The sequence below is a fragment of the Triturus cristatus genome, chromosome 11 (genome assembly GCF_964204655.1).
Source record: "Triturus cristatus chromosome 11, aTriCri1.1, whole genome shotgun sequence".
NCBI classification, from domain to species: Eukaryota; Metazoa; Chordata; class Amphibia; order Caudata; family Salamandridae; genus Triturus; species Triturus cristatus.
Window position 1 is genome coordinate 998,044,420 of NC_140594.1, and position 576,716 is coordinate 998,621,135.

Here is a 576,716-nt window from a genome sequence, read left to right on the forward strand (position 1 = left end):
GTGCTTACATGGGTTGACACCCTGAAGACACACCGTGCTGGTGCCTACCCCCACATCTTCTGTGCGATCCTGTGAATGTAGAAGAGATACAGAAAGGAATCACAAAATACTTTACACTCAACGCACTCCCCAAACCCTCCCTCCACACACTCTGGGATGGGTACAAAGCTACTATTGGGGACACAATCACTTCCATAGCCATTGCACGGGGGACAGGAGGCGCGGCTGATAGAGTCAAACCTATTTGCAGAGATTAAGCAACTGGAACACTTAGACAAAACTGCCCCTTCCCGCCGGACCAAGCAGCAGCTGGCTATCCTATGTGGCTAGCTGCGCACTCACCTGACAGGCAAGGAGGAGCGAGCACTCCGAGCCCTCAAACAGCAATATTACAGGTGGGGGTGGCGGGGGGGGGGGTGGAGACAAGATGGACAGACCATTGGCCAGCAGGCAGCGTCATATACAGGCCAAAACACACATTGCAAAGATTCAAGTAGGCGACACAGGATGGGCTATAGCCAACAGGAACAAACTGGAAGCCTTCCAGGCTTATTACTAACAGTTAATTGCCCAGGGCAACCCCTCCCCTAAGTAGCTTCATTCCTAACCAGCGGAGTGTGAGTAGGACTCCTTGCACCGGCAACACTCGGCCCTTTTAGAGTAACCGATCTCCTCCGATGAATGAAACGCTGCAGTCTGGGCCCTTCCCTGGGCAAAACACTCGGTCCTATTTTATCGTCTCTTTCTGCCCCACTTCCAGGACCACTTGCTGAGACTCTTCAACTCCTTCACACAGGACACGGGCCTCACTCCCACAATGGCAGCCACGGAGATATCTCTCATACTTAAAGCAAGCAAGGACTCAATCTTATGCTCCTCTTATCACCCCATAGCACTACTAAATACCGATGCTAAACATTTTACCAAAATATTGGTTACACAACTGGAACCATACCTACCGGCCTAATACACCCAGATCAAGTGGGCTTCATTTGCCAATGTTCACCGCAAAGTACACATGGTAGAAAAATCACATTGATATGACATCCCGGCGTGCCTTCTCTCGTTTGGTGCGGAGAAGGCCTTCGACAGGATTAACTGGTCTTATTTATACACAGTGCTGAATAAGATAGGGCTAGGACAGGGCTTCATCACCAAAATGATAGCCTCATATGTGGCACCAATAGCCAGCGTCTGTGTTAATGGGTGAACTGCGGAACCTATATCCTTTCAGCGAGGTATGCAGCAGGGGTGCCCGTTATCACCTTTACTGTTCATCCTCGCGGTTGAACCCCTTGCTACCAAAATCCGCAATGCAGACACAGTGAAAGGCATATCTTTTGGCAGCAAAACACATAGGGTAAGCTTGTTTGTGGATGATCTCCTGCTTACACTGATGCAACCGAAGACATTTCTGCCATGGGCTGTGGAGTGCTTGCAGGCCTATAAGGTTGCGTCTGGTTTTAGGATCAATAAGGCCAAGTCGTCCGTGTTTATTTTCACTATCCCAGCCCGAGATGTGCTAACTCTGCAGACCCTAAAGCCCTTGCAATGGTCCTCGGACCCCATCAAATACCTAGACCTCAATATCACCCCCACACTCACATCTGGGTCTAGGGCCAATTGGTCCTCCCTCCGCGCCATCATGGCTGACTTTCAGAGGATGGAAGCCCCTTCATACCTCCTGGAGAGGGCATATCAATGTCATAAAAATGAATGCACTGCCATGGGACCTATACCTATTTCAAACATTGCCCACGTCAATCGCACAGGATGATATACTGCACCTGAAAAGGGACATCCACACTTTTATATGGAATGGGAAACAACCCCGAATTGCTCACTCCTTGCTGATGCTGCCACAAGACAGGGGCAGCTTGGCTTGCACCAACCTTCTAGAACATCATTGGGCGGCCCACCTGCGATATATCTCGGAATGGGTGGCACAGGACAGCAAGCACTGGTTCCACATTGACCGCGCAGTCGCATGCAGGCCTCTGTGGGACCTTGCTTGGCTGCCTAAACAAGCCCAGCTGTGCAGTGCGTATGCTGCCACGCCGACCAAGACGGTACTAGAGATCTGGGACCGGGTGGCTCTAAAGTGAAGACTGACTACCTTTCCATCCCCTCATACTTCCATCACCCATAATCCAGCCTTCCCTCTGGGACTATCACCCCTTTCCTTCCACAACTGGAGCGATGGGGATTATCGTGCTCTTCAGGACCTCTTTACTAGAGGCACCATGAAGTCGTTTAACAAATGAAGCACAGAATTCAAACCCCCTCCCCCCACCCACCCCCCGCACAGCTCCAATATCACCAGCTGCGGCGCTGGCTGTTACACCCTACGGTCTACCCGCCCCCACACTTTGTTTGAGAAGATAGTGCGACCCTTTGATGGTACACAAGGATGAATACCCAACACATACCAGGTGCTACAACCCATTTGTGTTAATTGTAGTTATTTTTTTTAAGTGATAGCTTTAAGGCTGTTGATACATGTATCAAAACAGATATACAGCAATCGGTTAGGGGCAATACTGAATTTAAATTTATATGACCTAATTACATAAGAACTATTTGCTATGCACAGACTTCGGCCCAACTAAGCAGTCTTCACATGTTCATGGAGCCAAATGGGACATTCTTGATTGCACACAACACGGAACTAATTGGCTCAAGAACAGTCAGACCTACTACCATGGGTCCTGAAATCATTCAAATCTGATGGATAACACTGGTTGGTTATTCAAGTAAATCTGGACCATGAGACACTGTTTTCATAGGCTCTGCAGGTCTGTCGTTCCGTGCATAAGACTTTCTTCTGACAACTACATAGTTTGCAGTTAGGTGTGGTATTTTACCGGATCGCCTTGATGAATAGTTCCTTTCACCAGAAGTATTACTTGAGCAAGCAGGAACTAGATTGCTCAAATCAAATTTGTGAAAAACCAGTCTGAAAATAAACAAAACTGAAAAATAACTATTTTAATCAAAAAGTGCTTTTTAAGAGGAAAAGCCAGATGGAATGACTTGAAGCAAATTAGCTTAACATGCATTGGCACATTGCAACAAGGTATCAAAGAGGGTAGGAACAGAGACAATGCAAATAAGAAGGGGTAGGGCGAAAGAAGACTATGCAGAAAGTGAGACATTGTACCAGAGGGTATACGGAATTGGGAGAACAGAAACTGAAAAATGAAAGATTTAAATAAATAAATTTTAAAAAAAGAGTGGTTGTTTTCAAAACATTTTTAACATAACAAAACGAGGCTGCAAATGTTTAACATAATAAATTACCATAGAAGAAAGAAGATAATGAAATCTTTGCAGTGGTCCTCACTTATCACGCCCAACAGTTCCAAAGTTGAACAATCCGTTGCAAAACTAGTTTCTTCAGCTCATCACTGTGCTTTCCAGGTAGTTGAACACCTTCTCCATTCCTCTAGGAAATGCTGGAAATTTGAGATTTACACTTGGAGGAATATACGGATCTCTTGTTTGTAGCTTGACCAGAAACATCTTCAAGTGACCCAGAAACTCAATGCACATACATTTTCTGTACAGCACTTACTTCTCCCCTCCCTCTAAGCTAGCTTCAAAAACTGGGATACAAAACGTTTAGCACCAGCTGACTTTGTACATGTAGTCTGGATTTGCAAAATGGCTTGTATCAAACAGTTGAAACAACACATTCACGGAGATTGTTATTCCTTGAGCTTCCTGGTGTGATGATTTAACAGAGGAAATGCAACATGGAACTTAAAACTATATCTTTGGTTACTGGATAATGTTTGTCAAGAACTGGATAGTAAATGCTACTATACAACACAAAGAAAATTGACAAGCATGACCAGGTAAACTGCATCACTTGAATATTCCATAAAGTAGTTTTTAGTTCAAATTTCAATTCCTGTGCAGTACAATAATCATGAAGTGGCTCGCAGTTTGCCAACAACTGAGCCTTAGCCTCCAGCCATTTGCCCACGTTTCAGTGTGTACAAACTGTTCTTCTGCCTGCTGAGATCACACATCTTGCATTTAGAATACCCTGCTCATCAAGCAAGATATTCCTGATTATCAGCGAAGAACCACGTCTAGAATAAAATTAATTCTTTGTGCAAGAATACAAGAAAGATCTATAGTTTACCTTTTCTTCCCTAACATGTATATCCATGAATTCAACCACAAACACATGGGAAGGCTTTATTTAATAAACTGTGCCATGCCCACTTCAGACTGCTTCATGTTGTCACTTGGGAGTCACAGTACAATATACCCAATATGTCCCTTACCACCACCCCCAAATGCTGACCTCAGGCATGCAACCAATAACGACATTAAAAACCGCAAGCACCTGAAGTACTCAAGGGATTAAAGAAATCCAAGTTAAAATTCGATGTAACTTCATTTCTAACACCCCACGGCCTGCCCAACATAAAATCATTACTTTTAAGGCTGACCAGCCCAGTTGTTAATGGCCAAGTCTTTGAAGTGGACACTCGTCCCATCTGGATGAGCAAAATAGCATAACATAAACCAAATCCTGACTGTACCGTTCTTGTTAGGCAGAAATAAATGCCCATTCCCCATAAAAATAATGAATCCTTCATGTTCTTTTTTATGAATAAACCAATTCACGTTATATATTCAAACAAAAACATGGAATGCACAAAGTATGGCCTACATAAGACAGTTTTAATTTCAAAGTATCTACACTGCATACAGAATACGATATATCCACATAAAACATGAATGTACATTTCATTGAATAAGTAGCTCCACTACTGCATGTCAACCTTTATTGCATTATACAAATGGTGCTTTTCAAGGCACTGTGGCAATGAATAAAAAACTTGGAATGACCTGTGAAGACACCTGGAATGACTTGTATGAAAGAGGCAATGAAACGAGTCACGAGATCGTGGACAGAGTCAGTCTGGGACAAGCTGTAATGCAGGATTACGTGTATAAACCAGGTTGGATACCAAACATCTTGAATAACAGTTCGTTACTTTTCACAGGAGAAAGGAAACATCTTAACGATCTGCTGCTTCACATGCCCATCCTGATACTTTGAATTATCTGGAAAATTGCTGCAAGGGAAAAGACAGACAAGCATTAGCCCACAAAGTAACATATTTTATGAATAGCTGTGTCATTCCAGTTTCGACCAAAGCTCTTCTAAAAAAAAAAAAAGTTTTAATCAAGTTAGATAAACCTAATCCTTAAACTTTAATTATAAGCAAATAATAAACCAGTTCAACGACAAAAACATACATAAATTCTAAAAATATTTTATGACCACATATTCCATGTAGTTAAATACATTTTTGATACAGCTGACCTCATGCACCACTAGCGTTACAACATGCTAGATAAGTACCTGTATTTTTCTGTGGCAAATGCAATTGTCTTTTAGCAAAAAGACTCGAATAAGAAACTCCAAACTTTTGATAACATACTTGTTTGTGATGAAATCCTCAGATGTACACCCGCATGCTTTCTGATCATATATTTTTTGTTCATGACCTCGAGAATCTCTACACCCACTGAGGATACTCCATCTTTCAAGAGACAGGGCCTCGTACTGCTGAAAGGGGGATTCGTTAAACGTGTACAACCAACCATACTGGGAAAAAACAGCCCTCTCTTCACAGTCCGTTAGGGTGGTGGCAGCCGATTACTCGCTTCTTTTGACACATGCAAGCCAAATCAACAAAATGAGTTAGTTAACAAGTACTGTAAATTACTTCTTCCTACAAGTTGGTAAACCTTGGGAAATCCAGGTTGTTTCACATTTTCTATTAATCCCTCCCCATCTCAAAGTCCGAGTCCAATTACCATACTCTGTGTACAAGCTAGGTCTATAAATTTTCACTCCGACAAAATCTATGTTGTCTCAAATTTCTGATTAACCCGTCCACCACATTTCTATGTAATCCAAATACTGATAATCTCTGTTGTAATGTAAAACTCCATGATACTGGCTGGTCTATGTGCGCTATATAAATGGGCCAAAAAATAAAAACAACAATCTAGTCTTGGTGATCCAGAGTGCCAAGAGGGACCACTGACTGCCACCAGGGAACCAAGAGAAAAAAATAAAATAAATAAAAACACACAATAGCCCTTAAAACTTAAAATGTGTGGGGACTACTGTTCCTCTGGTGAGGGCTGTCATCTGGTGAGGGCTGTCATCTGCTGTGACTTAACACTGCAAGGCTCAGCCCCGTTCAAACTCTGGCACCAAATGGATTTAGAACCAGTGGTGGAATAGTTAAGCAAGCATTTTACCTGTCAAATTTTAGGTTTTGTTTGCTAGGTACACCTCCTGGGGTGTGAATGTCAGGGGATTTAAGCACCCTGATAAAAGGTGAGGTGCTAAACTGTTCCTCCCCCTCATCCAAGCAGAGGCCATCTGCCCTGCAGTTGCGTACCAAATGGAAGAACGGACTTGGGGCCATTTTTGCATTCCAATGAAAATAGACTACTTTATGTAATTCTGCTCCGGGCTAAGTTTTTCACCCGCAGAAAGGATTAACATGTGCCTGGGGAAACTACAATTATTAGAAATGGGCGAATTCCTTTTTTTTCATAAGCAATTTTTATTGATTTCAAAATGGTGCATACATTTTTTTTTTTTTAAACCCCAATGACATCGCCAATACCCTTGCTCCCACTTTGACAGCCTGCAGAGGAATACATGCAGGGTGATCTATGTAAAGGCCCGCAGTTCAAAGTGCCAAAGTGTTCCAGCTATTACCCCATATTTATTCACGTTTACAAAGGCAGCCTCATGCCGTGTAGATGGGTTCCTCTTGCGCGCCACACCAGTCACACCCTTCTCTCAATTCAGCCATCGTGGGTGTGGTTGTCCGCCTCCATCGATGGGCAATGTCTCTTTTCACCACTATGGTAGCCATCCCAATTACATGTTGTCATCCTCCGCCCCCCCCCCCCCCCCCGTATTACCGAAATCATCCAGAACTCCCAGTAGGGCCTCTTTGGGTAACAGTGTGAGTGTATATCCGAGGAACAGAGAGAGGGAGGACATGGCTCACTTCCAGTAGTGAATGATTAGGAGACATAGCCTTGTCATGTGGAAGTAGTCTGAGCCACAGTAGCACAAGCAGGTGGGGGACTGTACCTTTCCTGCTCACCATATTTTTACCGGGATGATACAGGTACAGTGAAAGCAGTTTAGCTACATCAGCCTTAAACAGGAGGGTATGGTGGCTATCTGCGGGGGCAATACAGGCCAACTGTCAGTCAGTGTCATTCAGGAGACCGATCCAGGGTTCTCATTTCTTCCTCAAAGGAGTGAAGACATCAGGGGCGTTGTTAACATGATAAGGTAAATGCGCAATACTCAACCCTTCTCTAGTTTCCCCTATGTAGCTGGGCCTTCAGTGGGTTGTGTTCAGGTCTTTTGGGGACACAGCTAGAACGTGTCTAACTTGCACATATTTGAGAAACTGTGTCTCGGAGAGAGGGTGCATTGAGTCAAAGAACTGATATGGTTTCCTTTCCAGATGTTGCCTAGTGTCACTATGCCCATGTTGTCCCATGCTTGAAAGCCCTGAAGACTGGAAGGAACGTCTAAGGCAACAACAGTGCCATAGTGGGGTCTGTTGGGTAAGTGCATCATGCCACCTCGTGGCCTTCAGTGCCACCCGTCAAGTCAGGATGACCACACGGGTCACTTCAGGAAGGTGTGTAGAGATGAGAGCTCTGTAAAGTAGTCCCATTACTCCACTCAAGTTTACTAGAGCCAATTCAGCCAGAAAAGCGGGGTTGTTCCACTTACTGGTCATCCGTTCACCAGCAATTGTGTGACTTGATAGTACCTCTGGAGATCCGCCATCATACATCGATTGCCTACATTTATTCCACACAATGAGAGGTGGATGGCTGACCCATAAGAAGTTGCGGAGCAGAGGTGAGGTCTCTAAACCACAGGTCATGGATCAGCATACAGGCGAAATTTAAATTACCACCGATGTAGCTCAGGGAATTTACTAGGACGCATAAATCCCAAAACTACACCACATCATAATTATGCAACCCTTCGAAGCAAAATAATTGCTCTGGAATAACAAGATAAACCGGAATGCAAGAAACAGTTGTGGATGACAATTGGGTTTTTCAAACCTTTTTTTTTTAGCACAAATTAAGTCCTCGCATCAAAAGAAACATGACACAGGTGTGCATTTCAAGCTAAAATATAGTGCTAACTGACAGGTTTGTATTATTTAAGCACACATTTTGCAAAAGCCAATTACGAACATCCTTTGCATGTAATGTCAGCACACCGTCTATGTTCTGCACAGATGTAACCAAAGGTAACCAGCTAAATGTAAAGTAGTCAAAGACAAGGTGGCAACCGTCCTCACTTCAGACAAAGTCCTCTTTCTTATTTAGAAAGTTTACAATCACTTTAGTGTGCTACCTTCCTCCCTATGCAGACGGTTCCAACCAAAATCCATATACCAAAGATGGCTGGTTCAGCAGAATAAGAGCTGCAGAAATTCGGATGAAATATAGCAGATTCTCCCAGCAGAATGTATAGACACTGGAAAATTCAGTCTGGGATGAATTAAGGAAATTATACTAACCCAAATATGGTAGTCAAACCAAAAAATTTAAATGTTTTATTTAAAGTCAAGTGGACCACAACCAAAAATGGAACAAGAAGATTTACATACGGATTGTGTAAAGGTGCATTTTTTTTAAATTTTTTTTTAAACGAAGCAATGAAAAAAGCAACCGATCACATTGCAGCATCATTGCTATTAGGTGACATGAGATATCACTCACTAGAAATCCTTGAACTGGGTATATATAGAAGGGTCACACCAGAAAAAAACAAATATATAAAGGAAATACGTTACTTACCTGTAACTGTAGTTCTCAAGTTTTGGAATCTTTCATAGATTTGCATGCTTGAATCATTCCCCGTCGTCGAGATGGGAGTCCACAGAACTTTAGAAAAGTAATGTTACAGTAGACACATAGAAAGAGAGCCCTTAGACCTTTTGATTTAGTAAAATATTCTAGTCATTATTTAAAAAGGACCAAACTTAAAGAGTCAACGAATCAGATCATACCACCCTGTAGACCCTGCCTAAGAGAATCTCCAGTCCCTCAGTTTTTGCAAGCGCTGGTGCGCATACGTAGTACTGTACTGAGAGGAATAAAGGTAAGCTTCTCAGGAGAGGCAGGTGGGTCGCACTTGAATTTATGAAAGATTCTGAAACTGGAGAACTACAGTTACTGGGAAGTAACTTATTTTATCACTCAAGTATTGGAGCATTCATAGATTCACATGCTTTAAAACTGTGTAGAGAGCAGTAATAATCACATTTTGTATAAATACAACACATGATCTAGTGCAAAATATAATACATGCACACATAAGCAGTAAGCAAAATGTGCGTAACTGAGCAGAGGGTGGAAAAAAATATTGGCTCACTTTTATTTAAAAAGAGGCTTTAGGACTGCTTGTCCCACTGCAGCAACTCTGTGGGTTTCTTTTTTCAAGCAGTAAAGTCGCGTGAAAGTGTGTACCTTTTAGATTGCTGCTCTGCACATATCTGGTAACGACAACACCAGAAACCGCGCCATGGAAGTGGTCATGGCACCTTTGGAATGAGAACACACCTTTAAGTTCGAAGGCCGACCTGCTTCTGGTAACAGAATAGAATGGCGCTAGATATCCATCTAGAGATACTCGGTTTTGTTAGATGGAAGTCTTTGCTTGGTGAGCTGAAAGCTAGGAAGAGTTGGTTGGATTTGAGAATACTTTTAGTTCCATCCAAATAAAACTTTTTATATCCAGAGAGTGTAGCGCTCCTTCACCTGATGTCTGAGGGTTTGGAAAAAACGATTTAAGAATCACAGGCTCATTGAGATAGAAGTCCAATGGGACTTTTGGAATGAATTTAGGGTTTGTGGTGAGAATAATCATATGGTCTCTGAACTGGAGGAATGGTTCCTGGATGGTTAAAGCTTGAATCTCGCTTACTCTTCTTTACGATGGGAGGACGAGGAGGCGAGCCATCTTCCTGGAGAGAAATGTTAAATCCGCTTTATGGATAGGCTCGAAGGGATGTTTCATTAACTGTGAAAGTACTGTATTTAGCTGCCACAGCAAAGGAGGGAGACTCACCAGTGGAAATGTCCTGAATAATCTTTTGAGGAATTGCTGAAGAAGCCTAACACACCATAGAGATGGTGCTTTGGGTGATCTCCTGAAGCGAGAAATGGCTGCAAGACGTACCTTAATGGATGCTGGAAATAAACCTGACAGACTAAGGTGTAAAGGGAAAGGGAAAAATCTCTTCAGGTGAAGAGGAGATGGGATGTACTTTAGCTCTAACACCATATGCAAAACCTTTTCCACTTTAAGAGGTACGTTTTGTAAGTACTGTATGCCCTTGCCCTGGCTAGTATGTCCCTGCAATCCAAAAGTATGTTCAGACGTCCAAATTCTTGGAACTCAGGAGCCCAGCTGAAAACCCAAAGAGACTTGGGGTCTGGATGTAGAACTGGTCTCTGGCTCATCATCAGGAACAATGGGATTGTCTTGAGTTGAATGTGACACTGCACTGGAAGGATGAGAAGCTCTGTTAACCAATGCTGCACGGCAGGCTAGGGCTACGAGTATCGTCTTGCAGGGCTCTGCCTTCATCGTCCTGAGGAGTTTTGGAAGGAGAGGATTTGGAGGAAAGGCATAGGCAAATATGCCGTACCATGCAATCGAAAAAGCACCCACCCCCCACGACCCCAGATGAGGATGCGAACTTGCTAAGAACTGATGTTTTGCGCTGTGGGGGAGGGGTAGTGAAGAAGTCCAGATTGGATTTACCCCACTGGAGGAAGATTTGATCCAGCTTGTGTTGGTCCAGTTCCCATTCGTGGCAGGTTATGTTTTCAGTCTGCTCAAGGGGTCCACTATGGTGTTCTGGTTCCCGGTGTGTGTTCTGCAGACAAATGTATTTTCCAAGGATGGACAATTTCCAGATTAGCTGAGCTTTGTGACAGCAGGTGAGATCTGGTGCCACTGTGTTTATGTAGTGCATCATCATTGTATTGTCCGTCCGTCTGAGCACTGAGGACTTCTGAATCCTGGGGAGGAAGGTTTGAAAAGCAAGATGTACTGCCCTTAACTCAAGTAAATTGATGCGAAGGCCCCAATGGGAAGGTGACAATTTGCCACTGACCTGAAGCTCCTGGAGGTTAGCTCCCCACCCATCCAGGTAAGTGTCTGTTGTAATCACTAAAACAGGAGGCTTCAGTTAAGAATGGTAGACAGATTGCTGGGTTTACAGATTGTGTCCACCTGGTGAGCGGTTTGACCGTAGATGGAGTGACTCGTAGGATGTTGAAGGTTTCTGCAGCCTGGGCCATTGAATACCCAGTGCTTCATGAAGCGGACACATGTGCAGATGACAGTATGGTATTAGATGAAAACAGGAAGGCATTATACCCAGGAGAGATTTGTAAAGGAAAACGGAAAGTGATCTTTTTTGTACTTGTTTTACCAGAGTAATTAGCTTTCATTGCCTCTCCGTTGTGGGGTATGCTCAGTTTAGTGTTGTGTCCAGCACGGCTCCTAGGAATGTTATGCATTGCAAAGGTTGAAGGACTGATTTGTCCAGATGGAAACGGAGGCCTAGCTCATTGAATAGGTGTATGCAATCCATGGTAGACCCTAGCAGACTGGCTGGTGGAAGCTTTGACCAACCAGTCGAGATAGGAAACTAAGACATCAAGTCTTTCCCTAAGAAAGGCCACTACAGGTGCGAGGCATTTCGTAAAATGCGGAGGGGGAAAATTGGGATTGAAGGGTAGCACCCAGAACTGATAGTGGCTACCGTGAACCTGACTAAATTTCTTGTGTTTTAGATGAGAAACATCTATTACAACGCAGTGCCTTTACAATGCAGCCAGTACCACGACTGCGACGTTACCACGAGTTCCATTACCACGCAAGTCACTACAACAACTTGCTTTAGGGAATGCGGTGTTGGATTTTAAGTCCAACACCTTCCCTGCTGATACACCGACTGGAGTTGGAATAGTAATTTAAACTCTTCCAAAGTCCAGTGCTTCCTAAAGCAAGTCGTTTTAATGACTTGGGTTGTGATAGACCTCATGATAACGACACAGTTGTGGTATTGACTGTGTTGTTAAGCCATACATTGTTTTAGCATGAGTGGTAACAGATGCTATTTGTTTTAGATGGATGGGGACATGGAAATATAAATCTTGAAGATCTAGCGACATGTGATCCCCTCTATTGTGAAGTTGCAATATATCTTGCAATGTAACTATGTGGAATGACTGTCTTTAGAGGTATTTGATGAGGTTTTTAAATCCAGAATTGCTAGTCACTGCTCCAACGTCCTGTGGCTTAAGAAGAAACCTTTTCCTCTCTGAGAAATGGGTACTCTCTATAGCACCCTTCTTGAGCATGGATATACATCCCACCTGAGAAGATATAGATGGTTTTGGTTGGATGATTGAGAAGGGTGCGGGGGGGAGGGGGGGGGGGGGTTAAAGTGTTTGGATGAATTCCAAATTGTGTCTGAATTGAACATGATCTAAAATCCATTAGTCTGTGGTTATGAGTTTCCAATGGTGCAGATGGGTTGTTTTGTCTCCCTGCTACATTGGTTCGAAAAGTGAGGGAAGTAGCCGGCGCATGGACAAAGTAATCATTTGCGGCTAGTGTCCTTGCCTTGTGGTCCAGATTTTCCACTGGCAGGAGGTCTGTTATAGGCTGCTAACGATGGTTGTTGTTATTGGTATTGGGACCAAAATGGTTGATTCTTGAAGGAATATGTGGGATATAGGTATTGTTGGTATCCCCCTCTATAAGAAGGTTGGCATCGTTCACGGGTTCCACGAAAGAACAGCTTTTTGTATTGCAAGGTCCACAAAGACTTGGTAATGTCTGCGTCCGATTTCATTGCTTGAAGAGCATAGTCAATACATTCCCCAAACAAAGCTTCTCCATCATAAGGTAAATCTAATATTCCTGGATCTCCGCTGTGCCACCTGGGAAATTATGGAGTCTGGTTTAGGGTGACCCGTCAGGCAGGCTGGTGTGTCCTCTGGGGGCTTGTACTTTTTAGCAAGTTGTGGCAATACTGCTGGTACTGAGGCTGGGTTGCGCATAACCTTTAAGCCTTCCTCCAAGTGTAATCAGTGATGGCCATGGCCCTGACCTTTTCTCAAAAAGGTTCCTTAAAATCATAAAGGAAAAAGTAATTTTGTTTTGCAGGCACATGCAACGCAAAACACGTCACTGCTCTAAGAGGTTGTGAAAAACACAGTCATCCCACTCATCATGGCGGTGATGGAGTTCACCTTCAATTTCCTCATCAGAGGAGGTGGGGTCCTGCTGTTGCGATACTTGTGGAGAAAGTACTACTGTTGAAGGCAGAGGCAAATATTGGAGGAGTTGGTGGCTTAACAGGCACTGAAGCTGTGGTAGCTGGACTGTGCTGAATAGCAGTAGATGTTGGAGGAAGCCTTTTACTTTAATCTGAGAGAATGAATTGTAAGCCTGATACAAGTTCTGAAGGATGGCATACCATGTCTTCTTGGTATTGTTGAGGGTATTGGTAATGCTCCTGGGGGGCAGAATACTCTTGCACCAAAGAGGCTATAATCTTAATAGTCTTAATCATCCAGTAGCTGGGAAGGCAGCAGTGCAGACCGCTTACTTGGAGCTGTACGAGCCGGTAAGATCCATTTTTGAGCTAGTCTCTGCTTAAATACAATTTTTTCTGTAGGCGTCGAGGTTATCGATGATGTTAGAGTCCATGTGAGCTACGGTTTCTGTATTATCATCGACGATGAAATTGCCGTCGACAGGGTAGGCATTGTCAACTGTGGTTTTGTCAAGGACAGGAGCGTCGTTGACAGGATCTTTGTCATCCAAGGGAGCGTTAAGGAGGTAATCCGTATAGTCAACAATATAAGTCTCATGCTGGTCGACAAGAAGACGCAGCCGTCGACTCTGTGATAGTGTTGGCAGTAGATGCCGCTGATTCTGCTGTGACAGTTCTTGTCATTGACTATGATTTTCTCACCACCAGAGATGCTGTCAACAAGTCATCCATCGGTGGAGCAGAAGCAGGTTTTTTGAATGTGTGTTTTGCCTGAGGGGGATGTGTTGGTGGCTCAGAAGTTTATTTTTAAGGCCCCTTAGAGTAGAACTTTGACACCTTTTTCTCCTTTCGTCCTGAAGAAAAGGAACTTTTTTGAGGAGACTTGGATGGGCTGCGATGTCTATAAGAGACCTGAGAAGACTTTTTAGACGTCCTTTGGTGGCTCGTGAGAAAAATGACCAGCAGAATTATCCCTAACTTTCTGGAGAGGTGTTTTGGAGAAAAACTCTCCTCATCCGAGACAGGATTTTCTCTGGAATTGAGACTTTGCTGCCATGGAAGGAGTCGTTCCTCAAAGGCCTTCAAAGTCTTAGAGGAAAACATGCGACATACTTTGCAGTCTTTTGCCTTATGCGCAGGATAAAAACAAGATATGCTATCCTGAGGAGGGTCATTAATGTATAGCCTCTTCTTCCTGCCAGAGCCACAGGGCCTGAAGACCCCCTTTTTAGGTGTGTCTGACACATTAAAAGTCAGTTTGAGACACCCAATCAACAGATACACAAAGTCTCAGAGTAGATCTGTAAATTTTGAAGAGAAAAATCTTCTAAAAAGCTCTGACAGGAAAACAGAGCAGAGTGCAGCGGAGAATCCCTACCACAAAGTGCGGTAGAAAACTTGAGGGACTGGAGATTCTCTCAGGGCGGTTCTACAGGGTGGTGCGACCTGATTGGTTGCCTTTTAAGTTTGGTCCTTTATTAAATAAGGACTACGATATGACACTTAATTAAAAGGCCTACTGGCCTAAGGCCTCTATTTCTATGTCTATCATGACATACTTTTCTAAGGTACTGGGGATAGCCATCTCGACGACGGGGAATGATTCAAGCATGCAAATCTATGAACGTTCCAATACTGGAATAAACACATTTTCAGATAGGTCATAAACATTCCTAAACCTTGCTAAATACTTGTGGCATGAAGGCACACAATCCACTGTGCCCTAAGTGTATACATATCCATTGGTTTTGGTGTACTAATATCATTCGTTAGCTGAGGGATGTGCAGTCTAATAGGTTTTCTGGCAATAGATGTTAAAGTCTCACTGTTTTGACATGACTTGCGTACATAACTGCATAAAAACCATTTAGACTTTAGAGGCCAGATTTGCTTTTCAAAAGCATAGAATATTGATATGTAAAACTTGATAACTACACTCTATCAAAGGAACTGCAACAGTAATAGCCCAGGGAAGTAAAACAAGGTACATTTTCGGAAATGCAGGCCACGTTCTACTCCAGGAATTCCAGAAAAAAAATTAAGAATTGTTTTGATCTACACTGATGACCGTAGTACTTTCTGAAAGTATGGCTCATTTCAAAACAGCCTTTCTTTATTAGTTTACAAGTTTCAGTGGAAAGGTTATTGTTCCGAATCTTTCCAGATTTACGTCCCATGAAAGATCTGGAAACAAAATAGCAAAAGAGAATCAAGCTCAATAGAACGAAAAACAAAGGGGGGCAGAGTTGAGCAGCAACAAACCCAAAAGTTAGACCATCCCTGTTACAATGTTTATCCTTACCACCAGGTACATTTGAGGAAATTGCTTTTTCTTCAGTTTATCTGTTGGTACACATACATTTAAATCACCAAAGCACTGCAATTAAACGTGGTGAAATCAGTGAAAGGGTTAGTTCACTGACAGAAAATCATTAAAAAATATACAGACGTGTGAGGATAAAAGGACAAAACTGATTTTTCAAAAACTGCACCAGGAATCAGCCTCCTGTCGGAATATAGAACCCCCTCCTTCGGTCTGGCGTTAGTCAAAACCTTTCGATATGACGAAAACGATGCGTATAATATATTTACAGGGGATTTTAGCCAGCACTCTTCACCTACTTGTCTGTTAATGTGTCATTCACATATTCCTTCTCCGCACTACAGCATGCGGCTGTAGGTCAACCCACTTCAGACTTGGCTAACTTCACTGAGAGGGACTGCATTCTGCCCTTTCACGATTAGCACATCCACTCACAAAGCAGTTCCCTTGAGTGTTAGGAACTACTAAGGCAACTTGTGCTTGGAGACCCAAAAAAATATTTTTACTTGTTGACAATTGATTGAAAAGGGCTCAGCAGCATACTAAAAAATCAAGTTTTGCAAAAAAACTGACAAAACAAAATAAGTTCTAACCAAGCCACAATTCCTGCCACCCAGCACCAGATATGCAGCTTTGCCAAAGCTGGTTTTAAATAGCTTCCTTCATTGCTCGCTTAATTTCTACCTGCATTATTCCACAAGTTTAATAGCATGCCATTAACGAATTCTTTGTTCTATAAAAAGGTTACTCTTTAAACGCATACCAAAGGTTTCAAGCTACTTCAACGTTGGAACTTTGTTGTTGCCAACGTCATTATCTTTTCATATTTAAGTAAAAATTATACCATGCCACATGAGAAGTGTTGTGCAATACAGAGAATACGATCACCATCAAAAACTGTAATTCACTGCACTTCCTTAAAAAGGTGTCTTCATAGGTCTGACTTAAAATGTAGTTTTTGTCGGTTTGGTTGATACAGTAAATTAAGAAGTCACAAATGGTATGCGCTCATGTTGCTCAGAAGGACTCTGCAATGCCTCTTCTCCGTGATACTGCAGCCAGCATTAGTTTGGGCACAAATGATGTTAAGCGGGTGCCCCTTGCAGAAACTAAGGACACTGACAGAATTATTTAGCATTGTTACTCTGTTATAAAGCTCCGCTTCTCCGCAATTTGTGTAATGCTTTCAATAATGGCCATCCGATCTTTTACAAATCTGCAATAAAAAATTAAGTAGAAAAAGCAGTAAAAAAATAATGATAATAAACCTTACCCATTCACGCAGCTGTACATATTTTAGTATATTAAGTGTGAGAAATGTCAAATAAAATACAGAAGGACACGCGATGAGGGTGCACATATGAACTGAGGAAATTGGGTTAGGAAAATTCCCTAGTGATCCTTCCTCTACTAGAGGGGTGTGCATCCTAGTGTGCTAGGAATTACGTTGAAAAGTACTTTTACACATGGTTAATGAGCAAGGCATGCAGTTTCTTTGAAAAACTCAAATTGTATGTAATGTGGGCCACCTCCTCGACCTTCAATGTCCCAACTATGAGGAGCCTGGCCTTTGCATTACTTTGACAACTAAAATCATTGGGATGACAAACTCCACTCTATTTTGTGTAGGCAATTTAACTGTGTTGCTGACCCATATTGCATATATCACCCATGATCAGAGATCCAATTATAATCACACTGCTTCTGCAAACTTTATGCTCAGATTCACCTAATGGTTGGAGGTGCACTATGAGAGGAGGACTTGTATATTCATTTTACTCTCTGGTTCAGAAATCTTACACTAGACTCAATGTTAAAAGACACATCAAACACCAAGGAGAGAATTTCAGACATTCAGAATGGCCCAAGGATTCTATTCGACCATTCTTACAGTTTATTGTACGATCCAGAGGTGACGGTTTACTGCACCTCAGATCTTGGCATTAGATAAACTATCACAGTGCATAATTCAAGACCAATACAGAGTCTACTACTTTGTTTTCTTCGATGTTGAAGCCTTCAAACCATGAACTTGCAAGATGCATCTCTCAGGAGACGGGAATAACAAAATTGTTAGTGCTTTCACTCGCCAACTGGTGTGTAGCATTTTAGATTTCAAAATGTACAGGTGTGTTTATTCTGTCATCTGACATACAAAATACATTTTTTGTTGGGCCCCAATATGTTACATTACATCTGGGCTGCACAAATGCAACACAAGACTGGGCGACACTCTGAACTGCATGGTAGCTAAACTGTTGTTGTGGAGGACAGACATTCTGCCAACAAAGCCACGAAAGTATAGTCCTTTTTATTAGGTCTCGCCTGGCGTAGGCTGCGCGCATGCGCAGTCTCGCTGGCGAGATTTAATGTTTACGGGTATTTTCTGTAAGGGGCTTTAAGCCCCGCCCCCCTTTTCCATTGGCTGGCGTCACAGTTTATGGTAAACGGTGGCCAGCCATTGGAACAGAGCTGTGCATGACGTATTTGCTCGGCTTTTTGAGCCGTCCCACTTGGACGGGCTCGCCTGAATTACGTTCGTCGCAAAAAGGTTTCTTATCTTTATGGGGCCAAACATATGACCCCATAAAGACAAGAAACCTTTTAGCAGGCGAGGCCGTCCAAGTGGGACTGCAGAACAAATACGTCTTGGCGAGCACATGTTACATCTCTGCCTCGTGCATGTGTTTGTTTCTCTTGCTGGAAATGATGATGTGCTGGCGTTTTACTGTTGTACTAGCCACCAGCAGGTGGCGTCATAGCTGCTGATCATGAACTAGTGGACTCGCATAGGTTCCCAGAAGTGTATAAATGTGCGAAGTCCTACACACAAGACCCATTAGACTGGCTTCCAGCGATACACAGCAAGGGTGTGAATGAAGCCGGATGCGTGCCGAGAGCAGCTGCGAGCCCTGTACTGGGAGCGAGGATAACAAGGATTAAAGGTCCCGTAGCCGGGAGTGGGGAAGCTACGCGGTAGCGGGCGGTACAGTGTCTTTCCAGAAGGATGCGAACTCTCCTTCCACACATTCTACACGGGTGCGGACCCTCTCCCATCAGCCACGGCGCCCCACCTTTGCTGGCATCTAAAGGAGGAGGTCCCCATTCACTCCCCCACCCTCGGTGTACTAAAAGGGGTTTCCATGGGGACCCCTTGAATGCTGGTAAGTGTGTGCCACCTCGGCCGCTGCTGTGTGACTCATGCTGGGGATGCTGCAGCTCCCGGGGCAGCAGAGGGGCGTCAGTGGGCACGGCAGACACCTCCCGCGGTGTTCAGAAATGTACAAGTATACCTTTAGATTTATTTACTGAGAGTACGAGAGATTTCGTGATGGGCAGGCTCCGCTCTCAACACGATGGGTGGCACGGTGCCAGTTGTGAAGGTTACGTGTGAAGAGGCTGTGCCCTAACGGCCAGAGCTGCCGTCTTTAGAGCGAGGGAACGAAGTTCGAGTCTCGGCATCAGCTCAATACCCTGTGATTCTGGGCAAATCACGTACTCTATCTCCCTGTTTCTACAAAAATAATGAATGTGTATGTAATATATAACTGGTGCTCATGTAAGACACTCTAACACCTACTGGGCTAAATCGCGTTATATAAACCTGCCATGAACACAGGCCGGTAAATGTTATTCCTTCTACAGTTGCGCGCCCCGTTTACTCACACTCAGGACGGGGGGAGTGACTTAACAGCTCAAACTGGCGTTGCGTTGAGTATCAGCAACGCCCAGCATGCAGAATCTGAGCAAAGCTAAAGGCTGTCACCTATGATATACCGTTATGTATTTAAAAAGACATGCACAAAATATTTTCTCTGGCTTCTCAATAATTCACGTACATGACGCCAGGCCTGTGAACTTCAGGTTTTGAGTCATCCGCTGTCTGAACAATAACAGGCACAATTGTAAAACAAAGAGATACAAATATGTGACTACAAGAGTGAAAGGAAAAACGTGTATTTGTACTTATGCGTCCTGTATTGTGTTCAAGGCTGCAATCTTCCGACAACAGTGTATTTTATTGGGGGCTGTTTGTGCGTATATAAACACGCCTTTATTGGCTGCTGCTGCACATATGAGATAAACAGGATATATCCAGTCACATAAACTGAACTTAAAACAGGCAGGATGTGATTGTTAGCAAACTCAGCAATATTAATAACAAAACGGACCTTTGTATTCTCGACATCTTTCTCTAAGAAAATGTGGTTTATTTTACCATATGCCTTTAGAAGGATACCTATATTCATGCAGTCGCAGTTTACGCTGTCGTGTTCATGAAAGCGGCTCCTAACACCCTTGGAGCGCACCGATATCCTGTCACCTTCCTCCCTGATATCCGTGTTGTTTACTCTGCATGTCCCTCTGCTGCTAGACTTGAGCACACCTCACTGGCGACGAGTCTGCAAGGGATCACACCGGTGGTACCAGTCATGATCTGTCTCTCTCTAGGGGAGCACATCACTTGCCTGTCTACGCTAATGTGGCCCAGCCAGCCGCCACCACACCTCGTGCACCACCAGTGAGCTTGCCAGGCCCCAATCAGACTCTCGGAGATGTCGTCACCTACGCGGGGGCCAGCTGTAGGCAGACTCGGCTGTGAATGGAGGATACAAGCCACATCAGAGCTGGAGCTCCTTTTCAAGCTCTGGGACCATCCCAGAGAGGGTAAGAAACAGCAACAACCATCATGAGCTCACACGAGAACCGAAGATCCGGCTTTTCCCAAACGCTGGACCCACCCGAACCCAAGCTCCCCCACTGAGCGGTTTGGAAAGGTGACTTGTGGTCCTAACCTCTCAATCCCTTGCTTACAACCACAAGCCTGCGCCGCAGGTCTGGAGAGCACACTCTCCAGACCTCAAGCACCACCCCACAATTCAACACCAACATGTGTGGCCACTGGCAACCCCCTTCTCCCATCCATGCACTGCAGATGTAGTAACCAGATAGCCGACTGCCAGGAAGCGCTTTGGGACCCAAACAAAAGGTAGGAAAGCAGCATAGAAATTCTACAATACAATGCATAATATGAGGAATCATTATTGCACAGCAAGAAACACTCCCAGGATGCACCACAAGAAGGGGGGGGGGGGGCGAATGAAAAAGTCAGTATTGTATCTCCCAGCAGTACCCAGAAGTTTACATGATAGAAGAAACAGAGAGCTGCAAATTCCATGATGTCATCCTTAATAGGAGCCGGTACAAAAGGTGTGTGTGTGTGTATATATATATATATATATGGGCTTAATGGTCTGAACGCACTGCCTCATCTAGATGTTGCATTTAGGCAACATACCAAAATCAATTATTTTTCCAAAAATAATTTAACAACTAACTACAGTTGACCTATTTTGAAAACATGACAATGTTTAATTTAAGTTTTCATTTTTTTGTTCTTTACGAGAGTCAACTATTAGCTTTTCACTTACCTTAAGAACTCTTCTATGTCCTTTACTAACCTTGTGTCGCCAAGGCAACCACTTGTGCTTGATATGAGTGTTGAAAACTGAGATAGGACCGCAATTGAGTAAAATTAGGCGAGTGAGCAAGGCGGACTCGTCCGCCGAAACGCGTCTTGGTGTTGGAGCGTTGTTGATGGAATAAACATCTTTGAAAGTATCCCAAGGTGTCCGTGCCTGTTCTTAACGAAGACAAGCAGGATTGGACTCTATATATATATATATATATATAGTACTATTTGTGTCCTGCAAACCTAGACTAAAAGGCAGCGGAGTGCTGCACAGAGATAAAGCCAAAGATGTATGTATGAGGTATGGTCAGTGGTCCAAGGCTGAGAGCATGAGCAGGTCCCCCTTTACATATTGTGTCCCGGTAGAGAAATACAGGTCATTAAATGACCCCCATATACCTGCATGCCATTGTTTATCAAACAGGTCATCTTCGCTTTGCACCTAGTTGACGAGTCCTTGCTCCTAGACATCAGTATATCCCACCCTCGAAAACTGACTGCAGGGCTGGGCACTTTTAGGTTAATTGAGCTCCATGCTGGGATTACATTTTTTTTTTTTTAAGTTCTTATAGCACAAAACGGTAATCAAAGTGCTTTACGGAGATCAGCTGCACAAGAATAAGATACAGTGAAAACTAGGTAGAGACATTTATTTACACAAATGTCAATTAATAAGAGAGTATAAATGAAAAGTACATTTTATCTTCCGACAAATAACGAGGAGACTGACTACCCTATGGTTTAATACAGGATAAAGGTCAGACATTAAGAGGATATAGGAAAGAGATGTCTATCAATCAAGAGGCATACCTGGTCTTGTGTGAAAACAGCATGTGAGGGAGACACCATAACTGGAAAAGTCCCACAGTCTGGAAAAAACAGCGCCAGTGATCGTGCATGCCATACCCAGCATCTCCAGAAGTGTCAGAACTCTGCAATTTCTGAAGACCCCAGAGATGATGTGTTTCTGGGAAAGAGTGCATTCTGCTGTGCTCCAAGAAAGAGGCTTTGGCACAATCGAGGACCAGTGCTCAATATAACTAGTGAATTTGTTCAATATGGAGATTCGCCAATCTTTGCGTAAATTTCGATTAGGCCAAACATGCATATGACGTAGATGGTTCCCGGTATGGTAGTCAACATCTCGAGGGTCAGTGATACAACATCGATACTAGCCAAAGCATCAGCACGCTGCTCTGAACTCTTATGCAGAACATGGCAGCCTGCCCTCCTTGGACAGTATTCTCTAGAGAGGTCTTGTGTGTAATCTCTGAGCCAACACGCTCTCCTATAAAAGGTTGGGAGGTTACAGCGTTACTCTTAACCTCTCCAATGACTCCCTCTACAACTCAGGCAATCACCCTCACTGCCTCAATTCAGGAAGGACCTCAAGACCTGGCTGTTCGACTGAACTACAGATCCCACCCCCAGCACCATGAGACCCGAACGGGTTAAGAACCCTGATTGATTGAAAGACAAGTCCTTTTCTTTGTGACTGTACAGCACTCTATTTCAGCAGAAAGATGCCTCCATGCCCTGCAGGAGTTTGTAATAACAAGCATTTGCAATGCAATAGGTCTTGCATTTACGTGAGTTTAAGCTATTGGCATTGTAAATGACAATGCCTTTTATTTTATGCTTTAAAAACCAAAACATAAATAAAAGGCATTGTCATTTACAATGCCAATAGCTCAAACTCGCGTAAATGCGAGACCTATTGCATTGCAAATGCTTGTTACACTATAGTACAAAGTTAATGAAACCGACTCAGTGCACTGAACTGCTGCAGTAAATTTTATTTAAGTGACTGCTGAAAGACAGCTCTCCTGTACGCATTATGATACCAATAAACTTCTTACTTTGTATGCCATAACACGTAAGCAGTTAAGGGGTCATATGCCACTTAAGAATGTGTGTTCATCACTCAAGGCAACCTCTTTTATGAGTATAGCAAGCTTGTCATCCATGCATTTGATGGTAGTCAGGCCTATAGATACGTACAACTAATACATCACCTGCAATCTAGAATGTAGATGTTTTATACAGGCCCCTCCTATAAACCTAACCTTAAGACTGTAATGACCACTGCAGGAGTGAGATGAAGGTGGCAACATGGTATACTGCGGCCAGGGAAGCCATTCCTGTTACATAGTGCAAATTATGAGAAAAACGGAAACAATAACTGATGGATTAACAGAGGAGCAGGTGCACCAGACTAGCGAGTAGGGCGTGTCACAGTTACATAGGTAAATTAATCCAGTTAAAATACTTGCACAGGCTGTACGATGCACCACTCAGGTTGATCAAAATCCAATACCTGCAAAGGAAAATCTCAGATGACTGCAAGTTATGGGGGCCTTGGTGCACATGGATTTGGGTTAAGTTTAAGGAAAGATAATTGGGTTCACTAACTGCACTTATGAGGCACTCTGGCCAACTGTATACGAAGACCGATTCAGAAGAGCGGCACAGGCGATACTACTTTGAAATTTGAGCAGATAGCTTTTTTCTGGCCAAGCACTCTGGACTGGGGTAAATGTGTTATTAGGCACTCCTGGTCTTGTTATGGGAAAGGGGTTTGTTATTAAGGATGCGCAATGAGCATCAGGCCAAATCAACTACTATCGTGGATTGGTGAAGAGATGTTCATGATAAATGGAACACTCTTCTTTAGACGAATGTGTAATGAGCCTTTTACGGCCTGTGATTGAACGTCCACTTATCACACACACGTTTCTTGCATCCTAAATCTCATGGTGGCTTGGGGTGGGTGTAACTCACGTAATTGCATGTAGTGACATTGATTTACCTCAAAATTCCACTGAATTAGGCGACAAGAGTAATTATGTAGCTATCATTTTCTTAGTGTAAAAAAGTCCTCCAGCATCCAAAATGGATGAGAAGATGCATTTTAAACTAAGATATAGGGCTAAATGCAATAAAAGTGCAAACAGCTGCTCACACTTGCTAAATGAGTACTTGGGTTAGGATTTTCCTCAACTTACTTCTGGCCTTTAGCACTAGTTTCTAGCACAAAAATGCACCCTTGAATCCAAATTGGACACAAAGATGCATTTTGCGCTTAGAAAATAGCGCATAGCAGCCAAGCACTTGTTACATACTCTCTTGTAAAAGGATTTTTTTGCCTCCAAATTATTTGTGCCGGCATAATCATGTTATTATTGGTAACTCTACATCAAAGAATAATGCAGAATTATCAAAATTACTCAGATTACTCTGGTGTAATTACAATTTCTCTAAAGCATAATTGTGACTGATGGTGGAAATTTCTCTGCGTATAAGGTTATTTGTTGTTTATTTAAAACGCTAATAAACGGGATTTAAGAAACAAAAATCCAACTTCAGGTAGGTAGGACCTAAACATCATGGAAGGTTTCTAAAAAGAAGCAAATTAAAAGCTGTGAAATACTACAGTTAAGTTCCTGAACAATCTCAAAAGCTTTGTCTGATGAAACTTCGACATACTTCAGGAATTTGCCTTCTTATTGGATGCACTAATAAGAAGGTAAAATACAGCTAGACCATCAAAACTGCTGCCCAGTGGATAAATATGAATGATATACACTGTGTCTAGTGACTAATTTAGCAAGTGGAACACAAATCATTCTGGAGCTTTTCATGGGAGGGGGGGGGGGGCATTACGCTGAGTGCTTTATGGTCCTTTTCAGATCAGCCACGCTGCTATACAGCATGGCTACAAATGTGTGCCAAAGTTGGCAATGCTCATGTACAGCATGAACAAAAAGACAATGGCAGAGCCAATAGTCTGGAATTGCAAGACCTTTTTGCTTGGCCAATGCTTGTTAAGTCTCTGCACAACACCCATGTGATTCTAAGCAAATCAGTCACCACATATGTAAAAGTGACAAAAATGACATGACAACAACAACAAAAGCAATAGTGCCTAGGTCTTAGTAAAAATACATTTAGAGGCAGATAACATATGTTGTCACAATAAACATTCATTTCAAAGAAGAAAGGGGCTTCTTTGAGGTGTATGTGTGCGGCATAGTAAAACAGCTTCAGATGGCAAGAAAATCAACAAAGACGACAGAGCAGAAGAAATAATAAAAATAGTATGTCGTTCATAAGGAGAGAGAGAGAGAGACAGAGAGAGACACAGACACAGAGAGAGACACAGAGAGAGAGACACAGAGAGAGAGACACACAGAGAGAGACACACAGAGAGAGACACACAGAGAGAGACACACAGAGAGAGACACACAGAGAGAGACACACAGAGAGAGACACACAGAGAGAGACACACAGAGAGAGACACACAGAGAGAGACACACAGAGAGAGACACACAGAGAGAGACACACAGAGAGAGACACACAGAGAGAGACACACAGAGAGAGACACACAGAGAGAGACACACAGAGAGCGAGACACACAGAGAGCGAGACACACAGAGAGCGAGACACACAGAGAGCGAGACAGAGAGCGAGACAGAGAGAGAAAGAGACACAGACCATCTAGCGAGAAAGAGAGAATCTAGCCTGTCCACTTAGTATGCTACTCATGTAAATCATTCCAATTTTTTTCTCCTCCCCATCTTCCTCAGGGTTAACAGCACTGGTCACACCTACTGGAAGGCTTGCTTTGCATATTCAGCAATAGGTGACGGTGGCTTGAAATAGATTCCACATCTAACGTTTAACCTGGAGAATGTTGTCTAGCACTTGAAAGGGCTTAAAATGCAGTTTTAGACCATGAAGCCACCCTGAACTGCTGTTCACTCAAAAATGCAACGAAATGGGGAAAAACGTCTTCAGACAAGCCCTTTCCGAATTATGCCCCTTGCAATTGCTGTGGGCTGAAGGGTTTGAACTCCACAAGCAAACGCACAAACAGAGGAGTAATCACAATTGTGTGGTAGTTTTAAATATAATCTAACTACGCACAGAACACATTACAAGAGCAGAGAAGAACTTGAGTGATTTGATACCAAGCACAGAGAGGGAGGGGTACAGAATGGTAGAATTTGGTAACATCAGCCACAAACAATCACGAAATGGAGACTAAGCACAATCAAAGCAATTGCACCTCCATCAGCACTGAAGGATCAATGACAAAATAAATTAATTGAACAAAATTCACTTCTAGCCAGACAACAAGTAGTCACTACAAACAAATGAAGAACGTGCGAGCACAAAATAAAATTCCTTCTGGAGAGGACGGGAGGAGGGGCTGATGGAAGAATAAACATTATAGTAATTAAAAAAACACGAGAGGTAAATTTTATGTTGCTAAACAACGGATACAGTGACAGCGTGTATGCCCACTGTAATAAACAAAAAACATAAGCGCATCCAATGAATCGAAATAAAAATGGCAAAAGATTTATTGGGGTAAGCCAGTTAGGTCGCAACAAAAAAAGAAAACAAAAATAATTTCAATGAAAATCAGTCTGTTTTAAAGTAGGTCATTTCTATTTTTCCCAAAACCCACTTCCAAGGCAGCACAGAAAAAAACTTAAAATATATCAGTGCATGCTACGTTTACAATCGAACATCAGATCTTTATTTCCCAAATGAAAAAAATCCTAAAGTGTAAACACATTAACCCTGTAGGTTACATATCACTGCTCAAATTAACTTGAATCAATAATTGATACTACGTCACAAAAAAATCGGAAATCGTGCATTTTATTCTTCGCGTTGTATTCTAATGTATGCTGTTTCGGGCGTATGTATTGTTCATAAATACTAACATCTACCACGAGGTTTATAGACGGAAAAGCAGAAACCAAACAAACACTTTCCAGATGAAGACCGCACCATATGTTTTATGGAAGTAGAAGCCATACCTCTGCATATGCCACCTCTCAAGCCAACATATGCTATGTTCCCACTCTAAAACAGACAATATTTAAAATCACAAAAGTGACTCGCGGAGCTAACATCTCCTTCGTATAGATTCTGTTACAAGTTTTTGTGAGAGAAAAATCTAATTTTAGCTCGCCATTTATGTATGTAAATAAACTTGCTCCACAGCATGGTCCATAATCTGCAAACAAAAACCACCAAGGACCTTAACAGCAATAGTTACGACTAACTAGTTTGTTGCGTTTTCTGCCATGCGTTTCTCTGTATGAAAGGGATGATCATATATGAAACGTGATGCTTTTGGTCACACCATCTATTCTACACCAAGCCAGCCACAGATCTGTTTCATCCACATGGTAATACTGCGACAGCATCTAAATTGGCATGAAGATTTTAATTAAATATAGTAGGTGTCTCTAGGCAGCATGTTGGGATTAAAATGCCTCTCACGGGAAAACGTGTTCAACACCTGCGCCGTACGGAATATCACAACATGTGGAGAGGCGGGCACCAAGAAAATACCTGCCAGGTGCGCACATCTCTCGTAAAGACATACCATAACTCCATCGAGTTTTGAGAGTACTTGCGAAGAATGCCAGGGTTACATAAAAAGGAGAATAAACCAAGTCCAGGGACCAGTAAAGAGAAGCATATTTATAGATAAGGTGAATCCGCCACGTAAAGGGGATAACTGTATCCCGTGGAACAACATATGTTAAATTGACTTCAATTAGGGTGTGGCCAGACGGATATATTCACAACCCTGAACAAAACACACTATCAACTCCATGAAATAACAAAGGTCTGGCCATTCGTTCGCCCAGCGGAACAACATATGGCAAGGTTCATAATCTGGTAAATGAGCGCGAATATGGACCCCGCGACAGAAAACGTACGCCGAGATACAGATAGAATGAAACCACTGAACTGAATGCCTGATACTCACGGAACGACATTTATTTAATACAGCATTGAAGTAAGCAACGTTCTCTGAGCTGACATGCAGAGTAAAAGGACGGCCACGTCCCTACAGGCAGAGCCAGATGTTTAAGAACATCTCTGTTTTGTATTCCTTTAATGCTGTTTACACATCAATAAACACCACAGAACTCACCTGAGCCGCAGACCACGAAAATGAAGAGCGCCAGGAGCCAGGGTCCCACCGAGGACTTCTCCTCCTGTGCATTTCTCTGACAGAGGAGAAAGAGTGGTTAGTACATGGACTACACCGGACCGAAAAAGCCACACAGTATCTGCATAGGGGGCACACTTTTACTAGAGACGGGTATTAGGAGGGGGTACATTTAGGCTCAAAGTGGAAAGTGGAGTGTCTAGTAGTGTATCCATAAGGAGGGAGTTCCCTGCCTCAGGAACAGACATCGGACAGTATACGGAACTGCACTTGGGCTTACTGACAAGAATACGCAAGCAAAATGAGCATCGCTTGACCCACAGGATCTGAAAGTGACATTTAATGAAAAGGGATACACCCCATGCCATATTAAGAGGGGTTCAGTACAATGAAGTGTCACACCTGAGAGAGAAGGTTCAGAGCAGAGGCTGCCCCTAGATGGATGGATCCCCCCAGCCCCTTACCCCTGCAAATCATAGGGGGAATTTAACAGCTTCACGGGCTACGTCACCAAAGGGGCAAGTAAGGAGAGTCAGACAGGTGAGCGCTCACCGTGGTCTTAGCTACATTGCCGCGTTGGGTGATGTTCTTGCTGTGCTTCTCGTTAGCCATCCGTATCCTCTGCTTAGCCACCATCGTGTCGCGTCACCAGTAGAAGGAGACTGTGCTGCAGGGTAAGTGGGCGCTGCTGGCAGGACGTGAACTGCTGCCGCCGCAGGGAGCACCGGTTAGAAAATAAGGAACGGAGCCGAGAGGCAGTTGCCAGCGTCAGCAACTGGGCAAAGCAGCCCCGCCTCTCGATCCGGAAGTACACAATGCTCGTCTGCTCTACCATAAGCAGAATAGACCTGTCATTGATACAGAAGACGGACAAGCGCGGCTCTTCAGTCCCCTCGGCAAAACAATGTCCACCACTTCAAAGGCTGAAGAAGCGATCAGCGACACATATTTTGTATGGTGGAGCATGCATACAGTACAGCTTTGTTTTAAACTCTAAAAAGCCAGAACACCAAATTATTTTTTTTATATGGGAAAAAAGATACATCCGTTTGTATTCCGAGCATTGAGTAGCGTTTACTATTGCGGGTCTCCAGTAATAGCTACTATAAAAAATGTACATTTAAAAAAGGAGATTTTGAATTTTGCTTTGGTTATTTGAGAATTTTAATTGTAGTGCCTGTTATCTTGTACTGTTTCAAGATGGCAGAAACATTCATGCAAATCACTTTGAAGACAAGACTCAAATGACAACTGGACACGTCACAAGCAGCGGATGAATTTATTGGATAGCACACCTCACGCTCACAGCAGGATGTCGAATACTGCCACGGCTACACTCTACCTGTTAAGGCTGACAGAATTCTCATAAGCAACCTAGTTATTACTGTCTCCTTACTTGCTTATATTTTGAGACACAAATGTTCATTTTTCTATTTTTTTTATGTTTTGTAATTTTACATTTTAGAATGAAATTCACTCTCCTGAGAAATATGGCGCTTGGGACTAATGTTTTCAAATTTTGCCATTAATGTTTTTGTTCAATATTTTTTATTGTGTTTTTAGGAAAAAAATATCATACCGAAATAAGCACGTTTCTGGGCAATACTGTGGGTGCTCTTTATAGGGGAAGAGTAGGTGCGACATAGTTTCTTTTAAGAATCAATTTATTTGCGTTTTCAGTTTAAGGATTTAAGACTGTAGCATCCTATCCAGCCCGGATACATGCGAAGAATCGCGCCACACATGTCTTTATTCATCAGTGTGTCACCTTTAACTGAAAATTCTGTGTCATGAATTCTATCACCCATGCACTTACGTCACAGTTTTATGGAGTCCGTCAGGAACCAAGAGGGTCTCGTCATCTCTAACTCACAAGACACTACATCTATCCCTCTATTAAAAAAAAGTACAATTAATACATATATTCATTTCAACTCTTCAATAAGTCTTTTAGGTGCTCAAATCAATCACCCAGCTTTAGTCAAGTGAGGTTGCGGAGATACAGAAGTGTACATGGCGGACACGGGTGTCAGAGACACTGTTACAATTATTAGCTTCTCCAGATTCTCAGTTGCATAAGTCTCAGTTCTGACATTTGGAGCTGGTGAAGGCAGAGACAGGTGCTTGAAATGCAAACAATCTTGCGTAATGGACTTTCAAGGACAGTGAGCAGTCACCCCGTGCCCTTTACTAGTCACAACCCTCAGTTGATCAGCATCAAAAGAAACATCAGTTTTGCACTTCCATTTTTGCCTGCTGATAATCTGGTGTCTTTTGAACACAGTGCTCCGAGCACAACGGTGTCTAGTCACATAGGTTTATATTTGGCGTTTGTGAGGCGAGTCAGTAGTGCGAAGTCTACCAATGTCACTAGATCTCTCATTAGTCCATTGTGGCAACTTGTACCTATCACTTTCTCAAACATTAAGGTGGCAGGGCTTTCACCCATGGTAGAATGGGGAGGATGACCTGTATGCACAAAGCGTAGACTACAGAACTGATTTGAGTTCAAGTTTTTCCAGCGCAGCATGCTAAATGATCTTCTTGGGGGTGATGGAGCAAGGACTCGTATAAAAGAGACTTGCTCGGAAGCAATCCTCTCAAATAACTCATAATACCGTAATAATTGTGTTCGTAAATATTAGTAAGGCACCAGAAAATTCACACCTAAAAATCTAGGGGAAGCTTTTATATGTGTATTGCTAACAAGTAACCCGTGTGTCTCTAAAATGGCCGCTAAACGCGGGATTCTGCATTGCGCATGCGTCTACCGCACCTACACAGTATGACATACTATCGCTTGGAGGGAAAACTTTGCAGCTGTGCAGTTGCTCTTAAAATGGCCACTTGAAACTCACCTGATAATACGCATGCTTTGCTGAAACTAAACCATTTAAGTTCACTAAAATGCTAATGCGTAAGATTTATATAAGTAAATGGGAATAGAGTAGAGATAGGTGGTATACAGTGAAATCATTTATTTTTTTATTTCAATACTCTTTGTCCTTTACCTCTCTATTAGTTCGTATTTGGGCCTCCGTGCAGGACTGAAACTGGGCATCACATGATCACTCTGCATGTGCAGTCGAAATGACCCAGGAGCCATGGTGCAAAGCCTTGAACGTCATCTAAAAGTAGAGAAAAGAAACGTGTCCTGAGAACAAGCATGATGTCCTGAGAACGGAAGAAATTTTAATAAAACTGTGTACATTGTATTGATTAACTTGTGAATACGGGTGGGAAATAAAGCATGGGAAAGTAAATTAAGCGGAGGGAACATAGAACAATGATCTTAAAGAAAAGTATTAAACTTAGCATGGTGTGATGATCATCTCCCCTTTCCTTGTCCAATCATAGTTAGGAGTTTCGTAAATTCGAAACATTCAGGGGTGGTACATGCCATTAGAAAGGTATGTTAGAGGTAGTTTAGTTAGATTAGTACCACAGAGAGACGGAGAATGCTGAGAGACTGAGATGCTGTCCATAAATCTGAGAAAATACTGAGGAAGATTCAAATCCAGACTTAGAACTTTTGAGGCAATCAATCAGAGAACATCGCGGAAGAATCGAGGAGGCTCCCAATTAGAAAACATCGCGGAAGAATCGAGGAGGCACATATTAGAGAACATCGTGGAAGAATCGAGGAAAAAATAGCATCAGAGAGGGGTGCGGCGCAGGCGCCGTATCTAGAAGAGGTCATCTGTCCTGTCCTGAGCTTTGGTCGCCTGATCTGTCCCAGGTGGGGCTCATCCCAATTCCTTAGCCAAGGGGTTGGTTTCCACACCATACTAGGTAAATATAACTCTGTGTAGTATGTCAATGTATTGCTCTCTCTTTTTCTCCCTACACAGGTTCTGTCATTGTAATAATTTTGTTTAACTATTATTCTGATTGAGTTAATTTTCTCTTCCTCTACTTGTCAAAGACGGTGTTCTAACTGTATTATGGTTCTTGGCTCACATGAATTTACTAGATAAACATTTTAAACTCTCCCGAGTCTGTGGTTATTCAATAAAGGTTATTATATGTAATGTTTCACCTAGTCAGCTAACTAAATGGTCCATTGACCAGAGGAAAATACATTGGATCAAGAGGTTTGGTAAGATATCATCAAATAAAAGTCATCTTACAGGTATTAGCACAATAAATTTACCCCAGCGGTATTTACTAGCCTACATGAATGAGTGTGTTTATGGGCCCAAGTGAATGTATAGTAAGTAAGTACCTGAGGTTGGTGACACGCTGGATCAGGGGTGCCCATAAATCTCTTGACCACACCATTTGCTTGTGGCCAGACTGGTATGCTTTTCTGACGCTTGACATTTAGATGAATGATAAAATCTTTCAATTCTCGACTATTGAAAGGCAGGCTATTGTCAGATTTCAAATTCGGAGGAGCATCTCATGTAGAAAAAACGTTCTAATCTTTTAGTGACTCTGTCATGAGTAGTTAATGACAGATCTTTCACAAGGGTAAAATGGGAATGTTCATCAACAATTACTAGTAGAAGATGTCTGTTGTCAAGGGGTCCAGGGAAATCAATTGCAATCTTCTCCCATTTATGCTTTGGAAGATCAGACATGTTTAACAGATGTGGGGTTGTCTTGGATGACCAGCAGTTCACAAATGAAATGCCTTTAACTCCTTTTCAACTCTATCAAGACAAGGGAACCACACTTGGGCGCATTAGAATTCGTTTAGTAGCAACAACTCCATGATGTCCCTGAGTAACCAGTTCAATAACTTGTTGTCTCAGACTCGGGGGTATCACGATTCTCTACCCTTATAAGATGATGCCTTCTAAGGTAACTGAAAATTCTTCCAGCACATTTTTGAATTTCTGATACTCTAGGTCATCATGAAGAGGTTGAGTATGTTTTAGCCACAATTGATGTGTGATCATGTCTTTGAGTATCATCAAATCTCTTTCAATGCTCTTGGCAGCAATGATTTGTTGCACCGATAAGGCAGCTGGGGTGCTGGATTTCGCATGGCAGTTAACATAAGCATCAGACTCTCTAGAAGCAGTGCCATGGCCCTATTCGCACATGTGTGAAGTAGTTAGGAGGGTTTTGATCTTTTCCTCGACGATGCACAATAGTATAATCATGCTAGTGCCATCGCAATCCCCACCTCTCAGTGTGAGAGGGACTCTTGGATTCAGGATTGCCGAAAATTATGAGCAATACTTAGTGATCAATGGCAACAGTGAAATGCTTTCCATGCAGGAACACGTGAAAATGTTCACAGGCCCACACCACAGTGAGGCTCTCTTTTTCAGGTCATGAATAAGCATGTTCCATTGTTCCATTGATGACAAACTTCAGCCAGCATAAGCCACATTGTGCCTCGGGGCATTGGGATGTCCAGTGTGCTGGGCAAGGATGGCACCCAACCCCAATGGGCGTGCATCAACTACAACTTCTGCCCTGCCTGTAATCTTGGATCAAAGTATGCAATTTCAGTGGCATTCTCAATTGAATGCTTGATTTTCTTGAAGCTTTGCTCACATTCTCTTGACCATCGAAATGGGACCCTTCGTTTTGTTAAGTCTCTCAATGGGGCACTTCCAGTGGCAAAGTCACTTATGTACCTTGAATAGTAACTGGCCATACCAAGGAAGGATCGCAGCATAGTTACATCTAGTGGTGGAGAAGTGGATGACAAGGCTTATACTTTATTTAGATCCGGACTCATTCCCCCATCAGAAAAAATATGGCCTAAGAACTTGAGTTTGATTTTATGAAACTCACACTTTGCCACATTTAAAGTGAGACCTGCATCGGCAAGTATACAACACACTTCTGTAAGAGCTTTATAATTTTATGGCATGACATGGAGGCCAACATTATGCAAATCTCCTTTATTGCCACAGCTCAGCAGTAGCAATGAAGAGAATATAGAACTCAAACAACATTCCAATATAGTATATAGGGCATGAGCACACATCCATCTTCCTTCTTTGTTGCTGCTGCTCAACAAGATCAGTACCCTCATTACATTTGTGTTATACAGTTTATTTCTTTAACTGCTTGTACTCTTTTTTCACATAACTGGGTCCTATTGATCCTACTATGTGATATCTCCTCTCTAAAATATGTTTTCTTTGCATGTCATTTTATTTTAAAACTTAGACTGTTTGTGTATTTCACCATTCTTCTAACCTTCCCCTGCTGTGCTTTTATTTCCCTTACGCGGCACTCATAACTGCTGCAGATGCTTAATTTATTAATTTCCATATTTGTCAAATCGACTTTCTTTCCCACACGCGTCCTTTGAAAGACGCGTTCGCTTACCGTTGCCTGGCAGCACTCTGAGCGCGAGCCAGGCCTGCAAGGTGTAACGCGTCTGTTTCTTCTCCGTTTCCTTCTCCGCTGCCCTGACCTTCGCGGTCATGCTGTTTTGTTTCTTCCGGCGGCTGCGGCCTTAGCACACTTCCCTCATCTCCCCGCTCCTCGTAGCATGTCTTTTCTCCCCCACCCCGGTGCGCATTTCAATCGCGCATCGCGGGGGAAAACGGATTAAATGAAAGGCTGTAAGGAGCAACGCTTGGCAGTTGCTGCTGTTGATTCAACGCGACACGACCGGCTTCTCCTCCTTTTTTTCTCGACCACAAACCAAAATTTAACCCCTTCCCACCTAGTTTATCTTTATACTGATTTAATCACAAAAAAACTGTTTTCTATTTAATACTTTTGACCACTTATTTAAAAAAAAAAAAAGATTAATATAGAGATAAGGTAGATTATTTTTATTTCATTACCATACTGATTTCCATTCCCCTACAATGTCTCTTAACCCAGACTCCAACCTTGAAGGTAAGCTTGAATCAATGGTATCTAAGGCCATGGACAAAGCTATGGACTCTTTTAACAAGACAATCAATAAAAAGTTTAAAATGCTGACAAAGGCATGGCCCTCTACCAGTCCTGCACATTCTTTTGGCGCAAAAGAAGGGGCAGTTAAGGTCCCAAAGAAAAGAGCTGCAACAGAACTTCCTGCAGATGCGACTAAAAAGTCTAAAAAAAGTGGGAAAACACATGATTCACGCTTCTTAGGCGGTGACGAGATCAATGCCTCGGGCATCTCAGAAGGGTGGCAGACAAACTCTGAACCCCCTTTTCACATTGACAGTGACGAGAACGATGAAGCAGAAATTGATCTCTCCTGCTCATCAAATTTTGATTTAGCCGATGAGAATCTAGGAGACAAAGCATTGGGAAGCTCTGAAGAGGCAAGTAAGGCCTCAGGATCAAAAATGGGCTTTACTGACCGCTTCCGGGAGAATATGTTCGACCCCTTGCTTATCAAACACCCTTTAACCCCAGAATGGTTCCCTTCCCAACATGTAGCGGACTATATCAGCTTCTGGCTGAGAAGAAAATTCCCTAAGAAAGTCAGATCAAGACTGAGGTCTGAGTGCCCGCGTCCATCCCATCCTGATAAAATCGCTAAGACCCCTGAACTTGACCCTAAGGGTGTGCCCTTTAAAGCCAAGGGTGCCAAAGACCCTAGGAAAGGGATTGACAAAAGCCTAAGATCGTGTCAAGATCGCCTCTTGAACACAATTGGCCCATTAACCAAAATGTTTGAACTAGCAGAAAATGCCTACGTTGGTGGGACACCTGTCGACCCGAAAGAGTTACGCCAATGGGTCCAGAGGACCATCTGCCTGATTGGCAACGCTAATGCTGCTATTTCTAATGAACGGAGAAAACAAATTCTCCTAAAAATTGACCCAAAACTAATTGAACTAGCGAATAAAGATGGAGGCCCCTCTTCTCAAGGACTCCTCTTTAGAGAGGATTTTATTCGGGATATGGCTAAATACGTCGGGGCCTTCAGCTCTATCCAAAAGTCGCAGTACGACATAAAGAAAGTATTTTTTCAAGACAATATTTTTGAAAGGGCCTGGTGAATGCGGGGTCGGTTTCTCGGCCGCGGACACTCATCCTCAAGACCCTTTCTGGGACGAGCCTCTAAATTCCAGCAGACATCCTTTTATGGAGGCCAATCTTTCTTCCCGCAAAGGCAAAGAAGCCGTACAAGACCATTCCGGGGAGAGAGAAGAAACAGAGGTTTCTCCACAGGTAAGAATCTTGAAAGACCCTTTAGATACCCCTATAAAGGTGGGAGGGAGACTTCCCTTTTCTTTGGGAATTGGACTATGATAACTCAAGACCCGTGGGTTCTAGATGCAGTCAAGGCTTATAAAATAGAGTTTGTCGATACCTCCATCCAAACCAAAACACCTTGAGAAATAACCTTTTCTCAGGAACAGAGGAAATTAGTCTCCCAGGAAGTGAAAGAACTGTTAGCCAAAGGGGCAATAAAAGAGACCTCGCAAAGAGGCTTTGTAAGCAACATATTTCTGGTAGAAAAGAAAGACAAAAGACAGAGACCTGTCATAAATCTGAAAAACTTAAACGAATGGGTAACATACCACCACTTCAAAATGGAGGGAATACACCTACTAAGGGATGTTTTGAGAAAGGGAGACTGGTTAACTCGTCTAGATTTAAAGGATGCCTACCTGACCATCCCGATTTGGCAGCCACACAGGTAATTCCTCCAATTCACATGGGAAGGAAAACTTTGGGAATTTTGCACCCTCCCTTTCGGCCTTTCTTCAGCCCCTTGGTGTTTCACCAAGATACTTCGTCTGGTAGTAGCATGGCTAAGGGAAAGGGGCGTAAGGTTAATTGTTTATCTGGACGATATCCTTATAATGGGTCAGTCCAAATCAACGGTAGTTCGTCATATGGATCTTACTATCCACCTACTTCAACATTTAGGCTTCGTAATAAACACAAAGAAATCTTGTATAATACCAAGCAAAGAAACACAATTTCTGGGTTTCATGGTCAACACTCTGAATGCGGAATTGAAATTACCAAGGTAAAAGATAAAGAAACTTCGGAGAGAGCTCAGAAAGATGCTATAAATGGAATTTTTTCCATTGAAACTTTTGGCAAGAATCCTGGGTCTTCTTTCTTCAACCATCCAGGCAATTTTTCCTGGACCTCTACATTACAGGGCTCTTCAGAGACTGAAAGCAAAAGCTCTCAAGACCAATCTCTCCTACTCACAATTGATTTGCCTAGATCAGGACTCCAAGAAGGAACTGACTTGGTGGCTCAAGAACGCGGAAGCCTGGAATGGCAGGGCCATCTTTGGGGAAGCCCCAGAGTTAGTAATAGAATCAGATGCGAGCCTAGAAGGATGGGGTGCCACATGTGGCAACACATCAATAGGGGGTTGTTGGACACAACTCGAGAAGGATCTTCATATCAACTGCTTGGAACTCCTGGCGGGTTCTTTTGCGGTTCGAAGCTTCACTCAGAATTCAGTGAAATGCTGCATTATGCTGCGCATGGACAAGATGGGGGGACCACACTCCAAGGGTCTTACAGAAATAGCTAAAGGGTTCTGGAGCTATTGTTTGAACAAGGGACTCTGTTACAGCAGAGCACATTCCTAGTTTCAACAATGGCGTAGCTGATTGGTTCTCAAGGAATTTCAAGGATTCCAGCAACTGGAAACTAGACAGAAGAGTATTTATAGTAATTCAAGACAGATGGGGTCCGATCAGGACAGATCTTTTCGCGGACAGGTTGAACACTCAGTTGAAGAGCTTCTTCAGCTGGAAGCCGGATCCTCAAGCATCGGGGGTTGATGCCTTCCTCCAGGACTGGTGAGGCTTAATGCCATTTGCCTTCCCGCCGTTTGTCATGCTTCCATGCCTTCTCTTGCATGCCCGTCGTTACATGCAGAACATGGTAGTGATAACCCCTCTTTGGATGTCGCAAGCATGGTTCCCAGTCATTCGAGAGATGTCTGTAGACTTCCCAATTCTCATACCGCCTTTCAGGGAAACACTTCTGGGTCCAGAGGGCGAATCTCATCCTCTCATAGACCAAGGCCTATTGCTTTTGACGGCATGGAAGATTTCAGGTGACAATGGAACATCCCAGGACTTTCCCAAGATGCTTTCCAGCTCATATCTGAGTCTTGGGCATCTGGAACAAGAAAGGCATATTGACTGGCATGGAATAAATGGGTTCGCTGGTGTATTCAACAACATTACGATCCCGTTTTAACTGATTTAGTTCACTTACTTAATTTTCTATCAGAGCTCTTCGCCTCTGGCCTATCTTACAGAACAGTTAATGTCTATAGATCAGCAATAGCTGCGGGTCATTCCTTAGTTGATGGTGTCTCGGTGGGACAGAACCTTCTGACAAAGAAAATTATGAGAAGTATTAGGGTGCTTAATCCTCCAACTCCTAAATATATGCCCTTATGGGACGTAAGAAATGTTTTACAAATTTTATCCTCTTGGGGTGACAATATTAACCTTTCTCTTAAACGTATCTCTTATAAGTTTAGCGCCTTACTTTGTTTAGTTTCTTTTAGACGAACATCTGATGTTAAGGCTTTAGACGTTACTAGCAGAGCTTATCAACCTGAAGGAGTTTGTTTTTATCTTCAAAAAAGAACAAAAACTATGTCATCTTCAATCTTCTACCCTTCCTTCTCTTTGAATGAAAGTCTATGTGTTGTTAAGTGCCTAAAAGAGTATGAAAAAAGGACTGCCCCTTTGAGAGGTATTGAAATTCAATTTCTGATCTCTCACAGATCCCCTCATAAAGCAGTCTCATCTCCCACGCTTGCAAGATGGGTGAAAGAAGTGATGAATGAGAGTGGTGTGGATGTGTCTATCTTCGGTTCACACTCCCTCAGAGGTGCTTCGGCTTCTAAAGCCTTTATGTTAGGTGGAGGGCTCCAAGATATTCTTAGAGCCGCTGACTGGTCAAATGAAAGTATGTTTAAAAAATGTTATTTTAGACCAATCAATAATGTGATTGATAATGTGCTTAATTCACTTTAAACTTGCATAATGTTGTCCTCCATGTCATGCCATAAAATTTAGATTTTTCACAGCCTGGTGGGCGGAAAATCTGGATTTTATTAAGGAAACAGAGGCTAAGATTATCCCACCTCTTATTAACCCTCCCTGGGTTTATTCCTTTTGACCTATTGTGTCTCCTTGTCTTTCATAATAAGTCACCTTTGGATTGCGATTGTTTTAAGAACATTCTTCACGTCATTTTGAAGTTATGTTCCTTGTTCGCAGCACTGGTCTAAGACAAAGAAGGAAGATGGATGTGGGCTCATGCCCTATATACTATATTGGAATGTTGTTTGAGTTCTATATTCTCTTCATAGTTACTGCTGAGCTGTGGCAATAAAGGAGATTTGCATAATCTTAGCCTCTGTGTCCTTAATAAAATCCAGATTTTCTGCCCACCAGGCTGTGAAAAATCTAAGTTTTCCTTTAGTGTGGCCACAAAAACTAGTATGTCATCACGGCAATTGAAAGCATTTGTGACAGGCTGTATTATGCAACAAATGACATCCTGGAAGAATTCTGCAACCGATGGCACGCCGAAACTTAGCCTTTTATATCTAAATAAACCAACATGAGTTGAAAAAGTGGTAATGGACATGCAATTTTCTTTCATTTTGAGGTGGTGATACACTTTATTCAAATCAAGACGGGAAACGACGTTAACTCCATTCAGCTGCATAATCATGTCAGCAATGTGCAGACTTGGATGTCGCTCTCTTTCAATCGCTTTGTTTAGCTTGGCACATATCAACGCAGATGTGCACGGCTCCTCTACTATTATTTTTACACACTACCACTATGGTCGATACCCATGGCATCGGACTAGTGAATCGCTCAATGATGTAATTCTTTAAGAGTGTCTCAAGTTCTTTCTCAACAGCCTCTTTTAAATGAAATGCAATTCGACGATATCACTGAGCAACAGGATGAATGTCCTCATTTATGTGAAGTTTCACTTATTTGGTCTCAAGTCTTCCTAGCAAACACAAGAAGATGATGGACGGAGCGCCTAAACTTTTCAGACACTCGCCCCCAGTCACAGATCTGGGTTGAATCCATCATCATTCTTTAGCTCACTTCGCAACCCCAGTTCAGACCCAGCTATATGCAAATCAGTCTTGACCTTGTGCCTCATGGGAATAGTTCAGACCTAACTGCCAAACCAGGTCATCATCTCCTTGTGTTTGCTTAAGTCTTCCTAGCCCATGAAACAAGCATGGAAACATATTCACTATCTCATGATAGGCATTCACATTGTAGTTTACAGAAATCCGCCCCATGTCAGCAGCAGTATTGAAAATGAGGAAACATGCACTCGATGAATTGCCTGCAAGACATGAATCGGTGCTTGTACTTTCGTATTGTTTTGCTTTGCAGTCACCATGAATGATTCTTGACTTTGCAGTGGCGTTGATGCAGCCCATGTATACACTTTGGTTTTCAACGGGGTTAAATGGGGCACTGGAGACAGTTCATTGTTCTTTTCTGCTGGCACACCACTGTCTATGATAAAAGGTGTGAAGTACCCATTCACTTTCAGTGTGATCTTGGCACAGTGTCCAAATTACTTTTGCACTTTCACTGCTCAACATAGTTTTGATCGATATTCTTCCTTTCACGAAGCTAATTCTACATGTGCATGTCATCCAACAGTCAACATTATGATCGCGCACCCATCTTCCTCACTGTTGCTTGACAATAACAGTGACAAACCTTTAGACAAGGAATGGAATCTGACGACAAACAACGTAGTTCAGTTACTACTTGACTCAACTGGTGTGGTCACTGTGCCTTGTGGGCGAGCATAGAACATCATGTCTGGAACGTTCTAGCATCCATTTTGTTTTCTCGCTGTGACGCACTTGATTTTCCCCCCATTTTGTCTTTTTGAGTTGATGCACTTGATCTTTCCCTCGCTTTGCAAACTGTTCTATAATGGTTCTCTTTCCTGCAACCTTTGCATATTTATCCAATAGCAGGACATTTACCGTCACGTGGAAAGGAAAATCCACATGTAAACCAATACTTCTTTTCCTTTAGAGACATTACTTTATGGCCTTCTATGTTGTATCTCGACTTGCTCAGCGCTGATTCCTGTTGGGCCGTTCCGGCCTCCATGTTATTCTGTCAGCTCTTTCTTCTGCTCTGGCAGCAATGAGTACTCGCTCCAAGCTGTGTGTCTCTTTCAACATTTGTCATCTGAAGGACTCGAAGAGACAACCATCTATTACTCTGAGAATCATGACCCCTTCATCATTGAACTCGTTGAACTTGCAATGTTTGATGAGCGAATCAACTCTTTCTATAAACTCATCCATTGTTTCACCTGCTCTCTGCCTTTCCTGATTGAAAATTGTTACAATCCAAAAGAAGTCCAAAGTTAGCCATGAGGTAGGTTGTAGGTAAGAGGTTTATTTAAGCTCAGTTACAGGTCAGGTTTAGATGGTAAGTAGAAGATATGAAGTTAAGCCCCACCAGGAGCAGCACCCTTGCTGCTCAGCCCACACTCTCCAACTGTCTATCTTTCCACTTCACCAGGCACTCCAACATTCCACTCCCTCATCAAGTATTCTAACATTCCACATACATATCACATTCATACTGCCTGAGCAGCAGGGAATGGGTAACCAGGGAAAGGATGCATTTGTAGGAAATCAAGGTATAACAAAAATGTACCTTTCATAGTAGACATTCGGCATTGGATTGAACTTGGTGCTTATCAGCTCTTTGATTTGAAGGTGCGTCACTTCATCACTGGGTTGTATTTTCTTTATCATTTCTTTTACTCCTTCATTCTCCAAATTCTTCAGCTATTTAATTATCTTTTTGGCATTTACTTCTTCCAGCACATTAATGAAATCGTCAAAGGTTTTGATCCAGGCAGTCCATCTGTTGCCAATGTTTTGCTTTTTGGCGGTATTGAAGGAAGGCAATGGTTTCAAGAAGGTGCTTGCTCTTTTGGCAGCCATTGAAAATTTCACTATTCCCACCTCCGCTTGACGGCCTTTCAGTTGGTCTGACGTGATTCATCAGCCTTCTGAGCACAGCCCCGGCTTCAGTTTGGGTTATGGCGCCAGGTGCTGAGGTTAGATGGCTCTTTTTACTTAAGTTCTGGTATACGTGATCATATTCTCTATCTGTATATATCTGATTATCATCACCTCAATGTTTCTCTACATTTATCTGCTTCTAGTCACAGCATTCTCTTGCACCTGGCTGTTGCTGCTCGTTGCAGTTTCCGTATCTGGTTGTTACTGCGTTTACCATTTCTTTTCATAAGAAGTGTTTCCGCTTTTAGCGCTTCCTTGCTCTCAGCTATCACTGTCTTTAGCACTTCTCTTTACCTGGTTGTCGCTACCTTTAGCATTGTTGTACTGTATAAATGAAGGCTTTGTGTTAGGCTTTGGCATAGTATCTCTTGTCTCAATTTTACCAGCAAAATGTTGCAGACCACAAACAAACTTTCCGTAAGGCCTTCACTTTCGTCACAGGCCTTTCACTGGCTGGAGTCAAGCTTTGATTCCACATATGGCAACTGTCGATTTTCACTTTGACTGAGGCACACATGGCACACACAAACAGATTGCTGGACCACAGCACAATGTTTGGGAGAGCACTCTTGGTTCTTCGGGATGCAGGGTTTACGTAATATCCTATTTCGTCACCAGTTGTAGCGTCCGTCCCAGCCTGGATACATGTAAATGATCACGCCACAAATGGAGCTTGGTATTACACGTCTTTATTCCTGTGTGTAACCATTAACTGAACATTCTATATCATTAATTCAGTGACCCACACACTTAGATCACTGTTCTATGGAGTCCATCAGGAACTAAAAGTGTCCCGTCATCTCTTGCTCACAAGATACCACCGAGACTATAGAGATAGGATAAAAAAAATGAAACTGCCAAAAGCTAAGATGGGAAGACAAAGACAAGACATAACAGTACCCCATAGTAATGGCATATAATACACAGAGAGGATATGGATTTGTATGGTGGTCCATGTACAGGCAAACCTATGTACTGGATAGTTGTGTTAATGTTTAGAGAAATGTAAAATTATAGAGGGTCAGCTCCTCATAGGTTGGCGAGCAAAGCCCACCATTTGTGAATTGATATGTTTTGATGATTTTCGCTAGGGAAGGTTTAACTCCTTGGCTACGGTGAGCAGAAGATAAAGGTCTGATGTCTGGTTCCAGTAGCAGAGGTCAGAAGGGGTCCGTGAAAATACAAAGAGTTGCTGTAACAAAACAAAGATCTAGGGATACAATGAATATATCATATATATGCATGAAGATTCCATCCCATTATTCAACATTTCAAGAACATGTATACGAAATTACCCAAATTTCTCCCCAGTCCCAACAATTGTTCGTTGCCTTGAGAAAATCTAACCAGTGTCCTTGTAGGTTCTGTGAAAGGAATACGGTGTACATTGGGCTGAGGCAGGAAAAAATGTGTTTGCGGGCTTTGGCAGATATTAATGCCCATGTCTCCTCTGAGAATGGGGATCTGTTAAGATATTACAAATTAGTATTTCATTTGATCTGCAGAGGCGAGGGCAATTTGGTGATTTGAGTCTCAAAGTAGTTTATAGATTTTTGGCATCCAATGTCCTGTACTACTTAGCTTCATAAGAACGTTTGCTAAATTGGGAGTTCAAAGGGGATTCAGTTTAGAGATTTATGTTTTCTGTCGCAAGAATTGGTAGAATTCACTGTTTGTGAGTGCTTGATTGTATTTCTGTGAAGGAAAGGCATTTTGTCATGGTTTCTGGATCCAGGACTATGGATATGCCTTAACTAGCTTACAGCAATAAGTGGATGGTATTATTGATGGTCCTCATTTTTAGGTCTCGCTGAGCCAGCGCACGCGCTGCACTGCGAGACATTTAGTATCGGAGTTTTCAAAGTGCTGCCACAGGCTTTTGGTTGCCTAGCGCTTGTGTTCATGCGAGCGTGCACAAGCGCAGCCGCCATCTGCCTCCCTTCCAGCATGATCACTTTCACTTTTTTGTGCTGCTGTGCGCACGCGTGCGCATCACTAGCGTGTTTTTTTTTTTTACATTACTTACAAGCTTCCCGCGTCACGAGGCCAATGCTTGTTTTCTTACTCTTTCCTTCTTACCGTTAATATTATCATAAGTTACTTTAATGTCCCTCCATCCTTGTTTAACTCAGTTACACTGTTTTTCCTTCCTATATTTTCTTTGCCTTACTTAGTCTTTTTTCCATGTGATCTCCAATCTTAAAATAAACTCCACTAAACCCTTGGGATATTCCCCGGAGGTGATTAGAGGATTTCTGTCTTTCATAAACCATCTCACCGCAGCCATCCATTCCACCCTATCCTCCCTCTCCTCCACCCTGTCCCTGCGGAGTTGTCTTTCTTCAGTGAGGGTTGATGCTCTGTGCAGGTTAGAATCGACCGCTCTCCCTCCCTCCCTCCCTTCCTTGTGTTGAGTCTATGCTGAAAAACCTGGCATCCTCTCCCAGAGCATCGCCCTGAGGTGACAACAGGAGCTGTGCTTCTGCGGAGCTGTTGCGCCTCTTCTCGGCCCGAGGGCAGTCTGTTGTCACTGGATGTAATGCTGTCCTGCGGGGTTGTTGCTGCTCCCTCCCCTTGCTCTATCTAGGTGCCACTGGGCGTGGCTCGGGAGGCAGCCACCCTTTTACCTGTCTTGTTTTCTAATCTCTTCCCAGCTTGACGTCGGAGAGGGGTGCGTGTGGAGGTCCAGGTTTGACGGCTGTAGGTCCACTCCATCCAGAAACATGAAAAACAATCGAGGGGGTTCCAAGGTGCAGTAGCTCACGGTGAGTACGCTTCAAGTGTCCGGCGTCCTATAATGCCCATTTATCAAAGAGCCGCAGCAGAATCAATCATCACCACTTGTGACGCTGAGGGGCAATACATTCTCCAATTCATTACACTACAGAGTTTATATTTGTTGACAGTGAGGTGCATCAGAGGGCACCCGGAGCGCAACCTGATACATCTTTTCACACAGAAACTTCATACGTTGGTGTGCGTCGGTGTTTAAGCGATCAGACTTTTAGAATAAATAGACACATATTGACACTTTAAAATAGACATAGCTGACGGGCTGTGCACTACTGAGTGTGACATTTCTATTTTTTTATTTCAAAGTATTTTATTAATTTAAGAGAAAAGGCATACAATCAGACGATATTGCGATACAATCAAAGATTACACATGAAAGGCCATTGGTTTACATAAAGCATTTGTTACAAAGAGAATGACCATTGAATATATGAGAACCATCCAGGTCCAGAACTAAACCGTGCCTGCAGTATATCTAGAAAGGAATGCAAGCTATAGGCACAAAGGTATTGTAACTTTTCTGAACAGGATTTAATAGGTAAATTCTGTTCCAAAGAATATGACATCATATGTATTGCCTTTATACCAATAAACGCCAAACATGACAAGCACTGGCATAGCCAATAGGTCTCACCTTTGGGACCTTATAAGTGTTTAGCCATGCAACAGTTGATGTTGTTGCATCAAGGATATTGTGCTGCATAACTAAATACTTATAAGGTTCCAAAAGCAAGACCTATTGGCTATGCTTGTCTGTTAAGCCACAAAGCTAAAAGATTGGAATTGGCAATATAATTGCGAAGTGTTTTTATGTAGTAGAGTAGCACTTGGGTGGTATCTTGTAAAATTACTTTAGAATAACTTCCCATAATCAAATTCATGGTAAAGGCAACAAGCATATGAAATGGGTGAACTAAGCCCCCCTCCATGCTGGGTAAAAGGGGCAAGGGCCTTGGAAGGCCTCCTGCATGATTCTCTGTGCATATTCTCTTTGGTGAAACTCTTTTTTTGGTGCTAAACAAATTATTTATATGAGTTTGTCTATGGAAACTTTGGGCAAAATCGAATTGGCCCCATGTTTGGCAGAAAGTTTACAATTGGTGTGATCATCGTATTAAACAATTCCAACCTACCCTTCCAAGAAATGTGTGTGGGAGACCAGGTATCCAGCAATATTTTGATTTTGTTGAGGGGGACTTCTTCATTGTGTGGTTGGTCGAGTCTTGCAAGTCAATGGAGAACAATATTCCTAGTAGTACACCTTTTCTGTGTGGTCACCCCGTATTGTTCACATTTTGCTGGACCCTATATTTTGTCTGGCCTCAAAACTCTGGGGAACAGTTTGCAAAAACAATTCTTGTGTACCCACTCTCTGGTTGCTGGAAATACCTACTGTTTTTCTACAAGACTTCTATCTCTGGATTCTTACATATTGGTACACTTGAAAAGACGGGAAATAGGATGCCAAAACAAATCTTGTGTGTATACTGTCTAGTTGCTGGAAAGCCAATATTTTGTTCTACCAGGCTTCTGTCTCTGGGTTTATTTTGCATACAGATACTGCCCCAAACTGGATCTTAGTGTTAGATGTGAGAGGATACTAGAATTACCGTAGTGCACTCCCCCCACACACCCGCTGCCCTCAGAGCCCAAGTTTAGTGTGGCTGAAGACTTCCATCATCCGTAATATGCTCAAAGTGGGTAGGGTTGGCCTTGGGTACTTCTACCTCCTTTACTTAGGGTAAGCTCAGGAGTCATTTGCACCCATTAGCTTGCACCAGGCATAAATGTGGCATCTTCAGACACCCACTTCAGAACAATCCTAAACCGAAGAAAGCTCAAAAGAGGACTGAACCTACTGTCTGTGACATTGAAAGAGCCCTTAAGGACTGGGCCTGCTCTCTCTTGTACCCCGGACAAAGAAGTGGACTTCAAGGGTCATAAGGCTGACCTCCTGTTCATGCTACAAGGACACCACAAGCTACCATGGCCTTTCCTGCAACTCCCCAGCTGATCAGTGCCAAGTGGACCTGTGCTGGCCTCTGCCTGACGCCTTGTGAATGTGATAAAATATATATATATATAAAAAATAAATGCACATATGAAGGGAATATTTTGTTGAGATATCTGCAAGTTTTGCTTTAAGGAAATATTTGCCTTTCCCATTCACTCCAGAGGTTTAATAGATTAGTTATAGTGCAACATGAACCTCTGATACACTCGAGGTACATGGAAGGGGGGCATAAGATAGAGGAGAAGGTGCTAGGGAATCTTGATGACCAGAGTTTCAACCCAGTGAATTTACCAGGCTCCTTCGGCCTCTCTTCCCTGAGGTTCAATTTAGACTTTGACTGTGCTGGGTATCTTTCGACCTATGGGACGTTTGGAACTTAAATTGTGGCCCATTTCACTCCTGTGAAATGGGTCAGGTAAGAGCCTGATACTGATTGGGGTTTTATCATTCTGGTGTCATTTTGTTAATTAAATTTGACTCTATGTTTATGTTTTTTATTACCAAATTTTATTGGATTTTGAGAAAAAGTTACAGATGTGATAAAAAGAAAAGAAGAAGGAAAAAGAAGCAAAAAAACCAGCAGCATAAGTAGATCATAAAATGAATGCAAAGCATATTATCACAGAATTATTTGCATAATTTCGGGGGTTAGATTACTCTGATCATGTTTATCCACCCACATTTTTCAGAACCTTCTTCCCTTGGTTAAGCTCGTAGGCCCAGCCACTTCCCCCACATTCAGCCATGCTTGGCAGGGCAGCCTCTCGCTTTGTATATGGGCTTTTCTTGGGCCCCACACCAGTCCACTCCTCTACGCCCTTTAGTGATGCTAGGAGAGATAGAGCCCTTCCAGGTCACTACTATGTCTCGCTTGGTCACTATGGCTGCCGTCCCAAGAAAGATTTTTTCTGTCCGGATCCCCTCTACTCCGTCCATAACACCCAGGAGTGGGGCCAATGGGCTAAGCAGGACCTCCCAACCCAGGACCTCGCTCAGCTCGGACACTATTTTCCCCCAGTACTCGTTGAGGGGGCCGCAGGCCCATACCATGTGATAGAAGTCTGCAGGTTGTATCTGACATCGCTGGCACATTTGGGCGGCCCAGAGTCCTATCCAGTGCAGAAGGACCGGGGTCAGGTAAGCGCAATGCAGGGATAGAGCTGGATTAACCTGAGTTTAGCACTCATGGTGGCCGTGCGGGGGACCATCAAGGCGTCTCTCCAGTCTTCCTCCTCCAGTGGGCCCAGCCAGGGAGTGATGGCATGTTGGAGTTGCAGATATTTGTAGAACTGGGTGGGATGCAGTGTGTGCGAATTCTGTAAGTCTAGGAAGGAGCACATATGACTCCCTTTTCATATGTTTCCCAGCTGCGAAATCCCAACCAAGTCCCACTTGCAAAAACCCTGCAGTGCCCCCACCCCACCAAACCAGGTACCATGCTACAGAGGTGTCCGCAATGTCAGTTTGTTGTCCCATTGTGTGTAGCGTAGCGCAGAGCGCCAGGCGATCAAGACCGTTCTAGTAATTGCGGGGAGTGCATGGGAATTGGGGCTCCTTAAAGCATGGCTTGGATCTGGAAGAATCCAAGGCCCTCTAGTTCGAGTCGATATGCCGGGTCCGACCAGCCACCAGCAAACCATTCGTGTATCACCAGGAGGCGGGTGACCAAGTAGTATTGAAACAAATTGGTCATGCCCATTACACCATCGTATGGGGCTTTTTGAGAGGAGGCGAGTGCCATGTGTGGTCTCGAGGAGTGATTGGAACCAACCACGGGAGAGGTGTAGTGAAAGGTTCTGAAGTATGTATAGGTATCTGGGGAGCACCTTCATTTTAAATAAAGCAACCCTTTCCATCAGGTTAAGAGGAAGGGATTGCCATTAGTGCAGGTTAGTTTTTGTTTTTTAGAGTGGGGGAGTGACGTTGAGCGACCAGCTGAGCTCTGGGTGTAATGCCACCCGAGGCCCAGGTATTTAAAGGAGTGGCGTTTTCTAGGGATATTCATCTGCCAGTCTATGTATTCCCTAGACACGTGCAGTTGGATTAGGGTCGACTTGGCAGTATTTAGACATAAGCACGAGGTAGCCTCAAAGATGCGGAGGAGCTGGAGGCATCTGGGGCCTGAGTGGGCCGGGTGCGCCAAGAAAAGGAGGACGTCTTCCGAATGGAGAGCAATACAGTCCTCGTGCCCTCTCCGCCAGTGCCATATGCAGATCTGGGTATCAGCACGGATATGGCATGCTAGAGGCTCAATGGCCAAAGCAAAAAGGAGGGGTGATGGAGGGCACCCCTGCCTCGTGTCCGGTCAGATCAGGAAGGCGTCTGAGAGGGCTCTGTTTATGAGCACTCAGTCCGATGGGTTCGAGTATAGTGCAGTGCCCTGTGTTCACCACCACTAGCACCGCCTCCAGGTATTGTCAATCGACTGTTTCAAAGGCTTTTTCCAAATCAAGCAATAAATGGGCGAGGTAAGTGGTGAGAAGATGTCGGTGGGCCAGTGCCAAATGAAGACGTCTTATGCAGTCCCTAGTGCTGCGGCGAGGCACAAATCCACATTGGTCAGGGTAGATTAGGCTGTTGATAACTGATTTAAGGCATGTGGCTAGGACATTTGCGTACATTTTAACTTCGGTATTGATGAGAGAGATTGGGCGGGTGAATGAAATTGGGTCTTTGGTATGACCATTATTGTTGCCATTTCTTTCTTGAACTGGAAGGCCCCCATATCAACTACTTTTTCATAAAGCACGTGCAGGTATGGAATGAGGGTGTTTTGGCATGCTGTGTAATTTTCTGCTGGGAATCCTTCAGGCCCAGGTGTCTTTCCAGCAGCAGCTAAGGAGATGGCCTCTTCTATTTCCTCTTTCGTGATAGGTTGATCTAGTATGGTCAGTTCGGGCTCTGTGAGATGGGGGAGGAGAGTGAGGACCAGCACCTCGAGCTCAAGGCCGTGGGGCCGGTCTCCCGCTTAGAGCTGGGAATAGTATTTAGCAAAGGCTTGGGCGATGGAGGCAGGCGCATGATGAGCTTCACCTTGTTGGTCACCAATTTCCAGGACTATCCGGTTCGCCAAAGGTCGGGAGGCCAACCAGTGGAGCATTTTTCCATTTTTGTCTCCTCTTCCATAGACACGAGAGACAGAGGACCTCCACAGGAGCTTCGCAGAATGGAGCACTATTTGTTTTATTTCTTCCCTTAGAAGCTTGAGTTGTCGGGTGTCTCGTTCTGCCCTGGCCTTGGTCACTGTGAGTTCCAGACGGGTGGCCTGGGCCTCTAGGAAGGAGAGCAGCTTTTCTTGGCCCTTCTCGTAGCTTTGAGAGGACCCCTGGCAAGTCCACAAATCATGGCCTTGCTTGCCTCCCATAACGTGCCCAGACCCATACAGCTACTCGCACACCCACTTATTCACCCATACAGCTTCTTAGACAACCAATTATTCACCCATTCAACCACACACACAGCCGCTTACACACTCAAACAGTCACTCACACATCCCCTCACACATGGATGCACACAGTCACACAGCCACTCACATAATATATGTTGAAAAATTGAATCACTCATTAGTAGTACACAAAGTAAACTAATTGAACTTTTGTGGTACATTAGCAGATATATATTTTTAACACTCAGCAACATTTAGAAAACACTCACAATTACTAGATGATGTCTTAAATGATGTCATTTGAGATGCCATCAGTGATGTTACTGTCAGAGAGACGGGCGGAAACAGAAGCGAGGAGACCGTATGGATGCTATAATGAGAGTTTTATTGATGGCATGTATCAACCCCAAGGCCAGAACAGAGAGCAAGCGAGAGTGGCTCTTCTGTCACTCTAGCACAGCACAGTCTCGACCGAGTCTGAGAAAGGTCCCGTAGGTCTGCGCCCCTTCACAAAGGCTGTCTGGTCGGGTCCAGAGGTTCAGCTCCAAAAACAAACAAAAAAGAAATCAAAAGCAGCGATCAGTACTCGTGTTCAACTTGGCACACAGAGCTACCACCACACCTCATGAGGGATTGGCCAAAGGAATGAGGAAAAAGGGAAACCAAAAAGAAAGAAGAAAGCACTCAAGAAACAAAAGAAAGGTGCCCAATGGGTGTTCCCAACAAGGTGACCGTAAGTACCCCCGGCTATGCAGCACCACTGGTTGGGAATGGTACTTGGCCAGGCAAGTCGGGATGTGGGGGGTTCGTTGGGAGTCACTGTGAAAGAACCCCTTCCCTCTGTCCCTCCCCCTTCTGTTGTCCCTTCACCCGGGTTATGTACCGCTCTCTGCCGCAACTCGCCTGAGTTGAGGCGGCTCATGCGCCTCCTCTGGGATCCGCCAGTCTTCGGTCCACTCCTCGGGATTCTCGGGGTCTCTGTCTCCGTTGTCCTCCAGTCTCGCCTCCGCGATGTTCTCCAGTCTCGCCTCTGCGATGTTCACCGGTCCACCTCTGCTGCCTCTTCAAACACTGCGCCGCCTGTCAGGACTCCCTCCTCTTTTATCGTCCAATCCCGGGTTCTCTCTTGTCTGCTAGATTGGCTGTCTTGCAGTTCCGTTCGGCCCCTCCACGGAGCGACCACTTCCGGGTGGCTTTCTCCAGGCTGTGCGGAGAAGGGAAAGTCCTTCGTTACTGTCGAGGACTCTTCCAGGGTTTCGCTGTTTTCTTCCTGACTGTGCCGGTAAGGGGCCCATAAGGGGATTACAGGGGTGATAGCGGGTGTAACGATGGTCTTTAAGGGTGCTTCCTCACATCCTCCTTCAATAGCTTTCTTGTTTGAAAGAAAAGGGCTCATGGGGTATCTTGACAAAAAATCTACATTGGCCTGATCTTTCCCTTTTCGGTGGTGAACAGTGTACCGGAAGGGTTGAAGTGTGAGAAACCATCATAACATCCTCTGATTGTGTCCATTGTTTCAGGATAGCCACTCAAGAGGGGCATGATCGGTGTAAAGGAGAAAATCCCTGCCATCAAGATAATAGTGTAGAGCTTCAATAGCCCATTTGATAGCCAGTGCTTCTTTCTTTATTGTTGCATATCTGGTTTCCCTGGGGAACAATTTGCGGCTAATATATAGGATGGGTCGCTCTTGTTGGTTGTCGTCTTTTTGAGACAACACAGCTCCAATACCACTGTCGGATGCATCTGTCTGCAGAAGAAAAGGTTTCTCATAGTCCGGACTCAGTAAAAAAGGGTTTGGAGGTAATGAGTTGTTACAGGTGCTGAAAAGCCCGTACTGCAGGAGGGGAAGGGTTTCTGTGACATCTCACCATTTGCATATTCTTTTTTAATAAATCGGTTAGGGGGTGGCGATTTGAGAAAAATGGGGGATGAACCGCCTCTAATATCCAAGAAAGCCTAAAAAGGCCCTGAGATCTTTTCGGGTCTTTGGAAAGGGGGCTTGGGCTATCGCTGCTACTTTCTCCTCTTGGGGTTTTATACAGCCTTCTACCAAGAGGTACTCCAGATACTTCACGGATTTGGCTGCCAAGTGGCTTTTGGCTGGATTGATTGTTAGACCGCCCTCCCCTAGGGTTTGGATGACTTGTCTCAGATGGTGGAGGTGTTCTTCCCAAGTGGAGCTGTCGATGATTATGTCATCTGTGTAAGCTGCCGAGTAGTCTCTGTGGGGTTGTAAAATGATATTCATAAGTCTATGGAAGATCACTGGTGCTCCGTGTAACCCGAAAGGCAACACCTTAAAGTGAAATAACCCCTTTGGGGTGCAGAAGGCCGTCTTCTCTCTATCCTGGACTCTCAGAGGCACCTGCCAGTAGCCTTTGCAGAGATCCAGAGTACTGATGGATTGGGCCTTTCCTAGCCTTTCTATCATCTCATCAACTCTAGGGAGGGGGTAAACGTCAAACTGGGGTATCTTATTCACATCCCTAAAGTCGAGGCAGAAGCGTATAGACCCATCGGGTTTGGGTACCATCACTATTGGCGAGCACCATTCACTCTTAGAGGGCTCCATGACCCCTAGTTTCAACATCTGGAGAAACTCTTTATCGATGGCTTCTCGTTTTGCCTCTGAAATAAAGTAGGGACGTAAACGAACCATCTTTCCTGGGGTTGTGTGTATTTCATGTTCAACAAGAGTGGTTTTGACAGGCACCAAGGAGAACATCTCTTGGACCTGTAGCAGGGCTTCCTTCAGTTCTTGTCTCAATGGGCCTGGCAGTTCCCAATCTATGCTTTGTTTGGCTAGTGGTTCGGGATTCATTCCCACCAGAACAGGGAGTGGACCCTCCCATTTCTTTAGAAGGTTAATGTGGTATATTTGGGTGTGGTCTCCCGAGGGGCTCATTTCTATCTTGTAGGTGGCGGGAGTTACTTTTTCCAGTACCTTAAAGGGGCCTTGCCATTGGCTCAACAATTTATGTTCCGAGGTTGGTTTTAGGATTAATACCATGTCACCTATTTGTAGTGACCTGTCTTTAGCGGTTTTATCATATTGAACCTTCTGATTGATTTGTGCTTGTTCCAAGTTGGCCTTTACAATGGCTCGCACTTGGTTGAGCTGAGTTTTCATGCCGGCCACATAATCCAATAGGGGCGTGGCTGTTTCTTTTTCCTCCTCCCATTCTTCTCTTGCCATGTCCATAAGGGTACGTGGTGGCCTCCCGTACAGCAGCTCAAAGGGGGAATACCCTAGGCTTTTTTGTTGTCCACATCGTATGGAAAACAAAGCCCTCCATTTTCGGGCTTCTAAGTTCAGCAGTTTCCTTAACAAGACTTTCAAGGTGGCGTTGCATCGCTCTACAAGGCAGTCCGTCTGGGGGTGGTAGGAGGCAGTGCGGATCTGCTTAATATTCAGTTGCTGACACACCTGTCTCATGAGTTTTGATGTGAAGGGTGTACCCTGATCTGTAAGGATTTTCTTTGGAAAACCCACCCGTGAGAAGATGTTGATCATGGCTTTGGCCACTTGAGTAGTGTTGGACTGTCTAAGGGCTACAGCTTCGGGAAACCGGGCTGCATGGTCTACCAAAACTGAAACGTAACTGCAACCACTACATGAAGGGAGAAGAGGGCCAAGGATATCCATTCCTACCCTAGAGAAGGGAACGTCAATCAGAGGCAGGGGTTTTAGGGGTACCCGGGGCGGAGTAGAGCGACTGGTTTTTTAGCAGATCGAACATTCTCTGCAATATTTCCTAACTTGCTGATAAATACCCGGCCTATAAAACCATTTCAATATGGCTTTCTCGGTCTTCTCTCCCCCGAAATGCCCTCCCAACAGATGGCTATGTGCTAGGTATAGAACCTTGTCCCTGAAAGGAAGAGGTACCAATAACTGTACAGGTATGGTTTTCCCCTATCTTCTATATAACAACCCCTTTTGGACAAAGAACTGGGGACCTACTTGTAGAGGGTCCTCTTGTTCGGTTGCTTGTCTCCAGGCTTCTTGTAGGGTGTTATCTTCTTGTTGAGCCAAGCGGATATTCCTGTCATGTTCCCACATAGGGGTGTTTGTATGGGTTAGGAAGGCCGGATTTCAATCTTCTTTTCTTGCCTCCTTTGTTGTCTACTCTTCCTATCTTTTCCCCTGTTCCAACCAGGATCTGCTATTTGGGAAAAAGGAGCCTCTTTTCTCCACTCGGCCCCTTCTTTATGTGAGTATAGTCTGTTCCTAATACCACGGGTTCGGGTAGGTGAGGTATGCGGCCCACCGTCATTTTCATAGGGGTTTGGGTTGGCTGGTGTGTCAGTCATGGGATAGGTTTGCTGTCTCCATGTGTGCACTGAATGGTGACTAACCCCCGTGGTAGGGGGGACCCCCCTGGGACAACCTAAGGTCTCATGACGCTCTGGCGACATCCCGTGTCAACCAGGGCGTCTCTCTGCTTACCGTTAATGGCCACTGGTTGATGAAACAGATGGGTTTTCTCCCCTGGGGAGCAATACAAGGCCCGAGTGTATCCAACCTCCATTGGGTCTTCCTTCTGGGGACACACTCGGGCAATATGCCCAAAAGTACCACAATGAAAACATTGGGGTCCTGAGGGTACAGGAAGCAGAGGAGCTGGGGTTGTAGGGTTTGTTACTATGGTCACTGTCTCTGGTCTTCGGGGGTAAGGGGGAGGTCTGGGTGTTCTCGTGGGGTGGCTTCCAACTCCCTTCTTCTTTGCCCTTCTGCAGCTCTTGAGCCCTAAAGAATGCTGCCGCAATCTCTACGGCTTTAACCAATGACAGGTCAGCGTGCTGGTGAACCCACCGTTGTATCGGAGGGTGCAGTGAAGTGAGAAACTGTTCGAGATAGATTTTCTCTAGTATGGCTTCTTTGGAAGAGGTCAATGGTTTTAGCCATCTGTCGGCGACATCCTTTATTCTCTAGCATAGGGCTCTGGGGTTCTCTTGTGGCCCTTCTCGGATGTGCCATAGCTTCATGCGATAGGTCTCCTCATCAATGCCCATGCGTTCAAGAATACACCTTTTAATGTCCGAATAGCGAGTATTCCCAAGGGGATTAGCGGCCAGATAGGCTGACTGGAGGTCTCCTGAGAGTAGTGGACCTAAGTACAGTCCCTACCGGTCTTCTGGCCCTAGGACGGCTCTGGCTATTCTCTCAAAGTTTGAGAGGAAGAAATCCAGGTCCTCTCCTTGCACATACTTCTGGACAGCACCACAGAAGGTGGTGCTGTGAACCCTCTGGGTTGTCTGAGCACCTCTGCCAGCTTCCCAATGGTGGTCTCCTGCATTTGGCCCTGTCCCGTAAGGGTCCTGTGCAGGGCTTCCCTCTCTGTCTCTGCTGTCTCTAGGAACCTGGCCATAATCTTCACGAGCCTCTCCTGTCCCTGCTCCATCTTGCTAACCACGGCCCCCATTTCCCCCAATCCCACTTCTGACACCACGTGTCTGAGGTACGGGTGGAAACAGAAGCGAGGAGGCCGTATGGATGCTATAATGAGAGTTTTATTGACGGCATGTATCAACCCCAAGGCCAGAACGGGGAGCAACAAGAGTGGCTCTTCCATCACGCTAGCACAGCACAGTCCAAAGCACAGTCTTGACCGAGTCTGAGAAAGGTCCCGTAGGTCTGCCTCTCCCCAGTGTCTTCACCCCTTCGCGGAGGTTGTCTGGTCGGGTGCCGAGGTTCAGCTCCAAAAACAAAAATAAAAGAAATCAAAAGCAGCGGTCAGTACTCGTGATCAACTTGGCACACAGAGCTACCACCACACCTCGTGAGGGATTGGCCAAAGGAGTGAGGAAAAAGGTAAACCAAAAAGAAAGAGGAAAGCACTCAAGAAACAAAAGAAAGGTGCCCAATCGGTGTTCCCAACAAGGTGACCGTAAGTACCTCCGGCTATACAGTACCACTGGTTGGGAATAGTTCTTGGCCAGGCAAGTTGGAATGTGAGGGGGTTCATTGGGAGTCACTGTAAAAGAACCCCTTCTCTCTGTCCCTCCCCCTTCTGTTGTTCCTTCGCCCGGGTTACGTACCGCTTTCTGCCGCAACTCTCCTGTGTTGCGGCGGCTCATGCGCCTCCTCCGGGATCCACCAGTCTTTGGTCCACACCTCAGGATTCTCGGGGTCTCCGTCTCCATTGTCTTCCGGTCTCGCCTCCGCGTTGTCCTCTGGTCTCACCTCCGCGATGTTCATCGGTCTGCCTCTGCTGCCTCTTCTCTCTCGCTCTCTTCGTCTTTCAATCACCGCACCGCCTGTCAGGACTTCCTCCTCTTTTATCATCCAATCCCAGGTTCTCTCTTGTCTGCCTGATTGGCTGTCTTGCAGTTCCGTTCCACCCCTCCATGGAGCGACTGCTTCCGGGTTGCTTTCTCCAGGCTGTGAGGAGAAGGGAAAGTCGTTTGTTACTGTCGAGAACTCTTCCAGGGTTTCGCTGTCTTCTTCCCGATTGTACCGATAAGGGGCCCATAAGGGGGTTACAGGGGTGATAGCGGGTGTAACGATGGTCTTAAAGGGTGCTTCCTCACAATCACTGACCATGTTAAGGGTGATGTAATATGTGAGCTCATAAGCAGTGTATTGCCGGGGGTGTAAGTTATACTTAGCTCAAGTAACTGTAACTGCTGAATTTCACTAGTTTTGTATGTGTGAAATCTGAGCCTAATCATAACATCCTGGTAACCCTTGTTTTTTTCAGTGATTTCTAAGGTGTTTTTAATTCTATTTCCTAACTATAACGTCCCTGTAACCGTTGTTTTTTTCAGTGAATATCTATGGGTTTTTTAATGTTTATTTCTAACTATAACATCAGTTTAAGTCCAAGTTAGAGTACAAAGGTGTACCCACACCTGACAGCAACGTTATCAATAAAAAAACACTCAGATTGATTTTGGATTCCTCCCCAGAGGGAAGGATATGTGTCCGGACACAACCTCTCCACACCCTGCGGTTTTGATGGTCTCATGGGCCGACATCAATGCCTACAAACTAAGTCCAGTGTCTTTTGTGGGTTTTGCTCCTGGTTTAGCTTTACCGGCTGTAGAAGGTCCTCCTGTAGTGGACGATCCCTATTTTTTGCTGATAGAGTAAGGCTAAAGATGCACTTCAGAAGACAGTGCCAAGAACCCTGTTGTGTGGCCACAAACCCAGAATTCTGCAAGGTGGAAGCAGAGTTGTCCAATATCCCCTCTGGCCACCTCGGTGATGGAGTGTTGGTGTATGTGAAGTAGGCCCATGAGGCATGTATTGCCAGAAGCTTATCCTTGGTGGTTGAGAAACATCAGGACCGAATGAGCTAGAAGGAAGCAATTGGCAAAAGAGTTGCCCATGTGTGCTCAAAACTAATGTTTGAAGATAGCGGTCAGCCTTCCAACTTAAACGTCTCTGTGATTTCTCAATTCCTATTGTATCCTATCTCTCTTTAAAATGATGTCACTTCAGAGATTCTTTGCATGGCTTAGAAGGACCCCAACATGGTTCTCTGCAGATTGTACTCAATCAAAAGTTGCAAAGAATTCCCACCCACCTTGAATCTGGCAGGAAGCATGCCTCACAGCAAAGCCAATTACCAAAAGGATGGGTTAATTGCAAAAGTGGTCATCTGTTCCACCATTGTTGTCTACACAGCAGAGACTTGTCATTGCCAGGTGCCATTCATATAGTGCATCACCCTTTAGAGAACCAAGTCCTGTGTGCAGGAGAGCAGACCTCTCTAGGCTAGCTACATGAATAGCTGCCTTTTCAGTTCCTCTCTGTGTGAAGTTCATCTGTTTATTGCAGGTTTTCTGGTACACGATGACACAGCCTGGATGCTTGATGTGGGAATGCTCTGCCTCCTTCACTTGTCAGGCGCACTTTCGGGGAACCATGAGTTGTTTGCTGCTTCACCCAACTTCTGTCACAAGGCAGTAGAGAGATAAAGACGTTTTTAGTATTTGGGTGACTGGCCATAAATGGGTTTGTGGGATAAAGTTAGAACTTTAAACCGTTTCCTCTCCGCAACCGGGTCCAATGAATGGACAACTCGGCCTGTTACCAGACTCGACTCCCCTTATGTACACTGTTCCATATCATCCCCAGGGGGCTTTGAATTTGCCAGCACCGGCGACACCCTAAAATGCAGCCTCCTCAACGTAAGCTCCGTACACAAACACGCCATGGAAATCTGGAACCTACTCGACTCTCTCTCGCCCGACATCACCTTCTTCACAGAGACCTGGACCAACTAATCCTCCGCCCCCGACATCAGCACCGCCATCCCAGACGGATACAAGATCCAGAGGAAAGACCGCCCCAACCACCCAGGAAGGGGCCTCACCATTGCCCACAAGAGCACCCTCTGCCTCACCACCTCCAGTGAAACCTTCTCCTCCGCCGAACACCTGCACTTCCAGGTCCAGACCACCCCCAAAGCCACACTCCAAGGAACCCTTGTCTACAGAACCCCCGGCCCACAAACACCCTTTGCCACCACCATCACCGACTTCATCGCACCCCACGCCATCGCCTCAACAAACTACATACTCATTGGAGACCTGAACTTCCACCTCGACAACGCCAGTGACCCCAACTCCACTATCCTTCGTGACAACCTCGCCAGCATCTGACTTAAACAACTCATCAACACACCGACCCACAGAGCAGGACACACCCTCGACCCCATCTTCGCGGCAGGAAACAGCGTTCAATTTAGCCACACAAACGCAGCCGCCATGGACCGACCACCACTGCATACACTTCGCCATCAACAAACCCAAGGCACTCAAACCAGCCCCACACCCACCACGAAGGAACTGGAGCAAGGTTACAGACGAGCAACTTAACTCCACCCTCACCTGAGACAACCACACCTGGGCACCAGATGCAAATGACACAGTCAGAAAACTCCACACCTGGATCTCCAACTGCGCAGATGAGCTTGCCCCGCTACGCAACCCCGACAGACAATGCCCCAGGAAAGCCGCCTGGTTTACAACCGCTCTCCAAGAAGCCAGACGCACCTGCAGACACCTGGAGAAGAACTGGAGAAACCCCAAGACAACCGAAAACCACACCACCTACAAGGACGCCATGACGGATTACCACAACCAGATCAGAGCCACCAAGAGGAACATCATCCACAACAAAATCCTGGCCAACTCCACCAACTCCAAGGAACTTTTCAGTGTCATTCAAAAATTCACCAACCCACGCAGGGAAGTCACAGACATCACCCCATCCCAAGACCTCTGCGACAAGCTTGGAACCTATTTCCACCTCAAGATCAAAAATCTCTACGACAACTTCATCGACCATCCACCAGGTGCCACAGACGGCCCCCCGCCCCCTAGAGACACCAGTCAGCCCACCATCTCCAACTGGACACCGATTACGGCCGAAGATACCGCCTCGGCCATGAAAAGCATCCACTCGGGGGCCCCCACCGACCCCTGCCCCTCTCACATCTACCACAGAGCCATGGCCACCATTGCACCCGAACTACAACGCACCATCAACACCACCTTCAAAACCGGCACCTTCCGAGATGACTGGAAGCGCCCAGAAGTCATACCCCTGCTCAAGAAGCCCACAGCTGACCCCACCGACCTCAAGAACTATCGGCCCATCTCGCTCCTCCCCTACGCAGCCAAAGTTGCAGAGAAAACAGTCAACAGGAAACTGAGACGATTCATTGATGAGAACGCCATCCTCGACCCGTCCCAATCCGGATTCCGAAGCAACCACAGCACATAGACCGCCCTACTCGCTGCCACAGATGACGTCCGCACCCTCCTGGATCAAGGCCACTCCGCAGCCCTCATCCTACTCGATCTATCAGTGGCCTTCGACACCGTCTTCCACCACACACGAGTCGCCAGACTACACGACGCAGGCATTCAAGGAACAGCCCTGGACTGGATCCGATCATTCCTCACCGGAAGAAGCCAAAGGATCAGACTCCCACCCTTCCTCTCCGACCCCACGAAAATCACCTGCCGATCCCCACAGGATTCATCCCTGAGCGCCACCCTCTTCAACATCTATATGGCCCCCATCGCAGCCATCATTCGACAACACGGCCTAAACATGGTATCCTACGCCGACGACACCCAGCTCATCCTCTCCCTCACCAAAGACCCCACCACTGCCAAACTCAGCTTCCAGAAAGGAATGCAAGACGTCGCAGTCTGGATGACCAACAGCTGCCTGAAGCTCAACGCCGAGAAGACAGAAGTCCTCTTCCTCGGTACCACCCCTCCTGCATGGGGCAGCACCTGGTGGTCGACTGCCCTCGGAAGCCCACCTACACCCTCAGACCATCCCAAGAACCTCGGCATCGTACTCGACTCATCACTCACCATGAACCGACAAGTTAATGCCCTCACCTCCAGCTGCTTCAACACCCTCTCATCCTCTGCAAAACCTTCAAGTGGATAGCCCCTGAGTCAAGGAAGAAAGTCACCCACGCACTCATCACCAGCAGACTGGACTATGGAAACGCACTCTACGCCGGCATCAACAAGTCCCTACTCCGCAAACTCCAGACAATATAGAACACCGCCACCAGACTCGTCCTCGGCATCCCCCGACACGAACACATCAGCCAACACCTACGAAGTCTCCACTGGCTCCCCGTGGAGAAAAGAATCACTTTCAGAATCCTCACTCACGCCTACAAATGCCTACACAACAACAGACCCAAATACCTCAATGACAGAATCAACTTCCACGTACCCAAAAGAAACCTACGATCTTCCAACCTCGCACTGGCCGAAACCCCGCGCATCCACAGGGCTAGAGCAGGCAGAAGATGCTTCTCTCACGTTGCAGACAAGACCCCCCCCCCCCCCCCCCCGAGTGCCTTGAGACCCTCATGGGTGAGTAGCATGCTTACAATTCCCTGATTGTTTGATTGATTGAATTCTAGGCCACGAGAGTCACTCACACTTTCTATATGGAGCTCTCCAGGCTCAGTAGAGGGATTTGAAGATACCATAGAAGATCCCACTGTATTAAGCTAAGGAGGGACGACAACTACTATATTTTGTATTATGTAGCAAATCCATTCTACATTGGCCTACCTGCACATTTACTTCCCTGACAATAACAGATGAGATATGAGAGAAGTAACACCAGAGTCGCCTCTAAGGGACGTCCTTTATAGTACCCGTTATTAGTGCACTCAGCCCTGCATAAGGCATTATTTGTAATGGACCTTTTATGCCTGTCCGAAGCTTACCATATCAGCATATTTGCACAGCTGTCCTTTACTGCATGAGTTCTCTTCTGCCAGTTTACTATATGGGTTTACCCCAAATTCTTGCCCTTAATGGTGGGTACATGAGTTGCTTACCTGCACGAGGCTTTGAAAAAAAGTTTCGTGAAGGTTTAATGCACTGGATTCTGTTGTTGGCCAGCTGATAAGGGAATTGCTTATTTTCACAAGGCAGTGACGAAATTTGCTCTCACTTTTAATATGTTGGTAATGCAATTTTGTGTTAGTTTAGAATTATAGTCAGCGATTGTATTCATCTCACATAAATTGATTTTTAAATGTAATCCTGTGTTAGATTACATTTTGTCCGGCGCTGCCGGTCAGCTGTCACCAACCCCAAACCCCAAATATTAAAGCAAACCTTTAGCATGGCCAACATGAAATGACACAGGCTGTTCATTGTCCGAGTGTGCACCACAACTTGATCCGATCAAATGCATCTGATCAGCTGTAATTTGAAACGTTGTGCTATAAATGTTTTATTGCATAGTTTACATTTGGAAAGCTGAAACAATTTGTGAGCTGTAATAAAAACCTAGCCTGTATGACATGCTCTCTGGAGTCAGTGTTGGCCACCACCCTTGGTGCTGTTTGACCACATTCCTGTTAGATGTTCCAGCCAATAGCACATTTCCCCTGTGAGTGAGCTAGCTACCTTTGGTCTCCTTGTTATGGCTGCCACTGAGGTCACCAGGCTGTCCAGAGACAGCCATCCTTCAAATACTCTGCCCAAGATCTTAGCTTTGTGTTTTTACTGGGCTTGAAATATCATAGCCTCAGATGACTGTATAGGTTTCCTGGGCTGTCTTCATCATATGGCCTGAGTCCAGCAAAGGGGGACCAGTCTTCTCTGTGTTTGGAGTCAATTTCGAGTCTTCTATTCGTGTATATTGTGAAACCCGTCATTAATGCTTTCCTGCTCTTCCAGAAGTTGCCTGCAATAGGGGGGTTGGCGTGGGTGTCTTCTGCATAATTGGGACATGTCATACCCAGGGAGAAGAGCAATATAAGGAAGAGGGTGGATATACATTAAACAAAAAGAGAGCGAAGTATGAATCATCCTATGTGTCATATTCCACTTAGCCTCTGCTACCGGACTTACATTTCCATTGGACAGCAGTTGAGGAGGTACAGAGTTGAGGAGATGTGGGGAACAATCATTTTGTACGACTAGCCATGTCAGTAAATGCATTTGCACAGAAATTGCAGATACAAGGGGGGGGGGGAGTGAAGGAATCCTGTTATGGGCACTCTATGTGCCTAGGTGTGCAGGTAAAAAAAAGAAAACTGTATTATTAACTGGTTCTCACTGCTACCAACCATCAGCCTCTCACCGGAGGAGGCACCCTCCTCGTTTACTGTTACGCAAACACTTTTTGCTATCCCCTGTACAACCACAGTCATTTAATCAAGAAAATAAAAAATGGGACATCATGGAGAAACGTGTCTCGTCTCCACCTCCTCTTCCTCGAACATAAACTCTGTAGTTCTACCTCTCCTACAGATATGTGCGAGGGTGCATGTGAGACCTTACCGAGGACAGGGTATTTTACTTAGCAGTGGGCAAGCCACGCTTGCAGGACAAGGAGCAAACTAACAAGTTGCATCATCGTGGAAGGAAGGATGATGCAAGACTTGACGCATAGAAGGAGTACATTCAGTTTATCATTGTGTCAGAACTGTTTGGTAGAAGATGAATTGGTCTGCAGCTGGTCTGTGACATCATTGTACTTTAGGGTAGGTATGTTTTCTGCTTGGATTGCTGGTATGTATGTTCAGATCTTTACATTTTGACCGGGATCTATCTGAGTGAGTTCTCTGTGTGCTTTCACTCGAGGTAATAACTGAAGGCTTGCCAGAAGCTGCTGAACGTCTGTGATGTCCTCACAATTATTGCGGCCAGAGTAAATTCAATGGTACCTAGACTAGACTACGGAAACGTGCTCTATCTGGGTGCGAAAAAAGAAGTGCTTCATAAACTTCAAGTAGTCCAGAATTCTGCGGCCAGGCTTCTCTGCCAACTTCCCAGAATCGCTCCTACCTCTGGTGCACTTCGTGAACTTCATTGGCTGAGAATTGAGAACCGCACCAAATTCAAAGCCCTATGCTACATGCATAGAATTAATACGGGCCTAGCTCCCAACTACCTTAGAATCTTGGTCCAACACTATCGGCCCTCTCGGTCACTACGCTCCTCCAATCAATTAAAATTCCAGGTGCCCAGAATCAGACGTGCCAGAATGGGGGGACGTTCTTTTGCCTTCCTAGCTCCTTCTCTCTGGAATTCTCTTCCTTCTTACCTACGTCACGAATGGGTGTTCATTAGATTTCGTAAGGAGCTTAAGACATGGCTCTTTAATCAGTAATCTTCCAGGTTGATCTCCTGATCCTGCCTTGTCTTGCATTGTCCTAGGCGCCGGGAAACCTCCGGGTAGCTGTGCGCTATATAAATCCAATAAATAAATAAATAAATAAATACCTATGAGAAAAATCTGAATTATGCTGAAAAATAGAAAAAGCTGCATGCAAGGTCTCCCAGGGAGCTTCTATCTCAGGGTAGCATTTTCATTTTAGAGTCTTATCTAGGGCTCCTTTTGTGCAAATTCATGCAGGGGTTCCAGGCTTCTTAAATTTGACCTGAGGTGAGATGAGCCAATCCCTTACAATAATGTTGCTCTCTTTGATGATAGGTTGAATTGTTGATCACGTGTGAACTATCAGCATCTCACATTAAGTGACGTTAATAGACAGTATATTCCCAGTGACACTGGCCGAATAAATGAATGTGGGAATGAATAAACATAATCTCGGTGTTTTTGGAAAAGCGTGTTGTTTCTAATTCATTATTGTGAGCCAAGAGAGGTCTATTATGCAGAGGGGAACAGAGGGCCTGATTCACAGAAGTAATTTGAGACGAAAGTCTACCTTTACGACTTTCGGTATTCACAAAGGGCATTTACGAGTAGTAAAGTTAGACTTTTGGTCTAAGCTTAGACCAAAAGTCTAACTTTACTACTACTAAAGTTAGATTTTTGGTCTAAATTAGACTTTTGGTCTAAACTTAGGTAAAAAAAAAGTCTAACTTTACTGCTCCTAAATGCAGCTCAATGCAGATATAATGTGTAGGTCTGATAAAGACGCTTTTTAAAATGTTGGCTTAAATTCTCGGTTTTGAAGTAGTGGCTTATTAGAAAAATCAACCACTAAAGAGGAATGTTGTTTAGAAGCGACTTTCGCCAGTTAAGCTGAAGAGGTATTAACTTACAGGGAACCATGTTTACTGCAACAGGATGCCCATGGATTTTCAGTTGTTTCAGTACCTTGGTATTGAAACAGGGCTAATTTAGATGTGGCAGTTGGAATTGCTCTGTTTTTACGGTCAGTTAAATAGAATTTTATGATGAATTATGATATGAGGGGGTTGTTGGGTAGTAAGATGGGTAGTAAGACGGGACCATTTATTGATTTTAGTTGTCAATTGTGTTTTTAGAATCTTAATATGGACAATTGTCTACATAAACTTATTTTCTACCTTTCTACATACCTTGGTACTGACAAAGGACTGAGGGTAAATTACAATGTGGCAAATCTCTGAGGTCTTCAAATGAGTCAATAATTTAGGATACGTGTAAGAAACTATTTTCATTATTCTATAGTTTATTCCGAATTAGATATCTACTAAGAGTTTGTGCTGATGTAGTCAATCGGAAGAATCTCCGTTCGAACAATTATTCTTTTATGTGTATATTGTTCATTAACTCATTAAATAGTTTTACATTCACGACTGAAGGAGTAGACAGCATTTCCTTAACTTATTATGTAAATGTACATTCAGAGACCACGGATATTTTCTCTGTGTATTGACTGTTATGTGCTTTAAAAGATTATACAGAGGGGAGGCAGTGCACATTGTAACTGCATGTTTACTGAATGGGAAACCACATGTCCTGTGCATAGTACATGCATTCCCGGGGCACATTAGTGCAAGGGCTAAAGTCAACTTAGTCTTAGTAAACCGATAGGGGGACAGCCCATCTTCTGTTCAATGTTTTACCTCAAAAATGCACGAAAAACAAAGGGGAATCCATGTCAATGTTTATGCTGGTTGCTCTGTAGCTTCAACAGTAGAAAGGATATGTCAGTAGAAAAGGGAAGAATTCAGTACTAGATAAGAGTTGATGAGGTAATGGGTTCTTGTCTGTCTGGAGGCACTGCAATTGTATGATTGGCTGATCACATGTTCATGAAAGTGTATGACAGGAAAGTTCTAAGAGTTAGAGATAAATTGGTCTATGGGCAGAGCAGAGTGGTGGATGGGCGCTTCTTGTGAGACAGCACGGAGTAGGTCTTTACTCAGCCATGTCTAGCGTGGGTGACAGGGACTTTTTTCATCACCCCAGAATTGAGGGACACCCTGACCAGATGGAGTCCTTAAGCTTGACAGGGAAAACTGCAGTCTCCATTAAACTACATCATCAAAGGATTCAAAGGGACCCATGTGCTGGCAGGCAGTACACTAGACCTCATTGAGGCAACACTGGTTAGATTTTCCAAGGCCATCTTACCCAGATGGGGAGGCACAGAAGAAGGAGACAGAGATGATTTGCTGATCTTGGATATAAACAGAAGCCTGGAATCCACCCAGCTTGTAAGTATGTTCCGTTTGGAAGATGCACGATGGAGACTGTCTAGGCCCCCTAACCTGAACTGAAGCACTTGGATGTACACTGAAACGTGCCATCCCTATAGTATGTGAACCACAGCGTACCTGCTCCTATATCGGTAGTACCATTAGAAACAAGTAACGTAGTGCCACATGGTGGGATTGTAAAACACGTAATGGATAAACAGGTTGTGAGATGTGCATATTTTGACTAGAGACATGTTGAAGATGGTGTGAGATCTTTGTGAAGGCCATGTAGATGTTTTCCACTTTATTCAGTGCCAGGGGATACAGTTAGGGGAGTTTTGCTTTAAAGTGAGCTAGAATCCACAGTTAGGGCACAGATAAGACATGGTTTAGAGTAGAGTTGGCATACCGAGACACAATTGGTAGACACATTGGGGCATATATATCAAAGAATGGTTTTGCGATTCTCAAATAGCGATTTTTTGAGAATTGCTATTTAAGAATCGCAAAACGAGATGTAATTAAAAATTCGCAAATATTTTGCGATTCCCTGACATTCCTTAATTACGACTCGCAAATTGCGACTCGCAATTAAGGAATGGCTTCCCATTCATTTCTATGGGCCAAGAGGCCTAAAGGACACCCTGTTGCACGCCTAAAATGTGCATGTGTCATGTGTGCACATGTGGTGCACATACATGCCCTAAGGACATGTATGTGGGCCTCATGGCACTTTGAAAAATGCAAAAAAGTGCATTTTTCAAAGAAATCGCAAATTACCACCAACCTGAAGTTAGTGGTAATTTGCGATTCCTTAAGCTAAAATCACACAACTTGGGTGCTTCCTACATTGCATTTGAGGAATCGCAATTTGCGATATCTTAAATGCATTTGCAAAATAGAGAATCACAAATTTTGCGATTCCCTATTTTGGGGGGGCCTTTTGGGATGATACATCCCGAAAGGCTTTTTCCTGTTTGCAAATGGGCCGATTCTGAGAATTGGCCCATTTGCGAACGGGAATGGGCTTGATACATATGCCCCATTGTTTGAGGGCTTAATGGAGATTGTGCACACACATGTTTTAGATGGGTGACGTGTGTTAGAACTTTGTTTTTATCCAAGTCCCCCATGCTTTGTTTTGACATGCTAAGAGTGCAACTGTAGTGCACCTGATAGAGGTGCCCAAAGTGAAATTCTTATGCCCTGCAATCTCATGGTCTACTCTGCCATAAGGAACCTGCTGCCAAAACAAGTGAGGGAGCTGGTAATAGTGAGCAAGAGAGGCTGGCATGCTTAACTTGCTCCACGCCTGCACATCAGTACGCCTTTGTGGGCAGACAGCACAAGTGTAAAGTAGAAGCACGAATGGTAATTCCAAATTCTGGACTGAAAGGGTGATCCACTACCAAGCTGATGATGGAAAAGCAGATCACAGGGATTTTTCTATTGATGGGGTGGAAACAGGTTAAATTCCCCTGCTAGTATGTCTGGTGCCATTAATCTCGCAGAAAAGAGCACTGGACAGCAGGTGTTGGGGGTGTAATATAATCTGAACATGACACTGATGAACCCATACGCAGTATAATTGAAACAGCATAGGCTAGTTGCCAAGTAAGAGGACCAAATCATCACATCACATCAGTGCAGGAGGGAATTTTACCAGCATTAGCATGCTGTCGCTGCGTTGGTGTGAACTATCAGCATCTCACATTAAGTGACATTAATAGACAGTATAATCCCAGTGACACTGGCTGAATGAGTGAATGGAGGAATGAATAAACATAATCTCAGTGTTTTTGGAAAAGCCTGTTGTTTCGAATTCATTATTATGAGCCAAGAGAGGTCCATTATGCAGAGGAGAACAGAGGGCCCGATTCACAGAAGTAATTTGAGACAAAGGTCTACCTTTACGACTTTCGGTATTCACAAAGGGCATTTATGAGTAGTAAAGTTAGACTTTTGATCTAAGCTTAGACCAAAAGTCTAACTTTACTACTACTAAAGTTAGACTTTTGGTCTAAATCAGACTTTTGATCTAAACTTAGATAGAATTTTACCAGCATTAGCATGCTGTCGCTGCGTTGGTAAAGTGTGTGACTTTATAAGGGTTTGGCCATTAGTAGGCATTTGCAGTAGCGGCCGGCATGGCTCGCGGGTGGGGGGGCAGGCGCTGAGTCGCACGTGGAGGGGGGGGTCAATAATTTAAAAAACGTTTAAACCGACCTTTCTGCTGGCCCGGGTCCCACGTCTTCACTGCTCCTGCTCCCCTGCCTCCGACAGGAACAGGAAGCAGACAGCCTGCCTTCCCTCCCCTAAGCCAATCACAACGCTCAAGTAGAGGGTTGTGATTGGTTGGGACGCTGCCCAGCCAGGAGTTGTAGGGGATGGCATGTTCTCCATGTAGGCTGCAATACTGCCTGCATGGAGAAGTGCAGAGTGTGCATGATTGATTTGGGCAGCCCGAGAGGGCCGACCAAACAGTCTCTGTGTACTCAGGAGTGGACAAACCACTCCTGCCCTGCACAGGCAGCTCCGCCCACCCATCCGCCCACAATGTGCAAAGATCATAAAATGGCATTAACCAAAAGTTATTACCATTTTATGTTTTGGCTTTCTCGCACTGCGAGAAAGCAGTGGGGCAACGCTCCTTCACCCTAGTGGAGGAGCCGCCCCTGGTCATTTGTGCTCTTCTGTGGGCACCACTATTTGAAGCCAAGATGTTTTAGTAACACACATTAGTCTTTGTTTGACCCCCGGACCATGACGATTCGTACTGAGCAGAAAGAAACGACAGATTTCCTTGAGTCATTGCCACATTTTTAACATTTTACAGGAGGAAAGACCCATTATGGATAGACGAGTCCTGCCAAGGACCCAATGACTTAGTTTATGAGTTCCTTTAGGTCAACTGTCTAACTTGCACATGAATGCATAAGACATATAGACCCTGATTATGATAGGGGGCGGTCGGACCGCCGCCTGATATCTCGACAGTCAGGAGACCGCCCGACAAGCAGACGGTGGTCCAACCACCCAATTACTATAGAACCGTCCTGCTGGAAGTCGGAAAGCACTATATGTACCCTCTGGTCCACTTTGCAGTGGAAAAAGAACTATTGATGGACAGAATGCAGAACAATGTCATACATTCACCCCAGTACAGAGATCTGGGCCTAAATCCATCATTTTTTTGCTCACCATGCCGTTCCTGTTTGAACCCAGCCATATGCAAATCAGTCTTGACCCTGTGCCTCATGGGAACAGTCCAGCCTAAACTGCCAAGCCAGGTCCTCCCTGGACTGGAAACAAGCATCCTAGGACCGGTTTCGGGGTTTCACCCCTCTTCAGCCAGGATAGCTTGATTCCAGTGGCATGGAGAGCACGGGACTCACGTCTGAGCATACCCGTCCCACTCGGGGTGACAAATGCAAAAAAAACTATTGATGGACAGAATGCAGAACAATGTCATACGTTCACCCCAGTACAGAGATCTGGGCCTAAATCCATCGTTGTTTTGCTCACCATGCCGTTCCAGTTTGAACCCAGCCATCTGCAAATCAGTCTTGACCCTGTGCCTCATGGGAACAGTCCAGCCCGAACTGCCAAGCCAGGTCCTCCCTGGTCCTCCATGTCTGAACTGGGGTGGTGGAGTCAGCTAAAGAATGATGATGGATTAAACCCAGATCAGTTTACGGGGGGTGAGTGTTTGATTTGCTCAACAAGACTCTTTTTTGGCTTAAAGAAAATAGGCCTTTGCCTAAACCCTTGGAGGGACGGATCATCCACGTTAGGAGAGTTGGCTGGATCGGTTCTAAACAAAAAACAATAAATGGGGATTGTATTATTGTAAATTTTGATGACCCAAGGGTGGCTAGTTATGTATGTAGTGGGCCCCAGAGGGAGTATAGCCCAACCGCCAGTGGGGGTCAAATTGGCATCCATGACCTTAGCTACTTCAATCCCCCAAACTTGCCTGGGAAGACAGCCGGTTCCTCTGGGTGGGAGGAGAGAGGTGGCAGACAGTTCTGTGGACCCCTCCTCCACCCTAGCTTCTCTGATAAGCCTCCATACCTGCCACGAGATTGGCTTTTGCAACATTATTGACATACTGCCTGTCCAACATGGGTGACGCACATTGAGGCAACAGAGGAGTTATCAAGCAATAGTCTAATGACTGGTGCGGGATTGGTGAGGTCTCCCACCTGTATTCCATCCAATCTAAATTCCTCTAGGGAGCAATTGCAATCACCTTTGTCATGTCCTAAAACTCTTGTCCCGTCTCTCCCTATTAGGGCTGCACTGAAGGAGGTCATTGTATTTAAGGAGACCACGTCGTTGCCGTCCACCGAGGCGACTGCAACTACCGCTAGTGCCCCCCTTGTTAGTAATTTGGAACTAGGGTGGGATGGGGGTGGCAGTGTCCCATTGAAGGTTGTTAGTTGGAATATAGCAGGACTCGGACGAAATATAGGTATACCAGATTGGAATGCTATGATAGAATCATTTGGGATTTGTTTGTTCCAGGAGACTTGGTCCCTGGAACCTCAACACAAGATGGGCTACACCACCTATTCTGTCCCTGCTATACGTCCAAAGGGAGGGAAAGGTCGTCCCTCGGGAGGGCTGACAATCTGGGTGAATATCTCCCTGCGATATTCTATCAAATTTATAACTACGAAGTCACCTGATCTCCAAAGGCTAACAGTCAGAGGTCCCTGTGGAGGGAAAGTACTCGAAATTCTCAACATTTATGTTAGAGGAGCACGGGGGGGTTCATCTACGTTATCCTCAACTGGCATTGATGAGGAACTCAGAAACATTAAAACTGATGCCTTTATCATGCTAGCTGGGGATTTTAACTGTACGTATGAACCCCTTGCTGTGGACGATGTGCTGGGTAATAGAGAAGACGACATCAGGAGAGGCATCCCATCATTGCAAATTCCGCCAATCAGGAGATGGAATCAAGGCGCTATCGATTTCAATGCACTCTGTATGGAGTATGACCTTAGAGCCACTAATGGTAGATCCAAATCAGACCAAATGGGGGCCCACACGTTCAACAGAGTAGGGCATTCCTCACGGATTGAATACATTCTGCTGAACTATTGTTTGTGGCCTTACTTGTTGGATATGGCGGTTTTGCCGTCCACTGACAGTGACCATAATCCGTTGTCCTTATCCCTGTCCCCCTTTTGGTTGGGCCACTCCCCACTCCGAATCCCACACATGTGGAGAGCTACACATGAAGTATGCCCTTCAAATTGTGGCAGGCGCCTAAAATGGAACAATTTTGTTGCCAAGTAGTGTATGATTCAGGAGGTAAAATCAATAATGACAAACATCCCTCCACGCTTAGACTCTCCCTCAACTAGTGCACAGGAGATCTCATTATTGTTTGACCAAACCACGCACGCACTAGGTGAATTATTCTTAGTCCCCAATGTGGGAAAAAGACCTAATAAAAGAGGCGCCACAAAGGGCAATGTTGGGTGGTTTACCCCTGTCTGCCGAGATGCCAAAAGGGAATTAATTAAGGCGGTTAAATCCAAGAATAGAGCCTTGATTAGCGCCGCGAGGGGCAATCAAAGGAGAGTTATAAATGAGGCTAAAATAGCATGGGAGAATCAGTTTTGGCATGATCTAAAGGCTGCTAGCTCAAGGAAGGACTCCAAGGGTTTCTGGGACCTACTAAGAGCAAGGGATAAGCCCGTGGACTCATTAATAACATGCAACATACCAGAGGACGCATGGTTTGACCACTTCTCACAGCTCTATACTGTGGCCCCGGGTGTGGAGACATGTCTGACAGAATGCCACCCTATAGTATCCTGTGAACTCATTGAGGAGCAACTGTTCACAGCCAAGGAAGTGCTGGGGGCGATTACATGCCTTGTCCCCACAAAAGCTGCAGGCCCGGATGGCTTGCCAGGGGACTTGTTACGTATCAACCCAGTGGAGTGGGGGAAACTCATCGCTGCCCTACTGAACGCTAGCTTCAGTGGGGCAACTTTCCCGGGTTCATGGAAGGGTGCCGAAGTTGTTCCCATCTTCAAAAAAGGGAGTCGGACCGACCCCGCCAATTATCGCCCCATAAGTCTCTTGGACTCCTCCCAGAAAGTGGCAGGTAAAGTAGTCCTAGGCAGGATATTACAATGGGTTGAGGAAAAAGGCATTCTTTCTGATTTTCAGGCCGGTTTTAGATCAGGTATGGGGACGATAGAGCAATCTTTCCGGCTTTTGATGCTCTATTGGAAAGTAGTTGTACTGGGCAAAGGCAGTCTGTATCTTGCTTTTATAGATTTGCGGACTGCCTTTGACCTGGTTCCGCGCAACCAACTCTGGAGTGTGCTGAATGATCTGGGCATCCCTCCATACCTTCTAAGTTTACTGGTAAAGTTGCATGCTGACAACTTTGCGCAGATCAGGTGGGGTAATCAGGGTCAAAAAACAAATCGAATACCTGTAAATAGAGGAGTACGCCAGGGGTGTGTTTTAGCGCCCACTCTGTTTTCTCTGTATGTAAATGGAGTGGTGGAACACCTATCGGAAGTTCCATCAGATGCACCATCCCTGGCCGGTAGAAGAATACCTACTCTTCTATTTGCAGATGACAACCTCCTGATCTCTAAAACCCCGGCCTGCAGAGCCTGTTATCTAGCTTCAAATCCTTTTGTGATGAAAGGGGGCTAGTTATTAATACTGGGAAAACCAAGTATCTAGTTCTTAACCCTCCGAAAAAGACAGTCAAACCACCAACTCTAGATTCTGTTTCCCTAGAGAGGGTTACTGAGTTTGATTATCTCGGCATCCGCCTCTGTGACTCGATGAGTTGGAAATGTCATCTCCACAAGATGTTGTTGACTCATAAAAGGGTACTGGGTGTCCTTCTTAAGGAACAACGTGCCTCAACCCTAAAACCCATTGCACCAATTCTTGATATTTATAGGGCAAGGGGTGTTAATGCAGCATTATATGGGGCCGAACTCTGGGGGGTACAAAGGTAGAACAGTTATCTCGCTCTGAAAGCAAGTTTTTTAAAGATCTAATGGGGCTTCCCTATAGCACCCCAACCCTCCCACTGTTATTAGACATGGGGATAAGATCAATTAGTGACCAGGCTAGGCTCCGCCCTCTCCGTTTATGGGCGAGAATCTGGAGAGTCCCAGAGTTGTCTTGCTTTGCGGTTGGCCTAACTGACGTGCTGGAGTCACCAGGCTGGTCCAAGATTCAATGGCTGAGGGAAGTCAAGCGCCTTCTCCTCAACATAGGTCTCGGCAACGCCTGGGTCAACAGAACTGCCCCCCCCAAAATCTGTGTTAAAGAAATTATATTGGAATTGGGTAGCTGATGGCAGATCTAGTAATTCCAAACTGTGTAGGACTTCCTTGGATTTTCTATTAGTAAAAGATATGCCCCTTTGTGAACCATACCTGGACATCGTCACAAAGCGTTGGGATAGGGCATTGTATTTCCAATTTAGGATAGGCCTACTTCCTGTCGGGGAACTTACCTCTAGGTGGAAGGCCTCGGCCCAAACCATTCCTTTGTGCCCATTTTGTGAGTACAGGATAGAGTCAATCCCGCACCTGTTTTTTGAATGTCCGGCCTCTGTACTTCCCCGCAGTAGGTGGTTAAAACCACTCTGCAAAGAACTTGGGACAAGGCATTTTAAGGAGGCCTTACGTATTTTAAAAAATGACCCACGCCCACTTTTTGCCTGTGGTATAGCCAAGTTCCTGGGTTGGGCCTGGCGCATTAGATCAACTAGGCTTTTGTATCTTGTTTAATCTGTTTTTTTAAATGATTTTACTTAATTTATTGGGGTCATTTGTAATATGAATTGTATGACAACGCATTGGCTCCTTTTACTGTTTTATTGTTCTATGCTAAATGTACTGCTTTTTAAGATATTTCTTATATCGAAATAAAGCCTATGATGATGATGGATTTGCTCAAGCGCTCCGTCCATCATCCCCTTTGGTATCGCTTTGTCTGCCCTAAGTTGGCAGGGTATGCCCAGACGTGGGTCCCTTGCTCACTTTACCACTGGATTCAAGATAGCCTGGCTGACGAGGGTTATGAACCCGAAACCGGACCCAGGATGCTTGTTTCCGGTCCAGGGAAGACATGGCTTGGCAGTTCGGGCTGGACTGTTCCCATGAGGCACAGGGTCAGACTAATTTGCATATGGCCATGTCTGAACTGGGGTGGTGGAGTGAGCTAAAGAATGATGATGGGTTAAACCCAGATCAGTTGACTGAGGGTGAGTGTTTGATTTGCTCAAGCGCTCCGTCCATCATCCCCTTTGGTATCGCTTTGTCCGCCCTAAGTTGGCAGCTTATGCCCAGACGTGGGTCCCTTGCTCACTTTACCACTGGATTCAAGATAGCCCGGCTGACGAGGGTTATGAACCTGAAACCGGTCCCGGGATGCTTGTTTCCGGTCCAGGGAAGACATGGCTTGGCAGATTGGGCTGGACTGTTCCCATGAGGCACAGGGTCAGACTGATTTGAATACGGCCATGTCTGAACTGGGGTGGTGGAGTGAGCTAAAGAATGATGATGGATTAAACCCAGATCAGTTGACTGGGGGTGAGTGTTTGATTTGCTCAAGCGCTCCGTTCATCATCCCCTTTGGTACCACTTTGCAGTGGCCCATGGGGGAAGGGACCCTGTTTGGGTCCTCCAAAGTCAGTTCTTGGAAAAGGACATCGTAATCCCAATTGCGGTGCCTGCCTTGGCGCCGCCTCCATTCGGTATCACAATTCTGACCGCCGCCCCATTGAGATCTGTAGATCCTGTCGGAGGCAGTGGTCTGTCCGCCATCTGTCAATGGTATGGCCACCTGCATGGTAATACAGCGGTTGGACCGAAGGGCGTTCTGTCGGTGCAACTGCCACCACCACCCTGGCAATGGCAGTCCCACCGACATCATAATCAGACCCATAGTTTGCAGAATATAAATAAGAATAGCATGCTAACCTTGTATACAACATATGTAAGAAAATGGTAGCAAATATCAGAAGAATAATGATAATAGGAAGCATGACAAAAGTATACAGCATGACGAACCTAAGCATGTTATGCATTGGTAGATATATTTCCTACGCACTCTAGCCCCAATTGCTACTAGTTACGTTGTGCCGTCACAAGAAGTGGGTTGAGTTTTAACGGGGTGACCCATGTAAAACTACCAAACCTGGGTTTGTGTTGCAGTACAGTATAATAATGGTCATGGTAGCAAATTCTAATACAAATTAATAGCACAAAAGCATTCACCACTCATATTTTTATAATGCTCTAGTCATATTTAATTCCAAGGTTGACAAGCATTAAATGCGATATAACTTCAAACCAGTAAATGGCAACAGAGATGCTCCAAAAAATAGCAGTGAAATTGTTATTTACAGTGCTCTTAATGTGAGGGAAGAAGAAAAGGGGGTAGGATAGATGGTGGTGAGTCCGTGAGTGAAGGACAAGGAAAAGGTATGGTTACATATATACATCATTTACACATGGAGTAGAACCTAAAATAGGTAAACTGTTCCTGTGTATAGACATAGCTCAATTGTACATGTTATTCGTCACAGTTTATCCATTGAGCTTGTGATGAGGGTTGTATATTGTCTACGTTTCGACCCCTGGAGTTGAGGGTAACTTGTGTCCTCGCGTTGGGGTCTTCTTCAGGACAGGGCTGAGAAGAGCAGCTATGGGTAAGGGGAAAATGTGTGAGAGGAGCAATGCTATTTAAAAGAAGGGGTGAGTGCTATGGTAAGTGAGGTAACTACTACCTACTTGTAGAGGAGGCACGACGAGTGTGCGTTCAGGAAGGAATAGAGCTCATACGTAGCTTTATATAGGGAAAGGTGGTATGTGAGGTCATCAATCTCTCACAAAGGAGAATTAATCCAGACAAAATCTAATAAAAAGGAGAGAGAGGGTCATCAGAATGTGGCTCAAATTTCTGCCTAAACAAAGGATCTACCTAGACAAGGAAATGAACGGCTTGCAGCTGGTGGAATATCGCAGTGTGCGAAGGCAGTGGAATAACCATCGGATGACAGGAGGCTGAAGGTTTATGGAGGAAACAATTGTGATGTGGCAAAATTAATCGTAACAGTTGAAGTAGACAGAAAAACAGCGTAAAAATACTAGATATCGAGTAAGGGAGCCAGTGTTGGTCTGCCGGCTGGGTTCAAATTCAAATCCTAATGGTGACAAGCAAGCGTGACAGCATAAATTAAACGCTTGATAAGGATTGGCGTACCTACACTCTACGATTGCCAGCCTGTACAGAAAGGCATCCTAATGTGTTCAGGTATGCCAGACAATTTAAATTAAACGTTACAAAGAGGGGCAGACTAGCGTAACTACTCTCATCGACTGCAATACCAAAAACCAAATCGGTCATGGGCTAAGCATTAAAAAGGTAAGAGAGCTGCTTACCTCATCCACAGCCGCCCGGCTCGAGAATGGGCGCGGGTGTCAGGACGTGCGTTAAAAGAGGTGAAGCTGACAGGTGTACGTGCACCGCGTGGTGCAGCCGCTTAGTGCTGTGGGGGGGGCTCGTCATCCAGCGACCAATGGGGAAGGGGAGAGGTGTCATGGCCAGCTGGGCTGTCTTCTCCCTTGCGGAAGTGGCACAGTTATGTTGTTAAATGGAGAAATGCATGTAAGGTGTTCGGTGTGGCGATATAAGGGGACCTGTAAGGGGCTCTATGAATCGCACTCTCAATAGCAAATAGTGAGGCACATTAGTAAAATAAATCGGTCTACACAGAGGTGATTGACATAACGTCTAAAGAGTGTGTAAATCTCACATGTTCTATGACATAGATGCGTAGTTGTCAGACCAACGAGTTCATGATCTCAAAAATACAAAAGACATCATCATGTACAATCAGGGTCTAACCTGTGCATGAAAAATACACTCATTACATTAGCAATCAAGCGATATCAACTGTAGAGGGGTTACAGGACATTGAAAAGTATTAAAAAATATCTAACATCATAGCATGAGGTATCCTCATTACATTCGCGATAGGGTCCATTAAGACGTTGGAAGCAGCAGTGGGCTTGTTTCTGATGTGAGTAAGTATTGTGTGTATGGAACCCTAAAAAGATGGGTCTAGCCTGTATGTCATAGCTTTATTCAGTTGACAATCCTGCTAACTGGGCATTCGTGCCATCTTGTTCGTTAAGTCCATTGGTCACAGTGTCCACGAGGTACTTCCATTTACACTCCCTCAAGTTCAGGATAGGTCCCAGGTCACCACCCCGTTGACCCACAGATACTTTCTCGAGTACTAACCACTTAATGGATTCAGGTGTATGTGTGTGATTGGTAAAATGTTCAACAAGAGGGGCCCCTATTGTCTTACATAGGATTCTGCTGCAGTGTTGTAAGATCCGTGATTTGTTTTTTTGTCTTGTTTGTCCAACGTACAGCTGGTTGCACGGGCAGAGGATCGCATATATTACATCGCATGAACTGCAGTTGGTATGAGCTTTGAGATCTAAGGTATGATGTTTGTAGTGGAATGTTTTGGTTTCGATGGTCATCTTACACGCCTTACATTTGGTGCACGTAAAGTGTCCCACCACTTCGGATAGATTCCACAAACTTTGGATAGTCTGTTTGGGTGGCATGTCCAACAATGAGTGGACGACATGGTTTCTAACGTTTTTGGCCTTTTTGAAAGCATGCATTGGGGGTTCGTGGACTTCCAGGTCATCTGAAATTAATCCCCAATGGCCGATAATAATCTTCCTAATGTCATTGCTTCTGGTGCAGTATGTAGTGACACATATCATTCTGTTGTCTGTGGTTTGACGTTGTTTCGGTATCAACAGTGTCTCTCTGTTGTTGTACCATGCCCTCTTGCGTGCTCTTTTTACAAGTCTTTTAGGGTAGCCTCGTTCCAAGAGGCGTGCGATCAGGTTGTCCGATTCGCGAAAGAAATCATCCTTCAGTGAGCAGGTCCTCTGTATCCGGAGAAACTGGCCGAATGGTAGGTTATCGCGAAGTCCCCGGGTATGGTGGCTGGTATACCACAGCAGGGTATTGCTTTCAGCCGGTTTCCTATATAGGGTGGTGTATAGGTGGTCTCCCGATGTCTTAATGCTAATATCCAGGAAGTCGATGGAATGTCTATCCCAATGCATGGTGAATTTGATGTCACTGGAGCGGATGTTCAGCCAATCAAAGAAACTTGTCAGTTCCGTCTCATCTCATCTCCTGTCCAAATGAGAAGCACATCATCTATGTATCTTCTCCATTCAGTGATGTGACACATGAAAGTATTGGTTGTCGAGAAGATGTGGTTGTCTTCTAAATTGTCCATGAAGAGGATCGCTTTGAATGAAGAATTCATTTTGAAAAATAAAAAGTTCATCATCATAGCTACTTCCAACAATTCCACTATGAACTCAGTCGGGACATTGGTCGGTTGGGGTCTTCCTTCCAGGGCTAGTCTCATGGAGTCCAACGCTGGTCATTGGGGGATACTTGTGTAGAGTGAGACGATATCTAGTGTCACCAATAGTTGTTTGTTTAGGTCAAACTTCATTTCGTCCACCAGGTTAATCACCTGCATTGTATCTCGGAGGTAAGTCCTCGTGGTTTCAGCCAATGGCTTCAGGAAGAAGTCAACGTATTGGCATACCAGCTCCAAGAGTGAGCCACAGCCGGAAATGATAGGTCTACCTGGTGGTTATATATATAAAGAGCTACGTATGAGCTCTATTCCTTCCTGAACGCACACTCGTCGTGCCTCCTCTACAAGTAGGTAGTATTTACCTCACTAACCATAGCACTCACCCCTTCTTTTAAATATCATCGCTCCTCTCACACATTTTCCCCTTACCCATAGGTGCTCTTCTCAGCCCTGTCCTGAAAAAGACCCCAATGCGAGGACACAAGTTACCCTCAACTCCAGGGGTCGAAACGTAGACAACATACAACCCTCATCACAAGCTCAATGGATAAACTGTGATGAATAACATGTACAATTCAGCTATTTTAGGCTGGAAAGGTTCTACTCCATGTGTAAATGATGTATATATGTCACTATACCTTTTCCCTGTCCTTCACTCACTGACTCACCACCATCTATCCTACCCCCTTTTCTTCTTCCCTCACATCAAGAGCACTGTAAATAACAATTTCACTGCTATTTTATGGAGCAAATGTGTTGCCATTTAATGCTTTGAAGTTATATCGCATTTAATGCTTGTCAACCTTGGAATTAAATATGACTAGAGCATTATAAAAATATGAGTGGTGAATGCTTTTGTGCTATTAATTTGTATTAGAATTTGCTACCACGACCATTATTATACTGTACTGTCACAAGAAGTGGGACAGAGAGTTGCATACCTGAGTGAGAATAAATGCAGCCCTTGGCCAATACTGCCCAAAGATAAAACAAGGCTGTGTCTGGGAAAGATGCTATACATCGTTACATCATTAATGAGAAGGGGTTATTTTCTATGGTGATGTTTGGTGATAAAAGTAGGGTGAAACTTTGTAGTAAGAGTGTGCTTAAGTGATGGGCTCGGTACCCTAACACAATTGGTGCATAGTCCTTATAGTTCAATAGAGGCAGAACTGTGCATCCCTAATAGCTAAGAACATCCAACGTATTGTGTGTACCTGAAATATAAGTACATTATCATAAATATCAACAACTAATAATAGTGAACATAAATGTAGCAATGCAGTCTCATATAACCTTTATAAATAGCCTTATACAGAGGAGGTGAGGTCACACGAAGCACGATTATATGTCACAGGTCATTTAGGCCTCGCCCATTACAAATAATGGTGTATGTATGACAGTATTTACCAGGTGGTTAGTTTCTGTTGGGTAGGGAGGTCGTTTATTTTAAGGGTTATGGCTTTGGTTCCTTTCTGATTAACATGAGAGTACACCCTCTTTGGTGTTGATAGGAATATTGCTCCAGTGTTCAGCTGGTTTAATGGAGATGGTTTGCCTTCTGTTTTTTTTCTTTTTGCATTTATTTCTTTGCAGTCCAGTGTACCAGTGTATTGTGACTCTGGTGTGCCACTGCCACCTGATATTGCAGTTTTCTCATCTATGTAAGCAGAAGTTTAATTTCTAGTGCCTTTGAATGTGATACTGCTAGTTGTGAAGATGATATAGGTTTGGTGGGTGAGCCATTGCAGTTCTTTCAGCATTGATGTGAAGTGGTAGAACTATGTCATAAGCCATATTGCAGCACATAGGAGGTCTTTTGTGGGGCTATTACGGAGTTGGGGAGGTCACTGATTGGCTGCTACCTCTCTCAAAGGGTGGGAAACGCAGTTTTTCTGAAGTTGGTGTCCAGTTTCCCTTTTTTCAGGAGAGAGAGCTAATATCTTGCTGTCTTAGTTTTCCTAAAGTATACAAAAAAAGTGATGGATGGAATGCTTGAATTAATCTAAGCCACTTGTAAGTACTTGAGCCACATCCCAGTCCATCATTATTTTGCACACCTTTGCACCTCTGTTTGGATTGTTTGGACTCAGCCATATGCAAATCAGTCTTGACCCCTGCCCAGTGGGAACAGTCCAGCCCAAAGGGAAAGGCCATGTCCTCCCTGAACCCGAACACAAGCAACTCAGGAAAAACAATGGATTGGGATGCGGTTTGAGTGTTTGCCAGTGGCTGTGATTTAATTCAAGCATTCCATCAATCACCTTGTTTTTTGTTGTATTCGCTTTCCTGGCATAGTGATGTTTGATTAGAAGGACTGTGTGGAGGATTAATTTGACTGATTCTGCAGTGGCGATGACCTGAATGGTGAAGCCCCCAAAGGTTCATTTGACAGTCAGGCTTTAAACTATTGTTTTTTGACACTGTTTGGTGAGCATGAAGAACCCCCAGACTGGATTTGGGGTCTGTTTTGATTAGCTGAATGGTGTGGCCCTAGGATGTTGTGTGTCATCAGCTTCTTCATGGATTTTAATGATGTTAACAGGCTCTTATGTTCCAAGGGGATCCAGGTAGAGACTAAAAGTGACTGGAGTCAGAATACAACCCTTGGATACCCTGCAGGAGCTGGGGAGCTTCAGAAACTTCTGAGCTCTTGAGGACTATATATGGACTAGATGGTGAGGCAGGCATTGAATCCAGAGTGTGGATCAGTGCTTGGTAGTAAGTGTGTTGAAGCTATAGAGAGTTCAAGAATCAGGAGTAGGGTGTAATTTTGATCATTGATTAGGAGGGCATCATTGATTACCTGCATGATAGTAGGCTGTGTGTAGCAGCATGGTATAAAGCTAGATTGGTAGATTTGTAGGGGTTCATTCATGCTGATTTGATGATGTAGTTTAATGGAGACTGCTTTTAAGAAATATTTGAGAGAAGGGTCTGTAACTGGAAAGAATTTGAGAACAGAGTGAGCTTTTTTCAGCATGGGGAAGATTTTTTCTATTTTTGCTCATTTGGAGAAGATCCTCAGCTGAGGGTGGAGTTTACAATGTTGAAGAGGCATATGGTTACTGTTGTATGTGCAGGGCACCGGCTGACTTGTGTTCCTCCTGCCCAAATGATCCATCTTGTTGCAACTTCGGGTTAGTACAAAGATGATGAGTGCAATTCTGCAAATCTGATGGGAACTATTTACTGCCATACTGCAATCACTCCAATATAGATTTTCTATGTGGAAGTTTGTGAAGGGTGCAGTGGGATTCCACAGTGGTACCTTTAGACTGAGCATAAGAAATGATTGTGCAGCAGTTGTCCATGTACCCATTTTGTGTGTGTTTCGGAAGCTTACACTGTTACCACCCATGTTGTAACTTTTCTTTGTGTTTCTGTTTGAAGCCTGCTCTGCTGTGGGTGTACTGAAGGATAAATTATGCCTTGAACTCTGCATTCTCGTAGCATCCTCCCTTAACACAGTTACTCTCCTCCCAATTTGGACCATCATTTTATCTTTCATATTCTGAAAAATATTGACCATGCTTCACTATCATAGCATAAGTAGCAGCAGTGCATGATCCCCTGGGGATCATAAATAAACATCTACTACAGCTACTTATGTGCTAAACACAATGCTACACATGTACGGCCTCTTTTGGGTGAGACATTAGCATCAGTTGCTGATACTCATGTACTACCTGTTCCCGTAGTATGCTGCCCTCCCCTACCTCTCTGTGACTCCTGGATATCAGCATGGGGAAGCTGATGTGTGGCTGGTGAACACTCAAGAGTGCTGGGGCAAGACTGTCCCTTCCCCTGTCCTCCTTGAGCCCCTTTGCATCTCAGACGCTGGAGGTGCCCGGACCCAGAGAGAGACCGAGAGCTGCCCGACAAAGGGTCACAGCTGCATCTGGGCAGACTGCCGAAGCATGTGGGCAGGGCCTATGGGGGAGCAGGCAGTGTGCAGCAGCCAAGGATAGGCCCAGTGTCATCTCCCCTCGCGAAGCCTAGAGCAAGAGCCAGAGGGGTTGGTATCCAGATTGTGTGAAAGGCCATGATTATGCTATTGATTTGCCAGAGAGGGTAGAGACACTGAATAGCAGGGAATTTAATGGGCACAGTGATTTCACTGCCCACGTCGCCCTTTCAAATCAGTTCAACAAAGGACGGAGGTCCCGGCACCCACATATGGCTGGATACTCACCTGACCATATTCCTGAGACACCAACAGCTACGGTGAGGACTCCCATCCATCCCAAAGGAACACATGGACTGGCAGGGAGCCATGTATGCCCAGCAAAGAATTATGGGAGGTGAAGGCAGGGCAGGCTGTGGAGCAAAATAATAATATGCTGTACCTGACTTGCCCACCCCAGTTTCCTCTGATCCCCAAGGCCACAGGAAGGTCCTAGACTTGGGGTGCTGATGAATGTAGAGACCACAATCACACACCAGAAACAAGCACACAACTGAATGGTTGACTTTTGAGCTTTGCCTTGACCTCCCCTATGAATCACAAAAGACATAGGCCCCAGCTGTGGCCTCCTCCAAAAACATGAGAAAGATGTAAACTTGAAAGACATCCTTGCGAAAGCAGCAGTGAAAAAAATCCCAGGAAGGGGAGATGCAAAAGGTGACAGTAACAATAACATGAACCCTTCCGACACAGAATGATGTAGATAGTGATGGAGGTGCCCCACACACATACCTTCATGGAGGAACTTTTTGGCAAACTTTGCAGTGACATTGCTGCACTAAGAAAAGAAGTTGCCAAGGAAATCAAGGAGGAAAACCATAAACTGGGAGTCCTGGGCAGCGGGTCTCTACTCTAGAAATTGCAGGTGACTCTAGAGGGAAAGAACTTGAGGCCCTTCAAAGGGAAGTTATTGATTTCTACAACCAGAATACTGATCTGCAAGGGCACCAGGAGGACTTGGAAAATAGATCCCGCAGGACCATTATATGCATTAAGGGAATTCCTACCAAGGTGGAGGCAGGACTCCTGGAGGTTTATGCTAAACGCCTCTTCCACCACTTTCTGCCCGGCCTAGCTGAGGAAGACTTCCTCGCCCCAACCCAATGAATGATCACATTCATTGGGTTAGGAGGCCCACTGACTCCAGAACATGACTAGATGTGCTCACCTGTGTGCATAATTTCAGGCGAAAGGAGGGCATTATGACAGCAGACCACAAAGCAGGGGTCATCTCTTATGAGGGTGCCACATTGAACCTCTATCAGGACCTCTCCCTGATCACGTTACAGAGGAGGAGAAGACACCTCCGCACATTCACGGTCTACCTGACAGAGAAAGGAGTATATTACCGCAGGGGATTGCCATTTAGCATTACCTTCACCATATCTGGTATGACCCACTAGGTATGCATCCCATCGGCGGAACACATGATCCTGGATCTGTCAGGCTCACTGGGAGACCCCCCTCCTGGAGCCTCCACCCGGTGACCTGAGGGATGCAGGCAGGGGCGAAGGACCACAATCCCGATCAAACAATCCACACTCCTACCTCCCACAATGACTCCACATGAGCGAGAGAGATAGGCCATTCTTGACAAACTACAAGCCAACAAAACAGTAAAGGAGCACTGATAGGGATGATAATTCCCCAGTATTAGAGGATGAAATTAACCTATCTACACTGACAACGCTGGAGCCCAGGCCCGGTGCTGGACAGAGGGCTGGCATGGAAGTTGCAAAGACAGATGGATGGAGGGTGATGGGTGTGCAGTGAGAAGAGAAGTTGGCCTTCTTGACTGCAGAGGAACTTGGTATTGGACCTAATGAGCTGGGCCTACAGCTCTTACCCGCAAAATTGATATTCCAACGAGGAGGGAGTTTGAGTTATATATTGTTCAGTTGTTGGGGAGGGGAGCCTTGATTCAGACTTGATATAATGTTCTAATAGAAACTTGCAGTTGAAGACTCCACACTGGAGGGATAAACTCTATAGCGGGATGGCCTGGGATGTCATATATTCCAATTTTACCTTGCATGGTGAAAATATTGAGCTTTAACATTAAGGACCTTTATGCCCTGGCAAAGAGGCTCACTTTGCTCTCATTCCTGAAGGAGTTGGGCTACAACATCTGGCTCCTGCAAGAAACACATCTTCTCACACAGAACTGGACTAGTCTCTGATCCCGGACTCAACAAGTTTTCTCCTCCAGCCCTAAAAAGACTAGAGGCCATCTTATTTGCTAATAAATTCAGGGGGGAAATAATTGACAAGCTGCTAGAAAATCCATGTCATCTTCTGGTAGTTCGCATAACAAGAGGCACTAAACCTATTACCTTGGGCACTATATATGCTCCGAATGACAATCAAGAGACATTCCTTAAAACTGCTCTTTCACAGATCATGACATCTTCCAATCACAAAATCCTGATTGGCGTAGATCGTAATAAAGTGATGGAAACCATAAAGATCCGGTCCATGCAGCAGGTGGGAAAAACAGGTACCATCTCTAAGGGGAATTAGGACTAGATGAGAGAGCTGGGCCTGGTTGACATTCACAGGAATTATACCCTACACAGCAGGGCTACACCTTTTACACTGCATCTGACCAGACATATAGTGTAAATAAAAAGCTCCCCTGCAAATGGGTAAAGTTCCTCGGGGCAGGGAAAGAACAGAATGCAAACACCTAGGGCAACTCAAATAATTACAAAGTTGACATAATATAACTTTACATAAACATATAGGGACAACAACACCATGTTATAAACCAATACAAAAATAATTTCATTCAAACAACACCCTATAAAAAGTTATATAATTCACATCCACACATGAATCGTATCTACATTCATTCTGAAAATCATTCTACAGTATAAAAACAAGTACAAAAACAAGACAAACACAACACAATTATAATAAGCTGATCAATATCTCGTCTTTCATAAAGATCAATAGACATTGGTCTATAACACAAGAGATAATACAATTGAATGACAGACAATGGCTAGAACACAGATTCAGTTCTCTCCGTGTGTTTTGGCACAAACATGCCTTCATCAGGATAAAGCCACAAAACTCTTGCGTAGTACCTGTAAATATAAATATATATACATTATCTTCTGGCGGTCGCCAGTAGATAGTTATAGTTAGGACCGTGTTTCCATAGGAAATCTGAAAATTCTATTTTGAATAACTTTGGCGCCGGTTGACGGATCCTCACAAAATTTTCAAAACTAATGGGGCGCTCCGCTCAGCTCCTACCCTGGAAGTCTCGGGGTGATTCGTCAAGCGGGGGCTGAGAAAAAAGGGGGGTCCCAAAATGCGTTTTCCCCATGCATTTTCCCATAGGACCTTTAGTAGAAGGTACAGCCCGAACGGCTGAACAGAATTACTTGAAATTTGGCAAAGAGGTAGTCCTCAGGTCAGGGATGTGCCTTTTGCATATATGGTGTCAATCTGTTCAGTAGTTCCTGAGAAAATTGCAGTTAAAAGTACATAAATATCTATAGCCGCACACGGTGCGCGCACGGTGCGCGCACGGTGCCGTGCGCGAGCGTAATTCTGATTGGTGGTTACATGTCAGTCAACATTCGAATCGGTCGAAATCAGGAAGTGTCGTCCGCCATTTTGTGTGTGACAGTGAAAAAGAAAGGTGGAGAACGTGAAAAGGGGGCAAGGTACAGAGTTCCTGACCCCCTAGCTTTTGTCAGGGGGTCCCTGAAGGACCATGAAGGGTGAAAAAAACATTTTTTTTTTTTTTAATTGCGGGGAGCGCGCACCGTGCACGCGCGGGGTGCACGCGGAGTGCGCGCACGGCGGAAAAAAAATCATTAAAAAAATAGAATTAAAAATCAAATTTAAGTGTTTAGATGTTAGGTGGCTCTAAAAAGAGCCGTTGTGTTAATAGAGGGACAGAGGAACAGAAAAATGGCATAAATTATAGGGTGCCGCACGTGTGCTGCTGTATCTTGCTCTCTATTAGGGGAATGCTGGTGTCCCCATAAGAGAGAAGAGCATTGCACACATTGCACCGTATATGCACCCTCTTAAACAGAGGGTGTATATCAAGAGGAACAGAAGCAGGTGAAGCTGCCACCGCAGATGAAGTGCTCGGCTGAGCTGCCGATGATGTGCTCGGCTGAGCTGCTGCGGATGTGCTTGGCTGAGCTGCTGGAGGGTTTTCTCTAGCAGCTCGAGCATAAGCCACAGGATGTACATCTCTAATGTGCCTGATCATAGTGAAGATACTAAAAGAGTATTTCTTTTTAGGATCTCCTCTTGATAAGACACGATCACAAAGAGTGCAGGTGACTTTTGGAGCATTCACCTTCTTCTGCCCCACTGGAAATGTAAAAAATTGCCAAATAAAAGAGTCTTTCTGTTTCCTCTGTCTCTGTCTCACAAGGGTCTCCTGCTCACTCCCAGAAGATGACTGCTGCTCTGCCATTCTCAAGTACTGGAGTACTGGAAAAGCTGCTCAGCTCCTTCTCCCAGGGAATCAGAAGTAATAATGAGGGGAGTGGGTGTGGTGTTGGAAGTTTCTGGAACTGAAACTACTGTAAACCAATGAAAAGTGTTGTTTCTAAATCACATGACTTGCCGTGCGCGCACCGTGCGCGCACGGTCCGTGCACGGAGCACGCATGCATGCACGTACGGAGCACACGCGCATGCGTGTATGTGCACAGAGCACGCACACATGCGTGTACGGAGCATGCGCGCACGCGTACGGAGCAAGCGCGTAAGGAGCACGCGCGCATGCGGGTACGGAGCACGCGCGCATGCGCGTACAGAGCACGCGCGTACGGAGCACGCACGACGTATGCATGCGCACGTGGAGCACGTACGCATGCGCACACAGAGCACGTACGCATGCTTGCACCGTGCGCGTACCGTGCGCGCACGGACAAAAACCCTTAAAAAAAAAAAGTTTATAGAAGATATTAACTATGCTGTTCAACTCTATCCAAATAAAAAAAATAAAACAATTAGCCATTCCATATTACAGGATAAAGTTAATCTATAACTATATATATAGGTAGCTTATTGTAAAATAAATATTTAAAACATATAATAATACATTCATAAATTAGCATTTAAAAAACCTTGCAAATTCACTTAAAAAACCATAGGTTTCACACACGATATAGTTAGGAATTAGCATTTAAAAAACATTTGAAATTCACTAACAAAAATATAGGTTTCACACACGTTATAGTTAGGAATTAGCATTTAAAAAACCTTGCAAATTCACTGAAAAACCATAGGTTTCACACACGTTATAGTTAGGAATTAGCATTTAAAAAACCTTGCAAATACACTGAAAAAAACATAGGTTTCACACATGTTATAGTTAGCTGGACATTTCACTCGTAAAAAACCATTGAAATTCCCCCGTTATAGTTAGTTCAGCTAACTATAACTTGCGCGCCCGCAATCCACTGCTGATGATGTCACATATTACATCACTCATGACATGGTCAGTGACATCACTCATGACATCACTGATGACATCTCAAATTACATCACTGATGACATCACTGATGACGTCATCTATGTGATAAATTACCACATCTTCTCACACCCTAATATAACCTTTAATACACCGACACAAAATTTCAGAGATCCATTCTCAAAACCATACATACTGCAATACCAATAACTACATACCCACTTATTAACTGTTAGGTCTACATACACCTCCACTCATTCACCTGTACAGTCACTCATACTTACAGTCACTCCATACAAGACTATCATATGCATTTATACACCTATATAGACACTCACACACCACCAATCATCCATAGAGGTACTCTCACACCTAGTCAGTCATGCAAATAATTACACTCCCATTTACTCACCTATGCGGTTATACACACTCAAGTTCACTTAATCATAAAAATAGTACCACATTCTTACGCTCTTATAGAATCATTGATACAAGCACACACTCATCCATACAGTCACTCTCACAATCCCACACTCTCACATCTACCCACTTATATACTCTTACACGCATATATACTGCCTTTCACATATGTAGTTAGTCACAAATGTACCACTGAGATATGCATTCAATCCCTAACACACCCATACATACACTCACTCAACCATACAGTCCATCACAGATGCACTCATAAAACCATGCACCCATAGAATCACCCACTCACACATCTATGCATAGAGTCACACACACCCTACCCACACAAACACTCAGGAACCCATACAGACACTGAGACAAGCAATCAATAACTCATATAGACACTCATATAGGTGTTCACAAAACCATGCAGCCACTTATAAACCAACATACAGACACATACAGACATTTACACAGTTTAGTCACTAGTCTGCAGTAAGATACAATTAATGACTCACTTATAGAGTTAGTTACGCACCACAGAAAATCTTCCATTTACACACTTTTCACCCACTCATTCTTCAACAGGCCTTTCCCTATATATATTACACATATTAAAATTGTTCAGAAACACATACTCAATGGATGATGTCATCAGTGATGTCATTTGAGATGTCATCAGTGATGTAATGAGTGACGCACTGACCATGTCATGAGTGATGTAATATGTGACGTCATCATCAGTGGATTGCGGGCGCGCGAGTTATAGTTAGCTGAACTAACTATAACGGGGGAATTTCAATGGTTTTTTACGAGTGAAATGTCCAGCTAACTATAACATGTGTGAAACCTATGGTTTTTTCTGTGTATATATATATATATATATATACATCTATATATCCACGAACAAACCACTGCGTCAAACTCCTCGGTTAAGGGCGAAAGAACAAACACTGGAGCCGTGGCCTCAATTATAAAGTGTGTTTATTTTGAAAACACTAGGTCCGACGTGTTTCGGAGTTAATGGCACTCCTTTTTCACGGGCAACAGACTGTGTTACGTCAAAATATTTTAAAGTGCAAGTGCCGGTCACGTGCTCTAGACATAAAAGAAATACTACATAATGTTCATCATACTTTCCAATAAAGTTCTGACATTTCAACGTTACATTATGTGCAAAATACTTATTGGTTGTTCTAACGCATAATAATACCTTGTACTAATCATTTGCGGTAATGTGCGGAAACTCATTGTGCTCAGCCGCGGCTTAATAATTTGCATTGAAAACTCGTATGCTCAATAAAACTTGCCGTCTTAGATGTACAAAACACGTGTCATTTAAATAATATTGCCGATACCAAAACATTCATCAGTTCATGTTACTACAATTGTAGACGGGTACTATAGAGCTAAAAGCTTCATTGTATCTATTATTTGGCACATAAGATTGACAGTTGGTATTTCATTGTAAAATTCATGGTCATGCTACAGTGGGCTTAATCTCAAAATTTCTTATTCAAGGACGAAACAATCACTGTAATTATAACCACACTTGGTATGTAAACAACCCTTCAATATTGATAATGAGGAACAATCATTAATGATACTCTAGTAGGTTATGTTATGTTATGTTATGTTACAGAAATTTATAGAGCGCACGTATACCCGGGGGTGTCTTGGCGCTAAACATAACCGAGATGCAAGACTACTTTGCCCCTAATGCTGGAAAAGCCAAGTTTTCAATTGTTTCCTGAAAATCGTCAGGGAGCTAGCATTTCTGAGGTAGAAGGGAAGAGTGTTCCACAATTTAGACGCTCCATAAAAGAAGCTGCGTCCACCCCAGTGGGCTTTGAAAATTCTGGGAACAGCAAGTAATCGAGCTCCAGTGGATCGCAGCTGTCTGGTGGGACAATACCAAGAAAAATGATCCTGCAAGAATGATGGACCGATACCATGCAAAGCCTTAAAGACAATACACAGGGCTTTAAAATCAATACGCTGAGGTATTGGAAGCCAGTGAAGATAACGGATTTCATTGGAAACAGAGTGATGTCTAGGAATATCCAGTATGAGGCGAGCTGCAGAATTCTGGATCATCTGTAGTTTGTGCAGATGTTGCTTCTGGGCGTTCAGGAAAAGACCGTTGCAGTAGTCAAGCCTAGATGAGATAAGGCAGGAGACTACTGTTCTCTTGGTATGATTGGGGATGTAAGGAAAGATTTTCCTGATTTTTTTGATAAGAAAGTGTGATGCCGATACTACCGCATTTGTGTGTTGATGGAAAGTGAGTTTGGTGTCCATAAGCATGCCCAGGTTCTTTGCCTTAGCCACCGGGTTGGGCGGGGAGCCCAACTCGGCGGGCCACCACAGCTCATTCCAAGGGGGCTGAATGCTGCCGAAAATTAGGACTTCTGTTTTGCTGGAATTAAGTCTCAGGCAATGTGCTGTCATCCACTTATTAATTGCGCTCATGCAACTCCGGAGCCGGAGACTGTTGGGATTTGGAAGCAGACACCACAATCTGAGTGTCGTCGGCATAGGTGGTCAGGCTGAAACCAAAGTCCCGAATAAGGGGTGCTAGCTCAGAGACATATATGTTGAATAGTGTGGGGCTTAGAGAGCTCCCTTGTGGGACACCGCAGGGAAGTGTGTAACAAGTGTCTAATCGATATTATATAATTCCAATCAAGTTACAGCCAACATTCAAATCATAATAATAATGACGTGTTTAAAACACACTAGTATCATATGAGGCAGTTTCTAAAATTCCGTTCAAAAGAGTCTGCAATCAATTTTCTTAACCAACTTTGATATGACTAATCACATTCATGTTTTTCATTATGCCAATACGTCATCTGAAAAAAATCGGATAAAGAGATGTTGTTGTAAAACGTTAAAACCATAAAAAGTGCACAAACCAAATTAGTTAAACTTAACACATAATCTTAAAAGACAGAATCAGGAGAACAATACCTATAGTTAATGTATATTGTAACTTACAAGTGTACAGACATCTCCTCATCAAGTTTTAGACCCATAGGGGCCAGAGTGTTGAATTTTACAATCATTTTGTATTCCAACCTTCTGAGTTCCGCCGTCCTATTACCACCCCTTGGTCTGGATGGGATATAATCAAGAACAACAAATCTCAGAAGGTTGGGGTTCTGATTATGACACTCATTGAAATGTCGCACGATCGGGTAAGATCTATCATTTTTGTTGATAGCTCTGCGATGTTCTAACACTCTTATCTTGCTTTTATGGATAGTACTACCCACATAAAATTTATTGCAAGGACATCTTAGTGCATAGACTGCATATTCCGTGTCACAATTGACGTGTTTTTGTATGACAAAAGGAGCCTGATCACTGGATAGTTTAATCAATTTGCAATTGCTACTAAATTTGCATGCCTTACACTTGTTACATGTAAAAAATCCCTTGATATCACTTTTTTTAATACTATCAGATAACAGGTTTTTACATAAGATGTCTCAAAGTGATCTAGGTTTTTTAAAAGTGAGGGATGGATATTCACCTACATGTTCTTTTAGATCATCTTCATTTCTCAGTATGTCCCAAAACTTTTTGAGGCTTTTTCTTACTTCCCAAGACTGGTTATTAAAAGTAGTGATATACCTTAAAGGTTCTTTTTTCACATTATTCGTATTTGTTTCTCCAGGAAATAACAACTCATCTCTATTCAGTTTGTCAACCTTATCTGTAGCCTCTTTGATTAAAGTTTTTCCATATCCCCGTGCCAGGAATCTCTCAGTCATTAGCACTTTCTCAGCAAAGTAATTTTATCATTGCTGCAATTCCTCCTGGCCCTTAACAGTTCTCCAAAGGGGATACTGCGGATGAGATTTTTGGGATGGCAACTATTAGCATGCAACAAACTGTTACCGGATGTAGCCTTCCGGAACAGTTTGGTGCTAAGTTTCTTATCTTTGATTTCAAGTTGCAAATCAAGGAATTCAATGGTGTTGGTATCAATGGTACTGGTAAACTGTAAGTTAAGATCATTCTGATTGAGAACATCAACGAACTCCTGTGCTTGGTCCTTTGTACCTTTCCAGACACAAAAGATATTGTCTATGTATCTCAGCCAGAGGACGACGTGGTCATTGAATAGTCTGGTCTTATTGACTACCTGCTCCTCCCACCAGCCGAGGTACAATCCTGCAAAGCTGGGGGCGAAGCAGGTTCCCATCGCCGTTCCCTGGATTTGCTTGAACATTTTGTTATCAAAAAGGAAAAAATTGTTACTAAGGCATAGCTGAATCATATCTAATATCATCTCAGTATGAAAAAGAAATGATAAAGATCTATTTGTGAAAAAAGATCTGCAGGCCCGAATCCCTAATTCCTGTGGGATACAAGTATAGAGACTGCTAACATCCATACTCATCAATAAGTAGTTGTCGTCCCAATCAATGTTATTGATGAGTCTCCGAAAATCACTAGTATCCTTCACATGTGATGGAAGTGATTGAACTAGTGGCTGCAAAAAATAATCCACATATTTCGATGTGTTTTCTAAGAAACTGTCACGTGAGGACACTATAGGTCTCCCTGGTGGTTTCGTGGCATTCTTGTGGATTTTTGGGAGGAGGTAAAGGACAGGAATTTTGGGATTCTTACAGTGTAGAAATTTGAATTCATCATCACTTATCAACCCACTCTCCCTCCATTCCGTTCATTTGTTGACAGTTTCAATTACAGCCTTGTCGTATTCAGCTTTAGAAGAAATACTATATCTTGCTTTGTCGGACAGTTGTTGCCTGCCTTCTTCTAGATACATGGCAAGTGGCCAGATCACCACGTTCCCCCCTTTGTCGGATTTTTTGATGACTATGTTAGTATTAGCTTCAAGCTCACTTATGGCCAATGTTTGGGTTTTACTCAAATTGGACCTTGTATTGGATTTACGTCTAGCCAGTTTTTTTAACTCATTAATCATGCCCTTTTCAAAACAGTTTATTGCTTCATTATTAATTTGTGGTATGAACACAGACTTAGGTCTAAAGCCTGTGTTACCTCCCATTTCCAAATTAATATCAGTATTAGCTAGATTGACATATGGATATTCAGAGTAACCTGTCATCTCTGCTAGCTCATGAACTACCTGTAAGGTTTCAGCATCATTGATATTGAGCTTTGAACTGGAACTTGAATTTGTTTCTTGCTTTTGTTTATTGCAAACCATTTCTTAAGTTTCAATTTTCTAATAAAACCAAATAGATTGATGCGAGCTTCAGTATAGTCAAGATAAGATGTGGGGCAAAATGATAATCCTAAAGATAAAATATCAAATTGATCTTGAGTCAATACATAATCAGAAAGGTTTAACACTGTCATATTGTTCATTGTTTCTTGGCAAATCGACCTCTCGTACGTGTTCCCACAGGGCTGTCTGTCGGATTTGAAAATGTTGGTCTGCTTCCTCCTCTGCCGCCTCGACCACGATTTCTTCCTGGACTTGCGCTGTGTGCCTGTGTGTTTATTCTTTCTTTGGCCATCAGTGTATATTCCTTTAAAAAACGTGCTTTTACTGCATTTGGTTAATTCATCACCAAACTTTCAGTATCGTCAATATCAGGTATTATTTCAGTGTTTGATGTGGTTGCTCTTTGCTCTGTACTAATTACAGCTTTGGAGTGGGCGATTCGATATGTCCTTTATCAGACTCGCCATGTTCATTATTTTAATTCCGTAACAACTCAAATTTCTTGCCAAAAGTAAGTATCTGCCCTTTATTGTAATCAACCTCGTCTCGCTGAAATTTGCTTAGTTTTTTTAGTTTAATGTCATCTTCACTTTTTTTCCAATTTTTTGTCCATTTTAGCCATTTCTACCTCAAATTCCTCTTTGGTATGCATTTCTTTTAACTTTGCAATAATCTCCTCGCTTTCATCTGTCAATTTTCGACTTTGTTTTTCAGCATATTTAATCAGTATTTTGAGCATATTCATTGAGCATCTATGATTGTTTACCATCCACTCGTCAATCATATCGGGATCAGGTTGCTGTAAAGTAGGGATGATGAATATTCTAAGTCCCCTTGGTATCCTGTCACAGTCTACATATTGCTGCAGAGCTGTGGCGGTTGCTAGTAGGTAGTTATAGTTAGGACCTAGTTTCCATAGGAAAAGCGTTTTTTGTTTCCCTAATAACTTTGGCGCCGGATGACGAATCATCGCAAAATTTTCAAAACTAGTGCGGCGCTCCAGTCAGCTCCTGTCTTGAAAGTTTCGGGGTGATTTGGCAAGCAGGGGCCGAGAAAAAAGGGGGGTCCCAAAACGTGTTTTCTCCATTTTAATTCCCATAGGAGACTTTAGACACGGCTACAGCCCGAACTGCCGAACAGAATTACACCAAATTTGGCAAAAAGGTAGTGCTTGGTTGAGAAAGCTCCCTTTTTTTAAAATGTTGTAAATCCGTTCAGTAGTTGCGGAGAAAATCAAAAAATAGAGGTCAAAAATTAAATTTCCCATAGGAGACTTTAGACACGGCTACAGCCAAAACTGCTGAACGGAATTACACCAAATTTGGCAAAAATGTAGTGTTTGGGTCAGAAAGTGCCCTTTTGTTAAATGGTGTAAATCCGTTCAGTAGTTGCTGAGAAAATCCAAAAATAAAAGTTTTGATATCTATGGCCGCGGTGGATCCGCGCACCCTGCCGATCACGAGCTGCATTCTAATTGGCTGTCAACACTTCAAACCAGGAAGTGTTGGCAGCCATCTTGTGCCTTGGTAGAACTGAGGCACAAGAAAAAAGTAAAACAAACGCCCAAAACAAGAAAAGGGGGCAGGGTAGAAATCCCCTGACCCCCTAGGCCTGCTCAGGGGGTCCCACAAGGACCCCCAGGGCCAAAGAAAGTATTTTTATTTTTTTTAAATCGGCAATCCTGCCACGAAAATAAAAAAAACGAAGCGCGGACTGCCGCGCTTTGTTATTATTTAGCTCCCGGGTGGGCCAAGTCTCGGGGGCAGTGAAGAATTGAAGTAGCGGGGGCCCGGGCAGGCACCCGCAGCCCCGGGGACCGCCACCCCCGGGGCTTTCATTAAATATTTGCGGGGGTCTCATGGCACCCCCACAGCCCCGGGGACCGCCACCCCCGGGGCTTTTATTAATTATTTAGCGGGGGCACACGTCCCCCCTGCTGCCCCGGGGACCGCCATCCCCGGGGCTTTTAAAAAAAATAATAGACCTGTGTGGGGGGGCTCGAGCCCCTCCACATTCCCCAGGGACCACCACCTCCCCGGGGCACTAATATTTAAATGCGGGGGTCTGTAATGGACCCCCCCTTGCCGGGGACCACCAACTCCCCGGGGCTGTGCAATTGTTGGGAGGGGGGCCGCGCGGCCCCCCTCCTGGAGCCCTTCCTGGTCCTGGGGACCGCCACCCCCCAGGGCCGGCTCCTGCAGTGTCCCACCCCCGGGACACTGCTGTTTGCAATGACAGGGCGGGAGCCCCGCAGCTCCCGCCCTGTTATTGCAAACTCTGCTTTGTTTCATTGAAGCGAGAGCAGGGAAACCTGCTCTCGCTTCAATGAAGCAAAGCAGAATTGCTTTTCCATAAGGGGAGCTGCATGTCAGCAGCTCCCCTTGTGGAAAAGCAATGCCGGCTCCCACAGGACACAGGGAGCCGGCAGGACCGTGGGGGGATTGGGGACAACGTTTTAAGTTGGGGGATTAAGTACCCTTGAATCCTGAGGGTCCCTGGGGTCCAACTAGCCCACCAGGTGCTTCCAGTAAGCGCCACTGCGCTGCGTTGCAGAGAAGTGGTCCAGGTCATGCCCCTTTCTACACCTCTCTGCAACGCAGCTCTGTGGCGCTTACTGGAGGTACCTGGTGGGCTAGTTGGACCCCAGGGACCCTCAGGATTCAAGGGGACTTAATCCCACAACTTAAAATGCGACACGGGGCGCGTTTGCACAGTGATGAAGGGAGGGGGCGGGGCCTAAGGTGACATGTTTGCAAACACGCCCTGTGGTGCATTTTAAATTGGGAAATTAATTCCACTTCAATCGTGAGGGTCCCTGGGGGCCAACAACCCCACCAGGTACCTCCAGTAAGCGCCACTGCACTGCGTTGCAGAGAGGCGGCCCAGGCCACGCCCCTTTTTACACCTATCTGCAACACAGCTCTGTGGTGCTTACTGGAGGTACCTGGTTGGCTAGTTGGACCCCAGGGACCATCAGGATTCAAGGGTACGTAATCTCCCAACTTAAAACGGCCACAGGGCGTGTTTGCACACATGTCACCTCAGAACCCCCTCTCCCTTTACCACTGTGCAAACGTGCCCCGTAGCGCGTTTTAAGAGGTAGTTTTAATCCCCCTGCCCTATTATGTACTAGGGCCTTACAGAGGCGCCGGATGACGAATCATCGCAAAATTTTCAAAACTAGTGCGGCGCTCCAGTCAGCTCCTGTCTTGAAAGTTTCGGGGTGATTCGGCAAGCAGGGGCCGAGAAAAAAGGGGGGTCCCAAAACGTGTTTTCTCCATTTTAATTCCCATAGGAGACTTTAGACACGGCTACAGCCCGAACTGCCGAACAGAATTACACCAAATTTGGCAAAAAGGTAGTGCTTGGTTGAGAAAGCTCCCTTTTTTTAAAATGTTGTAAATCCGTTCAGTAGTTGCGGAGAAAATCAAAAAATAGAGGTCAAAAATTAAATTTCCCATAGGAGACTTTAGACACGGCTACAGCCAAAACTGCTGAACGGAATTACACCAAATTTGGCAAAAAGGTAGTGTTTGGTTCAGAAAGTGCCCTTTTGTTAAATGGTGTAAATCCGTTCAGTAGTTGCTGAGAAAATCCAAAAATAAAAGTTTTGATATCTATGGCCGCGGTGGATCCGTGCACCCTGCCGATCACGAGCTGCATTCTAATTGGCTGTCAACACTTCAAACCAGGAAGTGTTGGCAGCCATCTTGTGCCTTGGTAGAACTGAGGCACAAGAAAAAAGTAAAACAAACGCCCAAAACAAGAAAAGGGGGCAGGGTAGAAATCCCCTGACCCCCTAGGCCTGCTCAGGGGGTCCCACAAGGACCCCCAGGGCCAAAGAAAGTATTTTTATTTTTTTTAAATCGGCAATCCTGCCACGAAAATAAAAAAAACGAAGCGCGGACTGCCGCGCTTTGTTATTATTTAGCTCCCGGGTGGGCCAAGTCTCGGGGGCAGTGAAGAATTGAAGTAGCGGGGGCCCGGGCAGGCACCCGCAGCCCCGGGGACCGCCACCCCCGGGGCTTTCATTAAATATTTGCGGGGGTCTCATGGCACCCCCACAGCCCCGGGGACCGCCACCCCCGGGGCTTTTATTAATTATTTAGCGGGGGCACACGTCCCCCCTGCTGCCCCGGGGACCGCCACCCCCGGGGCTTTTAAAAAAAAATAATAGACCTGTGTGGGGGGGCTCGAGCCCCTCCACATTCCCCAGGGACCACCACCTCCCCGGGGCACTAATATTTAAATGCGGGGGTCTGTAATGGACCCCCCCTTGCCGGGGACCACCAACTCCCCGGGGCTGTGCAATTGTTGGGAGGGGGGCCGCGCGGCCCCCCTCCTGGAGCCCTTCCTGGTCCTGGGGACCGCCACCCCCCAGGGCCGGCTCCTGCAGTGTCCCACCCCCGGGACACTGCTGTTTGCAATGACAGGGCGGGAGCCCCGCAGCTCCCGCCCTGTTATTGCAAACTCTGCTTTGTTTCATTGAAGCGAGAGCAGGGAAACCTGCTCTCGCTTCAATGAAGCAAAGCAGAATTGCTTTTCCATAAGGGGAGCTGCATGTCAGCAGCTCCCCTTGTGGAAAAGCAATGCCGGCTCCCACAGGACACAGGGAGCCGGCAGGACCGTGGGGGGATTGGGGACAACGTTTTAAGTTGGGGGATTAAGTACCCTTGAATCCTGAGGGTCCCTGGGGTCCAACTAGCCCACCAGGTGCTTCCAGTAAGCGCCACTGCGCTGCGTTGCAGAGAAGTGGTCCAGGTCATGCCCCTTTCTACACCTCTCTGCAACGCAGCTCTGTGGCGCTTACTGGAGGTACCTGGTGGGCTAGTTGGACCCCAGGGACCCTCAGGATTCAAGGGGACTTAATCCCACAACTTAAAATGCGCCACGGGGCGCGTTTGCACAGTGATGAAGGGAGGGGGCGGGGCCTAAGGTGACATGTTTGCAAACACGCCCTGTGGTGCATTTTAAATTGGGAAATTAATTCCACTTCAATCGTGAGGGTCCCTGGGGGCCAACAACCCCACCAGGTACCTCCAGTAAGCGCCACTGCACTGCGTTGCAGAGAGGCGGCCCAGGCCACGCCCCTTTTTACACCTATCTGCAACACAGCTCTGTGGTGCTTACTGGAGGTACCTGGTTGGCTAGTTGGACCCCAGGGACCATCAGGATTCAAGGGTACGTAATCTCCCAACTTAAAACAGCCACAGGGCGTGTTTGCACACATGTCACCTCAGAACCCCCCCTCCCTTTACCACTGTGCAAACGTGCCCCGTAGCGCGTTTTAAGAGGTAGTTTTAATCCCCCTGCCCTATTATGTACTAGGGCCTTACAGAGGAGGTCATGTTAATCAGAGGGGTACCGCAAGGCATAGTGTTCCCTAGTGTATATAGGTGTTTTCACTGTATTCTAAGTGTCTTTTAGCATAACACTGGCTCTAGGCCTGGTTAGTCAGAGTCAGTTAACACCATTACCCATCTGAAAAAGTTGTGGGCACAGGATGATTTTGCAACAAGGCCTCTTTCTGCTCCTCTGTTGGTTCTTTCTGCACATGTCTTGCTTCTTCCTGCACTTTTCTTCGTCTTTGTGGACTTCTGTTGCTTCTTTCTTCATTTCTTTTGCTTCTTTCTGTGCGTTTTTTCTTCTTTCTTCACATGTCCTACCTCTGTAGGCATAGTTAGAAACTAGCATTTAAAAAACCTTTGAAATTCACTTAAAAAACCATAGGTTTCAGGCACGTTATGGTTAGAAATTAGCATTTAAAAAACTTTTGAAATTCACTGAAAAAACCATAGTTTTCAGGCACGTTATAGTTAGAAATTAGCATTTAAAAAACCTTAGAAATTCACTGAAAAAGCCATAGGTTTTAGGGAAAGTTATAGTTAGTTGGACATTTCACTCGTACAAAACCATAGAAATTCCCCCGTTATAGTTAGTACAACTAACTATAACTCGCGCCCCCGCAATGCACTTCGGGGGGGGCCCAACTATGATTCAAAGGATGAGAATAAGAAATGTGATGCTTTGTGCCATGAACTCGCTGGAAGTCAAGATACAGAAAAAATTTGAAAATACAGTAGATGAAGCCCAAATGTAGCAAAAGATTTCTAATACATAGAAATATATAACCCATATAACCAGGTCATATGTGTCAAATTGCATACATTGCAACGTGACCTTTAACATGGCCCAAAGAAATGTTTGTGCACTAAATACACAACAAGCCATGCAGGCCGACTTAAACATGCAGATATTTTTTACCAGGGTATGAGCTCCAAAAAGAAGATGAATCGATGGAAAATCTAATTATGATGCATATGAAGTTACCTATAATAAAACAGGGGGCGGAATCATATGCAAGTATGAATCAAAATTATAAATGAGTTAATTAATGAGAGATCATTACTTGCATAAGCGGGGTGTTCTGAAGCTGTTAAATTCTGTATTAGTTAAAAATGGCCCTCAAATGGGGGATATGACACAAACTCAAACAAATACTCAAGAACCACGAATATGCAGGTACCTGAAAATAAAATAAAAATAAAAAGGCTCACCTAATGGCAAAGCAAGTTTTGAAAAGGCAAGTCCATGTTACTTAAAAGGATGATATTCATAAATACACTCACCGTGTATAAAATGCGGAGTCCCGTTACCGATAATTATAGACATATACGTCAATACAACCGGACATATGCCAGACTAGATCACTTTATTGGCATTACTCACATGCTTGCAATGACTTAACACACCACCATTGAAACGTGCCCTCTCCAATCCCTTGCCTATTATGATCGACTTGCGGGACTCCCAACCTAACTCTCCCATGTGGACATGGAGGCTTAATAATAATTAGGGCTCCCAGTTTTATGTTATTTTCTTTTTGACATTTCCGTCTGTATTTATCCATTTATTTTTTTGTCATTTTTATCTGTATTCATCCATATTTATTATGGGGTTTTTTGTGAAAAAAATAAAGCTGTAACTGGTATATTTCCACATTTATTTAACCAATAAATATCCAGTAATGCCAGAATGCCTGCCAGCTTTCAGGGATATGAACACCTGCAGAAGATAAATCGATGCACTTAAATGGAAATATACACATTTCAGTATCAGCCTTGTGCATATCTACTTCTGTTTAAGCCTCTTTACTAAAATTCCTTTATTAACCCCCTTACCTATCAATCCATACAGTTACTGGCCTGGCAGTCATGGAAAAGTGTATTTAGAATCACTCAAAAAGCACCCAATTTCCGTTTTTATCCACATTTAAAAATAAATCCAGACAAGAAAATAAATGGTTTTCTGTCTGTATTTATCTGTAAAAATCAGTAAAAACGGAAAACAGGGAGCCTTAATAATGATCTACTGAAACATGATACAGTTATAGAGAAAGTCAAACTCACGATCACAGACTACTTACATACTAACAACTACACTCTTATGGCATGTGTTAAAAGCAGTGACACATGGAGAATGTATATCTCAGGCTGACTGCTTTAATAAAGAGTGGAGAGGGAGGAACTGGAAAATATGATCAAAGAATTAATAGGGTTGCATAAGCAGTCTGGGTCACACCACATATGGTATCAACTCACGTTAGCTAGACAAGAACTTAAGGCCCTAGATGTGGATAAGGCTGAGTTGAAACTCCTATGGTTTAAACAACAATACTATAAAGGAGGCAATAAGTTGGTGTTAGGCCTGGCATCCTCCTTGGTGTGAAAAACAAAGTCCTGGGCACATATCAGAATAATCATACAGTGAGATTGTATCAACACACTTTGAGAAAATTATTGAGCAAAGGTCAATTGTCCTGGTGAATAGAGAATGTATTTGTCTTTATTCCATTTTTCATTTGAGCAAAAAACGAGAACCAGCCAACACGTGTTTCGTCGCACATGGAAAATGTTTAAACAACAATAGTATAAAGGAGGCAAGGGGGCGTGGCCAAATCCCGGAGCGTAATTGCCGCTTAATCTAGGTGCTCCGTGCGCCCTTTCCTTCCCCCAGACATCCTGAGTACTAATTCTGAACCCCCGTAGTGAGAAAGCACACCCGATCGCGGGCGAAGGCTCTGTGGCTGACTCCCCCAGCCAACAACCTCTCAAGTCCGGAGTTATCTGTCCCGGTAGGTGGTGGGCCTGCACGAGCGGTGGAGCCGGGGAGTCGATTTCTGGGCATCGCCGCAGAGTGACGTTAGAGGCGCGGCCTAAGATCCCGGCGGGCACCAGATGCGCACATCCCTGTGGGCGGAGGCCCGGGGCGGAGGACTTCGTTGGTGACCCTGAGGCCGCGCTTGCCCAGCAGCCGACCTCACAGCGCCGCCTCGGCACTCGGTGACAGAGCGCGGACGTCGGCCCAACTGCTGCGCGCCGGGCGAGGCTTCCAGCGCCATCGGCCGGATACAGTGAAGACGGAAGGTGAGACGGATTCGGGGGGGGCCTGAAGTGTGGTGAAGGAGGTGTAGATCTGCTGCGGAAAGCCCCCCCAGCCACATAATCACTGAGGGAGCTCCGGAGCCCCTGTAGGGGCCCTGCAGGACTCGGAGGCAAGATCTCATCCTGCACAGTGTGCACACACCAGGTAGCGCACATTGAGGGGATGGAGCAAGGATAAGCTCCATCACTCTATAAGCCGGCCGGTGGGGACATAGACAGCCCTTTGCCTCGGGCCTCTCCCAGCCTACTGAGAGGTCATATCGACGTTGAGAGAGGGTGGCGTGACACCCAGCCTGGCCACCCGGCGGGGTCTGTGCCGGTGCCACTGGTGTGTACTGCACCTTAGTCCAGACCCATTTGGCGACAGACAGACAGAGTCTTGCTCCTTCTGATACAACACATGTGCTCGTCTACACTACCAGACGCTGGGGCACGTAATCTATGGAAATTTCAGCAAACTACCCAAATGCCAACAGAAAAGAATAAAGCGGCAGGCGCAAAGGGACGAAGGGCGGTGCAAACAAACAGACTAGACTGCTACACCCTCCCCAAAGATATGCTCCAGAATCGACAATCGGGGGGTGGCTCCACCGGCGAACAAGAAGGAGAGGACCAGGAACTATCCTTGAAAGACGTGATGAAGGCGATCACCACTGGTCAAACCGTGCTAAAGCATAAAATGGACACCATTGCCATTGAGGTCAACCTGATCCGTGCCGATCTCACCAAGCTGAATGGGAAAGTATAACAGGTGGAACTCACCAACGCCATTCTCGTTGATGACGTAGCCCAGCTCCAGGGTCAAGACATGCAAAATTTCCGTAAAACCACTGAACTCAAGCTAGATGACTATGAAGGTTGCCTACGCCGCAATAACCTGCACATTTTGGGTGTGCCGGAGAAAGCAGAGGGACAGGCCCCGGACCTCTTTGTTGAAGACCTCGTGTTACAGCACCTGAAGCCTAAGGGCCTCAGCAAGTTCTTTGTTATTGAGAGGGCGCACAGGGTCCCAGGGGGTCGTCCCAAGCCGGGAGCCCACCCACAACCGATGCTGGCGAGAGTTCTCAATTTCCAGGTCAGAGATGTGATCCTCCAAAACGCCAGGTTGGGAGCCCCACTTCGCTTCGAGAATGCGGATATCTCCTTTTTCCCCGACTTCACGCAACGGGTGCAGTGTCAAAGACGATCCTTCACGGTAGTGAAAAACTCAGGGACAAGGGCCTGAAGTATTCTATGTTGTTCCTAGCACGTCTCCGAGTGGAATCTGGCTGGAAAATCTGGTTTTTCGATCAACCGGAGGAAGCAGCTGACTGGCTTGAGTATCGAACGGAGCAAGCCCCACAAGATCGTAATACTGGGGATGAGGCCACCTCACAGGCCCATGTATGACAAGGATGACCTGGACATGAGACATCTCTTAGGCTGGCTAACTATTGGGTTTGGCTGGGCAGGTAACAGGTTGTGGAGGGATCTGGTCCCGGAGAAATTCCTCCCTATTCCAAGACTGACTTCTTGAACTTTGGTGTGTATCCTGCGTTGGGGACTCTCTATTTGCTACACTGGCGGGGGGGAATACGGGATGCTACGCCCTTACGTTTACTACTAATACTTCTTCTCCAGGGCAACAGGCACTCTGCAAGTTTCTAATGGGCAGTTTTGAGCCCAGAGTGCAGGGCAACAGGGTGGGGGCAGTTGGGCTATGGGGGAGGGGGGTAGTTGGGCTGGGGGGTTGTATTTAAACATCGTTACAGTTCGCACATCAGTGATTTACTTTCCTAATACTGCAGAGGCACTAGCTAAAAGAAACCTGAGTTATGAGCGACATGGGGGACAAAAATGTTAAGATTTTAAACTGGAATGTCAACGGCCTTGAGGATAAGATCAAGCGCAGTGTGGTTCTTCAGTATATCAAATGGCAAGCCCCAGATATCGTTCTCCTACAGGAGACGGACCTGGTTGGAAACCTCTGTAAAGCAATGAACAGGGGAGGGTACAAAATGGTCGCACACGCAGGCTTTACATCTGGCTCCAGGGGTGTCGGTATTATGATCAAAAACTCACTCCCACTTGAGGTGGGCTCTGTCTGGATGGATAAGAAAGGCAGATACACTGGGATTTCGGGCGCATGGGAGGGCCGTACGATCACGTTTATATCAATCTATGTACCTCCGGGTCTGCAGGGCTCCACCTTCACTGATCTGGGTTCATTTCTTCTCACAATACCAGACGGCCTCTTGGTCATCGGCGGTGATTTTAACGAAGTGGTTTCAGGCACACTAGACCGCTATCCTCCCAGGAAAATAGGGCCCTCTGCAAGCTGGTTACCTAAATTCCTTGACACTATGGGTTTGGTGGACGCTTGGAGGGTTTACCATCCAGATCAGATAAAACACACCTTTCGATCGGGCGCCCACCATAGTTTATCCCGTCTGGATTATTGCCTGGTCCCGGCAGCCCATATTGCTCACATACACGAAATTAGACATCTTGCCAGGGGCATCTCCGATCACTCCCCAGTATGGACACACATAGTACTCAGTCAAGCCACGGTGGGTAGGCTGGCTCCAATCAACCCCTGGTACCTTAAGGGTCCGAAACTTCGTACAAACCTTCTCAAGGCCATAGACAACTACTTCATCGAAAATGTGTGGTCGGTATCCTTGTCCCAGTACTTATGGTAAGCTTTTAAGACTGTGATCCGAGGTCAGGCTCTGTCCTTGATCACTGGGGCAAAGAAAGAAAAGCAAAAAGAAATCCTAGACATAGAGGCCAACATTTATCGGCTTGAGGGCGATCTAGAAACGGGCGTGACACCAGAGAAGCTACACCTCCCGAGCCTGAAACAGCACGATTATAAATCTCTCGTCACGGACAGAGACAAATTCCTGAGCAGAGAACGTCAAGGTAGGATATATGAACTGGGCGACAAAGCAGGGAAACTAATAGCCTGGTTAGATAAGAAGGACTGGGCGAGCAGACTAGTCCCTGAGCTCAAAGATGACGAAGGCTCGTCTCTCACTGAACCCCAAGACATAGTAGACAGATTCACCACCCACTTTCAACGGGTATATTTGACAGTGACTCCACACACTGAGGAAGACTCAAAAGACCTCCTACGCGACATTAGGCTCCCTTGCCTCCCCACAGCTGACCGCAATTTTATGGACAGTGATTTGACTACAGATGAAATTGCGCAACAAGTACGTGCCCTGAAACCGGGCAAAGCTCTTTGACCCAACGGCATTCCCATAGAGCTATATAAACTACAGACCGATAAACTCGCACCGCACCTGAAATCGATGTTTGAGGAGTCATTGGAACGCGGGGCCTTATCGAGGGTACAGAGGATTGCCACTATAGTCACTATACACAAAGAAGGGAAACCCCGGACTCTCTGTGCCTCATATAGACTGATTTCCCTTCTAAACGCTGAACCTAAGATCCTAGCCAAACTTCTGGCTCCCCGCCTGCTTAAGGTAATAGGCACCCTGGTGCACCTGGACCAATCTGGCTTTATGCCACACAGAAACACTGCCCTGAATTTACACAGGATTCACAGTGTGCTGGGCAGAGCCTCAACCCTTCAGGAGTCGGCCATGATAGTGTCCCTGGACGCGACCATGGCATTCGACACGGTTGAATGGCCCTACCTCTGGGCCGTACTGGCAAAACTGGGATTTGGGCCAAAATACACTCAGTGGGTGCGTCTTTTGTATCAAGAACCCCTGGCGCAGGTAGTGGTCAACAACAAGCTGTCAGCCACGTTTCCACTTAGCCGTGGAACCCGCCAGGGCTGCCCTCTCTCTCCCCTTTTGTTTTCCCTCTCCCTGGAGCCACTGGCTGCTTGGGTGGACCGCATTTCACTCTATGCGGATGACATTTTACTCTATCTGGCCTCCCCGTCGAAATCCCTGACAGTAGTTCTGGACATCCTGGCGGTGTTCGGTAGGTTCTCTGGATTTACGGTGAACTGGGGTAAATCCTTAGTGTTCTCCCTAAGGGTAGATCTGCCTACCCCCCCCGGAAATTGCCCAATCCAGATCAACATAGCGGGCTTTAAATACCTGGGCATTTTTATTTCTCATGACTCTTCAGTCCGGTATGCCCAAAATCTCCTCCCGCCCCTGCATAGACTAAAAAAATACATCAGAAGTTGGAAATCGCTTCCCCTCTCCCTATTGGGCAGAGCATCCCTGTTTAAAATGATGTCCCTGCCCCGCTTTCTCTATGTTCTGCAAAATGCTCATGACCCGGTACCCACACAATATTTTAAAGAAATAGAGGGCCTTCAGAGAGAATTACTTTAGGATGGTAAACCACGTATCGCCCTAAATAAATTGACCCTAAACTTATACGATGGTGGCATAAGCCTTCCGGATATTAAAAAATATTATTGGGCTGCACACTTGGCCGCCATAAACCATGGCACGTATGGACGAGGTGACGACCCAGGCTACGCCATGGACAAATGGCTCCTCCCCGGAGGTAATTATAACAGGGCGCTCTACCCGGGGCCCAACAAATATGTTTTGATGGGCCCCACCAAGCACTCAGTCCAGCTTTGGCATGACGCAGCCAATTCTCTTGGGTGGGGACGTAAACTGACATTGGCGACCCCCCTTTGGGACTCTGAATCTCTGGGCAGCCTATGGAGATCAAAAGGCTTCGACAGATGGGACCTCATCGGCATTGCGCGGATCAAGGACATTTGGGGGCAGGGGGTGTTAAATCCTTTAACACACTACAGGCCGAATATGACCTAGCAGCTACGGAATACTTCCGCTATGCCCAAATCCTGCACTCACTCCGAACGCTTTTACCAACAGGCATAACCCCTCCTGAAGCCTCACCTTTAGAGGACAGAATCCTAGACGGCCACCTTCCCGAAAAGACGATTTCCCTAATATATAAAAAACTGATAAACAATATGGCCAATCCCCTTTAGGCATTAAGGGAGAAGTGAACGGGAGACGGGATTGAGATAGATGATGAAGACTGGCAGGAGTCGTCCCCTAGAGTGTTCACCATACCGTCGCGCCTCAGATTGGTACAGCTAAAAATCCTTCACTGTGTGTACATTACCGGGCCACGCTTGATCCACATGGGGGTCACTGACAAAGGGGATTGCAGGAGAGGGTGCGGCAGCTAGGAACCTTTTACATATCATATGGGAATGCAAGTTCGTCAGCGCTTTTTGGCACGAGGTACATGAGGTAATATTCACTGTACTACACACCCGTCTTTCACCGGAGGCGAGATGCTGCCTCCTCAACATATGGGAACCCACAGATCTTAACACTCACCAGACACAATGGGCCACCCTGGGATTCTTAATAGCCAAACAAAACATCGCACAATTGTGGGGAGCTGCTAAGCCACCTGCGTTGAAGACCTGGGAGAGAGATCTTGACTGGTGTATGTTTAGGAAGAAGACGGTATATGTCGCTAGGAGTTGCCGTATCTGGAGCCCTTGGAATAGTTATCGGGGTGAAATATGTACACCGGCCGATTGCTTGGAATCGAACATCCCCCTTACCCCGTGATGTTCCCCTCTTATGTGGAAATGCAGTCCTCATCCTCCGTATGTTGCTATTATTTCTTCATTTTCTGTGCCCTCTGTATTGTTTATTTGAACCGATGCTTGTTTCAATAAAAATAATTATTTTTTAAAAAGGAGGCAGTAAGTTGGTGTTAGACCTGGCATCCTCCTTGGTGTGGATTCTCCCTAACTTTGTGCCTTCAGACCTGCTTTTGCTGACTTCATTTTGCTGGCGTTATGTTAGAAGCCTGAACACTTAAACAAGCACTAACCTGCTGTTCTGGGCCAGTGGGGGCGTTGTGTGATGTGGGCCCATCCACTCCAATTAGTGCTATGCCAGGAGGAACAGGTTGCACTGTTTGCCAAGAAGCAGACCCAAGGGAATGGGTGTGTGGCTAAAATAATAAAGACAGCCAAATGGTACTCTGTAATCTAATAGCTTCCCCAAGATGTGTCACTTGGATTCATCTCAAGGTAGTTGCTTGTGAATGGGACCGGTATGGCAGTGCCGCCTTCAGTCTGTACAGAAAGGAGATAGTGAAGATAGTGTTAATATGAGATTATGCAGTTGGCCTTCACACCCGCACTTACACACTCATACTTCATTAGCTCCTATCAGACTCACTCACATAAACAATATGGCTGGGTAGCTTGATCGCAGAATCAAGAAAGGAGTTACTGTAATCACTCTTCTTAGTGTGCTCAATATTTTAAAGGTTGATAATGATTCTCACTGACCCCTGATTTTTTTAACGTTCTTTATAGTTCAAGTTCCAAATGAATCTAGGCGCTCAAAGTTCCAATGCAATCATGTAAGTATGCATAAGTTCTAAGATCAAGAGATAAATCGCTCTCCAGACCTCTTATCATCTGAGATCAAGCGTAATTATTGTTTTAGTAGTCATGTTGCTATGCACGCACATGTGTTTGCTAGAAGACGCTTAGCTTAATGTTTTCTCTTCTCTTTCTTTGCAGGTTCCTTAGTGGAGATTGCAGTGGGTGGGTTGTGGCATATGTCGTGATGCAAAGCTGCAGGTCGGGATTCTCTGCATGGAGGAAGAGAGAGACGGATATGGTGAAAAGGAAGAGAGGGCTCGGAAACACTAAGTGGGTAAGTCAAATCAGCTCAGGAGGTCCGGATCACCGAAAGTCTAGGGAGACCAAGAACTATAGGACTGTCTCCTTGGAAGGCAAGATTGCCAAGCAATCAATGGACGTGGCTTTTCTGCCCACGCATCCAAGAAGGCTGCCGGGATTTTTATATCTTGCGTGACCTCATCTACAGATAGGAGGTTGCTGGGACATTCAGTTCAGAGTTCTATGTGGTTCATACTTCACCAATTATTGGCTTATTCTGCATCATGCATGAGCTTCAAGTCAAGCTCAACTCGCATGTCATTCATAATAGTGCACATCAAGCGCTACTTCTTGCAAGTCACCTACCACGGCGCACTGATTCATATCAACCACTCCTCCTGATATGTACATTGGCTTGACTAGTGATGATGAATGCATAGCCAGTTATGCACTTGGACAATAAAATAATGGGGCAGATGGACTCACCTTGAGTAGCGTGAGGTATGTATTTGTGAATACCCATGACAGTCCCCCCTCTTAATGACTGCCATCTCGGCTGTTGACCTGGTTTTGATGGGTGCTGATTATGAAATTGTCGTAAAACTGTGGGATAGTGGAGATTGAGGGCTGGCTCCCAGGATCTTTCCTCTGGCCAATCACCTTCCAGTCAATCAAATAGTACGCCTGTTCCGCATTCGTCTGGAATCTAATATTTATGTCACCTCATACTCTAACTCCTTCTCAATTTTGATTGGTTGAGGAGCATCCTTTATTCTAGTGGTAGGACGACAGGGACAAAGGAGGGACACATGGAACATGGGGTGTATATGCCATGTATAAGGTAAAGTTAGTTGCATTGCTACCGGATTTGTCACTTTGCGATACTGTAGGGGCCTATGTATTTCGGTTTTAACTTGCTGTTCCCCTTTAAGACCAAATTTCTTGTGGGTTACCAAAACTTTATCCTCCACTTGATAAGAGGGTTCGGTTGAGCACTTCTTGTCTGCATTATCATTTACTAGCTTGCTGAGCCTTTTCTAAGTGTCTTTTGGCATCCTTAAGGACACTACAGAGATGTTTGTGGTGATCCTGTATGGAGGGATGGTTGGATGTGGTAGGCCATTCAAAAGGAAGCATGTAAAAGGAAGAGCAGTCTAATGTAGTGTGGCCTGCATTATTGTAGGCGAACTCTGCCATCCACAAAAGTGTGCCCCAGCCTTCACCTGTTGTAGAGCTAGACATCTACGGTATTGCACTAATGTTTGATTTAAACACTCAATTTTCCGTCATCCTGTGGATGGTAACTGGTTGAGAACCTAACATCTATGTACATGGATTCACAAAGCTTTTGCCAAAAATGTGACATTAACTGTGAGCCCCGGTCAGTAAAAAGAACTGTGGGATGCCATGTAGCCTCACTATGTGGTGTAAAAATATGGGTGCCAGTTCAGCGGCTGTGACTATCTTTGGTGGAGCAATAAAGTGACCAATTTTCATCAGATGATCAATAACGACAAGGATTACTGTTTTTCCTTCAGTGGGGGGGGTATCTCTACAATGTCGTCCATGGAGACAGTGTGCCACGAACTTGGAAGAACCAGGATTGCTTGCAGTAATCTAGCAGGTTTCTTATGGTCAGCCTTTCCTCTGGCACAAATAGCACTTGTCTCCACATATTGTTTTGCGTCAAGATGTAGGGCTGGCTATGAGAAATGGCTTTCTATAGCTGTTATGGTTTTGTGGATGCCAATATGGCCTGAGGGCTGAGTCATTAATCCATTCCAGCACTTGCTGTTGTAAGGCAACACTGGGTATATACAAGGCGCTGTGTTGATTTTACAGACCTCTCTCCCAATCCCTGTTTTCTATATCCTCTTGTTTAACATCTGTATTTGTGTCTTAAGGGTGTCTAGGAAGTTGTCATTTTGCATGACCAGGCCCACATCATACCCTTCAGAGGCGACCCCTGAAAGGATGAAAGGAGGATCAACTGCGAGGCATTGGATTCCAGTACAAAGGGTTAGTTAACATATAGGTAGCGTAGAATAGGTGCTTGGGTGCAGAAAAGTTTTAGATCCTGAAATGCTCGTTCTGTTTCCTTAGTCCACACTATGCGAGTGTGCTTTCTCAGGAGATGAGTGATGGGTTGCACCATGCTAAAAAAGTATTTTATAAAACGTCTATAAAATTTGGCAAAGCGTATAAAGCTTTACAAGATTTTGATGTTTGTGGCAGATTTCCATTGGGTAATTGCTGCCACTTTCTTGCCATCCATCTTAATTCCTCATGGATTTATGATGTAGTCCAATAGCTCTATTTCGGTGGCATGACTCTGGTTTTTCTCAAATTTGGCATATAAACAATGTTATCTTAATCTGCCCAAAACAGCCAGTACATGAATCTCGTGTTCCTGTAGTGTCTCTGAATAAATTTAAATATCACCTATGTAGGCAATGCAAAAAATATCCAAGTATCTTCAAAGGATAGTGCCCATAAAATACTAAAACGCTTCCCGGGTATTGCGCAGACCAAAGGGCATGACCTGGTATTCGAACAGGCCAAACATGGTCCTGAACACAGTCTCCCACTCATTGCCCTTTTGTAAAGGAACCAGGTGATATGCAGCCTGGAGGTCCAGTTTTGTGAAAATCTTAGCTTCTTTCAGTTGGTCCAGTAGAACTGGAATATCTGTTCTTAACTGTGACCCTATTGATGGCCCTGTAATCGATGCAAGTTCTCAGCTCCCCGCCTTTCTTGGGCACAAACAATAGAAGTGAGGAAGCCGAAGACTATGAGGGATGGATGAATCCCGAGTCACAAGTAAGGGTGGGCGTAGTGGGCGTAGTGGGGCTACGTGAAGCAGCACGTAGTGTGCCCAAATCTACGCACACTACGCGCTTCGCGTAGCCCCACTACGCGCCACCCGCCACCCACCAACCCTACTTTTAAAAGATAAAATGAATTTGTAATAAAGCAAATTAAAGGCACTTACCTGACGTGCGGCGTCTCCCGGGGCTCCCTCTTCCTGTTTTTCAATTTTCCTGACAAATGCGCATGCGCGGACGCCCGCGCATGCGCATTTCTCGCAAGAAATGCGCATGCGCGGGCGTCCGCGCATGCGCATTTGTCAGGAAAATTGAAAAACAGGAAGAGGGAGCCCCGGGAGACGCCGCGCGTCAGGTAAGTGCCTAATTTGCTTTATTACAAATTTATTTTACCTTTTAAAAGTACGGCGGGCGGGAGGCGGGTGGTGGGCGGCAGGCAGCTACACTTCGCCCACGTAGTGTACGTAGGCGCTGCCTGCTTCGCCTACTTCGAAAACTGCGAAGCAGGCAGCGCTACGTACACTACGCGGGCGAAGCGTAGTGTCGCGCCCAGGGTTAGTCACAAGTTTCATCAATATATTCTCGCAGGTGTTGTGTTTCCGGCTCTGTTAAAGCATATATCCAGCTGCAGGGTATAGTTGCATCTGGGACCAAATCTATTTTGCAGTTATACTCTTTGTGAGGAGGTAGTTGACTTGCCTTTTGTTTGTCGAAGACTTATTGGTAGTCCAAGCAGGCGTTGGGTAATCTTACTGTACAACAAACCTGGGGGTCCAAACTGCCATAAGTAAAGAGTTTAGCAGGATTGTCGACCCTCTTCAGAGAAAATGCCCAGTTCTTGGTACAATGTTTATGACAGAATGCAGAGTCCATGATTACTGAGTGAGCTGCCCAGCAAACAGTGGGATCATGAGTAAGAGTAAGTAACACCATTCCCAGGAAGAGCCAGAATTATGGGGATCAATGAGATTGAATTGTACTGATTGAAAGTTCTCAGTACAGAACTTCATAACTACTGGATTTGGATAATATTGTATGGGTCATGAGGTTAAAACAGTATCATCCAGCTCCCTTGACAGGTTCTGGGGTCCTTTTGTTTGGTACACGCGATGTCCAATTCCTTAGCAAAGCTTTGGTTGAAGAAATTATCTGTGACCCCTGAGTCTAACAAAGCTGCGACCTCCTTTAGGTGCCCATCCAATAACCACAAAGTTACATGCACAATTATGTGCGCCACAGATGCTTGTAGTGTGTTGGCTATTACTGGTAAGATCTCAATTTTTTCTACTCCCAAACAAGGGACCTCGGTATTCTTCAGGGCAGTTAGTTTTCAAAATCTGTATCTTCCTTTAGGCCCTTATGGACCACCTCTTGACCTTTTTCCCAGTGTATACTTTGCCAGGGTTTTTGATCTGGCCAAGCAGTCTTGGAAGAAGTGTCGGCTTTTGCCACAATACATACAAAGCTTTTGTTTTCGTCTTTTTCCCCACTTTTCAGGGGTCAAGGGTCCTTGTACTCCATTCACTTGCATGGGTTCAACCCCATTGGTATTTCAAGCTTCTTCCTCATGTACAGTCTTTTGATGAACTGTGAGTTTAGCTTCCTCCATGCCTTGTCACTCCATCTCTCTTGTAATCTGTGATCTAATTGTACCATTAGTCCTATCAATTCCTCAAAGGAGGATGTAATGTTCACTACCTCGGCCAGCATGTCATTGAAGTCACTACATAGTCCCTGATAAAATAGTGAAGTCTGTTTCTCCACTGGCCACTTTGTTTCCATTACCAATCAGTTAAAAGTCCTGATATACATTAAAAGATCCTGAGAGCATTGCTTCAGATAATTCTCAACCTAATGAGAGGAGGTGGGTCTTTCAATCGAGCAACTTCCTCATCCTCCTGAAGAATGCCATCAAATTGTACTTTAAGGGGTCATCTCGTTCGAGTAATGGGATAGACCAACTGGCTGCATTCTCTCCCAGGTAGGATAAAACAAATGCATTTATGGTTTGTATATCAGGGAAGGATGCAGGTTTACACAAGAAGTCAAGCCTAAACTGATTATTAAAAATGCCAAATTGTTTGTGGTCTCCAAAGAATCGCTCCGGAGGGGCTAACGGTATCTGTGGGGCATGCACTTCATGAATAGATGAAGGGGATGGGGAAGAACCTGTAGAAACTTACTGAGCAAAATAAAACCCTGTGTCCTGTGCGCTAACCCCCACAGTAGATCGTATGGTTGTGTGATTAGACAAGGCCTCTGAAGCAACAAGGAATGGTGGTAATGTCCACATTTTTATATGTACCCACCTGGCTACCACTCTCTGTTTTTCCCTTGTGGGTCAGTCCTGACACCGCTAAATGAATGGACCCCAACTCCTTTCTTAATTCCTGACTCTCAGCTTGTGAGGCTTGCACCCCTACCTGTAAACTCGTGATTGTTTGTAAAATGTTGGCGAGTACATCATTAGAACTCATTGCTCGGGGTGGCTAACTACGTGGCTTGGCAATCTGTTTGAAGCCTGCACATTTAAACAAGCACTGACCTGGTGTTCTGCTGCATGGATTGGACCTATCGCAAAGACTTGCATCACCACTGCAGCCCGCATCGCCTACAGAACCGACACTGCAAGATGCATCCTGGGCGCACGCCCTGGCATCTCTCGATGATGGTAGCCTCGACGACGATCCTGAACTCCATATGGAAGCCTCACTGCTTTTCAGTACCGATGCATTGCCTCGACTGCGCACTGCATCCGGACTTCGGATTGAAAGTCCTCGTCGATGGGATCTTTGACGTCGACACAACAGGACCTCAGATTGCAGCCTTGCCACATCTCGGAACCGATGCATCGTCTTAGCTGTGCAACGCATCTTAAACTTGGATCTACGCAACACTCCACAAACCAGGATTTAAGGTACTCTGTTTAGCTGACTTATACTGGTCCCTGCAGCCGGCCTGCGTGCCTTTGTGGTCAGCCTGAACTTGTGACTTTATCTCGGTCTAGTGCGACAAGATGTCCACGGTTGGTGCTTCACGCCACCTGGCACTATTTTCTCTAAAACCTTTCAAATTCAATAACGCCGGTTCTACTAATTGGATTTTTGTCCTTTGGTTGTTTTATTTAATAAATTAAGCTCTATTTTTCTAACCTGGTGTGGGATATTTTTGTGCAGTGTTTTCACTGATTTACTATTTGAAGTGTTGCACAAAGACTTTGCACATTGCCTTAAGTTAAGCCTTACTGCTGTGTGCCAAGCCACCAGTGGGTTGAGCACAGGTTAATTTGGGGTTTGCTTGTGCCTTAGTCTGACTAGGATTGTGGTTGCTGCTTGACCTGGACTCACATCCCAGTCAAACAGCAACTCAATTTCTAACAGGGTCGCTGACTGCTGGCCTGCGAACTACGGGCCAAGCAGCAGAAAAACACAATCGATCCACTGGCTGTGCCTTCAGGGGACACAGTACAGGACAAAAAAACATAGCTGACACGCTTTGATGTTTCTATGCAGACTTGTACAAGGCAGGCACCCTGCCCCTTTTCAAACATACAGGCCCATTTATCAGCTGTTCCACTGCCATCTCTTGCACTGCGCTACGTCACAGCTTTGGAGGCAGACATATGAATAGTAGAAACGGTCTTTGCCCGTGCCTTGGGAGCATTCGGTGGCTTTATAGCTGCCTATTATTAAATGTTTTGCCCCCTACTGGCTCAGATTCTGATGCATCTCTGGAGCGAATTCGCAGAAAGGCACACTCACCCTCACTATGTGAGGCAATAGTAAGTGTCATACCCAAGCATGGGAAAGATCTCATTCAGTGTTTATCATATCGCCCTATCTCATTCTGAACATGGATGCAAAGATCTTCACAGGAATCCTAGCCCCATGCCTTGGTCTGTATAGGCAAAGTGGGTCTTGGACCTAGATTTGGGGCATGAATACTGAGTGGCTATACCTCCCCATTTGCTACAGTGAGGGGAAACGGACACCTCATGCACTCACTTGTAGTGAGTAGAGGAACAAGACGGTGATACCCCCTGATCCCTCTCCTGTTCGCACTTTATATGGAGCCACTGTCTGAGAAACTACGACTGAACATACATATTCAGGAAGTGCAGTTCTGGGATCATCAACATAAACTGGCCCTACACGCAAATGATGTGATGGTGTGGCTATTGGACCCGTCTTCAGCTTTGCTACACAGTAGAATGGCACTGCCCGACCACAGAGAAACACTGATGCTTCGTGGACCAAGCGGTCATGGGAATTCATATTTGGACGATCTCCTTGTTAGCCAAAACATGCAGGCCATGGGGTGTCTACACCTCTCCGGTTGTAAAATCAACATTGGAGGTGGGGGACAAGATCGCGATTACTAGGAGACTAATGACGATATCATCACCGATGACCCCTATATTATCTAATCCTGAATTTGCTCCGGCATTGACAGAATCAGACTATAAAAGTTGGCAACAGGTCAACTGCAAGAGAGAGGGGAATTTCTACAATGCAGAAGTTGTAGTATCCTTTGAGCAACTAATCCAGGACTGTGATATCCATGAAGCGGATCACTTACATTACCTACAGAAACAGCATTGGATCACTCATTCTGCAATACAAAAATCTGCTAGTAATCCCCTAACACCATTTGAAAAATGGCTAATTATGAAACATGATGACAAGCATGTCTTATCCAACATTTACAAATTTCTGAGAAGGCACATCAACTCTGGCAGATCACCCCTCCAGAAGCAGTGGGAAAAGTAACTAATACGTCCAATATGTAACAAAGAGTGGTGTTGGAAATGGCTCTTTTTGCAGAGTCGCCCAAAACTTTTTGCCTTCCTCTTCCTCCTTTTTCTGATCTCTTTTTGTTGGCTTTAGGATTCTCTCTGCACTTTTTCACTGCTAAACGGTGCTAAAAGGCTTGTGCTCTCTCCTTAAAATGTGGTAACATTGGCTTACCTACAATTGGCTTATTTAATGTGCTTATAAGTCCTTAGTAAAGTGCATTACATGTGCCCAGGGCCTGTAAATTAAATGATACTAGTGGGCCTGCGGTACAGAGAGATAACGTCACAGTGGGAAGCAATTATATACAGAGCAAAATTGGACACCACCATTAAGTCATTCCATAAATGGTTATGGGTTTATTACATCACAGTGTTCGATTGTATCAAATCTTATAAACAAAAATGTATTTCTCAATTAAACGTTTTGAAGAACAGGTGCTCAAGGGAAGGGTGGTGAGTGCATGAAGGGGATAGCAAATACACGACTGATAAATCATAACATAATATATTACATGCAGATCACAAATCTCTGTTATCTAATGTCTGAACATAAAAGGGAAAGTCGATGTTTCGACCCCTAAGCACAACAGCAAACTTTACGCCTTGGGAGTGGGGTCTTCATCAGGACTGGGGTGGAGGAAGTGAAGGCACCAGGCTGAGGATGACAACGTGCATGCAAGGCACGTCTGGTTTCAGACCGGACGTGCCTTGTTTGCATGTTGTGTCCCGGGCATAAAAGACTTGCTGGTTGCTGCTTCACGTTGTTAGCTGTCATGACGGAATTCTTCAACAGCCAGCAGCCAGAGGTTTCTGATCAACCTTGGCATCCTTTTCATTATCCACAAACAACTGTGAATACTCTGAGAGCCAACGAGGCCCAGATTATCAAATCCTCAGCCTGAAGTTTTCTTGCTGTCTTTCCTGGTGACGTTATCTTTCTGTACCGCAAACTATCCGGTTCCAGTGTCCTTTTGGCTTACCCCATTGTTGTATAACTAGTGGACCTGCAGCACTGACTGAGCCACCGATTCCAGTAGCCCTTTAAACATGTATCAGGCCCGCCATTGAAGAGCCTGTGTGTGCGGTTTTAAACTGCCATTTTGACCTTGCAAGTTAACCCTCTTGCCAGGCTTAAACCTTCCTTTTAAATCCATATAAATCATCCCTAAGGTAGGCCCTCGACAGCCCCAAGGGCAGAGTGCAGTGTATTTAAAAAGTTGGACCTGTAATTTTAAGTTTTATATGTCCAGGTAGTAAAAAGCTCTTGAATTCTTTTTTCACTACTATTTTGGCATCTCTGCACTAAACTTATGGTAAAGGTGCATTTTAAGTTTCAAGTCTGACAATTCCACCTTTAGAAAGTTGGCATTGTCTTACTTTAATCATTCTTTGCCCCTGCCTGTCTCTGAATACACATCTGGTTTGGGAGAAGCTGGTCTTTGTGCATTTCCTCTAGGTAGCCACAAACAGAGAACTTCTGTGTGCCTGATGGGCCATTCACACCCTGATAGGCTATCACCAGGCTGATGGGCCATCATGGGCAGGATGGGAGGAAGGAGCAGACACTTGCACCTGAATAGGGCTGTGCCTGTCCCCAAACAAAGAGCTGCATACTCCCTTGTAGTGAGTCTAGAGCCTGGGCAGGAAGGGCAGGGAGCATGGGCACTTCAAAGGCCTCTCTTTGAAGTCTCCCCCACTTCAAAAGCACAACTGGGTATAAGTACTGGACCCCTGACGACACCACCAAATCAGTAAACTTCTGGACCTGAGGACATTCCGCAAAAAGAAAGACTGTGGTGTTGCTGAAAGGACTATCAGTCTGCTGGACTTTGCTGGACTCCTGCATCTCTAGATCCCCAGAACCAAAGTGACTCTAAGGGATTGCTGGCTTGCCTCCTGTTCTGAGGTCTCAGAGACCTCAAAGATTTCCAACAACCCTGCTACAGCCTCTGGACTCTTACAACTGAGAATCCTGCCCTGCCAAGTGGTGCCAATCCAGTCCTGGGCCCTTGGAGGTGGGTTTTCTGGATGCCTTCTTCCAAAATCAACACATTGCCGTTGTTGAGACAGTCGGAATTGACACATCTTGCTTCGACGCCAACGAATCGCCGCTGCCGCCAAAGAGGAGGACATCGCATCGCTGGCTGCACAGCTTGACGATTATGCATCACCGTTATTGAGAGGGGTTTGACGACAGCACAACTCCGACTGTGCGGATCGGAACCAACACCTACATCCAGCCGCATCAACAATGCATCTCCTCCTCTGCTCCACGCATCGTGTCTTTGACAAGACACATCCTCCATCCAAAGGAAATTTTTCAACTGGATAAGGGTTGGTCTCTGTATCCGACCTGCGCTCCATCACGGTTGCTCTGAACGTTTGGATTTACCCCAGTCAAGCGCAGATAGCCCCAGTTTGCGCTTTATGTTTCTAAGCAATATATTTCAAGATATTCTTTAATAATTCATAACTCCAGGTCTACTTATTGGATTTTTGTCATTTTGGTGCTTTTTTGTTCATTAAATTAAGCTCTATTTTTCTAACCGGGTGTGGATTTCTTTGTGTGGTGTTTTCACTGTGTTAAGTATAGCTCAAATACTTTACACATTGCCTCTTAAGTTAAGCCTGACTGCTTTGTGCCAAGCTACCAGAAGGTGAACATAGATTAATTTAGGGTGTGTATCTGACTCACTCTGACTATAATTGTGGCCTCTACTTGGACAAGGTGCATACATCTGCCAACTAGAGATCCAATTTCCAACAAGTGGATAGTCATCTATACAAAGACAGGAATTTCTACAACTGGCAGCACAGCCAAAAAAGCCTTCATAAAAATGACGCATTACTGGTGCTTTACATTCAGACGAGTCCACATGTGGTGCCCAGCTAGACCCTGCAATAGCTGGTGGAATTGAGGAAGTGTGAGCATCCTGAATCACATAATATGGGACTGTCTTAAGTTACATCTACATGGGGGGAGGTTCTTAATATCATTAATTGTAAGGACATACTGAGGTTCCCTGCATACACCATACTAGGAATTCCCAAACTAGGAATTCCCAATTAACTCACATTCCCCTGCAACCGAATAGGGGCAAAGCCATAACTATGATGCTGTGTGCCGCTAGACAGCCAATATCAGTGTGCTAGTGTAGTGAATGGTTACCGGAGTATTTAGACTCAAGCAAGAAAAGTGAGAGAATAAATTAGTCATTGTCAGAAACCCTTTCAGAGGGCCACAGGGTAAGCACTGGGCCCAAACATGGGGGTTGTGGCCTTTTACTCCTGATACCCTGGGGCCTGACCCACTATGGGTCCTGAGTAACTGGGCCAAGTACTACGCCTTCAGCACTTGACTCTCAGTGGTAGCGCAAATCAAGCAGTCCAAGGCATCTTGGAATGGGAGGGAGATGCAAGATGTAAAAACTCACAACACGTTCAGCAACCCGAATACGCAAATGTCCAGCCAGATACTAGCTTTTATGAAAAGAGTAGTATTAATATATGAACATAAAGTAAGCTATGTCACATAACAAATAATATACACAGTCTTCATAAGGCTGCATTCTAGTGTTGTCCAGGCATGTCCATGAGTCCCATCTAAGGATGGTCGTTATTCCCCAGTCATGTGAGGCGTTTATTCAGGTTAGAACAAACTGGAGTTTACAAGTCTCAGAAGTTCCACAATGTCTTTTTAAAAAGTTAAGCTGACACAGCACAGTAGAACTTGTAGTCAGAGCAGGCTCCCCAGTGCTCGACTGGCAGGCAAACAATCTAACCTGCTCTTGCGTAGGTTAGAGTTTGGCAGGCACTGGGTGTCCGTGGCCCAGTGGTGAGCAGGAGTCTGGAAGCTACAGCCAGGCAGCAGGTATCCACAGTGCTCCTCCACTTGTGAGGTAAGTCTGCTTGAGTCCAGCGGCTAGTCTCAGGGGCTCCTGGATACTGTTGATCGAATTAGTGCTCTTCTTCTGCTGGTCATAACCTGCTACGGTGCTCTTGCGCATGCTGCTCCAGGACAATGGTCCTCCTCTTAACCACAGTCCACCTACCTTGCAATGTGGGTTACGAACAGCGTACTCCAGGCAACAGCCCTTTTGGGTCACAACTCTGGACAGGGTACAGCCCTCATTCTTGTCACAGCCCTGTACCAGGGCAACATCCCTTATCTTTGCCATTGCCCCTTCCTAGCAATAGGGGCTGTTAAAAGCACCCATAAGTTAGTGGTCCCTTAAAGTCACAACACTGCAGAGGCAACGGCTCGTTTCTTGCCACTGCGCTATACCTGGGTAAGGGCCCATATCTTCTCCACGGCCCCTACCTGGCAACGAGGGTCGTGAACAGCAGCAGTTGGACAGACGGCCCAATAAGTGCAACGGTCCTTAACACAGATCCAGAATCTCACACTCTGCTTCAGGTATCCACTTGACAGGATCCCTACTGGACCTTGCTTCCACTGGGTGATATCCCTAACCCAGCTGGGAGACTGGCAGACCTCTGTCCCCAGTCGTGCTGAGCTCCTCAACACTGATGTACAGCTCCAGTTTAACAATTTTGGGAGGCTCTCTTTTTTAGAATTCATATCCAGGCACAGATGTGATTTAGTGTCTAAGTCTTTAAAGATTGTGATGTGAGGCTTGCTCCTTTTGAAGTGTCCATTCCTCTGTCCTACCCTTTGTCCAAGAAGCAGTCTGTCATAGCAGGAACGATTCCAAACTTGATAACCACACACACAGGCTGGTTACCAAGGCCACTGGCCCTATTTTTTATGATTCCCTTATCAGCCCCATCTCCTTTCAGAGATGCATCCAAGCCCCACTGACCAGTGACCTTTTTAGAATCAAAGAACCCTTTTGAAGTGCACAAGAGAGCCTGGCTTTTCCTTCATTCAGTGTTTGTGTTCCATCCAGCTCTCTAGAATGCAGGCAATCCACAACTTTGTTTGGGATAGCCCCTCCATATGGCAATCTTAGATCCTGGGCTATCAACTTGGAACCAACAGGCCTCCATGCACTGTACCATACACAGGCACTGAAACATTACAACACAAATGTACTTACACGTGCGCTGCACAGAGCTACATACTAACATAATGTATGCAAAGGGTGAGTTATATACAAAATAGCAGCACTTTACATCAGTGCACCGGTAGGCCCTACTACAGTGACTCTGGTAAAAAGGCCTGTTAACTTTACTGATTACTTCTTACAACAAGCATTTGTAATGCAATAGGTCTCACATTTATGTGAGTTTGAGCAATTGGCTTTGTAAATGACAATAGCTTAAATTCTCACAAATTTCGAGACCTATTGCATTGCAAATATTTTGTTGTTGTTTACAAGTGCCCCATGCCGTGCTTTCACGTTAATAGAGGCCATAACCCCTTCTTTAGACAAGCTGCGTTTAAAGAAAGCTCTGTGGCTGTTATTAAAGTAAAAGAGTGGCATGGGGCAATTTTACAAAAAAATGCATTTGTTTGTCAACTTGACAGTGTAGAACATATATGAAAGAGAAAAAAACTCCTTCATGATTAATTAATTAATACTAATACAGTAATGAACCCAGAGCACTAACCTGCCTTTTCTTAATGGTCTGCCAGTGTAGCAAATCCAATCTTTATTGTTGAAACGTTCAAGATGCCACAGCCTCAATGATGTTAATTTTAAAAGCAGATGACTTTCTCAAGGCTGAGTGGGTCACTAATCAAAGCGACCCATCTTGAGTCACGTAGCCATAAAAATATTGTTCAATCCTTGGAGCTTCAAGGATAGTTGGAGACAAGCATGTGATATGTTCACGATCCAGGAGTCTAAATCTCAAAGTCCTGAGCAGAAACATGTAAGGAATTTAAGATCGGAGTCGAGGAGTCAGTTGTTACGAATAAGCAAAAATAGGCTCATCTTTTGAACGTGCATGCTCAGTAGGCAAGTATGCCAAACGATAAGGGAAGACGTGCTGTTGTAATGAGGGCTATAATAGGCCCATATCTTAAGCATATGTAGGTAACGGCTTGGTCGTCTGGCGTGTAGAGAATCTTAATCTTGATAATTCCTTACACGTTTCTGCTCAGCATTGTGAGATTTAGACTCCTGAATCGTGATCATATTGCATGCTTGTTTCCAACTATCCTTGGGGCTCCAAGGATTGAACAATCTTTGTAATGCTAGGCGCCTCGAGCTGGGTTGCTTGATTTGTGACACCACTCAGCCTTGAGAAGGTCATCTGTGACAAAACACGTGTCGGCTGTCTGCTTTTTATATTAACATGATTGTGACTGTTGCATCTTGAACATTTCAACAATAAAGACTGGACCTGCTACACTAGCAAACCATCAAGAAAAGATTGTGTAGTGCTCTGGGCTCATTAATGTATTAGGATTGAATTTACGCTAGCAAAAGTAACACTACAGAAAGAAAAAAAGATTATATATGAATTTACTGTCTGAACTGTTGCCAAAAAAAACTGCTTAATTGGGAGGTCCTCGGCAACCAAAATAGCCCTCAATTCCACATCAATGGAAAAAGACAAGCCTGCTTTCAACTTCTATAGGTTGGCAGCATGTATTACAACTCTGGCGTTTTAAGCCTCCCCTCCCCGCTTATTTAGGTTGAGCCTGGGCAGTGCAGGCGCAGCTGCAAGGCATGCTGCAGTGGACGATGGCTTTAAAGCCACACCCACTCTATGCCCATATTTTTAATTGGCTTATGTCACTGTCCTTCGTCAAAGCTGGCCTCCGATTCCTTATTAGTCCCTCCTTAGTACCGCCTTGTCTGCATTTGTAACCTCCCATAACGACTGGACCTTTTACTTGTCTTGTTACACTGTCTGCTTTATCTTGGCTGTGAGCAATATGTTGTTTAATGATTCGCCCCTATTCCACCCACTACGTCGCAGCATGCCGCCTGCTTTTATTTGCTAATGGCCGGCCGCTTTAACTATAGCGGCCACATTTTCTTCTTTCTTTATTTTAGCTGCGTGGTCCACTTCAAGCATAGCAGCCGTGCTTACATATTCATTTTTTTGTTTGTTTACAAGCGCCCATGCACCCCTTTCTTTAGACAAGTACATCTAGAGAAAGGTGCCCTACCGCTATAAAAGTGAAAGCGCGGCATACAAAAAAAAACATCTGTTTGTCAACTTGACAAACATGCTTTTTTTGTCAAAGGCCCCATGCTAGATTTCACTTTAATGTTGGCCACGCCCCTTTCCTTAGACATGGGTTGTCTAAAGAAAGGGGCTCAGCCTCCCTGAATGTGAAAGCCCTGCATGGGCGCAACTAAACAAATATTTGCTATACAGTAGGTCGCATTCGCGAGAGTTGAAGCTATTGCATTGGAAATAGCTCAAACCCTCGTAAATGCGAGACTTATTGCAAATGCTTGTTTTTAGGTCTCGGCTAGCGAAGGCTGCGCTTGTGCAGTCTCGCTCGCGAGATTTATTGACTTGGAGAAGAGGGGCTTGAACCCGCCCCTCTTCTCTCCTCTTCTCCATTGGCTGGCCTCTTAAATGCTGGCCAGCCATTGGAGAAGAGGTTTGTCTCGCAAAACAGGCCCCGTCCTTTTCGGATTCGGGGGCGTTTTTTTTCTATACTTTTCGCTGGGTGTGTTTTTCTCTCCTCCAGCCAATGGCAAGAGGAGAGAAAAAGAAAAACACGCCCCCGAATCCGAAACCGCCGCTGCCTTTCTCCGAGGCATTTCTGCTTCACCTCGGAGAAAGGCAGTGGTGTCTGCACAGAGCGGGTGCTAGCCAGAAGCTTCTGGCATCGTACAGTGCTGCAGATGGCCCGGAAGCGACACGGTCATTGTAGTGGTCCAGACCTACTCGGACACCGAGAGCAGGGCAAGCAGCGGAGCCGGGATTTATGAGCTCACTCGTGCGGGAGAAGCTGCGTGCGGCATCCAACCCGACCCTGCCTGTATGCCAAATATATGATTTTGACGCTGTTCTCCATCCCATGTGTGTTCGAGCCCTCTAATTGGACATGCCTCTGGGCGGTGCCACAGAAAGGGGGGCACTGCCACCTTATGGGGGACCCGCTTGAGGTGGCGGTGCCCCCACCTGAAAATGTATTGATGTTCCTCTGCAGTGAAGGTGCGGCTGGATGTACTAAAACGGGTCCGAATCCTTACAGAATGGGGCGGGGCAGTCAGCCATAATTAGCGCTTGTGGGGAAGACATTTACCGTAAACCGAGGCCTGGACACAGGAGAGCTGTTGACGCGTGTGCCACACAGGCCTGGCACTGTCCCCCACACTGAGGCAGCTTGTACTGCGCACAAGGCGCCCTCACACTCAGGCCTGCTGGCCGGAGAGCCATTAACTCATTAAAGCGGCGGCTCAGATTGCGGTGAGTTCGCGCATGCGCCGTCTGGTTGTTCTCAGGGCCGGCACAAGTCTATATTTAGGGAAGAAACTCAGCGACTGAAGCAATCTCTTTCAGCCCGGCCTGTCTTCATACAGTAAGTGCTCAGTGTACACACTTGTGTAAATGTCAGGCGCGAAAGCTGCTGGGAGGAGCAGATGTTGAAAGGGCACCTTTCCAGGAAAGAAAGGTTAGGGGACGCAGACGGACTTTCACAAAATAACAAGAAAAACACTCAAGTGTGTCTATAATTCTATATATAGCCCACTCACCCTCTCCGCAGTCCATGAGCGCTTCAGGCCTCATAGCGCTGCCTTCTCCCGCACCCTCATTCTTAAAACTAACATATGCTTTTCCCGAATTGTACAGCATTGTGTAATACTCACTTTATAAAAAGTCCAAACGGTACGGCATTGACATCAAAGGTGTCCTGATATGTAAAACATGCCATGTTACCTTCCCATTTTTAGATAGCGCTGCATTCACATTAGTATCGCCTCACAGCGCTGTAGGGCTTGGGAGAACCCTCACACCCGTCTCTTCTCTCACTAGTAACAATACACCAGTGACACACCATGGACCTGTTCCGCCAGGGCAGGTCCTCCCTAAACCGGAACACAAACAACCCAGGACTGGCCCAGTTGGAGCTGGGCGGTTCCCATTGGAGCATGGTCGAGGCTGATCTGCATACGACTGGGTCCAAACTGTGTAAAATAACGATGGATTGGGGTGCAGCCCCAGTAATTACCAGTGGCTGAAATCCATTCAACCATTTCACACAATCCTTTTTATGGATACATAACAGTCATGATATCAGAAACAATTTCAGCAATTATACACAGCTACACTATTGTCACAATGTAGATTTCAGAGAAGTGGTTACAGTAGCATTGCAACCATGACATCACAGCTACTCTGTTACAACTATGACATCAGAGTAGAGCTGTCATTGGTAGCCGTACATTCATGACATCACAGCAGCACTGTTACAACAACTATGACATCAGAGCAGTGCTGTCATCGGTAGCCGTGCATTCATGACATCACAGCTGCTCTGTTACAACAACTATGACAGGTATTTAAACTCTGAGACCTCTGACAGGCGCTAACAACCTGCAGTTTTGCTACTTCCTGGCCTCTGGACAAAAGACTGCGTAATTGCATTGGCGTTCTGGGATTGAACGGCGGCTAATATTTGTTTGGGCTGTGTTTCCATGGCAACCAGTGCACTTTCTCTTAATTAGACAGTTTATTTCCGGCATATTTCTGATACCTTCTTTGCTTTTTTTAATCACCGGTAATTTCAGGTTGTCAAGAAGAAACTTGCATAGACCTGGAATGAAGACGTCTGATGTCTTTTGAAAATACACTACAGTACAATGCACACTTCTTGTGCTGGACTTACAGCTAGAATCTGTCATTAATAATAATGCACTCTTAATTTCCTCATGCTTTTCGGCGTAGCTGTGGTATTCAGTTTTCATAAAAGCAGGAGGCATGCACATGTACAGGGGTCTTTCAGAGAGGCGTGGTCGATTTAATTAAGGGCGTGGCTTAAAACATTTAAGTGAAAAAAATCTGTGCTTAGCATAGTGTGCTTCCCGACTAGTATTTTGTCTCTTTTTTAATTGTATCTAGATATATAATACAACATGTAACTTACACCTACAACAAGCCATGACTATTGGCTTTGTCAATGGTTGTTAGTTGCATAAGCTACATAAGGAACAACTATGGCTTTGTTGTATATAATGTTGAAAATGCTTCAGTTCTGAAAGGATGAGGCTGTGGAAGAACTATAACAAGTCTCTTTGATGTTACATCACAGACAGTGAAGGATGTTCCTGCTGCAGAGTTATGATTTTGTTTCACCCTGATGGTGAGGGCAAACATGGAGAGCCCGATAGCCTCGCCTCAGCATCTACTTTTTAGAACTACTTGTGCTGACCACCGGCAGGACCTGGCCCACTTAAAGCCCTGCGCTTAGTACAGTTATTGGCAGCGGAACACATAGGCCAATCTGTATTCTTAAAGCTGAAGAGGTGACCTGCTCAGGGTGTGATCTTTGCGGTGGAGGCTAAATGTAATTGTTAAAAGAGTGTAGCAGGCTGCATTTACGAAACGCACCATTTGAGAGAGATTAAGCTATTGACATTGTAAATAACAATGCCGTTTCTTTAAATGTTTTAAAAACAAAAACAAAAATAATCTCATGAGCAATGCCAATAGCTCTAACTTTAACAATGCCGAGACCATTGCATTGTAATTGCTTGTTTTTGGAGGGGGGGGGTTAGTATATACAAATGTGCGGAGTCTCTGTAGTCGCAATAGCTCGTTCAAACGTGAGCTTCCTCTTTTCTTTCGTCGGTTCCAATAGATTATATGCGGCCATGCTGGGAAGTACGCATATCGTCCTCTTGCTCTAAGGAAACTTGTACTGAATACTGACTGAATGGCCCGTGACAGCACATTTGTCCTAAATTATTCTTCGCAGAACACTCTTAACCAATGAAAACTCAAGAATCTTGGGGCGGGGCTTATGTGGGACACGAGCCAGGGAGCTTCGTGAATGGCTACGTGTTTCTTTCTGATGCCTCCAAGTCAACCTTTCACCCACGTGCGGGAACAGCTTCCGGATCAAGATGGCGCCTTCCAGGCCGGTGCTAGCAGGTGGGTTTGCATAGAGTTTAAAGTGATAATGCATCGCTATCTGCGAGCCTCAGTGGTCTTGTTTTCAAAAGAAAAGTAGTCAAGAAGGGATGCGGGTCTGGGACACGGGGACAATTTAGGGGAATTCAAGGCCCAGTATATAAAGCGGCAGTGGTTTTAAACACGATATGGGTATTTAAACAAGTATGGCTTACGTGATTTAGAGAGCGAGGGACGAGTGGACAGGGCTTGTCCTGACGCAAGAAGAGAGAGACAAAAAAAATGCACGAGGAAGACTAACGCGTTCCTTGGCCGACCCATTTGTTAGCTCAAGTGGTCTTCAAAAGTGTTCAAGTTAATTTAGGATAGATGAGAATTAAACGAAGAGTTGAAAAATATGTCGCATGAAATAGCATAGATTGAATGGAGTTGGTTAAAAGGGAGCATGCAATTAGTTTAGATTATATATGGTCTGAGTTGGCGATTTAAGCACAGTCCTGAAAATTGATCTATTCAGGATCACATTCGTTATGTAGGAGTGGGTGGGTTTAGAAATTGGGGCAAGAACCTTAATCCAGTTCTTTGAGGGGCATGGAAAAGCGGGCGAGGGGAAGGAGAGTAAGGGGTTCTAATAAACGTGTGGCTTATGAACTGTTTATGAGTTACGGCTTCTTCATTAAGGAACGTAGCTTAGTGCATGTGATCTAAAAGCACACCGGCTTCACTCTGGAGGAAGTGCTGCCCATATAAAATAGGTATATCTGTCACAACATTTTCTTCTGCTTAAAGGTGGACACTAGGGCTTTAAGTGGTATGAAAAAACGAGGGGGGGGGGCATAAAGGGGCGTGGTCCATATAATTAAGGGCATGGCTTAACACGTAATCCAATCCTGTGTTTAGCAGAGTGTGCCGCCCGACTTGTATTTTGCTGTTTTTGTCATTGCATCCAGATATATAATACAAGTAACATAATACCTACAACAAGTCCGAACTATTGGCTTTGTCAATGGTTGTTACTTGCATAAGAAAAATAAGCAGCAACTATGGCTAGTATATAATATTGAAAAAGATTACACTTAAAGCCCTGGTGACACCACGACAATGTTGTTGCTCCTGAGTTTAAAAAAGAGGAGGAAAATCCAGAGAGAAAATGACTCTCTTTAAAGGATTTCCCTTCCCCTACAACGCTCCCCTGGCATGACGTCATGTTGTAACTTCTCCACTAGTGAGAAGTGAGCAGTGTGAGCACGCGCACATGATGTGCCTGCTGTCACTGCATTCTGGAAAGAAAATTGACCGCCTGTGCCAGGGCACAAAAACAGAGCCCGACAGAGACCCATTTCCACGCCCCCCTTAAAGCCCTGGTGGACACCACATTTTGTGTGAGTACAACAGCTTTTCTTCTGTGTTCTCAGTGTCTATAATGAGCCAATACAGTTGTTCATATACAAGGTTGCCAGTTAGTATATGTGCCCTAGAGAGGAAAGCAAAAGGGGATTGTTGAAATGCTTTAAGTAATCTCAGCCAATGGTAATTCCTTGTGTCATGTTCTGTCTTTCATTCTTTTGCTCGCCAGGCCACCTCAGACAGGAATTAGTCATGTGAAAATCATCCTTGATCTTACTCCACCTGAAAAAACAGTGGTCTGGAATGCTGCCTGAGTGATTTCCAATGGCTGATCTCATTTCAAGCATTCTTGTTGTTTGTTGTAGTAGAGATGGCCTAAGTGACATGGATATACGCAGGCGTGAGTCCCATGCTCACTGTGCCACAGTACACAAGATATATGATGAAGGCAGATCCTCTGCTTTGATTTTGCTCAAAATTAGCCCTTCGTTTGATACGGTGTCCCACAAAATCTTGCTCTGGCGCCTACAGGAGATTGACATAGGTGTGACTGCATTGACCTGGTTTGCTTCCTTTCTATCTGAGCGATCTTTCAAGGCCAGCCACGGCATTTCCCAGGGCTCCTCTGTGAGCCCTACTTGGTTTAATATTTACTTCCAACCTTTGGCTCACGTTGTGAAATCCTTGGGGCTGGTGTCTTATGCGGGCGACACAGCTTATGCTCTCTTTTTTCTACAACCCCAAGTCAGACGTGGCCAATTTCCGAAGAGTAAGGCTAGCTGTCACAGAGTGGATGGTTGCCAACTGTCTTGAACACAAGCAAAACAGAAATTCTACTAGGGAAGATACCCTCCCCCAGGGGTGACCATTGGTGGCCTCCCTCCCCACCCAAGACTGCTGTCAAAAATCTAAGTGTCTAGTTGGACAGCACCTTAACCTTTGAAGCGCAGTCGAATCGGTGGCAGACATGTGCTTCGGACTCTTGCAAGGGCTTAAGCCCATCCTTGGATTTTTCAACCCTTGCACCCGACAAACCTTAATTTGGGCATGAATCCTTTCCCAGTTAGATTATTGTAACATTCTATACTTGGGAGTCAACAAGTCAGTGATCAGAAAAGTCCAGCTCGCTGCGGTTAGGCTTTTGTTCTCTATTCTGAAATTCTGCCCTGTTTGCAGCCTCTTTCGCAGTCTGCACTGGCTTCCTATGGATGAACGTGTGCACTTCAAGACCTTGTGTACCGCAAATAAGATCTTATTCTTCCAGGGGCCCCCATTTCGTCTAATCTGTTATCCCCTTATCGACCCTCACTGCCCCTGCGTTCGGCTGATCTTAACCTGGCTACTGTTCAGCATGTTCAAAGAGTAAGAGCGGGAGGCCGCTTCCGCCTTCTATCAGGAATATCTAGAACCACTTGTCCTGGATTTTTTTCTTCTAAGGATTTTCTTTGTGGAATTTTCCTACTTAGGCCGTCTGGTGCAGTTCGTTTCTTTTGTGGACTAGCGCTGCAAAGCCCAGTTGCTGAGGCAGCTACTTGCTCTATGAATTTGATAACATAATATATACCTCACTGGGGAGTCCTAAGCAGCTGAAGACTAGTCTGGAATTATTTGTATTCCTGTCTAGGGATGAACTTGTCTAGCAGCTTGTGCTGAACTCTTCATATTGGATTAGACCCAAACTGATTTGCATATGGGGGGGTTGTCTCTGTGTAAATTGGTATCGTGTGGATAGTCTGAAAATCAACCTGAACTATCACCAGTGGCTGAGATCAATACAAGCGTTCCTTCCACTACCGTGTTGTTTGTTTAACTGGATAGAAGAGGAAAAACAAAATGTCTACAAATAATTTATCTTTCTCAGCATGGCTGTAGGCTTAACATGGGGAGAGTTTGCAGGCTTCCATGCTGGGGAACATCTTATTGGACCTTCTGTTCTATACAGTTCGTATCCAGTTGTTAGAATCTCATCTGTTCGGCATTTCATACATGGAAACAGTTTGTACAATGATGGACTCATGTTAAAACACAAATATTCAAAACAAGGTTCAAATCAACATATACATCGAAGAAACACAACGATCCCAACTAGAGTATGAATGGTGTATTTCAGTAAAGGGTCATGACACTAGCAAGCTTTTGTTTGTAATTTCACTGCATTTGAAACTTTTACATAATTGAGAAATTCCTTTAGGATCCAGCAGTTGAATGTTTTTCAGCTTCAATTTGACGCATGCACACCTGGCTTCTTTCTGAAAAATGTGAATTTGTTGAATGTTTTTTTTTTTTTTTTTTTATAGCGCGAACTTGACCCGAATCCAATCAGGTATCAGAGCGCTTTACATAGCACCACTTGCGTTACATGAGGACACACATTCATTTTTTTTTTTGTTAGGCACAGGGAGATTGAGTGATTTGCCCAGAATCATAGGATGTTTTAGCGTCGTTACCGAGACTCGAACCCAGTTCCCCCAGGTCCGAGGTCGCGCGCCCTAACCATTAGGACAACTCCTCTCCTCAATGTTTTTGTCATTGCGTGAGTGCACCCTTATACTAACACGGTCTTCTAATTTTTACACCTCCAATACCATACCACCACCAATACTCCCACTACCAGACACTCCCAAACGGCACCAAAACCAACTTGCCCCTACTACCAATAACGTTACAGTACCATCAAAACCACACTACTAATGCAAAGCCAGTTGGTCTGTCTTTTAAATGTACTGTTGCTTTGAAACATCATTTCAGAGTGCATGTAGTTGCAACCATTGTCACATTAAGCCAGACCTTTTGGTTTTGCCAGTGTATGTTGATCTTGAGAGCCAAATATATGGCAGGGTGTGTATCTTTGTAAAACTCTCAAGCCAGATAATTCTGTTTGCATTTGAGGTTGTAGGGTTACTGCTTTCATCTATGTGACATGTTCTCGAACAGTCCTGTAAGTGTAGCCTTAAGAGCTCTTTAACTTGTTGCAGTATGAATTGTTCGGTGTTTGTGATCATTCCTTTTTCCAAGCTCTGTCAGTCATCTGGTTTGTGTCACTATATCGTTTTAGTAAATTCTAGGGTAATGCTTTTGAAGGTCGGTCTTGTATGGACCTACATCCTGAACCTGTCTCCAGAAGAATCATTGTGGGAGAGCAAGCACTTTTCCCCTAAAATCTATGTTCTAAGCCAATACTCTTTTGTATCCACGCAGAGGCTCCATATCTCTGCTATCATATAGCATTATATTCCTCCAAACTTGGTGTGAATGATTTGATTGGAGTTATGGTGGATTGAGTTTTCTTATTGTGTTCAAGAGATTACCTTTATAGAATTCTCTGGTTTCTTTCATGTGCTGAAATCAGAAGAGCATGTCTGCTGTGTTAACTTGAATAAGTCACGAGTTTGATTTTTCATTGTTATACGATAACATGGTTCTCTTGATAAGCTTTTGGATTAGGGTCCTCAGATCACATCCTTTGACTTCAACAAATCGATTCAGAGGCTGTGTAATGCACCATAATTTTCTATAGATTTTAATTGTGCCTATATTGAGTTATGTTTCTGTGCCAAGAGGATGGACTGAAATGCATATTGAAAGGAAGGACGTTTTATTCTACAGGATTGTGAGCCATCTGGGGAGGTATGTTAGGTACCATCACCAAGCCACCCCCCTGTTAGGACTTGCCTGCAAGGCAATGTTTAGCTGTCTGGTAGAGAAAGCTTCTTGTGGACCATACTAAAAACTTACAGTTGGCTTAAAGCTTGCCCATTGCATACCATTGGTTGGCTTTGTCACTCTCGTTTGCTTGCTTCTTATTCAGTGGCATGCCTTCCTTTCTTTGTCTTGTCCCTCCACTGGAGCATAACCTATTTAACGTCTTTTTACTTTCGAAACTACTGTATCATTCCACTGCTTCATATAGGGAACTTTTTCCCATTTTTAATTAAGCCCCCCATGAGCGTGCATGTGCTTTCTAGCTGTCTCTTGTGCTACTTCACCTACCCCCAAACACCCACTCCACTACCCATGGTTGTCCTTAAAAATGGTTTAATTTACATTTTTGGGAAGTGTTGACAATTAGCATGGCTTCCGGGCAACTCAGCAGTCCAAAAATCACCTTCAGTGCTCCCTTGTATACTACCTGATTGCGTCTCCCCACCCATCACCGCCACATTTTTTTTTATTATACATCCTACATTAAAAACATTTTTTTTTTTAGGATTTCCGGCAGCTCCCGTTTGGTCCTGGGCATCTCCACATTAACAATTGTGCTTACACACAAATAAAATATATATTTTGTAAATTTACCAAGCCAAGTAGTGTCCACCACAAGGGTTGGTAAATTAAAAGAAATAAAATATCTATCCTCTGTAATTCCTCCTGGCACGCCCATTCATGTTTTTCCCTTCTTTTTTTAGGTTTTGCATTGGTAAAACGCTTTTGCATTTTACTGAAATTATACATATTTATTTGGGCTTTCACCATTCATCTTCATCCATTGGTCTTTTCGGTCATTCACATTTTTATTCTGCACACTGCAGCATACACCCTGGTGTAAGCGGGCACCCGCTTTAGACATTAGTTTACCTCTCTGTGAGTGACAACAATCTGCTCTTTCAGAAGGAGCACATCCACACAAAGTGGTTCCTTTCAGTACCAGGGACTGCTACAGTAATTTCTGTATCTGTCAGCTCCCACAACAACAAAGTTTTGCAAAGACCACAAAACAAGCAAATGGAAACCAAACAGCTTGCAGCCAATTCCGGACCTATTTTCCTTGCCAGTGCTTCTCTTTTGGTACTGCTGCACAGCACCAGCAGAAAGTATTGACTAAGCCAATAGGTCAGCAAGGCATTGCCGTGCTTGTTTTGGGTGGTTTATGGATTTTGTTCTGGTAAATGGAAGCTGTATTAGACCGGAGGAGAGGACATGTTAGGAGCCCTGTCTCATAGCTGTGTTTTTATTTTCTTTGGTAATGAAGATCAATAGCAGGATCCAGTTTACTTGAAGCACTGCAGTCAGTCAACTCTCAGTGCCGCTGCATGTTACATTGTATTGACAGCCATCGCCTGGGCACTTATTGGATAGGCTTCCTCACATGGGGAATGCAAAGTTGAGCTGGAAATACTTGCACTGTGTATGTTTTCATCTTGTGTGGAGGACCTGCATGGTAGTCATTCTTTGCATGCTTTATAAACTGTGCAGGTGATGTAATGCACCCCATATGCTTTTGCCCCACCACCCCCTGTTGTGGATTGCACCATGAGAAAAATGATTCCAACACTAACAGATCTGTAAGCCTACAACGTAATTCTTAACAAAGTTCCCCACACTAAAAAAAGTGCTTTAAGTTGTCAAAGTACCCCTACCCATTGTCTCCTATGTGATGTTCATATAATAAACTGGTATGGTCTTCGAAAGATATTTGGACACACCGCTTAAACCAATTTAACTGATTACGCTAAATAAACTCCAGTTACCTATATTGAAGTGTACAAGAGTGTGAAATTCCTATAGCCAACCCAGGGAACATATTGTTTGGGGTCAAGGACAAGTTTCCATGTGTAGAGACCCCCTCAGCACAAACCTTTTGGCTGACAGGTTAACATTTCTCAGGATATATGCGTGAAAAAGGATTGGCTGTAACTAATGCAATGTTTGTATCCATATCTAGTAGTTCAAATTTGTATGTGTGATCCTTTAATGCAAAGCCTTTGCTAGTAGGGCATGCCTCAAGTTGCATTACTGACAGTGGTTCCAGTATATGCATGTGTTTTCAAATTGTAACAATTTGAGGCTATTTATAATGCTTCCAGAATTCTCCTTGATTGTATGCAGATGCATAAAAGCAAGATTGATGGTTGTTTGCTTTACAAATAGAAGTGTTGCGACTTGACAAAAATGTTTTGCTAAACTATTGTGCAACTTTAAATACCGTTTCTCTTGGGTGTCACTTAATAAAACATGTTTGATGCATGGCAGTGTTTAAAAAAAACCACAAAAAAAAAAACCAAGCGCTTAATAGCGTAGAGTCAATGTGCAACCATTGCGGGCGAAAAGAAAGTACCAAACGTGCACCCCCAGGTCTATGTCTTGGCAATGGTGTAAATCCATGACTTTCAAAACAAGGAAGGTGAAATGCTGGGATAATTTCAATTTTTCTGTAGAAGCTTGGGGTGTTTGCTCTCCAATGGTGTAAATCTATGATTTTCAAGAATTCACAAGCATTTACAGAAGTAGGCCTAGATACTGAACTCCTAGTGAACATTTTGTGAATACCACTTGTGCATGAGTAAATATACATGAATATCTGCTTGTGTTTAGTTTTTATACACACTATTTTTCCCCCACCTCGGAAAACATTTTACTCCTGCCAATGTTCGGAGTAAATTTCCAAACTTCCCAGTGTGGTAAGAGATTGGAGAGGAGTTGGTTAATATCTTTAAATTTAAGCATGTGGACATGCACAGACTCGCAGGGCATTTCAACCCTGGAGCTACAGTGTCCCACCTACTTCCAGGCCCTGTATGTAGATTTAGGGAAGGGTACAAATTCAGATTCTTGCTAAAATACAATTCCTCATATATCCAAGGTTATTTCTGAAAAATACTGTCCCTTGGACAAGTAGATATTTTTTAGAATTTCACCCCCCCCTTAATCTCGTTGGTTTTAGATATGTGACGTGTACCTCTCAATGGAAGTTCACAGGAAAATAAAACTAACAGACCAAAATGTTAAAATAGAGTATTAGCAGCAGCAGTGAAAAGAGTAATATACCAACATATTTCTATCAGAGTTTAAAATTGCATTAATTTGGCCTGTTTTTTTCTGTTCATTTTGATAGGCTTCGGCTGTGTCATTTGTGTCAACAATCAAGTTACATGTCTAAATTGACCTTGGCAAGCACATAGTCCACATGTATTGATCTGTCAGTGCCTCCTTATTCTAACATTGTCACGGTGACCATAACTTCCCTTGCTCTGCTAACTATCCTTTGGAGTAAAAATGTGTCCAGATTTTCTCAAGGCCAAAGCCCGCGCGCAGAAGGAGAAAAGAGTTTAGTAATACAGGAACAATTGTAAAACAGTACGTACTGTGGAAGGGAAAGGTGGCCAATAGATTTATTATCCACCCATTTCATTCACTTCCACAGCCATGTGCCAGTAAAATATTTTTTATTTAAGTTGGATGCAGATTATCCCGCCAGTACAAGTGATCAAATAATGCTCAAAGTAAAGCTGAATCCTTGCACAGCAAATGGGAAAATTATAAAATTATTTATCATAAAGAAAAGTGTGTGTGTGTGTGTGTGTGTGTGTGTGTGTGTGTGTGTGTGTGTGTGTGTGTGTGTACCACAGTCCAGCCTCGTACAGCAACTTCCGCCGAGGAAATCTGGCACGGACTTCTTTTACTCTCCTTCACGAAATTACGGACAGCCACATACAATATGCGGTGAGCAGTGCAGAAGTTTATTCAGGCAATAATGCAACCTGGATTCTTTTCGGGCTCAATGCCCGCCATGACGCATTCGCTAGCTTGATCACTTGACGCATTCGTAGATAGGAGACAGATCAATACAACAAAGTGCACTATTGGCTGTAAACAGTGAGAGTCAAGTGAATGAACATGAAAAACAGACTCAAAGTAAACACATTCTCCGATAGAACTACTTGTATACCTTCCAAGTATGTTAGAATATTTCAGTTCGTAAAGAGAAATACTGACTCGTGCCACTTTAGATCACAGTTTAGAAATGGAAATTGATGCATAGTGCCTATTATACTGAATGAGTCATATATCAATGGGGTTAAAAAGTGAATCCAGGTTATTTGAAAAAACCTATATCCTAAATATGTATTCACGTAAAAATGCAACAGTTGTTTCACTTAAGTGAAAAACAGTAAGAGCCATGACATTGTACCTATAAGAAATAAAGTGCAAGCGCAATAATTTCATAAAATGTACAAAATAAAATGACTTCTAACATTGCAAAGGAATTGTAAATGCATAAGGATTCATGATGTATTATCAGTCACTTAATACCACAAATAAAAGCAAACCATGCATGACCATCAAATAGGACTGGAAGCAAATAAAGTGCAAGTGCACTAATATAAAATACTATGCATAAAAATCAATAGAGTCAACCATATTAAAAAGTAGCTTAAAAAAACAGTATTTCATAGTGAGTACTAAAAAGGTAAAAAAGTCTAAAAATCGGGATAAGTTACCTAGAAATGTAGTCTGTTATGTAAGTGCTGAACCACGTGCAAATGTGCAAAAATTAGTGCAAAGAGAATTTTTTTTATTTTTTATAAATTTCTAGAGTGGCTACAGTAAAACCTTGTTCAAGCCTGAACAAGGATAAATGTAATGTCTAAAATAGACAAAAACATCAATGGAACAGTACAGGTATAAGATCACAGTATGAAACAGGATAGCTAACTAACTCTAAAAAATTAACGAGAAACTCAGATAAAGAATATGATAGTAGAGGTGGGCATACCTTTACAGAAAATTGTGCACGTCTTCGCTGTTATTGAGGCCGTTAGGCATTTTCGTATCGAGGGATAGAATAAAATGAGTTTCAAGTTGCCGGAGAATTTTCTCACGGTTCCTACACCGTCCTGGCATGGGAACAGCCCCCAACACTGTATATTCAAGATCTTTAAGTTTGTTATTATGGACCAACTTAAAATGCCTGGCCACCGGATAGTTCGGATCTGAATTGACAATTGCCCTCACATGCTGCAGAATGCGTTTATGCACAGTAAGCTTTGTGCTGCCAATATAATTTATGCCGCATGTTAAACGCAGTTTATATACGGCAAATTCTGTGCGGGAGGTCAGATGTTCTTTGATGGCAACTTTTTTCTCACTGAACGCCGTAGAGTATTCAGTGCAATTAGTGGCAAAAGTACAGGCACAACATGAATTACATTTGAAGAATCCATTCTTAGTCAGCCAGGAACTTTTAGGTGTTATTTCTGATCTTGACTTAACAAGGGCATCCCTCATGGATGGAGCCTTTCTGAATGTATCTGGTGTATCAGGAAGAGTGTTATGTCTGTCAGTGTGATTGGCCATTGAGAATATATTATTCTACGTATCTTATTTTCCTGCTGACTGAAGGTAGTGATTATCCTTATTTTGCTTTTATCAGGGTCCGCATCAGTGGGGGGCAAGATCGAGGTTTTAACACTGTCTTTCTTGGAAATCAATAGTTCATCCCTGGATAGAGTATTAGCTTTTTTCAGGGCCTGATTAAGCAGGGTTCTGGTATAGCCTCGATCTAGAAAGTGAAGAAGGGCATCATTTTGATATTTGTCGCACTCATTCTTTTCACTGCAGATACGGAGAATTTGTAAGAATTCGCCGTAGGGTATACTGCGTATAGTATGGCAGGGATGGGCAATTTCACCTTGTAGGATTTAATTGCCTGCAGTGACCTTGCGATGTAACTTAGTGTGTAGTTTGCCCTCGTTCACATAGACAGACACATCTAGAAATTCAACATTAATCTCATTAACAGTTGCTATAAATTTCAAGTTAAGACCATTGCAATTGATAGAATTAACAAAATCATTAGCCATGTTCTTGCTGCCTTTCCAAATCATGCATATATCATGAATGTATCGCCAATAGTATATGATGTTTTCATCCCATTCTTTTTGATAGTCTGCCTTTAGGACATGTTCCTCCCACCAACCAACGTGTAAACACGAATAGCTGGGGGAGAAGCATGCCCCCATGGCGACACCTCTTAGTTGTTGATATACCTCTTGATTAAAAAGAAAGTAGTTGTCAAGGCACAGTTCTATCATGGCCATAAGCATGGTATTGTGTTCATTCATATTGATTCCTCTTTCAGCCAGGTAGTGTTTAGCCACAGTCATTCCATCTCTGTGGTTAATGCTGGTGTAGAGGGATTCAATGTCCATTACTACTAGTAGGAAATCAGACTCCCATACCACCTCTTATCTTACATAGAAAGTCCGTGGTATCCTTTATGAAGGAAGGTAAGGAAGAGACATGGGGTTGGAGAAAATGATCTACATATTTCGACATTTGTTCAAGCAGGCTTTTCTGAGCAGAAATTATTGGCCTGCAAGTCACTGGGACCACCTTCTTATGTATTTTGGGCAAGAAATACAAAATAGGGATGATAGGAAAATCCACTTTTAAAAAGTTAAATTCGTCCTTTGTCAGAAGTCCCTGTCTGTTCCATTGCATCAGACATTTTACCACTTTGTCCTGTACAAGCCTCATTTCTTGTTTAGATGATTTTCTGTAACAAGAGGTGGCTGAGAGATGACGTTTTGCATCAATCATGTAATGGTCTTTTTGCCATAAGACAACATTTCCGCCTTTATCAGATTTGTTTATTATAATATTGTGTTTTTTCTTGAGTTTATTCATCAAAGCATGGTACTCATCATTTTTGTAGTTTCTGCGTTTTTGTTGTTTATTGACAGCAATGTTGAGAGATTTAAGTTCGACAACCCTTTCTCTGAAAAGATCAACTGCATCTCTTTGCATTAGAGGTTGAAATTTGATACTGGGAGGAAAGGACTGGAGGCTGCCTGATTGACATTGATACCCATATTCCTCATCATATCTTGGGTGGAGTCATTTTCACTATCTGTGTCTAGTAGATTTTGCAAAGTATATAGCATGGGAACATCTTTTACTTGTAGGTTACTATCAGAGGTATTGGTAATTTGAACGGCCTGGGTACCTTGGAGCAGTGCGTTAATCTTGACCTTTTGGTCAATAAATACACTGTTGCCAAGGAAGGAAACTTATTCCTTTGTTTTGCTGACCTGAGCAGTGCCTTCGACCTTGTGGATCATGAAATTTTGTGGGACATTTTATTAGAACTTAATGCCCCAAAGGAGTGCGTTTATTTCTTGGCGCGGCTCTATTCACAGTTATCTTGTAAGGGTCGCTATGGCCCCCAGGGTGAATGCACACCTTTTTTTAAAGTAGCAAGAGGCATCCGACAGGGTTGTGTATTAGCACCGTTTTTATTCTCCTTATTTATTAATCAGATTGACTCAATTTTATGTAAACTACCCTCGGATGCCCCTATTATAAATGGGAATGCAACCCCAATTTTATTGTACGCTGATGACGCTGTACTTTTGTCAAGAACACAGGTCGGGTTACAACGTCTTATAGACAGATTTGTGACATTTATCAAAGATAGAAAACTGGTAGTTAACAAGACCAAGACTTTCGCAATGGCATGTGGTAGGAAAGTCAAATCAACCACCACCGCTTTTTATATTGATAAAGCCAAGATTGAAACGGTCAAATGGTTTTGTTACCTAGGAATAACATTTTCAGGTGATGGGAAATGGCTTCAAGAGGATGAAAATGTTAGATCAAAGATGAGTAGAAATACTAATAGTATTTTTAGATTTGCTGCTAAATTGGGTCAAAGAAGGATAAAAGAAATGATGACCATTTATAATGCCAGGTGTATTTCATCTGCACTATATGGGGCGGGCGTGTGGGGACACCATAGTGTGAATGCACTACAGAATGATGAAAATAAGTTTTTAAAAAAACTATTATGTGTTCCCCCATCAGCATCTACCCTGCTAATTCATAAGGAAGTAGGCATAGACCATGTTGCAGATTTAGCTGCTTTACGCCCATTGTTACTCTGGCGCTCTATCTGGTCTAAAACCGAAACGATTTTCACGCAATCAATTATCAAAGACTGCATGAGGATTGATAATTCATCAAGTATACCCTGGCTGAGGAGGAGCCTAGCGCGCAACCAAGATGGCCGCGTAGGTGCGAGGCTCCCGAGGACCTCCGCGACCTCCTGAATTAATCCTGGCGATATCCTGTCCTTGTTGAGGGGACTGTGTCGGTGAACCCGAGCTGAGGCGCCGCCCGTTCTTTGGGCTCGAATCGGACCCCGAATACCGGTGGGAGCATCGATTGAAGGTTGCGGCCTTCTCCTCGCCGGCCCCCCGGATTGGAGTAGTGGGGCGATCCGGGGACGAAGTGAATAACAACGGCGAGCGGGGCTGAGCGACTCGCATACCCCGCACTTTCACTTTCGCTTTTGCGCCCTCCTTGCCTCAGGCGGGGTCGGGCTGCGGAGCGGGGTGCGGTGGTGTTGCCTTGTCCAGGTGCCCGGCTGGCCCGCCGGCGGTGGGTTGACCCGCTGCCCGGTGGTCGCCCCCGTCCCCCCCCCTGACACCCGTGATTTGGTGTGGCGGCCCGTTTGGAGCTCTTGGCACGACGGTGTAAGGGCCAGCATGTCCACCAAACAAGATGGCGACCGGGCGAAGATGAAGACAACCCGCCGTGGCACGGCGCACCAGGCCAATAGTATGGATCGCTATACGCTCCAGAAGGGCTCTCCGGAGACAGCGCGGTCATCCCTGGTGGGCCCGACGGAGGCGCCTGCCCAACCGGTGGATCTGACCCTCCGGGACGTCATGGGCGCCATCGCAGAGATGAAGGCCTCGGTGGACCAGCGTTTCGATACCTTGGCGCAAAAAATTGACTCTGTCCTGGTGGATGTGGGCCTTGTGAGGGCAGACTTGTCAAAAACGAACGACCGAGTTGACTCCCTGGCCCACACCACAACGAGCCTCACGACGGACGTGGTGGCCCTCCAGAAGGAGGTGCGCCGGCTTGGCCAGGCGAGCGCCCTGATGGACCGGCGACTGGAGGATTCCGAGGGTCGGGCCCGGAGGAACAATGTTCGCATTATTGGTGTGCCGGAGGGCCGAGAGGCGGAGGCGGCAGATCTCTTTGTGGAAGAATTGATCCTGACCCATCTCCAGCCCCGGGGGCTGAGTAAGCTTTTTGCGGTGGAGCGTGCCCACCGGGTCCCTGGGGGCCGCCCTAAGACCGGTGCCCCGCCGCGGCCTATTATTGCCCGGGTTTTTAATTTCCGGGACAGAGACGCCATCCTCCAGACCTCCAGGCAACAGGGACCGGTCAGGCTGGACAACATGGATGTACACTTCTACCCAGACTTTACTCCGGCGGTCCAGAAGCAGCGACAGAGCTTTCTCGGTATTAAACGTCGCCTAAGGGACCTAAACCTCAAGTACTCAATGCTCTTTCCGGCTAAGCTGAGGGTGGAGGTGGATGGCCGTACGCACTTCTTCGACCGGCCCGAGGCGGCTGGGGACTGGTTAGATACTTTGCCTGGAGATCGGGGTGGGGGGGGCGCGGCTGGCGGGGAGGGCCCGCCGGATCAGAATTGAGGGGTGACTGTATAGGCCTTGCTCGGGATATTACTCCTTTACCATATATTGATTTCGTACGTTCCCCTCCCATGGAGGTCGGGTGGGGTCTGCTGGGGGCTTCCCTCCTCCTCTGGGGGACTAGTTAGTACTTAGATATGGGGCGACAGGCACACTGCACTTTGGGGGGGCTGTCTGGGCTCATGCAGGGGTGCAGGGAGGGGGGAGTTCTGTTGGGACCGGGGGGTGGGGGGGGGTGTGTTGTTTGTTAACACCGCAAGGCAAACCCGCAACTGTTTTGTTGTTTTTAAAATGCTCGGTGGGGGGCGACCGATTGTTTTGACGTATCATGGGGGGTAGGGATTTGATTGTGTTGTCATGGAATGTTAATGGCCTGGGGGATAGGATTAAACGTGGTGTGGTCCTGCAGTATTTAAAACGTATTTCACCAGATGTTGTCTTTCTGCAGGAGACACACCTTATAGGTAACACCTTTCATGCAATGAATCGGCGGGGATATCGGTTGGCGGCCCACTCCGGCTTCACTTCGGGCTCGCGGGGGGTGGGTATTATGGTCAAGAACTCGCTCCCGTTGGAGATTGACGAGGTGCGCCATGATGAGAGGGGACGTTACACTGTTCTGGTGGGACGAATGGAGGGTAGAGTGTTTATCTTTATATCAGTGTACGTCCCGCCTGGGTTACAAGCCACTACATTTGCGGACCTGGGGCGCCTCCTTCTGGACCTTCCGGGTGGCCTGTTGGTGGTTGGAGGGGACTTTAACGCGGTTGCCTCTGGGTCTCTGGATCGCCATCCCCCTAGGGACCTCCCCCGGGCACAGGCGTGGCTGCCCGGCCTTTTAGACACGCTGGGCCTGGTGGATTGCTGGCGCTTGAAGCATCCCGTATTGCAACAGTACACCTTCCACTCGGGGGCCCATGGTAGCCTCTCGCGGCTTGATTACATCCTTGTCCCGGCGGCCCATGCAGGGAGGGTGGGGGAGGTGCGCCATTTGGCACGGGGTATCTCAGACCACTCCCCATTGTTGTTGCATTTCGATGTCTTCCCGAGGGGGGATGGCAGAGTGGCCCCGATCAATGCATGGTATTTGCGCGACCCCACTATTCGTGCCGACTTGATCAAATCCTTACAGCGCTATTTCGATGAGAATGTGGGGTCGGTCCCGTCTGCCATCTCCCTGTGGGAGGCTTTCAAGGTGGTTCTTCGAGGGGAGGCCCTCTCCCTTATTTCCAATGCCCGGCGGCGCGAGCGGGAGGAGGTGACCCGGGTTGAGGCCGAGATTGCAGAACTGGAGGGTGACCTGGGGAGCGGGGTAACAGACGCCAAGTTGCATGTTTTGCATTTAAAGCAGGCGGCCTATCGGGCCCTCGTCACGGAGGCGGCCAGGGGCCTCAGTAGAGAGCAGCAGGGGCGATTGTATGATGTGGGTGACAAGGCTGGCAAATTGATTGCGTGGTTGGACAAGAGGGAGAGAGCGAGCCGCGTGGTGCCTTTGATTGAGAGCGTGGATGGTGTGTGCGTCACTGAGCCGGAAGCCATTGTTTCCTGCTTCGCGGATTATTTCCGCGAAGTCTACTCCCCGGTTTCCCCCTGCTCGGAGGAAGATTCCCATGCCTTGCTTCGGGACATCGCACTGCCCTCCCTTACGGTGGAGGACAGGGATTCGCTGGACGCCCCTCCCACCTCGGACGAAATTGCCTCGGCTATTCGCTCGGTTGCATCCGGCAAGGCCATGGGCCCCAATGGTATTCCCATTGAGCTATACAAGTTGCGCCCGGATGTGTTGGCGCCCCACCTGCGCGCGATGTTCCTTGCGGCCCACTCGCGGGGCTCCCTCCCGCTGGACCAGCGTCTGGCTACAATTGTGGTGATCCATAAGGAGGGGAAGCCCCGTGAACGGGTCACATCCTATAGGCCGATTTCGCTTTTGAACGCGGAGCCCAAAATCCTCGCCAAGGTGTTGGCCAACCGGTTGGTTGGCGATTTGGTCCACCAAGACCAATCGGGCTTTATACCACACCGCAACACGGCGCTTAATCTGCGGCGCTTGCACGGGGTGCTCGCGCGTGTCCCATTTGTGCGGGAGCCGGCCATCTTGGCATCCTTGGACGCCACCATGGCGTTTGATACGCTCGAATGGCCATATATTTGGGCGATGCTGGCGAAGTTTGGGTTCGGCCCGGGTTTCGTCAGCTGGGTCAAACTGCTATATTCGGGCCCGTTGGCGCAGGTGGTGGTGAATGGGCGAGTATCTGCCCCATTTGCGCTGGGGCGGGGCACGCGACAGGGTTGTCCCCTGTCGCCTCTCCTGTTCGCCCTGGCCATGGAGCCCCTGGCGGAGTGGCTGAGGTGGCACCCTTCTATCCGTGGTCTCCGCTGGACCCCCGAGCATGAGGACCGCGTGTCTCTCTATGCTGATGATATCCTTTTGTATCTCGCCTCCCCGCGCAAGTCACTGATCGTCCTGGTTGATGTTTTGCGCTCCTTCGGTCGCAACTCCGGCCTGGTCATCAACTGGGCGAAATCCTGTGTCTATGTGCTCTCCGGGGAGGCCCCGGTCCTGCCACGGGACTGTCCGATCCAGATTGCCTCCCAGGGTTTCCGGTACCTGGGTGTATATATCACTCTTGACCCGGAGGCCCGCTATGAGCGGAACTTGCTGCCCCCCCTCCAGCGTCTGAGGGAGGACGTGGTGCGCTGGCGGCGTCTGCCGCTCTCGCCGCTCGGCCGAGCGGCCTTATTTAAAATGATGTCCCTGCCGCGCTTCCTTTACGCCCTCCAGAATACCATGGACTTGGTCCCGGCACGCTACTTTCGCGAGGTGGAGGGCCTCCAGCGGCGCCTGTTCTGGGACGGGAGGCCGCGTATTGCTCTGGCTAAATTGACGCTCCCGTGGTACGACGGAGGGGTCGCCCTCCCGGACATCAAACGGTATTACTGGGCCTCCCAACTAGCTGCAATTAATCATGGCCTTTACGGGCCCGCCTTGAACCCGGCATTCGAGATGGACAGGACGCTTCTGCCCGGTGGCGATTATAATCGAGCGCTCTACTCTGGCGCGCCCGACTCCCGTTTGACGGGACCGACGCGTGTCATGGTGCGTGTCTGGCACGCGGCTAATGCAGCTATGGGGTGGAAGGACCGTTTGACCCGAGCGTCTCCGCTGTATGCATCTGAGAGGTTGGGCTCCCTGTGGACGTCGAAGGGCTTCGAGAAGTGGGACACGATCGGAATCAGCACGGTGGGAGATCTCTGGACGAGGGGGGGATTCAAAACTTTTGAGACGCTGCAGGCGGAGTTTCAGCTGCAGGGCAGTGAGTACTTTCGGTACCTACAGGTCCGCCATGCGCTGGGCTCCGTCTTCCCGGATGTTGCATCCATTCCGGAGTCTTCCCCCCTGGAGGACAGAGTGCTAGATGGCCATGTCCCGGACAGCACGATCTCCCTCATATACAAAAAATTGATTAACGACAGGTCGTGTCTGCTGACTAGTCTCCGCGAGGCTTGGGTTGCCGACGGGCTGGAGCTGGACGACGAGGATTGGATTTCCGCGGTGGCCTCTCCGAAAGAGGTGGCCATCCCGGCTCGCCTTCGTTTCGTCCAGCTCAAGATCCTTCACCGGGTCTACGTGACGGGGCCCAGGCTTTTACGTATGGGTTTTGCCGGTGATGGAATGTGTAAGCGTGGCTGTGGTGCGTTGGCGACTTTCATGCATATACTGTGGGAGTGCCCGAAGGTGGAGCGATTCTGGCGTGGTGTGCATGAGGTTCTACGAATGGTTACGCGTGTCACGCTGCTGCCTGAAGCGAGGAGATGCTTGCTGAATGTCTGGGAACCAAATGACTACTCGGTCCCGCAGGCGCGATGGGTGACTCTGGGATACATGATAGCCAAGCGTGATATTGCCCAATTGTGGGGATCCCAGAGGCCCCCTGCGGTGTCGGCCTGGAAAGAGCATATGGATTGGTGTATGTTTCGTGAAAAGGTGGTGTATGTGGCGAGGGGTAAGCCTGGGGCGTGGATGAAACTCTGGGGCCCCTGGAACGCCTACCGCGGAGGTATTTGTGAGCCGCCGCTGCTACCGGCGGCCTCGCCGGCTCCGTCTCCCTAGATGGCGCCCCTCCCTTGGCCGCGGGCGCGCGGTCCCCCAGTCCCTGATCTACTCCTGTCCCCCTCTTCAGAATTTTGCTGCTGGTGTGGATCCCCCACTTATGGAGCACGTGTTGTCACTTTGGATCGAGGGTTGCCTTGCGGTTGTGGTTTGTTTATGTTGTTTTGTATTAAGAAAATGGAACCGTACTGTGGGCATGGAGCTGTGAGGCCTGCACCATTGATCACTCCTGTTTTCCTACTGTGCACCGCTGGAAAATTTTTTTGCTGTATGTATGTAATATGCTTTTGATGCTCTAGCGGCCGGCCGGGTGGTTGTAGGCCCATACCTGTAACTTTTATAAACTGCAATAAACGGTTTCAAAAAAAAAAAAAAAAAAAAAAAGTATACCCTGGCTGAACTATATTTGTTATTGGTTTAATCTTTTATTCAACTGTAATATTCGCACGAATCCTGAGGCATCAGGACTGATACTCAAGAAAGACCTAAAGTTGAAGTTTCTCTCATACAAGAATGTGGCTAGTGTGAAGCAGTCTAGTAATTTAACAACTATTGCATTGTATAATGATCTGAATCTTAGAAAAGGTTTTCAGGCCTACCTCTCCTTAGTCACCCGTAACTCTCACCGTTTCGTTTTAACGCATACAAGGTTGGGGATTGTACATCACTTAGTTTCATTCCCCCATATGAAAATCAGATCTGACAACATGTGCCCCTGTGACCATGTCTCAAAACAAAGTTGCTGTCACTTTTTATTGTTTTGTAAATTTTATAGTCATTTTAGGAGGTTTTATCTTAAACCCATCTTTTTAAAATATAACGTTCGGTCCACTAAATCTGCACTGAAGTTATTAACAACACTGGAAAGCACTGATACCTGTTTTTTTACCGCAACTTATGTGTTAAAATGTATATCTTTAAGGAAGTCTATAATTGTATAGCTCTTGTTGATCTGGGTATTTTGCACATTTATCTAGTACTGTTAGTAATTTTCTATGTATTACAAACCTGAGCTCTGTTTGAGATGCATTTGCACTTTAATAATATGCTTTTTTGTCTTTTTTGCACTTCTCATGCACGGTTTTCTAGCACATCCGTAATTTTAGGTGAATTTTGCACTTTATATCTGAAGGTCTTTCTGTTTTGCATGGAAATAGGTCATATCTATGCATAAAAATACAGTGTATAATACGATGAAGGCTTTCTTATGCGCTATGTAATTTTTATTTTTGTTTTAACTGTTTGCTTGCTTATATGGTTGTATTCTTCCAACCGAATAAAGCTTTTGAAAATGAAATGAACGGCAGGAGAAGGAATATATTTGTTAAGTTGAAAATATTTCCTGAGTTTTATCTTTCTCACGAATTTTGAATAAATCAATTCTGGTTTGATTATAAGAGAAAGTATTGACAGGACAATAGGAGAGTCCTAACGTCAGAATTTGAGTTTCTGCAATAGTAAGGACTTCGTTGGTAAAGTTAATTACTGTATTGTTTAAAGTGCTCATTGTTGTCTCCATTTTTTTGCTGTATTCCCTTTGTTGGAACCTCTTGCGGAATTTGATCCGCCTCTCCCTCTTGCTTCGGTTGAAGATTGTCCTTGATAACCTTGCTGTTGTTGAGGATTCCTCGGTCGCAAGGTTTGTCTCCAATCCTCTCTTATAAAATTAAGTTCCTCTGCTGGAGACAGTGTACTTATATTACAGCTTACAGAGATTGAGGCAGCTTGTCCGCTTTCATCAGAGTCACTATTTGATGTTAATGAGTTCATATCTGAGTCTACATTGGAGCTTGTTTGTTCGACAGTAATGCTTGAGGCAGCTTCTGGTGCTTTGTTGGAGAATGCCTGGCGTTTTTAATTGTCAAACTTTTTGGAGAAAGTAAATATCCTCCCTGTAGAGTTATCGTTCAAGTCGCGTGCAAATTTAAAGGCTTTGCGCGTTTTGATAACGTCCTCATGTTTTTGGAGACGGATATCGATTTCAGCACGCCCTTTAATGATTGCGTCTTTGTCACTAGCAGCGTCAAGTAGACCATTGATACGTTCAATTTCAAGTAAAATTGCCTCCCTGTCGATTTGTGCATGCTTGATAAGTATGTGAACCATGTTCATAGACGCTTGAAGCTTGTTGTCTGCCCACTCTTTTAACATTACAGGATTGGGGTTCTCAAAGGTAGGAGCAATTAACACACGTAATCCCCTAGGTACACGGTTGGATTCCCTGTATTTTTCCAGGGATTTCTTTTCCCACCACTTTATGAGTTAATTTCTCAGCAGTTTCTCGAGAGTCTTTAATAGTGATCTTATATCACTGTTGCTAGGTGTTGTTTTAGATGCAGGATGACTGTTAGGCAAATTAAAATATATATATATATATATATATATATCTCCTCACCAATATTCCTCCACCTGGAAGCAACTGAGCACTCTTGGGCTTATAAAAATCGGTGCTTTCCTATTGAAATGTGCATTCCTTTCATACAGCATAATGTGTTTCAGCAAAACAGCCTTTATCAAATGCTATGAAAGTTGTGTCAGTGGTTATGTAGTGCACATTACTCCTCCTCCCTTACGGTCAAAAGAGGACTCCGATTTCATTGTAGTTCCTCTGTGTTTTTTTGCACCGCCATTACTAAATGTCTTTCAAAATCATAGCAGTAATGTTTTATCTCTGATAGTTCTTTGGTTCAGTACCTTTTCATTTTATCACATATTGATAGCGGTATCATACTTTGCGCTGTAGTTTTGGAGTGACCTTATGGCACGTTGTCCCCCTCGTCAGCCGCTTATTTCCCATGAGTAATTTTGATACCTGAAGGTATTGGTCACAATGACTGTTCTTGTCATGTTGTCATGCCTGACTTCGTGTTAGCAGGCCAATTTTATTCATCGGGCAGCGACTGTTCTGGCAGATCAATATTTACCATCCATCAGTTGCCACACAGTCTGCCAAACTCTTTTCCGACGGGTGCCTCCGGTGTGCATGCGGCCTGTTCGTTTTAAATACTCACCAATATTTCTCCACCTGGAACCAACAGAGCACTGTTGGGGTTATAAAAATGCATTTATTCAGCTTAGTGCCTTCTTATTAAAATTTGCATTCCTTTCATACAGCATAACGCGTGTCAGCAAAACAGCCTCTATCAAATGCTGAGATATTTTGGTTGGATGCCATAAGAGGAGCCTGTGAACAAGGGCTATGGCAGTTTGAAATGCGTTGGGCAGATAACGCCGTTGTAACTGCAGGTTGTCGAGAGAAGAGAGTAAATTGATTAAGTGCGGCTTCGTTCGAGGACACCATAGACTTATTTATATATACGTGTGTGTGTATATATATGTGTGTGTGTGTGTGTGTGTGTGTATATATATATATATAATATAACCAGTGACATTAGTCCCTGAAACCTATGGTTTTTTCAGTGACACTATATATATATATATATATATATATATTCACTAAAAAAACATAGGTTTCAGGGAAGAATTTCACTGGTTTTGTACAAGTGAACTGTCCAACTAACTATAATGTCCCTGAAACCTATGTATTTTTCAGTGAATTACAAAGGTTTTTTTAAATGCTAATTTCTCATTATACCTGCAGAGGTAGGACATGTGCAGAAAGAAGCAAGAGAAATGCAGAAAGTGGCAACAGAAGTCCAGATAGACAAAGAACGGTGCAGAAAGAAGCAAAAGATATGCAGAAAGAACCAACAGAGGTGCAGAAAGAGGCCTTGTTGCAAAGTCATCCTGTACCCCCAACTTTTTGCTGATGGGTACTGGTGATAACTGACTCTGACTAACCAGGCCTAGAGCCAGTGCTATGCTAAAAGACACTGAGAATACAGTGAAAACACCTACCTACACTAGGGTACACTATGGGTTGGGGTACCCCTGTGATTGGCATGACCTCCCCTGTAAGGCCCTAGTGTATAATAGGGCAGGGGGATTAAAACTACCTCTAATTCAGAGGTGCAGAAACATGCTACTTTAACTAGTAGTCGCGTTTGCAGAGCGGTATAGGTAGGGTGCTAGGCCTCCAACCAGCGCACAAGAATTCCGCTGCGTAGGACTTACAGGAGGTACCAGGAGGGCTTCTTGGCCCCCAAAGTCCCTCAGGAGTAAAGTGGACTTCATTCCCCATCCCGTAGTCTGCCAGGAGGTGTATTTGCAGAGTGGTGGAGAAAGGGGGCATGGCCTCCGAAGATGTCTTAGCAATCCTACTGTGTGGGACTTACTGGAGGTAACAAGAGGGGTACTTGGCCCCAAAGGACATCCTTGGGGGGCCAACTACCCCTCCTATTACCTCCAGTAAGTACCACACAGCAGGATTGCTAAGTTCTCATAACAGGCCATGTCCCCTTTGCCCACCACTCTGCAAATGCGCTCCGTGGCGCGCTCTTCAATGGGGATTGAAGTCCCTTTCACTGCTGGCGGTCGTTAGGGGCCAACTAGCCTACCTCTTACCTCCAGTAAGCCCCACACAGTGGGATTGCTAAGAGGTGGACACAGGCCACGCCCCCTTTCTCCACCACTCTGCTAACACTCCTCCTGGCGTGCTCTTGGTTGGGGGATGAAGTCCCCTTTCCTCATGAGGGTCCCTGGGGGCCAACTAGTCCACCAGGTACCTCCAGTAAGCCTCACACAGCTGGATTGCTGAGAGTAGTCTGAGGCAACGCCCCCTTTTTACACCACTCTGCAAACGTGGGTCCTGGCACACTGCTGCTCGGGGGATGAAGTCCACTTGTGTCCTGAGGTCCTGAGGACACAAGAGGACCTCATCGCCCCACCAGCAGTGCTCCAAGAGGCACGTTTGCAGAGTGGTGTAAAAAGTGGGGTGACCTTGGACCACCTATCTGCAATCCATCTGCGTGGCGCTTACTGGAAGTACCTTGTGGGCTAGTTGGGCCCCTTTGGACCCTCAGGAATGAAGGAGACTTAATCCCCCAACTTAGAACGCGCCAGGGGGCGCGTTTGCCGAGTGGTGTAAGGAGGGGGAAGGATCGCCGGCGAGATGGCGGCTTGTCTTTTTTATATTTCTTTTAGGAGGGTGGCAGTGTGGCCCTCCTTCTTTTAGTATTTTTGAGGCCCTGGGGACTCCATCCTCTAGGGCCTGGCCCCTTAAAAAAAAAAAAAAAAAAAGCGGGAAGGGGGCCATGTGGCCCCCCCCCCCTCCCACGGCCAATTTTGGCCCCGTGGACCACATCCCCCAGGGCATGCCTCCTTTTTTTAAATGTATTTATTGGGAAGGGGGGCCATGTGGCCCCCCTTTCCTAGGCCACTTCTGGCACTGGGGACCCCATCCCCCAGGGCATGCCCATATGTTGGGGTCCCAATTCCCCTGCGGTCCCAGCCGGTTCCCCGCCTCCTGCGGGAGCTGGCATTGCTTTTGGGCAAGGGGAGCTGCTAACATGCAGCTCCACTTGTCCAAAAGCAATATGCTTTGCTTCGTTGAAGTGAGAGCAGGTTTCCTGCTCTCGCTTGGATGAAGCAAAGCAGGGTTTGCTATGACAGGGCCGGAGCCATGCTTCTGCCCTGGCATAGCAAACGGCAATTTCCTGCGGGTGGGCACCCCGGGACATTGCAGGAGCCGGCCCTGGGGAGGTGGCGCTCCCCAGGCCATCAAGGGTCCAAGAGTGGGGCCGTGTGGCCTCCCTCCCAGCATTTCAACAGCCCCGGGGAGGTGGTGGTCCCTGGGGCTTGGGGGGTGCCTGGAAGGCACCCCACATCTAATTTAGCATGCCCCGGGGAGGTGGCGGTCCTCGGGGCTTACAGAGTTACAAGATGGTTGCCAACACATTCTGGTTTGGAGTGTTGGCAGCCAATCAGAATTGAGCTAGTGTTCGGGAGGGTTCACGAACCCTCCTCTGTGCTCAGATATCTTTTTTTTTTTTTTTTTATTTATTTATTTTTTTGTGTGGAATTTCTCAGCAACTACTGAACGGATTTACACCATTTAAAACAAGCATTTACAATGCAATAGGTCTCGCATTTACGCAAGTTTCAGCTATTGGCATTGTAAATGACAATGCCTTTTATCTATGTTTTGCTTTTTAAAACATAAATAAAATGCATTGTCATTTACAATGCCGATAGCTTAAACTCGCGTAAATTCGAGACCTATTGCATTGCAAATGATTGTCAAGTTATGTTACCGGGACAGCGAGAAAGCAACACGTAATCGTGCTAGAAAGGTCACACGTGCAAACATTTTTATTTAAAAAATGTATTCCACCAAAACAAAAAGCGTTTTTTTTACTGACTTCTTCATGGGAATAAGTATGTTTGTATTTCTTAAATGTGCGATGTTACTACCCTATTGCCCATAAAACGCGTTCTCTTCTAAGAGCCACCCTTCTCTCCAGGACTAAACTGGTGCCCTGGGAACGTGTTCAACAAACAGCCAAGCTCTGCTTGATGATTCATGAAGGAGAGGCCCCTTTTCTGCCATTCTCCGCAAACAGCGGGCACAAGAATAAACAAGCGTGCTGAGCTACAAATCCGAGCCGCCAAGGGAGGGGGTGGCAAATGGTGAGCACTTTCGCGGCCGCTTTGATGTTCAAAGAGGCGGCGCGGCTCACTGAGAACATCAAAGCAGCCGCGAAAGTGATCAGCAGGCTGACAAATGGTGCGCGCGCCCGGCGCACATGCACTGTAGCTGGAGGCCTGAAAAGCACTAGTCTGCACTTCCAAATCCCCCGTTTACTAAAGCTCTCGCCAGAGCAGTGCTAAAGCGCTGGCTCAGGCGAGTCCTAAAAAGGACGCTTTCTGAACCAAGAGCTACCTTTTTTGCCAAATTTGGTATAATTCCGTTCAGCAGTTCGGGCTGTAGCCGTGTCTAAAGTTTCCTATGGAAATTAACATGGGGAAAACCCGTTTGGGACCCCCTTTTTTCTTGGCCCCCGATCGACGAATCACCCCGAAACTTTCAGGACAGGAGCTGATCTGAGCAAACCTTTTTTAGGAAAATTTCGCGAAGATTCGTCAAACGGTGCCAAAGATATTGGCAAAAGAAAAAACGCTTTTTGAATAGAAATGAGGTCCTAACTATAACTACCTACTTGGGACCGCCAGTAGGAAATATAAATAAATATATATATTTCCAAATTGAAGTTTGATAACATGCCACTCAAATTTATAGGGATTTGATCATTTTATTGACTGAATTTATTTCACAAATTTGGTACTAACTGCTGCTGCTTCTATATTCCATCTATCAAGCAAAGGCCGGAATGTCTACATGCCAGCTTTTTGACTTCTGTTTACATCAGTAATGCTCAGACTAAATCAGTGTGTTCTTTTTTGCAACACTCCTCATTCCTGACATCTCTTTGCCCCAATACCTTTCTTATTCCACAACAGTTTACTTATTGAATTACATCCACTCAGGACTTTTTTTTTCTCCTCTCATAAACTGAAGGCCACATAAGAGATACATGTCAGTCATTTGGCACTCGGACGTTCTGGCTTACAGAAATGCCACTGTAAAGCAATAGAAAGGGGTTTGAGACAGAAATGTTTTTAATAAATATATTTTCTCAACTACTTGACTATCCGTGGCACTACAACTACCATGCATGGAATTTTGTGAATGTATATATGAAATATAAATGAATGTGGTATTGATTGAAGTAGGAGGTGTAACTGAGTCAAATACCAAAGGGAATATTTATTTTCTAGTTTACTTTGAGCCCAGTCCCTTTGGCACGTGGGTCCTCTCTCAAACTTTGTATACAGCTTGAATGAAGGCCAGTGTACTTCAATTAAATGGGGACAACACCAAATGCTGTCATTTGGTTGCACTTCCTCAATCTGGTCCTCTCACTGATGGTGAGGAGGATTGACACCTGTTCCCTTGGATTTGGCAGAAAAATGTGGGTATTATTTTTGATGTCTCATTCACTTTTGTGAATCAAAATAACCTCCTCACATTATCCTGACTCTATTTTCTGTGAATGCTACCCAGGATTGTTCAACTACTTACTTCAGATACCTGTAAATTTGTGGTCCAGGCAATCCATTGTTTTTTGGATCCTCAAGTGTCCATAGCTGTTTGATTTGGCGTATTCAAGGATTCATAGGAATCTTGGATTTGGGCTTTTGCTAAACCCCCCTTCTCACTGCCCTGCTCATTGCAGGAACCTTAGTTGGTGTCCTGTGGATAAAAGTCTAATTTTTTAATCTTTGGGAATCTGCCACCACACTCTTCATAATTGCAGCCCTTCCTTCATCTGTGCCAAAGTTGTATGTCATGCCCCAGACAAACGCTGCAATTGGAATTTCTTTGTATACTGATCCTCGCATCAACCATATCCGCCTAAGTTTTTCTCTTTTCTTCGGATAACCTTTTTAAACTAAATATACCGGAGACTATTTTTCACTATTTTAATTTACCATTAGAGCATCCAAAACTTATTAGGCCTAAGAGGGACATAGAATGATCAGCAAGTTTTAAAGAACGGAACTTATTATCATTGGTGGTGATTGCAATCGATTGAAATATTGATCAAACTGAAATATATTTTTTAATTATTGACTTCATAGAAATATATTTTAATGGAAATACATTTCGAAAAATTAAATGGTGATTTTTGTTGCTTTTTTTAAAATTTGGAAACTGTCAACTTAAATTCTGGATGATTATTTTGACATCAAAGGCAAAAGTTCAGTTAACCTTTTTCTGTTTGAATGCATGCTTCACTTTACTTGCGTTTTTGAATTGCTTTTATTCTCTTGTGACTCATGGACACAAGTGTTTCATCTTCATATGGGCACAAGAGGAGATTTTGTGCACTTAACAGATGGTCAGGGGTTTTGCATAAATGTTGAATTGAGGGGACAGGCCATTGGGTACTCCACGAGTCCCAAGTCTGGATGGTGGTATCCGGTCTTCCATTCTGACCCTTTGCGGCCAATCTGATGAGATTGGTGTCAACCATTTTAGAGATTCGTTTATGAGAGATGCCACTGACTAGAGATGATGTAACAAGATCCAGAGGACAACTGATTCAGAAGTGACTGAGAATTTCATGAGGATTAGCACGCTCTTGAGCCTTGAATATCAGTTTTTTGGATGTCCTCCCAAATGTTCACCAGGCCTGTTCCCGTCCCATGTTACATTAGAAGCCAGATTTGTGTGGGTCTGGGATAGTGTTTATAAATGTTTTCGGATTTGTATGGTGACTTCCCTAGTATTTGGGTACATGTTGTAAAGACTGCCTATAATGTGCTGCTTGTGAACGTGTCGTGTGTGCCCTGGGACATGGTGGTGCATGCACCCTAAAACCTAGTTGTTCTGTAAACCAGAACAGGTCTAAGAGTGATATAAGGCAATGCTTCATGAACTTTAAGAATTAAGAAGTTTGTCATGTTAGTAAGGGAGTGTGAGAAGTTGGCCTGGTATATGCTGGTCACTAGTTAAAGTGGCCACCTTGCACCAGTACAATTCGACTCTTATGGTAGATAGGTTTAAGACCATCTTTTTAAGAAAGCTATCCTAGTGGTAGCTGTGGAGAGCAGCCTTCAGGCTAAGTCTTTAGAGGAATGTAAAGCAGCTTGTTTTACCTTATAATCTCTTGAATTACTAAATGAAAGGACACCACACAGGTATATATATAAAATATATATGTATTTATTACTAACAACTCTCTGCTAATCTCTTTATGAGTTTAGAAGTCAGGAACATATGCACAAATCATCATTTCACAACAATTTAAGCACAAATATGGCTGGGGCACTAGGGGCGTACCAGACCATATACTAAAAAAAAGACTTGGAGATAACGACTTGAGAAGGGACAAGGCCTAGGGCCTTCAGAAGCGCTGGGACCTCACTAATCCACCCAAGGCAGGTAAGTAAAGGACCCACGGGAGACGCATGCAGTGTGAGAACACAGCTGCGGATCCCAATTGACTTCAATGGAGCAAGACGCGGTTGGAAATTTAGAGTTTTAGGATACTTCGGGAGAGTCTACAAGCAAGTCACTTACAGGGTAAGTAGTTCTAGAGCCAACACCCACAGGAGCACCGTAGTGCTGGAGTTACCTCACCCAGGGAAGCCGGGTGCATAGGTGTCTTTTGGTGTCGGGTTGCGGCGTCGTTTTCAATGGGAGCCAAAGAAGACTTGCTGCTTGTGAAGACAGGAGAAGTGTCCGGTGGAATCCAAGCCTGGATTCAGAAGAAGGAAGACCTGAAAGCAGAGGGGACAGTGTTCAAAGTCACTTGGCAGTGACCCGGGGCAAGGAAGCTGGATGCCCACAGTCGTCGGTGATTTCAGGTGATCACGGGTGCCTTGACTCTTCAGCCTTGAGGTCCAGGAGGCGTCGACGACGACCAGGAGCTGGATTCGGTGTGTCCCATGAAGTCTGCAGCTTACTGAGGTGTTGGCGACCAGATTGGAGCCAACAAGCCTTGGCAACAGCAAGTCTCGTAGAAAGTGTAAAAAGTCAGCGGTGCAGACCAGCAAGGTCTGAGGGACTCACCCAGCGAGGGTAAGTCAGGGCAGGCCTGGAGCAACCAGGGGAGCCCTTTGGTTTCATAGAAAAGTCTTCTGGGGACCCACAAGCCAACCGGCAAGGGATCGCGAAGACGCCTCGGGAGGATTCACTCACCAGAAGCCCACGGTCACTCGGGACGAGGTAGGCCTCTGATCTTTGGTGGAAATCCTGCTGGAAGCTTGGACCACACGTGGTACAATGCACAAGTTCGTAGAACGTCGTGAAGGGGTTGCACTCGAAAATAGTGCCCGGTACCCAGGTATTGCGGTTCCTCGTCACTCGTGGGGTCCACTTGCCTCAGTGTCACTGGGGACTCACGATGGCCTTGGAGAAGTCAGGAAATCCACTTCCGGGGCTGCAGGGACTTCGGACTCCGGCGGGAGCGGGAACGTTTGCGACCGTTGATTCAAAGTTTTGGTGCCTGCCAAGCAGGGGAGTTACTCCTTGACTCCAAGGGAGTGGAATGTCGAAGGTCCAGGATTCTTCTTCAGAGCGTCGTCCAGGGATATCTAGTTTGCAATGGCAAGGGTTCCCTAACTTATACTACAAGGAAGGGAGGGACTTGCTCTATGACCCCACCTATGGGAGGGTCAGGGGAGTGGGTGGCTACACCCACTTCCCTTTGTCCAGTTTCGCGCCAGAGCAGGTTCTGGTAGCCCCTGAACCGGTTTGAGCTGGCATATGCACAGAGGAGCCTACTGCTCCCCCAGTGCAGGACTTCAAAGCACTGTAGGAGTGCACCCACCCAGCTCCAATACACTAAATCCTGTCTGGGAGGTGACCACACTTCCCTGTGACAGGATGCCTATTGTTGAGCCTCCTTCACTGCGAGTTTCGGTCATTAGCAGGAGGGCAGCCCAGTGTCTTGTGACTGGTGGCATCCATTTTGTGATGCCAGGGCTCTTCAGGATTCTACCGTGTTTCCACAGTGGGTACACGTCTATCCCTCTAGAAGGGTGAGATCATACTCACACACCAGTTACTGGTGTGGGGGAATGATTCCAAAGCGTTTGACACCAAACACGACATGTTGTGATGCAGCCATTCCAAAGTTAGCATTTACCGCTAGGCCATAATGCACTTAAGAGTATATGGTTTAACTGCATCCACAAACAGCCACAGAGAATGGACTCTGAGAGCTGTAGAGGGGCCCTGCTCAGGCAGAGGCACCCCCTCACATGGAAACCAAGCACCCTGCCCTCATGATTGATAGGGCCTGCCTTAGGGGTGACTGATAGGTTTATATGTGTGTGCAGGTAGAGATATAGTGTACCTATATCTCAGTGAGGAGTGCTAACACTACCTCACCCAGGCTGCAGTAGCAGGCCTGTGGTGTCGGATTTAGTCTGCTTCCCAGGGTTGGCATAATACATGCTTCAGCCCCTGGTAGGCCTGTGGAGTACCTATGCCCTTGGTACCTAAGGTTCCATATACTAGGGGCTCATAAGATACCACAGTATCCAATCACTAGTGCATCTAATATGCACTCCAAGTTGTTTAGAGAGAACAGAGAGGCGGGGGCCCTGATTAGCAGGGTCCCAGCCAGACTATAGCCAGAAACCAGTGTTCACATCAGAGAAAAAGTGGGGGCAACATAAGGTGCAGATCCTACTCTTCTACAGGGAGCAAATAGGCAAAACATTCTGACACATAATTTTAGAATCTTCGATATTTAAGTAGCTCACTTGAGGGTGGCATGAATAGAAGAGTATTTAAAATGGTACTGTATAGTCGAGAGTTTACCATAGTCCAATGTAGAATATGTTCAAGAGAAAGCTTAAGAACCTAGTAAGTAGTTCTTCCAGGATTAGTTTTCTTCTTTTAATATTTATGCATTTGATGCAAGAAAACCCAAACTGTGCTTAATGTAAAATGGCATTTCCATTCCGTTCTATATCAGCCACTGTTTATGAATGCACACTTTGAATGTGGAACCAGTATACAAGGCTGGTACTGGGATATAGGGATAATAATCACTTTTCTATTGTAGTGTTTCTCTCACAGCATACTGTTACGTTCAGCATTCTGCTTCCTAGTTTGTGAAACTATTGCAATGCATGAGGTTCATTGTTTTTCAGAGCCGCATAGCGTGCAGGGGCTGTTTAGTGAACCCAGAAACAATCTTGGAAAGAAGACTTCACCCACGTAAAAGTACCACATTGTGCAACCCATTGGCAGTCAAATGGGTTAAGAGCTAATTATCCTTTTAAGGTCTATTTTTCTGTTTATCTCCTGTCATTTTACGTTATTTCTGCTCTATTTGTTCTTATTTCTTTTAACCTTTTTTCGTGTTTTATTTCCATATTGATTTGTTATGCACAAAATTTAGGTTCAGTTTCTCTTAACACTGCGTATTCACTTAGCTCAACCTACCAAGGTGAGTGAAACCTGTTTATTCATTTGGGACCATCATTTATGCAGTGTTGGTTATCTGTTGCAGCTTAAGACAAGACTGCCCCCTCTTTGCTTTACAGCCTGTCAGGCACTGATACTACATGCCCACACCTACAATGAGAAAATTCATGCAAACAAGACCGAATGTGTTTCCCACAAGTGATGGTGCAACAAAGATAAAAAGCCCTCAGTGACCTAGAAAAAACACAGAAGAGCATATTGCATCAACGGCTCCTGATTAAATCGCATGATGGTTGCCAATAGAGCTAACGCATCCCAACACCTACACTGTTAAAACAACTGAAGCAGCAATGGAAAAAAGAGTACTTCAAAACAAGGGTCACCAATACTGCCAAGTCCATCTAAATACTAGACAATTTGTGAGATACTGATATCATGTTTTTGTGATCTTTGCTGCTGGAAGTGGTTCAGTCTTCCATCTTAGATTGGGCATTCCCCGCGGACTTCTTAAACTGTAGAGTAGAAGATCTTCCCTGATGATTGGATGTTTGGACTATTAATTTTCATTTGAGCACTGACCAGTTATAGGAACTATGGCAGTCCTAACATGAGTTCTAATTCCTGAAACCATTGAGATAACCGGGATATCAGTAAGAATCCCCCTACTGTCTGCCAGTGAGGTTCTCAGAGGCACGGCCAACAAACAAAAGTAACAAAAGGGCTGGCACATACAGGACACCACATCTTAGACCATTTTCTCTGTGTTGTGCACCCAGGGAAGATACCCTTTGATGAGTAATCATCTTTATTGGAGCTTTTTGAAAACAATCTATGTAAACTACAAGTGATATTGATTATCTTCTGAGTGAGGAAGACTTTTCAGAGGAATCCTAAGGAGTCCTCAATTAGCCCTAAAAAGCAGGTGAGAGGGAGAAAATGAGATGAAGGGCTAAGACAATGAGCAGTAATTGTAGTATGAGAAACCCTTGAAATATTTTTGTGTTTGTGGTGAGTGATGCTGGAGGAATATTGACAGCAGTGTTATGAATTACCCTAATAAGGAGGTTTAATTCTAGCTGTTGCGAATGCTTCTTTGTGTGGCAAGGATGAGTGCACCGTATTGACTGTGGTTTTGTCTGTGCAAGAGTAAGTGTTAAAGAAAACACAATGTACTGATGACTCTGGTCTGTGAGGGGCTTCTTTCTGTGGTATCAACTTTCACCACCATGCAGCTGTGGATAACGTATTGCAAGTTCTGCTCTGAAAAGTGTAAGGATGGGGTTCTGTTTTTTGTGGTTTACACATGTTGCTCGTTGGTGGCCAGTGTTAAGGGCTTGGAAAATAAAGATTTTACATTTGGTGACACCTGTGTTTCCTTTAATTTGCTTCTCACTGTGACCTATTTCAAGCACCTGCTTCTCTGAAATCCTGTTATGCCTTCCAGCTGTCTCCTCTCACACTCTGCACTCCCACAAATGTTCCAGTCTCATGCATGTTTGTGTTTGCTGTGGCTCAGAGGCAGGTGTTACTGACGTTCCAGAGTCAAAGCCTTATTATTACTATACAGTAATGTTTACACAAAGGAACAAATCTCGCAGCCAAGTTAAACATCTGATTACTCTGTCACAAGGTCTGAATTGGAAAAAAATATTCTGAAAGCAATTAATCAACACTGACCTCGTACACTCTGCATTCAACGCCAATGCACAACTTACTAAATACAAGTCAGTGTTTTTGTGTCCTTTATTTAAAATTGCATCTCTTTTCTGCTGATATTACATATGATCAGGATGCTGTATAGCCATCTGCTGCATTTTTTATATACCAGCCTTTGTGCTCTTTTCTAGCTGAGGTGCATCTGCATGCATGCTGTGTAGTGATAATGTAAGCAGTGCATAGTGGAACCCTAATCTGTGTAATGTAGGATTACAAAGTAATGTTTGAATACTCTGGCCGTCTGTAGGAGGCCCTAGGTTTGTAGGCCAAGCTGTAGTGCTTTATCTGCCTACACCCTAGACACTGTTTGTAATTTACTATTACTGTCTAACTTTGCCCACTGAAATGACCTTATTTGAATTTCTCCCCGTTTTCCTCACCCTCTTGTGATGTTGTTTGCAATTTCATTGTAAAGAGAACTAGATTGCTCTATGGTGGCTATTCTGTAAAGTGCTCTAACCCCACACTTACATGTTGAGAAGTGATGCATAAAAATGTGAAATAAAATAAATGCCAGCTGACAGGTGGGTGACCTGAACAGATTGGTTGTTTTCAAAAAGACATTTTAGGTATCTGTTCTGGGAGGCTAGTAACTGCTCACTCCTCCATTTCCATCTGTTGTTACTTTTAAAGGCATGTCACAAAGCAGGTAAAATACCCCGAAATTAATCACACAACTAAAAAAACAACCACATTCAAGGTTGACCCAAAAGGGTAGCAAATAAGTCTCCTGTCACAATAACCATGTTTCTATGATAATAACACATCACTGTGGAGAATCTGCATAAAGTAATCAAGGCATGGGCATGTTTTACTCCCTGCAGGGCGCAGGCATACATTTTTCCACAAGCTATACTTTTTTAAAAAAAAGTAGCATTGTTGCATCCAAGTCGGACTATTAAAAATGATCTCATTATCACCTAATACCGAGGCCCCCTTTTTGTCCACACAGCCTGCTGTCACCAGGCCTTCTCTGTGTCTCCCATGGATTTAATTGTTTACTGAAGACACCGAACCCATTTACTGTGCACTTGTGCAGATACCATGACTTTTGGAGACCCACAGTATTTATAGACTTCAAAACCCACTCAACTCCAGTATCCTCCCTGCTTGTGTCTCAACAAGCAATATTACAAGAGTCAAAAGCTCTAGTTAAGTGGTACTCGAAGTACGGCCCGGAGTCTGCCTGCGTCTTGACCTTTGCATGCAGCCCCCAGGGCAACAGCAGAACTGGGCTGCTGTTTACTGGCGTCAGCACTACCATGAACAAAATATTAAATAAACAGCAAGCGTTTATTAGAATTTTAATTGCAGTTAAAAAAAAAAAGAAACCATGGTGTACTGAACCCCTTATCTTTAGGAACACCTTTGCTTTAAAGACCGCAAACGTGAAAACATACGATAATCTCTTCAAAATTCAAAAAGTGTATTTCTTTAACCTGCAGAACCGTTTCACCTTAGTAAATCAGATTATAGCAGTGTATTCAGAAGTATTCGTTTTTAAGTGACCGTTTTCAAACATGAATTAAGAGACATTCATGCTTCCTCCACCCCTTGCAATGGCATTAGTGATTAAGTTCAAAACACAGGAGGTTTTGTACAGCGCGCAGTCTGGAGTCATGTATTTCAAGGTCCTCTTACATGCGATGAGGGAAACTGAAATAAAAATAATTGCCCAGGATCACACTATTAGGTCAAGTGGGGAAGCCAGGATTCACCCGAGAATTTCTGGTTGCACATTGTCCAATTCAGTTCAGCCACTAGATGTACGTGCTTGCTTCCCCAACACCCACTTTACACCCCGCCGCCCCTCGACCTCCAGCCTGCTGGCATCAGTGTGGCTCTCTGTCACACCAAAGGCCAAACATATCAGCCCCTGGGAAAAATTTGCGAGTACCCATGCTCTAGTTCACGGATCCTCATGGCTCTACTCGTTCGGAATATCACCTTTGCCAAGAAGTCTCACAATTGAGCAAGTCACTAATCCAAACTTAAGAGTTTTTTATTTTACTTCCTAAATGGTATGCTTTGCTCTTAGAATTGCAGGTCACCTTAATTAGTAGATTGGGATCATTAGGTGCAGTCATCGGTCGTCTTTCTTTACCATGTTTAAGTGAGATAAACCTTTTGATTAGGATATTTTCAAAACTGTGATCCCAGAGCCATTTGACTTTGTCTCAGCCACATTAACCTGAATCACATCTATAGGTCTTAAGAACATCAATGTTTGTATCTCTATACCAATTTGCAGAAACAGTTAGCATCACATAGTATATTCTAAGCATCAGCAATTGCAGAAATTGAACGTTCATCTTGAGGGGCCTTTTTAGCATTGTTAATTCAACTTGTACATTTTGATTTGATAGTTTATATAGTGCTCGATTGCCCGGGGGCATCTTGGCGCTGCTTATAGGCGAGTTCTAAAGCTGTAAAGATTCACCCAGTAACTAGTTGTTGAAAAGCCAGGTTTTTAGTGCCTTCCTGAAAAGCAGAAGGCTTGAGCATTCCCTACGCTCCAATGGGAGAGTGTTCCAAAGTTTTGCAGTTGAACGTTTTCCACCCCACTGAGCTCTTTTGGTACTAGGGACGACCAGAAGTTTAGCATCGGACAACCTGAATTGCCTCATTGGAGAGTACCAAACGAAGCTCTTTCTGAAGAAGTGTGGACCGTTATGTAAGGCCTTAAAGGCTATGCATAAAGATTTGAATTGTATTCTTTTACTTATTGGAAGCCAATGCAGCTTGGTCAAGCCATGGGAAACTGACTGGTACCTAGGGACTTCCAGTAGTAGTCGCGCTGCAGTGTTCTGAAGCACCTGTAATTTCTGCAGTAGTCATTTTTGGATGTTAAGGAATAGGGCATTCTTGTAATTCAGTTTAGAAAGGGCTGATGCTGTGACAACAGTTTTTTGGAGGTCTGACATTCATAGAGAATTCAATATTACAAAGACTAAAGGCAGTCTGAAAAACTCTTGTTAAGTTGCCTCTACTGAAGAAATCATGGGTTCAAGGTATTTGCTATGTATTTGGTTAGTGTTGTAATGTGAGATTTGTCAAATCTTGTAAGCCCCATCCTTCTATCATACTGTTTAAAATTAATTCAGGAAAATCCCTTGGCACTTGTGCTTAAGTGATTATCGTTCATTGCAGTATCAGTACCTGACCTATGCTAAGAATTGGCTCAGTTAGTGCAATTGACTGCTTATGTTCTACCCACTTAGATGATTATTAAGAAAAAGTCCCCCTCTTGGAGTCTATAGAGGGTCCCATAGCTTATGCCCAACTTAAATAGTTCCTCCTAATTAGTATCCTGTTGTGAGGCATTCTGATCTGTTTAAGATTTTAAAGGAGCCACGGCTATTTTCTCAGTCTTTTTTTTTTTTTTTGGGGGGGGTGGATAGGTGTTTTCCTGGCTTGCCTCTGCCATCTATGGCAGGGGTAATAGCTCCTACTTTAAAAAAAGCTTGCGTTATGGGGTTAGTTTGACCATTAATTACACCCTATGAATCCATTTACTTGGTAGTCTTAAACTTACTTTCACCCTATTTCATGAGTCTGTCATAATTTATTTGTAGAACGCCCATACACAGATGCATCTTGGTGGTTTAAGAAGACAAAGCCTTAAAACCTAACCGTGACTGATGAAAAGGCTAGAAGATAATTAGTAAAAAGCGAGGTTTTCAGCTTATGACAAAAAAACGAGTAGATTTTTTTTATTCCTACAAAGTCAGCGGGAGAGAGTTCCATAGTTTGGCTGCTGCTCTATAAAAAGTCTACTGTCAATAAGTGACTATTCTTGTCTTGTAGTAGCAAGCAATTGTTGGTTTGCCGATCTGAGGGAGTGTGACAGTTGATGGGAAGAAAATGTATTTGACAAAAATAAGAGCGATCTGTGGTGTAAGGCTTTATAGACAATTAAGCCTTAAAGACTACCCAATATTCAATGGATTGACAATGTAGAGATCACAGTACTTGCAACATATTTAAACTACTGACAGTTTTTGGAAGTACTTGTGTCCCAGCATTCTGAGAAAGCTGTATTCGACATAAGATGTAAGTTGATTAAATTAACAAAGCCAAGATGTGATTAAATGATAGCATTTACTACTGGCATTTGAACAGATGGATTAATGAAAGGTAGAATCTGTTTTTTAAGAAGGCGAAGGCAGGTAAACGGGAGGATCACAGTGATAGATTGGGCTTCGAAGGATAGGGTGCTGTCCAGTAGAATTCCTAAATTCTGTACCACTGTTGAAACATCTGGGGGACTGCTCATTATATCTGTTCAGAAATGTGTGTCCTCTTTCGTGACTAATGAAGCATGGTAATTAAGATCTCAGTTTTGGTTGGGTTCATCTTGAGATAGTTGTTGGCTATCCATTCCCTTATTATGGTGAGGGCCTCCATTACAGGTCTAGTCTTTCGATTGGGATGTTCGAAGATTAAGGATCAGCTGATTATCATAGGTACACATGTAAAAGCATACACCTGCTTGGGAAAGTATTTGGACATGAGGCCACATGTCCATGTTGTACAGAAAGGTGAGAAGCTTTTACCCTTGCAAGGCCCTGTTGTCTATATTTTTTGCCTTCGAGAAGTACAGTGTGATAGTGACAACTTGTGATGTCCCTGAAATGAAACATTTTATCCAATTCAGGGCCATACGGGTGCTATCTGCTGCTTCCAGTATTTGAACAAAGATGTGGTTAATGGTATCAAGCTTGCATTGCAAGTCTATGTGAACTGGAATGTCAGTTTCTTCTTCATCTGTGAGCTGGCAAATATCATTGATTGCTGATGGGACTGCAAGGTTGGTGCTGTGGCCGTGATGAAAACCCACTTGTTGCCCATCCATTAGGTCATTAGATCCTGAAAAGTTCTGAAGCTTATGCAGGGTCACCTTTTCCAGAAGCTAGTACCCCAGCTTCTTGATAGGCAGGTGCCACTCTTGTTCATGGATAATGCTGTGATTCAGAGAAGGGAGCTTATCCTATTCAATTGGGATTCCCTCCCTCGAGTTTCAACATCTGTCTTCAGCTAAGGAATTAATGAATGAAGGGTAACTGATCAAGGGTAAGTGATCAATCCTTCACTATCTTTTATAATATCCATGTGAAACACAACAGTCCCACGAGATCTGCTCTTGATCTCAATCTGATGTTTGTGTACAGCTGGCTGTTTAGTAATATTCTTGCTAGTTGTAAGGCAGACATATTTGTCTTTTGTGACATGGGAGTCAATGTCCCATAACAGACTGCCAACCGAGAGCCGCCCCTGAGAGCATACCTGAAGAAATCATATTTGAGGTGAGATAAAATACAACTCAATCCTCTTTCATTACAACCAGTATCACCACCCTCAACTTTATCATCTTTTTAAATATAAGTGGGAAGCTATAAGTAGGAACTGTACCATTAAGAAGCTGTGGGGAGGCAAAGATATTCTCAAAGTTCAAAATATTACACATGCTGGTGTAGTGTAGTTCCTATATCCCTGATAGGCTCTGCGCATTGGAATATTATACACTATAGTTTTGACATAGGACTGAGGTCAGTATGTCTCTATCGAGTACATTAAACTTAATTACTTGTGTGTGCCAGCTAACTCAGAGTTCACTAGAAAACCTCTTGAATAAACAAGAAGGGATTAGTTTCTGACAACCACATAAACATGACACCTTTGTTTCCCTTAGAATCGGAACAATCTCAGAATCGTGGAAACAATAGATAACAGTTTCACTCAGTCAATCGTGCATGCTTCGTTTCTACAGAGTTACACAGAAATACATAGACGGGCGTTTCAATAAAAAGGGTTTATTGAACAGTCTTATTTCTCATGCAAGAGATTTGAACTGCTACAATCGTAAAACAGAATGCGAAGTATAATATGTACAGCGTTAGCAGTAAGTTAAAATAATACTGCAATAGCATGGTTTGTAGCTATGACAGATAGTCATAAAAATACATACATAAATAACACAGGCTAAAATGTTAATACTCATATGATGCTTCTAGCTAGTTCTACCCCAGTGTACCTAACCTAAGTGTAGTACGAGGTAAGAAGTAGGTGCTGTTTGTCTATAGTCTAGTTTAGCTATTGTTGCCAAGATTTGCCAAAAGTCCCTCTAGGTTCTAGTCCGCTCCATACCTTAGAATGAGTGAGGTTGGAATCTCTTTCTGAGTCTCGATCTCTAACACCCCGCAAGGGGAGTCAGAAACACTGGAGCTGAATTCTCTGCGAGGAGGATGATAGCGTCAGGTCATTGTGTCAGGCGGGGACTTGACTTCCTTCCGAACTTGCCGTGGCGAGCCGCGTCGTGCAAGTAGGCAGCCGAACCGTGGTTTGCCATGATAAGTGAAGGTATATTTATACCTTGAAGGTGTTTAGGAATGCCAGTATTGATGTAAAAGTCGGGCAGAAGAACGTCATGAATGAACCCCTAAGGAATAGATGTTCATGCATAATAAATGAGTTCTTGGAGAAATCAATATCCAAGCAAGGGGAAGTCCTAAAGGCTTAAGAGTCTGGTTTTCCAAGAGCTCGTTGTGACGTAGGTGAACGGATGTAGGTGGCCATGCCTGTATTTGGTTAGCATGGATAATGCCTAAATAACGGTAGGATTTCTATGCCTAAATATGGGCAATACGAATTGTCCCTATATAAGGACATAAATCAGGAAACCTATATACGGTATCTAAATCGACACACAACACTGGCTACCCCTCAATCATTGGTGTACCTATTTTGAAGATAAATTCCCCATATTTTGCCGCTGTTAAGCTTGTATACAATATATTTTATAGAGTTAGCTACTGTTAACCTAGCATTTTTTGGAGTTTTTAAATAAATGGAAATCATGGTAAGTACCCCGTGTTCTATTTTCAAGAGGTAGTACTTATAGGTTGGTCTTCAATCATTGAGTCAGAATTGTGCACAAAGGATGTCCCCTTGGATTTTTAAACGAGTCTGCTCATCAGATTTGTCTGGTGATTGCTCCTGGTCTTCTTCTTTATATGTTAGACACAGAGTTAACTTCCACCCTCTGGCCTTTCGACTGAGATTTACCTACTGCTGACTCCCTACCAATACCCTATTTATTACCCCCCAGGTATCCACAAAAGCCTAGACACTTTCCTACATTGATCATCCAATCGTATCATAGTTTTGCAATTTCTATTGCACTGTTCTGTTTTTGGCAGCTCATAAAGTGAGACGTGATTTTACACTATCCATTAATAATAAAAAGATGGCCATGCCTATTGTTGTGTTCGGAGTCCCTCTTCTTACAGCCCTGATTTTGCTCCTTCCTTGTGAAGATTGCAACGGTTCGTATTCAGTTGCAATCCACAAAAGGGCTCTTTAATGGGAGCCAACACAGGAACCAGACCCTGGACCGCATTATTTGTTTGTTTCCTTTCAGTAGCTGAGAGCTGTATAAAGCAGTCTTGTAGCCTAAAAAAGTGTTTCAAACTCCTAAATCAGTTCAAGTGGAAGCTCCTAATTCCACACTGATCACACTATTTCTTATTTTAACATTTATTTTCATCGTTGGCCATTTTAATATTTACAGTCTTGTGAAGCTGAGATTTTGCACACAGGTCCCTCATAGTGGCTTCACTACGTAGGGGTTTGACCAAAGGTGCGTTGCAGGTTATAGGATTTGCTATTTTTTAAGGGTTTAATACAAATAAATTATATTGCTTTGTTTTAGGTTTACAGTTTGAAAATGCAACTACAAAGAAACACACTTGCTAATACTGGGTGCTAGCTACAGTCTCTTTTATAATATACCTGTATATTATTTTAATTACGTTTAAAACATTTATATGTTGTAGAATAGTGTTTAATAATTTTTCTTTTCATTCTTGTCATTTTACATAATATTTTTAGATGTGCACGGTCATGTCTTCGATTAAACAATGTCTGGTACAGGATTCCCTACAGCAGATGAATTCGGACACGTTCCATCATGAAGTGGGCTAGTGATGTAGTACCTGGAATGTGCAAAGCATTGTTGGCAAGCTACTAATCTGTAAACATTGTGGGTATATGTATTCTGTGCATAGGTTGGTGCGTGTGCACCCTTTGTTTACCAGTAATGTGAGCATTGAGCTACTCTCACTGTGCTGGCCTTACACTTCTTTTGAATGACCTAATCAAATGCAGATCATGCTGTCCTCTCTCCAGCAGATGTTTGCATTTCCCTTTATTAGGTCATTGTGTTCAAAGTTAAGGTCACCTCGAACTGTATATCAGCACCTTCTGCAGCAGTGCTTTTTTCAACATTTCTAAATGCTTTCTGGCTAGAACTGTGCTGCTTGTTCGTTCAAAGGCAGGGCAGGGTACTTCAGACTTAGTCTACAATGGCTTGTATTCTTTGCAGTCTCATTACAAGCATTGGCATAGCCAATAGGCCTTGCCTTTGGGACCTTCTGAGTGTTTAGCCATGCAACTTTTATGCAGTTCTGTGCAAATGTGAAATTGTTGAAAGAAGAGGGGTAACATTCTTCCTTAACAGTATTTAGTATGGCAATTGCTGGGCTAGCTTTAGCACTTTATGAATATCATCATGGGCGCAGTTGGCGACTTTAGCGCTGGGGTATTATGTCCACAACATCCGGTGATTCTGTGCAAATCAATTACTCTGCCCGTGCATAAAACATAAAGCTGACCTCTGGCTTGACATTTAACGTCAAATGAGCAAGAGGGGCAGGTTTTATTAGCTTACTTTTAAATCGCACTCATGGACTGATTATTTAAGCAAGTGGAGGTCTTACCATGTGTTTGGTTGCATGAATTTAAGATCATATGTGATTTACAAATCAGTAATTGCTTTGCCTTTCCCAAGCTTTTCTGTTGTCACAGTTAAATACCTTATGGTGTAACATTAATTTTAGTGTCTTGTGTAGCATGTGAAAGCTAGGGTGTCAATTATTAATGCTACGTGTGTTAACAATAGGACGGAAGTGAAAACGTAAAGAAACGTGTAGCAAAAGCAACAAAAACGAAGGGTCCATGAAGGGACCGGATTTGCTTTAAAAGATACAACGTGAAGTACTATTTCTTTCTAAAAATATAGCATAAAGCAGAAGCACTTAAAGGAATGGTATGTGCAAAAGTAAAGGTAATCAGCAGTCTTCAATAAATATGCAATTTGCAGACTAAGAATAATCGTGAGTGTGTGTGTGGTTATAGAAGCACAGCAGGTAATTGCGGTGATTTTTTTTTTGTTGTTGCAAATTAAAGCTTCCTCTATAAAAAGAATCCAGAAATAATACTAGAATGAAACCAACTTGAAGGCATACGCTGCCTTTGCTTGCACTAATTTGAGAGCATGCGTGACTAAGACATCAATGAAAGCTTTGCCTCTCCCATGATACAGCAAACGTTTCAATTGTAAGACACAGTAAAGTCACTTCTGCTTAAGCACTGATTTAGAACTCGTCTTCACAGCAGAACGCAGGAAGAAAGACCTAACGAAACCTTTAGCAGAAACAAAAAAATTAATTTTAAAATATCCAATGGCATGGATTGTTCCCCAAAAAGAATGCTTCGGCTGTGAAAAAAACATGTCAAGTACTTTTTTTTAGTGTTATAATTATGAATTTGATGTTTGCCCTCGTGGGCTGTTGTTGGACACTCATTACGTATAAGCGCACCAGGACACTCTTGAGTATTTGAGCGCGGTATAAATCCACTACAACATAAAATAAGAAATTAAGGAATTACTTTGTCTCTTATACATTCTTATATACCATGGAGAGGGTAGTGTTCTTAGTGGACCGAAGGAGCAGGCCATCGGTGTCAGATCAATGAAGGGGTGGGAGGAGGTGGATGAGCAACAACAAGGGGCAAACAAGGAAAACGGAACGTGAGATGGAGCGTATAAATAAATAACTTAAAGTATGGAAATAAATCTTCCCCCCCCCCCCCCCCCCCAAAAGAAAACAGTTCAACTAAGAAAATGTTCAACTCCATGAACGCTTTTGTTGTCAGTGCTTGCACGAAGTTGAGAACATGCACCAATGAATGTTTTGCCTTTCCCAAGATGCAACAGAAGGGTCTGTTCCATGGTCTGTTGTTGGCACAGTAAAGTTATTTGTGCTATAGCATAGATATACAACCCACCTTTACAATGTAACGCAGGAAGGAAGACCAACGACTAGTAAAAACAACAAAACGAATAAAAAGACATGTCGCTGCACTTACGTGAGACATGTTGCGAAGCGATCCATCTAATCTAGTCAAGCCTGTTTTTCATGTCACGAGTTTTGTGCTGAAAACTATTCATTTCCACAGTCACTTTTTTTTTTAACGAGATTTCTGAGTTGAAGGCCCTTCGTGTGACACACTCATTTACAACTATGTAATCTAGTTTGAAAGGCATGTACTCCTGCTTGCATTTAGAAAAAGAACGGCTGTTATGCTCCCTCATTGAAAGCCATGTGCTTTAACTTGCACTACAAATGAAAAGTGGACAAAGAAGATCAGCTCAATCTCGCTAGCGCTGAGCATGGTTAAGATGGCTTTAACAGATGCTAGGAAACCCTCCAGATTTCCTGCTGTTTCACAACAAGAATATGAATAAGCCGGGTCTTGTGGCTCAGTGGACTAAAGCAGCCACTGCAGGGGCCTGTGTTCGACCTCATGGTCACAGGTTCAAATCCCGGCGGGTCCCTCAGCCTTTCATCCACCTGAGGTCGATAAAATGAGTACCATTGAGTTGGGTAACAATAAACATCTGTTATTCAGCGCCAAGACGCCTACGGGTAATTGTGCGCTTTACAATTACACCTGTTATGTTTATGTTATAAGCAGTAATACGAGTCATTCCCACGCCCCTACCAATATAAAAAAAATGACATAATTTCACTTACTAGAAGCAACTACACTTGAATTGTTATACTTTCAAACCCCCAAGCCATGATGTTGCTGGAGGAGCCTACTCAGGGAGAGGCCAGGCTGAGAGAGGTGTCTGAGCAGCGGCGCCCATGGCTCGCTGGCACTCGGATTCGCATGCTTCCGCTGGAGGAGCCTGTTTATAGAGAGGGCAGGCAGGGAGAGGCGCCTTAGCAGCGTGCTACAGGAGGGAAAGTAAGAAATTCCTCTTTTTGTAAAGGTGCTCGGACCAGAGTCTGCATGTTGAAGGGAAGCTGTGAGTCACATGACGTTTTTGTCCTGCGGCGGCTGTTGAATCACTCTCTCAGTGTGTGTGTGTGTGTGTGTGTGTTCAGATTTTCAGCTTAAAGCCACTAAGCAAGATAGGGAGAGAAAGTGCTACATGCGGGTAAGTAAGAAATCCCTCTGTTTGTAATGGCGGCTGGACTGGAGGTATCTGCTTGTTGCAGGGAGGCAGCGGTTCACATGTTTTCGCTGAGCGGCAGCTGTTGATCTCCCTTGGTATCAGTGTGTGTGTTTGCAGTGTTTCAACTTAGCCACAAAACGAGATCAATCCATTGTGCTTGGGGAAGTGCGTTGTTCTCGTGGCTCACAAACGAGCTGCGAAAAGTTATCAAAGAAAGAGTGCTCCCAAAGTATCCTAAATAACATGAAGAGTAAGAGCACATGTAACCGGGGCACTCCGTATGAGTGGTTACAAAAGTCCAAAAGGAGGGACTAGTAAGCTATTTCACCTAACAAAAGCCAGATTTAACGAAGGACAGCAAGATGAATCAATTAAATAAATGGGTGGTGCTCAAAGCCTATATTGTACATACAGCATGTCTCGAAGAGACAGCACGCATGCACTGCCTTGGAGAGACCTAAAAGCGAGCCTGCTTAATTGATAGCACATATCTTTTTGTACTCTTGTACTAAGCACACTTTAAGAGAGTTCAAATGTTAATTCATTTAATAGAGCATCGATCTTCGGGAGAATATTGCAGTTGTGTCCAAAATGGCTTTTCAGAGGAAAATATCAAGACAAAGTACTTCAGAAAGTGTTGTACCAAGTTCACCCACTTCTCTGGTTAACAATGTTCAAATTTGTCTAGTACGTCTCTCTTTCTGTAAATGGTGATAGTATTTTCTGGTTTAAATGTAAGCTTCATTACTAGGACCCATATTTGTGTCCACTAGAAACTCTTTCGGGGCCAAATCATTTCACCCTAAATATGGGTCAGGATTGTATCGCTGTGATGTGGGGAGTTTAAAAAAACCAAACAAATCATGAATAGACTGCAAATCTGAAAACAGAACGTGAATGACTGTACAGGAACATTGTGTTGCTGCGCAGAGAAAAAGTAATCATATGAAAGCACAGTCTGAAAACAACGCCTCCCAGTTGGATGAGATGGATTATGTCAGCTGGAAGCTCTTGCATCAAACCCGTCCATTGACAAAGCGTTAGAGATTGAAAAGCGTGCAGGCCACGGCGTTGCAGACACGACTTCTGAATCTATGGCATTGGATAGTCCTTCAGAAACTCAGGGGATTACAAATCTGGTATAAGATCACACTACTAGGGAAAACGGGCACGCATCTTGCCCCTCTAGACTACATGTCCTAGTTATCTTTCCTTGACCGCCCCCCCACCCCCAAACCAGGTCAATTTACATGTTGTGCAGACTATTGTTTAAATGTGGCTTTGAGGAGACTAAGAAAATGTGTCATAAGATACCCAGCTAGTTTTTGTGTTGTTGAATACCCACCACCCCCTTTTCCATGTTCACTTTGTACCGTGTCTAGGGCAGATAAGAAGTTTGCAGGTGGATGATGGAGTGCATTGGTGGTAAGGGGCTCAAGGATTTATGAAGTGTGCACATTGTATTTACAGCAGATTGATGTGTAGCACGGTACATTCATTTTTTTATGCTAGGCTACCATGCTGTTTGCTATGTTGTGTTATCACTGTTCTTGCACCCTAATAAAGGGTTATTAAAAAAATACTTGATTAACCTTTTCTCTTTTTCTGGGCTCAGTAGTCACTCTTTTGTAGTTCAATTCTTTCTCTGCTCCCATGTTTTTCTGGGGTTTCCGTGTGCCTGAATAGTTATTTGGCAGTGTTACCAAAGTAAGCAGTAATTAATTTGTTTGTAAATGGGAGCAAAAAACGTTCTGACAAGTTTTTTTTTAAAATAAAGTTTGAAACAGTGAATATGTATGTAGGTAACCTGTGGCTTACAATGAAATATCAGCCTATTCCTGAGCTGAGTACATGCATTTACATGCTTTTGTAATCTGCATATTGTTCCTTTTTCTTAAACAGTCCGGGGCACTGAAGGGATCTACTTGGTAAATGGCCCTCCAAGTATTACAGAGAATGCATCGTTTCCAAGGTAACATTCATGTTTTTGTGAAAACTAATTCTCTTTTACAAATATTGTTCTAATAGTTGTTGGTGGGAAATTGTAGAGGTATCTGCATGCATGTGCATACCAGGATAGAAACACGATTATAGACCGGTTGAGAGTACCAAGATCAATTAACCGTGTCATGTTCATTTTGTTTGTCACATAGTTTATTTGTGAAGTATTTGTGACATGCTTCATAATATTTATCCAAAAGTGTATATTGGTTTAAAATATTAAATTATTTCGGAACTATTTTTCCAAGCTTGTGCACCTTCGGGTTTATTTTCTTTCTTCCATGATGCATTTGTGTTTTTTCTGAGTTTGACGTTAGCTTCATTGTGGGTTGTTAAAATGTCCATTCATACTCAGACCATGGAAGACAAACCTTGTATTTATGTGACCCTCATATGATGTCATGTGCTTTGCTTTGTTGCTTTGCTACCGTGCTCTTTGCAGGCAGTTCTACTGTTTGAGTACCCATGTGTCAGTAGTCTCTGTAACAGTCAAACATGCCTTTTCTATTCTGTGCTTTGTTACGGTTTGTGGGCTCTTTCTCATTATAACAGTACTCCTTGTATGCCATTGCTATACAATTAGGGGTTCTTACATTTGTGCTACAGAATTTGTGTTTTCATTTCAGAACACAGCCCTGTTTGTCAGTGATATTCATGATTGCACACAATCAGCTTTACTGTCTTTAAGTACAGATTGTGGAAGTGCAAAATAACCACTCTTGCCAGCCACATGTGCTATCTTTAATCAAGGAACTGTTTGCATTCATTGCTATGCCACCTTTTTAGGGCTGCCATCGTAAACACTTGAGAAGCAACATAAAATGTTAGCATTTCAATGACTGTCTCCATTTAAAGAAATACATTGGTGGCCCAGTGCTTAAGGCCGTGGAGCATAGCGTACAGGACAGCCAACGGGTTCTACCTATGACTGAGAATCCATTGGGCACAGTCAAAGGCCATACTCAACTAGCACTGAGGATAGGGATGGGCTGTCAGAAGGGTGTGTGCTCTGCAAGCCCTTGTGCCAAGGGCACTGACTTGGAGGATTATTAAACGCCCTGCCTCCAGAGTCCCATGGTATAACTACAGAATCCATCCAATTGTAGAACACGACTAAGGGCGATTGCTCATGTGTTCTGGGGGCAGAGAGGATTGTCTCCGGAATGTGTGCCCTGAGAACACTGGAGTCATATGACCTGGCCTAAGGATGGACTGAATGCCAGGTGCTGTGGGATCTTTTAAGCAGGATATGAGGCAGAGCCTCGTTCTAGGTCATGCCCTGTTAACCAAGCCTGTGGGGTACAATGAAACCGCCATTAAGTGTGGGCTCTTAAGTGTTCCTAATGATACTTTCAATGCCGTTTACATAGCCTGATCCCAGATAGTTATGAGACGATTTAAGGTAGTGGCATAAATTTATTGTGAATGTTTACAAGGCAATACAAAATGGTGGCCCTGTGAGTGCAGTGCACAGTCCAAGGTCTTTGCAAGAGTAGGGTTAAGGCGGACTGTCAATAGGGTGTGTGTTGTCTGCAGGTGCAATGATTATGGAATACCTTCTCCATGTGGTACTACGGCAGTCAACACCCCAAGACAACAGCCCAGAAGTACTGTGTTGATGGGCTGGGGACAGCGAGTGGCTACTTAGGTGCTCACAGTCCATGTTTGAAGGCATTCAAATACATTAATCACAAACAGTTATGAGGCAACATTAAATACCAGCAAACTTTGTGAGTACTTGAGGCACTAGAACATGGTTGCCTTGAGTTCTGAGACTGCAGGGGCTGCTGAAAGTGTGCCATTGGCGCCCTCTGGGATAGGGTGAAGGACACAGCTGAAGGTCACTTTCAGAGCCCAAGAGTCCACATGGCGCAGTCAGTGGCCACGTCCTGCACACACTATGGTCGGAATCGTGGAGACTGGGCAGAGAAGTTTAACTTTTAGTTGACCTCTCTTTCTTCATTGTTTGTTTATTGATCTGGTTAATGTGATTTCCTTGCTAGATTAAAACATGTTACTACTAGGTGCTATTAATTAACCACCGTTCATTGAAAGAACAAGTGCAGGGAAAAAGAAACCCGGTGCTGATCTTTCTTCCACAACGGCTTCAAAATGGTGTCTGTGCTGCTAAGCTCTAGAATGTAGTGCAACATGTCATGCAAATAGAAGGCAAAATGGATTGATTTGATCTGTTAGATGTGGTGATTAATGTTTTATTTGTTGTATTATTTTAACACACTTATTGCAGACTTATTTTCATTTTTTTAAATTAAAAAACTTAGATTTACAAGCAAAGTACGTTAGGGTAAGCTCTTTTTTCAATAGTTAAAAAGAGAAGAAACTGCGAACAGATTTGACTTAATGCAGTTGTTATTAAAGCCCTGCCATTCGAATTATTAACGTAATATGATGCTCTTGGCATCTTTACAGAAAGCTATGGTCACGTATCACAAAGCTTTCTTTGTGTACAAGTTAGACTTGTGCATGAAAACAGACTGATAAGGGCATAGCCAGTGCGGATGGATACTAGTTATTCATGCAGACGTTTTGCTAAGCATACAGATATTCCAGCACCCATTGGTGGCACCTAGGGAGAAGGTTGTGGGATTTCCAAGGGGTGTCTGGAAAATGCAGTGGACACACTGCCCTACACACCCATTTGTGGTACCCTTTGCTCATGTAGTTGCACCTCTAAGCTTATTTTAGACCCAGGTGTAAGGTCTACAACATAGTAGTATGATGCATGTGTCCCTCATTTCCAATTTTATTTACTTTCGTTCCCTTATGCCATGGGTACTCACAAACTTTCTCTCGGGGGGCCAAATTTACAGTGTGGTTTGTGGCTGAGGGCCGCACCGGTGGGGGTGGGGGCAGTGGGGGAGGGGGCGGGGCTAGAGCACAAAAAAAACTATGACCATGAGGTTGAACACAGGCCCCTGCAGCGGACGCCTTCGTCCACTGAGCCACCAGACCCGGCATTCACACATCTCTCTCTATCTATCTATCTATCTCTCTCCCTCTGTCTCCCTCCCTCCCTCTCTTTCTCTCGGTCTCCCTCCCTCTCTTTCTCTCCCTCCCTCTCTCCGTCCGTCTCCCTCTCTCCGTCCGTCTCCCTCTCTCCGTCCGTCTCCCTCTCTCCGTCCGTCTCCCTCTCTCTCCGTCTCCCTCTCTCTCCGTCTCCCTCTCTCTCCGTCTCCCTCTCTCTCCGTCTCCCTCTCTCTCCGTCTCCCTCTCTCTCCGTCTCCCTCTCTCTCCGTCTCCCTCTCTCTCCGTCTCCCTCTCTCTCCGTCTCCCTCTCTCTCCGTCTCCCTCTCTCTCCGTCTCCCTCTCTCTCCGTCTCCCTCTCTCTTCGTCTCCCTCTCTCTTCGTCTCCCTCTCTCTCCGTCTCCCTCTCTCTCCGTCTCCCTCTCTCTCCGTCTCCCTCTCTCTCCGTCTCCCTCTCTCTCCGTCTCCCTCTCTCTCCGTCTCCCTCTCTCTCCGTCTCCCTCTCTCTCCGTCTCCCTCTCTCTCCGTCTCCCTCTCTCTCCGTCTCCCTCTCTCTCCGTCTCCCTCTGTCTCCCTCCCTCTCTGTCTCCCTCCCTCTCTCTCTCTCTGTCTCACTCACTCTGTTTGTCTCCCTCCCTCTCTGTCTCCCTCCCTCTCCCTCCTCCCCCCTCTCTCTCTCTGTCTCCCTCTATCTCTCTCTCTCTCTCTCTCTCTCTCTCTCTCAATCACTGTTTGTCTCCCTTTCTCTCTGGCTCCGTCCCTCTCTGTCTCCCTCCCTCTGTCTCCCTCTCCCTCTCTGTCTCCCTCTGTCTCACTCACTGTCTCCCTCTCCCTCTCTGTCTCCCTCTGTCTCACTCACTGTCTCCCTCCCTCTCTCTCCCTCCCTCTCTCTCTCTCTCCCTCCCTCTCTCCCCCTCCCTCTGTCTGTCTCCCTCCCTCCCTGTCTCCCTCCCTCCCTGTCTCCCTCCCTCCCTGTCTCCCTCCCTCCCTCTGTCTCCCTCCCTCCCTGTCTCCCTCTCTCTCTGTCTCCCTCTCTCTCTGTCTCCCTCCCTCTCTCTGTCTCCCTCCCTATCCCTCCTTCCCCCTCTCTCTCTCCGTCTCCCTCCCTCTATCTCTCTCTCCCTCTCTCTCAATCACTGTTTGTCTCCCTTTTTCTCTGTCTCCCTCTCTCTCTGTCTCCCTCCCTCCCCCTCTGTTCTCCCTCTGTCTCCCTCCCTCTCCCTGTGTCTCCCTCCCTCTGTCTCCCTGTCTGTCTCCCTCTCTCTCTGTCTTCCTCCTCTCCCTCTCTCTCTCCTTCCCTCTTCCTCCCTCTGTCGCACTCTGTCTTCCTCCTGCTGTCACCTCACCCGCTGCTCTCGCTCCCTGCTGCCCTCCATCACCTCACCCTGTTGTCCTCGTCATCCTCTGTCACCTCACTCCGTCACCCTCTGTCACGTCACTCCGCGCTGATCCTGCCTCCCGGGAACACCTACAGCCGCCGCACCCAAGTACTTCACAGGTCTTTTTAAAGACCATTCACTTGTTAATGAGGCTTTGTTGTATTTCACCTCTTCTTGGCGCCCCTGCAGCTCCACTCAGAGTGGAGATGCAGGGGCGCTAAGAAGAGGTGAAATACAACAAAGCCTCATTAATAAGTGAATGGTCTTTAAAAGAATCGCCCGGCCTCCATAGCTACGCGCTGCTTGCTGCAACCGGCGATAAAAAAAAAACACAGGTATGATGTCTGCAAGGCACGGGTACTCATAGTACGGCCCGCGGGCCATACTATGAGTACCCGTGCCTTATGCTGATACACAGTCTACAGTGTGGACAGTCAACAAGACGCATATGTTTAAAAATTTAGATTGAACGTACAAATCTATTCATACTTTTTCAGTTTTGCGTATTGGGAGAGCAGTGTACAGGCATAGGCTCACATCCTTGCGAGTTACAGTGCCTCTTTTAATTGAGGATATATATACACACTTTATCCTGCCTTAGTGCAGTATGGAGGTAACTGCCATCCATCCCACTGTCACTCTTCCGGAGTGTGGCGGGCCAGATCTTCAAACTCATTTGGGAATGTCACTGTACTTTCAAGTTGTTACCAAGCAGTTTGTATCTCCCACAAAGCAGAACTACTTAAGACCCCTCCAATTCATGTACCTTGAACATTTTCCAGAATATTGAGACTTCATTCAGAGACTCCTTATTTATTTATTTATTTATTTGAGACGTTTTATATAGCGCTGGATAGACACATTGGTATCAGTGCTTTACATGAGAATGGACATCGTTTCAGAACATTGTTACATGTCTTATGAGGAGTGGAAGGTAGTGGGGGAAGTGGTAAACAGGGGAGGGGAAAGCAGACAGTCAAGAAGCCCAGCGCCAGACCCCCTGGCCCCTTCGAGCGCCTTAACACCCGACGCCGCTACGCCGCCACAACCCTCCACGCGCTCAACGCCGGCCGATCCTCCACCTGCTTCCAGGCCACCCCGAAACACACCCGCGGACCCTTCACCTGCTGCAACTACACCAGCCAGCGCTCACCAGCACGACCTGTCCTTACCACTAAAACAGGTCACAACCACCTCAGATGCATACTTCTCAACACCTGCTCAGTCCACAAGCACGCCGTCGAACTTTGGGACCTCCTCGATTCATCCTCCCCGGACGTCGCCTTCCTGACAGAGACCTGGATGAATGCCTCTTCGGCGCCTGCCATAGCCATAGCCATCCCTGATGATACAAGATCACCCGCAGGGACTGCACCAACAAACCAGGAGGAGGAATCCCCATCGTCCACAGGAACACCATCAGCATTTCGACCAACACCGAAGACTCCCTCAACATGGCCTAACACCTACACTTCCAGATCCACGCCGATCACAGCACCACCCTCAGAGGAACCCTTGTCTACATACCCCTGGGACCCCGACCACAGTTTAGCGACTCCATCGCTGACCTCATCAGCACGCACGCCCTCGCCTCCACAGACTACATCCTCCTGGGTGATCTTAACTTCCCTCTCGAGAACGCCAATGACAGCAACTCCACAACCCTGATCGTCAACCTCGCAAACCTCGGACTCAAACAGCTCGTCACGACACCCACCCACTCCGCCGGACACACGCTCGACCCCATCATCTCCGCCAGCAACCATGTCACCTTCAGCCACACCACCGAACTCTACTGGACCGACCACCACTGTGTCCACTTCGCCTTTGATAAACACACCGCCCACAACCAACCACAACGATTCCCACATCGCAGCTGGAACAAAGTCACCGAAGACCAGCTCCTCACCACCCTCGGCCGAGACCCTCCATCCGAACCCTCGGACACCAACACAGCAGCCCACAACTTCAGACAACGGATCGACGACTGCGCCAATGCCCTCGCCCCGATCAGGAAACCCTCAAACAGGCACACCGACACGAGAGCCATCTGGTTCAACGCCGACCTCCAGAACTCCAAGCAGACCTGCTGAAGACTCGAGAAGCAGTGGTGCCAAGACCAGACGCCAGACAACCACACAGCCCTCGTGAACGCCAGACGCAAGCACCACCAACTCATCCGATCTGCCAAAAGAACCTCCTTTAAGGAACGTATCGACAACAACACGCACAACAACAAAGAGCTGTTCAACATCGTGAAAGAACTCGCCACCCCCAGTTCCAGCTCCAATGACATCACGCCGTCACAAGAACTCTGCCTGGCCACCTTCTTCCACCGCAAGATCGCAGACATCCACGACCGCTTCGACACCCAGGCACCGGCGACAGACACAGACACCCCTGACCCAACGCCCACCAAACACACCGACCTCCTGCTCTCCTGGAACAATGTCAACGACGAGTACACCATCAAAATCATGAACACCATCCACTCCGGCTCACCCTCCGACCCCTGCCCCCACCACATCTTCAACAAAGCAAGCTCCATCATTGCACCCCAACTCCGAAAGATCATCAACAGCTCCTTCGAGACCGCCACCTTCCCGGAGAGCTGGAAACATGCCGAGATCAGCACCCTACTTAAGAAGCCCAAGGCGCACCTAAAGGACCTCAAGAACTTCCGACCCATCTCCCTGCTCCCGTTCCTGGTGAAAGTCATTGAGAAGACCACCAACAGACAACTGACCCACTTCCTAGAGGAGAACAATGTCCTGGTCTCCTCCCAATCCGGTTTCCGCAGCAATCACAGCACCGAAACCGCCCTCATCTCCGCCACCGACGACATCAGGACCCTGCTGGACAAAGGCGAAACCGCAGCCCTCATCCTCCTGGACCTCTCGTCCGCCTTCGACACGTCTGCCATCACACCCTGCGCACATGCCTTCACGACGCAGGGATCCGTGACAAAACCCTGAACTGGATCTCCTCCTTTCTCACCAGCAGAACCCAGAGAGTCCACCTCCCCCCCCCCATTCCGATCCGAAGCCACCACAATCACCTGCGGCGTACCCCAAGGATCATTCCTCAGCCCGACCCTTTTCAACATCCACATGGCACCCCTCACCAAAATCGTCTGAGCACCCCACCTCAGCATCACCTCGTACGCCGACAACACCCAGCTGATCCTCTCCCTCACCAAGGACCCGGTCATCGCCAAATCCAACCTCCAAGAGGGAATGAAGGCCGTCGCAGACTGGATGAAGTCCAGCTGTCTGAAACTGAATTCTGACAAGATGGAGGTCCTCATCCTCGGCCCCACCCCCTCCGCTTGGGATGACTCCTGGTGGCTGGCCACGTTGGGAGCCGCCCCAACACCCACCAACCATGCATGCAACCTGGGGTTCATCCCGGACTCCACGCTCTCCATGACCCAACAAGTCACCGTTGTCTCCTCCTCCTGCTTCAACACCCTCTGCATGCTCTGCAAGATCTACAGATGGATCCCCACTTAAACCAGAAGGACGGTCACCCAAGCCCTTGTCAGCAGCATGCTGGACTACGGCAACGCCCTCTACGCGGGAATCACTGCCAAACTCCAGAAAAGACTCCAACTCATACAAAACGCCTCCGCATGCCTCATCCTCGGAATCCCTCGCCACAGCCACATCACCGCCCACCTGAGAGACCTGCACTGACTCCCAGTACACAAGAGAATCACCTTCAAGCTCCTCACCCATGCTCACAAAGCACTCCACAACGCTGGACCAGCATACCTTCGCGAACGGCTCACTTTCTACACCCCGAACCGCCAGATTTGCTCTGCGGTCCTCGCCACCGTCCCACGCATCTACCGAACAAGCACTAGCGGCAGATCATTCTCCCACCTCGCCGCCAAGACATGGAACACCCTTCCCATCCACCTGTGTCAGACCCAAGGCCTGGCTGTTCGATCAGTAGCTACAACATCCCCCACCCCCTCCAGCGCCTTGAGACACTCACGGGTGAGTAGCGCGCTCAACAAATGTTTGATTGATTGAAGGGGGAAAGTACTCGAGGGGGAACAAAGCAGTAAGATAGAGACAGATAAAACCATGAAGAACTGTGAAAAACGATGTCCGGCAGGGTAGGTGATGGTCGAGGGGGAGACCCAGAGCCAGACTCCTCTATAGCTGCATAGGACAGCTCCACCGGGCAGCGGCCAAAGGGTACTCGGGCTCCGCGGTAAGTACAAACAGTTTTAGTTTCAGCCCGTGGGGCATCGTCGTGGTTCCTAAGAAAGGGATCAGTCCCGGTGTTACTGGGTGGCATTGTCCGCCTAGTCTTCAAGCTCGCCCCCAAGTTGGAGGACGTAGGTAGGGATGACTGGCGATGTCAAAGGAAAACGGTTTCCTAGCAGTGGAAGTAGTGGAAACGCCTCACTCAGAGGGGTGTTATGTATGTAGAGGGGCGGTGCGTAGCCGCAGCCAATGACTACGAATTCAGGAGCAGCTACAAGGCATAAATGACACAGGGGTTTGATGGGACTCTGGGTTAGCCTCATGGAATCCCACTAACACAGTGCTTCAGCTGCTGTAGGGAAGACTGCTGTATGTAGAGTGTGGTCTCAACAAGTGTTGGGCGCCATCTTGACTGCAGAGTACTCCGTTGCCTCAACAAACGCAGCCAAAGTGAGCAATTGAGAAGTTGCAACAAATCAGGGGGTAACTAATGACAGAGCGCTGTCCGTTAGTGTTCCCCACAATTCAGAAATATGTAGCGGGATGAGTGCAGAAGAGGTTCAAATGGGGGCGATTGCGGCCGCCATTATAGGGTCCGGCAGGTACAGGCAGCATATTGGGACCGAACACTGAGGAAAATGCCACAATCTGCAACAAAACGGTACCTTGAATAGAGGAATTTCCTCATAAGAAGCAGCCGCTCGGAGAAGGAAACAGATGTCCCACTGGGCTGGAGGAGCTGTGATCGATCGGGTGCGTCCACCATTTTCGCATCTCGAGGCAGTTAATTCGCCATATTAGGGTCAGGCAAAGGGTAGGACTAAGTTGCCAGTTATGCCAGAGTGTTTCCTGGTCCTTAAATCAAGCTCATCCCTCCTTTGACTTGGGAGTTCTCAATTCCACCCTCCACTTGTAGGAGCACTCACATGGTTTCTTTATGGTCCCAGCCTGCTTCTTTCTCAGATGGCTGCCATTTTGGAGTCAGGCATGGCAGGTCGGAGGCTCCAGTTCTCGAGCAAGGGGGGCCTCTCCGTCAATTTTCTGTGAGAGCCTGCCCCGATTTGTCTCCGATGCAATCTCACTTGTGTCCGGACCATGTCCCTTCCTCGCTGCCGGAACCGCGCATCCAAGATGCCCTCTTCGTCTCCAGGAGTTTTCCTCCCATCCTCACTGCCAGGTCCCGTGTTGTTCTTTCCTCCGGTGAGTTTTGGGGTACACGGACCCCCACTGTCCTCTCCGTCTGGTGTGTGAAGGGGATTCACCTCGATAGATCGGTCCACTCCCTCTCATCCTGCTGGTCTTCTGTTACGCGTCCACCGTTAGTTCTTTGAAAAACAATCTGCCATCTTGCAATGTATAATGAAACTCTTACAGACATGCAAGTAAGGACTTTATTTTCACATAGATTCAGTGTGGAATTGCACAATTATTTGGTTAATGAGGGAGATCAGAATTGGGCACTTACCAAATATATGGTCTTTTGGAGGAGTCTGCAGACTATCAACCCAATTATGCATCAAATCATATGCCCAAACTGTGATGAAACATCCTGGGTAAAGGAATAAAATATGTTTTCCTAGTTTGTTTATAGGAAAATGTTCAGACCTCTTACAGCCCATGTATTTGTATCAGGTGTAATAAAGAATAAGCAGAACTAGACAAGCTTTGCAGAGCTTAGTGATACATATTCAAATCAATTTCTAGGGTTATTCATTTCCCAAGTCATTGGTATCCAAAAATTCTATGTGGGCTGGTAGTGTCGGGCAAAATGAACTGTTACCCTTTGTGTCAGTGAACACCATATGGCTTGAAACATGGCGTTTTGTTGATCATAATTGGTACCACTCCAGATTTCTAAGAATTACGAAAAGTAACTTTTGTGTCCCCCCTTCTTTTTGCTAATTTACCATGCCCAAGTGAGCAATGGGGTTCCAGCATCATGGTGATGGGGACCATGTGCCTTTCTAAATAAGCAATATATTCCTTCCTATAATGCAATTATTTATTCCCTTAATGTATGTGAGAGCAAAACTATTTAAATATCTTTTTTTATGTTTTCTCGTATTGCTTAGTGTGTGTAGGATCTGAACATCATCAACAACCTCAACACAAGTCTAGTTTTCATTTATATCATTGCTTAGACACACTGCAGAAACGTTTGGTATTGTCCATTTCCTAACCTGAATAAAGTATCAATGGTGCATAGATTTCAAAAACACATTTTGCTTAAAATTGAAGGTTATCTTTCTCAAGTAATAATTAAAAAAAAATGTTTTCTGAGAAGGAGATGCTCCTTCACATGGTTCACATTGAATATCTGTTCTGCCAACACGATATGCTCCTTTCGATAATTCTCTTGCCAGTCTGTAGCCCTGGAAACATGTGCTCTCCAGTTATGCTTGGTGCATTCTTTGGCTGGCTGAAACACGGCATTCTTGTGTTTATGGCCTTTAAAAGCTTTTTTAACAACCATAAAGGATTTTCTAGAAGATGTGAAGTCAGGAAAACCCTCATATGAAGCTGAAACTATATTTCACCATTCACAAGGAAGACTAAGGTGTCTGTGGTATATAAATGTTCTGCACAGCCAAAAACAGTGGGTATGACTACCCATCAAAGAACGCATAATGTTCAAATCATTATGCATAGCGCATAAAACTCTATAGGGTACGGACCCAAAAATCAACCGCTCCCTGATGTCCTTTTATCGGCCCTGTAGTAGCCTGAGATGGGCTAATTTATTCCAGGCAACAGTCCCCAAAGTCCTGAGAGTACGAGCCGGTGGCCGTATATTCTCATACAATACGACAAGTTTATGTGACACGCTCCCGATCCAGCTTCGGTCATTGACTCGCCATTTTTCATTCAGAAAGCAATTAAAAACATGGCTCCGTCAGAACCTGCCTTGAAACTGTACTCTGCTATTGGTTGCAACCAGCGCTGGGATGCGTAAGGGTAGCCATGCACTATATCAAGTATGAATTAATAATAATAATATGTAGACAAAATGCAAAGTAGCGTGTGCTCTTGTGGAAGAGGTGTGGCGCAGCGGCCAGGGTGGCTGTCTCCGGAACACAGGGGCTCCCGGTTCTATCCCCGGTGCCAGCTGTAGGTTAGCCCAGCACCATGCGACTCTGTGCAATATCTCGCTTAATCTCCCCGACAGCCCCCTGCGCCTTGACACCCTTAGGGGTAATTGTTCGCGCTTTACAAATACCAGATTTATTGTTATTATTATTATCATTTATGGTCTATGGACCAGAACACCATGCCACCAAGCTAGTGTGAAACATACATAAAAAGAGAACTCGTTCATACAGTACATTAGCCGACCCAGAGCACTACAAAGAGTCCTTTGTTGGTCTGTTGTTGAAACGGGTCCAATTTTATTACTGAAGAGATCAAAAGTCCAGTAATAGTGACAATATTTGTATATAAGAAGACAGCTGACACGTGTTTTGTCATGCACAACTTTTTCAAGGCTGATAGTGTAGTTAAATGTAGAAATCCGTTCAAACCATGAACGCCAGAGGTGTGTAATTTGGACCCTGGTATTAACAATACCGAAATCCCTGTGTAACATGCTTAAGTTGGCCCGTAAGACTTCACTGCACAGTACGGGAAGGTTTTGAAGCCACTGAAGTAAACCAGCATTTATCTGGAGAGTTTCTATAAGGCCATGATATGCCCATGGTTGCTGTGAGTACAGCGCCGGCGTTGACGTCCGCGTGTGTCGTGTTCAAATACCGGTTTGATTGGATTTTTACATTTAACTATACTATCAGCCTTGAAAAAGTCAGTCAAGACGAAAAGCTTGTCGGCTGTCTTCTCAAATGCGAATATTGTCACTACTACTGGACTTTTGATCTCCTCGGCAATAGAATTGGACCTGTTTCAACATAACAACAAAGGACTCTTTGTAGTGCTCTGGGGCTACTAATGTATTTATACTCTATTTCACCTTGCTGTCTGGCCAATCTGAAGTTCCGTTCATGATTCTTAATGTTGATGTTGCGCAACTCTTGGCCCATGCTTTTGATGAGGGGCCAGTCTTAAGAGCTAGTGATCAGTGCACTTGGTGCAACCCCACTACCTTGAACCCATTATACAGTGGCACATGTACATGGAATTTTCCATACACACAATGACACTGAGGACAGCACTACATCAAGTGAAATGGATACTTGAGTTGGGGGCTCAAGGTAAGGAGTATTGTAAAGATTTTAAAATTAATGTAAGGGCGTAGTATCATATGTAATATTAAGGTTAGTATTTTGGTAGATTTAGGATAAGGGCAAAGCTATGTTTTAGTTTACTGGAGTTTAGTGTAGGGGATAGGATTATGATTGGGATGCAATTTAAGGAATGGGTTTAAGGTTGGGGCAGATTAAATTATAGGGTTGAAGATTAGGCGTCCGGTTAGTTCACTTACTCATGTATGTGCCAAATTACATGCAGTGGCATCCTCAGTAGCCACATTTTTAGTTGTGGAAATTTGGATATACTGTCTCTGTTGTAGTGACATTCTCAGTAGTGAGACAGAAAGGTGCACTTAGTACATTACAAAGTGTTGTGAGAATTGGAACCTATTGAAGCCTCTGATAAGCAACTTTTTAATGTAATGTTTTTTAATGTTCGTATGCGCGCCAGTGCCCCAGTAATTCTTAGTTATGTATTCTTGAATGATTACTAGTTGTGTAGTGCTGTGTTTAAACATATTCCTTTCCCTGCTATTGCTGACAATACTGTGTCTGAAAATGTTCAACACTGAAAAACATAATCCTGCTTTGTTAAGCTGGTGCCATGTTTATCTGTTGTCTCTTGGATGTGCGCTACATTTCAAGTCAAGTGGTCCAGCATGTCCTCCTTGTAATCTTTCTCAGCTTTAACTTCGATAGACAAAATTATAATAGCAAGACCTGTGGTTTAAGGCATTGACTTGTCTATGTGGTACTTACCTCCTTGGACCACAGCGGCTTCATGACTGGCATTCCTGTTTTTAAAACGTACCCTGCCATGGCCATTATTTATCGGACTGAATAAAACTGATAGTATCAACACTGGTTTATGCCAACAGGGCCTATGAGATGTAACGAAAATCTTACATAATGTCCTTCCTTTTGATCTGCAAATTTCCACCATAGTTTATTAAGCAAATGTTGCACTTCCACCTGCTGGTCAAAGATTTGAACTTACCTGCAGAGAGCATTGGATTAGCAGCAAGTGAATTACAGAAATTTTTCTGATGAGATTTCATGTCCGTAGACCACTTTATCAGTCGCCAATCCTCTCTCGGTGTGCTACAATGTGGTGCCAAAGATAGCTTGTTGTGATAGATGAGTTTCTGGGTCCCACAATATAGCCTTTTTACTGACTGACACGACATCAGCGTGAGCGCCATGCACTTGATCTACCATGGTTACTTGCCACACCTTGATTGGTCCTCAACAATATAGCACCTCATCTCTCTCCAGACCCTTGAGCTCCAGAATCTAGGGAAGCAGTCAAACGGCCTTCTATGGAGCATACTCACAAAAGCAGACAACAGAGAACCCGCAGACCTTTTCTGGCATCGCTTTTGGCTCACTGCCAAGTGCCATGTGATTTTAAGCTTAGCTGGTGGGCTCCAGTCAGATCCAGCTCTACATTGGGCCCTGCATATTACTGACAGCCTGCTGCCTTAAACACAGCTATGTACAGATCATTATGTGGTTCTATGTATAACTGAAAGACATTCTGCAAGGTTCATCACAAATCTGAATTTTAAAGCATCCAACTTGCCTGGCAGGCCTGGCACAAACAGCTTGCGCTAGCGACCTTCCACAGACCACTTTAATATAGTGGGCATACCTATAGTCCCAATTATTCAGCGACACAGACTCGCTTCTATCGTGCTACCCACTTGTGGCACAGCCTTTTCGGTATTCTGTGTAGGTGTCTGTGTTGCTCTCAGCCTGTGATTTTTTTTGTTTTTGTTTTTGCACTGTATTGGTCGCACAGTTTTTGTAAAATATTGGCCAAAGTGCACCACCGAAATAGACATGTTACTGCTTAGTTCTGCTCTTCCCTGCAATTAAACATTGACCTGATGTATCTATAAAGCGCCCTCATGCCGGCAAGTGACGTCAGTAATTTAATACATACTCAGTTGTACATCTAAATTACAGTTTTGCAAATTTAAATGAGTAAAGCAAGCAGAAGGGAGCATTTAATTATTTGTTGTCGAAAGGCTCACAGATTATCACTTATTCATTTAGCTTCTGACTAATTCAAAACCACATTGTGGTTTCCTCTCTCTGGAATATTGCTGACGATGAAATAAGATTGTGTGCTGGGTGATAGCTATCAAGGATGTGCGTGTTATGTACATCTAATCTTAATCGACCATTTCGTGAAATGTTTCAAAAAAATTCAGCCAGTTTCTACTTTATTTCCTGAGAAAAATGGATCACAGCAATAACCTCTGGGCAAAAGAGACTGGCTGTGTTCAAACGTGTTCAAACTCATTTTTTTATAGGTTAGATATAGAATTTCTTAATATTTATTTTTAGTGTTTTTAAATAATTCTGCTATGACACCTTTTGACCACTTAAGACAACTAATTTGCGATTTTTAAGTTTAAGCCTCTGTTGCAATGCACGCACTGACGGAGACTGAACTCTGGTCATTACACATACTGAGTGAGGTTTATTAAATGAAGTAGCAAGTACAGACTACACGGGTAGTTCCAAGGTCGAATCTTTAGTAAGTACCGAAAAAGAGTAGATTTTGTGCTATGCCTCGGGGCAAGGACTGGAACACAGCTATATAACACAAAGACAAAGTACACAACATTGAGTTTTCATTGTTAACTTCATTTTTAGGTCTGGCCGAAAGCTTTGATGTATTTATTTATCATGCCGAAAATTAACACGAGTAACTAGAGTGTATATTCAGATTTTTGAAGTCACCCCCACCCAAAGAACACTGTGATTGACATTTCAACCACTTGTATCTACATTGAGAGAGCCCTCTAGTATTATTAATTACATGTATGTAGCACAACTTTCACCTAAAAGGTATCCTAACACTAATGACCACCTCACTGACTTTTAGAGATCACAAAAAGTACGCCTACCAACAAATGAACTTTCTTAGAACAACATAACTGACAGGAGCCAAATCTGAGCCTATTGTCCCTTGTGTCACCTTTCTACTTGGAGAAGAACCAAGTTTTCAGATTCCTTCTGAATTGTAAAAGATTTTTACTGGCTCTTAAAGGAGCCGGCAGCTTATTCTAAATCTGTGCAGTCTTTACTGAAAAGGCCCAGCCACCCTGTCTCACGTTTTGAAATTTTGGAATGCAAAGTAAATTCGCAGTAGAAGAACGTATATTCCTCATAGGAACGTAGTGGTTGAATTTTCTTTGCAATAACTTGGGTCCTGTTCCTTTTATTGCTGTATAGATATAAATGTGAAACTGTCCTTTACATGGAGCCAACGAAGTTCCCTGAGGGTACCGGACGAGGAGGTATGCCTATGTCTAAAGCGAGTTTTGCTGCCGCTGCTTGCACTCTGTACAACCTTTTTAATAAGTATTCAGATGCAACAAGGCATTACAGTAATCAATTCTACTCAGAATTGTACTTTGAACATTTAAACTTTCAGGCTGTTAGCGGCAGCTGTGGAACATTTTTCCTCAGGTTTTCGAAGTAGTCCAAGACCAGTAGAGATTATTTTATTGACGTGTATTTCCAACAAGAGTTTATCATCAAAATGCACTCCAAAATTGCTTACCCAATTGGATGTTTCCAGGTTGCCTGTACCAATCCCTGGCCAAAAATTATTTGGGAGTGGATATAGCATTTTTGACGGCGTACAGCATAGAAACTCTGTTTTATCACTATTAACTGTGAAAAAGTTGGTTTTCAGCCACTCCGCTACCTCTTTCAGACAGTTATGAAAGTTCTTTGGAACTTTATGGACACTTTGAAATATTTACATATTGAACTGAAGGACTCCGCAGGCACACGCCGAGAGCTTCACAGCGCGAACTTTTAAAAATTGAATATTGTGTGTTTTTTAACTTGTTTGCTGACAACCTACCCAAGCCCTCTTGAAACAGCCGGGAAGCGCTGCATAGCGCCGGCTGCAACGACCGCTGCAAACGCCATTCAGGCGAGTCCCTGGGCCACGCCCACATCGCAGGCCACGCCCCCTCCGCCAGGCAGCCTATAAATACGCGCCTCTGAGAGCGCCGCCCTGAGAACTGAAGGACTCCGCAGGCACACGCCGAGAGCTTCACAGCGCGAACTTTTAAAAATTGAATATTGTGTGTTTTTTAACTTGTTTGCTGACAACCTACCCAAGCCCTCTTGAAACAGCCGGGAAGCGCTGCATAGCGCCGGCTGCAACGACCGCTGCAAACGCCATTCAGGCGAGTCCCTGGGCCACGCCCACATCGCAGGCCACGCCCCCTCCGCCAGGCAGCCTATAAATACGCGCCTCTGAGAGCGCCGCCCTGAGAACTGAAGGACTCCGCAGGCACACGCCGAGAGCTTCACAGCGCGAACTTTTAAAAATTGAATATTGTGTGTTTTTTAACTTGTTTGCTGACAACCTACCCAAGCCCTCTTGAAACAGCCGGGAAGCGCTGCATAGCGCCGGCTGCAACGACCGCTGCAAACGCCATTCAGGCGAGTCCCTGGGCCACGCCCACATCGCAGGCCACGCCCCCTCCGCCAGGCAGCCTATAAATACGCGCCTCTGAGAGCGCCGCCCTGAGAACTGAAGGACTCCGCAGGCACACGCCGAGAGATTCACAGCGCGAACTTTTAAAAATTGAATATTGTGTGTTTTTTAACTTGTTTGCTGACAACCTACCCAAGCCCTCTTGAAACAGCCGGGAAGCGCTGCATAGCGCCGGCTGCAACGACCGCTGCAAACGCCATTCAGGCGAGTCCCTGGGCCACGCCCACATCGCAGGCCACGCCCCCTCCGCCAGGCAGCCTATAAATACGCGCCTCTGAGAGCGCCGCCCTGAGAACTGAAGGACTCCGCAGGCACACGCCGAGAGATTCACAGCGCGAACTTTTAAAAATTGAATATTGTGTGTTTTTTAACTTGTTTGCTGACAACCTACCCAAGCCCTCTTGAAACAGCCGGGAAGCGCTGCATAGCGCCGGCTGCAACGACCGCTGCAAACGCCATTCAGGCGAGTCCCTGGGCCACGCCCACATCGCAGGCCACGCCCCCTCCGCCAGGCAGCCTATAAATACGCGCCTCTGAGAGCGCCGCCCTGAGAACTGAAGGACTCCGCAGGCACACGCCGAGAGATTCACAGCGCGAACTTTTAAAAATTGAATATTGTGTGTTTTTTAACTTGTTTGCTGACAACCTACCCAAGCCCTCTTGAAACAGCCGGGAAGCGCTGCATAGCGCCGGCTGCAACGACCGCTGCAAACGCCATTCAGGCGAGTCCCTGGGCCACGCCCACATCGCAGACCACACCCCCTTCCTCAGCTTCATTATGTGTTACTTCCGGACGCGCAGCGGACGAGCGCAGCGGGAGCGCCGTCTACGCGCCGAAGGAGCGCCAAAGGAGGGCCCGTCTGTGCCCGTCCGTGTCCCGGACGCGGCCAGCGCCAGCCCCCTTGCAGCTGCCCTCCTACCCTGTAATCGACCACGTGTTCCCTACTCTCGTGAGTACCTAATTGCACTTAATACTAAACCATGCTCCTGTTCGAGTCAATGGGACCTGGCAGATACTGTTCAGTACACTTGTCAATCATGCACATTTCGCTTTCAACCTACTCTTCCAGCCCCTACACAGTGTGCTACTGACCCGTCATGTCTCCAGGCCGGCTTGATCAACGCCAGATCTCTGGTAAAACATTCTAATGAAATATTCGAGCTACTAAGCGACAACGAGTTTGACCTTCTCTTTGTCACAGAAACATGGCTCAATGACACATGTAACCCAGTGATCGAACTCGCCATCCCACGTGGCTTTAAAATTATCAGACAAGACCGCCCCCTAGGCAGAGGAGGCGGCGTAGCAGCCATTTTTCGGGATAAATGGACCTTTTCTCTAGACCCTATGGGCCCATCCATTGATGCTGAGGTACTCCATTTTTCTCTCACCTTAGGGGCTCATTTTACTTTAGGTGGATCTCTGGTATACCGACCACCTGGCCACGCAGGTAAATTTCTTGAGGCACTAGAGGACATGATAGTCCCACGCGCCCTGAAATACCCCACATATCTCCTTCTGGGGGACTTTAATATCCATGTGGACCAGCCTGATCTATCTGACACAGTTCGGCTAAACGAGGCGTTTGCAATGGCCCAACTGAAACAGTGGATCAAGGCTCCCACCCACTCAGGAGGTCATGCCCTTGACTTAGTATGTACCAACTTCAACATTAATATGTCTGAACCTGAGATTTTAAACTGGTCTGATCACATGCTAATAAGATTCTCCTGGCCCTTGTCCCGCCCTGCTGAGACCAACAATGCTGAGGCTCATACACAGAAAATTAATTTAGCTTTGCTCTGTGATCATCTCGATACCTCTCGCCCCTCACTGCCGTCAGAAATTGAACCAGCAGTGAGCTTATTCAATTCATGGATTGAAGAAGGGGTTGCTCTTTCCACCAAATTAGGTCGCGTCTGTAGAGTTCGCTCCTCCCCCTCTAAACCCTGGTTCTCCAACACCCTCCGCGATCTTAAATCAGGCTGCAAAAAACTCGAAAGACGTTGGAGACAAGCATACCTCCCTGAGGCCAAGAAAGAACTCAGAACAGCTCAAAAGAAGTATTATGCTGCAATTAGAGTGGCAAAAAGCTCATACTATGAAGGGCGTATTTCCAAGGCCAATAACAACAGCGCAGAAATCTTTGCTGTTGTCAAAAGCTTTGTCTCTCCTAGCGCCGCTCACCCTTTTCTAGCCTCATCGGCAAAATGGTGTGAGGAACTCTGTGTTTTTTGTGGAAAAAATTGATAAAATCCAAGATGATCTACTTACCGTATGCAACAATTTTCCATCCTCCATGACTACTTCTATCCCCACTATGCCCGCTTCTACGGATCAGTTTGCCCTCTTCACTCCAGTGAATACAACCGAGGTCGTGAAAATTCTGGCTACCTTAAAATCGGGTTCCCCTGCGGACCCCTGCCAAGCCAGAGTCCTTGCGGGCCTGGCTAACACAGTCGGCCAAGAGGTGACACATATTGTGAACCTCTCTTTTTCCAGCGCCACAGTGCCAGCTTGCTGGAAACAGGCAAAACTGCTACCACTCCTTAAGAAAAATGGCCTAGATCCAAAAACTCCCGCTAATTTCCGACCCATTTCTTTACTGCCAGCTCTAACAAAGATATGCGAAAAAGTTGCATTTTCACAGCTGGACCGATTCGTAGAAAACTCTCAAGCTCTCCACCCTGCGCAATCAGGCTTTAGAGCTGCTTTCAGTACAGAGACGGCCCTAGTTGAGGTCTCTGAGGCTATCCGTGAGTGCTTAGACGGAGGTGGCAGAGCGGCGCTGATTTTATTGGACCTCTCTGCCGCCTTCGATACGGTTCCTCACTCCCTCCTACTTACCAGACTAGCAGACATAGGCATAACTGGCCCTGCTCTCGGATGGTTAAGATCTTTCTTAGATGACAGGTCCCAGCAAGTGTGGATGCCGCCTTTCTCTTCTTCTCCCAAAAAACTTTCAACTGGCGTACCACAGGGCTCCACCTTGAGCCCCCTGCTTTTTAATGTCTATATGACCCCCCTTATCTATCTAGCGGAACAGCTGGGGGCCAAAATTATGGCCTACGCCGATGATACCCAGCTCTTGTTTACATGGCCCAAAAACAACCTGGACACGACGAGAGTCCAATTCTGCTTATCATCGGTCTTCCGCTGGCTGGCCTTGGCTCAACTCAAGTGTAATGAGAGCAAATCGGAAATTCTGCTGTACGGCTCCTTCCCAGATAATTTCTATGATTCTCTCTGGCCCACCGATTTTCCCAGCCCCAAAACCACAGGTGGACCTGCAAAAAACCTAGGAATCTGGTTTAGCAATAATCTAAGATTTGAAGATCACCTGAAAAAACTCACCGGAATCTGCTTCTCCACTCTCAAAACTCTACGCAGATTCCTTCCTTTGCTCCCGCGAGCAGCTAAGGAGACGGTCATTCGCGCTCTGATATTATCCAGATTGGATTATGCGAATGCTCTCTACTGCGGACTCCCAGCCTATCTGATCCACCGCCTCCAAGTCATCCAAAATGCTGCGGTCCGGCTGCTGTTCAACATCCCCAGAAGATCTAGCGTCCGCCAACCTCTCCGAGACCTTCACTGGCTTCCAGTGGCTCAAAGGATCTTATTTAAGATCCTTGTGTTAGCATACCGTGCACTCCACCTAACAGGCCCTACCTATTTGAGAAAAAGATTTTCCCTTTATGCCCCCAACCGCCCTCTCAGATCAAGCAATCTTCATCAAATGACTGTACCAAAGTTCAAATATAGTAGGCTAGGTGGACAATCCATTTCTGTTAGAGCAGCGAGAGCTTGGAATGCCCTCCCCCTGCAACTGAGAACAGCCCCTTCCATCATGGCATTTAGGAAAGGCCTAAAAACCTACCTCTTTAACACCAACGCCTAATGGCTGTCCCTCTTTTGCATTTACTGTGATCTGCCCCCTTCCTTTTCTCTCCGCGCCAGGATACTATACTATTTAGTAGCAGAGCGCGTTACAAAAGTCTCTATAATAATAATAATAATAATAATAATATCCAGTGGTGTATGTCCATCGCTACATCTAGCAAAAAAAAAAGTCACTTGAGTGTTGCCAGCATAGTTCACAAAACTTCTGGGTAAGAAAAAGTTGGGGGATCCACGCAAGCCATACCTCCCTGGAATCCCCCGGGTGTCTAGTTCTCAGAAATGTGTGGGTTTGGTAAGTTTCCCTAGCTGGCTGCCGAAAACCCAGGTGACGCTCCTTGCAAAACCAGGTCGTTTTGCGATAGGCAATTTTGATGTCGCCGCACTACGTTTTGGGCCCTTGCCTGTCGCGGGTACTTGGGCCTCCCACACGAGTGAGGCACCATTTTTATCGGGAGACCTGGGGGAACGCTGGGTGGTAGGAATTTTGTGTCAGCCCGGTGATGCCACAACTTTCCCACACAAAAATGTGTGGAAAAAGTGATTTCTTTCAGCTAAATTTGAGGCAGGGGATTCTGGGTAAGAAAATGTTGGGGTATCCACGCAAGACATACCTCCCTGGAATCCCCCGGGTGTCCAGTTTTCAAAAATGGATAGGTTTGCTAGGTTTCCCTAGGTGCCGGCAGAGCTAGGGTTACAAATCTACAGCAAGGCACTTTGCAAAAAAAGGGTCAGTTTTCACTGTGAAAATGTGGTGTGTCCACGTTGCGTTTTGGGCCGCTTCCTGTCGCGGGCACTAGGCCTACCCACACAAGTGAGGTACCGTTTTTCTCGGAAGACTTTGAGGAACGCGGGGTGGGTGGAATTTTGTGGATCCATGCAGATTCCAGAACTTTCCACCATAGAAATGTGAGGAAAATGTGTTTTTGTTTTGACAAATTTTGAAGTTTTCAAGGGATTCTGGGTAACAGAACCTGGTGAGAGCCACACAAGTCACCCCATCTTGGATTCCCTTGGGTGTATACTTTTCAAAAATGTGTAGGTTTGCTAGGTTTCCCTAGGTGCCCGCAAAGACAGGGTTCAAAATCTACAGCTAGGCACTTTGCAAAAAGAGGGTCAGTTTTCACTGTAAAAATAAAGTGTGTCCACGTTGCGTTTTGGACCGTTTCCTGTCGCAGGAACTAGGCCTACCCACACAAGTGAGTTACCATTTTTATTGGGAGACTTAGGGTAACACAGAACTGTAGAGCAACTGTTATTACCTATTGACTTTGGATACGTTTCTGCCTTCCAAATGAAAGACAATGTGTAAAAACAAAAAGTCATTTTGAAAAATGACCTAGAAGTCTCATGCTAGTATGGGTACTCACAATTTCAGAAATGTGCAGATATCTACTGTTTCTAAACTCTATATTTTGTTCCAATTTCAGAAATACATAGGTGTCCTTCATACCGATTTTTTCCATGTATATATTTTCCCAAATTAATTGCTGTATACCCGGAACATAATGAAAAACCATTGCAAGACGCTGCTCAGTTATTGGCTCTGTGTTCGTCAAGTTCTTGGTGAGCCTACAAGTCCTATATATCCCCACAACCAGAAAGGTCTAGCGGATGTAACAGTATATTGTTTTCAAACAGCTGTCACAATTAGAAGAAGTTACTGGTGAAAACGTTGGCACAAATGGCTGTTTTTTTCAACAAATATTCAATTTTTCTTATATTTAACTGTTGGTTTCTATGAAGAAACCTTGAAGGATCTACTCAAATGACCCCTTGCTGAATTCAGAATTTTGTCTACTTTTCTAAAATGTATAGCGTTCCAGGTTCCATCATTGCTTTCATTTTTTTTTAAACAAACTTTATTGCAAGTTTATTACAATAAGATAGTAAACATCTCAATGACTACTACAAGTTGGGCCATGCCTAAATAAACCACCCCCTCTAGGGCCCCTGTCCAGTTCCCCCGACCCAATTCTACAATATCGATATCTCTCTACCATCCCCATCATAAGACCGGGCCTTTCCTTGGACCCCCCCCATGCCTCTATCCCATCCTACCCCTGCGATATCAAAGCCCCCTGGAAGGAGCATCACTCCCCCTATCCCTGTTTCCCCCGTCGGCCCTGCAACCCCATCTCTTTGTCAACAGTGTCAGGTTAGGATCCATCATTGCTTTCATACCCATTTCTACCATTAACTGGAAGGAGGTTGAAAGCACAAAAAATAGCAAAAATAGGATATGTCCCAGAAAAATGTCAAAACTGAGTAAAAAATGTCGGTTTTCTGAAAAAAGTCTGCTTGTGCCTGAAGGCTGGGAAAATGGTGATTTCAGCCCCACAACCAGACGCTTTCATCTGTAGCCCTTTTTTTCCAAAATAAAACAAGTTAGCTGTATTGTGGCTTATTTCTGGGTCCACTGCAGGGGAATCCACAAACCGTGGGTACTTTTAGAATCCCCATGATGTTGGAAAAAAAGAACGCAAATTTGGCGTGGATACCTTATGTGGTCAAAAAGTTACAGGGGCCTAAGCGCGAACTACCCCAAATAGCCAAAAAAAGGCTTGGCACAGGGGGGGAAAAAAGGCCTAGCAGCGAAGGGGTTAAAGGGAGTGTCAATGAAGCTGCATCAACACCACTCACCCCAAGAAGAAGCTTCACAAGGCTGTACTAACATCGCTTGACCTTAGAGGGAGAGTAAAAAAATAACACTCCACATGAGAACTTCCTAGCACAAAAACATATACAACCAAGATAAACTATTTAATTGTGTTGTATTTACTAGTGAATAAAAGTTCCTATAAATAGTGGGGTGTGATCACAAACTTTAAAAAAATAAATCAAGAAATGTATTGAAATCTGTAAAAAGGATGCATTATTATGAACCAGCATTGGCAAATAATTTGATGGAAAACGAGCACAACTGGTTAAAATAGCAAAAGTTTTTGTGCAAATGTATTTACTAAAGCTACATCAGTTTCAGCTTGATGGGGGTAATTTGAAGCAGCTGCTTCGGACTTGAGCTAGACCTCTATTAACAGCAAGTGTACCTGCAGCTTTATGAATATATTTAAATTTGTTTGCATTTGGCTTGTGAGGGACACCTAGTACAACTTGTGGAACTGCAGCTTAAAGAAAGGATTTCTGTGCATTTCACTTTTGAGGTATACCTATTGACGATTAGTGGTAATTTGGGTTGATGTAAGAATTCCAATGCTTTTGCATTTACTTGGGAGGGGCACCTGGTAACGACTTGTGGAACTACACATTCACAAATAATATCAAAGCATCATTTGACTGGAGGGGCACCTAGTAACAATCATTGGCACTGCAATTTCAAGTAAGAATGTGAAAGCTTTTGTATTTGACTTTTAGAGGGACACCTAGTAAAGGCTTGTGGAATTACACCTTCAGTAAAGAATATAAAGGCTTTTCAGGCTTAAAAAAAATCATGAAAATGTTAATAGACTTGCCGGTCTAGTGACTTAAATAATCTACTCGACCTAATTGGAATTCTCTTGACCCATAAACTGGTTTGATGTGATTGTGGGAAAATATTTTAATTTACGAAGCCGCCATTTACTTCATTATCATATATGAGAGCACCTTCGAATATGCCAGTTCAGCATGTCTGCTGTACAAAAAATCCTGTTTCATTTAATAGACTAAACTTTTGCTCAATCTATAATACAGATATAGCCTCACATAGGATACACATGACCCCTGACTTGCTTCTTAATTAATTAACAGCATTGTCCTGTGGCGGGGGCAGGAATGTTTCTCAAATCATGTTTAAAAACTATCACTTTTAATAAATTCATGCCTAAAGCATGAAGTGGTAGCACACTTATTTGCAATCAGCTGACTTTTCATTGAAATGGCCACAAATTTTCCCACTGACATGCGTTTTTACTGATAAAACTATATTGTGTACAAACAATGTTCAGATAGTGAGGTTCTGCAAATGTGTCATTTGCACATCATCAAGTAAACTGTTCTGATTTGTTTTGCTCCTATTTAAATCTTTGTTTGCATCACACTTCTTAATTACAAAAAAATATGCTGTTATAATTCGAGATGCCTCTTGAAATATTTGCACCATTCATTCACAGGCTATTTAAATGTTCTGTGTTAGAAAAAAACTGACCTCATCAGACAGCCCACTTGACAAAAAAGCTCTAACTGTAGTAAGAGCGAGAGAAAAATAAACACCATTTTCCAAGCAGCAATTAGTAAAAAGACACATTTGACAGCTTTCCTTGAACAGACCGCAAATGTGTCAAGATAAAAACAAGATTAAATGGCATCTTTATTGCTCATACGCTATCTGAATGAACAGTACACCTGTTCCTTTTCAGTTCACTAGACAGAAGAGACTAGTAGATACTAAAAATAGCTCGACATTATTCAAATCTAATGCCATGGATTTTTCGAGGCCTGTTTTTGATTTGTCGGGGACACCTATTAACAACTTGGGAACTGCACATTCATGAAAGAATATCTAAGTCAAAGTTTTCTTTAAGTAACACAAGTGGATATGTACTTTTTATGTTGAATCCACACCCCCTTAACTTTGTGGCAGATATTTTAAGTAGTTGCATCATACTCAAGAGGGACATTTAGTAACGACGTGAATTATTGCAGCATTTTGACAGACTTGTTAAGCAGTTGCTTCTGACTTGAGAGGTACATCTAGTAAAGTTCTGGAGGGCTGCAGTCTTGCTAAAGACTTCACACGGTTTGATCTGATTTGGAAAGGACATCTAGTAATTACTTGAAGTAACTGTAGCTATGTAATAGGCCAGACCGACTGGCGTTGCCAATGCTGGTTAATTTTCCCCTCACTAAGTGCACCATTAACCCTTCATGTGAATGCTGAGTCCCCTTATGTACACAGTGCTTAAAATCAGTATACGTTTTATAGCCACTCCCGTTTTTGGCAGTAAAAGAAACAAACTTGTGAATTTCTCTCCTACACATATAATGCTTTGGAGAAGGGTCATTAAGATAGCCCTTTGTGCTGTAAGTTGCTTTTGCAAGTTACAACACCAAGTTACACACACATGGAGTACTTCATTTCCCAGAAAATCATGGCTGAAACCCTTCTAATGAGGGATCAGATGCTTCTGTCTTTGAATGGGTATGACCTTCAAACTCCAGTCAGTCATACACTGACACTTCAACTGTCAGAAGCTTGTGGTCGGTTCCCCTGGAATAGAATTCCTCCAGCATGTTTGCCTTCTGCTCATGCAGATGAATAGCAACTAATTACCACCAAGTTATGACTGCAAAACGTACCTCAAGCAATATGCTTGTATTTGCAACAGATTATGCACAAACCTTCCCTTCTAGCTAAAAGGTTAGGCCATTGGTAGACCTAGTGAGTGTTACTAATTAAATTGAGGTTTTTGTTGCTGATAGCTAAGGGAAATCTGCTTTCTGTAGGTAGGAAAATCTACTTTTTAATAGCCTTCAACAAACTGCATAGTCTGCTTTAAATAGAATTCCTTACTTTTCAGCTTTGCGGACAGTCTGCAGTTCATCTCTGCTAACTCGGCAACCCTTAAAAATGCTTTTTAGACACCATACTATCTCTCTCTCTTGCTGAGCTTGCACCAGATCCGAAGATATCCATATATTACACTCAGCGGTGTAAGCTCTGTGTCGAAAGACGCCTCTGCTGGTGTGTTATGTTCTGTTGTGTTCTTTTGTCATGGAACAATGGGTTGATTGCCTTCCGACGCATCCCTTCCTCAATTCATTTTTTGCTGGATCATTAAAATGGGGACCTGGTTGCAGCCTGAGAAGTGACATCTTCGATGTCCGGTTCTTCTGAAAACTATGATGTAGGAACATCCTCCTTATACAGACCTCCCCTATTTTCAGGGTCTTAAGCACATTCACATATTTGCCCATCTCTTCTCCATTAACAAACCAGATCAGGCACTTCTACATCCATGCTATGAACCAAAGGCTATGTTTGTTTGCACTGCACTGGTTCCTTAGTCCTCATTGCATGGATGTACCGGGCTTTCTACTTCATTAAATCATGAGTATTGCTTCTGATATCTGCAAATTCCCTATGTCATTTTCCTTGGCCTTTCCACAACTGCAAATAGAGATGTACACCATTGCTGTAGGTTTCAGTTGGATTGAAATGTTTGACAGTAACCTGATTATGATGAACTCTTAGTAAAACTTGAAATAATGCTTTCAGATATATTTCAGGCACACTTGCTGCTTGGACTGCATTAAAGGAATAATGCATAATGTATAATGTCAGCCTCCGTGTCTTTAATGAAATCCAGATTCTCTAGCCATGGTAATATGAGAATCGCAATTTTCCATTATAGTTATTTTTGGGAAATACTAGCATGCGTCACCACATGTTACTAAATGATGCTGCAAAGAAATGGTACCTGAAATTTTACACCAGTTTAGCAAAACGTTATTTTCCTGCTTTCATTTTTTATGAATTTTTTTTTTGAAAGCGAAGAATCATCAATCTTGCTTTAAAGATTTTGCTAATATTTGCATCAAATCAGAAAGCATTCTTGGAGCATTATACATAGTCTCATATTGCTACATTTTGAAAATGTGTGTACACATTTTTACAGTTGAACCACTGTCGGTAGTGCAGTCAGCGCTTACAACATATACTTTGAGCGCTTACCCTAATAATAAAGGCTTTCAATTAATGAGCCATAAATACAAGTTTGAACAGCGTTAACATATGGACAAAAATATTACCTTGACTGCAGACGGTGCCCTTCCCTGATCCAAAATGTGGTACTGCTAACTGGCAGCCAAAGGGTTTGTGCTGCACGGGGTTTGGCCTACTTGTCCCAAGGACAAAATACTCATTAAAACTTGTTGCCCTTAACCCCAAACAATATGTCCTGGGCGTTGGGCTGTAGGAATTCCACATCCCTGATGTGGCAGGCTCAATGCTATTGACAGTTGGCTGGCCAAGACATTTTAAGAAGGCATCCAGACAGGCAGGAGATGTGGGGCTCTTGGAAGATCTATCAATACCATGCACCAGGTAAACCTTGCGTAGACTAAGCACACATTAATGTATTTTGTTACTCTCTTTGCACAGGTATCGGACTGCTGTAAATGAAAATTGGCATTTGCAGTAACTATTAAAATACCAAGTGTTCGAGATAGGCTGACCCTACCCCTCTGAATAGATTACATAAACCTTTGTGAGGCAGCTACTAATCTCTCTGGCCAGACCTAAAAAGATCACTTGCATTGTGAAACCTGGATGTATGTGTTAATACCTTTTCTTATAAACTGTTCAAAACCATAGCCTCAAGAGAAAGATTGGTGGCATGGAGGGTGTTTTCCCAGAAAGATGGCCCACTCCAAGCCTGGTTGACTTAAACTATATGAATTTTAAATGAAAAATTGGATACACCATCCATTTCTGTGTAAGATGTTGCCTACATGTTGTAATTGTGACAAGAATGGTGTCTTATAACTGTATTAGCGGCACCATTAACTTAAACATTAGTGGACATTTCAGCAACTCTGTAAATTGTAGGTTAACTCAAATGATTCTTTCCCTTGTTTCGTTGTTTTCATCCTCAAGAGTTATTGAGGTAGGAGCATTGGTCCCTTTTCCAGACTCGATGCAGTTAGTGGTAAGACCACTATGGTGGCCTTATGCAAGATGCATCATGCGTTTGAATTTTAGTTACTGGCTAGAGAACCAGTTCTGGTCATACTCTGCTAAAGATATCGTAAGTTAGATCTGATGAACTACCTTCAAACTGTTCCTCTGACCATGCCCATTTTAGTTTTTCTATAGTTGTGAATCCTCCCATTTGAAATATCAGGATGAGCTTGTAACAGAAGTAGTTGCAGGTTTTTCACCAAAGTAACTCCAGCACTCTTAAGCGTTTCAGTCATATACTCTATTTACCCTCCATTCTTCAAGTATGCATCTCTTGTATGCTGGATTAACAAGGCCTAAAGTAAGGTAAGCAAAGTGGGAATGCAGGGTGCAGCCTGGGCAAGGCAGTGGGCACTCTTGCTGCAGGCCTTTTGTTTGTGCTTGGGCTCATCACTCAAGGACATCTCATTTTCTATGATAAAAAATAAAGGATGGACTTGGATGAATGGCATACATTTAGGCTAGAAGGTCCTTTAATGGTCTTGTAAACTGTTACGGTGTGAAGGTGTTATATTGGTAATTGATGTTTTTTTAAGAGCTCATTTTGTTTACTGAGTAGGTGGGACATTTTATAATTGAGCTTTATTTTATATTTATTTTGGCATAGAATTGTCTCAAATTAAAAAACCTTAATATGAAAAATTTTGAAATATTGAAGGAACCTATTGACAGGCAGCCGTTCCAACATTAAGATAATAGGCTTGGATGTCTTACTGAATATATTTACTATATACTAATACCATGTTTCTTCAAGTACCTACAGAAAATTGAAGTGTTTGACTGAAAGATCGGTCTGAACATCATTTTTATGCGTTTGAAATTTTTGAAAATGTCTTTCAGAGGTTTTCTACTTTTATTTGAATGCAGAGGTTAAGCCAGTAGTGGAGATCTTGCATTATATATTTTTAATAAATAAAACTAACCAAATGTTTCATGTTTTATTTTTTAGGGACTCTGGTAAAAGCTGCAAAGTGTTTGCATTTAGCAAAGATGGAAAATTATTTAGTTGGAGCAATGGAGAAAAGTAAGTTTTCCCTTTACATTTTTGAGTGAGAAGATCTTGTATAGAACAATGGAATGCATAAACAAGACATCTTGAAACTGAGTCACTGTACTTCTATACTGAGCTAACTGTGCTATAGCTATTTTTCTCACTTTTCCTACTTTTTGGTATATTTTTGTGTATTTGTTGAGTGATAGTGGCTTTGGAGGAGAGTAATCCTGTGTGTTCTAAACCAAAACTGGGGAATGATAGTGTGGTGGTGTGAGAACAGGTAGTGCTAGGTGGTTTTGCAGCAGTAGGGGGTAATCGTGCATATCTGTAGGTTTATAGTCCAAAACATAAGATTGCTTGTTTTTGTGAGTGTTTTTCGGAGGTGATAATGCAGTGATAAGTGGTTTGTGGTGGTAGTGTAGTGGTGTGCCAGGATAAAATGATGCTTTCTGGGGTAATGGGGTGGTGATGTTAGTATGGTGGTGAATGTGTTAGTAGTTTATAATGAGGTATTGAAACCCTCCTGCTCATCCTATTGCTGGCTCTCACATACACTCAGAAGGAAAGCACAAAAAATGTATCCTCTCCTTTCCTCCATTTTGTAAAAGATTCCCTTTGAATAGTATGACTTCTGTGCCATCCCTGCACAAGAGGTAACTGAAGCCCACCTCTGTGACTGTTGACACATTCAAAAACCTTAACCTTGCGCATGTGCAGCCGCTTTTTTCCTATTACAATCCAGTGTCAAAGCGCCTTCACTTCTTCAAATTTTCAAAACATCCCTACGCCTCTTTGCTGACACACATGCACCCTGTGCACCAAAAACATCAACCCAAACCTCCAGATACCTATACTAAGTCCAAAAAGGATTATGATGAATCTGCAAAATTCTGGTGAAGAATATAATTCCCAAGAGACATCTCTACTCAAAGTTGTACACTAACAAGCCATCCCAAAAGCAATCGGAATACTTTCTTTTCTACTAGTCTCACAACTCAAAACGGTACTAGAACACTTTCAAAGCTGTGCAACACTGTTCCATTAACCAACTTCCTCTACTTGTTATCCACCACTCAGCCCAGACGGCCACTGATATTAACCATTTCCTCATCTGTACAGTCAATAATGGAATACACCACATAGTCCACACCAGCATCTCCTCTGACTGTCCTGCTGTTCCATTTAGCCACATTACACTTCTTCCACCCTAAAAGACATCTCTGACATCCTCTCCCATCTCAGTGCAATGTCGTATGAGAATGCCATTCTATCCTTCTAAATCATTAAATCAGCCTGGGAAAGCGTTCCCGTAATCTCAGTTCCTCCCACTTAACAGGAAAATTCAACACTTTATTGACAACATGTTACATCTTTTCCCTCTCTCGTAAAGACCTTGTACCACCACTAATGAGCTCGTACATTGCCATCCCATCTCTACATTACCCTTCCACAAAAAAATAATAGCTCTTTAAATGTAGATCCAAAGTGACCACAACAACGTGCTGCACTCAAACCAATGAAGGTTCCTACCCAGATGCAGAAAAGAAGCAGTTTCTTTCTAGGTAGTCAATGACATCATTCACCAACAGGGAGGGTCACTGCTTATTTGTCCTTCTGGGCATAGCTGTGGCTTTTTGTCCTTTTGGGCATAGCTGTGGCTTTGAATATTGTCAATCAGTCGCCCCTACCTAACTACATTCATGTGTAACAACCATCCCTGAGTGGCTATCTTCTCTCCTTTTTTGGTGTCAGTTATTCATCTATTTGGAGACTTCTAGATTTCCTAAATTTCCTGTTTCAGGCAAGATTCAGTTTGCACACCCATTGTCTACATTCTTTGAGGAATCTTTGAATGCTATACTGGCAATTAATCTCTTCACAATTTGTAAGGGTGAGCACAAAAACTAACCTCTCCTCAGTGTGTTGTCAGCTGTGACATTCCCCTCCCTCAGATCCTGCCTAAGTCGTGGCAAATTTCATAATATGTACAGTCTTCAAAAATAACCAGAACAGATTTTTCCCTGGGATGGGAGGCAGCCCAAGTCTACTTGAATGAATTTTGGGTGTTTCACATGATGATATCCCTATCACACCTCTGACTTGCCCCTACCGCTTTGCCTTCCCTCATTTCACCATCCGATCAGAAAGGATTAAAAAAAATTGTTTTCTGGCAGTTACTGTCACCCCTACCACTGACTATGAACTATCCTCTTTGGATGAACACTATTGAACTGTAACCTTCACGTCATTTTATGAACATTGAATAATTCCTCTGTAAATCATTTACTATGGCAATATTGCGGCCTCTTGCTGCCCTTTACAAATGTAATGAAGAATTGTTTGGTAAATCAAATACCAAAGTCCAGGAACCTAGGTATACCTCAGTAAGTCAGTCAGTCAAAATCACTTTATTCAGTTAATTAAAACCATAAAAGTCCAACACATACGACAAATTACACTACACAATAAAGACATCTAAAATACAAATCATCAATAAATATGTTCGACCTAAAAATACAAAGCCAGATTTCATTGACACACATAAAAAACCGAAGCTGCCATTAATACATATATGGCAACAAATCACCGCAGTACAAAACAATTCAGAGTTAAAATTCCATCAAAAAATCAATACTCATTTAAGCATAACGGTTACTCTCGAAGCACTTGTCATGGGATATCGTTTTTTCCTTATTCTAACAGCTGCGACTAGGAAACTCCCAATGTTAAATCTTTCCCATGGATCTTTCAGCATCTGAAGATGGATTAAGGCGGGTCTAACCTGAATAAAACCTTTTCCCCTTAAAATTGTAAGTATAAACCTACCGATAACACTGTAATGATCACAAAACATTATAAAGTGCATAGTGTCCTGGGATGAAGAATTGTCACATGTGCAAGGGCACATCCTGCTCCAACCTTGCAAGTCGCCTAAGAAAAAATGAATTAAGTTAAAACGAAACCTTGTTAAAAGCAGGTGATGGAAGGACTTAGTGACAATTGTCATATAAGGTTCAATATGGGGAGAGGTTTTTAGCAAAAGATATGCTTTTACTGAGGGTTTCGTTAGCTCAGTCCCCTCTCTCTCAGCCGACACTAAATTCAGGTAATGTGTTTTTACCCACACCAGATCCTCTTTCCTTATTTTATCCAGAAAATTAAAGAGATCTGGGCTCCCTAGTTTATTTAGGATTTGCTTGACATAATGTAGCCACGGGATACAGCTAACTCGGTCCATAGAGACACAAGTCCTAATGATCTTGTGGTTCAGAGTTAATTCTGGATTAATCCAGGTCTTAAGCCAGCAGATCACCGGGGCCAGCCTTAGCCAATCTGAAACAGAACTAACACCTAATTCTTGATGAATTACAAAAGTTGATGTAGATTGGGGGACTGACAGGAGGGTACGTAGAAACTTATATTCGATTGTCTGTAACCCTTCTGACGGCTTGTATCCCCAGATTGCTGATCCATGCGATGCAATGGCTATGCATTTGGACCTATAGATACTAAGCATGGCTGCGATTGGCTTGGCCCCCAATCACTGTGCAAAACCATAAACAGCACCCATAGACCTTGCAAACCTCAATAATTGCCTCACTACCACATCCCCATTACTTCTTTACCATTCAACAGCACCAACTACTACTTCACTATCAAAAAACTATTTATCAATCATATTTTAAATATATTATAGGTCTATAAAGTCTTGCTCCTGTATATGGCAAGGAGGGTACCACACATTTATGTTCTGCACGTGTGTGGATAGATGTGCCGAACTCAGGAAAATCAGTGCTTTTCGATGTAGCACAGACTTAGAGTTGTAGTGCAGTCTTGGGAGTTATAGTGCAGTGATGTTGGAGGTTGATTGGTGGCATGGGAATGGTAGTTTATTTGGATCCTATGGTAATTCGCTGGTGATGGCTGGTAGTGCAGTGTTGGTGGCTAGATAGTGTAGGTGTATGGTTATTATTCTGTTGTTAAGTGGTAATGTGAAGATGCTTTTTATCTTCTATGAGATTGTAGTATGTATGTGTGTGTGTGTGGAGTCATAGTGCAGGGAAGGGTAATCGTACAATGCTATGAACTACACTGTCCCTCTGGTGATGGTTGTAGTCAAGCAGAGACACTGGTGATAGTGGCCTGACGGTACATGTTATTGGTACTGTCCAGTGTACAGACTATGTTGTGACCAGGCACACAACTAACTGCAAAACTACCAGGTTTATGAGTTCCTGAGCCTGACCGGATCACAGCCATTGCCCTGGGCCGAGTGGCTTGTTATGTTTAGTAAGTTCTCATTCACCAGTAAGAAAGCCAAGACTCGTTTGACAAACTAAAACCGAAGGTGCTGCATTCAACATCCGTGACTTTCTGTGATTCTTGTGATTGTTTTACTTTGTTTTTTTTTTTGCATTCCAATATTAACACAGTGCATTTGTATCATCGAACAATCTCCATTTGCCACTTAAAAAATATATGTTCTGGCTACCTCTTAAGAAGGAACACACCCACCCTCCCGTTATTCTGTTGTCCATTGAGACAAATGTTGCCTTGCCTCTTAGTGAGGTCAGTGATCCCTTTTACGGGCATGGTCTCTTAGTGCTTCTTGAGTACCTATTTGTTTGATTTCTCTTTTAGAGGTTCTTTTGCTGTGACTCTTGTCAGTGGGCATCTATGTTAAAGTTGCAGGTGTTGCATCATTCCTGTGGTGTGTTTTTATCCTTGCATGGCATGAGCTCTGATTTGGTATTACTGAATTAGTAGGTTTGCAGATGAGAATGAGCATTATGATGGTAATATTAAGATAACTGTCCGGCTTTTCTGTTACTCCTGGTCGTTGCTTACTTATCCTGGTACTTGAGTGTCTTCCTGCTTTCTGTCAGTGCTGTCTCGAGCCAGGGCTCAAACATGACTGGCTAAGTTTTGTTGAGGTGATTTATAGAGTACTTTGGCTAAAGCGGGGACACGCTTTTAGGAGGGGCTGAATGATTTTGTGGCCAAATTTAGAGCGTGGTTGGGCAGGATGTCTATTAACCCCTTCCATGCCCATGACGGAACGGTTCCGTCATGAGCATCGGTTGCGCTGTGCTCATGACGGAACCGTTCCGTCATGGGCCCGCCCGCGCTCGAACCCTTCAGCACCGCGGGGGAATTCCCGCAGCGCTGAAGGGGTTAAAAAAATTAGAGAGATTCTCTCTGTTGTATTTAGGGAGCCGTTGACATGAAAATACTCTTAATATAGTGGATTTGGACATCTGCCACTTTATGGCAGAATGTCCAGCACCTGCCAAACTCTAATCACCGTGGTTTAATCTTGTGTTTTAGAACAGGCATATCATCCACATCAGGCTCAGTGTTTAAATACGGCCTTCGTGTTTTGAAGAGACTTCTTACATTACCAACCTACAATAAATGTTTACTATTTATAAGTGCCTCATTACATAGAAAGTATCATTATAGTAACTAGGTTAATGTTCTTATTTCTCTTCTGTTGAACCTGACTGCACTTTGATGTGTCCATTCACTCAGTTGTAGTGCTTTTAAACAGAATTGTTACCCTGCACATGCTAGCTGAATTTCTGTTTGAGGGATAAGCTGAGGTGGCTGTCAATCTTGAGTTTCATCCTTAGCTGGATGATCACGAGTTTACACACTTTATCCGTTGTCTTGACAATAATGGAACACACTTGGCAACAATAGGCACCAGAACCCCTACTCTTGTTGGGTTTACAAATATTTATTACTGATTTTTTTTTTTTACCTGATTCCATTCATGGGACGGTCTATCTAGTGATAACCCCAAATTGCTGATATGTCTTTTAAGCACTGATCAGGTGGTGGGAAGTTTTAGCAATGCATTTTATTTATTTTGATAAACAAACTTGATTGAATTTTAAGATCAATGGAGTTGGCCATATGGAAACAAGCTCATACGGCACTTGAAGCATACATTATGAAATAACGCACCATGATCACAGGGAATAACAGTACAATTATATGTAGAAGCGAACAATGTACACGCTGATCCAGGGCCTCAAGTAACAATCAAATTACGACCCAATAGCAATGTACCTTCATGCACATCCACACCATGTGATAGAAGTCTGCCGGATCAACTTCACAGTGCGGGTAAGCAGCCTTGAGGGGAAAGGCCTGCTCGGTGTAAGCAAAGGAAGAGGGGTGACTTTACACGAGAAACACCGCCGTTTTTAATTTTGCTACAAAATCAGGTAAAGACCTATAGCGGCAGTGTTACAAATATATCAGGCCAAAAGTGTCGCGTTGCCGGCTTATGGACGCCAAATATGGGGGCACGTGGCTATGGAAGATCTGCAAGTGGCTGAGAACATGTTCTTGAAGCGTTTATTAAGTCTTACAACTGGGACCTCAAACATGATTGTGCATGAAGAACTGAAGGTCCCTTACTTGAGTGACACTTTGGCCTTACGAGTGCTAATTTTCTGGTTGAAAAAGTGGTGTTACGAGGATCTGTCGCTGACACAGAGGATACTGAAAGAGTGTATGTTACTGGATCATGCACATCATATATCATGGTTAAGATGTATAAAGTTCAGTTTTGATAGACTGGGCAGACCAGATCTATACAGTAACCCGGAAACAGCATTTAAAAGGGATCTAGTTCGGGTCAGGGATTCCTTCAGTAGCCTATTGAAACTAGAGCGGGAAGAGCACAAACTGAAGTAACCTCTATAATTCTGAAAACCTCACCAACCATAGAGCGTTATCTCTTAGGTTCTTTCAGCACATATGACCGTTGTTTTGCTGACCAGGTTTCGCCTGGGTTTCTTCCATCTTTTGTTAGCTTTCCCCAGGGGTTGCCATAGAGGACAGCCTTCATTATCCTGCGGCTGCGACGGTAAGTCTCCGCAGGATTTGCTTCAATTTTTATTCTTTTGCTGTTTCTATGCAATTTCCCAGAGGAAACTAATAGTCCCTGTTTTAAGGAAATTGAATTTTAGGCAGGCACGCCCAGATCTGATTTATTTACAACTGCTATCTGAAGACTGTCTTATTTTTTCTCAATTTTCCTAAATTAGCAGTAAAATACAGGGCATCATATGACTAGAGGGCAGTATCCTGAATGGCATTTTATCGACTCAGTCCCCATGCAGTGACATAACAAACGGGCCTTCTTTATCGATCGCTAGGTTTATTTTTACCACTGATTTTATTAGTGTTCCGATTTTAATGGATATTCTATTTATGAACTAACCCTCTGCATGTAAGGAATTGGACAAATGGTTTTATGAATTTTATTAGTTGTTTTTATTTTATATATATATATATTTGTGAACTTTTATGGTTTTACAGCTGTAAACTGAATAAAGTTGTTTGACATCTAGTGAGAGTAAGTATTTTCTAAGAGTTTAATTGTTAAAGATATATACTAACTACTACAAAAGTTAAATTAGTATAGTAGGTGCACTACTACTGAGTGATACTACTTCTAACATATACTATGTGAGTGGCTATGTAACCGTATGTATCCTTGTGTGTATGGGTGTGTGAGTGGCTGTATTGGTGTATAAGTGGGTGTGTGCGTAGCTGTGCTGGTGAATGAGTAAGAGTATTTGGGTGGCAAATGTATTTTTAGGGTAGGTAAGGGCATTTTTAGGGTTTAGGGTGGTTAAAGGCATTTAGGTGGGCAGGGCGTTTTTAGGGTTTAAGGTGGGTTAGGGGTATTGGGTGGCAAGGGTATATTTAGAGTTTAGGAGTGGTTGAGTTCAGGAGTTTGGGTCGATAAGGCTATATTTATATGTATTTTTATATATCTGTGTATAGAGAGAGACAGATATCCTTACCCACCCTAAAAACACCCCTACCTTCCAGATACCCTTACCAACCATAAACCCTAAAAATAATCTTACCACTGAAATACGCTCACCCACCCTAAGCCTTAAAAATACCCTTGCCACCCAAACTCCTTTAACCACCCTAAAAATACCCTTACCCACCCTAAAAATACCCTTGACACCTAAATACCCTAATATATATATATTCCAAAGAGCCTCCAAGCTTTAGAGACGCACTCCGCAAACGATTGGTTCACTGAACTTTTAATTACAAAGAACGGTTGCACAGACCCAATTAGTGAAAGTCCCTGACGCGTTTCAGTGCCTCCGGCACCTTAATCATAGGGCAGGCAGGAAGGAAAACCAGTAATGGACTGCCACATCTTTTACCCATCATGCATGTGCCTTCCAGTAAGCAGCATGCAGGGAGTAGTAGTCCCAATTCTTCCCCTTTGGTGGGGTCCGTTTTCCAACGAAAATTTTGCTGCCAATATACTATTCCATTACTGTGCAAACACATTTTATATAAATACTGACTAAGAAACTATAGCCCTGAACCACAAGTGTGACGATGGTTAAAACACTACATGCATAGTGCATACTACTTTGAAGCAGCTCATGCCCTAACGCCTACCTCACTAAAACTCTACATGCTAACTGACTAAATGATTACAGTACTATAAGGAGACACACTGGGTGAGTGACAGGGTGTTTGCTAGAAGTGTATGAATACTAACTAGGGAATTGAAGGTGTGAAACACAACTGTTTAGGTGATTAGAGGACTGCATCCATACTGCATAGGCATTTAAAGCAGTCCATGTGCTAAGGCCTGGCTCACTGCATGACTACTTGGGTACTGACTGAATGATTAGAGTACAGCAAGGAGAGTGCCTAGGTGAATTTATAAGTGGTAGGCTTTTTGCACAGGGAATGGCTTAGTACTTGGTACTGAATGGGTCACTAGAGGAGTGCAAAGGCAGTGACAAGATGTTTGCTGGTCTGTATGGATACTGACTAGGAAATTGAAAGTGTGAAAGACAAGTGTCTAGGTGGTTAGAAGACTGCATACATAGTGGATAGGGGTTTGAAGCAGTCTATGTGCTAAGGCCTGGCTCAGTGCATGAAGACTTAGGCACGGACTGAATGATTAGAGTACTGAAAAGATAGTATCTTGGTGAATTTATAAGTGTTTGACAGTGAATGGATTAGTACGTGATGCTGAATGGGTCACTAGAGGACTGCAAAGGGAGTGACAGGGTGTTTCCTGGAAGTGTATGGATACTGACTAGGGAAGGTGTGAAAGACAATTGTGTAGGTGGTTAGAGGACTGCATGCAGAGTGGATAGGGGTTTGAAGCAGTCCATATGCTAAGGCCTGGGTCACTGGATGAGTACTTGGGTACTGACTGAATGATTAGAGTACTTCAAGGAGAGTGCCTGGGTGAATATATTAGGGTTTGGGTTTTGGCGCAGTGAATGGATTAGTACATGATGCTTAATAGGTCACTAGAAGAGTGCAAGGGGAGTGACAGGGTGTTTGCTGGAAGTGTATGGAAACTGACTAGGGAATTGAAGGTGTAAAAGACAAGTGTATAGTATGTTAGAACACTACATGCATACTGCATAGACATTTGAAGCAGTCTATTTGGTACTTAGAAACTGACTAAATCATCAGACTACTTCTAGGACAGTGCTTGGGTAAAACTTTTAAATTTTCAGTTCTGCCATACTGAAGAGAATAGTACATGGTACTGCACCTTCGTGTCAAACCCTGACTCATTTTATCAATGCATAAGCAAAGACTAGCTTCTAATGCTACTAAAACTTGACAACATGACCAGTTTTAAAATAGTTATCTGTCAGAAAATACACGATGTTACCCAATCCTTCTCTCACAGTAGTTCCCAAATGCACACAGACTCAGTGTGATTCTAGACAACAACCACTATACCTAGGAGTTTTCCAAAAATCATTCACTACTGTGGAAGTGGTAAGGGAACTGCACACAATCTTCATATTTCAGGACTGCACTTTTGTGTCAAAGCCTGACTCATTTAATCAAAGCATAAGCAAACACTGGCTTCTAATGCTACTAAAACGTGACAACATGACCGGTTTTAAAACAGTTATCTGTCAGCAAATACACGATGTTACCAAATGCTTCTCTCACAATCCTTACCCAAATGCACACAGACTCGCAGTGTGATTTTAGACAAGCAACACTATCCTAGGAGTTTACCAAAACTCATTCACTAGTCTAGAAGAGTTAATGGTACTGCACACAATCTACATATTTAAGTACAGCACATTAGTGTCAATGCATGACTCATATAATCAACGAATACGCAAAGACTGGATTCTAATGCTACTAAAACTTCACAACATGACCGGTTTTAAAACAGTTATCTGTCAGCAAATACATGATGTTACCAAATGCTTCTCTCACAGTGATCCCAAATACACACTAACTCACAGTGTGATTCTAGACAAGCACCACTATCCCTAGGAGGTTACCAAAACTCATTCACTACAGTGCAAGTAGTAAGGGAACTGCACACAATCTACATATTTCAGGACTGCACTTTTCTGTCAAAGCCTGACTCATTTAATCAAAGCATAAGCCATAACTGTCTTCTAATACTACTAAAACTTCACAACATGACAGGTTAAAACAGTTATCTGTCAGCAAATACACGATGTTACCAAATGCTTCTCTCACAGTGGTTCCCAAATGCACACATACTCTGTGTGATTCACAAACAACACTATCCCTTGCACTATACCAAAACACATTTCTTCATCTAGAAGAAGTATTACATTTTAGTATAGAAACATAACATAACTCATTTCACAAGTTCATAAACAATGACTGGTTTCTAATTCTACCAAAATATAAAAACAGCACAGTTATCTGTCTGCAAACACATGAAAAACACAAATGCTTATCACAGAATGGTTTCTACATGCACACACACTGTCAATAAGATTGTAGAGATACACTTTAGCAGGAGAAATACATTAGTCTGATTAAAATCAAAATAGTCTACATACATCCCCTCACAATTAAATAACTCATCTTTCAAGTTCTTTTGTAGATTAAGAAGTATATCAGTCACTCACCATATTTTCTTTTACAGAATTTCTGCACTGTGCACCTCTCAGCAAAAACAAAGAATGGAAAAGTTTCCCTTTCATTTTCCACACATATACATGTAAACATCAAATAACAATCCTTCACACATAAACTCAAAAGCAAACACACATTTCTATTGGTTAAACATTTCAACCCTTTCCAACTGAAATACATTTCAACCCTTCCCCCAATCTGCCTTCTGCCTGTTACCATAGAAACAGGTCATGAAACGCTGCACTGAGCACACAGGTCAGAAGTTCAGCACACAATGTTACTAAACAAGAGAGGAAGTGTGCTTCACTTTTCAACATATCAGCTAATCATATATAATGTTCCTTACAATCTGTTTTTGTTAACCAATAAGAATCATACCTTTAAAAAACAGAAATATACACCCTACCTTTCAGTGTACAAAGTAGTCATACAACCAATGATTTCTTGTCCTTTTTTAAAAAATAATTCCGTGGATCCGCGCACCCAACGCGATAGGATGCGCGCACTGTGCGTGCATTTCGCCGTTTTTTAAAAAAAAACAAAAGGGTGCCCCAGGGGGTCCTTCTGGGACCCCCTAAGCACCTCTAGAGGGTCAGAGTATTTCCACTCTGCCCCCTTTTATATGTTTTACACACTTATTCCCCTTGCTTCTTCAGCCTCGCTTGTACTGAGGCAGAGAATGGCCGCCAAAATTTCCTGGTTTCGAATGTAGAAAGACACTCGACAGCCAATTAGCATTCAGCGCGCGATCGGGAGGGTGCGCCTCGGTTCGGGGAGGGTGCGCTTACGGTGCGGGTAGGGTCCGCGGATCCTCCCCGGCCATAGATATTTATGTACTTTTAACTCTAATTTTCTCAGGAACTACTGAACGGATTCACACCATTTATGCAAAAGGCACGAGTCTGAACTGTAACGGTAAGCGCACGGTGTGCGCACCCTAACGTGCGCGAGTGTAATTCTGATTGGTGGATTTATGTCAGTCAACATTCGAATCGGTCGAAATCAGGAAGTGTCGGCCGCCATTTTGTTTGTTTTCAGTGCGAGAGTGGAAAAGGAAGGTGGCAAACGTGAAAAGGGGGCAGGGTAGAGATTTCCTGACCCCCTAGCCTTTGTCAGGGGGTCCCTGAAGGACACCGAAGGGTGAAAAAAACATTTTATTTTTTTTCAAAAAATCACGGGGTGCGCGCACCGTGCGCACACCCCCGTCCGCCATTTTGAGTTTTAGAGCCCCCGTCCACCATTTTGAATTTTAGAGGTAGAAGAGAGTTAAAAACAAAAGAGGAAAACGTGAAAAGGGGGCAGGGTAGAGAGTCCCTGACCCTCTAGACCTTGTCAGGGGGACCATGAAAGACCTCTTAGGTGTCAAAAAAAAAATGTAAAAAAATATCGCGGGGTGCGCGCACGGTGGCAAAAAAAACATTAAAAATAGATTAAAAAATCAAGTATAAGTGTTTAGATGTTGGTTGGTTCTAAAAAGAGCCGTTGTGTTTATTGAGTTTTTTGTACCTACAAGTAAGTACCGATGCAGAGTCTAAAGTTCAAGAGGAAGACTCTGTTGCCTTCATCAGTGAAATGAACACCGTCTCCTCTATAAATGCCTTGCATGTTGAAACGTAAGTTGTTGTGGTATATAGAACCCATACCATAGTCTCTGAGGAAAGCAGAAACAGACTTATTGACGTGCTTTCTTGCTTTGTCAATCTGTGGACAATATTGGTTGGACCAGTTCCACTTTTGCCTTTGGCATATATTAGAATATACAAAGGTAGTTTGTGGAAAAAGTGACATCAATTGCACAAAGGTGTCCTTAACAAGCATTTCCAGACCTACCCCAGTTAAAGTGCCTAGGTCATTTCCACCACAGTGCAAAATTAAAAGGTCAGGCTGTGGGAGATGTAGAAAGGATTTCACCAAGGGCATTAATTGGTGCCACTTTAACCCTCTCTGACCAATCCATTTAATGTCTACATTTGGCAAAGCGAGATCTTTGAAAATACCTCTTTTTTCTGCATACTTTTCACTCCAGAAGACATAGCTATGACCTACAATCCACACTGTGAACATCTTTCAAGGAGATCTGGATGCACTCAGAAGGTGTCTTTCAGTAGAATGGCAGTATGAAAAGAAAGATAGTTGTAAAATGGAGGCTTACATACTTTTTTTAAAATAAAAAGAGCTCATTGGCTATTTCAGATCATTCTACACAAAAAACTAGGCTGTAAGTTTAAATTTTTAAAAGCATGTTTTGTATTGGTTCAGAAAAATGTATTTGCTGTTAGGTTTGAAAAGTCAAGCACTCTTGCTCTTTGGATTAGAAACATTGTGTGCTGAACTTCTGACCTCTCTGCTCACACCAGTGTTCCATGACCTGTTGCTATGGTAGCAGGCAGAAGTCATGTTGGGGGTAGGAATCATTTGGAAAAGGGTTGATATTTGCAACCAATAGAAATGTGTGTTTCCATTTGAAAAAATGTGGGAAGCACTATGATTTGAAGTTAACATGTATATGTGTGAAAAAAGAGAGGGAAACATTGCCATTTACTGGTTCTGCTGAGAGGTGTACAGTTCAGAGATTCAGGCTCTTATAATCTGCTGTGTGAGTGCCACATTTCTTTCTCAACTAACTACTTTTAAAGGTGAGTTATGAATTTGAAAGAGGATGTATGTGGTGCATTTTGATAAAATAAAATGTAAATGAGATTCTTGTTTTAAAGTTGTGTTTTACATTTTATGGTTTGGAAGAAATTTAACTGCCATGAACTTGTCAGATAATATGGAGTATGTCTTCAAAATAAGTCAAGGTGTACTGGTATCACCCAGGAATTCTGTTTTCTGTCTAGAATCACACCATGAGTCTGTGTGCACACAGGAATTTGTTGTCAGAGATTTAATTTGTGGTGGTCTGGTTCTGTAAGACTTGCATTCGTAGGTAAGGGGCAGCTTGTTTTCTTGAACTGTGATGGTTTGCACTGTGTGGTATTTCAGATAGCAGTGTGTAACGCTAACACATTTAATGTCTCTAAGGCTCATTTCCTTTGCTGTAGTCTAATCACTCACCCAGGTTCCATATGCTCATGCTCTCAAGTAGCTGTTAGGACATGTGCTCTTTTCTACCTCTCTAAACTATAAGGAAAATGAGTCAGGCTCTTACAGTAAATATCACTTGTAAAACCACAGCCGTAAATGTGCTTTGAAATTGCCAATGAAAAATCCTTTTCTGCCTAGAATCACACCATGAGTCTGTGTGCACACAGGAATTTGTTGACAGAGATTTAATTTGTGTTGCTCTTGTACTGTAAGACATGCATCCGTAGGAAAGGGGCAGCTTGTTTTCTTGAACTGTGATGGTTTGCATTCAGCAGAAATCACTATCTCACAAATGAGAGGCAAATGCTAACACATTTTAAAAAAACAGGGTAGATTTTCCTTCCACACCTGCCATGGCTGAGGTAGATCCTACATGTTCCAAACTGCAATTAATCCTTACCCCACATGTACTCTTACATACATCTGTGCAGTCTTCATGCAGTTCTGCAAGCGTCCATCCAGATCTCTCTTTCACCTGACAATACACAGTCTCCAGAAGCACGCTCTTAGAACACAGGCAGTTGCTTCTCTTGCACTCCCATGCTAAGTATTCAGCACTGTGTGGTATTTTAGATAGTAGTGTGTAACGCTAACACATTCAACATCACCAAGGCTCATTTCCTATGCTCTAGTCTATTCACTCATCCAGGTTCCACATGCTCATGCTCTCAAGTAGCTGTTAGGACATGTGCTCTTTGGCCAACAGTCTTGGCGGGACTTGGTGGAGAACTATACCATCATATGTCTGCAGGAAACTTGGGCCATAGATCCGGCACACCTACTGGGGTATCGGACCTTCCACTCACCAGCTTTACCCTCCTCACACGGTAGAAACAGTGGGGGTCTATGCATATATCTTAGCATACAGAGTGGGCTTACTGTCTTAAATCAACTCCTGGCTAAAAACTATCAGATTTTAATTCTTAGATGGTGTAATTCTGTCAACATGATTTTAATTAATTTCTATAACAATGTGTCCACTGTCAACCTGGATAGCGTTATAAACAGTCTCCTAAGTGATGTCTCCTCTACCAAGGAAAGAATAGGTGGAGAGTTTTTTCTGGTCTGGGTGGGAGATTTTAACTGTAATATTTGTCAGGATGGACCGAAGGGCTTGTGCGGCCTCGGTAACCCTACTGACGAGATCCCAAGTCACTTTGTTCATTCTAGACAGGGTGATATCATAAATAATTTTTTGTCCTATTTTAACCTCACATATATAAATGAGCTATGCTCGCCGCTCCAACAGTTCCAGCCAACCTTCCATGGTAAAGGGTGTAATTCTATCATTGATTTTACCCTCCTTTCTAGAACGTATGCCCACTTAATAACTTCATGGGAGACGTTAGATGTCATTCACGGAGACCACTATCCAATTTCTTTCTCCATAAAAAAGGCAGAACCAGAGCGGATAAGGAAGGAAATTAACCCCACTTACAAACTCTCGATCACCCTTGCGCGCAAAAACGGTGACACCCTCAAATGGGACAAGGTTGATCCCGTGGGCCTTTTAACTAAACTGTTATCGAAGACGAAGAAGGAAATATTCATCTGCCTCTCCCCCAGTGTCCACCCATTAATAATTTTGGATTCTTTTTCAAAAATCCAATTAGCCTTAAAACACTTATTGACCAGATATCATCGCCCGGAATCGAGCTGCCACTCTGGCTGGTTCGATCATAAGTGTACCACTGCACTAAAAAATTTGAAGACGGTCCTCCACGCTACTCCTAGATCCCTTCCTGAGATTCGAGAAGCCAGACAACTTTATCGTCTGGCAATAAAAAACAGGGAGAAATCACTGAAAAAAGAAGCATGCAGGCCTTAATTTTAGCCTCCAAAAATAGGGACTCTAGTGCATTCTGGAAAGTGGTCAACACTCCTGTTTTTCGTGATAAAAACAATACCGTCGCAATAGATATCGCCATAAATGGTGAAGCCTGGGTTACTCACTTTGAACAGCTATACGATAACGAAACCCCTTCCCTATTAGTACCTCCCGTTCCTACCATTACTCTCGGAAATGTGGAAAGTCCTTGTATGGGTGCTTATCCTTTGGAAATTTTGTTTACCCACGCCGAGGTTAAAATGGCAATCAGCGAGTGCCCCTCAGGAAAGGCGCCCGGCCCAGACGGTATACCATCCGATGTTTTTAAACACGAAATCGACCTCTGGGCACCACTTTTAACCAATGTCATGAATAGCGCATGCCAAGTGGGGATTTTACCAACATGGACTGAGGCCATAGTGGTTCCGATATTCAAGAAGGGAAATAGACAAGATCCAACTTGTTATCGGCCTATTTCCCTTCTTGACGCACTAATGAAGGTGGCCGGTCGCATTGTCTTAAAGAGAATCCAACTGTGGGCTGAGGAAGCTAACATCATATCCAGTCTCCAGTATGGTTTCCGCACCGGCATGGGAACGGTAGAGCAGAGCTTAAATCTGTATTTTTTAATTTCTAAGTACACACAGGCCAGGAAGGGGAACCTTTTTATTACTTTCATTGATTTAAGCTCTGCGTTCGATTGCGTGGATCATAACCAACTTTGGTCCATGCTGTCGAACCTGGGCATTGACCAATCAATTTTAAATTTTATCAAGGAATTATACAGGGGCGCTGGGGCCAGGGTGCGCTTTGGCAAACAAGGTGAGTGCTCGTCCAAATTTTCCATCAAGAGGGGAGTAAGACAGGGGTGCATTCTTGCACCCCTGTTATTTACTCTATACTTAAACTCTATTGGCGAGCACCTCAAGGGATTCCCTTTCGATTTCCCTTCCTCCCAGGGCCACCCTGTCCCCATACTACTATATGCCGACGACACGGCTATCATGTCGCAAACCAGGCTGGGACTTCAGCGAGCTGTTAAAAAATGTAATACCTACATGAATGATAAGGGGCTAAAAGTCAACATTTCTAAGACGTATGTCATGGCCTGTGGGCACGGTTCCAAGAAAGTACCCTGTTCTATATACCTTGAGGGTAAGAGGTTGGAGACCACCGATAAATTTCCCTACCTTGGAATAACCTGTGACAGGAAATGCACCTGGCACACAGCGGTAAAAGCGAGAAAATTAGCCTCCTCGAGAGCGGTTGGCGCACTGCACAATTTCACGGCTAAACTTGGTGGCAGACCAGTCCAAGAACTAATTGCACTATATCAGGCAAAGGGTACATCCACGGCCATCTATGGATCGGGTGTCTGGGGTATTGAAAACATAATACCTATTCAATTAATTGAAAATCAATACCTCAGATATCTGCTGGGAGCCCCAAAATCCTCAGCCACTTATCGTACCCACATTGAATTAGGTATCCCTTTTATTTCTGACACTATTAAAATTGCACCTATTCTTTTATGGCACAAGGTGTGGGTCACCCCGGACACAGCTTTTAACCGCAACTTAATTATTGACTGTCTCACCTTGGATGGAGTCAGACATATTAAGTGGTTGTCCCACGTGCAAGACCTGTTGACTGAGTGTGGCCATCCCGAGTTTTTCTCTACCCCATCTACTATGGAATTGATTTCTAGAAAATCATTGAAACAACTGGCCATGAAACATCTAGCTAACAAAAGATGGTCTATAGAAAAACTAAAAAACACTGTTGACATACCAGGAAATTACCATCAAACCTGGGCCGCAAATGTACCTCGTTGGTGACCTAACCTGTTTCTCAAGAATGTTGCTAACACGCTTTAGATTTGGTACTTTCTTCCGTATTGTTACTTTTCCATCTTGCAATAATTAGTCGAGAGACTTGCCCACTTGCCCCTGTGATGATTCATCGCCCCAATCTAATTTGCACTCTCTCTTAGTTTGTAGATTTTATTCTGTTCCACAAAGGATTATTTTGAGACCAATCCTTAAAGAGTGGGGCCTCCGCTCTTGTAGAGCTGCTTATGTGAGATTGCAACAGCTAGAGAACCACTCAGTGGCTCACGCTACATCCAGCTTTTTAAAACTCCTGATAAAATTCAGAAAGTCTATGTAATGCACTTTATTCATGTACACATCAGTTTTTATATGGTTTTTATTATATCTGTTTTTACTAAATACGATATGCTCGATCTGTATCAACACTGTTTTTTAATCCTGTTTTTCACCTCGGTGATTTTTTGGTGTGTGTCTGTTTTTTTAGTTTGTATGCTTTTATGAATTCAATACAGAATATCGAATAAAGCTTTGAAATTTGAATTTGAATTTCACTCACCCAGGTTCCACATGCTCATGCTCTCAAGTAGCTGTTAGGACATGTGCTCTTTTCTGCCTTTCTAAACTATAAGGAAAATGTGTCCGGCTCTTACAGTAATTATGACTTGCAAAACCACATCTGAAAATGTGCTTTGAAATTGCCAATGAAAAATCGTTTTCTGCCTAGAATCACACCACGAGTCTGTGTGCACACAGGAATTTGTTGTCAGAGATTTAATTCGTGTTGCTCTTGTACTGTAAGACATGCATTCGTAGGAAAGGGGCAACATGTTTTCTTGAACTGTGATGGTTTGCATTCAGCAGAAATCACTATCTCACAAATGAGAGGCAAATGCTAACACATTTGAAAAATACAGGGTAGATTTTCCTTCCACACCTGCCATGGGTGAGGTAGATCCTACATGTTCCAAACTGCAATTCACCCTTACCACACATGTACTCTTACATACATCTGTGCAGTCTTCATGCAGTTCTGCAAGCGTCCATGCAGATCTCTCTTGCACCTGACAATACACAGTCTCCAGAAGCACGCTCTTATCACACAGGCAGTAGCTTCTCCTGCACTCCCATGCTAAGTATTCAGCACTGTGTGGTATTTCAGATAGCAGTGTGTAACGCTAACACATTCAACATCACCAAGGCTCATTTCCTATGCTCTAGTCTAATCACTCACCCAAGTTCCACATGCTCATGGTCTCAAGTAGCTGTTAGGACATGTGCTCTTTTCTGCCTCTCTAAACTATGAGGAAAATGTGTCCGACTCTTACAGTAATTATCACTTGTAAAACCACAGCAGTAAATGTGCTTTGAAATTGCCAATGAAAAATCGTTTTCTGTCTAGACTTACACCATGAGTCTGTCTGCACACAGGAATTTGTTGTCAGAGATTTAATTTGTGTAGCTTTTATTGTGTAAGACTTGCAGTCGTAGGAAAGGGATAGCTCATATGATATGTTTTGAAAAGCTCTTAAAAAATATAGTAATATATATAAATTACATAAATGTATTTTTTTTTTTAGTTTTTTCAGGTATTGCTGAACAACACTGAAATAAATTAAAGATGCCTATAAAATCAAGAAAGAAAAGAACAGCAACAACATCTATATTTGAAGACAACTGGACAAAAAAAAATAGTTGAAGAACCTCATGTTGGAAAAAAGAAAAAGCCTTCTGGTAAGCAGACTAAGGATTTTTAAAAAAATATCTTCAAGCAAAGAAAAAATGTAAGAAATATATCCACTGGAAATAGTGTTTCAAGTAGAAAACAACCAGACAATCGACAGAATATACTAAATGCTAATGTACAATCAGAAGTAAGAAAGAATGATTTAAAAAGAAAAATAGATTTTAAAAACATTTGTAGAAAAATGTTTGAGAGAAGAGTGATGTTCAATTTGTTGAAGGATGTGAAAAAATATAGGAAGAAAGCCAAATTTTATAAGAAAAGGAAACATATTGAATCAATTGTTGCCAAGGCTTTGGAATTAAAAAGAAAACTATTCATTTTAATTCTGAACAGGATCCGTACATTAGATAAATTAGTGAATGTAATGAAGTCAAAAAGAAAAAGAGAAGTGAAAAAAAATCTTTTGTAAAGTGTTCTTAGGAGAATGGAAGCATAGTTCAAGTACTGAACCATTTTTTAATGAAGAGAGTTATCTTCAAAGTAATAGTTTGCTGTATGCAGTTGACACCAGTGGCCGAGCTTATGAAGTTATGGATGGTTGTGTAATGGAAAAGGAGAAAATGGTTCCAAGAAATGAGGAAGAAGTGTTAGCTGATGAGGTTATGGGGAGACGTCCTAAAGCCCCAGTGTACACTTGGAATTGTAGTAGTATTTGTACTGTACGACAGGAATCAATTGATAAATTTCGTGATTTTCTAAGAGAATATAGTAAAAAAGTGTAAAACAGAAGATTAAGGTGCTTCAAAGACTAGATCCATGCAGAGTGATGGAGAATACTGGTTTGCAAGGATATTCTCTGGCTTGTCTTTCTAGGAAAGTTTGCCAAAGTGTTTTTCACCATTTTAGGATGCTGGCTGTTCATCATACTGAAATGAGAAAGTTTGTGAGAAGATTGTATTTTGCTAAAAGTCCAGCTTTAAAGTTAAATGAGTTGAATAATGCTCTGTTCCGTGGATCTGTAACAGATGTGAAGAAGGTTTGTGAGGATATTGAGTTTTGTTACTTTGGTCCAGAGCAAGAAATTGCAGGAAATGACACAGTTATTGAAGAAAACGTGGAAGAGAATGTAGAACCCACTGTTAGTAAAACATTTGAACATCAAATGACAAAATTTACTATCATCTCTAATGAAAGACCAAATATTGCTTGTATTTGTTGCCGGAGAAGCCATTATAAAAATCAAACAAGGTATGTTGATTTCTATAAAAAAAGTGAAAAAGAAAATAATACTGTTGTATTCTTATTTGGTTACGTATGTAACATCACTGTATTCCTGGCATGCGCTGTGTTTATCTTTAGGCGTTGTTCTATGTTCTAATGTAGAACTGTAATTGTAATGTTCCAGCGTAAGACTCAGTGGTTGTTGGAGTCTGGAGCTGGAAGGAGGTCTGCCGTGCCATGCTGAATAAATCTAATTTATTTTAAATTCAAGTTTTGTGAATTTAATATTGGCGACGAGTTTAAGTCTCTCCTGTCAGGAAGGCACGGGTACGGAGAGCAGAAGAATCCACGAAGAAAAGTGAAGAAGGAAAAGGAAAAAGCAAAGTAAAAGTGAAGGACGTCGTGCTATTAGAGGAGCTAAGAAGAGGAAGAAAGAAGATTCATTGTGGCGAGAGGAAAAGTGTGAAGAGGCGAATTCACAAATATTTTTCGACATTTTCAAAGGAAAACATAAGTGGTAACGTACTTTACCAAGAGAGAACGCTCGAGGAGTGTTCGGTGTATCCAGGCACTGAGGAGAGCGAGCGTGACGAGAACGTACAGGAGCGCGTCATAAGGACGGGTTCAGCGTTTCCTGGCAACGACTACGACAGGCGGAAGAGGAACGAGAGAGACTGCACGTCAGTGGGCGTTTTCTAGCAACGCGCTTGACAAGCTGAAGGGGAACCTGTGAGAGCGCACGTCAGGCGTACACGTTGTGACGTCTAATGGTGTTTGCAGAGGTTGCCTAGTAATTTCACGGGCAAGGAAAGAAGAAGAGCGCCTGCGCAACAAGGAGTGTAACGCGAGCAAGGAAACATTTCGCTTTGGCAGGAAAGACAGTAAAAGGGTCGGTAATCGTTTGGGGCGTTGAGCGGATGGAAGTTCAGAGTATAAAGGAAAAGATGTCAAGGTGGGATTTCATTCTATTATGCACCTTTTAAGCACGGATCAAGCCTACAGATGTCGTAGTTGAAAGTCCACAAGCATCCCATTCTACCTTTCTGGTTTAAGGAAGTACACAAGGTGTTTGCTATGGAATGAACCTTATATTTGCTTTATTTTGTTTTGTCTTCTCAATTTATATACTAAGTTTGTGACTTGAACTCTTAACCTGGTCTTAAGGGTAGTCGGGTGTTGGGTTCTTTATTGTTTTTGTGTTAATTATTTTGGGGTTTTGTCATTTGACACTCAGTTAGTGCAGTAAAAGAAATGCAGTTTGATCCTCCAGCTAAATTTTTACAAAGTAAAGGAGACCCACCACTACCATGGTCAAGGTGGAAAGAAGAGTTCTTAACCTACATGAAAGCTATTGACGGAGAACGTATGGGTGCAGAGAGAAAAAAAAGTATCCTTCTACATTGCTTAGGATCGGAAGGACAAGACGTGTTCAGAGCACTTCCACAAATGACTGCACAAGTGGGGGAAGAAAATTTGAATGTTTACAATGAGGCTTTACTGAGGCTAGAAAAACGTTTCAAACCAACGACAAGTATCGCTCTGAACAGATTCAAGTTCTATACTAGAGCACAAATGGAGGAGGACTCCTTTGACGATTTTTTAACGTCGTTAAGATCTTTATGTGTACATTGTAAGTTTGGGGTTATGGCAGACGAAATGATTAGAGATCAGATTATTGTACATGTAAAAAACAAAAAGGTACAAGAAAATTTGTGGGTTATGGGAGACCCTAGTCTGTCTGAAGCAATAGCTAATGCGAAAGCAGTGGAACAATCAGAAAGCTGGATGCAAACCATTAAGCAGAGTACTAAGAAGGGAGAATGTGTGGAAGAAGTGTGTGCTTTGAAGAGTAGTTCTGGGAACAATACGCAGTTGAAGAAAGACAGTATGGAAGTTGTCCAAAAGAGAAGCATAAGCAATAAATATAATGGTGGAAGCCAGTTCAGAAGTAATGTGAACATGGGAGGACATAATATGTGTTTCAGATGTGGTAGTAGGTCACATTTTGCGTCTTTTGGAGGTTGTCCCGCTATAAATAGACAATGTAGGAAGTGTGGGAGAATGGGCCATTTTAGTACAGTCTGCAGGGAGATAAGGAGAAATAATGCCTCAACATCTTTTTCTGGTTCTGTCTCGACCATTAGTGGTACAGATATAGTGCAGGATGGAGAAGGAAAAGAAAAGTTTTCCGACGAATGTGAAAGAGGGTTTGTAGTTTCAATCATTAATAAGCATTCAGTAGGAGAGGAAGAGTTACGGTTGGAGGCTCCAAAATGTATAGTAGAGGTTTTGGGGGTTGAACTTCATCTTATGGCTGATTCTGGTTCGCCATGGACCATAATCTCAAGAGAGTATTACAGAGAAAGATTGCAAGATGTTTGTGTTGGAAGAGTTCTACATGCTAATGATGTTGTTGCTGAAAGTTTTGATGGCACAAGGATTGATTTGGAAGGTTTTTTCAAGGTATCGCTACAGTGCAAGGGCAGTTTTGCAGATATTAAATTGTACATTGCGAAAAAAGGAGTCCATGTTTTAGGATGGCGCGATCAGTGGAAGTTGGGCATTATGTTAAATCCACGAGCAGAAGATCCTGTCATTTTAGGGGACAAGTGTGAAATAGGAAATATTGCTGTGGTTGATCAAAATGTCAGAGTAAGAAATTTGGTAAACAAATTTAAGAAAGTATTTTGTGAAAATTTAGGGAAACTTAAAGATTTTGAACACAAGATCATTCTTAAGTCAAATGCTCGCCCAGTTGTACAAAAACTAAGAGGAGTACCCATTAATGTGAGAGAAGAGCTTAGAGAGATGTTAAAACAACTTACAGATGAGGGCATTATTGAAGAGATTGAATCTTCAGAGTGGGTTTCACCCATTGTTTTAGTACGCAAGACTGATAAAAATTTGAGGGTATGTGTTGATCTCAGATCACTTAATTCTAACATAGTGATTGATTGCCATCCTCTCCCAAATATAAATGAGATGGTATCTATGTTGGAAGGAGCTAATGTATTCTCAACTTTGGATCTGCGTTCGGCATACCATCAGATTTGTCTTTCTGAAGAGTCAAAGAATCTAACAGCATTTATTACCCCACAAGGGCTTTTCCATTACACCAGAATGCCTTTTGGATTAGCCTCAGCGGCATCGGTGTTCCAAAGGGTAATGTTTAGAATATTTAGAGATGTTGACCGTTTTGTAAAGTGTTTTCAAGACGATATTTTGGTCTTTTCTAAGAATAATGAAGAACATGATTCACACCTTAAGGAAGTTTGCAGAAGGTTGGAAGTGAACGGCCTCACCCTAAAAGAAAGTAAATGTAAATTGTATAAGAAGTCCGTGGAGTATTTGGGGCATACATTATCTGGGAATGGGGTAGTTCCTAAGAAGTCAAATGTGGATGCCATTATCAATGCTCCGGCTCCTACAAACAAGGAACAATTATTGAGTTTTGCTGGCATGTGCGAGTATTATAGTAAGTTTGTAGTGAATTTTGCAAACACAATGGAGCCGTTGAGAGAGTTACTCAGGAAGAATATTGATTTTAAATGGAGTGGTACCCAACAGGTGGCTTTTGAAAACATCAAGCAAGATATTGTGAAAGCACCGACTTTAAAGCCTTTTTGTGTTAAGGAAGAATGCATCATAACTGTAGATGCAAGTTTGTACGGTATTGGGGGTGTGTTATCGCAAAGGCATGGAAGGGAAGAGTGGAACGTGGCTTTTGCCTCTAGAACACTCAATGAGACTGAGAGAAAGTACGCCGTAATTGAAAGAGAGTTACTTGCGTGTGTGTGGGGTATTCAACATTTCAAATTGTACGTGTGGGGTAGCAAGTTTACGTTAAGGACGGACCATAAGCCTTTAGTAAACATCCTCTCTTCTGGTGGAGGGTGGAATTCAACTGCTAGGATTGCTAGGTTGTCCTCAAGGCTACAAGAGTACAATTTTAAGACAGAGTATGTACCAGGGAAAAAAAATGTTACGGCTGACTTTTTGTCAAGACTACCGTGTGGTAGTAATGGTGTAAATTTTGTGAAAGAGGTTGATTTTGTGTTTCAGATTAGTGATGTAATTCCAGTGCAATTTCATGATATCAGTGAGGAATTGTGGAAAGAATGCATGTGTAAGGATGAGGATTTGTTGGAAGTCAGGAGGTTTGTGATGGAGGGTTGGCCTAATAAAAGGCAAATCAGATCAGAATTATTGTCTTTTTGCAAGGTTGCAGATGAACTTGAGGTGGAAGGAGATTTTATTTTCAAGAATTCTAAATGTATTCCTCCTAAAGGGATGCGGGAAGTTATTCTTAGAGTTGCACATAAAACACATCCTGGTATTTCATCAATGAAACGTTTAGTAAGGAATTTTTTTTGGTGGCCTGGAATTGACAGATTTATTGATGGAGTAGTAAGAGAGTGTGAGCTATGTGTCTCTAGTGAAAGAATGTTGAGCGTTAGAGTTCCACCTTTAAGAATGGTGGAATGGCCAAAAGTACCTTGGCAAAGGTTAGCTTTTGATATTTCAGGGCCGTTTAATATGCTTCCAGAGAAATGCAGGTTTGCTTTGGTGTTGGTGGATTACCACTCAAAATGGCCGGAGGTAAAGTTTGTAAATAGGATTACAACAGAAATTGTAGTAAATTTTTTAAAAGAGACGTTTGCACGTGAAGGTTGCCCTTCGTATTTGGTCACAGACAATGGAGTGCAGTTTAAGTCGGCTGAAATGAAGGATTTTGTTGGTGAATGTGGAATAAAACATGTTTTTACTTCTCTTTATGGACCGCATGAAAATGGACAAGTTGAAAGGTTTAATAGAGTGTTGAAGGAGTTTGTGGTTGATTCAGTTAAGTTTGGAGATGATTGGTTAAACAGGGTTAGAGAGAAGCTTTGGTTGTACAGAATTACTCCTCATACCACCATAGAAGTCAGTCCGTTTAAATTGTTGAAGGGAAGGGAGCCAGCATCAAAGATTTGTCCGTGGTGGTTTAGAGAAAAGTGCACGAAAGAAGACTCTAACGATGTTTGTGTGGATGACATCTCTTTGAAGGTTAAGAGTAAGCAAGGCAAGACTTGTGCGTGGTTTGATAAAAAATGGAAAACTCTATCACCTTCTTTTGTAGAGGGTGATTGGGTTAGGATCAAAAAACCTGGTATTCTTTGTAAGGGCTCTAGTAGATTTGGGAAAGCTATACAAATTAAAAGAGTCTTTAAAAACTCTGTAGCTACTCAAGATGGGAAGGTTTGGAATGTCAGAAGAGTGGCAAAGTGCCCTCCCAGTCTAAAGAAGTTTGTTTCTTATCCGGTGTCAGGAAATAGTATTCGTGACAGTGAGCACAATGTTGGGGTTTCCGGTGATTCTAACAGTGTGGGTGGTAAAGTTCCTGTTGGATTAAATGTCAGAACATCAAGTCGTGTAAAATATTTTCCAAAAAAATTGAATGATTTTGTTTAGTTGCTTATAGGGGGGTTGTGTTTTGTTTGTTTCTTTTTATTTGTATTTTATGTTTTTTAGTTTCTTTTATTTAGTTTCTTTTGTGTTTGTTTCTTTCAAAGGAGGGGGATGTGTTGTATTCTTATTTGGTTACGTATGTAACATCACTGTATTCCTGGCATGCGCTGTGTTTATCTTTAGGCGTTGTTCTATGTTCTAATGTAGAACTGTAATTGTAATGTTCCAGCGTAAGACTCAGTGGTTGTTGGAGTCTGGAGCTCGAAGGAGGTCTGCCGTGCCATGCTGAATAAATCTAATTTATTTTAAATTCAAGTTTTGTGAATTTAATAAATACTAAGTGGATGGATTTTGCTACATATTTGTAAATACTGTTATAACAAGTTAGAAGAAAATAAAATGCCAGCAAGAGCTGTACATAATAATTTAGAATTGGTTGAAATTCCTGCAAAACTTAGTGATTTAAATACGTATGAGTCTATACTCATTCAATATGTCCATCCTTTTCAGACTATAGTTCGTATGGAGCCCAAAACAGGCAAATTACCTCCTTCAGATTTACAAAGAGGTTTAAAAGGAAGAGTTGTCTATTTGCCATTAGATTTGAAAAAAAATATTGAAACAATTGATGCAGATAGTTTGGAAAGTGAACCATTAGTTATTCTGGTTAATTGGCAGGAGCTGGTGGATGTACGAAAAGTACAAAGAGCAAATTTATATTTGAAAAGAAATATTAAATGGTATGAATCAATTTATATGGAAGAAGATGAAGAAGTTTTACTAGCAGACTCAGGAATACCAGCTGGGCAAATTGAAAAAGTGGATAAGTCAAAAGAAGAAGACATTTATGAACATTTCAGCATACATCCTCTTCATTCTAAAGAAGTTATGGGAAACACTATTGATCTCTTTCAGATGAAAAAAGCTAAAGGAACTCCCGTGAGTGTATGGGAGGAGAGCTTGGAAGCTTGTTTTTTTCCTCAGCTGTTTCCTACAGGAAAAGGTGGACGATATGATGAACGTCCAGTACAGATTCCTGCTTCTGAGTATCGGACTACAAGGTTATATGCAGAAGATCCAAGATTTCGTCAAAGTATTCCTTATTTGTTCCATCTTTTAAATGAAAGTGACTTATCAGCACTATCTTATGCAGTAAATCACATTTCGAAAACTGGAGTACATCTACATAATGTGTCTGCAAAGGATTTTCTGAACAAAGTGCAACAGCGAGATGATCATTTGGAATCACAATTAATTAATCTGATGGCTTGTCAGCGTGGGACTAATGAATATTGGTACCGACGCCATGGAGAATTGAAATGTATGTTACGGAATTTAGGAACTCCTACATGGTTCCTTACCCTAAGCTGTGCAGAATACGCTTGGGATGATTTACTGGATTTTCTTCGAGAGGCAAATTCAAATATTGAAAACATCCAATACAAGACAGCAGGAGAATTGTGCTCATTGGATCCGGTTAGTGTTTGCAGATATTTTAATCACAGATTTGAGGCTATGATGTCCTTCATCTGCAATAAAAAAATCCACCTCTTGGAGAAGTTGTGGATTTCTTTTGGAGAAAAGAGTACCAAGCAAGAGGTGCTCCTCATATTCATATGCTGTTGTGGATCAAGGATGCTCCAAAATTTGGAACAGATTCTGATGATGCAGTTTTATCTTTCATTGAAGGTTATGCAACATGTGCTATACCTAAAAGCACAGAAGAAAAAAACTTAAAAGAGCAAGTTTTACGTTTCCAAAGTCATCGGTGTGGAAAATACTGTCAACGAAAGTACAAGAGTAAAGATAAATTCTACACAAAATGTCGATTTGGATTTCCACGACCTGTTCTTTCAAACGGAAGAGTAAACAGTTTTATGTCAGCTGTGCGACATACTATTACAAGAAAATTGCCTAAGAATACCTACAACCTAAGAAGAAAAGAAGAGTCAAAATATATAAATGACTACAACCCAGTCATTTTATCCATGTGGAATGCTAACATGGATATACAGTATGTAGCTGACAATTCTATTGCTGTTGCTCGATATGTCACATCTTACATCACTAAATCTGAGAAAACGGAATTGAAAGAAATGTGGGAAGAGATTTCTCACGAGAAGACTGTCAGTAAAAAGCTATACAGTTTCAGTTTAAAGATGTTATCGCATCGAGAAATTGGATCCTACGAATGCTCAGATAGGTTATCATCTGCAAGTCTGTACTCCAAATCCAGAAGAATAATTTGGGTAAGTTTAGGCCTTGCAGGAATGAGAAATCGTGTACTGAAATCTATTCGAGAAATTGAATATTTAGCAGAGTACGAACCTGAAAGTACAGACATTTTAAGAACAAACATGTTGGACACATATTACCCAAAGAGAAGTCATCATCTTGAGAACATGTGTCTCTATGAAGTGCTGCAGAACTACATTTATAAACGGAATGCCACAGAAGACATCAACAATGGAAAATATAAAGTCATTGGTGAGGAAGGATGTTTGGTAAAACAAACAAAAGGAAGTTTGATTAATCACAGAAAGCTGAGTTGCGACACTACTGACAAGAAGGAATTTTACCACTTAGCACTTTTACAGTTGTTTAAACCATGGCGCTCAGAGGATGAATTACTTGGACATTTTCAAAGCTATGAAGATTCCTTTAATGCATGCTAAGATACCATCGAATGCAGTACTTTCACAACTTATGTAGAAATGTTAAATGAAGAAATTGAACAAGAAGCAACAATTGCAGCTGAAGTAGCTAGAGACAGTTCTCAAGACAGTCAAAGTTTTGGGACGCTCAGTCAAGATCCCCTAGGACAACCAATCGTAGAAAATGAAGCAGCAATAGCCATGACTGAAGTGGAAACAGCTATGAATCAAGCTCAGGAAGATTTAATAAACTTACCAAGTTTGGAACAGCAACTGAATGATGAACAAAAACAAATTTATGAGGAAGTCACAAAACAAATTGATCATGGATTACTACTCATGCTCATGCACATCGTTTGAACCAATCAGAATGTATGTGAGTGGACAAGCCGGAACTGGAAAAAGTTTCTTGATTAAAGTAATTAGAAGCTACCTACAGCAAAAAGCAGATTCAACTTTGTCTTGTGTTGTTACTGCCCCAACTGGGTTAGCAGCATATAACATAAAAGGAATTACCCTCCATAGTTTGCTAATGTTACCAGTAGAGCACGAGAACAAAATACAATACCACAAGCTAACAGGAGAAGCATGTTTTGAAGTTGCAAGAGTATTGAAAAAAATGAAAGTTCTCATCATTGATGAGGTAAGCATGGTATCAAACTTAATGCTTGCCTTTGTGCATTTAAGAATGCAGCAAATTCTAAAGACAAACTATGACGTGCTATTGGGAGGAAAACATGTTATAGTTTTTGGGGATCTTCTGCAGCTCACTCCAGTTAAAGGACAACCAGTATTTCAAACCCTTACACATGAAGACACAAAAAAGTCGTTGGGAAGTATAGGTAATGTGAATATTTGGACATACTTTGAGTATAAAGAACTCATTACCAATATGCGGCAGGCAAATGATGATGATTATGCAAGTATTCTCAAAGATATCAGAATTGGACTACTCACAGAACATGTCAGAAAAGCTTTACAGAGTCGATTGCTATGTAATTTGTTCCCAACAGAACAAATTGTTCCAGAGAAAATATACAAGGAAATTGCTGGAAAAAATACTGTAATCTGCTTAATGCCAACACTACATGACATGACTCATATTCGGGGAAGGGTACGTAAGGAGAGGGGACGACAGAGGGGGGCACACTGACATGGGGTGGGAGAGGGAGGGCGGGAGGGTCCACATGGGAAGGATGATTAAGCTCCTGGATGTTTGGTAGCGATGATAAATGTACAGTTCTCCTTTTGACGGTGGAGGTAGAGGGGCATGTATTGAGTTGTTGTTTTGAAAACAATAAAAATTGTTTAAAAAAAAAACACTACATGAATGCTCTATATTCAATCAAGAACTTTTGAAATTGGAAAATGAAGAGATTGTCAAACTGGAAGCTGTGGATAAAATACAACATGAAGGAATAACTATTATATTGACAAGCAAATTGACAAGTAAATTGGATTCTCTAGAGAAAAACATCTCAAACAGCCGGTTTAGAAAATAATCTTTATGTATGTATGAACTGTCGAGTAATTTTAAGACGTAATTTGGATGTAGAGAAAGGTTTAGTGAATGGAGCTATGGGTAGAGTTGTGGGTTTTGTTAATTACCAGAAAAAAGTTGGAATTGAATTTTTAAAAATAAAATTTGATCAGATTGAAGAGGTTAAAGACATTTGTCGTTGTTCAGTTCGTTTCTTGCTTGTGAAAGACTTATATGTACGTAGGAAGCAGTTTCCATTTTCTCTAGCATATGCTGTAACTATTCACAAATCTCAAGGATTAACTGTAGATAGTGCTTTTGTAAACATTGGATCTACTGTGTTTAAAGAAGGTATGGCATATGTTGCTTTGTCACGAGTGAAAAAATTATCTGGTTTATTCATGATAGACTTTGATGACTCAAAAGTTAGTGCTGATGCAAACTGTGTAAAGGAATATAATAGATTAAGAAGAAGCTATGCTCCTCATTTAGGTCAGTATCCTGTGTTTGAAAAACGTGTTGTTTGTCGGAAAAGGAGAATTGAGAATATCTGTAATGAGGATGTACAGAAGAGAAAACAAAAGGAGTGATGTGATTCCAAGCAAAAAGAAAAAGGAAAATGTTGAAGAGGTTGTTGGTTGTCATTTTGAAAATAGCTCTGGTGTCAACTGCTACGCTAATGTAGTGCTGAATGTTGTATTTTATCTTGAAAGTTTGCAAGAGCAGATAATTCTAAATCATGTAAAAAGATTCTGTTCTCTGCTGAGTCTTCTTTTTGAGAAGCTGAGTAATGATAAAACTAAAATAGAAAGTGCTTCTGATGTTAGAAAAATTTTAGATGTATGTTCAGGATGTACACAGTTTACTCAAAATGTCCAGCAAGATGCACAGGAATTCTTGATGTATATGCTTATGGTACTGGAAGATGAAGGGGTAGAAATAGAAAATATGTTTGGTCTCTCTTATAAATGGGAACATAGTTGTGAAAACTGTTTCAACACATGCAGCTCTAATGTTGATTCTGAAAGGTTCATATATTTAACATTACCAGAGAGTAAATCAGTGACTTTTAGTAAATTAGTTAAAGATGCCAATCACAACATGGAATGTTCTCAATTTAAATCAGACATGTTTTCAACGTTATTTTTAAATAAATATGGACCGTATGTAATTTTAATGATGCAACGTTGTAGAGCTGATGGTACAAAATTGGACACTTTAATAAAGAAGTTTACAGGACATCAATTATCAATATCTGGAAAAACTTTTGTTGCAGTTGCAATAATTTTCCATGATGGACCTTCTATAACTTCTGGTCATTACACAGTTTATCTAAAATGTGAAAAAGGCTGGACACTGTGTAATGATTCTCAATTAATTTTCAAGCAACGTTTGCCTGCAGAATTACCAAATTCCTACTTAATTTTTCTGAAACCAAAATTTAAGATACAAATTGCAGCATCTGAACAAACCATTATTGCGATTTTATTGGATTACCATTGGATATTTCATCAAAAAAGAATTTAAAAATTACCATTTGGCCTCATGGAAAGGTTAACATTTCTCTTGTGGACTTATTTGACAGATATTATTTTGGTGTATGTGCTTAAGCAACAAGATTTACAGACGATATTTATTGCAAATAGTTATTGTTAGATGATATTTTTATTATATATGTTACATTTCTATCAAGGTATGTTTTACTGAGCAGAGATTCTGGGCTTTTTTAAAACAATCTTTCAGATTGTTAATTTTTTTGCCCGCTTTTAAGTGATGAATGTAATTGGTTTCACAATTTGCAGTGAAATTCAATATATTCTGAAAACAGCAAAAAAAGGGCAAAAAATTACTTTGTTAAATATGAAAATATGTGTACTGTATTCTAAAATGTATTATTAAATATTAATACTTTTTTTCTTTTTTTTCAGATTGAGAAAGAAAATTTAGGAAAATTAATCCTTTTTTCTAGCAATTAAAAAACCCCATTTATTTATAATTAAGTTATGTTGTTGGTCAGGTAAGTTTGAAATATCTGTATTTCTCACCCCTTTACTTTCATGCTCCCCTTTTTTCACTTTTCCTCACTCTGCTTTTCTCATTCCCCTTGAGGTCCCTCAAGGACCATGAAGGGTGAAAAAAACATTTTATTTTAAAAAAAAACACAAGGGGTGCGCGCACCGTGCGCGCACGGCGAAAAAAAAAATGATTAAAAAAAATAAAACATTAAGAGGTAAGGTGGCTCTAAAAAGAGCCGTTGTGTTAATACAGGGACAGGGGAAGAAAAGAATGGCAATATTATATGGTGCCGCACTTGTGCTGCTGTATCTTATTATCTATTAGAGGAATACTGGACTCCCCAAAAGCAATAAGAGCAAAGCAAGTATTGCACCGTATATGCAACCTCTCAAACATAGGGTGAATGTCCAGAGGAGCAGAAGAGGGTGACGTTCCCACCGCAGAGGAAGTGCTCGGCTGTGCTGCCGATGATGTACTCGGCTGAGCTTCTGCAGATGTGCTCGGCTGAGCTGCTGGAGGGGTTGCTCTAGTAGCTCGAGCAAATGTCGCAGGATGTACATCCCTAATGTGCCTGAACATAGTGAAGATACTAAAAGAGTACTTCTTCTTAGGAACTCCTCTAGATAAGACACGCCCACAAAGTTTGCAGGTGACTTTTGGAGCATTGACTTTCTTCTGCCCCTCTGGAAATGTAAAATATTGCCAGACAAAAGAATCTTTCTGTTTCCTCTGTCTCTGTCTGATAAGGCTCTCCTGCTCACTCCCAGAAGTTGACTGCTGCTCTGCCATTGTATCACAAAAACAGTTCAGCTCCTTCTCCCAGGGAATCAGAAGAAATAATGAGGGGAATGGGTGTGGTGTTGGAAGCTTCTGGAAATTAAAGAACTTTAAACCAATGAAAAGTGTTGTTTCTTGATCACATGACTTACCGTGCGCGCACCGTACGCTTACGGTGCGCGCACGGTACAAGTACGCATGCGCATATGTAAGACGCGCGCATGCGCGTACGGAGCACGCGCGTACGACGCACGCGCGCATGCGCATTAGGGGCACGCGCGCATGCGCGTACGGCGGACCCGCATAAGGAGCACGCACGCGCAAAAAGAAAACGCGCGCATGCGCGTACGGTGCCCGCGCGTACGCATCGCAGACGAAGTACGCATGCGTATGTAAATCGCGTACGCATGCGAGCACGTACGCATGCAAATTACGTGCGCGCGTCGTACTTGTACCGTACCGTGCGCGCACCGTAAGCTTACGGTGCGCGCACGGTAAAAATCCCTTAAAAAAAAAAAAACAATGTTTAAAGGTTTGTAGAAGATATTAACTATGCTGTTCAACTATATCTAAACATTTTTTTAAAAAAGGTGAGCCATTCCATATTGCAGGATACAGTAAATCTATGATTATATACATAGGTAGCATATTGTTAAAAAAACAAATCTAAAAAAAAATAATAAATTCAAAAATTAGCATTTAAAAAACCTTGCAAATTCACTGAAAAAACCATAGGTTTCACACACATTATAGTTAGGAATTAGCATTTAAAAAACCTTGCAAATTCACTGAAAAAACCATAGGTTTCACACATGTTATAGTGAGTGATGTCACTGACCATGTCATGAGTGATGTAATATGTGACGTCATCAGCAGTGGATTGCGGGCGCGCGAGTTATAGTTAGCTGAACTAACTATAACGGGGGAATTTCATTGGTTTTTTACGAGCGAAATGTCCAGCTAACTACAACATGTGTGAAACCTATGGTTTTTTCAGTGAATTTGCAAGTTTTTTTTTTAAATGCTAATTCCTAACTATAACATGTGTGAAACCTATGGTTTTTTCAGTGAATATATATATATATATATATATATATATATTACCTACTGGCGGTCGCCAGTAGGTAGTTATAGTTAGGACCACGTTTCCATAGGAAATCCGCAACATTCTATTTTGAATAACTTTGGCGCCGGTCGACGAATCCTCGCGAATTTTTCAAAATAGGTGGGGCGCTACGCTCCGCTCCTACCCTGAAAGTCTCGGGGGGATTCGTCAAGCGGGGGCTGAGATAAAAGGGGGGTCCCAAAACGCGTTTTTCCCATGCATTTTTCCATAGGACCTTTAGACAGGGCTACAGCCCGAACGGCTGAACAGAATTTAATGAAATTTGGCAGAGAGGTAGTCCCCAGGTCAAGGAAGTGCCTTTTGTAGGTTTGGTGTAAATCTGTTCAGTAGATTCTGAGAAAATAGCCTTTAAATCAATATATATATCTGTGGCAGCTTACGGTGCGCTTACCGTAAGCTTACCGTAAGCTTACCGTACGCGTACGGTGGCGTGCGCGAGCGCGATTCTGATTGGCTCTTAGATCTTAGTAAACATTCGAATCGGTCGAAACCAGGAAGCGGCGGCCGCCATTTTCTCTCTCGCTTCCTGAGTTGGGCAGCAAAAACGAACCCCAAAAATGTGTAAAGAGGCAGTTTCATGAGATCCTAACCACCCAGCATTGATACAGGGGTCCCCAAACCACCCCCAAGCTCAAAAAAAAATAAAAATTTTTTTTCGGAAAATCGCCGATTACGCTTACCGTACGCGTACGGTAAAAAATTGTAAAAAAAAAAAAAATTAGCCACATTCTCCCCACCCCGTGTGCAAATGGTGCCCGAAGGGCACCATTTGTGTATGGCATAAAACATGTAAGAAGTTAACAAAGAATACATTTCACAAAGATGCGCAAAATATGTCCCCCATGTGCGCACGGTGCGCGAAGCGCATCGTGCGTACATGGCCCATCCCGCTTAACGTGGGCACGCGGTGCGCGCAGCGCACGGAACAAACTGCGTTAACTGGGCGCGCACGCCACGAATGGCTTAAAGTAACTTAGCATTTAAAAAACCTTGCAAATTCACTGAAAAAACCATAGGTTTCACACATGTTATAGTTAGCTGGACATTTTACTGATAAAAAACCAATGAAATTCCCCCGTTATAGTTACTGCAGGCAACTATAACTCACGCGACCGCAATCTTCTGCTGATGACATATGTGTCTTTATGAAAAAAAAATATTTGTAATATATGTAAAGCTAAAATTTAATGGAAGAAGACATGGGCAAATAAGTGTCTAAATACAGTATTAGCATCAGCAGAGGATTGCGGTCGCGTGAGTTATAGTTGCCTGCAGTAACTATAACGGGGGAATTTCATTGGTTTTTTATCAGTAAAATGTCCAGCTAACTATAACATGTGTGAAACCTATGGTTTTTTCAGTGAATATATATATATATATATTCTACTGGCAGTTGCCAGTAGATAGTTATAGTTAGGACCGTGTTTCCATTGGAAATCCGCAACATTTTATTTGGAATAACTTTGGCGCCGGTTGACGAATCCTCGCAAAATTTTCAAAATAGGTGGGGCGCTCCGCTCCTACCCTGAAAGTCTCGGGGGGTATTCGTCAAGCGGGGGCTGAGAAAAGAGGGGGGTCCCAAAACCCGTTTTCCCCATGCAATTTTCCATAGGGACCTTTAGTCCAAGGTACAGCCCGAACGGCTGAACAGAATTACTTGAAATTTGGCAGAGAGATAGTCCTCAGCTCAGGGATGTGCCTTTTGCTTATATGTAGTCAATCTGTTCAGTAGTTCCTGAGAAAATTGCAGTTAAAAGCACATACATATCTATAGCCGCGCACCTTGCGCGCACCGTGCAAGCACCCTAACGTGCGCGAGCGTAATTCTGATTGGTGGTTACATGTTAGTCAACGTTCGAATCGGTCGAAATCAGGAAGTGTCGGCCGCCATTTTGTTTGTTTTCAGTGCGAGAGTGAAAAAGGAAGGTGGTGAACGTGAAAAGGGGGCAGGGTAGAGAGTTCCTGACCCCCTAGCCTTTGTCAGGGGGTCCCTGAAGGACCCAGAAGGCGGAAAAAAACATTTAAATTTTTTCTTTTTTTAAATCGCGGGGGTGCGCGCACCGTGCGCGCACGGTGAAAAACCAAAAAAAAATCATCTTTTTTTTTTTTTTAATACGTAGTTTATTGTAAAATGAATATATAAAAAAAATAATACATACATAACTTAGCATTTAAAAAATCTTTGAAATTCACTGAAAAAACCATAGGTTTCACACATGTTATAGTTAGGTGGATATTTCACTCGTAAAAAAACAATGAAATTCCCCCGTTATAGTTAGTTCAGATAACTATAACTCGCGCGGCCGCCACTCTATCACAAGGATGATGTTATCAGTGATGTCATGAGTGATGCCACTGACCATGTCATGAGTGATGTAATATGTGACGTCATCAGCAGTGGATTGCGGTCGCGCGAGTTATAGTTAGCTGAACTAACTATAACGGGGGAATTTCATTGGTTTTTTACGAGTGAAATATCCACCTAACTATAACATGTGTGAAACCTATGGTTTTTTAAGTGAATATATATATATATATATATATATATATATATATATATATTTACATTACCTACTGGCAGTCGCCAGTAGCTAGTTATAGTTAGGACCTAGTTACCATAGGAAAATCGTAACATTCTTTTCCCAATAAGTTTGGCGCCGGATGACGAATCTTCGGGGACACTGCTGTTTGCAATGACAGGGCGGGAGCCGTCATTGCAAACTCTGCTTTGCTTCATTGAAGTGAGAGCAGGGAAACCTGCTCTCGCTTCAATGAAGAAAATCAGAATTGCTTTTCCATAAGGGGAGCTGCATGTCAGCAGCTCCCCCTGTGGAAAAGCAATGCCGGCTCCTGCAAGACGCGGGGAGGTGGCGGGACTGTGGGGGGATTGGGTACCCCCCCACGGTCCTCAACGGATGGGGTCGGCCCTGGGGAATGGGGTCCCCGGGGCCAGAAGTGGCCCGGGAGGCGTGGCCCCCCTCCCCCAAAAACGTTTTTTTTTAAAGGCAGGCTGTCCCCGGGGAATGAGGTCCCTGGGGCCATAATAGGCCTGAGGAAGAGGGCACGCGGCCCCCCTCCGAAATTGCACACGTGACCTTAGGCCCCACCCCCTTCCTTCACCACTGTGCAATGCGCCCCCTGGCAAGTTGAAAGTTGGGGAATTAAGTCCCCTTGAATACTGAGGGTCCCTGGGGGCCAACTAGCCTACCAGGTACCTCCAGTATGCGACAGGGAGCTGCGCTGCAGAGAGGTGTTCAGAGGCCACGCCCCTTTTTACACCTCTCTGCAACACAGCTCTGTGGCGCTTACTGGAGGTACCTGGTGAGCTAGTTGGATCCCAGGGACCGTCAAGATTCTAGGGGACTTTATCCCCCAACTCAAATCAAGCCAGGGGGTGCGTTTTTGCTCAGTGGTGAAGGGAGGGGGCGGGGCCTGATGTGACATGTGTGCAAACACACCCTGTGGTGCGTTTTAAGTTGGGGAATTAATTCCTCTTCAATACTGAGGGTATCTGGGGGCCAACTAGCCCACCACTTACCTCCAGTAAGCACCACTGCGCTGCGTTGCAGAGAGGTGGCCCAGGCCATGCCCCTTTTTACACCACTCTGCAGCGTAGCTCTGTGGTGCTTACTGGAGGTACGTGGTGGGCTAGTTGGCCCCTAGGGACCCTTAGGACTCAAGGGGACTTAATCCTCCACTGTACAACGCACCAGGGGGTGCGTTTGCGCAATGGTGCAGCGAGGGGGCGTGGCCTGATGTCACAAGTGATGTCACTGACCATGTCATGAGTGATGTAATATGTGACGTCATCAGCAGTGGATTGCGGGGGCGCAAGTTATAGTTAGCTGAACTAACTATAACGAGGGAATTTCTATGGTTTTGTATGAGTAAAATGTCCAACTAACTAGAACTTACCCTAAAACCTATGGCTTTTTCAGTATATATATATATATATATATATATATATATATATATATATATATATATATATTCCAGCGACCGGTGCAATCGCGATGGGGCTGAATCCAAGCCCTTCATTAATTTTCAAAACAATGATGCTACGCACTCCAGATCCAGTTTAAGCTTTTATTTTTTGCTGTACCGGCTCACACCAACGCGTTTCAGCCCTGCGAGGCCTTTGTCACGGATAGTGAGTATTTCTTTTGTTTCACTATTTATACCAAACACAGTTTGCCTATAATGTGGCATTGTGGGAAACACCGTTTACTCATTACATTGTGTGTGTGTGTGTGTATGTGTATATATATATATATATATATATATATATATTACCTACTGGCGGTCGCCAGTAGGTAGTTATAGTTAGGACCCTGTTTCCATAGGAAATCCGCAACATTCTATTTTGAATAACTTTGGCGCCGGTCGACGAATCCTCGCGAATTTCTCAAAATAGGCGGGGCGCTACGCTCCGCTCCTACCCTGAAAGTCTCGGGGGGATTCGTCAAGCGGGGGCTGAGATAAAAGGGGGGTCCCAAAACGCGTTTTTCCCATGCATTTTTCCATAGGACCTTTAGACAGGGCTACAGCCCGAACGTCTGAACAGAATTACTAGAAATTTGGCAGAGAGGTAGTCCTCAGGTCAAGGAAGTGCCTTTTGTAGGTTTGGTGTAAATCTGTTCAGTAGATTCTGAGAAAATAGCCTTTAAATCAATATATATATCTGAGCCAGCTTACGGTACGCTTACCGTAAGCTTACCGTACGCGTACGGTGGCGTGCGCGAGCGCGATTCTGATTGGCTGTTACATCTAAGTAAACATTCGAATCGGTCGAAACCAGGAAGCGGCGGCCGCCATTTTCTCTCTCGCACTCTGAGGGGGGGGGGCTGTAAACAAAGGCAAAAAACATATAAAGGGGCTGTTTAGACAGCGCCCATGCACATAGCCATGTTAGTTGAGTCCTCAAAGATCCCCCAAGGCCAAAAACGGTAAATTTTTATTTTTGGAAAATTTCGCCGATTACGCTTACCGTACGCGTACGGTGCGCTTACGCTAAAAATTTTAATAAAAAAAAAAACCACTCTCTGTGCATGGCATATTATTGTCATCACTTACAAATTAAATTTAACAGATTACCTATCACAAGGAAGCGCATAATATGTCCTCCATGTGCCCACCTTGCGTGTACGGCACTAACTGCGTAAAGTGGGCGCGCGGTGCGCGAAGCGCACCGTGCGCGCACGGAACGAACTGCGTTAAGTGGGCGTGTAAAGTAACTTAGCATTTAAAAAACCGTACAAATTCACTGAAAAAACCATAGGTTTCACACACGTTATAGTTAGGAATTAGAATTTAAAAAACCTTGCTAATTCAATGAAAAAACCATAGGTTTCACACATGTTATAGTTAGCTGGAAATTTTACTGATAAAAAACCAATGAAATTCCCCCGTTATAGTTACTGTTGGCAACTATAACTCACGCGACTGCAATCCTCTGCTGATGACATATGTGTCTTTATGAAAAAAAAATATTTGTAATATATGTATAGCTAAAATTTAATGGAAGAAGACATGGGCAAATAAGTGTCTAAATACAGTATTAGCATCAGCAGAGGATTGCGGTCGCGTGAGTTATAGTTGCCTACAGTAACTATAACGGGGGAATTTCATTGGTTTTTTATCAGTAAAATTTCCAGCTAACTATAACATGTGTGAAACCTATGGTTTTTTCATTGAATTAGCAAGGTTTTTTAAATGCTAATTCCTAACTATAACGTGTGTGAAACCTATGGTTTTTTCAGTGAATATATATATATATATAATATTTACATGGTTGTCTCAGACTCTTAAGTGACATTAATTATTTTTCACTATTTTGTTGTTCTTTACAATTCATTATAAACCGAAATTGTTCAATTAATTTCTTTTATGGTTTGGACCAGTTCAGTGAGTCTTTCTTCTATCTTCAGTTACTAGACCTTAGTGTCTTTACTGATTTTTAGTGTGCTCTAGGATGCTGTCACAACCATTGTTGCTGGTTCATTTTATGAAGATAGAATTAAGACTCACTGAACTGGTACAAACCATAAAAGAAAGGGACACAGACACCATAGATTTGATAAAGGTTGTTTTAAAAAAATAGGATCACAAATATTCAACAGATACTATACAAAATGTTATTCACCAACAAATAATGCTTTTGTTTCACATAAAAGCAAAGCACGGGAACAACACGTTAATAAGTCTGACCCTTACTCTACCTCATAGAGTAAAATAGTTTGTGTAAAATATACAGTGTTAAGCTAAATTAAAAAAGGGCTGCATTTAGACCGTTCATTCAATAAGAGGTGGCCCTCTTGTTCTGATATGTTTTAAAACCGGTCTTCCATTTCTGGTTTATTCTGTGTCCACACAATGGACTTCTGAAAGTACATTTTTCCACAAAGAAGCAGCATAGCAAAACAATGATACCCTTTACATACTGTTGTTGTATGTATATTATATGTGTATGTATACTGTGTATGTGTTTCACTATATAGGTTACAAAATCACCTAAAATCTCTAACCTTAAAAAGGGAAGATAAAGGTTCCGCATTTTTCTGCATTCTGAGCGCCTTCTTGACATACTGCTACTGCCAGAACAGTGTCTTTGTTGTAAAATTAATTTGAGCGATTGAAACAAAACACTTTCATGACAAAGAATGAATAATTATTTCCAGCCTTTTAAGATTATAATTATATAGGGATTTTTTTCCTGCTGCACCCACATACCTATCCCTAGTCCAATACATTTGGATATAAATCCTATTAAGGCAACATGGCTGCCTCCTTAGTACCTGTTTAATACATAAATACTGCAATCAAATGCTAAAAGTGCCTGCTACTCGATTGGACCACATGTACTATGTTTTTAATAACTTTCTAATTATTTGGGTTAGAAATGTTTTTTTTCTTTGAAGTCATGAAAGTATGCATCAAGGTAATGGATGATATGGCAAGTGCATGAAATCCTTTTTAATTTTTTTTTTTAACCATTTCAGTCCATGTAAACATAGTTATTACAACATCAATAAATATATACTGCATTTCGAACTTGATCATATTCAGCTATCCAAAATCACATACTTGTTTTAAGAACATGGGTAATGGTATTGTCGCTTGTGATGCCTTAAATAAAAGCAGACAATCCATTGCAGCATTTATGGTTCTAAGTATATTATTCTTGATCAGTGAAGTATGTTCAAAGAAGATTGAAAGTAAGATATGAGGTGGAGTATTCAACCCTTTTGTTGGAGAATCAAAATTCTTTTTTTTAAATTTCTTTTATTATTTTTATTTTTTTTCCAAGGTATGGGTAACAATTCATACACCTTATTATTTACAGAGATATATAGAGGCAATCAATCAACATATTTCATCACTTGTCGAGATATCTTAAAGATAAATATGGTATGGTCCATATGACAAAACACAAGTAATGATAGCATTGAGTAAGAGGTGTTAAGGTAAAAAAAAAAAACATAGTATATACTACTAAAGCCGTACAAAAGCACCCCAATGACCACATAAGGTTGAGCTTTTCTGGACTAAAATGCTTGGTAGACATTAAAGTGGAAACCGTGATTCAATATCTCAAAGTCCATACAAAACCGAATAATAGCGGCCTAGCAGCACCATACGTTTGAACTTTCCTGAGATGAAATGCTCGACAGGCATTAAAGTGCAAACATTGATTCAATATATCAAGGTACATGTAATAAACCCAACGGCATAGAGTAAAAGGAGTAGGGTTATAAAACATACAGTACATTAATAGGACAGCGTAATAGCAGCATGATCACCCCATAAGGTTGATGAGGAGCTTGAAGAGCCTTAAAGTGCAAATAACTGCCACCAAACCTTCCAGCTTCTCCCAACCTTAATCAACTTTAAAGTAGCATGTGTATAATGCTCCTTATTTCCCCAGATATACCTATTAATTCAGACCAAACCCCATCTGTTTTTCCAGGTTTGACCTCCTTACCCCCATTCATACCTTCCACCCACTCCTCAACTGAAGCCCAAATCAGATTACCCCGCTTCCGTGCTCTCCTCTCCTTTTGCTCATAGAGGCATTTATGCATATTATACATGACCAAAATGCGTGATTCCCACTCTGTAAACGTTGTGGTATCCAGACTGATCCACCCAGATGGCAGGCACATCCGTGCCATAGCCATCGCGGCAAAAAATCAAATACCCCCCCCCCCGTAGAAAGTACCTCATCTTCACTAACCCTAAGGAGGATTACTTGGAGGTAACATTAACATGTTGATTCAAAATCATTCCAACAAAATGTGAGATCTCTTGTAAAAAAAAAAAAATAAGCCACCTGTGGGCACGTGCTGAACATATGTACTATATCGGCATCTTCTGTGCCACATCTATGACATTTAAAATCCGACCTCTTACCCATTTAAATAACTTCTTCAGCATATAATATAAATCAAAAGCTGTTTTAAAATATTGTCTCTTAAGGCTAGCAGTCAAGAGTGTCTCATTACAGAGTTCTAAGGATGTTTCCAGCAGCAGTCCCTTTGGCCCCACCCTTACATCCCACTCCTGAGTCTGTAATTCCATGTCATCTGGGAGATTATCTATCGGAGCCCGTATAGATATGCCGAATACGACCACCCTGGTCCACTATGTCTATTAATAGATATTTAACACCTGATCATTGCTTTTCATCCATCTTACCAAGGTAGTCTCGGATCTACAGGTATTTATAAAATGTTTCCTTAGTTAATCCAAACTTTTCCTGCAACTTCATAAACTAACAAAGTTGTTCATTATCTAAAAGATCATGCAGTTTTAAAATTCCGCAGGTCTAATATCTATTACACATGCCATCTTGAAATATGTTTGATAAAAACGGAGAATCCCACAGAGGGGTGTATCAATATATTTTGGGAATATGTAGCCTCTTTTTAATTTGGCACCACACCCTAAAAGCTGCATCCACTGTTTTAAACTCAGTCATCTTATAATAGCTCTTCTCTGAATTCCTTAAAAAGCATCCCTTCAGGTCAGAACCCAGCATGAGTTGGTATATAGATGGTGCTACAGCCGGGTTATTATCTTGGGTGTTACAGCACTTTGCAGTACTGATAACAGGTATCGTACAAGTCTAATAGTATAGTACCATACTAGGAATCCCCCGTCCTTCCAGATCGTTCAGTAAGATCATAAATATTGAGGCCCGCAATGGCTTCTTAAACTGTCATATAAAACTATTGGACAGGCTATCGAATTTGGTCAACCAACTCTTATGTATCTCCAGAGAAACAGTTTTGAATAGATACAAAAGTTGCGGGAGCAAAACCATTTTCAACACATTACACCTCCAGTCCAGAGTTAAATGCAGATTATCAATTCTATGCAGATCCGTATTGATTTTGCTAAACAATGGGGCCAGATTTAATTCCACTTTATTCCCAGTGTTGGATGTAAGGACCACTCTGCCAACTACAGCTGATCATCAGAAGCTTATAACTTGGGTCTTGCCCTCATTAAGATGATATCCTGAAATATCCTCAAACCTGTACGCTTCCTCTTCTATGTAATTTATAGCATTACAGGGATCTGGTGTTACGATGACTACATCATTGGCGTATGCCAATACTTTATATTGAGCTTGGGTTATGATTACTGACTGAATCCTACTGTTACCCTCCAGTGGAATTAAAATGGGTCAATATATAAGGCAAATAATAGGGGTAAATAAGGACACCCCTGCTCTGCCTTGTTGCCAGTGTAATATAGATTTGATTTGAACCCCTACCCATTATCTGCAACCTGGCTTTAGGAGCCTGATACAAAGCCTTAATTGATTTGGTGAAGCCCAGACCGAGTCTCTTCCATTTCTGTACCTCCCAGAGTTAGCCGAGGAGACACGATCTAAGTCTTTTTCTGCATCCAGGAACACCAGCCCTAGCAGTGATTTAGCCACTTCTGCTACATCAACAGCGTTATTACCCTGCACACACGATCATCAGTATCCCTACCTGGGATAAAACCTGCTGATTGGAGGAGACTAGTCTGGCTATTACCTTACTAAGTGGTGTTGCTAAGATTTTGGCGTAAATCTTTGCATCAGCATTTTAAAGGGAAATTGTCCCAGGGCTCAGTAGAGGTTTACCCCTGTTTTTAAAAAAACAACAATATTGGTATCTTCCCATGATGGCGGTATGACTCCTTCATTCTGTGTTACCAAAAAACATAGAATTTAGTTTCTATGAGCTCCAGAAGAAACGCTGTGGAAAATTCCAAAGGTAATTTTGTCTGGCCCAGCCGCTTTCCTCCTCACCATGGTGTTTACCACAGCCCGAGTTCTTCCATAGATATGGGTAGGTCCAAAGACAGTCTTTCCTTTTTCTAATGAGCTCCGCCTTATTGTACTAAGAAATTATAATAACAATCTGGCTGAGGAGCTATATCTTCCGAATAAAGATCAGAATAGCAAGTGCTAAAAGCTTCTAAAATCTCTATAGGTACTTCAGCCCTCCTCCCTTGTTTATCACAAATAGCCTCTACCCCTCTTGCTGCCTCCTTTTACCTAATGCGATGTGCCAGCAGCCTGCCAGTGAAAAGGGTTGCCCACGTTGAGTTACAAATTGAGGGTGTGGAACATCCCTGAATCATCTAAATTTGAGCTATATAGAGAGCATTTTGTTACCATCCCTGTACCAGTGCACATATCTATAATAGCCCATTCCCCCTGCTTTATCTGCCTTGATTATAACTAATGACCCCACCACCCGATTAGCCAGTATAGCAACCCCTCTTGTAGTAGCCCCCTGAATTGTGCAACTTGGTAATGCGTATTCCAATTTCTCTAGTACTTTCCCTTTCTACCATGGGACACGGGTCTCCTGCAAACATATAACATCTGTTCTCATAACCCTGCCATTCTATCTCTTTTGTCCTTGTCATTTAGGCCACATACGTTTATTGTACCAATACGACTTTTACCCCGCATTAAAAGGTCCAGAATCCCAGCCCGCTTGCTGCGAAGTGTACGGCAGCATGAGCAGCCAGGCACCCACCAAAGGTGAAAAGGGCAGTAAAATCATGTCAAATATAGTTGAGATCAGGCAGGGACTGGAAGACAGGTGTCAGGAAATCGATTGCCTGCAAGCTTGTAAACTCACCAGTTCAGAAAAGATGCAATCTGGCCTTGTATCCCTGTTGGTTAAAGCGATGCCCTCAGGCTTGGTTTTATTACAAAGACTAATTTGTCATGTCGCGTCCGTTGAATCAATGTACACCCAACATGACGGCCGCCATGCAGTCTGAAGTCAGGGCTTTAGCTGTTTTAGCCTTTCTCGTCTGGTAGTGTTTGTATAGAGCGCGATCTGTTGAGGCCTTGTACTTCAACTGTTTTCATGAGGAGAGAGCAGCGTTTCCAATTCACTCTTGCTCTGTGGAGATTTTTTCATCCTTACTTCATCGCTCCTGCTCAGAGAAGGAAGAATCGTTGAACGACTTTTCATATTTTTGGCTACGGCTCCTGTGGTGTTTTGTGCACACCTGGGAATTTCCTCACTTGGGACATTGTCTCTGATCATCTTTTTTTTATCGCAATGTTTCTTTTTGTGAACTCTCTTGCAAGGGAAGACTTGACATCGTCTGGATTAAAGGGACAGTTGGAGTTCGAGACTTAAGTGACATTGTATTTGCTGGATTCTTAAGGAAGCTTCAGAAATATTTGGGTAATCTGCTGTTTCTTTGCAACCCTTCAGAACTCATTCATTTAGTGTTTCAAGAAAACGGACTTTAAGAAGATTCTCCATTACGACTATACAAAACGCGCATTTATCTAAATAGAGAAATACTTTAGAATTATTTACGTTATTAATTATATCTACCAACAGAAAGAGGCAAGCCTATTCAGCGTTCAGGTAGATGTCGAGGAGTTATGAATGAATATGAGTGATATGTGGGAGCTCTAACATGAATGCTCTTGTCTCCCAATTACAGGGTCTGCCATGGAAACTTCCCAAATCAAGAAAAGCCTTCTATAGCGCAAAATGAAAAATCACTTAACAATATCTAGGGAAGACTCGGGCAGAATTCCTTGACCTGGAGGCAGTCTCTCTTTTCCCACTCCCCTTTCCCCCTTGTGGGTGTGAGATGCAAGTAGATGAACTAAGTAAGTTTTCTGACAACAGGCTTTCCAGATGGCCCCAGCTCCCCACAGGCCAATAGTTGGTTCTGATGACAGTCACATCATCCCCATATCCAGCGGGAACCTCCCCACTACCCGAGTCGGCTGCAGAAGTATCCTGGGGGGTGGGTGCAGGACAGCACTTCAGTGGGCCTCGATTCCCCGCCTGTGTCAAAGGTCGTTATGTTCCACAGACTGTCACGCCAGTGCAGGTGAGTTCACGGCCGCGGTTCCAGGACTCCCCACATTGCACCGCCGATTTCCCAGGTATAAGGCTCAGCCGTGCCCCTCTTTACGCCAGGCTCCGCCGCAGCAACACAAGTCCATTGAGAGGCAGCCCGGCACCCAAGGCCTGCAGTCAACTGCTAGCTACAGAGGCCGCCCGTCTCCTTTGGAAACTCCAGTATGGACACTCTGCCCGCTCGCCTCCTCCAGTATCCAGCAGCGGCACTGGGGGCAGGCTGCAGATCTCTCCTTGGCCTTCAGGACCAACGCTCTCCGTCGCGCTGTTCACGGTGCCTACTCCGCTCGTCGCCAGCCGGCACATCTGACAGGGTAGTAACGCTTGCCGCGGTCTTCCATCTTGGGTACGGCTGGGACATCTCTAGCTCAGTCCTCCCTTTGCAGTCATTCTGGATCACGGCCAATCACAGGCACAGCCCTTGGGAATGATCGTTCACCAGTAGCGGTGATGCAGCGGAGTTTACCAGCTCAACACATTCATACACACAACACTCATTTGGGCCCATATACATTCATACACGCAAATGAGCTGGCAAATATCCACTGGACATCAATTTGTTTACCTTAGGAAACCTTTACACCAGTATTCTTACCAATCCTGTCTCCTGAGTAAAATGCACTGTCGAAGGATCTAGTAGTAGATTAGAATAGGGAGGAAAATACAATAATGCATTTAACTTTTAATTTAAAGAACCACAGGCTCAGAAGGAGTTTTAAAAGTTTATCTGAATTAATAATTTTGTGAGTCAAATCAAATACACATGAATAGACCAGAAATCTCCATCAGGAAAATAGTACAATTAGCTTATAATCTGTTTGCATTAATAAGTTCTTGCAATGACATCACCTGAGGAGAGAAAGGACAGAGAGCAAGCACGGGACATTTACCCTACAGATATATTTACCTAGAATGATGTGAGGACTCCGACATCAGAGAGTCAAGGACTCGGTACAGGGAAAGGTGACCTCTTCTAGTGCAACGCCAACGTTACACCCCTCTCTGGTGCTACTCTCCGGCTCGGGCGCGTCCGGACCCCTTCCTAGATATGCCTCCTCGGTTGTTCCGCGAATTTTCCCTAATGTAGGATTCTTCAGTCAGATTGCAGCAAAATCGGGCAGCATCTCAGCATAGCATCAGTATCTCCGCATCAAGTGTCAAGTGTGTCTAACTGTCTATAACTTACCTCTATTATACCAAATTCGAGTGTATGATCCACCCCCAAATGTTTCATTTCCATGTGCACACACAATTTGATTGGGCCAAGCAGTGGGGTGAGGACATCACACCATTACCAAGTGCAATATTTTTCTTTAGTCTATTGTCAATCTCCCCTCCCCTTAACTTCAATACCCACAAGCTTTATTCCCACAAGCATTTCATATTCTGATCGATAATTTTATGGTACAAGGTTTCTTTTAATTTCCTTTCGTAGAGTTCAGAAAGTTGAGTTCCCATGTCCTTGCTAGGCTTAGGGTTTGGCAGTCGTCCCAGGACTTCATGGACTTGAGAGCAGAGAGGTAAGACGCATGCGTGGTTGCCACAAAGGATGAGGACATCAGTCACCCTCCAAGGCCCAAATGCGAACTATTAATAAAGTCAAAGAGAGACATGTTCAAATACAAAATTAAATAAATTCACTGTATACCACTTACTTCTACTCTAACCCCATTTACTTAATAAATCTTTTGCATTAATAGCTTAGTAGTACCTGCATAGGTTAGTTTCAGCTAGGCATGCACATTAGTATGTTACTTTGAAGCGGCCATATTAGAAGCTACTGCGCAGCTGTAAAGATTCCCCCCAAACGACAGAAGAACGTCACACCACGTGATGTGGTAGACGCATGCGCAGAGGATTTCCCGCGTTTTAGCGGCCATTTTTAGGACACTCTAGTTACTTATTAAGACAGCACATAGAAAAGCTTCCCCTAGATATGATTATGTAAAATGTGGTGCAATTTTAGTACTCACAGACAGGTTGGTTACAGTATTACATGTTATTAGAAAGGATTGCAAACGAGCAAGTTTCTTCAGATTTGAAACCTTGCTCCATCAGCGGCTGGCAAGGCAAACAAAAAACGTTGGCCGATTGTGGCGCATGACAGAGAGGTCCAGAGCACTCTTAGAGTGCGACCGCTATCTTGACGCCCTAAGCCATGCCCATGCTCTGATATATTTAAACTTATGTTACACCAGATGGTGGCTGGGTGAGCTAAATGCTCATCGCCATCTTTTTTCTTTACATTACTGATCCAATATTTATAGTTTAAGGTTACATATCCGTCCACTATCTTTTCTTCTCTGCTGGACCGCCAGTGTTACATACATTATTTTAAGTTGTCTATTGACTAGTTTTATTTGACATCAGCGTTGTTCAAATGCGCAATCTTTGTAATCCAAATAAAAAGAAAGTATAAGCATGTTTTAATATTGCCCAAGATTCCCTAGGATACCTTGAGCTGTGTCTTTTTTTCCATTTATTTACTTTCCCAACTCTCTCGCAACTCTCTCCTCCATCCTGTATTATTTAGCCATGTTCTCAAAATTCAGATCGTTTAGCTTGTGTTCCACGTGCATAAGAAATTGTCTACTCTCCCAAGGTCTGTCTCGGAAGCACTTCTGTTTCTGCGGTTCTTATACGGAGGCACATAACCCACCACCACCTTGTTTTTTGGGGGGTTTTTTCGTGTCACTTTTCAAGTTTCTGCACATAATAGGTGGCATCTGTTTTGAAATGCTGTCATCTTCTCATTATTCTTCTAAGGGTTTTAATTGCTATTTTGGCAAAGCTGTTTTACGTGATATTGGTTAGCATACAAATGTCTATGTGCCTTGGTGACCAAGAAGTCTAAATACAGTGAAGTTGGCTATTAATTAGCCTGTCTAATCTGGCTCCACTGAAACAACTTTTTCTCCTTTCAGAATAAACATTGTGAATGTTGCTGATGGCAGTCTGCTGCACTCCTTTGATAACCCGAAGGTCGTTGGCCTTGAAATTTCTCCAAAGAACAATGTTCTTGCTACATGGCAGACATATGTATGTAAGTACCTGTTGGGTAAGGATGGTGTTTAGGTCTTGCTCTCAAGACAGTTTTTACCTGCCTGTAATCCAAAGCGTCTTGTGGACCATACCCAATTCTTACAAGTGGGCTTAAAGACGCCCTTTACTTAGTATTGGTTGGCTTTATTGTTATTCTCACTTGATTGCTTTTTATTTGCTGGCTTTCCATTATCGTCTTGTGCTGGTCTCTCTTCTAGAACATGGGCTGTTTGCTATCCTTTTGATGGGCTGACTTTTATCCTTCCATTGCTCACATTTAGGGAACTACTATTTTCTTTTGTATTAAGCACCCCATGAAGGTACATATGTGTTCTTTCTCGTGCTGCTGCTCTTCCCCCTCAAATACACATCCCCGTTACTTCCCTTTCATCCGCCCGCCACCTGCTCATCCTTTGCTCACCTGCTCTTTGCAGTCCTTAAAAAAAGTTCCCTCCTCCCATTCCCCACTTGCTCCTCCTCCACTCTCCTGGTCCTTTAAAAATTGATTTACGTTTTATTTAGAGGGCCAGGCGCATGCTAGTTGCTGCCAGGCCGCCCCGCATTGCCAAAAAGTGCTTTTACGGAAATAAAATTAATTTTTTTAATGTACTGAGCCAAGTTGTGTCTGCCATATTGAAATGTAAATAAAATGTTTGAGGCATATGAGCTGTAGATCGTATACTTGTGCATAGATAGCCATCTGGTGTTGGGCTCGGATCTTTGCACTTTCTTTTTGTCTTGGAAGAAGTCTTTGTAGTCACAAGGTAGGTGACTCCTTCTTGGGGCGATAGTGCGCAGGGCATCGACTCCATCTCCAGATTGTTTTTCTCCGCCATTGGGTTCGGATGTGATTCGCTGCCCCCCGGGTCGGTCTCGTTTTCTAACCCCCTTCGACTCGCAATCCCTCTCCACTCGATGGTATCGTCTCGATCGCATATCTTCAAGATATATAAAAACCTCGATCTTCGACACTAGCCGTTGGGCCTATCTGCGCCGACCATACCAGCAGTCAATGGAAAGAACTCCTTTCAAAAAATTCCCCAGGTCTGGTGCTAAGTTCCCACACACAGACTTACACGAGGTTTGTAACCTCTGCCTCTCCCCGGAGCACGAAGACAAGAACTGCGATGCCTGTGCATCTTTTAGGTCGAAAAAAACCATCCGTGACCGTCTAGCTCGACGTCACGAAATGTCTCGCGGAAGCAGCTCGATTCCGGACATCTTCGGAGCAGATCCCAATCACCAGCTGGAACAACAAGCTGATGAAGGAGAGATCTCCGTCTCCGAAGCTAACGACTCTTGATGTCGAAGACCAGACCGTCATCCCGGCTCAGCGGTCCGTGAGTACCGAAACCCCTCTCCCAACCAAAACGAAACCTAAGGCTCCGGTAACACCTTCGCCCTCGGGCTCAGGTCGACACCGGCAACACATTTCAGACGCCCCGCCCTCGGGCCCGGCGATGAAACAAAAAGAAAAGTCTTCTGGCTCGGGAACAAGCCAACCCCATTCCGGTGCTGAAAAATCACGTCCAAAACCAAGTAGGTGCCACGCCCTTCTTCGTCTGTGCCGAAAACAACCTCAAACCTGAAGCCCTCGGCGTCGAAACAAAGGACAAGCATGCGGACCCGAAAAATTCTTCGGAGCCGAGAAAATCTTCAGAGCCAAACAAAACTTCGGAGCCGAAGAAACACTCGGAGCCACAAACTACTATACCAAAAGCTAAGGGCCCAAGACACCACAGAACTACCCATGAAGCGAAAGGAGATGGGCACGAATACTACTCCACCTCTCTCTCCTTCTCCAGCTGATCCAAATCTGCTAATTTCTCCAGCACACTCCCTACAATATACATTTTCACCTTAACCACAAGATGATGAAGATGACTATAGTGAGGAGGGTGGGAATGGAGATCCAGATAAAGATGATGAAGCAGATACCATTCAGCACAATCCAGATCCATGGGATGATTACAACACAGATCCTGACCCACACAATGACCCGGACCCGTTTCCCTCTAGGCCATCACCAACAGATGACAATATTGGGGTTGTGCAACTTATTAATAAAGCTGCTCAGCACCACAGTGTACAAGTACACTCTGACCATTTGGAGGAAGACTTTTTGCTGGAAACATTACACCCATACAAAAGTCCACACACACCCTGCCAATGTTAAAAGGCATGTAAAAACATGCACCAGAATTTTTTAAGGACCCTGTCAGAGCCAGGACTCTTAACACCAGGGTAGATAAAAAATACAAGGCAGCTCCCAATGACCCAGTGTACATTAAAGGTCATGTCCCTTTGGATTCTCTTGAAGTGTCTAATGCACGCAAGAGAGCTAATTCACAAAGCACAGGTGACACCCCTCCTCCTGATAAGGAATCCAAACTTATAGAGGCATCTGGAAAACACATCACGTCACAGGCTGCAAATCATAGGCAGGTTGCCAATGCCCAAGCTTTGTTGGCCAGATATGACAGAGCTCACTATGATGAGCTTGAAAAGCTAATGCAACATCTTCCTGACTAATTTAAAGACAAAGCTAATGACCTTATACAGGAAGGAAAATTAATAACAAATACATCCATCAAATGTGTGCTTGATGCAGCTGATACTGCCTCCCGTGCTAATAATACCAGTGTTTTACTACGCCAGCACGCTTGGCTCCGAATCTCGGGATTCAAACAGGAAGTGCACTCTGCTATTCTTAATCAGCCCTTTGACCAAGAACATGTTTTTGGGCCCACAGTCGATACATCGTTAGAGAAGATAAAAAAGGATATGGAGACTGCTAAGGCCATGTGGCCTTGCAATCCCCTAGAGGTTTATTTTGTCGCTCTTTTTACAGGGCTGGCTTCAAAACTATTGGCTCGGAGCATCTCGCTTCTTCCTATAAGAGCCCTAATCAAAATAATTCCTCCAGAGGCAACGATGGTAAGGGAAGAGGTTGCGGTAACGATACCCGCAACTCCCCTACCACAAAGCAGTGACTTCCCTTCACTTCCCTCGATCATCCCACTCCTGTCGGGGGACGCCTCTCACAGTTTCTACCTGTCTGGAATTCTATCACAACAGTCAAGTGGGTAAGACAAATTATCCAGTATGGTTATTGCCTGGAACTCACCGCTACACCCCCAAATATCCCTTCCAGACAACGTCCAATGTCCCCGGAACATCTTACTCTCTTGAAACAAGAGGTTCTCTCTCTATTACAAAAACATTCAATAGAACCAGTCCCCTTACATTATCAAGGCACAGGAGTTTACTCCCTCTACTTTTAAATTCCAAAAAAGGACGGCTCTCTCGGGCCAATATTAGACCTCAGACCTTTAAAACTCTACATTCAGTCAGACCACATGGCCACTCTCAAACAGGTGCTCCCACTCCTTCAACAAGGCGACTTTCTCTCCACTCTAGGTCTAAAGGACGCCTGCTTTCATATTCCCATTCACCACGCTCACAGGAAATATCTCAGGTATGTGATGGACGGTCAACACTATCAATTCAAAGTCCTTCCGTTCGGAGTGACTACAGCACCCAGAGTCTTCACCAAGTGCCTCGCAGTAGTGGCAGATCACTTGCGAAGACAACACATTCACATGTTCCCTTATCTGGATGACTGGCTCATAAAAGCCAAGTCACACAGCAGCTGTTTGCAGCACACACACAAAACAATTCAGCTGCTTCACAACTTGGGCTTCACGGTGAATCTCACTAAATCCCACCTTCAACCGTCCAACACACAACAATACCTAGGTGCTCCAATAAACACTTCAAAAGCTTTAGCATACCCCAACCCTGTCAGGATAAGCCGTATGCAAGCTCTAATATCCACATTTCAGCCTCAATATTCATTACCAGCTCGAGTGTTCATGCAGTTGTTCTGGATGATGGCCTCTTGCATTCTCATCGTCCCTTATGCAAGACTCCAGATGCGTCCCTTATAGGAGTGTTTGGCACGTCAGTGGAACCAGGCTCAAGGTCAGCTAACAGATCTGGTGTTGGTGGACAGCCACACACATCGCTCTCTGCCGTGGTGGAACACACAGAACCTTTCCAAGGGGCGGCCATTCCTCAACCCGGTTCCACAGATCGTGCTAACACCGGACGCATTGCTCACCGGCTGGGGAGCTCATCTTCAGAACTATACCATTCAGGGTATATGGAACCCTCAGCAAAAACAACACCTTATAAATTACCTGGAACTACTGGCAATTTTTCTGGCACGAAAATCATTTCAACTCCATCTGGTAGGCATAGCTGTCCTAGTCCGTACAGACAAGATGACAGAAATGTACCACATTCAGAAACCAGGGGACACACACACTCTACAGCTTTCACACCTAGTTCAAAGCATATGGAGATGGGCCATTCCGTTAAACATATATCTCCTTGCAGAACACCTCCCAGGGGTACGCAATCACATTGCAGATCTGCTCAATCGTCAAACACAGCAGATCCACAAATGGGAGCTTCATCCTCAAGTTCTTCTTCCATTCTTTCACATGTGGGGCCAGCCAGAAATAGATCTGTTCGCCACAGATCAAAACACAAAATGCCCAAGCTTCGCGTCCAGGTATCCACACCCATTGTCCAAAGGCAATGCGCCATTGATGAACTGGTCAGGCAAATTTGCTTACGCTTTTCCGCCTCTCCCACTAATTCCGTTATTGGTTCGGAAGCTCAAACACCAACAATGATCCTGGTTGCTTCAACATGGGCCCGACAACCCTCTTGGAACTATCAGTAGTTCCTCATCAAAAACTGCGACACTCACCCAAACTTCTCACTCAGACCCATGGAGAGATAAGGCATCCAGATCCCAATCAATTCAACCTCGCGATCTGGCTCCTGAAGTCTTGGAGTTCGGTTACCTCAATCTCCCACCAGACTCCATAAACATTATTAAGGAAGCAAGACGTCCTACCACCAGAGCATGTTACGCCGCAAAGTGGAAACGATTTGTAATTTACTGTACAAATAACAAAATCAATCCACTAAATGCTTCTATTCAAAACATTATATGTTATCTCTTACACCTACAACGATGTAACCTAGCATATACATCCATAAGACTACACCTCTCTGCAATAGCAGCTTATCTCCAAAACAGACAACACTTGGTTTAGAGTACCCGCTATTAAAGCATTTATGGAACGACTTAAAAGAATAATTCCACCTAGAGCTTCACCCTCTCCAGTATGGAATTTAAATATTGTTCTTACTAGACTCATGGGTACCCCCTTTGAACCTCTGCACAAATGCGACCTACAGGTCCTCACTTGTAAAGTAGCCTTCCTAGTCGCTATCACATCTCTCAGAAGAGTTAGCGAACTCCAGGCATTAACCATACAAGAACCATTTTTACAAATCCATCATATCAAAGTGGTTCTTAGGCCTAACCCAAATATTTACCTAAAGTCGTTTCTGCCTTCCATCTTAACCAGTCTGTTGAACTCCCAGTTTTTTTCCCACAACCAGACTCAGTGGCAGAACGGGCTCTTCACACGTTAGACGTTAAAAGAGCAATACTTTACTACATTGAAAGGACAAAATCCTTTAGGAAAACTAAACAACTCTTTGTGGCTTTCTCCTCACCTCATAAAGGCAATCCCATTTCCAAAGCGGGGATTGCAAGGTGGATTTTTAAATGCATCCAAATATGCTATCTTAAAGTCAAACACACACTAACTATTCCCCCTAGAGCTCATTCCACATGCAAACTAGGAGCTTCTACGGCACTCTTAGGGAACATTCCCTTAGATGATATCTGCAAACCAGCAACTTGGTCTACACCACACAAACTCACAAAACACTATTGTGTAGATGTGCAAGCAAAACAACAAGCTAGTGTGGGCCAGGCTGTACTAAAAACACTTTTTCAAACTACTGCAACAGATACAGGTAGCCACCACTAAGGAGGTAACTGCTGTATAGTCTATGCACAAGTATAAAATCTACAGCTCATGTGCCTCGAACGGAAAATGCTACTTACCAGTATGCATCTGTTCTTGGCATGTAGAGCTGTAGATTCGAATACGCCCACCCGCCTCCTAGGTTACCTCTATCTGTTCCAGTACTATCTTACTTAGATACATTACATATGTACATCTCTTTCTATTTCTTACTAACTCCATCATAACCCTCCATGGCAAAACAATCTGGAGATGGAGTCTATGCCCATGCGCACTATCGTCCTAAAGAGGAGTCACCTACCTCGTGACTACAAAGACTTCTTCCAAGACAAAAACTAAGTGCATACATCCGAGCCCAACACCAGATGGCGATCTATGCACAAGTATACGAATCTACATCTCTACATGCCAAGAACAGATGCATACTGGTAAGTAGCATTTTCCTTTAAAAACATGGCGCCAACATCATTCTGTAGGCACACGTATGTGGTGATGCATTGCCATGCATATGTCGTCACACTAAAGTATCGTCATGCACACTGGCTCATATGTCATCACACATGCAAATGCATACCAGATGATGCAGCATCTTCCATTTCTTTTTTTGTTGTTGCCATTGCTGCTCAGCTTTGGCAAAGCCACTAGGTCAACAAAGCAAGGCCTACTGGCTGTGCCGATACTTCGTTATTTTGGTATTTCTACACTTTATTCCTTCCTACGGGTTAATTAGTGCATACATGTTACAAGAGTGTGGTCTTGATCAAAACGTTATGGTGTTCTTCACATTTTCTGCCAGCTCATAAAGAGAGTTTTCATTCGTATGCGTTTTGCCACAATACATATTAGTGTAATCTCGGAGCATTGAACCTTTTGTGCAAAGAAGCCAACCAGCAGCTTTGGAGCAGGAGACACTTCTTGCCTGTCACCGGAGTTGAGTAGCTTCTCCCATTCTAGTAATCATACTATCTCCTGTTGGGAACTTGCTTGCCAGCAATTTTGAGCGAGTTCCTCAAGAGGAGCCAAGCCTCATGACGAGCCAGGTCTAGCTCCTGTCCTTTTATTATCGATGCCACTGCCTGTATCTGGTATTAATAAGCCCAGAAAGTGAAACGGGTCTGCACGTCCACTACCATGGATCATCTCCGCGTCCGCTACCATGGATCATCTCCACGTCAACTACCATGGATCATCTCAACGTCAACTACCATGGATCATCTCCACCATCTCCACGTCCACTACCATGGATCATCTCCACGTCCACTACCATGGATCATCTCCACATCAACTACCATGGATCATCTCCACGTCCGCTACCAGGGATCATCTCCAGGTCAACTAGCGTCGATCATCTCCAGGTCAACTGACATGGATCATCTCCAGGTCAACTGACATGGATCATCTCCAGGTCAACTGACATGGACCATCTCCATGTCAACTGACATGGACCATCTCCATGTCAACTGACATGGACCATCTCCATGTCAACTGACATGGACCATCTCCATGTCAACTGACATGGACCATCTCCATGTCAACTGACATGGATCATCTCCATGTCAACTGACATGGATCATCTCCATGTCAACTGACATGGATCATCTCCATGTCAACTAACATGGATCATCTCCATGTCAACTAACATGGATCGGGGGCGTGGCCACGCAAGCGACTACGATGGCCGCTTGCTGCTGAAGCTCCGTCGGAAGCCCCAGCTAATTTGCATTATCCCCGATACACGCGACGCCAACTACCCCATAAAGAACAGTGATGGAGCGCTGAACAACCACTGAACACGGCGGGCTGACTCTGAGGCGGCGAGGTGACTCCACCATCGAGGAGCAAGAGTATGTGCTTTTAATCTTTTCATGCTTTTAAGTCGTATGCTTTTAATTAGACTGTTTTAAAATGGCGCGGAGTCACTCGGTTTTACCACGAGTTAGCGCGTTTTAAAAAGGAACGGTCTTAAATTCTTACACGCTGTTGAATTCTGTGCCGCCTTTCACTGCCTCTTACCTGCCTTAGCGCTGCTGCTCAGCCTGCCCCGGTCCATCACGGCTTGTGCCGATTGTGTGGAGGGCGCGGCCAGGCAGACAGACGCATTTCCGGGAGGGAGGAGGGGAGGAGTTAATCTGACTTCTCTATTTAAACTCATGTGCAGGCGACCGCGCAGCGGACACGCGCAGCGGGCGCGCCAAAGGCACGCCAAAGGCAAGCCCGTCTGTGCCGGTCTGGGCCCAGGGGCCAGGTCCCCCGACCCCAAAACACCCCGGGATAGGATTAAATACACCAGAAGGGAGTTACTCATATTATCAAAACCACTGAATTCTACATGTAAACATAGGCTAAGTGTAGATAGTAACACACTGAAGTGCTGGCACTGTCAAACCAATTTCAGGTCAGAGACCCAGATCATCAATGATTCTACATTGCGTTTGGCTCTGCTTAATTGCAGATCGTTAGCTAAACACAAATATGAAATCAAGGACCTGCTCGACGAACAAAAGTTAGATGCTCTATTCCTGACAGAAACCTGGCTTAATGAGAGCTCCACCCTAGATGTTCTGGATACCATTAATGATGAATACAGGATAATGAGGCAGGACCGTTTGGGCCGAGCTGGAGGAGGTATAGCCGTAATCCATAAAATCACTATGACATGCGATGTCAAACAAGTTGACATAGATAATTGTGAAGCTTTCTCTTTTATTCTATCAACTATAGAGGGCACCACATTAGCCGGATTTCTAATCTACAGACCGCCGGGCCCAGCTACTAAATTTATAACAAGGTTGGAAGACACAATAGTGCAACCAGCCCTCAGACACAACAATTTTATGGTGCTTGGTGACTTAAATATTCATTTTGATAATAAGCAGGACGACGAAATAAATATCCTATGTAAGGACCTGCTGACATTAAATCTGTCTCAAAAGGTCACAACACATACGCATCAAAAGGGTCACATATTAGATCCAATCTTCACTAACTGCGAAGAGTTAACTGTTGGACTACCATGTCCTATTCCGTGGTCAGACCACTACCTAGTTCCTTTTTCTATACCCTCACACAGAAAAACACCGAGACAGCCCAATCAGAAAATCACTACAAGGAATTGGAACAAATTTAATTCCACTTCCTTTTCTCAGGCATTAATAGAGAGGGAACCCAGATTGGGCAATGACACGAATCGTGCGAATGACCAACTGGATTCATGGATCTCCGAGACACTTAATGAAATAGCACCGTGGAGCACAAGGATCCCGAAAAGGATGGGTGCTACCGCACCATGGTTTAATAAAGAATTGGCTGAAGCCAAAAAAAAATGTAAAAAGCTTGAACGAACATGGAGGAACGACTACTGCAATAAGGCTAGAGAAGAGTACAAGTACGAGCTTAAACAATATCACTCGCAAATGAAGAAAATCAGAGGTACATTCTATACAGAAAAAATTAATAGAGCCAAGAATGCCCCTAAGGAACTATTCACCATATTGAAGTCGCTAAAAACACACAAGGAGTTGGATGAGCAACCTACCTCCAGGGAGAGCTGTGATAACATTGCAGAGTTCTTTGCCGCGAAGGTCAAGAACATCTACGACACTTTCACTATAGAGGCTAGATTAGGTACCAGCACTATTGACTCTGATAAGGAATCTTGCGTAGGAGGAACGCTGGACGAATTTACTATACACAGTCTAGCTGTACTCACGGATATAGCTAGAGGAATAAAATCCGGTTCCCCCCTTGATGCTGCAAGACCGGATATAATTATGGAAGGAGCCAACCCTATTATGCCACATATCTTAGACATTATCTCACGCTCCTTCCAAGAAGGTCTGGTCCCCGCGAAATGGAAACAGGCTATTGTTAAACCTTTGAAAAAGAATCCTCGAATTAAACATACTGTACTTGAAAACCTATGCCCAATCTCTCTACTGCCTTTTGTAGCAAAGATTGCGGAGAAAATAACCAATAAACAATTAACTGATCATATAAATAAATACGATCTACTACACCCTTCACAGTCAGGTTTCAGAAGTGCTCACTCAACTGAGTCTGCACTACTCTATGCCACGGAAGCATTGAGGAAACATGCCGATGAAGGGAATACTGCTGCACTGATCCTTCTTGATCTCAGTGCAGCTTTTGACACCGTATCTCATCAGCTGCTCCTACAAAGACTGGAAACATGTGGCATCAGGAATAAGGCCTTGCGCTGGTTGATGTCTTTCCTCTCTGAACGTAGTTCTAGAGTGGCTCAGAAACCTTACCTATCTAAGAGCATGTCTCTTGAGCAGGGGGTTCCGCAGGGCTCTATACTGAGTCCTACTCTCTTTAACCTATATGTAAGTCCCTTGGCTGAGCATGTGGAACAACATAATGTGTTGATTGTCTCATATGCTGACGACACACAGCTAATTGTCCTACTATCACAAAAGGAGGAGCAAGCAGCCACTCGTTTCTCTAAATGCCTATCAGAGGTCGCGAACTGGATGTCCAACCACTAAATGGAAACAAAACTGAGGTAATGGTTGTGGGTAGATCACCAACCATTTGATCATCTGCTTGGTGGCCAGTTTCTTTAGGCCAACTGCCCAACCCTAAAACTGAAGTTAAAAATTTAGGAATTTACTTTGACTCCGAGTTGAGCTTCATCAACCAGATACATAGGGTTGCGGGCAAATGCTATGGAGCTATTAAAATCCTGAGAAAGATTCTTGATCTCCTGCCTTCTAGTGCCAGAAAAACCATTGTCCATGCAACAATAACATTGCAACTGGATTATGGCAATGTTCTATATCTTGGAACCACGAAGGGGGGACTAGTCAAACTACAGAGGGTACAAAATGCCGCTGCTCGACTGGTACTTGGCCTACCCAGAAGAGCAAACTCAGAGAATGCCCTGAAAGAACTTCACTGGTTGCCAGTGGGAAAGCGGGTCATTTTTAAGGTTTTGTGCTACGGCCATCGCATCCTCATGAAGTCCGGCCCCAAATACCTTCATTCTCTCCTAACGGAATACAAACCTGGTCGGACTTTGCGATCCTCGGGTAAGGCCTTGGTTAAAATACCTAGGATATACAAAGCCAGACTAGGAGCCCGCTCCTTCAGGTATCTAGCGGCAAAGATCTGGAATACTCTGCCAATAACCCTGAGAACAGAGACTTCCGAAAGACATTTCCACAAACAACTAAAAACCTGGCTGTACGGCAGGACTGAACTCTCATAGATTTATAGCTAGCGCCTCTCCTTCTTGTAACTTTTTCTCTCTCCTGTGTCACAGCGCGGGGACACACCGTTGTGGTGTAACCAAGCGCTCTATAAATGTATTAAACTAAACTAAACCATCGAGATACGGCGTGTGCTGCAGGAGGCGGTGGAGCGATCACGGGCGAAGTCGGCAGCTCTTTCCAACACAGTAAGGCTGGAGGACAACGACAGGCTATCAACGGATCGAGGTGAGAAGGGGTCGACTGCAGTGGTGGGTAGGTCGGGTGCGAGCCGGCGGTGGCGAAGTCCCCCCCCCCCCACCCCGATCGGAAATCAGCGTGGCTAGAGTGCGACTGAGGCTAGCAGCACCCGACCCCCAGTACATGCGTCTGCCACTTCCTAGAGACCAGGCGGGGACAGGGCCTGTGCTGAGCCAGGGGCGTGCCCATTCGGACACAGGCAGGTGCTGGGGGGGGGATTGAGCCGGTGTCTGCCCATACGCGCTGCGGCCTACTACCCGGTGGCGCAACTCTTACTCCCTTTGGCCCCGATATCGGGGAAACGACGAGCCTTCGGCCTACCTCCAGGCCCCTGCTGTCCCAAGAGGCCTAATCTCACCTGCGCTGCCCTCCACTTCCACGCAACAGAGGCGCATGGTGCGCCTGGACTCTAGACCTACGCCTCAACTTATCCACCTGGCCCGCCTGCTGCTACTGGCCTGCTGTGCATCTCCTTGCCCATCAGCGCGAAGACCGGGGCTGAAACATTCCCAATCCTGCAGTCGCAAGGCCCACACATCGGCCTAGGAGGGGGTGGGAGCCTAAGCCCAGGACCTTGTCACCATCCAGCTCCCCATCCCCCCCACCCCTTCCTGCCGGGCCTGCGGCGAGGACACAACAGCCTGTGTGGGAGACTGGGTTTGCCAGCTGCACGATCTATCACCTGGGTCCCTCATCACACATCTCCTGGGGCCCAAACCCGGACACTCTTCATTTCCTAAGGCCAGCCACGCGGTGTGTTCTTTGAACTCCAAACCATTTCACTGCACCCCATGCTGCTGGATGGTCACGCTGGGTAGATTTGACAGTCCCATGAGACTTGGCAGTACACCGCTTTCCCACGATTGCACTTGCACATGGGCCGTAAAGACCCCAAACAAAAGACCCTACCCTTTGAAAAACTCACAGATAGGGCCCGTGAGTAAGGCTCCAACATGGCAGAGAGCGCACAGGGCGCAGAGCACGCGGATGACCTCCCAGCCTTTTCCACGGCAGTACAGCAGGAGATGAGGGGTTACTTCAAAGCCCTTGACGGACGATTCGACGCACTGGACAAAAGCCTGGCAGATCTGGGTTCTAAAATCCAAGTTCATGACGGGCGCCTAGATGTGGCGAAGGCTCGCATCTTGGATATTGAGGATAGCACTGCGCAGTCCCTCAAAAGATTAGAGCATGTCGAATGCATCCTCAAAAAGGTGGCAATTAAGAATGAAGACCTTGAAGCACGCAGTAGGCACAGCAACATCCGTATCCTGGGAGTACCGGAGACCACCGCCATCGGCCGTGTGGACCTATTTGTCGAGCCTCTATTGGTTGACCTGTTCGGAAGAGAGTCGTTTACCCCCGGGTTTGTGATAGAGGGTGCTCATCGATCCCTGGTGCCCCAGCCTAATCCAGGATGCCCCCCTAGGCCCATCATTGCACACATCATGAACTTCAGAGCGCGAGCTCTTGTATATGGGCAAGTATCATACCGCCAGACGGTTTGGAAAGGGATATCGACCCGGCAGGGTACTCTCACAGATGCTCCCCCCCATACAGTAGAGCATACATCATTGAACTGCACTCTTCCACGGATCAAACACTCCCTTCCACCTCAGAAATTTGTGCCGAGTTCATCTATTACTTCGCAGCACTATACACTACTAAATTGGAGTGCGACCTGTCCGCCAAGAAGCATATCTGTCTGAGATTGCAATGGTACATCTCGAAAAAAACATGCAAGACTTCCTAGCGGAACCTATATCTGAAGCAAATGTCCTCAGAGCCATTGAAGCCCTCTGCGGCTCATCTGCCCCGTACTAGATGGCTTCACAGGGGATTTCTAGAAGGCATATAAAGACCTACTAGCGCCACAGTTAATAGAAGTGTATGCTGAAGCCCTTGAAAAACAGATACTACCACCCACTCTTCGAGAGGCGGTCATTGTTCTCCTCCCAAAACCCAGCAAAGATCCGTCCTTATGCGGCTCCTACAGACCTCTATCATTATTAAACTTGGATTACAAAATCTTAACTAAGATCATTGCCAACCGTCTATCTCAGTTGATGGAATTTATCATATCAGCGGCCCAATCGGGCTTCGTCCCGCACCGTTCTACCTCATTAAATCTCCGGACACTCTTCTCTGTCCTTCACAGAATTAACCCAGACGTTCCCGCCGCCTCAATTCTATTAGATGCGGAAATGGCCTTCGAATCCTTAGAATGGCCCTTCTTCATTTCGGTGATGTGCCTGGATGGGCATGCCCATGGGCTTTATTCCCACCTCTGCATTGCTATACAGCCGGCCCACGGCGAGGCTTCGCTTGAACGCACGCTGTCCCGACCCTTTTCTCTTTACCGAGGTACCAGATAGGGCTGCCCCCTATCTCCCCTATTGTTTATTTTGGCTATGGATCCCTTAATTTGCCATTTCCAGGATAGGCATTTGCAGAGAGGCTTGCAATTCAACACCGGCCCCCTGTTGGTTTTGCTCTACGCCGATGACACTATTCTCTATGTTGGAGACCCCCAAGTAAATTTAGAGCCGCTCATTAGGGAAATACTCAGATTTGGCCGTTTCTCGGGCCTAGGCATCAACTGGCACAAGTCTGTTATCTTTCCTTTAACAACCTGCACAGCCCAGTGGGACTGCGAATTTCCCCTAGAATGGTGCAAGGACTCTGTAAAATATGTGGGCATCCGTATCCACTTGGACACTGCCCAGATCAATCAGAATTCCTAAATACGTGAAATGTGGAGTCTTCCTAATTTCTTCCCCACCAAATAAAAACTTTTTAGTCTTTGCTAGCTTGGGACCACATTTCATTACAAAGGACTTACTTCCTTTCGTTTTTAGTACTAGATTATTCATAAAACTATTAAAAGCGTCTCTCTGTATGAACATAGTGGTTAGGCTAACAGAGATGTGCATTTTGATATATGTGGTCATTTGAAGATAAACTGCCGAACACATTTTGCAACGCCGCGTCATAGTTCTATAATTTAACTTTTCATGTGTGGTAATTTTGAGATAAACAATAAAGTACATGATTCAACTGTTGACTGCATGCAGTGCAAGAGTTTGCACTACTGAAACCATCTGTGTGCTGTTGAGGCATGGAAAGGTGGATGTGCCTGTGCACATGTGGCGGGACGAAAGCTTGCAGGGTTGCTGACTGTTTAGCACCTGCCCATTCTTTAAAAATACTTGCTCTCTGCTCCTACTGTGAATCCCTGTTCTGTGTTCAGAGGAAAATTCTACTGCTGAAACCACAATCAGCCTAGGCACAAATGTTCAAACCAAGCACACACCGCCGGGTCCTCACCTAGAATTGGGGCTCTGGTTAGGCCATGGCAGCCTGTCCTGCTCTGAAAGCAGCCCACTAGCCTGCAGGCTACTGGGGAAATGCCATAGTGGCAGAATGGTCTGGTGTGAGAGCGTGTGAAGGAATTATTAGCAACTCGTTGGAGTTCCTTCCCTGCTTGTGTATATGGGGTATGTCTATTAACTGCTGCTGTCCTTGCTGTATCTGTTACGAGTCAGTGAAGCTTTCCCTTTAACAGTTCCACGGCTCTAAATGACTTGTGTGAAGACATTTCAACAACACCAAAGCCAAAATAACTGCTTATGGTAATGCTTCTAAACTTGCAGGTGGCAGGACTTATTGCAGTGTTAAAGCTGCAATAAGTCTTGATTGAAGGGAGCCAATGGGAACATTTGTGTCAAAGGCAGACAGCCTTTCGTTTGCAGATACTAATTCTTGTCTCGTTTAATTATGTGACCGACCCCGGATGCCTTTAACCTTTCTGTTCTTTCTCAGTGCTGTTATGTTGTGTGTTTAATGTCATAACCTTCAGTGATCATCCCCACCTGATGTAAACCGCAGTCACGCTTACTTAAAAAACGCATATAAAAGTGCCTTTTAATGCAGAGAAAGTTGAAAAACCCATACTGGAAACCGATGTAAAGATGGGGGAGGAGGCAAACCGATGCCTTCTACACACTACTGCTTACGGAAACCCCTGATGTCACATGGACACCAAAAATTATGGACATCACACTTTGAATGCCTATCTCATTGTAAGACGGCCTCAAGACAGGCTTTCCCCAGCCTACCCTTGAGATGTCCTCAAACTTACCTCAGTGAAGTCTCTGAGCATTCCATTTGATCCTTGATTACATTTTTAAGATCGAATATATACGGTTAACCAGAGTCTGTTTTCTGTTTTATTTAACCTTTTCATTCTGTTCCCCAAGATTCTTTTAACCCCGGGCAGCAGAAATTGACTGTTTCTGTTTTCCTTTAAGTTCCCTTTCTCCACTTCAAGAAGTTCTTCACTAGCCAGCCGACACATTTGATCGCTCATACCTGATAATTTGGCCTCCTTTCCTTTACGGTCATACTTGTAATAGATAAGGTATCCATAGTTTTTCTATCACTAATTTCCTGCAATTGACGTGATTACATTTTCCACTCATGGTTCGCCAAGTTGTGTGCAGATGGATTTTTTTACTTTAAAATTAGGACATCCCACCTCTTTTAAGTTGCCCAAGAAAAATAAATATCTCCATTGTGCATCCACTTTCAAAGTTGAGAGGGAAAGAGTTAATAAGTTAACTCCCAAGAAAGCAGCACATCCATTTTCAACCTCTCCCAATAAGCACTCAATAAGGAAATATCGCCACTATGCTAGGAAAAAACAATGCCTTGAAAGCAGAGCAAAAGCAGGAAACTTAGTGAACTGGGCAAGACAAAAAGTAGGCTCCTCATGAGACCTCGTTTGTGTAATAAAAGCTTCTTACAACCCTAGTTTCAATCTGTGCAGCTTCGCTTTTAATGCTTGTACTATCTGTTCCACCTGACCTTACTCACCTGAGCCTGTCCACGATCATTCCTTGCACAAACGTCATCCCGTGGTATACAATTGAAAACGTTCAAGGTCCACAAATTGTAATTGTTTTTTTTTTTGCCACTTTCTACAATTGAGAAATGCGCTTCCAGATGATTTCAACTTCGTTCCTGACGTTTTTCTGTTGTGCTTCAAAAACCTATTTTTTATACAACTTACATCCAGCTTACATAATTTTTAAGCCTGGACTGCGTCATTTATTTAATCAACTCATTTTTGTTGCATTTTACTTGATTTAAATTTCGGTTTTTTATGTAACGTTTTGTTGGTCTTCTGGGTAGTGCCCAATTTACCCGCTTGGGTGAAGGTGTGTTTTGTATGGGTGTGCATAATTGCATCTGTGTAATTTTGCAACATTTCAGAAAAATGCGTGTAATTGCTTGTAATAATGCAAAATGCCAAACTTGCATTTGGCACTATATTTCAGTGCAAAATACATCCTTGCATCCATTTTTGAACCTGAAGACCAACAGACTTGTGGTCTGTGAACAATGTATACTAGGCCACTGGAATTATGGGTCAGACAAGGGCCAAATTATGCGGCAATGTTGAGTAAAGTATGCGGCAAGACGAGCCAAATTGAATAATGGAATGTTGGATAATAGTATAGTTTCAGGAATTTTGCATAACAAGAGTAATGCCAATTTATTCAAGATTACTCCAGTGTATCGAAAATGTCTCCTAATCGTAGTGCATCGTAAACATTGTATAGAATTATAATTGTGTCCATAACAAAGTTGATGGTTCTAATTCCCCAACATCGACTCTTTTGCATTGTCAATTTTAATAATTCAATACTTTTCCCTCCATTATAAACTATGTTTGTGGTGGGAAGCACAGTGCAAATTGTTGAAAACACTGTTGGATCTTTTTCTTTCCCCTGCAGTTCTTGCTCGTCTGTCTCAAGTATAACATCTAATGGTTCTAAGAGATACCATTGGGCCACCGAAATAGGAAGCGAAATTACCAGATTGCGGAAGAAGCATAACTCCACTTGTATAGATTGTATACTACCATGAGGGAGCAATACCTTGTTGACCCTTGTGAAAGCTGACTGGATGAAATACGCCCCCATGAAGAAGCCCTTGTTGTGAAGTTTGGTTTAACCCCCAGAAAAGTATCACCTGAAGTTCAGGTATAGCCAGAAACAGTCCCACCAGTTATGGGTTGATTTTGTGGATTACTCCAGTAAGGCACTGGATGTTTGGGTGAAGGGCAGCAATGTAAATTATTATGATGGACTTCGTAATTTAATATTGTAGGAGCTCATGTCCAGCAGTTGTCTTGCAGAGTTGTGCCAACACCTTATTGATTCTAAGCTAATTGTCCCCAGAGATCTGGGGAAGCACCAGCACCAGAGTGTCAAATAAGGTACAAGAGGGGGACCCCAAGAATGGTGGACCGGTTCCTCACTCACAGGAGGATGGGGCAGTAGGGAAAACCAAAAGACATTCTCTAAAGGCACCCAAAAGAGTTTTCAGGGGTAGGCGTTCCAATCCGATCCTGACAATTAGAAGGGAGGGTTTAGCGAGAAGAAACTCATGGGCTTTTTCCAGCCCAAGTGTTATGAGTGCCACCAGCCAGGGCACAAAAAGGGGGATGCCGCCTGGCCCCACTGGTGGACCTACTATGATTATTGCCAGTTTAGTGCAAGGGTGGGCGGCGGTTGCCCTAGTTGGTTTAGGGGGAGTGCTGAGGTTACCTTAGTGCTACTAACCAAAACTGGGTCCTGGCTCAACAAAAGCTCAGTTGGACTGAGCCCAATTAACCGAAAAAACAAAACATATTGTCCAAGCTGAGAATCACTATAACCTTCTTTTTGTAACTCCTATCATGAAAAATAAAACAAGAAAGGAGGGTTTTTTTCTTTCCTTTTGCTCAAGAGAATATTTATTATTTATTTCTCATTTCTCTCATATTGTGCGCTGCACGCTCACTCATTGCGCGTATAAATTTTGTAAAGAAACACCATAATACAAATCCAAATACATTAAACAACAACACATAATAATCTTAATCCCCTTTACATAAAATACATACTACATTCACTCCTCAAACATTCGTGGCCAATACATTCATACATACAACCTACATGCACTGAACAAAGTGGTCCTAATGACACCTTTCCTTTTATTATTAGATTGATTTCCAGCCTCTATATGAGTCCAAATGCTTTCTCTCTTTTTTATATCCAATAAAGGTACAAAAAAAGGTTGTTAATAGGAAGAAATCAAATGGGTGCGAAAAGGACCAAACTGGTCGACGCGTTTCGAGCCACTATCTTTTGGGTTCTCTTCAGGACCAAACAATTTCTGTAATACAAAGACAAAAAAAGGCCTTTTTAGATATTTACAACAACTCAAGATTTCCAAACAGCCACCAGCGACTGAGCACACCCACCTTAAAAAGTGCGTCAAAAATGGAATCTTAACTGTCCGTAGCCAAACCAGCTTACTCTGGGGCTGTGAAACACAAATAAAAACACTTCTATCATCATTTTTTCTCCACAAAATAAGTAAGACATACAAACAAGACCAACAAAAAAGACTGTCATGTGCGTCCATTTAACTCACCATCCATAATGAATCTGTTAACTGTATGGGGCAGCCAAAAACTGTAATGAAAAATGTTTGAAATCAGTTGGAGGATTGATGGGTGCTCTCAACCACTCGAATTTAAAAAGACTCCCATAATGGCTTACCAAATCGGCGGAAGGCTGTCTCCTTCGCCGGCTTTACCAATCAGATGGTTGATTATTCTTTCTGAAGGCGAAAGGAAAAACTTAGAAAGAGGCTTTGATGGACTTGAAGAATGATAGATCGATAGTGGTGAAACAGGCGGATAAAGGGGGTGCAATTGTCATCTGGGATGTGAATTGTTTGGTCCTGAAGAGAACCCAAAAGATAGTGGTTCGAAACGCGTCGACCAGTTTGGTCCTTTTCACACCCATTTGATTTCTTCCTATTAACAACGTTTTTTTGTACCTTTATTGGATATAAAAAAGAGAGAAAGCATTTGGACTCGTATAGAGGCTGGAAATCAATCTAATAATAAAAGGAAAGGTGTCATTAGGACCACTTTGTTCAGTGCATGTAGGTTGTATGTATGAATGTATTGGCCACGAATGTTTGAGGAGTGAATGTAGTATGTATTTTATGTAAAGGGGATTAAGATTATTATGTGTTGTTGTTTAATGTATTTGGATTTGTATTATGGTGTTTCTTTACAAAATTTATACGCGCAATGAGTGAGCGTGCAGCGCACAATATGAGAGAAATGAGAAATAAATAATAAATATTCTCTTGAGCAAAAGGAAAGAAAAAAACCCCCCTTTCTTGTTTTATTTTTCATGATAGGAGTTACAAAAAGAAGGTTATAGTGAGGTTACCTTAGTGTCACTTGGTGATCGAGAGATGGTACCTAAAGCTTATATACCTGATAACAATAAGATTTGCAGCCAGTGGCTCACCTTCAATCGGCAGAGGGTGGAGACTCTGCAAGATACTACTGTGTCCCTGATGTAGCCTACCAGGTTGTGACAGCTGACAACCAAGTAAGCCACTATTCTGTGACTTTGTTTCTCCTTGAGTGGGAGAGGGGTCTCGAGCTCTATTAGAGTAGCTGTGAGTCCAGCAGTGCCTGTTAATTGTCTACTGTGCAGTGACCTAGAGCTCACTATCTGGAAAGAGGTGGAGATTATTTGATGATGGGATTGCCCGAGTGAGGCTTATGACCACACAGTACATGGCAGTCCATCAAGGGAGTCAAGGACCTGTAGCCTGAAAGAGTGAGCCATGTTCCTACAAGGAAGAGGAGAGCCAAGGGCTGTAGGAAACTCACCCCATAAGTCCCAAGGAGTCTGAGCCTGAGGTTGACCGCTCAGAATCTCCAGGGGAAGACATTTCTGCCCTGGGAGACCTTCATGAGTTAGCCGGTTGGCAAGCTCCAGGGGCACCATCCCAGGCAGGGTTCTGCAAGGTGCAGAAGGATTGCCCCATGGCACTAGGCTGATGCCTAGGCCACTGGTGACACCTATGGCGATCACCACATCTATGGGCAGAATGATTTTATGTATGTGAACCTGGGTCAAACCATGTGTTGGTGGTCCCCCAGTCCAGTCATACCTTCCTACTGGAGTAGACTCATGACATCCTGCTGGCAGGACGTCTGGAGCAGGAGAAAACCTTTGACCGACTGGTCACCCACTTTCATTGCCCCCGGAGTTGGATCCACTCAGATGCGTTCAGTAGTGCCTGCTTAACCTGCCACATCAGTGGTAAGTCCGAGGTAAGGCACAACGCCCCCACTACCTTTCCCTGTCATGGAAACACCCTTTCAGAGGATGGGACTAAACATTGTTGGGCCTCTGGACCCCAAGACAGCCATAGGCAACAGGTTCACCCTGCTCTTGGTAGACCAGCCGACAAGGTAACCCGAGGCCATATCCAAGGGGGACCATTGACTGCACTTGTCGTGGCTGGGGCACTGATGGAGATCTTTACCTAAGTGGGTTTCCCCAAAGAGGTTGTGATTGGCTGGGGCACCAACTTAATTTCTACCTACTTGAAGGCCATGTGGGATGTGTGGGGTTACCTGCAAGTTCTTCACACCATACCACCCTGTAACAAATGGGCTTGTTGAAAGATTCAACAAGACCCTGAAAGGCATTATTAGGTGGCTGTCACAGACCTGTGACATAAGTGAGACATCCTGTTGCTATGCCTTTTATTTTTGCTTGCAGGGAAGTGTCCCAGAAAGCAGTGGCTAATGATTTTTGCCATGCATTTAAGCACAGAAACACCCTTTTTTACCTACACTGTTCTTTCTAACTCCCTCAGTAAAACAGTTTGAATAACGCATACAGTGTTGTACTCCGGAGAAAGCAAGCCTATGTTACAAACGTTTTGTAACACATGTGCATCTCTTTTGTTTTTACTGTGATTCCATTTCAAAAAGTAAATAGTTTTATTAAAAAGAACAGCTCTCCAGCACAACATTGCTCATTATATGTATGTTGTGTAAGTGCTTCACTATGAGGTATAGTAATCTTCAAGATATTGGGACTTAAAACAAGAATGAATATGTTTAGGTAGCTGGAAAACTGGAAGCAGACTGGAGATACTATCTGGCACCTGTATGCTGGGAAGATACACGATTCTTAGATTTTTTTTCTTGAACTGTCTGCTTCCCTTGCAAGCTAGCTTACTTTGGCCCAAATCTAGAGAATGATCACTGTAACCTGATCTGCAACAGGGTAAATCACAAAATGACTGCTGCCACTGCCCATTATCGACTGAATTCTGGCCATTGTGTTCACTAACAGATATCTTGCTATTTGTTGTGATCTTCTTTGTCTGGATTACTCTCGCTTTATCCTATGAAATTTTTCAGATTACACAACTGCATAGACTGGGCTTGGTCAGCAGATGTGCCTTTAGCCATCCCAACCCTCAATCAATCAGTCAATCAGGGAATTGTAAGTGTGCTACTCACCCTCAACTCTAAATGCCGAACAATCCTTTGATTCTACAAAGTAAAGCTTTCTCTTTGCTTTTCTTCAAGAAGATGGGTTCTAGGGCAAACTATAGCCCATAAATGGCCTTTGGATACTGTGTGGGTTAATGGGATGTTGTATGCCCAATTCAAACTGGGTAAGGGGACCAGAGAGTGGTATCCACTCGCCCAAATGTTGTGTGCACGATCTTTTGGTGAATTGAGTCATGCTGGATTCGTTGGATAGGTAAGTGGGCATGTACAAAATTCTCCTGTTTGCATTGAACCTCCCCCCCCCCCATAAAACCATGCCATTATTCATGTATATGTCCTGGGAATTTGGTTTGCATTCGGGCTCCTCAATTAATTGGCCTAATTTTCAATTGTAAGAGGCTTTGAATTGTGCCCCTTGCTTGACTACCATTGAGATTGGCAAACAGTGAGTTCAGTTATCTGTGGACAGAGGTTACTAGGATCAGAACACAGTTCTTGGACCATACCTTACAGATCCTGATGGATAGTTTCCACAGAGACGTCCAGCTGTGGCATGGGTTGCCATTCTCTCTTATGTTAAGAGTAGCCCTCTTTAAGATTACCCCCCTCCCGAAGCTCCTCTATGCTTTGCAAAATACCCAAATTTTGTAATTAGGGACTCATTTCTGTACTTTGGAGAGTATGCAGAAGTTGCTAATGTACAACAGAAAACCACTGCAGATTTCACATGAGGATCTTTACTTGTTGGTCCACAAAGACGACATTCCATCCCCACGCAAATGACTTTTAATGGGCCTCTCAGCTTGTGATAGTAAAAGAATATTCCTCCCTCTCGAAGAATCATTGATGGAAATTGACAGACTTACGCTCTTCATTTCTTTCTGTGTTAGGGTTGTCTTTCTGCTAGCATTTTAGAACTAATTCCTTGAGTTCACTGCCTTTTTGGATAAATGGGGTTATCAGATGTAATTGTGCTGTCCCTAATTTTATCCTCAAGACCCACCTGTTCTAACCTTCCTTAGGTGAATCAAAAAACACATTTTGTACGCTGAAGCCAGTTCCCCATGTCTATTAATTTTTGATCTTCGCTGCTGTTCATCATTCTTGCTATATCCTCCCCCTCCGTGTATTGCATTTTTCCAATTGTTTTGTTTCATATCAATTCAAATGGAAACAATTTTGTCCCTGCACTTGGAATCACTTTATTTTTTCAGTTTTTAAATTACATTTAAAATAATCATTGTTAGACCCAGCTGTGTCTGGCTGGCTGGGATACATCAAAGCTAGTCAGAATCCACCGTCGTAGATAGGATGAGTACACATGTCCGATAACCTGTGCCACTCTGTATTAGACAATGTGACTCCCTGTTGCTGTTTAGAAAAAGGATTAAGACATGACTGTTCCCTAGAATTTGATTCTAGTCCCTGAGTATTGTCTAATCTATCCGTTGACCGCCTGATTAACATTGGTCCGGCTTTACGTACAGCAGTTCCAGGGTACCTTTGGGGTGTTTGTTGCGCTTAATAAATACTATATACATACATACATACAGGTAGCTTGGCACCAAGCAGTCCGGCTTATCCTCAGGGCCCAAGTGTAAAGTATTGGCACAACACAACCCTTGCAACACTGCGTACGCCACAAAAGACTCCACACCGTATGTATAAAATACTTGTCTTTTTATTACACACACTTTGAAATTAAATAGAGATACACATTGTATATACACTTTACATTTATTGAACCTTCCCATTAGCAGCAAAATGGCATGAACACGCATGCCCTAATTAAAGGTATTCATCCAACAACACATTCCCCAATATCGCATACCCCCAGTTGTAATGGTTGAGCAATCACAGGTCTTTGCCTACCCCTCGTGTCCCAGCCCCACAATCACTCAACTAAAACCAACTAACAATGCACATTGCCCCTGCTGGTGCTGTTAATGAGATAGTGGGAATCACCTAAAACAGAAAGAAACTTTGTTTCGTCCATCCAGATTAGACCTTCAGATGCACAGCGGCACCTGCACGAGTGCAGGATCGCTATCCCCCCGTAGACAATATGTTGTAACCCAGGATGCTGGTGCGCTTCCAAGTCTGGAGAAATGTTTCCCCTCAAGCTGAGCTGCGAGCTGCCATAGGTCCAGACAGCCAGCTGTAGGTGCCCACAAGGTGTGATGAAACCCTTTGGGCCTCTTCACGATGTTCTGCACTACAAAACACATTGTGAAATGGGTCCAGGAAGAGGAAACTAGCAAACCTTGGACGGAGGCTGTGATGTCAGGCACTGATGTCCTCCTGATCTGGAGGTCGAAGACAGTCTCAGCTCGGGTCTCAACACCCCCCGGACACCATACACTTCAGAGTGCAAGCTAGCACAGGTTTCCTGATTGCAAGCATGGATCCCTCAGACTCTGCAAGCTTCCCCTGCACTCCTTGAACTCCTGGCTTACTGGCACTTCAGATGGGCTGCTGATCTTTACATGCAAATTTCTCTGCACAGTGTGGTGACTGTGTACCTCAGGACGATCCTTGTCCTAACCGACGATTACTTCCACCCGTTTCCACCGCACCCTGCGCGGTCCTTATCATCTTGTGGAAATGGAGGGTTCCTTGGTGTCCCTGGGATCTCGTGGATAGTAGGCCAGCCAACCAGCCCTTGGAGAATACTTTTGCCAGCTATGTCCAGCCAAAATCCACCGAGTGATAGTCCCCTTCCTGGAGCACGACAAGCTCCAGGCCACCACAAGTCTGCAGATAATGCAGTTACAGTCCCTCCTGCCCTAATGCTTTCTCATGTCGATGTCCCAGCATTGAATCAACATAGTATGGTTCCAAATCCAAAAGGGTCTCTAACTTCTCAGGCTAGAGTCCCAGTAGTTATACCCACAATGGCCTTTGAAGATGCGATGAGTTTAAAAGGCCACCTTTGAAACGCACAGGCCCTCTCTAAATGTTGTCCTGTCTGCCATCCTACCCCGAGAGATGTGATCACTATCTTTAGTGGGGCCAGGACCCTGGCCCTTGGAATCCCAATTCCACCCCCACGTGACCGTCCCAGAAAGGCCCCTCGGAGACAAAGGTCTGCAGTTTCCCTTGAGTCCCTAGTTTATTGCCTTTTATCAGGAATGCACAGATGTAGCTGTGCCCCCAGCAACAAGATGTGAATTGGAGACCGGCTGGAGCATCAAGGTGCCCACTTTCCCAAAGTGACATTTTCAACTTAGTAATGTTGATTCCACTCGCACTACCGGATAACATTCGCCATTACGAACTCTACAATATCAAATACTATACTGCTACAGTTCTGCACATAGGAAATACTGCTCAATAGCCTTTCCCTACCTTCCCCAGGCTAATCCAATGTGAGAAGCAGGCCCATTGTACCGAACACACCATCCGGTGCCATTCATGACCCTTGCATGTAGTTCGCACGCACACATGACTACCTCTTCCCAACACCACACCCTGTCCCCAGGAGAACTCGGATATAGCAAGAGACACTCAAAACCTTGGTACGAAGCTTTTTAAATGACAAGCCGAGTAACAGTAACCAGACCAGAGCACACAGGTCCCCTACAGGGCAAAGCTGTGGCACGATCGATGAGCTATCTCTGAGGAGGGCACAGCCAGTGCTGCAGGGCCACGGAGGAGCATTTGAGGTACATGCCCTGGGTATATGTATTACCCCTAGACAAGGGACTTGCATCTAACTCAAGTCAGCCAATCATGTATACACCAATCACCAATATGTATATGACAAGCACAGTGCTTGGGCACCGAATGGCAGTGTCAAAAACATTCAAAGGCCTAAGCCAGCAAAACAGGGTCCAAACATGAGGTTAGCAGCCAAAAAAGGCTAGGGGAGAGCATGCCAAAAGATGCCAGGTCTAACAATCATAAACAAACGTAAAGCTATACTTGATGGATGAAATCCTAAATTGACATCAGTGGGACCATAACCTGATTATAACCCAAGAATTTAATATGATCTGCAGGCTCACTGTAGATATGTTTTTTGGTACACACCCTCCTTAATGATATTCACAAGATCACACTCTATGTTCGGAGTCTTTATTGTCGTTCAGTATTTTAACTCCGTGTTTCTTACAATTGCTATATGGAACTGCACCAGCATTTGTGCATCAGGAGGATTTTATGAGCTGCACCTTTATGGAGGTGGGTAATGAGTGTGATTTAGACAACAAAATTACCCTTTGTTCCACTATTGTGTTATTTCAAGATGGCGTGTAAGGAAAATGAGAATCAATAGGGACCAGGACATGTCTTATGTTCTATAACTTTTTTTATTGCAGCAGGTAAAGATGGAGCACCCGGACCACCTAACCTACAACTGTACGATCTGAAAACTGGAAAATGTTTAAGGGCTTTCATCCAGAAGAAAATGCAAGGCTGGTAAATAATATAGACCACACCCACACATACATGGAAATACCTTTGTAAACGCCTGCTGGGTTCTTTCTGTGTATACGCCTACCTGTTTGTGTTGTTGATTCACGCTTCTACAGGATTTTCTTTTTATTCGATATTCTGGCAGTTTATATAGCATAATTCTTTTTCGTAAGTGTGGTTTTCCCAGTGCAACAAAATGTCTTTAATCTTTTTACTGCCAGGGTATTTGCCCTCCGTTTTACCAGACTTTTATTTTCTATTTTGTCGTTCAAGCACTTTTCTCTTTTTTGTTTTGTTGTCCGCATGTACAAGTTTTGGGATATTTACACTCATTTACTTCCACAATGTTTAACTATTTTCCTTCAGATGAAATAGTGGAAAAGATGACAAATTATATCCTGAGTGACCTAATATGAGGTATCGCAGAAAACCAGTACTCTTCCTGGGCATACGTTAGTTGTGGCATGCCCCCATACCTAATATACTTTCCACAGATGCTCACCATTGTCAGTGTCATTGTTCCCCCCCCCCAACTGTCTGATCAAAACTTACTTCGATTGTACTTGCAGAATTCATTCATGGTGTTTAGACCCAATCTTTGGTCCTTACAGATCTAATGTTTTAATGTTGGTCCCTCCATTCCTTCAGACCGAGTGACCTTGTACTACAGCTCTCTGACTTTGTCATACATGTCATTCCAGTGGTCATTTGCAGCAAATGACCTGCATAATATCTGCATCTCATGCTAGGGACTAGTCATTTGATGCATGCCTGAACTCTGTGCTTCCATCATTGTGAGGTTCTGCTGGAAGGGCCTGTCTGCCATACAGAGTAAACCTGCACTGAACCTAAAAGAGACTTTGGATTTAATCTCCAGGAAGTTGAATTAGGAAGTAAGTGCAGGAGTAAGACCACTTGGTAAGGTGCCAAGCACCGTCCAAGGACGCCCCAATGGACCCCACTCCACCGGGGACCCCAGACCCATGGGAAGACTACCAAAACCCTGACATACCTGATATGCCTCAGGACGACCTATACCCATCCAGGCCGTCTCCTCCAAAGGACTCCTTAGGTTTTCACCACTTACTGCAGAGAGCAGCACACTACCATGGGGTGGAAATGCATAGTGAACCAGTGGAAGACGACTTCCTACTGGACACATTTGACATTTAGGACAAGTCCACATCTATCTTGCCCATGCTTAAAGGTGTCACCAAGCATGCTGCAGAGGTGTTCAAAGACCCTGTCAGGGCCAGGGTATTGAACCCTAGAATAGAAAAAAAGTACAAAGCGGCACCCACAGACCCTGCATACATCAAGGGCCCTGCTCCCTTAGATTCCCTAGTTGTGTCCACAGCTAGAAAGCGGGCTAACTCCCAGTCCTCAGGAGAAGCCCCACCGCCAGATAAAGAATCCAAACTTCTAGACGCGTCTGGCAAACGCACCGCCTCCCAAGCTGCAAACATGTGGCGCATTGCAAATACACAAGCGCTACTTGCGCGCTATTACAGAGCACACTACGACGAGCTCAAAGCTCTTATGCAGCACCTCCCCGAAAAACACAAACGCAAGGCTCATGACCTAATACAGGAGGGTAAACTAATTACTAACACCTCTATTAAGTGTGCCCTCGATGCAGCTGACACTGCTTCTAGAGCCATAAACACTAGTGTCCTGCTTCGTCGTCATGCCTGGCTCAGGATCTCAGGGTTCAAGCCTGAAGTCCAGGCGTCCATACTAAATCACCCCTTTGACCAACAAACTCTCTTTGGGCCAAAGGTGGACGAAGCATTAGAAAAGATGAAAAAGGACACAGACACAGCAAAGTCTATGGGGGCACTAAAATCACAAGCCCCCAAACGCTCCTTTCGACGCTCATCCTTTCGTAGCACAGGCAGAGGCTACTCCACCGATAGCGCCTCTACCTCCTACAAGTCCCCTCCTCAAAATACCTTTTCAAAGGGCAACCAAAGGGGTGGTTACAGAAGCAACAACAATAAGGGCAGGGGCAAAACTAACACCACCCGTTCTGCCACCCCGCCCGCACAATGACTTCCCTTCGCTCCCCCCAGACCATTCCACTCCGGTCGGGGGCAGACTACAAAACTTTATACACGCATGGGAGTCCATAACATCGGACAAATGGGTGACCCAAATTATTCGGTCAGGGTACTGTCTCGAGCTAACATCTACCCCACCCAATATCCCACCAAGGCACCGTCCAATGTCTCAAGAACATTCCACACTGCTCAAACAGGAGGTGCTCTCCCTCCTCCAAAAACACGCTATAGAGCAGGTCCCCGTCAATCAGCAAAATCTAGGGGTCTACTCTCTGTATTTCCTAATACCGAAGAAAGACGGGACCCTGAGGCCCATTCTGGACCTCCGGCCTCTAAATGCATACATACATTCAGACCATTTCCACATGGTCACCCTACAACAAGTCCTCCCGCTCCTTTGTCAGGGAGACTTTCTTACTACCTTGGATCTGAAAGACGCATACTTTCACATTCCAATACACCCTTCTCACAGAAATTACCTCAGGTTTGTGGTGGACGGTCAACATTACCAGTTCACAGTTCTCCCCTTCGGGGTCACCACCGCACCACGGGTGTTTACCAAATGCCTAGCAGTTGTAGCAGCACACCTCAGACGTCAACATATTCACGTCTTCCCTTACTTAGACGACTGGCTCATAAAAGCCGCATCCTACAACCAATGTGTGCAACATACCAACAGCACCATTCAACTGCTCCACCGGCTAGGCTTCACGGTGAACTACCAAAAGTCCCACCTCCTACCATCTCACACAAAGCAATATCTCGGGGCCACTATAGACACCTCCAAAGGTATTGCCTATCCAAACTCAGCCAGAATCGCAAGCATGCAAGCCTTGCGCAAAACATTCCTTCCTCAACACTCTCTTCCCGCAAGAGTGTTTATGAAGCTCATAGGAATGATGGCGTCCTGCATTTTTATAGTGCCCCATGCAAGACTCCACATGCGTCCACTTCAAGAGTGCCTAGCACGACAGTGGAACCAGGCCCAGGGTCAGCTGACGGATCTGGTGTTGGTGGACGGCTGCACCCATCACTCTCTGCAGTGGTGGAACACCACAAACCTTTCCAAAGGGCGGCCGTTCCTGGACCCGGTTCCTCAGGTGATTCTAACAGCGGACGCATCGCTCTCCGGCTGGGGAGCGCACCTCTTACACCTCACAATGCAAGGTCTATGGACGCCACAGCAAAAATCGCTCCACATCAACCATCTGGAGCTCTTGGCGATCTTTCTAGCCCTAAAATCTTTTCAAAAACAGATTTCGGGCAAAGCAGTCCTCATTCGCACAGACAACATGACTGCAATGTATTATATCCAAAAACAGGGGGGGACACACTCTCCCCAGCTCTCCCGCTTAGCCCAGAGCATATGGAGATGGGCAATTCCCCAAAACATCTTTCTCCTGGCGCAGCACGTTCCAGGCGTACAAAACACCATGGCAGATCTGCTCAGCAGACACGCACCAACTACACGAATGGGAACTGCATCCACAAGTTCTTCACCCATTCTTCCAAATGTGGGGGCATCCTCAGATAGACCTCTTCGCCACCCACGAAAACAAAAAATGGCCAAGCTTCGCCGCCAGATACCCACACCCATTGTCCAAAGGCAATGCGATATGGATGAACTGGTCAGGCAGATTTGCATACGCCTTTCCACCTCTCCCACTAATTCCATTAGTGGTAAGGAAGCTACAGCAGCACTCCCTCACACTCATTCTGGTAGCCCCAACATGGGCCAGGCAACCGTGGTACACCACACTACTACAGCTATCAGTGGTACCACATCAAAAACTGCACCTGTCCCCATGCCTCCTAACCCAGAACCATGGAGAAATCGGGCACCCGGACCCAGCTCAGCTCAACCTTGCGATCTGGCTCCTGAAATCTTAGAATTTGGTTACCTTAACCTTCCCCCTGATTGTATGAACATTATCATGGAAGCCAGACGTCCTACCACTAGAGCATGCTATGCCGCAAAGTGGAAAAGATTTGTAATTTACTGCCGTAACAATACAATCAACCCTTTAGACGCATCCATACAGCACATCATATGCTATCTGCTCCATCTTCACAGGTGTAACCTGGCATATTCATCCATACGCCTACACCTAGCAGCGATTGCTGCTTATCTACAAAACAGACAGCATTTATCACTGTTCAGAGTGCCCGCTATTAAAGCCTTTATGGCAGGCCTTAAACGAGTAATTCCTCCCAGGGCACCACCTTCCCCTGTGTGGAATCTAAATGTAGTTCTTACACGGCTAATGGGTCCACCCTTCGAACCAATGCATAAATGTGAGCTACAGTTCCTCACCTGGAAAACAGCTTTCCTCGTAGCTATCACTTCCCTTAGAAGGGTTGGTGAAATACAAGCGTTCACTATACAGGAACCCTTCCTACAAATACATCACAGCAAGGTCATACTTCGTACAAATCCGAAGTTTCTGCCCAAGGTCATTTCCCCCTTCCATCTCAATCAATCGGTGGAATTACCTGTCTTTTTCTCGCAACCTCAATCTGTTGCAGAAAGGGCCTTACACACACTTGATGTTAAGAGGGCTTTGCTGTACTACATACAAAGAACGCAACCTTTCAGGAAGACTAAACAATTGTTCGTTTCCTTCTCTCCACCACATAAAGGCAACCCCATCTCTAAATCAGGGATAGCTAGGTGGATTGTAAAGTGTATACAAATTTGCTATCAAAAGGCAAAAAGAACATTATCTGTTCCACCTAAAGCCCACACTACTAGAAAGTTAGGGGCTTCTATGGCTTTTCTAGGGAACATACCCTTAGATGACATCTGCAAAGCAGCCACATGGTCAACACCGCACACCTTCACAAAACATTACTGTGTAGATGTGCATTCCAAGCAGCAAGCTAGTGTGGGCCAGGCTGTACTAAAGACACTTTTTCAAACCGCTGCAACGGATACCGGTGGTCGCCGCTAAGGTTGGGTACTGCTATATAATCTATGCTAAGTGTACAATCTGCAGCTCATATGCCTCGAACGGAATATGCTACTTACCAGTATGCATCTGTTCTTGGCATGTAGAGCTGCAGAGTTGTACACGCCCACCCGCCTCCCCGGCTACCTGTATCCGTTCCTGTCCATCTTATTTAGATACAACACACATGGGTTTCTCACTGTTATTACTACGCTCCATCATTTCCCTGTTGGCGAAAAACAATCTGAGGATGGAGCCGAAGCCCATGCGCAGTACGGACCGAAGGAGGAGTCACCAAACTCGTGACTTCCAAAGACTGTCCAAAGAACAAAAACAAACTGCAAACTTCCGGGCCCAACACCAGATGGCGATCTATGCTAAGTGTACAACTCTGCAGCTCTACATGCCAAGAACAGATGCATACTGGTAAGTAGCATATTCCTTACAGTGTATTCCAGCTCGTTTTCCCTGCCTCAGTGTGATATCGGCTCCTCATCGGGTGACCATGTGATGGGACCTGATATTGTGTGTCGGGTATGGTAACTGCTTTGTCCAACAGTAGTGTACTGCCGGCCAAGGAGGTCATGGAGCACCAAGGTTGCTCAGCAACTAACTGATGCTCCTGGACGCAGACAAAGGCCTCTTCTACTTTTCAAGTTAGATAAGTGTGGATGTCATAGGCTGCTACTTCATGAACATGGTGGGCGAATGAAACCTTGCTGAGCACATGCTGATGGCACTCTTGCATGTCATACAGGGATGGTTCCAGGGTGCTGCACGCAGCCCGGCTGCAACACCGGAACTGAATTTGAGATTTAATCTGAAATGCAGCCGAGGTGGCTTCAGTTGTGTGTCCACTCAGTCACGACTTCCGTTTAGTCAGTCATTGTGTTTGATCCCAATCGGGAAATAAATGAATGTGCAAATTGATCCATGTGTGACACGAAGAACCACGGGTACTACTGCAGTTTGCAAATCCTGGCCAACTTATTGTAACTGATAGACAATTATTTCAAATGTGCTCCGGGTATATTAAAACATGTTTAATTCGAGCGTCCTTAGCAAGCCCAACCTCGGGTAAATCGACTTAGCAAGGCCTACTGAGTGCATGTCTTTGTTAATCGATGTCTGTTGCAAACAGACCAGACAAACAGAAAAGCACAAAGCATGCCCTGGGAAATCCTGTACATGTTGAATGCCTTAACTACCCTTTGCCGATTGCGCAAAACAGTTAACCTTTTTTTCACTAAACATGTAATTGTATCTCCTTTTTAAGACGAGGTGCCCTATTCACAAAATAGTAGTAAATCTGCACGCAGTGTAGATTTCCTACTTTTTGGAAATCCTAAACTCCTCACGGAATGCACAGGTGCCTGTGGCAGGTTTCCATGCGGAGTCCTAGGTTAAGCACATGACTTCCTTGCTGTAAATGCATTTTAGCTGTACAAAGTTTTAAGTGGTGGAGAACTCCTCAGTGGAAATGCTATTTTTTTTCTTTGATTTTTGTTTTTTCACTATGGGGAAATTAATTATCCAAAATCAAAACACTAATACAACCTGGGTCAGTGATTGAGCCAAGAAATTACACAAAAAGGTCTAGGTGAACCCCCATTCTCAACGTGACGACTCTATAAGAGAGCACTCCCTTCAACAGGACCCATCAATCACTTAAGGTGGTTAATTGTTATTATCATCTGGGTCTGTGTACTCCAACCAGCAGGACCAGTTCATGAAGCAGTGACCCGGTCACTAGCGTAGAAGGAGCAACCAAGGAGGATTGTCACCTGATCTCTCACGAGTATTGTCTTGGATGAGGTACTACCCATAGATCAAAGGTGGGAGATCCTAAAGGTCAGCAGTAAAATCATAATAGTGTGAGTTAAAAATGGCTAAGGGTGCTCAAAAGTTCTTTAATAGTAGAGGACCCCTGTCATATTTAAAAAGCAAGATGGCAATATGGCATAAATTAAATTGACATTATGCTATTGTCCATAGCAAGTACGGTCAACATGTTTCTGCCCTCAATCGATCAATAGTATCTGGGCTTTCGTCAGGACCTAAATTACTGCTGTGGTTTTCTTTGTGAAAAAACGTGTAAGTAAATTATACAAAAATGGGGTGCAGATAAATAATTCCTACCGCACCGGTCAAGTTTAGAGGCAATCAAAACCGGATACCTGTGGAAAAATTGGAAAAGAAACAAAGACCCAATATGTAAAACAAGCTCAACTATAGGTCAAACAAACTCAATGACCAAAGCTAGCATTCACTAATGCTGTATGGCATTCAATACTGTTCATTTTGAATTGCACTTACCCATAAACAGTGGGTACTGCCCTCACCTCAACCTGGTCTCGACTCAGGGAAAGGGGCCCCGCTCTAAAAGGACAAATTAGTAGGAGAAAGAGAAAACAGGTAATACCCGAAAAAACTCTCCTCTTTAGAAGCATGGTTTAAAAACCTGAGAACTGCACCAACATATCCCAGAATGCAAAGGCAGGTATGGTACATGAAAGTCATTGTGAAAAGAGGTATTAAAACTGTGCCACATGTGCAGACACATTTGAATGTTCACTATCATACTAGGTAATTATTAAACTGTGCCAGTAGACGTGAAACATGAAGGCAGATACATACTGTTAAAACAAGTCACATAACTCAAAAAAAGAGTTGTCAAAGTAAATGTTAAGCCACATGTACCAAAATAAACTGGTATGCAAAGTAGGGGGAAGACAAAGTTGTTCACTGAGAACTCCCTTAAATAGCGTGTACCCAGTCAGTCAAACTGATACAAAATGAGCCTGAACAGACAAAGTGTAGCATAGCATCCACCCAATCAAACCATCTAGGGCTAGCAAACTGAACACTCACCTGTCCGTCGGTACCCCGGGGCGGTCTTTGAGTTAAGACCGGTGGTGCCGACGGACCCGGCGGGGAAGTCTATTTATCCCTGCTCAGTTCAAATGCATACAAGTGAGGCGAGCCAGTTTAGCTGCCCAAAGCGATGCCTGTGAATACGTACCGCGCATGTGCGGCGAAGAGATGCTTGTAATTGAATGAGGCGCATGCGTGTAAACAAGTACCGCGCATGTGCGGCGAGGAGATGCTTGTAATTGAGTAAAGCGCATGTGCGGCGTGGAGATCACCAACTCATTCTCTCACGTCAGCACCGCGCAAGTGCAGGATCTGCCCAATATTCATTATAACATCCCTGCCAGACGTACTTGTTAAAGAGCAAAACCGCTCCCATGCGATAGAGTAACCGCAACTGTAATGTTGTTCAAAGAGTGTGATAGTGTTTAGAAAAATCGATGATTGTGCAACCTAGGTCATATGGGTGTATACAACAAAGACTCTGTCAGGGAAGGTCATCAATATATGTACATCCAAAAAGGACATACATGGGAAAGCCCATCTCCAGTGTGATAATGTTGCAACATAATAGCCATCTTATCGTCATGATCCCCTATATAGCAAGCATATAAATGCACCTCAATATTAGCCAAAAAAGAGGGTAGGTTTTATAACAACAGCCAAGGAATTTCATCATTCAGACCTTCCGTGTCTGAATGAAGTCTGTGCACCCATCGCTGCTCTCTGACTAGGAGGAACTTCTGGATGTCAGTAATATGAGCTGGAATATGTGGTTGTTCTAGAACCACCCACTGAAGCTCGTTCTCTTTGTGTCCCACCGATATAAAGTGATTAGTGAGTTTGGTAGCACTCTTTTTACACCGGATAGTGCTCTTGTGCTCCGATATTCTCACCTTAACCTTTCGTGATGTCATGCCCACGTAGTTTTTATTGCAGGGGCATTTTATTAGGTAAATCACTCGTTCACTGTTGCAGTTCGTATGGGTTTTGAGGGACCAAGGTCTATTCGTCCCTATCTCTACCTCAGTGGTGTGTCGAGTCTGGGGGCATACTGCACAATTCCCCCATGGGAAGTGCCCTACAACTGGTGGTAACCCCCAAAGTGTAGTTGTTTCTAGGTTTCTCAGCACCCTCGGGCGTGTATGCACTAATCGGTCTTTCAGATTGGAGCTCCTTTTAAAGGCAAAAAGGGGAGGGGGTAAGGGACTACCCTCTATTTTAAGAAACCTCCAGTTCTTCAGGATGCTCTTCTTAAGTGCATTGGAATAGTTGCAGAAGGTGTTGACACAGGTAATCCTTTTGTTCTCTTCCATGGGATTCTGTATCCTCTTTTCGAGCAGAGCTTCTCTGTGGTTGTTTCTGGCTCTCTTCATGGATGTTTTTATGATTTTCATAGGATACTGTCTCTCCTGCAGTTGTGTAGATAGAAGAGAAGCATGTTCATGATATTTGGCCACCTCAGAACAATTCCGACGAATACGAAGGAATTGTCCAAATGGGAGGTTCTCCCTTAGAGCCCTAGGATGATAGCTCTTGAAGTGCAAGAGGGAGTTCCGTGCCATTGGCTTCCTGTAAAGTTCTGTACTGAGGTTGCCATTCTTCGGTCCAATCCGTAAATCCAAAAAGGATATACTTTCCTTTGAAAACTCGCAGGTGAATTTGAGAAACCTGTTCTGGTTGTTCAACCAGGTGTGGAATTCCTTGATGGTCTCGATGGACCCCCTCCAGATGACAAAGATGTCATCAATATACCGTTTCCAGGTCAAGATGTGACCTAGAAACGGATTCGTATCGGAGAGGATCTCAGTCTGTTCAATCTGGTGGACGTACAGATTCACTAGAGATGGTGCGAAAATGCTCCCCATGGACGTCCCCGAGATTTGTAAAAAGAGATCTTCTTCAAATTTGAAAAAATTCTCTTTCATGGCTATGGTTGCACATGTCATAATAAAGTCCACTGGTGTAGAGCTCTGCAGTGAAGCACCTTCCAGGAGCATTTTGACAGTGGATAAAGTCTCATCCTGCGGAATGCACGTATATAATGACTCGACGTCAAAACTCACTAGAATGTCTTGGGTGACATCAAATGGCATTCCATCCAGGATGCGTAGCAAATCTTTTGTATCCTCAACAAAGGAGGGCATAGTTCTCACCAAAGGTTTCAAAAAGAAATCTACAAAGGTAGAGAGGGGTTCCAAAACAGACCCTATCCCCGAAATTATAGGTCTACCAGGAGGGGGAAAGACCCCCTTATGTATTTTGGGTAATACATAGAAATACGGGATGATGGGATATGCTGTGTAAAGGAACTGTGCCTCATGACCAGTGATCCAACCTGCTTCAAGAGCCTCATCTGTCAAGTTTTTAATGGTAGCCAGAAGTCTCTTGGTAGGATCCAACTTGATACGGTGATAGAAATTCGTATTGCTTAGTTGTCTCCTGCACTCTGATTGGTATGCCTCCGCGTCCATAATAACTGTCGCTCCCCCTTTGTCAGCAGGCTTTATGATGATAGATTTGTCATCTGCTAGCGACCGGATGGCAGAACGTTCACTGTTAGATAAATTAGAGAAGTAAATTAATTATCCCCCATGGAGACACCACTTCTACTGCACACACACCAAATTTGGAAGGATCATTAGCTAACACCTGGCTGAAGTAAATATACAACTCTTTCCAGGTTGGAAAGCGGAATGGTAGTAGTTTGTGAGCTCCCACAAACCTAGTTGGTGGAGGGTATTCACATACTTCAAAGGTTAACCATGCATTAGAACACCCATGAACGCCCTAAATCCAAACCCTTGACTGGAAGTTAAGGTACTGAGTTGTCTGTGGTCATAAAAGAGGTTACCCCTGCCATGATTTGTTTTGTAAATTCCTGGCAGGCGTATAGCTATGTACATTTATGTTCAAATTTATCTTTGTGAATAATGCTGATGTGTGTTTTCGAAATTGATGTAAATATCCCCAACCCCAACCACATGCCTCACACTTCACTGGGTAAAATGTACTTTGTGGCCGTTGTTGCTGGATGGCAAGCAACGATTAAACTGTTGATGTGGTGTTTCCTCCTATCGCCAAATATGGGAAGTGCATTTCATTAATGCGATAATGTAGTAAGTGCGTATTTTTATGATATATCTTGTTTATGTTTGTGATAATACTTTTCTGTAATCCTGAATAGTTAGATGAACGCGATGAATAACACTTGCATATAAAAATATGAAAATGTGAACAATGTTTATTCAAGTAGAGAAAAAGAGTAGATGAAGAGACGGTGGGCACTGGAGGGCGAGGATATCCAAAACTTGATATATAGCCTTTTCGTACGTGGAAATATGTATATCATATGACAACTGAGGAGAAGAATAAACTAGGATATTTCGCTACTGGAAATACATGATTATTGCAGTGCTTAATTTGAGCTAGTTGTTTCCAGTGCTCGGTACCGGCACTGGATTGTCAACCCCCGCACTTATGACAGTCTGCCACATGGTGGCGCTGTTTGTCAAAGTCAAAACAAGCTTTATTCGGTATATAAAAAATATCCATAAAAGCATTCTACATAATAAAACATTTCTTCATTTTACGTTACAATGATCTTAAAAGGGTACTTGAAATAAAACCCAAACATTTGATCAACTAATCAGTCTCATAGACCAGTGTTTCCAAATATGAGAGCATTTTCCTTCGCTTAATTGCTAATTGAATGAAGGAAATTACCACATTACACATCGTAACATGATCTAATTTACATATAAAATAAAAAGCGGTTTTATAGGAGTACAACTTATTGGAAATAAAAAGTGGGCGCAGAATTGATTTCCTAAGATCCCTGTAAAAGTTACAAAACATTATAAAGTGCAATGTGCTTTGGGCAGATTTACCATCGCAAGGGCACATTGGAAGGTTTGCACTCCAGTTTCCCATCTTAGGAAATGCTATCTGAAAATGCAATGTTCGTAGCCTTAGTCTAGTCAGATAAAATCTGTGTTGGGTATTCCTAATAAATATAAGATAGGGTTGGGTGCCAAATGAAAAGGGACCTTCACAGTATAATCTGACAATAGATTTAGTGCATAGCCCTGCTTCCCTTTTTATCTTCCTAGACCCAAGGAGTCTCTTTTTAAGCTCCCCCTTACTAAAATTCTCAATAATCAATGGGTCTTTAAAAACAGGATTCAGGTTACAATCACAGAAGATCATGGACGTATTTTAACCATGGTATCTTCTTCGAGTAATCTAGACTAAGACAATCGTATATTATTTCCTCGGTAAAATGGGTTTCTTCCTTCGTCCAAATACGATGCCATAAATTAATAGTGGATACACTAATCAAATCACTTAAAAAGGGAACATCTGTTTCTCTATGGACAATATAAGTAGCAGTGGAATTAGGGACTGATAACACCCTACGCAAAAATGTATTTTCCATTATTTGCAATATAGAGGTATCTACCATTCCCCAGAGGGCACCACCATAACATACCCCAGATACACATTTACTCCCATAAAGTTTTAAAATCTCTCTCACAGGCTTATTACCTATTTTTTGTGAGAATCTAAAAATAGCCTCACTTGTCCTTAAAAATTTCAACTTGCTTAGGTTAATATGTGCACTGTTTGCCATATTTAGAATAGAGCACAATACCAGTTGTTTACTAATCCAAAATACATTAAAAATGACGCCCAAGACCGTCTTAAAGCTTGGGGGACCTGGAATAATTTCAATTGTCACACTTGTAGGAGTGTGAGGGTTAGTAGTTGTTTTGGTACTGTAATTGGCAACGCTGGCAGGGACAATTGGTGGTGTGAGTCGTAGTGGCCCCCTGACAAGGGTCCTGCCATTTATGTTTTTTACAAATTAGGCACTGGATTATTGTATTTACATATTAAAGCGCGCCAGTGGCAAAGGATACTTTGGTAAATCCACTAAAAACATCTAAACAAGGATATTGTATGATAAGATCAAACATTTTTTAAGCCGCTGTAGCCAGACACTTTGGAAAGGTACTGCATGACATTAGTTAAGATTATGTGTTGGAACTGAATGGAAAAAAAGATTGTAAGGGACATTTTTACTAATCTGGAACAAATTATGCTAGTTTAAATGGCAAGAAAGACATGCGCTGCCCTGCAGAGTGTAAGTTTGAATTGGGCATAAAAACTGCAGTAAAAGTGGAAAGATTATTGGTTAATGGTTTTGAGTACAGGTGGCATAAACAACGGACCATGTGAAGCAATGTCAATAAAGTAGATTAGGAGGTATCCGTATAAATTTCAACAAAATGAATGAGACTCGGAGCAGAGTTATAGGAAAACATGGATGACTTTGCAGGTGCTGAAAACGGAGTAACAAAGACAAAGAGGACAAATGTGTTTTTTGTATTCCTGTGAAACTAGATTTTTTTTGGGATGGTTTTAGATTAACTGCTATCAGGGGCAGTTTGGTTTAATGTATGTTTGTAATGGAAATTTGTGAAAATGTAATATACGAGTTAGCATTTGGAAGTACAACGTAATCATTAATGTTTTTTTTGTGTGACTACATTTAATATTTGAACCCCTGTAAAAGTGTAATGGTGGTGGGGGGCGAAATGCATTCAGTGGATTTAGCTGCTGCAAGATTATTGAACAATTAACAAAAAACTTGGATGACCAAAGAAAGAAATATATTTACTTTCAAATTAAATATTCAAAGGAGTATATTAGGAAATAAATGTGGCTATCATTGCAAGTTGACTTTCAGTATGTGACATTTTTTGAGTTTTTGGACTTATTCTTTCTTAATTATTGATTACATGCATATTGAGAAGAGGTAAATAAAAGGTGCGCTCTTCTGGATTTTATCAAATTGATTTATGGAGATTACCGTACTTCTGTGGAGTAGTTCCAATCTATGTAAGTTCCAGTTAACCTGTTATAAAATGTTCTCTTCTGGCACCGAAGTCCTGTGGAGACAGTCCTGATCCATTACATTTGTATGCTGCGCTGATTACTGGTGTCTCTTGGGTTCCGTTGCTATTTTACTTTACCTACCTAATGCAGAAAGAGGCTGATTAGCGCAGTGTTTTGCTTTGCTCCGACAATGGTCTCTCAAAATTCTTGTAGTGGAAAGTGTCTGGGATGGAGGCCGCCATATGACCAGAGACCTCCATCGCATCTCCCGCATTCGCCATGTCCATGCGCTGCAACCCTCCTCCCTTAAATGCACAGTAGTCCCAAGGCCACAAAGAGTGTCACTTTATGAATTTTACATTGGGGAGTGCATGTTGGGACAACTGGTTGCTCTTCACTGTGTCTAAAAAAAAAAAAAAAAAACCCAGTGTAAGCTGTCAAATATTGAGAAGTCAAAATTTGCTAGTGACTGTCTTTAGGAATCACTAACCATTTCCTGCTTTGTGACTGCAAAAACGGCCACAAAGTATATGTGCATACCTTTGTGAGATGAGATGCAAGGCGAAGGGACAGTGCTTAATTTGAACCGGTGGTTTCCTGTGCTAGGCACCGGCATTTAATTGTTGTCGCCGGGACTTATGACAGCCAGCCACATGGTGGCGCTGTTTGTCTAATTTTGTAATGAACACAACAACAGTTGTTTAATAATTCTACACATATTAAATTGACTAATATCTGCCACCCAAAAACTATCAAAGTAGCTTAGGTTGCAGGTATCAGTCATTTTTGTCATTAGTAGCACAATGGGGGGTACAGGCTGCAGTGGTCTCTTGACAAGGGCCCTGGCACTATATTATTTACAAATTAAGTACTGGGAAGGAACCCCCTTTGTTCGCACCAGATTGCTATGTGTGGATTTGATACTTAATGGTGATTGTGAATCATCAAACACGTACACATTGTGAATATGAACTTTTCATTTGTAAAGTCAGGTTTACTAGCTTTGCGGATGCAAAGTATTTTGTGCATGAGGCTCCTTGATGTCTTTTGTTCACTTCTTTTTGATAGCTTTAGCTGCTAGATTGGCACAACTTTTCCAAAAGCGTATGTAATAGATTTAAGAGCAGTTTTTTCTCTCTCTCATTCGTTCTCTTAGCTTTTTGGTTTATCATTCGGACTCCGAATATGGCATTTTGTCAGACAATGCTGTTAATGCATTCTGCATCACAGTAAGCAGTGAGTGACCCAGTTATGTGGCAGGCTTAAATATATTATGTGTAAAGAAAGGAAAAGTACAGTATTGCTGTTTTGTAATTTAACAGAAAAAGATACAAAAGGGATCACTTTAATATCCTAAGCATGCAAATAACATTTGGGCATGCCTGGGGGTGCTTGGAAGCATGACCTCTTGGCTTTGCCGGTGCATGCTTTTTCCCCCCCAGCTCCACGTCAGCTCATTCACTGCGGCAGAATCTAGTTTAAACCATTTGTAACTGGTGACTTTTATCCTTGGTGTTTGTTTAGGACAGTCTTAGGCTTCAGTTTTCTGGTGCTTTCACAGAGAGAGCTTCTCTTCAGATGGGAAACGCCAGCTAACATCCTCTCGTTTCCTCCCCTGCAGGCACCCGTGCTGGTCAGATGACGAAAGTCTGTGCGCCAGGAACGTCAACAACGAAGTGCACTTCTTTGAAAACAATATCTTTGGTATGCTCGCGCACGTGAAGGCATCTGTTTGCGTTGCTTGAGTGGTGCCAGTTTCCACACATGGTGGTGCTCATCTTCAGCCCTTTTCTACACTTTGTCTACTTTGTGAACCAGCTCGCTCTAACTAAATTCATGGCACACCTCGAAGCGTCATGTTCATGCTGCGGGTCTTCATAACAAGCGCACTTCATACATGTATGAAGTAAGCGTTAAAACAGCATGGCGGCCAAAGCCCGATTTTAATAACGCAATTACTGCTTAAAATGGGAGTGTGTTTGTAAGAAAGAATGAGAGTATTGTACATGTATGCGCAAAATGCACAAATATTTAAATATATTATAGTTTTAAAATGTTTTCTGAAACATAAGCTCGAAGTATCACAAGAACCTGCCACACCATGCATGCCTTATGACTGCGTTTCGTTTGTGTGTGTGTGTATATATACATATACATATAATGTAAGACAGTGACTGTCGCCGCTGTGTAGTTTGTTATGTTACACTTTGCATTGGAAAGGCATTTTTTGTTACTCTATTAAATTTTGTGCTGTTTCACATGTCTGCACAAACGTTTCCCAATAAAAAGGTTATTCATGCCTTCATATAAACTTTCTCTCTGATCCATCAAGTGGGGCCCAAGAAAATGTTGGGGCGGGGGTAGCTCAAAACTTTGGCTTTTCATTTTAATTCCCTTGGGGAACTTTGCGCTCTGATACAGACAGAATGGGTTTGCACCAAATTTGACACAAAAATACAACTTTACTCAAAAACTATTCTTTTTGTGGGATGATGTAAATCTGTTCAGCTGTTTTCAAGAAATGTGTGTTTAGAAGAGGGCTGAGGGTAGGCATGTAGGGCTAAACCCTCAGAAAAAGTATGAGACAGCTGGACGGTTGGTCCAGAAATACGTAGCGGACCAAAGGATATTGGAATAAGAATTAATGATTAAAAAGTGAAAAAAAACACTGAAAATCGCGAATTCTAGATTAGTGAACAAACTATTACCTGGACCCCCATTGCGGATTGCTTATGACTTCACATGTCGTCATTCAGTCATTGTGAAAGATTCCTTTTGGCTTTGTAGACTTTTAATTTTACAAACTACACTGTGCCCAGTTTTCAGTCATCAGTCAAGTGATAATGAACAATACCTATGGCCACATGCTGGGCTCGTAACATCTGTCAACTCACCCCAATCGGGTGGAGGGTAACCTATTTATGCAGGCGTTCACCCACGGAATAAACAAAATGCTTCCATGGGCTTTCATCAAATCACCCACTTTTTAATCCTTGTAGACACGGCAAATAGACTTTCTCTATACACCTTAATGAAATCACCCTCTAAAGACTTCAAATGACGCAAATTTTAAGTCAAGAGGCTGACAGTTCTGCTCTGTAGTGCAACACCCAGTCCAGGAACTATGCTGAGACTCATCTGCTAATACTTGTGTTCCCACTTGGAGATTACATGTCTTGGCAGTTCCGGCAGGACTCTTCCTATTGGTTAAGACCAAGATTGATTTGCATATGGTTGCTCCCCAAATAGTGGCACAGCAAGAAAACAAAAAAAATAGTAGATAGAAAAATGGAATGTGGCCTGAGTTGTTGCCAGTAGAAGAGACTTGTATGCATTCTACCCATCATATTTGTTGTTTAAAGACTGTTTTGACAGTGTCTTTGACATTGAGAGTGGAGGATAGTGGATGTGTCAGCATTATATTTTCTTAGACCTGCCTGGTGCATGGGGAGTGGAGGTAGTGGGTTAAATGTTACAGAAGAGGATGAGGGAGTCTTCGTTCAGGGAAATTGAAGTATTTAGATTGGTGAGGTTTTGTAAAGTTTAAGGTCAAGTAGGTCTCGGCCTTTTTAAGGCTTGCAGCTTAAATAAGTCCACTGCACAGCTCATTTTGCTGGGGACCCATGGATGGTCTGCATCCTCAATCTGCTCACCAAACTGCAAGTTGGGAAGTAGATTTTAACTTGCTTATGCTGTCAAATGGAATGGCGACATGAGCTCTACAATGAAGGTGTGTGGTTGGTAGAACCCAGAGATTTGTTTGGGGTTTCCCTAGCTCCCATTTAGAGAGATTGCCAGGAAGATTAGGCAAGGTGGAACTCCACTGCTATTATTGGGTCTGGCATCTTTTTGTCGGAGAAATAGTTGCTAAAAATGAGTTGACGACTCAAGGGAAGGGACCAGATGAGCACAAATCACAAGTAGTGTTTTAGCAGATCTATTGCTGCAACAGAAGAAGGAAGGGAAGTGGTTCAGCGCTAACAATGGACACTATCGCTTGCATGAGTTTTTAAGGTGTGAGTTTATGTCTCTATAAAGAAGGCCAAGATAGTTAATATATTTGCTGCTTTCTGTCCACTGGACTGCAGACACCTGTGAATGAACAGATGATAACTCCCCTGTAGCTTATATCACTTTGATTGTGAGTTAATCTGTAGGTGTAGCCAACTAGACATAAAGGCTATAGAAGAAAGGAATGAACCATGCTAGGGGTATTACACAGCCTTCTAGAGTTCTATTGAAGTATTCTGAGTGATGCACACTATAAACATGTGTTTAGTTTGTTGACCTGACATTTACTGCTACCCTCAAGTCTCAGAAAGAAAAAGAAACAATGAACAGGAGTGCACCCGTTATCCCAGCAGAGACCGGGCAATAGTTATAACAAAACAACAACGTCTCAACTGGGTATCATTTAAAAAAACAAGTTTTTAGTGATACAAATCACAGAGGGAGGGGGGAAGGAAAAAGGGGAGACCACAAGAAAAATAGAAAGGAAGTATATATTGTAGGTAGTTTTTACAGCACTACAGTACAATAAAAGTACAAATGACCAAAAACACACAAAGGTGAGCACTGAGCGTGCTAGTGATAGTGAACGGCGCAGTGACACAATGACCTCAAGTCTCAGGGCATAGTAGGCCACATACTAGGGGGTCTTTCTAGTTCATTTAGTATATTAATGTAATTTTCTGGATTATCATACAAAGGTAACCAGCTTCTTTTGTGATTTTAAGTGCTTTGCTTTTATGATCTTTTGTTCCATCCATATTGTTTAAAACATCCTCTTCTGCTCTCCACATCAGTACCTCTTTCGAAAAGAGAAGGACATACCTTCCATTCTTTCTATTATCTCTGCCTTTGTGGTAAAAGGCAGAACAGTGTGTTGAGAGCACACTCTTGGCTCTTACAGAATTATCTTCCTGTTGTGGCCACAGTATCGCATTCTTGGAGATGATCAATTCTGGGTCTTTCATTTCTAGTCCGGCATCTCTCTGTGGAATACATGTACTTAGTGTTTCCACTTCAGCTATGCTCTTGCACTGTCTTGTTTAAGTGGCTTTCTAGAATGTAATCTGCACTTTCTGGCAACATTCAGTGGCATGCTTTGCACCATAAATCCCATGTAACTGCATTGTGCTGCATATTTGCAGTGGGTCTGCAGTCCGAATTTGTCGATTATTCCACATTATTCTGTATGTTCCACCTTGCTGGCCCAAGCATGTTATGTGATTTTACTTTGCAACAGAGGTTAAAAAGTAGGGGTTACATTGTGATGGGCAGAGTGTTAAACAACATTGAGGAACATAGACTTCATAACATTTCACGTTTATCTTTAGAACTTTGTGTTGAAATATGAAGTAAATTACTTGATTTATCTTTCACAATCTTCATAGTTGTCATCCATATGCCACCAACACTCTAGATGTCCTCTTAACAAGGGCTGGTCTCTTCAAAATAAATTCGTTTCAGTGATAACCTGACTTCTTGCTCAGTCTTACCAAGAAGTAATATTTGTTTTTGAAAAAGAGAACCATCTTCTGGTTGACTGGTGAGAAGCCCTGAAACAGAGCACCTAAGAGACTTCTCAACATTCATTTAAACCATCATGCTCACAGGTTACTCACTCTGCTCACCTTAAAATAGAACCCTGTGACCCAAACCCTTTCTTATAAAATTTTCCCACCTCCCACCCTTCAGTGTCAAAGACATTGCCCATGCTGTTTGCTCTGATCTACAGTTGCGACCTCTACTATGTCACTTGAATCTTCACCCGGTCGCACCTACTTCCATCTACCTGTAGTCTCTTTACAGTGAAAAGCTGCTACCTCATTTCTGTTCCTGTGGAGTGTAATGATTTCCATTTGTTGACATTTCCAATTTAAAACCTAGAATCCATACTCCAAAGAAGTAGAAACCCTAGGTGGAATGCAGTTCCTTAATAAGCATACACCGAGTGGCTTCATCTTCTTAGCTGGCAGAGACTCTTGTTCTTAACCTCTCAACTTGGTGCTGTATGTGTCCCTTAAGAAGTGAATGTAGAAGTAGAACTGTAATGTGATGCCTACTTTACATGCAATTGAAACTGCAGTGTGTACTCCGCCCACACAACTCATTGTGCTGTGGGGGCAAGATGAGCAATGTATCCACAAGGGGAAAGATAAGCTCCATAGATGAAATCCCCTAAACATGTTATTAAATACCCATTCCCACACCAAACACTGAAAACACCACTATAAATCAAGGGAGCCAACAGCAAAATATATGTGCCTTTTAAAACCCACTCCCTTCTGAGTCTGTTCTCAGCCATTCTTATTCACTCATTGGTGTATCCCGCTCTTATGTTGCACTTATCGCAATCTGGGCCCTTTGTCCTGAGGCCCTTTATCCAAAAGAAGCTGAGGGAGAGAAGGTAAATAGATTGACCTATCCAGCTGTCTGATTGACTTGACTAACCACTTATCAGGTATGGTCAGTAAAAAGCCAAGTGAAGATATCTTACTAAAATAAATCTGATTACCATCAGTCACTTAAAACAACTGGAAGATTACTCCTTTAAAAAGCCATGGCTAAAAAGCTTCACAAAGTATCTTGCTATAGTTTTGGCACTGTGGCCTGCGGGCTCTGTGACCTAACTCCACATTTTGTTTATTTTTACAGATACGATTGCCAATAAACTGCTTTTACAGAAGGTCAGCGATTTTGAGTTGTCACCTGGGCCACCACCAGTCAAGGTATGCATGCTGTTATTAATGAATTTCTTTGTATGGTGTTTTCTCACCTTCTTCAGAACAAATAGCTTTTTTCCTGCTATATTTTAACGTGCACCTGCAATTTTAAACACAATTTTCTGTTAATTTAGGTTGCTGTTTATGTTCCTGGAAGCAAAGGTGCACCCTCATTTGTGCGATTGTACCAATACCCCAACTTTGGGGGTCCTCAAGCAGCCTTGGCCAATAAAAGTTTCTTTAAAGCAGACAGGGTGACCATGCTGTGGAACAAGAAGGGTAGGGTCAAAACTAAAGCTTTCATTGTTTTACTTATACTTTTGTTTCATTTTTCTGTTGCAGACCGCATGACTGTTTCTTGTTTAGCCTCTTATAATACTCAATTATGCTCTTTATGTTGATTGCTTCTAATTGACAAGCATGTCCCCATGGAAAACCATCAGCTTTGTTTTTTGGTAGCAGAGTCCGAGAGGATGTGTTTAACACAAAATGTACAGATGAGGTGTTTATGAGCCTTGCCTTAAGAAACTACCTTAATTTCTACCTCTTTGTGTGTTGCATTTTCTTACTTTTTTTATGGATCCATGAATCTCGGTATTATGTTTATTTGGCTCAATACACATCACATGTAATACAAAAATGTATTTACATTGTTCTTCCACCTGGCCTTGTGTATAGTTTTAAGTTGAAGCACCCCAGGACATCCTCTCTCTGTAAACAGTAGACCTGCCCCTAACATTCAGCATGCATTCTCATAGTTTGCACAGTTGAAGTAAAAGTTACATTTTGCTGTAAATCTTTCTATTGGATTATTGATGTTTGTTTAAATTTATTTGCACAACAGGTACTGCCGTGTTAGTGACAGCTAGTACAGAAGTGGACAAAACTGGTGCATCGTATTATGGAGAACAAACCCTACACTATATTGCAACAAATGGAGAAAGTGCAGTTGTACAACTTGGTATGTATTACTCTGGTAGTGCTTGCACACTGGTCATGGTATTGCTGGCTATTACATTAGGTAGTGATGATACTATAAAACCTTTTAAAATATTAATGTTTTACTAGCATCTTTCACATCTTCCAAACTCAAAAGAGGACAACAAACCTAATTCTACAGCTCTTCAAACACCAACAATCTGGTAGAGGTCCTTTTTTTCCTGTCCCCAATAGATGCTGTTGATGAGTGCATGAAACTAAATTCCCTCCCCTATACCCATTGTCTTTGAACTGAAATATGTGTTATATCTATATATTATGCGATCAAATAAGATTGCCGCCTTTCCTCTACTGCAGGTACTTCATTATTTTTAAAATGTAATTGTATTTATGTTTTCTTTTTCTTCGTACATAGCATTGCTGTTTTCAGTTAATAATCCACAAATTGAGGTTCATGTATTGATTGAGTTCGATTTGGTATGGACATGCCAGCCAAGTTTGAAGGACTTTTATTAGTAAATGTGTTCAGTTTCTGTCCAGTTGGCAAACAAAACTTAGTCAGTCGTGCCCTTCTCCTCAGTGACACATGCGTACACTGTTAATTAATTTCCAGGAGACATATAAAAAAATCCCATCCTTCACATGGAGTGATATTGTGAACATATGCTTTAAAAATTGAACATTGCACCAAAATTCACTGTGTTACCTAACACACAAGGGTTTGGGGAGGTTTTCTATTGAAGAATAATTCATTCCCCTTCCATAGAATACATCAGTCCACATTTTGCTGGCTATCCCATAAGCAGAAGGACAGTGACATATTCTCCTAGGTGTAATTCATACTGCATTTGCCAGGCTATAGTTTTCCTTTCAAGTAACAATGTTTTTCTCAGTCTTTTAAGGCTAGGGGCTCATTTTGCTCCAAGCCACTGGCAGCTGCCTGTTCATCAGGAGTGTGACCCTCTAGCTTCGTCCCATCTCCATTCTTGAGAGGTGCTTCCTGGTAAGACTAAATTCTTCACCAGTTGCCGGTTGCAGTCATCGATTGCAGTGATCATCATCTACACTTTGAAGCTAGAACCTAGTGTTGTATAGAGGGAGCAGTGATAAGTTTTCCTGCTGTTCGTTATAGAAGAAAGACAACTCAAACCTGCCGATTCAGATATTCCCTAATATCTGATAGAGACATGTAGCCATAGATTCCAAACCATTGAATTTCCCAGGTGTCAGATTGGCTCTGCAAGATTTTTGCATGAGTAATACCCGTGCGTGCCGGTAGGTGGCATCAATTGGCTCCACATGTCGGCTACTGCGATGGAAGTGACGTCTCTGTCACCTATATAGACGCCACGTCAGCGCACTGACATCCCTTGTTTTCTTTCCGTTCAGTTAGCGCCGATCGGGAGAAAGAGCTACCACTCTATTGCTTTTTGACCAAAAAAATCGATGTTTTGTCATTCTTTTTGTGTAATTTTTCCTCTTGGTGTGTTGAGGTGATGTCTTTGAGGAAAACTGGCTTCAAACCATGTGGTAGCTGTCATCGAGCCTTGTTGATTATGAACCCACACCTCGTGTGTCTCTGTGGTGTCTTGAGCGCGATCATAAACTCCAAGTCGTGCCCCGACGGCCTGGCCATGGCACCCAAGGCTTTGAGGGAGTAGGCCCTGAAGCTGCTAGCGCCCCGGCAGGTGACGCCGTGTCTATCTCGGTCCCGATCAAGCAGGAGGTCGAGGAACCGCTCCACCTTCATGGTGAATCTATCTAGATTTTAGCAAAAGAATGGAAAGCTGGGAACAACTTTGAATGGCATAAAAGACTTTTTATATGTATACTAATAAGGCAACTTGTGTCCACAATTTTGTTTAGCTGGAAGTACATCCCAATAAAACTGCATAAGATGTAGCTCTGATCGATTCGGGGTAAATATGTTGTGCAAGTGAGCAATATGTACATCATTTGACTGTCTAAAATTTAATAGAGGCGTGGCGCGGCTCCCAGAGTGACTGACTCTGGAGTGTAGGGCTCACGGTTCGATCGATGGCGGCAGCTCAGCTCAGCATCATTTGATGCTGGGCAATAGCTCACTTTATCTCCCTGACGAACCCCCAGCACCTGGATACCCTTAGGGGTGATAAGTTAGCGCTTTATGAATGTGGAATTATTATTTATTATAATTTTTATATTGGCGGCACTTAGCACAGTTACTATGTTGCTGGGCTGCTCATATATTGAGGTTCTAGATTCAAAATTCTGGGGCCGATGGGTCCTTCTTAAAAATTACCTTTTAGGTGCAGAACCGATACAACACAATGTTTAATATTATCAAAGTAAAACTTTGCCACCTCCTGGAAGAAAGAACTGCCAAACACAATGATGTGGGTCCAAAATCTTTGGGGCAGTATGACCTTGAGGTAAGTTCTATAAATAACCTTTGGATATGTGTAGCCAAATGGCAGTCAGTTGTGCATTGCATGGATAGAGATAACAGAGTTCACTTATGCACAGACTGAAATTTCTACAACTGTTTATGAGAACAAACATGCCAACCAAAAGTAACTTACAACTCAATTGTTTACTTCAGTTAAATAAACCGTAATTTTTTATAGCAAAACCCAGTTTAAAATCCATACTATATAAAATGTTATGTTAAAGACCTACAAATATAAAAAGGCAATATTACACAGCAATATAATCCCAATTAGGCCAACCGATAAAGTTCTGACTACTCCGATATATTCTATACAGCCAACAGTGTTGTCTGTTAGTCCTCTTGTTGCAGTACTCACATCTTAGAACCTCAAAAACAGATATCCTTTCGTGACAGAGATTACTTCCTAGATCATATTGAAGTATAATGTTCTCGTTCTTAAAGCACACTTTAGATATTTTGCTAATCTACATAGATTACTGATCTAAGTGGTGGTTTATAAAAATTGCACTACTGTCATATTGTACTTAATTAGCTCTCTCTAAGTCTAAGGATGATCAAGTCCCTCCTAAGCCTCCAGTCCTGTAATATCTGCACAATAGGGTAATGAACCATGGTCACCCTCCTTTTTAGGTCTCGGCCTTGCGTTGGAGCGCGCATGCGCTACTCGCCTGCGAGAGCTATAGTAAACACTAGAAAGAAGGGGACTTTAATCCACGCCCCTGTGTCTCGACCGTTTCCCATTGGCTCACGTTGTGATTAATGTTTTTTTTCGCGCTTTCGACTTGCTGTGCGTCATTTTCGTTACCGCCCTTGCAGTTTTTGCAGCCTACCCATCGTGGCTCAGCCCAGACGCAAATACACGAGGCTGAATGAAAACAGATGGCAAGCTTTTTTTTTTCTTCTCTTTGTGAGCGTCAGCTGGGGGCTGCCAGTAAAAGCAGCAGCTCGAAGAGGCCAGTGCTCCCTGTAAACCAGCTCAGCTTGCAGGTATGCGTGTCTCGGACTCCAGGCACATACTCGGTTTCTTTTTGGTGGATTTCCCTTTGAAGGGAGTGTTAGAGGCCCGGCGCCTGTTGATCTGCCTGCCTGTGGCGTCCCGTGGGTGCCAAGAACACACTGTTCCCTCCGTGGGCCTCTCTGTAGCTGCACTTGGCCCCGCCTGTCCTTCGGTTGTGCAACATGCACCTAACTGCAGAAACTTTTTTAGTTTTATATTTCTACCCAGGCTGCAGTGTTTTAGCAACACTGACCAGGGCTCCCATACAGACAGAGAACATCTCAACCCTGCCCTCCAGTTTGATAGGAAAAGAAACCCGTTGTTTGGGTGCAGTGAGCGCCTCCCACCTCTGAGCCCTTATCACTGCCCCTGTGAGGCACCCCTGGTCAGTCCCAGCTGTCCCCTCACTTGTGCCGTACCTCCCTTGTCATTAGATGGAGGGGCTTGAGAGCACGCCCCCTGAGACACACGGCCAGTTGCCGGTCATTAACACAGCCCTGTTCATGAACGCCCTTCTGCTAGCATGTATGTGAGAGCTGCAGGACACTTGCGGGAATAGCGCGTCCGCTCATCCTTTTATCCTTCCACTCTGGGGTGGATAAAAGGAGTGTGCAGAGTTTTAGGAGGAAGTGATATAGTTGATTGGATTAGATAGAATAAACGTTACAATCCTACAGCCTCCTCTTGTATGCACCGTGTGATATTGGGCTAGTTGCATTACTTTGTAGCGTTTTTGTTTGGTCTCTATAAAAATACTTGTGTGCAGGCCGACATCTGCAGAGATCAGACCGGTTCTCAGCACCGCCCCCTCAGATGCACCCTTTCTGTTCTTTTCCTTCCCTGTTTTAAACTGCCCATGTGATGAGCCCCTGCTGGCACTCTGTGTGATCTTTGGAACGCATAGTGCTTAGAAGAGAATACCTTAGTAAATGATCATATGCTCATACTCTACGTCATCAGGCTAATACACTTTTCCGTTCTCCCGCTTGCAAGGTCACCATTATTAGGAATCAAGCACCCTGCCCTTGTTTTCTATTTGTTCCCTCAACAGAGACATGCTCTTGACACAGTGCTGCGCTTGCGAATATTCATTCCGTCTCACCTAGGAGACCGTGCACGAGCTGTTTGTTGGGAGACTACAGTGGCCTCTCAAGACCGTACAGGCACTTAGAACCCGCCAAGTGCTCACCATTGGGTGGCTGTCTTGTCAATGATACATTCTAATGCAAATTATATAGCCCACATGGTGGTATTGTTGTGTAGCCATGACTACATTTTACCACAGGTAAGCATCGATGCAAGATATATCCCAATTCTTTAGAAAATGCATGATTCTTATGACAGAAATGAATAATCGTATAACCAACTGTATTCGAATGCTATTGGCTAATAAAAACGAGTGTTTGTTCCTTGCCCGGAAGCACGTGACCACCGCTGTATTAACTTGGCCCTTCTCGCCCAGCATAAAGCCGCATCTAAAAAACAATCACGCTCTCAGCGAAACATATGTGCAGAGACTGCTTGTAAAAATAATTGGTGCGTCTTTTTATTGTGCACACCCCGGCTATATTTTAAAACCGGTCGCCTAGAGAGCATTATCCGGCTTAATCTGCGTTTAAACCGTGGGGCGTCTGTAATCAACTCTCGACAACAAGAGACAGCGCCGCACAACTTTACGGTATATCGCGTATTCATTATCAGAGTCTCACTAGGAGGCACTTGAAGCTCCGCGACATCTGAGGGTGAAATAACATCACAAAGACACTCGGGAATTGTGAGGGCCGTCCTGACAGAACTGCTTCTTTGAGAGCATCGATATATGAGGATCTTATTATTAAAGATCTCTGGCATTTTCAAGACAAAGAACGAATTGGATGTATTTTTTCGTTTTGTGCTGAAAACAGAATTAACTGAAAACCATCCATCGATCAGGAATACTACCACATCCGCTCCAATCTGATTGATAGCTCTGTTGAGCAATCAACATATGAAATGTGACCCATTTATTTTTTAACTTTTGTTATCATTTTATTGATTACCAACGCAGAGATGTGGCCATTTAAACTTTCATTATTGATTTGCCTTTCTTCTGCGTCATTCTTCGTCCCGTTTGAGCTAGAAATCTAGTTTGTGTAGAAATATGTGGATTGTGAACACAATGCTGAATTGTGTGGTAAATGTGGCAAATCAATAATCATGCAAACTACACTGCAGTACTGTACTGGTCCAGTGTTCCTCCCAGTCGCGAAAAATACAGGTGCATGTTAATGTATTCATTTGCATGCCTTTTTGCAATGCAGTAGGTCTCGCATTATAGAAAGTTTGATCTATTGGTATTGTAAATGACAATGCCTTTTATTAATGCAGGGTTTTTAAACACAAATAAAAGGCATTGTCATTTACAATGCCAATAGTTCGAAATCTCACAGTTGCGAGACCTATTGCATTGCAAATGCTTGTTAATCAATGTGGGCAAATAAGTGACAGATCATAACCCCCTCTTCTATGTCCCAGTTTCTGAATGGATAACAATGGGAGTTGGGTCAGTAGTAGCCTTGTGAACAGTGCTCAGTCTTCTGCCATAGATAATACATAAATAAGGGTTCTATCATTAAGGGTGGGTAGGGAGCCATATCTCTCTGTAAGGTGGACATATTATTGGATTCTAGTTTACCATTCCCATAAGTATGCAAGTGAAAATCTGTCAAAATCTTGCCTCGTTAGGAAGGTTTCAAGGATCTGGAAACCAGTTTCCATGTTCCGGGTCAAAAGAATTCAAAATATAGTTGAACCATGGCAGCTTGAGTCATATGATAAACTATTTATCACTTTCATCGATGCAAATGTTAAGGAAAGAGCTTCAACGACATTTTAACCCCTATAATAATGGGATCAGCTCAAGGACATAACAAAGGAAATTTAAGCCGAATACTGAATGTGCAATAAAATTGATCCGCAGACTGCATTGTTAATGAATTTAATTTCCCAAACCAATAGCTTTTTCAGCTTTATAATGCCCCCTGATCACAACCCCATAGCATGTTTTTCCTACCAATTTAGTAGAATGTATCTTTTTTGTACGAGCAAGTAGATTCCCCAATTTCTTTGCCCATTGCATCGATTCAATGTAAGTATAGTCTTAAAGGTTTAATTCTTCCAGGATAGTAATCCCTGTATCATAGTCCAAAATAATCATAGGAGAGGACCTCAGTTAAACTGGAACTCAAACAGTAGTGTTTGTTTAAAGGCTTCCTGTGCCCATCTTCCATTAGCTTCAATTTATATTAATCCTGAAGTTCAGTTGCATAAAAAATTGTTCAAGAACATTTAGTGATTTGTGCAAAGTATTCCTAGTTCTGGCAATCAAGACAATATCATCTCTGAATAATAAGAATGCGGGTATCCTATTTTCTTTTGTTTTGGGAGGCGTGATTCCCTTACCAGAGATAAATGAAAATATAACGTCGTCTATTGAGATGTAGTACAACTCTTATACAAGAGCGCTGTAAGAAAATCAAGCCAACTCTAAGTAAACCAGGGCCTTGCGTAACACACAATGTAAACAATAACTCGCCTTAGTCTGCGTGTTGGTTTTAGTTATTATTCCCTCACAGGGACAAACGTGTGCCTTTGCCGAAAGGGAAACAGTATCTCCAGAGGGAGGTCCAAGAAAAATGCCTGATTGTAGCAAAGGTCCACCTGTTTAACACTGACATTGATAATAGAAAGACAACCTACTTTTATGTCTGGTCTGATTTACTAGAGAAAGCATACACATAACCTGCGTGTGAGGAGACCTTTGAGACACTATCTGAATTTAATTCATTGGGCCTGATCTTTCAAAGTGGGGGCATGGTTTTTCATATCCTCACGAAAGGATAGTTTGCCATTTGGGCACGCCCTTCCTTAGTAGCAAGCCATTTGTTGCCCTTCGTGCAGCTTGCACCCATTGGGGCTCCTTGTGCTGGTTCAGTATGGCAGATGCCTGCACTTTCTTTAAACTGTCACCAGGCCTAGTTTATTTGCAGTGGCCATAATCATAATAGGGAGGCCTTTAAGATTTTCCTTACCGATGAACTGTGCTATAGGGCTAATTGTTTCCGGATATTGATCTTCATGCAGTAGTCCACATTTGCACTGTTGGGGCTAAAGAAAACAGTGGTGCCCGAAGATGTTTTTTCATCGTTGTGGACCGTAGTACAGGCAGTTGGTTTACACCCCACAGTTTATGTAATTGTTATGCTTCCAACCTTGGTTTTAGGACAGATATCCAGTTTTACCAAGCCTTGGCTAACTTTTTCTGTTGGTAGACTTGGTAACGTCCCCATGTTAAGTAAACTGCAGCATAAAAATGGCTGACCACTGCCACCACATTGACCTCATGTTATTCTCTTATGTGGCCATTCGTTCCCCATGTACTCTTCATACTCTTCCATGGGACGACTCCTGGTGGCCATCCAACTTAGGCCCCACACTCACTCCCACCAAGAACGCTGAAAACCTCACGTCATCTTGGACAACAGACTCAAGATGGTCAAACAGGTGAACGCCATCACCTCATCCTGTTTTTTCATCCCAGAAATAAAACCGCAAAATATTCAAATGGCTCCCCACTGACACCAGATGCATAGTCACCCAGGCTCTCATCACCAGCAGACTGGACTATGACAACGCACTTAATGCCGGTATCACAAGTAAGCTCATACAAAGGCTCCAGATTACCCAGAATGCCGCCGGCAGACTCCTCCTCACCATCCTCTGCAGTGCACATATCACATCCCACATCAGAGAGCTACACGGGCTGCAAAATCAGAAGTACTGCCAATTCAAACTACTCATCCACGCATACAAAGCCCTCTACAACGCCAGCCCTGCCTACCTGAACCACCACCTTCACTTTCACCAGGCGACTACATTCAGCCACATTCAACCTCTCACAGAAAACCCACATCCCTAGATCAAATCAGGAGGCCACCTTTTCTCCTACATTGCAGTCAAATCCTAGAACGACCTTCCACATCATATCTGAACCACCCCACCCCTACTCGTGTTCCACAAGAAACAAAAGATCTGACTGCTCAACTAGGAGCTCAATCGGCCTGCTCATCTACTCCAGCGCCTGGATACCTCTCGGATGATAAGTTCTCTCTACAAATCCACCTAGCATAGCATAGCATAGCATAAGATAACATAACATAATGGAGAAAATGGACTGATGCAGACGACATCAATCGCCCATGTGCTGCTGAGACGTGAATGTGACACAGCATTAGCTCTTCCTGTGTGCTGGGACTCATACTGTGATTCTGCAGGTCAGTAGGAGGCACATATTACACATACAACAGAAGAGGGCCAAAGGACTAGGGACTCTTAATGCCCTATCAGGAATCCACTTTAATTATAATGGTGATGATGTCACATTTCTTTTTATAACGTACAGTTGCCCATGAGCATAAAAGGTTGTGAAGGTTTTGCAAATAGTCTCTAGTTTGTACTTTTGTAGATACCCTGATGTTTGGTAGCAGCAATGCCTCAAACTGTTTTTCCAGGACTATTGCAGTCTGTTTAAATTTGCATATATATTCTATTTATTCCAGTAGCTTGAATGGTACCAGTTCCCCAAATCTTAAAATAAGTTCCTCCCATGAACAGTTCACCGTCCGTCGAATAGCTCAATTTTACATTGGCATAAAATGATTGAACACAAAAAGGTATACAGGAAAACAAAATAGACGTTCCCGAGCAAGAACAAGGCAGTTAAGCCAGTAAGTAATAATTCTCAATTAGAGTGACAAGAATAATTCAAAGTCCAATGTATCAAAAAAGGATTTCTTCTTTATTTTCCTTAGTCTTCTTCGTTCACATTAACAGCACCAAGGTAAGAACAGTAGCAAACACGTATTTCGTCTCGGGTGGGTTGCCCGGCGACTTCCTCAGGGCTACAACAATAACAATAAAAGTAATTCAATTCACAATCTTTGCCACTTCTGATTACATTTCTACACAAAATTCAGTTGTGAATAGAAATAAAACCGAAGTATGGTGTAAATCAGATAAGAAGAAAAATAACAGACCAAACATTAAGAAAAACCGAAAGATATCCACCCAGTGGGAGAAACAGAAAATCAAGGTGCTAAGCCACACCCTTAACCGAGAAGAAGAAGAAGAGAAAAAGAAACGCTCACAGCAGAGGAACACCTCTTAAGAGAAGGGAGACGGAAGGCTACTCCCTACTACACCTGAATTTGGCTCCCGAAAGATGAGGTTGGATAGGAGACCCAATAATATCTAGTGTGTCATTAAAGACATATGACAGAAGATATCCAATCACATCTCAATAGAAATCTCAAACCATTGACTCACCATGGAAGTAAATCTCATAAACAGTATATGTTCGTTGATCCACCACATTTATAATATATTTTTTCGATGTGGGTCCATACGATTTTGATCATCTGTTTACAAAGAATATGTATCTAAAAAAGGGGGAGAGGATAGGGAAGGACATCAGCTAGTGGCCTACTCCACACTAGACAAAAGTTAGTCCATAACAGAGGCCACAATGTCCTTAATTAACGTTGCTTAAAAGAAAGCCCTTTCTATCACGGCATGATACCCCCTAAATATGAGAAATAGCGATAAGAGGGGAAACGAAGTGAAAAAGGGTCAAGAATGAGCCTTTCTTACTAAACCCATGCCTGTTAAGAAGCGATATTCTCAAAGGGCAAATGCACTCTATGTATCACAACAGGTGTATTACTAATATTAAAATGTTACCTTAAACACTTTCTCAAACCCGATCAAAGAATCAGATGAAAGGGGTACTTTAACGTATCTAAAAGGAAAAGACCAAACAAATAAGTCAAAAAACTGCTAAAATCACTGTCTATCTATGTGAAACGAGAATTTATTGAAACGAGTATATCTGCGACATGTATTCCACTGATACAAAGCTTCACCCCTTAACTTCAATAAGAGTCTATATGCATCAAATCCCGTGTTGACAATAAACATGAAAAAAAATATATATATATATATATATATATTTTTTTTTTTATGATGTAGCGCGCGGACCCCTTGAGTGGCTACAAACAGACAATTTAAGTAGATACTGACATTGCGTGCCGTTACTAGTCAGAGACTGAGCCCAGTATTTAGCTACAGACATACACAGGAAAGGCCAAAAGAAATGTATATACTACCGGTTCCCACTATGTCAGCACAGTACTCCAATGAACATCAGCACCAACTCAAAGATATATCAAAGTACTCAGCCAAGAGACAGACAGAAGCAGAAGGGAGAGTACTCCAAACGCCACCAGTATTCAATGTAAGTATCAGCCCGGGCGCCACCTGAGATTCCAATTTATCCGTGTGCACGCCATTCACAACGCGGACATCTCCGTCCAATGGTTAGAGGAAGGACCAATCTTAGCAGCATCCACATTGGCCGCCATCTTAGAACGTGCAAAAGCCCCACATTAAAATACGAAGTGAGAACGAACCAGGATGCAAAGGGAAGACTAGGAGAGGAAAAAGGGGTGGAAGAGGAAACAAGGGAAAGAGAGAGGGTACAAACGAGGTCATGGAACAAGAACAGATAAAGAGTTATGGGTCAATGGAGGATGTACAGGTAGTAAATCTGTCTAGCAAAGTCTTATGCAAGGATTTGGTTTCAGCATTACAAAAGGGAATGAATTTTTGTCCTACGTGGTTATATGATGTGACAGATGTTAAGATTGATGTTTTCAAATTTGTCAGAAATTTAAAATTAAAAAAGTTTTTTGAGAGCAATCCGAAGTCTTTTGTACATAACAGATGTGATCAGATTACTGGTGACACGACAATTCATGATGTAAATAATGTGACCATGTTACTATCATTGGATGAGGATTTTAATGCACCGGTGAATGTTCTTGATGTGGCTTCTGATTTACAACATCTTACTAATTTAAGTGTGGAAAGTGGACTGAAAAACAAGTCCCGTTGGACTCCACAACTGGCACCAGGAAACAATATAGATCTTTTTCACAAAATGGTCAACAACGAAATAGACAAGTGGGACAAACATATGATTAACAACAAATTTACCCCGGGGTCACGAAATTTGACGTTCAAAGGACGAGAGGCTCTTAATGAGCTATCCAAGGACCCTGATCTTATAGTAAGAGAAGCAGATAAGGGGGGTAATATGGTAGTCATGGATAAAATCAAATATGACTCAGAAATTCTGTCACAGCTGAATAACCCAACTTGGTACAGAAAAATAGATAATAACCCTATGTTTGCTATAGCGAAGGCCATTAATCTCAGATTATCTAACTGGCATCAACAAGGCCTTTTGTCATCTGATGAGTATACCTATCTAAAGATAGATAAACCTAGATATCCGTGCATGTACTCCCTCCCTAAGATACACAAAAGTCTCACTGCACCTCCAGGCAGGCCCATAATATCTGGGATTGGGGGACCCACAGAAAAGGTTGCGGAATGTGTAGATAAATTTCTACAAACTTATGTGAGTAACCTCCCTTCCTATATTAAGGACACGAAACATGTGCTTAATATCTTAAATGACTTGACATGGGATCATGGAATGAGATTAGTTACGATGGACGTTGTTTCGTTATATACGAATATCCTGCACGAACACGGTATACAAGCTTTAAAACACTTTCTATACCGATGACCTGTAGAATTGTTGGAACATTCTGAGATATTGGTTGAGATGTCGCTTCTTATTTTAAAAAATAATGCCTTTCTCTTTAATGACGAGTGGTACCTACAGACCTGCGGTACTGCGATGGGTTCCAGATTTGCTCCGTCCTTTGCCTGTCTCTTCATGGGATGGTTTGAGGCGGGGCATATCTGGGGCCCTTCTGGAGCCAGGTGGCACGATTATATCTTGTATTTTGGAAGATATATTGATGACTGTCTATTTATTTGGACAGGCAGTAATGAAGACCTCATTGATTTTTTTACACATATGAACAACAATATTCACAACATGTCATTTACTATGACATCAGATCTGGAGACAATCATCTTTCTGGATTTAGAATTATTCCACCATGAGGGTAAAATACATAGCAGGATGTACAGAAAATCCACTGCGTGCAACTCCTTATTACACGCTAGGAGTGCACATCCAAAGAGCCAAATTCATGCGATACCTTTTGGAGAGATGCTCGGAGCACGTAGGAACTGCAGTAGAGAGGAGGATTTTAATAAGAATTTGAAAGATATTGAGACCAGGTTCCTTGTTGGGGGATATCCCAAAGACACGATTCACAAGGCAAAGAAGAGAGCCATGCGACTCCAGCGATCTGACACTTTGAGTAACATCTCTAAAAAAACAAAAAGACTGGATTCGAATGTGAGTTTGGTGACCAACTACCACCCTTGGTCCCACAAATTATTTGGAATACTTAAGAAAAACTGGCCTTTATTAACTGCTGATAGTTCCTTAGAAAAGTACATCACTAAATCACCTAATATCGTGTATAGGAAAGGCAGAAACATCCAGGGCTTTATTAGCCCAAGCTATCCAAAAAAACAATGTAACAAAACTACTTGGCTGAGACAAATGAATATTGGTTCTTACGCTTGTGGCACCTGCAATATGTGTAGAATGACTGAAAGAGGCATAAAAGCTTTTGAATATAATGGCTCGCGTAAATACCAGATTTATGATCACATAGACTGTCTGACGAAATTTGTAGTCTATGTTATTCAGTGCAAGTGTCAGAAGATTTATGTGGGCAGTACCATTCGCCCACTTAAAGAACGAATGGCTGAACATTTTCGTGTAGTTAAGAACCTTGATGTCAGATATCCTTTGGGCCATCATGCCTCAATCTGCCCCAATCAGGATAAATCACTAGGCTTTCGCTTCCATGGTATAGAAGTTGTTAAATTTGACCCCCGGGGTGGCAATAGGGAGTTAAGACTACGCCAATGCGAGGCCCGATGGATCCTTAAATTACGGGCAGTGGAATGTGGGATCAATGTCGATCATGAACTGCATTATTTTCTCCATGATTAAAGGCTTTTTTTTATTGTGTCCAACTTTACTGAAAGCAACTGTTTACAGGCATCACTTTACTGCCATACTCTTGTTGCCTTTGTTGATGTGTAACCTTAGATCTCTTGTTTGGCAATGTTATGCCCAATGTACTGATCTGTAAAATAGACCTTGTTATGTGAATGTGTGCTTTAGGTCTTATTCAATCTCTCTGTCTTTTCCACAGAATATATACACCATCTTGTTCTGACTTGTGCCCTTCACTTTAACCTCATTTTTGTTCTCCTCTGTCTTTCCCGTTTTTCTTAGTACACCTTAATTGTGAGAAATGTGATCCCTACTTACTTATTGCATTAGGGATTATGCTCCCCCTCTGTTATTATATGGTAATAAGTGGCTTGCTCTTGGAACTTGATCGGCTGTTTACGGTCCTTAGGAGTCTTACTTAGCAATGGGGAAATAGTTTGAACTCTAGGATGTATTGGTGACCCTGATAACAGTTCACCTGAATTGACTGATTTGATGCGTTTTTAGATTTTCGAGACAGGTGATATATATTTTCACACGATCACTTTGATTTGGGTTTTAGTGGTTTAATCTGGGAATCGATATATTCAAGCCCTTTTTTAGACCATGATTTGTACCCAAGAAACCACTTAGTACTGATACTTCGTAAGCGTCTCCATTAGGTCTGTTTTATTATTTTTTCTACAATTGGAAATGGGGCTTTTACATCCCTTAAGATGGCGGTAAGTGCATTAGATGGAGCATTATGACTGGTCATTCTCGAGGATATGGCTTAATTATGTCTTATGGATTGATAAGAATAGATGTTTTTGATATTAAAAACAAACAACAACGAAGTCACTTGATCGGTTGTTTTTCGTGAAGGGATTAATTTGTCATATCTTACAGTATCGATTTTGTCAAGCCTCCCCACTAGCTCCGATATATATATTTTCTGTATTTTAATGTGGGGCTTTTGCACGTTCTAAGATGGCGGCCAATGTGGCTGCTGCTAAGATTGGTCCTTCCTCTAACCATTGGACGGAGATGTCCGCGTTGTGAATGGCGTGCACACGGATAAATTGGAATCTCAGGTGGCGCCCGGGCTGATACTTACATTGAATACTGGTGGCGTTTGGAGTACTCTCCCTTCTGCTTCTGTCTGTCTCTTGGGTGAGTACTTTGATATATCTTTGAGTTGGTGCTGATGTACATTGGAGTACTGTGCTGACATAGTGGGAACCGGTAGTATATACATTTATTTTGGCCTTTCCTGTGTATGTCTGTAGCTAAATACTGGGCTCAGTCTCTGACTAGTAACGGCATGCAATGTCAGTATCTACTTAAATTGTCTGTTTGTAGCCACTCAAGGGGTCCGCGCGCTACATCATAAAAAATTTTTTTTTTTTTTTTTTTTTCATGTTTATTGTCAACACGGGATTTGATGCATATAGACTTTTATTGAAGTTAAGGGGTGAAGCTTTGTATCAGTGGAATACATGTCGCAGATATACTCGTTTCAATAAATTCTCGTTTCACATAGATAGACAGTGATTTTAGCAGTTTTTTGACTTATTTGTTTGGTCTTTTCCTTTTAGATACGTTAAAGTACCCCTTTCATCTGATTCTTTGATCGGGTTTGAGAAAGTGTTTAAGGTAACATTTTAATATTAGTAATACACCTGTTGTGATACATAGAGTGCATTTGCCCTTTGAGAATATCGCTTCTTAACAGGCATGGGTTTAGTAAGAAAGGCTCATTCTTGACCCTTTTTCACTTCGTTTCCCCTCTTATCGCTATTTCTCATATTTAGGGGGTATCATGCCGTGATAGAAAGGGCTTTCTTTTAAGCAACGTTAATTAAGGACATTGTGGCCTCTGTTATGGACTAACTTTTGTCTAGTGTGGAGTAGGCCACTAGCTGATGTCCTTCCCTATCCTCTCCCCCTTTTTTAGATACATATTCTTTGTAAACAGATGATCAAAATCGTATGGACCCACATCGAAAAAATATATTATAAATGTGGTGGATCAACGAACATATACTATTTATGAGATTTACTTCCATGGTGAGTCAATGGTTTGAGATTTCTATTGAGATGTGATTGGATATCTTCTGTCATATGTCTTTAATGACACACTAGATATTATTGGGTCTCCTATCCAACCTCATCTTTCGGGAGCCAAATTCAGGTGTAGTAGGGAGTAGCCTTCCGTCTCCCTTCTCTTAAGAGGTGTTCCTCTGCTGTGAGCGTTTCTTTTTCTCTTCTTCTTCTTCTCGGTTAAGGGTGTGGCTTAGCACCTTGATTTTCTGTTTCTCCCACTGGGTGGATATCTTTCGGTTTTTCTTAATGTTTGGTCTGTTATTTTTCTTCTTATCTGATTTACACCATACTTCGGTTTTATTTCTATTCACAACTGAATTTTGTGTAGAAATGTAATCAGAAGTGGCAAAGATTGTGAATTGAATTACTTTTATTGTTATTGTTGTAGCCCTGAGGAAGTCGCCGGGCAACCCACCCGAGACGAAACACGTGTTGGCTACTGTTCTTACCTTGGTGCTGTTAATGTGAACGAAGAAGACTAAGGAAAATAAAGAAGAAATCCTTTTTTGATACATTGGACTTTGAATTATTCTTGTCACTCTAATTGAGAATTATTACTTACTGGCTTAACTGCCTTGTTCTTGCTCGGGAACGTCTATTTTGTTTTCTAGTGTCTTTCTCCTATCACTTGTGTAACGGAGAAATATTGGGGCATAGGTGGCTGTCCCTTTTGATGTTTCCCTAGAGCACTTCTCTAATTTAGAATTACACAATTGACAGGATTTTGGATATGCGCGAAGGTGTAACCCTGCCATGGTTCTAAGTTACATTGACATCAAAAAGGTATACAGTTCACTTGTCTACCTGCTGCGTTTTTATAGCTAGAATGACTATAGTCTTTAGGGTTACCTATTTCATCGCTAGGAGATCCCATGCCTCAAGTAGGTCTTTGAGCATGGACAGGATCGATTCCTGTTACCAACGAGGAACAGGTCTGTCCACATCATCAGTAGCTTGTTGAGCTTAGGATTATAGGTTCTGTAGTAGGGGATCTCTGTGTATAGTCATAATCTATGAATAGTCCCGCCCATGTGCGGGGACCCCGGAGCAATCAAAAATAACTCTTAAGCTGTCCTGCATTTGCAAACCTGCAAAGACACTTAAGAGACAGACAAAATAATACAGCCTAATTACAATATGGCTGCACTGGCCAGCACTTCCTCTGAAGTGAACACAAAAGCCAAAATAAAGTTTAAATGTCATTTTTATTCACATCTGACATGTTCCTTTATTATGTCACACTCCCTTCACCAAAATCCTTTTAAACAATAGAGAGGAAGGGGTGGACAGATAAGCCCTATAGGCTGTCATTATGTGTCTGCTAAAGGGATACCGTGCCTTTAAGAAACTCTCCAGAGACCCCCGGTATCCCAGGATGCACAGCCAAAGCAAGTTACTTTCAGTTCTTTTTTCCGGCTCCTGCTAGCAGGACCCTGGAGCATTAGCTCTTCATTTTTTGAGCTTTTATTCATTTTGAGTGATTTTTTTTCTGGATTTGAAGTTTCATTCGACGTCTTTGGCCTTTCTCTACATTCTGCTGTGGTTTATTGGCAGAATTTCTGCAGTTTGCTTGCCTCTATAGAATCGGACAAGTGCTTTGACTGCGGTAGGACATAAAGGCCAAAGCTGAAGCTCACAGAGTTTGTGTTCTGTGCTTGCCTGTGTCTTATGTCTTTGACACCTGTTTAGGCTTCTTCTTCAGCCCCTGGGTAAGGAGAGGGTAGGTCCTCTACCACGTCCCATGCTGTGGCCTCGGGGGCTTTCCCCAGTAGGAACGCGCCTGCAGTATGGCGCGTTTTCCGGTCAGCATCGAGGACGGCGACGTCGAGAGCAGGTATAACGCCAATGCTCTCCGTCGACCCAAGAAAAGGCCCACGTCAAGGAGGCTGCTTAGCCATGACGTCGAGAGCCGTGACGTCGAGAGCCGTGACGTCGAGAGCCGTGACGTCGAGAGCCGTGACGTCGAGAGCCGTGACGTCGAGAGCCGTGACGTCGAGAGCCGTGACGTCGAGAGCCATGACGTTGAGAGCCATGACGTTGAGAGCCATGACGTTGAGAGCCATGACGTTGAGAGCCATGACGTTGAGAGCCATGACGTCGAGAGCCATGACGTCGAGAGCCATGACGTCGAGAGCCATGACGTCGAGAGCCATGACGTCGAGAGCCATGACGTCGAGAGCCATGACGTCGAGAGCCATGACGTCGAGAGCCATGACGTCGAGAGCCATGACGTCGAGAGCCATGACGTCGATGCTGGACGTCGATGCTTGACGTCGATGCTTGACGTCGACGCTGATGCTTGGCGTCGACGCTGATGCTTGGCGTCGACGCTGATGCTTGGCGTCGACGCTGATGCTTGGCGTCGACGCTGGTGCTTGACGTCGACGCTGATGCTTGACGTCGACGCTGATGCTTGACGTCGACGCTGATGCTTGACGTCGACGCTGGATGTCGACGCTTGACGTTGATGCTTGATGTCGGTGCGATGCCTGCCATCGGTGCGATGCTTGACGTTGGTCCGAGGCTGGACGTCGGTGCATGGCTGGACGTCGATGCATGGCTGGACGTCGATGCATGGCTGGACGTCGATGCATGGCTGGACGTCGATGCATTGCTTGACGTCGAGACGATGCTTGACGTCAAGACGCTTGGCGTCGCGGCGCAGTGATGCTTGATGTCGATCGCCGTCGAGGCGCGGTGATGCTCGACGTCAAGGTGCAGAAGGAGGTTCGACACCGCTGTGGTGGTGCCGTCGCAGTGCTGATGACGTCGCAGTAATGGTGAGGTCATGGGTGACGTCGAGGGGTCATTACTGGCGCTCGAGGTCTAGGTCCCGTTCTGGACCTCGCTCTGTTGTGGGCCTATCATCATAGGCGGGGACTTCGTTTTCCCGTCAGCGTCGACTCTCGACGCTGAGCTGGCGCCGAGGGACCCTTCGGAGTCTGGGGCTACTTACACGTGGTCCGCTCGGAAGCGCGGGACTTTGGTCCCCTCGCTTAGCAGTGTCTGCGTACCGGCTCACCATCTTGGTCGCCTCCTGCTCCGCCCCCACGGGTGATACCACGGGGATGCCGCAGAATTCTCTCCGGCTCATCTCCCACTCACCGGGGGGCCTGTGGCGCCTCGGCCGGAGATCCCCCCCCCCCCTCCCCCCCCCTCCGTGGAATCTTGATGTCCCTAGCACGAGGTCTCGTGTGGGGGCGTCGGTCCCATGGAATCCGCTGTCTTCCATAAGGTCCCGTCGTCACTGTTATGGAAGTTCTCGGGTCAGGCATGCCAGGGGTGCCTCTTACGTGAATAGGGAGAGGTGCTCTCCTGTTCTTACGAACCTCTGGCTGGGCCGTTGTGGTGATCCCTGTGTGCGTTCCTTCACCGACGTGTGGATCTCCTGCCCAGAGACAGGGATAGTCTACAGGGCGTTATGGTTGCGGATATATATATATATATATATATATTCTTAGGCTCTGCAGCAGATATTTCGCTTCAGGCGCATCCCGGGTTTGCCGTGGGTTTGTTCTACGGCGACATTCTTGTCTTCGACGGAATCTCTGCAGCCTGCGGCGCAGCAGTGTGTTTCTACTCTCCTTCTCTGCCGCAACTCTTGTGCTCCCATGCGGATAGCGAGGTGGCCCGCATGAAGGCCAAGGCTGAGGCTTTGACGGTTGGGAGGGGCAGGGAGAGCGGCTTAAGGCCGTCCGTCCTCTCCAGCGGCGTTATGCCTCCCAGATTTTGTTTCTGCGGTCTCGGGCCGCCATTGAGTCATTTTGGGGCTCACTGCCGTGCGACTCTTCCGGTTTCCCTCCAGCGCTCCCTCCACCTCAATCGCGCTCTGTGCGCGAGTTGTAGAAGGAGGCCACCTCCATCTTCCAGTAAAGGAAGATAGACTCGGCTCCTCTGGGACGGACTGGAAAGGGATGGTACTCACTGTTCCTTCTAGCGTGCAAGGGAGACATGACCGAGTTTGGACCCATGTTCGGCGGGCGACAAGCTGACTCGTGGGATCAAAGAGTAGTACATTCCGGTGGAGGTCTCTGCATTAGGTTTCCCCTCAACCTCCTCAGGGTGACTGACTATGCAGCGGGGAAAATATCGCGAGTTCCTGTTTTTCACAGTGGGCAACGGCCATTATCATTGCTTTGTGCCTCCTTTCGGCCTGCAGCCGACACCTCGGAATGTTCCATACGCTAGGCCGTGGTGGCTGCGCATATGAGAGTCACAGTGGCTTTGTCTATCCGTTTCTGAATGGCTGCTTGATCAAGGCAGCTACTTTCAGGTAGCGTGCCTGCATTTCACTTGGACTCGCTCTCGCTCTCGCTCTCGCTCTCTCTCGCTCTCTCTCTCTTACTTCGTTTGGGCCTCCGCACCGACCTCACGAGGTCTGTCGTGACTCAACGGCTGTGTGCCCTTCGGAGGGGAGACGCTCTTCGATCCTTCGTAGGGCTCGAGTTCTTGTATTATTACCCTCCCCCCCCCCCCCCCCCCCCCCGACGGTGGGGCAGGTCTCGTCTCTGACGATTGGTTGGTCAGGGCACACTCCTTCTCAGAAGCGCAAGCGCACTCCCTCCAGACGTGCGTTCTCTTGAACAAGCTGGGGTGGCACGTCACCATGTCCAAGTCGGTCCCGGCGCCGTTCCAGTGCATATAGTACGTGGCGGCCACCATCTCTACGCTGTCAGTAAGCGTGTCTCCTTCGGAGGAAAGACGATGGTCACTCCTTCGGTAGGCTCAGGCCCTTGTGACCGCTCCATCGGAGGGGCTTGTGACGACGAGATTCGGCTGTCTCTGCATGCTCTTCAGTCGCTACAGTGGTGGTGTTCGGGGGACAATCTCCTCAGTCGGGCCCTCTTCACAGGGGGTATGGTCGCAGACGGAGATGACTTACCACATCAACGTTTTGGGAAACTCAGAGCAGTACCCTTGGCCCTGAAGGCGTTCCATCCCTCCTTCATGGCAGACTCCCTGCTCGTTCAGACGGACAATCCTACTTCCATGTATTGCATCTACAAGCAGGGGGGCTCCCGTTCACGCATGCTGTCTCGGGAGGCGCAGGCCTTCTGGTATTGGCTGGTGACCAGGAACCTACCGATCACGGCTACCCATTTGCTGGGAGTGCAGAATGCCCAAGCCGTTGCGCTCAGCAGGCTCGTTCAGGAGAATCACGAGTGGGTGCTAAACGGCGATGTGCTGATAGACGTCTTCGCAGAGTGGGGCGCTCCGGATGTCGATCTGTTCGCTCGGGCAGAAGACAGCAGAGGCTGCGACTTCGCGTCCAGGTACTTCCGACCAGGGATGCTGGGGAAAGCTCTCTGGATCAGCTGGTCTAACGGCTTTCTCTACGCCTTTCCACCCTTTCCCCTGATATCGGCGGTGCTGATCGAGCTGTCGCGATCCAGAGCCAGGATGATCCTGTTGGCTCTGGAGGGGTCGAGGCACTGGTGGTTCACCGACCTTCTTCACCGGTCTGTTATTCCGCACAGGCGCCTGCCATGTCGGCCGGACCTTCTCACGAGGTTCGGATGACAGATGGTTCCCCCAATCTCTCGTCCTGGAGTTTGGCAGCCTGGCTCCTGAGTTAGTGCAATATGGACACTTGAATCTGCCTTGGGACTGTATGGATATACTGAAAGAGGCAAAGATACAGTCTACGAGAAATTCTTATGCCTATAAGTGGAAGAGATTTTGCTTATGGTGCAGGGCAAAGGATGTTGACCCTACATCCTGTAGAGAAGATGTTATTCTGCCTTATCTGCTGCAGTTGGCTCACTCTGGGCTTAATTTTCAGTCTATCAGGGTTCGTCTCGCAGCTTTGACTGCGTATAGAAAGGGCCCTTCCCAAACCTCATTTTTCCAAATGCCTGTGGTTACAGATTTTTTGGAAGGTTTGCGTAAGGTGTTCCCCCCCTGTTAGACGACCTTCTCCACCATGGGAGTTGAATGTGGTGTTGTCCAGATTAATGAGGGAGCCTTTTGAGCCTTTTCATAAGGCCTCCGTGCAGGATTTGTACTGGAAGGCTGTTTTTCCTTGTGGCGATTACATCAGCCAGGAGAGTAAGTGAGATTCAGGCTCTGTGTTGTCAAGAGCCGTATACTGTATTCCATGCTTCTAAAGTGGTAATGCATACTCATCCTAAGTTTTTACCTAAAGTGATATCTGATTTCCATGTGAATCAAATGATAACTTTCCCTACGTTTTTTCAGCATCCCTTCTCTCCGGCGGAGAGGTCTCTGCGTTCACTTGCTGTGCGTAGGGTGTTGACCTTCTATCTCGATAAGACAAAAGGCATCCGCAGGTCGGATCCACTGTTTGTGAATTATGGTTCGGTAAGAACTGGTCTAGCTACCTCAACACGGTCCCTCTCCGGATGGATTGTGTCCTGTATTCAGCTTTGTTATCAGAAAGCTAATAAGACGTTAGGAGGTAAGCCTACAGCACATTCGACTAGAGGCAAAGCAGCGACTACAGCTTTGCTTAGGAATGTTTCAATTGCTGACATTTGTAAGGCTGCCACCTGGAAGTCGGTCCATACGTTTTCAAAGCATTACTGCCTGGATTCTGATGCTAGGGCAGATGCGCAGGTTGGACAGGCTTCGCTGAGGAATTTGTTTGCACAGTAATTTGTTGGTGTTTGGTTTTTTACTCCACTGCTGTTTGTTGGTTGGGATGGGCTTGCCATTCTATTCATAGATTATGACTATACACAGAGATCCCCTACTACAGAAGGAGTAGTTTCTTACCTGTAACTCCAGTTCTGTAGTAGGGGTATCTCTGTTATAGTCATAAGCGACCCTCCCTCCTCCCCGGTGGAGTAAACTGGCAGTACCAGGCCTGTTGTTATACACCTTCAAAAAGAACTGAAAGTAACTTGCTTTGGCTGTGCATCCTGGGATACCGGGGGTCTCTGGAGAGTTTCTTAAAGGCACGGTATCCCTTTAGCAGACACATAATGACAGCCTATAGGGCTTGTCTGTCCACCCCTTCCTCTCTATTGTTTAAAGGGATTTTGGTGAAGGGAGTGTGAGATAATAAAGGAACATGTCAGATGTGAATAAAAATGACATTTAAACTTTATTTTGGCTTTTGTGTTCACTTCAGAGGAAGTGCTGGCCAGTGCAGCCATATTGTAATTAGGCTGTATTATTTTGTCTGTCTCTTAAGTGTCTTTGCAGGTTTGCAAATGCAGGACAGCTTAAGAGATATTTTTGATTGCTCCGGGGTCCCCGCACATGGGCGGGACTATTCATAGATTATGACTATAACAGAGATACCCCTACTACAGAACTGGAGTTACAGGTAAGAAACTACTCCTTTTCACTGCTTTGTGTGATTGAAGGAGGTAGATAAGGGTCACCTGCTCTTTATCCAAAAGTATAAGTGGTGTGCCCTCATGGATTTATTTACAGGCGTGAGATTTCAGGCATCTTATTCTTGTAAGACCCTTGTAGTGTGCCGCATTAAATTACAGCACTACATAAAAAAATTGTACCCGATAAGGTCACCCAGGACATTGTGGGCAACTAGAAGCATATTGACAGGATTCGCCGAGTTATTAATGTACTGTAGAATTCACAATTTTGCATGTGTGAAAAATGTGCTTAGTCATTTGAAAACAATAAACCGGATTTAAACAAAAAAGCGTTCCTCAGTTTGCCTTTGAGTTGGAAATAAAGGGGTCGCCATATAGTTTCAAATTTGAGTAAAAACTGATCCCAAATGCTTATCCTCAAGTCATGAATTTACAGCAGCATGCACAGCTGTTTCTCAGCCTTTACTTGCTGCTAGAAAATAGGGCTGCTTGTTGCAAGTCAAGTGCTATGGACTAGTTTGTTCGTGCTGTGGGGCACCTTGGGCCTACACTTGATTATTTTTGCTTGATCAGATTTTTGCAAGGCGATCCCAGCTTCTTCATCTGCGATGCTTTAGTCTGACTGTGCAGGTCAAGGGAGAGAGCCCCCTGTGTGAGAAGTGTATTGTAAAATATTTATCTGCATTTATATTTGATTTAAATAAATCTGTCCTATGTTTTGTTTTTGTACAGCAAAAAATGGCCCCATTTATGATGTCGTGTGGAATTCAAATGCAACGGAATTTTGTGTGGTGTATGGCTTTATGCCGGCGAAAGCCACCGTGTACAACCTCAAGTGTGATCCAATCTTTGACTTTGGAACCGGACCCCGTAATGCTGCCTACTACAGCCCACAAGGACACATCCTAGTTTTGGCAGGGTTTGGAAATCTGCGAGGACAAATGGAAGTTTGGGATGTGAAAAACTACAAGCTCATCTCCAAACCTCAGGCATCCGATTCGACTTTTTTTGCCTGGTGCCCTGATGGTGAACACATCGTTACTGCTACATGTTCCCCAAGGTTGAGGGTTGGAAACGGGTACAAGATTTGGCACTATACTGGTACTGTTTTGCACAAATATGAAGTGCCTCCAAATGAAGAACTCTGGCAAGTTTCTTGGCAGCCCTTTTTGGATGGCGTTCTTAAAGCAAAGTCGATAGTTTACCAGGCGGTTCCAGGTGATGTGCCGGATTCTGAGCCCAAGCCTGCCCAGGCCTACCGACCGCCAGCCCTGAGGAACAAACCTGTCACCAGCTATAATCTGGTATGTATATTTTACCTCCAGTATCTCAAAAGGGGTTTCGGGAAATATTTCTAACACATTGTGATAGTACATAATCCATAGCTGCCAAGGTTTCAGATTGCTATGTGTGACATTTTCATAATTTCAGAGTAATTATGAGTGACATTTCAACGACTATGAGTGACATTTTCTTGGGGGCAAAATCAAGCAATGAAGATGAGGGAAACCTATAAATATCAGAAATTACACCCATTTGAGCAACAAGTAATTCTAGAAAGATCTGAACATATCTGCAAAGCACCAGAAACGGAAGGAAGGGCACTAACCGGAGACACTGTGTGACTGCAGTTCTCAGCAACAGAGGACAGGCAGGCACTGCTGAGGATTTAATTGATATGATCATTCATGACCTGCGCTAGCCCAAAAGGGACATTTTTTTAACATAGCAAGTGCAACTAGGAGATTATGCCCTCACTCAGTCACAGGCATAATCGGTTGCTAATGCAATAAGGTAAAAAAGAATGCTGGGAAGCACCAGCGCAAAACTTGGCAGTGTTTCACTCTAAACACGTGGTAGTGCAAACAAATACAAATTGCACGGCCAGTCTTTTCTTAGTTTTAAAGAGAAGCTTTTGCAGTCATGTCACTATTTTATTGGATCACTAATGAAGAAACCACGCCACCCGTAACGGTATTACTCAGGATCAATGATGCAGAAACCACATCGCCCTTGCGAGACAATAGGGTTATCCCACACTTTGAAGCTTACCAGGAAACTCCAGGTATTTGTAGCTCTGTTGGCCACATGTATAGCGCTACCAACATGGCGGCCCCGTGCCCCTTTCCTGTTCACATGTGTGTAATACACTCCCATTCTAACATGGCCCCAGACCACCTTGCGTATCGCCGGCCAATAGAATGCAGAGCCATCTGATTTTCAGCAGTTCATAATCAGATAGAAGGAGTGCGGACTCAAAGTAAGTAGCATGTCTATGATTGCATGAAGCTGGCTGTAATTCTTTATTCTGTGTTGACATTTAGCACTCAGAAAACAAACGCCTGACACGTCGTGCAGTACTACTCATGCAACGTTATCACCACCTGATAAAATGAAAGCGCATAAAGGTAAATGATCAAGTTCAATTTTGTGAATACATTTTATCACTCACATTTCCTAATTGAGATGCAAGTCTTAGTCCAGGCTGTCCAGTGAGTCCCGGGCTGGACCGTCCAGTGACAGACTGTTCTGGCGGCCGCTGCAACCCATGTCATTGACTCCTTCTTTTCCGTCTCCCTCGGCGAACTGAATTCGGCAGGATACAGCACGCTGCGGCCCGGGCCAGTGCCAGCTGTAGAAGGCAGCGGAATTCTGCGAGAGCCATGATTGGTGTGCGGGCAGCATGCAAATTCAGTAACCAGCCACCTGCCTCCAAAACCAGCACGCAGGATGTGACGTTCTCCGCGGTGCCGGTATGTAGCACACAACCTGACTGGGCCCGGTGACGTCAGGCTGACAAGTGAGTGACAAGTGAGAGCCACGCTGCGGAGAACATTAATAATGAAATATTGTAGCCTCAGCAGGGATTGTGAGCCTGCCAGCGCTGAGCAGCCTTGGCTCAGCTGTGAACCCCAAGCCTGGAAGAGCAGCTCACACACCACAGGCTGCGTGCTGTCAGCTGTCCCACTTAATAAACCACTTAAGTTTTAGGCAGGCTGCGCTTCAGTAACAGACACTATGCATATGCGTGACAATGCATTTCAGTGCGGTAATGCGGAGTACCACACTGAAATGCATTAGTCTAACGCCTGATGCGTGGTACTTGGCAGGACTGATAATCAAATGCAATTCTTTCGCCAAATAAAGCTGTGAAGCATTTTTCTTGATAAATTGTTGACGTATTTAATGCGAGGCAGTTTTGTAACCTCGTTTAAATCGATGTCCTCTAAACACTCACATCCCAACTCAAGGGTGCAAAATTCATTGATCGAATGCTCAGTGCTGACTCTTGTACTGTTTGGCCTCCCTGTTCTAGCCAGAGCACCGTGTGGTCTTTTAGCGCTACAGTAAAAACACTGGTCCTCTTGTTGATGATATATTCTTGTTAGCATGTGCTTTGTGGTGTGCTATACATGCCCCATATCCGCCTACAATAATCACCAGTTTTATTGTGGTTCCTTCATATCTCGTGTAACAGGCCACATATGGCTCCTTGGATTTTTGCATTAGTGTTGTGGGTTTGTAATGTTGGATTTGTTGGTCACTGGAGGTGGTTAACCTCTTCCTTTCACTACAGCACAGCTGCCATGAAGGAGCTGCTCAGCATGGACCAGTGCGAACTAGGCCCAGGATTGGAAACCCGCCCGCTAAGTAAGACCCGTTCTCGAACCACCATACTCAACTGGCAGGAGAACATAATAACTTTTGTAGCAGAGCCCCGTTTTATGACCAATCAGATTGTTACTTAGGGCCAGATGCATCAAAGGGTTTTGCTCATTCTGTGTCTATGGGAAAATGTGTTCATGCATATGGCCCATACCACTTAAAGTTTGATTTTGGTCTAGTCATCGTTGCAGTGCAGCATAAGAGGGCATGGCTAGAAATCTTGATACTAATGCAGAGATGTTGAGGCACATCCGAAGCACCATCTCCTAGAAGGTTCTATGTATTTAGATAAAAATTATTTTGTTCCTGGCCTTAAAAGGGATGGTTCGAGAGTTCTCAGGGGAAATTATGCTAAAAAGCCTCTTTAACGGATGCGTTTCTTCGCTACCCTTTACTGAAGATGCCATTTTGTTTAGTGGCATATTAAAGGTGCCGAGGACTCTAATGCAAGGACAGAAAATGGGCCTCCAGCCCCTCCTTTGCTAATAAAAAATATCTGTAACTGAGGTTCTGTGGACCTCTGGCTCCTGGTGCCAATATACCTGCTGCACTGTTGATAACTACGTCCCTGTCTGTGTCTGTTTTGGATGTGTTCTTTTTAAGAAGCAAAATATGCACGAAAGTGCTTGAGCCGACATTTTGTGTACTGTTGAAAGATAAACGGGCTGGATCTCCCCATCAGCTCACAAACAACAAAGCCTCGTTAACAAGCAAATGGTATTTTAAAGCCTGTGAAGTACTCGGGTGCGGCTGTGTGCATAGCTGGCAAGGTTTCAGATTGCTGTGTGTGACATTTTCATAGCTTCAGTGTAATTATGAGTGACATTTCAAAGATTATGAGTGACGCGTTCTTGCGAGCAAAATTAAGCAATGAAGACGAGGGAAAAATACAAATACTTGAAATTACTCCCCACTGAGCAACGAAAAACTCTAAGAATATCTTAAAACTACTGTAAAGCACCAGAAATGGAAGGACACTAACTGGACACAAATTGTGTGACTGCAGTGCTCATCAACAGAGGGCAAAGCGATACCAAAGGGGATGATGGACGGAGCGTTTGAGCAAATCAAACACTCACCCCTAGTCAACTGATGTGGGTTTAATCCATCATCATTCTTTAGCTCACTCCACCACCCCAGTTCAGACATGGCCATATGCAAATCAGTCTGACCCTGTGCCTCATGGGAACAGTCCAGCCCGAACTGCCAAGCCATGTCTTCCCTGGACCGGAAACAAGCTTCCTAGGACCGGTTTCTGGCATTTCAGCCGTCTTCAGCCAGGCTTGCTTGAATCCAGTGGCAAAGTGAGCAAGGGACTCACGTCTGAGCATACCCTGCCAACTTATGGCGAACAAAGCGGTAAAAAAGGGGGTGGTGATGAACGGAGCATCAGACCCAATCAAACACTCATACCCAGTCAACAGATCTGGGTTTAATCCATCACCGTTCTTTAGCCCACTCTGCCACCCCAGTTCAGACATGGCCATATGCAAATCAGTCTGACCCTGTGCCTCATGGGAACAGTGCAGCCCGAACTGCCAAGCCATGCCTTCCCTGGACCTGAAACAAGCTTCCTAGGACCGGTTTCTGGCATTTCAGCTGTCTTCAGCCAGGCTTGCTTGAATCCAGTGGCAAAGTGAGCAAGGGACTCACGTCTGAGCATACCCTGCCAACTTATGGGGAACAAAGCGGTACCAAAGGGGGTGATGGACAGAGGGCAGGCAGGCATCCCAGCTGCTCAGAAGATCTCAGCCACACTATGCGTATTGTGCAATATTGCTATTGAGTACACTAGGTTGACTGGTGATGGCAGTTGGTCGAAGCAATCGCCACTGGAAGAAGCAACAAGATGTTTATTGCCACCTGAGAGAGCCCTGTGATTACTTTGCTGTCAATATCTTTTTTTCTTTCAAGTTTCCTTTTTTCATCATTTATTCTTGTAGCCAGCCTTTCTAATAACCCATAGATTGCAGTGCAAAGTGAGGACGCTTTTGACAATAGCTTTCACCAATATTCCTTCTCCTTTACAGACCCAAAATCTGCTAACATTCTTGTTGGCTGCAGAAGTAGTTACCAATTTAAACCAGTCCCACTCATTAGGTCCAAGATATAACTCAATTCCGATAATAATGTCATTAGAGGTAAATATTTGGCCAAAGGGCGAATAATATACCTCTAAACAAATGCACAGTGCTGCTCTTCGTGACGATTACTTTTTACCGTCCTTTCCATTATTGCGGTTCCCAGATGGCAGCTGTTCCCAGAGCTGCAGCAGGGCTCCGTTTTGCCCATAACGGCGCGGTACAGAGACGAAGTTTAACTTTTAACCATAAAGGAAATCTGTAAGCGAGAGCAGTACAAGGGGCCTCTCGGCTCCTAGGGTGTGAACAACAGTATAGAAAGGCGGGCAGCAGCGTCAGAAATGGACAATTATTATGTCGGGGGGCGAGCGAGGAGGGGGCGGGAGCCCGAGAGCCATGTTAAAGTGATGCTCTCACCTGACTTCCCTGCGGTGCCCGCCACAATGAAAACAAAATCTAGATCCTGCACCGTGCCTGCCTTACTGTTCAGGGGCTGCGAGGCACTACAGCTCCAACTTGTGCGAGCAGACACGAGTAGGCCCAGGTGCCTGCCAGCTCGGAAACCAGCTACCACTTAGTTGGGCCAGGCGAGCCCTTCCACCCCTGCCCAAACAAACAAGACGCCACTTCGGACTAAATGATGGTTCCGACGCGCTTGTTGAAGACGCAGGATCCACGTGGTTGCGGGGGCCGGAGGCTGAGCTCAGGAATTGTTTTTTTTTTTTTTTTTACTGCTCTAGTGGCTGGCTGAGCTCAGTGGTCGAAGTGGGCGGGATCGGCAGGGCACAGCGTGCCCCTACTTCTTCAATTCCAGGGATTACGTTCCCCTACTTTATTTTGAAAATGCGTCCCAGAACGCTAGAAATCACCATCACCTATAAATAAAGCTCGGAGTTCCTGGCGTTCGAGGACGGGCGGCAGAGAAGTAACAGGACTCTGTCTTTTCCTTCTTGCCCAGAGAAGAAAAATACAGTGTCCACTTCTGCTCTGCCGCTTCAGCTGCCCCCCCCCCCTCTTTCCTTCTTCCCTCTCTTTCTGTCCATCAGTTCTTCTCTTACTGAAAACCGAGACTTCAAGACGGGGTTTTCACTCTCTTTCCTCTCCTTTCTTTTATTTGCTCCCCTGTGAAATAAATCCAAAAAGAAAAACATTTTTGCTGGAAATGTCGTATTTTAATTCAAAGTGCAGCATCTGGAATAAAAGGTTAAAAATATGAAAAATAACTAAATAAAGTAAGACAGAGTGGTAGCTAACTGGCCAGATTGATTTTATTTACACCCAAACACATTAGCACCACTCTTACAGAGTTTGCCTGTGAAGCGCTATTTTTGTTTAAAGCGCTATTTTTGTTTTCTTGTCTTTGTTTTCCCTGGGGTTGCAACTAGAGCACCAATCCTGGAAGTACTGTAAAGGGTGGATTGGAAAACAAAATGTGTACTGCGGTTCTGCTTCCAGGGATGTGGTCTTTTTGCCATACTGCTTACGTTTTGTAAGGATATAAGCAATGGACATTGAAATGGGTCCATTCAGGGCCCTGTAGTCATGTCCTTAACTTTTCAGGCATAAGCGCTCACTGATTTCTGAATAGTGAATGTAAACACGTTAAGGTAACCATGTTGTGCCTGCTTACATTTCACATGGTTTGCAAAATTTTGCATTCCCTGTGAGGGTTTGCTTTTTCCAGGATCTTGTTACTTTTTATATAGGCCGCATATTGCTCTTGTCTAGTGCATCATTTAAATTGAGCCGCATCCAGGTGTTTATAGCCGGCAACAATTGGGTTGTAGTTGAAGGCAGTGTGAGGTTTTTCTCATTGGGGCAGTATGATGTTCAGTGGGGGAGAGGATGTGGCACTATGGCCAGAGCTACTGAATTTGGAACTGGGGAACCAGGTTCAGCCTTAATAACCAGTCCACCTGACCACTCTCCTGAGGAAGCACATTCCTATGCTAGACCTAAGAAGGCTGCGCCAGACCTTAGAAGCCCTGGTGTCTTGGCACCAGCAGGTGGACCCTAGCAGTGGCAAGTGTGGGTTAACCTTCCAGGTTTGTCCACCACAATCCATAATGAAGTTCACCTCCAGTCTTGCAGACAGGCCTATGAAGCAGTATACCCTAGAGCGACAGTGACTCTGTCACTGAGGTCACAGGACACTTGAGAAGGGCAAGCTCTAGGGCAGTGCAACTGGTGTCACCGCACCGGTTGCTGACTTTGGGTGGAGGCATTATGTTTGCAAGTATATTAAGGTTTTAAAAGCGCTTGCTGCCTCCTTCCTGGCCTCCAGCAATTTTCAGCAACAATAAAAATGTCATGATGACTCTGGTGTTTAATGTTCTTCCTAGAGAGAGATCATTTGGTCTAGTGGAAGTTTTGATTCATGGAAAGGTAGCTCAGAGGGTTAATGTGCCCGCTTCAAGGAACATGTACCATGCAGATTGTGAGAAGTTGGCCTGGTATATGCTGTCCACTAGTTATAGTGGGCACCTTGTACCAGTCAAAACAACCCTTATTGATGATGGGTTTAAAGACAATCTTTATTGAAAGCTATCCTAGTGGTAGCTATGGAGAGCAGCCTTCAGGCTAAGTCTTGAAGGAGTGTAAAGCAGCTTGGTTTACCAGATTATAACCTCTGAATTACTAAATGAAAGGAGATCTACACAAGGTATATATAAAATATATGTATTTATTTCTAAACACTCACTACTAACCTCTTATGAGATTAGATTCCAAGATACACAATAATACAGTTCTAAAACGACAGTAAATAGCACAATATACAATGGGCCCTAGGGGCGGACCAAACCATACATTAAGAAAGTGGTATAAGAACCATAACTTGACTAGACACAGTGCCTAGAGCACGTAGAATTGCTGGGACCCCAAGGAACCACCCAAGGTAGTGACACAGGAGACCCACAGGGGACGCGTGCGGTGTGAGAACACAGGCGCGAGCCCTGTACTATTTTATGAGAAAGTCGCTGTTGGAATTTTAGAAGTTAAGGACACTTAGGAGAGGACTTTGAGCAAACCCCTTTAGACTTGGGGGGGTTCTAGGGCCAGCACCCATGGGAGCACCGGAGTTATGGAGTTACCTCACCCAGGGAAGCCAGTTGCATAGTTGTCAAATGGTGTCGGGAATCGTCGTTGATTTCAATGGGATCTGCTGCAAAGTGCTGCTGCCAGGAAAGAGAAAAGTATCCGGTGTGATCCAAGCCTGGATCGAAGATAAGAAGAACCTGAAAGCAGAGAGGACAGAGTCTGGGTCATTTGCCGGTCACCAGGGGCACGATAGACGAATGCCCAACGATGTCTGGTGCGAAAAGGCGAAGCTTGACTCTGCAGCCCCGAGGACCAGGCGGCGTCGACGACAACCAGGAGCTGGATTCGAGCTGTCCCACAAAGGATGTTGAGTGTTGCAGTGTTGGTGCTCGGATTGAACACAACAAGCCTTGGCAACAGCAACCCACGGAGGAAGAGAAAAGATGCTTCGGTGCTGACCAGCAAGGTTCTGGGGACTCCCCAAGCAATAGAGAGTCAGGGCACGTCTGGAGCAACCAGGTAAGCCCAATTAGAAGTAAAGTTGCCTTCACAGGGACCCACCAGTCAACGGACTAGTGATCGCGAAGGGACCTAGAGAGAAAAAACAAAGGGCCAGCTCACAGAACACTCGTGGAGTATAGGCACGCAATCTTCGGTGCAAATGCTGCTCGGGATCAAGGCTACAAGTAACCCAAAGCCCAGCTGCAGGAGTCGTTGGAAAGCTGATGCTTCTGAAAAGTGACGCAGTGTCCAGGGGTTCGGGTTGCACGGTCGCCACGAGGGATACGGGCCTCAGACTTGCTGTGCACACTGATCAACCTCTATGACCACGGAAACCCACCTCCTGTGTCGAAAAATTCTTCGGAGTCCGGCAGGAGCTTTGGAGATGCAAACCGGTCAGATGTTTCTTTGGTGCCTGCCTTGCAGGGGAGTAACTCCTTTACTCCAAGGGAGATTCTTCACTCATTTAGTTCAATGTAGTTCGTCAAAGTTCCAGGATTCAGCATCAGAGTTTCGGCAAGGTGCAATCTAAAGTCCTTTAGCCAGGGGTTCCTTTCTTATACCCAAGGAAGGGGTGGGACAAACTCTAGGGAGCCACCTATGGGATGGTCAGGAAAGAGGGGTGGTTTCACCTATTTTCTTTGTCCAGTTTTGCGCCAGAGCAGGGGCTGGTAGCCCCTGCAACCGGTTTGAGCTGGACTATGCACAGGGACACCAAATGTGCCCCCAGTGCTGAACTTCAAAGCACTCTTGGAGTGCACCCACCCAGCCCAAATACATTAAAGCCTGTCTGGGAGGTGATAACACCTCCCTGTGACAGGAAACCTATTGTCCAGGCCTCCCCTGCCGGAGTTTCGTCCAGCAGCAGGAGGGTAGACTTGTGCCTGTGGCTGGCAGCATCCATTTTGTGTTGCCAGGGCTCTGTTAGCTGGTACCGGGTATACCGGTGCTGTCATGTCTCTCCCTCTGGAAGGGTGGGATCATACTCCCACACCAGTTACTGGTGTGGGGGTATGATCCAAGGTGTTTGACACAAAACACGACATGTTTCTGTGCAGCCATCCCAAAGTTAGCATTTTTCGTTTGGTTATAATGCACTTAAGAGGATATGGTTTGGCTGCATCACAAACCACCCCAAATAAAGGTTCAGAAGGCTGCAGAGGGGCCCTGCTCATGCATGGGCACCCTCTCACATAACACAGCACCCTCCCTTCAGGATTAGTAAGGCCTGCCATAGGGTGACTGATAGGTTTATATGTGCAGTGATATGGAGAGATATAGTGAACCTATATCTCAGTAAGGGGTGCATGCACCACCTTACCCAGGCTGCAGTAGCAGACCTGTGGTGTAGGTTTGGAAGGCTTCCCAGGGGTGGCACAATACATGCTGCATCCCCTGGTAGGCCTCTGGGGTACATATGGCCTTGGTACATAGTATACCATATACTTGGGACTTATAAGGGTACCCCAGAATCCAATCTGGAGGGTACCTATAGTACTTGTAATCAATTTAAGGGAGAAAGCAGATAGGCTGGGGTCCTGAATAGCAGGATCTCAGCCAGACTCGAAAACCAGCAAAACATCAGGAAAAAAGGGGAGGCAACCATGCAGTCGGATTCCACCTTCCTACACAGATCACAAAGTGCACATAATGTAAACAGGTCAGCGGGCTACTGCTTTTGTCAGAGAGATCCTTTTGTTACTTGCAGTTTATAAGTTAAAATCCTAACATACAACAGTGAGCTATTAACTTTCATCTAAGAGCTGCATACAAACTGCAAGGTATAAATTAGAGCGTTATGTTTTTCCACCCAGTCTTTGATTATCCTAATGTTGCAAAAAGTGTTCTCTTGGACAGAAATCAATTCTGATTATTAAAGAGAACCCCCAACCATGGTATTATGTTCTAAATTCTGAGTTTGTGTTTCTCCAGACCAATCACCATTAAACTATACAGCCTAGTAGTATGGTTGTCATGTGACTCCTACACCTTGCAGTCCTTAGTCTTATGTAACATTTTCTATACAGTAATTTACAAACATATTGATTGTCTCTGAGTAATGTGTGTGATGTAAAGTGCTCTGACTCCATACACTGGTATGAGTGGCACTGTTAATCAAATTAAATGCATCTGAGAGAGATTGTGGTTATGGAGACTTGAGGGGCACTGTTAAAGGGTGGTAGTGAGGGACTCCATGGCAGAGGTGGCCATTAGGGGGTAATAACAAACATTAATGCACAGGGCACCACCAGTGCTAAGGCCGTCCCTGCCCATGAGGCCAGACTGCCTCACCCATACTTAGCTCCATTGGCCTTGTTTCAGAAGTTGTAGCTGCAACTCACCAGGGTAATGCAATGCAGAATTTGCGCGCACACCAAACTAAGTACGCAAACTTCACAGTCTCTGCTTCATTCACGAGCACTTTTACCATGTGCTGCTTGCTGTGGGTCCACTGGAACTAAATATGCAGCAAAGGAGAATACAATTATGCTGCAGTGTTGACTAAATTATGCATTAAAAAAAAGGCTGCAGTGTAATGCAGTATATTTTCTGATATTTTATTATTTTGACATGTGTACACATGCTAACAGTCTTTGGAAATATTTTGCCTTATTAGTACCAGTGTAACATACAAATGCAACAGTGAGAAAGGTGATCAGTCAACCTTTGCAATAAGCCATCCACTCACAGGAAAACAATTCACATTTTTTATTAACTTTTGATACGTTTGAGCTATAAACAATTTATTAGTTTAAATGGTCAGATCATGCAACAGATCTTGCATTAGGAGGCAAATATGGAAGAGCCATAATTATATAGAAAACATTTGCAAACTAGGATACTTTGCCATTCATGTTTGAACTGCTGTTGTGGAAAAAGGGAGAAGTGCTGATGACAAACTCCATGGCTCGGAGACAAATGGCTTGTGCTTCCACATTTTATCGTATTTGGGACATTCTGTGATTAGAAGCATATCCCACTTTGTGAATGTATTTTAATGTCAATAACTCATAACCTTCTATAATCATGTGTATCCATTGGTTGATTAAACTAGGCAGTGAAATGCCAAACAAATACTAAAAATTGGGATGTTTGCGCATTCTGGCCACACCTCTGGCTCCGCCCACTGAGCCAATCCTTGGGTTATTCCCGCCCTCTAATTCTCCGCCCACAGTTCCCCTACTTTTTTTCCCCACTTCGACCACTGTCTGAGCTACACAAAACTACCTTAAGCACATAAATATTAACAAGTGAAGGCGTGTGTGTGTTTTCTGTGCGTGGCTAATGTGCCTGTGTGTCAGATCAGGGGCTAGGCTTGACACTTACTTTTTTGCTGCGTCGATAGGATCGGCGAGAGTCAGCTAGTGGAACCGGCTGCAGTAAACCAACTAGGACCTCGCCCGCGGCAATGCCGGCCGCCGGGCATCATTGAGGGAGCCTCAGTCAAGCAAGTGTGTGTTTTAGGAAGTAGTGAATCACTCTGGTGGCCGGCAGGCAGTGCTTGGTTCAGTCTGCCGGCAGTGGGGTCGGGTGGGCGTCGCAGGATCTCATACATTACGTCATCATCCGAAATATGCTGGGGCTGCGCTGAGATTAATGGCATGTCTGTTACATTGTACCAGTGATAGCTAGAGCTCAGCCAGCTCTCAAGCCTGCTTGAGAAGGGTGCAGAGCACGCTGCCGCTCCAGCTTTCTCAATCACCGACTAAATGGTGTATTAGCAGCTAGCGTTCCACACAGCTTACAGCTGAGGAGGCGCTAAATGCGCGACTGTGCATTTCAGTGCGATGATGCGGACAACCACACTGAAATGCGTCAGTCTAATGCCCGATGCATGGTACTTGGCAGGGCTGTGTGTGCCTGGGAAGCTGTCCCAGCCTGGGCGGCCACACACGTGGGGGGAGGGGGCTGGAGCACTTTGAGCCCAATGGGCGTTGCGCGCCTGATTGTAGGCGTTATTTTAGTTTATCCGGATTTTAATTGTGAACTGATGAGTTTCGAGTTCCAGACTTGAGCACGTATCTCCCTTGGGTCCCGCCCTCTTTTGTCCAGTTTTTTTCTTCTCTGAAAGCGCCATCTGGTGGCTATCAGATGCTGTTGCTAAGAGCTCTCTATTGCTCGGAATCCACACTTTTACTTACCATGATTCATACGTGTGCTCTCCAATTCACACACGTTCTGCAGTGCCTTCTCACTGGGATTATAATAATTGGCTTACAAATAATGCGCTCCCTTGCGGGAGATGTATTAACTTGATTTATCTACGAAATTCCAGGATAAGGTTCAAGCACCCGGTCTTTCACTGCTACTTAACCTCACTTCATGCAGCTGAACATAATTTGTAGCCATGTGTATGTAACATTGGCTGCACATATAACTATTGTAGATAAAAATAGAATTCAACATGGTAGATTAAAAAAAGCTAGAGGAGAAAATGTCGAGGTAAAGTTGTGGAAAGTAAAAATATGTAGAGGTACATAAGAAGACTTTTTACCGCTTAATGATTTGTGAATGAAACATAGACGTACATTAACCATTGATATACCCCTGTTAACCCTTCCTTCTCCGTAATTAATTTTTTGGCTGTGTCCTTGTCCATATTTAAAGTTCAAGGAAGAAATAAAAAATGGACGTCTTTACTACATTGATTCCATGATATTTGTACCTATTTATTGAAGATTTATGTAACTCTGCTCCGTAACACTCTATGGGATATGAGGCTCTTTTTCTCACTCTTAACTGTTTGCTAGATACTAGTATGAGTGCCTCTCCCTCCGTTCGGGTCATTTGCTGTTACACCATCCCCTACTCCTACCCTACCCTAAAGTGAACCATCTAATCCCTTACCCTATCACTAACTCATGCCTCAGGCCTAACCTTGTTGCCAAAGATCGAGATGAGCGGTCCCCCTTCCCTCCTCCAATGCGCGAGGCAAAATGGCGGCGCCCACCTTAATGGGAGAAGTGTCCCAGCGCGCCTACAGAGTCTGCGCTACGTTCCGAGCACCTAGGGAAACCGGGGGGGATCTTTGTGGCCTGTTTTAAGAACTAATGGGCGTCCAACTCTTCCCCCCCCCCCCCCCCCTCCCTGTAAAACTCCGTCGCACTCACCACTCTCTCGGTATGGAACAGGGTCCAAGGATGCCTGACCCCCACATGAATGACAATGATGTCTTTTTTCCCCCTGCTGAACTTTGACTTACCCTACCCGTCCAGGACTGCTCCAGACCTCATGAGGACATCTGGAATTCTTTCGGACCATGGCATCCCCCCCTCCCCTGCACTTTTCCAACAATCCCCGAGTACACATGACCTCTATCCTGACAGCGGAGTTCGAGCATTATGTCCGATGCCCGGTGGAGCTGCTCTGTTCAGCTAATGAGGAGATCAGCCTTGGTTCACCCCCTGACCGTCACCTGCCCAGCTGGACCTTGGACACAGTTTCTCCCCTTCTCCCTGTATCGCCACCCCCCCCCTCGCATTTTTGACGCTCAGCCTTTGCCCTGACTCCTTTCTATCCACCTTTCTGTCTGTTGCACGTTGGAGCTTCCTTGGAGAGCTATAGGGGAGACTGGCATTGGACTACCTCCCTGGCCGTCACCTACCCATTCGGTCTTTGGGCTGACTTTCCCTTTGTCTCTTATTCAGTCTTCCCCCTCGTCCTCTCCCTTTTCACCCCCCTCTCTCCCTTCCCTCCCTTCTTGTCTCTCCCTCTCCCCCGTTATTATGTCTCATTTATCTGATGTAACTTGAAATTGTTATTATTGCTGTAACTTTGCTGACCTTATGTAAAGCGCTCTGATACCCACGGGTCTAGCCAGCGCTATTTAAAACTGCTTAAATAAATAAATAAATAAAACCTTAACCATACCCTTGGCATTATCCCTCGCACTGTATCTTGCTCTAGCGTAAACCCCTGCACACAACTCCAGAATTTGCCCTGAGAACTCTGCCCCAAGCCCCCAACACATGCTTTCCCTTACCAATCATTGCAACTATTTTGCTATCTGTTTTTCTCTGTTCTACTTTGTTGTCTCTGCATTTTTGCTACTCTTCCTTTTTAGTTATACATTTTTGCAGCATGTCTTAGCTGGGAATTCCATCTTTCTTGAGATCTCTATCACTGCATGTTGTGCACAGAGGCTTTGGGTGACATCCAACTAACTTGAAAAGAAGCCTGTAGGACTCCCAGTTGTAGGTTGTATATTATTACCTTGTGAGTTACAACATAGGGAGACGTTACGTTGCATGCACAACATGGGGAATGGCATTGCCTCAACCAGCAGTAACAGTTGTAGTGGGACATGCATATCTCCCTGGTAGTTTTTTGTGCAGCCACTGAAGACTGCCTACCCACAGGCCTATGACCCCATCACGCGGGACGTCCAAATTTGAATGAGCCTTGGCAGTGATACACGGATTGTATCAGAAAAATTTAAACCAGTCACAAATGAGAAATTTAGTGCTTTGACACTGCCCGCTTTAATGCACCTTCATTCAAGAAAGAAAGATACAAGCCACAAAAGCTAACTAAGAGGACCGTTCAGCCCTTTTGCTGTTTCTTCAAATAAACCTTTCATGAACCAAGCCTCGTAAATAAGAAAAACTGATTCTTACTCTTCTCAATTCAAAGAAGCAGTGACGTTTCCAACATAAACATCTTTCCTCGTTCTTCAAGTAATCACCCAGCCCTTGTCCTGAGGAGAACCCGTAAAGGAATTAGGGTTCGAAACGCATAGACCTTGACCAATGGGGTATCCGTGCGCAATTTGATCAATATGGAGGACTAAAATAATTAACTTTCAGTGAAAAAGAAAATCTATTTCATCAAGTCAATATTAGACAGCTTGGACCCCCGTACTGTACACCAAGAGCGTCTGTTGTTAATTTATCGCTCTGGCTCCCCAAATGTAGGACTGGTTAAACATTGAATTTCATGTGTGTATTCTTTTTTTTTTTCATTTTTGCTTGTAAGATTTGTTTGTTGCAATGAACACAAAGTGTTTGTAAAATTTGCACATTTCATAATAGAAAGTGGATATCTCTCTTGTTTGAAAAGATAATGGTTTTAAAAAAAGATGAGCATTTGTAAAAAAAATAATCAGGGGTCATGTTTATTGAGCATAAATGATCATCACAAACAAGTAAAAATGTTAAAATCAAGCAGCCACCTATTGTTGTTTCGTGTTTAGATTTATAGAGGTCCAAGGTGGTTGTTGTAAAGGGCCCAACCCTCCCTCCCCTATGTATTACTTTTTAAGTCATTTGAATGTTGAATTAATTGTTTGTTTCGTCTGCAATGCTTCATTAATTTTCATACTTGATATGGCTTTAATTTTGTGAGACTGTTTTCTGTTGTGCTGTTATTTACATCGGTAAGAGACATACAGCATGCTCCTCTTTTTGCTGTGACAGCGAAAACATGCTTCCTAATTAGGATGTGACCATGGGATGCGTACAGGTTTAGGTGGACCAAAAAATAATCAGTTCCCATAAGCCGTCCTGGGTGAGCCGGATCCTGAAATAGTCCATAAGTTTCACCACAACAATCTAAAATACGACTTTTTATATAATACAGGCAATAAATGTATGACCTTTTATTCAATACTTTGTATAATTGTCCTGTAAATTAATCATTCACCTGTGTTTTTAATAAAAAATTGTCTTAAAGAAAATCGTAACAGACGGTAGTGTTGAATGTGTATTTCATCTCATTCATTTTTGTGTGTCCATTGTTACCAATGCATTAGTGAGTAGTAATAATCCTGTGTAGGCCTTTTTTGCTCAGATAAAACCTAACTAGTAGATATCTTGTGTTCTACTTGAAACCCAAGAAACTCTGTTTTTCGTACTACTTAGTTGATGCTCTTAAATGCTGAGGATGTTGTCTTGCAGCTTATGGCAAGAAGAAAGCAGGTTCGGATTTTACTTAAGAATGTGGAATAGTTACTCATGGATCACAACAAGTCTATGCTGAGAGGGTACATTTTGAGTTTCTTTTCTGCAGTCCTGTGGTAGTAACTGTGCTTACCTCTGACAATGATTAGGTTAATATCTGGTTTTGGCCAATTTTTTCATTTTGGTAGCAAAGGAATTCTTTGTTGAGACGTTAATCTACACATGTTAAAGGTGCAGAACCACTAATATTATGGGTCATCAATGTGTGTTAATTCATGTGGCGCCCATATGTTCACATTTTATGGAATATAACAATTCTGCTTTAAAGTTAACCAAATTCTGGCAACTAAAGAAGATGAGGCATCGGAAGATAGAAATGACCTGCCCAGGATCACAAGATGTGAGCCAAATGAAGTCGTTGGGACTGGAGTTAAGCCAACAATTTCCTTTCTAGACCTTCCTTTTCGATAAACCAGTTTACTGACTCTCCCATTCCGTTTCCATTCCCCCTCAAATTGACCATAGGTTTTGTAAAACAATCTACATTAGATTGACCAGTGCAACTGTGGACCAATCCTGCCCTACAATTGGGGAATTTCATGCCACATGAGATGCTGTGAAAACTACTCTGTACAAGATAGTGAAATGAACCTTTGAATTGGGAAGGCATTAGTTAATTTGTAATGAAGCATTGATAACAATTCAACCAAATGTTAGTGTTCGTGAAAGTGACATGAGCCCTTTAATCATCCTTGTGAAGACATGATAGAAAGTGACCTCGAATAAGCTCCCCTTATGAAACCTCAAAACTTGGTTTACCATGCCCACACCCCTGATTACAGGCATTTATATCACTGTAGTTGGGAAAAAAAAAATCTAAACTAATATCAAGATTCCAATGCCGCACAGCCATCTCATACCCATGTAGATTCATTACATGTTCCTTACCTAGCCTTAAAAACCTAGACCTGTCTTCCAATGCCCCATGAAAGTCCTTAACCCGTTAGCTGCTGAATTCGACCCCCCGCCCCCACCTGTGCATCATCACTGTGGCTGATGTCGAAACACTGACCCATCAGATAAAGTCTGGATCCTCTTCCGACTCTTTCCTGCCAAAGTTATTCCATCTCTGACTAAACAGCTTGCGCCCGTGGTACAATCTCTTCTCAATCTCTCCCCTTACAGAGGGTCAAGCTCTACGGGAGTGGAAGGTCGCCCAGGTCCGACCTATCTGCAAGAACTCTAAAACTCCGTGGACGGACCTTTCTAACCTTCGCCCCATCTCACTTCTTCCATTTTTGAGCGAACTAATGGAGAAACATGTTAATACCCATCTTTCCAACTTTGTCGACCTGACTGGATGTTTAGACCATTCCCAGTCTGGTTTTAGGCCCAAATACAGCACTGAATCCGTGCTACTTGCAGTTACAGATAACATCAGAATGTCCCTAGACAAGGGCCATTCTATGATTCTGGTGCTGTTGGACCTATCCGCAGTGTTCGGCACAGTTTCTCACAATGTTTTACTCAAGAGATTGGAAGAGGTGGGGCTAAGAGAATCCGCCTTACTATGGATGAAGAGTTTTCTGTCTGATCGCTCCCAGAGTGTTAATCTTGGCTCGTATCGTTCGGCTCCTATGGAATTGACCAAGGGAGTACCTCAGGGCTCATGTTTGAGCCCAACATTATCCAACATCTATGTTGCTCCCTTGGCCAAGCTCCTGAGGACATATGGGTTCATCCCCATATCATATGCCGACGATACGCAGCTTCTTTTCCCATTTAACAAATTCACGGCTGTAGTCCAGTCGGCCTTCTCCAATGGGATGAGGGCCATATCACAGTGGATGGTAAATAATTTCTTACAATGCAACGTGGAAAAGACAGAGGTAATACCCTTTGGAGAGGCACCCCTCTTATGGACTCCAGACTGTTTGCCATCTGATTTGGGCTCTTATCCTGCCCCTGAGCTCACAGTTAAAAATCTGGGCATTCACCTAGACCGGGCCCTCAGCCTGAAGGAGCATGTTGCCCAAACAGCTGGCTCCTGTTTTCATGTAATAGGCCAACTCCGTCAAGTTTTTCTTCTACTTCCTGATTATACCCGTAAAACTCTAGTCCAGGCTTTGGTTTTAAGCCGCCTGGACTATTGTGATGGCCTGCTGATCTCGGCCAATGATACCTTACTCAGCAGACTACAGGTAGTTCAGAACACAGCAGCACGGCCGGTCCTGAATGTTCCACCCAGGACCCCCTCCAACTCCCTCCTTGTAAAGCTTCATTGGCTTCCTATCCGCCAACGGATTAAATTTAAAACTTGCTGCACTATCCACAAATCACTGCAGAATTTGGGCCCTTCCTATCTCTCGGAGAAATTTATACCCTATGCAACCCCAAGATCTCTCTGTTCTAGCGGTAAACACCTTCTGGAGGTACCTCGTGTAAGAAAGGCTAGATTAGGAGGAAAAGCTCTCTCCTACCTTGGCCCTCGCCTCTGGAATGAGCCTCCTCTCTCTCTCTTAGACAGTGTTCAGAACATCTGAAATTCAGAAAACTGCTTAGTACCTTCTTATTCTGTGTTTGCTAAACCTGCTAGGAACCACTGCTTCTCCTTGCAGTCTGCTTAAGCGCAAAGATACCCCTTTGGAGGTCGATTCTAGCACTATACAAACAAATAAATAAATTAGCCATTTTTCCCCAACATCCTGTGGATTCCAAAGGTACCCAGGTTTTGTGGATTTCCGTGGGGAGATCGAGACAGTAGGCAAAATATAGCTAAACTTTCAGTTTGGGGGGGGGGGGGGGGGAATGGGAGATGGGAAAAGGTGCTCTGGATAAAAGTATCAGTTTATTCACCTTAAAAATGGCATAAATCAACAGTTTAATGTGCAAACGTCACCATCTTCCCAGCTTTCAGAAACCTGCATAGCTGGATTAAAAAAAATAACCTTTTTTGCCACAGTTTTCGCATTTTTCAAAGAGGTAGCCCATTATTCCTATTTTTTGTGCTCTTAATCTACTTCCAGTTTGTGGTGGAAACCAGTGTGAAACCCATGGGTTATCCAGGAAACCTATAGATTACTGAAAAGTAGACAATATTCCGAATTTAGCAAAGGGGTCATGTGTAGATCCATCAATCAATCAATCAGTTTTAAGCACGCTACTCACCCGTGAGGGTCTCAAGGGGTGGGGGGAGGGGGCAGGGGGGAGCAGCTTCGGTCAGTCAAAGAGCCAGGTCTTGAGGGTCTTCCTGAAAATGTGCACGGTGGGGGGCGCGTCCGATGTCGATGGGGAGCTTGTTGCAGGTCTTAGTCGCAATGTAGGAGAAGGTTCTTCCACCCGTTCTTGCTCTGCGGATGCGCCGGGTTTCGGCGATGGCGAGGTCGGCGGATTGGAGGTTCCTCTTGGGTACATGGAAGGAGATTCTATTGTTGAGATATTGGGGTCCGGTGTTGTGGATGCATTTGTAGGCGTGGGGGAGTATCTTGAAAGTTACTCTCTTGTCGACATGGAGCCAGTGGAGGTTGCGCAGGTGTTGGGTGATGTGTTTGTGTCGAGGGATGCTGAGGACGAGTCTTGAATCCATCAAGACTTCCCCAACTAAATAATCTGTTGAAATAAAGAAATATTGAAAAATAGTACAAAAAACGGCCATTTGTGAGTTTTTCATCAAATTTTCATGTCTCGATGGCTGATTTACAAAAGCAATATACCATTATGTCCGCTAGGCCCTTCTGGTTGTGGGGTTATATATGGTTTGTAGGTTCTCCAAGCCCCCAAGGTACCCAGAGCCAACAACTGAGCTGCACCGTACAATGGTTTTTAATTGTGCACAGAGTATAGACCAATTCATATGGTGAAATGTGTAAAGTAAAAAATGGGTATCAATGAAGCCTATGTATTTCTAAAATGGGCTCAAGATATGGAGTTTAAGAGCAATGGTTATTTGTACATCTCTGAGTTTGTAAGTACCCATACTAGCATATAATTTAAAGGGTTTTTTTTCAAAATGTCTTCTTTCTTACACACTGGCTTTTGGAAGGCACAAATGCAATAAAATCCAATTGGTAATACCACGTGTTCCACTATTCTATGCTCCCACATGTCTTCTGATTTAAATGGTACCTCACTTGTGTGGGTAAGCCTAGTGCCCGCGACAGGAAATGAGTCACAACACAACATGGATGCATCACATTTTTCCACTGAAAACTGACCTATTTTTAGATTTCTCCTACAGGGCGCTTGCGCCACATTTTCAAAATATCTTGTAACGGAAAAAAGTAGTCTTCAAATGGGCATAGAGCCCACCCATTACTAACCTTTACTTACCATTGGTTGGCTCTCATGTCGCTCTTGTATTCTTTCTTCATGTTGGTCACCGCCTCCTCCTGCTTCCTACTTTGCTTCACGTCTTTGTCCTTGCTGTGGAATTTAGACCAAGTACTGCTTCTGGCTGCCAGTGTCTATCCACTGGCCGTGCACTTGTAACATATTTCTGTTTCTGCATGCCTCTTTCCCACATGCACCCTCCCCTTTTTTTGCTGTCCTGTCCTGTCTCTCCCACCACCTCACTCCCATCACTGCATGCCCCTACTAAACCCCTTCGCTAGTTACCTCTCTCCTACCTTCATCATAGCTTGTTTTATAGAGTGCGAAGTCTACTGGAAACATTTTGAGTGCTTTACATGAGTGGCAGGTACATAACACAAGGACATATACATTTTTACAAGCACAGGGAGATTAAGTGATTTGCTCAGGATCACAGGATTTTAGGCTGGTGCCGCAACTCGAACCTGATTTCCCAACTCCAAAGTCAGCAGCTCTGGCCATAACGTCATAGCCTCTCCATGCTCAGTGTTCCAGCTAGCCACACTTTGACACGCTGGTAACAGCAATAGGCATTGGTGCTGGAATATAAACTGTATAGTAAGTATAGGGAAAATAACAATTTTATTTTGTTTGTACGTGCATAGTTTAAAGTAAAAATAAAGCGCTATGATGTGGTTTGGCCACGTCATGTCACTTATTTTTTAATTTGAACTTTAAACTATGTAACACAGCAGCTTGTACCACTGTGCAACATTTACAAATAAATAAAATAACAAAGCCAATAGATCTTGCGTAGGCGAAACATATTGGCTTTGCAAATGTTTGTTTCCAATGTAGGAAGCTGTGGAGTTTGAACGCTAGCTCAGTCTGCACCAAGGGAAACCTAACAAAGCTGCACATTGTTGAAAACTATACACCAAGGGGAATCCAGGGTGGAGTGAAATAGCGTGGTTATCACTTTTCACCCCAAATCCCTTGCAAACCTAAAATTTGGTGTTAAATAAACACATGTTCCTTATATTTCTGTGTTGGAATGTTCAGGAATGTGTGAAGAGCCACCATCTTCCTACCACCCAGCTTTCTCCAGTTAAAAATGCCACCTCACTTGTGTGGGTAGGCCTAGTGTCTTCGACAAGAAACTGGCCAAAACACAACATGGATACATTTTTCCACTTAAAACTGACCCTTTTTTTGCAAAGTGGGTAGCTGTGGATTGCTCAGCAGGCACCTAGGGAAACCTAGCAAACTTGCAATTTGTTTGAAACTAGACACTTGGAGGAATCCAGGGTGGGTGACTTGCCTGGTGTTTGTATCCAGACTCCCTTGAAAACCTCAAACGGTGACTAAAAAACACATTTTCCTCTCATTTCTGTTTAAGTTCTGCTATCTGCGGGTAGCCACAGACTTACTTTTACCCAACATTCCCCTAAATCTGCTGATAAAAATTGTACCTCATTTATGTGGGGGGCCTAGTGCCCGCAATAGGGAATGGCTCAAAACTGTCTAATTTCTTGCAAAGTGGGCAGCTGTGGATTTTGGGCTCTAGCTCCGACGGCACCTAGGTAAACCTAGCAAACTTGCACATTTTTGAAAACTAGACATCTGGGGGATTCTACGGGGCCATGACCTGTGTGGCTCTCACCAGGTTTATTTTACCTAGAATCCCTTGCAAACCTCAGACTTTGACTTGAAAAACACATTTTCCTCACATTTTTATGATGGAAAGCTCTGGAATCTGCGGGGAGCCACAAACTTCCTTCCGCCCATCATTCCCCAAAGTCTTCTGATTAAAATGGCACCTGATTTGTGTGGGTAGGCCTCGTGCCCGCGACAGGAAAAGTCTCCAAATGTGTTTTTGCAAAGTGGGTAGCTGTGGACTTTAGGCCCTGGATGGAATGGAAACCGAGGAAACATGCACATTATTGAAAACTAGAAACGTGGGGGGAGTCCAGGGTGGTGTGCCTTGCGTGGATCCAGTGAGGTTTTCTTACTCACAATGCCTGGCAAATCTCACATTTTGGCTGAAACCACACATTTTTCTTACATTTCTGTCATAGAAACTTCCAGGATCCACAGGAATCCATAACATTCCTACCACCCAGCTAATAAAAATGCTGCACCACTTGTGTGGCTGGGCCTAGTGCCCTTGACAGGAACAGTTCAAACTAAGGTCAATGGGAGTCGTTGCATGGATTCCAGACGATGTAGCCTGGAATCAACCTCGTGCCTCTTTAATTGCCCACCAGACACTTCCTACTCCTTTATCTCATTCTTGCTGGCTCCTGCTTTTCCCTTAAGTGATTTTTTTTTATGTCTTTCTTTTTCTCCTTCATTTCCCTTTGTTAGTTCTTGGGATAGGTCAGATGAGGAAAAATAAGTGCATTAGGCCCCAGCGGCAAGCACAAGCTCAAAGCACTGTAACACCCTGAAAAACAAAGGTACACCCAGTGTGAGCTCAGGCATCGGTTTAAATGCCCAGGTTCAAATTCAAACATCCAATTAAAGTCTCCAGTTCTTCAACAGCACCATCCCAGCTGGCCTGAACTTTTGACTTTGGCCCGGTTTAACGTGACAAGATAGCTGTGGTTGGCGCTTTATGCATGCTATTGAGCACGGGTCAGATACAGTCCCAGATTAGTCCAGCTGAAGGTTTACCTTCTACAATTTTGTGCCAAGAGCCCCGTTCGCGTTTGAGACGGTCACGGGGAACAAGGAGAGCATCACAGGTTGTCGTCGTTGTGGCGGGAAGAGCAGGCCAGCTCAGGAGGCCAGCAGACTAGCCCTTGTAGTCACTCCGGGGTCCTGGGTTCCAGATGAAGTTGCAGGTCCTGTTCTTCATTCTCAGGAAGGAGGTCAGCAGGTCAGCAAAGCAGGGCAACAGATCCAATAGAACAGCAGTGCAGCAGAGTGGCACTCCGTGTAGCAGCACTGCAGTCATTCTTCCTGACAGAGTATCCACATTCCAAAAGTGTACTGAAAACTTGGTGCCTGGGGTCCAGTATCTATACTCTGTTGTGCCTTTGAAGTGGAAAGACACTTCTAGAGCCAATGCTTTGAAGTGCTCAGTTGTTCTACCTTCCTGGTCCAGGGTATGCAGCCCTTTATGTGGCGTGAGGACAGAGCCTATTCAAATATTAGTGGGGCTGGCCCCAGCCCCTCCCACCCATCCTGCCATTGTTGGCCCATCCAGCCACACCTACGCTCCCCATTGTGTGTGTCTAGGAGGAGTACACAAAGCCCATTTGTCAGCTATACCCAATCATGTGACTCGGAGACAGGAGACTGCAGGCACCAAATTGCTAAGGCAAGAACATGCCAACTTTCTAAAAGTGGCATTTTCAAAATTGTAATTTAAAATCCAACTTCATCATAAGTTAGGATTTTAAATTCCAATTCCAGAGATACATGAACTGATTATCTATTCCTTTTTTTTTTAATTACATTCATAAAATGTAATTAGGCAACTGCAATCTTATCCTATGAGAGGGATAGATCTTTCAGTACTGAAACACCTATTTACGAGTTTTTCATTACCAGGACATGTACAACTAACATGTCCTTTTCTTTGTTTTATTTAATACATTACTCCCTGCGGACTGTTCAGGGCCTACCTTAGGGGTGACATTGTATTAAAAAGGAAGGTTTGGGCCTGGCAAAAGTTGTATTTTGCCAGGTCGAAATGGTAGTTTAAAACTGCACATATTCACAGGCTGCAATAACAGACCTGAGACTTGTTTTAAAGGCCTACCTAAGTGGGTGGCACAATCAGTGCTGCCAACCCACTAGTAACATTTAATTTACAGGCCCTGGGCACCGGTAGTGCCACTTTACCAAGGACTTACAAGTAAAATAAATATGCTAAGTCATAAGGCCAACAGCAACAAATTCAGCAAAAAGTGGAGAGCAAAGGCAAAAGGTTTGGGGATGACCCTGCAGAAAGGGCCAAGAGCAACAGTCTCCATATGGCCCCTCTTCGCAGCGTTGAGGTCTTAAAGGATCCACATTAATAAGGGAAGTAGGAGGGATTTTACAAAAACTCAGAAACACTCTTCATTGAGTTGCAAATGGTCCTCATTCCCTAGAGTTTGTATACAAAATCTGTAAGTTTGAAACAAATGGCCCCATTCCTCTGCAAAGGTTGGTCTCAGGAAGTTTCAGGGACTCAATCCTATCAATGCTCTTTGAGAGGAGTTTTAACATCCTGGTGAAAGTGTCCTTGTTGATCAGAGTTCTGTGCTCACATGTGAGGTCCTTCCAAAGATGTCCTCCTCAGTAACTTATTGTTTTCGCCAAAATGGGGAAAAAAGTACATAGATTTCTTTTTACAGACCATCTGCAGGTTTGAACAGGTCCAACACAATTTGACATTGCCACTGGTTTTTCTGATAATAACAAGGATAACTTTGAATCTGGACATGCACATCTTCTTGGTGCGGTTTCATTACAATTTTGAGAATTGGACCAATAAGAAACAATAAACCTAAGTGTGACTAATCTTTACTGAAAAAACATGTAGCGAGTTATAGCTTTCATATATGAAGTTGAAGTGATCGAACACTGTCAAATTTCAAATAAAATACTTACACATCAGTCCATTAGAGGTTAAAAGAACATAGCGCTTACTTTTGTAGCATTCTGAATAAAAAGTATTGACCTTCTACACTGACGTTTGGGGTGTTTGATGAGGTTAGTCGATAATTCTGGTTACTTGCTACTGGATATTTAGATTGGCTTTTCAATTTGTTATTGCATTTTAAGTTAAAATGTGCTCCTTGTGTTCTCAAGTCTATTAGAATATGTCTGTCTTTTTCAGAAGCCTTTGCAATTACATATTCTTTTAATCAACAGCATGAGGATGAGCCACCTCAAAGTATGAAGCCACAGACTGGAAGCAGCGAGAAACCCCTGTCAAAAACAGCACTTAAAAATCAGAAGAAACGAGAGGCCAAGAAGGCTGCTAAGCAGGTACCGATTAAATTAATCTGACCTATTGAACTGCAGAAATTCTTTTCGAATGCTTCCATTTTGTTGTAGCAGTGTTTTATGCCATTATTTTTGTTTGTTAATTTTTTATGTATGTTATCATTATTAATACTGACTTGAGTTTTCAGGTATTAGATGGCTCCTCTTGTCCAAGAAATGAAAGATATTCACATTTAATGCTGCCTTTGGAATATCTGCTTTTTCTATTTAATTGCACACCTCTGAGATCTATACCACCAAACATGTATTGAAATATGTATCTAATACTCACTAAAAGTAGGGGAAGACATGGGATATGGGAGCTAAATTACTGACACAAAACTCTATAAAGATCTGGGTTTTAATTTCAACTTCTGTAAGTGACCATATTCTCATTGGTGGAAGGAGATGAAACTCCTGTTTAATTGAGGGCCCCATGTTTCATCACACTGTGGCTAAGAGTGTGAGACAAGGTCTGAAATCACACCTGAGGGTAGCCAGAGTGTCAGCCATTGGGTTGAAACCAATAATGACAGCAGTCAGAGTGTCAGCTATTTGCAATGTGTAATCCAGTCCATGGTTTTGAACTCTTTAATCGGGCTTTGTGCATGGGACTGCAGACAAGCTGTACACTATAAACCAGACCCATGATTAGTGCAGGAGAAGAATGTCCCAGCTTGTGCTGTAATGGGCAGCCAGCAACAGATGCCGGTTTGTCAAATAGGACCACAGCTAGACATGGTTACTTGTAGCTATAAATCATAGAAAACAGCTGCACTCTACCCCATCACTTCATTAGTTGGCCATGGGATGCACTTACTTTGAGCAGCGAAGATACTAGGAGAAAAAGAGTAACAGCAGAAGTTACCCCAACTTAGGCTTCGTCTTTTTGTCAAGATAGGCAAGTAAATATCTTTTCAACTCAAACGACCTGCAGTATATAGTATGGAGAATGGAATGTTTGTATGTTTATACTTAAAACAACCATTTAAGGAGCTACAATGCAAACAGTTTTTCGACTTAATAATAATAGATAAACTGCACCATTCACTTTTGTTTATTTTGTGAACTTGGGAAAAATTTCAATTTTGAGTGGTTCCTGCAAGGCTTCAGTCTTATATCTTTTAGGTAACATGCAGATTGGTGTGCATTTGGCACATAATGTAATTATTTTCTTTACCAGGATATGAACTTAGACTTGTCGGTTATCCTAGAATCTCTGCTTTTTTATGAGTCAAACATGTGACCAGCAGATTCTACACAGACATTTGCAGTAAGTGCTTTAACCAGTTGAGCTCTCATACAACTCTTACTGCCTTGGATGTTTGAGTATAGATAGTTCTCTGCAGGAGGTGATTCAGCCCCTCTGCTCTCTTACCAGTGGATAAACTTTTTTATTTATTTTGAACATGACCACCGGGGGTATCCGAGCGCTTTACAATTTATACATCAAGAGGAATACAGATACATGCACTCAAAACAGGACCCACAAAGCAGAAGATACAAAGTCATATAGAGCAAAGGGAATCTTGTGACCATTGAAGCTGGGCCGCAGAACTGCGACTGTGACCTCCGTATCCACTTGAATAGCCAGTCAGAGGCAGACATTTCTTCATTAAGAGCACTTTGACTTCCTTTTTGAAGAGGACAATGGAAGGGTTCACCCTGACTTCAGGGGGGAGGGAGTTCCAAATCCTCGGTGCTATACCGTAGAGGGCTTGGTTATAGGTTTTTTCTTCTTGAATTTTTGCGGTTTGAGAAATAGGGTGATGGTGATTCTGGAGGCTCTCTCGCAAAATGAGAGCTCCAGTTTCTGAGCGGGGGTACAAAGGGGTATTGAAGTGAATGGCTTTGACTTTGACTTTGAATGGCTTTGTGTGCCATGCAGGCAATTTTTAATTGTATCCGAGCTTCATAAGGCAGCCAGTTCGAGAACAAATGGTCAGGGGTGATATGGTTGTATTTTTTGGTGCCTGTTACGAGCCTAGCAGCTGAGTTGAGTGCAGCCCTAAGAGGAGCAGTCTTCACTCAAGGTAGGTCGCAAAAGGTTGCGCTACCATAGTACAGCTTTGATAACACTAAGGCTTGCACTGCCACCTTTAGGTCATGAGCAGGGAGGTAAGGTTTGAGTTTCCTTAGAATGCCAAGTTAGAAGTTTGCTCCTTTAGAGAGGGAGCTGATGTGCCTTTTCATGTTCAGGCTTTTGTCTAACATAATTCCCAGAGAGGTTGCAGAATCAACAAGGTGCGGCCTACAGTTAAGAGCAGTGAGATGATTCAACTATTGTTCAATGACTGGAGATTGCTTGTGTGGTGCGATAACTAGGAATTCTGTTTTGAGAGCGTTTAACTTCAAGTGGTTGCATGCCAGCCAGGTTTGAGTTTCCAGTAGGACTGAATTGAGGGACCAGATGTCCTCAAGGGAGGCGATCTTCAAGTATAGTTGGGTGTCATCCGCATACATGTGATAGTGAATGCTGGATGATTTCAGAATTTCTGTCAAAGGCTCCATGAACAGGTTGAAGAGCGTGGGTGAGAGCGCTGAACCTTGGGGGACCCCCAGCGTGACCAGCGAAGGATGCGAGAGGGACTTGTTCACCTTGAAGCTTTGGGATCTGTCATGAAGGATTGAGGAGAACCAGTTTAGTACAGGCCCAGACAGCCCCATTCTATGTTCCTGGAGGTCAATTAGGTTATCGTGTTTGACTGTGTCAAATGCTGACGAAAGGTCGGGAAGGATCAGAAGGCTAGATTCATTATGATCCAACATTCTTAGCGCATCATCGACAATGTGAGTGAACGCCGATTCTGTATTATGACCCGGGCGAAAACCAGATTGACACTGGTCCAGGAGTTGGAAGTGATCAATGTGGTTGCAGAGTTGGGCGAGAACACATTTCTCCATGAGCTCTGCCAGCGTGGGGATGTTAGAGATTGGGCGAACGTTGTGAAGGTCTGTGTGAACTGCAGATGGTTTCTTTAGGATCTGTGTAACTTGACCCGCTTTTAGGCAATCCGGAATAGCACCTTGCCGAAGTGATGCATTGACGATCTTAGTCCAAAGAGGAAGTAGGAAGGTTCTAACTTCCGAGAAGAGATTCGATGGCAGGGGGTCGTTGTAGTGATTAGACTGTTTCAGAGTAGCCAGCGTTTTGCGTATGGTGCTTTCATCCAGGGATTGTAACAGGCTCTAGGGTGCGTTGTTTATGGGGAGGTAGGGCTGCACTGGGACCGTGACAAGCAACCCAGTGGGCGGGAGGGTGTTCGGCGGCCTGAACGACAGTTGTTCGAGTGCAGGACGTAGTTCAGCTTTACTCTTAGCGGTCTTATCAGTGAAGAAGTCAGCAAATTCATCGCAGTTCGGTAGTGGCACTCGACCCTGTGGCGATGGATTAGGCTGACTGTTCGCTTGGGACTTCATGAGTTCGAACAGTTTTTCTGGGACGGTTTTTTGTTTGCTCTAGTTGATTTCGGAAGAAGGTGGCCTTTGAGCATCTGATGCGTATGTTGTAGATGCTTTTTAAGGATCTCAGATGGTAGAGATGTTCATGAGAGGGATATGCTCACCACAGTCTTTCCGCAAGTCTTAGATTTCTTCTCTCAGAATTAGGGCTGTCATTAAACCAGGATTTGGAGAGTTTGCAGGACAGTCTTTTAAGCTGTAGAGGCGCAACCGAGTCTAAAACATTAGTCATTGAGCAGTTATAATGGGCCGTAAGGTCATATACATCCGACATGTTCATGGGAAGGGGCAGGATGTCATCGCAGAGCGCATTCAGATTGTGCGAGTTGATGTTCCGTAGGCATCTTTTCAGTTGTTTGGGGTTCTTTGGCTGGGCTCTACTAGCTCTTACTGACTCCAGGATGAGCAAGGTGATGCAGTAGGGGTCGGTCCAATCACATGGGAGGATCGAATCCAAACGGATGGAGTTGGGCTTACCAATGACAAGATCTAAGGTAGCTCCTTTAATATGAGTAGGGCTGTCACAGATTCCCTCATCATTCGCATCGTTCCAATGCAGGTTGACATCTCCCTGGAAGATCTGAGTGTCATGGAAACCAGCGTTCAATGAGATAATGTCCATGATCTGTTCAGTGAAGGGAAGGTTGTCTCGAGGCGGGTGGTAGAACGTGTGCAGTTTGCATGGATGATTGTTGCTACCAGCCACTTCAGTGCATAGGTATTCACAGGACGGCAGGAGGTCTGATTGAAGCTAAAGCTATTAAGATAGCTTAAGTGGGTTCATGTTCCTAGTGTACTAATTTGTGGACAAAATGAAGGTCACATGTTTAAATTGTGTTACAACCATCTATTTTTTTATGATCAGTAAACTGATTACAACTAAATTGGACAATAATGTCTTTCATCAAGAATAAAGGAAATCACCAGAGACTGAATTAGACACGCAGAAAGGGCAAATTGGGTTACATGAGGGTGCTCAGAAGTAGGGAACAAGCTACCAGTAGAAATAGTTTTAACAGAAAAGGTGTTAACCTCCTGTCAGATTCTCTATGCGAGACTGTTATAATCTTTGGGGCTGTCGTAAGACTGCACTATGAAACTGTGCTCGTAGATGTGAGATTCACACCCAGGTGAGTGATTAGGGCTTCAAGCGCCTGTCCTGCTTAAAATTTGGTTCTCTCAGCCCAGGAAAAGTTGGTAAAATCTGTCTCTTTAAAAGAAAGCATACGTTCTGCTTGTGTCACCAGCTGTGATTGCTGTACCAGTTTCTGTATTTCTCATTTGGAGTAAATATGCAACTTCTGGGCAGGATCATGCATGTAAAGGTTTCATAAGCTCTTTTCTTGTCACCATCTTGAGTAATGACCTGATCTACTGTAATTATCCTCTTTAGGTGTAAAGATGTGCATGCTATGCTATTAGACCTTTTTTCTAGGTTTGTGTTGAGTAAATGTCTCTATGCAACTCAGATTCGGACTGTGCATCACACTTAGGCCATAGCTGAAAAATGCCACACTGCCAATAACACCCAGAGTACACCATCGTTGATCACTGGTTAAAGCATATAGTACCTCCATCAAACCTATGCTACTTCAAAATCATACCCCACAGCCCATTGGTCACAGCATTCACCTGACTCCTCCCCTGAACAGAGGTAGACCAAAACACAACACCAAAATTCATGAAAGATAACTCGGACTGTGGTCTACAGTGAAATCCCCATTATCACATGCTAAGTTGTTTCCAGACTGCTGACAGTGTTAAGAGATCATAATAATAGCAAACTACACTTTACAGATACAAAACATAACCTCAGGTGTTTGGGTGCTACCAGAGGCGAGAAACAACTGAGGCTTCAGGCAACAGGAGCTTACACCCGTAGAAGTAAAAAGGAATGGGCTGCAGGTGGGAGACAGGGAGGCCTGAATGTGAGGTCTGAACTTCCCTGATATTGGACTGTATTTGTTAGATTGGCGCCCTAAAAATCCTCTGCACAGGTGTGTGCTCACCTCACTGCAGGCACTGCACTGCAGACCTCTTTTGTCTCTGAAACCTGTGCCTGTTAATAGATGTTTAACCCCAAGAATTACTGCAGTTTAAGGACTAAGCCTATAACATCTGTATTACATGAGATAGCTCTGCAAGGCTTGTGCCTTTAATGTCTCTGTATTCTCAGAGAGAGCGCAGCAGAAACCTGAGCATGTGAAAAAAGAATAACCTTATGGATGCATCTGCTAAGTGATTCTGAGCCAGTAAACTAAGCTCAAAGATGGTTCTAGTGTTTGAGAACTGAGCCTGTAAATTCTGTGTAGCCGCAGGAATTGTTCTATTGCATGATGTGTAAGCCTACAAGAAGTTGATGGTGCTGTGAAGGAACATGCTATATATGTTGAAGGAACGTGCTATATACATTTTATTTAAGGTTTTTGGCAGCAGCGGAATACCTCAAACACTCCTAAGATGGAAGGATTAGTCTTGGGCACTGCACAAAAGTGCTTGAATATCTGCTAGCAATTTCTAGCCGCAGATTGCTTAACTTAGAATATCCCCCAGGCTTCAGACCTTATCTGGAAAATCTTGAGTAATACCACTGCACGCTGGTAGGTGGCATCAGACCGGTCTGCCTCAGAGGTGTTTTCCATGCTGGATGTGACTTGAACAGTACCTGTTCAGGCGCCACTCCAGCACGCTGACATCAGTTCCTTTCTTTCCACGCCAGCACCAGAGATCCAAAAGAGCTACTGCAGTCAATTTGTGGCCTATTGTTAGACACGTTTGCTGACTTTTTTTTTTTTAGCATTATGCTCCCAGTGTGCTAGGGATGCCCCTAAGAAGCCAGAGGGTTTTAAATCAAGCAGGGCCTGTCACAGACAAATGCATGTGATAGACCCCCATCTGGAGCGGGAGACAAAGTTTCTGGTGGTCCGACATAGGAAGCTCCGCACCACTCCAGCTCCCGATCACGTGGAAGATACCAGGCCCCTCTTGTAGTGGTTCCTTTTGGTCATCGTCACATTCAAAGTAATCTTAGGTTAAGTCCCACAAATATAGGAACTCCAAAAAGTTGAAGTGCTTTTAGACTTTGCTGCACTGGTCCAGGCCATCAGAAGAGACGCGGGAACGAAGCTGCAAGTGGAGGCACCGCTTCCGCACTCCATCTGTGGTGCTTGAGCCTTGGTCCTATTTGCACCTCCTTGAATTTCCTGGAGCCGAAGCGACCCCTGCCCAACTCAAAGTTTTATGAGGCCATGCTCCTCATATTTGGGCAGCCTGACCCCTCTGGAGGACATTCGGGCCCTATGGATCCGGGAGTTGCCCAGCGGGTTCATCTTCTGCGCCAGTCACGCCTTCTATATTCGTGCCGACTCCTGGAGCAAACCCATGCCCTTTGCTGGGGTGTGGCACCATGGCACTTTCCCGACCCTGACGACGTACGGTACTGTGCCCATAGTCATTCCCAGCTCTGATACAGAGCTGGACTAGCACCACACCAGCACCAATCATACTCCAACAACCTTCTGGGCCGGAGACAGTGTCTCCTTTCTTCGACAGGCCCTGTGGGGATTTTGGCAGGGGTAGATCTGGGGATTCTTACTGCTATCCTGATCCCCATGAAGACCCTTTGTCCCAATTGGATGATAATGGTATGAGGAGCTGACAAGTGCCGGAACCTAGGCACCTCCTCAGACACTGGCCTGGTCTCTCCTCCTAGTGTGTCTACAGAGGAAGGGGTATCCTTTGCTATAGTGGTGAAGAAGGGAGGCTGAGGTTATTGATCTCCTGTACCCACCATGGAAGTGAAGACCAATGTCTTGACAGAGATGCTTCAGTTGGGGGTATGTCAGACAGAACTCATGCTGCCCTTCAATGAAGCCCTCTGTCATCCTGCTCAGGGTCTGGGCCAATCCCTGTACCGCCACCCCCGTGCACCTGATGTTCACATGTTTCCACTTCCCCACTCCTGAGGACCTATCTTTTCTCACCAAGCACCCTACCCCTGATAGCCTGGTGGTGCAAGCCTCATCTTCCAAAGTGAATCCCAGCGTGTTCCCTACCACTCCACCAGATAGGAAATCCAAGAGGCTGTATACCTTCAGGAAGAGGATTTTCTCTTCCGCCAGACTTATACTGGGGTCGGTGAACACCACGTGTCTCTTGAGCTGATATAGCCACACTGGGTTGGACTCAGTTGGCGCTACTGATGCCTATGGTCTTGGAGGCCTGAGCCATCCTGAATCAGGCAACCGCCGATGGCTGGTATGAAGCTAAGTTCATCATCAGATGCAAGCTGAACATGACTGAATCACTGGGCAGAACCATTGCTTAAACGGTGGTCCTCCTCTGTCACGCCTTGCTGAGGTCAACTGGCTTTTGGGGGATGTCCAAGCATCTATTATGTAAATGCCCTTCGATGGCACTCACCTGTTCAGCAATTGAGCGCTTTTAGGAGAATAGAGTCACTCCTGGTCTTTGGCACTCGCTATGGACCCTTACCAGCTACTCTCTCCTTTTGCTCCTTCCGTTGCTACTGTAGGAGATACCAGCTGCATCCTCTCCAGCAGAGCCACTGTGACCAATAGACTTCCAAGCATTTTCGTGGTCGCAGATGCGGATCCCACACGTGCTGTGCGGACCAAGGCCAGAGATCTGCTCAGTCTGCCACAACCCACACCTTCAGCAGCCGCAGCCTCAAAAGGCCTTTATTATGTCCTAGCAACAACACATGTACCATGTTGGAGGCAGGATCAGGCACAACCTGCAGCAGTGGCAAGCCCTACTTTCAGACAAGTAGGTGCTACAAATTGTCAAACAGGACTACATCCTTCCGCTCTTAGAAACCACGCCTCTCCTGCCACCTTCTTCCGACTGGTTGACGAATGACAGGTCTCCTTGTTGCACCAGGAAATGCAGGCTCTTTTGACATAAGGTGCTGGCATTAGAAGTAGGTCATGGCTGCTGTTCCTGCTACTTTCTGGTGCCAAAGAACGACAGAGACCTCTTCCCTATCTTAGATCTGCAGCCTCTCAAATCCTTCCAGAGAAAGGAGAAATTCAAGATGCTAAAGCGTGCGCAGGTCCTGACTGTGTTAGACCTTGAAAGACTGGATGCTAGTGTTGGCCCTGCAGGACGCCTATTTTTATATCTCCTTTCTGCAAGCCCATCAGCTTTACCTGCAGTTCACAGTCGGAAAGGAGCGTTTCCAGTGTGTCCTGCTCCCCAGGGCCCCTCAGTGTTCACAAAGGTGAGGGTGGTAGTTGCTGCACATTTGTGGAGTCGGGAGTATCATTCTTTCTCTACCTCGCCGACTGGCAGCTGAAGGCAGGCTCACCACTGGCGGTTCTCCCCCACTTCCAGGTAACAGACCTCCTACATTCGATGTTCACTATCAGCGCACCAAAGTCACACCGGACTCCTTCTCAGACGCTTCCTGTCATCAGAGCCATTTTTCTTTTTTTTTTTATTGCAAAAGTTGTCACCGACAAAAAGCCGGATGCCTACAACCTGGGGGCCGGCGGCATTCTTATGTTAAGCGTGTTACACAGCTCTTTTGCCCACATCCCGGAGGCCGGGCAGCGTAATTCTTATGGGTTGCGTAACCAAATACAATACTAGGTGAAATTGCCATGCGTCAGCGTCTGTATGATGTTTGTAAACTAATGCCATTTTTTCTTAAAAAAATAACCAAACAAAGAGGTATCAGGCCAGCCAGTCACCATCAGGGCTCTAGGTAATTGCTCCACTACTCAGTGCTGACATTCTATACTTGTCGCTCCTTCATTCTGATTTCCTCCCCCTACTACTATGCCTGCTCTCTAATGCTCACTTATTGTACGGGTCTAGGCACTATCTCGGCATTTAGTGTTTTCCCTTGCGTCTGAAGATTACTTAGTCCAAAACCCAGCCATGTCGTCTAAGGAGCTAGGGGATTGTGTCCCACCTCCAGTCCCGCTGCCATTGCTCTCTCTCCCTTGTCTTTCAAATATGTGGTGTATAGCCCCCAGAAATTCTTTGGTCTGCTCCTTGGCGGGAGCAATTGGCTAAAAAACTCAGATTGTGTGCCGCAGTAAAGAACATCGTGCGACCACTGTGCCACTGTGGGTAATGGGCCCCTTAACCAGCACATTGCTACTCTACGCTTAGCCATCAGGAGGCCTAAGTCCGCCAGTCTATGAGCTGCCCTCTGAAGTGTTTTAGAATAGCCTAGCAGTGCCAGGACAGCTCCACGCTACATGCATAAAATCCGCTGATGCAGCTCTGCATCTGTCGCAGGCAGTGTTCTCCCTCAGACCGTACATGTACAGTCTTTCAGATGAGTAATACATTCTATTAATGTATTTAAAATGTATCAATCTATGTTTCCCATGGAGTGATATGCGTTACGTGTTAGTGCAACAGTAGGTCCACATGGTATCATCAATTGCTGTTTCCAAGTCCCGCTGCCAGGACAATCTTGCTTTGGTAAACTGGTTAGCTCTCTGTGACATTGCCAGTCTATAAATATTGGAGACAAGTTTGCGGAGGGATTTAGCTTTGATCAGGTATGTTAGCTCTTGCACTTCAGGAGGTTCATTTAAGTCGTCCCCCAACTGTTGTCTAAGCGCATCGTGCACTCTGTGAAACTGAAGGCGTTGAAGTAATGTGGGTGCCTCAGCGGAGTTCATCACTGCGTCACTAATGATGGCTACCCCTTCTACAAACAGATACCCAGCGCTTGCAGCGCTCGAACGACTCCTCCTGTCCCTGCAGGGGGGCAGCCAGACCGCCCAGTCCACTAATATCTCTGGGGAGTATAGTAGTGCTCCCGCTCTTTGTTGTAAAAAGCTGTGCCAGGTATGCCGGGTCGAGTCGAATGAGTCCAAAAATCCTGTCCTGCGGTCCACCGGCTCAAATATGACAGCCGGGAGAGGAAGTGGGTCTGCAAACAGCCTCTCTAGCCAGAGGTACAGGATATTATCCGCGCCATGAACCCAGCTATATGCTTGCGCGCCCTGTGCTGCTCTGTAATACAGCTCCAGGTCAGGTGCACCCAGTCCCCCCAGGTGATATGGTAAAGTAAGTCCCCGCCATTGTACACACGCTTGTTTGCCCGCCCAAGCTAACCTCACTAACGATTTATTTACCCGGGCGAAAAAGGAACGCGGCAGTACTATTGGTATGTTTGTGAAGAGAAAGAGGAATCTAGGTAGCACTACCATCTTCATGATAGAGACCCTGCCAAGTAACGATAGCGGTAATCCAATCCATGTTTCCACATCTTCTTCTAACTTGGCCACCGCCGTTACATAATTTTCGCGAAAGACTATATTCGAATCCGTGTGTAATCTAATGCCAAGATACCTAACCGAGTCGTCCGACCACCGCAGCGGGTATTCCATCTCGAACATCGTTGTAGATGGAGTGAGCGGGAAGGCGATGGAATTGGACCAATTGACCTTCAGCCTGGATAATGCACCATAGTGCACCACCTCACGTAGGACCGGGGCTAGATTGTTTTCATGATCTCTCACGTACAGAAGGGTATCATCCGCATAAGTTGACAGCACAATTTTGTAATTGGGAAAACTCACGCCTTTGTGGCCATGATATTCCCTGAGTGCGCATGCCAGTGGCTCTGCCACCAGTGCATATAGCAACAGCGACAAAGGACAGCCTTGCCTGGTGCCTCTGGTAATGGGAATAGGGTCTGTGACCAAAGATCCCAGCCGAATACGCGCTGTGGGGGCGTTATATAACACCTCTATCAGTTGTTGAAATACTGGGCCGAGTCCCATTCTGGTCAAGACTTGCCACATAAAGGGCCACTCCACAGAGTCAAAAGCCTTCTCCATATCCAAGAAGACCGCGATTGCCGTTGTATTGTGCCGAAGACCGTACGAAGATTATATGTGAGGCTTCTATCAGGCACAAATCCCACCTGCTCCGGAGCCACCAGATCTGGAGTTAGCAGTGCCAGCCGAGTCGCCAAAGATTTTGCAAACAATTTTGCATCAACATTCAGTAAGGAGAGCGGCCTATACGACCCACATTCCTCCCAGGGTTTACCTGGTTTGGGAATGGCAACTATCATAGCTTCCCTCATTGTTGGCGGCATCTGTCCCGTGACACACATGTCGTCGAATAATTCCGAAAGGTGGGGAAGTGATAAATCTATGAAGGTCTTATAAAAGTTTACAGTGAGACCATCTGGTCCTGGGGCACTGTTCATCCTCATTCCCGACAGTGCTTCCAGAATCTTGTCCTTTTCAATAGGGAGGGCTAGGAACTCTCTAAGTGAGTTAGACAGGAAGAGCAGCTTAATATATTCCAGGTAGTCAAGTATTTCCCCGTCCATGTCCGATAGGCGTGAGGCGTATAGGCCCGAGTAATATGGTTTAAATCTATTAGCTATCTCAGCTTCCTTAGTGAGGAGGGCGCCCTCTTCCGACCTGATTGTTGTAATTAAGGTTTTATCACATTTGGCTTTCTATAGGTTTGCCAGCACTGATCCCGGCCTGTCCCCCTCTCCGTATACTCGTGCTGTAGCGTATTTCCCCAGGTGCTTCATTTCACTGTCCGTTACCTCCTGGAACTCCTCCAAAAATTGTTTAATTACTTCCGCGTGCTCCCCATCTGTCCCTGACGCCTGCCGTGACTCCAACTCATCCAGTTGACGCTCCAGGGCAGACAGTCTCTGACGGATGTCGTGGAGTACCCCTGAATGTTTGGCCATGGCTACCCCCCTAATATATACTTTGAAGGCTTCCCATACCGTCTGAAAACTGCTTACAGTCCCAATATTGTTAGCGAAGAATGTTTCGATGGCTTCAGCCATTGTTTCTTTGAAAAGAGGGCCTAGCAATGAGTGTGGGGGAAATCGCCATGTAAATGGGGGGATCGTTTTCTTTGGGGTGGACAAGGCCACAAGTAGCGGGAGCGGTCTGACAGTGTGCGCGCTAGGACCTGACACGCACGTATTTGTGGGATAAGCGGTAATGATGCCAGCCAATAGTCTATCCTGGTGTGAAGATTATAATAGGCTGAGTAGTGTGTAAAACCTCCTTCTAGCTGGTGGAGTTCACTCCAAACATCCTTAAGGCCTTGACTAATCAATACCCTTTCCTTAGCTCTGGCTGCTGATGCCGTCCTCCTGATTGGTCCCCCTGATCTATCTAAGCTCGGGCTCCTTACAAAGTTAAAGGCCCCTCCCCATAACATGTACGTCATCCCACATCCGCTCACAGTGTTAGCTAACGCAGCAAAAAGCTCCAGGCAGTCGTAGTTCGGGCCATATACATTGACCAACAAAAGATCCAGTCCTCGCCCCTGGCATCTAGAGATCACGAACCTCCCACCTGCGTCAGCCTTCAGTAGTTTTAGTGTGTAGTCGGATCTAGGGTTCACCTATGTCATTACTCCTCTAGCGTGGGAAGTAAAGCCTGCCGCATTTATATTACCCTCCATGCCCCTGGATCACATCATTGGACTGTGCAGAGGGAGGTGCGTCTCCTGCAACAGGGCCACGTCTATCTTATGTCTATTGAGATATTGCAGAACTTTTCGCATTTTGCGATGGTCATTCAGACCCCTCACGTTCCAAGATAGCTTCCTGAGGGAGTCTTGTGGTCTCTGTTCAGCGGTTGTTCCTGTCATAGCATATCTGAAAGAAACACGTTAGTTAGATTCCTCACCTTAGAATATCCCCAGGCGTCAGACTGGATCCGGAAGATTTTTGTAGCAATACCCATTGCGCGTCGCTAGGCGTCGTCTGCGGCTCCGCGTCCGTCGTTGGCGTCGTGCGCCGGAATGACGTCATCGGAGTACTTAGACGCCGCCCTCGCGCTGACGTCAGTTCTTCTTTTTTCCACGCCAGTAAGCGCCGATCCGGGAGAGCTACCCCTTTAGTCAATTTTTTACTAACTTTTTCGACTCTTTTTGGTCACTTTCGACTCTGGTGCCGTTAGGATGCATGGTTTCAAGGCCTGCGACGACTGTCACCGACTGATGTCGGTGACCGATCATCACCGCCGGTGCCTGTACTGCTTGGGCCTCGACCACGATGCGGAGTCGTGCTCCGACTGTATGGCCCTGACCTCGAAAGCTAGGCGGGAGTGGTCCCGCAAGCTTCTCGAGCTTCGCCGCTCGGCTCCGCGCCCCTCTCGATCCCGGTCCAGGAGGAGGTCCAAGGATCGGTCGCGGAGCCGCACTCGACATCGTCGCTCGTCTGGCTCGAAGTCTTCGGGTAAGTCGAAGCGCTCTAAGAAGTCCAAGAGGCAACACCGCTCTTCGGACTCCCCTCCCCTCGCTGGTCGCGCGACTCGGCAGAGGGTCCGGGTGGTTCCACCCCCGCGGCTCCGCTGGAGCCGCAGGCGCCGCGCAAATCCCCATACCCGCCGGTCCCTGGGATTGACGCGACGCCAACGGAGGTCAGCGCCTTCCTCTCGGCCATGAGGAGCTGGCCCCGCTGGCGCGCCTTCGGGCCCCGCGGACTCGACTGGGCGACCTCGCGTGCCGGCGGCTCCGGCCCCGGCGCCGTTAGAGGCTCCGGCCCCGACGCCACAGGTCCCCGAGGGGCCCGAGCCTGGGCCCCCTCGACGCCGGTCGACCTCGTCACACCTCCTCCGCCGGCGCCGACACCGGTACCACTCCCGACGCCGACTCCGGTCGACGTCGATCCCCGGTTCAGCCCCTGTCCGGTCCCGACGCCGATGCGGCGCCGCACCCGACGCCGCTAGAGACACATATTGTCTATCGACCGGCTCCGATCATTCCTCCTGTTTACCAGGAATCAGATGACGGGGGCGAATGGGAGGGGTCTGAGGACCCTATGGCCCTTCAGGAGCGACTTTCTCAGGACTGGGCAGATGAACTGGGGGAGGACAGTGGATTGGATACCTCACCGGACACTGGATTCATCTCTCCTCCGACTGTGGCTTCGGAGGAGGGTGCAGCTTTTTCTGTGGTGCTGCGCAAGGCGGCCGCGGCCCTTGGGCTTGAGCTGCCTGCCGTGGCTGTGAGGACTAACATCCTCACTGAGGTGCTTCAGTCTGCCGCATGCTCCACTGAGCCTCTGCTGCAATTCAATGAGGCCCTCATTGACGTTCTGCAGGGCACCTGGTCCAAGCCCTCCACAGTCCCTCCTGTGGATAGGAACGTTGCCAGGCGCCACCGCCCTGCTCTGGGCGACCCCAGTTTTCTGTCCCAACACCCCACCCCCGAGAATCTGGTTATCCAGGCCTCTACCTCCCAATCCTCCTTCCCGTCCGCTCCTCCGGACCGGGATTCCAAGAGACTGGAACAGTTCGGTAAGAAGCTGTTCTCCTCGCTCCGTTTGGGCCTGCGGTCTTTGAACACCGCCTGTCTCTTGGACCGTTATTCCCACTCTCTGTGGGATACAGTGGAGGACGTGCTGACCCTGTGCCCGAAGGAGGCCCGGGCACGGCTTTCCCCAGCTCTAGCCGATGGGAGAGATGCAGCGCGCCATGCAATCCGATGTGGACTCGACACTACGGACTCGCTGGCTAGGGTGATTTCTACCACGGTGGCGCTTCGACGGCACGCCTGGCTGCGGTCCACGTCCTTTTCAGGGGATGTCCAGAGCACTCTCATGGACATGCCTTTTGATGGCACTCGCCTTTTTGGTGAGAAAGCGGACAGTGCGCTGGCTCGCTTCAAGGACTCCCGGGCTACGGCCAAGTCCTTGGGCCTCTCAGCCCCGCGGCCACAAACTTCCGCTTTTCGCTCCTTTCGTGGCCAAGGAAGGGGCACCTCCTCACGTCCGCTTAGCCACCGGCCGCAGAACCAGCCTGAACGCGGTCGCGGACGTGGTTTCCGCTGAGGCGGTACTGGAGGACAACGCGGTCAGTCCACATCCAGCCCGGCAGCATCCGCCTCAAAGCCTTCCTAGTCCGAGCTTTCAGGCCCATTCCTCGCCAGTGGGAGGCCGGGTTCGCCATCACCTGCTCCACTGGCGTACCATTACTTCGGACAGGTGGGTGCTGCAAATCGTCCGCAGGGGCTACTCCCTCCCCTTCGAGACTACTCCTCCAGCCATGCCACCGCAGCACCACCGTATCTCGGAGGATCATTTGAATCTTCTGCGAGAGGAAGTTTCGGCCCTCTTGGCCAAAGAGGCCGTCGAGCGCGTTCCGAGCCCAGAAGTAGGTCGTGGTTGTTATTCGCACTACTTTCTGGTTCCCAAGAAGGGCAAAGGAGGCCTACGCCCTATCTTGGACCTCAGGAACGTCAATGCCTTCCTCCGGAAGGAACGGTTCAAAATGTTGACTTTGGCTCAGGTTCTAGCTGCCCTAGACCCTGGAGACTGGATGGTAGCGTTGGACTTGCAGGACGCATATTTCCATATCCCCGTCCTGCCGGCCCACCGGCGTTACCTGCGGTTCACGGTGGGTCAGGAGCACTTTCAGTTCACCGTGCTCCCCTTCGACCTTACCAGTGACCCTCGGGTGTTCACGAAAGTGATGGCGGTGGTCGCAGCTCATCTGCGCAGATCAGGGGTTCCAGTCTTCCCCTATCTCGACGACTGGTTGTTGAAGGCGGGCTCGCCCCAGGCAGTCGTCTCCCACCTCCAGACTACGGCGGATCTCCTGCATTTGCTGGGGTTTTCCATCAACGTGCCGAAATCACACCTGAGCCCCTCTCAGAAGCTCCTCTTCATCGGAGCGGTTCTCGATTCGGCGCAGTTCCGTGTCCATCCACCGGAACAGCGGGTCCGGGATATACAGGCCCTGATTCCCATCTTTCGGCCTCTATCCTGGGTTTCGGTCAGGCTAGTGTTGCGGCTTCTGGGGCTGATGGCCTCCTGCATCCTACTAGTGCATCACGCCAGGCGGCGCATGCGGGCTCTGCAGTGGGACCTGAAGTTTCAGTGGGCCCAGCATCACGGCAACCTGTCCGACCATGTCTTGATTTTGGAGGGCACTGCACAGCAGTTGCAGTGGTGGCTCACGGACCGCGATTGGGTCGCGGGCAAGAGCCTCTCCCTACCCCTACCGGAGCATGTCGTCGTGATGGATGCGTCCCTCCTGGGATGGGGTGGCCATATGGGAGAGGCGGAGATCAGAGGACTCTGGTCTCCGGCGGAGTCTCGCCTCCACATCAACTTGTTGGAGCTGAGAGCGATCCGACTTGCACTGAAAGCCTTCCTTCCCTCTGTCCGGGGAAGTGTCGTGCAGGTGTTCACGGACAACACCACCGCCATGTGGTATTGCAACAAACAGGGCGGGGTGGGGTCATGGACCCTTTGTCAGGAGGCTCTGCGCCTCTGGACATGGCTGGAACACCAAGGCATCACCCTGGTGGTTCAACATCTGGCGGGCTCTCTGAACACCAGAGCAGATGAACTCAGCCGCCGGTGCATGATGGATCACGAATGGCGTCTGAACTCCGAGGTGGTGCAAGGTCTCTTTCAGCAGTGGGGAGAGCCTTGGTTAGATCTATTCGCCACCGACGAGAACGCGCAATGTCAGCAGTTCTGCGCGTTGGAATTTCCAAGGCGGCACTCGCTAGGCGACTCTTTTCATCGCGAGTGGAGTTGCGGTCTTTTGTACGCCTTTCCGCCTATACCACTTCTGCCCAGAGTGCTGTAGAAGATCAGGCGCGACTGGGTCCAAGTCATCTTGGTGGCTCCGGATTGGGCACGAAGGTACTGGTATCCCGAGCTACTCAGTATGTTGACTGATCCTCCGATGCGTCTGCCCCTTCGGGAGGATCTTCTGTCGCAGCAGCAGGGGACGGTCCTCCACCCGAACCTGTCCAGCCTCCACCTCCATGCGTGGAGATTGAGCGGCGGCAGTTGATGCCATTTGACTTGCCTCCTGAAGTCTGTGATATCATTCTGGCAGCCAGGCGTCCCTCCACAAAGACGGTATACGCCTGCCGGTGGAACAAATTTGTGGCATGGTGCACAGCAAAGGCTGTGGATCCCCTTTCCGCCCCTCTTTCTGAGGTTCTCCTCTTCTTTCTTTGGCCCGGCAAGGCTCTGCCCTGGGCACCTTGAAAGGTTATCTTGCTGCCATCTCTGCCTTCTTACGGCTTCCTGATCAGCCCTCTCTTTTCAAGTCCCCTGTAGTGTCACGCTTTCTTAAAGGCATTACTCACACGTTCCCTCCTGTCCCTTTCGTAATGCCTCAGTGGGACTTGAATCTTGTCTTAACATTTCTGATGTGCGCTCCCTTTGAGCCTCTTCACAATTGTCCTCTTCGTCTTCTCACTCTTAAGACTGCTTTCCTGGTAGCCATCACCTCGGCTAGCTGGGTGAGTGAGCTCCAGGCTCTGTCGTCCAAGCCTCCTTTTCTATCTGTTCATCCGGACAAGGTTGTCCTTCGGCCTCGTCCTTCCTTTCTACCGAAAGTGGTGACCCCCTTTCATCTTGGGCAATCTGTCACCTTGCCCACCTTCTTTCCACCTCCGCATCCTTCCAAAGAGGAAGAGCGGCTCCACCGTCTGGACCCAAAACGTGCGCTCTCCTTTTATTTGGACCGCACGAAACAGTTCCGGGTGGACGACCAGCTTTCGTTGGCTACGTGGGTGCTAAGAAGGGAAAAGCTGTGCACAAACGGACCATCTCCCGGTGGGTCGTTTTGTGTATAAAACTCTGTTATTCCTTGGCAAAAAAGGACCCTCCTGTTGGGCTGCGAGCCCATTCTACTCGGGCCACGGCGGCTACTACTGCTTTTGGACGGGGAGTCCCTTTGCAGGACATCTGTCAGGCGGCGACGTGGGCTTCGCTGCACATGTTTGCCAGGCACTATTGCCTAGACAGCCAAGTCCAGAGGGATGGCTTCTTTGGCCGTTCTGTCCTCCATGACTTTCTGGTGTGATCTTGGTTCGCAGACCCACCACCGGGGTTGGTATTGCTTGGGTATCTATTCTAAGGTGAGGAATCTAACTAACGTGTTTCTTTCAGATGAACAAGTTACTTACCTTCGGTAACGATGTATCTGTAAGAAACATTAGTTAGTTAGATTCCTCACCGACCCACCCATCCTCCCCGTTCTGCGAACCGACATCTAGGGTTAAGGCTATCCTTTTCAGGGCCCTATATTTTTTGGCACCAGTGTCGGTCTCTTGCATGGCTCTGCGTTCCTGGCGCGGAAAGCTATGTACAAGAACTGACGTCAGCGCGCGAGGGCGGCGTCTAAGTACTCCGACGTCATTCCGGCGCACGACGCCAACGACGGACGCGGAGCCGCAGACGACGGCTAGCGACGTGCAAGGGGTATTGCTACAAAAATCTTCCGGATCCAGTCTGACGCCTGGGGATATTCTAAGGTGAGGAATCTAACTAACTAATGTTTCTTACAGATACATCGTTACCGAAGGTAAGTAACTTGTTCTTCTGACTATTATGCTTCGAAGAGCGTCCTAAAGCCTGTGGCTGACATTTTTACTGTACCTCTTGACTCAACATCTCTAACCTCCCCAACTTAGGGAACAACAATAGGTTCCCAGTCCTACCCACCCCTCCCCCCTCCCACAGCAGACCACCCACAACTCGGTCGCGCATCGTCCCTTTCAGAGACCTCCCACACCACCCCTCCTCCCTCCTCCAACTGAGTAAACTATTGTGGTGTTTGTCACTTGCGGGCGGAGGTCGCTCTGTTTACAACGAGTAAGATGTAAAAACCTCTTATACCAGCATGCGTCTGTCCCGGAACCACCCTCGCTCCATATTGCCCGTTTGCGTCGTCTCCGGCAGCCCAGTTATCCGCAGATTACAGGGCCTCGAGCGGGCCTCCAAATCTTCCGTCTTGTCTTGCAGTGCCCGCGCGATCCTCTCCAGTTGTTGTGGTCCGCGTTCAAAGTTGTCTACGCCTCCTCAACTTCCGTTATCCGTCTTTCAGACACATCTAGTCTTTCCGCGTGCTTATCCAGCCTCTCCCCCATCCTGTCCATCCGGAAGGAAACGGCGTCGATCTTCGTGCCCAGTGACGTGATACCGTTCTGTAGGCCCTTTTCTATTGATAACAGCAGACTGCGAAGATCCAGCTCTTCCTCTGCAGGCGGAGGGGTCCGAGTAGTCGCACAGGAGGACGCGTCCTGCGACTGAAAGTGCTTTTGTTCGAAGGGGAGTTTGGGTTGTGTCTTGTCAGTTCTGCCCATTGTCTTCCTTAGTTTGATGGGGCCAATACTCCGCTGCCAAGAGTCTCCACTTTAGGGACAGGCTAGTAAGGGCGAGGCTTCCGATCCCCCCTCGAAGATCCACGGCTTTTCCCCAGGTCAGGAGCAGACATGTAGTGGCAGTCCACAGTTTCCGTAAGTGTACCAGTCACCGGGGGCAACACCTGTTGTTTCCAGTGTTTAATCGCCCAACTCCTCACTTCTTCTCGTCAGGGTACAGCCAGTAATTCAGCACCAGACTTGTGCGTCTCCTCGCGTCGACTTTGCTGCGTTGCAATATGCTCTGTGATTGGTAAGCTTTCAGGCGCTGCTAAAGTGAGTGGGTTTATCACTTTGGTAGTGCCTGTTTGTGCTTCTTAGTGCTACTTGTTTGTCGAGTCACTCAGATTGCATACTCTTTCCCCCCCAACACCAGTGTGATTGCTAGGGAGATGTTTTTGTACCTGAATAGCACCCTATGAGTGAAATGAAAATAGGTTTCCCCTACTCAAGTTTTTATTATGCGTGTTAAGGTCCCTATGTTGAAAATATTTATTAACAATTGAAACATTTATGTGAATGAATCCAGTTAAATATATTGCAATGAGGTATTAATTCCCATATTAACCTGCAGCACTCAATCAACCTGTGTCAGAATTAATCACTTTTGGAAAAGGTGGAATTGTTTTAGAATCATCTGGCATAAATTCTAAGAACTGTAATCCCTGTGCTTTGAGTAGGTTCCAAAATCCAGAACTGTGGCTTGTTTTTATTCCCACTCCCAAAGAGGATTTTTTAGGTAGCATCCTAAGATGAATTGTTTAGATTCTATTTTGTTTTCCTTTTCCCACGAACGTTAGGGGTTTGTGGCTTACACCATTTATTATCAATCACCATCGAAAATATTCATTATTTAATGAAATTTTGAAATTGTTTCTACAGAGCAATTTATATAGCAAATAATTTTGTTTCATTGATTTGCAATATGTTTAATGAAGATGCTCAACATTGTGCTGGGTATCTCTGTTTAATGTTATTGTTTTCTTAAATGGTCCAGGAAGTTAAATCTGATCTATCTCCAGAACCGTCATTGGACTCAGAATCACATAATTTACAGAACAGTTCCATTGCTGCAGAAACTACTGGGGATCCTGATGTGGACAAAAAGATAAAGAACGTCAAGAAGGTGAGATATTTGTTCTTTTTTTACTTGCATTATAATAACCTATTGGATGCGGATCAGAAAATGGCCTTCTATGGATAGAAAAGCAAAAACGAATGGCTGATTACTGACCCCGTCTGCACAAAATACTGGACCTTCTCTGCCTCTGTTCTTTTTCGCTGGACCACAGATTGAAATTATTTTCCCTGTATTTTCTGACCCAAAGCTAAGTGTTATTGCTAAAACTGTTGAAAGAGCCAGCCATTCAGATTTTCCTACTAAAGCCATGAATGTGCTTCTATTTGTGGAACCATAAGATGCCTTCAAAACTTCAGATTTTGAAATCCCAAAACACATCTTCTAAATTTCTGATGCTTAATGAAATGTATAATTACCAGAGTCAAATTACATGGAAGGTCATCCTTCCACCATTAGTTGGTCTTTAGCCCTCTTTCTTTTCAACTATTTTTTTTAATTTAAAGACTAGGAGACATATCTTGTACACAGCAAGCCGCCTACAACCCCACAGTGGGCCGGCCGTGAAGTTTGATGAGCGTTCAATATGCTTATGAAAAACAATATAAGGCATTGCAATAATGTTGGAATACAAAGCAAGCCGCCTACAACCCAAACAGGGCCGGCCGCGTCATAAAACAATCGTAGGTGGTAGATGCCATTTTAGAGCTCCTTCGTATAATAGGACCAACAGTAAACAATTTAACACCAATGGAGGAGAAGATACAGAAGAGAGGAAGAAGAAAAAGAGAGGGGGGCCAGAGAGCCCCCTGAGAGCCAGATGAGAGAGAGGAAGGGAGAAGGGATGAACAGATGAAGAAAGCACAGAATAGAGGAGAAAAAAGAAAAGAGAGGGGAGGAGTGAGAGGATAGAGCCCAGTGCATAGTCTATTGTGTTGTTTTGCGCTGTTGGTTTCATCTTCACAATAGGCAGTGGGATACCATTCGTGAACACAGCATACCGCCTATAACCCTTTAGTGAGTCGACCGCATACCTCAAACAAGCTACCGAAGAGCAACCATAGTATGCCCCACCAAGCGACACAACTACGGGGCTACACAGCTAGTCGCTTCCAGCCCATAGCGGGCCGGCCGCAAAAGAAGGCAGTCACATGATCAAGTCCCAAATGTGAGAGGAGCAAAGAACAAGTCGAAAGAGAAGAGTGAGAGACAGATAGGAGAGGCGGGTGAGGAGAGCACAGTGGGGGGAGGGCCGGGAGTACAGTTCCAGCGGGTCCAAGGACAGACCTCAAGCAGTGAGAAGAAGGGGGCGTGAGGGCGCACAAGGCATGCAGCAGCAGGTGCTTCCCGTGTTGGGAGTGTGCTGGGCCCCAGGAAGGAGCAGACCGGGAGTGCGGGGTCTATTCTGGATCAGGGGGATAGACTGGGTCATCAAAAAGGCACAGGGTTCGGAGTTTCGGGGGTTGGAAGCAGGCATGCTTCAGTTTACATAGGTGGGAGACTAGTGGTTGCCACAATTTAGTGAAGTGAGAGTCACGGGATTGCAGGCGTGCAGTAAGCAATTCCATGGTTATGGTGTGCCATAAACGCGTAAACCAAACACTGACCGCCTTCTTCCAATACAGGGCAATGAGCTGTTTAGCAGCACCTAGCATGTGAAGGGAGATGTGCCAGTCCTTGCGTGTGAGTGCGCACAGATTGGCAGGTTTGAGTCCGAGGATGACTGTGGCTGGAGTCGCAGGCAGGGGAAAGCCAAGCACCACTTTTAAATGGCTGAGGATCTCTTTCCAGTACGAGGTCAAGAAGGAGCAGGACCACCAAATAGGAAGAAAGTCACCCGGGGAGCTCGAGCACCTCCAACAAAGAGGAGAGGTTGCGGGGAACATTTTGTGCAATCTGAGAGGCGTGTAGTACCACTGGATCATGATCTTATATGCGATTTCCCGCTGAGAGATACAGCGATAGACTTTCGGGATATCGCGCCACAAACGATCCCACTGAGCAGGAGTTATTTCCAAGGAAGTGTCCGCTTGCCAACGGCGCTGGTAATTGTGGGATGGGGTAAGTGGAGGATGTTGTAAAACATGGTAGGTGCGTAATATGAGCCCTTTAGAGTTGTCGAAGGAATGCACTAAACGCTCAAAAGACGTAAGTGCCCGAGTGGCCGCCTGCGCCAGGGAAGATGCGTGTATCCAATGTCGGAGTTGAATATATTGTAATCTGGCCCCCTCCGAAAGCTGTAAGTCTGCCTTGCACTGGTTAAAGGTTTTAAATACACCACCCAGGAAGAGATCCCTAATCGTCCGACATCCACCATTGAGCCAGTCCAAAAACACCTGAGGGCGTACTGCTGGTGGAAAGTGGAGATTCCCAGCGACAGGGGTATCGGGGGGACGGAAAATCAGTGAGGCCCTTGGGGATAGCTACTTTGTCCCAGATGTCAAGCACTGTCCTAGTAGGAAGAGCCATATAGGCGCTGCGCGAGCGTGAAGCCCGGGGCAGCCAAGGAAGGTCCCAGATGGATCTCCCAGTCACCGCCCTGTCCATATGGAACCACACCTTCTCACTTTTCCACGCCATCCATTCCGATATAATGCGAAGGTGAGAGGAGCAGTAATATTTCAACAAGTTGGGGCAAGCCAGACCACCTCTATCGCGAGGCGACATAAGGATTCTATGGGGAAAGCGCGGCCTGTGCCCCCCCCCCCCCAGATGAACTTGGTGTTTTCGCGTTGAAGGCCTCTGATCTGGTGGTGCGGAATGGGAGTCGGAAGAGACTGAAAGAGATGTAGGATTTTGGGGAGTATCGACATTTTAATTGCATGCAGTCGACCTAACAGAGAGTGAGAGTTTTCCATGCTCGCAGATCCTCGAGCACCGTTTTCCGGCAGTCCTGCCAGTTAATTTGGGACCAAGGGGAGAGAGTGGGTGTTAGTTGAAGCCCGAGGTATCGGACAGAATGAGGAGTCCACTGATAAGGGACTAGCGACTGGAGCAAGGGGATCTCATCCCGAGGGATCGTAAGGTTAAGGGCCCAAGATTTCTCGTGGTTAATTTTCAGTCCAGAGGCCGACTCAAAGGAACGAAGTAGGGTCAGAAGGGCCGGGAGAGAGGCGTATGGCTGTGATAATGTAAGGAGAAGATCGTCGGCAAAGAGAGTCACCTTGTGAGACTGACCTCCGAGGGGAATGCCATGAATGTCAGGGGCTTGGTGGATCAAGGTGGCAAGGGGGTTCTACAACAAGGGCAAATAGCAGGGGTGAGAGAGGGCATCCCTGCCGAGTGCCTCTATGTAACGAGATGGGTGCAGAGAGTTGCCCATTGACCCGCACCTGTGCCATCGGGGAAAGGTAGGGGGCCATGATCCGGGCTATCATCAAGGGGCCCAGCCCAATTTTGTGTAAGACTGCCCGGAGAAAGGTCCAGTCCACACGGTCAAACGCCTTCTCCGCGTCAAGCGACAGAAGGCATGCAGGAATGTTCCAGTTGCTGGCCTTGCCCACCAGGTGCGCGATACGGCACACATTGTCTGCACCTTGACGATGTCGAATGAAACCGACCTGATCCGGTTCAATGAAGCCAGGTAAATGTGGCTCAAGCCATTTAGCTAATATTTTAGTGTAGAGTTTAAGGTCCGTATTCAAAAGAGCTATGGGACGGAAGGGCGAGCAAAGGGCAGGGTCCTTGCCTGGCTTAGGGATTTGGGCGATTTCGACCAGTCCCATGGACGGAGACGGCCCTACGTTAGCAGCAAAAAAGTTATAAAGGCGGACGAGGTGGGTCTGGAGCTGTGGCAAAAACATGTGGTAAAAGGAGAGGGGAAGGCCATCCGGCCCTGGGGACTTTCCGAGAGGAAGGTCCTTCAAAACCCCCGCAAGTTCTTCTCGTGTAATCGGTTCTTCCAGTTGTCGAGCATGGTATTGACTGAGCGGGATCCAGGGACAGGTGTCCAACAGAGCCTGTATCTGATCCGGGGATGATTGTGCCTGGGTGAATAGAGTGGAGTAATACGCATGAAAAGCCTCACATTTGGACGCCTCGGTGGTGGCACATGTGCCATCTCCAGTTCAAATGTGAGCTATGTGAGCCTTGGCTGCGCGCGCCCGCAAGCGCCGGGCCAGGACTGTGCCCACCTTGTCTCCCCCCTCATAATAACGCTGCTTCAGCGTTAACAGAGCCCGTTCAGCTTTATTGGTTCTATGGGCCCACAGCTGGCCACGAAGAAGGGCCAGGCATCGTTTGTGAGCCAATGAAGGGCATTCCTGATCGAGTTTTGTAAGGGCCTTGAGAGGTTATCCTCGAAGAGGCGCACTTCCCGTGCCCGTGCAATCGCTATGGACGTGATATGGCCGCAGATAGTGGCCTTAAAGGCGTCCCATACCACAGGAAAGGGGGTTTCGGGAAGATCATTCAGCTCGAAGTACGAGTCAATGATTGTTCTTAATTCCACCACATCTACCGGATCTCGAAGGACTTGTGGAGGAAGGCGCCAGCGGGGCGGGCGGGGAGTGCGTGTAAAGCAGTGGCGCAAAAGAAGCTCCACATGAGCATGATCAGAGACAGAGTTGTCAGACATGGAGGCAGATAAAGTCTCGCCTAGCAGAGCATGCGAGATAAAGACGTGGTCGATACGTGAATACGAAGGGTGTGCATGCGAATAGTATGAATAGTCACGTGCATCGGGAGAGTGATACCACCAAGGGTCGAGAAGAGTGAGGTCCGCCGATTGCTTTTTCAAGGTGGGAGACATAGCCCCTGCCCCGTGGAAAGATCCGTCGCTACGATCCAGGTCGGCATCCCACACCAGGTTGAGGTCGCCTCCTATGATATGAGAGGGATCCGCCTGCAGCACGTGTTCCCTCAGGTGGGCGAGAAGGTAGTGGTCTTGTGCCTGGTTAGGCGCATATATGTTGCAAAGGGTGAGGGACCGGTCCCCCATCTGAACCCCTACTTAAAGGAAGCGACCATCGCGGCTGCGGATGACCTTAGATTGCCCCTGCCTGATGCCCAAGCCACAGAGTATTGCCACACCAGCTGTTTAGGAGGAGGCTGAGGCCCAAAATTGGAGGGGATATCGGGTATGAGCCATTCGAGGGACATCAGCTTTCATCAGGTGTGTCTCCTGAAGGAGGATTATATTGTGTTGCTGCTGCAAGAGGTAGCGCCATATCTGGTGCTGTTTATTAGGAGAATTAAGCCCCTTAACGTTAAGGGAGAGAAGTTTCAGACAAGGGTTAGCAGTCATATCCAGTGGAAGGTGAGGGCAAGCAATGGCGCCCCAGAAGGGGATGGGGGCAAGACATTGGCGAGAGAGGGGTGGAGTAGAGGACCACTGCCCCCCAAAGAGCAGACGTAGGACCATGAGACGCCTCCCGCCCACCACGGAGAGCGGGAGAAGACAAAGAGAAGAAATAGAAAGGAAGAGACAGAAGACAGAAGCGCCAAGAGGAGAAAAGAGCAATATACACAAAAATAATACAACATTGGCCAACAGGGCCACAGTGTCCTGTTCCAGTCCAGGGGTAATCGCGGCCCAGGGGCGTAAACTTCAGACCTTAAGCTATTGAATGGATTATTCTCAAATTGACTGAGCCATTGGCCTGCGTATGAACTGATGTATTGTTATAGATAGGTGACTCCTTAAGATACCTAGTTGTTCAAGTATAGCATATAAAGACATGCCCTCCTTACAGAAATGTGCACACGGTGGTTGGGGCCCCCCTTTAAGTCTATATAACTCTGAAAAGGATTTCCACAATCCATAATGCCCACTTCCTGTTGAGAAGGGAGATTTGTATGACCCTGATCTTCAAGTAAACAGCCTATCATTAAGTCTAATTGGTCGCACACTGCTCCACCTACCAAGCGTGTTACCCCAATGAAAAATGGTCCCTGAGGTCAGCGTCGGCGGGTACGCCTATGCCCGTGTAATGCATGCAAGTATAAGTAGCGTTAGCCATCCCTGGACACGTGTTTCGAGGTAGTTGCCTCTCGTCAGCAGGGAGTAGGAAAGTGTGTAGGGTTGCTGTGTAAGCTGCTAAAATCGTTATCAGGTAAAATACCTCTCGTAGCGCGCAGGTGCGTAACCATGAGCCCGTCGGCTCCACCGGCTCAAGGGAGCCTGAAAATAAGGTTAAGTCTAATTGGTCGCACACTGCTCCACCTACCAAGCGTGTTACCCCAATGAAAAATGGTCCCTGATGTCAGCGTCGGCGGGTACGCCTATGCCCGTGTAATGCATGCAAGTATGAGTAGCGTTAGCCATACCTGGACACGTGTTTCGAGGTAGTTGCCTCTCGTCAGCAGGGAGTAGGAAAGTGTGTAGGGTTGCTGTGTAAGCTGCTAAAATCGTTATCAGGTAAAATACCTCTCGTAGCGCGCAGATGCGTAACCATGAGCCCGTCGGCTCCACCGGCTCAAGGGAGCCTGAAAATAAGGTTAAGTCTAATTGGTCGCACACTGCTCCACCTACCAAGCGTGTTACCCCAATGAAAAATGGTCCCTGAGGTCAGCGTCGGCGGGTACGCCTATGCCCGTGTAATGCATGCAAGTATGAGTAGCGTTAGCCATACCTGGACACGTGTTTCGAGGTAGTTGCCTCTCGTCAGCAGGGAGTAGGAAAGTGTATAGGGTTGCTGTGTAAGCTGCTAAAATCGTTATCAGGTAAAATACCTCTCGTAGCGCGCAGGTGCGTAACCATGAGCCCGTCGGCTCCACCGGCTCAAGGGAGCCTGAAAATAAGGTTAAGTCTAATTGGTCGCACACTGCTCCACCTACCAAGCGTGTTACCCCAATGAAAAATGGGTCCCTGAGGTCAGCGTCGGCGGGTACGCCTATGCCCGTGTAATGCATGCAAGTATGAGTAGCGTTAGCCATCCCTGGACACGTGTTTCGAGGTAGTTGCCTCTCGTCAGCAGGGAGTAGGAAAGTGTGTAGGGTTGCTGTGTAAGCTGCTAAAATCGTTATCAGGTAAAATACCTCTCGTAGCGCGCAGGTGCGTAACCTTGAGCCCGTCGGCTCCACCGGCTCAAGGGAGCCTGAAAATAAGGTTAAGTCTAATTGGTCGCACACTGCTCCACCTACCAAGCGTGTTACCCCAATGAAAAATGGTCCCTGAGGTCAGCGTCGGCGGGTACGCCTATGCCCGTGTAATGCATGCAAGTATGAGTAGCGTTAGCCATCCCTGGACACGTGTTTCGAGGTGGTTGCCTCTCGTCAGCAGGGAGTAGGAAAGTGTGTAGGGTTGCTGTGTAAGCTGCTAAAATCGTTATCAGGTAAAATACCTCTCGTAGCGCGCAGGTGCGTAACCATGAGCCCGTCGGCTCCACCGGCTCAAGGGAGCCTGAAAATAAGGTTAAGTCTAATTGGTCGCACACTGCTCCACCTACCAAGCGTGTTACCCCAATGAAAAATGGTCCCTGAGGTCAGCGTCGGCGGGTACGCCTATGCCCGTGTAATGCATGCAAGTAGGAGTAGCGTTAGCCATCCCTGGACACGTGTTTCGAGGTAGTTGCCTCTCGTCAGCAGGGAGTAGGAAAGTGTGTAGGGTTGCTGTGTAAGCTGCTAAAATCGTTATCCGGTAAAATACCTCTCGTAGCGTGCAGGTGCGTAACCATGAGCCCGTCGGCTCCACGGGCTCAAGCCTATCATTGCATCTTCAATTTATGGAAAAGTGCCTATGCAGCCAAACGTCTCGGCAGGGGATGCTACTATCTTAGGTGATTTGGCCTGCAACACTATAGATAGTGCTGTTTTGTGGACTGAGCGAGGGCAGACCCCCCTCCCCCCACCTAGTTGGTGGATTACTATAATCAATCTCTGCCATGCCCAGTTATTCTGGGTCGCATTGCAGTCTTTTTCTTTTGCCCCTTAGTGCCACCTCAGACAGGAATGAGGCATATCAAAATCTGTCCTAGTCCAGTAGGAGCCGCCCAGCCTGAACTGCCAGGCCCGTGCCTTTGACCGTGAACACAAGACATCCCAAACTAGGTTTGGCGTTTTGGACATTGTCAGTATGATTCAGCGCGTTTTGGACATTGTCAGTATGATTCAACTCGAGAGTATGGCACAGTGAGCGTGGCTTCCATGTGTAGGCATACCCATCTTAGCAAAATTAAAATATGATGGTTAGATTGCATGAATGAATCTAGGTCTCTGATAATTACTCTAGGTTACATTCAGTACATCTTTTTGCCCATCATGCTTCCTCAGACAGTAACCAGCCATATGAAAATCAGCCTTGGTCCTGCTCCTCTAGGAACAGTTGAGCCTGAACTGCTGAGCTGAGTCCTCTTGGAGTGGAAACACAAGCAACACCTGACTGGTTTTGGCCTATTTGGGCCTTATTAGTAGGGTGCAGCTTGAGCCCTGTGGCACAGTGAGCACAGGACCAATATCAGGGCATACCCATTGCACTTGGGTATCGCACTGATTTTTATATGGCAGATCTCGGTCTAGGATGGCATAATGGGCAAATAACAATGGCTATTAATGTAGCCAAGAGCGATTGCCAGTAGCTGAGATTAATTCATGCAATCCAGCCATCACGGTTTTGTTTTCCTAAGTACGATGGGTATGCCCAAATGTAGATCCCTGCTCACTGTGCCACAGTGTGAGAAGTTGGCCTGGCATATGCTGGCCACTAGTTATAGTGGCCACCTTGCACCAGTCCAATTCGACTCTTATGGTAGATAGGTTTAAGACAACCTTTTAAAGAAAGCTATCCGAGTGGTAGCTGTAGAGAGCAGCCTTCAGGCTAAGTCTCAGAGGAATGTAAAGCAGCTTGTTTTACCTTATAATCTCTTGAATTACCAAATGAAAGGACACCACACAGGTATATATATCAAATATATATGTATTTATTTCTAGACACACTCTACTAATCTCTTTATGAGATTAGAAGACAGGAACACATTCAAATATCAACGTTTCACAATAAGTTAAGCACAAATATGGCTGGGGCCCTAGGGGCGTACCAGACCATATATTAAAAAAGAGGTTTAGGAAAGTCGACTTGCAGAATGAAAAGGCCTGGAGCCTGTAGAATCGCTGGGGCTTCACTAATGCAGTAAAAGCAGGTAAGTAACAGACCCACGGGAGACGCATGCAGTGTGAGGTTCCCTATTAGTTTGAATGGAGCAAGTCGTGGTTGGATTTTTAAACTTTTAGGGTACTTCGAGGAAGTCTACAAGCTAGCCACTTACAAGGTAAGTAATTTGAGGGCCAACACACACTAGGGCACCGGTGTGCACGAGTTACCTCACCCAGGGAAGCCGGGTGCATAGGTGTCTTTTGGTGTCGGGTCTCGTCGCTGTTTTCTATGGAGACCAAAGAAGATTTGCTGCTTGCGAAGACTGAAGAAGTGTCCGGTGGAATCCAAGGCTGTATTCAAGATGTAGATGACCTGAAAATTGAAGGGACAGTGTTCACAGTCACTTGCCAGTGACCCGGGGCCAGGAAGATGGATGCCCACGGATGTGGGGTGATTTCAGGTGATCAAGGGTGTTTTGACTCTTCGCTCACGAGGACCAGGAAGGATCGACGATGACCAGCAGCTGGATTCGGAGTGTCCCACGACGTCTGCAGCTGACTGCAGTGTCGGCAACCGGATTGGAGCCAACAAGCCTTGGCAACAGCAAGTCTCATGGAAAGTGAATTTAGTCAATGGTGCAGACCAGCAAGGTCTGAGGGACTCTCCCAGCGAGGGTGAGTGAGGGCAGGCCTGGAGCAACCAGGGGAGCCCTTTGAGTCGATAAAGTCTTCGGGTGACCCACAAGCCCAACGGGCATGGAATCGCAAAGACGCCTTTTGAGGAAATGCTTCACAGGAGCCCACGGCCACTCGGGATGGGGGAGGCCTCTGATTTTTGCTGCAAAACCTACTGGAGGCTTGGGCCACAAGTGGTCCAAAGCACAAGTTCGTAGAACGTCGTGAAGGGATTGCACTCGACAATAGTGCACGGTTCCCAGGTATTGCGGTTCCTCGTCACTCGTGGGGTCCACTCGCCTCAGCTCTGCTGGGGACTCACAATGTCCGTCGAAGTCAGGAAATCCGCTTCCGGGGCTGCAGGGACTTCGGACTCCGGCGGGAGCGGGAAAGTTTGCGACCGTTGATTCAAGTTTTGGTGCCTGCCAAGCAGGGGAGTCACTCCTTGACTCCAAGGGAGATTCTTCCGTCTTCCAAAGGTAGTGGAACGTCGAAGGACCAGGACTCTTCTTGTAAAGCGTCATCCAGGGTTATCTACTTTGCAATGGCAAGGTTTCCTATCTTATACTGAAGATAGGGGAGGGACTAGCTCTAGGACCACTCCTCTGGGAGGGTCAGGGTAGGGGGTGGTTACACCCACTTCCCTTTGTCCAGTTCCGCGCCAGAGCAGGGACAGGTAGCCCCGAAACCGGTTTGAGCTGGCATATGTACAGAGGAGGGGGGTGAGTGGGGCTTGCGGGGGGGGGGGAGGGGGGAGGCTGACTTAATAAAAATAAATTAAAATAAATGATTTTACCTGATCGCCGCCACCTCAACCATTTGCTCCATCCTGTTCTTCCTGCTTCTGGGACAGGCACCCAGACTGCACTGCAGCAAATTATGATGCTGTAGAAAAGCATAGTCGGGATTGGCCTAAGCGCTACAACATTGCGCTCCCAGGCAGCTTAGGAGTCTGTGCCTGCTTTCTCCAGCCCCAGCAACGCAGCTAGGGCTGGAGAAAGCTTCATTGCGCATGAGGTGTTTGGCCGGCCTGAAACGGCCTGCCAAACACCTAATGAGCAGTGAAGGGACAACAGAGTGCACTAGCATTCCCCCACCACAGTGTCATCCCCCTGGACCCGCCCTCAAGACTGGTCAGAGTCCTGGCGGCGAGTCCAGGGGGACTAGAATAATACGATAATAAACGAGTTTTCATTGTTTTGTTAGCGGCAGGGGGAGGCAGCGTTCCTCCAACCCTAGTGGGGGGGCTGCCGCTGGCCTTGACACATGGCATTTTTGTCCTCTTTGCAGTAAGTGTTTAGGGTTGTCCCAAGGAACTTTCACCACATTGGTTAAGGAGGGGACCGGAGTCACCCCCTTCCCACTAGCTTGGGCCAGGCATAAATGTGGCTCATCGAGGCACCCACTTCAGAACACTTTCTGGACTCGCAAAAGATCAAAAGAGAACTGGTCCTGGTGTCTGTGACTTGAAAGGACTAGACCTGATCCCTTTTGTACCCAGGACAAGGAAGTGGACTACAAGGGTTAGTTGGTTGACTTCCTTTGTGGCTAAGGAGAGACAATAAGTTGCAAGAGGCCTTTCCTGGAAGTACTTCGCTTACCAGTGGCAACTGGGCTTGACCCAGTTGTTTGGCATCTGCCTGGCACCCAGTGATTTTCTAGGTGTCTCACCTGAGGTACTGGGAGCTGTTATGAGTGTACTCCTGAGGTTGTTTGGGCCCCAGAAGAAAATTGAAAAACATTTGAAAGCTTTTTTCTCCAGACCAGTGAGACGTAGACATTTTTTCGAATTTTCTGACTCTCTGACCTCCATCGAGACTAATCCACTTGGTGTATCCAACCTAGGCACCGTTGCGGTCTGCCTGAAATTGCATCTTGTTCCCGGTCTACAGCAGCATGCACATGCTGAACATGGCACCACAAGTTTGATGGACAATCTGCCTGCTAAATATTCCTCCATTGTACTATATTTTTAGCAGCAAATTCCATCAGTGAATTCCCCTCCTGAGAGTTTTAACCATAAATTGGAGGATCTTCATTACCTCCAATATCTAAATGAATAATACACCCATTTTCCTGTCTTTATAAACATACATAACAAAAGGTATTGGTGTTCGAGGCATGTGAACTGTACATCACATGCTTTGCATACTCCTGCCATCTAGTGTCGGGTCCGGATGTTTGCAAGTTGTTTTCACGTATGTATTTGCAGCTGTTGACTTGTTACCTTTCATCTCTGTTTTTGTGTTAGTTAACTAGTATTTTTCCTTATATTGTGTTTTCTTTGGAAGTGTATTTTTATTTGGTGCCTGCACCCCCTGCAGTGTAAGACTTGAGCTGCTCTATGCTACCTAAACCTGAGCCAACAAGGCTCTTGAGGAGCCTTTGGTTTGCCTTTGTGACCATTGTGTTGTGGGTGCTTTGCCATAGTACATAAAAAAGCATTTGGCCACCCTCACCTGATCGTACTGGAACGGTTTGTTAATGGAAATGTCTTGATACTTAACTGTTGCTTATAAACAAATTGTTGTCCTCTGCAAATAGCCCAGCTGTTAATCTAGTAAAGATATCCTTCTGTATGTCTCATATTTGTGTTTTTTATTTTCTCTTTAAGAAACTAAAAGCTATCGAACAGTTGAAAGAGCAGCAAGCTTCTGGCAAAACCCTAGAGATCAACCAGGTATTGTATTCCATTCCTGCATCTAGGAAATGCTCTAATATATATTCGTTTGAGGCATTTGTGGTTGTAAATACACATGCTTAGCATAAGTCTGCCATCTACTGCTGGGCTTGGATGTGTGCAAGTTGTTTTTTGTCAAAGAAGTCTTTTGAGTCACGTGGTAGTGTGACTCCTCCTCTTGCTGCTAATGTGCATGATCATCAACTCCGTTGTTAGTTTGTTTTCTTCCGTCGTCTGGTTTAGATGTGTGCTCCTCTGCTCCTTTATGGCACAGTCATGCTGTATCGTTATCAGCCTAAACCTTCTCCTCTTCGGTATTGTTTTCGATTGCAGTACCTTTATCACTTCCTATGGGTCGAGTAGACAACTTAACATTGTCAGGGTGTCTTAAGTCAACTGCTGTCCTTTCCAGGACCCTCACCCTTCGGGGCACCCCGATTTTCACCCTTAGGCTTTCCAACAGCAAAATGAACATTTGGTGATGGAACAGACGCCTTTTTCATTTTGCCATCAGTGTCACGCAAAGTTTCTGCTCGCTGACTTCATCAGGTCTGTAATTTGTGCCTCTCCCTCGAGCACAACGAGGCTACCTGCAAGGCCTGCCACTACTTCAGGTCCAAGAAGACTTTTTGTGATGATTCGGCTTGACAGCTTGAGATGTAATGAAGGAGCGTGTACAACACACTGGACCTCTTTGGAAACGAGGACCTCCAGGAAGAATTCCAGGCACAAGCTTCGGCGGCAAATGAAGAGGCCTTTTCCCACGATGAAAGCTCCGGCTACGACATCAACCTGAAACACGTGCCTTTTGCTCAACAAGCAGTGAGTACTGTGCCCCCACCACCTTGACATCCACCCCAGCAACCCATCTCAGAAGGTCGACAGATTGTCCCAGAAAGAGATAAAACTATTTCCGGGCCACCTCTGTTCGGCACCGAATGACTACTTTGGAAATGCCCAGCTCGTGCCCAAAAAATACCCTAAGATGCCCACTCCTGCTTCTGAGCAGAGTCGACTGTCTGAGCGAAATCCTCCTAGTTAAAACCTTCGGCGTCAAAACACAAGCAAATGGCGGTACCGAAACAAGCAGCTTCGGAGCACAAACAAACTTCTCCTTCGAGACTGAAATCTTCAGCAAAGGAGTGGAAAACTTTCCCAGATCCCATAACCACCATGTAAGGTGGATACTGCGGAACACTTGCTTGAAAAACTGCTTGAATAGCTTAATTCTAAACAGAAGCACATTATGATACATCCTGACACAGGACGTATTATTACAAGACCCCTCCCCATACTGGTGCAAACCCTCCAAGAGACAACTTGCTTTCGAGGAAGCATAGGAGGTTTAAATTCCACCAAAGCACAGGAAGATGATTGACATGGTCACAAGCCCTGTATATATCAGTCCACCACCTACACTTTCATCACGCCACATACCCTCACCACCGGCTTCATCATTTGTTCCTACAACTTCACTCCATTCATACACGGGGTGGAGAAGATAGGGACCCTTTTGATATTCTACCACAGGATGACCCCTGGGATACATACAACACAGAAGACCTGCAAATAAATACTTGATCTGTATCCCGCAAAACCATCTCCCTCTGATGATACCGCTATCTCCTGTGACCTAATAGGTAGAGCTGCCGCATACCATAAGGAGCGGTTGCGTGCAGAACCTTTAAAGGAAGATTTCTTATTCAAAACACTCTCCTCTACGTAGCACTCCTCATAATACCTGCCTATGCTTAAAGGCATGCTAAGTCCTACCACTGATATTTTAAATGACCCAATCAGATCTAGAGTCCACACCAAGGGTCTAAAAAAAATATATAAGGGAGTACTATATATATATATATATATATATTCACCGAAAAAACCATAGGTTTCAGCGTTCTAGTTAGTTGGACATTTCAGTCGTACAAAACCAGTGAAATTCGGCCGTTATAGTTGGTTCAGCTAACTATAACTAGCACCGTCTCTATGCACTGCTGATGACGTCACATATTACATCACTCATGACCTGGTCAGTGACATCTCAAATGACATCACTGATGACATCACTGACATCATCCAGTGACTGTGTGTTTCTGTAGAGTTTAAATATGTTTAATATATATAGGCCAAGCTGTATTGAAGAATGAGTGGGTGTATGAGTGCCTAAATGGATGATTTAGTAGGTGCGTGACTGACTCTATAAGTGAGAGATTAAATTAATCTTACTGAATGCATGGGTTAGTGACTAAACTATGTGAATGTCTTTATCTGTCTGTCTGTTGGTGTGTACGCGGCTGCATGGGTTGGTGAATAGCTACATGAGTGTCTATATGGGTTATTGATTGGTTGTCTGAGTATCTGTATGGGTGCCTCAGTGTTTGTGTTCGTGGGAGGTGTGTGACTGCATAGATGTGTGTGTGTGATTCACTGGGTGTATGGATTCAAGAGTGTATCTGTAAAGGCCTGTATGGGTGGGTGAGTGTGTGTATAGGTGTGTTGGTGAGTGAATGGATGTCTCAGTGGTACATGTGTGAGTAACTACATATGTGAAAGGCAGTATATGTGAGTGTTGGGAGTATATAAATGACTATATGTGACAGTGAGTGATTGTGAGAGTGGCTGTATAGATGTGTGTGCTTCTATCAGTGATTGTATAAGAGCGTAAGTATGTGTTAGTATCTGTATGAGTAAGTGAGGTGGTGTGCGTATAACTGTATAGGTGAGTAAATGGGAGTGTGATTAATTATTTGCATGACTGACTAGGTGTGTGAGTAACTCTATGGATGAGTGGTAGTGTGTGAGTATCTATATAGGTATATGAGTGCAAATGATAGTCCTGTGCTGATGAGTGACCGAAAGTATGAGTGACTGTATGGGTGAGTGAGTGGATGTGTGTGTGTGTAGACCTAAGAATCAGTGAGTGGGTATGTAATTATTAGTGTTGGAGTGTCTATGGTTTAGAGAATACCAGTCTGTAATTTAGAGTGGGTGTATAAAAGGTTATATTAGGGTGTGAGAAGATCCATCAGATTATCACTTGGATGATGTCATCAGTGATGTCACTGACCATGTCATGAATGATGTAATATGTGATGTCATCAGCAGTGCATTGTGGGGACACGAGTTATAGTTAGCTGAACTAACTATAACGGCCAGATTTCTCTGGTTTTGTACGACTGAAATGTCCAACTAACTATAACATGCCTGAAACCTGTGGTTTTTTTCAGTGAATTTCAAAGTTTTTTTAAATGCTAATTTCTAACTATGCCTACAAAAGTAGGACATGTGCATAAAGAGGAATAAAGGCGCAGAAAGAAGCAAGAGAAATGCAGAAAGAGGCAACAGAAGTCCAGAAAGACGAAGACACGTGCAGAAAGAAGCAAGAGATGTGCTCAAAGAACCAACAGAGGAGCAGAAAGAGGCGTTGTTGGAAAGTCATTGTGTGCCCCCAACTGTTTGCTGACGGGTACTGGTGGTAATGGACTCTGACTAACCAGGCCTAGAGCCAGTGCTATGCTAAAAGACACTTAGAATACAGTGAAAACACCTACATACACTAGAGAACACTATGCGTTGGGGTACCCCTGTGATTGGCATGACCTCCTCTCTAAGGCCCTAGTACATAATAGGGCAGGAAGATTAAAACTACCTCTAAGTCAGAGGTACAGAAAGATGCTTCTTTAAGTAGTAGTCTCGTTTTCAGAGTGGTGGCGAAAGGGTGCTGGGCCTCCGGCCAGCGCTCAGGAATTCCACTGCATAGGACTTAGAGGAGGTACCAAGAGGGCTTCTTGGCCCCCAAAGTCCCTCCGGAGTAAATTAGACTTCATCCCCCATCCGGTAGTCTGCCAGGAGGCGCGTTTGCAGAGTGGTGGGGAAAGTGGGGCATGTCCTCCTTAGACGTCTTGGCAATCTCACTGTGTGGGACAACCTTGTGGGCCAACTACCCCTCCTATTACCTCCAGTAAGTCCCACACAACAGGATTGCTAGGTTCTCATAGCAGGCCAGGCCATGCCCCCTTTGCCCACCACTCTGCGAACGCGCTCCCTGGCGTGCTCTTGGATGGGGATTGAGGTCCCCTTTGCTGCTTGGGGTCCTTTAGGGGCCAAGTAGCCTACATCTTTCATTCAGTAAGCCCCACACAGTGTGATTGCTGAGAGGTGGACAAAGGCCACGCCCCCTTTCCCCACCACTCTGCAAACACGCCCCCTGGCACATTTTAAGTTGGAGTATCAAGTCCCCTTCATTCCTGAGGGTCCCTGGGGGCCAACTAGCCCACCAGGTACCTTCAGTATGCGACACAGAACTGCGTTGCAGAGAGGTGGTCCGAGGACACATCTCCTTTTTACACCACTCTGCAGATGCAGTTCCTGGCGCACTGCAGCTCGGGGGATGAAGTCCACTTGTGTCCTGGGGTCCTCAGGGCACAAGAGGACCTCATCGCCCCACCAACAGTGCGCCAAGAGGTGCGTTTGCAGGGTGGTGTAAAAAGGGGCGTGGCCTCGGATCACCTCTCTGCAACTCATCTCTGTGGCACATACTGGAGGTACCTGGTGGATTTACAGGATTGAGAGCACATTCCCAACATCTGACTGTCCAGGGCCACTGGACACCCAGTCAGAAATATCTCCACATCGATCACCTGGAGTAGTTGTTCCCCTAGCGTTTAAAACCTTCCTTCCTTATCTAAGTAGCAAAGTAGTCCTCATCAAAACGGACATGACAGCAATGCGTTATCTCCAAAAGCAGGGGGGCACAAACTTCCCACAACTTTCTCAGATAGCCCAAACCATTTGGTAATGGGAGCTACAAAACAACATTAATCTGTTAGCGGAGTAACTCCCAGGAGTGGATAACAAGTTTGTGGATCTCCCCCGGAGGAGGCACCTACAAGTCCACGAGTGGGAACTTCACCCACAGGTCCTACACCAATACTTCAGGCGTTTGGGACATCCACAGATGGATCTCTTTGCCGCTGCAGAAAATACAAAATGCCCACCCTTCGCCTCCAGGTTCCGACACCCACAGTCCAGGGGAAATACTTTATGGATGAGTTGGTCATGAATATTTGCTTTCGCTTTTCCACCTCTCCCACTGCTTCCATTTCTGTTTCAAAAATTTTGAGAGATATCTCTCACCCTCATCCTAGTGGCTCCCAAATGGGAACGGCAACCATGGTTCACCACACTGCTCGAAATGTCAGTAGTCCCTCACGAAACACTGCCAAACAGGCAGGACCTCCTCACAAAGAACCATGGAGAAATCAGAAATCCAGATCACTCAACCTTGCATTTTGGCTACTGAAGCCTTAGAACTTGGCTACCTCACTCTCCCACAACAGTGTATAATATATTCTTTAAGAAGCACGCAGGCCTACTACTTGGACCTGCTATGCTGCCAAATGGAAAATATTTGTTTGCTATTGTCAGTCTGAAAACATTGATCCCTTAGCAGCTAAAGTTCAAAACATTGTCTGCTACTTACTTCATTTACAAACATCAGACCTAGCTTTCAAGTCTATAAAGCTACACCTAAATGCAGTAGCTGCATATCTTCAAAATAGATAACACACTTTCCTTTTAAGAATTCCAGTTGTCAAAGCCTTCTTAAAGGTGCTCAAAAGAGTCATTCCTCCGAGAACTCCACTAGCTTCCACATGGAATCTCATTGCTTTGTTGACAAGATTAATGGGCCCTCCATTTGAACTCCTCCACTCCTGCCCCCTCCAGTTTTTATCCTGGAAGGTAACATTTCTAATTGCCATCACTTCACTCAGACAAGTCAGTGAGCTCTAGGCATTAACCTTAGAAGAACCATTCTTCACAATACATAAAGATAGGGTTGTACTTCATACTACCCTAAATTCCTACCTAAGGTAATCTCACAATTCCACCTTAATCAGTCTATTGAACTACCTGTATTTTTCCCACAACTTAATTTGGTTGCAGAAAGGGCTTTACATACCTTAGACTCAAAAAGGCCTCTCAGATATTATATTGACAGGACTAAACCACTTAGAAAAACACAACTATTTGCTTTTTCTACAAAACCTCCCAAAAGAAAAGCCATTTCCAAATCCGGCATTGCAAGAGGGATTGTTAAATGCATCCAAACATGCTATGCTAAAGGCAAGAGTTCTACATCTTCCTCCTACAACTCACTCCACCCTTATAAAAAAAAAGAGCGTTGTTGGCCTTCCTGGGAAACATACATATTGCTGATATATGTAAGGCAGATACATGGTCTATCCTTCATACATTTACAGAATACTACTCAGTAGATGTTATGGCACATCAACAAGCCAATGTGGGACAAGCAGGCCTATGGATACTCTTTCAAACAACTGTAACTCCCACATGTTACCCACTGCTTGTAGAGGAGAACTGCTTTACATTCTATGCTAAGCATGTGTATCTACAGCCATACATGCCTCAAACAGAAAATGGTACCCATAAGCATCTTTCAGTGTCATGTAGTGCTGAAGATTCACATGTGTGTTTGTTACAGTTACTTTTATGATGACGTCACAAACACCCCTTTACCATGGACATCGACTTATACCACACTTTATAACACGTTCTATCCTCACCCATCATCCGAGAAAACAATCTGACAATGGAGTGGATGACCATGTGAGTTACCAGAATAGGGGAGGAGTCGCACTATCTTGTGACTCGACATACTTCTTTGAAGAAAAACAATTGCACACAACCGAGCCCAACACTAGATGGCGGACATATGCTAAGCATGTGAATCTACAGCATTGCATGCCACAAACAAATGTTTACTGGGTAAGTAACATTTTCCTTTCTGTTTCAATGATGCATATCATTTGCCCCCTGTCCACAGAGCATGTCAACAATGTAGGAGGGAATTAATATATAATTGTGATGTAAATTGTAAAGGTTAACTGTGAAGTGCAATATTTTCACTGAATTTTTAAACCAGTTTAAAAATGTGGCTCAATTGAAAATTAAAAGCAACACTTGCTTTTAGATTTTATGCAATTATTTATAATGTGTTTTAAGATGTAATTCTCAACTTGTCGAGAAAATAATTATACATCAATTTAGCATTGCTGTAAGCCTTCAAGCTTTATAGGAAATGTGTTTTAGTGGCTAGCCTGCTGACTTTAGAACATGTGATTCTGCCATTGAGTCCTAATCTCAGCACTTAATAGCAAAGCACATAATTATGTCCACATCATGTAATGTCAATTGGCCTTAAAAATGACAGTATGTAACATGCAGTTGTAAATATGCGAAATTAAATGTAATTGTGTAATTCAAATATGTAAATCCCCACTTGCTATAAATATGTGATATGTAATTGTAAATCTGTGTATTGTAACTGTGTAATTACTATATGGAAATCCCCACTTTTCGTATGCACTCTTATTTCGTCTCCCAACATACATTCTAATTAATTTGCCATTGGAGGAGGAGTGTATGTGAGAAAGTGGTTTTCTTGTTCTGTTGTGCAACACGTGGTCTGATATTAGTTCCCGAGTTGCTTACATTTTCTACCCTAACAGAAGTAAAAAAGCTGTAGTTGTTGGTATTTAAGTGCACTGATACACAGGTCTGTGTTTGCAATTTTAAGGATCGAGCCTGCGAGTACATGTGCTAGCGACCCACTTGTGTGACACTATTGTATATAAAAAGAGCTTGGAGACTTCCTATTGCTTACCATTTGTTGGCTTCACATCACTCTTCTTTGCAGCCTTCCCTAATTGTCTGGTGCAAGCAAAACGTAATATCCGATATTTTTTGTGGAGCAGGGACCAAGCCCAGATTAATTTAGTCCATGCCCATCTGCTGCCCTGATGTGAGTTAAGAACTATTTCTCCACCCCCCTGAACTCTTTCTGCTCCTTCCATAGCGCTTGTACTTTTTTTTTCTTATTTATGTCTAGCTAAAATTAGGTCAGCGTCAGCCACCATTCTCTTGGTGGTCGTTTTAGGCCAGCTCACTTTTCTTTGATGCTGTTGTGCAGCAAGCAGCGTTTTATTTTCCATCTTAAGGTGGAGCATAAGCACCAGGCGGCTTTCCTAATTTGCTTAATCTCCTGGTATTTTGTGGCATAGCAGGGGCGATATATGAAGCACTCCCAGGCTGACTGTGTCTGTAGGTGGTCAGTTATCTTGCGTCATCTCATTTACCACCCTCGCATATCTAATAAAAGAATTTAATCTACTTCTTCTAAAAAATGAGAAACACGTAGAGTTTCATCAAGAAATTAGATTGCCAGTCCAGACATGCATTTCTAAGAATGTCTATTCTGACGTCATAATAAAAAATCTAGTGTGACACAATATTGGACAGAAAGTACATTCCTCTTGATTTTGTATCTCTCCGTACTTGGGTTTATTAACAGCGCGTTCTTACTGTACAGTATTTGCTACATTGGGAGAAGTAGAACAATCGCCGGTGAAGCTGGAGAACACACACAAAGCCACTGGGTGTCAATAGTGAACCTCTAGATCCCACCATCTGTTACAGGGTAGCCCTAAGCTTCCACCTATCACTTAACCAATTAACAAGTAGCAGTGAAAGTTCAGTGGGTTTTAGAAAATAATTACATCACAGACACATTGATGAGCTGGTGAGATGCATGCACACTTCCAACTCTATGTTATCACTCTTACCGGGGCCTACATACGATGGCAGATAGTGGCCTTGACACTACCTGGATCCTATCAAAGCATTATCATTACATTCTACACTTTAATGGTATGTCAGTGGGTTATTGCGTAGAAATCCGTTCTTAAGGTGCAAGTCCTGCTTCCTAGGTTGATGAAATATTTAATTTAAACACTTAACATCTTTTAATAAATGCTGCACTATGAAACGGTAACAGATATGGCAGCAAGCATAAAATCACAATTTATTATGGTATTGAAACATAACTATATCTTATGGAGTGTCACAGACTGCTGAATGGACTATGCAGTAATCTGAAAATGTGTGCCGTAATTAACTTTTTACAACTCTGTACTCTAGGTTTTTCACTTCCACTGCTGATCAGCCTGATTTGATCCGCTTCCCAGCCCCCTGTCCCTTGCTCCCCCTTCCACGTTTTCCCTCTTTGCTCTCCTGGGGACTTGTTTCTTCTGCATTGGATCTTGGAACTGTAACTATTGTAATCCATGTGCCCTTTACCACAGCGCTCCTTCTCCCCTTGTTGGGGAGAGATCCAGCATTTATTCCCTGGAGTCTCAGAGACCCCTCTGAGGGAGTCCACAGCATCAAGGTAGTCACACACAGCAGAAGTGTGGGAATGGCGCCCCTTGCCAAAGCACTCCCTATCCCCTTGTAGGGGAGGGATCCAGTATCTATGCCCTGGAGTCTCAGAGACCCCTCTGAGAGAGTCCACAGCGTAAAGGGAGACACACACAGCGGAGGTGTGGGAACGACACCATTTCCACTGGGTTCACAGCACACCGGACGTTGAACACTGTTTTTCCGTGTCTCCTGGTTAATGTTTCCTTCACCCTCCTCACCTCTTTCCCTCTTCCATTCTTTGTCTTCCTCCCCTGCTCCTATCATCCCTCCCCTGAATCTCCCCTCTTGCCTCGTTTTTAGGTCTGCATAGGAAAAGACCTTTAGCCATCGGCACAGCTTTGCTGCCAAAAAACGTGCACGTATTGCATTGCTTCGAATGCAACGGGTGCACGTCTGGCGATTCCCTTGCGGGAGCGAGCTTTCAAACCATGTGTTAATTGCAAACATATAGTTCCTGCTCGCTCCCGCAAGGGAAACAGGCGCATGGCCACCTCCTCTCCCCCCCATACCCCTCCCCACCCCTCCCGCTGCCTCCTCATCGCCTGAGACCTGACGATTCTGGGAGCTTTGATTTGCCCTTGCAGATGTCGATGTCATTAGTGCACCACTCTTTTTGGCTGTAAGGGCCAACGTTGGGGCGGGGTCTAAAGTTCCAACCAAATCAGCTGTCTTGAGGTGCTTTCCCATATTTATTATAGAGTCCTTCTAATAATGCCTTCAGCCCCAAAGGCAAACAGCCGGCCAAGGATAAACTACCAGTAGCCCCTGGAGCCCTCCGAAGACAGTCACTATTGGCTTTAAATAGGTGAGGGCCAAGACTGGTGTTTGCGGAGACATAGTCAGTGACCCTCAGCCAGGAGAAATGTAAGCGACCCAATTATAGTAACTATAACACCACCGATGAGAAACCTGGTGATACACCCCTGCCGAGCAGTCCACAAGCATCCGTTTGTTCCGCAGTGATAGAGAGAGGCTTCCAAGTGCTGTTGTTTGGCAGCTAGAGCACCTCTAGGATAGGTCCTGATAGCGGTCGGCAGGACTCATTTTACCGCCGCGCACACTGAATCTGCCTCGGCCTGCTTCTTCACATTGCCGAATTCGCATGTGTCAGTACTGATGATTGCAACTATTTTTGCGCATTTGTCATTGAAGTGTCGTGGAGACAACCACTCCTCACTGCCGCCACGGCCTCTACCAAGCAGTCTCAACCCGGAAGCAGATGCACCATGGAAGGAAGGGGAGGGGCTGACCCCGTCTCCGACACGGAGCATGTGGGATACGTCCCCGGCCCACACCTGTCCGTTACGATTCTTTTTCAGAGTATGGGAATGTAAAACTGAACAAGGCTCGCATTTTATTTCAGTGGGCTGGAGCCATGGGAAGCCTCCGGGGCTAGTTTGAGCATTTTTGCCACTGCTGCTTTTGGTTCCCCAGTCCAGCCTCGTAGGTCAGGCAGTGCCTTTTTAGGTCTCGGCTGCGAAAGGCTGCGCTTGCGCAGTCTCGCTCCGAGATTTAATGAGTTTGAGTGACTTTGAGAAGAGGGGCTTGCACCCGCCCCTCTTCTCTCCTGTTCTCCATTGGCTGGCCTCTTAAATGCTGGCCAGCCACTGGAGAAGAGGTCCAGTCACTCTGATTATGCCCCGTCCTTTTCGGATCGGGGGGCGTGTTTTTTGCGAAAAGTCTCAGGGAGGAGACAACAGCAAAACACGCCCCCGAATCCGAAAAGGGCGGTGCCTTTCTCCGAGGCATTTCTGCTCTGCCACGGAGAAAGGCAGTCGTGTGCTCGTCCGCTCCCCCTTCGTCCGGTTGCTGCTCTGGTCTCCTCACCTCTCCAAGGGTGTTCTTGTTTAAATAGGTTGGGGGGGTGTATCTATTGGTTCGTACAGGGGCTTGGAAGACAGCATCTGGGCAATTTCGCATAGCCAGCTCTGCACTGGCACCTAAGTGGGATTAAATCATAAGCAACCTAGCCCCATTCGGTACCAAAACTGGTCCGATGTCAGGTGATACTACACATTGCAGCAGCCTCACCTGAACCGCCTGCAGAAAATAATCCAAGTGAAAAGCTGCGGGGGCGCAACAGACAGAGCGGGTGCGGTGGCGTAAATTACGAAAGGTGCTCTTACAGAGGCCGGTGCTGCCGTAGGAAAAGAAGGAGAAGATGACACGCCTATGACGACAGTACAGGCCGGGTGGGCTGCAAACAAAACACACTGCCCGCGCAGAAGAAAACAGGCATGCCGTCATCCAATCGTAGGGCTGAGTGCAGTCTTCCGGGATCACTCATCCAGTAATAAATTGGCAGACGTCTCTCAGCCAATCCACAGCCGTGTAGTTTCAGAGCACTATTGGCCAATGAACAGTTGGCAATAGCATCCCATCCAGTCACATGACAAAAGTTCAACAAACCAATCCCTGATTGTCACAGTACTGCCCTATCTAAATAGAATATGTTTTCTTTTACCTGATTGAGTGTGTTTACTTGGAGCCGCTGTTTCGGTCCTCGTGCGCAGTGATTACCGTGTTTACCGGTGATAAAGCGCAATCTTGGCACGACTCACACGTTCGATGCTTGTCGCCAAGAGGCACTGGGGCATTTGTGTGGCACCCCCGCGTACAGAGAAGGCATATTTGGTTGCTGTTCTCCGCGGGAACCATCATGTTGTGCGAATGGTGGAGCATGGTGGCAGAGATCGTGTTGCATTTAGCTGAGCCCGGTGAGGACAGTGACATTGTCTGTCTTTGCTCCAGAGCCTTTTCAAAGTAAGCGGCCGTACAATTCTTATGTTTTCACGTACAATTGTTTAAAGTGAAATTAGACCGAGCTGATGTTGTTTGGCGCACTTTTTTTTGCAGAAGAACATTTTATAGCGCTTTGTTCTTAGATTTTCCCCAACTTTGTCTTGACATAAAAATTATGTTTTTTGTTCTATCGTTTTCAATGTGTAGGACTCACAAGTGACGCTTGTCAAGTTATGTTATGTAACCTAGCATTTGTGTAGTGTGCATCTACCAATGGTGGTATCATAGTGCCAACTGTTCAGAACGATTACAGGTAGTTGTTTGGAGAGATGTGTGTTTGTAATATTGCCTATGTGGAAAGAGTGGCTAGAGGTACACACGGGACTAACATCTGATCTGTTTGTGTCGCAGCAAAGTTGATGCTGATAGTATGCATGCATTGTATAATAGAGGTAGCGAGGAAATATGATGTGCATTGCACAACGTTTATTCCTGATTGTATGGCAGTATCATGCTTGGTGTGCTACCCCTTTGTCAATGCGGTAGTCATTTAACACTAAGGGAGTAAAGTAAATTACTCATTGCTGAATTTAAAAGTGCTGAAGTCACAGTCTCGGTAAATCCCCAGACCCTCAATAATAGGTTTGTGTGTTTCTTTTACAAGCTTGGAAGGTGCAGGCCACGAAAGTCCTAAGCACAGTTCCCCAGGAATACCAACAACGGTATCAGTATGTGGGGATATAAACTGGGAACTGTGAAATATGAGAAAGCATATATCCGTTATTTGTTGAAGTAATATAGGTTATTGACAAGAAAGGGGTCAGGATTATAAGAGCCAAGGAACTTCAGGCGACATAAATTGCAGAGATTCTGGCCCTGGGCACTTTCCAAGGCAAAGCAGCTCACACAGGGAAATTGTCATAGGAAGTCACTCAAACCTTTATTGCAGGGTAACTTAAATTTGAAGAAAAGATAGACTCTTCTTGGACAATGTAAAAACAGCTCTTTACTGTTGCGATGGGGAGATCGACTGTCTTCACACAGGCAAGTAGCTGGTCTCAATTTGCTGCATCACAGACAGCTATTTTCAAACAGAGCTAAACAATGGGGGTTGAGAAAGTTCAGGAAATAGATTACTAGACGGTTACACACTGGTACACTTTAATGATAACAAGCATTTACAATGCAACGGTCTCGGCATTGTTAAAGTTAGAGCTATTGGCATTGCTCATGACATTTTTTTTTGTTTATGTTTTTGTTTTTAAAACATGTAAAGAAACGGCATTGTTATATACAATGTCAATAGCTTAATCAGTGTGTGTGTAGGTGGCTCTGTGTGTGGGTGCAAATGCAATAGGTCTCGCATTTGAGAGTGATTAAGCTATTGACATTGTAAATAACAATGCCGTTTCTTTAAATGTTTTAAAAACAAAAACATAAACAAAAATAATGTCATGAGCAATGCCAATAGCTCCAACTTTACCAATGCCGAGACCATTGCATTGTAAATGCTTGTTGACATCTGTTTCACTGATGTGATACATGGCGGTGCACAGTGTTGAATGTCATTACTACTTGTTGGTAAATTAGAAGGTTTAAACTTAAATGAAAACCCATTGTCCTAGTCATACACAGTATGTATTCATGCATTATCATTGTTGCCAGGGCTTTAAGTGGGATGAAAAAACTGGGGGGGTCTCTCGAAGGGGCGTGGCCAATGCAATTAAGGGCGTGACTTAAACACGTTAACTAAAAATCTGTGCTTAGCATAGTGTGCCTCCCAACTTGTATTTTGCTGTTTCTGTCATTGCATCCAGATATATGATACAAGTAACATACCTACAACAAGTCAGTACTATTGGCTTTGTCAATGGTTGTTAGTTGCATAAGATAAATAAGCAGCAATTACGGCTTGTATATAATATTAAAAAAGCTTCCACTTAAAGCCCTGGTGACACCACAACAATGTTGCTGCTCCTGAGTTTCAAACAGAGAAGGGAAATCCAGAGAGAAAAGGCCTCTTTAAATGATTTCCCTTCCCTTACAAAGCTCACAAGGGCATTCACCTGGCATGACATCATGCCGTAACTTCTACACTAGTGAGAAGTGAGCAGTGTGAGCACGTGCTCATCGATGTGCCTGCTGTCACTGCAGTCCGGGGAAAAACGGACCGCCTGTCCTAGTGCACAAAATAGTGCCCGATAGAGACCCGTTTGGAGGCCCCCTTTAAAAAAACTGCGGGTGCTCGGCACCGGTGAGACCCTGCCCACTTGAAGCCCTGATTGTCGCTATACCTTGTCAGTACCTTCTACCAGCAAGTATATGTTCAGCTGTCAAACATCTCCTGCTGAAAGCCGGAGCACCTCCAGTGCATTCACAGATTTTTTAATTCAGTGGGGAAAAACATAGGTATGACATTAAACAAGCATTGGCAAAGGTAATAATTCTCACCTTTCTAGTGCTGAGCTGTTGGCTTTGTCAATGTTTGCATTATAAAAGAAAAAAACATTTCGGAATACTGGAGTAAAGCAAGCACATACCTTATGGTTTCTCAGAACTGTACATTTAATTCAATGTTTTCTGTCTTTATACATAGTATAGTACGTTTTTCAAGTAATTATAACTGAGAAAACGCAGAACAGAATGAAAACAAGCATTAGCATAGCCAATAGGTTTCGCTTTTGGAACCTTATAAGTATTTAGTTATGCAGCACAATATCCTTGGTGCAACATTATCAACCGTTGCATGGCTAAACACTTATAAGGTCTCAAAGGCAAAACCTATTGGCTATGCCAATGCTTGTTAACGCATGCAACTGTGCCCCGGCAACTGGCACCTATGCTCTGAAACTGTGTATCTTGTAACTATTGTTATCAATGTGCCCTTTATCAAAGCGCTCCTTCTCCCCCTGTTGGGGAGAGATCCAGCATTTATTCCCTGGAGTCTCAGAGACCCCTCTGAGAGAGTCCACAGCGTCAAGGGAGTCACTCACAGCAGAGGTGTGGGAATGGCGCCCCTTGCCAAAGCGCTCCCTATCCCCTTGTTGGGGAGGGATCCAGTATTTATGCCCTGGAGTCTGTGACCCCTCTGAGAGAGTCCACAGCGTATAGGGAGCCACACTTAGCGGAGGTGTGGAACGACACCTTTTCCACTGGGATCATAGCACACAGGACGGTGGACACTGTTTTTCCGTGTCTCCCGGTTAAGTTTCTTTCTCCCTCCGCCACCTCTTCCCCTCTTTCATTCTTGGTCTTCCTCTCCTGCTCCTATCCTCTCTCCCCTGAATCTCTCCCCTTGCCTGCTTTTTCCCTTAAGTATTTGTTTTTAACGCATGCAACTGCGCTCCAGCAACCGGTAACTATGCTCGAAAACTGTGTATCTTGTAATGATGTAACTATGCTATGAAACGATGCTCGTCCTCATGTAAAGCGCTCTGATACCTCTGGGTCTAGCCAGCGCTATATAAAACATTTCAAATAAATAAATAAACAAAATACCCAAACATAATTATGTCATCTTGCCCCCTGTATGTGGACCAAAAAATAGAAATCCGACTAACTGATTTTCAACTATTTTTTATATCTACATCATTTAACCTGGCCCAGTGGTCATTGACATGATGCATTCTCCCAGATTCAGGGCCATTGTTTAGTGATGTATTTTTGTATAAATAGGTTAATGGAGGTTTTCTTTTATTTTAATTGACTGGCACTGGATTCAATGCAGTCTTTTTTGCAGAAGGATTTTTTCCAAATTTAATTGTTACTGATCATTTTCAGTTCATTTTCTTTGGCTGCTGGCCTCTTCTTTTTAATGTGTTTTTTCCTGACTTAGTCTTTGGCGCTTCTACCACACTTCAAGTGTTCACCTTATTTATTCTTCTGGACTCTGTGCCCATGCATCTATTGCCACCGACCAAGCCTCGATTTGGATGCTTGCAGTGTGATGCCAAAATGTAAGGCCCTTCACCTCACATTCTCAATTATTCTCTGGCTCTATATATTTCCCCCTCTATTTTTTAGGTCGAAGCCTACCAGACAGCGCAGCTATCTGGTTTGGTAACAATTTCTTGTGGGCATTCTGAAAGCTTTCATGTGAATGCATTCTGCCCGTTGCGAACCATTAGCTTTGTTGTTTGTAACTCACAGTTGCTTGTTTTCTATTTGCTGGCTTTATTTGCTTAAGCCTGTCCAGCTTGAGTTCGTACCCCCGTGGCCCAGACCCTGTTTACTGTATTCTGTTACGAACTTGCTTGCTGTAAACAGGCTTTTAAATCTTGTTCTTTTCACATTTGCTGTGCATTCAAAGACAGAAGTCAAATGTCTGGCTGTATCATCAGAGCAAGCTTGGGGTTTACTTTTGTTTCTCTGACTACAAAGTGAGAGAATATATATGCCAATTTTCTTTTTTCTAGTACCCAACAAAATGTAATGGCCTGTAAATGAACTGTGCTGATATTTCGAAATACATCAAAATTTGGAAAGTACAAATCAAGCAAATTATTTTGTAATTCTAAACTGTGCTGGAAACGAATATTTGAATTCGATCAAAACACATTATTACACAAGGTAATGACATTTCCACACATTATCATTTCTGCACAATAAAACTGTATGTCTGTGCAAGTGTAATGGTTATTTCAATTGAAAATGTGTTGTCTGTAATGGTTGTGCGCTACCCCACCATCCATACTCCACACTACCCCACTCCACTCTATACCACTCCACTTTGCCCCACCATTCTGCGCCACTCCATTCTACAACACTCCACTCCACTCTACAACAATCCACTCCACACCACTCCACTCTGCGTCCCTCTACTCCACATCACTTACCCCACTCCACTACAATCTGTCCCACTCCATTTCAGTCTACCTCCTCTCCTTTCTAATCCAGTCTCCCCAACCTACCCCACCCCACTCTACCCCAATACGATCCACTCCAAGCTACCACAATCTACCCCACTTCACCCCACTCCACTATAACCCACTCTACGCCACCCCTCTCCACCCCAATTTTACCTCAATCTACCCCAGTTCAATCTACTTAACTCTACCTAAATCTACCCCACTACATTCTACCCCCACTCTAATCCACTCCACCCCAATCAACCCCACTCCAATCTACCCCACCCCATCCCACTAACTTTTAGCCATGCTAAACAGCACCCACACTGGTGTGCAATATGGCTAAAACAGTTTACCACAGCCAATAGAACTTGCATAAACAAGACCTATTGGCTTTCCCAATGCTTGTTCCACTTTGTAAATTACTCGCCTTTGTACAACTCCAGTCAGGTTGACATTGATTCTGTTTCGTTTCATTTTGGCATGCAGGGTTTTCTTTTTTTTGTTTAATTTTTAATTTCCACTTATAATACTGAACTTTCCTCATCACTCATGTAGCCAGCCGCCAAGTGCTGTCTGTGGAGTTGTTGTTCAGATAGCATTTGTTGTTGCCTTGCTGATGACGAAATTCCACTCTGTCTGCAGAAGACTGGTTCAATTCCAAACACGTGGGCACCCCGCATCCCCACATAGTCTGTTTGAGCATACATCATATATTGTGTTAAAGGGGAAAAAAAGCCTGCAGACGTATTCTATTTTTGTGCCACAGAGAAATCATGCACACTGATGCTACTCATAATAAAATTCCATTTGTCTACAATAGCTCTAGGCAATGGTTTAATACAATTAAGACTCAGGTCATCCTGCACAACTAGTGAATATTCAGGATGCCACTCCCAACTCACTTCTGATCAAATTATAAAATTCTTTAGTTTGAAAAAAAAAAAAACATATATATAATACATACTGGCGGTCGCCAGTAGGTAGTTATAGTTAGGACCATGTTTCTATTCAAAAAGCGTTTTTTCTTTTCCCAATAACTTGGGCGCCGGTTGACGAATCGTTGTGAAATTTTCAGAACTTATGGCCCGCTCCAGCCAGCTCCTATCATGAGTTTTGGGGTGATTCGTCAAGCGGGGGCCGAGAAAAAAGGGGGGTCCCAGAACGCGTTTTCTCCATGTTATTTCCCATAGGAAACTTTAGACACGACTACAGCCCGAACTGCTGAACGGAATTACACCACATTTGGCAAAAAGGTAGCCCTTGGTTCAGAAAGAGACCTTTTTTTAAATGGTGTGAATCCGTTCAGTAGTTGCTGAGAACTTTAAAAAATAAGAGTCAAAAAATCTATTTCCCATAGGAAACTTTATGCAAGGCTACAGACGAAACTACTGAACGGATTTACCCCATATTTGGCAAAAAGGCACTGCTTGGCTCAGAAAGCAACCTTTTTAAAAATGGTGTAAATCTGTTCAGTAGTTGCTGAGAAAATCAAAAATAAAAGTTGCGATATTTAGAGGCGCGGGGAATCCGCGCACCCTCCCGATTGCGAGCTACATACTAATTGGCTGTCAACACTTCAAACCAGAAAGTGTTGACAGCCATCAAGAAATCAGTAAAAACAAACATGAAAAACAAGAAAAGGGGGCAGGGTAGAAACACCCTGACCCCCTAGGCCTGCTTAGGGGGTCCCAGAAGGACCCCCACGGCCCAAAAAAGCATTAAAAAAAAAACCAAAAACAAAACGCGAGATGCACGGATGACCTGCGGATCCGGCCGCAAAAATAAAAAAAATCAAAGCGCGGGCTCCCGCGCTTTGTTATTAATTAGCCCCCGGGTGGGCCAAGTCCCAGGGGGATGTAACAAATATATTTGCGGGGGCCCAAGGGGACCCCCGCAGCCCCGGGGACTGCCACCCCCTGGGGCTTGGATTTTAAATGGGTGGGGGGCCACCTAAGCCCTGGGTACCGCAACCCCCGGGGCTTTTCTAAAATATTTGCGGGGGGCTCACTGCCCCCCCCCCCCTGCAGCCCCGGGGACCGCCGGGGCTTGTTTTTCTTAAACTGTGGGGGGGGGGGGGGTGGTGTAAGGGGCTCGAGCTCCCGCCCTGTCATTGCAAACTCTGGTTTGGGTTTTGAAAGCGAGAGCAGGAAACCTGCTCTCGCTTTCAAAATCCAAACCACATTGCTTTTCCACACGGGGAGCTGCATCTTAGCAGCTCCCCGTGTGGAAAAGCAATGCCGGCTCCCGGAGGCGGGCAGCTGGCGGGACTGTGGGGGAATTGGGGACACCCCCATGGTCCCCAACGAGAGGCCATTAGTAGCCTGAGGAGGGGGGCCACGCAGCCCCCCTCCAATAAATTATTTACAACAAAAAAAAAACCCTGGCCATGCCCCGGGGAGTGGTGTCCCCGGGGCCGAATATGGGCTTGGGAGGGGTGCCACGCTGCCCCTTTCCAATTTTTTAAAATAAAAAAAAAAAAAAGGGTCGGGCCCTGGGGGATGGGGTCCCCAGGGCCAATAAAATGGAAAAGGAAGGGGAGCCACACAGCCCCCCTTCTTAAAAAATAAATTTAAAAAAAGACCGGCATCGTGCCGGAGGCCCCACCCCCTCCCTCCGTGGGCGTTTTAAGTTGGAGAATTAAGTCCCTTTGAATCCTGAGGGTCCCTGGGGGCCAACTAACCCACCAAGCATACTGGAGGTACATGGCGGGCTAGTTGGACCCCAGGGACCCTCCGGATTCAAGGGGACTTGATCCCCCAACTTAAAACGGCCACAGGGCGTGTTTGCACACGTCAACTCAGGCACCCCCTCCCTTCACCAGTTTGCAGACGCGCCCCGTGGCGCGTTTTAAGAGGTAGTTTTAATCCCCCTGCCCTATTATGTACTAGGGTCTTGCACAGGAGGTCATGCTAATCACAGGGGTACCCCAACGCATAGTGTTCCCTAGTGTATGTAGGTGTTTTCACTGTATTCTAAGTATCTTTTAACATAGCACTGGCTCTAGGCCTGGTTAGTCTGAGTCAGTTACCACCAGTACCCGTCTGAAAAAGTTGTGGGCACAGGAGGACTTACTGCTCCTCTGTTGGTTCTTTCTGCACATCTCTTCTTCTTCCTGCACTTTTCTTCGTCTTTGGTTGCTTCTTTCTGCATTTCTTTTTTTTCTTTCTGTGCGTTTTCTTCTTTCATCACATGTCCTACCTCTGTAGGCATAGTTAGAAACTAGCATTTAAAAAAACGTTGAAATTTATTGAAAAAACCATAGGTTTCAGGTACGTTATAGTTAGAAATTAGCATTTAAAAAAACGTAGAAATTCACTGAAAAAACCATAGGTTTTAGGGAAAGTTATAGTTAGTTGGACATTTCACTCGTACAAAACCATAGAAATTCCCCTGTTATAGTTAGTTCAGCTAACTATAACTCGCGCCCCCGCAATGCACTGCTGATGACGTCACATATTACATCACTCATGACATGGTCAGTGACATCACTGATGACATCTCAAATGACATCACTGATGACATCATCTATGTGATAATTTCATGCATCTTCTCACACCCTAATATAACTTTAGATACACCCACTCTAAATTACAGACTGCCATTCTCAAAACCATAGACACTCCAACACCAATAACTACATACCCACTCACTGATTCTTAGGTTTACACACACATCCACTCACTCACCCGTACAGTCACTCATACTTATGGTCCCTCAGTACAGGACTATCGTATGCACTCATACACCTATATAGAAATTCACACACCGCCACTCATCTATAAAGGTACTCACACACCTAGTCAGTCATGCTAATAATTAATCACACTGCCATTTACTGACCTATACAGTTATACACACACCAGCTCACTTACTCATACAAATACTAGCACATACTTACGGTCTTATACAATCTTTGATACAAGCACAGACTCATCCATACAGCCACTCTCACAATCACACTCTCCCACTTATAGCCATTTATATCCTCCAATACGCACATATACTGCCTCTCACATATGTAGTTACTCACACATATACAACTGAGATATACATTCACTCACTAGCACACCCATACACACACTCACCCACCCATACAGTCCATCACAGATGCACTCTTTTAACCATGCACCCAGTGAATCACCCACTCACACATCTATGTACAGAGTCACACACACCCCGCCCACACAAACACTCAAGCACCCATACAGATACTCAGAAAACCAATCAATAACCCATATAGACACTCCTGTAGCTATTCGCAAACCCATGCAACTGCTTACACACCAACAGACAGACGAATACAGACATTCACACAGTTTACTCACTAACCCATGCATTCAGTAAGATAAGTTTAATTACTCACTTATAGACTCAGTCACGCACCTACTAAATCATCCTTTCAGATACTTATACACCCACTCATTCTTCAATACGCCTTCACCTATATATATATATATATATATATATTAAACATATTTAAACTTTATAGAAACACACAGTCACTGGATGATGTCATCAGTGATGTCATTTGTGATGTCATCAGGATGTCAGTGACCATGTCATGAGTGATGTAATATGTGACGTCATCAGCAGTGCATTGCGGGGGGGGGGGGGGATTTCTATGGTTTTATACGAGTGAAATGTCCAACTAACTATAACTTTCCCTAAAACCTATGGGTTTTTCAGTGAATTTCTAAGGTTTTTTAAATGCTAATTTCTAACTAGAACGTGCCTGAGATCTATGGTTTTTTCTGTGAATATTTTATATATATATATATATCACAAACCGTCGCTTTACCGTCTTCTCCAAAACAAACGAGGGTAGACCCAGGTTTGGTGATTTTGTATTTTTTTCAACACACCATCAGTCACCATGACGCGTTTCGGCAGATCCCTGCCTTGATCACATGACAACATTGCGTTGTGTACCCTCCTTTTTAAAGTGATAGTGCAATCATCAAGTACTAAACATAGAAGAAATACTGAGTACGTTTGTGCCTCAATGCATATACTTATACAATGTTCAAATACATTTTTCAACATATAAAATAAAATGGTGTTTAGCATTTCTTTTTGGACAATCCATGTTATAGATTTGTTCTTTGGAGGTAAGAATCTCATGCTCAAATGCAGTGTTCTTATTTACCTCAATCAACCTATGTAAGTACTAATTTGATCAATGAAACAAAAAGAATGAAAAATAAAAATGAAAAAAAAATGAAATAGATGAAGTGCGCAAAATTATAACTTGTACTAAAATAGTGCCTCACCAGTGCCTCCAATGTAAAGTGCTAGTGCTAAAAACATGATATGTATTGCCTAAAATAGTACAATGTGAATACATTCTCATTTAGTTTACTATTCTGGCATACAAAATCTTGTGCAAACGACAGCATGTGCAAAATTGAGTTTCATGGGGGCTAATCCCAAAAGTTCCTACAGTATTTAGACCAATGATTCCCACAATCATAAATATAAATTATAAATATGTAAATAATTAGTTAATAAATAAATACATATAAAATCTATAAATATAATTCATTCGTCTTAAAAAGGGATATTGTTCCATTATGAAACTAATATCAAAACATTTAATTGAAGAAAAAATGCTGAAGATATTGGGACATATTCCTTATAGCATTTCTGATCAATCAACAAATAACATTTAATAATACATGAAACGTTTGTATGGGTAAAACAACATATTCTCATCATATTGCTGCAAAGGGGAGCTAACATCACTGTTCAAAGATAAGTATAGAGGTCCTCGCTCATATTGACCCCCTGGCTGTTTGGGATCAAGCTCGAGGATGTATTGGGTCTCTAAGCGTCTTAGCTTCCCCTCTCTGTCTCTGCCTCTCCTTTGTGGTGGAACAGTGTCCATGACATAATACCTCAGATGTTTCAAATGACTATTGTGATGCTCTTTAAAATGCCTGCCCCCCGGGTAATTAGGGTCATTGATTGTAATTGCCCTAATATGCTGGAGAACCCTTTTATGTGCTGCCAGCTTTGTACTCCCGATGTATGCCAACTTACAGCTGCATTCTAACACTTACACCACATAGTCTGTTCTACAAGTTAGGTGGTATTTGATCATCTGCTGCCTGTCACCGAAAGCAGTCAAATATAAAGTTTTATTGCTTCCATATACACATGCTTTGCAGTTGGAACATTTAAAGAACCCCTTCCTTGCGGTTAGCCAGCCCTCTCCTTCCTTATGTTCTGGGCTACCTTTTACCAGAACATTCTCCATAGATACTGATTTCCTAAATGTAATTGAGGGAAATCTGGGAAGGGAGCAGTCTATGATCGGGTCTTCCCTGACTATAGGCCAATTGCGCTGGATGATTTTGCGCAATTGCTGTTCCTGTCTAGAAAATGTCAGGATGAGTCTTACCGGCTCCATGGAAGCAGCTAGACTTTCATCCCGGGTTATTTGAGATGTGTCTTTGTATTGCAACAAATCTTCCCTAGCTAGAGCCCTTGATTTGCGGATGGCTTCATCTATAATTTTAGCGCTATAACCCCGCTGCAAGAAATGCATCTTGCTCTCTGATTGGTGTTTTTCCAATGCGGAGATGTTGCTGAAGATGCTGCGTAACCGCAGCATTTCCCCGTAGGGGATGTTATGAATTAAATGAGGGGGATGCGGACTAGACACATGAAGTAGGGTATTGCCGGCTGTCTCCTTTCGAAATAGGGAAGTAGTTATGATGTTATTGGCTACTGTGACCTTTACATCCAAGAATGAAATACTCTGGTTGCTTATACATGATGTAAATTTGAGATTGACATTGTTTACATTGATTTGGTCAATAATCTCTTTAGCTTCCGTCACAGTTCCATTCCATACAATGATCAAATCATCAATGTATCGTAGCCAGGACACCATCTTCCCCCTATAGATTGGGTCATATTGCTTTCTAAGGACCAGCTCCTCCCACCAACCCATAAACATACAGGCGTAGCTAGGGGAGAAACTGGCCCCCATAGCCACACCATGCACTTGTTGGAACATTTATTTTTTGAATAAAAAGTAATTATTTTCCAAACAAAAAACCAACATGTCCATTAACATTCTGTTGTGCTGCATGTACGCTATGGGTCTTCTAGATAAAGTGTTCCACCGCCTTAATGCCGTCACAGTTTCTGATACAAGTATAAAGAGAGGACACATCTAAGGCAATCAGATAATATCCATCTTGCCATACTGCATTGCCGATCTTACGTATGAAGTCACTGGTGTCTTGTATGTACGACTCCAAACTATGAACGTGTTCTTGCAAGAAGAAATCTATGTACCTTGACAAGTTCTCTAAAGGCCCATCACACGCTGAAATGATGGGCCTACCTACGTATATATATACATCACCGCTCCTCTTGCACCATGCTTACGCACTCCCAAACGGGTGCTGCTCTGGCGCAGGGTGCATCCGCCCATAATATCGCTCCATGGTGCGTTGAGCCTTAATAAAATCAGAAGACTCTCCCCCCGTGAGTGCTGCGTCTTTTCTGGGAGGGAGACGAGACGAGGATATATAGATAGATAGATAGATATATATAGGTCTTCATCTACGGGCTGTGGGTGTTAAAGACAATAACTATTTCAATAGCAATGGCCGAGGATTGGATCAAGGACCGCGAAGAGGCAGCACTTGATATCTTTAGCGAAAAGGATAGCTATGATGAAACGCCGTCAACCAGCGGCAACACGCAATTACCAACTACAGGAAATAATTTGAAAAAACTACTTGGCGAATTAGAGAAACTTCGGAGACATGAAATAGCCAAATGGTGGGAATGGACATCATTGAAAAAATACCTTGAAGTGAATCGTATTCCGAGGGGTTTGAGGATTTTAGTAGCGCCAACTTATGAAAATCCGGATCCCGCTATGTTACAGGAGTGGGCTGATAACAGTGCCCAATCATCTCGCAACATGTTACAAATACTTATCAAATTCGCCACAACGGATAGAGATAAAATTCTGGTACGAATTAATGAAATATACAAAGAACTTGAAGAAATAACTAATCAAGATGAGGTAAATAAAGGTCTAGCGGAGATAAAAAACCGTGTTTTGAAATACGAACAAATAATCAAAGAAAGAAAAGCCAGCAAGTTTCAGCGTGATAGAAATAACTATCTACATGGTAGAATTTACACTTTCTCGAGACGTTTTGAAAATATACGTCGCCAGGAGCTATCGAAAACAATGGCGGGCCCCCCGAGTCAACGGGAACCAAGTGATACAGATTTAAGTTCAGAAATTGAATCCGAACCTGAAATAAGCGGCAACAAGGAACAAGCACATCAGGCGCCTACACCAATTCAGGAACTCGGTTTTTTACGAGTCGAGCGTTTGATGAGCTTACGCCCAAGACCCCAGAGACAGGCGTACCCATCAAACAGGGCTCAAAATCAAGGAACAGAAGGAGGAAAAATCGTAGATGGGGCCAACAAAACACAGCAAAAAAACGTATACAGACGGAACAAGAGGAAATGAATAACAATAAAGAGAAACCAGGTAACACAGTTGTAAACTTAACTAATATGGCTGTGACTCCAGACGAAGAACAAATTCTTGCTTTAGGATTATCGTATTGCAAGACAACCAATTTTGACTATACCCAAACCAGAATAGACCTTTACCACTTTACACGGAAATTGAAATTGCGCAAACATTTTGTTAACACCAAGGAAAAGATGAACATGAAAGATCAAGGAGCAATTGTAGATCAAGAACCAGATAGTTTTTCCGCAGTGGATTTATCCTTCCTGAAAGACATGGCGGAACTTGAGAAGGAATGTTCAACAGAGGTACCAAATTTGGATGATACAGGAATGAATTTGGATTTTAATATATCGACATCTGTGACAACACCATTTCAACCAAAATCCATTTTTAATCCTCTAATGCCAAGGGATAACATTGACATCTTTGCGGACAAAATGATTCAGGATCTTAGTGTTTTGGCAACTGAAAGCAGTAATACATTCAACATGTTAATAAATAAAGAACCAGCTGGATATTCCAAGACAATGCTAAAAATCAAAGAACGTTCCGACATCGTGGTACGTTGGTCGGACAAAGGAGGCAACATCGTACTTTGGCCTTTAGATATGTACAATAAGGAAGCATTGAACCAACTATCAGACATGAACTGCTATGTACGGATCAGTGCCACTAATATCATCAGTACCAAAGAAAAATTCCACGGATGTTTGTATGAATGGAAACGGAATGGGCTAATAACCAGAAATGAACTTCATTTTCTAAAAAATGATTACCCTGTGACACCGCAACTATATTTGTTACCAAAAAATCATAAAAATGCAGTGTGTCCTCCCGGCAGACCAATCATATCTGCCATTGGGAGTCTATTCGAAAATACCAGCAAGTTCATAGATTTTTTCCTTCAGCCATTTGTATGGACCTTACCATCCTACATCAAAGACACTGGTGATTTTCTCACTAAGATTTTTGATTTTAAATGGCAGGAGGATTATTTGTTTGTTACACTAGATATACAGAGCTTGTATACTAGTATAAGACATCATGATGGCATGAGAGCCACTAAACATTACTTGAGCACAAGTAATTCAAGTCTACATGAACACACAGTGATGTTGTTACAGATGGTGGAGTGGTGCTTAACAAATAACATTTTCTTGTTTGACAGGCTATTATATAAACAGGTACAAGGTACAGCCATGGGTACTTGCTTCGCCCCCAGCTATGCGAATTTGCATATGGGCTGGTGGGAGGAGCAAGTACTCATGAAAACGTGCAATACTCAAATGTATGAAAATGTTGTCATATATCAACGTTACATTGATGACATCTTTATTGTGTGGAAGGGCAGTGAATTAAGTGCCATTGATTTTGTAAATGTCATTAATACCAACGACTTAAATCTTAAATTTACAGGCACTATAGACAAGCAGTCCATTGTGTTTCTCGACTTAGAACTTTACACCATGAACAACAGAATACATTCGCGCACACACCGCAAACTGACATCAGGGAATGCCATTTTACATGCTCAGAGTTTTCATCCTGTTAAACTCATTGAGAGCATTCCCTTTGCTGAGTGCCTACGCATGAAGAGAAACTGTAGCACCGCTGAGAGCCTTATTGAATCAACCAATAACCTATGTACAAGACTTAGCAACATAGGTTATAAAACAAAAACTCTCAAACAAGCTAAGGAGAAGTGCCAAAATATCCAAAGAAAAGATCTTCTATTTAAGAACAAGGGCAACAGAATAACCTTAGGGGAAACAACCCAACAGACACCGAGGCTAATCACAGGTTACAACAGTTTCCATCAGAGACTAAGACACATTTTATATAGACATTGGCCGATAGTACGATGTGACCCTGTTATAGGTCCCTCGTGTACTAAGCTCCCCCAGTTAACATTCAGGAGAGCCAAGTCCATGAAACAGGAACTTGTATCCAATGCCCCTGTATCTGACAAAGGTACCAGTTGGCTAAAGTCCCAAAGAGGATTTTTCAAATGCACAAAGTGCAAAGCCTGCCAGTATGGAATCAACACTAAATCAATCGCAACTCCACTCAGAAAAACTCCCATTGAGATCAGGGAGCATTTCACGTGCAAAACTGAATTTGCGGTATATGTGTTACGCTGTACCTGCAATAAGATGTATGTTGGCAGTACCATTCACCCTGCACATGTCAGAATTTTGCAACACTTAAGGGCAATTAATAACAAAGACCCGACATATCCAGTTGCTCGACACATTAATAGAGTACATGATGGCAAAGCAGAAGATTTGGTATACTTTGTGGCTGACAGTGTTAAGAAAAACATCAGGGGTGGGAACAGACAACTTGCACTAAGGAGGTTGGAGTCACGATATATAATCCAGTTAGACTGCAAGATTCCAAATGGTTTGAATGCCGACGAAGCACTAAGCGTTCATCTATAGATTCAAAACTGCCTTTTTAAATTTCTTGTAACAATCCTACGAGTCTTGACCCACTTTCTGTTTATTGGTTCATTATATTTTTTACACGTGCCTAGTAGGTCCCCCATATGCTAATATATGGCAGCTTATAAAAACATTATGATGCTTTATTGGTTGAATTGGTCATTATCATTAGATCTTGAATGAGAAATTTACAGTGATTATTAATAGTGGTATAGCAGGCCCACTTGGGCTTTACTTCACAAATGTTTACAATGGTTTACAATTTGCACTATTATGCTCATAATTCACTGGTTATCTCAGGTATTATTTCTTTATCAATATGAATTAATGATGGACCTATGTAACCTTTTTTGAATGTTTTGCATTACTATAATTGTACAGAGAGACACTGGTCTGAGGAAAGACTTTCAACGATAGTATTTCTTTCATGTTAATTTTTGTTTACTGGTTGCCAAGTAACCTGGGGTGTGTGTCACATGCACGTAACCAGCTTATAAGCATTGCATTTGAACCGGGTCTGACACAGTGAGCAAGGCGGACTTGTTCGCCGAAACGCGTCTGGGCCACAGCTTTTGAAATAAAGCATTATCTTTAGAACCTATCCCACGGAGTCAGTGCCTGTTTCGTATGTATGGAACCCGGTTTGGAGCTAATATATATATATATATATATATATATATATATATATTTTTTTATTTTTTTTTTCACGGTAACCGTCCCAACGTTCCATTTGCCCATCTGCACTGGTGGTCATCTTGCAAACACATAAAAGTTAGGACTATCAATTGTCGCTTTGATGTAGCTTCTCACTGGGTGTTTTTTTAGGTTTTTTTTTTAGTTTGGTTTTCTTTTCTTAGAGTATCCAGTCTTTAATTAAAACCTCTGCAGGAGTGGTTGGATTCCTTTTAGAGAAAGCTATTATCACAACACTGCGACTAAAAGTTCATTTTAACCGAGCACAACTGGATAACTTTTACCCCATAGAAGGATGGCTCGGATTACCCCTCTAAGCTCTCATAATACTGAGGAGGCTTTTGCCAATCTGTTTGAAATTGTCAACAATATTTGAATGAGAGCAGATCAAGGCTGCTTAGTGCTCGTTGGTCATTTTAGATCTTCTGCGACTTTTAATAGTGTGGGCCATCCAGTACTTCTGTGCTGATTGAACCAGAGTTGTACTGTGTAAATGCTCATCTGCTCCACATTCCCAGATTGTAGAGTCCTTCAAATTGCCTGTTGTGTTGTTTTTTAAATGTGTATACCAGACTAATTCTGTTTCTAACTGGGTTTTGAGAATTTTACTTTCATTGATATGTTTATGGCGCTCATATTAAGATAAATAGAAAATAATCTGTGTGCCTGTGTAAACAACACAGATTATTAGACAAACATCAGCTGGCTGCAGTTGGTTCATTTCCTCGATTATTCTGCAGCGTGGTGTTGAAACTGATGGGTCATACTAGACAAATAACTCATTGCATGATTATGTAAGATAAGAGATTAGATATGTGCACTGTGTTTATCAAATAAGAAAAGACATCAATAGACATCCTAGATTTGAAGCTGATTACGGTGATGAGGCCATTGAACTTTCTTAATAAATGTGACTGAATAGTGGTTAATGTCATCATTTCATATGTAGGTTGAGCTTCAGCCTTTTATGGATTTGCATGCTTGAAATATTCCCTGTTGTCTTTGTTGGAGCCGTTGGTTAAATAAAGCAGTGCAGAGCAACAATTAACCATAGAGAAATAAGCAAAATGTTATTGAGCTCGTATATGTTATTGATCTCGTATAATTTCCAACTCATTGAAAATTACCTAAACTTCAGCCATTGAGATGGAAGTGCTCTGGATGCTATTTCCCCTGTGACCACCATAGTCATGGCCACTGGAAATATGCGGCAGGAGAGGGCCAAATTAGGCAGGGTTGAGTAAATAATGCGGCAAAAAACAAATTATGCAACATAATGCAGCACATTTTGTAACCGTTTTACTCCATTATTTTGTCATTTTTAAAATTAGTAACAATGTTTGGGCATTGGATGCACATTATTAGTACCACCATAACACCCAAATAAAGCAATAAGCAACAGAAGGCCAAACAGTCAAGTTTTGAAAAGGGCCTACCACCACGCCGGAACACGTGTCGCTTCATTTTTAGCAAATTTGGAAATGTTTGAGCTATAAACAATTTTTTTTATGTTAAAATCTGCAGATTATGTGGGAGATGCTGCACAATCAATTCCAGTAGCCCTGACCATAGTTTACATTTTCAACAGTATATCATGTATGCAAGGAATCTCTATATACTGAGATTGAGTCCAGCTTCCCGGATTAACCCTACTCCTTTGGAAGCATTTTCTTTTGAGACTTTTCTCTCTGGAGTCTGGGCCAGAAGTAAATTACAGGATGTCTGAAAATCCAAAGGTTGCTCTCTTCAGGATATGTGAATCTTGTGAGGAAATGGTGCTACTGTATGACAAGCAGTGGCGTCATGAACCCCCCTGCTTTAGCAGCTTAAGTGGGGGTAACCAATAAAAGTGTATTTGTTTTATATTTTTCACTGAAGGGCTGCAGACAAAACATCATAAAACTCTCTCAAGGAATAGCAGGGCTAAGAGATGAGGTTCCACGCAGCTATTTGAGCCAAATTTAGTAAAGGGGAGAGAGAGATCGAAATGATGTAAACAAAGACAAAAGTACAGAGGAAGCAGTAAATGGAGAGAATGGCAATCGCTGGGGCCTTTGTTGTTTTGCCCTTTTTCTTTTTATTGTTTCATGGAACTGTTTAGATAAGGGTGTTGGTCCGGAGACCCACGGGATTCATCTTGCTGGGCACACGGGTGCGACGCTTGATCCTGTTGTTTACCGTGCTCATGACTGGTGGCGTATCATCAGAGTAGCTGCCTCATTGCCTGTAAGGTAATTCATGTGTACTATGTGCTATGGCTATATTAACAAAATGCCAATAAACAGATTTCATAATCATAATAAATGGAGAGAATGGCAAATAGGAAAACATTTGTAAAAACAAAGAATTGTAGTAGATGGAAACTGGACAGGAGGGAGCGGAGAGGAATAAAGGTTGAAAGTAATAAAAGGTGCAAAGAAGGAAGAAAGTGAAGTGGATGGGTGGAGGAAAAGATGGGCAGGTGGATGTAAGGGTGAAGGCAATCACTATAAGAAGGGCCAGACTTACTTTCTTTGCTCATGCGGTATCATTAGAGGTTTGGTTCAAAGTGGGGGTATTTTGATATTCTGGCTACTCCCTTGATGGCAGGTGCATCTTCTGCTTATCTGCTCAACACAAACCACAGGAGCACAAGTACAGTGGATCACTTTCCGTCAAGACCCCTACACTGTGGAGAAACAGGGCCCTCTAAAGCCTGGAAACAGAGAAGCTTGCCAAAGTGCACCTAATCGTCCTCCAGTAATGCAAATCAGGAACTGATAAATGGTGTGTTACCCTTCTGAATCATCTTCAAGAGACCTCTTAGTCGTAAAGATATTCCAGTAAACACTCCTCAAAAATGGGAAAGCAAAACATTAAAGCAACCTGAGGTAAGTAATCACTCAAGCTTTCCAGTCTAAGATTCTGTCTATGAAACCATAGTCGACTAACCTTTTCTGTTGCATGTTATCTACGGCTCCCACCTAGATGACTGGAAATGATTCAATTATGTGAATCTATGAACTATACCAAGGGTGAAGATTTGTATTTGGAGATAAGTAACTTTTTTCTTGAAAGAAAATATGGATGATATGGATGTGCCTCTGATTGAAGGCAGTAGATTGTTGTGCATTCCAAGACTTGCACAAACACGAAAGGATGTTAACAAAAGTGAAATGATTAGAGAAGGTATTTGCAGTGCATGCTGAGATTAAGAGCAAGTTAAGAAGTAGAGTGGTGTTCAAAGTTTTTTTCCTGACAGTCGGTTATTATGAGTATAGTTTGATCTTGAGATGGAAATACATAATTAAACCCAAATGTATGACCTTACAAGAAACAGACAAAGTGTTTATCTATTGGAATCATTTTTTCTCTTGTTATTGTTTGTAAATTATATACTTTCCAGTCTTAGATTTTGGCGTGGCTTGTCTTTATATTTCAGATGTCACTGATGCAATACACTTTTAGATATAATTGAGTGTCACAAGTACATTGGTAGTCTGAAAACCCAAACTCTTCCATTAAGTTTCCCAGTTGTGCAATGTAAAGGTTGATTCAACAACATGGGAGAGTCACGGGATGGTTGTGGGACAAAACGTGTCATCAGTGGAGGATCATAAATTGTTTTTCCTATCTTTGCAAGTTACTTCCTTTCGGTCAGGTAGGAAGTACGTTACTCTAGCACACTATCTTTGATGTCCATGATAAAGATGTCTCCTGTGGTCAGTCATGTCAAACGTTGCTGAGAGGTCCAGAATTGAATTGGGACATATGTCCTGTGTTGGTTATGCAGTGTGTGTTATAGGATTTTTAGGGGTTTGATTTTCATGCCTGCTTAACAAGTGTGTTGTATTTGGCAAAGTTCCTGGCGAGTCGTGATGCAATTGTATTTCCTTTGAGAGGTAAGTTATTGAGTGTTTGAAAGCTGTTAGTGGAATCCAGGTTCAGATTTGATTGTGTTAGTAGCTATGTGACCTTTGCAACTTAGTAGCAATCTGGGAAATACCTAATTAGAGAGAGGAATTGAGACAGCATGTTCTAGTATTGTATATGATATTTAAGATGGATTCACGTGAAATCAGTTTGATATTCTTTGCAGCTCCTTTGAGTATAACCGAACCAAGCTGTTTGCACAAAGGGGGTCTAGCAAATGGCATTGATCTGAACAGTGAAGCATTTTACTAACTATGTGCAGGTGTTTTGTTGGAAGAAGGTGAATTTGTTGTTAAGACATGCTGTTTTACATGTGGGTTGTGTTGGTCACTCGTTCATCGTTAACTGAGGACGCCACTTGATCACGTGCATACCCACGGATCACTCATCTCTGCAATTCTATCGAAATTGCCTGCTAACTCTGGATACTCGGACCATATTCCCAGTTCCCGGATCGGAGCAAGATACTCGCATTGCCCGTTATCGTACTCTAACAGCTACCGTTGCGGTCCCACCCGCACCTACTAGCAGACTACCAGACCATTTTTGTACTACAAGACGCGAGTTTTTATTCTGGCAATTGACCACGTCTCCTTCCCGATCTATTCTCTACGACAGGCAATTCCTTTCAATACCAGGCATGTACATTCTTTCGTCCTGATGATGATCCTTGTATCTTTGTAATAGGATCGAAACGTCGTCGACCCCAATCTATACAGCGTGCACATTAATCTATTATGTAAAAAAGTGCAGTGTCTGTATGAAAAAAGCTTAAACACTGGATTTTGTAATTAAGCTCCTTTTGCCTTGCCTGTAATGTCTGTTTGTTTTGTATATGTCTTTTCTCCCAACGGATACAGGATTGTGTCCCACATATGTTTTGCTGTTGATTATTGGTTGCTTTTTCATTGAAGAATTAAACTGGATGTCCGGCTGGACATTCTTAATATAGTTTCGATTCTGTGCTATATTTATTCCCTCTATTCCTTAAACCATTTTGAGGACCACTGTTTGTTTGAAATTAACAATTACCCAAGGTCCTCAACTACCTATTGGGTCCCCTTGTTTTATTAAAATATGTTTTACATGTGGGAGCAGATTTTTTGTTTTGCATTGGCACTTATTTTCTATGTAGTTTTCTTTTCTTCGATGAAACTGTTCTGTATACAGTTCCAGCTGCATTGAGACTGACAAAGCAGTTGATCTGTATTTCTTTATTGCTTTTCTAATATTCTTAGATATCTACTATATTAATCTAGCATTTCTGCGTGTCGCCTGTATTTTATTTCTGGTGGTGTTATCTCACGTATGTACTGCTTACCATGGTGTTGGTATTAGAGTTGAAGTTTACAAGGCTTTGTGCCTTAGAGAGAATGAATCGGATGGTTGTCTGCATTGGATTTTGGAGTTTTCTGCCATGATTCCTTTAGTCAGGCTGTGTTCTTGTTGTTCTGCGAGAGTACTTAGGCCAGATAACTGCTGATGAACTCATTTCACTTGCTTTATTGACAGCCACTCCTACATCAACTAAGTCATGACAACCCCATAGAGACTTCTCTGCAGAATATCAGAGGCTACTTCCTTCTACCGTACCGTACCCGTGACCCTTTTTCTTATCCAACCAAATTGTGAGTCATAGAAGTTCATGTTGGAGGTTCAGTGCCGAAGCACTGAGGGTTGCAGCACACTCTTGGTGAAAGAGTCATTGAGAACTTTGTCCTGAACCATTAATCTGCCTTTTCTAGAACACTTGAGTCGGAACTAAGTAATCATTGACAAATGGGCTCACCACCTTAGAACATGAACCCTACTTGTTAGAAAAGGTCCATCCACAAGACCAAACACAGATGAGCAGGCACCTTGCAGCTGTGCATAGGCGAACTACTTTGCATGCGCTTACATAAACAAATATGATAATCATGCTGATAATGTGTTGTTTAAAAGGGAGAATAGAAATAAAATGGTAATTTAGTAGATAGTAAGTTCTTGAAAACCTCAGTCTTGTAAACTGTCCTGATATGTTAAGTAGCTTCCATTATATATTGATTCACTAGTGATTGACTGGTCATTGTATTTCAAGACATGAGCATCTTTTAAAGATTTTTTTATTTAGACGGTTGTTTATATGTGATATTACAGTCCTAGAAACACACGTTTCTGTTAAGTCTCTTATTTGGTAAAAATAAATGTGACAAATAACACATTTATCTTATTTTCTTTCTAGATTGAAAAAATCCAAAAAGAAGATGACCTTTTAAAGGAGCTTGAAGATTTGCAACTTGGCATTTAATTCTTTGAGTAACCGCTACTTGTAACCCAAGCAAATATTATACAAATAGATTTTCGACCCCCTCAGTAATTCAATTCCCAGGTGGCTGAAAGAATAAAGCTTTGCATTTTCAAGACGTAATTATTTGCTCACGATTCCGGTCTACGTGAAAATGGTATGTTGGTTGGACATACCGCCATTTCTGCCCTAATAGCAAAGTTAATGCCGTTCATCATAGAAAGTTTACCTTTTCTCTCTGTGTGTTTTACGTTCAACTAAAAAGTACCAGACTTGTGACAATGACAACTAAAGAACGTTCCTTGAAGTCCTATAATTCAGAGAGTGACTTTATCTGATCAGATGAACCCGGTGGGCATTCTATGTGTTTAAAAGATTTAACAAATTGCAATTTAGACATAGATTATACTTTGTTATGACTGATTGTTCACTTCTTTATCTTTATTGAAGGAGGTGAACGATGAAGGGCAAACTGTTAAAAAAAAAATATTTTATTCTCTTAATACGAGTATTGTTATTTGAGGCAGTGATGGTGTAGAACTACACAAAAGAATGTTGATTTATGTTAAAACCAAACGCAAACCTTTTTACTGTTCATGTAAAAAGGACAAATTATGTGCAGATAAATCCACAGAATCCGTTTTTAAGTCACAAATCAGAGTTTATATTTTTATTATTTGGTAATGGTCCAGTCCAAATGATAACGCAATGTGTTTTATTTCTTTTATTAAACTGTTCAAACTCGGTTAAATCTACAGCTATATTAAGCCGCAGTGCCTATGCACAGTTGCAGTTTATTTGATTTACTTTTATCAGTTACCTCAGGCTTTTCTAAAGTCTTCAATGGAACGGCTGGGTTCACTTCAATGTTGAAAGTGAGCTGTTTATCACAGTCAAATTACAAACAAGAGCTTGGTGTAAGAAACACCTTTTGTTAAAGGCAGATAATGCCAAGTGATTGTTAAAAAGGCAAGGGTTCCTAGTCTGCATTCTGTCGTAGAGTAAAATCATAGTATTAACTCAGAGAATGGCTTTCTTTTGAAGGGAATGTGACTGACATTGTGTTGCATTTAATGAGTTTCTTATGCATATATGCTTTAAATAGAAATTATATCAGTTATTTGGTTGATGATGAGTACTTACTGCTTAAAGAAAAACTGTTCATGCCTTATACATGAAATAAATGTTTTGCTTACTGGCGGTTTGTTTATTTTGGTGTGTCATTTAAGTTTGATAAAAGCATGTCATAGATGCAGAATGATGACAACATTGACTTGTCGAGCCTAACGTTGGTGCACTGGAAACATACAGTATTGGCAACACGTTCTGGTTTCTTTTGAAGCTTTACAGACTTGCCAAAGATTTTTTTTCTAGAAATGTAATATGTAAGCTAACTTAAAAAAATGTTCATTGTGGTTTAATCATGATTTAACACACCCATGCAATATCTGCAATGTGAGAGAAATTGTATATACTACATAAATCTGCAAGGTTTTAACAAGACGCAGTGGGGCAGATTCCTGATTATCACAATGTTATGTTATACCTACTGTATGTAAGACCATGCAATATCCACAACATTTCTGAAAGTCTAGTCATGGATATGATAGGACCATTCGATCCTTGCTAAAACGCTTACACTACGATTGATGTCTAGGGCAATGAGAATGGATATCACTTTTAGAGCCAGAGTAATACCTCACGTATATCATTTAGGTTGCCCAGTAATCATTCAAGGGGTTTGTAAGCTTAATTTCCCATTACTTTAAGATAAATTGTCACCCAGATTGATATTTGTGTATTATTAAGTCTCTTCCTTTGCTCTTTGGCTAAGGCTGTACCTTTGGCTTTTGTCTACTTACACATTAAGTTCCATTTTCCATTGTTCAGTTGCTAAGCATCATTAGGTTACCACATTGTACCTATTTGCCTTTTGATAGATAATAAAACAAGGCCAGCAAATTTACTTCCCATTTTGGTGTTTTTTTGTTCTTACCATGAGGCCCAACAAACTAGTGCTGGGTTTGAGTGCAATATTCATATCTGGTAATTGTTTAGTGTACTCAAGTATCTTGGAACCGTAAAGTGTTATGTTCAGGCAGGACCACAGCATGTGCGCCAGATCAGCACAGCGTCTCTGACACATGCCGTGCGCCGTCAGAAACGTAGTCTTGGAGTCAAGTATGTATGAAATAAAATGTTACATCGAATCATTTTGAATCTTGGCGTTTCTGGATACCTTGCTTAGATATTCTACAACTCTTTGCTATCTGTGGCCAATAGTTAATCACCCAGATCTTTTACCTATACCCTTCCCAGTGTTTCCAGATTCATTTTGGTCATATTCACGAAAGTGGAATAAAGCTTATATATTACTTACTCTATTAGTGTCACTGAGCCCTAACAGTAGCTCCAATACATTGTGGGCCTGTGGCTGCCCCTCTTTCCAGTTCAAAGTCTCTTTGAAAATGTTTAACAAAGAACCGGACACCAAGAACTTTCCCTTGTGATCTCAAAGGCGCACTGAGACCCTGAAATTTGTGTATCGGTTCGCCATACAGTGGCACATGTAGCTTTAATATACTGTCACCTGCAGAAGATGTCACATTGTTATGCCATCTAAATCCAAGAGGATTGGCAGACACAATAGCGATAATTCTCTCCCTGTTGACTCTTGATAAAATTGGCTCCATATGTAGAGCGAGAAATGGGGGACTCAAGTGCCCTGTCTTGTTCCTCTGTGCATAGTCCACACACTCAAATATAGTTCTCCCTATTTTCACTCTACCTATAGAGTAAAGCCCATTATCTCTCTGCCAAACCCCATCTTTTTAAAATCCTCAAACCAGTACTCACACTTCAGTTTGTCAAATGCCTTATGCAAATCCATAAATGCCACTGGCAGTAGTTTTGTTGGTAGGAGGCAATCAGTAATGGCACAAAAAAGGTGCCTTATATTAGTTGGCAAGCGTCTATGTGGGTCAAAGTGTTTTTGATCTGTGTGTACCTCCTGAGACAAGTTATTTTGGCCTGCTTACAATACAGTCCAAGTTTACAAAGAGCGAAAAGAACCATCTGTGAGTTACACACTCAGCCGATTCTGCAAAAATCAGGATGTCATCAATGTGAGTGCCATAAAATGTAATTAACAAAAAAACGAAAAGACGCTAGAGCATTGCAAAAGCATAACCTCATTTTTAAATGAACTGGACCAAGTCCGAAAAGCCTCCTTCCACTCATGCTCCGCCCTTATGTGAACCAGGTGATTAGGATTACATAATTCCAATTTAGTGTAGATCGTGACTACTTTCGCCTGAACCAGAAACATTAAACACGAGGAAGAGGGTACGCGATATACATTATTTAATGCCCCATTGTCTCTTCATGTTCATAGTTTTACTTTGGCCTTTGGATAAAAAACAAAGGCGAACTAGATCTATTTGGCAAACATACGGCCTATGGGATGGAAATGTTTTGGCCTTTTCTTTGCTAAAGAAATCTATGTAATAGAAAGAAGCCACTAGTACAGATTTTCCCCCACAGCGGAGGCCACCAAATGTGCTAAATTGTGGAGATAGTTTGATCCCAGTTAGTACATATTATTATTATTAGTCATTTATAGAGCGCAGCGTTCACCCAGCAGACATCTTGGTGTTATCAAACCATCGATCGATGCAGGGGGCCTCTCTTAGTAATTGCAGTCAAAAAAGCTGTAATCTACCTCTTCTATTTAGGGAAAAGCCCCAAACTCAGCAAATTTTCAGTCGCTTTCTGGGAATTTAGTAGCTTGTTCCAAAATTGTGCTGCCTTGACTTGAAAAAAATCTCCCACCAAGTTTTGTCTTTCAAACCTTGGCACACAGACAAGATTTGCTGATGACGATCTTAGGGACCTTGGAGGTCTATAGTAATAGAATTTCTTTTGTAAAGGCCTAGGTCCAGTTCCATTTAAGGCTTTGTGAACTATACACATGGCCTTAAAGATGCATCTTTCCTTAACAGGTAACCAGTGGAGCTCTTTTAAGGTACCTGACGCAGAATCAATTCTTGATTTATTCATTGCTGATGTAGTGGCCATCACTTGTATCCTGTAGAGTCTTTTAAGAGGTAGTCTTGAGTTCCTGTCAAAAGAGAGTTGCAATAATCATTTCTGCTTAATACTGTACACCGCACTACCAGTTTTCTACCTGGCTATGAAAGTAGAGGGACAATAAGTCCATGACCGGTAGCTACAGTATTATTGACATGAGCTTCCATAGAGGGTTTCTAGTCCATCTGGACTCCTAGATTATAAACTGATCAGGCCATTATTAGGTCTGTGTCATTTGTCCAAGGCCAGAAATTGCTCAGTAGTTGATGCAGTGCTTTGCCGGGGGAACAGCACAGAAATTCAGTCTTACTTCTGTTAAATTTAAGTGTATTCCTGCTGAGCTAGTTAGCTATCTCAGTTAAGCAGGTATGAAATGTTCCTAGTTGGGTGGCATCATTATTATTTAAGGGCAGTATTAATTGTGTATCATGTGCATAGTTTATAAATGACACCCCAAAACATTTAATCAAGGGAAGCAGTGGATGAAGATAAACATTAAAAAGAATGGTGCTTAGAGCTGATCCTTGTGGTACCCTGTGTAAGATTTGTTTGATCTCTGATGAAAATGGAGGGAGGGATTTTGCTTGACATTTCCCAGATATGTAGGAATCAATTCAGGAAGGTGCCTTCTACCCCTATTTCCTTTAATCTGTTGAGTAAGACCCGATGGTTGATGGTGTCAAATGCATCCAATATGTCTAAGATCAAAATTGCTACCTGACCACCATCAACCCTCATCCTCAGTTCGTCCATTGCCACTGCCTCTGTGACATGGGCTGCTCTATAGCCCATTTTCTCTGGTTCTAGTTAATCATTCTGTTCCAAAAAACCCGCCAGTGTTTTACTGACATACTTTTCTAGAATCTTGACCTGGTACGGAAGCAGAGAGATTGGGAGGATAGTTGCTGAGGTCTTTGACATCAGCCAAAGGTTTTTTCCAATAGAGGTGTAACTAACTCTTTCTTCCAGACAGACGGTACCTTTCCTGTAGCTAGGGATTGGTGCACATTTTTAGTAAGTCTGGGTAGAGTTCAGTTGCTCTATCCTTCTAGATTCAAGTGGAAATTGGACCTGGCAGGTAGCCGGAAGAGTTTGACCAGACTAGAGTTCTGAATAATTCTTCTTTTAACAGTTCCACAGTATCCAGAACACCAAGCAGCTCACAATGCAGGCTATCATTAGATGTTGGGGTATAACTCATTGGAATGCCTTCATTCAGGTTCACCTTTCTCTACTCTGGATAGCCACCCCTTTTATCCCATTTATAATCTGATCTATTTTATTATGAAAAAGGTGGGATAAATTATCACATAATTCTTGTGGTGGTTCAACTGATGGTTTTATACAGTCTGTGAGGGCTAACTCTTTCACTATGTCAAATACTGTCTTAGATCTATTGACTGCTTTTGTGATGGTTCTCGTATAATAACGTTCTTTAGTTCTCCTAAGTACCTTTTTATAGTCTTTTAATGCATCTTCATTTGTAGCCTATCTTTAACTGACTAAGATCTGCACCACTGCTTTTCCAGCATTCTACAATCCAGTTTCCTTTCCTTCGAAGTTTCTGTAAACCATGGCACATAAGGTTCAGATGCAGTGATGTTAAGGGAATTAGTTTGTCAAGAGTACCAGTAATTGATCTCTGTAAATGTGCATAGTTTACATTTAATAATGCAGCCTCATGTGGTGTTAAATAGCTTTCTTCTTTCCAACTTTTATAATTTAGCCCAGGCTCTTTCCTGTACTTTAAACCTTGCAGTATTTATCTTCGTTGTCAAACTGGGCCTTATTAGTTGGAAAGTCACTAAAAAGTGATCCGACCAACTTACTGGAATCAAATCTACTACTACTACCATACCTGGTGGTGCTAGTATTGGATCAAGAGTGTGCCCTCCGTGATGTGTGGGACTCTTGACCTGTTGCTGCAGATCAGTAGTTTCACAAGACCTTAAAAAATCGTATTGTCCTAATACAGTAGAAACTGGATGGACCGGCATACTCAAGGGATCCCTAAACTGAGTGGCATCTATAATGTCAATTAATTTGTGGTGATGTCTGTGTTATGTTCCACACTGAATAAATGGTACTTCTTTATATTGAGTGATTGGCCCAGAAATTAACTCTCCCAAACCTCAACAATGTCCATTGGTTCTACCATCTCTGTAGAGGGGTTTCTTTGTGTACAGGGCTCAATTTGTGTTGTGGGGTTAATATCCTAGTAGTTATCATCTGGCTTCACTATAGCTATATTTGTTGGGGAGGTTGAGTTCCTGGCTCAACCAAAACCAAGTCAGTAGAAATTTCTTGTTCTGTAGTAGGGGAATCTCTGTGATAGTCATAATCTAGTGAATAGTCCCGCCTATGTGCGTGGACCCCGGAGCAATAACAAATCTCTTAAGGTGTCAAATCATGCAGACCTGCATCCACCTTTAAGAGAGAATTTAATTTAAAGACAGATAATGCAGCCTATACCCACAGGCTACACTGTCCAGTACTTCAACTAGAATTCCACCAACATCCACAAACAGCACTGCCTGTCCAGCTTTTCTCCACACAGGAAAAAACCCTGCCTCTACCAGCAAAAGCCTCTGGAATGATAGAGAGGAAGGAATGGACAGACAAGCCCCATAGGCTGCCATTATGTGGCTGATAACAGGATACTGTGCCTTTAAGAAAACTTTCCAGATTTCCAGAAGTTTGCCAGTATCCCAGAATGCACAGCAGGTCCCTTCTACTTTCAGTTCTTTTTTCCGGCTCCTGCTAGCAGGCCCCTGGAGCATTGAGCTCTCCCTTTTCAAGGGTTATTTGTTACTTTTCAAGTGTTAGAAAGTCCTTTTTCCTTCTGGTGTTATCAGAATGACTGGCTTGTTCGACAAGTGTCCTGATTGTGGAAGAAAAAAGGCTAAGTCAGACACACACAGGGTGTGCATCGTATGCCTTCCCCAGTCCCACGTGCCTGAGGAGTGTGAGATCTGCCGCTCTTTTTCAGCCAAGACCCTGAGAGAGTGGAAGAAGATCAGGCTCCAGGTCCTGGAGGACAGAAGGCTGAAGGCACGAGGTGGGTCTGGAGGGGCTGATTCCGCCCATGCTGAGGCCTCTGAGGGGCTCCCCAGGGGCAGGAAGACCAGCAAGCGTCCCCACTCCCCGTCGACGGCGGCGTCGAGGGGGATGACTACGGTCTGTTCGCCATCTCCCCAAGGCTCTGGGGAGAAGCGGCATCGACGTCGAAGGAGCTGAACAGGCCGCCGTCGACGACCTCGGCATCTTCTGCGACGACGTCATGGAGATCGACGTCGAGAAGACGATCGGCGTCGAGAAGACGATCGACGGCGAACGAGAAGACGATCGACGTCGAGAAGACGATCGACGTCGAGAAGACGCTCGCCGTCGAAGACGATCGACGTCGAGAAGACGGTCGACGTCGAGAAGACGATCGACGTCACGGAGGTCGACGTCGAGACGGCGGTCGCCGTCGAGGAGGCGGCCGACGTCGGGGAGCCCTGACGCCAGGAGTAAGAGGGGAACGGAGTCGCCGGGATCGGGGTACTCCGTGGTGTATACACCCCCTCGGAACCATACGCCATCACCACCTCCGCCGCCGCCACCACGGCCGCCGACTCCTCCACCGCCAACACCACCGCCACTGCCACCACGGCTGGCGTCACCACCTCCACCTCCCCCTCCGCGTCCTATACCACCTCGCACTCCATTGGGGCCGCCTGCAGTTCCACCGAGGTCAGTCTCCCTGCCCAGGTATCCGACTCCGCCGCAGGGGACGCCGAGACTGCGTCACCCACGGTCGCCGGGCCCGGCTAGACTGTCCGACAGGCCGAAGCCGAGGAGGTCGCGCTCCCGCTCCGTCAGGAGGAGAAGGTCGCGGAGCCATAGGAGGTCGTCGTCGTCGACATCGGGACGGCACCATAGGAGGCACAGGTCCAGGTCACGCACAGGGTCCTCGGCCAGGGACTTCTCGCCGACGCTGTCGGACTCACCGGGGACTAGGGTGTCTCCGGTGGATGATCTGGTCTCCTTCCAGGAGGTGCTGCTGCGGGGGGCAGCCAAGTTGGGCATCTCGGTAACGGTACCGACGCCCACGACGTCCGTGATATTCGAGACTCTACACAAAAAACACCTGTCTCACCCTCTGCTGCCTCAAGTGCCGGGACTGGTGGAACCCGCGTTGGAGTTGTTCCTCACCCCCGCGGTGACTAAATCCGCTCCCTCGCGGCTCATGAAAAAGTATCGGGCCCCGGACTCGGACCCTGCTTTTTTACGGATGGACCCGAAGCCGGACTCGTGACGGCGGCGAGGAAGCAGCATGTGACTGCACCTTCATCGACGGTCCCGCCCGACAAGGAAAGCCGCTGGCTGGACTCGGCGGGCAGGAAGGTGTGTGGGACTGCGTCTACCACCATGAAGGCGGCAAGTGCGGGGGCGCTGTTGGGGCGTTACGACCGGGCCCTGTGGGAGTCCCTCCAACAGTATGCGGACCTGCTGCCCCGGGACCGGAAGGAGGACTTCCTGGAAACGGTGCGAGAGGGCATGCTGGTTTCGAACCAGGTCATCAGTGCGGCAGCGGATGTCTCCTTGTTTGCGGCGCACTCCTACTGTCATGGTGTCCATCAGAGGCGTCACTCTTGGCTGCCCCTGACGTCGCTCAAGCCAGAGGCTCAGCACAGAGTAGCCAATCTGCCCTTCTCGGGGGAAACCCTGTTTGGAAAACATGCGGATGATGAGATGGCCCGCATGAAGGTGGAGGCGGAGACCCTGACGGCTGTCGGGTTGGAGAAGACCGAGAAGAAGAAGCGCCCATTGCAGAGGCGGTTCGGGTCTACGGGCAGAGGGCGTGGGCAGGGTTCGGGACAGCAGCAGCACCAACAGCAGCAGTTCCGGAAGCCCTTCCAGAAACGCCAGAGGGGTAGAGGAGGCCAGCAGGCTGCTACCACTACCAAGGGCCCGGCCGGGTCTCGGCCCTGAGCGACTACTTCCCCCTCAACCGTTACCCACTCCAGTGGGGGGAAGCATTCAACTTTTTCCGGCAAAGTGGAGAAAAATTACTCCGGACAAGTGGGTGCTGAATATTGTTTGCAATGGATACAGTCTTCGGTTTATCAGCCCGCCTCCAGCGATTCCGCCGGTAAGCTCTCAGTTTCAGCTGCGAGAGCTCCAGGCGGAGGCAGACATCTTGTTGAGAAAAAAGGCGGTAGAAGAGGTACCTCTGTCTCAAAGGGGAAGAGGTCTGTACTCTCGGTTCTTCCTCGTTCGCAAGAAGGACAAGAACGAGTTCAGGCCCATTCTGGATTTGCGACAGGCAAACAAATGGATTCGCAGAGAGAAGTTTTGCATGCTATCGTTGCATCAGATTTACCCTCTGCTGCAACGGGGAGACTGGCTCTGTGCCATAGATCTACAGGATGCGTACTTCCATGTGCCCATCGCACGGAAGCACAGGAAGTTCCTGCGATTCCAAGTCGGCGCCAATCACTATCAATACACAGTACTGCCATTCGGGCTGAAGTCTGCGCCCAGGACCTTCTCAAAGTGCATGGCGGTGGCGGCACACCTGCGGAGGAACAAGGTGTTTGTCTACCCGTATCTGGACGATTGGCTGATCAAGGCATCATCCTTCTCGGAAGCGCAAGAACACTTCCGGTGGACGTGCGCTCTCTTGCACAAGCTGGGGTTGCACGTCAACATGTCCAAATCGGTACCGACTCCGGTCCAGTGCATACAGTACCTGGGAGCCTCCATCGATACGCGGTCAGCAAGCGTGTCTCCTTCGGAGGAGAGACGGTTAGCACTCCTTCGGAAGGCTCAGGACCTCAGGACTGCTCCATCGACGACAGTGAGGAAGGTGTCTTCGCTGCTGGGATCGATGGCCTACTGTATCTTCCTCACGCACGGCTGCACATGAGACCACTGCAGGAGTGCTTGGAGGATCAGTGGGATCAGAAGACAGGTTCTTGGGACGACAAGGTACGGCTGTCTCTACATGCTCTTCAGTCTCTGAAGTGGTGGTGTTCGGCGGAAAACCTCCTCAGGGGGGTTCCCTTCCACAAGGACATTCCCGCGAAGAGTGTCGTGACGGATGCGTCTCTCCAAGGCTGGGGAGCGCATTCCGGGGACTTACAGATTCAGGGAACGTGGTCCCCGTTGGAGTCCACGTACCACATACATTTCCTGGAACTCAGAGCTGTCTTCCTGGCACTGAAGGCCTTCCTTCCGTCCTTCCAGACCAACTCGCTGCTGATACAGACGGACAATACAACTACTATGTATTACCTCAACAAGCAGGGGGGGGTCGAGATCGCGCACTCTGTCGCAGGAGGCGCAGGCGATCTGGCACTGGCTTCTGGCCCGAGGACTGACGATTACGGCCACGCATCTGCCAGGGGTGCAGAATGCTCAGGCGGACGCACTGAGCAGGCTGCTTCAGGAAAACCACGAATGGGTCATAAACGACGAAGTACTAGGAGAAGTCTTCGCAAGGTGGGGGACTCCAGACGTAGATCTGTTCGCCACCGCCGAAAACAGCAAATGCTGAGACTTCGCATCCAGGTACTACCAGCGGGGGACGCTGGGGAATGCGTTATGGATCGATTGGTCGAACAGCTTTCTGTACGCTTTTCCACCCATTCCCCTGATTCCGGCAGTGCTCATCAAGCTGTCCCAGTCCAGGGCGCGGATGATCCTGATCGCCCCGGAATGGCCCAGACAGTGGTGGATCACGGACCTACTTCACCGGTCTCTCCTTCCTCACATACGGTTGCCGTGCAGGCCGGACCTTCTCACGAAGTTCGGGGGCGGATGGTGCACCCCAACCTCTCGTCTTTGAGTTTGGCGGCATGGCTCCTGAAATAGTGCAATATGGCCATCTGAATCTGCCAGAAGATTGTATGGACATACTGAAGGAGTCTAAACGGCCTTCCACTAGGACGTCTTATGCCTACAAGTGGAAGAGGTTCTGTATCTGGTGTAAGTCCAAGAACTTTGATCCTACGACATGTAAGGAAGATGTCATCCTTCCGTACCTTTTGCATTTGGCGCAGTCTGGCCTTAATTTCCATTCCATTAAGGTTCATCTGGCTGCTTTGACTGCTTACAGGAAATGCCCTTCACAGACTTCCTTCTTTCAGATCCCTGTGGTCAAGGATTTTTTGGAAGGCTTGAAGAAAGTGTTTCCTCCTGTCAGACTTCCCTCGCCTTCCTGGGACTTGAATGTGGTGCTGTCCAGACTGATGAAGGAGCCTTTTGAACCCATTCACAAGGCTTCATTGCAGCACCTATCCTGGAAGGCGGCGTTCCTAGTGGCCATTACATCGGCCCGCAGGGTGAGTGAACTTCAGGCATTATGTTGTCAAGAACCTTATACTGTATTTCATGCTGCTAAGGTTGTGATGCGTACTCACCCTAAATTTCTTCCTAAGGTTATCTCTGATTTTCATGTCAACCAGACCATAACTTTACCTACGTTCTTTCAGAATCCCTCTTCGCCAGCGGAAAGGTCTCTCCATTCCCTGGATATTCGGAGGGTGTTGAAATTTTATCTGGATAAGACCAAGGACATTCGTAGGTCAGACCAATTGTTTGTTAATTATGGATCAGTCAGGACCGGTCTCGCGACCTCTAAGCAGTCCATTTCTCGGTGGATTGTGCCCTGCATACAATTGTGTTATCAAAAGGCTAATAAGACCTTAGGGGGTAAACCTAAGGCTCATTCCACCAGGGGCAAAGCTGCCACGACGGCTTTGCTGCGTAGTGTTCCGAATGCAGAAATCTGTAAGGCGGCCACTTGGAAGTCGGTCCATACCTTTGCTGCGCATTACTGTCTGGACACGGATGCCAGGGCAGATGCTCAGGTTGGGCAGGCTTCGCTGCGAAATTTGTTCGCACAGTAGTGGTATTGTCTTGTGTGTTCTCCACCGCTGTTGTTGTATGGGGATGGGCTTGCCATTCTATTCACTAGATTATGACTATACACAGAGATCCCCTACTACAGAAGGAGTAGTTTCTTTTCTGTAACTCCAGTTCTGTAGTAGGGGTATCTCTGTGATAGTCATAAGCACCCGCCCTCCTCCCCGGTGGAGAGATAATTCTTCATGTGAGGAATGCTACAGGTCTGGCGTGCTACGCCTTCAAAAAGAACTGAAAGTAGAAGGGACCTGCTGTGCATTCTGGGATACTGGGAAAGTTCTGGAAATCTGGAAAGTTTTCTTAAAGGCACAGTATCCTGTTCTAAGGCACATAATGGAAGCCTATGGAGCTTGTCTGTCCATTCCTTCCTCTCTATCATTCCAGAGGCTTTTGCTGGTAGAGGCAGGGTTTTTTCCTGTGTGGAGAAAAGCTGGACAGGCAGTGCTGTTTGTGGATGTTGGTGGAATTCTAGTTGAAGTACTGGACAGTGTAGCCTGTGGGTATAGGCTGCATTATCGGTCTTTAAATTAAATTCTCTCTTGAAGGTGGATGCAGGTCTACATGATTTGACATCTTAAGAGATTATTTTTTATTGCTCCGGGGTCCACGCACATGGGCGGGACTATTCACCAGATTATGACTATCACAGAGATACCCCTACTACAGAACTGGAGTTACAGAAAAGAAACTACTCCGTCCTTCACAGGGTTCACCCATTCACCTAGGTACCCCCTCTCTTCACCGGCTTCCTGGTATGCTAGGCATTCATGTTGCAGAGTCCAAAATAATCGTGTTTACAGACTTACGGAGTCTACGATAAACCATGTTCTCTCTGACTTCTAATCATAATAACTACACCCATTGCAGCAAAGATCGAGTACCATCCCACTGCTGTGCCCAAATGCCAACCAACCCTTGATGCAGCTGGAAACCTTGCAACACAACTGCCAGACATCCATAATAACATATAGATCACCTAGAGTGTAGTCTCTTTTGAATATTTTGGCCGATCCAAGATGGTCACCAAGAGATGAAACAAACTTGTGCAAGACATCCTTTTTTTGTTCTTGTGTGAGCCTGTAACATGCAGAGCAAACCTGCTTAATCACAAACAAACAAAAGATGTGCCCCAGTTAATTTAATTAGACTTGTGTGTTCATAATCTTTAAGATTATATTCAGAGCATCGATAATATGTGAATAGATTCATTGTGAACTATCAATCCTTCCTAGGGCCTAGGTGGTGTGATGAGGGCATACCCGTTGACCTTGCGAAAACTGCACCATGAGTTGGCTTCCTTATTCCTGCCACGTTGCTACCTGTGTATTTCCTATAGTCAAATAGCCCCAGACATTCTAATTGTGAGCTGTATTCATATTCCTGATGAGAAAGATGTTCTCTCACACCCTCTTCCATTACTGCCCTAACCTCAAGAGTTTTCACTCCATGTTCTGTCTTTGTCAACTCCCTTATGATGGGGCATTTTATTCCATATAATGTCGTAATGCACATTCTAGATACAAAGACCTGGCGGCCTCCCATTCAATCAGTTGATTATCAGTGTACTCCTTGTTATAAAAAGAAATGCCTGCTGTGGTCTTTTGTATCTCTCTGTATGCAGCATCCATTAAAGAGTTGAATTGTAGCCTCCACGCTAGAATTGGATGTGGTTTATATACCCTATTGCAGATGTGTAAACAACCGATTATGTTCCGAAATTGTGTACCGCAGTTCTTCTGTGTGTATCATGTCTTCCAAGTGTGAGTGTAAAATCATGTCTAACCGGGAGTGTAGTACGTGTGTGAGAGTAAAAGGAATTTACCTTAGGTGCAGTATACACCAAATGTCAGTTAAGTTCCGTTTCTGGAGCCAGTCGGTGGTTGCTTCTGATACTGTGATTGTCTAAGTATTTGGGAGAGGCAGGAAGGACTTATGCACTTCTATATCTGCAACACAGTTAACATCTCAACACTACTGATTTGGAATTTGTTACAACCTTTAAATATGTGCTAGCTATTGCTAACAGGTTATCATCTAGTGTGGCCTCTATCATCACAAATATACCCTCTGACTCAATCTTAATTTGATGAAGAGTAAATTATATGTTGGGTTTGAGCCACATCAATGCCCCACTTGAATAGGAAGAATATTATGGATATATGGATTAATATATAGATGTCCTTTCCATTTTTTTCTATTTTCTTTTTCTTCTGCTTGAGATGCTGTGTTTCTTGAAAATGAACAATTTCTACCCCCTTGCCTTGAGGTAGGATTGTATATGGTATATTTTCTTTGGATTCCTTGTGCCTTTTATGTGTCGAAATTGTATAGAGTAGGTTCAGGCATGAGCATCACATAAGCGCATCCTACCATCCTTGTGCAACAAACACACCTACCTTTGAGCGTTAGTGATTTTTCATGTTGATTAATCAATTTGATGACAATTTGCAGTTGTGTGCATGCCATCAAAACTGCACCCGTATTCAAGTGATCACATAACTCATCCTCCCAATCCATGAAACAAATGGCTCCCCAAGGTCTAGGCCTAGGAAATATCATCACCCAACCATGGAAAGCAGCATTTATTTAAACTATACAGACTTACAAATTTGGTACACCTCAAATAACTAGTTCCTTTGTTGCTGCATTGTTGCTGTAAAGTTCAGAAATCGGAAGACTTTATTTTCCATATTGCATGGACTGTTTTGATGTGCCACTTCCAGCCATCATATCTCTACCTTTATAATTAAGCAGGCAAACCACCACCATGCATGTGGGAGCAACTAGTTTGGGCAGCATTGCTGGAACACAGCTCTTATCATTTGAGAAGAATTTTGAAAAACTGTCTGGTGTCTTCTGCTGTGTACCATAGGAAATGGACATGCTCCTTGAGGTCCAATACTTGTTTCTGTAACTCCTTTACTGATGGCTTTCTAGTTGGCAATGAAAATGTGGACTCCATTACTCTATCTCTTTCTGACCTGCCCTTGTAAGGATAAGATCTATTGCCACTATGTCAGATTTCACCTCTAGTACTTCCTGGGTATTGCCGATGGCTGTGAAAATGGTCTGCATTTTGTCATGTAGCAGAACGTTCCGCCAGTAAGGATACAGCAAAAACAGGATTAAGAATCAGTCACTCAAGGTACTTCAATTCACTCAGCAAGCCATCAATAATTAGCCCACAGCACAGCTGAAAAACTTTCAGCCAGAAAGCAGCACAGGACATCTCACAGAAAAAGCTGCAACAGTCTGTGTAACTATGAGCAAGGTAATATCTCCTTTTTAGGTCTCGCCTGAGACAGCGCTTTAGCGCTGCTCTGGCGAGACTTATAGTAAGCGAGTTTTGGAAGTGCAAACAGTGCTTTTCAGGCCTCCAAATACAGTGCATGTGCGCCGGCCGCGCGCACCATTTGGCAGCCTGAAAAGCACTGCCTGATCACTTCGCGGCCCCTTTGATCTCCTCAGTGAGCCGCGCGGCCACTGAGGACATCAAAGTGCACACCATTTGCACTGTGCCCGCCCCCACTCCCCCCTCCCACTCCCTCTTCGTCAACTTCAGTGCGCGCTTGTCATACAATGCAGCCCTGCTCTCCCATCCCCCGCCTGGAATGCGCTCCTGTAACAGCTCCCCCGCCCCCAAGCCGGGCTTGTTTATTTTATCGATTGCTCTCATGTACTTCTCCTTCCTTCGTGTTCCTCACTGCCCCACCCCTCCTGTCCACTCTCCTTTCCTCCCTCAGTGTTGCCTCCCTCCATGTTGCCTCTCACCGCCCCCTCCCTCCATGTTGCCTTCTGCTCCCTCCCCGTTGCCTCCTGCCCCGCAATACATGCCCTACAGTTATTCACAGACCTGCCGTTGTACGTGTTGCCCCCACCCACCCTCCCTTGTCACTCGGTGGTGCCTCCTACCCAGCCCTCCCTGCCGCCCCACCAATATAAAACATTACGTATCCTAAACTATGTTTTTAAGACCCACTTAAACTGCAGTCAAACGTATTTTTCCCCGGCTAGCAGAGCAAACCTTAGCGACCGGGAGGAGCGGTGGAGAGGCGTCAACAGGCGCCCTTCTGTTCACGTTACCACGCCTGAGCTTCCGAGGACTCTAGGGGCGGAATCTACACTGTTGCCATGCAAGCGAGCAGCCAATCCGGTTTCAGTAAAACACTAGAGTGTCCTTTGAACTTCCCCGGAGCATTTCTTGAGAATTTCTCAGTGCACACTATCGCTCGGAAGCACTTTGCCTAGATGATTGACAGAAAGCCATTTTGTGACATAATGGGCTAATGTATTAAGTTTTACATTTTGGCAGCTCGGTAAACCCGTCTCGTGAATAAGAAACAAGTAGAATCCACAAGCTTTTCAACCAATCAACAAAAAAAAACAGGAGACAGAATAAGAGTCTCTTAAAAACAAGCATATGCAATGCAATAGGTCTCGCATTTACGGGAGTTTGAGCTATTGGCATTGTAATTGACAATGCGTTTTATTTATGTTTTACAAACAAAAACATAAATAAGAGGCATTGTCATTTACAGTGCCAATAGCTCAAACTTGCGTAATTGCGAGACCTATTGCATTGCAAATGCTTGTTTCTGAGTCCTTACTAGCAGAACCTTCCCTCCAAGATTCTGATTACTATACAGGATTCATACATTGCATTCTATTCCATTTGAATTTTAACAGTCCTGATGATGACTCTTAAGGCTACTGTTGAAACGTCATCGACATAAAGTGCAAATGGAGTATATATTATTGTATCCATTGATGAACTGATAGTTGAATACACATTAGGGAACATCAATTATCTACTCCTTGGGTTCTCAGTTTATTTGTGAACACACAGCATTATTTGTCACTTTTTATTACTGTGTGAGCACTCCGGAGCACTCAACGTTTTTTGGATAGCTGTACAAAATTGGGATACTTGTTTGTGTCGCTGTACTTCATTAATGTGTTTTGAAATCTTCAGAATTATCACCCATTGATCTTTGGTAAATTCTGTAAAAGAACACATTTGTATTGCATGTAACAGTTGTTTTTTGTCTACCATATGCCTCAGGGTCTATGTCTTGTAAAGGGCAGCCCCTGTTTCTTAATTACGCTGAGCAAACGTACTGCAGCTGCCAGCTCGTCACTATTAACTTGCTTTGTTCTCCATGAATCCACTGCTAATAGCCCCACTTCCTTCATTGCACAAGCGGCAATCACACTGAGCATACACTTCATCTGCAACGGTTTCCATTTACTGAACATGAAATCACATCTCAGCTTGCACTTTGAATCCCCAGTTATCACCCAAGTGTGATTGAATTTGCATAATTTTCCAGTATGATCACTACCATGCACAGAGCCTCATGTTGCTGTGTCCCTTATGTATGCTAACTTCAGGTGGTGTCAGTAGGTATACAATGAGTAAACCTTTCAGGAAAAAAAAAATAGACTCGCACCACTTCCTGATGGGAACCATCATTGCATGATAAGGCCAGTCCGGGCTACAACTGCATAGCCAGAAATTGCCTAGACTAAGCTGTTTCTGCTAAATATATTAGGCCTGGGTGGGGGTCGCAACTTCTTTTTGCTGAAGTCTTAGTCGAGGCCTGGATGTTGACTGCAACTACAGATGGCTAAGGACAACCCCACACCCTCAGAATGGCACCCTGCCTTCAGCAACCAAAGCCACGCCTCATTCTTGCTATTTCTGAATGCCCTTCGAGTTGGGTAACCCAGAACACCCGGAGAGTGCCAACGAGGTAACAAAGGAGTAAGTATTGCACCAACAGGAGTTACTGACTTGTTCCTTTCCATTTAAGTTTTCAGTATTTAGTACAACTGCATGATTAAAGTACTTTTTTGCAAATATAAACAATGACCATTCACCTATCTGCTTCAGCTGGTTGTTGAGCTTTGAGCTCAAGCACCCCACACCCTGAGAAGTGTGACCATTTCCCCTTGCTGCCCTAAGAGTCGAGCACTGAACAGGTTGTACTTGCCCAGTTTGCAGAGCCATTGTTGGACCGGCCCCAGGACACCAGTGGCAAATAACCTTGCCCCTCGGTTGACGCCCTGCCTGCTCCAGATCGTCCTAAATCTGGTATGACAAGGGAAGTGGTTTGAAGCCCAATCAACTCCGAATGCGGGAGAGTGACTGGTCTGCTCTGCAGTCTATACTGTAGTCAAAGAAATCTAGCCTAATAGCCGGTAATAAAACATATGACCTACCAGTGGTGACATTCATGTGCATCTTACTCCCCTCTCAAACGAGCAGGGTCGAGCAGAAGGGAATGGCCCTTGTGAGAAGTTTCCTGGGAAGAGCTGTGAAGACATGGTATTGGGCTGTGGTGTAGGTCACGTACTGCTTTCTCTCCTCACAGGGTCAATGGTGCAAAACCCCAGACAATCCCTCAGGAAAAGGAAACTTGTGCATTACAGAAACACAGGCTATGATGTAATATCCAGAACTAAGGGACATAATGTAGTTGTGACACATAATTTGAATAGGTTTTTATAATGTAGTCTAGATTTAGTTATGTTGGTTACAACATAAGCGGTCTGAGTTGGTCCTCAAAGATAATGTATATTATATGGAATTGAAAAGCCACTTATTTTGCCAACCCATTTCTCCACCCTTGAGGAGAAAGTGTCAATCAAGAACATTCATGCCTTTATTTTAGTCATTCTTAGCAATTTAGTGTTTATTTTTCTAGCACCTTAATTGGTTTGAAATGTACTCCAAGGAGCCTAGGCGGAGACAAAATTGAATAAGGCGGGGGCAGAAGCATGAGGTGGACGGGGTGGCTAGTGTATGACCAATGCAGCTACATATTACCATACATGCTGTAATAAAACAGGCCTTAGAAAAATGTAAATTTGCTTACATTTCTCTTTTCAAATACATTTTCAGAAAAAAAGAACATTGTGATATGGAAGAAAATGTAGGTGCACAAAACTGTTTTGAAGATGAAGGTAATGTAAAGGTTTTCTTCATTTCTTTATTGCTTTTAATTAAAGATAATAAAGAATTACAAAATCATCAACTGTTGTGCTGTGAATTCATTGTGAAAAAAAATGTGGAAAATGTTGGTTCTGTCGGATACAGAATTGATTCTAGGTTAACTGAATAACAATACTCAATCCTTTAAGTAATAATCAATGAAAAGCGAAAGGAAGAAAAGGCAAATACCATGAATCAAGAAACAAGAACAAAAACACACCAAAGTTAAATCAATCAAGGTCTGTATTTAAGCATAAATCCATATGTTTACATTTTATGGTGTCGAAATGACATTAGCAGGCTGTCAAGGTTCATGAACATATAATTTGTTCCAACGGCCCAAGTGATATGGTGAAAAAATGTGCTGAATGTGAACAAGATATATACAGTGCTGTATGCATTGTGAGTAGTGTCAGCATCTCACTCTGACCCTCCCCACACCCACATCTGTTTAATAAAAACCTCCCCTCCCATCTAATCATAGCAAAATCACAAAAAATCATAACATTTTAAAAAGCTGGGAACATCACATAGAATAACACAGATTTATTCAGCAATTGGAGGGCATTTGATATACATATATGTCTAAGATGCCAGGGCCACATATTTCCTGAACTCGGGCTCGATCTCGCCTGTGTGATCCAAAAGAGGGATAAGTGTTGGGGCCTGTCTAATCATGGCAACGAGTGCAGTGGATACCTCACCCCCTAAAGTCTGTATTGGCCCACAGGACCTCACGAGATGGAGGAAGTCTGCCCCAGCCAACCTGCACCTGGTGCACTTATCTGAGCAGTCAATAGTGATGTAGTCTGACAAGTGTATAGTATATCTTATGGAGAAACTTCTAATGAATGATGCCAAGTCGACTGCTATGAGCTTTCCGTCCAGTTTGTACACCACAATATTTCCATTGGGTGTCTGTAAGGGTTTCCCCCAGGTCTGTTTCCGTGCTTGCCCCCAAGTACAAGGATATTCAGTCTGCACGGTGTGATATAAGAGGGAGACTAGATGCTGTGCAGTATCCTCTTGGAACATGGTGTGAAGGGTATCAAAAATTGGGAGGCTCATCTGGGAAGCCCGAGGTGGCTGCCTTAACATTGTGATGAAGTCAAATGTACAGGAAAATGTCCGGGGGGGATGCTGGCTCATCGCCAAAGAAGCCAGCCCGGGATAGAAATGAGCTGTTCCCAGCAATGGAATCTGCACTTCTGAAGTAGGAGACTGCAAGAGGACTCATGAGTTACTGGTAGCAACGGATGATAGGGAAGTTGAACGAGAGGAGTTTATAGATGTGCCTTACCTAGCTTTTGGCCCAGTTTGCGCTATGCAGTTATAAATGCTACCATAGAATCGACAAGTGAGATCACAACAGAGAAGGAGCCCAAAAATGAGGAAGGGGGATAGGGGCTATCCCACCACCAGATGAGGTAGGAACTGAGTGGGGTTATACCAATGTATGGCATGGTGAGCCTGGGCACATAGATAGTACAACTCCATGTCTGGGGCTTTAACCGTCCCCATAGTAAATGTCAATATCTGAGTGTCCTATTGCAAACAAGGTTGATTGCCAGCCCATGCTAGCCTTATCAGATTTTTTTAGTGCTTGAAAGAAAGAGCAGCTCATTGCGAGTGGTATTTTAATGAATAGATGTAAGAATTTTAGACACTCACTATTTTTATTAAAGCAATACAGCCTGTCAATGACTAGGGAAGATTGATCTAGTGATTGATCTAGTGACTAATATAGTCAATAAGTGCAGACAATGCCGTGCCACAGTTAGCTCGTATCACTTCCTCTCGATCGCAAGAGATCATAATCCCCAGATATTAGAGGTCTGACTGGCACCACTGAAAGGAGAAGTCCGGGACGAAAGGCTTGGTAACTGTTAGTGGAAAAAGCTGTGATTTTTCCCCAGTTGATCTGCACACCCGATAGCCCACCAAATGAGTCAATCTCTCGGAGGACAGCATTGAGACTATATATGGGGATCACACAAAAATAGGCTCAAGTCATCTGCAAATAGAGAGATCAATAGATGTCTAGAAGGGTAGTGAAGTGTATATTCATGGTGACATTGGCATAGCTCTGCAGCTAAAGGGTCTACCACAAGGGCACAGAGTAATGGCCAGAGCGGATAGCCCTGCTGCTAGCGATGACAATGGGGGGATTAAATCGATCCATTAACCTGAACTCTAGTGACTGGATTGAATAAAGAAGCACAACCCAGGCCAGAAAAGAATGAGGAAGGCCCATCACACAGCCATTAAGAAGCCCCACTCAATTGAGTCAAAGGATTTAGTGGTGTTTTAAAAAACCGCCACCGCAGCCAAGTCAGGATTGATATCGTGCATCACTGCACACAAAGTCCGCAAATTGTCGGAAGTGGATTGACCAGGAAGAAAGCCTGATTGGTCAGGGTGTACTAAGAATGTCATAAGGATGGACAGATCAGTACGTTGGTTAAGATTTTAATATTGCAGTTAATAAGAGATAGTGGTCTGTAGGGTTCGCAGTGATCAGAGGAATTGCCTGGGTAGAACAGAGTGACTATTAGGGCTTCGTTTCATAAAGCGGTAAAGATGACTCTCCTTCACTTCCTGAAAGACCAAGAACAACACAGGTCAACATAAGCCTTGTAAAAATCAACTGGCAGACCATTTGGTCCAGGTGAATTAGCCTGCAATTGCATAATCTCATCTCTGATCTCTTTGCAGGTAAACTCTTTGCCAGAAAGTTCTTGTTGGTATCGCTCAGCCACCCCAAGGCTACATTCTCCAAATAGGAGTCCTCATCAATGGGTTCCACCCTCCTAGCAGTATAAAGGGAGCTATAGAAAAAGTATGGAGTATACCCGGGGTGTCATTATGCTGCTGTCCCATATCTTGAACCCCCAAAATATCATTGGCAGAAGGTTTTTGCTGGGTCATAGTGGCAGGAGTATGTCCCTGGCGTTTGCTCTCTCTCTACGCCGGACCGTGGCGTACTTGCTGCAGTATAGGCATTCTCTCTCAGAGACTTCATGGAGTTCAGATAATTCTGTCCTGATCTCTTGTGTCAAAGTAGATTAGTTCACCCTCCAGTTGAACTAGATGATTGTGCAGGGAGCGTAGTACTCGCCCCACTTTTAGCAAGGCAGAGTCCACAAATCGTGACTTTAAACACCTCCCAAATGATGCCCCCTAGAGGCACTGAATCAGAGTCAGTTGTTCCAGGAAAGAAGTCGGAGATTTCTTGCTTAAGTTCTCCACAAAATTGATTATCCAGGAGCCCAGTGCAGGGTCAATTGCCAATTTGTACCCATGGGAGTCTGGGTAGGAATTAATAGTACGAGTAGGATTGAGGAGTGGTCTGAATGTGTACGTGCAAGATGAAAAGCTTCCCATACCCTAATCCCACACCCCTGGCGGAAAGCTAATTGTCCAATCTCATTCAACTCCCGTGGACGCCTGAGTGGAAGGTGTCCTTTTCGTCCATAGGTTGTAGTGGTCTGAAAGCGATAAGCAAATTGCGCTCATCAATAATATCCCTGAGATGAAAAGCAGCAATATTGCGATGTGAGAATGATCAATTATCACATTTAAAACTATGTTTAAGTCGCCACCCGCAATACTAAAGACGAGCCAATAGCTGTAACTTGGCTCCCCAGACAGTAAAAAAAATAAGCAGGGTTATCTGTGTTGGGGAAATAGCAATTGACTTTTGTGATGGTATGAGAATGCAATCTGCCCCAAATTATTTTAACTCAACCTTGTGATTCGAATAAGGACCCCTGTAGAATGTACAGCATCCTTTTGTGGATGAGCATACCTGTCCCCCGAGAATTAGAGGAGTATATGGAAAATTGTCTGAGGGAAGCGCACCTGGCCGCGAAGGTCATACCTGTAGATGCATTTAAATCATAGTCCTGTAACAGGGCAATGTGAACGCCATGTCTGTCCAGGTAGGACAATATGGACCTTCATTTGTGTGGATTCCCATGTCCCTTAATGTTCCATGTAATGCATTAATACAGTGTTTGGGAAGGGATAACATCTGTACTAGTCATGTTGGGCATGCTTAGGTTGGGTAAAGGAGCAGATGTTGCATTGAATAGGCAACGAGCCAGTGAGAACAAGTCAGCAACACTGCATTGCCAATAGCATACAATAATCTGGACAGTAAAACACATCAAACAATTCCCTTGCCTGCCGATCCATACTGACGGTCCAATCCCATCAGGAATGTATTCCCTCCCCCAATTATACCCCCTAGAGATTTAAGTGTAGAACCAAACATAGATGGTCTCTGGTACAGCCACCCCTAGAGCCAAATCAAGAGATAAACCAAACAAATTACATCAAAAGAAAATATAGAGCCATACAATCAAGCGTGATCAGTGGGTAACATGCAGAGGCCATCCCAAGAAGCAGCAGGGGGTCATCCTCATGAAAACCAGGGTGTCCAGGTATCCCCAGAAAAGTCTCATCCAGACTAAAGCAAAGATGAGGTAAGGGCCTTGGCTGCCCATCATGGGCGCCCTTGCAGGGAAGCACTTTATGACTAGAATGTGGGCAGCGTACAAATCCAGAAGTATAGCTGAGGCATAATAGGGAGTAGGGCAATGTCAACCCAAGTCTGAAGCTGGAGAAGAGGCCCTAGGCGAGGCAGCAGGTGTTTTCATTGGTGCCATAAAATGAGATTGCTAGCATAGAAATGTGCGACCACTTGAGGGTTGGTAAAGAAATTACCCTTTCCATGAAAGTAGATATGGAGGCGAGCAGTGTTGCGATCTCTGTAATTTAGTAGTCTATCGATAATTGGCCGAACAAGTGCACCAGACGGTGGAAGGGCCAATAAGGTACAATGTGCTCATTCGACTATGAGGAGTTTGGAGAAGAAGTCTGCACCGAACGGAGTGACTAGTAGCCGCTAAACGTAGTCCTCCATCTTGCCCATGTTTGTTGATTTTGTCACTCCTAAAATACAAAGTTTGTTGAGGCGGGATCTCGCCTCAATATCCTCGTTCTTTGCTGCAATAACTTTTAAGACTTTTTGCATGTTGAGCAATGTGTTGCCCCAAGATAAGACCCTGTCCTCCACTGTTGTTTCGCCTCTTGCAGCCGCCATTCCTGTTTCTGAAGTTTGTATGTAATGGAATCCATTCTGCAACACATGGTGTTCATTTTGGTCTCGATATACGCCACGCTTTGTTGTAAGGCCTCAAGGAGTGTTTTCATGGCCACGGAGTCAGAGGGCTCATCAGAGAAAGGGCCCAATGCAGCAGGCTACTCCATCCCACCAACCGGTGCATGTGTGTTGCGACGGGAATCAAAGTGTAGCTTGGCCTGGTGGCTATCAAATTTACCCATAGCGCTTTCAGTGATATGACGTCTGGCGTGACTGGTTCAACAGGGATAGTACGGGCAGAACAGAGGAGCAAGTAGTGCAGAAGTGACAGCCCTGGGTGCCCCCCAACTCCACCAAAGCAGATAAGTGCAGGGAGTGTGAGGAAACTAGGAGTTACAGGCAAGCAAGCATGGGGTGTTAGTCTGGAGGATCTACCCAGCCTGGGGATTGCTTTGTGTCCCGATTTAATACCCCAGTAGTGCAAGATGCCTTCCACAAGCAGTAGTGTGAAGTGTAAGTTGGTTCTCTCCCTTCGGCCACACAAACATCTCTCCTCAAACAAAGGTTAAGGGCTCCTGTTACATAAAGGGGCAAAGCGGTGCAGCAACTTCACAGTAGGATCTGTGGAGAGTGGATTGGGGCCAATTGCAACTAGCCAAACATTAACCTGGTCCCACCTCACCCCAGCAAATTTGCTGCTGGGGGGCACAAGCAGACCCAGCTCCCCCCTGTATAGTCCACAGCGAGTCCATTTGCAGGCAATATAGCAGAGCCTCTGTGTTTCCCGGGCCACTCATCCACAGTGTCCACCCAGCCAGGAAACTCCTCAGCAGGCGGTGGTTATGTGGTGGGTGATGTGTTCAGTCTCCACTCAACACCGTGCAGTGTAATAGGTCAGATAGGCCCAGGCTGCGTGTGGAGCAGTAGCCGTGCCCACCACCATCACCAGTAAATCTGGAGTCTCCCAGGTCTGATATAGGTGGTAGAAAATTAGACAATCGTGGAGCAGCCGCTGCAGCACCTTCGATCCCAACCAGCAGTTGTAGGTTCATGCAGGCTGCCACTGATTAGCAGAGCCCCTGCAGTAATGGGGCTTGTAATGTAGCTGGCACACCCTGTTCACAAGGCCGGCAGAGGCAGACGCACAGCCTCGCATGCCCACTCCCTAACTCCAGGCAGACCACTCTGATACGGGCAGCAAGCCCTGTGAACTTGCAATCTCTCTGCAGCCAACTCTGCTGCCCGGTCAAGAATGCACTCCTCACCTGCCCACGCCACAGAGGATAGCAGCTAAATGCGAACTGCCGTCGGGATCAGCCGCAATACATGTTGGACTATAAACACTAGGCCTCACCAAGTCCTAAGCAGCCAAAGTGTCGACCGCACAGCACAGGCGGCACATTTCAAATGCTCCTAGCCAAGCACCAAAAAATACACAATCGATATATTGATGTTGAGTATTAAATCAAGGAGGCATACATCCCCCCCAGTGAGGCTCAAACAGTCTGGATGAGGCAGGATGATTGTGGATGTTGAGCTGCAAGAGCCTCACAGGAATGCGGCCATCTTTCACGCCAGCTCTCTGGCGCCCCAAAGTGATATAAAGTTAATTAGAAATTGTAGGTGCTGTGTAAATGGAACATTTTAAATGAAAAATTCGGGACTAGCGCAAATCAAGATGGCCGCCTCTCACTGAGCTAACACAGAGACCGTCCTTAATTGATGAAAATTAGATGATTAAGGCTGCTCTTACAGCTGTTTTTTATCTTTAGATACTGCCTGTAGCCAGCGCTTTCCAGGACATAGTTTGTTTCAGCTTGCCTGGTTTGTTCTCAATAGCCTCTTTGTTTTGGTCTTCCCATGGTGAGCTCTATCAGGGTTTGCTGTGTTGTTCTGTCAGAGCAGCGGAGTCCGCTTTAGGAAAGGGCGAGGCTGAGGCCTAAACACTCCCACAGGCAGTTTTAGAGTCATTTTGCAAAGTACTATTTCTACTTGCCACTTTCCATAAACTGCGCCTAGTTTTCTCTTGATATGGAAGGAAAAAATATACATATAATGCCTAACAAACGTAAGTAAAATATTCCTCCACCCCCTGTTAACTCAAAATTGATAGACTCAATTTAACCTTATTTATCGACATTACTTGAGATACAAGCTGTTCATTCTAATACAGATATATATATATATATTTTTTTTTTGTCCTCATGTGCCGCATCACCCATTCTTTCCTTAAAGCGCCTTAGGGTGTAAATCATCTCATATCTGAGGAAACTTGCTCACTAGAAAGCAGAAGGGGAAAGGATATGACCCTTTCACCTAAACTCTCCAAAGCAACAGCCCCAAGAGATTACCAGCGACTTAATCATAGGATCAAATTTTCCAACATGAAACAAAATTCTTCGAAGTCCTAATCCATCCCCTCACCCATAATATTCATAAAATAACAACCAAAATCTATGCTTCTTTTTCAGGGGTACTGTCATGTCGAGTTTACCAGTAGCTCTCATAGCTCTAATCCACATCAAATCAGTAGGAGGATCGGGAGAGACCCATAATTTACAAATTTCCCTGCGGGCCAACAGTATAGCGTAAAACACCAATTTGGTTCTGTCATCTAAGCCCTTACCTTGTAGATCCAGTCTACCTGTAATAATACTTTCAGGGCTTACCTCAATCTTCTGTTTTAGAATAACTGACAGACAGTTGCTTACAGCGTCCCAATAGATCTTGATCGCCGGACACGTTACAAACATGTGTAAGTCGTCCTCATTTAAGCTGTTACATTTAAGGCATCTTACATTACCACCATCTTTAAATTTTGCCAGCCGCTTTGGAGTCCAATATGCCCTGTGGAGAGTGAACAGGTGATTTCTTCTTAGGTTTGCTGGTTTCACCAACTTGTAAAGCATCAACATAGTTACTTGCCATTGATCTTCTGTCGCAATCCTCGGCAAGCTCTCTCCCCAAAGAGTTTCCGGACGTCGAAACGGGCCATCTTCCAACTCGATGATAGCCCAGTACCACGTTGCCACCTCTTTTTTAAAACAAACATGGCGGCCAGCTAGGGAGACTGGTCGGGAGTGCGGAGAGTGGCGTGCGGAACGAGCGAGTGAACCGTGAACGGCGGTGATTTAACTGTAGTGCTTTCCAGCGTTTTGTTTTTTTTCAGTATCCTAATATATTTTCCGCAACAACTAATAACTTAGTAAAAGCTAAAAAACATCGCTGTATGGCGAACGCTGTTGCTGAGCAAATCTCACCTGAGGAGCTGGCCCCGGAGGTAGCTGAGGCGGGGCTCTTTGAGAAGCCTCTCCCTGAGAGCTCGACGGGGGAATCGTGTATTGCAGCAAGCAGTGACGGACTAGCTGGAACAGCGACCGGGCGCTGGAGCCGCGCTGTGATCGAGCGAGGTAGAGGGAGGCGGGCGGTTTCCAGAATTCAGTTTTCTGAGGGAGGGGCACGCGGAAGGGGAGCTGCTAGTGAGCAAGCTTGGTTTTCTGCCCCGATTACTGTTCTCAATGGCAATGGCGATATACAAACAGCGAAGACTTCTAAGTCTCTCACTAGTAGTTTAGAAACTGAGGGTAGGGAGATAGGCACTCGCCCCAAATTGAATACGAAAGCTTCCCAGAAAATAAATAAAGGTTATGCGCTTAGGAGTGTAGGTAAGGTAGAGGTAGGGGAAGGCGGGGTTACACAGTTAGCTAGTAAAATTTCTAGCACAGCTAAGAAACATATCAGGCAATCTCATAAATTAGGGACGCTAGGAAAGAAAATCACCTTTAACCCTTCCCTGAATACATATTTTAAGCCGGTTCCTAAGACACTTGTACTTTCTGGGGGTAGGAGCTTGGTGGATTCTGCCGCCACTGGAAAATTCAGGGGTGAAATTGACCTAGTGGAATCCAAAAGTAGTTCAGAGGATTGGGCCGATTATCTGTCTCCTAATCGATATAAACTTTTAGAGATGGAAACGGAAAATCAGGCTACGGGACTAGAAGGTAATTCGGATGCCCCAGTTGAGAGTTTGGGACAGTCTGACCCCCCGGTTGTGGTGGATAAATGTGGATTACATGATAATACTTTGAAATCTGATGGCATGCTGGCTGAGGCCCATACAGACACGGTTGTAATTGCTTTATTAAAGAAGCTTGATCTAGATATGCATAAGGGTTTTGAAGAGTCCAAGGCAAAACAGGATGGAATTAGGGAGGCAGTCGGTCTGTTGGAAGCCAAATTTGAGGATTTGAATCTCCGTACAGTTTCTCTTGAAAAGGAGGTAATGGTGATGCATGGTAGACTTGATGAAAACTGCGAGAAACTGGCGCAGGTTAAAATTAGAGAAAAAGCCTACGAGGAGTGCCTAGAAAGGTTGGAAAACATGCCGCGGAGAAATAATATAAAAATGTTGAGGCTTCCAGAAGGAAAGGAAGGGGATGATCTAAAGGGCTTTATTGTCCACCTATTAAAAACGGAGCTGCAATTGCAGGAAACGGAGGATGAAATCTCGCAAGATATACAGAGGATACATCGCGACCCTTTCAGATTGAACCCGTCTCGTTTGAAACCTAGGAAGATCTTGGTTAATTTTCTAACGTATGGGCTAAAAGAAAACATTTTGGCAACCGCGCTAAAGAAGGGTCTTATAACTGTCGGTGAAGCTAGGATTGAAGTCAGGTCAGATCTTTCGGTGGTAACTGCGAATAGACAATGGGAGTTAGGCAAAAGGATTGAAGCTTTGAGAAAATTGGGAGCTACGGTTCAGTTAAAATTTCCGGCGTTTTTGAAAGTCATGTGGAACAACAAGATGCATATATTTAGAGCAGTGGAAGATGTGGATAGTTTTTTGGAACATTGTCAGGCTGGCGATTAGTCCGGAGGTCTACAAATATCAGCGCCGTCACAGATTATTTGAAGGTTATTGAAACAAGGTGAATGTTCCTATCACGACCACTTGATCTGACACTCAGCAGGCCTAGGTTGGGCCTAAGGATATTAGTTGGGTTTTCCCGGGTGGGGGGTCTGGGCTTGGGGGGGCAGGAAGCTGGGAGGGTTAGGGCTGGGGTTAGGGGTAGCGGGGGGTTGGGAGAGGGCATTAAAAATTAAAATAGTTCGCATGTGCTGCGTACGCATTCGGGTGGTGGTGGTGGTGATAGCAAACACGGGTGAAAATAACTATGGGTAGGACAGACCAAATTAATTGGATGTCATGGAATGTAAACGGCCTAAGGGTTAGATCCAGGAGAGATAGGATTTTGAGTTATTTGAAAGATTCCCTAGCAAATATTATTATTCTCCAAGAGTCTCACTTAACTGAGGGTGAGAGCAAAAAATGTATTGGTGCACTTCGGTGGTTAGATTATGTGTTTTACACGCCACAGACATTTGTAACAAGAGGTATCTTATTGTTGGTCAGGAAGGGACTAGATTGCCAAATTGAAGATAGGAAAGCAGACATCAAGGGTAGGTGGCTTATAGTAAACATTAGGATTGCTGGCCTATTATACAATGTAATTGGGTATTATGGCCCAAATCAAGATGATGTTAGCCCATTAGATGAGTTAGCTACAGAGATGCTGAGTTTTACGGGTTTTGTAGTTTTTGCTGGAGATTTTAACACAGTATTAGATTCTAAATTAGATCGATCGGAGAGTAGTAGAGCCCTGGTAAATAGTAAAATGGCAACTAAATTAAGAGGTTTGATGGAGCAATTTGGTTTGTGTGACGTATGGCGGTTGAGGGCAGGTCAGAATGCTGGGTATACTTTTTTTAATAAAAAATATCGCCATAAATCTAGAATTGATTACTTCTTAATTGATGTAAGATTATTGGGGAAAGTAAAAAAAAGTATGCATGTGGGGGCGCATCTATCCGACCATTCGGCAGTTATTCTGGAGCTTGTGACTGGAACTTGCGATTTTTAGTCTGTATGGAGGTTGGATCGTACAGTGTTATGTGATCAGGAAGCTACACAGTCTCTTCAGCAGGAACTTGACACGTTTATAGAACAAAATTTGGGCACGACAAGTCTGGATATTGTATGGGAAACAACTAAAGCTTTTTTGCGAGGCAGATTAGGTGCTATTGGGGCTAGCAGAAGAAGAAAATATTTTTCTGAGGTTGAAAATTTGGAAATGGCAATTAGGCAGGGTGAAGAAGCTATTGTAAACTGTGAAACTGCACAAAAGGATGAGATTACTCAAAACTTGATGGATTTGAAAGAGAAATTAATTTCCGTTTTTAATAGGCGGGTAAAAGAGAAATGGGAGGCTAGCAGATTAGCTCATTTTGAATACGGGGAGGGTACTAGTAAATTACTAGCCTGGAAAGCTAGGATTGACAGGGTTAGAAATATAATTAAAGAAGTCAAAGTAGAACGATCAGGCCTTATAGTCACGGATACTAAGGATATTGTGGATGCCTTTTTCAATTACTTTGCAGAGGTATATAGGGAAGATTTGATCCCTGATATGAATATGATAGAAGATTGGTTAATTGCTCTAAAACCCTTGTCTGATGACTTACAAAACATGCTGGATCAAGAGATTGTTCAGGGGGAATTAGATTTGGTTCTCAAACAAGCTAAAAAGGGTAAGGCACCTGGCCCAGATGGTCTACCCGTGGAGGTGTATAAGATTCTATCTGGTAGTTTGTCACCATTATTATTAAAAGTATTTAATGGGGTTCTCTCAGGCAATGTAAAGCTTCCCGCTTCCTGGAATCAGGCCAATATAACTCTTATCTCCAAACCTGGAAAATCGCCAAGATATATGGATTCATACAGACCAATTTCACTTCTGAATAGTGATTATAAATTATATGCGAAGATTTTGGCAGACAGGTTGGCCAGGGTTATTCCCGGAATAGTTCATGAAGTTCAAAAGGGGTTCATCAAGGGCAGATATCTTAAAGAACTAACATTTTCTTTAATAACAAGCATTGACTTTGCTACTGATAAGAAGCTCCCCTTGGCGATCATTGCTCTAGATGCCGCTAAGGCTTTTGATCGTGTTAATTGGATCTATTTGAAGGCTGTGATTAGCCATCTTCGACTGGGGAAAAACTTTGGCCAATCTCTAATATCTCTCTATCAAGCTCCTACCTCAAGAGTGCTAGTTAATGGGGTCTTAACTAAAAGTATAAAGGTAATGAGGGGTACGAGGCAGGGCTGTCCTCTATCCCCTCTTTTGTTTGATTTATATATTGAACCTTTAGCTTGTAGAATTAGGGAGCTAGATAACATCCCCCCCTTTAGATTTCAGGGTTGGAGCAGAAAGATTGGCCTCTATGCTGACGATATAGTTATTTTAACATCAGATTTGAATCAAGCTTTGACTGCAATAGGAACAATTACGAACAACTTTGGATTAGTTTCAGGATACTGTTTGAATGCAGATAAAACGGAAATTATGACTTGGAATCAAGCAACTGAGAATGTAATTTCAAAAAGACAGATTAGATATCTCGGGGTACAAATAACTCAGGACATCTCACAAATTGCTACAACTAACCTGGCTAAAACTAGGAAGGATATTTCTAATTTAATGAAGGGCAGGAGTCATCTTCCTCTTACTATTTTTGGTCGAGTTAACTTGATTAAGATGATTGTGTTGCCAAAGTTAACTTTTTTGTTCGACTCTATCCCTTTAATGTTTGAGAAAAAGGGGTTGGCTAAGCTGCAAAGTGAGATAGGGTCCGTTATATGGTCTTCTAAGGGGTCTAGACTATCATGGAAAAAGATAAGGAGGAAACATATTAAGGGAGGTCTGGCAGCCCCGGATTTTCAAATATATTCCTGGGCTTTTTTGCTTAAAAATTTTAGAATTCTCTTGGGGAGTCCAGGGAAATCAGCGACTGGGGAACTACTATCTATTTTGTTAAATATTGAAGGGGTCAAACATGTTGGGTTTATGTACAAATTTTCAGACCCAAAATTTTTCAAAAAGGTAAGATTGAAGATCTTAAGAGACCTGGCTATGCTCTGGTATCGGGTCAGAAGGACTACAAAAATTCCTTACTTTAGTGCAAACGCACCAATTTGGGTAAGACCGGGCGCCCCAAGCTGGACAGAGGACTTATTGGCAAAGTCTTTAAAGGCAGAAGGTCCCCAGAAATGGGGGGAATTATTCATGAATGGCATCCTGCTACCATGGTCTGAATGTAATTTATGTTGGGGTTCAAAGTTCTCCAAATTTAAATATTATCAGATTCAAAGCTGGGCTATGGGGAAAAACCATCTTATTGGTCGCTATAACGATTTTGAGGAAAAGCTAGCTTTGGAAGTTTGTTTCTAATACAGATAATATTGTGACAGATATTAAAAATATTCGCAAAGACATGGCTGGTCTTTCTATGAAAGTGTCTGACAATGCCATTAAAATACAAGATAACAAACCCAAAATAGATTGTGTAATGCCTTTCACAGCAAAAATAGAGCCAATGAGTAATTTACTTAATGATTTAGAAAATTGCAACTGACAGTACAATTTGCGAATTTTAATCCACCAGAAGATGTTGAAGGTAATGACTGCAGATTGTACTTAAAACATTTACTACGCAATCTGTTCTGAAACAGTACTTATTCAAATTGGTGGCTCCTATATGTGCACGCCGAATCGCAACAGTTTGGTTGAAAGCTAATCCTCACTCTAAACTAACGATAGTCTTATGTTTGTGTATTCAATTAACTATATATCATAATTTCAGGCAACCATTTTAGTAACTTTGAGAATCAATGAATATGATTGAATAGATTCAAGTCAAAAGTTAACATTTAAAGATGGTGCTGTATTCGTAACAGTGTTCATCGCCGTTGGTGGACATTTTTTATGTCAATGAGTGTCCTCAGGTGTTTGCAATTGTATGATTGTATATAAGTACTTGATCAATGGCATTCTGTTTCACGCTTTGAAGCAGACGCCATGACGACACCATTTAAGAGACCAACACTTCTCGCAAGTTGCTTTAGGTCGGAAACCCTTGCTGCTGTGTGTGTTTCGATACTGCATAGAATTAATAATGCTAAATAATTTGATTCCTTTTTAATTTTTAATGTGTTTCTTGCCATCGTCCTGTTAATCTGCAACAAGAATCGACCATTCAAATATGGCGCTGGTGTAACAATAAAATCTGCATCGCTAGTAAATATCCTCTGTGCAAATGTATGCTCTCACGAATTTTAGATCCTGTGACAAGTGATAGGAGCCCTGTTGTTGATGGCCTATTACATGATTGATAATCGGCAACCAAAATTGTTATCAGTTAAATGTCTAGTATTCCATGGTAATGTGCTCAATAAATACAAGTAGATGCTGCCTTCCATACTGTACAATTCAGAAAACTCTAGATTATTCCCGATCTCAGTCTAATTTACCACGTAATTTGTTAGTGTATCTTAACATGTTTTGCTTACACTGCACTAATCCTCATTGTACTGAATTTATTAATTTTGAAATCTTAATTTTTCAAGTAATTTTTTTTTTTTAAACTTTTGATTTGTTTGTTAAACATGTTCATACTTTATAAAAATGCTCAAGCCACATTAACTCGGTGTATGGGATGTGGTTTTATATGGACATTTGCTCTTCCAATACATATGAACCTGTTTGGGAATAGTTTATTTCTCTTTTTTACTCTGATCTTTTTCCCGAAACCCTAAAACATGTTTTAGAGACATTATTTGAAAATGAATCGGACTTTCTAGTTATTATTTATACCTTGTAAAATGATAATGAATTGGGTACTCCTGCGGTAGGAAGAAATGATGTATATTTTGACCAAGATACATTTTGAGTCAAAATATAATGAGAAAATATGTTGAATGTCAGACCTTTCTCTCTCTCTCTCTCTGGACTTATTCTGCTTTACATTGGAATAGGGATATACAGATAAGAGGTTTAAAAAAACATATAAACTTTGTTCTTTCATACGTATACACTACATAGCTTGACAACTTTTGGGATATACACCGCGCCAATAGATACTATGGATGTGGTGAATCCCACACACATAATAAAGGTATGTTTCCTGACATTTTATTAAATGGCTGCATAAGATTTGTAGAATCCAACCACCACCATAGAGAACATTACAAATAGTCTGTCACAGCATGCACTGTCGAATTTACTTGTAAACTGAAATGTCGATCTGTTTGGAGTTTTTCTCCAGTATTGTAATTATATTAAGCAATTATGTATTGCCTAATTTAATGAATTTTTGATCTCTTTAAATGTATACGTGTATAATATAAACATGTTGGTTTATGTGTTTTTCTATAGGCCTGAAGAAGTCCTTTGTGGACGAAACACATCAGCTACTGGATTTTTTCTCATTGATGTAATTCTGTTTGAGACGGTATTTAATAAAGAACAAATGAAGAAAGAACATTTTGACATTGGAATTTCTTACATAGAGACTGTGTTCTTTAATGTTGGTGACAAAAAAAAAATTGTTGCGATGCTCAATCATTTCATACAGTAGAATGACTACTGAGTGCTAAACCCCTATCTGTTCTTTTGCATTTTGGAATTTTTCCATTTTGGAGTAGAGAGGGGTTGTACTCCTAGGTTCATTGTACCTTTAAAAATACTTTGTATTTATCCCAGAATATTATTGTTGGCAGGTGCTGATTCTCTTTGTCTCAACCCTTCAGTTCTGTGTAGTATTTTCCTTTTTAAAACTACTAAGTTGGTAGATGTTTGGCGTTTACATCATCTTACAGAAAAACAATTCACTTTTTGGTCTAATCCTCATACTTCCTACTCTAGAATCGACTATTTATTACTATCCCGTCATTTAATAACATCAGTTTTTAATTCTACTTTCCAGAAGATTGATATTTCTGATCATGAGGACGTGTCATGCATTTTATGTTCGACTTCCTCTCAACATTCACCGGGTCGGTGGCGCATGAATACCAATGTTGTTCTTACTGATAAAAACAGACCAAAAATTTTAACAGCAATTCATGATTATTTTTCATTCAATCCTGAAGGTTTTATTTCAATGGTTAATCAATGGGATGCTTTTAATGTATATGGTAGAGGGGAGACAATTTCTATTATGGCTCATAATAAACCATTTAATTTGAGAATTAAAGAATGTGATAAACAAATTGCAAAATATGAAAGTTTTTTTATTAGATTTAATCACATTAATTAAAAGACACATTTACAAAAACTAAAGCAAAAGGGCAGGCATACAATTATCTAACAAAAAAGCTAAATGGTGTTTCAATGGTAATAGATCTGGAAGATTTCTGGCCAATTATCTTCGTTTCAAGAAAGAAAAACATCAAATTAACACCATCAAGAGTTCCAATGGTCAAATGGCTATTTTCTGATAAAGAAATAATTAATGAATTTTTTAATTATCATTCAACCTTATATAACGAACCTCCTTCTCAAGATAGGTTACTTATTGATCATTTTTAGAGAGCTGTGGCCTACCTCAAATTTCTCCCTTAGTTCAAAATAAGCTAGAGTTACCAATAACTTTAGAGGAAATACATATGGCTAGTAAATCTCTTAAATTGCACAAATCCCTAGGTCCATATGGCATTCCTGCTGAATTGTATAAAGAATTTTCACATTTCCTTTCTCTTCATTTACTCAATCTATTTACTTACTTCAGTAATGCACGATCAACTTCTGGATCCTTTACTGAAGCTTTGATTATTGCCCTTCTAAAACCTGAAAAAGACCCCGCTATTGTTTCAAATTATCGCACCAACTCCTTAATTAATCAAGACTGTAAACCTTATGCCAAGATCCTTGCAGCTAGGTTGGTTTCTGTGTTACATAGCATCGTACACATTGATCAAAATGGTTTTATAAAAACTAGACATTCTGTGAATAACATACGTGTATTATTTCATGCGATTGGAACTAGATCATCCTTACATCAGCCTGCGGGTGTCCTGGCATTAGATGCAGAAAATTGCTTTTGTTGAAGTCCATTGGATGTATCTTTTCCATACCTTGTATGCATTTAATTTTGGACCTTAATTTATTCGCATGATTGCACCTTTAGATTATGGTCCATCTGCCAAACTTTTCATTAATGGTCAAATTTAAGATAATTCTTTCCTTTCAGGGGTACTAGATAAGGTAGCCCATTATCTCCGCTGCTTTTCCTTATTGCAATTTAACCTTTATTAATTTCTTTAAAAAATTCTTCATAAATTGACGGTCTCGCTATTCATAAGACTCCTATTAAAATGTCTGCTTATGCTGATGACATTCTTCTATATATTGGTAGTCCTGAGTCTTCCATGCCCTCATTACTCAACTTAATTAACACATACTAGAATATTTCAGGATACACACTAACCACCAATAAATCTGAATTTTTTACTTTAAATGTCCATTGTATTCCTGATGTGATTCCGAAACAAGGAAATTATTTGGCAAAAAGATAAACTTAAATATCTTGGTATACTTTTTTCCCATTCCATAATACAATCACTGTCTTCAAATTAATATATTCTAGAATGGAATCACAAAGACAAACTTGCAAAATGGTCAGCTTTATATTTAACCTGGTGGGGGAAAGTGGATGCTATTAAAATGGTCATTGCTCCAAACATCGTCTATCTTTTTCTATGATACCTGTTCAATTTCCATGTACGTTTTATAAGACTATGGACAAACTTATCTCAAACCTAATTTGGAATAATAAGTCTCCTCGTTTGAGTTATAAAATATTAAAATTATCAGAGTATAATGGTAGAATTTGTTTGACAGATTTTCTTAAATATCATAAAGCTTTTATATTAAAACAAAGTACCCTATGGTTCCAATGTTCGGAAATTTCTAACACACCTTCATGGCTATGTATTGTACAAAGTTTTATTTCACCATTTCCTTTACCTGCATTGCTTACTATGACTAATTCAGCACCTCTGCTAAAAATGATCAGTTCTACTGAAATCTACTAAATCAATATTACAAGATTTAGATTTTCTTTTTTTTCAATCTCCTTTATCACGTACATTACATTTATTGCTATTGTATATTCCTATAATAAAGTTAGCTCGTCACTCAAGTTTTGGCAATCTTGGATTAAGGCAGATATTTTTTATTTAAAAGAGGTTTACCGTAACAGTTCCTTTTTACCCTACAATGAATTACAGCTAAGATTTAAATTAAAGTCACTGGATATTTATAAATATAAAGTTGTATGTAATTCCATTCTTTACTCATTTCCAAATAATGTTCCTAGTAGTATTACTACGGATTCAGAATTGTATTTGCAAACAGTTGCTTCATCATCCCATGCTGTGTTACTGCTGTATGAAAAAATTACAGGATAGTGCAGGAGATAATATTGATTTTCCCTCTTCCTTTTGGAATGCAGAAATGGATTTGTTATGTCCAGATATTTGGAAACAAATTGGACGGCATAATATTCCTGGATGGTTGCCTGTTTCTTTATTCCCAACTAATTGCTTTACATTATACAATTGTTTATGGACTCCATTACGGTTATTTAAAGCAAAACCTTGAGATGTAGTTACTTGTTGGAATTGTTCTTTACATATTGGATCGTTAAAACATGTACTTTATGAATGTCCTATTAAGAAGATTTGGAACGAGGTTTGGAAAATTATTACTAAAATATTTAACATTTCAGAAGATTAATCATTAGAATTTTTCATTTGTAAGCCAGCTTCAATTACATCCAATTTAATTGTTATTAATAGCAAACTTTTAGATTTCTTGTTTTCCGCAGCTTTGAAATTAGTTACTGCCAATTGGAAAAATGCCTCATTGTTATCTAAAGAAACAATTGAGGGGCGGAATTCTTGACAATGCAAACATTCACCCCCAGTCACAAGGATCTGGGTTAAATCCATTCTTTTGCTCACCACACCAGTTTGGACTCAGCCATTTGCAAATCACTCTTGGCCCTGTTCCTTCTGGGAACAGTCTAGCCTGAACTGACAAGCCAGGTCCTCCCTGGACCAGAAACAAGCATCCTGGGACCGGTTTCAGGGCATCACCCTTCATCAGCCAGGCTACCTTGAATCCAGTGGTGTTGTGAGCACGGGACTAACGTCTGGGCATACTCTTCCCAATTAGAGCGATATATGCAAAAGAAACAATTGATGGACGGAATGCTCGACAACGTAAACATTCACTCCTGTCACAAGGATCTGGGTTAAATTCATCATTCTTTTGCTCACCACACCAGTTTGTACTCAGCCATATGCAAATCAGTCTTGGCACTGTTCCCTGTGGGAACAATCCAGCCCGAACTGACAAGCCAGGTCCTCCCTGGACCGGAAACAAGCATCCTGGGACCAGTTCAGGGCAGGCCCAGACATGGGTCCCTTGCTCACTTTGTCACTGGATTCAAGCTAGCCTGGCTGATGAGCCAAAACTGGTCCCAGTATGCTTGTTTCCGGTCCAGGGAAGACATGGCTTGTCAGTTCTGGATGACTATATTGCTTTATATCTTTAATAGGTTTTATTTATAATAGTTAGAGAAATCCACTTATTATAATGTTGGTTGAGTTTATAGCCCTGCTTAGAAGTATTTATATTGTTGAATCTATTTACTAGTTTGTTTTCATTAACAGTAGCATATCTGGTATAGTGTAGGTACTATATTTGTCTGCAATTTTCTGTACATTATATTGCTTTATAGTTTAATTATTTTATTTATACAAATATTATGTACCTTCTCTGGTGCTCTTTTATGTATGGTCTCTGTGTATTTACTATGTTCTAAAAATGTAATAAAATATCTTGAACACGAAATGAAGGTATAAGTATTGCGAATGTGCAACAAGATAAAATGTGCACGACAAAGAATAGTTTGTAATTGTAACTATGGTGACCTGCGAAAAAACAGAAAAAGGTTTCTAGACAAACTGAGTAAAATAGCATGTGAGTTTTCAGTAGATGGGAGGGGATGAAGGCAGTGGTAGCATTTGAAAGAATACTCACCCTTCCATGCTGTTGAGTTGGAGAATTACACGTGGCACATTTACCATGTTGGTATCTATTATTATTGTGTATTGTTTTATATGCTTGGTTATAAATTATATCAATAATGTAAATCATATAGGTATTATGGTGGTTGGTTGGCTGCCAGGCCTGTTTCCTCCTTTATCACCCGGATCCCCCTTTGAACTCTTCTGACTGATATAGCTTCAACAGGTAAGGGAGGCTATGTGTGTACCCTCACTATTGGGTGGGTGCTTGGAATGGATGAGCAGACACTCTCTGGAAAACTCCATAATTGCACTGGGGAGAAGAAACCTGTTTGAGCTTTCTTAGATTACCTTTCCGACATCCTGTTATCCACCAGAAACATGCTATTAGGAAAATGTGTCCTAAACCAACACTCTTCTATTTATTTATTTTTTGACATCTGATATTTCGATCTCACACACTGCATCCTGTTCGATTTTGGGAAGCAATCTTTAGTTTCCACATTTAAATATAAGGGGGGCTGCCTGTGGACAGCTAGTGCAAATGGCTCTGTGTAGGCTGCAGGGAAAGTGTTGAGCGGTTTAATGGTGAGCATTGTGTACATTTGTAGGGTTTTTCTGTAATGACATGAACCCATTTTGGATATCCGTGTTTGTCTGTCTTTATGGAACTCAAGACTGATGATGGAAAGAGCCTCCCAGATAGGGATATAGACAGTAGGATTATTCCTAAGGTTCTTTGAACTGGACTTGCCTTTGAAAGGAAGGTTACAGTTGCTTCTTTGAAGAATAGTGACATTTTCAGTCCCCCCCTACCTGCTTCATTCTTCTCCTAGAACTCCCCCCTAAGAGTGACAGTGAAGAAGCCTCTCCCTATTATCTAACTTTATTTTGGGTTTCATGACTGGGAATTCCTGTAGCCTCATCCCTGCTTACATTAGAGAATAAAGACTGTGGCTTGACCAGTATGAAAAGGAAGCACACAAATTAAAAAACTGCATGAAACAGACCTCAGAGGTGGATACGCAGCATACATGCTCTTGTCTGCAAAACTCTGATAAATGATGGGTATTCATCCAGGCAAGTAAGTCAGTATTTTAATGGACCAGTGACAAACTCCACATTGCATGGTGAATGAGAATTATTTGATTTTCAGAGCCAAGGATCTGTGGTGCCCGTCTTCCTTACGATGCAGCAAAAACCTGGAAAAGACTCCTGCAAAACATGCTATAGCCTGCCTGGAGAAATAAGAAACTGACAGCTAGAGAATATTGATTGCTGGACTGTATCCCCAGAGGAGAAGCCTTACTTGTGGGGTCTTCAACTTTAGCATCTAAGGGGCTGTGAAATGAACTTTGGGCATACGCCTGCTGGAGAACCAGCATCTGCCTTGACAGAAGAGGCTAAACTGTAGAAAAGACATGCACATTTGCCAAGGCACACAGAGATATTAGCCCATATTTTAAAATAGGCAGTGACCAGTATTGTAATCAAAGGGAGTCCATAGATGTATCTCTCTCTCTATTCTCTTAATCTTTTCTTCTCAGGGGTTCATATACAAAAATACACACTGGCAGCCGACACATGTTTCATCCAATGGACTTTTTCAAGGCTATGAGGCATAGGCAAAGAAAGCTGGCATTCCAAAGCACAGGGTACCGGTAATAAGTTGTAGTAAAAGAGCCACTCTTGTGGTTTGGCACCCTATGATGACCTCCGACTACCACCATTTTAACTGACTTTAGTGTGTTATTTTACCCTAGCCTGGATATATGAGACGGACCTGCATATTGCCGCCTCTCTTCTTTCTTGTAATCTTGCTGTCTTTTAGTGGGAGAACAGTACTATTGGCTTTGACATGGCTTCATATCATCTTGCTTTTTGGAGAAAGTTCATAAAGTCATCGTTTTTCATCAGAAAATTGATTTTTTGGACCGCCTAAAAAAATGATTCAAAATGTCAATTGGATCGCGTCTCATTTTGAAAAAACACTTTTTAGGGTCTCACAGTGACCAATTTGCCATTTTTAAGGCTTTACCTCCCACTCAGAAGCTTGTATTTTGCTTGATTTTGGGGTTGAAAACTCAAAACACACTTATGTTTGCTTCAAAAGTGATAGTTTACATAAAACAATCATTTAGAGTCAAAAGATTAATCATTAAAGTTCACCTTTACTAAAAATTTGGAGGAGGGTACAGAGGTCCGAGGTCATCGTTTTTCATCCGAAAATTGATTTTTTGACTGTATAAAAAAAATTATTCAAAATGTCAATTGGATTGCACCTCATGCTGACCAGCCACTTTATAAGGCCTCTCGGAGACCAAAATGACCATTCATAAAGACTTTTCCTCCTACTCAGAAGCTTCTATTTTTTCCAGTTTTGGGCATGAAAATGACTCTAAGCACACTTATTTTAGTTCCAAAAGTGATAATTTGCATCCAACAGTCCGTTACAGTCAAAAGATTAAATTTTCCAAAAATCACTATTACTGATCATTTGGAGAAAGTTCATAAGATCCGAGGTCATCGTTTTTCTCCCCAAAAGTTATTTTTGGGACACAATATTATTCAGCATGTCAATTGGATTGCGTCTCATGATAAAAAAACACTTTTTACGGCCTCACAGTGACCAAACATGACATTTGTACGTACTTTTCATCATACTCAATAGCATGTATTTTGTTTGATTTAGGGCATCAAAATGACTCTACACACACTTATTTTAGTTCCAAAAGTGATCATTTGCACAGTCATTTACAATCAAAAGATTAAACATTAAAAAATATCCCTATTACTGATCATCTAGAGAAAGTTCATAAGGTTTTTTTTGCCAGAAAATAGATTTTTTGAAGCATATAAAAAATGATTCAAAATGTCAATTGGATCGCACCTCATGTTGAATAGCCACCTTTTAAGGACTAACAGTGAAAAAAATTACAGTTTTTAAATACTTTTACTCCTTCTCGGAAGCTTGCAATTTACCAGTTTTGGGCATGAACATAACTGTAAACCCACTTATTTTAGCTTCAAAAGTGATATTTTACATCCAACAGTCATTTAAAGTCTAAAGATTAAACATAAAAAAAAAAAAAAACATTACTGATAATATGAAGAAAGTTCCTAAGGTCCGTGGTCATCGTTTTCCATCAGAAAATTTATTTTTAGGACCGTAGAAAAAATTAGTTAAAATGTCAATTGAAGCAGCACCTCATGTTGAATAACCTTTTGTTGAGGTCTCACAGTGACCCCAAATTGTCCTTTTTAAAGGCTTTTCTTCCTACTCGGACACGTATAATCTGCTTAATTTTGGGTAGAAAAATGACTCTCAACACACTTATTTTATCTTCAAAAGTGATAATTTAAGCACAATCTGGAAGATGGTACACAAGCTAGAAGAACTGCGGTCACCATGAGACCACGAGCGGAGAGGATGCAACACAGCACTCTACCCACATACAAGATCTGCCAAACTCAGCGCCTGCCGACACACTTGGCTCCCCTGCGTAACGTTGTACCATGCTGGATAGCAGCAAGCATCGGCCTCCATGTCATTTGATGGATAGTCATAGAGGACTGTATCCGCACAACCTGCTCTCAATGATCTTTAATAAGTTGTGCATGGGATGGATTCTGTCATTGGCAGCCACCGGGATTTACCTGTTTTTAGTTCTGTTTTGTTCACAATATCATCTCTGCTTGAAAAATGTATTGCATAATTTATTTGCTAATCAGCCCCATGAGCAAATGTGTAACACCTTTCGATGATGATATACGATGTTCATGCAGAGTTGCAATAAAAACAAGTATAAAAAAGTGATCATTTACAGTAAAAAGATTAAACATTCAAAAATCATCCTTACTGACCATCTGGAGAAAGTTCCTAAGGTCCGGGTCATGGTTTTTCATCAGAAAATGTATTTTTGGGACTTTAAAAAAATTATTTTTTTGAAAATGTCAAATTGGATCATGCCTCATGTTGAATAACCACTTTTTAAGGCCTCACTAACACCAATATTGCCATTTTTACAGACTTTCCCTTCTGCTCAGAAGTTTGTATTTTGCTCGATATCGGGCCTGAAGATAACTCAAAACATACCTGTTTTAGTTCCAAAAGTGATAATTTACATCACACAGTCAAAAGATTAAACATTCAAAAAAATCACCATTAATGACCATCTGGAGAAAGATCATAAGGTCATCATTTTCATCAGAAAATTGATTATCGGCCTTACAAAAAGTGAATAAAAATGTCAATTGGGGGGAGGAGCCTAGCGCTTGACCAAGATGGCCGCGTGAGCCTTGAGCGCCCGCTACCCTCGCGCCCTCCTGCAATCATCCTGTCCTAAATCCTGATTTTCATGCACTGCATCCTGCAGATGAGTCACAGCTGGGGCGACTGACGTTATCCGGGCTAAGATCGCCCACCGGGGACCGAAGTTGTGCGTGGCGGAAGATTGCGGCATACCCCCGACGGATGCCAGGGGCTTGCGGTGGCAGGATGCCCGGCCACTAATTGAACAACAACGGCCTTGGGAGGAGTGAACTGACGGACGGACGCCGCTGCACTTTCACTTTCGCTTTCTCGCCCTTTGTTTGCTCAGGGTGGGGGGTGCTCCGTGCAGGCCCTCTATTGTCTGGAAGACCTCCACACGGTCCTGACTAGCTGCTGAAGTCCTAGTTGACCCTGTTTCCTCTAGCAGAGTGAGGGACGTCCTTTTGCGACTGACCGTCCTGCTCTTCGAGATGTCGACCAAATCAGAGGCGGACAGATCGAAGTCTAAGACTACCAGGCGAGGCGGCTATACCCAATCCAATAATATGGATCGTTATGCCCAGCAGAAGGGGTCGCCTGGTGGATCGGGACAGTCGCTGGAAGCGCAGAAGGCCGATTCATCCCCGGCCTCGGAGTTATCATGGCAGGACATCAAGGGGGCGATAGATGGGATGCAATCTTCGATTGGCCGGCAGTTCGAGACCCTGGCGCACAAGGTGGACATGATCTTGGTTGATGTCAACTTGATTCGCGCGGACCTGGGCAAAACCAACGAGCGGGTCAAGTCCCTGGACCTCCAGACTACTGGCCTCGCGGACGACGTCTCGGAGCTTCAGGCTGAGGTTCGCAAGTTACGAACCGCGAATGACCTCTCCGCCCGCCGGCTCGAAGACTTTGAAGGTCGGGCCCGGCGCAACAATATGCGCATTATTGGGGTCCCGGAAACTTCAGAGGAGCTCTCCGTGGATTTACTCGTCGAGGACTTGGTGGTGAATCATCTTGCGCCTAAGGGCCTCGGCAAGTTTTTTGCGGTGGAGCGGGCTCACCGAGTGTCTGGCGGACGGCCTAAGGTGGGAGCTCCCCCGCGGCCAATTGTCGCCCGGATCTTCCATTTTCGAGATCGGGATGCTATCCTGCAAGCATTGAGGGTGACAGGCCCGGTGCCTTTTCAGAATGCCTCTGTGAGCTTTTACCCTGACTTCACACAGATGGTGCAGAAACAGAGGCAAAGTTTCCTGGGGGTGAAGCGGCGGCTTAGGGATATGGACCTGAAGTATGCCATGCTTTTCCCCGCCAGGCTGCGTGTGGTATATGAGGATCGGACTTTCTTCTTCGAATCACCGGACATGGCAGGGGACTGGTTGGATGCACTCCCTCGGCGACAGCCCGGCCGGGACAGCGTGGATGGGGCGGAAGGCGACCGGGATGGACAGAAGTGATACCTCCGGTGTCGGCCTGTTTTGATTCAGCCCCGGACAGTGACTCGCACCTTATTGCAGTAATGGGAGGGCGGCGGGTGGAAGATAGGGGCTCTCTCCTCCCTTGGGGTATTTTTTGTAGATTTGTTTTTGATAGGGCGACAGGCACACTGCAAGTTGGCGGGGCTTTGTAAGCTGACGCAGGGGTGCAGGGTGGGGGGGGATTCAGGATGTTGGGGTTGTTGTTTGGGGTTGCTGTTTTTTTCTTGCAATGCGTAGCAATGACTGTCAGAATTGTCCGACTGTGGTTCTCCGGGGGGGGGGGGAGGTCTCTTTGTGTTCAGGGATGGGGGATAGGGGCTTAAACATAATTAGCTGGAATGTAAATGGCTTAGGGGATCGTATTAAACGGGGGATAGTCCTGCAATTTTTGAAACGGACCTCGCCAGATGTGGTCCTCCTGCAGGAGACCCACCTTATAGGTAATATGTATTATGCACTTAACAGAAAGGGCTATAAATTCATTGCCCACTCGGGGTTTTCCTCGGGATCCAGGGGTGCGGGCATACTTGTCAGAGCGTCCCTACCATTTGAGGTTGACTCCACTATTGCTGATGATAGGGGGCGCTTTGTGGCCGTGGCGGGGAGGTGGGAGGGCAGAACGTTGGTATTGGTTTCTGTCTATGTCCCTCCTGCCCTGCAGGCCTCCACGTTTGCTGATCTGGGCAAGGCCTTGTTGGGACTCCCCGAAGGGATGCTAGTGGTGGGAGGAGACTTCAATGCGGTTGGTTCTGGAATGCTCGATAGGTACCCGCCCATAGACATCGGGGGTGCTCAGAAGTGGCTTCCCGACTTTATTGATACTTTTGGTCTGGTAGATTGTTGGAGGCTGCGGCACCCCACTCAGAGACAATATACTTTCCATTCCGGGGCCCACGGGAGCCTCTCTCGGATTGATTATTTGCTCACTCTGGCGGCACACGCCTCTTTGGTATCTGAGGCTAGGCACATGGCACGGGGCATATCTGATCATTCACCGGTGTGGGCCCGTTTGGACATTGGCCGGGTGGTGGGGGGCAGGGTGGCTCCCATTAACCCCTGGTACTTTCGTGACCCCCAGCTGCGCAGCGCGTTGCTGAAGACAGTTGACCACTATTTTCGAGATAATCAGGGCTCAGTTGAATCCGCGGTGTCCTTGTGGGAAGCTTCTAAGACTGTACTGAGAGGGGAGGCTTTGTCCTTGGTAGTGGCCGCCAAGCGGCGGAGAGACGCCGAGGTGATACAAGTAGAGGACGAGATAGCGGCTTTAGAGGTGGCCTTGGAGGGGGATGTTGCGGCGTCCACACTGCATAATTTGAGCCTGAAGCAATTGGAATATAGGGATCTGGTGACAAACGCCGCCAAGACCCTCAACAGGGAGCAGCAGGGTCGATTGTATGACGTTGGTGATAAGGCCGGGAAATTGCTGGCATGGCTGGATAAAAAGGAGCGTGTTAATCGTGTGGTGCCGGAGTTGTTGACGGATGGGGGAGAGGTTGTCACTGATCCCGACGGTATAGTTCGGTGTTTCTCGGACTATTTTCGTACGGTATACACCTCGGTCTCGGATAGGCCGACTGAGGACTCGTGTGATCTTCTGCGTGACATCGCTCTGCCCTGCCTTTCTGCCATTGATAGGGAGGACCTCGATGGTGATATCACTGTAGACGAAGTGGCGGGTGCTATCCGTGCGTTGCGCTCCGGTAAGGCTTCGGGCCCAAATGGTCTGCCGATAGAGCTGTACAAGCTTTGTCCGGATAAGTGGGCTCCTCACCTGCGCGCCCTGTTCGTGGAGGCGCGGGGGCATGGGTTTCTTCCGCTCGATCAACGGCTGGCGACGATTGTGGTAATACATAAAGACGGAAAGCCCCGGGATAAGTGTGGCTCCTAGCGGCCGATCTCACTTCTCAACGCCGAGCCGAAAATCCTTGCCAAGATTCTCGCTAACCGCCTGGTCCGGGTGCTTGGCGACTTGATCCACCCGGATCAGTCGGGCTTTATCCCGCACCGTAACACTGCACTAAATCTTAGACGCCTCCATGGAGTGATTGCTAGGACGGGCACGATGCGAGAGCCGGCTATTGTGGCGTCCCTCGATGCCACGATGGCCTTTGACACGGTGGAGTGGGCATACCTGTGGGCTGTGCTAGCCAAGTTCGGCTTCGGGCCTGGATTTGTCAGATGGGTGAGGCTGCTCTATGAGGGGCCTCTTGCAAGCGTCGTGGTGAACGGGCGGGCGTCGGCACCGTTCGAGCTCGGGAGAGGCACCCGGCAGGGTTGTCCCCTGTCGCCGTTGCTGTTCGCCCTTGCTCTTGAGTCGTTGGCGGCGTGGATACGGTGGCACCCGGATATACGTGGGATTCGTTGGTCGCCTGACCACGAAGACCGTATTTCACTCTACGCCGATGATATTCTGCTATACCTTGCCTCGCCCAAGAAATCTCTGATAGTGGTTTGTGACGTCTTGACATCTTTCGGTAGAAACTCGGGCCTAGTCATTAATTGGGGGAAGTCATACTTGTATGTCCTGTGTGGGGATGTCAGAAAGTTGGAATATCACGCACACCGTTTTTTAATCCAAATAGAAGTGATTCTTGAACAGGTAATGGCGTGCTGGGAGAGGAGCGACCTCTAAACCAAGGTCGGTAAATGACAGTGAATGTTGCACTAACCCGTCATGGGTAGTGTCCCTCTGTAAGCACAGCGCTGGTCGGTAACGAAGTTACCAAATGTAACACCAAGAGAGTTTAAATCAAAGTTCGTTTAATCACGATATAATGCTCTTTGCACTTGAGTTTAGAATTTCACATGTTATTTCAATAGCGATACCAACGGAAATCCCCAATGCATTTCGGGTTGTAAACCCTTCATCAGGAGGAATCCTATAAAAGAAATAGGAGTCATTGTAGCATACCCCGTCAGGGATTCAAAGAAATCAATGATAATAACAAAAGTTGTGAGAGTCCTTAAAGTGAACACTGGTCACCAGTGTTAGAGCTAAAAATAAGGGGCTTAGTTGTGAAGGATCAAAAAGAGGGTTTGGAAATTAGACCCAAATGTACCGATGTGGTAAATTCAAAACGTGTAAACGCGCCAAAAAGTGCACCGAAATGTAAGTGGTAACGAGTTGAAGAAATGAAGGAAATAAGAATAGACCCACATTCCAAAGTTATGTTCGAAGAATTAGATAGGAAAATTACCTCGGTTGACGCGTTAGACGAGCATCGTCAAAATGCTCTGAAGAATACGGAAGAGTGTTGTTGTGCGTGTGACTGGGTTATAACGGAAAGCGGGTTGTGAACAGAAAAAGAGGACTAGAAGTATGGCGGCCATCTTTAAAGAGGAAAATGCGCTTGGTGAAAATGTGATGATGTCAAACCGTGGCTGTAAAAGGAATTGTTAGAAACAAGAGAATGTGGGTTTCAGAGTGTTACAAAGGTCCGGGGTGAAATAAAATAGTTGAAAGATGGATAGTGAAAAAATGGAGGTACAGATAAAGTATGATGATTGAATAAAGTTGTATCGAGAACAATAAAGTTAGAAAAAATCAGAAAAAAATCAGAAAAAAGAGAAAAAAAAAGATCCAAGAATAGTTAAAATGAGATGATGACTGCGATGCAGAAGAAGTAAGAGTAAAGTGAAATGAAGTTAAGAAATAATACAGAAGACGAGACTGACAAGTCTCAATGTAAACAAGTGAGTTTGGTAGGAGTGAATAAACAAATAAAAATGAAAGTAAAAACCGAAATTGATGTAATTAAGAACTGAACATAAGACATTTAAACATTAACATAGGCACCTATACAAGTTCAGATAAAGCAACTGAGTTCAATACGGTCATTCAGTCCAAAGGGTACCATGGAATTCATTCTGTATATCCAAGATGTTTCTCTTTGAATCAAAAATGTTTTGTTGTCACATCCTTCGTTTAATGGAACAGTTTCACACACTAGAAAACGCAGTTGGCTGACGTTGTGTTTGTGTTCATTGAAGTGTACAGCCACAGTGGATTTCAGGTTGTTATTGCGAATGTTACTCTTGTGTTCATTCAACCGGGTTTTTATTTTTCTTTCAGTTTTACCAATGTACGGCAAGCCGCATAGACACTTTAGCATATACACAACGTTTTTAGAATGGGCATGAACATATCCTCTTTAGCAGCGGAAGCAAAATCAATAAGAACAGACATTGTAGGGTTACATACAAGAACAGAGGGACTTGACCAAAGGCTGACAGCAGTGGAGGAACGTCTGGAAGTGGTACAAGGCAGGGATCAAGAACTATTATTCCTTTGCAGCAAACTGATTGACTTGGAAGAGCACAGCAGGAAGAATAATACTTGTTTTTCAGATTCCCGGAGAAAATTGAAGGCACGAACACCAGAGCATTCCTTCGAAATACTCTCCCAAACCTGGTTGGCATCACCTTTAACCCACCACTGGAAGTACAGCATGCTCACTGTATCAACCCCCCATGCAAAGACCTTGCAACATGACCATGTCTCCTCATTGCCTGTTTCCTAATACATGAACAGACCAGGCAGATATTAGCAACAGCACACACCCAAGGTCCATTCACATATGATCGGCACAAAATCCGTATGGCAGCAGACTTCTCTAGAGAGACTAATGATCGCCGTAAAACATTCCTCTCAATCAGGCCACAACTATGCCAAATGAACATCAAATATGGCCTTTTTGAGCCTACCGACTTTCGTATCATCAAAGATGGAGACTCCAAAGATTTCTATGACCCGGAGGACTGGAGCCTCTTCTTGGACCGCCTAAGGCCACAGGATATGGACACGCAACATTCTTCCCCACAACAACCACAACCTGGCTCTTCCATGCAGGTACCGGGCAACAGGTGATGGAACACCAGTGGCTCAAGGCACCGTGGCATAGATCCTGAAAGATTTGCCCGCACCCATCATGAGGATAAAGTCTCAGCTCTTCAAACAGTGACTGCCTTTACTCAGGAGCAACCTAGAGACAAGTCTCACTCCCCTCTAAAATCTGCCTCGGATGCAGAGTGAGGACAAGTGAGGCTTAGTAATGGACATGATATTATTTATAGTTGCATTCAGAACATTTTTAAGTCAGAAACAGAGTTGGATGTGATCACGATGCTGAGAAGAAAAAGAAATGACCAGACGCAGGATAGCTGAGTATCGTATACGTTGGTTTCATTGTATTAACTGTGTTCACCATGCTAATTGTGTTAATTTTAGTGATGTGTACTGTAGATGTTACTTGCAGTCGTGGCTTATAAAGTCTTATTGTTATCACTATATGTAAAGTAATTGAAGTCCCTGTTAGCCTAACCCCACCGGTTGCTTCCATGTAATCTTTTAAGCTCTGGAGACTATCAGCACGCTACCTCACTACGCCAGGATGTTCCCTCTTTTTACCAACATTATACATTCTCTGGCTCGCATGACGTAAATACCCTTTTCGTTTTGTCTCCGCCATTGTTTCATCCTCCTGATTGAGCCCTCCTCATGGCAGCGTTCCAATAAACTTAGACCTGTGGTTCCCCAGTGCTGCAAAGCCAGCAACCCCTGCTTCCAACGTATCTCTCTTCATTTCCCCCCTTCATTTACACCCCCCTTAATAAGTTGTATCTCATCACCTCCCTTGCAACCTATGTCCAGACTCTCATCTCTGGCACTATTGTCTCCGGCCACTTCACCGGTTTATATCACCTCTGTTGCGGACCAGGGACTCTCCTTTCCATCATCCATACTCCCTTTCTTCTCCTTTCTTGACCTCCACAGAGCCAGCGAGACCTCACATACTCTCCACACTATTAAATGTCATTGATACATAGATAGAAACCATCTGCCTCTACCCTTCTCTTCCTGTCCTCTCAGCATGGTCACCTCTCATTCACTCCACGTAGTAACATGAAACGTCCATGAACTAACGCATTACATCAAAAGGAAAAAATACTCTCTTATCTCCAATAGAAGCGGGTTTGAAGTAGCACTCCAGGAAAGACACTTGCATTTCCCAGAGTCTGACAAATTACTCGGGGACTGGGTGGGAAGGGTGATACCTAGCAGTGTACAAAATGGAGACTACCCGGAAACAAGACCCACCCACAAATGTGGGGTAGCGATTCTTATCCGCAAAGGTGTACTGGCTACATTGTCAAAGACGTGGACGGATTCAGTTAGACAATACTCTTTTGCCAAATTAAGAATTGGGGAAACCCATGTCTGTCTCGGATCAGTTTATACCCCGACTGGAGTGAAAAAAACATTTCTTCTTCAACTGAATCACTTCCTAGTGGAGATAGGCGATTTGCAATACTTTATTGACGGGGATTGCAATCTGATAATAGATGCAGTCCTGGACAAAACGGGTCCCCTCGACGAGGGCAAGGCCGCAGACAGAGCCCTGATGGATGACATAGTGGCGGATGATGGTCTGGTGGATAAGTGGTGCCTTTGCCACCTGGTAGATGCAAAATATACTTTTACTTCCCCCACTCAGGGCACACTTTCTCGCCTAGATCACTTCCTGGTCTCCCAGAGAGCAGTGCAGATGGTCCAAGAATCTCATATCCTAGAGGCAGCACTTTCTGATCACTCTCCAATCCTCCTGTTACTAGAAATAGGACTGGTCAGGCTGGGACACAAGCCCTGGCACATGAATATTCGGCGCCACAGGACACCCAAGGGTAAATCCCAACTGCAAGCACATCTCCAAGGTTATCTTTCTACCAACCAAGGGTCTATAGACTCCTATGGGCAGCAGCAAAAGCTACCATATGGGGTCAGCTTATGCAGGATGCAGCACTAGCTAACAAGCAAACGGCTGCTCGACAGATAGAATTGGAACAGGATATTGCGTCCTATACCCGCTTATACACAACAAAGCCAATCCTACAGCATCGCAAATCTTTGGAACAGACCCGAATGGCGTTGAATGGTCTTTTCACTTCCAAGGCAGAATACGCCCTCCAAAGGATGAAAGGAAGACACTATGAACAGGAGGGAAAGGCAGGGAGACTACTGACGGCACAGTTATGCCAAAGAGAAGCAGCCATGGCCACACCGGCTATACAATCATCCGGAAGAACCACACTGACCGGATCTCAGGATATTGTGAACAAATTTGCCCTATTCTATAAGTATCTTTACACGTCAGGGCCACAGACTGACCTTGATAAGATATATGCTTTCCTCACAGGGGCGGCCCTTCCCCACCATTCTGATGAAAGTAGAAAACTTCTGGAAGGAGAGATCAGCAAAGAGGAGATATTGCGTGCAATGGCCAATCTACCTAACCACAAAGCCCCGGGCAAAGATAGATTTCCAGCCAAGTTTTACCGGTGGTCAGGGGAGGAGGTAGCTGATACCCTTCAATCCACGTTCCAAGAGGCGGGGAGTAGGGCTTCTCTAGATCCCCTCTCTAATAAAGCATTGGTAGCCGTTCTACCCAAGCCTGGGAAGAACCCCGTACTTTGTAGTAGTTATCATTCTATATCACTATTAAACTGTGATATCAAAATTCTGGCTAGTGTCTTGGCTTCTTGCCTACGTAAAGTCTTACCCTCCTTGGTTGGTATTCTACCCTTACTTCGCGGCCGCAACTTCGCAGACCGTTTCTACGCATTTTTTACTTAGCATGCTAGTAGTACGCATGCTACCATTACTTCGCAGGCTGCCATTACTTCGCAGGCTATTTACTTAGTTGTGTTTTTTGAGGCGCTTTCATATAACGCAAATCTGATGACAGGAAGCACATGAAGAGAGGAACCACGCTTGAAGGTGAAGAGAGGGACCACGAGGGGAGACAGGTAAGTGTTTAGGGTAGTGTCGGGGTCATGAAGGATAGTGTAAGAATGTAGGGGCAGGACTAGGGGAAGGAGGAGGGTCGTGCAGGGGCTAGTAATTTAGGGTTTAGGGTAGTGCTGTGGTGTAGTGCTGTGGTGTTTAGGGTAGTGTTGGGGTTGTGAAGGGTAGTGTAAGAATGTAGGGCCAGGAGTGAGGGAAGGGAGAGGGTCATGCAGGGGGTAGTAATTTTGGGTTTAGGGTAGTGTTGTGTTAGTGTTTAAGTAGTGTGGGGTAGTGTCAGGGGGGACGAGGAGGGTAAAAAGTGCTGTAAATGGGACGTGTTGTGCCTAAATAGTATTAGCACTGTCACTCAATTCAGTGCTAACTAGACAAAAAAACAGAGGTGAAAGGTTCATCACAACAAAATGGGTCTAGTTTTTGTATGGATGTTATGCAAAAGGTTTATTTGATATCAGCAGTTTATCTCTCACATCGTGTTTGGTTTAAATATCTTGCCACTCGTTTTTTAAAAGATAATGTTATCGGTTTATTTTAACATTGTACGATGTATACTTGTTTTTATTTTCTCGTTCACCGTTTGATATTTTTGCCTATCTCGGTGATGTTGGTATTTTGGCTGCAGGATGGCTTTTTTAGTTTTTACGTGACCGAAATGAAAAAATGTGGTAGGAAACAGCATAGTTTATATTTGTCTATGTATTTGCGTAATAAAATCATGCGCACTAAAAAATTGCGAAGTAATGGTTTTTGCGATGTAAAAACATCGCACTAAAGACAAGCGTAGTAATGGTCTGCGAAGTAATGTCATATATTCCCTTGGTTTACCATTCCCAAGAGGTATTTGTACCTGGACGCTCCTCTAGGAGCCAATTACGCACTTTAATCCACACGCTGGGGTCCAGCAAACACCTTCAAAATGATGCACTGGCATTATCACTCGACACGAAGTAGGCATTTCATCTCATCCAGTGGGAAAACCTTTTTAAAGTACTGGAACGATTCGGATTGGGGGATCAGTTCATAGCCAAAGTTTGACTGCTATACAATAACCCCACTGCACTGTAAATTGCGGGGGCTTTGTGTCTGAGCCATTCCTGATTCTTAGGGAAACTCATCCGGATGCCCCTTATCCCCACTCTTCTTTCTCTTAGCTATGGAGCCTCTAGTGGCCACAATACATCAAGCTACCAATGTTAAGGACATACCCCTCCCGACGGGAAAATCTAAAGTCTTCTGTACGCGGATGACATTCTGCTTACCCTTGCGGATCTTCATCATTCCCTGCCGCCCCTACTCCAAATCATAGATGATTTCTTTTCTTTTTCCGGGTACAAAATAAACTGGAACAAAAGTGAAGCAATGTCCATCTCGGACAGAACAACATAGGCTGCCATTCATGGATTTCCCTTTCACTGGCAATTCTCGTGCCTCAAATTCCTGGGTGTAATAGTGAATAAGGGGACGGAGGGCATGGTTGCAGATAACTTAGATTCCCCCACTCACTCAGATGCAACGGGACTTTGAAAAATGGAAGGCTTTGGGGCTCTCAATGATGGGTCAAGTACAAGCTGTGAAAATGGTTACTCTACCGTGCTTCATATATACTCTTGGTATGCTCCCCCTTCAGATTTCTTTGCCCATGCGGTGCTCAATAGACTCTAAGATAAAATCCTTTGTGTGGAACTCAGCGAGACCCCGTTTGGCAGCGTTGAAACTGTAAGTGCGCCACTCCTGTGGAGGAATGAGCCTTCCCTCGGTAGAACCCTTTGCTATTGCACTGCAATTATCCCAATTGACATACATTATATCATATGTCCCTGATGTGGCACAATGGGTACATTTAGAAAAGCATCTACTATCTACAGAACTTGGCCTCTCAGCCCTATATGGGACAGGAATAAGCCACCAAGACCTCTCCAATCCATTTCTGTCAGCCATACGTAGGTCCTGGCAAAGTGCGTACTGACTGTTGGGTTTGAATCCTCGAATCCATGAGAAAGCCCCTCTATGGGGCAATGCAAGTACATACATTGATAGGCAAACGCTATATTGGCCCCTGTGGAAGACAACAGGCATACACACCTTGGATCAGCACCTTCATGACGGTGAACTCAAGACATTTACCCAATTGCAGGAAGAATTGGGCCTATCGACACAACAATCCTGGCAATACATGCAACTTCGGCAATATCTGAAAAATAAATTAGGGCCACATCCTTGGTTGTTACAGGTCTCCTCAGTGGTATTGTACTTACACACATGGGGAAAGCACAAGGGCTCTACGTCCAGCCTACATGAAGCACTCACTTCCCACTTATTTTCACGATCGTTAATGCGAGATCTCCGCACCAGGTGGCAAACATGGCTATCGGTCTCATATGAGGATGATGAATGGATAGAAATTTTAGACGACCTGAGTAGGGGGGTTCGGGAAGCAAGACTGAAGTTCTGTATGTTCAAAATCCTCCACGATTGGCACTGGTCACAAACAAAGTTCCACAGAGCGGGGCTACTTTCACATGCCAATTGTTAGCAGTGCGCTGACACTGGTTGCGACATAACTTCAATGCCCCTGCACCTCCCATTTACATCAGTCACTATTCTTCTGCATGTCTTACGACAATCTCAACAGCTTTCAAAGCCACAACGCCTCCTCCTGTCACACAGTGCTAGCTACAGCTAAGATTTGCATATTGCAGTAGTTGAAATCACAGAATCCACTGTCACAGGAGGCATGGTTGGTAGCCATGAGACAGACTGCCTCCCATGAAAGAGTAATTTACAATCTTCAATATCCCACTGACCTGTTTCTTCAGGTGTGGTCACCTTTCCTGCATGTGGGGAATGATAAGGATGACAATCCCACAGCAGATAACCCAACTCATGCATTAGTAATGACTATCTGGCACATGCATCAAGCCAAAATCCCCTTGGTAAAATAGTGAATCGGTAAAACAGGCCGTTACCAACCGCAAAACATCATATCCCAATGCATCAACCCCGATAACTAAAAAATACAATAATCGCTAAATAACCCACGCGTTCAAATACAGAATCGCAAAATAGCAATTTGATAATTGCAAAATATTCCATTGCTCCCGGATATAGCGAGTCGCAAATAACTAATCGCAATGAAATGCATCAAAAATCGCAAATAACGATCGCTATTTAGCATGAGCAGATTAAGGGGAATCTCTACCAGGAGGTAAAGTTGATGAAAGGAAAAGAAAAAAGTTAAAAAAAAAAAAAACATTTTAAACAGGTGGAAACAATCAGAACCCCTTCTAAAATGGCTTGCAAGGAGGAGGAGAATAAATGCTGCAGCACAGCGCAGGAGGAGGATCCAGGAGAGGGTATTCAGGGTGCGCATCACATTGCTGGGCCAAAATGACGAAATCTATGACAAGTACCAACTGAATCGTGCCATGATTATGCGCCTAATTGCTGACCTGGAACCACTACTGCAGCACCAGACCCGTAGGACCAATGCCATTCCTGCGCACGTCCAGGTCCTATGCAGCCTGCACCTGCTGGCGTCTGGAAGTTTCCAGGGGGTCGTAGCGGTTGCTGGAGGCGTATCACAAAGCGCACTTTCACGCTTCTTCCGTAAAATCATTGATGCCATGCTGACAATGATACACACCCACATCACCTTCCCCACTACCCCACAGCAGTTGAACTGAACCAAACAGCACTTCTACCGGCACAATTACCCACGTCATAGGATGCATTGACTGCACGCGACCCTTGACCTTCCTGGTAGGTTGCTCCCTCCCCACTGCAGCTCCGCCTGCACCCCCGCTGAAGTGTCCTGATCGCCGCCAAAGTCGAGGCCCTCCACCACCCGCAGGCTTCCACCTGCGCCTCGTCCCTGGTGGCCAGTGGTGACCTTGGTTTGTATCCGCTCTACTGTGCCTTCTCTGCCTGTCCGCTCCTCCTCTGTGCCCCCCACTCGCCGCTCTGATCTGTGCCTCATTGCTTGATTCTGTGCCCCGTTTTCCTCTGCTGTTGCCCCCTTGATCCTGTGCCCCGTTTTCCTCTGCTGCTGCCCCCTTTGATTATGTGCCCCGTTTTCCTCTGCTGTTGCCCCCTTTGATTCTGTGCCTTGTTTTCCTCTGCTGCTGCCCCCTTTGATTCTGTGCCCCGTTTTCCTCTGCTGCTGCCCCCTTTGATTCTGTACCCCGTTTTCCTCTGCTGCTACCCCCTTTGATTCTGTGCCCCGTTTTCCTCTGCTGCTGCCCCCTTTGATTCTGTGCCCCGTTTTCCCCTGCTGTTACCCCCTTTGATTCTGTGCCCCGTTGCTGACTTCCATGCCCTCCTGATCCCTGCCCCTGCCCATCTCCTTCCCGAGATCGCTCCGCTCCGCTTCCCTGCCCCCGCCACTGCTTCCCCTGTGGCCCGCCCCCTCCGCGCCCATTCGCTGCCCCTGCTAACACAGCTCCCGCCTCCCAGCAATCCTCCTCCCCTCTTTCCTGTGCCTCATTGCTTGATTCTGTGCCCCGTTTTCCTCTGCTGTTGCCCCCTTGATCCTGTGCCCCGTTTTCCTCTGCTGCTGCCCCCTTTGATTCTGTGCCCCGTTTTCCTCTGCTTCTGCCCCCTTTGATTCTGTGCCCCGTTTTGCTCTGCTGTTGCCCCCTTGATTCTGTGCCCCGTTTTCCTCTGTTGCTGCCCCCTTTGATTCTGTGCCCCGTTTTCCTCTGCTGCTGCCCCCTTTGATTCTGTGCCCCGTTTTCCTCTGCTGCTGCCCCCTTTGATTCTGTGCCCTGTTTTCCCCTGGTGTTGCCCCCTTTGATTGTGCCCCGTTGCTTAGTTCCATGCCCTGCTCATCCCTGTCCGTCTCCTTCCCGAGATCGCACCGCTCCGCTTCCCTGCCCCCGCCGCTGCTTCCCCTGCGGCCCCGCCCATTCGCTGCCCCTGCTAACACACCTCCCGCCTCCCAGCTGCTCCTCCCTCCCCTCTTCCCCATATATGGCGGCTGCTGTGCGGCCGCGCTGAAGGCGTGCCTAAGGCAAGCCTGTCTGCGCCCGTCCGCGCCTGGACCGTGCCGCAGCGCCAGAACCCCTGCCCCCGCAGCAGCCACGAAGACCGCCGCCGCTACGACGCCAACACCCTCGTCGGTCTCACCCAAGAAGGACCCACACCTGCTGCAAGGCCGCCCGAAGCGCACCCACGGTCCCTTCAACTGCCTGAACTGCAGCTTCACCTGCCTCGAAAGCGCCGAGACACCTGCCACGACGGAACCCAACCAGCTTAGATGTATCCTGATCAACACCCGCTCTGCACACAAACACGCCGTCGAACTCTGGGACCTACTCGACACCGCATCACCGGACGTCACCTTCCTGACCGAGACCTGGATGAACAAAGCCTCCTCGACAGACATCGCCATAGCCATCCCCGACGGGTGCAAGATCACCCGCAGAGACCGCACCAACAGGGCCAGAGGAGGAATCGCCATCATCCACAAAAACACCATCAGGGTCTCAACAAACACCAACGACACCCTCAGCACCGCCGAACACATGCACTTCCAGATCCACACGGACCACAAGACCACCCTAAGAGGCACCCTCGTCTACAGACCGCCAGGACCCCAGCCTCAATTCTGCGACTCAATCGCCGAACTCATCCGCACGCACGCACCGACTACATCCTCCTCGGAGACCTGAACTATCATCTGGAGAACAACAACGAGAACAACTCCTCCACCCTGATCGCCAACCTCGCCAACCTCGGACTGAAACAGCTCGTCACGACGCCGACCCACATCGCCGGTCACACGCTTGATGCCATCTTCTCCTCAAGCCCCCACGTCACCTTCAGCCACGCCTCTGAACTCACCTGGACAGACCACCACTGCATCCACTTCTCCTTCCGAAAACCCCTCACACCACTGCACCCTACAGACCCCCCACCGCTGCTGGGGCAAAGTCACTGAAGAACAACTACAGACAAGCCTCGCACTCAACCCCCCGACCAACCCCACCAACCCCGATGATAGTGCACTCACCCTCAAACGCTGGATGAACGACTGCGCCAACACCGTAGCCCCGCTAAAAAAACCCACCAACAGAGACACCAGCAAAAGAGTCAGCTGGTTCACACCGGAACTCCTAGACTCAAAGCGCACCTGCCGGAAATTGGAGAACATATGGCACAACGACAAGACGCTGGACAGCCGCGCCGCCCACAAAGACGCCATCCGCAACCACCTCCACCTCATCAGGACCGCCAAAAGGACCTTCTTCACAGACCGCCTTGACAACAACGCACACAACAGCAAGGAACTCTTCACCATCATGAAGGAGCTCTCCAACCCCAGCTCCAGCGCCAACGACATCCCGCCATCGCAAGCCCTATGCGACTCCCTCGCCACCTTCTTTCACCGGAAAATCACCGACATCCATGACAGTTTCAAACCCCGGACGACCCCTGCAGACCTCGCCGCACCGGACTCACCGCACCCCACCGCCCACAACCTGGGCCAACGTGAGCATCGAGGACACAATCAAGACCATGGGCACAATTCACTCAGGATCCCCCTCCGACCCTCTCCCACACCACATCTTCAACAAAGCCAGCAATTTCATCGCACCCCACCTGCACAAAATCATCAACCTCTCCTTCGAGAACGCTACCTTCCTTGAGAACTGGAAGCACGCAGAGATCAACGCCCTACTGAAGAAACCCAAGGCGGATCCGGGCGGCCTCAAGAACTTCTGATCCATCTCCCTGCTCCTGTTCCCAGCAAAGGTCATCGAGAAGATAGTTAACACCCAGCTCACCCGTCACCTCGAAGACCACAACTTCCTGGACCCCTCCCAATCAGGATTCCACAGCAACCACAGCACCGAGACCGCCCTCATCGCTGCCATAGACATCAGGATCCTTCTTGACAACGGCGAGACAGCGGCCCTCATCCTCCTGGATCTCTCCGCCGCCTTCGACACCGTCTGCCACCGCACACTACGCACGTGACTCCAAGACGCAGGGATCCAGGAAAAGGCCCTGGACTGGACCACCCCCTTCCTCTCAGGCAGAACTCAGAGAGTCCGCCTCCCCCCGTCCCGGTCCGAGGCCTCCGAGATCATCTGCGGTGTCCCACACGGATCTTCCCTCAGCCCGACGCTGTTCAACGTCTACATGGCACCACTAGCACGCATCACCTGACAGCACAACCTCAACATATTCTCCTACGCCGACGACACTCAGCTGATCCACTCCCTCACCAAGGACCCTCTCACCACCAAATCCAACCTCCACCAGGGAATGAAGGCAGTCGCCGACTGGATGAAGGAAAGCAGACTCCAGCTGAACTCAGACAAGATGGAGACCCTCATCCTCGGGTCCAACCCCTCAGTATGGGACGACTCATGGTGGCCCGCATCACTGGGGACCCACCCGGCCCCCACCGACCACGCACGCAACCTGGGAGTCCTCCTCGACTCGAAACTCACCATGACCAAACAAGTCAACGCAGTCTCCTCCACCTGCTTCAACACCCTCCGCATGCTCCACAAGATCTACAGATGGATCCCGACAAACACAAGGAAAACAGTCACCCAGGCCCTAGTCAGCAGCAGACTCGACTACGGAAACGCCCTCTACGCCGGAGCCTCGTCCAAGCTCATCAACAGACTGCAAAGAATCCAGAACGCCTCTGCACGCCTGATCCTCGATGTCCCGTGCCGCGACCACATCACCCCCCACCTGAGGAACCTGCACTGGCTCCCCGTCGCCAGGAGAATCTCCTTCAAGCTCCTGATCCACGCACACAAGGCACTCCACAAGACCGGACCAGCCTATCTCAACAGTCGACTCTCCTTCTACGTACCCAACAGGAAACTCCGCTCTGCTGACCATGCCAGTCACGGTCCCGCGCATCCGTAGAACCACTTCCGGAGGCAGGTCCTTCACCCACCGCGCCGCCAAGACCTGGAACACCCTCCCCCTCTACCTACGACAATTCGAAGACCTGCTGACTTTCAGGAGACAACTCAAGACCTGGCTCTTCGACCAGTAGCAGCAGCACCCCCCCTCCCCCAGCGCCTTGAAACCCTTACGGGTAAGTGGTGCGCTTTACAAATTAAATGATTGATTCATTGATGTCCCCATCTGTCCCTCCTCAGCCAATGAGTACTTATTCCGTAACACGATAAATGTGCAGGTCCTGTGCAATGCCAAGCACATCATTACGGACATTGTTGCCAAATTTCCCGGGAGCACACCTACTTGATACATACATATTCCTATTTGTTACATCTTCATCACATATGTAATTGTATTGCTGCCGCTAACCATTTGCTTCCGACCCTGTAGGTGACGGCGCATACGCCTTACGTGAATATCTCCTCACTCCCTACCTCAACTCAACAACACCTCTGGAGCAGCGCTACAACGCGGCACATATCAGTAACAGAAATGTGGTTGAGCGAACATTTGGTATCCTTAAAAGTCGCTTCAGGATCTTACATAAGACGGGTGGTGCATTGCAGTATAACCCTGAAACCTGCTGCAGGATAATAGTAGTGTGTACCATGCTGCACAACATTGCGACAAGAAGGGGGATACAAATAGAGCTGTACGGTGATGACAACTTCCGGGATGACCAACCCCCTGCACAACACAGACAGGCACACGTTCCAAACACAGCTGAAGGTCAAAGGAGGTGGACATACATCACACAACACTTCCGAGCCAGGTAAGAATTAGCCATCATAACATATTGTGGAGTGCAAATGTTTACTTCACATGAGCACTTGTCAAAGAGAATTTACATGATTAGAAAACATGACAGTGATTCTACACATTGTGGAAAAACACAGATCCGTTGGCATCATGGGAGTACAATCGCGATATGCAAGTGGCCCATGGTTACACCACCATGGACAAATAGGCAGGACTGAATGTCTAGTGCTGCCTGCTACGTACCCCCAGCCTCCTGTCACATGTCTCCTCTACATCACCACGATGTGTGTCTGTGGCTGTAGAACTGCGCGAACTGCGCCTCCTGTTACTGGTCTCCGGCACAGACACGCTACTCACGCTCGATGCCGCCTCACTGACCTCCTCCCCTCCCAAGTTGCTTCCACTAAATGTGCCAGACTGTAGGTGTTCAACTGCAGTGGTCACCTGGCCTAAGGTCTTCGCTACATCCCCGCAGTAATGCCCTAGGTCTACCTGCAGTGACATGGAGCGGCGTGACAAAACTGCAGTGCTGTTGCAGAGCTTGGTGATGGCCCTGGTAGATGCAGTAGAACGGAGCAAGTTCTGCCGATGCCTCCTGCACTCGCTGTGTTGTCCTGCGGCACGGGTGAGCTCCTGTAGGGTCTTGTTGATGTCACGATTCCCCTTGGCTACAACTGTGGTCATGTGACGCACAGCACCTGTCAACGTGCACCTGTGTTTAGCCAGTTTCGAGAGGTTGAGGTTCATTGTTCCCATATGTCTCCCCTGCAGGTGCTGAACACGCAGCATCTGAGCCTCTACACCACCATAGACGTTTGTAGGCTGTTCAGAGAGCTCAGCAATACTACGCATGCACCTGCGCCGCTGTCTGACTCGGCCATGTACTGGTGTTGGAGCTGGCGGAGTGACACATGTCTGACTGGGAACACTTGTGGGTGCTGGTCTCGGCTCTGTATCCATTACCTGCAGGGAGGGGACATGTGCCCTGCATCTTGGTGGTGTTGTTGGTGGAGGTGGTGTTGTCAGTGGTGGTGGTGTTGTCGGTGGTGGTGGTGCTGGTGTGGATTGACATTCCTGCAGAGTCTCTCCATCGGTCTCTGCCGGTGTCTCGGAAATGATGAGGCGCTCGCTGTCATCAGAGTCCACCGGAGATGGGGGACCAGTCATTACAACGCGTTGCTATTACATCGCATGCGTTACAATGCATTTGATGTTACAACGCGTGGTAAAACCACGCATACCATTACATCACATGCGCTTTTACAACGCATACGATGTAATGTGGCGGCAGAGGCTATCCAAGTCGTTGTGAGGAAACTCAGGCTGTTTCCTCACAACGACGTGAAGCAAGCAGGAAGGAGGAAGCAGGATCCGACGGCGACGCTGGAGAGGAGAGAGGTAAGGGGGTTTGCGCTTGGGGTGGGGGTTACCTGGAGAGGTGTGGCTCACTAGTTAGAGGCGGCAGACCCGTAAGCAGAGAATCGGCCAGGGACCAGGGTTCAATCCCCGACGCGGCAGGGTCGTGGACCAGGGTCAAAACGGACTCGATAATTCTCGCCTCGGTACCTACTCTAACCAGGAACACACTCGGCAACTCTGGGCATTAAGCTTGCCTCATCTCTACAACGGCCCCCCACAGACGCCGGGGATGCCTGGTTTCACCTTGGAGGTACCCAGAAAGGGACAATCTCACAGGGATAGCCAGGACGGGTTCCCCAGCGGTCTACAGCGCCGGGACGCCCCGGTGTTGGGTAGCTGTGCGCTTTACAAGTCTACAACATTTACATTTACATTTACCTTTTTGGGTTTAGGGTAGTGTAAAAGTAGTGTTCTGTGTGTTTTTCTTGGCGTTTTAGTGGTTTTTTTCGTAGTGTAGTGTATTAGGGTTTAGGGTAGTGTTGGAGTGATTTAGGGTTTAGGGTAGTGTTGTAGAGTTTGTGTAGTGATTTAGTGATTTAAGGTTTAGGGTAGTGTTGTAGAGTTTGTGTAGTGATTTAGTGTTTTAGGGTTTAGGGTAGTGTAGTAGTGTTTGTGTAGTGTAGTGTTTTAGGGTTTAATCTAGTGTAGTTTTTTAGGGTTTAGGGTAGAGTAGTAGTGTGTGCGTAGTGTAGTGTTGTAGGGCTTATGGTAGTGTAGTGTTTTAGGGTTTAGGGTAGTGTAGTAGTGTTTGTGTAGTGTAGTATTTTAGGGGTAAAGGATAGTGTAGTGTTTTAGGGTTTAGGATAGAGTAGTAGTGTTTGTGTAGTGTTTTACGGTTTAGGGTAGTGTTGTAGTGTTTGTGTAGTGTTTTAGGATTTAGGGTAGTGTAGTGTTTAAGGGTAGTGTAGTAGTGTTTGCATAGTGTAGTGTTTTAGGGTTTAGGGTAGTGTAGTAGTGTTTTAGGGTAATGTTGTAGAGTTTGTGTAGTGTAGTGGTTTAGGGTAGTGTAGTAGAGTTTGAGTAGTGAAGTGCGTTAGGGATTAGGGTAGTGCTGTAGTGTGCGTGTGTAGTGTTGTGTTTTAGGGTAGTGTCAGGGGTTTGTGTAGGGTAGTGAAAAGTAATTGTAGGGAGAGGACTGGGGCGGGAGAGGGTTGCGTAGGGGTAGGGTAGTCACTTACCTTGCAAACTAACCACAAATATAGCTTTACCACGCATGCCTTTGCGTTGTAATGGCATTCGTGGTAAAGGCATATTCGTGGTAATAGTTTGCGATGTAATGGCATGCGATGTCATTGATATCGCGTAGTAATACCCGCATAGTAATGGCATGCGTGGTATTACTATGCGATGTAATGACATACATCCCCGGAGATGCATCTGTGTATGACACAGTGCATTGTTAGTTTATTTTGTAACTATATCTGTTTATCATTCCGCATACTTTTACTACAATAAATGACATATATAGACACACTTTTGGGCCTGTACTGCTTGTCTCATTTATTGTGCATTGGTGATCATACATGCACACTTGGCTAACATGACTACAACTCCCATGATGCAATACTAATGTGAGGGTGTGTGTGTTATGCACTTCTCCCTGCACACTGTGATTAACCTGGGGGATGGGCATGGGTAAACAATAAGCAGCGTATCAGCACAGGCATGCATCTTACCTTGTTCTATGGTTGCTGCGCCGGAGGTGTCCATTTGGGTGACTCCGACGACTGCCTCTGGCTCAATGGTCCCCTCAACGAGGTCCTCCAGGGCTGTGTTGGCAGGTACTCTGGATGGCCCCCCTCCTGTGACAGCTGCTTCCTTCACCCTTTCGGCAATGCGCTCCTTTGCCCTTTTCCTGAGGTCATACCACCTCTTCTTCAGGTCGTCTATGCTGCAGTGCGTGACTCCAACAGCATTCACCCTCTCCCTAATGCGCAGCTATATCTTGCGCTTCTCGGCTTCGGGCACCTTGAGTGACAGCTTTCCAAAAAGCTTATCATGCTTGCTGCTCACCCCCTCTATCAAATGTTCCAGTTCCCTGTCAGAGAACTTTCTCTTCCTCTTCTTGGGCGTGGCTGATGGATTGGATGCATTCTTGTCCATCCTGGATAGCTGTAGTGTTGCTGGGTTGTGAGGGTGAAGTCTCTTAGCTCAGCTTCTATGCTCTGCCTCCTCCTCTGAGCTCCTCAGGGCACTGAATGAAGCATGGGCTGGATGACTTCCTGGTTGTGATGTCATCAGTCTGCTTCCAGTGCGACCTGATTTTTACGAATTCGCTATTGCCGAAATCGCAGTTCGGTATTTGCTATTCTTTATTTTAAGGAATTGCTATCGTGTTTTCGGTTACTTTTAGCGATTTTTAAGGAATCGCTAAATTTTACCGAATCTGTACATGCATCCCGAAAAACGAATCCTTATTTGCGATTCCATATTTATCGCTAATAACGACTCGCTTTTCCGAATTTTGATGCATGTGCACCTATGTTAGTTGATGTTCCCTAAACTAAAACTAGAGCAGTAGACTCTTGCTTTAGAGACCATCCCCCTCACTTCATTCTAGGAAAAGAGCAAGATCTTTGAGGATCTCAACACTGGCCCATCATAATGAGCAGCCTACCTCAGACGGTTCATCAAGTTCGCAACCTGGGTTTCATCATTGACGACCACCTGTCAATGAAAAAACAAATCTCTAAGGCGGCCTCAACCTGCTTTACCATTTTAAAATGGTTAAAGAAAATGTTGTGGATGATACCTAACTCTGTTCAACATAACTGTAGTCCATGCCCTGATTACGTCTAGGCTGGACTACGGCAATTTTCTATACTTAGGTTCAATCAAAAAATTAGTATAAAGGCTGCAAGTGGTGCAAAATTCAGCTGCCAGGCTGCTGTGACAGGTCCCAAGGACTGTGTCAGCTACCAACTCTCTTCTCAATCTTCACTGGCTTAAAGTGGAGAATCGTGTTAAATTTAAAGCCTTGTGCTTTATGTTTAAAATCAAATCTGGAACAGCCACACAATACTTGCAATCATTAATTAAACTGTATACACCTCCTCGTCTTCTGCATTCAGCTGAACAGTTCAACTTTGTTAACCCCAGAATTAACCTTACGAGGATGGGTGGCAGGTTCTTTTCCTTTCTGGGTCCCTCCCTATGGAATTCTCTTCCAATCTCCATATGCGAGGAAACAATTCTTGGAAGCTTCCTACCTGGCCGGTGCCAGGAAACCCCTAAGGGTAGCTGTGTGCCTTACAAACTTAAATAACTTAACATAACAACATAACTTGTGCTCATTCAGCCTTCCATACACCCTAATCCCCCCTCCTCTTTCTCTCCCACATGCTCATGTCAAAAAAGTCCTATTTCACCCATCTTACATTCCTGGTACTCGCAGCTATCCATGTCCACAGATACCAATCCCGATAATATTCTTTATTCCCACCTCCTACACGTCTTGTTTCCATCCCCTCTCGCCCTTCATTTAACCACCGACCCTCTCCATACTTCTCCTCCCCAGTAGCACAACAATGCAGCAGCAAGACCATATTACTCTGCGCTTCGTTTGGACGTTTAGAGGTAAACTCGCAATAGGAGGTTAATCACACTCTTCTTCCCCTCCTCCACTATGAATCATATTAAATACTTTTCCCAGTTCTTATGAGGCACACGTCACATAAATTGTTCTTTAAAATGTCTATCCAGTCACTGTATTTGTGTGACTAATGCTAATATTTCCAAGAGGTAATTTGTTGTGAAAAATTAATAAAAAATTTCAAAACAAAAAAAGGTTGGAGTAATAAAATTATTATTTTTTTATAAAAAAAGTTTATATTTTGCTCGATTTCAGACATGTAAATAACTCAAAATATACTTATTTTAGTTCCAAAAGTGATATTTTACATCCAACAGTCATTTACAGTCAAAAGATTAACAATTCAAAAAATCATCATTACTAGCCATTTGCAAAAACTTCCTTATGTCCAGGCTCATCATTTTTCATCAGAAAATTGATTTTTCGGGACTGTAAAAAAATAATTCAGAATATCAATTGGATCGTACCTCATGTTGAATAACCCTTTTTTAAGGCCTCAATGTAACCAAAATTGCCATTTTTATTGACTTTTCCTTCCACTCAGACGCTTGTCTTTTGGCTAATTGCAGGCTTGTATTTTGCTAAATTTCGGGCATGAAAAGGACACTTCTTTTAGTTCAAAAAGTGATAATTTACATCCAATAGTCAAAAGATTAAACATTAATGAAATTACAATTACTGACTATTTCGGAGAAGGTTCATTAGGTCCAGGGTAATCGTTTTTCATCAGAAAATATATTTTTTGGGACTGTACAAATAGTCAATCAAAATGTCAATTAGATCGTGTCTCGTGTTGAATAACCACTTTGTAAGGCCTCACAGTGACCAAAATTTCCATTTGTAAAGACTTTTCCTCCTACTCAGATACATATTGTGCTTGATTTCGGGCATGAAAATGACTATAAACACACTTATTTTAGCTTCAACAGTGATAACTTAGGCATAATCTGAAAGCCAGGGTACACATGCTAAAGTAACTGCGGACAGCAAGAGACCACAAGGAGAGGGGGAGCAACACAGCAGCCTACCCACACACCAGATCCACCACATTATTTTACAGTCAAAAGAGTAAACATTAAAAAACAATAACCATTACTGACCCTCTGGAGAAAGTTCGACAGGTCCAGTCATCCTTTTTCATAAGAAAATGTATTTTATGGACTGTACAAAAAATGATTCAAAATGTCAATTGAATCGTGCTCCATGTTGAATAACCACTTTTTAAAGCCTCACAGTGACCAAAATTGCCATTTTTACAGACTTTTCCTCCTACCCAGAAGCTTCTATCTCGACCAATTTCGGGCAGGAAAATGACTCTAAACACACTTATTTTTGTTCAAAAAGTGACAATTCACATGCAATAGTCATTTACAGTCAAAATGTTAAACATCAAAAATTATCGTTTCTGACCATCTGGAGAAAGTTCGACAGGTCCAGGGTCATTATTTTTCATCAGAATTTTTTTTTTTTTGAGCTGTAGCAAAAATGAACCAAAATGTCAATTGGATTGTCCGTCATGTTGTATAACCACTTTTTAAAGCCTCGCAGTGACCAAAATTGCCATTTTTACAGACTTTTCCTCCTAATCAGAAGCTTCTATTTCGACCATTTTCGGGCAGGAAAACGACTCTAAACACACCTATTTTAGTTCCAAAAAAGATAATTCACATGCAATAGTAATGTGCAGTCAAAAGATTAAACATTAAATATGACCATATCTGACCATCTGGAGAAAGTTCGACAGGTCTGGGGTCATCGTTTTTCATCAGAAAATTGAGTTTTTGGACTGGAGAAAAAATTATTCAAAGTTTCATTTGGATTGTGCCTCATGTTGAATAACCACTTTTTAAAGCCTCACAGTGACCAAAATTGCAATTTTACAGACTTTTGCTCCTGCTCAGAAGCTTTTATTTCGACCAATTTGGTGCAGGAAAAAGACTCTAAACACTCTTATTTTAGTTCTAAAGTGATAATTCACATGCAATAGTCATTCACAGTCAAAAGAGTGAACATTAAAAAATAGCCATTTGTGACCATCTAGAGAAAGTTCGACAGGTCCGGGGTCATCGTTTTTATTCAGAAACTAGATTTTTTGGACTGTAGAAAATATGATTCAAAATGTCAATTGGATTGTGCCTCGTGTTGAATAACCACTTTTTAAAGCCTCACAGTGACCAAAATTGCAATTTTTACAGACTCTTCCTCCTATTCAGAATCTTCTAATTTGGGCAGTAAATTACTCTAAATACACTTATTTTAGTCCGAAACGTGACAATTCACATGCAATAGTCATTTACATTCAAAAGATTAAACATTAAAAAACTTACAATTTCTGACTATCTGGAGAAAGTTCAACAGGTCCAGGGTCATCATTTTTCATCAGAAAATTTATTTTTTGGACTTAAGAAAAAATGATCCAAAATGTTAATTGGATTGTGCCTTTTGTTGAATAAACACTTTTTAAAGCCTCGCTGTGACCAAAATTGCCATTTTTACAGACTTTCCTCCTATTCAGAAGCTTCTATTTCGGGCAGGAAAATGACACTAAACACACTTATTTTAGTTCAAGAAGTGATAATTCACATGCAATAGTCATTTACAGTCAAAAGATTAAACATTAAATATGACCATGTCTGACCATCTGGAGAAAGTTTGACAGGTCCGGGGTCATCGTTTTTAATCAGAAAATAATTTTTTTTGACTGGAGAAAAAATGATTCAAGATGTTAATTGGATTGGGCCTCATGTTGAAAAACAACTTTGTAAAGCCTCACAGTGCCTAAAATTGCCATTTTTACAGACTCTTCCTCCTACTCAGAAGCTTTTATTTCGACACATTTCAGGCAGGAAAATGACTCTAAACACACTTATTTTTGTTCCAAAAGTGATAATTCACATGCAGTAGTCATTTACAGTCAAAAGATTAAACATTAAAATAGAACCATTTGTGACCATCTAGAGAAAGTTCGACAGGTCCGGGGTATTTGTTTTTCTTCAGAAACTACATTTTTTGGACTGTAGAAAAAATTATTCAAAATGTCAATTGGATTGTGCCTCATGTTGAATAACCACCTTTTAAAGCCTCACAGTGACCGAAATTGAAATTTTTCCAGACTTTCCTCCTATTCAGAATCTTCTAATTCGGGCAGGAAAATGACTCTAAACACACTTATTTTAGTTCGAAAAGTGATAATTCACATGCAATAGTCATTTACATTCAAAAGATTAAACATTAAAAAACTTACCATTTCTGACCATCTGGTAAAAATTCAACAGGTCCAGGGTCATCATTTTTCATCAGAAAATTAATTTTTTTGTGCTGTAGCAAAAATTAACCAAAATGTCAATTGGATTGTGCGTCATGTTGAATAACCACTTTTTAAAGCCTCACAGTGACCAAAATTGCCATTTTTACAGACTTTTCCTTCTACTCAGAAGCTTCTATTTCGACATGTTTCGGGCAGGTAAATGACTCTAAACACACTTATTTGTGTTCCAAAAGTGATAATTCATATACAGTAGTCATTTACAGTCAAAAGATTAAACATTAAAAAAATAACCATTTGTGACCATCTAGAGAAAGTTCAACAGGTGCGGTGTCATCGTTTTTCTTCAAAAAATTGATTTTTTGGACTGTAGAAAAAAATGATTCAAAATGTCAATTGGATTGTGCCTCATGTTGAATAACCACTTTTTAAAGCCTCACAGTGACCAAAACTGCAATTTTACAGATTTTCCTCCTATTCAGAAGCTTCTATTTCGGGCAGGAAAATGACACTAAGCACACTTATTTTAGTTCAAGAAGTGATAATTCACGTGCAATAGTCATTTACAGTCAAAAGATTAAACATTACAAAATGACAATTTCTGATAATCTGGAGAAAGTTTGACAGGTCTCAGGTCATCGTTTTTCATCAGAAATATATTTTTTTGGGACTTAAGAAAAAATGATCCAAAATGTGAATTGGATTGTGCATTTTGTTGAATAACCACTTATTAAAGCCTCACTGTGACCAAAATTGACATTTTTACAGACTTTTCCACCTATTCAGAAGCTTCTATTTCGGGCAGGAAAATGACTCTAAACACACTTATTTTAGTTCAAAAAGTGAAAATTCACATGCAATAGTCATTTACAGTCAAAAGATTAAACATTAAAAAACTTACCATTTCTGACTATCTGGAGAAAGTTCAACAGGTCCATGGTCATCGTTTTTCATCAGAAAATTGCTTTTTGGGACTCTTGAAAAAATGATTTGAAATGTCAATTGCATTGTGCCTCATGTTGGATAATCACTTTTTAAAGCCTCAAAGGTGCCCAAAACTCCATTTTTACAGACATTTCCTCCTACTCAGAAGCTTCTAGTTCGGGCAGGAAAATGACTCTAAACACACTTAATTTTGTTCCAAAAGTGATAATTCACATGCAATAGTCATTTACAGTCAAAAGATTAAACATTACAAAATGACAATTTCTGATAATCTGGAGAAAGTTTGACAGGTCTCAGGTCATCGTTTTTCATCAGAAATATATTTTTTTTGGACTTAAGAAAAAATTATCCAAAATGTGAATTGGATTGTGCATTTTGTTGAATAACCACTTTTTAAAGCCTCACTGTGACCAAAATTGCCATTTTTACAGACTTTTCGGGCAGGAAAATGACACTAAACACACTTATTTTAGTTCAAGAAGTGATAATTCACCTGCAATAGTCATTTACAGTCAAAAGATTAAACATTAAATATGACTATGTCTGACCATCTGGAGAAAGATTGAAAGGTCCGGGGTCATCGTTTTTCATCAGAAAATTGATTTTTTGGACTGGAGAAAAAATGATTCAAAATGTCAATTGCATTGTGCCTCAAGTTAAATAACCACTTTTTAAAGCCTCACAGTGCCCAAAATTGCCATTTTTACAGACTTTTCCTTCTACTCAGAAACTTCAATTTCGACATGTTTCGGGCAGGTAAATGACTCTAAACACACTTATTTGTGTTCCAAAAGTGATAATTCGTATACAGTAGTCATTTACAGTCAAAAGATTAAACATTAAAAAATAACCATTTGTGACCATCTAGAGAAAGTTCGACAGGTGCGGGGTCATCGCTTGTCATCAGAAAATTGATTTTTTGGACAGTAGAAAAAATGATTCAAAATGTCAATTGGATTGTGCTTGATGTTGAATAACCGCTTTTTAAAGCTTCACAGTGAACAAAATTGCAATTTCTACAGACTTTTCCTCCTAGTCAGAAGCTTCTATTTCGGGCAGGAAAATGACACTAAACACACTTATTTTAGTTCAAGAAGTGATAATTCACATGCAATAGTCAGTTACAGTCAAAAGATTAAACATTAAATGTGACCATGTCTAACCATCTAGAGAAAGTTTGACAGGTCCGGGGTCATCGCTTGTCATCAGAAAATAGATTTTTTGGACAGTAGAAAAAATGATTCAAAATGTCAATTGGATTTTGCCTGATGTTGAATAACCACTCTTTAAAGCCTTACAGTGAACAAAATTGCCATTTCTACAGACTTTTCCTCCTAGTCAGACGCTTCTATATTGACCAATTTCGGTCAGGAAAAGGACTCTAAACACACTTATTTTAGTATCAAAAGTGATAATTCACATGCAATAGTAATTTACAGTCAAAATATTAAACATTTAAAAACTTACCATTTCTGACCATCTGGAGAAAGTGCGACAGGTCCAGGGTCATCATTTTTCATCAAAACATTTATTTTTTGGGCTGTAGCAAACATTAACCAAAATGTCAATTGGATTGTGCCTCATGTTGAATAACCATTTTTAATGCCTCACAGTGACCAAATTGCCATTTTTACAGACTTTTTCTGCTACTCAGAAGCTTCTACCTCGATCAATTTAGGGCAGGAAAATGACTCTAAACCCACCTATTTTAGTTCTAAAGTGATAATTCACATGCAATAGTCATTTACAGCATAAGATTAAACATTCAAAAATTACTATTTCTGACCATCTGGAGAAAGTTCTACGTTTTTCATCAGAAAATTGATTTTTTGGACTGGAGAAAAAATGATTCAAAATGTCAATTGGATTGGGCCGCATGTTGAATAACCACTTTTGAAGCCTCACAGTGACCAAAATTGCAATTTTACAGACTTTTGCTCCTACTCAGAACCTTCTACTTCGACTAATTTGGTGCAGGAAACAGACTCTCAACACACTTATTTTAGTTCCAAACGTGATAATTCACATGCAATAGTCATTTACCGTCAAAATATTAAACATTAAAAAACTTACCATTTCTGACCATCTGGAGAAAGTTCGACAGGTCCAGGGTCATCATTTTTCATTAGAAAATGGTTTTTTTTTTGGCTGTTACAAAAATGAACCAAAATGTCAAACGGATTGTGCGTCATGTTGAATAACCACTTTTACAACCTCACAGCAACCAAAAGTGCAATTTTTACAGACTTTTCCTCCTACTCAGAAGCTTCTATTTCGACAAATTTTGGGCAGGAAAATGACTCTAAACACACTTATTTTAGTTCCGAACGTGATAATTCACATGCAATAGTCTTACCGTCAAAATATTAAACATTAACAAACTTACCATTTCTTACCATCTGGAGAAAGTTCGACCGGTCCAGAGTCATCATTTTTCATCAGAAAATTTATTTTTTTGGGGCTGTTACAAAAATGATGCAAAATGTCAAACAGATTGTGCGTCATGTTGGACAACCACTTTTTAAATCCTCACAGTGACCAAAATTGCCATTTTTACAGACATTTCCTCCTACTCAGAAGCTTCTATTTCAACAAATTTCGGGCAGGAAAAAGACTCTAAACACACTTATTTTAGTTCCAAAAGTGATTATTGACATGCAATAGAAATTTAGATTAAAAAGATGAAATATTACAAAATTACCATTTATGAACATCTGGACATAGTTCGAAAGGTCCGCGGTCATCGTTTTTCATCAGAAAATAGATTTTTTGGACTGTAGAAAAAAATGATTAAAAACGTCAATTGGATTGTGCCTCATATTGAATAACCACTTTTTAAAGCCTCACAGTGACCAAAATTGCCATTTCTACAGACTTTTCCTCCTACTCAGAAGCGTCTATATCATGGGTACTCACAAACCTTCTCACGAGGGCCAAGTTTAATGTGTGGTTTGTGGCCGAGGGCCGCACTGGTGGGGGTGGGGTCATGGGGGGCGGGGTCAGTGGGAGTGGGGCTAGAGTGGTGAAAAAATCACTGCCGTTTCAAAACATTACTAGACAATGCTGTATTTCCAAAGCAGATGTAACTACATGGAGCACATGTTTATAATTTTTTTTTATTAGCAGACAATAGCAATATTAAGTGGGATTGCATGGCAATTTGCAGTAACCGGATATTCAGCACATGCCCAGTGCAGCACAGGCTTCAGAGTCCAAAAAATAGGTATGTTAAAGACCAACACTACGAACTTATTTTACATTTCATGTCACCAATTAGTTTTCTGTAATCTGGTACCAAGATGGAAACGGCAAGCCTTAAGAGCTGCTCCAGATGTATGTCTGTAAGCTTATTTCTGAGTTTTGCTCTTGTTGACCCAAACATACAAATGACCTTCTTGGCCACTGTAAAAAGAAGAGGAAACTTGTCAGGGGGCACAATTTTCCAGAATTCTTCGGGTGCTTGCCCCAAAAAAGATGCTTCGAGGGCTGAATTGTGCTGCATGTCAATGAGCTCTATTTCTGCTTGAGCCCTTTCCATGCCAATAAGGGCAACAACGTCAAGATTTCGTGCAATCACAATCCAGGGGTTTTCAACCAGCCTGAACAGAGAGGTGAGGGCTCTGAATTGAGCAAATCATCGTTTCATCTCCCCAGAAATGTCCTCAAGACATGCACCAAGGTCTAGGTTTGACAGAATTTCTTGTGCATCTGGAAACCTCTGCATCACAGACAACAGTTTTGGCAAGTGGGTGAAGTCACTATCATCCAGTTGCTCTTTGAATAGCACAAGCTTACTTTCAAAAGCATAAATACCATTCATAAAGGAGCACACAAGCTGTTGTTTACATTGCAGGGTCAAATTGAGAGCATTAAAATGTGTGAAAATATCTCAAAGAAAATGTAGCATAATAAGCCATTTCACATCCGTTAGTTCTGGGAACGATTGGCCTCTACTAGGAAGCAATGCGATGAACCACTCCAGAACCTTCCCTTTGCTTAGCCAACGCATGTCAGTGTGCATCAAGACGTCGGTATATTCTGCTTGAGATTCCTGCAGCATTGCTTTAAAAAGTCTATGGTTGAGAACTTTGGCACGGATAAAATTAACAATTTTCACTGCACCTTTTAGGACATTATTCAGTTTTCCATGCTTTAATTTTGCACACAATACTTCCAGGTAAATATTGCAGTGGTAGTCTCTCACAGTCTGTCCTATGAGCTTCTTTTTATGCATAGATACGAAGCCTCTGTCATGGCCTACTATGGCAGGAGCCCCATCCGTTGTTATGCTGACAAGAGTATTCAGTGGTATGTCATTTGTTTTAAAGTAGATGCACATGCTGTCCAGTATATCTTCTCCTCTTGTGTGCCCTTGCAGTGGTAGAAGGCACAGGAGCTCTTCTTTGGGATGAAGCGATTGGTCCAGATACCTCACCCAAACTAATAACTGGGCCACATCGCCTATGTCTGTGGACTCATCCATGGCAATGCTGAAGAACGGTGACTCTCTCACTGCTTTTATCACCTGCTCCTGGATGTTTTGTCCCATTGCCTCTATTCTGCATGCACACGTGGAATCCGATAGCTGCAATGCACCGATTTCCTTTAAAATGCTGGCCTTATTAGTGTCGTTGTAAAATAAAATTTTGGCTGCTGAAAGGAAACATTGCTTCACCAGCTCTGCATCTGAGAATGTTTTTTTATGTTTGGCAAGCAAGTAGCATATTTTGAAAGACGCTTCTGTTACAGCCTCAGATTCCTTCATCTGGCAAAGGAAGATCTTCTGCTGGGAAAAAAGAGCTTGCTTCAACAATGCCACTTTTGCAGATCGCAGTTTTGAGTTCAGTCGGAAGTTCGTAGTGTATCCAGAGTGCCGCGTTTTGTAGTGCCGTTCCAGTTTATACCTCTTCAGAACATTTACTTTCTCTTTGCAAAGCAAACAGGTGGCTTTTTCTTTTGGACATTCTACAAACAAGTACTCTTCTTCCCATGCTTCCTGGAAGGTCCTGCGTTCGCTCTGTATCGATCTGGGTCATTTGCAAGGCTTGGAAACTGGGCTGTAGGCCATTGCGGAGCTCTCCAGCTAGTTTCTTACTATGTAACAAGTAACAAGGACTAGGAATCTGATTTTCCACCGGACAACCAATGGACCGACACCGTCCCACAACCGATGGACCGACACGACCGATGGACAGACACGCCCCACGACTGATGGACCGACACTGCGTCGCTACTGTTGGACAGATACCACCTTACGACCGATGGACTAACACCACTTCTCACAAGAGATCTGTGAGCAACACCAAAGTAATGTTTTTTTTAAACATACAAAGTAATGGGTAAACCTGTAAATGAAAAATAGGAGGCTTTCCTAAAGCCAGTGGTTTATGCAGGAAATGTGTCACTCAATAGGGATTTGAAATAAATGGTATGCACACACACGTATATACAAGCACAAGTTCATCCATAGGTATCTTGGCGCTGAATAACTGATGTTTATTGCTACCCAACTCATTCTATCGACCTCAGATGAATGAAAGGCAAGACCCGCAAGGATTTGAACCTGTGACCATGAGTTAGAACACAGGCCCCTGCAGTGGACGCATTATTCCACTGCGCCACCAGACCCGGCATGCACACAGTACAAGGATACAGAGTAGAAACACATATGGAAGGAGCTAATCAGGACAATGCTATTTGGTGTGGTTAAGTTGTCAAACTAAAGGTATCTGAAAGGCTCAGATACAATGGTCAGACCTGTAGAGAGGGGATGGGCGAGGGGAGGGGCCAGGTTTCAGGTGGGGATTAGTAGAGTGGGCAGAGAATCAGAGGGCGTGAATAACCAGAAGATTGGGCCAGTGGGCAGAGTCAGGTGTGGCCAGAAAGAGCAAAACATCCCAATTTTGTGTATTTGTTTGGCATTTCATTGCCTAGTTACATCTTAGAACGTTATGTAATTCACCAAATGGATACACAAGTTTTTTTAAGGTTTAATATGAGTTCTTGACATTAAAATACATTCACAAAGTGGAAAATGTGCCTGATTACAGAAATTTTCCAATTACTCTTAAAAGTGGATTCACAAGCTATTTGTATCCGTCGCATGCAGTTTCTGTCATCAGTACTTCTCATCTCTTTTTCCACAAGAGCAGTTAAAACATGAATGCGAAAATACCCTACTTTGCAAATGTTTTCCACATAAATATGGCCCTGCCATATCTGAGGCATAATACATCATCTGCTGCTTGATATGACAATTTAAAAAAAAACATTGTAGCTCTACTTTGCCCTCTATACCAGCTGATTTGCTGCATTCTTAAATATTTCCAGCTAGCTGAAAGTAAAAACATGGATGCAAGGCAAAGCTGCCACGACTTTAATCCATAAAACATTCAACGTCTCGCACAAAGCTACCTTAAAACAGGATCAACCTAAATGCAGCCATCAATCAAGGACAATTCACTTCACAAAGAAAAGAGAGATGTCCTATTAGTTAAAAAAAAAAACTGCGTTTACATTTTATAATCATGGCTAGTAACAGTGTTTTCAATATTGTAACACAGCAGCAGCTCACTAATATTACTGCAAGTAATGTCTATGACTCCACTCCTATTTCTCATATGTGAGTTCCTGTTTTGATCTAACATTATTACAATGGCATCTGAGACAGGTGGGGAGAAAGAGAGATGGTGAGAGTCTTGAGAAAAGGCGCAGGGTGAAAGAGTCAGGGAAAGTAAGGAAGAGACAATTGGAGAAACAGATGAGAGACCATCACATTGCCTACTAAAATAGGATGCTGTGCTTACCTCTCGGGTGCGAAGATCAACCTGCGGGTGGAGCTGGTGTTGCAGGGTGATGGAAATCAAGCTGGTCGTGGAGATGGAGGCAGATGTGGTGATGGAGCTGCTACTGGCCAAATTCAAGTGGCGAAGAAGTGGCCCCAGGCAGAGAACAGGCTTCAGGGCGAGAAGACGTGCGGTGAACGAGAAGAAGCATTAAAGCAGGCCATGTTCCATTCTGTTATGCTTCAGCAACTTTCCCTTTCACAACAAGAGGCAGCGCTGTCTGTTACAGGGTGACCAGCCAGAAAAAAGACAAATATCGTATACGGACTATTGCACTTAGATCCCGGGCAGGGAAAAGTAACTAGCAAAACAGCAGATAGAATGAGTAACATTCATTTCAAGTCAGTTCTCAGAAAAGGATTTTATTAAGGTTTGTCTATTAAAAATTTCAGCATTCTAGATAGTAGTTTGGAAGTTGCCATATATACAATTACTGGAAAGAAATTACAAATCGTCACAGTTTCTCTTTAAAGCACATTAAGCTCACACGCATTGAATTTCACATCTAATGAATTCCCATTGGCACTGACCCAGGCAGATCAACATATCCATGAATCCTTATTAGATGACTTATTTTAAATAAACAACGTGCTTTATGAAAACTTTGAACGGTCATTAAGCTGCAGATACACTTATTTCAGCAGTTCAATTGATCGACTTAAGTGCCTTCATGTTTTACAATGTGCAGAGAAAATCATGTCATATAGTGAGACAAGTCGTAATTAGACAGTGTTTTAGGAGACCACACACATTTTGCAAGCTCATGTCAGGTGCTGGGCTACTCCTTTCAAGCTAGTGCGTTTTGTAATGATAAAAGAAAATAATGAGTGCAATATATTTGTTAATGTGTGTTGGATGCATATTTAGTCATGGCTAAACTGACTCTCGCCAGACAATGGAAGCAAAACACAAGCCCAAAGTGGCACAGGTAGTGCGGAGTATTTGGGAGACAATGGCGGTGGAGCGCATGTATCGGACGCTCGCGGTGATTTTAAGGGTGCCGCAGCCTGGAGGGAGCGTCAAGGGAAGTGAGGTACCCACCATACTGCCCGCGGTTACACTTACCTGCAGCGATGCTGAAGATTTTCCGGCTGCAGCGAAGATTCTCCGGGGCTGCAGGCTGCGAGGACGTCGACGTCGCCACGGACACAGGAAGCTTCTTCAAAGGTCCTTTAAAAGTCAGCTGTAAAAGCGCTAGGTACAGCTGACTTTTAAAGGGCCTGTGCTTCGCGCTGGGTGCCGTGTGTGACGTCACGTTTCAGCGGCCCTGGCCAATCAGAGGCAAGCATAAACAGAGAAGCTGGTCGCAGGAGCAAACGTTGTGATTACGTATACATATAAATGAACCAAAATGTCAAACAGATTGTGCGTCATGTTGAATAACCACTTTTTAAAGCCTCACAGTGACCAAAATTGGCATTTTTACAGACTTTTCCTCCCAATCAGAAGCTTCTATTTAAAACCAATTTAGGGCAGGAAAAAGACACTAAACACACGTATTTTAGTTCCAAAAGTGATGATTGACATGCAATAGAAATTTACAGTCAAAAGATTAAATATTAAAAAAATGACCGTTTCTGAACACCTGGAAAAAGGTCATCGTTTTTCAACAGAAAATAGATTTTTTGAACTATAGAAAAAAATTATTCAAAATGTCAATTGGATTGTGCCTCATGTTGAATAACCATTTTTTAAAGCCTTACAGTGACCAAAATTGCCATTTCTACAGACTTTTCCTCCTACTCAGAAGCTTCTATATCGGCCAATTTCGGTCAGGAAAAGGACTCTAAGCACATGTATTTTAGTATCAAAAGTGTTAATTCACATGCAATAGTCATTTACAGTCAAAATATTAAACATTTAAAAACTTACCATTTTTGACCATCTGGTGAAAGTTTGACAGGTCCGGGGGTCATCATTTTTCATCAGAAAATTTATATTTTTGGGCTGTGGCAAAAATGAACCAAAATGTCAATTGGATTGTGCCTCATGTTGGATAACCACTTTTCAAAACCTCACAGTGCCCAAAATTGCAATTTTTACAGGCTTTTCCTCCTACTCAGAAGCTTCTATTTCGAGAAATTTTAAGCAGGAAAATTACTCTAAACACACTTATTTTAGTTCCAAAAGTGATAATTCAGTGCAATAGTCATTTACAGTCAAAAGATTAAACATTCAAAAATGACCATTTCTGACCATCTGGAGAAAGTTCGACAGGTTCGGGGTCATTGTTTTTCATCAGAAAATTGATTTTTTGCACTGTAGAAAAAATTATTCAAAATGTCAATTGGATTGTGCCTCATGTTGACTAACCACTTTTTAAAGCCTCACAGTGACCAAAATTGCCATTTTTGTAGACTTTTCCTCCTATTCAGAAGCTTCTATTTCTGGCAGGAAAATAACTCTAAACACACTTATTTTAGTTCCAAAAGTGATAATTCAGTGCAATAGTCATTTACAGTCATAAGATTAAACATTAAAAATGACCATTTCTGAACTTCTGGGCAAAGTTCTACAGGTCCGGGGTCATATTTTTTCATCAGAAAATTGATTTTTTGTACTGTAGAAAAAAATGATTCAAAATGTCAATTGCATTGTGCCTCATGTTGAATAACCACTTTTTAAAGCCTCACAGTGACCAAAAATACAATTTCTGCAGACTTTTCCTCCTACTCAGAAGCTTCTATATCAACCAATTTCGGTCAGGAAAAGGACTCTAAACACACTTATTTTAGTAGCAAAAGTGATAATTCACATGCAATAGTCATTTACAGTCAAAAGATTAAACATTAAAAAAAACGTACCATTTCTGACCATCTGGAGAAAATTCGACAGGTCCGGGGTCATCATCTTTCATCAGAAAATTGATTTTTTGGACTCTTGAAAAAATTATTCAAAATGTCAATTGGATTGGGCCTCATGTTGAATAACCACTTTTAAAGCCTCAAAGTGACCAAAATTGCAATTTTTGTAGACTTTTCCTCCTATTTAGAAGCTTCTATTTCGGGCAGGAAAATGACTCTAAACACACGTATTTTAGTTCCAAAAGTGATAGTTCACATGGAATAGTCATTTACAGTCAAAAGATGAAACATTAAAAATGACCATTTCTGAACATCTGGACAAAGTTCGACTGGTCCGGGGTCATGGTTTTTCATCAGAAAATTGATTTTTTGGACTGGAGAAAAAATTATTCAAAATGTCAATTGGATTGTGCGTCATGTTGAATAACCACTTTTTAAAGCTTCACAGTGACCAAATTGCCATTTTTACAGACTTTTTCTCCTACTCAGAAGCTTCTATCTTGACCAATTTCAGGCAGGAAAATGACTCTAAACACTATTATTTTTGTTCCAAAAGTGACAATTCACATGCAATAGTCATTTACAGTCAAAATGTTAAACATTAAAAATTATAATTTCTGACCATCTGGGGAAAGTTCTTCAGGTCTGGATTCATCGTTTTTCATCAGAAAATTTATTTTTTGGACTTTAGAAAAATGATCCAAAATGCCAATTGGATTGTGCCTTATGTTGAATAACCACTTTTTAAAGCCTCACAGTGACCAAAATTGCAATTTTACAGACTTTTCCTCCTACTCAGAAGCTTTTATCTCGACCAATTTCGGTCAGGAAAAGGACTCTTGTTGGACGTGGCCCTTTTGGCAGGTTCACCTCTAAACTTTTTGCAATTAACCTAGCCTTTTTCCCTGTTTAGTGTTGGTGGGTTTTGGCCTCTGCGCACTTTAGCACTGTGACCCAGTGTAAAGTGCGTGCGCGCTCTGAGTGCGCGTGGTGAGATTGGCCTGCCCTCCCATAGGAATGCATGGGGGATATGTGTGTCCATAGTAATTCCTGGTGTGAGAGGAGTGCAGGATCGATTTTAGAATGTGCGAACTCGGGAGAATAAATGCTGCGCAATGGTGTGCGTAGATTTAGTGTGACTAGTGGAGAAGTGCCACTTTTAGAAGTGGGAATTTCTGTGTGCGGTCTACCTGCCTGCCTAATGTGTGCATGTCTGGCTTGTGATTGACAGGTGCTGGATGGTGTGGGGAATTCCAGGAGCCAGAGTGAGGCAGCCCAGTGCTGAATAGAGAGATCTGCATCTAGATGGGAGGGAGGAGTTGCACCTGGGACCTGAATAGGACTGTACCTTCCCTCCACAATGCTGGCTCCAACCCCTGTGGTGCGTCTGAGCACCTAGCCCCCACCTGACAAAGGAGAGAGGAGCTGAGCACAACAAAGTGCTCCAAGGCTCCCCCAAAACCAGTTGAATCTGGTTTTCCCCCAGCCCTGTGCTGACAACGGAAAAATGTGTATAAAAGAAGGGGCTGTGACCCCATGAAAAGGTTCTGTTGTGCTTGTGTTCTTGAGGGGACACTGCCAGGAGGAACCACCCCGGGACCCAGCTGCTGTTTCCTGTGGGTCCCTGCATGCTGGCCTGCCTGGCTGCGCCTTGCTGGGGTCTACCCAGCCCCAAAGATCCTCTGATTCTGCCTTCCTGGAGACTTTGTGCTACAGCGCCTGGGAGCGCTTTATCTTTGCAGTTGTAGGAAAGCTTCACTTAATTTTGGGCAGAGTGCTGGACTTATGCCCTGGTGAGCGATCTATTTCTATTCAAGATGGGCAACGCTTCTGGTTGTTTAAACTGCAGCTCGAAGCTGCGATCATTGTGAAAGGGGGATCACAGTGCCCAAAATTGCCATCACAGACTTTTCGTCCTACTCAGAAGCTTCTATTTCGGGCAGGAAAATGACTCTAAACACACTTATTTTTGTTCCAAAAGTGATAATTCACATGCAGTAGGCAAATACAGTCAAAAGATTAAACATTAAAAAATAACCATTTGTGGCCATCTAGAGAAAGTTCGACAGGTCCAGAGTCATCGTTTTTCTTCAGAAAATTCACATGCAATAGTCATTTACAGCCAAAAGATTAAACATTACATATGACCATGTCTGACCATTTGGAGAAAGTTCGACAGGTCCGGGGTCATCGTTTTTCATCAGAAAATTGATTTTTTGGACTGGAGAAAAAAAGATTCAAATTGTCAATTGGATTGTGCCTCATGTTGAATAACCACTTTTTATAGCCTCACAGTGACCAAAAGTGCCATTTTTACAGACTTTTCCTCCTACTCAGACAATTTTTGGGCAGAAAAATGACTCTAAACACACTTTTTTTAGTTCCAAACGTGATAATTCACATGCAATAGTCACTTACCATCAAATTATTAAACATTAAAAAATTTACCATTTCTGACCATCTGGAGAAAGTTTGACAGGTCCAGGGTCATAATTTTTCATCAGAAAATTTATTTTTTTGCGCTGTAGCAAAAATGAACCAAAATGTCAAACGGATTGTGCCTCATGTTGAATAACCACTTTTTAAGGCCTCACAGTGCCCAAAATTGCCATTTTTACAGACTTTTCCTCCTACTCAAAAGCTTCTATTTCAACCAATTTCGGGCAGGAAAGTGTAACTAAACACATTTATTTTAGTTCCAAAAGTGATAATTCACATACAATAGTCATTTACAGTCAAAAGATTAAACATTAAAAAATGACCATTTCTGACTATCTGTAGAAAGTTCTACAGGCCAGGGTCATCGTTTTTCGTCAGAAAATTGATTTTTTGGACTGGAGAAAAAATGATTCAAAATGTCAATTGGATTGTGCCTCATGTTGAATAACCACTTTTTAAAGCCTCACGGTGACCTAAATTGCCATTTCTAGAGACTTTTCCTCCTACTCAGAAGCTTCTATATCAACCAATGTCGGTCAGGAAAAGGACTCTAAACACACTTATTTTAGTACCAATAGTGAAAATTCACATGCAATAGTCATTTACAGTCAAAATATTAAACATTAAAAAACTTACAATTTCTGACCATCTGGAGAAAGTTCGTCACGTCAGGGGTCATCATTTTTCATCAGAAAATTTATTTTTTGGGGCTGTAGCAAAAATTAACGAAAATGTCAAACGGATTGTGCCTCATGTTGAATAACCACTTTTTAAAGCCTCACAGTGCCCAAAATTGCCATTTTTACAGACTTTTCCTCCTACTCAAAAGCTTCTATTTCAACCAATTTCGGGCAGGAAAATGACTCTAAACACATTTATTTTTGTTCCGAAAGTGATAATTCACATATAAAAGTTATTTACAGTCAAAATATTAAACATTCAAAAACTTACCATTTCTGACCATCTGGAGAAAGTTCGACAGGTCTCGGGTCATCGTTTTTTATCAGAAAATTTATTTTTGGACTTTAGAAAAAATGATCCAAAATGTCAATTGGATTGTGCCTTATGTTGAATAACCACTTTTTAAAGCCTCACAGTGACCAAAATTGCCATTTCTACAGACTTTTCCTCCTAATCAGAATCTTCTATATCAACCAATGTCGGTCAGGAAAAGGACTCTAAACACACTTATTTTAGTACCAATAGTGAAAATTCACATGCAATAGTCATTTACAGTCAAAATATTAAACATTAAAAAACTTACAATTTCTGACCATCTGGAGAAAGTTCGTCACGTCAGGGGTCATCATTTTTCATCAGAAAATTTATTTTTTGGGGCTGTAGCAAAAATTAACGAAAATGTCAAACGGATTGTGCCTCATGTTGAATAACCACTTTTTAAAGCCTCACAGTGCCCAAAATTGCCATTTTTACAGACTTTTCCTCCTACTCAAAAGCTTCTATTTCAACCAATTTCGGGCAGGAAAATGACTCTAAACACATTTATTTTTGTTCCGAAAGTGATAATTCACATATAAAAGTCATTTACAGTCAAAATATTAAACATTCAAAAACTTACCATTTCTGACCATCTGGAGAAAGTTCGACAGGTCTCGGGTCATCGTTTTTTATCAGAAAATTTATTTTTGGACTTTAGAAAAAATGATCCAAAATGTCAATTGGATTGTGCCTTATGTTGAATAACCACTTTTTAAAGCCTCACAGTGACCAAAATTGCCATTTCTGCAGACTTTTCCTCCTAATCAGAATCTTCTATATCGACCAATTTCGTTCAGGAAAAGAGAACGGTGGGGCCGGCTTCGGCCATGCAAAAAGTATGGCGGTCGAGCCGGCCCCCTCCGGATCTGGAGGCAAGCCTGTCGCGCACATTAGTGACGCGACAGGCGCGCCTCTTCCATCATAGGTCCCGGCCCAGGGGCGTGACCCGGAAGTGATTAGAATCACTTCTGGGTCACACGAGTGGGCAACGTCAGGCCAGTTAGAACTGGCCTGGCCACCTTAAGCAGATAAAAGGCTGGGAAGCACAGGAGTATGCCTCTTCACTCCTTGCTCCCCAGCCTGCCCCCAGCCTCGCTAGGAGGCTGTAACTTTGTTTTCCCACCCACCATCCCCTTACAAGCAAGTTTGTTGTTAGGCGTATTAATTAGCTGTAACTTTGTTTTATTTCAGGTATCGCAGTGCAGCGGGCGAGCCCTCGGACGATCTTGTGGCATCGGGTGTCGTGCTGATGATATTGGCGAAAGAAGAGTTTACCGGCAAGAAAGGTGCGACGGCTCCGGCTTGAGCGTCGCGTTCGTTGGATTCTGCAGGTGTGATACGAGTGACGGTCCGACGAGTTCGCCGGTCTGAGCGAGGATAAGGAGCAGTGGAAGCTTTCACCAGCTCGGTGCAGGTACCCGGTTGGTGTGGCGCAGGTACCGTTCAGTAGCGCACACCCCTCAAGTTTTGAAACATGTCCTCCGGTGTGCATTTTAGTGGGGGCAGTGCGCATCAGACTTTTTTCCCTCCGTTTTGTAAGCCCGCATTTAAGTTGAATCACCGCGCGTCGGCACTGTAGCGCGCGCGGTGAGCAATAAGTCAGGCAATTTTTAGTTGGGGCAGTGCGCATCAGGCCTTTTGCCTCCGTTTTTGTAAGCCCGCATGTAATCCAATCACCGCGCGTCTGCACCGTAGCGCACGCGCTGAGCACTAATCGTGCTATTCTTTGACTGTGTTGGTTTCTTTCTCTGGGCGGTCTAATTATAAGAAAGGAGGGAGCTGGAACAGTGAAAATACGCCGAGTTCAGTGGCAATAGGCAGTTGAATTGCATGTTTACTTTAATAAGTTAAAGCTCTGAGACCCTTACTCTCACGGTTGAGTGCTAATGACTGTTGCTTTCGATCTACACCGTCTCATTTATTAGGAACAGAGCTGTTGCAATATAAACCTGGGGTTCTGGCAAGGGGCATTGTAATAACACTGTTAGCTTAGTTTATGCTCTGATACCCTTACTCTCAGTGTTGTATGCTCAACTCACCATTCTGCCTAAGTCCTCATTCAGATTAAACCAAGTGTGTGGGGTCATTGTACTGCGGGTTAGAGTACCTTTGTGAGTGTGATGAGTAATGGCGGGAAAAGCAAAGAGGGGGGATCAGCGCTCTCGTATGGAGAGGCTGATGAAGGAGATGATGAAAAAGGTGGATGAGCTCGGTCATGGCCTTGCTAATCTTAGGGAAAAAGTGGAGGGTCAAGAGGGGCCAGAGGAAAGGGCTAGGTGCAGCATTGTGCCCCCCAAGGCAGCTTTTCCCCCAATACCAAAAAGGGTTAGCGCAAAGAAGTGGGTAGGGAAACAACCTGCTGCACCCATGCCCCAGGTTCCCAGAGGGGACGTTCCTCAAGTGCCACTCGTGCCTAAGGGCGAGGTCCCTCTAGCCCCTGCACCCGCCCCGGTCCCAATACCAGACACTCCTATGACACCGGCCGCCCGGTCCCAGTACCAGCTCCTCCCGTAACACCGCCCATCCTAGTGCCAACATTAGCCCCTCCAGTGGCGCCGGCTACCCCGACACCTCTGCCAGCCCACCCTGTGACTCCAGTCCCCAACCCGCGCCCACAGGAGCGGCTCCAACTGTCCCAGGGGTCCTGGCTCTTGTTGCCCAGCACATGCCCGCAGGGGAGGCACTGCCGGGTGGGGAGGAGATCCCACAAGACATTGCTTCACATTTGGCAGAAAAATTGCCATGGTTGGGGAAGGCAGGCATCCTCGCTTCAACGGTGGGGGCTAAGGACTCGTGTAGTGATGCACTGGCGGAGGCTAAACAAATAGTGCCTGAGGTAAAAAATGTTGAAGGGTCAGCTGCACCTTTGCCTATCATTTCAGGGGGTGGTATCAGCACACTGGAGAACAAGGGATTATCAGTTTCCAGTGCGGCAGCGGGGAAGCAGCAAAAGGCAGCTGGGGCCACCGCAGCAGGTAAGCTGTCGACATTGCCAATGTTGGATGTGGGTGAGTCCCGCTCAGAGCGGGAACATTTAGGCAGACATGTTTCACAGGAGGTAAAAAACAGAATTTGGGCTGGCGAATATGTCAATATGTTCTCATTGCTCATTTGCGAAAGAGAAAGGGAGGAAGCAAGAAAAAATAAGTATTATATGCTCCCGAGGGAATGGGCCAGTCAAATGCTGAAATACAGGGTGGAAGAAAACTTAATTAACTGGATCAGAGCTTTTTCCATATTTATGCCAGTGACGGTGGAGCGTTTCCCCAATTTGCAGGCACAGATGGCTTGCTACCAAAACAGGATGGTTCTGGCTCATGACAAATTCGCAGGAGGGGAGGGGGGCCTTGGGGTTGGAATATGACAAGAATTTCAGGATGGCTAAGGCATCTGATCCATCGCCGTCATGGGACTGCATTGACACAATAGCATAGTTGGATCCATTTGGTGGGGAAGGACTTAATAATACAAAGAGCCACTCCCTGCAGTCTTTTCAACCATTTAATTCCTTTTGGTCACAGGGTAGCACGAGTTCCACCAATAATTCAAACGGCAGCGGGGGGAGGAAAGGGACATGCTGGGATTTTAATAGACGGACTTGCACCAGACCACAAGGAATGTGCAGGTTCAACCATGCATGTTCCATTTGTGCCAACCCATCTCACCCCGAGTCCAAATATCTCAAAAAATCAAAAGAAAAGGGTAGGAAAAAACAAGTGTGAATTGGTGACCCCGCTCAAAGCTCGGTCTCCCATTGATGTAACGACATTGACACCATGGCTCAACAAGTATCCCTGCCATCTTACTGCGAGAACTCTTTTGGATGATTTCAGGTATGGTTTTAGGATACCAGCACTAGGTTATGTGGGAGCGCCAGAGTGCAAGAACCAGCTCTCGGCGCGGTCCAATCCCGGTATAGTTTCCACAAAAATTGACAAGGAACTGCGCCTGGGTAGAGTAGCCGGCCCAATTGAGTCAGTCCCTGTTGAGAATTTTGTCTGCTCCCCTTTGGGGGTGGTTCCCAAAAAGGTTGAGGGGGAATTCAGATTCATACACAACCTGTCAGCACCCAGGAGAAATTCACTAAATTACGCAATTGATGATGAGTTTTGCAGTGTAAAGTACACTTCTTTTGACCAAGCAGTGGAGATGCTCAGGGGTTTGGGCCCTGGAGCATTGATGGCGAAATCAGACATAGAATCAGCTTTTTGTTTACTACCAGTCCACCCGGATGATTACCATCTGCTTGGTTTTAAGTTTCAAGGAAGATTTTATATGGATATGTGTATGCCAATGGGCTGCTCTGTGTCATGCGCATATTTTGAAAGATTCAGTTCATTTTTGGAATGGGCGTTCAGACAGAAGACAGGGCATCAGTGGGTCATGCTTTACCTGGATGACTTTCTTATCTTGGGGGCACGGGGCTCCCAGGAGTGTGGGTGGGCGTTGCAGGAGGTTTGCGCGCTCATGCAGGCTTTTGGGGTTCCTTTGGCCCCGGGAAAGACAGTCGGGCCAGCAACAACGATTGAGTTCCTGGAGATTGAGTTAGATTCCATCCAGAGGTGTTTTAGGTTGCCCACGGACAAAGTCACCAAGTTCAGGGCAGTTTTGCAGCTATGTTTAAGCAGGGTGAAGGTTACACTCCACCAGCTACAACAGACAGTAGGGCAACTTAATTTTGCCTTGAGGGTCATTCTGATGGCAAGGCCGTTTTCCCGATCCATCTCACAGGCCATGGCTGGGCTCAGGGAGAAACACCACCACACAAGGCTGTCAGCTGAGGTTCGGCAGGACATGCGAATTTGGAAGGCATTCCTGCATGACTTCAATGGCAGAGTAGTGTGGCCTGGTCCGCCCACTGCCTCCGCAGAGTTGGGTTTAATGACTGACGCCGCGGGCAGTGAGAGATTTAGTGCCATACTCGGTACTGAGTGGGTGGCAAAACGGTGGCCTGCATGGTGGGTGGAGATTGGCTTGACGGGTAACATTGGTTTCTTGGAGCATCCCCCATCTGGGTGGCATTGACGGTATGGCCGGAGCAACTGCGTAATCAGTCAGTGGTGTTCTGGTCAGACAACATGACCGTCGTGGAATGCATCAATCAGCAAGCTGCCCGGTGTAAGATGATTCTCCGCCTCTTGAAGGAGATTGTTCTCATATGCATGAAGCTAAATGTACAATTTAGAGCCAAACATGTGCCAGGTGTCCTCAATCATGCTGCTGCAAACTTTCTCGCTTTAAGATGCAGTTTTTCAGGGAGCACCTCCCGGCAGCGGCGGTCTACGCCACCCCCTTCCCAGAACTACTCTGGCAGATTGGTGCCCCCAACTGCCGGACCTCGTGGCAGCTAGCCTAGCACACAGGACCAGGAAAGCATATGAAGGGGCGTTTTGGCAATATTGTTCTTTCTTGGGAATGGAGTGGGCTGGGAAGTGGTACAAAATGGGGTGCTCCTTCAGTACCTGGGTTTTTTAAAAGGGGAAGGGCATTCTGCTGCAGCCACTAAGCGGCATGTGGTGGCGATCTCTTTCTTTGCCCAGATCAGCGACAAAGGGGATCCCACTAACAGTTTTACGGTTAGGAAGGCCCTGAAAGGTTGGCAACGCCTCCAAGGGTCTGTCCCAGACACAATGCAGCCAATCGGGGTGGAGCTCCTGACATCATTACTAGGGACCCTCCCCACGATTTGCAACACCTCAGGCGAAGTGCGGTTGTTCACTGCCTTTTTTCATTGGTTTTTTATGGGGCATTCAGGATTGGGGAATTAGTGGCCCAAAGCAAACTGGATGTACACAGCGGCTTGCAGTTTGACCGCATTAAGGTGAAGGGGGACACACTACTTATATTGATTAGGAAGTCCAAGACGGATCAGGAAGCACGAGGTGATGGGGTACTTGTCCAAGGTAGGCAATGAAGTGTTCTTAGAGAATATATTAGCTTGGTTGGGTGGCCTCAGTATCAGGGGATGACCTTCTTGTGAGCGCAGGGGGGGGGCTAGATAGTCGGTCAACTATGCTAGCCTGTGGCGGTAAAGGTCATGATTGGTGAGCAGTAAATTTAAGGTCCTTAGAGGGCGACGCCATTCTTGAATGGGGACGCCCAAGTGTGAGGGACAAGTGGTCTCTCCTAGAACTCCAGGGGCAGTTGGGTGCGGGGGAGGAGGGAGGTACGCTTTCTCTAGGTTGGTTGGCCACCCCTCACGTGCACAACGGCGTCAGTAAATGGCACACAGCTGCAAGGGCCCCTTTATGGAGATAATGTACAGAGCGTATGGGGGTAACCGGGGGGAAGTACCCTCACGGTGAACGGGCCCTCTGCGCATGCGCACTCCGGCTGGAGGGCGTGGTTAGAAAGTGATAAGGATCTGACTCCTGTTAGTGACCTTGCCGTAGGCCCAATTAGGTACGCAGAAAATAAATACTGTAATGATTATTAAAAATATGTTAGATATGGATAGGAAACCTTTGTATTAGAGTTATGTTAAGGTTAGCCATCTGACATCTGTACTTATCAATTGTAATCAATGTAAAGTATATTTTCTGCTAAATTATGTGAATATTTTAAATTTTGATAAATGTTTATTAATCTTTGTTTAATAAATACGGCCGGGGCTGTTACGCTCCCCACATCCAAACTTCTCTCCTGTCACTTTCTGGGCCTTGAGAGGGGAGGAGGGGGTGTAGGTAGTACCTGGCCATAGAGAACGGCAGGGCTGGCATCAGACACGCCAAAAAGTATGGCGGTTGAGCCGGCCCCCTCCGGAACCAGAGACAAGCCTGTCGCGCACATTAGTGACGCAACAGGCGCGCCTTCTCCATCATAGGTCCCGGCCCAGGTGCATGACCCGGAAGTGATTAGAATCACCTCCGGGTCACACGACTGGGCAACGTCAGGCCAGTTACAACTGGCCTGGCCACCTTTAACAGATAAAAGGCTGGGGAGCACAGGAGTATGTCTCTTCACTCCTTGCTCCCAAGCCTGCCCCCAGCCTCGCTAGGAGGCTGTAACTTTGTTTTCCCACCCACCATCCCCTTACATGCAAGTTTGTTGTTAGGCATATTAATTAGCTGTAAGTATTACTTTTAGTGGTATATGGATGATGAGATGTATATTCGTGATTGTGTCAAATAACAATTTGTTGCATCCACAGGTCATCAATCGTCGCATTTAAGATTATTTTTGGTCAGGCGGTAAGGTCATGATTGCTGAGCAGTAAATTTAAAGTCCTTAGAGGGCGGCGCCCTTCTTGAATGGGATCGCCCAAGTGGGAGGGACAAGTGGTCTCTCCTAGAACTCCAGGGCCAGTTGGGTGCGGGGGAGGAGGGAGTCACGCTTTCTCTAGGCTGGTTGGCCACCCCGCACGTGCACAACGGCATCAGTAAATGGCACACAGCTGCAAGGGCGCCTTTATGGAGATAATGTTCAGAGCGTACGGGGTAACCGGGGGGAAGTACCCTCACGGTGAACGGGCCCTCTGCGCATGCGCACTCCGGCTGGAGGGCGTGGTTAGAAATTGATAAGGATCTGACACCAGTTAGTGACCTTGCCGTAGGCCCAATTAGGTACGCAGAAAATAAATACTGTAAAGATTATTAAAGATATGTTAGATATGGATAGGAAACATTTGTATTAGAGGTATGTTAAGGTTAGCCATCTGACATCTGTACTTATCAGTTGTAATCAATTTAATGTATATTTTCTGCTAAATTATGTGAATATTTTAAATTTTGATAAATGTTTATTAATCTTTGTTTAATAAATACGGCCAGGGGGTGTTATGCTCCCCACATCCAAACTTCTCTCCTGTCACTTTCTGGGCCTTGAGAGGGGAGGAGTGGGTGTAGATAGTACCTGGCCATAGGACTCTAAACACACTTATTTTAGTATCAAAAGTGACAATTCACATGCAATAGTCATTTACAGTCAAAATATTAAACATTCAAAAACTTGCCATTTCTGACCATCTGGAGAAAGTTCGATAGGTCTCGGGTCATCGTTTTATATCAGAAAATTTATTTTTTGGACTTTAGAAAAAATGATCCAAAATGTCAATTGGATTGTGCCTTATGTTGAATAACCACTTTTCAAAGCCTCACAATTGCCATTTTTACAGACTTTACCTTCTACTCAGAAGCTTCTATCTCGACAAATTTTGGTCAGGAAAAGGACGCTAAACACATTTATTTTCGTTACAAAAGTGATAATTCACATACAATAGTCATTTACAGTCAAAAGATTAAACATTAAAAAATTACCATTTCTGACCATCCGGAGAAAGTTCGACAGGTCATCGTTTTTCATCAGAAAATTGATTTTTTGGACTCTAGAAAAAGTGATTCAAAATGTCAATTGGATTGTGCCTCATGTTGAATAACCACTTTTTAAAGCCTCAGAGTGACCAAAATTGCCATTTTTACAGACTTTTCGTCCTATTAAGAAGCTTCTATTTTGGGCAGGAAAATGACTCTAAACACATTTATTTTAGTTAAAAGAGTGATAATTCACATGCAATAGTCATTTACAGCCAAAAGATTAAACATTAAATATGACCATGTCTGACCATTTGGAGAAAGTTCGACAGGTCCGTGGTCTTCGTTTTTCATCAGAAAATTGATTTTTTGGACTAGAGAAAAAAAGATTCAAAATGTCAATTGGATCGTGCCTCATGTTGAATAACCACTTTTTAAAGTTGCACAGTGACCAAAAGTGCCATTTTTACAGACTTTTCCTCCTACTCAGAAGCTTCTATTTCGACAAATTTTTGGCAGGAAAATGACTCTAAACACAGTTATATTAGTTCCAAACGTGATAATTCACATGCAATAGTAATTTACCATCAAAACATTAAACATTAAAAAACTTACTATTTCTGACCATCTAGAGAAAGTTCGACAGGTCCAGGGTCATAATTTTTCATCAGAAAATTTATTTTTTTGCTCTATAGCAAAAATGAACCAAAATGTCAAACGGATTGTGCGTCATGTTGAATAACCACTTTTTAAAGCCTCACAGTGACCAAAATTGCCATTTTTACAGACTTTTCCTCCTACTCAAAAGCTTCTATTTCAACCAATTTCGGGCAGGAAAAAGATTCTCAACACACTTATTTTAGTTCCAAAAGTGATGATTGACATGCAATAGAAATTTACAGTCAAAAGATTAAATATTAAAAATGACCATTTCTGAACATCTGGACATAGTTCGAAAGGTCCGCGGTCATCGTTTTTCATCAGAAAATAGATTTTTTGGACTGTAGAAAAAAATGATTCAAAATGTCAATTGGATTGTGCCTCATGTTGAATAACCACTCTTTAAAGCCTCACAGTGACTAAAATTGAAATTTCTACAGACTTTTCCCCATACTCAGAAGCTTCTATATTGACCAATTTCAGTCAGGAAAAGGACTCTAAACACATTTATTTTAGTATCAAAAGTGATAATTCACATGCAATAGTAATTTACAGTCAAAATATTAAACATTTAAAAACTTACCATTTCTGACCATCTGGAGAAAGTTTGACAGGTCCGGGGTCATCGTTTATCATCACAAAATTTATTTTTTGGACTGTAGAAAAATGATTCAAAATGTCAACTGGATTGTGCATCATGTTGAATATAGGGTAAGCACACTCCTGGAAAGGGAGGGTGTCACTCGTTGCACTCAAAAGATTTAGTTCCAAACACTGAAACGGTGATTCAGAGTCGATTAAATTTATTTGTGAAGTTCATCCAAAGATGTAGAATTGTCATAATTCTATCAATCTCGACTCGTATATCAAATATTCAAATATTCATTGATCAAATGCCCAATGCATTTCGGGCCGTTCGAGCCCTTCATCAGGGGCGGCACTGTGGAGGAGACAAGGGAGCAGCACTCATTTATCACATTATACATAGGTTTAAATATGCATGACAAATTAAAACATGACTTGTGTAACAAGGTGCGGTAAACAATAAAGTTATTTAAATCGGAAGTGAAAGAAACTGGTAGTACAGATAAGCGTGTTCAAATAACAGCGGGTTTCCATTGTGTTACAAACCACCGGGTGTGTTAGCGTTAGTAAATGAATTCAAATAGTGCTGCTGGCTCTGAAACGCGTGGTAAGATTAAGGAATTTCTTAATAACGAACAAACATGCTTTGTCCGAAGGTGGTGATGCTAAGTGGGTGTGTGTTACAAAGGTCGTAGAGTCAATATCCATTAAATTAAAGATCGTGGGTCGCTGGGGTAAAGAGTGGGTCGGTAGGGAGCTCTCATCAAGCGGTCTCAGCGCGAATGGTAAAGCGTTCACTTACGTTCGAATCTTAGAATCAAAGTCCCAACACTTAGCAAGACGGCGCTCACGGGTGCTGCGGCAGTAGTGAGGTTAGTGAATCGTAATCATGTGATCAGGGAACGTGACCATTTGAAAGAGAGTAAATTGCACGTATGCGTGAACTACAGCGGTAGACATAGAAAATAGATTTGTAGTTCGTGGAACGGACAGAGAAAATTTAATCACCTGTGTGAGTAAGAGGAGTCCGTGAAAGGGCTGGGAAAATGTAAATAAGTGAACGAAGAGTAAGTGTTTGAATGAACGTTATGATTTAGGCTGCTACTTGTAATCTGACCTCCTACATCGATGAGCTGATGATTGTATTTAATATGTACCTCTGGAATTCACTGTTTACTTATCTTACAATTTATAATTTCCTGAAGTGACAAGGTTTCCCTTTAATTCATTTTATTTCATGTTGCCCCACTTCATTTATTACGTTTTCTCCATGAGACATCTTTTGTTTCCATACTACTCACTTACTCTTCGTTCACGCTGTAGTTCACGCATACGTGCAATTTACTCTCTTTCAAATGGTCACGTTCCCTGATCACATGATTACGATTCACTAACCTCACTACTGCCGCAGCACCCGTGAGCGCCGTCTTGCTAAGTGATGGGACTTTGATTCTAAGATTCGAACGTAAGTGAACGCTTTACCATTCGCGCTGAGACCGCTTGATGAGAGCTCCCTACCGACCCACTCTTTACCCCAGCGACCCACGATCTTTAATTTAATGGATATTGACTCTACGACCTTTGTAACACACACCCACTTAGCATCACCACCTTCGGACAAAGCATGTTTGTTCGTTATTAAGAAATTCCTTAATCTTACCACGCGTTTCAGAGCCAGCAGCACTATTTGAATTCATTTACTAACGCTAACACACCCGGTGGTTTGTAACACAATTGAAACCCGCTGTTATTTGAACACGCTTATCTGTACTACCAGTTTCTTTCACTTCCGATTTAAATAACTTTATTGTTTACCGCACCTTGTTACACAAGTCATGTTTTAATTTGTCATGCATATTTAAACCTATATATAATGTGATAAATGAGTGCTGCTCCCTTGTCTCCTCCACAGTGCCGCCCCTGATGAAGGGCTCGAACGGCCCGAAATGCATTGGGCATTTGATCAATGAATATTTGAATATTTGATATACGAGTCGAGATTGATAGAATGATGACAATTCTACATCTTTGGATGAACTTCACAAATAAATTTAATCGACTCTGAATCACCGTTTCAGTGTTTGGAACTAAATCTTTTGAGTGCAACGAGTGACACCCTCCCTTTCCAGGAGTGTGCTTACCCTATTTTCATTGAGTCCCAACCCAGGGGGACATACTCGTTTTGCACCTGCGACCTGATTAACTCAACTACATTGTTTAAAACACGGAGTGCGCCCATTTCTGTTTCTTTCTTATTGTGTACTACCCCGTTTCCTGAGTAACACAGAAAGCGCACCACTACCCCGATGGATGAATTAGAAAATATACCCGACCGGAGAACGAATACCTTTATGTATACTAACGAAGAAACTCAACGCATCTATGCACTATTCGAGGACACTACAGGACCCAGCACCAGTACCACATCCATTCAATCAAACATCAAACAACTATTATACACATCTAAACGAGCCATCAACCAAAAACTACACGCGAGTACTCTCATACGATACCATAAAGTTCAGCGAATTCCAAGAGGACTCAGAATTGCCCTAAAGTCCACCTTGTGTAAAAACAACTCACGTTTTTCTGAAAAATGGGAAGCGATCCTCAACAAATGCTCCTTGGATTTAATACTACTTATCGTGGAAGAATTATCTATACTACTTAAAGACCGCAACAAAGAACTTGATGAACTTCGGCAAGAAGTCTCTAACAAAATGTCAGACACAGATTGGAATGCCACCTTAGCAGATCTTAATAAACAACTGGATGACTATACTAAAGAGATCAACGAAAGAAAACTAATAAAATTCAAACGCGACAATTTGGATTACAAATTAGGAGAGGTATATACCTGGGCCGAGGCTTACGCCTACAAAAGACATCAACGCAAACAAACTGGACAAAGATCTGAGACAGACGCAACGTCTTCTGATGATTCTTCTTCCAGGGACAGGGCTCCCAGAACTTTCTCAACCTCACAGCCAAAAGAAAGACCAGCCGAAACAGGAGATCTACAATCAGCAGCCAATGAGGAACCCACCACCAGTGTACCAAGACAACCGCATTTTTTAGGGGCAGGCACCAGACCACTAGAAGATCCAGGAGGAAAAACACACACAAAATCGGTAGCGAAGAATACACGCAGCCAGAAAACCTTGTGATCAACATCTCTAGCTATGATCTTACCAAATTTGAAATTATGACTCTACAAAAAGGAACTTCCTTTGTTCCCACCTACCATTCAAACGCATTGGAGACTGAAATCAGCCTCTTTAAGTTCTTGCGTGTACTCAGACTCAAACACTACTTTAACAATATACTGAAATTGCCGGATACTCCAAGACAAAACACCTTGTTAGGACTTCGGAATAAAAGTACCTACAACGCACCGACTAGTCATAAAGTACTTGACGCCTTCGAGACAATCGTCTTAAAAGAGCTCCAAAAAATTGGTTACCACAATAAAAACAAATTCAAAAACATCACAAAAAAAGAAGAACAAATCCTAAATACACTAGCCAACAGGTCTGAAATTACCATACGTCAAGCTGACAAAGGAGGGGCACTAGTAATCATGGATACAACCTTCTATGTTGAAAGTGTGGATGAACATGTCAAGGACGCACGAACATATATGCCCGTACCTACTGACCCTACAAATAACTTTCTTGACATTCTCAAAACTATCATTAACACCGCTCTTGAACAAGGGACTATTTCTGAAGAAGATAAAAAATATCTCATCAAAACCAATCCATCTACTCCCTACATCTACATGCTGCCTAAGATCCATAAGCATGCCACAAAACCTCCGTTCAGACCTATTGTTTCTACCATTAATTCACTCCATGAACCCATTGGAAAATATTTGGATAAACATCTTCAGGCTTCAGTACAATCTATGACTACCTACATAAAGGACACCACTGATTTTCTTAACATTTTGGAATCCATTCGCGGATCGATAACTACAGACACCATCTTATGTACAATCGACGTGAAATCACTTTACACCTCCATTCCACATGACAAAGGGATTGAAGCTATTGAATCTTTTTTGATCAACACAGACAAACCCAATGATCTCAAAGTGTTCCTTATGGAACTGATGCATTTCACTCTGTATCACAGCTACTTCGAATGGTCTAACACTTTCTACATCCAATGCTCAGGCACTTCCATGGGAAATTGTGCTGCCCCATCGTACGCAAATCTCTACATGCACAGATTTGAATTGGATAACATCTTAACCAACAACGACTGGACTGAACACCTGATCCTCTATAAAAGGTACATAGATGACATTTTTCTTTTGTGGAATGGTCCAATTCAACAACTGGAATCTCTCATTACCACGCTTAATACCATCGACCAACGCATTGAATTCACTCATCTTACCAATACAGAATCTATAACTTTCCTGGACACTCGCGTTACCATCCAACAAGGTAATCTTACCACTCAAGTGTACACAAAACCAACAGATCGTAATAACCTTCTTCACTTTCATAGTTTCCACCAGCCATCACTCAAAAATCACCTGCCATATTCACAACTGCTCCGACTAAAAAGGATTTCCAGTACCAATGAACTGTATGAGTCCAGTAGAAACATGTGTATTTCTAAATTCAAACAACGCAAATATCCGAGTGACATTCTGGAAAAAGCAGCACTGAAGACAGACAGACTCTCCCGACAAACACTCCTCCAACCCAAACGACCGATGTCCACACCACAGAGAATGACATTCGTGTCCAAATACTCCACCGAGAGTTTTACCATCAAGAAAACTATACTGAGATACTGGCCCATGTTAAGTACTGAGGCGGACTTCAACAACATTTTTGAGACACCTCCTAGATTTGCGTATCAACGATCACGCAATCTTAAACAAATCCTTTCCAAAACTCGGGATTCTACCACAAGTCCTTACAAAGGTACTCAACCCTGTCTCAATTGTGGAAACTGCAATTGCATCATTAAGGGAACTACAATCCAACATCCACTACATGGTTACCCTATCAAGCTCAGAGTCACTGCTACCTGCAATAGCCAAAATGTCATTTACCTACTGAAATGCCGGTGCGGCCTTGCATACGTGGGTAAAACCGAAAGAAAAATCCGCATTCGAATAAACGAACATAAAAGCAACATAAGAACGCAACAGGCCAACTCACCCATTGCGACTCACTTTCACGAACACCATCATAACATATGCCAACTCCGTTTCCTGATCCTTGAACAGGTTCCTATATTGAAAGGACGAGACAACAACAGATTTCTGTTACAGAGAGAAATTTATTGGATCCACAAATTGAATTCCACCCAGCCTAAGGGTTTGAATGAACGTTATGATTTAGGCTGCTACTTGTAATCTGACCTCCTACATCGATGAGCTGATGATTGTATTTAATATGTACCTCTGGAATTCACTGTTTACTTATCTTACAATTTATAATTTCCTGAAGTGACAAGGTTTCCCTTTAATTCATTTTATTTCATGTTGCCCCACTTCATTTATTACGTTTTCTCCATGAGACATCTTTTGTTTCCATACTACTCACTTACTCTTCGTTCACTTATTTACATTTTCCCAGCCCTTTCACGGACTCCTCTTACTCACACAGGTGATTAAATTTTCTCTGTCCGTTCCACGAACTACAAATCTATTTTCTATGTCTACCGCTGTAGTTCACGCATACGTGCAATTTACTCTCTTTCAAATGGTCACGTTCCCTGATCACATGATTACGATTCACTAACCTCACTACTGCCGCAGCACCCGTGAGCGCCGTCTTGCTAAGTGATGGGACTTTGATTCTAAGATTCGAACGTAAGTGAACGCTTTACCATTCGCGCTGAGACTGCTTGATGAGAGCTCCCTACCGACCCACTCTTTACCCCAGCGACCCACGATCTTTAATTTAATGGATATTGACTCTACGACCTTGGTAACACACACCCACTTAGCATCACCACCTTCGGACAAAGCATGTTTGTTCGTTATTAAGAAATTCCTTAATCTTACCACGCGTTTCAGAGCCAGCAGCACTATTTGAATTCATTTACTAACGCTAACACACCCGGTGGTTTGTAACACAATGGAAACCCGCTGTTATTTGAACACGCTTATCTGTACTACCAGTTTCTTTCACTTCCGATTTAAATAACTTTATTGTTTACCGCACCTTGTTACACAAGTCATGTTTTAATTTGTCATGCATATTTAAACCTATGTATAATGTGATAAATGAGTGCTGCTCCCTTGTCTCCTCCACAGTGCCGCCCCTGATGAAGGGCTCGAACGGCCCGAAATGCATTGGGCATTTGATCAATGAATATTTGAATATTTGATATACGAGTCGAGATTGATAGAATGATGACAATTCTACATCTTTGGATGAACTTCACAAATAAATTTAATCGACTCTGAATCACCGTTTCAGTGTTTGGAACTAAATCTTTTGAGTGCAACGAGTGACACCCTCCCTTTCCAGGAGTGTGCTTACCCTATTTTCATTGAGTCCCAACCCAGGGGGACATACTCGTTTTGCACCTGCGACCTGATTAACTCAACTACATTGTTTAAAACACGGAGTGCGCCCATTTCTGTTTCTTTCTTATTGTGTACTACATCATGTTGAATAACCACTTTTTAAATCCTCACAGTGACCAAAATTGCCATTTTTACAGACTTTTCCACCTATTCAGAAGCTTCAATTTCGGGCAGGAAAAAGACTCTAAAGACACACTTATTTTAGTTCCAAAAGTGATAATTCACATGCAATAGTAATTCACTGTCAAAAGATTAAACATAAAATATGACCATGTCTGACCATTTGGAGAAAGTTCGACTAGTCTGGGGCATTGTTTTTTATCGGAAAATTGATTTTTTGGACTGGAGAAAAAATGATTCAAAATGTACATTGGATTGTGCCTCACGTTGAATAAACACTTTTTAAAATCTTACAATGACCAAAATTGCCATTTTACAGACTTTTCCTCCTACTCAGAAACTTCTATTTCGATCAATTTCGTGTAGGAAAAAGACTCTAAACACATTTATTTTTGTTCCAAAAGTGATAATTCACATGCAATAGTAATTTACAGTTAAATGATTAAACATTAAAAAACGTATCTTTTCTGACCATTTGGAGAAAGTTCGACTGGTCCGGGGTCATCATTTTTCATCAGAAAATTGATTTTTTTGGGCTGTAGCAAAAATGATCCAAAATGTCAATTGAATTGGGCTTCATGTTGAATAACCACTTTTTAAGGCCTCACAGTGACCAAAATTGCCATTTCTACAGACTTGTCCTCCTACTCAGAAGCTTCTATTTCGGGCAGGAAAATGACACTAAACACACTCATTTGTGTTCCAAAAGTGATAAATCACCTGCAATAGTCATTTACAATCAAAAAGTTAAACATTAAAAATTACCATTTCTGACCATCTGGGGAAGGTTCGACAGGTCGCCGGGTCATCGTTTTTCATCAGATAATTGATTTTTTGGACTGTAGAAAAAATGATTGAAAATGTCAATTGGATTGTGCCTCATGTTGAATAATCACTTTTTAAAGTCTCACAGGGACCAAAATTGCCATTTTTACAGACTTTTCCTCCAATTCAGAAGCTTCTATTTCGACCAATTTCAGCCATGAAAATGACTCTAAACACACTTATTTTAGTTCCAAAAGTGATAATTCACATGCAATAGTCATTTACAGTCAAAATATTAAACATTAAAAACTGACCATTTCATCGTTTTTCATAAGACAATTGATTTTTTGGGCTGTAGAATTTTTTTTCAAAATATCAATTGAATTGTTCCTCATGTTGAAAAACCACTTTTTAAAGCCTCTCAGTGACCAAAATTGCCATTTTTACAGCCTTTTCCGACTATTCAGAAGCTTCTATTTTGACCAATTTTGGGTAGGAAACTAACTCTAAACACACTTATTTTGGATCCAAAAGTGATGATTCACATGCAATAGTCATTTACAGTCAAAAGATTAAACATTTAAAAATGACCATTTCTGACCATCTGGAGAAACTTCGACAGGTCTGGCGTTGTTGGCCTTGGCCCTTTTGGCAGGTTCACCCCTAAACGTTTTCCTTCTAATGTGACCTGATGTTAGTTGTTTTTGGCTTCTGCTTACTTTCGCACTGTGGCCCAGTGTAAAGCGCATGCACTCTCTGAGTGTGTGTGGCGAGATTGGCCTGCCCTCCCATAGGAATGCATGGGGGATATGTGTGTCCATGGTAGTTCCTGATGTGAGAGGAGTGCAGGGGCGAGTTTGGTATGTGCGAACTCGTGAGAATAAATGCTGCGCAATGGTGTGCGCAGATTTATTGTGACTGGTGGAGAAGTGCCACTTTTAGAAGTTGACATTTCTGTGTACAGTGTGATGTGAATTGCCTGTGTGGATTGTGAGCGACAGGGGCTGGATGGTGTGGGGAATTCCAGGAGCTAGGGTGAGTCAGCCACTGGTGAATAGAGAGATCTGCATCTAGATGGGAGGGAGGACTTGCACCTGGGCCCTGACTAGGGCTGTGCCTTTCCTTCACAATACTGGCTCCGCCCCCTGTGGTGCGTCTGATGTCCCTAGCCTGTCCTGTGAATAGGTAGAGGAGCTGAGCACAACAAAGTGCTCCAAAGCTCCCCCAAACCAGTTGCATCTGGTTTTCCCCCAGCCCTGTGCTGACAAAGGAAAAGTGTGTATAAAAGAAGGGGCTGTGACCCCATGAAAATGTTCTGCTGTGCTTGTTTTTACTTTGGGGGGGACACTCTGCCAGGAGGAACCACTGCGGGACCCAGCTGCTGTTTCCTTGGGGTCCCTGTGTGCTGGCCTGCCTGGTTGCGCTCTGCTGTGCTCCCCCCCACACCAAGGACTCCTAATTCTGGCCTTTTTGGGGGCCACTGCTGGAGCTTGTGCTGTTTCTAGCACCTTGTGAGTGCTTCCTTTCAAATTGACCCAGAGGAACAGGAGCACGAGGGCTCCACAGGGCGAAGTTGCAGGTTTCCCTGACGAAATCCCGACGTGGGGATTTCCCCAAGGAGGGGAGCGAAGCAGGTGCCCACCCCGCATTGGCCGATGAGCGGGAGCCTACCCTGCGTTTATGTAGTCCTAAATCACGGGTGCCCACTCCGCATTTGTGCTAATTAGCGGGTGCCCACCCGCGGTTTTGGAGAAATAGAGAGCGGGTGCCCACCCCGCTCCCTGCCTACTTAAAGAGAGCGGGTGCCCACCCCGCATCTCTGTCGTGGAAATTCACCGCTGCGATCCGGGCTCTACAGGAAGTCAGGCGCCCGGTGTTGGGACGAAGTCGGGGCCGAGTCTGGAAGCAGGAAGCAGAAGGAAGCCTACCCCGTGCTCCTGCATATGCCCGTGAAGATGCCGGGAAGTGTAGCTGCGGGTGTGGAGGAGGACGGGAGCCCACCCCGCCTCCGCAAGACACTGCCAGGAGCCCCGCCGGCTCCCCATTGAAATCCCCAGAAGAGTGAGCGGGTGAAGAGGAGTCCCCGTCAGGAAGAGCCGGTGAGTGAAGCCGGCTGGGGGGAAGCAAAGTCGAGGCACCACGCCGGTGCCTCCCTCTCCAGAGCAGTCCGGCTTGGCAGAGGGCTGCTCCAACGAGCGCGGGCGGTCAGAGGAGCGGAAGTGCATACGAGAGCCCGATGAGTAGGGGCTCTTCTGTTTGGTGGTGCCGGTCGAGGCACAGGCTTGTCCTCAGATTCTGAGCAGCCCCGTCTGTCAGCGGGCCGCTCCAACGAGGCACGTAGTGTTTGGGGGTAGATTGAGGCACCAAGTTGGTACCTGAGCGGTCCCGCAGAGGAGCGGGTCGCTCCCACGGGGGCACATTGCTTTACGGGCTCTAGTGGGGGTCCAAGGGCCAGTTTGGTGCCAGTACCTCTTGACTTCCTCAGTTGTGCCGCCGAAGCGGGCAACTACAACGTTGTGGGCAAAGTCTATTTTTTAGAGTCCCAGAGTGGGGCTGCAGTGTGGACCATGGTGCCAGGGCCCTCTCATGTTTGGGGGCCAGATCTTCTCTAGAAGTCCCAAAGTGGGACTTGGGGGCATTAGTGGTTCTTGCCTGAATGGGGCGAGAGGCCCCCCAGCGCATTGCGCCCTTTGGTGACCGCTGCATTGGCAGCTGAATTCCTACTGCGCTGGACGTGGGGCATTTGCTTGGGTGACAAGGAGGGGCTCAGGAGGCACATTGGTGCCAGGGCTCCTTTGAACAGCTGCCCAGCAAGTAGTGGGCAGCTGCCACGTTTAGGCCAGTTTCACGCACTCTTCATTTGAGCCCCTGGGAGAGGCCAGTCGGCCTGGGGACAGTTTATGGTGGTAGGGCGCAAGGCCCTAATGTGATGCCCAATGTTTTTATGTGGTGGCGCTCATGCTTACAGTTATTGCATAATGTATTTATGCTTGTAATGCCTACTGTGATGCCTATTGTGTAATGTGTGATGCTAATGAGGTTTGGGCCTAACGTAGTTTTATGCCTAAGGTGATTCATGCGCAAGCTGATTTATGCATCCTCTTTTTTACATTGCAGGATCTCATAGTAAGTTCCTAACTTTACCAGTAGTTACTGGTTGTGCGCTACATTTACTATTTGTTCTACATTTACAATTGGTGATTTGTGATGGTTGTGACAGTGGCCCCATTGGCCCTGTCGTGTGTAAATAGTCCCCTGTAGATACTGCCCAGTGGCAGTTGGCACAGTGTATATTATGTGATTATGATCTAATGTGTTTATTATAATACAAAGGCTATTTTTATATATAACCTTGTGTGGAGTTCCTTTTGTGGTGTGCCTGGGGTGTTGCTGCTGTATGCCTGCGCAAACGCTTTACACATTGCCTCCGGGATAAGCCTGACTGCTCGTGCCAAGCTACCACGGGGGTGAGCAGGGGTTATCTTTGGCGTGTAACTTCCTTGCCCTGACTAGAGTGGTGGTTTCTGCCTGGCTTTTGCGCAAGCCTTAGCCAAACAGAAATCCCATTTCTAACAGGCGTCATCGTAGTTCATCAGAAAATTGATTTTTTGGGACTGTAGAAAAAATGATTCAAAATGTCAATTGGATCGTGCCTCATGTTGAATCACCAGTTTTTTAAAGACTCACAGAGACCAAAATTGCAATTTTTACAGACTTTTCCTCCTTCTCAGAAGCTACTATTTCGAACAATTTCGGCCATGAAAATGAATCTAAACACACTTATTTTAGTTCCAAAAGTGATAATTCACATGCAATATTGATTTACAGTCAAAAGATTAAACATTAAAAACTGACCATTTCTGACCATCTGGAGAAAGTTCGACAGGTCCGTTGTAGATAAAATGTTTCAAGATATCAATTGGATTGTTCCTCATGTTGAATAACCACTTTTTAAACCCTCTCAGTGACCAAAATTGCCATTTTTACAGACTTTTCCTCCAACTCAGAAGCTTCTTTTTTGACCAATTTGGGGTAGAAAATAATTATGAACACACTTATTTTAGATCCGAAAGTGATAATTCACATGCAATAGTCATTTACAGTCAAAAGATTAAACATAAAAAATTACAATTTCTGACCATCTGGAGAAAGTTCGACAGGTCACGGCTCATCGTATTTCATTAGAAAATTGTTTTTTGGACTGTAGAAAAAATTATTCAAAATGTCAATTGGATTTTTCCTCATGTTGAATAACCACTTTTTTAAGCCTCACAGTGACCAAAATAGCCCTTTTTACAAACTTTTCTTCCAACTCAGAAGGTTGTATTTTGACCAATTTCGGCCAGGGAAATGACTCTAAACACACTTATTTTAGTTCCAAAAGTGATAATTCACATGCAATTGTCATTTACAGTCCAGGGTCATTGTTTTTCATTAGAAAATTGATTTTTTGGACTGTAGAAAAAATGATTCAAAATTTCAATTGGATTGTGCCACATGTCGAATCACCAGTTTTTTGAAGACTCACAGAGACCAAAATTGCAATTTTTACATACTTTTCCTCCTACTCAGAAGCTACTATTTTGACCAACTTCGGCCATTAAAATGACTCTGAACACACTTATTTTAGTTCCAAAAGTAATAATTCACAGGCAACAGTCAGTTACAGTCAAAATATTAAACATTAAAAACTAACCATTTCCGACCATCTGGAGAAAGTTCGACAGGTCCTGGGTCATCATTTTTCATCAGAAAATTGATTTTCTGGAGTGTAGAAAAAATGATTCAAAATGTCAATTGGACTGTCCCTCATGTTGAATAACCTCTTTTTAAAGCCTCACTGTGACCAAAATTCCCATTTTTACAGACTTTTCCTCCTATTCTGAGGCTTCTATTTCAACGAACTGCGGGCAGGAAAATAACTATAAACACACTTATTTTAGTTCCAAAAGTGATAATTCACATGCAATAGTCATTTGCAGACAAAAGATTAAATATAAAAAAATGACCATTTCCGACCATCTGGAGAAAGTTCGACAGGTCATCGTATTGCATCAGAAAATTGATTTTTTTGGACTGTAGAAAAAATATTTCAGTTTTTTTTTTTAACAATTCTTTATTGACTTGATATCCAAAAGTATACAGCATTTAACAACATATCAGTATATCAAATATATTCCCACCCACCCAAAGACTCTCCCTCCCACCCACCCCTGACTGGTCCATATGATAGAAAACAAAAATATAACCCACAAAAAACACAAAATATTCCAAAAATAAAAGTAAAAAAAAAAATAATGACAAAAGAAAAAGATGTAAATCGAGAACAGAAAAGGAAGAAGTACTATTGTCATACAATCTTCCATCTCTGGCATGGGTAGCGGGCACACTGTTATTAATGGCACCAACTTAATACCCCGGCAGTCACACAAAATAGGCTAAGTTCCTCCAGACCCATCGTTTAATTGTTCTCCAGCCATCTTGTCAAAGGAGCCCATATACCCATACCCTTGGCTCTAGATCTAAGCCTTTTTCTAGCATATACAGCTGTTTCTAGCCCATAAATGGCTAGGAGTCTCCCCAGCCACTGTTGGCCCGTAGGTGGTATAGGATCCAGCCAATAAGTGGCTAGGCACTATCATAGCGACAAATAAAAAGGTTTGAATCTGGGTGGCTAATTGAGACCTACTCACCCCCAATACTATCAATTGGGGGGTCATCTCTACTTGTTGTCCCACGTAGGCTTCTAGAATAGCACCAACTTCCCTTTTAATCAGGCCCAGCTCGGGACAAGAAGCAAACATGTGGACAATGTCAGCAGCGGGATATTGGCAGCGTGGGCACAAAACCCCCGCACCTTCTCCCATTTAACAATCTTCTCAGGTGTTATATAGAGGTTAAACCACGTCTTAAAGCATTGAAGTTGAAGGTTTGCAGCGATGCAAGAAGTTTGAGATAGAATTAAAGAATCTTCTGCTACCCCCGCTTCAACCAAAAGCCGCTCCTGCCACCACCGCACATGTTTGGATAAGTCATCCACCATAGACTCCATTAGTTTTTCATAAATCCCGCCTAGCGTACCTGGCTCCTTAAGTAATCCCTCAACCAGCACCACTCGATCAAATCCCCTCCTACCTCCAGTTTTCTTTCCTAGGAAATCTCTGATCTGCATGTACTTAAAGAAGTGCCTATTATCAACCGCAAAAGTTTCTTTAATTGTATCAAATGACCTTACCCCGGATCCATCAATGATGTCTCCCACCTTTCTCACCCCTTTATCGTTCCACATCTTCATAAACCCATCATTAAAGATGCCGGGGAGTGCTTTATTGCCAAACAGAGGGGTATATGCGTGTATTATGCCCATACCGAACCTTTTACGAACAGAAACCCAGGTTTTGAAGGCACACATTAATGTCTTAAATTTCACCCTTTTATAGTACTTAAAATCTGTATAACATAAAAGACAGCCCCTGGCCTCCAATCCCAGCAGTAACTCATAGATTGAAACAAAACCCGTGTCTTGCATCTGAGCTGGTTCAGCCCCAATCAAACTACCTATTTTGGATAATATGGCCGCCCAATGATATAACTGAAGGTTCGGGACCGCCCATCCACCTCTCTCCCTAGGTAGCATCAAAAATTTGAGGGCTCTCCTAGGGCGGCAATTAGCCCAAAGAAATTTGGAGACCAACTGGTTTATCGATTTAAACGATTTCGCATTAATAACCAACTGAATTGCCCTATAAAAATATAATATTTTTGGAAGAAACTGCATTTTAATAACATTGCACCTCCCCACCAGGCTTAGTTTGAGATTATCTAAACGCTGAAAATCTTTTTTAAATTTTGGCAGCAATGGGTCCAGATTAATTTCGACAATTTTAGATACTTCTGCCATTATCTCGACCCCCAGGTAAGTAGCCTTCTGAATAACCCGAGGGTCGTTAGCATGGCATCCTTTACCTAGTATGACCTGAGTTTTGTTAGAGTTGGGACGAAACCCTGAGATTTCCCCAAAGGTCTTTGCTTCTCTTTCGATTTCGGCTAGTGCTCCCAGTGGATTTGGGGACATAATGGCTAAATCATCGGCGTACGCCAAGATCTTAGTACTCCCCCCACCACTATGTACTGCTAAAATCTGGTTGTAATCCATGATCCTCCTGACCAAGGGGTCAATGTATAAAGCAAATAGTAGGGGGGAGCATGGGCATCCCTGGCGTGTCCCTCTACTTATTGAAACTTGGCCCGACAATTCCCCCAAGATAGCAATCCTGGCCACCGGGTTATTGTATATTACCGAAATGGCTCTGATAAAGCCCGCGCCCAACCCTCTTTTCTCAAGTGCTGCCCATAAGAACGGCCAGGAGACCCTATCGAAGGCTTTCTCCGCATCCAGCAGGATCAGCCCGACAGGGTCCCCTGTAATCTCGGCAGCATCAAAGAGAGCAATCACCCTCTGGGTGTGATCAATTGTACTCCTCCCTGGAACAAACCCATGTTGGACCGGGCTGACTAGCTTTTTAACTACTCCTGCTAGCCGGTTTGCCAAGATCTTAGCATAAATCTTGACATCGCTGTTAATTAGCATTATGGGTCTGTAAGAGCCCAGTTCATTGACTGGTTTCCCTTTCTTGGGAAAAACCACCATATTTGCAGACCCCCAAGAGGTAGGTGCCCTCTGGCCTGCTTGGGCTTGGAGAAAGACTTCAGCCATTAATCCCAATAGACAAGGAGCTAACTTTTTATAAAACTCCCCGGGGATTAGATCAGAGCCCGCCGCTTTCCCGTTAGCCAAAAGACTAATAACCCCTATCACCTCATCCGCTGTAATGGAGGATTCTAATACTCCTCTCTCCTCGTCAGTTAACCCGTCCACAGGCAACTCTTAAAGATAATCCCATATCTCTTCTTTACTTCCCCCTATATCATCGGAATATAACAGTTGATAAAAACGTTGGAAGGCAGCTCGAATATCTGAAACCTCCGTAACTTCCCCCCTCTGAGGATCATTAATTGCTGGAATCGCTCCCTGAGACACCCTCTGTCTAGTACGTACTGCAAGTACATGTCCCACTCTCTCACTACATTCATGCATTTTAGACCGCCACGCTTTATATTTCCCTGCCGCTTTCTTTGTTGAAATGTCCCAAATGTTAGACTTAGCTGTGGTTCCCTAGTCTGTGCCTGGCCCACCTCTCCCCCATTAGCGATAGCTTCAACTAATTTAATTTCTGCATCTGACAGTTTGACATATAGTTCCTGAAGATTATCTCTAGCCAACTTCTGGATCCTCCAACCATACCTTGAGGTTTCCCCCCTGATCCCTGCTTTCAGGGCATCCCAGACAACATCCTCTCGAGTACTGCCCTTGTTCTCGGATATAAACCTCGGAACCCATGATTCCATATGAGCAATATAATCTTGTTCCGATAAAAGTGCTCTATCGAAAGTCCACAGTGATGTTTTGCTCTTTTCAGCCTGGAGCGGAATCTCAAAGACAAGCGGATTATGGTCAGACATAACCCTAGAGAATTTAAAAATCTGGCTGCTGATCAAGAGACTCTGAGAGACAAAAAAATAGTCCAGCCTGGCATGTGATTGATGTGGGGCTGAAAAATAGGTAAAGCCATCATCTTGATATCCCTGCGCGATCCAAGCATCATTAAGCCCATGCGTCTGACATAGCTCCAGCAGCGAATTAAAAACCTTAGGATTACGTCCTCTATATAACGCTGATCCCAACTTCATTGTATTAACTCCCAAATTTATATTAAAATCCCCACAAACAATCATTGGCAATGGCCATCCCACCAATTCCATATTTAACCAATTCCACAAAGTCGGATCGTCAAGAACAGACCCATAAACCGAGCATAGCGTAAATGAAAAAGAACCCAAGGTACATAAAGTGATGGCCCATCTGCCCAAATGATCTGCCTTACGCCGAGATAAGCTGATGCTTTTCCCACGAGCCATAATAGCAACCCCCCTAGTCCGTGTACCTTGAGATGTGGAAGATATTAACTGATAGCCCTCTAATTCTGCCACCTTCTGCCTCCCAGCTTCAATGTGGGTCTCCTGTAAACATATTATATCTGCATTCAAATATTGTATGTCCTCACTGATCCTGCGTTTTTTGGATGGGCAGTTCAAGCCACATATATTTACTGATGCTATTTTAATCTTGCCCCATGCCATTCTGCGTGTTGTCAATTAACTTCCTAGAAATTCGCCTACCAAATATATAATCTCCATACCATTGCATGTATCCTACCCTAATGAACCATCCAGAACCCTTGAAACACCCCTGCCCCCCCACCCCAACCTTTAGGCAAGAAAGGTCTGAAGACCCTTGAGATGCCCCCTGCATGCTACTGCTTCCCACCACCACCCATCTAGCTCCCTTATAGAAACACCAGGCAAGAAAAAGAAGAAAAAAAGAGAAGAAAGACATTACATTAAGCCTCAATGAGTCCAATACATTAAGGTGCTGATTCCGATCCTGTAAAACCCGGGTACGAACCGTCGGACGGAGCGTTTTCTCCGTCCGACTCGTACCCGGGAAAAACACCTTACAAACCCGCAAGTACGATTCGTACAGAAACACCATTTCCGTACGAATCGTAAAAAACACCGACCGGCTAAAACATACCCACAATTCCGATCCGGGACACCGTGTACGCGACATTCGCACGGAGTCAGGTAGCGTTTTACGGACCAGCAAGTACGATTCGTACCCACAGCTCTTCGCACGGCAATATTTTTACGGGACCCAAAAAGTGCCGGAAAAGCTAAGTATGCCACGATGCACGGCGAAAAGGGGGCCCGGTACGCACCGTACCCCCATCCCAACACGTCCGAGCCGTACCCCTGCACCCCCCATGTCCGCGCCATACCCCAGCACCCCCCATGTCCGCGCCGTACCCCAGCACCCACCCATGTCCATGCCGTACCCCAGCACCCCCCCATGTCCGCGCCGTACCATCACCCCTGTAGGTACGGCGCGTACCCCCACCCCTGTAGGTACGGCGAGTACCCCCACCCCCGTAGGTACGGCGCGTACCCCCACCCCCGTAGGTACGGTGCGTACCACCACCCCCGTAGGTACGGCGCGTACCCCCACCCCACCCCCGTCGGTACGGCGCATACCCCCACTCCACCCCTGTAGGTACGGCGCATATCCACACCCCCGTAGGTATGGCGCGTACCCACACCCCCGTAGGTATGGCGCGGACCCACACCCCCTTAGGTACGGCGCGTACCACCACCCCGTAGGTACGGCACATACCACCACCCCTGTAGGTACGGCGCGTACCCCCACCCCACCCCGGTAGGTACGGCGCGTACCCCCACCCCCGTAGGTACGGCGCATACCCACACCCCCGTAGGTACGGCGCGTACCCACACCCCATAGGTACGGCGCGTACCACCACCCCCGTAGGTATGGCGTGTACCCCCACCCACACCCTCGTAGGTACGGAGCATACCCCCACCCCCGTAGGTACGGCGTGTACCCCCACCCCCGTAGGTATGGCACGTACCCACACCCCCGTAGGTACGGCGCGTACCACCACCCCCGTAGCTATGGTGCATACCCCCACCCCACCCCCGTAGGTACGGCGTGTACCCCCACTCCCGTAGGTACGGCGCGTACCCCCACCCCGTAGGTACGGCGAGTACCCACACCCCTGTAAGTACGGTGTGTACCCACACCCCCGTAGGTACGGCGTGTACCACCACCCCCGTAGGTACGGCGCGTACCCCCACCCCACCCCCGTAGGTACGGCGCGTACCCACACCCCCGTAGGTACGGCGCGTACCCACACCCCCGTAGGTACGGCACGTACCCACACCCCCGTAGGTATGGTACACGCTGGGGGTCCACACCGTACCTACGGGGGTGGTGGTACGCGCCGTACCTACGGGGGTGTGGGTACTCGCCATATCTATAGGGGTGGGGGTACGCGCTATACCTACGGGGGTGGGGTGGGGGTACATGCTGTACCTACGGGGGTGGGGGTACGTGCCGTACCTACGGTGGTGGGGGTATGCGCCGTACCTACGGGGATGTGGGTACGTGCCGTACCTACGGGGGTGGGGGTACGCTCCGTACCTACGGGGGTGGTGGTGCACGCTGTACCTATGGGGGTGGGGTGGGGGTACGGTGCGTACGTGGGGGGGTGGGCTGGGGGGGTGTGCGGCACGTATGTGGGCACATGTTTGGACGTCTCCATGGTTGCCTTGGGAGTGCGCTCCGTACGGTGTTTTTTCCATACGGTTGTGCATTCGGACGGACGGGACGGATCGTACTTGCGCGCTCGGACTTCAGTTTACCGATTCGTACGTAAAACTGTCCGGGGACGTGCGGACACTGTTTCCGACCCGAGGACGTGTCGGGGAGTTTTCCCTGTGCGATTCGTATGGATGTTTTAACATACGAATCGTATTTGCCAGTTTGTACGGGACTTGTACGATTCGTACGGAAAAAAATCCGGATACGATTCGTACAGGGAATATTTTGAACGGATCGGAATCGGCACCAGAATAGTGATATATTTCCTTTTCACAGATCCTTGTTGGCCGAAGCTCCTGTGAGCTCTCGTAGAAAATCCTGAGCTTGAATCTCCGAAGAAAAGATCTTGATATTCCCCTGGAGGATTACTTTGAGGCGGGCCGGGCTTAATAGGTAGACTTCACAGCCGACCTTTTGGAAGGGAGAGATAAGTTGTGGAAGCCTCCACCTCCTTTCGACCGTTAAATGGCAAAAGTCTGGCCGGACAAAAAAGGAGTAACCCTCCGCTGAACGTTTTGTTTCTGGGCGTGCCTTGTCAAAAACCGCTTGTCGCAGCAGAAAGTTGCCAAAAAAAATTAGGATTGCTCTGGGTTTAATACCCCCTTCCATTTGGCCTTTTCTTTTTTTCAACACCACTGGGAAGCGATGCACCCATTGCACTTCCGAGTCCCAATCCCAGTGTGAAAGTTCGGGGAGCCCACCTTTCAGCAACAGGAGCACAAAACCACGGATATCATCCCCTTCTGCATTTTCCGGAACGCCTAGTAGCCTTAGATTGTTACTCCTTTGGCGGTTCTCGAAATCCTCCAACTTCCACATGACATCCGTCATCCTTAATTCGTTAGAAGTTATTTGTTGAGTAGTACTCTCAGCTCCTGTCTCCAGGGCCACCAACCGTTCTTCCACCTGTTCTTTCTGCCATTTCCATGCAGGTTTTGTTAATTTTCCTAATGGCCCCTTGTAGCAGTTTGGTTGCGTGATGAGCCCTCTTATGCTCCTGTCGAGCCTCCGTTTGGATCTGTTTAAGAGTTGAATAGATGAGATCCATCGAGGGGGGGCCGCTGAGGTGGGTGATGTTATGGTGGATACATTGCTCGCTCCGAGAGTAATAGTCTCGGAAGTAGGACCATCATTCATATCAAAGGGCGTAGTGGTATAATCCCATTTTAATTGTTCTGAGAGGCTCAAATCTGAGTCAGAGTACATAGGGTTCTGGTCTTTCTTTTTCCCTCCTTTGGTCTTGCTCCGTCGCCGTTTTTGATTGTTGGGGTTAGAGAAAGATCTACCCGAGTCAGACTCCTCCGCCAGAGATGCCTCTTCATCACATACACTAATATTGGAGGTCTCAGAATCCTTTTTAAGGGAATTAAAGGTATCCCCACCATCGGGGGTACCTACTGGTACCTGCAATGATACAGCCAGTGTAGCAGTTATTTTATCTCCACTCATTAAGCCATTAACCTCAATGTCTTGACTCTCCCACTGTGTAGTTGCCTGGCTACAAACCCCACAGTCACCAAAAGAGGAAATTAATCCTGTACTCCCAGTTCCTGCATCTCTAGCAGCCAAGTTTGGTTGGACCTCCAAAACATTCATAACACCATCAGTAGAATTGTCCAGCGTGTCTCCCCCAGTTCCAGCGCGTTGCTCACTTCTCTCCTGAATCCTTCGGCGTCCTGAAAACATCCCTGGAATTAACCGATTTTTAATTGAGCCAGCCTCCTCCAGACTCAGGCTCAGGCTCGGGCTCGGACGCTGGACACCGACTTTCAGTTTCGAGGGTGCCGCCTCCACGCTACCTGACGCTGCGAGTGTAGCGTCTCCCATCTTTCTTCGTCCCGGACCCCCTTGCATCGCTGGGGGCCCGCGTTGGCTCGTGGCCGCCCCCGCTCCATCACCAGCCATTCCGGTGTCCCCCGTTGGGGTCTAGAAACCCTTGGCGGCATGATGTTCCGTAGAGAACGGCAGCCTTGGACGCCCGCCACCGCAGCCGCCACCGTCACGAGTGCTCTTGCATCTGTCCGGATCAACAGGTAAACCACTGTGCTTATCTTGCTGTAAGGGCCACCCTGTCCTCGCTTTAGCCCATATATTGAGCCGTATCTGGCAATGTCCTTCTTAAATCCCTCTATCTCTGACCATCATAGAGAGTCGTAGAGAGTCGGATGGGTGGTGGATCGCAGCTCTCACACAGCCGCCATCTTGCCCTCACCCTAGTGTTAGAAAAAATATTTCAAAATGTCAATTGGATTGTGCCTCATGTTGAATCAACACTTTTTAAAGCCTCACAGTGACCAAAATTGCCATTTTTACAGACTTTTCCTCCTACTCAAGGGCTTCTATTTCGACCAATTTCCGGCATTAGAATGACTCTAAACACACTTATTTTAGTTCCAAAATTGATAGTTCACATGCAATTTGTTAGCGCTCTAGTGGCCAAACTCTATTTAATGAGGGGCACGCAAGTGCGCAGCGCACGCGCGCAGCGGGCGCACCGATGGCGCGCCAGAGGCAAGCTCGTCTACGCCCGTCAGCGCTCCGGCCGCGCTTAGCGCCAGTAATGCTGCCCTAAATGGCACAGGCAGGCTCTACTACTCCAGAGACGTACTTTTAAAACTGGCTTGATCAACAGCAGGTCTCTGATCAAGCACTACCAAGATGTCAGTAACCTGCTGGAGGATTTAGATCTCGACTTATTGTTTATAACAGAGACCCAGGTAAACCCGGACTCCTCGGTGGAGCTAGGACTTGCATGCCCTGTCGACTACAAGATTCTTCAGAAACCACGCTTGACGGGGAGAGGAGGTGGGGTAGGGATAATCTTCAAGAAGAAGTGGGACTGTGCCCCACTACCGATTAAAGACATAGCAGGATATGAGATCCTGGGCTTTTCCCTACAGGAGATCAAGGGGAGAATGCTGACTGGTATGGTCTGTTATAGGCCCCCGGGCATGGACTCTAATCATCAGGCCATATTGGACACTATTCTCGCCTTGGCCTCTACACACTCTAGACTGCTGCTTCTGGGGGATTTTAATCTCTGGGAGACAGGGAGCCTAGGGAATCACTTACAAGCCCTGAGTCATACCTGTGAGAACTGTGGCCTCCACCAGCTTATTCAACAACCTACGCATAAAGGAGGCCATACGCTCGACTTGGTGTTTGCCAAACCATCTGAAACAGAGGTACTCAGCATTTCTCCACTAAACTGGACTGATCATTTCTTAATACAGTTCAGGATGACTTTACAAGGAGACAAACCGGTAGGGAAAAATCAAGCTAACTATAGGTGGGGGAGGGACTGGGCTAAGCTCTCCAAAAAGGGCACAGCCCCTCTTTTCTCATGACGGAACCTGTTTGATCCAGAGGAGGTGCCTGGAGAGAACTATAATTGATATTGTAACTCCATTAACCAAGTGTTGGAGGGATATATACCAAACAAAAAGCTCAGAATGCGTAGAACTCCGTTGGCCCCTTGGTTTAACGAGGAGCTTAAAGTGCTGCGTTCAGCTCGCCGACAGGCTGAAAGAAGCTGGCGCAGGTTGTACTTAGAAACAGACAAAAAAGCTCTAAATATAATACAAGCTCAATATAAGATGGCTATTAGGGAGGCCAATTCGCAATTCTACGCTAGTTCCATTCTGCAGGCATCTAATGAAACTAAGGCCCTCTTCAACATCGTAAGAGACCTTAGTAATCCTGGGTGTCTGGCTAGCACAGTTCAGCCATCACAAAACCTGTGCAATGAAATTGCCACATTTTTTATTGATAAAGTCAATAATATTGTGGGTGGGTTTGATCAGAGTGTCATCGAGATCCTCCCGACTATCGTAGATGTCAGGAGAGATAACTCTTTGAGCTATTTCCAACCCCCCACGGAGGACTCGTTCAACAGCATAGCGCGGGAGATATCATCTGGGTCAACCCTTGACCCCCTTCCTCATAAGATCTGGAAGGAATTTGGCCCCGACCTATTCCCGGATCTGTGGCAAATCTGCTGTCAATCCCTGAATGAAGGAATTGTACCAAGTGGTTGGAAGCAGGCGATTGTCACCCCCCTATTGAAAAAACCTTCCTTAGATCCATCGCTGCCAGCCAACTTCCGTCCCATATCCCTCCTACCATTTCTAGTTAAAATCTTGGAAAAATTGGTCAGCAAGTCCCTGTCTAATTTCCTGGATGAAAATCTGCTCTTGGATAGGGACCAGTTTGGGTTTCGGCCAGGGCATGGGACGGAAACCGCGTTGACGACCGTCCTGGACAAACTTCGAATGCGAGCCGACAGTGGCAGCTCCTCAGTGTTGGTGCTGTTGGACCTGTCGGCCGCTTTCGACACGGTTTGTCACGCGGTTTTGCTGGCAAGATTGGCAGGTTTGGGGGTGACGGGCCGTGCCTTGGAATGGTTACAATCCTATTTGACTGACCGTCAACAGGCAGTGACCTTGACACCATTTGTCTCCCCCTGGTCCTCGGTATACCATGGAGTGCCTCAGGGCTCAGCAATTAGCCCAATCCTCTTTAATGTCTATTTAGGGCCCCTGATCCCTTTAATAAAATCTCATGGGATCGAAGTGGTTAACTACGCGGACGACATTCAACTGATGTTATAGTGTGATCCTGAGCAGACTGGACTATTGTAATTCACTGTACCTGGGTGCTCCCCACTACATTGTAGAGGGTTTACAAAGAATACAGTCTATGGCATTCAAACTGGCCCTCAGTAAGTAAGTAAGTAAGTAATTCTTTATTGTTTGATTAGTTAAAATCTTACAATATTTCCAATACAAAGACATATTTAATAAATATAATACATTTAAAAATAAAAAAACAATTATAACCTAAAAAATTACTTTAAAAATTATTCATAAAAACGTTTTTTCTATTTTATACTCCCAGTTTTATAGATGCAATCTTTAGGAACTTTACAAAGGCAACGTTCATGACTATATCGTTCGAATGAAGACAGACTTTGAATGCCTGTCTACATGTCCTTGTTCCACGCATGTTAAAATGAGGTTTCAGTAACGTGCATCTTTCATTTCGGAGTCCTGGACAAATACAGGAAACAGCGTGATTCATCTGTAACGCTGGCACTAAGGGACCTCCACTGGCTGTCTGTTAAAGATAGAATCAATTTCAAGTCGCTGGCCACGGTTTACAAAGCCCTACACAACACTGGCCCGTTACCATTGCGCGAACGTTTCTCCTGGTATGAACCAAAGAGACTCCTCCGGTCCACTAGCCAAAGCCTGGTATCTCTCGCCAGAGTAAAACTTGCCAGGATGGGTGGCAGGGCTTTTAGTACGGCGGCAGCCCGCCTCTGGAATAAGATTCCCCAAAAGCTGCGCCAGGCCAAAACGCTTCTGGCCTTCAGGAAAGAACTTAAGACATGGCTTTTTCGTCAGGAATAGGTGGCATCGATCCTGACCACTGGCTATTCGTTCTGCTTGCTTCATGTCATCACAGTCTCTCAGCGCCAGGATACCCGTAGGGTGGCAGATGCGCTATACAAAAACGTACACAATACAATACAATAGTCATTTACAGTCAAAAGATTAAACATTAAAAATTACCATTTCTGACCATCTAGAGAAAGTTGGACTGGTCCAGGGTCATCGTTTTTCATCAGAAAATTGATTTTTTGGACTGTAGAAAAACTTATTCAAAATATCAATTGGATTGTGCCTCATGTTGAATAACCACTTTTTAAAGCCTCACTGTGACCAAAATTGCCATTTATACAGACTTTTCCTCCTATTCAGAAGCTTCTATTTCGACCAATTTCGGGCAGGAAAATGACTCTAAACACACTTATTTTAGTTCCAAAAGTGATGATTCACATGCTATAGTCATTTACAGTCAAATGATTAAACATTAAAAAATTACCATTTCTGACCATCTGGAGAAAGTTTGGAAGGTCTGGGGGTCATCGCTTTTCATCAGAAAATTGATGTTTTGAACTGTAGAAAAAATGATTAAAAATGTCACCTGGATTGTGACTCATGTTGAATAACCACTTTTTGAAGTCTCACAGTGACCAAAATTGCCATTTTTACAGACTTTTCCTACTCCTCAGGAGCTTCTATTTCGACCAATTTCCGGCATTAAAATGACTCTAAACACACTTATTTTAGTTCCAAAATTGATAGTTCACATGCAATAGTCATTTACAGTCAAAAGATTAATCATTAATAAATTACCATTTATGACCATCTGGAGAAAGTTGGAAAGGTCCTGGGACATTGTTTTTCATCAGAATATTGATTTTTTTAGGCTGTAGTAAAAATGTTTCAAAATATTAATTGGATTGTTCCACATGTTGAAAAACCACTTTTTACAGCCTCTCAGTGACCAAAATTGGCATTTTTACAGACTTTTCCCCCTACTCAGAAGCTTCTATTTCGACCAATGTTGGGTAGGAAAATAACTATAAACACTTATTTTAGATCCAACACTGATGATTCACATGCAATAGTAATTTACAGTCAAAAGATTAAACATTAAAAATGACCATTTCTGACCATCTGGAGAAAGTTCGACAGGTCCTGGGTCATCGTTTTTCATCAGAAAATTGATTTTTTGGACTGTAGAATAAATGATTCAAAATGTCAATTGGATTGTGCCTCATGTTGAATAACCTCTTTTTAAAGCCTCACTGTGACCAAAATTGCCATTTTTACAGACTTTTCCTCCTACTCGGAAGCTTCTATTTCAACCAGTTTTGGGCAGGAAAATGACTCTAAACACACTTATTTTATTTCCAAAAGTGATGATTCACATGCAATACTCATTTACAGTCAAAAGATTAAACATAATAAATGACCATTTCTGACAATCTGGAGAAAGTTCGACAGAAAATTGATTTTTTGGACTGTAGAAAAAATGTTTCAAAATCTCAAGTAGATTGTGCCTCATGTTGAAAACCACTTTTCAAAGCCTTACAGGAAGTCGAGCCCAAACAAAGTCCAGAGTGCCCAGACGGTAGAAGAAGTAGTGTCTGATCTGAATCTTATCCCATATCGAATCTATGTACCCACCCACACACAAGCACTTAACTGCCCTTAGGAAACGGTTGGGCCGATTCATGGGACCCTCCGGAGAGGGGAGGCTGCTCCTATGTCCAGTATCGCATGGGAGCCAATGGCTCCCAGGACTGGTTTGAACTGGAACTGGTTTTGACTGGTTTGAACTGGTTTTGACTGGTTTGAACTGGTTTAAACTGGTTTTGACAGGTTGTGACTGGTTTGAACAGGTTTTGACTGGTTTAAACTGGTTTTGACTGGTTTGAACACTGGTTTGAACTTGTTTTTGACTGGTTTAAACTGGTCTTGACTGGTGTATACTGGTCTTAACTGGTTTAAACTGGTTTTGACTGGTTTGAACTGGTTTTTGACTGGTTTGAACTTGTTTTTGACTGGTCTGGACCTAGGATTAAATTCATTTAGGTGTTGCCTTTATGCAGGCTCATGTGTGTTGACCTTACGATTTGTTGGCGGCGTAGTTCTACGTTGCCTTCTGATAGTGAGACGTTGGTAAAACATTATTTTGCATTGATGAAACCTTGTTGGGAACCACTTTGTGATCAAGGTCACAAATTGTTTGCTACAATGCACCTTTTTGAAACATGGGAGGGAGCGTGCATTTATACATATATTGGTTTTTAACACATGTTCTCCATTCCACCTCAGGCACACACAACCCAGACAGTGTTTGAGCCTGTACTAGTACAGTACACTTCTGGGCATTGCACTTACTAAATGTGATTTCAAGAATTGTGTTTAGCTTTCAAACATGTATAGAACAGCGCCTGATGCTGAAGTGTGTGTTTATTTGTTGACCTGTCTTTTGAAACTTTTGCCTGGTGTTTTTGGTGCATACCAGGCATATATTTAGCATTTGACAACTGCTGCTTTTTTTTCACTTTAAGTTCATTTTAAGGTGCGCCCGTACATTAAGTGCAGTGCTAGGCATCAGAAATAAAGCCCACAAGTATTTCTCGTTCTTGATCGTTTGTGAAGCAAGACTTACAAACAGGCACTCCTTGGTTCCCAGAATTCTCTTGCATGCGCATGAGTAAAAAGCCACAACTTCGTTTTTCTTCATTAGTCTCATTAAACATTTTCTGTTTGTTATAGTCTCGCTGACAGTCCAGGGCTGCTATACTGAAGAAACAACTCCTGCAGCTGACCTTTATAGCACGCTCTCTGATAGTGAATAAAATACAATAAGTCCGAACACCCCAATAAACTGCTTAACGGTGTTCAAAGCTTCAGAGGTCAAGAAAATAGGTGAGATGTGGCAGCAGGTTCATGTAAATCATTTTTGTAGCGTACAGTTATATTTTCAGTATCTTTCCTAATTGGCAGTGTTCAAATTCATCGAATTATTGTGATAAGTTATTCCAGAGAATAGAGCCCAGATTAGTCTTAGTGATTTCTCGTTGTTTTCAAAGTTGAGGTGGTTAATGCGTAGGATCCTTTGCTAGGCACCATGAGCATATATTAAGTACAGCTTTGTTTTTTGGTACTCCAGTAGTGCCCTTGGCTCAGGCCTTAGGCCTTGGATCTGCTTTTACTTCTCACTGGTGGGTCAGAGAGGGTGTTGGAGAGCCCTCACTAGATGTGATCTCTTGAACATAGTCCGAGTTTGAGGTGGGTTTCCTTGTTTTAGACTTGTGTTTTTTAATATATTTAAGTTACCTCTGTTTAGTGGTGAGATTATTGCTTTATATTTTTCGTGTATTGATCGGATTTGTTAACTATTGTCCGGTGTTTCTTGTGGAAATAGTTTGGAAACTTGATTACATGATATGTGGTTCTTACTTTATGCCGCTTAAACGGTGATATTTGGGTGGGTTGCTTAAGGAGTGTTTTTGATGCTTCCTCTAAAAGTCTATGAGGGCTTTAGAAGTCCTCATAAATCCTTATATTTCATTTTTAGGTCTTGCCTAGGCATCACTTGTGCTGTCTCTTTGGAAGACATGCTGTATTCCGGATGTGGGCATGAACCTCTGCCCACATTCCACCCATGTTTTTAATGGGCTCCTGCCACTGTCCTTTGTAGATGGTTGCTTTTCATTGGTCAATAGGCTTGGTAGTACCTCCTTAATACCGTCTCTTCTCTTCTTGTAACTCTCTGTTACATGTGTTGTTATTCGGTACGTTTTAATGACTGCCTCAGAGCACTATGGAAGACCCTTTAGAGGACCCACAGGAGTCACAAGAGGACCTTAAGCAGCTCACCAAAGTCAGAGACCCACAATTCAGGAGATGCAGGGAAGACTCTGTACTTCAGGAAGTGAGTTGCTAGAGCTTCTTGTAGTTCAAAGATCTCTGGAATGCAGAGCCAACAAACCTTGGCAATGGCAAGTCGATGCTGTGCACAGAGGTTTGGTACCAGTGGCCCGACGAGGGATACTGTCTTCAAAATTGCTGAGAAGCCAGGTCAGGCCTCTAAGAAGCTGCAGAACCACCATCTGTGTTGCTGGGCCTCGGGAAGTCCGTAGTAGGTCAGGAGCTGCAGACCGGTCAACTTTGTTGTGGTGCCTGCAGATGCAGAGGAGTGATTCCTTCACTCCAGGGGAGATTTATTTGGGTGTCCTTGATGCCCCCAGTTCCTTTGAAGAAGTTGGATGAATCACAGACTATAAAGAAGACTTGAAGAACAGCAAGACCAAGAGCAACAGGAGTTTTCCTTGGTGCAATGTTCGTTCCAGTGTAAGTACAAGGAAGTCAAAGTGTCCAGACGATTGAAGGGTGACTTAGTTTCAGGATTGAGTCTTGTCCTATGACGAATCTAAGGACCCACCCACAGGGGAGCCCTTAAGTATCCAGAGGAAAAGTTTGGAACAACTTGGAAGTCCCTCTCAGAGGAGAGGCTGGACAGATGGAAGGTTACTCCCACATCCTTTGCCCAGTTACGCACCAGAGCGGGAACCAAGGTTTCCTGAACTGGTTCAAACTGGAGCATACAAGGAAGGCACCAAATGTGCACTTTGCAGCAGTCTGGTGGCTCTGGCATGCGCTCCCCCAGCCCAATACACTAAGTCCTGTTTGGGAGGTGGTCACATCCCCCTGTGACAGGAAACCTTTTGTTCTACCTTCTCCTGCTCAAGCTTTGCTCAGCAAAAGGAGGGCAGAATAGTGTCCGTGGTAGGCAGCAGAACTAACTTGCTTGCAGACCCTGAAAGGCTGTTACAGGAGTAGAGCGGGTCCCCTAATGCCCCCCCAGTACATGATAATCATACTTCCAGTACTGAAATCGGTGTTTGGGTATGATTCCAATATGTTAATACCAAACATGACCGGTTTCGGCTCAGCCACTCTATAGTTAAACATCTCGTAAGGACTGATGTCCACTATATGTCTAAAAATGGCTGACCGCACCTACAAAGACTGGAGAATCGACTCCGGGGTTTGTAGGGGTGTCCTGATCATGCAGGGGCACCCTCACACTTATAACCAAGCACACTGCCCTCAGGACTAAAGAGCCTGCAAAAGGGGTGACATAAGTTTAAAGTGCAGTGACCTCAGATATAAAGAAACATATATCTGTTGTGTGAGGTGCAAGCACCAACTCACACCGGCTGCAATGGCAGGCATGTAGTCACAGTTTAGGTGGTCTTCCTTGGGACCCACAATACATGCTGCAGCTCATGGGAGACCACTGGTGTACTTATGCCTTGGGTACCTTACTACTGTAGACTAGGGACTTCTCAGGGTACACCAGTAGCCATTGTGGAGGTACCAAATTACTTATGATGTCAATTCAGGGGAGAAAACCCAGTTGCTGAGGTCTTGATTAGCAGGAACCCAGCAGACTGGTTCAAAAACACACCGACACCAAGCAAAAAGTGGGGGTAACCATGAAAATAGATTTTACTTTCCTACAGAGACCCCTTGCTACCCTGGCCTTACCGTTCCGTGCCCTGACAGCACTGAGAGAACGTTGTCTCGAAGGTCTGACTGAGGAGTCATTTTAGCTCCCTTGGCGCTGGAGCTACCCGAACGCGGCTAGTGGTGCTGATGTAGCTTCATTTTGATTTGATTGATATATTTATAGAGCACGACGAATGCCCAAGGGCGTCTTGGCACTGGAAATGGTCGATTGAACGGTACTGGCAGGAACCAGGAAGAATCAGTTGTTAAAGAGCCAGGTTTTTAACACCTTTCTGAAGGGCAAAAGTGATGAGCTGCTCTTTATGGAGATGGGAATCTGGTTCCAGATCTCAACTATCCCTAACAGAAAACGTCTGCCACACCAGCGGGCCTTCTTATACTTTGGTGTCTGCAAAAGTTTTGTATCGGCTGATCTTTAGCTTCTAGCCAGCGCATGCAATTTCAGGTGCGTCCTTAGAAAGTGCGTCCCTAAGCCTTGTAAAGCTTTGAAGGCCAGACATTGGGATTTAAACTCAATCCCTTTTTTCATGGGGAGCCAAATCATTCTGTTTTTTCGGATTCAAAGACATGATCTTTGACATGCCCTCAAACATGAGCGTACAGCAATGCTGACGCTTCGTTTCTCTATCACAGTACTATTTGGATATCCCATTTTCTTTTTTTAAATCAAATTTTATTGATTTTATGAGGTATACACGGCCAGAGAGTCCGACAAAGAAAGAAACCTGAAGCATTAATAAGAATGCAGAAATAAAAGCAAAAGACTGCACATTTCACCCCCGCATTCTAGCAATATGGTATAGAGTATGTCCAGTAACTAGATCACCTGGTCCATTCCCTTCTGACCCCATCTTATCCCATAAACAGACAAATGTAATAATTTCACCAGTTGTCGTTCAGAGCAGAAGGGTTCCAACATGATGCTCCTGTAATCCGCCCACGCCTGTCATATCTTCTGGTTATTTTGTGGACAGCAAGAGCCTTATGCACCCCTATCTCCAAACCCATACAGTGATCTGTCATTTTTCCATTCCACCATAGACCGGGGAGCCATCGCCGTTTTTGATTGTTGGGGTTAGAGAAAGATCTACCCGAGTCAGACTCCTCCGCCAGAGATGCCTCTTCGTCACATACACTAATATTGGAGGTCTCAGAATCCTTTTTAAGGGAATTAAAGGTATCCCCACCATCGGGGGTACCTACTGGTACCTGCAATGATACAGCCAGTGTAGCAGTTATTTTATCTCCACTCATAAAGCCATTAACCTCAATGTCTTGACTCTCCCCCTGTGTAGTTGCCTGGCTACAAACCCCACAGTCACCAAAAGAGGAAATTAATCCTGTACTCCCAGTTCCTGCATCTCTAGCAGCCAAGTTTGGTTGGACCTCCAAAACATTCATAACACCATCAGTAGAATTGTCCAGCGTGTCTCCCCCAGTTCCAGCGCGTTGCTCACTTCTCTCCTGAATCCTTCGGCGTCCTGAAAACATCCCTGGAATTAACCGATTTTTAATTGAGCCAGCCTCCTCCAGACTCAGGCTCAGGCTCGGGCTCGGACGCTGGACACCGACTTTCAGTTTCGAGGGCGCCGCCTCCACGCTACCTGACGCTGCGAGAGTAGCGTCTCCCATCTTTCTTCGTCCCGGACCCCCTTGCATCGCTGGGGGCCCGCGTTGGCTCGTGGCCGCCCCCGCTCCATCACCAGCCATTCCGGTGTCCCCCGTTGGGGTCTAGAAACCCTTGGCGGCATGATGTTCCGTAGAGAACGGCAGCCTTGGACGCCCGCCACCGCAGCCGCCACCGTCACGAGTGCTCTTGCATCTGTCCGGATCAACAGGTAAACCACTGTGCTTATCTTGCTGTAAGGGCCACCCTGTCCTCGCTTTAGCCCATATATTGAGCCGTATCTGGCAATGTCCTTCTTAAATCCCTCTATCTCCGACCATCATAGAGAGTCGTAGAGAGTCGGATGGGTGGTGGATCGCAGCTCTCACACAGCCGCCATCTTGCCCTCACCCTAGTGTTAGAAAAAATATTTCAAAATGTCAATTGGATTGTGCCTCATGTTGAATCAACACTTTTTAAAGCCTCACAGTGACCAAAATTGCCATTTTTACAGACTTTTCCTCCTACTCAGGGGCTTCTATTTCGACCAATTTCCAGCATTAAAATGACTCTAAACACACTTATTTTAGTTCCAAAATTGATAGTTCACATGCAATTTGTTAGCGCTCTAGTGGCCAAACTCTATTTAATGAGGGGCACGCAAGCGCGCAGCATCAAAGAGACGAAACTCACATTAAACTGTGACCGCAGAACCCTCTGCCGAGAGGCACAAGTACTGTGGTTCTTATCTATTGTTGCCGACAAATCTGTGTGACTAATCAGTATCGGGGCAATTTTTTAAGTTGGGGTATTGTGGTTTTGTATTGTGTTTTTATTGTGCCCACTTACTTGCACCATAAAAAAATACTCATCACATCGCTATTGGCGAAATTCCACCATTCTAGGGCCATCTTCCGCGCGCCATTTTTGTTAGCGCTCTAGTGGCCAAACTCTATTTAATGAGGGGCACGCCAGAGGCAAGCCCGTCTGCGCCCGTCAGCGCTCCGGCCGCGCTTAGCGCCAGTAATGCTGCCCTAAATGGCACAGGCAGGCTCTACCACTCCAGAGACATACTTGTAAAACTGGCTTGATCAACAGCAGGTCTCTGATGAAGCACTACCAAGATGTCAGTAACCTGCTGGAGGATTTAGATCTCGACTTATTGTTTATAACAGAGACCCGGGTAAACCCGGACTCCTCGGTGGAGCTAGGACTTGCATGCCCTGTCGACTACAAGATTCTTCAGAAACCACGCTTGACGGGGAGAGGAGGTGGGGTAGGGATAATCTTCAAGAAGAAGTGGGACTGTGCCCCACTACCGATTAAAGACATAGCAGGATATGAGATCCTGGGCTTTTCCCTACAGGAGATCAAGGGGAGAATGCTGACTGGTATGGTCTGTTATAGGGCCCCGGGCATGGACTCTAATCATCAGGCCCTATTGGACACTATTCTCGCCTTGGCCTCTACACACTCTAGACTGCTGCTTCTGGGGGATTTTAATCTCTGGGAGACAGGGAGCCTAGGGAATCACTTACAAGCCCTGAGTCATACCTGTGAGAACTGTGGCCTCCACCAGCTTATTCAACAACCTACGCATAAAGGAGGCCATACGCTCGACTTGGTGTTTGCCAAACCATCTGAAACAGAGGTACTCAGCATTTCTCCACTAAACTGGACTGATCATTTCTTAATACAGTTCAGGATGACTTTACAAGGAGACAAACCGGTAGGGAAAAATCAAGCTAACTATAGGTGGGGGAGGGACTGGGCTAAGCTCTCCAAAAAGGGCACAGCCCCTCTTTTCTCATGACGGAACCTGTTTGATCCAGAGGAGGTGCCTGGAGAGAACTATAATAGATATTGTAAGTCCATTAACCAAGTGTTGGAGGGATATATACCAAACAAAAAGCTCAGAATGCGTAGAACTCCGTTGGCCCCTTGGTTTAGCGAGGAGCTTAAAGTGCTGCGTTCAGCTCGCTGACAGGCTGAAAGAAGCTGGCGCAGGTTGTACTTAGAAACAGACAAAAAAGCTCTAAAAATAATACAAGCTCAATATAAGATGGCTATTAGGGAGGCCAAGTCGCAATTCTACGCTAGTTCCATTCTGCAGGCATCTAATGGAACTAAGGCCCTCTTCAACATCGTAAGAGACCTTAGTAATCCTGGGTGTCTGGCTAGCACAGTTCAGCCATCACAAAACCTGTGCAATGAAATTGCCACATTTTTTATTGATAAAGTCAATAATATTGTGGGTGGGTTTGATCAGAGTGTCATCGAGATCCTCCCGACTATCGTAGATATCAGGAGAGATAACTCTTTGAGCTATTTCCAACCCCCCACGGAGGACTCGTTCAACAGCATAGCGCAGGAGATATCATCTGGGTCAACCCTTGACCCCCTTCCTCATAAGATCTGGAAGGAATTTGGCCCCGACCTATTCCCGGATCTGTGGCAAATCTGCTGTCAATCCCTGAATGAAGGAATTGTACCAAGTGGTTGGAAGCAGGCGATTGTCACCCCCCTATTGAAAAAACCTTCCTTAGATCCATCGCTGCCAGCCAACTTCCGTCCCATATCCCTCCTACCATTTCCAGTTAAAATCTTGGAAAAATTGGTCAGCAAGTCCCTGTCTAATTTCCTGGATGAAAATCTGCTCTTGGATAGGGACCAGTTTGGGTTTCGGCCAGGGCATGGGACGGAAACCGCGTTGACGACCGTCCTGGACAAACTTCGAATGCGAGCCGACAGTGGCAGCTCCTCAGTGTTGGTGCTGTTGGACCTGTCGGCCGCTTTCGACACGGTTTGTCACGCGGTTTTGCTGGCAAGATTGGAAGGTTTGGGGGTGACGGGCCGTGCCTTGGAATGGTTACAATCCTATTTGACTGACCGTCAACAGGCAGTGACCTTGACACCATTTGTCTCCCCCTGGTCCTCGGTATACCATGGAGTGCCTCAGGGCTCAGCAATTAGCCCAATCCTCTTTAATGTCTATTTAGGGCCCCTGATCCCTTTAATAAAATCTCATGGGATCGAAGTGGTTAACTACGCGGACGACATTCAACTGATGTTATAGTGTGATCCTGAGCAGACTGGACTATTGTAATTCACTGTACCTGGGTGCTCCCCACTACATTGTAGAGGGTTTACAAAGAATACAGTCTATGGCAGCCAAACTGGCCCTCAGTAAGTAAGTAAGTAAGTAATTCTTTATTGTTTGATTAGTTAAAATCTTACAATATTTCCAATACAAAGACATATTTAATAAATATAATACATTTAAAAATAAAAAAACAATTATAACCTAAAAAATTACTTTAAAAATTATTCATAAAAACGTTTTTTCTATTTTATACTCCCAGTTTTATAGATGCAATGTTTAGGAACTTTACAAAGGCAACGTTCATGACTATATCGTTCGAATGAAGACAGACTTTGAATGCCTGTCTACATGTCCTTGTTCCACGCATGTTAAAATGAGGTTTCAGTAACGTGCATCTTTCATTTCGGAGTCCTGGACAAATACAGGAAACAGCGTGATTCATCTGTAACGCTGGCACTAAGGGACCTCCACTGGCTGCCTGTTAAAGATAGAATCAATTTCAAGTCGCTGGTCGCGGTTTACAAAGCCCTACACAACACTGGCCCGTTACCATTGCGCGAACGTTTCTCCTGGTATGAACCAAAGAGACTCCTCCGGTCCACTAGCCAAAGCCTGGTATCTCTCGCCAGAGTAAAACTTGCCAGGATGGGTGGCAGGGCTTTTAGTACGGCGGCAGCCCGCCTCTGGAATAAGATTCCCCAAAAGCTGCGCCAGGCCAAAACGCTTCTGGCCTTCAGGAAAGAACTTAAGACATGGCTTTTTCGTCAGGAATAGGTGGCATCGATCCTGACCACTGGCTATTCGTTCTGCTTGCTTCATGTCATCACAGTCTCTCAGCGCCAGGATACCCGTAGGGTGGCAGATGCGCTATACAAAAACGTATACAATACAATACAATACAATAGTCATTTACAGTCAAAAGATTAAACATTAAAAATTACCATTTCTGACCATCTAAAGAAAGTTGGACTGGTCCAGGGTCATCGTTTTTCATCAGAAAATTGATTTTTTGGACTGTAGAAAAACGTATTCAAAATATCAATTGGATTGTGCCTCATGTTGAATAACCACTTTTTAAAGCCTCACTGTGACCAAAATTGCCATTTATACAGACTTTTCCTCCTATTCAGAAGCTTCTATTTCGACCAATTTCGGGCAGGAAAATGACTCTAAACACACTTATTTTAGTTCCAAAAGTGATGATTCACATGCTATAGTCATTTACAGTCAAAGGATTAAACATTAAAAAATTACCATTTCTGACCATCTGGAGAAAGTTTGGAAGGTCTGGGGGTCATCGCTTTTCATCAGAAAATTGATGTTTTGAACTGTAGAAAAAATGATTAAAAATGTCACCTGGCTTGTGACTCATGTTGAATAACCACTTTTTGAAGTCTCACATTGACCAAAATTGCCATTTTTACAGACTTTTCCTACTCCTCAGGAGCTTCTATTTCGACCAATTTCCGGCATTAAAATGACTCTAAACACACTTATTTTAGTTCCAAAATTGATAGTTCACATGCAATAGTCATTTACAGTCAAAAGATTAATCATTAATAAATTACCATTTATGACCATTTGGAGAAAGTTGGAAAGGTCCTGGGACATTGTTTTTCATCAGAATATTGATTTTTTTAGGCTGTAGTAAAAATGTTTCAAAATATTAATTGGATTGTTCCACATGTTGAAAAACCACTTTTTACAGCCTCTCAGTGACCAAAATTGGCATTTTTACAGACTTTTCCTCCTACTCAGAAGCTTCTAATTTCGACCAATGTTGGGTAGGAAAATAACTATAAACACTTATTTTAGATCCAACACTGATGATTCACATGCAATAGTAGTTTACAGTCAAAAGATTAAACATTAAAAAATTACCATTTCTGACCATCTAGAGAAAGTTGGACAGGTCCAGGGTCATCGTTTTTCATCAGAAAATGGATTTTTTGGACTGTAGAAAAAATTATTCAAAATATCAATTGGATTGTGCCTCATGTTGAATAACCACTTTTTAAAGCCTCACTGTGACCAAAATTGCCATTTATACAGACTTTTCCTCCTTTTCAGAAGCTTCTATTTCGACCAATGTCGGGCAGGAAAATGACTCTAAACACACTTATTTTAGTTCCAAAAGTGATGATTCACATGCTATAGTTATTTACAGTCAAAAGATTAAACGTTAAAAAATTACCATTTCTGACCATCTGGAGAAAGTTTGGAAGGTCTGGGGGTCATCGCTTTTCATCAGAAAATTGATGTTTTGGACTGTAGAAAAATGATTAAAAATGTCACCTGGATTGTGACTCGTGTTGAATAACCACTTTTTGAAGCCTCACAGTGACCAAAATTGCCATTTTTACAGACTTTTCCTCCTACTCAGGAGCTTCTATTTCGACCAATTTCCGGCATTAAAATGACTCTAAACACACTTATTTTAGTTCCAAAATTGATAGTTCACATGCAATAGTCATTTACAGTCAAAAGATTAATCATTAAAAAATTACCATTTATGACCATCTGGAGAAAGTTGGAAAGGTCCTGGGACATTGTTTTTCATCAGAATATTGATTTTTTAGGCTGTAGTAAAAATGTTTCAAAATATTAATTGGATTGTTCCACATGTTGAAAAACCACTTTTTACAGCCTCTCAGTGACCAAAATTGGCATTTTTACAGACTTTTCCCCCTACTCAGAAGCTTCTATTTCGACCAATGTTGAGTAGGAAAATAACTATAAACACTTATTTTAGATCCAACACTGATGATTCACATGCAGTAGTAATTTACAGTCAAAAGATTAAACATTACAAATGACCATTTCTGACCATCTGGAGAAAGTTCGACAGGTCCTGGGTCATCGTTTTTCATCAGAAAATTGATTTTTTGGACTGTAGAATAAATGATTCAAAATGTCAATTGGATTGTGCCTCATGTTGAATAACCTCTTTTTAAAGCCTCACTGTGACCAAAATTGCCATTTTTACAGACTTTTCCTCCTACTCGGAAGCTTCTATTTCAACCAGTTTTGGGCAGGAAAATGACTCTAAACACACTTATTTTAGTTCCAAAAGTGATGATTCACATGCAATACTCATTTACAGTCAAAAGATTAAACATAATAAATGACCATTTCTGACAATCTGGAGAAAGTTCGACAGAAAATTGATTTTTTGGACTGTAGAAAAAATGTTTCAAAATCTCAAGTAGATTGTGCCTCATGTTGAAAACCACTTTTCAAAGCCTTACAGGAAGTCGAGCCCAAACAAAGTCCAGAGTGCCCAGACGGTAGAAGAAGTAGTGTCTGATCTGAATCTTATCCCAGATCGAATCTATGTACCCACCCACACACAAGCACTTAACTGCCCTTAGGAAACGGTTTGGCCGATTCATGGGACCCTCCGGAGAGGGGAGGCTGCTCCTATGTCCAGTATCGCATGGGAGCCAATGGCTCCCAGGACTGGTTTGAACTGGAACTGGTTTTGACTGGTTTGAACTGGTTTAAACTGGTTTTGACAGGTTGTGACTGGTTTGAACAGGTTTTGACTGGTTTGAACAGGTTTTGACTGGTTTAAACTGGTTTTGACTGGTTTGAACACTGGTTTGAACTTGTTTTTGACTGGTTTAAACTGGTCTTGACTGGTGTATACTGGTCTTAACTGGTTTAAACTGGTTTTGACTGGTTTGAACTGGTTTGAACTGGTTTTTGACTGGTTTGAACTTGTTTTTGAATGGTCTGGACCTAGGATTAAATTCATTTAGGTGTTGCCTTTATGCAGGCTCATGTGTGTTGACCTTACGATTTGTTGGCGGCGTAGTTCTACGTTGCCTTCTGATAGTGAGACGTTGGTAAAACATTATTTTGCATTGATGAAACCTTGTTGGGAACCACTTTGTGATCAAGGTCACAAATTGTTTGCTACAATGCACCTTTTTGAAACATGGGAGGGAGCGTGCATTTATACATATATTGGTTTTTAACGCATGTTCTCCATTCCACCTCCGGCACACACAACCCAGACAGTGTTTGAGCCTGTACTAGTACAGTACACTTCCGGGCATTGCACTTACTAAATGTGATTTCAAGAATTGTGTTTAGCTTTCAAACATGTATAGAACAGCGCCTGATGCTGAAGTGTGTGTTTATTTGTTGACCTGTCTTTTGAAACTTTTGCCTGGTGTTTTTGGTGCATACCAGGCATATATTTAGCATTTGACAACTGCTGCTTTTTTTCACTTTAAGTTCATTTTAAGGTGCGCCCGTACATTAAGTGCAGTGCTAGGCATCAGAATTAAAGCCCACAAGTATTTCTCGTTCTTGATCGTTTGTGAAGCAAGACTTACAAACAGGCACTGCTTGGTTCCCAGAATTCTCTTGCATGCGCATGAGTAAAAAGCCACAACTTCGTTTTTCTTCATTAGTCTCATTAAACATTTTCTGTTTGTTATAGGCTCGCTGACAGTCCAGGGCTGCTATACTGAAGAAACAACTCCTGCAGCTGACCTTTATAGCACGCTCTCTGATAGTGAATAAAATACAATAAGTCCGAACACCCCAATAAACTGCTTAACGGTGTTCAAAGCTTCAGAGCTCAAGAAAATAGGTGAGATGTGGCAGCAGGTTCATGTAAATCATTTTTGTAGCGTACAGTTATATTTTCAGTATCTTTCCTAATTGGCAGTGTTCAAATTCATCGAATTATTGTGATAAGTTATTCCAGAGAATAGAGCCCAGATTAGTCTTAGTGATTTCTCGTTGTTTTCAAAGTTGAGGTGGTTAATGCGTAGGATCCTTTGCTAGGCACCATGAGCATATATTAAGTACAGCTTTGTTTTTTGGTACTCCAGTAGTGCCCTTGGCTCAGGCCTTAGGCCTTGGATCTGCTTTTACTTCTCACTGGTGGGTCAGAGAGGGTGTTGGAGAGCCCTCACTAGATGTGATCTCTTGAACATAGTCCGAGTTCGAGGTGGGTTTCCTTGTTTTAGACTTGTGTTTTTTAATATATTTAAGTTACCTCTGTTTAGTGGTGAGATTATTGCTTTATATTTTTCGTGTATTGATCGGATTTGTCAACTATTGTCCGGTGTTTCTTGTGGAAATAGTTTGGAAACTTGATTACATGATATGTGGTTCTTACTTTATGCCGCTTAAACGGTGATATTTGGGTGGGTTGCTTAAGGAGTGTTTTTGATGCTTCCTCTAAAAGTCTATGAGGGCTTTAGAAGTCCTCATAAATCCTTATATTTCATTTTTAGGTCTTGCCTAGGCATCACTTGTGCTATCTCTTTGGAAGACATGCTGTATTCCGGATGTGGGCATGAACCTCTGCCCACATTCCACCCATGTTTTTAATGGGCTCCTGCCACTGTCCTTTGTAGATGGTTGCTTTTCATTGGTCAATAGGCTTGGTAGTACCTCCTTAATACCGTCTCTTCTCTTCTTGTAACTCTCTGTTACATGTGTTGTTATTCGGTACGTTTTAATGACTGCCTCAGAGCACTATGGAAGACCCTTTAGAGGACCCACAGGAGTCACAAGAGGACCTCAAGCAGCTCACCAAAGTCAGAGACCCACAATTCAGGAGATGCAGGGAAGACTCTGTACTTCAGGAAGTGAGTTGCTAGAGCTTCTTATAGTTCAAAGATCTCTGGAATGCAGAGCCAACAAACCTTGGCAATGGCAAGTCGATGCTGTGCACAGAGGTTTGGTACCAGTGGCCCGACGAGGGATACTGTCTTCAAAATTGCTGAGAAGCCAGGTCAGGCCTCTAAGAAGCTGCAGAACCACCATCTGTGTTGCTGGGCCTCGGGAAGTCCGTAGTAGGTCAGGAGCTGCAGACCGGTCAACTTTGTTGTGGTGCCTGCAGATGCAGAGGAGTGATTCCTTCACTCCAGGGGAGATTTATTTGGGTGTCCTTGATGCCCCCAGTTCCTTTGAAGAAGTTGGATGAATCACAGACTATAAAGAAGACTTGAAGAACAGCAAGACCAAGAGCAACAGGAGTTTTCCTTGGTGCAATCTTCGTTCCAGTGTAAGTACAAGGAAGTCAAAGTGTCCAGACGATTGAAGGGTGACTTAGTTTCAGGATTGAGTCTTGTCCTATGACGAATCTAAGGACCCACCCACAGGGGAGCCCTTAAGTATCCAGAGGAAAAGTTTGGAACAACTTGGAAGTCCCTCTCAGAGGAGAGGCTGGACAGATGGAAGGTTACTCCCACATCCTTTGCCCAGTTACGCACCAGAGCGGGAACCAAGGTTTCCTGAACTGGTTCAAACTGGAGCATACAAGGAAGGCACCAAATGTGCACTTTGCAGCAGTCTGGTTGCTCTGGCAAGCGCTCCCCCAGCCCAATACACTAAGTCCTGTTTGGGAGGTGGTCACATCCCCCTGTGACAGGAAACCTTTTGTTCTACCTTCTCCTGCTCAAGCTTTGCTCAGCAAAAGGAGGGCAGAATAGTGTCCGTGGTAGGCAGCAGAACTAACTTGCTTGCAGACCCTGAAAGGCTGTTACAGGAGTAGAGCGGGTCCCCTAATGCCCCCCCAGTACATGATAATCATACTTCCAGTACTGAAATCGGTGTTTGGGTATGATTCCAATATGTTAATACCAAACATGACCGGTTTCGGCTCAGCCACTCTATAGTTAAACATCTCGTAAGGACTGATGTCCACTATATGTCTAAAAATGGCTGACCGCACCTACAAAGACTGGAGAATCGACTCCGGGGTTTGTAGGGGTGTCCTGATCATGCAGGGGCACCCTCACACTTATAACCAAGCACACTGCCCTCAGGACTAAAGAGCCTGCAAAAGGGGTGACATAAGTTTAAAGTGCAGTGACCTCAGATATAAAGAAACATATATCTGTTGTGTGAGGTGCAAGCACCAACTCACACCGGCTGCAATGGCAGGCATGTAGTCACAGTTTAGGTGGTCTTCCTTGGGACCCACAATACATGCTGCAGCTCATGGGAGACCACTGGTGTACTTATGCCTTGGGTACCTTACTACTGTAGACTAGGGACTTCTCAGGGTACACCAGTAGCCATTGTGGAGGTACCAAATTACTTATGATGTCAATTCAGGGGAGAAAACCCAGTTGCTGAGGTCTTGATTAGCAGGAACCCAGCAGACTGGTTCAAAAACACACCGACACCAAGCAAAAAGTGGGGGTAACCATGAAAATAGATTTTACTTTCCTACAGAGACCCCTTGCTACCCTGGCCTTACCATTCCGTGCCCTGACAGCACTGAGAGAACGTTGTCTCGAAGGTCTGACTGAGGAGTCATTTTAGCTCCCTTGGCGCTGGAGCTACCCGAACGCGGCTAGTGGTGCTGATGTAGCTTCATTTTGATTTGATTGATATATTTATAGAGCACGACGAATGCCCAAGGGCGTCTTGGCACTGGAAACGGTCGATTGAACGGTACTGGCAGGAACCAGGAAGAATCAGTTGTTAAAGAGCCAGGTTTTTAACACCTTTCTGAAGGGCAAAGGTGATGAGCTGCTCTTTATGGAGATGGGAATCTGGTTCCAGATCTCAACTATCCCTAACAGAAAACGTCTGCCACACCAGCGGGCCTTCTTATACTTTGGTGTCTGCAAAAGTTTTGTATCGGCTGATCTTTAGCTTCTAGCCAGCGCATACAATTTCAGGTGCGTCCTTAGAAAGTGCGTCCCTAAGCCTTGTAAAGCTTTGAAGGCCAGACATTGGGATTTAAACTCAATCCCTTTTTTCATGGGGAGCCAAATCATTCTGTTTTTTCGGATTCAAAGACATGATCTTTGACATGCCCTCAAACATGAGCGTACAGCAATGCTGACGCTTCGTTTCTCTATCACAGTACTATTTGGATATCCCATTTTCTTTTTTTAAATCAAATTTTATTGATTTTATGAGGTATACACGGCCAGAGAGTCCGACAAAGAAAGAAACCTGAAGCATTAATAAGAATGCAGAAATAAAAGCAAAAGACTGCACATTTCACCCCCGCATTCTAGCAATATGGTATAGAGTATGTCCAGTAACTAGATCACCTGGTCCATTCCCTTCTGACCCCATCTTATCCCATAAACAGACAAATGTAATAATTTCACCAGTTGTCGTTCAGAGCAGAAGGGTTCCAACATGATGCTCCTGTAATCCGCCCACGCCTGTCATATCTTCTGGTTATTTTGTGGACAGCAAGAGCCTTATGCACCCCTATCTCCAAACCCATACAGTGATCTGTCATTTTTCCATTCCACCATAGACCGGGGAGCCATCGCCGTTTTTGATTGTTGGGGTTAGAGAAAGATCTACCCGAGTCAGACTCCTCCGCCAGAGATGCCTCTTCGTCACATACACTAATATTGGAGGTCTCAGAATCCTTTTTAAGGGAATTAAAGGTATCCCCACCATCGGGGGTACCTACTGGTACCTGCAATGATACAGCCAGTGTAGCAGTTATTTTATCTCCACTCATAAAGCCATTAACCTCAATGTCTTGACTCTCCCCCTGTGTAGTTGCCTGGCTACAAACCCCACAGTCACCAAAAGAGGAAATTAATCCTGTACTCCCAGTTCCTGCATCTCTAGCAGCCAAGTTTGGTTGGACCTCCAAAACATTCATAACACCATCAGTAGAATTGTCCAGCGTGTCTCCCCCAGTTCCAGCGCGTTGCTCACTTCTCTCCTGAATCCTTCGGCGTCCTGAAAACATCCCTGGAATTAACCGATTTTTAATTGAGCCAGCCTCCTCCAGACTCAGGCTCAGGCTCGGGCTCGGACGCTGGACACCGACTTTCAGTTTCGAGGGCGCCGCCTCCACGCTACCTGACGCTGCGAGAGTAGCGTCTCCCATCTTTCTTCGTCCCGGACCCCCTTGCATCGCTGGGGGCCCGCGTTGGCTCGTGGCCGCCCCCGCTCCATCACCAGCCATTCCGGTGTCCCCCGTTGGGGTCTAGAAACCCTTGGCGGCATGAGGTTCCGTAGAGAACGGCAGCCTTGGACGCCCGCCACCGCAGCCGCCACCGTCACGAGTGCTCTTGCATCTGTCCGGATCAACAGGTAAACCACTGTGCTTATCTTGCTGTAAGGGCCACCCTGTCCTCGCTTTAGCCCATATATTGAGCCGTATCTGGCCATGTCCTTCTTAAATCCCTCTATCTCCGACCATCATAGAGAGTCGTAGAGAGTCGGTTGGGTGGTGGATCGCAGCTCTCACACAGCCGCCATCTTGCCCTCACCCTAGTGTTAGAAAAAATATTTCAAAATGTCAATTGGATTGTGCCTCATGTTGAATCAACACTTTTTAAAGCCTCACAGTGACCAAAATTGCCATTTTTACAGACTTTTCCTCCTACTCAGGGGCTTCTATTTCGACCAATTTCCAGCATTAAAATGACTCTAAACACACTTATTTTAGTTCCAAAATTGATAGTTCACATGCAATTTGTTAGCGCTCTAGTGGCCAAACTCTATTTAATGAGGGGCACGCAAGCGCGCAGCATCAAAGAGACGAAACTCACATTAAACTGTGACCGCAGAACCCTCTGCCGAGAGGCACAAGTACTGTGGTTCTTATCTATTGTTGCCGACAAATCTGTGTGACTAATCAGTATCGGGGCAATTTTTTAAGTTGGGGTATTGTGGTTTTGTATTGTGTTTTTATTGTGCCCACTTACTTGCACCATAAAAAAATACTCATCACATCGCTATTGGCAAAATTCCACCATTCTAGGGCCATCTTCCGCGCGCCATTTTTGTTAGCGCTCTAGTGGCCAAACTCTATTTAATGAGGGGCACGCAAGTGCGCAGCGCACGCGCGCAGCGGGCGCACCGATGGCGCGCCAGAGGCAAGCCCGTCTGCGCCCGTCAGCGCTCCGGCCGCGCTTAGCGCCAGTAATGCTGCCCTAAATGGCACAGGCAGGCTCTACTACTCCAGAGACATACTTGTAAAACTGGCTTGATCAACAGCAGGTCTCTGATGAAGCACTACCAAGATGTCAGTAACCTGCTGGAGGATTTAGATCTCGACTTATTGTTTATAACAGAGACCCGGGTAAACCCGGACTCCTCGGTGGAGCTAGGACTTGCATGCCCTGTCGACTACAAGATTCTTCAGAAACCACGCTTGACGGGGAGAGGAGGTGGGGTAGGGATAATCTTCAAGAAGAAGTGGGACTGTGCCCCACTACCGATTAAAGACATAGCAGGATATGAGATCCTGGGCTTTTCCCTACAGGAGATCAAGGGGAGAATGCTGACTGGTATGGTCTGTTATAGGGCCCCGGGCATGGACTCTAATCATCAGGCCCTATTGGACACTATTCTCGCCTTGGCCTCTACATACTCTAGACTGCTGCTTCTGGGGGATTTTAATCTCTGGGAGACAGGGAGCCTAGGGAATCACTTACAAGCCCTGAGTCATACCTGTGAGAACTGTGGCCTCCACCAGCTTATTCAACAACCTACGCATAAAGGAGGCCATACGCTCGACTTGGTGTTTGCCAAACCATCTGAAACAGAGGTACTCAGCATTTCTCCACTAAACTGGACTGATCATTTCTTAATACAGTTCAGGATGACTTTACAAGGAGACAAACCGGTAGGGAAAAATCAAGCTAACTATAGGTGGGGGAGGGACTGGGCTAAGCTCTCCAAAAAGGGCACAGCCCCTCTTTTCTCATGACGGAACCTGTTTGATCCAGAGGAGGTGCCTGGAGAGAACTATAATAGATATTGTAACTCCATTAACCAAGTGTTGGAGGGATATATACCAAACAAAAAGCTCAGAATGCGTAGAACTCCGTTGGCCCCTTGGTTTAGCGAGGAGCTTAAAGTGCTGCGTTCAGCTCGCTGACAGGCTGAAAGAAGCTGGCGCAGGTTGTACTTAGAAACAGACAAAAAAGCTCTAAAAATAATACAAGCTCAATATAAGATGGCTATTAGGGAGGCCAAGTCGCAATTCTACGCTAGTTCCATTCTGCAGGCATCTAATGGAACTAAGGCCCTCTTCAACATCGTAAGAGACCTTAGTAATCCTGGGTGTCTGGCTAGCACAGTTCAGCCATCACAAAACCTGTGCAATGAAATTGCCACATTTTTTATTGATAAAGTCAATAATATTGTGGGTGGGTTTGATCAGAGTGTCATCGAGATCCTCCCGACTATCGTAGATATCAGGAGAGATAACTCTTTGAGCTATTTCCAACCCCCCACGGAGGACTCGTTCAACAGCATAGCGCAGGAGATATCATCTGGGTCAACCCTTGACCCCCTTCCTCATAAGATCTGGAAGGAATTTGGCCCCGACCTATTCCCGGATCTGTGGCAAATCTGCTGTCAATCCCTGAATGAAGGAATTGTACCAAGTGGTTGGAAGCAGGCGATTGTCACCCCCCTATTGAAAAAACCTTCCTTAGATCCATCGCTGCCAGCCAACTTCCGTCCCATATCCCTCCTACCATTTCCAGTTAAAATCTTGGAAAAATTGGTCAGCAAGTCCCTGTCTAATTTCCTGGATGAAAATCTGCTCTTGGATAGGGACCAGTTTGGGTTTCGGCCAGGGCATGGGACGGAAACCGCGTTGACGACCGTCCTGGACAAACTTCGAATGCGAGCCGACAGTGGCAGCTCCTCAGTGTTGGTGCTGTTGGACCTGTCGGCCGCTTTCGACACGGTTTGTCACGCGGTTTTGCTGGCAAGATTGGAAGGTTTGGGGGTGACGGGCCGTGCCTTGGAATGGTTACAATCCTATTTGACTGACCGTCAACAGGCAGTGACCTTGACACCATTTGTCTCCCCCTGGTCCTCGGTATACCATGGAGTGCCTCAGGGCTCAGCAATTAGCCCAATCCTCTTTAATGTCTATTTAGGGCCCCTGATCCCTTTAATAAAATCTCATGGGATCGAAGTGGTTAACTACGCGGACGACATTCAACTGATGTTATAGTGTGATCCTGAGCAGACTGGACTATTGTAATTCACTGTACCTGGGTGCTCCCCACTACATTGTAGAGGGTTTACAAAGAATACAGTCTATGGCAGCCAAACTGGCCCTCAGTAAGTAAGTAAGTAAGTAATTCTTTATTGTTTGATTAGTTAAAATCTTACAATATTTCCAATACAAAGACATATTTAATAAATATAATACATTTAAAAATAAAAAAACAATTATAACCTAAAAAATTACTTTAAAAATTATTCATAAAAACATTTTTTCTATTTTATACTCCCAGTTTTATAGATGCAATGTTTAGGAACTTTACAAAGGCAACGTTCATGACTATATCGTTCGAATGAAGACAGACTTTGAATGCCTGTCTACATGTCCTTGTTCCACGCATGTTAAAATGAGGTTTCAGTAACGTGCATCTTTCATTTCGGAGTCCTGGACAAATACAGGAAACAGCGTGATTCATCTGTAACGCTGGCACTAAGGGACCTCCACTGGCTGCCTGTTAAAGATAGAATCAATTTCAAGTCGCTGGTCACGGTTTACAAAGCCCTACACAACACTGGCCCGTTACCATTGCGCGAACGTTTCTCCTGGTATGAACCAAAGAGACTCCTCCGGTCCACTAGCCAAAGCCTGGTATCTCTCGCCAGAGTAAAACTTGCCAGGATGGGTGGCAGGGCTTTTAGTACGGCGGCAGCCCGCCTCTGGAATAAGATTCCCCAAAAGCTGCGCCAGGCCAAAACGCTTCTGGCCTTCAGGAAAGAACTTAAGACATGGCTTTTTCGTCAGGAATAGGTGGCATCGATCCTGACCACTGGCTATTCGTTCTGCTTGCTTCATGTCATCACAGTCTCTCAGCGCCAGGATACCCGTAGGGTGGCAGATGCGCTATACAAAAACGTATACAATACAATACAATACAATAGTCATTTACAGTCAAAAGATTAAACATTAAAAATTACCATTTCTGACCATCTAAAGAAAGTTGGACTGGTCCAGGGTCATCGTTTTTCATCAGAAAATTGATTTTTTGGACTGTAGAAAAACTTATTCAAAATATCAATTGGATTGTGCCTCATGTTGAATAACCACTTTTTAAAGCCTCACTGTGACCAAAATTGCCATTTATACAGACTTTTCCTCCTATTCAGAAGCTTCTATTTCGACCAATTTTGGGCAGGAAAATGACTCTAAACACACTTATTTTAGTTCCAAAAGTGATGATTCACATGCTATAGTCATTTACAGTCAAAGGATTAAACATTAAAAAATTACCATTTCTGACCATCTGGAGAAAGTTTGGAAGGTCTGGGGGTCATCGCTTTTCATCAGAAAATTGATGTTTTGAACTGTAGAAAAAATGATTAAAAATGTCACCTGGATTGTGACTCATGTTGAATAACCACTTTTTGAAGACTCACATTGACCAAAATTGCCATTTTTACAGACTTTTCCTACTCCTCAGGAGCTTCTATTTCGACCAATTTCCGGCATTAAAATGACTCTAAACACACTTATTTTAGTTCCAAAATTGATAGTTCACATGCAATAGTCATTTACAGTCAAAAGATTAATCATTAATAAATTACCATTTATGACCATTTGGAGAAAGTTGGAAAGGTCCTGGGACATTGTTTTTCATCAGAATATTGATTTTTTTAGGCTGTAGTAAAAATGTTTCAAAATATTAATTGGATTGTTCCACATGTTGAAAAACCACTTTTTACAGCCTCTCAGTGACCAAAATTGGCATTTTTACAGACTTTTCCTCCTACTCAGAAGCTTCTAATTTCGACCAATGTTGGGTAGGAAAATAACTATAAACACTTATTTTAGATCCAACACTGATGATTCACATGCAATAGTAGTTTACAGTCAAAAGATTAAACATTAAAAAATTACCATTTCTGACCATCTAGAGAAAGTTGGACAGGTCCAGGGTCATCGTTTTTCATCAGAAAATGGATTTTTTGGACTGTAGAAAAAATTATTCAAAATATCAATTGGATTGTGCCTCATGTTGAATAACCACTTTTTAAAGCCTCACTGTGACCAAAATTGCCATTTATACAGACTTTTCCTCCTTTTCAGAAGCTTCTATTTCGACCAATGTCGGGCAGGAAAATGACTCTAAACACACTTATTTTAGTTCCAAAAGTGATGATTCACATGCTATAGTCATTTACAGTCAAAAGATTAAACGTTAAAAAATTACCATTTCTGACCATCTGGAGAAAGTTTGGAAGGTCTGGGGGTCATCGCTTTTCATCAGAAAATTGATGTTTTGGACTGTAGAAAAATGATTAAAAATGTCACCTGGATTGTGACTCGTGTTGAATAACCACTTTTTGAAGCCTCACAGTGACCAAAATTGCCATTTTTACAGACTTTTCCTCCTACTCAGGAGCTTCTATTTCGACCAATTTCCGGCATTAAAATGACTCTAAACACACTTATTTTAGTTCCAAAATTGATAGTTCACATGCAATAGTCATTTACAGTCAAAAGATTAATCATTAAAAAATTACCATTTATGACCATCTGGAGAAAGTTGGAAAGGTCCTGGGACATTGTTTTTCATCAGAATATTGATTTTTTAGGCTGTAGTAAAAATGTTTCAAAATATTAATTGGATTGTTCCACATGTTGAAAAACCACTTTTTACAGCCTCTCAGTGACCAAAATTGGCATTTTTACAGACTTTTCCCCCTACTCAGAAGCTTCTATTTCGACCAATGTTGAGTAGGAAAATAACTATAAACACTTATTTTAGATCCAACACTGATGATTCACATGCAGTAGTAATTTACAGTCAAAAGATTAAACATTAAAAATGACCATTTCTGACCATCTGGAGAAAGTTCGACAGGTCCTGGGTCATCGTTTTTCATCAGAAAATTGATTTTTTGGACTGTAGAATAAATGATTCAAAATGTCAATTGGATTGTGCCTCATGTTGAATAACCTCTTTTTAAAGCCTCACTGTGACCAAAATTGCCATTTTTACAGACTTTTCCTCCTACTCGGAAGCTTCTATTTCAACCAGTTTTGGGCAGGAAAATGACTCTAAACACACTTATTTTAGTTCCAAAAGTGATGATTCACATGCAATACTCATTTACAGTCAAAAGATTAAACATAATAAATGACCATTTCTGACAATCTGGAGAAAGTTCGACAGAAAATTGATTTTTTGGACTGTAGAAAAAATGTTTCAAAATCTCAAGTAGATTGTGCCTCATGTTGAAAACCACTTTTCAAAGCCTTACAGGAAGTCGAGCCCAAACAAAGTCCAGAGTGCCCAGACGGTAGAAGAAGTAGTGTCTGATCTGAATCTTATCCCAGATCGAATCTATGTACCCACCCACACACAAGCACTTAACTGCCCTTAGGAAACGGTTTGGCCGATTCATGGGACCCTCCGGAGAGGGGAGGCTGCTCCTATGTCCAGTATCGCATGGGAGCCAATGGCTCCCAGGACTGGTTTGAACTGGAACTGGTTTTGACTGGTTTGAACTGGTTTAAACTGGTTTTGACAGGTTGTGACTGGTTTGAACAGGTTTTGACTGGTTTGAACAGGTTTTGACTGGTTTAAACTGGTTTTGACTGGTTTGAACACTGGTTTGAACTTGTTTTTGACTGGTTTAAACTGGTCTTGACTGGTGTATACTGGTCTTAACTGGTTTAAACTGGTTTTGACTGGTTTGAACTGGTTTGAACTGGTTTTTGACTGGTTTGAACTTGTTTTTGACTGGTCTGGACCTAGGATTAAATTCATTTAGGTGTTGCCTTTATGCAGGCTCATGTGTGTTGACCTTACGATTTGTTGGCGGCGTAGTTCTACGTTGCCTTCTGATAGTGAGACGTTGGTAAAACATTATTTTGCATTGATGAAACCTTGTTGGGAACCACTTTGTGATCAAGGTCACAAATTGTTTGCTACAATGCACCTTTTTGAAACATGGGAGGGAGCGTGCATTTATACATATATTGGTTTTTAACGCATGTTCTCCATTCCACCTCAGGCACACACAACCCAGACAGTGTTTGAGCCTGTACTAGTACAGTACACTTCCGGGCATTGCACTTACTAAATGTGATTTCAAGAATTGTGTTTAGCTTTCAAACATGTATAGAACAGCGCCTGATGCTGAAGTGTGTGTTTATTTGTTGACCTGTCTTTTGAAACTTTTGCCTGGTGTTTTTGGTGCATACCAGGCATATATTTAGCATTTGACAACTGCTGCTTTTTTTCACTTTAAGTTCATTTTAAGGTGCGCCCGTACATTAAGTGCAGTGCTAGGCATCAGAATTAAAGCCCACAAGTATTTCTCGTTCTTGATCGTTTGTGAAGCAAGACTTACAAACAGGCACTGCTTGGTTCCCAGAATTCTCTTGCATGCGCATGAGTAAAAAGCCACAACTTCGTTTTTCTTCATTAGTCTCATTAAACATTTTCTGTTTGTTATAGGCTCGCTGACAGTCCAGGGCTGCTATACTGAAGAAACAACTCCTGCAGCTGACCTTTATAGCACGCTCTCTGATAGTGAATAAAATACAATAAGTCCGAACACCCCAATAAACTGCTTAACGGTGTTCAAAGCTTCAGAGCTCAAGAAAATAGGTGAGATGTGGCAGCAGGTTCATGTAAATCATTTTTGTAGCGTACAGTTATATTTTCAGTATCTTTCCTAATTGGCAGTGTTCAAATTCATCGAATTATTGTGATAAGTTATTCCAGAGAATAGAGCCCAGATTAGTCTTAGTGATTTCTCGTTGTTTTCAAAGTTGAGGTGGTTAATGCGTAGGATCCTTTGCTAGGCACCATGAGCATATATTAAGTACAGCTTTGTTTTTTGGTACTCCAGTAGTGCCCTTGGCTCAGGCCTTAGGCCTTGGATCTGCTTTTACTTCTCACTGGTGGGTCAGAGAGGGTGTTGGAGAGCCCTCACTAGATGTGATCTCTTGAACATAGTCCGAGTTCGAGGTGGGTTTCCTTGTTTTAGACTTGTGTTTTTTAATATATTTAAGTTACCTCTGTTTAGTGGTGAGATTATTGCTTTATATTTTTCGTGTATTGATCGGATTTGTCAACTATTGTCCGGTGTTTCTTGTGGAAATAGTTTGGAAACTTGATTACATGATATGTGGTTCTTACTTTATGCCGCTTAAACGGTGATATTTGGGTGGGTTGCTTAAGGAGTGTTTTTGATGCTTCCTCTAAAAGTCTATGAGGGCTTTAGAAGTCCTCATAAATCCTTATATTTCATTTTTAGGTCTTGCCTAGGCATCACTTGTGCTATCTCTTTGGAAGACATGCTGTATTCCGGATGTGGGCATGAACCTCTGCCCACATTCCACCCATGTTTTTAATGGGCTCCTGCCACTGTCCTTTGTAGATGGTTGCTTTTCATTGGTCAATAGGCTTGGTAGTACCTCCTTAATACCGTCTCTTCTCTTCTTGTAACTCTCTGTTACATGTGTTGTTATTCGGTACGTTTTAATGACTGCCTCAGAGCACTATGGAAGACCCTTTAGAGGACCCACAGGAGTCACAAGAGGACCTCAAGCAGCTCACCAAAGTCAGAGACCCACAATTCAGGAGATGCAGGGAAGACTCTGTACTTCAGGAAGTGAGTTGCTAGAGCTTCTTGTAGTTCAAAGATCTCTGGAATGCAGAGCCAACAAACCTTGGCAATGGCAAGTCGATGCTGTGCACAGAGGTTTGGTACCAGTGGCCCGACGAGGGATACTGTCTTCAAAATTGCTGAGAAGCCAGGTCAGGCCTCTAAGAAGCTGCAGAACCACCATCTGTGTTGCTGGGCCTCGGGAAGTCCGTAGTAGGTCAGGAGCTGCAGACCGGTCAACTTTGTTGTGGTGCCTGCAGATGCAGAGGAGTGATTCCTTCACTCCAGGGGAGATTTATTTGGGTGTCCTTGATGCCCCCAGTTCCTTTGAAGAAGTTGGATGAATCACAGACTATAAAGAAGACTTGAAGAACAGCAAGACCAAGAGCAACAGGAGTTTTCCTTGGTGCAATCTTCGTTCCAGTGTAAGTACAAGGAAGTCAAAGTGTCCAGACGATTGAAGGGTGACTTAGTTTCAGGATTGAGTCTTGTCCTATGACGAATCTAAGGACCCACCCACAGGGGAGCCCTTAAGTATCCAGAGGAAAAGTTTGGAACAACTTGGAAGTCCCTCTCAGAGGAGAGGCTGGACAGATGGAAGGTTACTCCCACATCCTTTGCCCAGTTACGCACCAGAGCGGGAACCAAGGTTTCCTGAACTGGTTCAAACTGGAGCATACAAGGAAGGCACCAAATGTGCACTTTGCAGCAGTCTGGTGGCTCTGGCAAGCGCTCCCCCAGCCCAATACACCAAGTCCTGTTTGGGAGGTGGTCACATCCCCCTGTGACAGGAAACCTTTTGTTCTACCTTCTCCTGCTCAAGCTTTGCTCAGCAAAAGGAGGGCAGAATAGTGTCCGTGGTAGGCAGCAGAACTAACTTGCTTGCAGACCCTGAAAGGCTGTTACAGGAGTAGAGCGGGTCCCCTAATGCCCCCCCAGTACATGATAATCATACTTCCAGTACTGAAATCGGTGTTTGGGTATGATTCCAACATGTTAATACCAAACATGACCGGTTTCGGTTCAGCCACTCTATAGTTAAACATCTCGTAAGGACTGATGTCCACTATATGTCTAAAAATGGCTGACCGCACCTACAAAGACTGGAGAATCGACTCCGGGGTTTGTAGGGGTGTCCTGCTCATGCAGGGGCACCCTCACACTTATAACCAAGCACACTGCCCTCAGGACTAAAGAGCCTGCAAAAGGGGTGACATAAGTTTAAAGTGCAGTGACCTCAGATATAAAGAAACATATATCTGTTGTGTGAGGTGCAAGCACCAACTCACACCGGCTGCAATGGCAGGCATGTAGTCACAGTTTAGGTGGTCTTTCTTGGGACCCACAATACATGCTGCAGCTCATGGGAGACCACTGGTGTACGTATGCCTTGGGTACCTTACTACTGTAGACTAGGGACTTCTCAGGGTACACCAGTAGCCATTGTGGAGGTACCAAATTACTTATGATGTCAATTCAGGGGAGAAAACCCAGTTGCTGAGGTCTTGATTAGCAGGAACCCAGCAGACTGGTTCAAAAACACACCGACACCACGCAAAAAGTGGGGGTAACCATGAAAATAGATTCTACTTTCCTACAGAGACCCCTTGCTACCCTGGCCTTACCATTCCGTGCCCTGACAGCACTGAGAGAACGTTGTCTCGAAGGTCTGACTGAGGAGTCATTTTAGCTCCCTTGGCGCTGGAGCTACCCGAACGCGGCTAGTGGTGCTGATGTAGCTTCATTTTGATTTGATTGATATATTTATAGAGCACGACGAATGCTCAAGGGCGTCTTGGCACTGGAAACGGTCGATTGAACGGTACTGGCAGGAACCAGGAAGAATCAGTTGTTAAAGAGCCAGGTTTTTAACACCTTTCTGAAGGGCAAAAGTGATGAGCTGCTCTTTATGGAGATGGGAATCTGGTTCCAGATCTCAACTATCCCTAACAGAAAACTTCTGCCACACCAGCGGGCCTTCTTATACTTTGGTGTCTGCAAAAGTTTTGTATCGGCTGATCTTTAGCTTCTAGCCAGCGCATGCAATTTCAGGTGCGTCCTTAGAAAGTGCATCCCTAAGCCTTGTAAAGCTTTGAAGGCCAGACATTGGGATTTAAACTCAATCCCTTTTTTCATGGGGAGCCAAATCATTCTGTTTTTTCGGATTCAAAGACATGATCTTTGACATGCCCTCAAACATGAGCGTACAGCAATGCTGACGCTTCGTTTCTCTATCACAGTACTATTTGGATATCCCATTTTCTTTTTTTAAATCAAATTTTATTGATTTTATGAGGTATACACGGCCAGAGAGTCCGACAAAGAAAGAAACCTGAAGCATTAATAAGAATGCAGAAATAAAAGCAAAAGACTGCACATTTCACCCCCGCATTCTAGCAATATGGTATAGAGTATGTCCAGTAACTAGATCACCTGGTCCATTCCCTTCTGACCCCATCTTATCCCATAAACAGACAAATGTAATAATTTCACCAGTTGTCGTTCAGAGCAGAAGGGTTCCAACATGATGCTCCTGTAATCCGCCCACGCCTGTCATATCTTCTGGTTATTTTGTGGACAGCAAGAGCCTTATGCACCCCTATCTCCAAACCCATACAGTGATCTGTCATTTTTCCATTCCACCATAGACCGGGGAGCCATCGCCGTTTTTGATTGTTGGGGTTAGAGAAAGATCTACCCGAGTCAGACTCCTCCGCCAGAGATGCCTCTTCGTCACATACACTAATATTGGAGGTCTCAGAATCCTTTTTAAGGGAATTAAAGGTATCCCCACCATCGGGGGTACCTACTGGTACCTGCAATGATACAGCCAGTGTAGCAGTTATTTTATCTCCACTCATAAAGCCATTAACCTCAATGTCTTGACTCTCCCCCTGTGTAGTTGCCTGGCTACAAACCCCACAGTCACCAAAAGAGGAAATTAATCCTGTACTCCCAGTTCCTGCATCTCTAGCAGCCAAGTTTGGTTGGACCTCCAAAACATTCATAACACCATCAGTAGAATTGTCCAGCGTGTCTCCCCCAGTTCCAGCGCGTTGCTCACTTCTCTCCTGAATCCTTCGGCGTCCTGAAAACATCCCTGGAATTAACCGATTTTTAATTGAGCCAGCCTCCTCCAGACTCAGGCTCAGGCTCGGGCTCGGACGCTGGACACCGACTTTCAGTTTCGAGGGCGCCGCCTCCACGCTACCTGACGCTGCGAGAGTAGCGTCTCCCATCTTTCTTCGTCCCGGACCCCCTTGCATCGCTGGGGGCCCGCGTTGGCTCGTGGCCGCCCCCGCTCCATCACCAGCCATTCCGGTGTCCCCCGTTGGGGTCTAGAAACCCTTGGCGGCATGATGTTCCATAGAGAACGGCAGCCTTGGACGCCCGCCACCGCAGCCGCCACCGTCACGAGTGCTCTTGCATCTGTCCGGATCAACAGGTAAACCACTGTGCTTATCTTGCTGTAAGGGCCACCCTGTCCTCGCTTTAGCCCATATATTGAGCCGTATCTGGCCATGTCCTTCTTAAATCCCTCTATCTCCGACCATCATAGAGAGTCGTAGAGAGTCGGTTGGGTGGTGGATCGCAGCTCTCACACAGCCGCCATCTTGCCCTCACCCTAGTGTTAGAAAAAATATTTCAAAATGTCAATTGGATTGTGCCTCATGTTGAATCAACACTTTTTAAAGCCTCACAGTGACCAAAATTGCCATTTTTACAGACTTTTCCTCCTACTCAGGAGCTTCTATTTCGACCAATTTCCAGCATTAAAATGACTCTAAACACTCTTATTTTAGTTCCAAAATTGATAGTTCACATGCAATTTGTTAGCGCTCTAGTGGCCAAACTCTATTTAATGAGGGGCACGCAAGCGCGCAGCATCAAAGAGACGAAACTCACATTAAACTGTGACCGCAGAACCCTCTGCCGAGAGGCACAAGTACTGTGGTTCTTATCTATTGTTGCCGACAAATCTGTGTGACTAATCAGTATCGGGGCAATTTTTTAAGTTGGGGTATTGTGGTTTTGTATTGTGTTTTTATTGTGCCCACTTACTTGCACCATAAAAAAATACTCATCACATCGCTATTGGCGAAATTCCACCATTCTAGGGCCATCTTCCGCGCGCCATTTTTGTTAGCGCTCTAGTGGCCAAACTCTATTTAATGAGGGGCACGCAAGTGCGCAGCGCACGCGCGCAGCGGTTGCACCGATGGCGCGCCAGAGGCAAGCCCGTCTGCGCCCGTCAGCGCTCCGGCCGCGCTTAGCGCCAGTAATGCTGCCCTAAATGGCACAGGCAGGCTCTACTACTCCAGAGACATACTTGTAAAACTTGCTTGATCAACAGCAGGTCTCTGATGAAGCACTACCAAGATGTCAGTAACCTGCTGGAGGATTTAGATCTCGACTTATTGTTTATAACAGAGACCCGGGTAAACCCGGACTCCTCGGTGGAGCTAGGACTTGCATGCCCTGTCGACTACAAGATTCTTCAGAAACCACGCTTGACGGGGAGAGGAGGTGGGGTAGGGATAATCTTCAAGAAGAAGTGGGACTGTGCCCCACTACCGATTAAAGACATAGCAGGATATGAGATCCTGGGCTTTTCCCTACAGGACATCAAGGGGAGAATGCTGACTGGTATGGGCTGTTATAGGGCCCCGGGCATGGACTCTAATCATCAGGCCCTATTGGACACTATTCTCGCCTTGGCCTCTACACACTCTAGACTGCTGCTTCTGGGGGATTTTAATCTCTGGGAGACAGGGAGCCTAGGGAATCACTTACAAGCCCTGAGTCATACCTGTGAGAACTGTGGCCTCCACCAGCTTATTCAACAACCTACGCATAAAGGAGGCCATACGCTCAACTTGGTGTTTGCCAAACCATCTGAAACAGAGGTACTCAGCATTTCTCCACTAAACTGGACTGATCATTTCTTAATACAGTTCAGGATGACTTTACAAGGAGACAAACCGGTAGGGAAAAATCAAGCTAACTATAGGTGGGGGAGGGACTGGGCTAAGCTCTCCAAAAAGGGCACAGCCCCTCTTTTCTCATGACGGAACCTGTTTGATCCAGAGGAGGTGCCTGGAGAGAACTATAATAGATATTGTAACTCCATTAACCAAGTGTTCGAGGGATATATACCAAACAAAAAGCTCAGAATGCGTAGAACTCCGTTGGCCCCTTGGTTTAGCGAGGAGCTTAAAGTGCTGCGTTCAGCTCGCCGACAGGCTGAAAGAAGCTGGCGCAGGTTGTACTTAGAAACAGACAAAAAAGCTCTAAAAATAATACAAGCTCAATATAAGATGGCTATTAGGGAGGCCAAGTCGCAATTCTACGCTAGTTCCATTCTGCAGGCATCTAATGGAACTAAGGCCCTCTTCAACATCGTAAGAGACCTTAGTAATCCTGGGTGTCTGGCTAGCACAGTCCAGCCATCACAAAACCTGTGCAATGAAATTGCCACATTTTTTATTGATAAAGTCAATAATATTGTGGGTGGGTTTGATCAGAGTGTCATCGAGATCCTCCCGACTATCGTAGATATCAGGAGAGATAACTCTTTGAGCTATTTCCAACCCCCCACGGAGGACTCGTTCAACAGCATAGCGCGGGAGATATCATCTGGGTCAACCCTTGACCCCCTTCCTCATAAGATCTGGAAGGAATTTGGCCCCGACCTATTCCCGGATCTGTGGCAAATCTGCTGTCAATCCCTGAATGAAGGAATTGTACCAAGTGGTTGGAAGCAGGCGATTGTCACCCCCCTATTGAAAAAACCTTCCTTAGATCCATCGCTGCCAGCCAACTTCCGTCCCATATCCCTCCTACCATTTCCAGTTAAAATCTTGGAAAAATTGGTCAGCAAGTCCCTGTCTAATTTCCTGGATGAAAATCTGCTCTTGGATAGGGACCAGTTTGGGTTTCGGCCAGGGCATGGGACGGAAACCGCGTTGACGACCGTCCTGGACAAACTTCGAATGCGAGCCGACAGTGGCAGCTCCTCAGTGTTGGTGCTGTTGGACCTGTCGGCCGCTTTCGACACGGTTTGTCACGCGGTTTTGCTGGCAAGATTGGAAGGTTTGGGGGTGACGGGCCGTGCCTTGGAATGGTTACAATCCTATTTGACTGACCGTCAACAGGCAGTGACCTTGACACCATTTGTCTCCCCCTGGTCCTCGGTATACCATGGAGTGCCTCAGGGCTCAGCAATTAGCCCAATCCTCTTTAATGTCTATTTAGGGCCCCTGATCCCTTTAATAAAATCTCATGGGATCGAAGTGGTTAACTACGCGGACGACATTCAACTGATGTTATAGTGTGATCCTGAGCAGACTGGACTATTGTAATTCACTGTACCTGGGTGCTCCCCACTACATTGTAGAGGGTTTACAAAGAATACAGTCTATGGCAGCCAAACTGGCCCTCAGTAAGTAAGTAAGTAAGTAATTCTTTATTGTTTGATTAGTTAAAATCTTACAATATTTCCAATACAAAGACATATTTAATAAATATAATACATTTAAAAATAAAAAAACAATTATAACCTAAAAAATTACTTTAAAAATTATTCATAAAAACGTTTTTTCTATTTTATACTCCCAGTTTTATAGATGCAATGTTTAGGAACTTTACAAAGGCAACGTTCATGACTATATCGTTCGAATGAAGACAGACTTTGAATGCCTGTCTACATGTCCTTGTTCCACGCATGTTAAAATGAGGTTTCAGTAACGTGCATCTTTCATTTCGGAGTCCTGGACAAATACAGGAAACAGCGTGATTCATCTGTAACGCTGGCACTAAGGGACCTCCACTGGCTGCCTGTTAAAGATAGAATCAATTTCAAGTCGCTGGTCACGGTTTACAAAGCCCTACACAACACTGGCCCGTTACCATTGCGCGAACGTTTCTCCTGGTATGAACCAAAGAGACTCCTCCGGTCCACTAGCCAAAGCCTGGTATCTCTCGCCAGAGTAAAACTTGCCAGGATGGGTGGCAGGGCTTTTAGTACGGCGGCAGCCCGCCTCTGGAATAAGATTCCCCAAAAGCTGCGCCAGGCCAAAACGCTTCTGGCCTTCAGGAAAGAACTTAAGACATGGCTTTTTCGTCAGGAATAGGTGGCATCGATCCTGACCACTGGCTATTCGTTCTGCTTGCTTCATGTCATCACAGTCTCTCAGCGCCAGGATACCCGTAGGGTGGCAGATGCGCTATACAAAAACGTATACAATACAATACAATACAATAGTCATTTACAGTCAAAAGATTAAACATTAAAAATTACCATTTCTGACCATCTAAAGAAAGTTGGACTGGTCCAGGGTCATCGTTTTTGATCAGAAAATTGATTTTTTGGACTGTAGAAAAACTTATTCAAAATATCAATTGGATTGTGCCTCATGTTGAATAACCACTTTTTAAAGCCTCACTGTGACCAAAATTGCCATTTATACAGACTTTTCCTCCTATTCAGAAGCTTCTATTTCGACCAATTTCGGGCAGGAAAATGACTCTAAACACACTTATTTTAGTTCCAAAAGTGATGATTCACATGCTATAGTCATTTACAGTCAAAGGATTAAACATTAAAAAATTACCATTTCTGACCATCTGGAGAAAGTTTGGAAGGTCTGGGGGTCATCGCTTTTCATCAGAAAATTGATGTTTTGAACTGTAGAAAAAATGATTAAAAATGTCACCTGGATTGTGACTCATGTTGAATAACCACTTTTTGAAGTCTCACATTGACCAAAATTGCCATTTTTACAGACTTTTCCTACTCCTCAGGAGCTTCTATTTCGACCAATTTCCGGCATTAAAATGACTCTAAACACACTTATTTTAGTTCCAAAATTGATAGTTCACATGCAATAGTCATTTACAGTCAAAAGATTAATCATTAATAAACTACCATTTATGACCATCTGGAGAAAGTTGGAAAGGTCCTGGGACATTGTTTTTCATCAGAATATTGATTTTTTTAGGCTGTAGTAAAAATGTTTCAAAATATTAATTGGATTGTTCCACATGTTGAAAAACCACTTTTTACAGCCTCTCAGTGACCAAAATTGGCATTTTTACAGACTTTTCCTCCTACTCAGAAGCTTCTAATTTCGACCAATGTTGGGTAGGAAAATAACTATAAACACTTATTTTAGATCCAACACTGATGATTCACATGCAATAGTAGTTTACAGTCAAAAGATTAAACATTAAAAAATTACCATTTCTGACCATCTAGAGAAAGTTGGACAGGTCCAGGGTCATCGTTTTTCATCAGAAAATGGATTTTTTGGACTGTAGAAAAAATTATTCAAAATATCAATTGGATTGTGCCTCATGTTGAATAACCACTTTTTAAAGCCTCACTGTGACCAAAATTGCCATTTATACAGACTTTTCCTCCTTTTCAGAAGCTTCTATTTCGACCAATGTTGGGCAGGAAAATGACTCTAAACACACTTATTTTAGTTCCAAAAGTGATGATTCACATGCTATAGTCATTTACAGTCAAAAGATTAAACGTTAAAAAATTACCATTTCTGACCATCTGGAGAAAGTTTGGAAGGTCTGGGGGTCATCGCTTTTCATCAGAAAATTGATGTTTTGGACTGTAGAAAAATGATTAAAAATGTCACCTGGATTGTGACTCGTGTTGAATAACCACTTTTTGAAGCCTCACAGTGACCAAAATTGCCATTTTTACAGACTTTTCCTCCTACTCAGGAGCTTCTATTTCGACCAATTTCCGGCATTAAAATGACTCTAAACACACTTATTTTAGTTCCAAAATTGATAGTTCACATGCAATAGTCATTTACAGTCAAAAGATTAATCATTAAAAAATTACCATTTATGACCATCTGGAGAAAGTTGGAAAGGTCCTGGGACATTGTTTTTCATCAGAATATTGATTTTTTAGGCTGTAGTAAAAATGTTTCAACATATTAATTGGATTGTTCCACATGTTGAAAAACCACTTTTTACAGCCTCTCAGTGACCAAAATTGGCATTTTTACAGACTTTTCCCCCTACTCAGAAGCTTCTATTTCGACCAATGTTGAGTAGGAAAATAACTATAAACACTTATTTTAGATCCAACACTGATGATTCACATGCAGTAGTAATTTACAGTCAAAAGATTAAACATTAAAAATGACCATTTCTGACCATCTGGAGAAAGTTCGACAGGTCCTGGGTCATCGTTTTTCATCAGAAAATTGATTTTTTGGACTGTAGAATAAATGATTCAAAATGTCAATTGGATTGTGCCTCATGTTGAATAACCTCTTTTTAAAGCCTCACTGTGACCAAAATTGCCATTTTTACAGACTTTTCCTCCTACTCGGAAGCTTCTATTTCAACCAGTTTTGGGCAGGAAAATGACTCTAAACACACTTATTTCAGTTCCAAAAGTGATGATTCACATGCAATACTCATTTACAGTCAAAAGATTAAACATAATAAATGACCATTTCTGACAATCTGGAGAAAGTTCGACAGAAAATTGATTTTTTGGACTGTAGAAAAAATGTTTCAAAATCTCAAGTAGATTGTGCCTCATGTTGAAAACCACTTTTCAAAGCCTTACAGGAAGTCGAGCCCAAACAAAGTCCAGAGTGCCCAGACGGTAGAAGAAGTAGTGTCTGATCTGAATCTTATCCCAGATCGAATCTATGTACCCACCCACACACAAGCACTTAACTGCCCTTAGGAAACGGTTTGGCCGATTCATGGGACCCTCCGGAGAGGGGAGGCTGCTCCTATGTCCAGTATCGCATGGGAGCCAATGGCTCCCAGGACTGGTTTGAACTGGAACTGGTTTTGACTGGTTTGAACTGGTTTAAACTGGTTTTGACAGGTTGTGACTGGTTTGAACAGGTTTTGACTGGTTTGAACAGGTTTTGACTGGTTTAAACTGGTTTTGACTGGTTTGAACACTGGTTTGAACTTGTTTTTGACTGGTTTAAACTGGTCTTGACTGGTGTATACTGGTCTTAACTGGTTTAAACTGGTTTTGACTGGTTTGAACTGGTTTGAACTGGTTTTTGACTGGTTTGAACTTGTTTTTGACTGGTCTGGACCTAGGATTAAATTCATTTAGGTGTTGCCTTTATGCAGGCTCATGTGTGTTGACCTTACGATTTGTTGGCGGCGTAGTTCTACGTTGCCTTCTGATAGTGAGACGTTGGTAAAACATTATTTTGCATTGATGAAACCTTGTTGGGAACCACTTTGTGATCAAGGTCACAAATTGTTTGCTACAATGCACCTTTTTGAAACATGGGAGGGAGCGTGCATTTATACATATATTGGTTTTTAACGCATGTTCTCCATTCCACCTCCGGCACACACAACCCAGACAGTGTTTGAGCCTGTACTAGTACAGTACACTTCCGGGCATTGCACTTACTAAATGTGATTTCAAGAATTGTGTTTAGCTTTCAAACATGTATAGAACAGCGCCTGATGCTGAAGTGTGTGTTTATTTGTTGACCTGTCTTTTGAAACTTTTGCCTGGTGTTTTTGGTGCATACCAGGCATATATTTAGCATTTGACAACTGCTGCTTTTTTTCACTTTAAGTTCATTTTAAGGTGCGCCCGTACATTAAGTGCAGTGCTAGGCATCAGAATTAAAGCCCACAAGTATTTCTCGTTCTTGATCGTTTGTGAAGCAAGACTTACAAACAGGCACTGCTTGGTTCCCAGAATTCTCTTGCATGCGCATGAGTAAAAAGCCACAACTTCGTTTTTCTTCATTAGTCTCATTAAACATTTTCTGTTTGTTATAGGCTCGCTGACAGTCCAGGGCTGCTATACTGAAGAAACAACTCCTGCAGCTGACCTTTATAGCACGCTCTCTGATAGTGAATAAAATACAATAAGTCCGAACACCCCAATAAACTGCTTAACGGTGTTCAAAGCTTCAGAGCTCAAGAAAATAGGTGAGATGTGGCAGCAGGTTCATGTAAATCATTTTTGTAGCGTACAGTTATATTTTCAGTATCTTTCCTAATTGGCAGTGTTCAAATTCATCGAATTATTGTGATAAGTTATTCCAGAGAATAGAGCCCAGATTAGTCTTAGTGATTTCTCGTTGTTTTCAAAGTTGAGGTGGTTAATGCGTAGGATCCTTTGCTAGGCACCATGAGCATATATTAAGTACAGCTTTGTTTTTTGGTACTCCAGTAGTGCCCTTGGCTCAGGCCTTAGGCCTTGGATCTGCTTTTACTTCTCACTGGTGGGTCAGAGAGGGTGTTGGAGAGCCCTCACTAGATGTGATCTCTTGAACATAGTCCGAGTTCGAGGTGGGTTTCCTTGTTTTAGACTTGTGTTTTTTAATATATTTAAGTTACCTCTGTTTAGTGGTGAGATTATTGCTTTATATTTTTCGTGTATTGATCGGATTTGTCAACTATTGTCCGGTGTTTCTTGTGGAAATAGTTTGGAAACTTGATTACATGATATGTGGTTCTTACTTTATGCCGCTTAAACGGTGATATTTGAGTGGGTTGCTTAAGGAGTGTTTTTGATGCTTCCTCTAAAAGTCTATGAGGGCTTTAGAAGTCCTCATAAATCCTTATATTTCATTTTTAGGTCTTGCCTAGGCATCACTTGTGCTGTCTCTTTGGAAGACATGCTGTATTCCGGATGTGGGCATGAACCTCTGCCCACATTCCACCCATGTTTTTAATGGGCTCCTGCCACTGTCCTTTGTAGATGGTTGCTTTTCATTGGTCAATAGGCTTGGTAGTACCTCCTTAATACCGTCTCTTCTCTTCTTGTAACTCTCTGTTACATGTGTTGTTATTCGGTACGTTTTAATGACTGCCTCAGAGCACTATGGAAGACCCTTTAGAGGACCCACAGGAGTCACAAGAGGACCTCAAGCAGCTCACCAAAGTCAGAGACCCACAATTCAGGAGATGCAGGGAAGACTCTGTACTTCAGGAAGTGAGTTGCTAGAGCTTCTTGTAGTTCAAAGATCTCTGGAATGCAGAGCCAACAAACCTTGGCAATGGCAAGTCGATGCTGTGCACAGAGGTTTGGTACCAGTGGCCCGACGAGGGATACTGTCTTCAAAATTGCTGAGAAGCCAGGTCAGGCCTCTAAGAAGCTGCAGAACCACCATCTGTGTTGCTGGGTCTCGGGAAGTCTGTAGTAGGTCAGGAGCTGCAGACCGGTCAACTTTGTTGTGGTGCCTGCAGATGCAGAGGAGTGATTCCTTCACTCCAGGGGAGATTTATTTGGGTGTCCTTGATGCCCCCAGTTCCTTTGAAGAAGTTGGATGAATCACAGACTATAAAGAAGACTTGAAGAACAGCAAGACCAAGAGCAACAGGAGTTTTCCTTGGTGCAATCTTCGTTCCAGTGTAAGTACAAGGAAGTCAAAGTGTCCAGACGATTGAAGGGTGACTTAGTTTCAGGATTGAGTCTTGTCCTATGACGAATCTAAGGACCCACCCACAGGGGAGCCCTTAAGTATCCAGAGGAAAAGTTTGGAACAACTTGGAAGTCCCTCTCAGAGGAGAGGCTGGACAGATGGAAGGTTACTCCCACATCCTTTGCCCAGTTACGCACCAGAGCGGGAACCAAGGTTTCCTGAACTGGTTCAAACTGGAGCATACAAGGAAGGCACCAAATGTGCACTTTGCAGCAGTCTGGTGGCTCTGGCAAGCGCTCCCCCAGCCCAATACACCAAGTCCTGTTTGGGAGGTGGTCACATCCCCCTGTGACAGGAAACCTTTTGTTCTACCTTCTCCTGCTCAAGCTTTGCTCAGCAAAAGGAGGGCAGAATAGTGTCCGTGGTAGGCAGCAGAACTAACTTGCTTGCAGACCCTAAAAGGCTGTTACAGGAGTAGAGCGGGTCCCCTAATGCCCCCCCAGTACATGATAATCATACTTCCAGTACTGAAATCGGTGTTTGGGTATGATTCCAACATGTTAATACCAAACATGACCGGTTTCGGTTCAGCCACTCTATAGTTAAACATCTCGTAAGGACTGATGTCCACTATATGTCTAAAAATGGCTGACCGCACCTACAAAGACTGGAGAATCGACTCCGGGGTTTGTAGGGGTGTCCTGCTCATGCAGGGGCACCCTCACACTTATAACCAAGCACACTGCCCTCAGGACTAAAGAGCCTGCAAAAGGGGTGACATAAGTTTAAAGTGCAGTGACCTCAGATATAAAGAAACATATATCTGTTGTGGGAGGTGCAAGCACCAACTCACACCGGCTGCAATGGCAGGCATGTAGTCACAGTTTAGGTGGTCTTCCTTGGGACCCACAATACATGCTGCAGCTCATGGGAGACCACTGGTGTACTTATGCCTTGGGTACCTTACTACTGTAGACTAGGGACTTCTCAGGGTACACCAGTAGCCATTGTGGAGGTACCAAATTACTTATGATGTCAATTCAGGGGAGAAAACCCAGTTGCTGAGGTCTTGATTAGCAGGAACCCAGCAGACTAGTTCAAAAACACACCGACACCAA

The 576,716-nt window shown here is 44.2% G+C and overlaps 3 protein-coding genes and 1 long non-coding RNA gene across 4 annotated transcripts; 1 reads left to right on the forward strand and 3 right to left on the reverse strand.

Moving 5' to 3' along the window:
- Positions 1-4,677: 4,677 nt before the first annotated feature.
- Positions 4,678-29,016, reverse strand: SERP1 (stress associated endoplasmic reticulum protein 1). Its single transcript, XM_085635111.1, has 3 exons — positions 28,734-29,016; positions 28,164-28,239; positions 4,678-5,096 (listed from the first exon to the last, which is right to left on the reverse strand). The coding sequence occupies exons 1-3, from the start codon at positions 28,815-28,817 to the stop codon at positions 5,056-5,058; spliced, it is 201 nt and encodes a 66-aa protein (XP_085491237.1). The 5' UTR covers positions 28,818-29,016; the 3' UTR covers positions 4,678-5,055.
- Positions 29,017-29,900: 884 nt separating this feature from the next.
- LOC146785815 (uncharacterized) lies at positions 29,901-76,758 on the reverse strand. The gene is made up of 3 exons (XR_014970627.1): positions 76,682-76,758; positions 31,193-31,309; positions 29,901-30,074 (listed from the first exon to the last, which is right to left on the reverse strand). It is a non-coding gene; the product is annotated as an uncharacterized LOC146785815 (long non-coding RNA).
- A 50,544-nt stretch (positions 76,759-127,302) lies between these two features.
- EIF2A (eukaryotic translation initiation factor 2A) lies at positions 127,303-419,410 on the forward strand. Its single transcript, XM_085635113.1, has 14 exons — positions 127,303-127,442; positions 173,879-173,948; positions 203,820-203,894; positions 253,290-253,408; positions 279,515-279,614; positions 295,013-295,095; positions 300,052-300,125; positions 300,254-300,398; positions 300,964-301,080; positions 324,659-325,230; positions 350,289-350,405; positions 371,017-371,145; positions 383,417-383,482; positions 418,148-419,410. The coding sequence occupies exons 1-14, from the start codon at positions 127,415-127,417 to the stop codon at positions 418,211-418,213; spliced, it is 1,761 nt and encodes a 586-aa protein (XP_085491239.1). The 5' UTR covers positions 127,303-127,414; the 3' UTR covers positions 418,214-419,410.
- A 73,174-nt stretch (positions 419,411-492,584) lies between these two features.
- On the reverse strand, positions 492,585-493,460 carry LOC146785817 (protein FAM200C-like). Its single transcript, XM_085633111.1, has one exon. It carries the CDS (start codon positions 493,458-493,460, stop codon positions 492,585-492,587), a length of 876 nt encoding a protein of 291 aa, XP_085489237.1.
- Between the last annotated feature and the right edge of the window lie 83,256 nt (positions 493,461-576,716).

Excerpts from the sequence above, each read along its gene's own strand:
- SERP1 (XM_085635111.1), bottom strand. The coding sequence starts at position 28,817 with ATGGTGGCTAAGCAGAGGATACGGATGGCTAACGAGAAGCACAGCAAG. Across the intron at positions 28,240-28,733 it reads GCAATGTAGCTAAGACCACG|AGAAATGCACAGGAGGAGAA; the intron begins GTGAGCGCTCAC and ends CTCCTCTGTCAG. Across the intron at positions 5,097-28,163 it reads TTTCGTGGTCTGCGGCTCAG|CAATTTTCCAGATAATTCAA; the intron begins GTGAGTTCTGTG and ends TTTCCCTTGCAG.
- EIF2A (XM_085635113.1), top strand. The coding sequence starts at position 127,415 with ATGGCGCCTTCCAGGCCGGTGCTAGCAG. Across the intron at positions 301,081-324,658 it reads AAGTGCAGTTGTACAACTTG|CAAAAAATGGCCCCATTTAT; the intron begins GTATGTATTACT and ends GTTTTTGTACAG. Across the intron at positions 350,406-371,016 it reads CCAAGAAGGCTGCTAAGCAG|GAAGTTAAATCTGATCTATC; the intron begins GTACCGATTAAA and ends TAAATGGTCCAG.
- LOC146785817 (XM_085633111.1), bottom strand. The coding sequence starts at position 493,460 with ATGAAGGAATCTGAGGCTGTAACAGAAGCGTCTTTCAAAATATGCTAC.